This window comes from Neopelma chrysocephalum, unplaced genomic scaffold (assembly GCF_003984885.1).
Source record: "Neopelma chrysocephalum unplaced genomic scaffold, ASM398488v2 Primary Assembly neopelma1_60, whole genome shotgun sequence".
Lineage (NCBI taxonomy): Eukaryota > Metazoa > Chordata > Aves > Passeriformes > Pipridae > Neopelma > Neopelma chrysocephalum.
In genome coordinates, this window is record NW_020897715.1 from 15274969 (window position 1) to 15727815 (window position 452847).

At 40.1% G+C, this 452847-nt stretch overlaps 10 protein-coding genes across 33 annotated transcripts; 3 read left to right on the top strand and 7 right to left on the bottom strand.

Moving 5' to 3' along the window:
• Window positions 1-6419: 6419 nt before the first annotated feature.
• Window positions 6420-18736, bottom strand: RABL3 (RAB, member of RAS oncogene family like 3). Its single transcript, XM_027681247.1, has 8 exons — window positions 18614-18736; window positions 18340-18431; window positions 17070-17199; window positions 13997-14111; window positions 12297-12447; window positions 11573-11644; window positions 10482-10520; window positions 6420-7265 (listed from the first exon to the last, which is right to left on the bottom strand). Exons 1-8 carry the CDS (start codon window positions 18657-18659, stop codon window positions 7200-7202), a joined length of 711 nt encoding a protein of 236 aa, XP_027537048.1. The 5' UTR covers window positions 18660-18736; the 3' UTR covers window positions 6420-7199.
• A 178-nt stretch (window positions 18737-18914) lies between these two features.
• On the top strand, window positions 18915-102156 carry GTF2E1 (general transcription factor IIE subunit 1). 11 transcript variants are annotated; one of them, XR_003533847.1, is made up of 8 exons: window positions 18915-19004; window positions 27087-27564; window positions 61230-61431; window positions 66208-66455; window positions 69696-70309; window positions 70453-70532; window positions 72464-72537; window positions 77330-77376. XR_003533847.1 is itself a non-coding variant. In XM_027681254.1 (5 exons), exons 2-5 carry the CDS (start codon window positions 27117-27119, stop codon window positions 77500-77502), a joined length of 1071 nt encoding a protein of 356 aa, XP_027537055.1. In that variant the 5' UTR covers window positions 18915-19004; window positions 27087-27116; the 3' UTR covers window positions 77503-77909. The 11 variants fall into 11 exon arrangements, 5 of the variants coding, with proteins under 5 accessions (XP_027537055.1, XP_027537051.1, XP_027537052.1 ...); XR_003533845.1 differs by lacking the exons at window positions 72464-72537; window positions 77330-77376 and adding exons at window positions 98635-98727; window positions 102056-102156 and having other exon boundaries at window positions 69696-70532; XR_003533848.1 differs by lacking the exons at window positions 69696-70309; window positions 70453-70532; window positions 72464-72537 and adding exons at window positions 98635-98727; window positions 98823-98898 and having other exon boundaries at window positions 77330-77577.
• Window positions 102157-106407: 4251 nt separating this feature from the next.
• LOC113966639 lies at window positions 106408-116944 on the bottom strand. Its single transcript, XM_027681563.1, has 5 exons — window positions 116613-116944; window positions 116309-116371; window positions 114812-114980; window positions 108110-108260; window positions 106408-107508 (listed from the first exon to the last, which is right to left on the bottom strand). Exons 1-5 carry the CDS (start codon window positions 116942-116944, stop codon window positions 107420-107422), a joined length of 804 nt encoding a protein of 267 aa, XP_027537364.1. The 3' UTR covers window positions 106408-107419.
• On the top strand, window positions 116727-312551 carry STXBP5L (syntaxin binding protein 5 like). Of its 9 annotated transcripts, none has more exons than XM_027681261.1 (28): window positions 116727-117820; window positions 134942-135039; window positions 186231-186312; window positions 188309-188409; window positions 208810-208944; window positions 219497-219560; window positions 226470-226553; window positions 232609-232732; window positions 233883-233961; window positions 234136-234290; window positions 235852-235924; window positions 236938-237085; window positions 238676-238743; window positions 239905-239945; window positions 243160-243377; window positions 247305-247477; window positions 253585-253710; window positions 257823-257974; window positions 259647-259718; window positions 266426-266491; window positions 287139-287309; window positions 297902-298003; window positions 301619-301858; window positions 302770-303130; window positions 304074-304239; window positions 306109-306220; window positions 306595-306815; window positions 307849-312551. In XM_027681261.1, the coding sequence occupies exons 1-28, from the start codon at window positions 117623-117625 to the stop codon at window positions 307888-307890; spliced, it is 3672 nt and encodes a 1223-aa protein (XP_027537062.1). In that variant the 5' UTR covers window positions 116727-117622; the 3' UTR covers window positions 307891-312551. The 9 variants fall into 9 exon arrangements, with proteins under 9 accessions (XP_027537062.1, XP_027537063.1, XP_027537064.1 ...); XM_027681262.1 differs by having other exon boundaries at window positions 297905-298003; XM_027681263.1 differs by lacking the exon at window positions 266426-266491 and adding an exon at window positions 274447-274497.
• Window positions 312552-316114: 3563 nt separating this feature from the next.
• POLQ (DNA polymerase theta) lies at window positions 316115-369863 on the bottom strand. 4 transcript variants are annotated; one of them, XM_027681256.1, is made up of 30 exons: window positions 369662-369860; window positions 365848-366030; window positions 365003-365133; window positions 363508-363664; window positions 359022-359130; window positions 357006-357225; window positions 354968-355112; window positions 354724-354870; window positions 353459-353671; window positions 350069-350211; window positions 348446-348650; window positions 347430-347572; window positions 344553-344746; window positions 344120-344244; window positions 342418-342661; window positions 338430-341602; window positions 337196-337339; window positions 336388-336584; window positions 334689-334929; window positions 333442-333635; window positions 331677-331814; window positions 330280-330454; window positions 329668-329803; window positions 327127-327245; window positions 326388-326572; window positions 325180-325291; window positions 322860-322984; window positions 321216-321369; window positions 319353-319468; window positions 316115-316593 (listed from the first exon to the last, which is right to left on the bottom strand). In XM_027681256.1, the coding sequence occupies exons 1-30, from the start codon at window positions 369840-369842 to the stop codon at window positions 316480-316482; spliced, it is 7863 nt and encodes a 2620-aa protein (XP_027537057.1). In that variant the 5' UTR covers window positions 369843-369860; the 3' UTR covers window positions 316115-316479. The 4 variants fall into 4 exon arrangements, with proteins under 4 accessions (XP_027537057.1, XP_027537058.1, XP_027537061.1 ...); XM_027681257.1 differs by lacking the exon at window positions 369662-369860 and adding an exon at window positions 369371-369442; XM_027681260.1 differs by lacking the exons at window positions 354724-354870; window positions 354968-355112; window positions 357006-357225; ... (3 more) ...; window positions 365848-366030; window positions 369662-369860 and adding an exon at window positions 354179-354240.
• A 1256-nt stretch (window positions 369864-371119) lies between these two features.
• Window positions 371120-381471, bottom strand: METTL16 (methyltransferase like 16). Its single transcript, XM_027681271.1, has 9 exons — window positions 381344-381471; window positions 381025-381224; window positions 378682-378822; window positions 377547-377662; window positions 376624-376766; window positions 374933-375002; window positions 373461-373550; window positions 372387-372560; window positions 371120-372293 (listed from the first exon to the last, which is right to left on the bottom strand). Exons 1-9 carry the CDS (start codon window positions 381469-381471, stop codon window positions 371676-371678), a joined length of 1680 nt encoding a protein of 559 aa, XP_027537072.1. The 3' UTR covers window positions 371120-371675.
• Window positions 381472-383298: 1827 nt separating this feature from the next.
• On the bottom strand, window positions 383299-401006 carry TNFRSF1A (TNF receptor superfamily member 1A). 3 transcript variants are annotated; one of them, XM_027681273.1, is made up of 10 exons: window positions 400656-401006; window positions 389916-390117; window positions 389490-389618; window positions 389037-389183; window positions 387385-387466; window positions 386992-387059; window positions 386670-386792; window positions 386295-386332; window positions 385412-385568; window positions 383299-384864 (listed from the first exon to the last, which is right to left on the bottom strand). In XM_027681273.1, the coding sequence occupies exons 1-10, from the start codon at window positions 400692-400694 to the stop codon at window positions 384563-384565; spliced, it is 1287 nt and encodes a 428-aa protein (XP_027537074.1). In that variant the 5' UTR covers window positions 400695-401006; the 3' UTR covers window positions 383299-384562. The 3 variants fall into 3 exon arrangements, with proteins under 3 accessions (XP_027537074.1, XP_027537075.1, XP_027537076.1); XM_027681274.1 differs by lacking the exon at window positions 400656-401006 and adding an exon at window positions 399870-400059; XM_027681275.1 differs by lacking the exon at window positions 400656-401006 and adding an exon at window positions 399336-399837.
• Window positions 401007-403564: 2558 nt separating this feature from the next.
• CTC1 (CST telomere replication complex component 1) lies at window positions 403565-419630 on the top strand. Its single transcript, XM_027681272.1, has 24 exons — window positions 403565-403589; window positions 403670-403809; window positions 406134-406380; window positions 407269-407465; window positions 409069-409213; window positions 409873-410175; window positions 410348-410476; window positions 410805-411031; window positions 412434-412605; window positions 412690-412890; window positions 413125-413251; window positions 413452-413566; window positions 413898-414360; window positions 414728-414817; window positions 415103-415246; window positions 415531-415601; window positions 415799-415908; window positions 416229-416394; window positions 416649-416735; window positions 416820-416979; window positions 417470-417534; window positions 417797-417959; window positions 418083-418209; window positions 419145-419630. The coding sequence occupies exons 1-24, from the start codon at window positions 403569-403571 to the stop codon at window positions 419303-419305; spliced, it is 3831 nt and encodes a 1276-aa protein (XP_027537073.1). The 5' UTR covers window positions 403565-403568; the 3' UTR covers window positions 419306-419630.
• A 2064-nt stretch (window positions 419631-421694) lies between these two features.
• Window positions 421695-430666, bottom strand: VTCN1 (V-set domain containing T cell activation inhibitor 1). Its single transcript, XM_027681276.1, has 5 exons — window positions 430602-430666; window positions 425696-425760; window positions 424678-425025; window positions 422736-423014; window positions 421695-422125 (listed from the first exon to the last, which is right to left on the bottom strand). Exons 1-5 carry the CDS (start codon window positions 430631-430633, stop codon window positions 422004-422006), a joined length of 846 nt encoding a protein of 281 aa, XP_027537077.1. The 5' UTR covers window positions 430634-430666; the 3' UTR covers window positions 421695-422003.
• Window positions 430667-435853: 5187 nt separating this feature from the next.
• TRIM45 (tripartite motif containing 45) lies at window positions 435854-443882 on the bottom strand. The gene is made up of 6 exons (XM_027681255.1): window positions 443554-443882; window positions 440347-441080; window positions 439225-439354; window positions 437333-437447; window positions 436989-437115; window positions 435854-436177 (listed from the first exon to the last, which is right to left on the bottom strand). Exons 1-6 carry the CDS (start codon window positions 443880-443882, stop codon window positions 436026-436028), a joined length of 1587 nt encoding a protein of 528 aa, XP_027537056.1. The 3' UTR covers window positions 435854-436025.
• Window positions 443883-452847: the final 8965 nt, after the last annotated feature.

Genomic DNA, 452847 nt, shown 5'->3' on the forward strand with positions numbered 1-452847 from the left:
GTGGTTATGGATGGAGGAGAGGGACAGCTAGTTTTCCTTGGCTCTAGAAGACTATAAACTGAGTAATCTCCAAGTTTAGGTCTTCTTCAGATCTCCATTCCTGCTTGCCAGGAAGGCTCTCTCCACACCCTGGCCTCTTCCAGCTTTGCCATAAAAAACTGCACCAGCAGTGAGGAATTCTCCAGTACAGGGCAGAGACTGTGAATATGTTAGCTCACTCTGAGCAGTGATTCATCATTGCCAAAGAAATAAAGTGGCTGGCACTTGTCACCCACCCCTGAGACTCCTTTCCTACCAGACAATATTTAAGAGTAAAAAGTTCACCTCACTTATTTTCTGACAGTGAAAAATTACACATTTGACTACAGTTTTGCAACCTGGAGTTGCAAAGTTTCAGGGGTTTCCAAGATCCCTTTCTACTGAGCCACGCAGTAGGAGAGGTAACATCACATTTTAACTTACATTCCCCTTTGAGAGACTACATTTCACCTTGCTCACACCTCTTTACAGGCCCTGTTCTCTTGTTTTCTTCTTGTGGCCCAGGTAAAAATAAAGGTGTTGCTTTTTAATTATGGGTAGATCTACTTCCTGCTTGTTCTTGTTTCCTAAAAAAGGACAAGGTGTTATCACTTTACTCACTTGATGGCCATGTAATGTTTTAAAGCTTATTAGGTTGTCTAACCTTGCTTTTCCATTCCGTTCCATTCCATTCCATTCCATACAGGGAAAAACATTATTTAGTAAGATACTGTTGAATTGGCACTTGATTTATTGACCTCTACATTAAATGAAATACAGAAAAAAAATCTCAACATATGTTTCTGACCTAGCCCATACTATTTAAGAGGGAAATCATAAATCCATGCTGATTACTCCAAATTATCGTGTTCTTCATGTATGTGAAAATGTTTTCCAGGATTAGTTGCCTTGAAGCATCCCTTCTCAGGGAGGAAGGTGACACTGATGGGCCTGAAGTTCAGTGGACTTTCCTTTTTGGCCATAAATGGGAATATTAAGTGGTGGTCAAACACTGGAATCAGTTGCATGGGGAGGTTGTGTATTCTCCAACTGTGAAGATATTCAAAACCCATCTGGACATGGTCCTGGGCATCCTGCTCCAGCTGACACTGCTCAAAGAGGCGGGTAGGACTAGATGATATCCAGAGGTCAATTCCAACCTCAGTGATTCTGTGATTGAGCTTAAACAACCCCTTTAGTTTGTTGCAGTAGCTCTTGAATATAAATCTTATATAACATTAAGTATAGATGTACTTCATTAATATTTTAGCAACTGCCCTCGTTATCATGTAAATATGAAACATAGAAACACAATGAATTGTTATTGCATAAACATGAGTCATAAACACAACAAATTAAGCCTGGAAGAATGAGCATTAAAAGCATTCAGTGTCTTCTCAGCTGTATTTCCAGGTTTATGACATTCTATCCAGTGCATGGCTTTAACTCACCATTACTCCAAGGAGATTCCAGATGAAAGACATAACAAGACCCAAAAGAGATACATAAAAAAAGCATAAGACATCAACGCAACTGCACTTGCTACATGATATTTATGCAACTGGATGGTACTTGCATACCAGCAGCTTATTACTTGTGGACTGTTCTCATGAGCATCTTGATGGAGGTGTGCAAGGAGCTCATCTGCGTCACAGTGGCAGAATGAAAGTACCAAGAGGCTCATTTGAAAATTTAGCAGCTGGTCTTCAACATCTCAGTGGTGAATGAAGGATGAGGAAGAGAAAGGAAAAAATTTCCTTTCAGAGAGAAGCTGAGGCAGCTTATACTAGTCAAAGCTTAGCACAGCACTTCCCAGCATGGGCTGTAATCTGCCACCGTGCTGTAGTGAGTACAATTGCTGGATCACAGTTCACCATTGCTACTTGAGGCCCAGAAGTAAAGCTCTTCTGCCCCATGCACAGCATACTTAAGAGGCCACTGAGAAACAGATCCTTTCTGAGGCAGCTGCAAACCTCCTGCTGCAATAGCCTGCTGCTTTTCACAAGGATGAACCTTGTTTATAAAAGAACCAACCTCTTCTCTTGCCTATCTTCATCCAGCTAAAATGCATTCATTGATGTACGTATTTATCCTCATTGACTCATGTCTCCCCAACTTGCATCTCTTCTCTGTTTGTTAACCCTTTACACACTGCCAAAAGGGATAGCTCTCTAGAGCAGCTGTCTTTGTTTATCTGATAGGGTACTTACTACTCAGTACCAGGGGATTTAATCTCTTTTTTGAACCTTTCAATAATATTTATGCTGTTTTTATCACTGCCAAGAGTGTCAAAAAAGGCTCTTTTTAATAACATGTACTTTCCTGTAGAGTGGCTCTTATGAAATATGTCCTTGTCATTTTTCTAGGACTGTCCAGCAGGAGATGCCAGACAGGTTAATTATTATCATTTATTTGTGCAGGAAAGATCATAAAAGTTGTCTGCAGCAGAAAGCACACACTCCCTGTTGCCAGAAAGCAGATGCTGCATGAATAGAGGCAGGAGAAGCCACTTGCTCACCTTGCTGTGATGCTTCTGCCTTCAGGCTAGAAACACCACTTCCAGGAATCAGAAGGAAATTTAGTTGTTTTGCCTTATTCTTTCCTTCCTCACTCTGGTGCATCAGCTATAGAGGGTGCTAATTTTGGGCAGTAACTGAATTTTGCAATCTGACCTTTTATTCAAGGGTAGGACAGGCCATCAAACCCACGTAAGCCACAGCAGAACAAGCCTCAGGAAGAGCAGATGGCATAAGACAGCAAGATAAAAGCTCTGAACATAGTCCCAGCTTTCAAAGCTACTGGGCATCCTTATCCTTTAATAAATCTTTAACTCAAACCATGCACTGCATTTCCACTTTGTAAACATTAACTTTCAGGTCATAGAGAACGTAGATGTGTGTGGGTTAATCACTCACTATTTCACTTCATGCTCCTCATAGTCAGACGCATGACTGAATTTCTAGTTGGTTTGCTCCCATAGCACAGACCTCATTTGGTTGATCTAGTCAAGAACAAGCATGTGCTTTTATTTATGAGCTTGTCTTGTATTCAACATCTTTTTGAGAGAAGGCCATGCTGGTATGCTGAGAATGAATTTTCCTGTGCAATTTCAAGAGGTATGGAATCAGAATTTCTGTGCATTGATAAGCCCAAGGGGCACAAGCTGTATCTTGGTGATATAATGCCAAAGCAGGAAAAAGAAAACACATTTCTGTAGTTAATGGTATTTGCAGCAGGGGTTGGCTAAGCAGATGAACTGCCAAAGCTAGATTTCACAGTCTCTCTGCTGCCACAGATAGCTCTGATCACCTAAACCACCTTCCTTACAAGTATGCTGGGGGACTTTTCCTCAAAGCTGTGCTAAAGCACATCTGTCAGAATGCTACTAATGCTACCCTGAAAAGCCCCAAACATTGACAAATCTGCTTTTATCCATTAAGTGTTCCAGGCATCATCACTCTCACTGTTAGGGAACTACATCTAATTTAAAGGTCCATTTAGACTCAGGTCCTGAGAATCACTGTTTATTGCAGCTTTGCCTGCACAGCTGGAAAGCCCTTACACTGCTCACATATTCACAATTAGTGATGAAGATTCTTCTTAACTTCTGCACTGGGTTCTCATGTACCAAAAAGAAACATGTTTTCCCCACTTACTGATCAGATGTTAGAATAAACCCACAGTAGCACAAGTGGATAATACTAAGAACAATACTTTTGGCTACATGTCACAGGCCCTCGCCAGGAAAGAGAGCTTTGCTATTGATTGGACATTTGAAATTAAAGAAAATCGGGACTGGTTTTATTCTCCTTCCCCTCTTCCACCTGATACCCATGCGTTCTTTTCCAAAACCAGTGTGTGTCTGAGGACCTAATGCACAGTGCTGCAGCGAAGCACACCCTAAGGAAAGCTTTACCTCTGCGCACTTGCTGGTAACTTGCCAGCCAGTGACGGGTTCATCAATAATGATAATGGCTTTTTGTCAAAGAAAACTAGTGCACTAAGTCACAGACTTGCTCAACCCTATAAAGGAATCAAAGTAACCAGCATCCTCATAACAGAAGTGAGACAGGAACATGACTTCTAATAGGAAGAGCTGACTAACAAAAGAAATAGGAGGATTAAGCTCCCTTTGCTGAAAAGCAGAAGCAGGTTTTCGATCACTGAAAACTGTCACCTTGTTATCCACTGAGAAATGAGAATTCAAGCCCTGACTTCACCATACCTGACCGATATTGACTGCAGGCTACGACACAGCAGTTCATATCTCATTTGTGACAAATGGAGCATACTGCAGTTGCCTCTGAAAATATAATCAATAATGAAAATTTGTATTAAGGTTGCACCCGAAACCCCATTACTGGACAGGTTTCACATCCTTAAAAAGCCAGCGGCACCTTTGCTAAAGATTGTTGCAAGGAGCATGTAATCCTGCTGCTACGAGAACAAAAATGTATTACCCAGGAATGTAAGGTTACTGTACACAAAGGTTTCCTACTTTTCTGCATGGAAATCAGGAGGGGCAAATCTAGTGGATTTTCAGTTTTTAGGACACATTCGTGCTTCTCACTATCCCCCCCAGTCATCAAAGTGGTCATAGATCAACCAGAAAGCTCTGCCGAGCCCCTTGGGAAGAGTGGAGGGTCATTGTTTATTTACTCTGCATCTCACCTGTGTGTGCAGGGGAGGTCTAACACATCTCACATGTACCTGCATGAGCCACCTTCACTGACACCTCTGGTGCATATGTCCACCTGGGAAATAACACGGAGAGATCAAATATATTGAATTTAAAGGGACTGAGTAACAATGTTTCGATGTGAAATGTGTGACAGACACCACAGACAGACAGAAGGAGAGATGTAGGAAAACAGAGAGACAGAGACTTTAAGTGGTACAGCAAAAGAGACAAAGCACAGCAGAGAAACAGAGAAAAACAGGAGGAAAGGGGAAACCAGAGGGCAGAGTAAGTGTGACACAGGAAAGTCTGGTGTCACAGTCCCAAGCTTGGAGGTGAACCTTTTTTGGGCAGCTGACACAGGTAAGGTGCAAAAAGGAATCTAACTCTGGCTGCTCACACACTCCTGGTTCTGACAAGGAGCTAAGACTTCCTTCCTGTAAAAATAAATATAACATCAGTAGGCATGACTCCAATACACATCACCTTGTCCTGAAAGGAAAAAATATACCTAAGTATATATATATATGTAATCATCTGCCGAGATCTAAACAAATAAAATACTTAATCTGTACTAGAGGCCTATTTTAAAACCTACAAATAGGTGAGCTGCAACCAGGGCTTTGGCCACTCTACAGCATGCTGAGCTATATTCCTTTCCGATTACTTGAAGAGGGCTACTTTGGAAAGCCCCTGCCTCCAAATCAAAGACCTGTGCAACCATCTCTTAATGCAACCTCTTACACTACATGGCCTCCCTTACTCTGCAACACTTCCAATTCCCCTAAAGAAGCCACAGGGTGAAGGAACAATTTGTGCTAGCTTGCTTGTTCTGCTCTGCAATTCCTTAGGAACCTGAGAGAGCTCAGATCTGGTTACCCTTAGACAGCATCTGACCTTGAAAACATAATTCCAGCTTTTGTTGTCAAAGGATCACAGAGAGACATTGGTGCTGTCATGAGCTGCATGTCTCAGACATAGGTTATTTACTATTAATATTTTGGTACCCTATTTTTTCTGGTTGTAAACTAAATGTAAACTAAGAACCCATTTCATACAGGCATCTCAAAACTTACTCCACTCATGTTTACAAATGCGCCAATACCTTTCTGGGAAATGGCCTAAGGAAAAGCAAAGTATCCATATTTTTAATAAGTTTGACTGGTGCATCTAGCTGTCACTTTTGTGCCTGATTAGTGGCAATAGGCAGTGTTCCATTTATTTCCTAGCAGCTGCTAGAAGAGCTGCAGGCAGAGGTAATCTGGAGTCTGCAGAACTCTGCTCCCTGCCAATTTCACACCAGCATTTTACTTTCTTCTATCCCCATTTATTATTAATCTCTATTTATATCTAACTCCAGCTCTTAGTTAGCCTTTGCCAGAGGCTTAACCATTAGAGGTGACTGTGAGGAAGGAGCTGAAAGAAGAAACTGACATAAATCAGGTTTTTACTACTCCACATAATTCTGGGGAGCTGAGAAACCATGCAAAGCTTGGGCTATTTAGGAAGACAACAGCTCGCACAACGGATCAGACCAGGTAAAGTCTCCTTTATCCTTAGTGCTAAATATGTAAAGGAAACATCTGTATTGCAGAACTTTCCTTCTAATCATGCTCAGTACCTACTTTTTACACAGCTTTATATTGCTTCTAAGTTTCCATCCATTCTAATTCAGAGGATGTTCTTACATTTCATGTTTTCTGAATCCACTTAGCCCTCAGGCTCAGTAAGACCATGCCACATTTATTTCAAATAAGCATTGTATAAAAACATACCTTTCCCATCAGTTTTCAAAGCACTGCCTTTTAATTTAATATAAAGAACAAGACCACAGTCAATTATGAAAAGACAAAAACCTGATTCACTTTGCCCTCTCCAAGTAAACAATTTTAATTTAAGCAGCAGAATTAACACCACTTCCTTTCTGCTAACAATTTTCTTTTTTTAATGCTTCAAACCTTTTCTTCATATATTGCCTTTCTTTTTTCCCTTTTGAATAGGATGAACAGTGTGTTCCAGGTGAGACAACACCATTCATATAATGAAGGCATTTGACTAGTTTCCAGGCCGTTCCTTACCCATCCTAACATCCTAACACTTTACAGGAAATGTGAAGCCCACTCAGTGTCACCTTTCCTTTAGAGGTAAAATGAATGCAATTCATTGCAAAGACTGTCCGTAAGTTTTCCAAAATGGAGAGAAAGATGTCACACAGATGTGCTGTGTATAAAGTTTCCCACAGCAGTGAGAGACATTCAACTTATTGCACACTTTCCCCAGTTGTTCCCATATATCCGGACAGCCTGCAATCCTAAGAAAGACTCTAGGCTTCAGATTAGGCTTCTGGAAATCCTTCCCCAAGTCTTTTCCAACAATAGTAGCTTCAGCAGGCTAGTCAGTTGTATTATTTACTCTGCTTGACATAAGCATTGTCTTTGAGCATCCAGTTGGAATGGGAATGTCATTAGGAACTCAGATAAGTCATCTTCCACTTCTTCAGTGTTCAGTCATAATGAAGGCTCTTCAGTGTTCCTCCTCCAAACCTTTTCCTTTCAGAGAAGCCAGGAATCTAGAGGTAGGGAAGATAAGTTGCCATGTCAGAATCAGCATGAGCTCTCTTTAGCCCAAATTCGAGTGCCTGTTACCAAGCCAACTGCAATATCCTCTTCCACACCATCTCCAGAGTCAGGACTACAATGCTTCAGCTTGCTGCTAGAGGAGCACCATTAATTAAACACTGCAGAACTTGAGTATGGCTCATTTGTTCTATGGTGTTCCTTAAGGCTTTTTTGGCAAGGGTTACACGAAAGCCTTAATTTCTCAGGCAAATCCTAAACTAATTAATTACAGATTTCAAAGGCTGTATTTCCCCCCAGATTCAAATGCACACAAGAATTTTTCCTCCATTCATTTTTAAAACTATCAAACAGTATAATCAAGTCCTATTAAAGAGCTGTCTAGGCTTTATGCCTTCAAACCTGGGACAGCAGCACTTCACTGAGAGTTGAAAGCAGTTTTATCAATTGCTGAAAGCTTTAAGAAAACTGTTGGAATAGAAATGGCTGCAACAATACAAAGCATTAGGACTCCTGCTTTTGCACCCAATCTGTAGATACCGCTTACACTGTGACAATGGATGTTGACAAAGAAAATCTCCTTGAAATCATCAGAGGCTTCTCTGGTTTAACAGTATTTCAGATGGATTTGCAATCCAATGCATCCATGAATCCCCAAAAGAAAGTGATGCGCTGCCTTCTAATACTGCATAAGGTATCTGTCCTACTGGTATCATAAAACTGATTACAGTCCAGAGTAACTTTTAGCTTACTAACTACACACAAGCAGAAAGAGCAGACCCAGTAAACACATCCTCCCAAAACAACTCTACACTTTCATAGGAAATAGAGTATATTAAAATGGAAGGTGTCAACCAAGCACTACAAATCATGCCAGGAGAACACCGGCATGTATGAATGGTATGGGACAAAAATGTATTTTACAGTCCAAAGTAGACTGCTCAGGTTACACACTTCATTGATAAACTCAAAAAGCTAAAGAGCTTTCCCAAAATAAAAGTCCACTAAGAACTCCACAAATTAATTTGCTTGGGGTTTTCAGGCCCAAAACTCAAACACATATGCCAAGTATTCAATGAAGTATTGTTTTATTCATCTCTGAAAAGCAATCATCTCTAAGGGAAAAATCAGGCAGATTTTTCACAAAGGTTCATCTCAGGAAAACTGCTTTGGGAATTTAAAAAGGAAAATCATTACAACTAAAAAGTAGTTGGACCACAGGTAAAAAGTTATCTGCTTGAGCATTTTTTTAATATCAAAATCGCTAATTAAGAGCAACAATTATTTATTTTTCAGAGATCTGATTGAAGTCATAGCTGCGAACAATTTGAAACTTATCATTCTTTTCATCCTGAAGAAGTCTACAACAGAAATACCTCAAAACACGAATGATCGAAGCGACCTATTGTAGAAAACCCACAAACACATTGGTAAGAGTTACATTAGGTAGATAATTTCCAATAGTAACATTAAGAGGTTATATTCAAACCTCCATTTCCAACTTGGAATTTTCTCTTTAAATATAACTGTCCACTACTTAAGATTTGTTTTAAGCTTTTGGCTCTTGTCAGTGAAGTAGATGAAAATAGTCATCAGCAGGCTGTAATCTTCGGCACATAGCCATAAGGAATATATAGTTAATCCTTGGCTAGCCACTAAATATGATCCAATAATAAAAGTAAAAAGTAAATTATGCATCAAAGACAACGAGCACACAAGCAGATTTCTGCATTAAGCTATTATCCTGAGCAAGTTTGAGCTGGCTTCCCGCCAAATCTCCAATGCTCAGTGAAAGCCTTTTCCCTCCCTCCCCCTTTAGGCAAAGGGAAAAAAAACTATAGAAACTGAGAGAAATCGAAACCAAATAAATTATATCAAAAATATATATTTACATATATTACAGTTATATACAGTAAGGATATTAACGTACAACTCCCAAGAAGGGGAAGAGGGTAAGGGAAAAATGGGAAAAAGGGACAAAAAGGGACAAAAAAGGAGAAAACAAAACAAAATTTGCACAATCAAAAAACCTGGTAACCAGCAAAATAAAGAACTAGCAAAATCTCACCACTTCCCTTGAGAAAAGCAGGACAGCCAGACCCGGCCCAGCACTCTCCCCTCACGCGTGACGGACAACAGCAGTCGCTGCAGGCCTCAGCTCCAGATAAGCAAGACCGAGACAGGGACCCACCGTTCCCAAACCTCGCCGGAAGAAGAGAGAGAGGTCTCTCTGACCGGCTCATTTATACCTCAGTTTACATAAAGGTATAGCATGGAATACTTCCTTGGTCACTTCCCTAATTCCTTGCTGGTTACAAGCTGGTCTCCAGGAAGGCCTAGACTGAAACTATCCCGATCCCCATGAAAGGGAAACTTCCTTTCACTAGAATGTGGAGAGGATGGGAGAGGGGAGGAAAAAAAGACATCATGCAGAACTGAAAGAGGCAAGAGCCAGTTTATTTTTAAAAGGCACTAAAAATTGCTTAAAGAAAGGAAGCATTTTGTAATTTGTGACTATTTTTTTCCCTGCTCTCCCTAAGGGGCTTTCAGCACAGCTACCTCTAATGATACATTTGACTGTATTTTAGTGATGCTATTCATGATAATTTGCAAGTACCTGACAGATATGGCAAGCGTAACCTCGCTACTCTCTGTGGGGAGGTGGGGGACACGAAGAGTTGAAGCGGCTTGCCCAAACCAGAAGTCATTTTGCTAGTTCTTCACCAACTGTGCTGAAAACACTAAATTCAGTCATTTAGGAATGAATTACAAGCCAGTATCATACTCCCATTTTTCTTGTGGCTCCACTGGGTTTGTGAAAACTACCTGTGCAAGATAAAATACTAGTTCCAGCTGTGCAAAAACAAGCCTTTTCATTGACCTTCCAGATAGCATTTCTGGCCTAAATCTGCAACCAAGAAGCTGACAGAGCTGAAAGAAATCACATTTGCCCACTTTACCTCACTCCTGCAACTTTCACTATGTTAGCATACTTTAGTATTTCACTGCCGATCATATAACAAATACTTAAGCTGACAAAAGTTGGCCATTCTTCTGTCTATCCAAATCAGCTGTGCTCTCATAAGAACTCAACTACCAGCACAGATTATCATTTAAGTTGCATGAAGCCCATGTTTTAAAGAGGATTGTGCCAGCAGTTCACATTACACAGGGAGAAATGAAACAAAAAAGGAGGAAAAATGACAAACCTGATTGCCATCTCTTAAGAAGTATCTCTTCTCTATAACCTGGGAACAACAGAGAATGATCTTAGCTTGCACAGCACATGCGTAACCTTGGATTCCAACAAATACTTCACATGTGAGCACTGAAACTCAGAGCTAACTTGGACAAGGTCTGAACCCGCATTCCCTGGTCCAGGTCTATTGTTTTAAGTGCAATGCTCTAGTACACATAGGAGTTGCCACCTCCAGCCATTCTTAGAAAGGCTGTGTTACCCTCAACTTCCACACACCTAATTTAGTTAGCCCTCCTGGACAATGGAGGCAATGGTTTGGGTGTCTCCTGCATCAAACTCTGCCAGGGGAGGTTTAGGTTAGATGTTAGGAAGAAATTCTTTACAGAGAGGGTTATCAGGCATTGGAACGGCCTACCCAGAGAGGTGGTGGATTCACCATCCCTGGAGGTTTTTAAAAAGAGATTGGACGTGGCCCTTAGTGCCATGATATAGTAATTGGAGTTGGATCAGGGGTTGGACTTGATGATCTTGGAGGTCTCTTCCAACCCTACCTATTCTATGATTCTATGAAACTCATTCCTCCCATGCCCTCTCCGCAGGTGCAGTGGTTCCACTACCACACAGTAGCTCCACTGTGTTATGTCCAGGGGATGCTTAACCAGAGCATTCCTTGCCATTTTCAAAGTGGACCTTGATGGTCTCTTTTTCAGGAAGGGAGAGTAATATGCCAAATTTCTTAATTCCTAAAGGTTCCTTTAACCAGGATCAACAGAGCTAACCATAGTCTTGTAACTACCCACATTACTGCCTGAGAACACTGCAACCCCTCTGGCCTGCCAGACAACTTCAAAAGCATATGCTGAGTGTCTGCACATTTGTGAGTTCTTTTTCACTGCTCTATACAGATCAAGAATCAAATCGTCAAGCAGATCAGCTATTTTCTGGAGGATTCCAAAAGCAGGCCAGTCTTTGGCCTCCCCACACCTGGCTTGAACCAACTCAAAAAGTGGAATGTGAAAAGAGCAGCTAACTGTTTTTCATGTTCCAATCACAGACAGTGTTTGATACACAGAACAATAAAACATCATTTAATCAACTTACCTTATCAAAAAACCTGCTTAGTTTGACAGCATTGGATGAACCTGCAGCCAGGTAACGAGGATTGGTGCAATCCTAGAACACATAGAAGACAACAACAAACCAAACACACAGAAATCAACACAAGGAAGCCACACACCCTTTCCCCTGACACAGGCTGTCAGCTACGGTAAACAGTGTACCTGCTGATTTCTGCTCCACAGTCACTACAGAGAAAAGGCCAACTTCTGCTCTGTGAATCAACTGCAGAATCTAAGTAACCCCCTATGTGCTCCACATCCTCCTTCCATCACCAGCTATTCAGTCAGATAATGATTTGTACAGGCTACACATGAGATCTTGTGTATGTGTATGCATGTGTGTGGGTATACAAGCATTCACACAACACGTGTGTATTTTTACACCTATATATCTATATAAAGTGATCTTGGTGTTTCATTCAAAAGCAGCCCGTGTCAGAACTATGAACAGGAAAAAGAAAATTTAACTCCAAACCATCCATTCTAAAGCTTCAGTGACCTTATTTAACACCCGGTACACCTCCCTGTAGTGAAACAAAGATGGCTGTTTTATCAAGCAAGGGGTACAGCCAAAAAAAATGTGCATGCCTCTGGCACTACTGAAAAAATCTCCAGAAGCCCAATTTTTGTCACAACATCTTTACTTACTAAAAATTGGACTTGCTCCCATATAAAAGAAAAACAACACTGGTGACAAAGATACTAACCAAATTTATCTCTTCAGCATTGAAATCCTCAGCCAAGAAAGCTGTTCTGGTCAAAACTTCATTCCGCTTAGTTTCTGGGATCTGATCCAGCTTAGTTCCTATTACCAGCAGCGGAATCTGGTTATCAGCAAACTGTTCACGGTCATAGTCACTGGTGAGGGAAACAAATACAATCCTGAATAAGGTGATGGCCATGTAAGTGGGCACAGGGGCACCCTCAGCTCCCCTGTCCTTTTCAAAAAATGGTCATTTAATTATTAGGGGTCATAATTTATCTAAGTGAGAATGTGCTGTACCTGTTAGATGTACCTGCATCTAAGTCACTACCCAGGAATTGAAAGGAAAGAGAAAAGAAACCACATGAGTTGGATTTCTTCTCAGCACAGATGAACCACAGAAGAAATGCTAACACAAGCAGGAAAGGAACTCCAGTATTGTACTGAGCGTATGCAGACACCAGGGACAGATCAGGGAGCTGGCATCTCTGAACAGCTAAAGTTCCTACATACATATACTTTTAAAGGAGGGACAATGAAATAAATTGCACCCATGAAACACTACCCCTTTCCATGTGTGATCAAAGAGGGTTGCAACAACAATTGCATGGTGTCAAGTTATAAATTCTTCTATATTCAAGTAAAGGTAGCCACTATAAACTGAATTTCAACAAGTTTTGATTCAGATATGAATAATGATCAAAGATAGCCTTTATAAAATAAATAACATTGCAATTAAATGTCAACACAAATCCATGCTTCGATCATTCTCTGCAGCTAGGATAATCACTTGTCTTTCATTTTTATCTAAACCAAGCTTTCTGGAAAATAATTTTACAACCAACAGCAAAAACCTCACCAAGGAATTGCTAGTGGCTGAGCATCTGTCCTTGACAGAAGCTAAGCTTTAGAAAATTAAAACATTCGTGAAGAACCTGTTTGTGGGAAAAGTGGAGAATTTTGCAGTTTATACAATGCAAATCCCCTTTCTCACCTTCCATGTTTCTACAGAAACACCTGTGTACCAGCACAGGCAGATAAACAATTCATATTTTTCCCACAAAAAGCTACTCCTTATTATTGCCTTCCTGCTCACGTGTGAGGTTTATCAACAATCTTAAAACCTCCTTGACTACACGTATAACAGGAGCACAGTGGTACAGGAGGAAATACTTGACAAGATGTTGGAAAGCTAATTGTGAACATGCTTATTGGGAAGTTTTTTAAGCTCTTTCAGCCACACTCCTGGAAAAATTCCCTTATCACCCAAACCAAAGATTTATGAAGTGAACTTCCTCAGTCTTGGTACATGAAAGGAAAGCCTTTTGGAACACACATGTCATCCCATGACATTTCCTGTATAAGGACACATCTCAGTACAGACGAAGCCTTCAGGTATCAAGGACTGGACCCACTTTGTCACAGAGGCCTCAAGCAAATGAAGGATGCAGTAAAAATCTCTTCCCTTAAAGCAAGGTCTCTGCTACACAGTTTGGGAATCTACTGCCAGAACGGCCTGATTAGCAATACAAAACACAAAGAACAGCAACTTTCTTTGATATTCCCAATTTTTTCCTTCCTTTCTTAGAAGTCTAGCCACATCTAGTTTCATGTGGACTCCAAGTAGCCCGAGGGACGAACAAAGACTTTCATAACAGCTTAGAATAACTGTGTCTTAAGTCTGTACATATGTTTCACACTCACCCATTTGTCACAAGAACTCCTGTTGGAGCAACATCTCTGTTGAGTGCTTCCAAAGTCCAGCGATACAAATTCTGGGATGATTTCTTGTTGGTTAAGTCATGCACTAAAATTATCCCTAGGGTGAAAGAAAAGACAGCAAGATGCTATTTAATGATACATATTTTTCTCTTATCTTACCAAAATGACATCTGCAGGTTCCCAGATATCTGAGAAGGAAGAAAAGGATGCATAACCAGTTCAGTTACAGTGAATGAGTAAGGCTGAAAATATCAGGATGCAACAGGTTTTTTAAAGCTGCTTATCAGGAATTGGATAAGAGCTAAGACAAAAATCTCATGAAAGAAGGAAACAAACAGCCACCTCAGGGTTTAATCCACAAAAAGCTTGCAGGCATTTCCTAATTCTGCTCTGTTTCTAATGATTCTGAAACTCTGTATTACTGCAGCAGAGAATTTAGTCTTTCTCTGTTTTACCTAACTGGTAAACATAACTATCTTTTTGTCACACCATCTGAGAAGTCTAAAGGCTTTTTCATTGTTTCAAAGAGTTTAGAGAGCACTGTTGCTTTCCTGCATTTTCAAGAATTAATGTTACATTCTTGGGAAGGTATCCAAAGGGGAAACAGACACCGATAAACTTTCACAGTTCACCAAAATTATAGTTCAGATGCATAAGTTCAAGATTTCATGTCCTACTGGGCTGCTTTAGGATATTTCCTGGTAGAAACATGAATTAATTAGATTTCTTGTATTTAAGATTAAGCTACTAGCATTTTTCATTACCATGAGCCTTCAAAATGTAAATTCTGAGATACAGCCAAACTTCCTAGCTGTGCTATTAACAGACACCCACTTCTGATAACCACAGTTCCTAACTCAATTACCGACTACTGCTAGCAAATTTCTTCTATTTATTCACACCTTCTGCAATACATGGAATGTTCCCACTTCCTCCAGACTTCAAACTATCATTAATTCAAGGACAAAATGGAATTATACCCCTTATCTGCATCAGGATTCATTCTCAAAACACTTCACAGCCTACAGGTGGAAAAACCTTAGTAATTTAACCTTTTACCTGAACTCCCAAAGGTGCCACCCACTGAACACCTGATCAACAAACCACATTTCCTAAACATTTTCCACTACCCCACGTGACTGTGCACAGACTCTCCTGTTAGAGTTCACAGCATATCACAACCACAGCCCTATCTCAAAGCAATTATCTCAGTAACAGCAGAAAAAGGCAACTCAGCTGCGTGTCCACTCCAGTGTAGGGAGAAAAAGCCTGACACAATATAACCTGGCCTACAGCAACAGATTCTGAGGCACTGCTGCATAACCTGTGAGAAACACTCTCCACCTCCAGATCCTCTCCCTCAGTTATGTTTTTGATTGGTCAGTTCCCTTATCTGCACCACCTAAAACCTGCACAGTCGGTTGCACCAGCAGCAAAAGACTGTGTAAACATGCAAGAAGAGCAGGCAGGACTCAAGGAAATGTTCCTCCCACATGAAAGCCTGCAAACCAAAGCCTTACTGCCTAGTCCCTGTCCTCAATTATCACAGTCCACACACCAGATGGAGGGTCAGCAAAACAGAAGATTTGTGGTCAATCCAAAAACAAACTGTTCCCAACCTTGTCAACAGCCCAAGAGCCTGCACAGGTGCTGCCACAACCAAACATTAACTGTCTTTCTGTCTCAGGTTTGCAGACCACTGTAAGCCCAGAAAGCACAAGCAGTCAGGCAGAAGGAACACATTCATCTTCTCTTCTTAAATCAAGTCAAACTGAGGCAATTTGTGAGACAAGCTCTAATGGAGAAATTAATCTAATGAAAGAAACAAGAGCCAAGGTTAACTACCAAAGTCAACACTTTTCATATGCGAGCTGCCTAATAATGTATTTTGGGCACTGGAGATAAATAACTCTTATTTTAATAATGTCATTAATTATAATTCAGTTCAGGATTTCATTTCCTAATGGGCTGTTCCAGGATATTTCCAAGTCTGACCCACACTCACTGGCATACTGTGGATTTGGTGTCAAAAATAAATCCATTTTTTCATATACCAAAGAATCTTCCTTTGAGGGCACAATTCAACTCAAGCCTTATTTACAGGGGGCCAGTTAACAACATAAGCAAGAGGTACCTACAAACAGTTTTCCTCACAGGGAAGGAAGAAGAAAGAACTAGTTAATCACAGATCAAAAATATTTATTGTGTGGGTTAACATGTTACTGAAAGGCCTTCAAATTATTTGGAACAAGAAAAGAGAAACAAACAGAACATTTGAGACAAATTTTCAGAAGCAGTTGTTAATCTGATATACATCTATCTGTAGTGAACTACCCTTGAACGACAAAAAAGGAGCAAATGAAATACTGCATTGTTATGTTCATAATCTCTTATTTGCTCGTATTAGTGGTAGAGATGAACTAATAGGACTTTAAGTCACTATCTCAACAGAAGGCATAAAATACTACTTTCTAAATATGCAGCAAGTTGCAAGATTCAATTATCAAAAATAATCTAACTAAATGAACTATAATGCTAAACTAAATGAGCAGAGGCAAGATGGTTATCAGCATATTGCAGTTTTATGGGAGACAGTTCAAATTTGGCAAGATAGGATGCAACTATCAAAGTTCATATAAACTCAAATAATCATTTCTCTGCTGTAGGTTTTGCAACTGAACAGACAAGATAATATAAATCACATTTCTGCAGTATACCAGACCTGGAAGTGTGAAGGTAACATTTATGTCTGCAAGGGTAGCTGGAAGGGACAGTACTGCACCTTTAAAGGCTCCCTGCTGTGCCAGCTACACAAGACTGAAGTGAAAGGCTGATGAAGCTCATCTGCACAGCTTCGCCCAAAATATTTTTAGAGTTCAAAACAGATTCTATAAAATTCTGCCTATGAATGTTATCAGTTTTTTTTTCCCCTGTATAAATCAGAAAAGAGAACAATATGGCTCTCAGCCAGACTACAAGGAACCCTGCCCCAGAACCAAGAGACAGCTCTTAACAGAAACAGTAATAAAATCAGACTTACACCAAGCAAACTCACCATTTAGCAAGTTATAGAATACTGCTCGTGTGCTTTTCACACTAGTGGCACTACCCACTGAACCTCCAACATCCCACAGCTCAATGTAATAAGTCTTCTCTTCTGGAGTCCCTTCTTTGTAGTCATGGATCTGATGAAAAATTCACATAATACATAACCACAGCACCAACTCACAGGAGTTAATCCACACGACACTTACACATTCAGCTGGAAGGATTATTGCACTTGGATAGAAAATTGTAAATTCTCATGATGACACCATTTCAAACCTCTCAAGTGGAAGAGAGATGGAATGAGTCAAGCAGCAGCCACTGGATACCACAGCTCCTATAGGAGATGGAGCTGGGTGAGTAAGCAAGGATTATCCTTTCCATCTTAGTATGAACAAACCTAACGCTTCATGATGTGCTTGGAAATAGCATGTTGCTAAAGCAAATGAAAATTAAGGTCTTGACTTCTTACAGTTGTTAAAACCCACACTGTAGCACTGCAGGAGTAGTAACACAGGCGACCACATTGGATTCCAACTGACCACATCTCTTTCCTCTCCAAATTCTCATTGACATCTCAACTGAATTAATCAACCAAAAGCTTTTGCCCCTGGATCTGCCTGGTAGTTTTGCTCCACAGTCAAACAGGAATGCTGCTTTCCAAATTTTGGAAATATATTCCTAATCTAGGGCAGTGCGTTTCAAGGAGAATGCAGCAAAGAGTGGTGAAGGAAAAAAGCATTTATCAATGTCCCATGAGGGCTGTAGGTTGAGCCAAAAAAGTACTGGATGAATATCCTCATTCCTGCCATAGCAGGTCCTACAGTGAGGAGTCAGGGGGACAAACAACCCTTCGGTCACAGTCAGTGCCCACAACCTAAACCAGCAAACTGTTTTTCCCCAGTACGTTTAGCTGACCACGTGGCTATACATTGCCTGTTTCTCAGAGAAACGCGTTTGGGATTCTGTGCCTTCTGACTTAAACTGGCCCCCTGTGACTTGTAACTCGCCCGTGGCCACTGCAGCAGGGACAGGGGCTATGAGTGACAAATACCGTGTGTGACCCTGACAACCTGGGAAGGTGAAAACTTGCTCACACAAGTGCTTGGCTCACGTCGATGCTATTTGCCTTGAAAGATTAAGTCCTCACTAAATCACATCATCAAAGCACACCTCTTTCTGTGGCGGTAAGTAATGAAAATAAAATAATAAAGTCAAGGCCCTTCTCTTCCCTTACACTGCGGGCTCAGGGGTACCCAGAGGCCGGGCATGTCACCTACTCGCACATCCACGGAGCAACCCACTGTCCAGGACGGGTTTCCCAGCACCTGGTTGTGGCACAACAGGTGAACGAGTGAAGATTTTCCGACACCTGCAAGGGCACAGAGAGAGAACAACTCCTGGGAGGCGGCGCCGGGGTTACAGGCAGCGGGGCCGGGAGCAGCGCTGACTGAGCGCGGGCGGTCCCGGCCCCTCAGTGGGTGACGGGGAAGCAGACGAGGTGCGGGTCCGCAGGAGCAGCCCCGGGCACACGGCCTGGGGACAGGGACTCACCGGAGTCGCCCAGCACCAGCACCTTGACCCTGTCCAGAGCCGCCATCTTTACCCTGCCCAGCAACAACTCCCGGAGACGGGGTGACCCGCCAATCGCAGAGGGCTGTCCTTCCGCTTCTCTCAGCCTATTGGCTGTCTCTCATGCCCCTGGCGCGTCTTTCACTTCTGATTGGTTCAACTCGCGCGAGGGCGGGAAGGCGAAGGGCCGTACGGGAACGCGATTGGCTTGCTTCGCTGTCGCTCGCGCCGTTGAGTCGCGCCGGTAGAGAGGGGGCGGTGCCGCGCACGCGCGGCGGGTGCCGTGACGCCGGGGTCGCGCGCGGCGGTGACGCGCGTGGCGGAGCCGCTGGAAGCGCCGCCCGGAGCCGGGAAGAGCTGGAAGCGGCGCCAGGTCAGTGCCGGCCCCGGGGAGCGGGGTGGTGCCTGCGGCCCGCGGAGGCCCCCGGCCCGGCGCTCGGGTGCCGCAGAGCGGTCCGCGGAGTCCGTGCTCCCCGCACGGTGTGTCCGTCTGGGCCCCCTTCTCGCCTTGGCTCCGAACCACCGCCCGCCGCCCCTCCTGCGCTGTCTGTGGGGGCTGCCTCTTTGTCTTGTGTGGTTTGGTTTTTTAGGAGGTACTGTTAAGCTCCTCGTGCCCTACAGAAGCCTACACAATCCGATGTTTAAACCTTAACACATTAAAAGTGGGTAGGGAATGGGAAGCTGTGCAGACAGCATAAAGGGCTCTCTTTGCTTAACCTTAAAGCTTAGTCTGCTGTCAAAATCTGTACAGTTCGTAATTTGAAGGAAGTTGCAGGATTATGGACATCTGAGGAGTAGATGACTGGCAAATCCTGCTCATTCCTGTTTACCAGGTTTGGCTGTGGGTTGAGCCCATACGGTGAAACCATTCACTTCTGCAGGTGGGGTTTTGTTTTTTTGTTTTGTTTTGTGTAGGGTTTTTTGGTTTTGTTTTGTTTTAATTTTATTTTTTTGTACATTGGTTTTCTTTTGGCCTCACAAGCTTTCTGGTTCCCTGGGAAGTAGATGACTTACATCCTAATGGCACAGAGCTCTTGATGTTAAATGGGCCCAGCTGTCAGGCTTGTGCCATCCCAGCTGGCTCAGAAGGAGTGAGGAAGATTGGCATCCTGAAAAGGGTGTTCAGCAGTGCACAGCTAAGGTACATTTTCATGAAGTATAGGTGGTTTGATATTTTTCGGCCACAAAAGGTGGTGTTTCTTCTTTCATCTGTTCCAATGCAGTGTCATCCTCTGATACCTGCTGCTTCTGTTGCTCATCAGACTTTTCTGCCAACTCATTAAACTGTTGAAAAACATAGTAAAAAGGAGAAAAAAAAAAAGGAAACATATTTTTCTGCCTTTTAGTGCTGTAAATTGGTACACAGGAAGGTCCAGTGAGAGCCAGAGCTGGCATGAGAGAGAGCAGAGCCATGTGCTTGGGAGAGGAGCACATGCCTTTCTGAGAGCATGATGGGAGTTGCATTCCTGCCTTCCACTTCCTGTGAGATACAGCTTGCTTTCTCACAGGATACTTTAGGGAATTCTTTTGAACAAGAAACTACATTAATTAAAGCTAATCAGGTATCTTGCTGATTTGTTTGTTTCTTTATTGCTTATACCCACAGTATATACACATTTGCTACACTCTGATGCACTAAAACTATTATGAACCTAATACTTCCAGAATTTTACATTGTCTTTCTGGAATTCCCGAAGGTCAGGCAATACCACATAATCTATCATGATGAGAAGTGTGGTGTTCCAGGTCTTATTGAATCCAGAAGATGGAAAGCAATTAATGCTTTCCTCCTGTCTGAAACTTAAAAAGGAATGCTGGGGCGAAGCCCAGTGTGCTTCAGTGTAATTGTGACTTCCTAGGCTTGATATTGGTGAGAAAGGATCCTATCTTTTTCCCTTTAAACAAACCCCCAAAACCTTACAACTCATTATGTAAGGATTAGTGCCGACACGTCACCAGAATAACACGTTCTGCTCGTACACGTTCAGATTGGAGTGTAGATTGTACGAGGTTCTGGTTAAAATGTCCTTATATCACAGTTGAGTCAATTTTGCCACCGCACGGGGAAAGATCACCTAAATCTTAAGCCATGCTTTCTTTTCTCTGCTCTGTGTTGGCTCTAGTCTGGTAACAGAAATGATTCAGTTGAACTTTTCCCCCTTGCCCTCTCTGAAATACCCCAGTTTTTTGTTTTGGCGTGTTAGCTTTTCACTTTTTATCAACTTGATTTGCACTGCTACAAGAATAGTGAACTGTCAGCACAGAAGGGTGGGGGCTGTGGCTAAAGGCAAGGGAGGAAAATAAAGACTTCTTTATGGGAGGGAGTGTAACTTGACTTAAGCTGCAACAGGAAATGGTACCTTCACTCTTGTAGCGACTAAGTTTGGCCTTCTATGAATAGTGTGCTCCATTTTTTTTAGACCTACAACTGTAAATACTTTTTATTGCTCATGTGCTTTTGAAGTACTTCTGAATATTTCATCAGTTTGTAAACATGCACACAAGTAGTCCTCTAATTTACTGACACCTTGTTATTGTTTGTGTTGTGTTAAGATTACGAATGTGATTGAGAATTAGATCCTGAGCCTGCCTGGTTCAGTTTCTGCCTTGCACAGTCAGACCTTGTGGCCTTATCACATCTGGCTCCATATATCTTAACTTCTGAAATTAGGGAAAAGTGCCCTAATTTCAGCCAGGCCCCTCGGCCTTTCTGTGCAGCTGCAGCACAACTTTTCATCCTCAGTGAAAGAAACCCCTTGATACCTGCGACCTCTTGATTTCACTTTATGGAACGCCAACAAGAAGGTGAGATTTCAGTGAAAGCAGATTGTTCTTCTCTAATACTTCAGGGTAGGTCTTGTTGTGAAAATACACATTTTCTCATCAAGATGTGCAGGAGAAAGGCTGAGCAGGAGCGTTCCTGAACTCTCCAGGGAATGAAATTCAATGAACTCTTGATAAAATGTCAGAAGACTTTGGGTTTGCAACTGTTGTGGGATAAAGGCAGTTCTGGATAACAGGGACATTTTCCAGATCATCCATGCACTACAGAGAAAAGCAAGTAAAGGCAAGACTAGAAAATGGGAGCTTCTGTGCCGTATTGTGGAAAGGATGAGCAGTGTCTGAGGCTACATTGTATAGACATTTAAAATGCTGATGGCATGTTTTCGCCTCTGAAGTTCTGAAATTTATGCCTTCCCTTGGTGTTCTCTAGAAGATTCAGAATCGCTCCTTTCAGCTTAACTTCATCATCTTCTGGAAGGCAGAATTTTAAATTTTGTTAGAGTGAGAGACTACAAAACTAGGATATTGCGAGTGACTGGTGGAGTGAGATATGGCATATACTGGCTCCAGGAAGCTTGTCACACTTACCTTATTTACAGGTGAGGGACTCTCTTCTTATAATCTGATTTTGATTTTACCTGAAGAGACTGTATTAGTGGTGTAAGCAAGTGATTTTTTTTTTTCCCCTTTTGAAAAAAATTGTACGTCAGAAGCCTGCAGAAACATTTTCCAAACAAAATGGCAAAAGCTGGTCTCAAAGATTTAGTCAAAAAGAGCACTAACAATAAAAATTAGATATGGGGAAGTACAGGAAGCACCTGCAGGTGTTAACAGTATAGTGATAGCCTAAGTTCACAGACAAACCTGCAACTCCAAATTTTCCTCCAAAAGAGATCTGGGGTGTGATAAAGGGTTTATATACCCAAATGAGTCTGAAGAGCAGTCTGCTTCCTTTTTCAAGATCCTGCTTTTAAAATGTTTACTGTGTCAAATACATGAATAGTGAGCCACGTTTATGTTTTCTGAGGTAAAATTAAAATAAGTCGCAAAGCTGTATGTTAAAACAAGGTGATGTTCATTTGCAGTATTGGATAAAAATTCCTGTTAATTCATACTGGCTGACTTAGGCTTTCATATTTCTAGTACTAGTTTCATCTACATTGTGGCTTCTAGGTATCACCTTTTTAAAACTTTTTGTCTCAATTTTAGTCAGGAAAAGCAGGAAGAAAGACAAATCTAACATCATTAGCACAATACCTGTTTGAGTTCACAGAAGAATTCTTGAAATCTTTGTACGCAGAGGAGTTTAGTTGCTTTCATATCACGTCAGGAAAGTCCTGACCAGTGGGGATGTTTGGTTGATTGAATTTCTGGCTTCTGTGTGGTCTTTGGTCCTATCACACTGATTGGGGTTTTTTGCAGTCACTTGCTTTCCTCCTGATTTCTTTTCTGACATCTCTGGTTATGCTGAAGGCCTGTGCCTCATACATTTACTCAACCTGAAGTACAATCTGCGTTTTGCAGAACGTACCCTGATTTTCTTCACCCAGCAGATCTGATTGTTTTGCGTAGCTGTAGGTCTCTTTTTCCAATGTTGCTTTTTATAGCTACATCAATATTAATTCTTCCATTTAGAACAATTTTAAAAAACCCACAAAAAATGTGTATTTAGGTTTACTGTCTTACTGTGTTAACGTAGACAGGTCTACTTTCCTCCTATACCCATAGTACTGAATTGCATTCACGTAATTACCCAGAACAATTCCCCAACAGCTGTCTCTTTTAATAAAGCCCATATTTAAATTTTGAAGTTTTTCTTTTGATTGTTTCTGAGTGTGATCCTGTCCAGTCTGCTTTATTATCAGTGCTGTCTGTAGGTGCTCACTGTATAGTGGAGTATCTTGGCCATTATTTTTTTTTCCCCTGAAAATGTTCCTTGATGTTCATAAATTATTAAGGTCAATTCAGACGTTATTTTGAAACTGTTGCACGTCCATTGAAACCTCGTTAGAAGATGTTATCATATTTCTTTGCATATGTAATTAATTCAGGCTTGACTTACTGCTTCAGTGGAAGGTGAAATTGTTGCTCAAGGATGCAATGGTGAAGTCCCCTGATTTTGAATTTTAAACTGATATTTATGTAGTACTGGATTGCAGCGTGTGAGCTGCGTCACTGTCTTTCTTGCCTGGTGAAAGGTGGTAAGAAATTGCAACTTTGAGATTAAAAGCCTTGGATTCTTTGTGGGCCAGATGTCAGCTTCTCCTAGAGACACAATTTGTTAGACCCTGGTCTGGTGCGTTCTGGCAGTGGTATGTGCTCACTTTTGTGCCGTCTTGTGCATGCGTATCATGTGTCTTGTGAGAGAACATGATTATGGAGAATGATGATGTAAAATATGTCCTTCATCCAACCATACAGATCTTTTCAGAGCCCTTGCTTTTGATCAGTGTTTGCTCAACATTCTCATTTTTAGAGCTAAGTTATTTGTGTTCAGCATTGTTGACTTTCATGCAGCAAAGCTTGCTAAGGGTGTTCTTTCAGTGTTCTTTCATGGCTTTGTTTCTCCTTTTTTTTTTTCTCCTTTCTTAAATATGACACTAGTTGATTGGCTGTTTCACCCAAAGGCTGTCTTCTGCAGGATTTAGAATTTAAACTCTGTTAATCCATTTTTTGAAGTGGAGGATAATAGGGAAGAATGATTTCTGGTGTTTTCAGAATGCTTGTATTTCCATATATCCCCACCTGGAAGAAAACCAGTGTTACAGTTAAGATGCCTACTGTTACCTAAGGGCACAGAAGATTTGGACATCACTCAAAATCTCCAGTAGAACAGAAGAAATAATTGTATTAAAACTCCTGGTCTCACTAAATAAAAAAGAATATTTTCTAGTCATTGACACTAAGAAATATTATTAAATCTGTAACTACTACGGAAAAGCAAGGGAAAAGGTGTATACTCTTAGATCTAGTTTTATTTATTTGTCCCTTGTAGGTCTCAGTTTAAGCTGTTTGAGTGCATTATTCGAGAAATTGTACCTTAAACCTGTTTTGAAAGTGTCTGTGGAAATCTGCAGTTGTCTTATTAACGCAGAGAAAGTGCTTTCCATCAGCTCTCAGATGAGGTATCCAGAGTGAGATGTGCTTATTTAAAAACACTTTTCTCCTTTCTTTTGTTGCAACTGATGTTCTGAAGGTCACTGTGCCCCTTCAAGTTCCATCGCCGAGTTTTTCTACAAGGAAGTTTTTAGTAACAGTGAATTGGTGAGGAGAGAAGGTTTTTTTGTCTGCTCTTCAGATCAGCACTTAAAAAGCTTTCGACTTTCAAAATTTGACTTATTAAATCTCCTGGGGTGCCAGGTTTTGTTTAAAATTGATCTTTACATTCATTCTTTACTGTGCTTAAGTTCTGAGTAAGATTTAATCAATTTGAATAAATAAAGGCTTCTCTCCAGCCTCTGCATTGACATTGTTTTATAGTATCAGTGTGCTGCTGACAGATGCAGTCAAAACCAAGATTTATCTTTAAGTGACTGAAAGACTGAAAAATACCAACAGAATGAAATTGATCTTCAAGGACAATGTCCTATGACAGTATTTAGATTGGGTCTGACTTAGAGATTCAAAAATACTGCATGGTTAAGTCTTGATGGGGCATCCTTTATTGCTAAAGCTTTTACCTTTAATGCAAAGCCCTGTAAAGTGGTCCTTTGTGTGAGATAAATCACTATGGATCTGGCATGCAAAAGAAGGCTGACTGACTCTAGAAGCACTTGTTTCATGGTTAATTCGTGGTGTGATAGATGTATTTTAATTTAATTTCCTTGAAGGGAAGCTGGAGCTGGACATGCAAGCGTTGTTTTCTGTAAGCTATTCTCAGCCTGCACACCAGCAGTCAACAAATGTTGCTCAGTTAATTCCAGTTTGAGCACTGTGAATATCAGTTGTCCCTAAGTTAGAGAAAAAGAAATGCTCAAGCAGGGAAGCATTTTAAAAGAAAAGAATTAAGGTGTTTTTCTTACCTAAAAGGCAGAAAAGGCAGGATGATCCTTATTTATTTAGTGTTAAGCTTCACATTCCACAGCCTGATTGCTTTCCAGTTGCACTGGCCATAACCCTTGAGAGAACCATACCTCCTCAGTGGCCGAAGAGGGTAAGGGAGGGAGAGACGTAAAGCTTCGGTGGATAATGTTACCTAGAGTTTTTTGAGCGGGCACTGTTTCTCATAAGAAAAAATCCAGGAAGGCTACTGCAATAAATGATCACAGATTTTTGAGAAGCCTTAGCTGATAGAAGCGAGTCAGCAGCTGCTGGGTTACATGTTGAGTTGGTGACTTCAGGGAGATGTCTTAGTGTCGAGAGCGTAGAAAAGTTCTGTAATGGTGTTTGTCAAAAATCCCATCACAGATTTTGTGACAGTGATGAAGAAAATAGGATACTTATGCAGATCCTTTCCTCTGCTGTCACTCTCTGCTTTCCTTTGTTTGATAGACTTGAATATTGGGGAGGTCCACATACAGTGTCTGAAACATCTAATGGAAGTGAAAATTGGGATTGGCAGAGTTTTACAATTTTTTATATTAGTTCATGGATAAAAACTGTGTAGCAATGATGAACAAACAGAAATTAACGTTTGGGGTCTTTTTTGAGTTGAAGGAATCTTTTGCTTAAGAAATAGTTATTCATGTCCTAAACCACCGTAGAAGAATCGTAACTGAAAAAGTTTATTCGAAGTTATCTGGATGTACAGCCTTCTGAATAGGTATTTCAAAAGCATCTTTAGTATTTCATTCTTGTCTTGAATCTTTCATATGTGGAAATCCATACATTATGAGTGGAGAGGAATTTTGTTATGGCCAACAGATGGATAGACTTGAAAGAGTGGAGAGAAAATGGGAAAAAGCACCCTTTGGAATGACAGTAACCCTTTGCACCTTATGGAATTCCTTCTCTTTTTCTCTTCACTGGACAAAGCTTTCTGCTTCAGAAGAGTTAGTGCTCTTAGCTGTCTGCTGGCTAAATCTGGCAGGGTTGACAATATGAGGAATTCCTTGCATATGATTCTGTACATGTTCCCACATATGTCACAGAAGCATGTAATAGTCATGACCATTTGTGCCATTTGATGTTAAGCCAGAGAAAAGCGAAGTGAAAATGAAGTACTTGAAAATTATTGTCTTGTCACAGACAGCCTGTTAAGTCACGGTAAGTGACTCAAAAGGTACTTCATGGAATACTTTTTTCGTTTTTTAAACACGTCATCTCTTCATGTGCACTGTGTCTTGATTTTTGTTTTCTTTATTGTGCTATATTTTTTCTGCTTCTCCCAGGCTACAAACCTCAGCTGATCATCAAGCTGTCTTCTGGAGCTCAGCTTCAGGACAGCTTTGCTACTCCAGCTGTGACTGAGTAGAAATGAAATCTGCAGTATGTTTTGGTACCAATTTCTTGTGTGCTTTTTAAAAAGTTTTCCATCATTTTGTTTTTAATGAGAGGTAACATAATTCTGTTTCTGTAGCATTGGCATTATGAACACCTAAGGAGACAGTACAGGGCTTGGGAAAGAGAAATGGAAAGCACCCCATCCTTTTCTTAGCTCTAAGTAGGATAAATAAGAATTTCGGAAGTTAGAAGACTAGCTAAGAATCCATCTGCCTGTTTTTCATTGCAGTATACATGAAGCTCAAGATCTGAACCTGCTATGACTGACCCAGACGTCCTCACAGAGGTCCCAGCAGCTCTCAAACGCCTTGCCAAATATGTGGTGCGTGGCTTTTATGGCATTGAACATGCTTTGGCTCTGGACATTCTCATCAGGAACGCCTGTGTGAAGGAGGAGGACATGCTAGAGCTCCTTAAATTTGATAGGAAGCAGTTGCGGGCTGTTCTCAACACCCTCAAGGGTGACAAGTTCATCAAATGCAGGATGAGGGTCGAGACGGCTCCGGATGGCAAAACCACCCGTCATAACTACTACTTCATCAACTACCGCCTTCTGGTGAACGTGGTGAAGTACAAGCTGGACCACATGAGGAGGAGGATTGAGACAGATGAAAGAGACTCCACCAATCGCGCCTCTTTTAAATGTCCCATTTGCTTCAGCACTTTCACAGATTTGGAGGCCAACCAACTGTTTGACCCCAGGACAGGTAAGAGTACAGGTAACAGAGGGCCTTGCTGCCTCCTGTGTTTCTGACTGCTGGACTTCAAGGAGAGAGTGTCTTAGGAGAATTCTCTTGAGTTTGGCCGGAGCTAGAGGGCACTCTGTTTCTGCAGGTGGTAAATGTTTGAGCAAAATACAAAAGTAACGTGTACAGACTTAAACAGTCTGTGCAGACAAATAGCAATCTTGGTAAAATGCTTCTGAGTGACAAGCAGTAGAGTGGAGGTCTTATCACAGTCAAACTCAAGGGTGAATCAGGCAGTCTGTCCTTGTTAGAAGCTGATGCCTTTTCACTATAACTTGGTCTTGCCTGTCAACTGTAAGACTTACAGGTAGTTTGCAGAGAGTGCATTTGTATAGTTACTTTTAGTATGCAAAATTTTTTAATTTAGAGATGGTCATGCAAGGAGTGAGTTGTTACTGTTTAATATTCTCCTAGCCTAGTGCATTATACTGCACAGCCCTGTTTCTCAGTGTAAGGCAGTCTCACTAAAGTTAAAAGAAATTAATTACAGACTTGTCTGTGGTTGGGAGTAAACAAGATTCTTTTTCAAGTGTGAGTCTCAGTGGAAGTGCATATCTGTCTCATGCATATGAAATAAGAGTTTTTTTCTGGGTGTCATTTTCTAAAGGGGCAGTCCAAATACTTTGTGCTTCTGTGCCAGGGAAGAAAAGGAAGAACACCTGCAACTGATGAGATTCTGTTTTGCTAGTCTAGTCTGGGATTATTCTGTCGGGAAGGCCAGGGGGGTTGGGTGTTAGGCTTCCACCTTCTGAATAATTTTCTTTTTAATTTTTTCCTTTTGAATTCTACGTCCTGGTTTTTTTCACAAAAATAAAAGGGCAGAAGTCAGGAGAGCTCTCAGAAACATTGGATTGTGGTGCTTTGTGTCAGGTAGCATAATGAGAAATGGTAAAAATTGCCTGTTTAGCAGCAGTGAAGATTTTAATTTAGGATTACTGATGTCTAATCTGTTTTGGTGAAGAGCAAACACCCAACAAATGTTCAGCCAATCACTTTCCCTCTTTTTTGCCTCCAAAGTTCAGAAGCTGTGAAACTCCTTTGACTTGAACAACCATGAAAATGCTATTTAGTACTAGAGAAGCAGAATCCACTAAGTCAAATAACAGTTGTTGATGAAATCCAGCGCAGCTCTGCGAGTAGAAATTGCTTCCTTGGGGAGCACCAAAACCAGCAGTGCCAGCACAGAATTTCTGTACTCCCCACCAAGTGCAGAAACTCTACATTGCTCCCCACAGTTCATGATCATCTCTGGCTGCTATGGATGTGTGTGTTGGACTGTAGGGGAACAGTGCTTCTGCAGCTTGCATCAGCAAGGAGAGAGTAGAGAACCTGTGCAGGGAACATACATCGTGGGGAGTGTGAGACACTGATCCCAAGGGCACCTGTAACACTTTGCAAAGGCCTGTGGCCATTGGCTCTCAGCCTGTGTGGGTGGTGAGTTCCAAGAGCAAAGGACTGGCTGTCAAGGAGATGCTGAAGGCAATGCTGGGATTTGACTTTGACAACAAGGCCTGTGCTCCAAGAACTGATGAGGTCAACCAAGGGTTTGTCTGCAGTACAGGCACTGGCTTTGTCCACAACGTGAAATCATTCACTGGCACATGAGTTGTCTTACTTTTGCTGATGGAAGGAAAGATTGAGTGCTGTTTTCTCAGCAATTCCCAGCAGTTGGGTGTAGGGGCGTGTCTGAGGTACGAGGGGATGTACCAGGGCAGAGACGCCCACAAGAGCATGCGCCGAGGTTTACAACCCCATTGGATAAGGAGATCACATGGTTCAGGGATATAAAAGGGAGCGGGAGATTCGAATAAAGGACTTTCCGATTCCACCACCTCCGGAGAGTGTGCTGTATTTCTTTATCATATAAAGGCAGCGACACGTGTATGCTACAGTTGGGTTCTCTCAGTATTTGTGCAAATAACAAGACAGCCAGTTTACCTTATTTTCAATAAGAACATACTGTCTAGAATTTATGTGTCTTCTGTTTATCTTTTAAGTCAATGAAAGCTTCATCTAGATAGTGCACAATGATACTGCTGTTTCTCGAGAGCTTTTAAATGGAATACCAGTTTGGATAGAGTTCTCCAGTTACTGTTTAAGGTGCCAAACTCTCTCCAAACCATAAGGCAGCTGCTTGTTTTTGTTCTGGGTGAATAACTGGCCAATTTTGTTTGGGTTTTTTTAGTGAGGACAGTGAACAGCCGTCCTTTTCCAAGGATGTCTTTAGCTCTTATCAGTGCTATACATAAACCTTTCCCACTCATTGAAACTCATGGCAGTACAACTGCTGAAGGGATAGCTGAAAGCTACATAACTTCAGTCACGGTTGACCTGAGCTGCTTTTAGATTGCAGCTATGTTGATAAAATTTTGCAAATTAAAAGGCCTTCAGGGCCAAAGTCTGTTAGTCCATGGAGCAGGTAGGGCATGGAAGGCATCCTCTGCACCAATCTAGACCAAGCTGCACTTATACCGAGGATCTGTTGTTAAAAGATACCCTGTTTCACTGATCTGGTTTTTGTCCTTGTTGTTTAGAAATAGGTATGATTCTGATGTCCTGTGTTTTGTTCTGCTTTGCTTTCCTCTTCCCTAGCTACAACTGAAATGCAAACTCTGAGCTATTGTTGTAGAATGGAAGAGTTAGAAGATGCTCTTGCCCTTCCTTATTAGTGATGGTGAGATTTCCAGAACCAATCAATGACTGTAGTCATTCTATTGGAATTTGTGAATTAAGAGTGCTTGTGAAGAGCCTGTCTGTAAGTTGGGTGTGTAGAGTTCATTTATTTTTACCACAGCATCTGCATCTGTCTCAGATTTAGCAGTTACTTGTCAAGTGGCTCTTTTTTGGCTTTGTGCTTTACTTTTTATTCTGAATAATGTTGAAATAAACTGAAGTGTTTATTTTTTCATCAGAAGATGTGATTATTAATGGTTTGGGAAAGTAGAAGTGTACGTGCTGAGAGAAAATAATTGATAGTAAGAAGGATATATTTTCAGTGCATGTAGGTACAGATGTGCTTTGGTTGCTGTTCATCCAATTAACTGGGAAAAATATTTGTAACAGAGTAGCATGTTTGCCACTAAGGTAAATTTAAATGTAGATTTTAAATAGTATAAAAGTTACTTTGAGAGTGTGATCTTTGTTTTGAAAAGTATTTTAAGATTTTTCTCTATTTCTTTTTCTGCCATTCAATATCTCAACCCTGATAAGCTCCAAAAACTTATTATGCTGTCAGAAGTTGAACAGCCCTTGTCTGGTACTTGTAGGAAGTTCAAGGACAGGAATTGTGTAATGTTAAAAAACTGTGAGATGGTAAAAGTCAAGATGATGAAAAAACTGGAGTTTTCTACTGCTTCAACTCACAAACGGATGTTTTGAAAAGTGAAAAGAAACCAATCTTGTGCCGGAGTAGTCGCTTGGTTGTATGACTAGTGAGTGTCTGCTGGCTCTGAGCATGGCATCCCCAGGTCATGAGTTGTAGCCCCATCTGTTCTAAATGAGGAGCTAGAACAGATCTCCAGCTGTCACACTTTCTCCTCAGTGGTGATTTTTACTCTTGCCTCCAAAGAAGCAGTATCAGTAACCTCTGGTTTTAGAGGCAAACAGCCTGGATGCACAGTGCTTTCATTTGCAAAAGTTTGCAATGGAAACTTGTACCAAAGCTGAGAAGAACTTTCTGGTTGAAAATTTGCAGATTTGCAGTTTGCCTATTGACCTGACAGTGCCTTTGAATTGGTGCAGACTGGGTTGTTATGTGCTGAGCAGACAGTCCTTGCCCACTTTTCTGAGTGTTTTGTAATCTGCAGGAGGAAAAATACTAATGCTGTATGAATGAAAAGTGTTAGTTCCAGCTTTGTGTTTCAGATGGGATGACTGAGGATAGAAAAAGATTGTAGTTTTCCTGGAAGATCCTAATATAACTGCTTGAAACACAAATCATTGCCTTTCACTTGTGCCGTCACCTGCTGTCTGCCTGTACTCTGGTATTTCATCGCTCTTGGTGCTGCATGCAGGCAATAGCTTGCAGCTGCTCTTCTGATAAAATCTTATGCGGGTGTGTCATGGTTTGAGTAGCCTCAAAATCCAATTCCTGATTCCTAGCCCCCCTCCCACATCTCAACCCCATGTGAGATGGGTTTTCCAGACAAAAACACAAGACTCAATATGGGGGAAGGAATATATTACAGGACTGTACAAATAAATAAATACTTATACTATAATACATTACATATAATCTTAACTCTATTTCTATCTCTACCATGATAATAATATTTACAGTGGGCCAAATCTCTTCTCCCTCCAAATAATAGTCCAGGAGAGAAGAAGAAGAAAAGACCCCTTCCAGTCTCTCAGCAGCAGGTCTCCCTAGGCAGCAGGCTCTCTGTGTCTTTCATGAAGCAGTTGCAGCTGGATCCTTGCCAATGCACACGAGGGGGGTCTCCAAGCCCCTCTCGGCCCCTCGACGCCAAACGAAGGGTCTTTCCGTGGGCTGCTTCACCCCAGACAAGGTTGCTCCACCACGGTCATATCACGAAGCACCGGGGTCTTCGTGACGGTCTGGTATCCTCAGGGGAAATCAAGCCCCTGTGCAGAGCTCCCATGCTCTGATTCAAAGATGGCTGCCAGCTTCTCTGAAGCTGCAGCAAGGGGGGCCAAGGTCACCCCACACACACACATTCCTTTGGCCGTCCTGGCTTATCTCTCAGGAGGCCGGAGCTTCTTGGCTCCTCTCTGTAGTGCATACTGCACTCCAAGACTCTTTCAAGTGAGTCCAGTCATCCTCCTCTCTCATCAGAGGAGTCTCCAAGGGAGTTTGGGGGTTTTGGTTATTCAGTTCTTACCCCCCGAAACTCTGTCTCTGCAGTGGCTCGGTTCTCTTCCTGCTGCTTTTTTTCCTTTTCCTCAGACAACTCTGTGTCTGCTTCGGTTGCATGCCGGCTTCTGCTGCTTACTTCACTCCTTATCTGTTGGCTCTTTGCCACTGCTCTCCTCCGTCCACTGCTGCTCTGCTGCCGCTCTTAGTGTCTCCCACTGCTGCCTACCGGGGAGAAACTCCCCCAGCTCCTAGCCACAGGTACTCAGCCCAGTCTTAATACTGTTCCGAGTCCCTGCAGCTCCCCAGCCAGGGGCGGGGGGGGCAAAGCCCCCAAGGGGCCCTGAGCCCTTTCCTCGTGGCTTCTACAACATGGCCACTTCTTCTACAACAAGTACCACTGCTTCTTTTCCGGTCTCCAGAGATATGTTTATATTTTGCAGGAGCACTGATTGGGTCAAACCCCAAGGGTCACCACCCCCTGGGGGTTACCACTTTCCTAGTTTCAGGGGGAAAAAAACCTGGCTCAAACCACTACAGGGTGGAAAGCTGCAGTCATTCCCTTAAACAAGATGAGAGCTGTCTCTGAAGGCAGGGATGTACAAGAAAGAGTTTAGTTGAGGAGCAGTAGGAAAAGCCAGATGTTAGACATGTGATGTGAATAACACTACTGAACTCAGTCTACTGCCACACCTGGGCTGACAGTGGACACTTGACATAAAGGTTTTGGATGATCCTTGTGTGCCCCTTCCAACTCATAATATTCTGTGAAATCAGAAACAGTTCTTCACTCCTGTGAAACCACCTAGAAATAGGATGTTACTTCATCAGTCTCTTACACAGGCCTCTGGGAAGAATTTTCTTCTCTGTGCTTTTAAATGTAGAAACTGCAGAAATTTGGTTTCTGCAGGCCAATCCCTTGAATCGCAGAGCAGTCTAAACAACTCGATACCATCTTGTGGATAGGATTTTTTGAGAATTAAATACCCTGAAGTGCCTTCTGTGGAGAGTGGGGGAAGGATGGGAGGAGCTGCATTTCTCACCCAGTAGAGGGTGCTGTCTTTTCTCTCTACAGATAGGCTTGGGTTGATTAATCTATTGAATGTCACAAAATGGGAAATTATGTTCATGGATGTGTATTCTGTAGCATGATTAATTGGATCTTGCTGAAGAAGGTCTCTTATGTATCCTGTTCTCCTACCCTAATCATATTTGTAAATCTAGTATAGTGTTGGAGTTAACTGTCAGATTCAAGGTCAGTTTGAAAGAAAGTGTGTGACTAGAAACTTCAAAAGGGAGAGTGGGGTTGAAGTGAAGGAGTGGCAGAAATGAGATCCCACAGCGGATCACACTAATTCATCCCTGGATTTCCTGAGGTATTCTAAATACCAAACTGTATCAGGATACCAGTGTAGCAAGTGAATTTGATGTTAGAAAGAAAATACAAGACTAGATGAAGTATTTTTTCCTCTCTTCTCTTCTATCTTTGCAATATAATTTTTATCCATGCTTGTGTTTCTTTGACTTCTGTTACTGTGAAGAAAAATATTTACAGTTGATCTCTCTTACGTACATCTATACGTTAAGTGTCCTCATGATAACATTCAATTAGATAAGGTGTGAATAATAGTGGAAAGAAAAGGATGAAGACAAGTGGGTAGTGTGAATTGGTAAGATGATGCTTGTTGGGATGGTCTTAATTGCAGTTGTAATCACTGGAGTCCTTTGTTGCTATTAGAAGTCATAGCAGTTAATTACTTGCCTACTCTTCATCCTCCCACAGTTTGCTCTTGGTTTGCTGAACGATTCTGGGTATAGTGGTCTTACTGTTCCTGAAAATGCACTGTAATGTAACATACTGTGTATCTGGGTGCCTTTCTTATTCTGTGTGCTGATATGAAATGTAATTTGGGAAGAACAAATTGAAGGCAGCAATATCAGTTTTACAGAAGGAAAGACAACACCTTGGGTATCATTTTAACCCCACTTGTTTAACTGTCAGCCTCTCACCCGTCATTTGTGTACTTCGTAACAAAATCACACATAACGTGTTCAGACTGGTTTTCGGTACCTGTCGCAAGGCACCTTATATCACTTTCAGGCAGCCTGTGTGCAGCTGAGCGTTTGTATGGCTTGGGCCCCCTTACTGAGATTAGAAATTTGACTGGTCTTTGATTTTTTTTTTTGCTTTGGTCTTATGCATTGACTTCTAGAGTTACTGCCTTTTCTTCTGAGTGCTCAGCTTCTCACTTCATCCCCAGTGAGTTGTTCAGTACACATCTGTCTTCTCATCTTGTTTTGAATTTCCACTTCCTCAGGCAAGTTCTATGTGAGCTTCAAAACTTCCTCATCTGATTACTTTTGAGCCTGTCCTATCTGTTTTATCATTTTTTTTCTTATGCTTCCTCTTCTCCCTTTTTGCCTTGCCCTTTCTTGAGAAGCTCTTGTGTCCATTTCTAGTACCCGTCCAGCCATTAGAAAAAATAAATCACTTGGAGCTATTTATTCTATAAATTCACACTATGTGGTCAATCCTATTTGATCTTTATGCTGTTGATTCTTGTCCTTCAATTTCAATGATTTTCAGAACAGGCATTCTGGATATCTTTGTCTGCCATATACTGCTGTGCATGTGCTTTATGGTACTACTACTACTGCAACAATTTACAGCTTTTAACCAGCCAAAATGAGGACTCAGTCTTTATGTAAGTTGGCATACAAAAGCTTCCCTTGAAAAAGATAGGATTCAGAACAGTTCTGTGTTTAACAACTTCATGTTCTGTGAAGTTGTGTATTTTTGTTATCATTGTTAGCTTTCCAAGTGTATGAAAACCCATCAGTGTGATTTTCCTTGACTCTACAGGCACATTTTGTTTGTCTGTGCTGCCACTGAGAGCTTTTGGCAAACACCAACAGAAGGAAACTGTCCATGCTCTGCTTAGTTTTTCTGTTTCTATTCAAATTCCTGGCAAAAGCTGTCAGCTTTACTCTCTGCTTCAGCTTTGATAAGGCTTGGAGCCACAGGGAAAGAAAAACTGAGAAAAACATATCAGAATTAACGCATGTTTTCCTAAAAGTAAGGCTAGTCTGTAGAATGGCTTAAAGAAATGTGTAGGTTACATCTGTAACTTGAACACATTCCCTGCAGGTTGGGCACCCTGTCTGAAAGATAACCAGCTGGTGTAACCATGGATCTCTCAGCCTGATGGAGAAATAGGTGAAGGCAGTGCACAGAGCCTGTGCTGTGCAGAATGTCAGGCCAGAGGATAAGATTGTTGCCTGTAGAATGCTGGTCACTTCCCTGTATTCCACACTGACCTCTGGCTGGTGTGCTGTGTCTCTTAGATTAGAAAAAACTATCTGATAAATGCATGCCCTGACTTACAGTATTGATGCTTTTTTTTTGTCTGCAAAGGGCATTTTATTATTAGAAGTGCAAGAAATAATTGCCCTTCAAATAAAGGTTATCACTTTAACTTTTCTCTTGGCTTTGCAAATTGAAATAGATAGCAGCAAGAAGATCTCTGTAAAATCTGTGAATATTGCTGAGCCATTTACTATGATGAAAGCTGGACTGCAGCATTCCTATCTTTTTCTCTAGTAGCTTGCTGTTCTTTTGAAAATACCAGCTGCAAAGGGTGTCATCCTTTTAGGCATGGGCATCTGTAAGTCAGATCAAGAGCTCCTGGAGAATCCTGTTACTTATATTGCAGTCTCTCTGCTGTTGGATGCAATTTGAAGGTATAACATGTTGGCTCAGTTGTATTTTGATATAATCTTCTTGGTTGAAAGAAAAAACACCTGTCTATAGATCTCAATGGGTTTCCTTTGGATATTCCCACTGTCTGGTTGCGTCTTTGTCTGCTTATTGTCTGGCTTAATTTATCCACAGTAGGACAGAAGGAAGAACTCTGTCAGCTCAGAGCTGCTGAGGTTGTGCATATGAGCTGGAGCAGAAATAGCTTACTGAGAAGAGGAAAGGATTCTTCTCTTCAAGTTTTATATTGGATACATATTAAATCATCTGGCACTTCTGAATTTGATGCGTCTCTCATGTGGTCCATTTTTTGAATGTTTAATTTACCTTTTCAAGAGAAATGTCTTTGCTTAAAAATTATGTTACAGTAATTTTAATTTAGTTCATCTAAAAATGGTCTACACACTGAGATGAATGAGCAACTTGGTGTTCCTCTATATAATATAAAGTTGTTCTGAAGGTGACGGTTTGGTTTTTTTTAAAGGCATTAAAGATTAAATTGTTCCTCTTCTCTAATTGCAAACCCAGGTCAGTGGGAAGGGGAAACTGTAGCATGACATGTATGTTAATGTTATTCTGAAATGTAGAAACAAATTTTGTTGGTATCTTTTGAATTTTCTTGAGTTTACTACTCAAACTATGACCAAGAAATAAATACATATAGGCAGTTCCACGTACACATTGCAGGCTATGATCAAGTTGCTGTTTCACAGCTGAGTTACAGCACTACTTTGCCCTTAGAGCACCTTGCATTCCTCATTCTCCACTGATAACCTGCTGTGGCCCCTGGCAGAGCTTATTAACTTGTATCCTGTACAGTGCTCTAGAGAAATGTATTTTAAACTGCTGACTGGGCCCCTGGACTGTCTTTGTATAGCTGTACTTGGTCCTTGGCCAGAAAAAAAACTAGTGTCTTTTTGGCTTTCAGTTTAAGATCAGAGCTGGGTGTGTTAAGATAGAGCTGGGTGTGTTTTCTCCCAGAGTGCAATCAGGGTAGAAGTTAGAGGCTCAGGTGTGCCCCACCTGTACAGATATATGTCTCCCAGAGCACACTGTAGGTCAGGAATGGAGCTTGAAGAGGGAAATTCTGTTGAGCCGTATTGGCTATGAAGCTAAGTGATTCTGCTGCTTGAGGAACAAACTTTTTTACCATCTAGAGTTAACAAGCTTTTTTTGCTTGATAAATATGAGATTTAGGGATGCAGAAACAGGAGGGTAAAAATGGAAAGATTAGGAGATGGCAAGTGCAAGACAAGATTCATTTTAGAAGATAAGTAAACAGTCCACTGTTCCACCTAACCTGTACTCTTCTGTGAGAGGCAACAATAGGAAGAGGCATGAAATCTACTTGGTGAAGATTTGCACTTCAAAAGGTTTGGCAAGGCTTTTAATTCCCTCCACCAGGGATGTCCAGGAAAGGCATTTCGTCAGAACACAGCATCCTGTCTGCAATGATTAAAGGAAATCTGGGTGTCAGAAGGAAACAGGCAGCTGCTTTAACAGAACAGGAGAAAGCTCAATAATACAAAACTGCCCTGATAATGCCAGTCTAAAATTGCATCATGGAAGAATTTTCTCTCTTTGCAGTCAAAATTTTTCTTCCTCCTGGGCTGTTTAATAGTTTTATTCATGCTCTCCTGTTTGTTCTTGGGGACTTAACATTAAGTTAACACAAGTGTCTAATGATGCAGGCTCTTTGGTTGTGCCTACAGGTGGAGCTAAGGCAGGCTCTTTTCTGGATTACCTTTGCCGTTAGTCTGAAACAGTATGATCCAGTTTACTGACTTTAGGCTGAGAAAAAGAGTTGAACTTCTCTGCTTCTGAAAACTTCTTCTATTGACAAGTAGATAAATGCATTTAGCAGTTTTACTGCATGATTTGAGTATATAAGTTCTAATGTTCATGATTATGGGAATACTTGAATACTGTAGTTTTAAGTTGCAAAGAAAAGATTATCAACTTCTGAATGTAATTCAGTGGAGTTGAGAGAAGAGATACCTGCTTTTTAATTTCCATAATAATTGCACTGAGCTGGTGAAACTGATTAAAAAGGTTTTGCTTATCTACCCTCAAGCCTAAAAAGCAGATGTAGGATCTTGCAGTGAGTGGAGGACAAGAATGTAACTTAACCATAAAAGACAAAAGATTAGGTGATTTGTGAATCTTCACTCAAGCTGAAATGGAGAGATGGCAGTCTCAGTGGTTCTTCCTGCTTTGTTAACAAGATCAAATGAATATATGATTATTTTTGGGAGCAGACCACATCAATTTTAAAAACAAACAAAACCCCACATTTTTGTCATATGAGAAGACAGTAAGAGCTGTAATTAAATTGACTAATATGTATGTCTGTCTAAAAATATTGGTGTAAAAATCTTTAAAATGTCAGAGAAGCTGATGAAGGAAGAGGAAATAATTTTTGCCTGCTCTATGTGATGTTTTATCTGCTAAACCTTTAGGCTTGACTTGATCCTTTTTGGGATTTTAAAGTATTTCACGCAAGGAAGTCTGTGTGTGCTCAAGACACAGTCGAGCTGCTTACTATCACCCAAATACTTTATGTGATAACTGAATGTTGGATGTCCAGACCGGAATGTTTTCGCTGAGGATCGAGTTCCTCAGTCCTGCCTGTAGTCCTCCCTCTTGGCCAGGGGTCTTGCCACTGGTAAATGCTTTGATGATTCATCTAAACCTGCCTGGAGCTGGAAGTTAATGACCCACAAAAGCAGTAACTTGTAAAGCTGACAGGAACTTGCTGCTTTCAGGCAATGAAGTCTGCTGTGCTTCTCAGCAGTTTAATATTTGCTTCCAAAATGTAATCATAATTGTCATCCAAATGTGTAGTGTACATCCAGGAATTTGAGTGTTAAGGATCTGCCGCCTTGTGTGTTGTCAAGACTGTACTGGTTGCAGTCTAATGCAGGGACAAACAGCTACAGTTGCAGAAGCAGAGAAGGTGTGACTAAGCCTGAGCTTGACCTGTGCCAACATCAGCATGCAACTTTTGGATCCTCCTAAATGTTCCTTGGGTGACTCTGTCATTTAGATACCACAGCTTAAACTTGTGAGTTGACAAACTGGGATTGAGCTCCAGAGACCCCCTTCTGTCTCGTACTTGCATGGCTTTATGACTTACTACCTAGGTTTTCCATCTTCAAAATGGGAAATGTATAACACCTTTTCTTCACACTTGCTTGATTTGTCTGGTTAGACTGCCAGTTTTTGGAGCAGAATTTTTCTTACTGAGTATTATTTGCAGGTCTCCAATTCTGTGCAACTCTGAGTCTCTGTATCCCACATGAGTAGGACCAGTGCCTCAGAAATACTGATAAGTCTCTGCTGGTCTTCAGCGCTGTTCCAGAATGTCATCTTTATATTTAATTAGAAGACAAAATGATAAACAAGTGTTTACAAATTTCTGAGGTTCTTCTGCCTTTCACTGTTCTCTTGGATTTAAAGAGACTTTGTTATCTTTGCCAAAAATGAATCATTTATACCCTGCTTCTCCTTCTTCAGGATGCAGGTGATGAGTTATATCACAAATTCAAGTTCACTGGAGTACTGCCGCTCTTCCACATATGAAGGAATAAAAGCCTGCTTCTCTTAACCCTTTTTTATTTGAATTTTAATTCATTAGCTCACTTCTATCAAATCTGGTGCATTTCTAACAGCAAGATGCAATTTACCTTGGAGTTGTGCCAGTTCTGCTTGCTTTGATAGAAGCGTTTGTGGCACCAGGCACGAGTGCCTACTTAAGGAAAGGGAAAGCAAAAGCAAGTAAACAGCACAGCGGGCCTTCTATTTGAAACTCCCTGTGAGAGCAGAAAGATTTGCAATTAATGTCCGTATGTTTGTTTATAATCAGTTTTGAAAGGAGCATTAAGACCCTCTAAGCTACTGAATGCTGAGAGACAGGAAATAGGCTTTGGAAATCTGTGTCTGAGCATTCATTTATGTAAGTTGTTGTTTTCTTGTCAGATCACTGCCTGTTTCAAAATTTGTATGGCAAAAAATTTCGTTTAAACATTTACTGATTTATTTTTTTAAGGCTACATAAAGTCACTGTCTTTAATGTAATGGCAGTGTTTGCTTACAGGTATGCTATACAATTCTCAGTGTCAAAACATTGATTCTTCAACTTGTGATGACTCTTCATTTAAGATCTACTCTGAACTGTGGTGCAAAATGCTTTAATATATTTTGTGATAAGCCTTTTCAGGTTATCGCGGTTGAAGCTTGGAATTGGCCTCTTACTCAGAAGTTACCTTGTTTGAGAATATCCCTAGTGATACAGTTTAAAGCATAGGCACTCACATTGATCTTGTCTGCACCAGTCCTTGTAAGTGCCCTAATATTGCAGTGTCTGAATGGTGATAGGACATAATTAATTTCATACCTATTCTGCCAATCTAAAGGTGCCTTTGTAAGGCTCACATTCATCATCTGTAGGCAGTGTAGAAAGTAAAGTCCTGGTATGGGTGAATAATAGAAAAAGCAAGATGCTTTGGACTTTACTAAACATCATATTGTTGACTGCTGACAATTTCTGTAGTTCTTTATAAAGACAGTTTTTCGTTCTGGTTGTGTCTTCTACCAAGGATTTGCCGCCTATTCCAATTTTGTCTCACTAGTACATTGCATGTGAATACACGATTCTGCATTCAAAGTCTTTAGTAGAAAGTATGAAATAGAAGTGAACCAGGATAGACTCTTGAAATATCCTCTAAGGCTGACAATAAACCATGATTTTTTCTAAAAGAAGTGTTCTCCATCAGTTATGCAGTCACTTTGTGATTAATTTATCTGAACTGTGTTTCTTTATTTTGCTGATAAGCATATGGAGTAGTTGAAGATCCTCTCTTCCTTCTCCCATTTTTCTGATTATACTTTAACTTCTCTAAAACTTAAGATTTGGCTCACTTTTTTTTTTTTCTCTAATAGCTCATATGCCTGCTCAGTTCCCTCCATATGAGTAAATTCTCTTCCATACTTTGGCCTCTACCAATATCCAGTTTTTGTCAAGTGTGTTATGAAGTATAATCCCTTACAAAATGGGCTGTGAGTCTTAGCTCTGCTCCACCCTTCCCCAATCCTGAATTCCAGTCACAGGGCTCGCTGCCATCATAGTTGCTTTTTCTCTGCAAAAAGTAAAAATGTTAGCAAAAAGTAAATGCTGTTCCTCACTGAGCTGCAAGATATTGGATGATGTCCTTGGAAGTAGGAAGGCAGAAGAGAAAGCCATCTGCAGCAGTCTCCAAAGTGGGATGCATGCAAAACAATCCATTGAGGTGTGAGGAATAGTAAGAAAATACATTTTGTACCATTAATAAAAAACTTGTAAGCCAGGTTTTTATCTTTATCTCATCCTATTTCTATTTTTGTGTATATTTTATAAGGTATATAACATATTGCTGCAGTAGTACATGTATCATTTATAAGTAGATATCCTTATAGTGTGCTCAAAAAAATTTTTACTAATGGGATATACAATCAAAAAACTTTGGACACCAGAGCTTCAGATTTCCTGCTTTACCTTCTAAAGATAACTTCCAGTCTCTTGCCCAGTGTCAGGATCTTTGTCTTGGAATTTTTTTTAAATTTTTTTTAATCCAGAGCATTATGATTTTGTTGCTTGAGGGTTAAATCAGACTCTGGATTCGTTTATAAATTGGAAAGGCAGTGCTTTGGGCTCTTTAGAAGACATGGATTTTAATAAAGTACCTTGATCTCTTGCTGACTGCTGTTAGTAAAAAATCTGAATCTTTCTTCTTGCTGCCACTGAAATCTTTCCTTGACTATGAAGTAAATACTTTATAAGTACTGAATACTTCGTTGTGAAATCAAGATTTCTTTTGCATCTTTGACCTGTATCACATGTTTCTGTGCACCCCTTTGCATGTGGATCAGTCAGGCAATGAACAGATAAAATGAGGATGGCTGTGACTTTTGACATGATGAACTAGCTGAACTAGCTAAAAGGTAGTCCTTGGAGCACACAGAAGGGGATGCCACTAACTTTTAGCGGTGTTCTTCATCTCTGCCCAAGGAGAATTCAGAGTATTGCGGTTTGGGGTTGCAGTGATAACAAGTGATTGCTTTTGTGTCTGCTTCCCATTAGAAGCTCTTCTTTTCTTAGTGCAGCAGGTGATTGGTGCAGGTGCCAGCAGAGCGAGGTTATGTGGTTTGAGATTTTGCTTTTGTTTTTATTCTCTATTCACCTTATTTTGTCATAGCTCTAAGGCAAAACATCCCTTGGTTCCCATGCGTTCACATGGAACCAGAACAAATTACTTCACTCCTTAGATTGTTGTGAAGGAGGCAAAATTATTTTGGAAATATTTAGGAAAGTTGGAGCTTTTTGTTAAAAGTGGTAGGATCTTGGATTGTGTAAATAAGGAAAGATCCTTGATCTGTGTGGGAAGATAAATTTTTGATGGAAACTTGCTCTGTAAGAAAGTATGTTTAATACAGGAATAGAGAAGTACTCCTAATACTATTTGTTACATTTTTGGAAAATGTATACATTCCAGGATGCAAAGCAGAGTAGAGAAGGAAATTTATTGACATCAGACTCCAGCAGTTACTGCAGTGATGAACATGAAATATCTAAACAGAACAGTACTGGAGCTTTCTGGCTTTGATTGAAAAGGAGCGAGCAACTAATATTAAAACATCAGTAAATTAGCATTTTTAAGGTGGATTTGCAGCTTTATTTCTTACTTTTGTATGGAAGCATCTGACACAATCTGCAAATGCCCTGTCTTCTGAGAAGAAAAGCAATATATTGTTTTTCTGCAAATGGGTTTACTGCCTTGTATGCTGTATCAGATGCTTGCACTAAGCTGTATCTTCATCTATATTATTAAAATATGCTGGCACCTATTGGCAGCAAAATTAATTTGTTAAAAAGAACTAATAATTGTGTCAGTAATGTTCTTCTCTAATGGCAAAACCTGACAGTGTTACAGTGAGGTCTTGCGAAGGTATATATGTATATAAACATTAGTTGAATGGATGTGTATATGATGTGTTCCTAATTGGAAATACGTTAGTGACAAACCTAGAAAGATACTCTGAGTTCAGGCTTGTAAATTCTCTTCTCGGAGAAAACCTGAAAGGCTAGGATATTGTTATTTGCTTTCTGATGTCACAATTTGAAGCTGTGGAACCTTTCGTCTGCCTGTGCTGCATAATATGAAATGTGGGATGGCACTCTTCATTAGTTAATTCTGCTAAAATAAAAATAAAATGCAGCTCAGGAAACTGATGCAACTAATTCCTGTACTCTTTTGAAGACTTTGGAAGGAAGCCAAAATTAACCTCAATACTGGTTTTGCTTAAAAATAAAATGTATTTGCAGAACCTTAGAAAATGTTCCAGTAATAGAGCTTGATCAATGGGAGAGAGGGAAAGAGAGGTTCTTCCCAAGGATAGGCATTGACACTAGACAAGGTATTCATCTTTCCTAAACTTAAGCATTTACAGACCAGACATGGACACTCAAGTGGGCTGTAATGGCACTTCTTTCTCTCTGCTGCCAGTGAAGGGAGCCCTGCTGCTATTATCCCCTTTGTCCTTGTCTGGTTTTAAGTGTCTTAAGTTCAGTGGGAAGAGCCCTCTCTACCTGTCATGTGCACCATATAAATGCCAGTTTCGTTGTGTGACTCTGGAAGACCTATTAAAATGTCACATGTTAAAGTTAAACTCACATATGGTCTGGTGTGTATTAAACTTCTCTTTTGTAGGACAGTCCAATCCAGGAAAGACATTGAACTGTCCTACAGAAATAACAGGTTTTAGTTTTCATCGAGAACTACTAATTAAAAAAACTTCTTGTTTATGAAAGCAAGCTCTTATCACTTCATCTTAAAATAGTTTTTATGCTAGTCATTATTATTCTACTGTGCTTTATTTTGGTATGTTAAAACCATCTATCACAAACAAATATCTTGACTCAGATTCTGTACAGTGTTTTGAGTATGAAGGTAATCTTCATCTGTACATTTTTGTTTTCACCTCTGAAACTGCTTAAAAGAACAGAGGATCAAGAATTTTACTGGTTTGGGTTTTTTTAGTAGTGATCGCTTAAATGAATTCAAGTTGGATTAAGCTCTCTTCCAGCTCACATTGAAATCAGCAAGTTCGCTCTATCCACAGTCTCCCAAAGGGGTAAGTGTGTGCCTCACAGCATACCTTGTGAGTGAGTGTGCCAGGAGCAATAGAAGAAATGCGAGGATCAAGTATTTCTCATAGGAATCAGCCTGCAGTTTTATACCCTTCTTTCAGCCTGCATGTGTTGGTGACTGGGAAAACAGGACAAGAGCATCATGAGATGTTCAGTGCCAAGTCAGACATGAAATACTGTGTTAAAGTAAAACACACTGCTGTGACTTTCACTTAAACAGGTTAGCAGATGGGCTGTCAGTCGTGTGTCAGGCACTGGTGCAAGTGTTTGCTACAATCCCAGCAAGAAAGGCATTCAGAATCTGTGAGGTATTGATTGAAATATCAGTAAGCGGAACTAATAAGAACTGTCCTGTGGGTCACTGGCTCTGTGTGCAGGAGTGTCCTGGTTGGGATCACTACTGTTCAGATGAGGCAGCCTGTGTTGTTCCTTCCTGCAGCAAGGGAAAGGTGTATCCTATCACTCAGCTCTCAAAAAGTTGCTGTGCTTGCAAGAGGGCACTTGACTTGATCGTTTGCAGTGACTCCAGTATCTCCTAAAAGAGCCAGATTTTCTGTCTGGATGCACACTGTTGCATGGAGTTTAGATATTCAACCAGTTCTTTCAGGTCACTGTTTTTGCACCACTGATGAATTAGTTTCAGTAAGGAATACAGGGCTCCAGAGGAGGTGTGTGGTTTGGTACCCTCCAGTTGCTGTGACCCTGGCTTGCTGGCTTTCAGTGTAAGCATAGTGGAAAAATGTGTTCAAAAATTGGCAATCTGTTGATTAAATTGTACAGAAGAAAGCCTGAAACAGGAGATAAAGCATTTGTTTGAACCAGAACGATGATGCGGAATCAAATTTTCCAAGGAAAGATGTTGTTAGCAATCTTATTTATTATACAGCCCCCAGTGATGGGAAGGAAGTTCTGTTTGAATTTCTCATGCTTGGTTGTCAATTTTATGTTTGCGGCTTTAAAAACATTATGTATGTTTCTTCTTTGAAAAGTAGATACAAAGTAGGGACTGAGTATACTATAAAAATATCTGCATTTCAGAATATGCTGAAGGTTATTTTCAGACAGAGCTGCAGGGCTAGAAGAGATAGCCCATCATCCTGTTATGAAGCAGAGTAAATTTAACCTCCATGACTAGCATATTCCAGGCTTCTTATCATCAGTTTTCTCAATACCCTAACCTAAAGGTTTTTTTACCCCAAATTAAATCTGTGAGTAATCTTTTGTGTGTATCTGTGAAACTGAAGAACAGTTTGTCACCATTTTCATTACTGTAGCATACTTAATATCCAAAATTTGCTGTTCCCTACCACCACCTTCTTAAAACTAAACAAGTCTGTCTTTCCAGTTTTTCCCTAATTAAACACATGTTATGCTGTGTCATTTTGTTCATTTGGAATTGTTACAGTTAGTTCCCATGCTCAAGTATGGGATCTGAAACTGCACCTGGTTTGTCAGGAGAGATATTCATGGGGAAGAATAAAGCAGGGTAACATACTGTTGACTCATGCTTTGCACGACATAGTTATTAATATACATAGCAGCCAGATTTTCTCTTACTTTCCTTGCAGCACAACAAGGTTGGTTCCTGACTTTGTCCTCTGTTATAAACCTGAGGGGTTTTGCAGTGTGCTGCCAAAACAATGATCCCCTTCCTTTTTTTTTTTTAAACTCAAGTGTTACATTTTCTGCCTGTCTCTACTGAGTTTCATAATATTTATTTCAAGCATTTCTCCATTTGGAATTGCAGTCCTGTTTCCTAAAGCATTTGTAACCCTTGCCCTTTAAATTGTGAACTAAATTCACAAAATTTACTTATCTGCCACTCACTAGAAAATGCTGTGGTCAAACCCTTGCTTTGTATGATTATCCCAGCTGATACCAAATTATTGATACCTATTAATTGAGAATATTTTTCAGTTGTGCATCCTCCTTATTGTCAATTCACCTTTAGCCTTTCTCCCTGGTTTGCTTATGAGGATGTTTTGAAGGACAGTCCAGCATCAGATTGCATCACATCTAATAGCTGTTCTTCAGCATTTATAATGACAAGATCTCCAGGAAGACAAAGACAGGATATTCGCAGTGGTGCCTGGTAGGAGGACAAGAAGTGATGGGTATATAGCAAAATGAGAGGGTCCAGCCTGATACAAGGCCTTTTCACTTCAGGCAAGATTGTCTAGAGATGTTGTGTGGTCTCCACCTGTAGCAGGGAAGGATGCTGAAACTGAAACCAGTACACCATTGAAAGCTCAACAAAACAATATTTATTACCAAGAGGTGGCTAACAAAACGAGAACCTGAGAGAGAGGAAAGGGGAGGAAAATAAGCCCTCAGTACGACTCCCCCTCTCACTCAGATGATGCTTACAAAGTTATCTTACTGACCCCAGAATGCTTAGAATTACCCATAGCAAAAGCTGCATTCTTGGAGTGTCGGCAGGCTCGCAAGCGGGCATCCCCACAAAAGGCAATGTTGTCCTTTGATGTGAAGCTCGCGTCCCCTCCCAGCACGACCTATCTGTTTTTTATACAATTAATTAGTGACATCTGCCTGGACAGGTGTGGCCAGCACCGTCCAGCTAGAGGCCTTCGGTCCTTCCCCCGTTATGCAAGTGGTATCTCTTCTGCGCATGCGTGGGTACCTTGGAATTTCCCCACGCCTGCGTGCTACACCTTGGGGGGGTTTTCCTAAATGAGTCTGGGGGCTTACTTCATCACCCTCCTCTTCACTTTCTCCTTCAAATGCCCTTGAAGGACCATCAGCCAATAGTGAGGTACCAATTAATTATAGTTTATACAAGATGCTTCCTTCAAGGACAAAGTTCTCGTTTATCAGTGCTTGTTTTCTCATAACTTGGCAGGAAAAGAATAGACTCTCACAGGTGGCTGGACCAACCATAGACCAAAAGTAGCAACATCTAATTAGGCATGAATACACCACCCTTGGAGGGGTTCAAGACATGAGCAGTCAAGTCTGATTGCCCTCATTTGTGCAAGAGGCTGGACTGGAGACCTGCTAAGGTTCATCTATGTTTCTGTTCTTTATCAAATCTTTTCTTTTTGCCCTTTGTGTTTATCCTTCTGAGATTTGGACAGTTCTTTGTAGCACAGAGCCTGCTTTCAACAGTTCCCTGTTTTCTGTGGGGAAATCATCATCAGATCTTGCTGATGATATATCACAGATGTGTTACTCATTTTATAAGGTGTACAAAGCTTTAAGCTCCACCTGATTTCTTTTTAAATCTATTACAATATGACATCAGTTTCCACATATGACATTGTCCACCTGCAGTTTGCTGGTGACATTAGCACTTCTGAGCAGTGGCACGTCCACGGTGACCCTGTGATTGGCACCTGCTGGACTGTACTACTGTACTGAAAGTGAATGTGAAGGCAGCGAGCAGGGCCGTGCAGTTACAAAATGAACCTCTTCCCTGCCTTATGACTTCATCAAGCCTGTGCTCATGTCTTTCCCCGCCTCCCAGCTACCTTCCCCTGGAGATGTAACATCTTCCTGCTCCTTTTCAAAGGAAATTAACGAACCGAGTCCATGCTACCCAAGGGATGTCATACATTAAGACTAACTGGCACCACAGCACAGCTCATATGGGGCAGTGTCTGTCTGTGATCATTGCATAGTTTTAACTTTCAGAGGTGAACTGAAGTGATCAGAAAAGCTTTTTTGTGTTGAAATTTTGGGTGGGCCTCAGAAAAAGTAGGCATGCATATTCTCATTAGTGACTAGTCAACATACATCACTTTCCCCTAGTTCTCCTACTTCCTTGGACCTCATCAAACTGCTGAAAAACCAGCAGGCGTTCTTTATTTGCTGGAAGAGAACAGGCAGTTGCCTGCCCCTGTGGTGAAGATGCAGTTTTCCTTCATCTGATGCTGCATTTATCCATCTGTTTCCTATCCACTGGGATGCTCAGGGGCATGCAACTGGGCGGTCCCCCCTCGGCTTCTGACACTGCCTCGCAGCACAAAACTTCCGGGGGAAGGCTGCCATTCCTGCCACACTCTCCACACTGGAGGGAGCGATGACTGGTTAAAAATAAATTTGGGAGCAGATGGTGAGGCAGATTATTGTTCGTCCTAGGGCGATGATGATGATGTGCCAGCTAACTGCTGGTTGTCTATCAGAATTAATCAGGAGCTGTTGTGGCACATGATCAGTGAAGCCCCTGCTCCCCCTGGGAAAAGGGAAGGAAGAGCAGAGAAGCAGCTCTGTAAAATAAATTGTTGGAAAAGCACTTGTTTTGAAGATATAAGAAGTTTCTAATGGAGAAAAGACTATATAAAAAGAAAAACTGGAATGTGTTTAGGGTTTAGGGTTTTTTAACGTACTCATGGTCTTTTATCCATCTGCAGGTGTGCTCGGCTTCTGAAAAGCACCTGGGAAATCTTGATCACCTTCTTGCATTTGTTTCTGGAATTGTTTCTAGAATTGTAGCTGAATTGTAAATCATCAGAAAAAAAACCTTTAATGGGTTTATAGGACCCTTACAAGCACTCTCTATGTTGATAGTATGAAACTTTATCCATGAATGCCCCTGTTTTGGATTTGCGATCCATGCCAGAGGAAAGGACTTGACACTTGCAATGCTCAAAACACTTCACAAATTTTAATTCTCTATATATTCACAAAACAGACCAGGTGAAAGCTGACTCAACCCATTGAGCTGAAAGGCAGTATCAGAGTTTTGAGGCTTTAGCAATCTGAAGGGTAGTTTAGCCATGTTACCTTTATTTTTTTTCTTTTTCACTAAAAATGTTAATAAAATCGTGTAAGAATTAGAAGATGATAGATCAAATTAAGAAATAAAATAGGACATTTTTGGATATTGTTTTGTAATGAAAATCAGCAGTAAATTTTGATCACTTAGTCCACTTAGATAATTTGTTGGTCTGTTTTGTTAGTCTAGTAACATTTGTTAGACCAAATTTCTGAATTTGTATCTTCAGCTTCTGTTGTCCAGGCTATCTGTCATGGCATCTCCTTTCAGACTCTATCCAGTCTGATGTCCAAAGATATGTTTTGCTGGGGTGTGATTTATGGAAAACTTATGCTTTGTTTTGGAAGATATTTTAAGTGATATATTAAATATATCATATATAAGATGTATCTAAGACTATCAGGTCTGTACAGTCTACCTTAAAAATAGCACGTTCTCCACAAATATACATTATGCAATACAAAAATTGGAATGAACTTGGTTATTTCTCTACATTTTTAATCTGTTCTTATTTTATACTTTCTTTTAAAAAGATAGTGCTCTTTTAGGTTGTAACTTAATATGAAGTCTCCGTATGTAACAGTGAGTAGAAAACAAGGCAAGGCTGAATTAAGCTGCTTCAGCTCTTATTTTTCGGGTGATCTTATTTAATATGTTAGAAATCAGGTAGAATAGCATAAAGAGAGGTGGTGCCTCTGTATTCAAAATTTGCAAATTCAAGGAGGCTTTTTATTACTTTGTCTGGCATTACTATAGGCTTCATCAGTATCTCTCTAACAGTTTCATGAGTAAGATGGCAGATCACTAGTGGGTTGTCTGCAACAGCAGTAATCTTTAAATTAGGAACACCGTTAAAATACTCCTGATACTAACAAGTCCTTTTCTGTTGCTTGGTGTTGCAAATTGTAGGAATGGAAATAAATTACTTTACTGGCTCTTTTCTTGTTGTGCATAGGTCAGACTGAATTGGAAAACTAGTCTCGCTGGCTTTGATTCTGATCATTTCTGTGGGCTGGTGCAGGAAGGTCAGAGTGTTACTGTTTTCCATCCCTAGCACCTGAAATGTCCTTTGTTACTTATTTTTTTAGTAAGCGAAACAATCTCAGGACTCAGTTGGTTTCATTGTCCTTGCCCTTCCAAACTGCTTGTTTTGGTATGCAAGTTGCCGGAGTGAGAGGCTGGTTTAAACAAAGTTATGTGCACATGGAGTGGCTTGCCCTTTAAATCTTTTTAAGTGGTTGGATGCTGGTAAGGCGAGGTTTTGTACAGACCCTGCAGTGCGGAGGTGCCTGGCTCCATTGGTGTGCATTACTCAGTTTTACCGTGAAACCTGTGATGAGAGACTGCAGTACAGAAGGCAGAAGTTGCCTGTAGCTGTAGAGATATCTTTCCTCTAAAAAGAACATTAGCACCTCCTTTCCAAGCAGGTAGTAGAGCTGAGAGTGTTGGGAATTTGGTCTTTGAAGGGTTGTTAACAGAAATCCAAGTTTTTATCATAAGCCCATGGCACCTGAGACTGTTTCAGTAGGCCAAGCTGTTGTTTTAGTCCCTCTCACCTATGTGGGCCCATGTGATTCCCATTGCACGAGCGAGTCAAAAGGAAAGGGATACATAGGGTCATTATTTGGAAAGGTAGAAAGTACACCTCCTCAGTTGCTTCTTTCCCTGAGGCAGTGTGGGAGAGAGCTACCCAGACCTCAGTCCAGGCTTCACAAGAGATCCTGCCCCGTATCATGGGCCAGCATTTGAGCAGCCTCAGCGATTTCTCCTGCATATTTTGCCTGGTGCCCTGTTATTCCCCTCCCCTAATTTCTTTTTCCAACATTTTTATAGTCCTAGCTTCCTTTCATGCTCCAGGTTATCTCCTGGCATCTGTGCAATTCTTTCACTTGGAATCTGACAGATTATTTCTGTCCATGGCAATTCTGGCACCATCCTGCAGTTTGGGGCTCAGCTCAGTCCCAAGGAACCTCTCTTTCCATTTGTTCTCCCTTCTATTTAATGAGAAAATGGGGTCCTTCCTGCCAGCTCTGCGAAGCACTGCCCGAGCTTTCAGTGCTGCTCCCATTACTCTAATGGCTCTGCATGGACGAGAAGGGAAGAAGGGCGGTTAAGCACTATGTGCTGTCTTTGGAGGAAGCTTTGCCATCACACTTGTTTGGATTTCTCTTCATTCTCTTCTGCCAGCTCTGCCCTGAGCCCTGGGTTATGTGCAGGTGGAATCTGGCTCAGCTGTAATCCTTTCCCAGCCGTGAGAGGTGGCCCTTCGTGCAGCAGTACTGGGACCAGTTTGGGCTGTCTCGTGTGGTGTGTCATTTTCTCAAGGAAGGGGGGAAGGGTATTTCCTTTGAAAGTAAAATATGAAGACCTTTTACACAAAGGAGTTTTTAAAAGGCATAGCATTAAGGAGGAAAGAGAACAGTGGGTGGCATGACTATCCAAAAGAATATCTAAAGGTACAAAAAAGAATTCATGGGTATTCCTGTTTTCTTGATGGCAGGTAAGAAGTGAGGCTTCTTGTGCTAAAATGTGAGAAATATGAAAAGAATCAATAGGTTTATAAAAATAGTGTGTAAGGCACCTGTTAAGAGGTGGCACTTCCAGGCAAAGGGTATGTGCAGAATGCAGAAGGTGATCTGTTACCTTTTGTATGGATGAGAATACAATTTAGTTGAGTAGAAAATATTAGTTTGCATCATCCTGCACATTCCCAGTAGGAAGTCAAGTGGAGAGCGGCACTTGTTCTTATCACATACTGTTGTATATTTTTGCAGTGCTGAGGCATCTTCAAAAGCTGCAGGGTAGAAGCAGAATCTCTTACACCAGTAAATAGCTGGTGAATGTTGCCCATGAACTATTTCAGACCTTCAGGAAGGAGGGTAATATGATGTCTGTTCTGATAATAGACTGTCTTTATTCTTAAGTAACCAACATCAGAAAAACCTTCTTTGTTTGTTGTGAAGGGCCTCCAAAACCTCTTGGAAAAGAAAAAGGGAAAAGTAGGCTGAAGAACAGCTTGTCCTTGTCCTGTTGGTGTTGGCCCATTCCATTATGTGAAGCCATTGAAAATGAGGCTGGAAACAATGTGTTTGCTTGAGCTCACTGCCCTGCTTCCTCTTTCTTGCTATTGCCAGCTGCTGCCATCCCAAGACTTGAAATACTGGTGTGGAAACGCATGCTTTCAACATTGGCCCCACTAGCCTTTCAAATACTATCTTGGGACCATGGTTTAAGGATTTTGTTCTTGCTCTTTGTTCTTAAATAGATTTTGTGTGTGTACATGAGCAGATTTGCATGAAATGCAAAGTCTCGGCATCCACAGTGTGTTCCTTTGGGTACTCTTCTTTTTATCTGGAGTTTATTAGAATGAGGAGAAAATGACATTTTACTTTTTTTTTCATTTTTTATTAGTCTGTATTGTTCTCTGTTGGTGGCCCTGGTAGCTTTGTTGGGGAAAGCTCGTGTAGGAGTAGATTTTTCTCACTACACTTTAACTCTGAGGAGAATTTGAAAGTAAAGGATTTTAAGATGTTGCCATTTCTGAGCCGCCGTCTATTGAATTTGAAGCCCTTTTTGACTATAAGTAGCATAGTAGTTGTGCCACAGTTGTAAATCTCTCTCCGCAGGGAATCTGTTGTATGATACTAAAGGGATTTGGTAGTGACAGAGAACATAGAAGAACAGATCTCCCTCAGAAAATCAGAAGTGCTGGTGTGGTTTAACATAAGCTGCCAATAGCTCCATTGGTTAGAGCACAGTACTAATAATGCCAAGATTGTGGGTTCGATCCCTGTATGGGCCTTTCTCTTAAGAGTTGGACTTGATAATCTTTGTGAGACCCTTCCAATTCAGAATATTATGTAATTCTGTAAATGGATTTCAGGCATGGGGAGAGTATTTTCATGTTTGCCATTGCCTGAAACAGGGCAATCTGGAACAAGCCTCTGAAACGTTTTGTTTCTCTAAATGCTTGAGATTTTCCAGGAAGAAAAACACTCTTCTTATGTATTTGAAGGTGTTGCCAAGGGTGTCTTATCTCAGCAAGTTCTCCTTCTATTGTTAACAGCAGGGTTCATTTTGTGCCAAGAGGTTCCAGAACAAATGCTGGACACTATTCTTGGCCATCTGTAATAACATTCTAGCACCACCATTTTTCCAAATTATGCCTAAAATAATGTAACTGCCTGAGTAAAATCCGCTCTGCAGCTTAACAGAGAGACCTTCTGTTTCCAGGACTGCCAGTCCCTCAATTTTTATACATTTACACACTGCTCTCAGGAAGAATAAATAATACATGAACATATGCACTGGCTAAGTGAAATTTCTTTCTGATTATAGTGAGACACTGTTTAATGGCAACCATAAAATATAATTCTTTCATCTTTTGCTGTTCCCACTGTGTATTGAAGAGTATGCCTTTATCTCATTTTTGTTGTTGTTGTAAGTTACCATCTTGTTTTTATTTTTCAAACAAATTGATCTTTTTTTATATGTTGGTGAGTTACAGTTTTGAAACCTCTTGAACACATTTCTGGCAGAATTACCTCATCTGAATCAGAAATAGTGCTACTGCATAGGTGCCCTTAAATGCTGTGGCTGCTACATCTATATCACAATAATAGAAGCTTTGAAAGGAAACTGATTGACATTTACCCCAAATGAAATGTTTACGCTCTGTTTAATACCTGGTGGGCAATTCAATACTCTGAATCTATATTAAACAAGAAAAATACTTAAGAAGCATTATTAAGGCTCAGGTACTCAAAAGTCAGAACTATATCTTGGTATGCATGTATTATGAAATGGTGTTGAATTGTATGATGAAACACTGGTTTTTGCACCTACTGAATTAATAGAATAAGCTTTTTCAATCAGCCATCTTCAAAGGCTGATTTGGAAGGTAGAAGTATATATGACTGCTTCCCAAACCTGTTACACATGTATGCTAGAGAGTTGAATGCTGTCCCAGGAACCTGGATTTTTTCCTTCTGTCTCCACCATACAGTCCCATTTCATATGACAGCAGGTCAAGGAAAACAAGCTGTTTGCAGGTGAACAATCATTTCTCATTCTCTAATTTACAGAAACCTATCTTAAAACCTTATGGTCTGATACTGAGAAGTATCAGTCTCATAGCTGTTAACTCAGTAAGATTTATGCTAGAATATGTACAGACCTGAGAGAAACTGGATCTAGATTTGGGGCATATAAAGGTAAAAGTAATTTTTTTCCCTTCATTGTGGAGTCTTGATCCCATTTGTAAACAGTAGATAATGCAATTTTCTTAGGTATTCAGATACTATGGAAAAATTCATAAAGAGATGAAAATCTCTCTTCAGTTAACAATATTAGTTACAGTATTTGTTCCTAGTCCCATTTTTAGCTGAACTGCCATGCTTGACATTTTATAAACGTGCACTCCACGTGCTTCCTCACTCTTCTGAGGCAGAATCGTGATATAAAAGATGTTTTAGCAAATTTCAGTCTAGGATCTGACAGGCAGCCTGTAGTATTGGTTGTTGCTGTCCCTCCTGCCCATAATCCTAATTGTATGTACCTGTTAGTGCCTCTTCAGAAAAGGAAGAGAGGAATAGAGAAGACGCTGTACTTTCTTAGCCTGTTATTAGGAGAGCTGTCAGTTTTGGGGGCAGGGTGCTGTATTTAGCAGTCCATGTTCACATCTGCTCAGGCCTCCTATGATGAGTGCCACAATTTGGGTGCAGTGCTGTTTGCGGAGTGCTATGTACTCAGCTTCAAGTTACAGCCACTGCACTGACCATCTTCTCCAGGCAGCACTGTCCCGTGTGCTTTTCAGTTCTCTGCTTTCAGAGATCACCCACGTGTTCTGCTCTGACCAAGGCTACTCATCTCAATAGCAATATACCTTATCTTCTCTATAGTTAGAAATTTTAAAGTGAATGGGATGGAACCTGATCCGTTTTGGGTTGCAATAGCAAAGCTGGATGTTTTATTCCAGAAGTGGGGTTAATGAATCTTCCCAAAATGTTGATACTTTCTACACATAGTCCAGTGTTTGTTTTCATACTGTAAGAAGCTCTGACAACAGGGTCTGCTCTGGGCTTTCCCAAACAGGACTAATATAAAAACTTGCACTTTCTGTGTCACATTTCAAGAGAGAGTACTGCAGTCAGCCCTGGTCTGAGGAGGGTCCCCAAGAGCTTGAGATCCAGTGGACCATGAAACCTGTTTCAGAACGATGAGATGTGACATTATGTTTTATGTAACTCACTATGCTCTATAACCAGCTCTTTTAAAGCATGTGTAGAAACACTTGCAAGAGAGAATGGTATATTGCTGTGGTGTTCAGGAGACAGATTATATTGGTGGATTTCTCTATTTTTTCCTAAAGCAGCTGCATTTTTGGAAGTTGAATGTGAATACAAATGTACTTGGGTCTATAGGTTTCCAGTACAGGAAGAGAGATGGGGCTAGGGAAGAACTAGCTGATAAAATTGACAGGAGACTCATCTTTCTATGTGGCAGGAGTGCGTTTTCCACTCAGACACACTGAGTTGCTTTCTCATTAAAAAAGTGAGAACAGTTTGATGAGGGCAGAGAAGTCTGTTTAAGTTTGGGCGTCACTAAGGAACAACAGCTCCTACAGTCTAATCTGTACTATCATTAATCCAGTTAACAATCAGCTGTTTTAACAATTAGCTCTGTTACTAGCTCAGTTCATTAAGATCATTAAAACTCTATTTGCTTTAATTTAACCCCTCAGGTTCCTATTTCTGGTAGGTAAGTATCCTTATATCCTAAGGTAGATTATGTTATCTTAGCTAATGATCCAGGTCTGTTGTAGCCACATGGCCTACTATTTGTGTCTTTAGTGATTCATGATAGACATGCCTTTAGGTGCTGTTTTAAATAGTCCTCTAAATCTTGAAAATCAATGAGAAATGAAGGGAAGTTAATTATAATTTGTACTGATAGCACTATTACATAGTTTGCTAAGTATTTCCATTACATGAGTTTGGATCGTTTGTGGAGGGCAGGCATAGGAATTGCTCTGTGATTTTTTGTTCTGTTCTAAACTTTGTAAAACACTTACTGTATGCTGAGTTTTTCTCATTCCATGCATCTGACTAAGTTTAAATTGCTTAGGAAAATTGAATTAAAAAAAAATCTGGTCGTATTGAAGAATGAGCTGATGAGAAAGTAGGAGAGACCAGAGAAATGTATATTCTTTTGCCTGTGTAATACTGTTCTGAATGACAGGTTGTGCTGTGAAAAGATCTTCCATTTCTCTGGCTTGAAACAGGAAATTAGTTTGATGACCAGGGCTCAAATCAAGAGGCAGAATTAACTGATCTGAGAGCTGGAGGCAGAGAGGCACGGGAATGGGGAGGGGTTGAAAATTGGAAAAAGAAGCCCAAGAAAAGAAGAATGGACAGAGAAGTTTGAGAAGTGAAAGAAGCCCAGGCTGAGAAAGCAGGACTAGATAGACTTGCTAGCAGGGAGAATAGGACCATCAGAGAGGGGAAAAGCCCAGAACTGGGATGGGAGCAGATGGCAAGAGCTGAGTAGGAAACCTCAGGCATGGGGCTAGCAGGTAGGATAACAGGTTCCCACAAACCACTTCTCTTTTAAGAAGCTAGAGCAGAACCAAAGCTGTTTCCTTCTCATCCTCCCTCTGTCACCAGAAAGCAAGCTGGCAAGGCATCCTGCTCCCCCTGCAGCACGGGCAGGTTGTCATCTTCCCAGGTGGAGGCCTGTGCAGAACTGAGGGCTCCAGGTCTGCAAATGAACCATATGGCTGTTGGCACAACATCACATGGTGGGAGGCATTTGTCTGGCTTTCTGTTGGTAGGAACCTAGGAAACTCCCATCCTTTCCTCAGGGTCTTAATAGTCTCATTTTAACATCAAATGAAGCACTCAGCATTAGGGAGTGCTGAAACTAAAGCTGCTTGTGCATCCTGTAACTTTTTCTCTATGACATGATTCTCTACCACCACCCCAAAGCATGCTTTTTGCTCAATGAGAGAGAGAAGTTGTTTGCATATAAGGCACTTTTTGTCTGGCTTGCTGAAGAAGAAGGAAAACTGCACTGTGAGAGTCAGGGAATTACTTGAAGAAAATGGCTGTAGTAACCACAGGAATGTGATCTGATCCTCCAGGCCAGCTGAATTTGTGTGAAGTTGAACTAGCCATTTTAAGCTAAACTTTTCAAAGGCTATCATTAGGTGTTGTACCTAACTGTACCTAACTGAGATGCCCAATTCTAGAGCCTGGAAGAAGATTGGTAAAAATACTGCATGCTCTGTTCTCAAATAGAAGTTTCAGAAAAGCATTTTTTAAGCATCTCAAATCAAGTACTGCTCAAATCAGCAGATACTTCTGAAATTGTGCCATCTGTTCCTTAGCTCACTCTCCATGTAATGGTAATAATGCTACTTCTAAAAGAAGGTTGTGGGAGATTTTGAAAATAAATTAGCTTAATGTTTTGTGATGCAGTCAAGAATAAAGAATTGGATGAGGATGAAAGCTGGAGGAATAAAAAGGAGCTGAAAGGTTATACTCTGAAGTACAGTGTCACATACCTAGCATCTCATGCAAATGTCTGCTATAAACATGGAGTTCATCAGCTGGAAACTACAAAGGAGAAAGATCTGGAAGCATTGCTAGATCATGTGATAATTGAGACAGTGCTTTCATGGTTTGTTACACTGTAATCTTAAAAGGTCTCGGTGGCTATCAGAGAAGCACTAATGCCATTGGGCTATTTGGAGAACCCATCTGGACACTTCTATACTTCCATCTCCACAGCAGAAAGGTGAGAGCCAAGTGGAGAAAGGCCCAATGAGACTGTTAAGGCTGCTAGAGGAGTGGGTGACCAGTTTTAAAAGGTAGAGAAAAATGTGTGGCCTTGCAAAATGGGCCAGTATGAGATGAGTAAGACAGCAGTTTTTAAATATACCTACAAGATAGAAGCTGGCTGAGCTGAGATACAGTTTTTGACACAACAGTCATTAGGTTTGAGATGAAGGGGAATAAGTTGAGGTTGAAAATTAAATAGTTTTTAAGAGAGTAGTGAGAGTCTGGAACAGCACCCCAAAGGACAGAGTGGAAGGAACACACCTTGTTGGGCAGGAGATGAGACTTGAACCCTTTGAGAAGGATGTGAACAGGGCCTGGGCTCAGGCTCAGGAGTCTGTAGCCAGTTAAATGTGTTAATTGTAGCAGATGCAGCATGCACACTTGGACATCCTGCGTTCAATGTGTGTAGGTGGTTGACCTTTTCCTTCTCTCAAGTGAAATCAAGTCATTAGGAATTATCTCTAAATATTCTGGCCCCGTACTTCAGAGTTTGAACTGCTTTAATCTTAGTAAGCCTTGGGGAGCCAGATTACCAGCGTATCTGTCCTGGAGAGTCTGGGAACATGAGGAGATCTCTTTCAGATGGCTGGTTTTTAGCGTGCAGCCAGAGAGGTCTGTTGAATGCCTGAGCACGTGTGGAAAGGAGGGGATGTATGTGCTCATTAGCATTTCTGAGATGCAGAAAAACCTCATGTCTCTCTGCTCCAGGATATCTATTTGTCCTGGTTTATGCAGCATGTTTGAATTGAAAAACTATAAATTGTGTTAGGGCTGAAGGAAGAAATGCATAGTTGGAGTGGAAACATTGCCATTTTTAGCCTTTGGATGGCTTCCACTTCATGTTTGTCACATGCAATTCATATCTGAAAGGAACGTGTGTCACTGCTGATGTGATGTGCCATGTCATAAAAGCATTGGTGACATTTTGTGACCTCTTAAAAGTTTAACAAAAGAGGTTTGCAACATGTAAATGCCATCTGCCATGGCAAAGCAGCTTCCCGGTTCTCTAATCACATATGCCTATTGTAAAATGCTGCATCACCTTGAAAAAAATCAGCATATTAATGGAGGAAGCTTGTCATTTTACCCATTCCCAGATTCTTTACATAATTCATCTATTAACTTTTTTTTGCTTATTAAGAACCCTGAGGGGTGGAAATTGCAGCAAATCCGTGATAGCTTTAGGAGTTCTGTTTCATTAGAGCTGTATTTACTTTCTGATTTTTTGGTACTCTGAATTGGAACCATTCTCCCTATGATCTTAATCTTTAGCAGATACTCATGGGGTTCACAGATGGAAGCGTGAAAAGTCGGAGCTGTCTCAGGAACATGTAACAGGACTTTTGGGGGGGTGTAAAAAGAGGGGCATTTTCTTCATTAACCTGTGTTTGCTCCCTTAGTCCATTATGGGCAGTGAGATGTGCTAATTATTTTAAATTGATTTAACTTATGTCACATCAATAGCCTCAGATGTGGGATAAGGAGACCAAACTTTGGTTTCATTTTTTTCCAGGCTGCTAGCTTATATAATGTACAGCTTTGAATCAGCAGGGACAGTTTTTACAGCCTGGAAAAAACATAAGCAGAGTGTTTCATGCTTGGATGGGAGAGAAGAGCACTTTATCCACTTATCTTTTACTTTGCATACTGCTGTTGTTGTGTCCTCTAGCTTTTACTTGTCGATAAGACAAACTTTCTAAAGAGAAATTGCAGGAAATGTGCACATATTACAGGCCACATACACAACATGCATTAATTTCTGAGTGACAATGAGCAGAAGCTACTTCAGATGGTGCCAAGGTCGAAAACTGCATCTCTACAGACTGTGGTGAGAGGCAACAGATCTACCTCCTGTCGTAAACAGCTTTTCTGTGCTTCCCGAGAAGCGTGCAAGCATTGTCTAGCCCTCACAGCTATCACTGGAGAAGTTAGGTCTGTTTTTATCACTGTATTATAGGCAGAGAAGGTGGTGTGCTGAAAAATGAAGTCACAAGACTAGCAAATCTGTGTAAGCAGCAAACCAAGATACCAGAAACCCTGGCTTGCCAGCCTGTCTCATTACATTATGCCCAAGTGCTCTGGGCAAACCCTGTTCTTTTGACTGTGTTTGTACATAGCATTGGTGATAATAGCAGGCTTCAATACTGATTCTAATTCTGATTTTTAGACATGAGATTACCATTTTGAGGATAGGACCTATCCTTAGGCTTCCCTGTAGATAAAAAGATGTTTTCATTTCTTTGTTGGGGTATTGAGAGATGATGCTAGGTGTGCATAGGTGTCACAGAATGGATAAATAAAAAATATCACCCACAGGCAAGAGAAATCAAGAAGCCTGTGAGCATCACTCTATGTGTAATGTTCTGAGGTGGCAGTGGTATGTTCTCAGGCCAGCACTTGCAAGACTAAGTCATTACACTGTGCTGCTCCCCTCGTAGCAGACCATATGGTAAGGTCCTACTGTGCATGTACTCCCCCAAGGGTCCTACTCACAGATGGAGCGATGAAACCAAAAAGCTGGCTGTGCAGGAGTTCAGTAGGTTTGTTGTAACTGCTTTACCATCCAACTGTTTCAGTTGCCTTTATGTTTGACCTGTTTTTATAGGTCCTGACAAGGTCTGTAAAACAAGCTTATTCTTAATTGCCATTCACACAATTCTTGTCTTACCATTCTTAATTTTAAAAAGTTAATATGGGAGTTGGGTGGAATAAGTTTTTGCATTTGCCGCTTGCAGTAATGACTATTTTGCCTATTTTGGCCCTGAAACAGAAGGAGAAGCCATCTTTTTTTTGCAGTATTTGCAGAGTGACAATGGTTATATTAGCAGTTACTGCAGGCTGGTTAGTGCAGTGTAAAATTACACTCTGTTTCACTGGGAGATGAGCCTGTTGGTGTGGCCAGGGAGATACCAGTGCAAGCACCTGAAACGGATGATATTTGAACTCCTTAGTGGATATTGTATATTTTTATCACAGTCATAGCTGACATTTAAAATGTGCAGCAAGAAAGAGGGAGAGAGATTAGGAGATGTCTCCATAGAGGTACTGCAGCCCATCTGGGCTTTTCAGAGCGAGAAACTGTACCCAACTGGGTATCACTAGATGGTACCAAAATGCTTGCTTTGTTGTCTGCTTAAATAATAACCAGGTACACCATATGTGAGAAGGGATTTTCGGGGGAGAAAAGCTACTTAGCATCAAGCTAAGGAAACAGCAAGGCACTGCTGTTGGGAAGGCTGTGTGAAGAGCCAGGCCTGCTGTTTCCTTCCAACACTGAGCAACTTTTCTCGTTTTAGGAACTTTCCGCTGTACTTTCTGTGAGACTGAAGTGGAAGAAGATGAGTCGGCAATGCCCAAAAAGGATGCAAGGACACTCGTTGCAAGATTTAATGAGCAGATTGAGCCCATCTATGCGCTGCTTCGTGAGACGGAAGACGTTAACTTAGCCTATGAAATCCTGGAGCCAGAACCCACAGAGATTCCTGCCCTGAAGCAGAGGTGGGAACGCGCCTGGTCTTCTCTCACTGCACTACTTCCTTGTAGTGTGTTCCTCTCTGTGGGGCTTTCCTAAACCTTGTGCGGTCTCTGGCTGCATTGAGGACTTACTTGTTCAGCACTAACTGTGCAAGAAACTAACAGATTCCCCAAGGAATGTGTGGTTTATAAGGAGACAAAGGGCTGTAACCATTTTTTGCTAAACAAGGCAGATGGCTATTCTTCTGGTCAGCTTCCTGCATGTAGTTTTCTGTGAGGTGGGATGCTTGAATTGCCTGCTGCTTGCTGTGCTGCGACTGGTATGGATACCAAGGCCTTGCCTCAGTATTTAAAAAATGCAGACTGCAGCCCCTTAACAAAACTCTGAAGGTGCCATCTATGCTGTCTTCTTTCTCTCAAGCACTTTTCTTTCATCTATTCATTTTGCTTCTACGCAGCTTTTGAAACTAAGCTGTCTGCAGTCTACACCTTGTACTTCAAATCCACATATTACAGCATTCTACTTTGAAGACTTTACTTGTAATAAAGGTTTTTTTTCTTCTGATTTTCCCCAACTCGTTACACACCTTTTTGGGAGGAAACCATGTTGGAATCAAAAACTCCTTAAAATGTTCTTACCCATGGGAAATGACACTTTCTTCCAGAACATTCCTAGCTGTACAAAAACAGATGATGTTTAAATAATGCAGGAAGATGTGGGGAGCTGTCAGTTCTGTCAGCTCTGGTGAAATGTGATGCACTTCACTGTATTTAAAAAAAATTAATTAACACAGGGGAAAAAAATGTAACATGAGGGGAAGCATTCCCACAGTGCCTTGAGGTGCTTGGCTTTAGTTAATGGGAGAGCGAGCAGAATACACTTTTTTTCTCTCAGGCTAACCTTGAGAGAGAATGTTCCTCATATATTCATGCTAGACAGTTTCTAATTAATATAATAAAAATTCTTTGTCTATTCATACGCTTTTTCTAGCCAAGAAGGTAGCTATTTTTCCTCATCATTCTGATAGAAAAACAGAAGCAATATAAAGAATGGAAGAGATTTTCCCAAGGTTGCTCAGCATGTCTTTGCTGATATGGGGAATCCTTGAAGCCTTTATACCCAAGCTGAATCACTAGACTTTGTTTTAAAATCTCTTTTCTGTAGTTTAAGTAGTAGAATTGGGATAACCCTACCAAAAAGAGAGTAATTTCTCAGTCTTCCCCTTTTGCGTACAGGAAATTATCACAGCAGAAGCCTGGTGCAGTCCCGTGATTAAATAGGAGCGCCCACTTACTTGACTCTTAAATACTTAAAAAACATTGTAAATGATTAATTACTCTGTGCAAGGAATGACAAAATAAATAGGCAGCCTTTTAAATGCTTACTTGAACACAACTTGCTTCAGTACATACAATGATTTAATTATTTATTAACTCTTATTAATTCAAAGCAGCTAATTCCATGGAAGCACTGCTGTGAGATTTTTTCAAAGTGCCAAACCCTGGGTTATTTATTCTCTCTGTTTTTATGGAGTCTTGAGTGTCTAAAATCATTGACAAAACTGACATTTGGTGATTCTGAAACAAACGGAAAAGGTCACAGAATGCCTGCATCTTCTCTTTGCACTAACGCAGGCAACTTATGTATGTTCAGGAGAGTTTTTAGGAGCTCTAAGCCGCAGCACTGACATTGCATAACTGTCATTCACCTGCCTTGGGGAACTGGGTAGATCTTCATTTATATTTTTCTAAGAGGCTGTTAATTTTCTTAATCTTGGCAGAGCATGAATTAGCCCCACAGGTTTCATAATAAACCTGCTTTACTTAAGCCTTTCTCTGTGGTTTTCAAAAAATTATGGATTTTAATAACCCCTCTATTTTCTTGTGTCAAAATAGCATGATTTCAATTAACAAAAAATCTTCAAAGAATTAATTTTCTGTGGTCATGCTGTCAGGAACCATGGGTTGTCTGTTGTGAGGTTGAAGCTCTTAAGAGCAGCACAGTGAAAAAGTGTTTTATTTCAGATATGGCAAAAAAAGAGTTATCCCCATTATGCAAGACCTTAATAGTCTGGGCAGGATTGAGATGAAAATTTCAAGTTGTTTGCCCATTGCACAGTGTGGTTTCTGTGGGCCATACCTCCGCTACTTCAAAGACTATTTATGTTGCCTTTAAAGGCAGCTAAACCACTCATTAAGGGATTTCCATCAGAGTGAATAAAACAACCGATGGGTAACAGAGCAAATGTAGCCACATCTGGGCCACTGAGCTGCCACAGTTCCTGACTGCAGGGTGGCCATGCGAAGTCTAGACCAAGGTGGGGAAAAAGCAGATCATGGATCTTAGAGAGAGATTTAAGAGTGCAATCCTTTCATCTGCTCTGTGCTGCCTGTAAGGCAGCTCATGCACCTGGCGCCTGATCCGTGGTGGCTAATCCTGTACTTTGGAACAGAGTTGCTGAACATAAGTTCTCTTCTTGCAGAAGGGAGTATTCCCCTGTTCAGGTAGTCTTAAGGTGTTGCTCATGTCTACAGACAGTGTCACTCAAGGTACAAGGCAGTAAATTGAGGCACATTTGCAAACCTCACTGGGCTCCAAAAGTAGACAGCAAGTGTCTAGATGGTTCCATCTCAGTGTGGGACATTGCACTCGATCACTTGAAATAATTAGTACTGTAGGTGTCTCTTAGAACTGTTACTTTCATTTTTGAAACATTCCTGACGTCATGGAATAAGTGTTTCACTGTGAAATGATACCCTGTAGGAAAAAAGTCAATTTCAAGCACAGTTACAGGGGCCTCTGTGCAAAAGTATTATTGGGTATTTCTTGGCACTTCTGAGTATTTAGCTATCATGCTGTAGTCATGGGGAGGGAGAGCTTGGGGTAGAGCTGCATTGTGCATCTAGTGAGGAAAGTGGATTACATAAAATCGTCAGGGAAACGCTAGTTAGAGATTTCTATTGTGTGGGAAGCAGAGTGGCGCTTTTCACAGAACACACGCCTGTCTTAGAGAGCTGAAAGGTACCAACACTTGAAATAACACGCTGGGAAGAAGGTCTCTGTGTGGTTCCTTAGGTTATATAAGCAACACATGCGCATGAGCCTTCTGCCCTAAAATTCAAGGCTGCTATGAAGCTCTCCTAGCAGAGCTGGCTGCAGGAGAGAACTGCTAAGTGTATGGACACATGCTAACAGATGCTGTGAAGCATTTTGCTAACAGAGCCCAGCAAAATCGCTACTGAGAGGCTGTGAGTAGCCCTTAATCCAAAGTGTGGAACAAAGCACCAGTGTTTTTTATCTGGGGGAGAGAGATGTTCACGTACCTGTGTATTTTCCCTTCACTGTTTCCCCCTAAAAATCCAGCAGAATTAGCTCATCAAGCAGTGGTTAAGTCCTTGCTGAAATAAAAAAAACTGCATATTATTCAGGACTTCTCCAACTGCAACTTTATTTTAAGCTTCCTGGTTGGAGTAAAGGTCATTGAGGTAGACAACAGTAACTGAACTGTGCTCACTGATGACAACTGTCAGCTCAGCTGGCATCATTCATTATCCCTGGTGGATTTGCTCTGGACAAGAGGAGGAGTTGAGACAGGACTGTTACTCATGAAAAGCCCTGAGTACCACTGGCAGTCAGATGACTGAAATTATATGGCTGAGGGTGGGTACAGTCTGCAGCAGATCTGTTTCTCTGAAAAGATGAAATATTCTGAAGCAGAGGAACAGTCACATTTGGCTTTCCCCAGCCCTAGACCAGTGACTTTCCATTCAGCTGCTTTCCCTGATCTATGCATATGTAGCAACGCAAGCCAGAGAGTATTTTAGGCTCATTGCCATCATCAGGGTGCAGAAAACATTCCACCTGATGTCCTCTTTCAATCAGATCCAAGTAGGAATGTTTTTCTCCCTCGGTCTCCTGAGCTAGAAGGGGCCCTGGAGGGAAATGTGCTGGCTGCAGCTCCTCTCAGGAGGCAAAGGAGGGCTAAGCTTTAACTGCCATACCCTTCGCATCAGTCAGTACCTTTCCTTCTCCAGCTTTTTCACAATGAAGGCTGTTCTTCTGTCTTGCCTCCTCCTGCACACCATCAGCATACAAATTCCTTTGCCCAGCCCTAGTCCTCTGGTTTGAAGGTGCTTTCTCATCTTTCTTCTCTACCTGGACTCCCCAGTTCTCCCAAGGCTGTGTCTGTGGATAGTACAGATCTCCTGTGTAACACAGGAGAGGTGACTTATCATGTGTGTTGTCACTCACAATTCAAGCAAAGGTTTGAATTGTGTTTTTCTTGGTGAGTTACCTCCTTGAATCCTGTGGTTAATAACAGTTCACAGGTCTGAGCATGCTGGGTCTCTGGGCCTACTATCTGCCATAGTTAAACTTCAGTGCTTTTTTAATGCAGCATATGATTGCTGTATGAAGGCCAAAAAAAGGCTTTTCCAAGTACCAGACTACTGTTCGACTGTGTTTTGCTGCTGTGGCTTTTGTTTCAGGGAATTCTGGAATTTTATGTTTGTTTTTGCATAAGCGCATCTGCATCTCTAGTGCTGTCTCGTTTTTTCAGTGTCTGTGGTGGATGTTGCCATGGCTTTATGTAGGGTTTCCCGTTAGAGATTTACGAGTTTCCCAAACTATCAAGCTGGTGCAGAAATTCCTGACAGGAGATGTTAGAACTGAGAATGCAAGTTCTCAGTGCAGATCATAGGAGATAACTAACCATAGTTAAAGTGACTAAGGAGGGGCTAAGTAGCTAAGGAGGGCCTTGTTCTGAGTGCTCTGTTTTTATCTCTTTGACTTTCATGTAGCAAAGAGCGTGCAGCTGGTGCTGGTTCAGGGACAGCAGCTGGCCTTGCAGGTGGACACCATCGGGAAGCATGGACTACAAAAGGACCATCATATGAGGACTTGTATACCCAGAATGTTGTCATCAGCATGGAGGACCAGGAGGATCTTAACCGGTCTGCAAGTGAAGGAAAGCCAGCCAGAGAGAGACCAATTTGGCTGCGTGAGAGCACGGTGCAGGGGGCTTATGACCCTGATGAAATCAAAGATGGTAAGAAAATCCAAAGAGCAGAAGTACTGCTCTGCTTATACAGTGCCTTTACAGTGCTGTCAAAAACATGTTCTCCTGTGTGTGTACAGCTGCTGCCCCCAAGACTCCAGAGTTTGTTCCCCTCTTCTGTGCAAAGCACATATGTATAGGTAGATGTGAAAAATCCTGACTTATTAGGTCCAGGATTGAAATCTAGGTCAGTAAAGCTGAGCTGTCCATGGAATTTTGTGTGGGCTTCTAAAATGTTAATTAACTGTTATATCTTCCACCTTGAGAGTTTATTGCTTCTAGATGAAGGTCTTTCGGTTTCATCTAGAAAGCTGCCTCCCTAATAGGTCACTGCTGAAAAATAACGTTTATTAATGTTTGGTGATTCTGAAGTCTACCAATCTACCAGCAGCATTTATACATTCCCAGCCTTCTTCTTGCCAGTTGTTTCTCAAAACATGTTATATATCAAGAATACTCAGAATTAAAGCTTCAGGAAGTACAGTAGGAAGGTCTGTCACCATGACAGGTGAGAGTTTATTCCTTTCTGTTTGTTTCTCATTATCTTTGCATTTATTTTCATTCATCTTGAGGTTGGGTTGTCCATAGACCATGGTGAAGATCTCGTAACAATTAGTAGAAACATTCTGCTTTGGCATGTGTGCTGTTTAAGCTTACACACTGAAAATAGGAAATGGAGACCTTTTATGATTTTTACAAGATTGAGTCAATAGATGCAATCTTTCAAGTCACTTGAGGATTATAGGCTGAAACTGTTGATGCCCTAGGAAGAAAAGATGGCAAAAGGGAACCACATGTGTAAGCATGACACCCTGGAACTAGTGCAGTGCTCAGGAGAGGAGTGGAGTATGTAGGTATAGAAGAAGTGAAGAAAATTAATGTGATATAATGGTCAGAAGATATCTAGAGATCTTGTTCACATGTAATGCCTTTCAAGTGTACAAACCACAAAACATTTTTCAAATAGATAAACAAAGTGAGATGATTGCAACAACCCCCTCCTTCAGTCTGTAGCAGATGTTGTTGTTACTCACCAGCAATGGTGACTTCTCACCCTTTTTTTCTGCTGGACGTTCAACTCACCTGTAGTTTTAAATTGACTCTTTGAGATTACTTCTGGTGTACACAGCATAAATGTTTCTCAAGATGTCACTGAAGGACATGGAGGTGGGTATAGCATGATGGCATCACTGCTTAACCTCAAATACTGGAGATCAAAGAGGACACTTGTGGAAATAGCCTGAAACTGCTGTTGCAACACATAAACAGGGAGGACAGAAACTTGGGACCATTGACAGAAAAGATTCATTGCATGGATCTGGCAGGAGCGGTTCTTGCAAGCTGGAGACAGTCCCACTCCTGAGCCACAACGTCAAATTTTGTGGACCTACCCACGGCTGTTGTTATTTCACAGATCTCAACGTGATGAGCTATGATATTATTTCACAGAGATGGTCTTCCATAGCCTCTTATGCTCCACAATCACAAGCAGTGAGCTGAGCTCAAGGCTGCCAACACAATGCTTTTATTCTTCCTTTCTTTCAGGAATTTGGCAGTGCTCTAATATTAGTAGTTGTAGCCATCACCCATTGCTAGAACTTTATTTACAATGAAAACAGGAGTCTGGTGAAGTTAGGGATGGGTCTTTTGGCCTTTATTTTACCACAGGAAAGAAGTAACCACAAACTCCCCTGGCTTTTAGTGCTAAGTGCAGAACTTACTTCGTTAGTTTGCCTGCCTCACAGAATTTTTTCATCTCAAATTGAAAAATGTAATCAGTGCATTTCTGACTCCTGGAGGGAAAGGCTTGGGAGCCAACTGCCTGGATGTGGTGGTGAAACCACGAGGGTCCATGTCTTGGAGGAGCAGGCAAGTGGGTGTTAATGTATGAAGGCAGAATGCCATCCCCTCAGTTCCAGCAGTTGTTCATAGGCAGCATCCTTTGGTACAAGACAGAAAGTTTGCCACAGGGAGCCTGTCCTACTTTTTAGGCCTTGTTTTTACACAGAGTTCTCCATATTTCATTTTTTGTTCTGGTCTTTTTTAAATGTTTTTCCACACTGCACATAGTTTTATTGGTGATGGGTGAACTCACAGTCCTCTCATCCAGTGTAGGATTAGGAAAGGTTTTCTGTGGAATGCTACTTTCTGAGCAGAACTTTGCCTTTTGAATCCATGAACTGCAGACACACTGCCTACCCAAGCCATATCAAACCCTCCTGGCGATTGTACAGCCAAGTTTACTGAAAGAGGAGCACAGGCCATGTGTGTTAGCTGGGACACTGAAGTCCCCTTCAAATAAGAGGTCCTTGTAGGGAGCCAGAGAGACTGTCTGGGCTGTTTCAGCTTAGAGAGCAGGAGCTGTTTTAATGCAGCTCCTGTGCTGCCCTGCACAGCTTGGCTGAAGGCTGTGAGCTGCATCTGCTGTATGAAATAGATCCTGCTCCATCCCACCACCATGTTCCTTTATGAGCTTTTCCGCTTCCTGCCTGATAGGTGCACCTCTGACCTTACCAGACACAGCTGCGTTAAATGTTGTTTTGTAAACGTGGTTTTGCATATTCCTTGTCTGCCTGGACCCATTTGCTTCTCCATCTTAATCCTTATAGACAGGTAGCTCAGCAGGACAGGGCTTGGTTTTGGGTCTGTATTTTATGGTCTGTGCTGGCAGCACCTTCTGGTCTTGGTCATCTCCCCAAGTCCCCCAGGTTGTGGTCAGACAACCTGGAAACAAAGGAACAAAAAGGAAATGGCCTGTGCTTGTTCACCTGTGAAACAACAATAAGATACTTGCTCTGTCTCTGACAAGTGTCATCATAGCTGTATGGTCTGGATATCTGAGGCCCAGATTTAGCTCCAAAGGACTGCTTTGCTTTCTGGTCCACTGTAGTGCCTGAGCTGGACACCTCCCTGGGGAAGTCTTTTCCAAGTGCCTGCCTATCATGCATTTTTTGTCTTTGCTTGCAATGTGCTCCTGGCCAAGGCTTCCAGCAGGGAGCCACGGTGACTCCAGGCTTCCCAGCTCCTAGGAAATGTCAGTACTTGTTCTGCCATTATGAAAAAAACCATAACTATGTCTGTCTTTCAAGGTGGAGGAGGAGGTGGCTTAGAGAAAAGGTGTGACTTGGCCAGCTGTGCTCAGTGGTAGTCATAATAAAGGTTGAGAAAACCTTCAGGGCTGTCACGCAGATCTCTGTGAGGAAATGACCACTGCCTTGTGTCTCCTTGCAGGGGGCCGGGATCTGGATGCTTTCCAGGAGCGTGAGGAGAGCCGGGCAGCACTGGATGATAATGAGGAAGTGATGCGTGCCCTGCTTATCCATGAGAAGAAGACACCTTCTGCTTCCACAGTCGCTGTCGGAGGTGCCGCTCCTCTCTCCGGTGGCAACGCCAGTGACTCTGAGAGCGAGACAAGTGAGTCGGAGGAGGAATCCCCTCCCCGCGCTGCTGCCACGGCCACCACAACGTATGGGCTGGAGGAGGAGGAGGAGGATGAAGAGTTTGAGGTGGTGGCAGAAGACCCCACTGTCACAGTGGCTGGGCGCCCACACTCTTACAGCCAAGTGAGCCAGCGCCCTGAGCTGGTGGCTCAGATGACGCCAGAGGAGAAAGAGGTTTACATTGCCATGGGGCAGCGCATGTTTGAGGACATGTTTGATTAGCTGATTCCTCCCATGGCATTTTTTAAAAAGTGACTTTTTAAGCCAGAGACTCCCTAGTAAAACAGAAGACTGAAGCGCATCTTTCCTCCCCTGTGTGCGGGGACACTGCGGCTCAGGACTGCTAATCTCAGGCATCTTGCTCACCAGAGCAGGGGAGCAGGAAAGCTGCATGTGCCAAAACAGGTAGGGAAGGACAAATCTCAGAAGTGAAGATGCTTGCAAAGTAAAAATCTATTTCAGGCTGCGCTGCACAGGCACTGCTTTAATTTTCTCCAAGGCCCTAGCAGCTCCTTTCCCCGATTGCTTAGAGTTGTTTTTTGTTGCAGATCCTAGTGAAGTCTACATCCCTGCCCTCAGAGGACATAAGGGCTCCATAGTCCGAGCAGAGTGCTCTGCAGAGGAGGGCGTAAGTAACGTACAGCTGCCTGTGATCAGTGAGGGAAGAGGAGAGGGAGGCACTTTGCTGATGGCAAGCTTGGGCAAGGCTCGTAGCTGACCTCCTACCAGCTGCCACTGGCCACCAGAGTGGCTGTTTCGAAGCAGGCCGGTAGGCAGCAACCTTTTCTTGCTCCCATTCACTCCTTACTGGGACTCAGCACCTCAAGGTCAGGTGTAACCTGAAACACTCAGTGAAAGCCTTGGCAGGCACACACAGTCACCCTTTGTCAGTGTAACAAATGTCCTCCATGGCTCTGAGCTGTCAGAGTGCTCTGACTTACCAGGAGATACCTTCATTTTCCAGTATTGTTGCCTGTTGCTTCTGCCTAGCCCTGTCTAAACTCCAGTGTTGCAAACAGTTCGTAGTGGGCAGGGCTGCTGTCAGGCAGTGCCAGAGAAATGGCATAACTAGTTTTTATTTGCAGTCTCACCAGGGCTGTATGATTTTAAGAGGAATTATACAATTTTGAATTCTGCTTTGGCACACTCTTTTACCACAGAAAAACATTTATCAGTGCCTATAGAGCAATATAATGTTTGTAATGTTTTTCTCTTTCAATTGAAAATGTTGCTTTTTTAAAATTGTTGACTTTTCCTATACAGTACTACAATAAAATGATGAAAGAATTCTGTGTTCCAGAGGGTAGGGGCTGCATTATATGCTGTTCCACTTAAATGGGCAGCACAAATTTGCTGTTCACTGAGACTGTAAATCTGTTTTATACTAACTATGCTTTCTATGTTCTGCTAACCTTGTAATGCCTCCTTTGTGGTTTGATTTTCAGCTTCTTGATATTTTGAGTCCCTTCTTTTTTAAATAGTATTTTAAATTTTCTTTTAAGTCATTTTCAAGAGGAATAAATAAACATAAACTTCTCCCCTTTGTCATCTTTCAGTTTGTCATGTGCCTAGTTGGGAATGTTGTTTGCTTATCATTTTGATTTACTCGATTCAAGACAAAAAAACCAATTTGAGCTCTCCTTTGAGAGAAGGATTATTTGAAATCCCACTGCACATTTTTTCTCCTTACCAGAGCTTCCTTGAATGCCTCCTGGAATTTCCTGCACTTCCAGGAAGAATGTTTCATTAACTGGTGCCGCAGGAGGCCCTTTTTGATCAGCACTTCCCTTCCTTTCCTTCTTCCTCAAGTGAAAGTTGATGGTAGAGGTCTCACAGACATCATGTTGCTAATTAAAATGGTATTCTGGTATAGACAAACCTCCAAGATCTGGTATCAAGCTTCTAGATAACAAGTCACAGAGCTGATAAGTTAGATTCAGTGATCAGCTAACAGTAAAAAAGTGCTGTACCCATTCTTTCTCGATTTAATCTAACTGAATTCAATGTTAACAATGGAGAAAAGCAGGTAGATTTATAAGGAGCCAGACAGACACTGAGAACTAATCCTGAATACAGTACAGCTACTTGTGCTCATAACTCACCAGTACTTATATACTGAGTTTTTAGTTTGCAAAATCAAACTGTAGGTTTAGTAAAGCTTACGTGAAGAAACATGGAGCATAATCATCTATAAAGTAGTGTGTCTACTTAATAAACAGATTTAATTGTGGTTTGTACAGGAGTTGTAGCTTTTGTCATTCAGCAAGCCATGTCCTGCACATGAGGGAATTGAAACAGCGGCTTTTAGGGCTTGCCTTCCATCTCTCAACTACCACATGCAGCCCTCAGGAGGACTGGAAAGGTCAAGGTACTTGAGCAGATGTCGTCAGTGTTTCCTGCCCTCTCTAACAGCTCCTGGATTCCAAAGGATGGCCGCTCTGCTCCGTACCAGCCGGTTCAGGCTGTTGTCCATACACTGCTACTTCCCTGTTGTGACAAGCTCTGCTTGAATGAGCAGGAGCATGTACAGTCAATAGTGTCCTCTTTCTTTTCCTGGAGCTGAAGCAGAGCTCTACACACATGCCAGGAGGGGAAGAACAGCCTCTGCAAGCAAAGCCAGGCACTGCCATCAGGTTGGTGCTAATGTAAGGGATAAAGCCATCAATTCTGAGGAAGGCCCAGCCATTTCCTCTGCCTGCTGGACCACATGTGCTGCATTAATGCTAACCCAATAACACTGTGAGCGTGGTCGAGTGCTGAAGCTTTCCTGGGTGAATATTCTAAACCAATTCAAACCAGGTGCTGTATCTGCTTCCGGCTTGAAGTGCGTTTTATCTGATGAGTGATATTTGAGAGTTCAAGAAGCACTTGAACAATGCTCTCAGGCACATGGTGTGATTCTTGGGGCTGCTGTGTGCAGGACAAGGAGCTGGACTTTGATGATCCTTGTGGGCCCCTTCCAACTCAGGAGATTCTATGAATCTGTGAGTGTGCATCAGGCCAGGGCTGGAAAGAGAACTGCGTTTCTCCGGCTGCTCATGCTTCTCTTCCCAAAGGTCAGAGGTACTTCTCCCAGCTGGGCAACAGCTGCCTCTGTTCCTGCTCCTGTTGCAGCTCAAGGAAACTGCAGTAGAGTGATGCCCTCCATGGCTGATCACAGAGCAGGCCAGAGCAGATCAGTTAAGCTGTTGATGGAGGGAAAGTATACTGTCAACCCTGGAAAACAGGAATGTTATAATCTTTTCTATTAAGCTTCTGAAAAATGGCTTCCTCCATCCAACTCTACTTTTCCTGTGTTGGTTTATCCTTCAGACTCAGATTGAACAGACTTGCTCTGTGAGAGTCAAGAGATCTGAAGATTCCCCTGGAGGAATCCTGGAGGGCAGAAAAATAGCATCACCTCCTCCCTGAGACATCTAAGGAGCTATGCCTCGGTGATGCCTGCAGTGCCAGGGCATGCTGTGAAGTTTGACAGGGCCTGGGGGGGAGCAGCCTGCTGTGCTTGGGTCTCTGTCTCCCACTGTGCCTCCATAGGAGGAGAGAGAAAATTGTCTCAGGAATCAAATGCAAGACAAAGCCTTTATGGAAATGGACAGTTTATGAGCAGGTGGAAAGACATGTCAGCAGCAGGGCAAGCCAGCGGGCTGTCTGGGGGCAGGTTGAGGAGGAGAAGCAGCAGCAGCCCCATTCCTCTGCTCTGGTATGTGTCAGTGTAAACAAGGGAGGCTGTGGGCTCTGTCCTTTGGAAGAGGGAGGTATCACTCAGTACTGCAGATAATTGCTCCGGGCTGCCCAGCACTGGTATTGCTTTATCCCACTGGAAGCCCTGGGCAAGGTAGCCATGCCCCAGGCTTGTTCACAGGAGGCTTGGGAGTATTGACAATAGACAGCCAAAGATACCAAAGGATCACAATACACTCCAGTTTAAAGTGTATTGACTGTGAGACAGAACAGCCTCTTCTCCAGGAGCCCAGGAGCTGAGCTGCGTCCAGAATAATGATCAATATTTACAAAGTCCAAGGAGATCATCACTCATACAGTCTTGATAGGAGGCGTAGCCAGATGCTTGAATCTGTTTAAGACGTGATTGCACAGAAAGTCATGGAGAGGCCACTGCTAAAAGGAGTGGCAGTAGGGAGCGATGTCTGAGTGCTGGTGCTCCTGGAAAGCTGCCTGCATGCTCCCTCCTACCAAGCAGAGAGCAGAGCACCGGCTGTGCTGTTTGGGACTACACTTCTGTCACTATAGCAGAGCTATTTTCTCTCTCTTTCAAAGTTATCCAGGGAAATCTGGGCTTTTGCCTATTTGGGATACCTAAATGAGCTGCCAGAAGGTGGTTTCTTATTTACCAGCATTTAGATTGAGAGAATGAACCTAATTCATATTTAAACAGAAATCAGATTTTGGAAGCACCTGCTGTATCATTAAAAAACATTAAGGACAGTGAATATTTGTGCAACCATCCTGAAGCAGCAGACAGAGAGACTCTGAAGGAGATGCTTTAAATATAACAGGTATTTTTGCTTAAAATATGTTTGTGACCCAATATAATTTAATTTCCATGCCTTTGAACAGTTTGATGCTAATGAACCAGCCGGGGATGGCAGCGAGGAGGCTGAGCCAGCCACATCGGAAGCGGCTCGGCTCCACTGCAGTGCGTTAGAGACCCTGTGTGCGCTTCACCCTGGCTGCACGCAGCCACCAATGCGCAAACCCTGCCCAGAGCTGGCCACAGCAGCACAGGAAACTTTGGGCGGCTTAGCCAGAGGAACAGGCAGGCATCCAGCCTGGAAATTAAGGCTGATCAAATGCTGTTCCACGAGCATTAATGTCTGTGTACAAAAAAAGGTGCATCTGGCAAGGAGGAAAAATCACATCTCATATAGATGTGATTAAAGCCCTGACATACTGCTTCTGCTTATTTTTCACCTGGAATCCATATCACCAGCCTCTGCCATCCCATTACGTGCTGGAAGAAGGAGGGTGAGCAGTGCTAATTTTGCAGTGAGCTAAAATTGTGCGTAGAGCGGAGAAGCCTGGCTCAGTTCCCCCTAGTAGAGGGATCTTCCTAGTCTTAAACATTTATTTTCTGCGCTTCTGACAATGAAAATCTGCCTGATCCAACGTTAAGTTTGCTAGGCACTGTTAGTGGAGTCCATGCTTTTCCTGTGTTCCCATAACATGCATTATGGGGTTACAGGTACTCCAAACACCATTAAGGGTTGCGACCAGCTGACCTGGGTACACTTAGGTTGCAGTGTCTGAAAGAGCCCTGTCCCATATGAGGGAATGATTGATTGGGTCATTTTGGTCAGATTATCCACACCTGCCTTTTGCAAAGGTGCTGGTGATTGTTCTCCCCATCAGTGCTGATGGGTTCTCATAAACTCAACCCCTCTGTGATCACACATGGATGTCAATTTAAAATTAAGTTTCAAGTCCTTTACCACCACCACCACCAAGCAGCTCTGGCTTGTGCTGTGTCTGCTCTTGGGACTTGTGGCACTGTCATGCTGAGGTGCACCATGCAGATCTGAGCCATGGCTGCCTCAGGCTGTACCACATCCTGGCAGAGAGGTTTAATGAATGGTACATCTGTGCTTTCTCCAAAAGCAAAGCTTCGACTGGGCTTGGGCCCCCTAATTTCCTACAGTGGGGATGGAACTGGCATCAGCTCCAGGCTGGTCACTCCCTTTCACCCATTCTTTGCTGCTTGAACTAGATATGATTTGGTAGGGCTGGGTTTGATTTTCTCTTTTGTAATGCTTATTCTTTTTGTTCCTTGAGAATATTTTGAGTTACTGGATTTCTCATGTTTTCCTGCTGCTTCTAACAAGAAAAAAACATTTTTTTAATGCAAATGAGGCTGTGAAATCTTTTTAGGGAGACATATCTGCTCTCCCTGCCCTGTCACCACAATTATTCTTCCATTGCCATACAGTGCTTTCTTCCAAGATGTATGCTTTCAACATCTCTCAGCCCTTCTGGTGATGTCAGGAGATGAAAACTATTCCCATTACAACAGGGAAGAGTAGAGGGAAATGGAGTTAGAGGAAAATAGGGCCTTTAGAAAATGGTGCATCATGAGGGAAATTTCACTTTTGCATACTCTCCCAGGCCACATGGGTGCTGTATCCAAGCAAGGAAAAATACAATGTGCTGAAGAGGGACTTGGCTTATGGTGCGCTTATCCTGGTGTATTCCCTTGCTTCTGAGGCCCATTAGGAAGGGTAATATTCTCCAAGTGTGCCAACCTTTTGTAAGTTGTATAAAAGCAACCAACTTCTACAGGAGCCTGTGGGTCCGTTTGAATGGTCTAACTCCCGCTTTCACCATGCAGAAAGGTTTGGTGCAAAAATACCTCGCAGCAATTAGTTGCAAAGCCAAATTCAGTTGTCACATTAAAAAGTACCTCTTTCTTTGAATATTTCACTTGAGTGTGCTGTTATGTCTGTGCATGAGAAACAAACGCATAAAGTCATGCAGGGGGCTGCCCAGCCCTCCTCAAACATGTCTACCTTTGGGAGCATTAACAGGTAAGGACTTTTGTATGGTTTAGGTAGGAGCTAAGAGCAGCAAATGATAGTAGGAGTTTTTGATAACTAGACAATTGTCTTGTCATTGCAGCCTATCTGAAGTCCAGACTAAAAGCACTGCTCTCCACAGGCAGCAGACATGGGTTCTTACAGAACGTGTCAAAATGCCACATTTTCAGTGCTTTTAGTGTTGGGTGTGTTTTTCTTTTACTCTTTGCAATTTTTACTCCTCATGCAGCAGGCACAAGCATCTTGGTGCACTTATGGACCAGGTGCTACCACAAACTAAAAACCTCCAGCTTGGCAGAGCTCTTTGTGGGATTGCTAATTCACATGCTAATGGGATCTGCCCCAGGAAAGGTGTGAGTAAAGCCATTAGCAACATGCAAAACAAGCCAAAAGAATATTGTGTGCAAAGCAGCTTATTCAGTGGTCAAAACTGATGAACAGGAGATGAACAGCTCCCTGTTTGCAGAATGTGTAGGGCAGACTGCAGTGGACATAAAAACTGCTTCATGTCTAACTCAGTCATAAAAAGAGCATCAACACTGTAAGTCCATGTTGGAAAGGAAATAAATCATGCATCACTAAGGGATTATTTATAATGTTTGTTGAGTAGAAGGGTGCAGTGCACCAGAACCTTTCTCTGTCCCATACAAAAGACACTTGGGTACCTGGGGATGTAACAGTGAAGCAGAAATGGGATCAGTTCTGACCTCACAGCTGCTGATGGATTGCTCTGCACAGGAAATCCAGCATTTTTTAGCACTGGAAGAAGCCAAATGTTTCGTGAAACCAGTGCAGTCTGTGCTGTAGCCATGACAGCTGCAGAAAGAGAGAGAGCTGTTGTGATTCAGATACTCATGCTTGTCCCCTTTGTTTTTTACAGGAGCCATGGCCATGCTGCAGGATTCATGGAACACATTAACAGAAGAGCTCTATGTGGAGCATAGTCTGCTAGAGATGGTTACTTCCCTTCCTTCCTGGCCTGACCACTTCCCCCAGCCCTCCCCTTGTATTTTGAAGAGGAAAAATATGAAAAGTAATGACTTTTCACTTTAAAGAGGAGGAACAAAACAGATGATGCCCAAAGCTGTAGCTAAATGGCAAGGAATCAAGGAGAAAACATGGTTGCAGGTTACTCTCAGTCCATCTTGCTGGTAACTTTCCTCATGCCTAACTATATGAAATCACAGAATCTCAGAGGGCCTCACAGGAGAGAAGGAGCTGAATTGCTTGAGCTTGGGTAGACTCTCCAATCCATCCCAAAGGGACAGAGCAAGGGGCTCCCACGCACATTTCCAAGGCACTGCACAACTGAAGGGTGAAATCTCTGCAAAAGTGTAGAGGAAAGTGAAGAAGTATCAGGAGAGCAATAAACAGGGCACTTACGTCCTCCTTAATCACAGCCCAGCCTTTAGGAGGTCTGCAGGGAGAACTAATGGATTAAATACAGGTATTAAATGAAATCTTGGAAACATTTCCCTCACCTGGCAGGACCGAGAGGCTGATGATAATGAGGGAGTGCTCGCAGTGCATCTGAGCTGCAAGAGGTAACCAAAGGAGTGAGGGCCACAGTCCTCCTAGGTAGCCATGGGATTTAATAACCTGGGTTTGCCCTCTTGCTGCCAAGGCCAATCTTGAACTAGGGCAGTGTGAACTGCCCCTCAGCTGACCGTAGCTCAGCTAAGTATGAGGGGTTATCTGCTTTCTCTTTTACTAAGTGGATGGTATGGTTGGAGCCTCTTCATGACCAGGTGGTTTCCAAGTGTTCACAGAGAGAGCAGGTCTGCCCACAGCTGAAACCAGCACTGTGAACTCAACTCCAAAAACTAAGCTTCAAGGGCTGTGGGCAAAGTGAACATATCTGTTAGGAGAAAGCAAATCATGTTAATAAATGGTATAATAATTCAAAGTATTTTCTCAATATAAGGCTAAATTAAAGTAATACAGTTCTTAGGGACAAATCAACAGCAATCAGGCTAATCAAAGTGACGTCTAAAATAATCCGACACAAGTAGAAAATCCTATTTAGCTAAGTAATGATACCAGTCATTTTATTCAGTCATTTTCAGAGTATAAAGAGAATCCTTCATCTTTGAAGTCAGTGCATTAGTTTCTCCAGCTCCTTTTTCTTAGCATACTTCCCCTTGCTTTCAGAGGGTCACTGGCTGGGATGCCTGTCTCCCACAGTCCTCCTGCCAGCACCACCTAAATAAAACCTCAGCAGCAGTTTGCTTCATCAACATACACCATTTAGGTGCCGAATTACAGGTTGCTTGAGCATTACTGGGAGTTGAGAGTTCCCCCTTATGTTTTAGACCAAATCACACTGTGCTTGCGGCTGCTGCTGCTGTATTGGCAGTGGGGAAAGGCCAGGTCGATGAAGTGCAGCCAAGATCAAGGTAATGATCAGGTCTGCAAAGGGCTGTGCTGGGTATAGCGGTTGTGGGACCATGAGTGACAGTGACAACACAGCAAAGCTGGTCCTGCCAGTGGGACCTAATGTCACAATGCAAGCAACAGTAATTAAAACAAAGCACCAACCTATTATTTGAATAATACCCCCACCCTTTAAAAGAGCTTCTGTTCTCAGACTCCTGAGCTAATTCAGCCCACTGGTCCCACTGACAAGGCTGTATCAGAACCATGCCTCCTCAAGAGGCAGCCCCAGGTGAAAAGGGGATGGAGGAGATGGGCACAGAAATTAAAAATTAACAGCTAATTCATGCATCAGATATACACAGGCTTTGCCATCTCTTCACTAGCTTGTAACACACACAGTCCCACCATTGTTCTCACTATGGAATTTTTTAGATCCTTGTCTTCATTGAATGCAAGTAACTTTTAACTCACTACTAAGTTCCCTCCATTCGTAATTTTATTTCTGAAATTAACAATTGACATTTCCTCTGTTTGTGCTGCTGAGAAGCAGTTATGCCTTTACAGCTATGATCTACCTGCTGTGACTTCTGGAACCATATTCTTCCTGCCCAGGAATCTCCAAACTGCAGAAATGTTTTTGACTCATTTCTTTTGCTCTTGTACCAGACTCCTCTGGTTTTTATCCCTAGAGCCCCAGCAGGGAATTAAGTCTTTTCCTTTGGTCCTTGGCTGTGCCATCACCTCCATTGCCCTGGTGTCAAGGAGAAGTCCATACACAGGAAGCTTCTTCAGAAACTCTCCATTGACCTGGGTTGCTTTTCTCCAGCTGTGGAGATAAATGACAATGAAGTCACTCATCTGTTACATGATCTGCCATCTGGAGTGATTATCCCCCATACAGAAGGGAGTTAACATGAGCTGAGGGATTCCAGTACATCTCAACAGTTTTATTATAAGTGAACTTTCGAAGAGGATTAGAGGATCACGATGCCTTTCCAGCACCAGAGGCACTGGAGGTGTAAATTTAAGGATGTAGTCAATATAACTACCTGAGTTATGGCTTCCCAGGGACACCATGTCTTCTCTCTCTTTCCTCAATCTGAACACTGGAAGATCATCCAAGGACTCAGCTACTCGGGTGAGCAGAAAAATCTCAATAATGTGGAACATAATGGAGAACAAAGAGCAAAGGTGCTGCAGGGCTTCTGCAGAGTGGGAGCAAGGACCTGGGAACATTCCTTCCTTGTTCCTCTGGCTCCTGCACTCTCCAGTTTCCAGTTAGCAGAGGCCTGTCCCAGTGCTACCACACAGCACTGCTCCCAGGGCATGAGCCAGTGTTGGCACAGAGATACATGGGTTGCTCTGGAGTAGCAGGAGTGCCATCAAGCCAGATGTCTTTGGAGTCCATCTGTCTTTACACAGAGAATTGTACACAAAGCACCCTCATGTGCATTCTGAAGAGAGCTCACTGGCCCCATGGTTTAATCTCTATGGTTCCATGCTGTTAAAAAGCTGCCAAAGTGCTTCTGGACCACCGCTGGTAATGTCAGCAATGGCTGGGCTTGCAGCGTAGGACATTCAAAGCATAACACCAGCCTGGACGTGAAATGCTACTACAAGAGCCAGCTCCCATGTCTCCATCTGCAGTGCAGCACATCCGCAGCCTGGACAAATGATCTATGAGAAGCTTGGATTTTATTATATTTTATTGCATTATTGTCTTTTCAAGTATGTGTGTCTCCAACAGTACCCGGCAACTTGCTGCCCCACTTGGGTGACAGGCACTGTGGGACACTTGGTCACCATCAGGGTGGCACTGTCAGCAACGGAGAGGGCTGCTGCAGGCTGCTCATGGGGGCATTGATCCTGTGAGCTCAGGGGAAGAGCCTAACTGTAGGGAAAAATGGGAAATAACCACTCAAAGGTGTTAAGAGACCTCTGGAGCCACACAATCAAGCAAGCCAAACACCCTTCTTGTAGCACAGACTTTCTTCTTCATGCAGCCACCAAGTCTCAACTGTGATTTTTTTCCAGCTGTGCTGGTGGCATATGCCTGTGAGGGGATTTTGAACTGAAGGGTGCAAAATCCCTGCTGTAAACAAGGCTGATGTCTGTATCTGCCTTTCATTCTTGTAGCAGCCCTTTCCTCTCTCCCCCTTCTCCTCTCTAATAAAGACATCCTGGCAAGCTTCCTGTTTTTCAAGAAGGCTCATAGCTGCCAGTTGCCCTGGCTTTGGCTTCATGTGTGCCTCTTCCTCTGCCCCTATTAATTCCCCTGTAAATCGGATCATGATGAAAGGGAAGCGGCAGTGTAATTTAATTGTCCTCCAAGCAGAGCACAGTGGAGAGGGATGCTGGCAAGGAGAAGTCCTGCTCATGAGACGCCCTTTTTTTCCCTGTATTTTGCTTTGGGGGTGGGGGTGTGTCTCAGCATTAGCTTTCTCTCTCCAGGTCCCTTCTCGTAATGCCCAGGAGTGAATCGTGGAAGTTTGCTGTGCTGCAGCTTCTCCCCATCGGGAGAACAAGAAAATTGACATCCTCGCTCTGTACTGGATGTAGGAGTGGGGGATGGAGATTAATTAGGCAGTCGTTGGACAGAGCTCTGAAATATAATGTTCTCCCTCATTGTGGCTGTCAGGCAGCTCCATAACTTGGCAGAGCACCATTGGATCCTGTCCTATCTCCAGCGAGTGGGAGTTGGGGATGCAAGAGGGATGGGGAGCAGAGAGATCTGTGTCAGAAGTATTTCCAGCAGAGAGACAGGCTCCTTAGCACAGAGAGCAGGGGCAGCAGTCGTTGCAGCTGATGCAGGTTGTGAAATTACTCTGGAGCATAGTTTAAAAGCACAGAGACTCAGACTCACAAACCAACCACTTTGGGTAGGAAAGCACTGCACACGAACCAAGCCCAAACACCTCTGTGTAACTGAGCTCTGTCCCCCAAGCAAACTCGTGGTAACACAGATTATGGCACAGCTTTTCCATTAGGGCTTGCTGGGATGCCTGTTTCCCTATGCTGGGTAGAAGCAGGGACAGCTGGACAGCTGCTCTGCTCCGGCTGATGCACAGTGACATGTTTGCCATCTCATCTTTTCTTGAGCTTTTCCTTGAGGACAGTGTTGGCTCTTTTCTTCCTCTTCTTTGAATTTCACTAAAACTTCTACCTGTTTCTAAACCTTCAGGAAATAGTCTCTAACAACTGGGAAATTACATTAAAACGATGTTTTACTGGGGAGCTACTATCTGCTATGTGGGAAAGCACAAGGAAGGTGTTGAGCTGTAGTTGAGGGACACTGGGGTCCTCTTTGATTTCAGGTGAATTTATTCTCAGAGACTCTGACACTGACGTGTGAGCTCATGTATGATGGAGAGATAGGCAGCAGGGACTTCCTGCATGGAGGTGGAAGACCTTGCACAGCTTTCTTTGCCCAAATGGCTGGAACAAGATGGGGGAGGAGAGTGGGGCAACCTTGAGCCTCTCTAAGTGAGGAGCTGAAACTCTAATTGCTGCCATGACTAGACTTGCCATCAAAAGGGGTCTGCTGTTAATTAATAGCTAACTTGAATTTAAACAGTTACACATCAAATGTGCAGTACCAGTGGGAACCTCTCACTAGCCCTTCAACTGCTGCTGAACACTTGAAACCATCAGCTACAATTACAAGCATGAACATTTTCATGGTTTGGATTGTTCTGTGCTCTCTGCCCTGAAATTCCCAAGCTGGTTTTCAGTTCCTCTTCCCCACCAAGACCAAAAGGTCTTGCTGGTTAAATATCCTCTTTCCACACTTTAAAATGTCTGCAGTAGAAAATGTACATGCTTCTGACTTTCCCTCCAGGTGTCTTGCGATTTAATTAATCCCAAGTCACATTTGAATATCTTATGAGACAGAGGCATAACACTCATCCACTCGCATAGGAAAAGGCATGAGGATAATTGCTTCTGTGCCTCTTAGTATGGGGAGAATGTCTGTCAGATGGAGAGTCACTTCCTTACAGATTTCTGATGAATTACTCTTTTCATTTAAATCCTATAAAATAGTTATGTAAGTTGATCTGCTCTTGAGAATTTTGGCCCCTGAATTATTGCTGGATCATATACTTATTGGTGGACAGCATTCAGTCTACTGCAGGCTACCTGGCTCTGCAACTGAAAGAGGGCAGGTTTAGATTGGGTTTTAGGAAGAAATTCTTCACTGTGAGGGTGGTGATGCACAGGCACAGGTTACCCAGAGAAGCTGTGGATGCTCTGTCTCTGGAAGTGTTCAAGGCCAGGTTGGATGGGACTTTGAGCAGCCTGGTCTAGGGGAAGGTGTCCCTGCCCATGGCAGAGGGGTTGGAACAAGGTAACCCAAAGCATTTTGTGAACATCAGGGTGAGATGGACTGGTAAAGATCTCCCATGGGCTGTCCCTCACCTGCCTGGATTAGGCTGTTCTTCAGACCAAAAGTGATAGGAAATGCTTTGCCAGAATGCAGCCATTCTGAAATCCTGCCGGAAGCAGATAGGAGCAAGGATGTACCTGGTTTATGAAGTGACTTCATCTACTGTGGATGGTTCCCTGTGACGACTCAGTAGCTACGTGCTCATGGCCACCAGGTCCCCTGCTCCTTCCCAGACCTGGAGTAATTTTTCCTGGTTTGGAGTTGAATATTCGTCTGCCAGGCAGCTCTAATGGTTAACACCAAATCTGTGTCTAAATCAGATGCCAAGTTCAAACACAAGGACAAGTTGATCACCAAGGACACAGTTGCTGAATAGGTAGAATAAGTAAGAGATGCAAACCAGAACAGTAGGGAAACACACTCAGACTTTGACACTTGAGATGTTTATAACCCAGACTATTTACAGTGAGATGTCAAACATAATTTGAAGATTAACAAGTAGTCTTGCAATGAAACAAGCAGGAGAAAAAACAGCAGCTAAAAACATGTGTGAGATGCCTCTGAGCCTGGTCGCTCCAAGGATTGTTTAAAAAGGATTACATAAGTCTGACAAACCCCTTCAGTTCCCATGTCATGAGGAACTGCAATACCAGACAAACTAAAAATACAACTTGATTTCTGATGCACATAAGACTAAATCCCATTGCTGCACCTCCACTTGACCTGCAGGATGTCCCAGTCTGTCACTGCTTCTGATGGGTTTTTCTTGTAAGTAACAAACCACACAGAAGTCTCTGCTGGGAAAAGTTAGATATTGACAGTGGTCACCACAACCTTGAAAGCTTAATGAGTAACTCTTTCTGTATATTCAACACAAAGAGAATATCTTCGAGTAGACCAAATTGAAAATACTGTGTCTCATCTCGCCTGTGCTCACAGCACTCTTCTCTAGCACTGTGTGAATGGCAAGTTCCAGGAAAAACACTCTCAAGCTGAAGATGAGGCTGTAAGTACATGTGCCTGTGTTTGTATGTATACACATTTATCTATACACACCATTGAAGTACTTGTACCAAAAAGAAATACATAACTTGTCTCTAAGATGTTCTCCTCTGCACAAGAGGCGAGGTGTGGAATTCAGTGCCCTTAGATGAGGTTATCTCCTGTATTTATGTACAGCTAAGTTAACTCAAGGCTTACCTGGTTTTAAACTTAGTACAAAGCTGTCAGGCCTAATACTCCAGCTTTGTGCCTGTGACTTAATAGCACTGGAATCTATGTGTCATCTTGAGTCTAGGAGATTTCACTGGGATTTGATGATAAGGTACATGGGGTTTCTGGTACTTGCCGGTGGAAGGGGTTAATCTGTTCTGCATAGAAATATGCACATTTTAATTTCTTGTCCTCATTGCTTGATGAATAAGGAACCTTGGAAGGTGGTCAGAGCATTTCTGTTTGATGCCACACTCTGCCTGCAAAGTCTGAAATTGGAGGTGAGGAGCAGAAGTGAGTCTGCAATCATGCTCTTGGCACTGTAGCACAGACTCACAGCCTGGGTACTAGAGCAGCAGCAGGAAGCAAGTGTGTCCAATTTCTTTACAGGATGTGATTTCCATGCTTATCAGATAGTGGAAACTGGAATAAATAGAATTAATGATCTCTTGGGACCATTACAGACAGTGTCAGTGGTTGTTCTTAGGCAGAATGGGCATACTTTCCCACTCTAAGAACCTTAAGGAAGTCAACAAGTGTGCAAAGAAGGGAAATCCTGCTGCTATTCCCCACTTTCTCCAGCCATCTACATCAAATGCTCACAAATGAACGAAGGATGAGATTGAAAGCAAAGGTGAGAAGAAAAGTTCAGCACTCCCATTGGACAGAGGATGCTCCAGAAAAATCACTGCTGAGGCTGATGCCACTCCTGGAAGACTGAACAATATTCAGAGTCATTGTAAAGGGACCCAGAAATCTAACAATTAACTAGAGAGGAGCAAGGTGCAGAGCAGGACCCTGTAATAGCTGGATATGCCTGTTTCTTGGAATACGTGCTGCTGTCCTCCAAGTTACATCAACCTCAAAGGGATATATTAACACTACAGGACGACAAACCCCACAAGGCTACTGTCACTTCAGTGTCTTGTTTCCCCGATTCTCCATTTTCAGCCTCCAAACACAGGACAGTTTAGGGGATTGGTACATGCTGAGGTCACCCCTCTTCCTTGCTGAGGAGTAATGATGGAGCTGCGAGGACCCAGACCTGGGAGCCCAGCAGCACTGCCAGGTCCTAGAATTATACAGGGGGAAGATAGGGAATGGTCCTTCTAGGAGGAGAGACTACATAGATTAAGACTGTTGCCCAGAAAAAATAGATAAAGACTCCAGAGGAAGCATTATTCACTTTCTTATGTGATCACTGGATGTCTCTTGAGTTATTGGGCAGCATCTTTGCAACCACCAGGAAGGGCTTCTTCCGCAAGACACTCCACGCACAGTGAAACTAATCACTGTGGGATATTGTGAGGGTAGAAACCAGAAACGTGTTCAAAGTCACTTGAAAAAAAAATCAGCAGATGGAGTTTCTTGATAGACAAGAGGCAACTTCTGATAAAGCAGCTGGCTATTTAGGAATGTCTCCTTCCCTGTGGCCCTGGTTTTTCCCTCCCTCCTAAGCTTCTACCACTGATTAGACTGGCAGCTGGCCCCGGTGGTTTCTTGCTCTCACACAATATTTTTTAAATATTTAAGTTTAAAATGAGGAGATGCGAGGTTCTGTCCTTTCCAGTTTTGTCTTTTTGGGAGCTAGTCAGATCCTTGGTGAGGTAGCTTTGAGCACTGGACTGCTCCTGGGACTGTGTATCATGACCTACAACTAGGTCTGGTTTTCTCTGCCAGTTACAGAGCCTTTTTAACTCTGACACCACTGTGCCCCTCTCCTCAAGGGCCAAGATGTGTATATCATCCTACAAATTCCAGCTCTGATTCTGGAAGGACTCACTACTGAGATGACAGCTACCTATTAAAGGTCCAGTTTTCACAGTAGAAAAGGAACCGTAAAAATAATGAAAATTTTAATTAATGCTACTGATGGCTTATGGAAGAAAAGCAGTAAGAAATACCTTTGGTGCGCGACTGATATTAAAGTAATCTTAAAATTACTTTTCCTCCTTTGAAAGTAAAAAATAATTAACTCTGAAGTGCTGGCAATATAATACCAGCTCTGAGAGGTAGTGCATATATTTAGTACTTTAGTTGTCCGGTTCTGAGGGATGCCAGGAAACAGGGTTTATAAAAGGAATATTATCTCTACATCAAAGAGATATTATTTTTCATTTTAAAGGAGTTCACAGTCACAGAACAGTCAAGCTTTTCATAAGCAATTATTAGCAGCAAGGATGGCAACTGAGCAAAACAAATCTTTGGAAATGGACACTTTTATTTCTCTAGATGTTTAGGAAAAAGTGTTGGGGAGTTGCATTTGCTGAGGTGAATCCCAAATTCTGGTCCTGGTGTCAAAGGCTCCTGGTGGGAATATTGAGAAAACAGGAATATTTTCCCGATGAAAAATCATTAAAAGCATAATCTCACTGTGCTTTGGTTATGTTTTGTCAGTCACTTTCAGGCTTCAAGGCTCAGTATAGTCCAAGATAAAACTTCTTAGGCTTCATTGCCTTGAGAAGACTCACTGGATCTCTTGTACAATTGATTATTCCAAGCCAGGTGAAAATGAAGTTTAACTGTGTGACTACCCAGCAGAGGCATGCTGCATACCATGCTGCACAGCATCCTGCATACTGTGCTGTACACCATCCCAGATCTGCTCAGTAGGATGGGATGAAAACAGTTTTCAACCCCCTCTCTGTGGTGACAAAGCCACATCTTCCCAAATCACAGTGAACAGAAATGGGGCTGGGCTTGACAAACAGAAGTCACACGGGGGAAGGAAAAGCACAGTTCAATAAATGCCATTCACAAAATCACAAACTAATTGAAGTCGGGAAGGTGCTTCAGAGGCTATCCAGCCCAAAACCCCACTAAAAGCAGGCCCAATTAAAGCAGGTTATTCAGGGCTTTGTCCAGCAGAATTCTGAAGAACTCCAAGAAGTGAGATTTGATAATTTCTCTGGGCACCATTTCAATCTTTGATGACCCTTATGATAAAGAAGCTTTTCCCATACCACATCTGAATTGCTCACCTCCCACCTTACACCTGTTGTCTCTGGTACAGTACCTCTCTGAGTAAAGTGTGGCTCCATCTCTGCTGTGCCTTCTAATTGCAGACAGCAATAAGATCTCCCCATACCTTCTCCTGTTACATCTGAACAAACCCAATTCTCCCAGCTTCTCCCCATATGCCACATACTGCTGTTCCCTAACTATCTTGGTGACCTGCTGCTGAACATCTTTCCTCACTGGGTAGCCCAAAATGGAGGAGATACTCCAGATATGTTGTTAGGATGGGTCAAACAAACCGATTCTGCAATTGGAAATTCCAAACCTAGTGTTAGCAATATGCCCCCACTCTCGGGATAAGAAGTTTCCGTCTCTCTTGCTGGCCATACATGCCCATAACCAGACTGGGGATTTTGCACAGAGTATGGCAGGAATTCTGTAAGAAAAAAATAGAGTTTTGGCAGATAATTAGAAATAAAAATGGGTGTAGGCATCAGATCGGCCATGAGTCCAAACTGTCACAGGTCCAGGCTCTGAATATCCGTAGAAATGCAAATGTTTTGCACACCACAGCAAAGGTGGCAGCTGGGCACACAGTTCGGATGCATCCTGACGTGAGCAGTCCTACCGATGTGGGAGCACAGCCCACTCCCATTCTGTGGGATGACCACAGAGGCAGGAGATCACTGTGTGAGAGGAGAAGCAGGTATGGGACCGTGCAACTGCACTTGATGCAAAAGGGAGTTGTCGAGGTAAATCTACTGCAGCAATAACATCAAATAAGAGCTGCAAGACTATAGATGCACAATCTTTGATGCTCCACAGCTCTTGGAGGTGGAAGAGAAAGACATGCGGATGGATGCCAAGAGCCGGGGAGCCAAGAGCCCCTGGGGATCCTTTTTCTCCAGGCTGGTCTTTTTCTCCGCAATGATGAAAGTTCAGCAGATCCCTTCTCTGATGAAAAGTGGGTGGGCTGGCAGGGGAGGGAGTGATGAGCCAGTGTGGTGGTTTTTAAGAAGCGTTGGCTGAGCACATCAGCTTGGATGAAGAAAGAAGTGCTGAGGGAAAAGTGAGGGACTGCAGAGCCTTCCCACCCAGCCCACCATGCTGCCCTGCTGCTGCTGTTGGCAGGCAGTGGGATTATGTCTTTGTGTGGTTGAAACAGCTTGGTAAATATTGTTAAACAGCTTAAAATTCTCAAGGTGAATTGGAACAAAGAACAGGCTTTCAGTACTTTTTTTATTTATATTTTCAACTGATGCTTTTTTCCCCCTCTATTAATCAGGCTGTGACTTGTGATGTACTTCTTGTGATAAATCACTCACCTTAATTATTGTGCCATTTAGAAATAAGCAAGGGACTGGCAGCGAGAGAAGGTTTTGCTATATTATGCACATATATACGTATTCAATTTTATTCTAATGGACTGTTCCAGGCATGTGAAAGATCCAAGACACCAAGAGGCAGACACCAACGTAGAAAATGTGTTTTAACAGCAAAACTTATTGTTAAAGCCAAGTTTCCATGTCCTGAAGACTGAATTATCGGAAGCAATTCCCATCCCATTGCTCATGACATGTGGATGTAGGATGCTTCTCTTCATAGCCATCTCTCATCCTCCCATATTCACTCACTCAGTTATAGCTCTGCCATTTTACCATGTCAGAAATCCTCCTGAGAAGCTATTTGCAATGCATATTAGTGTTTTTTAATTTAACGTTTGTTTTCAGGAGCAAATAGGCAATTGCCTCAAAAGGGGAGAATGAATGAACCTCACAAAACTCACGCTGGCCTCACATAACTCATTAACTTTAGAAGACTCCCTGCATGGTGCTGCCAGGATTGTTTAAACGTCACCTGTTATTTATGCTACTGCAGCCAAACATTTCATTTATGACTGTAAATGAGCAGCAAGCTTGATGAACAAATTGAGATGCTGAGTCCCCTGTGCCTGTCGCTGCCCTGGGGCGCTGCACTGCCCACTGCCACCCAGCACAGGGAGACCCAGGATCTCTCACACTACTGCCACAGTCTCATGTCTCATAAAGCTCATTGGTAATTGAAAAGTGCTTACTCCTCTTTAACTCAAGCACCTAGTGCTGCCTGGGTGGTTTTCCTAAGGAGAAACAGCCAACGACCCCACTGGTAATGAAGAACTAAAGTTCAAACCTAAAGCAACAATTCACCCCAGGTCATGCATGGAAAATGCCTCTGCCTGTCTGGAGCTGTTGTGTTTCTTCAGTGCACAGGGGTTTTTTCCTGACACTCCTGAAGCTAAGCTGCCAACAGGGTATAAACCAAAAGGGATTCACTTAGATACTTAAGTATTGTTAAACACTTCATTGGGGTGCCCAGGCTTCCTTGCCCTGCAAGCCATGTACCAACTCCCCTGGACAGTGCTGCCCTGCACTGAACTACTGAGAACATCTCTGGGTGCTGTTCCCTGGTGAGAAATGACCCATCTGTGTACCCTGCCTCATCTCCCAGCCCTCCACTGGCACTTCCAGGCTGGAAGATGGCTGCTGAGTCCCCAGCTCCTCAGGGCTGTTGGACCTGGCAGCCCAGCATGGTAACTGAAGCTTGGCTGAATGGTGAAGTCCCAACATAGGAGCTGTATGCTACAGGTTTGGAGTCAGCACTATTGAAACAATCTTACACTTGCTGGGGATGATATATGTATTTTCTTTTAAAATAGGTAAAAACAAATCACTTGGAGAGCCAGAAACTGTTGATTCCCTTTGTGGAAGTGCAAACTCCACTGTGTGCAGACAGACCACTTCTGAGCCTGCAACAGTCTACTTGGTGCTTTGCAAGGACAATTTCCAGAGGTCAGCTACAGGCAAATAATTGTTACATGGGAAAATTTTGGCATAAAAATAAGAACATTGTGTTTGAAAAAACCTCATTATATTCCTCCCAAAATCCACAACCTGTTGTTCTATGAGAGGCTTTCTGGTCTCAAATCCATCTTAGTACAGACAAAAAGTGAAAGTGATAAGCAATAATGATTATTTCAAGCCTTGTTATATGTAACACATGAGAATAACAGAGAGTCTGGTGGCTGCGCAAACAAGTCAGCAGCTAGGAAAGAGACAGCTGATGGAAGAAGATAAAACATTAATGAAAAAATCCTGGGTTTAAAGATTAAGGGCAAGAAAGCATTATTTAAGTACACTAAGACCTAACAAAATCCTTGCAATCATGCAGAAGAATAGGATTCAAAGGGACCTCTTCGATCATCAAATCCTCATACTATCTGTAGTGCCATACCAAACAATCAATCCTCTTCATGGAAAAAGCGATATTAATCCTAAAGTAGTTCTTTTTGTCCCCAGATCCCAGGGGATGGAGGAGAGTGTAGAAACCATTTTAGAACCTGGTATTTTGGTTGGTTATAACCTTTTTGTGATTTCATACTTAAATTGGTTTGTCAGCATTTCACACCCATTCTCTCTGACAAAAATGCCACTCATCAAGTTCAGTAACGTCTCTTCCCTTTGTTAGTCCCTATAGCTCAAGTGTTAAAGGTGGCAGAGTTGTCAATTGTGGTAACTCAAAAAGAAAAAATATTCATTGAATATTTATGTTTTTTATTTGGAAAGAAATGGGACATGCTTATTTCACAGCAAGGAAGAAATACTTTCTATCTCAGCAGCAGCAGTGGGGGATGTCAAATAGCAACAATTATAGCAACATACACTAGCAGTACCAGAAAATTTGTGACCAAGAATATTGAAAGACCTGTCTGAGGAGCTTCCTGAAACACTGACAGTGATTTGTAGAACATATTGAAAGATAAGAGAAGCTACATAGAACCAGAAAAGTGACTGTTGGTTAAACAACGTGAACCAGGGTTGTTCCCAGAAGTGGTTACGTACTGGGCACCACTCCTCTGCATGTAGAGAAGACTTGGTTGTAAGTCTCTCTAGTCTCCCCTGCAGGCAGACTGAGCACCTCTGCAGCTGGTACAGCAAGTCTAGTATCATGTTGATCACATGCTAGTCAGCAGCTTGCCAGTCCCTTCAAATTCTGAGTCCATACTTAAAAAAGGTGATCCATTGGCCTGGATTTCCCAAGCCCAATTAGTCTGACACTAGTCCCAGGAATAATTATTGCTAAGCAGATATGGGAGGTGAATAAAGCATTAATGAATGGGAGCATAGTCAATGCCAGCAAATGCTAAAACCTGTTTTCTTAAAAGCAGTCAATGAAAGCTCTTATAAAAATGAGATTTCTTATTCATCTGATTAAAGTTGTCAAGAAAAAGAGCTCGATCAGTAGTTTTCATGACAGCCTCAAGTTCAGTCCAGAGAAGATCAAGAACTGACTTTGGTTGTGATCTATAAATACACACAAGGGCAACAATTTCTGGCAGCAGGTAGCTCTGTCGTCTAGCTAAGCTAGATTTGTAAAATAGTGTAGCTAAGACCAATGCTATACAAGTTCCAGATAGGAAGAAGAAATTACTTAGAACAGGGAGCAGCTGACTATTAGACCAGCTCATTAGGCAAGTAGTGACTTTACACCTATTTGAAACCTTGGACTGCTATTTGCCCAGACAAACTCTGCGCAGGCAGCCCCCGTGAGCGCTGGTTGCCAGCACTAGGCAGCAAGTCCGACTCAGGGCAAGCCCGTGTGCCTTGCCATTTCAGATGGGGGTGTGGGTGTGTTTCCATCTTAAGTACTTCAGTTTAGTTCCACAGAGCACAGTAGTAGTGTCAGCTCACACCACAGGACACACATGGTTACAAGCTCCCCAGCTGGAGAGCCCTTCCCTTCCCAGAGGAGCGCAGAGTACCCCCCAGCAAGAGCATCAAACCCCGAGTCAGCGTCTCAGAGTGCCCATCACTGCATCTAGGCTTTGCCTCTATCTTTTTCTTAGTGGTGTGCAGGGCAGCAACCAAACCCAGAGCAGATATAACATCACACATCTGTGATACCTCTTGCAACAGCAATCATCTGATTGTTGCCTGCGTGCACTGTTTCCAAACAGCTGTCTGGGCTGTTTTCAAGTGGCTGCTTGCAAACACTGCAGACAGACACTCAAATTTCACTATTCCCTGTTACATGGGAATCACTCAGCTAGATATTTGAGGTCATATCACATTACTTCTGGCACTGCAATGTCTGTGAATTTAGTTACCTTGGGAAGGGAGGACACTCCATAACCACCTCCCTAAGCATCTGATCTCAGCAAAAGACTAATAATAATAATAATGGCCAGTCTTCGCGAACGAAGATTTTGGGAAAGATCTTTTACCTTTCAAGCCTGCGCAATGGATTTTTTAGGTGAGACACAGCATGCGCTGAACTGAGCCCACCCTTTAATCCTAAGGTTCACCTGCCGGGGCCAAGCGAGCTTGGACAATGGCAGTGAGGTCCTCAGGACGTAGGTTTGTTTAGAGTGACCTTCTCATAGATGGATGGCCTCACAGGGCTAACGAGCTCCATCTGCCCCGGGGGACTGGGAATCAAACCTGGGTTGCAGCGGTGAGAGTCCCGCATGCTAACCACTAGGCCACCAGGGGTCCCTAACAAAAGACTAATACTGGGGCAACCTGAAAAGCACAAAATGATGGGTCAAGGATTAATTAACTAAGACAGACTTGGTTGACTAGCAATGCCCACAGGACTCCCAAATGAGAACAAACAGTTTCCTTGTAGGAATATCATCTTTGCCCTGACAAAGATATCAATGCCACCTGGGATCTCCCTGAGCCGCATGGTTGCTGCTCAGTGGATAAACGGATCTCTGCTTTTAAAACAAAAAGATAACAAAAGACAAATTTGAGGTAGTTACGGTAATGGTATCTCAGGTACTTTTCCATAGGCAAGAGGTGAAGGAACATCAGAGCAGACCTGTGCAGTGAAACAGTTGGTGTTTGGGGTGGGGAGACTGGTTCAGACTAGATGGAGTTTAGGTCCATGGACTGAATCACCATTAGCAGCTGGAGTATGTTAGGAGTGTTTCTGGGTCAGGTCTGGCTTCCAATTCACATGAAAGGAATCTACTTGTATGTTCCAAGGCTGCTCTGCTCTGAAAGCCAAAGTAGGAGATGAGGGCCAACCAGGAAAGTCTCATCAAAAGCACTCATGTAATCCAAACTAAAATGCTGATGCTGAGACATCTGCAGATGCTCACACTGGAGATGGATATTGGCACATCTTTTACTTATGAAGAAGCTGCTTAACAGGGAAAGCTCTTTTTCCTTGAAGTCATCACAATCAGTCATCCGACCTAATAAGGGATGACTCTCACATCTGTTATTGAAGTGATGGGACTCCTGTTTCTAAGGTCACCATGGCTGATAATGACACAGGAAGGACAATTTTGATTATTCTCTTTTTTTCCCCTTGCTTAAGTGGGTACCTAGAACTAAATGCATATATGTAGCACATGGCATCTTCATGTGTCATTGGAAGAAAATATAAATGCCATGAGTACATTCTTTCTTGTATAGCTGACCCTCTCCAAAAATGCTGAATCTCAGCATACACAGAAGTGACTGCTTTTAATGCAAAATCGGTGTTGAGCATACTCTTCAGAATCTGATCCAAAGCCTGAGGAACTCTACAGAAACTTCTTTTGTCTATGACACGGCTCTGAACAGACTCACAGAGCTGTTACCCACAATGTGAAGCAGACTGGCTTAGATGTGATAGTAGGTTTTTCTAAAATGTCCAAAAAACAAAGGCATTCAGAGAGAGAGACAGACAGCATGCAGGAGAGATCTACCTACCTGTCCTACATATTTCAGCGAAACAAATCAAAACATCTGTCAAGACATGCGAGGTTGAGTCTACAAAGTTCTAAGCGTTCTTTGAAGTGATGAAGCTCTTACCTCTCATTGACCTCTTTGGAGAACCAAGAAGAGCAAGTGTCAAACCCCAAGGTTTATTGAGGCAGAAAATATTTTTCTTCTACACTTTTCCCTCTAGATATCAATGGTTTTGTTGTGCTTTCCTCTATTCTGGTTTTCTAAGCAGTGTGGTGCAAGGGGAAGGTGAATGACTGAAGCATGCATGCCCAGATATTTTTGATTGCCTTATGACATGTAATGGCAGGAGTTTGTATTTATCTTCAGAGTTTCATTTCAATTCTTGTTCTTTATCTGTCCATCTCTTCTAATATTCACAAAATAAATGACATTGTCATAGCCATTGATATATTAGGTAAGTGATGGTTACTGACGATCAAAGGACACCACACTTCTCTTCACATGTATGAAAAGACATTTTAATTACTAAGAAGTAGCACTGAAAAATCTACACCCCAATTAAGGCACAAACAATGTGGCTTGCAAGGTGCAGGGAAATGGTTACAAGTCCCCTCTGCGGAGATTGCTTGAGAAGTGGAAGCAATGGGCACTGTAACAGTAAAAGAGGGAGAAAACATCACAAATATGAATGGGTTGGGAATAAGTGATAGCATCACCACCCATCTGTCTGAGTTTGTATGTGGCTGTAGGGGTAGCAGTAGTAAAAACCTCCTAGATTTTTGCTGCCTGTGAGCATGGATTGCTACTGACCATCTGTAGGCATGCCAGGTAGCATGACTATGTCCCCTTCCTGTAGCTGGCTCCTCACATGCTGTGGGGTACGAAGCCATGGTCCCTCTTCTGACTAGAAGGTTTTTTCCTTCCCTATCATCAGCTAGCACCTTTGTGGGCCTTCTTGTCCAGTGGGTCAGTCACAAGTGACCATCTGCCCCTCCATCTTTTTCTAATATCAGCTAAAAATATCACTGGTTTTCCTTTTCTGCAGTCTCTTAATACTCTTTATTTGTACATTACTATTTATTATTTAAAGCAGTGCCTATATTATTTAACTCACTGAGCCTTTTTGGGATACAGTTTCCATGAAAGAGGCTGTGCAGCATCACTCTGTTGAACTGTGAAATAACAACACCAAGGGTGCCTTCCTTCTCTCTTTGTTGGAACAAATACCACTCATAGTTATTCTCAAGCATTTTTGCAGTCCATAAATATACACATACATGCATAACATGCATACATTTTTGTCTGTGTGTATATTTTCATGTATCTATGATATGTGTCAGGAGGATGCAATAAGCTGCCAGATACTCTGTAAAGCCTTTGCTCATCTGCAGCTTTCTGCACCCTGTGCTGTTCATCCTGCATCCTTGGCTACTCCACCACACCTGACTGTTTTCCAAAGAGCTTTTGTCTGTGGTGCTGTGTCTCAGATTCCAGCCAGGGCTTTTCTCCTCTCCACATCCAAACTGACCACTTTCTCCTGCAGACTAAGCTACAGGTTTGTGATAGTAAACATGCCCAAAGGATGAAACCAACTGGCCTCTTCTTCAGGCCCAAAACCATTTGGTTTTAATTATATTATTTTTACGTATAAAAATACCAACATTTCTAATTTTGGGTAAGACTGACTGTTATTTCTACATGCCTACTATTCTTTCTGCTGATCCACCACAGGACACATTCCAGCTGAATTTTCAGTCTCAGGGATCACGGGCTGTTGTGTGAGTTATTTAGTTTTTGCCTGTGATTTGCTAGTCTTTCTCTGACTTCTCCCCACACAACTCCTCTTCCTCTCATTCAGCCACAGGTTCACAGTGCCTTGGGCTATGTGTGCTCTGTGGATCTGTTTTAGTTCCCTGTCAATTATTCCTCTCTGTTTACAGTAACAGCTCATATCACATTTTATTACTCTGGATCATGTGCCTTTCACATCATTGCTTTTGAAACACTGAATTTATTCTGAAATGCGTCTGGTTTCTAGTCTAGCTTCTCACTGTTTCCTAATCCTAGGGGGATTTTTTTGTTGGTTTTGCATCTTTTTTGCTGGCTGCAACTGTGTCTGCATTTCAGGATTATTGCTCAAGTTTCTGTGAGAAACATGGAAATGTTTTTCCTTCTCTTCTCTGACTTCCAAGCCTTTTAGCTACTTCTGTCCCTACCTGCTCTCCCTTCTGAGCCTCAAGGACTGTGCTCCCTTGCCGGCCATTGTGTCGAACACAAAGATGAAATGACCAGGGCGTGTGAAAGCACTTGCCTACGCTTCAATATTATCTTCTCCTGCAGGATATCACAGTTAACCCTGGATCTCCACTTTCCTTTACAATCACCTTATTTTCATTTTGAGAGAACTCAGAGCTCGCAGCAGCACAGGATTAGTGTCTCAGCTGCTGCCGTGTGCTGGCAGAGAGCCAGCTTCCTCTCCCACCGCGTCACCCAAGTGTCTCACACTTGATCACCTGTATGACCACCTGTATGACTAAGGGCAGCTCGGAGCTGTTCATCCCTCTTACCATTCCTCCACATCAGTATCCCCATCTGTCAGGGCCTGATTACACCTGTGAAGCTGAATTTTCCAGAGGGCAAACAGGATCATTTTAGAGGAGCTCCTGCTACCCCTGCTACCCCCTTCCCAGAAAGAGGGAAGCTCATGATTCTGCTACGCACTTTTTAAAAACCCACTGTAGCTGATCTGGGGTGGGGAGTGGGAGCAATGTACTCTGTTTATAATGTGAACAGCATTTCAGACTTCCCCAGATGCTTATACTTTTTCCAGCTCCAAATGATAAAAAAGCATGCGTCAGGTCTCTAAACACAAGATTGTCTTTAAAATTCATTACATTTAAGAATATGATCTTTGAATGTTTATTCACTCTTCCCGTTCTGGGCCTAGAAGTTTATTTGATAGATCCTGCCTTTTTCTTTGAGAAATGAAGATTTTACCTCAGATGCTGGAGCATGGGCTGCACAAAGCATGGGCTGCGCTATTCCAGGGTTTAGGGTTTTGGGAAAAGGAGGGAGAAAAAAAGGTAGGCCTGGATGGAAGAAGTAGGAGAAACCCCTGGAGAGACCAATGCTCAGAAGAGAGGATGGCTACTTCTGCCTCCAAGACTTGTTCTCCACCAATTCCAAAGACTTGGGCTCTTCTTTCATCAGCACCATGTAACTTGTCTTTACATGGCTTAGGTAAGGTAGGCTGACAAAAATATTATGACTTTGCTACCACTAAGAGTCTATTGTCCTTGGTGACACGGTCTTCCCTACCTCTAGAGCCCCCTCCATCTTATCTGCTGGCAGAAGTCTCTCTGGAAAAGGATTTTAAGGTGATCAGGTCACAAGGTGCATCCATTAGGTGGGGGAGACTGCCAGGTCCACCTTTTTTTCCTGTGAGTGGCAAAAACAACTAGGAGAAATTTGGAGAGTACCCAAAATGTGCATCTTACTCTTACAAGACAAGAGAGTATCCCAGGAAAGTGAGGGTTCCATTGAGTGGGACCACAAGCCAGAAGACTGAGAAAGATGTTTCAAAACCTCAGTCAGTACAGGAAAGACATGCAGATTATTTTGGTTTATTGTGGTTGTATGAAGATTGAAACACTTAACTATTTTCTACCAAATAGCATAATACCTTTAGAAAGCCTCTCCTAATATCAGGTAGGAAGCAATAAGCCAAAATCACAAAACAAATCTATGAAGCTACGATTTCAGTATGAAGACATAGAAAACTCAAATATAGGCTGCTACTCATTGTAGCACCAGTAAATGTAAGCTGGGTAACCAGCTGAACAATCACAACTCCTGATGATTACTTATGAGCATTCCTGAAAGCAAAATGTGACCCTGAATGTTATCTGCTGGGAAAGAGTATAAACCAACTTTTCATTCCAAGAAAAGAGATAAGGGTAATAGGGGACAGGGAACTAGAACACAAAGAACACTACATCAACAGCTAACAAACAGGTAAGGAATTAATAAAGTAGTTGTTGTGTGTTTGCTACAGCAAAATAAGGTGATAAATAGCAGACAACTGGGGCTTATAATGCATCTAGCAAACCAACTTAATTATATTCTTTGACAGGATAACAAGCCTAGTGGACAAAAAAATACTCCACAGTAGCTATCAGTATAGTTCCCTGAGATGACCTTATATGTGGATTACAAAAATCTGAATGGTACTTCTCAAACTCCAGCTCTTCCAGTGTGTGCCAAATGCAGGGAAGTGTGTCACACAGTGCAGTGTTTTGCAGCCAACACACAGTCATTTTAAACTACATGGCTGTTTTAAGCATGTTTTCTCAACCTCCAAATCTGTGAAAGCCACTGAATGAAAAGTAAATTACACCAAATCCCTTTAGATAGGAAGGATCTGAATCTTAAACTTTAATATTCTAGAGGGGCTCAAAAACACAGCTATGCGGATGTTTTGCTATTAAAGCAAGCAATCGAGGCAATGAACATAATCTTGGTTTATTTTGCCATCAGGTGGTAGTCAGCAGTTTACTGGAGGTGGAAAAATTGTTGGAGCTGTGAACAAACACCCTCTTCCAAATTCATCAGGAAGGCTATTGCTCAAAGGTACGTACTTCCCTCCTCCTTGACACCCACTCTCCTGCCTGATTTCCCATGCTGGAAGGTGGCATTGTTCATGCACCCTTACTTGTTTCAGCCAGCGTGGGAGGAGATCTTTCCCTGGCTGTCTCTATAATACACTTCCAGGCAACTAGCAAGGGCACTAGGAAAGCTGTAGAATGGTGTAAATCTATCTAGTGCCATTACATGTCAGATGCTCTCTGAAGAGGAGATCCATTTGGAACACCAGCCATGGTAAGTACATTGGCATTACTACAGTGTATTTTAGAGGTGTTTGTTCCCTGTGTCCTGGTTTTGGACCTATAAATACCATGGGTTCCAGTGGTTAAAAATTGTATAGCTGGCACAAGGACTTTGTTAGTATCACTGCTAGGAGCTTAAAACATGAGCCAGGTGTGGCATGGATGACATGGGTCAGATCTGCTAACACAGAGGTATTTGAAAATACATGAATCTCAGTGTGGTCTTGCTACTGGAGGAGGACAAAAATCCATCTTCTCAGGAGAGGTCACACAAGAACACAGATTGGTTCATTTCTCCTGAGAAGGTCTGGAGCAAGTATTTGACTTCTCTATCTCCTACTGGTTTTTGTTCTCAGTTTCATTCTATATGACTTTGTGAGTCTAGTGGGTGGCATCCTTGCTATGGTGGGGTAGTTGGAACTAGATGGTCTTTAAGGTCCCTTCCAACTGAAACCATTCTATCATTCTGTGATTTTATGAGTTCTCTCTTATCTTTATGTTGAATGACAAGAAAACAAGAAAAGTTATTTCTTTGTGAAATTGCAAACTAGCCTCCACTATATTCCTATAGTGGAGATGGGATCAAGTCAAGTGGGAAGTGAAACTAATGATACCTCTGCCTTGTACAAAGCCTGGTGAGAAATAGCCAAACACAGGACAAGTGTTGGAGAATTAATCAAGGAGGTCTTCTGTCATGCCCAAGCAACCACTCTCAACCTAAGAACAGAACAATACCTGAGGAACAGAAAGGTGGAAGCACGTACTTAACTCTGGAGGTGAGAATACACAAAGTGCAAGCTAGAAGAATGAACCGAAATCAATTAATTGAAGTTCAACCTCAATAAATATAAAGGAAAGGATGAATAAATATGAGTACAGAGAAATTAAGAGATCACAGAAAAGAGTCATAGGGTTAATGAGAACATACTCAATGGGGAATTGCTTGATGAGGCTGGCACAAATGCACAAAATGTTCTATCAGATGGATATTGGGATTAATAGGTGTCATGACTTTAAGCAAGTAATGTAACTGGAGAGTACTGAAGCATGTTTTGGTCAGCACAACTCCAAAAATACAAAAGCCAAATGGATAGAAATGAGATGAAAGAATTCAAGAATCAGCAAATCTGAACCCAATTTGTTTGTTAAAAAACCCCAAACACTCAGTTTAAAGTTTTCTTAATACTGATACAAGTAAGTCTCCTAACTATGGAGCTTAGAAGAATAGGACCTTGGTTCCCTTCATGAGGGAAAATGGAAACAGCCATTTGTAATTAGCCACATTTCCAGGAATTTTTGTTTATTCGTGGCTTCATATGCTGTGTTCCACTTTATTTACAAACACTAATATGTTATTGCTGTGACTGCCTGTTGAAAAGCACAGGGAGCATACATAGACGCTTTAGAGAGAGTGAACCACAGCTCCGCAGTAACTTTCCGGAATGGGCACAGGGAAGCAAAAGTATTAGGAGTAGTAGGGAAGAGAGCTCTGCCTACAAGCTGCTGAATCATTGTCAGGAAGCCCACACCTTCCAGACTCAGACAAGGCCCTGGGACAATTCTTGTACCTCCTAAGGCTGGCCTGGTGATGGTAAGGTGATTTCACAGCAAAGATCAAGTCAGAACATTTGCAGTGGTGCACATGTGACATATATGATACCTGACTGAACCAGCACCAGTGATGTGTTCTCTGAACTCGGGAGGGCAGACCAAGCCAAAAGTGATAAGCCACACCAGAAGGCACAGATTCAGCTGAATTGAAGAAGGCAGAGAAAAGTCTGTGTGTCTCTGATACCCATAACTGTGAATAAGTAGGTACAACTGTCTCTGTGCTTCCATTTATGCAGCAGTAGCTGCTGTACAATGTTGAGATATCCAGTATAGTTTCAGTTTAGGATGGAGGTGAACATAAGCTACCCATTTGTCAAGAAACAGAATGAGATGGCAGAGGAAAGAAAAAAACCCAAGGGACAATTAAGTTAAAGAAACGTAAAGCTAAAACACAACCAGGATACCTTACAGAAATGGAGAGACACTGTAGACAGGATGGTGAAATTTTCATCTTTAGTTATTTTAAAATTAGTTTCTTACATTGGTCACTACAGAAAAACCTTCTGAACAAGCTGAACACAAACAATTGGCTTCTTATTCTAAAACAAATTTAACAGCAACAGCCCAAAGCAAAGCTGACTCTGGAAACAAATTACAACTGAGCTTTGGTTGACTTCAGCTCTTGGGAACTTCACTCTTTCACTGATGGTGGTCACCAGAGATATACCACAGCTACATCTACACTGCTAAAGGCCATCCACCCTGAGACGCTTACTCTGATTTCCAAGCCAAGTCACGTAGTGGAACAGTCCCCCCGGTTTCTGGTAATTCCCTCTAGAGAACAGCCATGGGCTCACCCTGGGCATCCTCTGAATTCCCCACAGAACTCCCAGGGCCCTGGAACACAACCCTTTATGCTGTTTTCCTTTCTTTGTCAGCCCAATGTGCACTAAAACAAAAGCCCTTTTGCTGCAGCCTCACCTGTTTTTAAGTAGGAACATGCCATAAAGGTTGGTGGAGGTATTTAATTCTCCAGTCTCAGCTCTGTTTGCCTACATAGTGACTCACCTCACATGCTTCAGATCAGCTTCTTTTGAGGAGAGGAGGTGTGATACAGGTTCCACTGCCATGCTGAAGATGAGACTCTGTTATGCTTGCAAGACAGGTCTTAATTACAAAGTGAAAATTGTTATTTTGTGTTAAAGTGCTGGGACAAGATAAATGAAAGCAGAGGAAATATTCAGTAACTGCTGAAAAGGACACACATCACCCATACACAAGGAGATGTCTCATTAATTACTTGCTTTAGTCCCCTTTGGGCTCAGAACACAGCAGCAATAGAATTACTTTTGTTAGCAGCTGTGGGCTCTGTTTTGACTGAGATACGTGTTTTCTCTTTATACCTTAATGTTTTTTGGCGTGTTTCTTTTTGATGTGGGAATTAATTGCCTACAATTTACCTAGAGCCTGTACTTAATTCACATGTCAATCATTCATGTTTCGTGATGTTTCAAAGACAGCAGCAGAAATGAGGACTACTAAGAACACAGCAATCCTTTCAACATATGAAGAGTCATTCAGGACTAGAGTTGTTAAAAGCCGGCCCAATAAGATTTGTGATATTCAGCGATGGAATGCCACATGAAAAAAGAGTACACTGAAGCAGTAGTTGTCACTGGACTGAATTCCAGAGAAAATCTCTCCTCCTAGAGACCAGCTTTTTTGTTCTGCTTTACTTGTCCAATATTTTCTACTGCAAATCTTGAAGAAATCTCAGAAAAAATGATAGAAGCTAGTGAGGGACTAAGATGTTGTAAAGCAAACAGTATTTTTTCCACAAATAAAGCATAGGTGCTTCAGAGTGACAAGGGGCCCTAACTTGTGACATCACCTCCTAAACCCAGTCAAAATGTTTGAAAGATATTGTGGTCCTAGAGACTTGTCTCAGAACTGCTTCTTGTACACGAAGTTTGTTACTCCACTAAAATCAGCTTAGCCCTAAGAATCATGCACATCCATACCTTTTGCCTGGGAGGGAGTGTCAGGAGGGAGCATGAGTAATTGCAGTGGCTCTGGATATAGGGCCCAGAATGCAGGGTTGCCTGTGCTGTCCTCTTACTCCTTCCCACCTCATTCCCAAAAATAATGGAACACGAGACAGAGTAATTTGGTCTCCTCTCCATCGTGCTTTGTCACCGCTACCCATGATCTTGGCAGTTTATATTTATCCAAGGAGAGAGGAGGCGAAACAAAAAAACAGAAGGAAAGATGGAGGAGTGGATGAGAAACTAACAATTCCTGAAACTGTAGAACCTAGCAGGCTTTGGTTTTATGGCATCATGGTGGATGGCTGCACAATGTAGAGCTGGCTTCTGTTGTTGGCAAGACTATCAGCAATTTTCCATCCAGCTGGGAAAGATTTTCTGTTAATGCACATCATGATTTTAATAGCATGTGTGTAGGTGGTGAAGAATTGAATTTTTTTAAAACTTTATAATCAAGGTGAGAGGAGGCAGGCACAGTACATGAGAGAAACATGCAGAGTCAACTCATCTATTATCCCCCAGGTCACACCGGCAGATCTTTCCCACCTCCCACCTACTGACTGGTCTTAAAGTTGAGAAATGTACCCTGCTCCATGCACTTGGCTTTTTTAATTTATTTATTGTAAAAGCTTAGCTAAAGGTGGAGAAGAAGGATCATTGAGTTTATCTGTTAATCTCAGAGGTTAAAAGTGATTGCTCACACTTTGTATCCAAAAAAAATATCTACATGTGGCCATATATATATGTAAAGTGTGCCTGTAGAAAGGAATCTGAACGGTGTTTGCTTAGTACAAGATGTGCAAAAAAGCAAAATCCAACAAGACGAGGCAATTAGTAATTTTACTGTTAATACATGTAAATGCAATATAAAACTTGAGCTTTGCACTCTGGTGAGTTGGGTTTAAAGCACAGCCTGCTTCATCTTCACAAGAAAGTTTTCACTCTCCTCTAATGACAGGGACACCAGCGCCATTGATGCTTTTTGTTGCGCTTTGTCCAGTGGCTGCTGAAAGGGGCCACCTCCCCTGCCCTGGCCATGCACTCCTGCGACTCCCCTGCATTAGCTCTAAGCTCTAGAGGTTGTGCAAAGGGAGGGCAAGCTGAGTGAACAAGCTGATCTGTCAGAAAACTTACAAAGCCAAAAAGCAAATAGTTCCAGCACATTGATCTGCCTTACATGTGACCTCACAAGGTCTGGTACAAGGGATGTAGCAGGCAAGGGAGGCAAGGGAGAGATGGCTGGTGTAATGTCAGAGTAGGTTAGGCCATGACTGACTTGTCATCATCAACACAGAGCCCAACCGAGTGGTCACACTCGACAACTTTGTGATGCTCAGAGCAGTAGTCTTGTTGTTTGGGGCTCTTTTCCTCTTTATAAAATAAAGAGAAGATTGATTGAAAATTCTTGTGGTTGGCCTGGTGCCACTCCCATAAATAGTATAAAATCAGCCCTGTTCTAAGTTGCTGGCCCACAAATGTGAATTCCACTGTACTCACCAATTGGGAAGTACAGAGATCCACTCATCACACTGACAGTCCACTGTACATCTTCAAATACAGCACAGCATATGCTGTCTCCAAGGATGGCACAGCATCCTGGTTTCTGTGCTTCTTCTTCAGCCGCATTTGGTTAGGATGCCATAAATTCTCCAACTCCTTCAATGTAGCTTTTATGTCTGAAATGTTTTGTGGTTGTTTCATAGCCTTGGCCCTAAAACTCTTATTCCCTCTGCAGGTTCCCTGAGGGTAATTTCATCCACACAGATTCAACAAGCATTACTATACTGACAAACACAGTACTGACTGGTGTCACTCTCCTGTCCAAACTAACATCTCGGCTTTCATCTGACATAATTTTAGGGCTAGCTAGCTGTCAAATTCAATTCAGTATGGCCAAAACAGAAAGCTTATTTTGACTTTTCTCCTCCTCCCCTCCCTTATGTTTTTTCCCCTCCTTCTCTATTACTCCCTCTTCTCTCCCCTGAAACATTGAACACTTATGGCCTCCTCCTAACATCAATATCTAGTTTGAATCAGCTTTCTCACACATCTATCACCCCAGTTACATTCAAGCCTTGCTGCCTCCCATTGCATATTATTCTAAAATCCACTCTGTCCTGTTCATTGACTCAACTACATCTCCCAAATGCAATCAGTTTATCAGCTCCTCTTTCTAATAAGCTGGTGAGAATAGAAATTTTACTACATTATTACCACACTAGTATCTTTCTCCTGACCAGCCAGAGCAGATTGTATGGCAAAAGAAGAAAATGTGGCCCAAAGAAGACATTTCCAAAGACATTTGTGATGCACCCATTAAAAAAAGCACAAGAGCATCATGCTTCAGGAATTCTGTATCTCTGAGTTTACGCCAGGCAAAAGCCGAGACTCAGTATGTTTTTATACTCAATGTTGTCAAAGCTTACTTAACATTAATACAATATTTTTATCTCAGCATGAGGTTGTAAATATAGTGTTCTGTATTCATAAGTGATTTTAATGTAGTATCAGAAAGACTGTGATATAGAACCTTACCTATCTAGCGGTGTTTTACATGTAATCATTCCTAGGAGTTGGAAAAACTTCAAAAGCAAGTGGAAGTCAGCTTAATTTGGCTACCTTTCCAGAGGTAAAAGACTGTCTAAATAAAGTATAATGACCCCTTTCTTCCAAGAATGATCTTCGTGAGGTAGGATTCCCCTTGAGCTCAGTGAACAGTCTTTGGGGATTTCCTTGCTGGATGAGTCTAGTGTGGAGGCTGTGTGAGCAAATGCCTTAGAGGAAGTGAGAACAGAATAGCTGCTTAAGAAGATTAATGACTGGATTCCTTAAAGCTAGCTTATGGGAAAGGTGATCTCTTATGTGTGAGCCAAAGACAATTAATTAAAATGGGTCAATTAGCCTGTCAAATACAACATGTATCCAGAGTTCAAGCTTTTATGTATTTACACCAGAAAGTGTAAAATCAAGGGAGAGGGAAGACCTTTTTGAATCCTACAGGGCAGAAGAAGAATATGAGTTGGTGAAGAGGTAGAATACTTGCCTCAGCCTCCACCAACCCCCCACTTGCGAACAGGTAAATGATGTGTTGGGTCTTGCCACTGGTGTACACCAGCAACTGCCTGCATCTGCAGCATCCTTCAGTGTAACAGAGCCAGAACAAATTATAGAGATAGAAAAACTCCCGTCCTCAATTGGACAGGGAAGAGAAAATATAATGAAAGCTCATGAGCTGACATAAGGGGTGAGGTCACTTACTGATTATTGTCATGGGCAAAGCAGTCTTCATTTGGAGAAATTGATTTAATTTATTACCAATCAAATCAGAGCAGGATAACAGGAAGTAAAACAAATCTTAAAAACACCTTCCCCCCCACTCCTCCCTCCTCCCCGGCTTAACTTTATTCCTGATTCTCTACCTCCTCCCCCCAGAAACACAAGAAGACAGGAATAGGGGTTACAGTCAGTTCATCACATGTTTTTGCTGCTGCTTTCTCCTCAGGGAGAAGTGTCCTTTCCCTGCTCCATTGGGGGGTCCATCCCACAGAAGACAGTTCTCCCAAACCTCACCAGCATGAGTCCTTCCAGAGGCAACAGTTTGTCACAAACTGCTCCAGCACAGGTAGCTTTCCATGGGGTGCAGTCCTTCAGGAACAGACTGTTCCAGTGTTGGTCTCCCACAGGGTCACAAGTCTTGCCAGCAAACTTGCTCCAGTGTGGGCTCCATTCTCCACAGGTCCACAGGTCCTGCCAGGAGCCTGCTCCAGCATGGGCTTCCCATGGGGTCACAGCCTTCTTCGGGCATCCACCTGCTCTGGTGTGGGGTCCTCCATGGGCTACAGGTGGATCTCTGCTCCCCCATGGACCTCCACGGGTTGCAAGGGGACAACCTGCCTCAGCATGTTCTTCACCTGGAGCACCTCCTCGCCTTCCTTCCTCACTGACCTTGGTGTCTGCAGGGCTGTTTCTCTCACATATTCTAACTTCTCTCTTCTCTGTCTGCAATTGCTTCTGTCCAATGACTTTTTTCCCTTCTTAAATAAGTTATCACAGAGGTGCAATGGGCTCAGCCCTGGCCAGCGGTGGGTCTGTCCTGGAGCCGGCTGGCTTTGGCTCTTTCAGCCCATGGGGGAAGCTTCTGGCAGCTTCTCAAAGAAACCACTCCTGTAGCCCCCACCCCCACTACCAAAATCTTGCCACACAAACCCAATATAACACTGAATAAAAACCATTTCTGAGGTGCAGTCAAATTCCAGCTATATAAGCAAAGAGGAAACTGTAAGGAACTAGAGTATTTTTTTCTTCTAAGTGTGGCATCAGTAGCATCAGAATATAAAACCCCAAAAACATTGAAGATGCAGAACAGATTGGATTTCAGCACGAATCTCTGGAAAGAAAAGACAAACCCACCTTGACAGAATCAGTTTTGGTGAGTCTGAACTAAATGCAGTGATGAAAATACTAAGTCAGTCAGTTATGTGATATATTTTAAAGAATAGTCTGATGAGAACTAGAAACCACCTTTGTTCTATCAATCACTTGAAATGCATTTCCTTCCAAATATGTCTAGAATCTGCACAAGCATCAGTGTATGTAAATTCAGAGATGAAAGCAATAATTCATACTGGTAGGAAAGCATAAGGCATTTCTAAGTATGAATGCCAATCATCCTCCATAGGTTATGTGGCTGAGCAATGAATAGGATGTGAACCTGATAAAAACTGAACATTTCAGAAGGCACACAATCCATAAAATGTTCAAAATGAGGGAGAACTTTGGGTATACAACTTGCCTGTGAGCACACAGAGGCAAAGCAAGGGCTGGGATGCTGTGTTCATGTTAGCCAAGAATGGAAAGTTTAGACATGTCTCCCCTTGGTTTTTCAAAAAATCCTGGGATCACAATGAAGTGGTCAGAATCTGTGCTATCTGGGGGACAAAAGGCTTTGATGAATCACTCAAACTCCTACAGCCCAGGCAGCTATGCAAACTTAAATACCAAATAAATTACTACTTGTATCTGCTATACATTTTCCCCTTCAAACTTGCCAACAGGTGAAACAAATTACTAAAATACATGACAAATGAGGGAAAGGTAGAATACTTTAGTTTAGCTGTGTGTTATTTAATAACTGCCAGATTCTTAGTGTTATCCTTTAGACCAGGATTTATAGACTTATTTACTTTACAGAGATGAGAAAATAATTCTCAAAAATATGGAAAACTGAATTCTATTAGGAAGAAACTGTCAAAATGCTCCATATAATTTAACAATTTGAACACTTTCCAAATGATGGAGCCAAAGATTAAAAGTGATTTTCCTTGTGGATAGAGATGAGCATGATGTTCATGAGTGGGCTATGCAATTACTTGCTAGTCACTCAGTAGAACAATAGACAGAATGACTTTTTAATTCTTTTCCTGGATTTGGGCAATAAAGAATGGTTTTATGACACAATTGGGATAAAAGAGCACATCCATCTGGTGTATCCCGCCTAGAAGGCAGTGGGTCTGCCTGAGAGAGACTTACATTTGCAACATGGGACGTGGTCTCTACCAGGTATTTCAGAAAACTCCTCCTGCACCTTGTTGGGAAACTCATTTTGTTCAATGATCATCATGCAAAACTTGAGATGTCGGACAGCTGTGATTAATTCTCCACTGACAAAGGCATCAAACCTCTATAAAGGACAGGAGTGGAAGTCAGTGACAGCTATTTTGGACTAGTTTGAGTCAATGCGAAGACTGAACAAATATGCCAGGTTTAAAAGATGATTCTAGTAGAAATAAAATGCAAGCGACATTTGGAAAAAATAATTCTGATGTTTCCAAAGCAAACATTTCCTATTTTAATTTACATTTAGATATTTATTTTAGTATATTTATATTATATATTAACAGGTATATTAACATTGTTTTGGGCTTCTGAACTGGAAAACAAATTATTCCAGGCACTCTAAATACTGTTTATACACTGAAGACTTACGCCCAAATCTGGCCTGAGATGGATAGTAGGTGTTCCCACTTCCTTCGGGCTTGAAGAAATGGCCATTTATAGGATTACACACACACAAATTGCAAAGGGACAGACTTTATGTTCAGCATTGTGTTGCAGATCAGCATGGCCCTAAATTCTTAGCTGGAAAAGCACTCTGCAGATATCCACTACCTGAAGGATGGAGATGGGACAGCAAGGATTCAAAGCCCCTAAGACAACTCAATCCAATCCAATACAGGCACTACATATCAAATTCCTATTTGATATATCACATTGGCATAAAGAAAATCCCTGACTGAGAGACAGAACAAGGGCTGAAGAATAATACAGCTGTCATTCCTGGCATGAAGAAACATTTTTTAAACTTCTAGGTCTGATTGGATTTTTACTGCTGACATTTCTGCCAGACTTCCTTTCAACAAAGCATCGAGACTAGGATGGAATATTTCATAGCATACTCGCAGAGGAGACAGAATGGTCTCATCTGCCTTCACTTTACTCTTAAATTAAGATTAAAGGGGGGAAAAGGAACAATGGAGGGAGGGGGAAAGGAAGGCATAAGAGCCATTGCAGTGATCAAATTCACCCACAGACTAGCACAGCCTGACACAATTCTTAGACAGCTGATTAGGTGGTTTTCAGTCTTTCTGCGATGAGGGATCTGGCTGTGGTCAGGATGTGGCCCTGATTTGGGAGATGGTTTGTGGGGGATGGTTCCATAGCATATTAGCGAGATTTTCTTCATAGACTTCATAAGAGGGTTGAAAGTCAGACTGCAGGCAGCATTTGTTCCCTGGAGTCTTCTGATGAGGCTGTTTATTATGAAGTATTGCTTAGTCGAGAAGAAACAAGTGTATTGGTCTTGCAGGTCAACAGTAATGTTTTGCAGAACGTATCAGTTGTTAAAAATGAAAGTTGCAGACATAAAACTGAATGCTCTTCATGACAGAAGGATTGAAATACTGGAATGTGTGATCCATTTTCCCTTTGCTCTTCTTTTCTCTCTCTGCTTTAATCTTTCCAACTATTGTTTTATGCAAATATCTACACTATTTAAGGCCATCTATATGAAAGGCCAGTCACCTGCTTTTGGACCAAGGTTATAACAGGTCTAGACTTTTCTATGAGGATTTTTTTGCACAGAGGCCAAGGATGTGATATCTGATATTTTGTGAACTGACACATTATATTTTTGGTTCCTATGATTCATCAAACTACTTTGAGTGAATGGACCTTTTTACCCTATAATTTAAACTGAAGGATATTGAAGGGCAACTGAAATTTTCCCTAGCTAAAAAGAAGTCTCTTTTCTGTGAGTATTAGAAGAAACCTGCTCAAAAATGCAAACTGTGCTGATGGCTTTTCTATAGAGCAAGTGCAGACTCATTAAATGTATTTTTTTTTCTTTCTAACTCCTTATGCTCCTATTTTACAGTCTCTTGTAAGTGGAATATGAATTCAAAGATTATGTTTCAAACTTGCAAGGCTGTGTGGGTTTGAAAGCAACCGAGACAAGTATCCCAGTCCTAACTGAGACCTTTGTTAGTACAGCATCTAGTAAAACAAGCTAACAATTTGGAATACATTGGCTGTCACTTCAAATGTCAGTGACAATTTGCAAAACATTCAGAGCAATAATGGGAAAAGGCACAAAATGTCAAATTTGTAGCAAAGCTGACAACAAAAAGAATATTCACTGTGAATTACAGTCTTCCTGACTTCCTAAAGCTCCTACTGATTCTGCTTTAGTAAAGGATATTCTTCTCTCAAGGGATTTAGATACAGTAGATTGTCTAACATGCTTAACTGATGCTTTAAATTCTTTATCTGAAAGCTTATCCTTGATGACTTGGAAATCTGTGGTCTCTTGCTAATGTTTTTGGGAGGGTAATTGGTCAGTTTGTGATCTGGCTATATATTACCTGGGTAGGTACACATTTGGTCAAGGACCCCAGCATTTCTTTCTACTGGCTATCCCATTTTCACAGATGCTTTTTTTTTGTAAAGCTGTTCTGAGAACTAATAACAACTGTCTTTGGAAAGGCATTGGCTCCTGCTGTTTTGCATCTACTAGAGATGAAAATGTTCAGAATGGAAAATATTAACAAAAAGTTCAGAAAAGGTATATATTGATCAAAAGTCAGACATATGCTTGATGGAAATTAAAGCTTCAGAGCAGAAGAATAACAAGTCTGCTTTCTGACAATCTGTGCCACTTACTAAAACTATTTTAATGAACCGTTGCAGCTTTAGATACATCGAATGTGGACAGGCTGGATTGCAAACCTGGGTCATTAGAAGTTCAAATAGCCTGGCTCACAGCAGGACCTGGGAAAGCCAGACAGTTTTGTCTAATCCTCGGTGAAGGAGTAAGAGGGGAAAGAGGTAGCTAAGCTTTGTGACAGACAGGGATCTATAAAACGAAGTATTAAGAAAAGGGATTAAGAGCAAGAACTAGAAAACTGTGCATAGAATACAATGCAAATTGGATGCAGAGAGAATACCAAAAAGTCAGTCTGAGAACTACAATAAAGGCTGATAAGAAAACTGTGGCGACACGGTACGTGGCATATATTTACTACCTTACTAGTTACTAAGTCTCTCAGACCAGTTTTGTGTCCCAGGCAAGGCCCCACATTGTCATGACTTGAACCCAAGTTATTTTGATTTGACATCCCAGAGTTCTACATACTTGCTACAGTAAAGATACAGAAGATGACTGCTGTGCAGATAGTAATCACTGAGGCTTTAGCTCCTCCATAGCTTCTGTTACAGCTTGTAACCCACAATCTGTTAGAAAAAGACCCCTGCTTCCAGAGCAACCAAATCTAGGTTGAGTCCCACCTTAGCCTTGGGAGAACCCTCTGCAAAAAAATGCATTCCTTTAATGCAGCAGGACAGTCTGTACAGACTAGTCCAAATTCTTTGCCCCAACTGCTGTTTGGGTGGCTTGTGACAGTTCTTCACTGAGATAGGCAGCCCTTCCTGGATAGGGCACATATTTGTAATATAACTCAATAGGCCACCACTGCGATGAATTTATACTGTATGTCTGAGCCAAAGCAGATTTAACAAAAGCCAGGCCACCCTCATTGCTCTGTCCAGGCCTATAGCTCTGCCTTTCTTTGCACTGGCTCTGGGGCTTGTCTGACCCTGTGCAGAGTTAATCCAGCTCATTAACCCAAAATAAAACTATTGACTTTCCTAGCAAATTAATGCATTGCTGAAGGGACAAAAAACCCCCAAGGGCTCAACTGCATGCAGGACTTTCCTTTTTAACACCAATGAGAACAGATCACCCAAGCTGAAACAGATAACTCTACTTTACACCTGTACTTGGCCTACCGTGCAAAATGGAGTTCTTATTACAAAATCACATTCTCAGTTTTGTACAGACACATCCTACAGCTTCTTCATTAAGAAATCTGGTCTCTGAGCATGCATAAAAGATCTAATTTTTATGGTAAATATTTCTACCCTGTACTTGTGAAGAGAAAAAAAAGGATTATGTATTAATATTACATGAGGATGAGGAATTAGCTTTTTATCCATTGACACCTATGTAGGATGAAAATGGCACTGCTGTTTTTCAATCAGCAGTCTCTGTGGCACCTGAGTACTGAAAGATCCTAACAGAATAGGAGGCTTCCAGCCTTCTAATGTTATTTTTTAACAGCTCTCTTTACAGCTAATAATTCAAAGGGCCAAAGGAAACCTCATGTTATTCCAAGAATCAAACAGAATGACCAAGGTAATAATAGACCTGGCATTCTAGGTAATCCTAGACAATACAGTGATGTTATGTCAGTTAAAGCAGTCACGCTATGTGTGATTGAATCAATAAGGGGTTAAAGGTAGGAATATAACGAAAGCAAACCTGCATGGCTTTGTGGAAACAAGTCTTGACAAGCAGGCCTGACTTCAATTTTTTATGAGATTACAGGTTTGTTTGATCAAGGTAACCACATGGATGTGATAGACTTGGACCTTCCTAATGAATCTGATTTAGTAGTGCTTGACATTTTGATTAAAACATTAGCATTATATAGCCTTAATAAAACACATTAAATAGATTAAGATCTGGCTAATTGATAGAGTTCAGCAAGCTGTTCTAACCAGATACTCAGCACTGACTGGGGATATTTTTAGTGGGGCTCTGCAGGCAGGAACACTATGCTTGCTGCCATTCAATGTTCTGGAATTACACAGAAACATGGGTAATATTGGCAAATGTCCCGCAGTGTAATGAGGAATGGGTAGCTATGGAAAGTCACAGTTTTGCCTGCATTGGCATAAATGCGTTTCTGGTATCTGATTACATACTTTTTCTTCCGTTCTGTATAAGCACAGAGGTTCTCTTGCAGGGTATAGTTGCAAGGCTGTGGTCTAGTCAACCGCTGATGGGTATACAGTGATTTCTCTCAAGGGTCATTGATTTTAACTACTAATTCATGTATTGTCGAAGGGAGTTGTATGAATCATTTTAAAAGCATGAGTTGTGAAACCACCCCTTATCGCACACTTCTGCATGTCTTTTTTTTTCCTAAACTACCAAGAATATAACCTGAGGTTTAAATATGTTTGAAGCTTTAAAAAGTCAGGAAATTCTAGTCCATGGGCTGAAGAAGGATTGCTATAAAAAAAATAAACCAAGAAACCCAGATGAGGTAAGCAAAAAAAACCCAAAGAGAACTAAACAACTTCAATGATCAGTCATGTACAAAACATATACAATCTCTACTACTATCACTTTCTTGTCAGCTGATCTATGCACATCTTTCTCATTCTTCATTTTCTTGGTCAGTTCTTGAATCAGATTGAGGTTAGATAACACTGAATTAATATTGCTCTCCTTTGCTAGATTTGATTCTGACCAGTCTTGTTATATTGCTACACGTAATCACAAGCTTACTTAAGCAAAAATCAAAATGAGAATTCATATGAATTTTTATGGTGTAGAATGTTAAAGATGCTCTTTCTCAGCAAAATCTTTGTAGCAAACTGTTGTCCTTTTAACATTTGGTTTGGTTTCTGTTTGACCTTGCAGAACAAGATGACTGATAAATATAAAAGATGCTATCCAGAAGAATATATTTTCCTCTTACTATCTAAAATACAGATTCAGATACAGATTTTCCACAATGCATTAGGATGTCTTATTTAACTTGGTTTATATCAATTTAACATCTAAAATCTTTTCACATTTTCATAATTTTACAACTTGTATTAAAACTCTTGGTGGTAAAACTATGCAATCTCAGAAGCCCCCTATGAAACACCAATACCATCTAAACCAGCACAAGCCAGCAAGTGGATGCCTCATCTATCTACTGCTTGTTTCTCCACTAAAAAAAAAGAAAAGCAAATTTTTTGTACTGTGTCAAAATCGAATTGGTCCTTTTTCTTTTTTTTTCCTGGTTCTTTTTTTTGTTATACATCGAAACTCCTCCCCAGCCAAGTCATTCAATGGGGCTGCTTTCTGTGCCTGTCCTGTCCTGTACCACTCAGCACCACAACTAATTTCCATCATTCTCTCTCTGCTTCTGGATTTGTGTCCAGCTTAGAGCAAAATTTTCAAAAGGGACCTGCATGCATTACATGTACCAGTAGTGAGCCAAAATATTTTCCTCAGTTGGTATTTTTAAACAGGACTGATTATGTTTTGTTGGCCAGTATGGTTTTGTTGTTTTGGGTCTTTTTCCTACAAGTCAGTTTTCCTAACAGCACATTGGCAGTATGAGGATCCTTGCTTGCCCTTTTGGATACTCTGAGGTAATATCTAATCATCAATACTCAGCTCTTCATTTTGATTCTCTGAAAGACAAACGTTGGTATTCAAAAAACATATGCATCTTCTTCTACTTCCAAAGGCTTTTTATCATTCTTCTAATTTTCATCCTTCCCTTTCTTCTCTTAAAACGGTCTTATCTCTGTCCTCCCTAGAACTGTGGAACCATTATATCAGATTTTCTTCTTCTAGTACCCCCTGACTCCCAGTGTCTTCTCTTTTTTGCAAGTCTGTGACATTTTCTTCATTCTAATTATTTAATTTTTAACCTTATCTTTCCCTTTCCTATTTACAATTTGTGCTGTTATCTTTCTTTTGGGTTTTGTTAGCCTTCTTTTTTCACTTGCATTGCCTGTGGTGAACATAATATTAATAGGACATGACATTCTTGAAATAGCTTCAACTGGGTTTTGACTTTTCCTTATTCTCAAAAACTCTGTACTTACATCTTTACAGATTTGCTTACTCAGTTCCATCCTCTTTTTCATTTTTGTCTCCTTGCCATAGTCCTCATATATTTTGTTTCCCATACAAAGATATGCTCCTTTTTTTTTTTCTGGCTGCAGAAACCTATCAACCTTTCCAGTTTCATCAGCACTGTATCCTTTATTTTTCCTAAGGGCAAAAGTGAAGCTACAGTTATTCTTTGAACTTCACTGCAATCTTTTTATCGTTCAGATGGGGAGTACCTGTGAACACACAGGGATGAACAAAAGTGAAAACAAAAAATACATGGATCTCAGTGTAAGAAACCAAAGTAAACACTATTACCTTGCTTCACAGAACTGTAAGATTTACAAAAAAACAATTAGGTGTTAGAGTGGGTATCAGAACTCTCCTAAGCACCCCTGAAACATCTGCAAAATGGGGTGATCAATGTGTGCACCTCAAGTGTGACCAACGTGCAACACTTTGGCGGGTTGTTATTTATTCCTGTACAGAACAAGTTTGTTCGTTAAACCATTTTAGTCAGTTCCCGGCTTCCAACCACGTTGACAGCGCTGTGCCATGAGTCACTTTTAATAGCTGCCTCATTTGCTCCCGACCTGAATAACGTTTTCATAGAGGTTTGTGTACCGTGTAACATCACCTGTGCTGGACCGCGCTTCGGAGGCCCGAGAGCCGTCCCCCGCAACTTCCATGGCTTTGGAGCGAGCCCTGGAGAACCTCCGAACCACGAGGCGCCCGGAGGGGCAGCCCTGGGTCACTGTATTCCTCTGGGGAATGAAAAGGGGATTAGCCCCCGAGGAGGCCGGTGGTATCAGTATCCGGGCTGAGCACCGACCCGCACAGACCGCTCTGTGCCAGGCGGGAAATGGAGCTCCCTGAGCGACGGGGGAGCTCCGCCACCACCGGGACCGTCACCTCCCGTGACATCTTCACAGAACCACAGAACATCCTGAGCTGGAAGGAACCCTCAAGGATCACCGAGTCCAACCCTTAGCCCTGCACAGGGCAGCCCCAAGAATGTGCCTGAGAGCGTTGTCCAAACGCTACTTGAACCGTCAAACTTGGTGCTGTGACCACTTCCCTGAGGAGCCCGTTACAGTGTCCAACCACGCTCTGGGTGAAGAACCTTTTCTTCATATCCAACCTAAAACTTCCGTGGCACAGCTTCATGACTAAGTTTGGGTCGATTCGCCCTCCCGTACGCAGCTCAGGCTGCGAAACCAACCCGGACCCCCCATGGCCCCGCCAGCCCCGCTCCCCCCGGCGCTGTTCCCCACAGCGACCGCCGCCGGTCCCGCCGCAGTGGGGCGGGGCCTCACCTGACCCCACCCCCGTGCCTCACGGCCCCGCCCACCCCGCTGGATGGGGCGGGGCGTTGCGGAGCAAACTCGAGATGCGGCCTTTTCCATTGGCGGAAGTAGGTGCCCATCCTCACAGCGTGCCAATCAGCTGCCACGGATCGCAGAGGCCGCCAGACAGCGCTTGCCCCCTACCTGGAGCCACGGGCCGCCGAGGCTCTGGGCACAGTCCCCGCCCCTTCTCCCCTCTCTACCAATCTCGTCCGCCCAACCCGAACTCAGCAGCCAATCGAAACCTGAGCTGGTGCTGTCAATCACTGGCGTTTCCCCGCCCTTCCCCGCCCCCGCTCCCCCCGCATCCCGGAGCCGGGAGCGAAGCGGAGGGGAGGGGGGCCTCCGCTGGCTGCGCGCTGGTGCGGCGGGCGGGGCGTGAGGACGGGGGAGGGAGGGAGGGAAGAGGAGGAGGAGCTGCGGCTGACGCCGGCGGAGATTTCAGTACCTCGGAGAACGGCTGCGAGCGAGCCGGGCGGGCGGGAGCCGCCGCCGCCACGGCAGCCGCCCTCCGCTCCCTTGCCCCACTCTGCTCCGCATCCGCCCCTCCCCGCCACGGGTCCCCCCGGAGCGGCCCCGGGGGGAGCACGACAGCGGCACAGGCTCGGTGATCGGGACGGGCAGAGGGTCCGTCCCCGCAGGGACGGGACGGGTGATCGGCCCGGGACGGCCGGGCTGGTGTAGGAGATCGCTCGTTGCCATCGCTCGGTCCTCACGGAGCGGCGGCGGGGGCGGCGAGGAAAGCGAGGGGGCTCTCTGCCCACATCCCGCACCCCACATCCCGCCGCGGGGCGGCCGCCCACCCCCCGGCCCGGCGCCCGAGGGGAGAGAGGAGCACTGAGGGCGGCAGCGGCTCCCGGCGTTTGCTGGGGTGGGCAGGGAAGCAGAGAGCGGGAGCCGCGGCAGCGTCTGGGAAGCGGGGATCCGCTTCTCCGAAACCCTGGGGGCGAAGGTTACCCCGGCTGAAAGGGGTCTTGAGGTGAAGGGGAGATTGAATGTAGACGAATTTTGGCAGTTTTGTTGAAATAATCAAGTGCCGAGGGCAAATTTTAGGCAGATAAGATAGAGGGATGGATCCCGCTGTTTTGGATGCCGGCTTGAATTTTTTATTTACTTTTCTGTTTTGACCACTGCTAAATGTGGATTTTGTGAGAGAACCCGATGGCGCTTGTTCCATTATTCCTTGTTTGAACGTAAATCTTAGTCCTACTGCTTGTGGATTTTTTTTTATTTATTTTTTAAAAGGACCTTTCCAAGTAGCTTTCGCGTCTGACAAAATGAAGCCTTTGTATTTTTCAATCAATTATACCTGATATTGACGTCCTGTTTGGTACAAGAGACTTAAAGTGCTGCCTCACTCAGAGGACCATTAAAGACTTTCCCGGTCGCTACATGTAGCTGAATGTGTTACGACACATCCTTTCTCCCCCCCAAAATCTCCCGAAAGATTTTTCCAAAATGAAGAAATTTAATTTTCGCAAAGTTTTGGATGGTTTAACTGCCTCATCCCCCGGTGGAAGCAGTGGTGGTGGCAGTGGCAGTGGAAGTGGGGCTGGTGGTGGCTCCGTGCACCCAGGAGGAACTGCAGGAGCTGCAGGGACACCCAGAGAGGAGATCCAGGAGACGCTCACTTCAGATTATTTTCAGATTTGTAAGGTAAGGGCTGTATTTTTATTTTCTATGGAAATAATAAAAGCTGCGTTGAGTTGGGCGGGGGGGGGGGGGGCGGGACGACGACGACACAGGAGGGCAGTAATCTGATACCAGTAAGCCTTTTACTTGAGAACTGCAGTGGTTGTATAAGGACTTTGGGATGAAAAGACAGATCTAGTGGATGCTTTTTTTCTTCCTGCTGCAGAGTTGGGGTGGTCAGTAAATTCATGGAAATCTTGATTTCTGCATTCAAGGCCAAATCCTAAGTTCACACTTGGATCCCAAACTACTGACAAGATTGTGGGCAGGAAAGCAAATCAATTGGTGCTAGTACAGATAAAATAAGTGATTAGAAATTTTAAATTGTATATATCTACTTCCCCTCCTCACTCTTCTCATCCTCCGTGCCTTTTTTTTTTTAAGACAAAGGCACAAGCTAGAAATAAAAGACAGTGCACTGATTACTGAACATAAGACTTCAACTATTTGTGAGGAACTGCATGTACTTTCAGGATGGCTGTTTATCGTTAGTACTAAAGATTATAATTGCATGACAGTAAACTTAGTGGGACAGCATGAGTACCACAAGTTGCCAAATTTGTTTGGAATTGGTTTTCATGTTTTGGTCAGGTCCTTAAGTGAGAATTTTCTTTGAGTAGAAAGCGTAAGATATCTCTGTGTGTTTTGTTTTGTATCTATCTTCTGCAACAGAGCTTTCAGTGGTGCTCTTAAATGCACCAGTAAACCAGTACAAACTATTTGGTACTTCTGACTAACTCTGAAATATGAAAATCACATATTTGTAATGAAGAGCAAAAACAAAAGGAGATGATATATTATGGTCCTCTGCTGTTATTTTTAACTTCTATGTGAATTCTGTTGGCTTTACTACAAGTTTTGTTTGCTTATTTGTTTTGATTAGAAGCTTCAAAACCAGAATTTTTAAGTAGTGCAATGGACATTATTAGGAGTAAATGGACTTCATCTATTAAGTATACTTTCCTTTTATTAACCAGATACCACTTGATTTGAAATTTAGGTTATGGTCAACTCCCAGCACATTCTCATTTCTTTTTTGTGTTTTGGGAAGAAGAAAGCAATAGAAACAACCAAGACAAGCTGCAAGTTTGTGTGCAGAGCTAGTCCTTGGGAAACACACAGCTTCTCTCATCTAAGACACCATGTTTCTAATTCTGTTTGGCTTCCAGCTACAGCTAGTGTCAAAACTGCTACAGAGTTCAAGGGAAGAAGGATGAGCCCCTATGACTTAAAGACTCAGAGACTTCTGAAATAGGTTTTACATAATTCAATTTTTTTAGATACATAGTTTTTTATAGTTTTTTGCCATCCTGAAACAAAACAGGTTCAGGCCTATTAACTCAAGTTATTCTATAGTTTAACGGAGCGTCAGTAATGAGTGCATACCTGCTTCCCAGGGTTGAATTGGACTCCTTTTGCTTATGGACAATAATAATTTAGCATTTTGTGAAACTCCAGGTATTCAGTACAGTGATTTCCCATTTTTGTCACTTAAGTAAAAAGATAATGCAAACAACCAAGATACATTAAAATATTATTAGAGGATCTGACATTCTAAGACTTCTAAGTAAGGGTAAAGTCAACATGGTTCTTCATGTTTAAGTCATTCAATAGGGCTGAAGATCTATATTTAGTATGATATATTTTTATTTTGTATGACATTTGCAAAAATAAAAAACATAAGATGAATTGAAATTATTTTTTGCCTAATCTCCATTATTTCTCTTCTTTGGTTTGATATTACCCGAAGACAGTTAGTGTTATATTCTAATAGATCTACCTGGAAATAAATCTGGTAGATCTACTTGGAAATAGATCTACTTAGTGTATAGGAATATGTCATTTGAAGAAGATTTCAGTAGGCTATATTTGCCTGCCTAAGCTCTCAGGCTGAAATGTTCTCAACAAAGTAAATATTTGTACAGGAAACCTTTTGGTTGTTTGCAGCAGCTCTTGCTTATGAATGCATGCTACTGCAGAAGTCTATTGTATACGAAATACCAGCTTTGCTTTTTTTTAAGATACAAAGGTGTGCCAAAAGCAAACTTCCAAAATACGAGGTGATTATGTGCTCATAAAACACTGCAGTGTGTATTCAGCAGGCTCTACTCAATCAGCTCTGTTGCAGTTTAGTAACCTTATGAGGATGTTTGAATGAACCCACAAAACCTCGCAGGCCCCGATCCTGCGTTATGCACTGTGCAAGTGCTCTGGAGGTAGTGGGACCTGACGCAGGCGCAGCTTTCACCCTCCCTGCTTCAGGGTGCAGGATCCAAGCCATAATTTGTATTGCAATCACTTCAAATTAAATTAAAAACACAACAAGGCACGCATAATCTGAATTCTGTCTTCCCCAATCTTTTGTTGTATAGAACTTCTGATATTTCAATTGTGTATTTTCATGTTCAGTTACATAAGTTATACAGGCTGCATATTTAAGGATCCATGATCTGTGATCCTGCTGCACACAGAACTGAGTAAAGCTAATGGCAGTTTTGGTTTGTTATGATCTGCAGGATCAAGGCATGTGAGCTAGCAGCCTAAGTAGCACCTCAAACTAGTTTTTCTTTCTTTTCTGATTACAAAAATCTTCATTTTAATGTGAAACATAAAAGCTGACTCATACTTAAGAATTAAAGGGCCTTACCCTGCAGTTTTTATGTAAATAAATTTCCTTTCTGAAGTTTGTGGGAGGTCTGCTTGACTGAAAGCACAGATGCAATCCTCTACCAGAAGACTTTCACTGGTAATGCACCTGACTTCATTTGTAACACACCTGAAAGCCATCTCTCCATTTTGCAACATTTTTAGGGTGCTTATTACCACAGTGTCTTCTTGAGATACGGGTTAGAACTTAATAGAAGTAAACTGAATATTTCATTTTACACTGAGATGTTCACAATGAGTTACTTTTGGCATTTATATTTAACACATTAATGTAATCTTCTATATTGAAAGAATGGAATATTTTTGAAACTATTACATATGAAATAGCTATGGCCTGTGTTAAGCATAATAAATTTAAATGTTGGTAGCTCTACTAATGAATTAATGGCACCATTTAAAAAGTATTCAAGCAATGTGAAATTTTGTCATATCTATTTTGTGACAACAGGAAGCTGGGGTACAGTTTGGTTTATTGAGGGGCTGCTCTTGGAATTTGAATATCCAAGTGGAAATCATGAAAGTATCAATTATAATTCACATTAATTGAATATGTGAGATAACAGCAGCATCTGAAATTTAGACGTGATCTAGTAGAATATACTAGTAAAGTCTGTGTTAATTTTAATTGAGATAGACCTAATATCCTTGGGTTTGCTTCTTTCTATTTTCTCTCTGTATAGGTGTTGGGTTTTTTTCTGGCAAGGATTTTTTAGGCTCAACTGTGTTTGTCCAGAGCATTTAGAAACTAAAATACAGCACTGGGGAGAGATCTGCTATTAATACAGGAAGTGAGAAGATCACGGTTAGGATGCTTTAAATCATTTGAGTAGAACTTTGAGCAGAGGGAACCTAAAAGGAGAAAACAGTGATTTTATTACTTTTGCAGAAGGTTGTTTGTTAGGGGATGACGCAGCTGAGAAAAAAGAAATAAGAATGAAGTTGTACATTTTTTGTACATAGAGCACTTATTCTTCATGAAAATAAGTCCCCTGTATAGAACTACTTGACCTTTTATTGAAGAACAATCATAGGGTAGAATTTGTAGAGCATGAGGTTAATAACTTTATGCAGAAAATGTTTGAAATCAAGACCCCAGTTAAAAGCACAATAACAGTTGCACTTTACTAGACATACAATTAATCTGCTCCAGTATGTTTTCTTTAGCTGTAGGCAGCAACTAGATACCCTCGAAGAGGTTCAGGAACTGCCAATTTAGTCTTCTTCTCAAAGAATTACTTCCCAAATGCTGATGGTTATGGACTGCTTTAAACCCCAAAGCATGAGATAGCTATTCTTTTCCAAACTGGCCTTCATGTTATTACTGGGTAATCTTGCAATCTAATAAGCATCCCTTTGTATCTTGCTGCATTATTGATAGTATAGTCATAGTTTCAGTATGCACATTACCCAGTCTTTATGTAAAACCCATGGAAGCAGGAATAGCTTTAGACTTTTATTAAAACTCGTATGGAATCCCATGGCAAACTGCAATTGTGTCTTCCTAATCCTACCTACCTTTGATAAAAGCAGCCCTTCAAGATACAGCCAATCACTAGCCAATTTAAATACCTCAATTATTTGGATTTCCTATCAGGTGGTCTTAAATCTTAATTCCCAGAGTTTATGGGTGGTAATACCTTATTTTGTCAACCTATGAAGATAAACATTTATTCCTTCTGACAGCAGTCAAGTAGGTACTTCAACTGCACGTGCAACATGACGCTACAGTTCAATGATAATAGAGAGAAGATGAATTTTGGAATGGCAATTAAAGCACAATTCTGCAGGAGCATATAATTCTATTTTTGGTTATGAAGAATTAAAAAAAACTAATCTTGCTATCCCATAGTGTTTTAGTTAGCTTGAGCTGTTTGGTTAATTTCTCTTACCTCCTTAGTAAGGTCATGCAGGGAACAAAAAATAAAAGGTGTGTGAAGTGCTACATTTCAAAGAAAACCCATCTTAAAATTAGTATGATTACTTGTAAGTGCTCAGAGTTCATTCAATATTTTAATGGTAAAAAATAATGTTGGGAAGGATTTTTTCCTATATACCAGGGTTTGGATTCTAATCTTAGATGCAAAACCCTATTCTATCAAAACTACAGTCACAAACAACACTTCTAAATTAGGTTATAGTAATTTTATGAAATTTGTGATGAGCAAAATGTATTTTTCTTTTTTAAATGTTTGTATTAATTAGAAATAGAATTCATTCATGATAAAGAGCATAGCACATTAAAATCTTTTTTTTAAGGAACTTTGAAGATTTTAAGGTACCTGTAGTAGTATAACTGGATTCACTTGTTTTGGTTTTTTTGCAAATATCTATGGTTTTGCATCACTGTGTCTGGTTGTTAATCATGTATTAATCCTAAATGCATTAATACAGAGCCTTCATAGCCAACACATGCAATTACAGCTTCAAAATTATTTTCAGACTTTTAAGGTTACAAAACAAAGCACTCTAAAGTTCCACTTTTTAAAAATATGTTTGCTTGCAAAGAGAACTTTTAATTACATGATCCCACATTTCTTCTTTAGGTTTAATTTTGCAAAACAAATAGTGTTTGCTCATTGGAAAGCACTTCAATATTTCTCTGCATACGTAGAACTCAGAGCATGCCTGAATATTAAGTTCCCTATGGATTTTTGCAACAGAAGTGCTCACCACTGAAGTTCTGAAAGCTTTATAAACGTTAATGAATTGACCTTCACAATATTTCTGTGAGATGGAGAGGATATTATTCCCCCTGTATGGATGCCACAGAAAATCCCAAATGCCACAAACATTGTGTCCACTATCTTGAGTTTCCAGCTTGACCTGCTTTACATCTGTTTTTCTTGTAGCACATTTAACACTTTTATACTGCATCTTTCCATTGCACCTCCCATTATTTTCATGTTCTATTGCACATATTGTGCACACCTACAGAGTGATCTTTAGGCTACTTGTTCATACTGTTAATTTATACATCCACCTTAGATAGCCAGAACGGCTCTGAATTTCCTTTTTGTCTCAAATGACTGCAGGTGGATTTCTGGCTCCACACTGGACTTGTGAATTGCACCTGAGGTATATGAATACCATCAACCTCCACTATCTCAAACTGGTCAATCACAAAATGGGAAAATGATTAGCAGCCACATGTGAAAAGCTTAATTCACAACCATTGGCTTGCTCATTTATAACACTAAATTATAACAGCATTGATAGAATTTTTTTTTCTGCAGTTTTCTATCAGAATTGTACCTTGCACATTCCTATTTTGTACCAAATAGACAAGTTTGGCAGAAAAAAACTCTTAAATTGTTTACTTTTGATTTGCCCACAGGACAGGCCAGACTGTACTATGCATGGGGGAGACAAAAGTTCTGTGGCAGAAAAAGATAATTAATCGTTGCAAGTTGAGAACAAATTCATGCTGCATAAATTATCTTAGTTCTTGTATGTTCTAATTGTTCTGCTTTTTATGGTTGACCTTGCATTTTTAGCAATATAAGAGTCATAGAATATCCTGAGGTGAAAGGGACCCACAAGGATCACTGAGCTCAACTCCTGAGTTCACAGATGGAAACCTAAAAGTTAAGCTATTTGCTGTAATTTTGTGTGCCATTTCAAATGGGTGTTTTGAGGTTTGGTTTTGGTTTTATTTATTTATTTTTTTATCTGTGGAATCATAGATATTTGAAAGGACCTTAAAGATCATTGAGTTCCAACCCCTCTCCCATGGGCAGAGACACCTTCCACTAGACTGTGTTGCTCCAAGCCCCATCCAGCCTGGCCTTGAACGCTGCCAGGGATGGGGTACAACAACCTCTCTAGACAACCTGTTCCAGTGTCTCACCACACTAACAGTCAAGAATTTCTTCCTAGCCTCTGATCTAAACCTACCCTCTTTCCATTTAAGGCCATTCCATCTTGTCCTATCACTACATACCCTTGTAAAATGTCCCTCTCCGGCTCTATTGTAACTCCTTTAGGTACTGGAAGGTGCTATAAGAGCTTTCTCTTCTCCAGGCTGTACTCCAACTGCTAGTGGGGATTGGACACACGGGATATAATGTACATCACCTGTGGGCCACCAGTTAGTTAATGAGAATTTTTCTCACTATTGCACCGAGAAAAGCAGTTTTTATTCTCTTCTGGGAGGACAGAGGAAATTCAGCCTGGTTAGCCCACATAACAGGAGTGTTCTGATCAAATAGCTGTCGCATAAAACGTTGGTTGCATAAGCAACTTCTTTTTCCCCACTCATTTCTGAAAGAAAAAGACTTATACTTAATTTTTTTTAGGAAATGAATGAGAAAATAGTTAGAAGTTCGTGGCTAAAAATATGAAGTGAAGATTTTTTCCAAGTAGAAATACAAATACTATGTCAAACATGCAGCTGTCCTCAGCAGAGGTAGACAAAATCTAAGACAGACTCCATTCTTACTTAGTTTAGATGAGTATCCATTCATGTTTGATTCTTGTTCTGAGATGTCTGATACTCCCTGGTGTATGGTGTATGCCCAAATCCCTTTTTGAGGTCTATGTGAAAATACTGTGAAAACTTAGCATTAGTATGCTGACTTTATAAACTGAGACAATGAAGCAGTAGAGAAGTGAACTAATATACCCTCCTAAACTACATGAATATACTGGTCTATTGGCTATTCTAAGAAAAAGGGGTTATAAAAGCAGCTTATGGGATGTATAAATTTGTCACAACGTGTGTTAGAATCATTATAGGGGAAAATTAGAGGAGTGTAGGATAAGAAGTACAAGTAATGTGCATCTGTGGAGAGGAGAGAAAGCAATATTGATAGGTACAGATGGCTGGCAAGTATGCTCAAATGTAATAAGATGTTATCTTTGTGCAGTGCTGCGTCCATTCCTAGCAGATCACCAGCAAAGACTATGAATAATAAAAAATGCTAGAGACAATCTGTCAGCTGTCTCTAGGGTCAAAGTCTGATGAGGTACACTTTTTATGGTTCCTTTGAAGTTAAGTTGCATATAGTACTGAAAAAAACCCCGTTAATATTTAAGGCTTTGAGGTGGTGAATGCATGGACTCAAAAGTAACTTGATTGAATTCAGTGGTATATATGTAGGTGCATGTGTGTATGGTAATATATCCTTATGCATAATTTTAATCCAATACATTAAAAATAATTGCTTGTGTTCCATTTGAAAATCTGTTACATAAGAATGCTGTGAGATCAGACAGAAGTCAAGTCCCTTATTCAGCTAGTATTCAGTTATGTCTGTATGTGTGGCAATCTAGCCTTTATTTAATCTTTTTATTTTCTTGAAGTGTCTGCTTATATTTTGCTCCTGTCCTCCATCACATTTGTTTTGAATAGTGCCCAACATAATGGGGATGATGGATGCTATTCTCTGTGTGTTCTTTGCAACAGTTCCTATGAGAAAATCTCTGTTATCCATTGGACATCACAAAAAGTTATTCTAAATAAATTATGAGTGCTTATCTCCACTTTGTTCGTTCTGTTCTATCTATTGTACTCCTTAAGTGTGGAGATGTGCTTTCAGTTACACCTGTCCTTCATCATTTGTGTTACAGTTACATTCTATTGTAGTTGTGGATTAATTGTAGTGAGTCTTAAGAGCCCTAGTTTATTCATTGTTTGTCCCTACATATATTTTTAAATGCTCACTGAATGAGGCAAAGGCAGGAAAAGTGGCATGTGGTTGTGTAAACAGAGATCTGATTCTTACGATCCTTGGATATGGTGTCTTCATTTGTGTCTGTGAGCTGTGTCCTTGGTACCATTATGGGCAATGCAGAGGGGGATAATAATGTACAAGATGTGCTGGATTTCACTGATGTTAGAGGGGAAAAACCTGCCACAAAATATCTCCATATCATTTGGAATGTATCTTCACTATATGTGAGATGAGATGCTGGCCATCTTCAGATTAAATTCTTGATTCAACATCAGAAAAAAAATCTTCAGACTGCACAGAGCATGTATACAGGAAGAAGGTAGGAGAAGGTTAACTATGAATTAGTATTAAATAGTAAGCAACATTGAAAATGCTAGTAATGAAATCTGGTAATAGCGTTTGTATACAAGAATGCCAAAGTATGTTGCAAAATGTTCACAGGAATAAACCAATAATACAGATTATATCAAAATAGAGTTTTAAGACTGTGTTTCTATAGCTTCCTCCCCTGCCTCCTCCCCCTCAAAAAAAGAAACCCTGCCCTTTAAGAACTTTATCACAGTAACAAAATTTTTTAAATCCTCTAACATGGCTGATTTTTAAAAAATTAAAATATTCTGAAAGCAGCAACCAAAACATTTGCTTCAGAAGAGTAACCACAATCAGCCATAACAGAATAGAACATAATCAGCCTAAAGTAGCGAAGTTTCAGAAAATCCAAAAATGGGAAGTCATGAAAAATTAATTAGAGTTATTGCTATGTTGGTCTGATGTAAATTCAATAAAAACAGTTTTGTTTGTTTTTTCTTTTTTAAATTTCTCATTAAAGTTATGAAATTTTTTTTCTCTGCATCCACAGAAAGAATGAAGACAAAAATATTTTCCTTTCAGGGCTACCAGATTAGTTTTTTACAATTCATATAAATACCCATAAAACAGATCTCCATCAGATAGATGATATTCTAAACCAAGCTGTTTCAAGTTCTAGAGTAATACAGTTAAATGATGCAACAACAACAACATCAATAAGAACTGCTATTTGAATTACTTCAATTGTAATGATTCTCCATTTGGACAGAAGTCTTGCTTGAGTAGGTAGGCCAAATTGAGCTTTGAAATCAGTGTTTTAGGGTTGGGGTTTTTTTAAATAATTTTACATTAAATCCAAGGCCAAATATAGTTTTGTTAACATCCATGGCATTTCTCTTGATTAGTGCCCTATTTCTTCTTGCCAGTTTAAATGGCAATAGTGTGAAGTACATTATAGCATATTTACCGTACAATGGATGCAATTCTTTGTGTTCTCAATTTTTCCTCCCTTTCTGTATATTTGTCTGGGTTTGTTGGTGGGGTTTTTTTGTTTGTTTGTTTTTAAACTTGGTAGAGTTCTTTTAGAAAGAATAGGAAAGGAAGAGGTAAAATAATTTTGCCTACAACATCCTCCCTTGAATTTAGGACTTCTCCAAAGGGCATAATACCTTCCTTGGGATGATTATATCCATGTGTTACCCTGTAACTTATTAACTTACCACTGTAACTCAGTGCTGTGGTAGATGTAGCAAGATAGTGTAGTTGCCAAGCAGTTGCTTGGTCACAGCTACAGTGATTAAAATAGATCAAGCAAGTAATATTAGATTCAACCACTCTGCTTTGGCCAGGTGGGATTGGAGTGGACAGTCTACAGAGTTCCCTTCTACCCTCATCTGAGCTGCAAACTGGGAGTAATGCAGCTCAAGGATCAATGTAATTTTATTTATTTGTGGATTTTTCTGTCTAAATTACATCATTTTGTATTTTCAATACACTACAATGTATTTCAAGGAACAAGCATGAGAAGAATACTTTCTGAAATTCAAAAGGCCTTATTTTTCCCCTGTGGTTTACTTAACTTGGCTGTTTGTACCTATATGAATCACATGAATATAGGACCATCCTTATTTGATAGTCTTTAGCATCCAGCTTGCAGAACTGAAAATAACAGTGGAAAAACACATCTCAGAAATATCTGCAGAAATTTTTGTCATGGAAGGAGGAACTTTAGAGAGGACTGCAAGATTCCTTCTTCATTTTAGTTATTTATTTAAAGCTAATTGTCTGGAAGATGCCTTTGGATGTGCTTTCTTTTTCAATGCCAAGCAATATGAGGAAATTTAAAAATTTTATGATGTGTGGTAGCATGTTTCAAAGAACGTCATATGGTCTGCATACAGACTTTTTAAAAACAGTAGAGTGAAAACAATACAATACTAAAAACATAGACTTGATACTAATTTTTCAAACCTTGTTTTAGGTTTTTCAAGTACATTAGGCTGCTTCCAAAAAAAAATTAACTGACTTGTATATTATACATATGATTTATTTCAAATACTCTATAATCCCTCTTATTTTTCATATAACTATCAGCATATACTATTTGTGAAACTAAACTTTTAAAATTCAGGTTGTGTTTGAAGTCTGCTTTAGGTCCAGGACAGCTATTTTCTCAAAATTCTACTGTAGCTAATTAAGTTGACTTTTTATAACAAAGTAAGTTTTGGAATTTAAAAATTAAAAGACAAACCAAATTTGCCTATTACTAAAAATATTATTATTCTATGCCAAAAGTTACATATTGAAATACGAAACTCTGATTGTGCCCTGTATGTATCTTTTCTTCCTGCCCCTGCATTGCCTATTTCAGTAACATTTCTCTTTTTCCCTTGTGTACCCACATTTTCTGTTTTTATTCTACTGTGTTTTTCTCCACTAATACTGCTCCCCTTTTTCTTCCTCTCTCTGTTTTACTGCTGCTGGTGAAGATAATAAGCTCATAAGAAATACCCTGCTGAGACAAAGCAACGGTCCATATCGCCCAGCAGTCAGTCTCTGACAGTGGCAGCACAATGTGTCGCTTAGGAAGAGTAATAAGTTGGATCACTTTCTGCAGTCCATTCCCTTTCTAATTTCCCATCATCCACCATCACTGGATTTGAGATGTCAGAGAGTGTATCCTTAGCTGGTCCTTTTAAAATCCATTTATCAATAATGTCAATGAATTTGTCTAATGCCTTTTTGAGCCTTCTGATACTGTCAGCCTTCAAAACCTATGGCAGCAAATTTCAGAAGTTCATTACCTTTTGTGTAAAGAAGTATTTCCTTTTCTTTTTTTTCTGTTTTAAAATAAACTTTCATTTATTTTGAATACTGTTGTTTTGCCAAATTTGTTTAACATACCCACTCACTTGATTATGCAAATCTTAATCATATTCCCCCACAACCTTCTCCTCTCCAGACTGAAGTTGCAGGGCTTTTAGTGTTTCCTGATAAGGTCTGTGTCCAACACCTTGAGCATTAGTCGTCTTCCACAGGGAAGACAACTCTGTCCACAGAGAAGACAGCTCTGGATCAGGTCTGTCTTTATTTCTTCAGATGTGGACACTAGAGCTCCATATAGTTCTCAAGTAATGGGCTCACACAGGTTTTATGTAGCAGCAAAATTATGCCCTCTGTGTTATTCTTTGTTATTCCTGCTGATGTCCAACATTACTTGGCTTTTTGAGTTGCTGCTGCATATTAAACCAAATACTTCAGAGGAATGCCAACTGTGCCCAAACTACTTTCCTGGCTTGTAAATGCGAGTTCCAAATTTAGCATTGTGTAGGCCAGGTTAAGATTTACTTTTTTTTCCTTCTAGATGCCTTGTCTTACATATATCCACACTGAAGTTCACTAATCAACTTCTTGCCCAGTTAAGTCAGACTAGTGAGCTCTTTCAGGAGTTTGTCACCATCAGTACTGAATTTCACTATCTAAATGAGCTATGAACTTGGAGATTAGTATTACCTTTTATAGGTAACACTAATAATAAATAAAATTGGTCCAAGCATTCATCCATGAAGAATTATACTTGTGAATTTTTTTCATAGTAAAAATCCATAAAAGTCTATCCTTTGCTTTCTGTTATCTAACCAGCTTTCAGTCCACAAATAAACCTTTTTCTTCAGTCCCATGACACCTTTGCTTCTTTAATAACATTCCTGTGGAATGTTATTGGAAGGCATTTGGAAAGCTTATGTGTGTTCATATCCCCTTTATTTACATGCATGCTGACAGCTTCACAGAATTAGAGAAAACTAGTCATACAGGATTTCCCATTGAAGAAACTCTGCTGACTTCTGCAACAATCTTTATCTGTGTGCTCTGTTAGTCTTTATTTTACCGTCTTGCCAGGGATAGCAATCAGCCTTCCCAGTCTAAAGCTCCCTTTTGTAAATGGCTTTTCTCCAGATGACTGTTTCTAGCTTTACACCAAGAAAAAGAATTATCTGTGGGTACCTTTATCTAAGAACAATTAAGAAAAGGTAGTTTTTTAGAATATTCTCTGGACATGCTCAGAAGCCCTGGTTCCTAATATAGGTTGAGAGCTAGATGAAATTCATGGCTTGGGTTTGGAAAGTTTTAGCTAAGCTCTGATTTTTACAGAAGGTATTCCTTTGAAAAATGAAAATATAACTAATAAAAAATGTACCTCTCCTGTATTGTTTACTTAGGTTGGAAGCCTACTGATATCTTGTCCTCTTTCCATTTTTCATGAGTAGGGGTCAGTTTTACCAATTGGAGATTACAAACACGGAGGTCTATAAATAAGGGATGTCATGGTTTTACAGCATTATAATAGATAGCAGCTCATCTGGAAAGGCACCCATTTTCACCACTACAACCTTTGAGTACCACAGTACTAAAAATAGTACTGTAGTGGTGAAAATGCTGTAATCATTGACATTTTTTAATTTCCTTTATAGCTGAATAAGAGGCTAGAGAGGTTTCAGTCAACACTTCATCCTCTGTTTTGTAAACCAATCAATTACTTCCTCAATGAGGTTTCTGCATGTGCACTTTGGTAACAATTTGGAAGCAGGTTCTACATCCTGAGTCACAGGTTTAGAGTACATAGTTGAATTTCAACAAATAGACATCTTCTCAAAAATTATTCACCTAAGTAAATCATGTTTGCTGTCAGATGTTACACAAACCTGGGTATCTATAAAATATTAGCAGAAAAATTATGAATTTTAGGTTTATGCAAATTAGCAGCAACACTTTTGGCTATAAACCCTATTAATTGGCTGATACGGTTTAAAATTTGGTTTAGTTCTATATTTTCTGGAACTATTTAGAAAATATTATAATCACTTTAAAAAATGGTGCCTTTGCAGTCGGATATAAACCACCACAGACAGAAATTAAGAAAAACTCTTATACTGAAAAATTGCATTATGCACCATGTGAACAATTATACTGGATATTGCATATTAGTATTACTGCATTTTTTTTTTCAGCTAATGAAATATGTCTTGGTATCTTAGACAGAAAAGGATCGTTGTGTTCTGTACAAGATGTTAAAATGTTCATTGGTAGATTACTAGCAAGCCCAAATAATCAATTTCCTATATTAATTTAGGTAAACTGGTTGTGTAAAGATTACTTTAATGACAGATACATGCAATTCACTGCTTAAAATTATTTAAAAGAGGATTTAAGAGAGAATAACAAAGCTGAACAAAGATTTATTCTGAAAATATATCTGCATTTGTAATTGTTCTGTTTCAAAAATTTATTTTGCATATAGCGCATAAACTGTGTGTCCTAGGGAGCACAGACTGCCCCTAGAGACAGCATGCCAAAAAAGGAGGCATAAAAGGAAGATGGATAACGTGGAGAAAAGCAGTCCTGGCTCCATCTGCTGTCTGGTTTTTTTTTTTCTCTCCCTCTTTTTTTTTTTCCTGACATCTTCTTGCTTGGGGCATTTGTGGTAGTTAGGTCCTATATTTCTTTGAACCCTGACTGATTTTTTCAGCATAGTTTTTCTGCTTTTGCCTGCTGTTGAGATAGTTTAATTCGGGGGAAAAAAAATCCACTTTGTTTTGTGTTTCTGAGCACCACTGATAGATTTGTTCTGTGTTCTTCCCACTAGACACAACTCAGATTAAGTAGGAACGTAGGGGTTTTTTTGGTGGTTTTTTTTTTGGTCACCCTGAAATCGAGTTAATTTTGTGGCCTTCTCTTCTTCTTCATCTGTATTAGTAAATGCTGTAAGGAGGCCCAGGCCCGGTTTTGGAATCGTTATTCATCCTTACACGTATGTTCCCATTAGCTGTATCAATGCATAATTGAAAAGTCTACTCCAAGTGCTAGATTTTCATGTCAGTTTTTCTCACAGTCCTCAGAAATAGAAGGATTGTTGGACTAGAGCTGAGGATGAGAATCTGAGAGTCTGGAATGCTACAGATTTTCCCTGTTCTTTTGTTGAATAAGATTGATCTTCAGAATAATTTCTGAGGCTGCTCTAATTTGTGCCAAAACCTCAATCACAGAGACATTTTTTCTGCCCTAACCGTGTACTGTATAGCTTGGCTCTACTTCCAAAATGGTTTTGTCCTTTTAGAGGCCTAATAAATATAAATATTTTACTGAAAAATTTTAATTTACTTGGATGTCCAATAGATTTCAATAGTTACTTTCTTATATACATTATACAAATGGCAGAATTTTAAATTCACAATTTTGTGAATTGCATTCACAAAAACTTCCCAATTGGACTTAGTCTAAATACTGAAATTTGGAAAATGGCTCCAAAACAGAAATAACACTTTTGGGTCAATCCTAGAGTTCAAAAATTTTTACTGAGCTATGATCCTGAAAAGATGTACATCACTGTTCTTCTAAAATGTAGTTCTATCTTAAATATAGGACCCAATTAAAATTTCCAAAGGGGAAGTCTGACTGTAGATTGCAGAAATACTGAAAATACAGTGTGGATGCTAAATATGTAGGCAAGAATGCAAGTAAGTCTTTAAAAATATTGATCTTTGCAATAGTAATGAAAGCTCCAGTCATAGCTAAACATCAGAAAAACATACTGTGACTGGAACTGATAGAAATTCAAACTTTATTATAGAGAGGATTTTTAAAAATTAGTAATTAACAAAAGATAATTGGTGAAATATATGTGGGTTTTTTTTTCAGAAAAGGAAGAACACTTATTCACCATAATACAGAATTTGCAAATATAATAGCATATTAGTAATGCAGTTAGGCTAAATATTCAACATTCCAGAAAATACTACAATTCATGATTCCTGATGATTTTGCGACATAAGAGGTAAAACCATTTTTGTGGTGTGTAAGTCTAGTAGCAGATTAGATGTCAGAATAAAAAACTTTATATTTGAACAATCCTAACACTTAAAAAGATGAGATGATTAAAAAAGAAACCAAAAAAACAACCAAACAAAAAAACCCCAACAGCAAACCACAAAGCAAACCAAACCAGAAATGGAGTTGTAGAGGTCTTTGATAAATGCCTACATTAACATAAAACGTGAGTTACTTTTCTACAGCTTACTAAAGTAGCATATGCTTCTGGATTTTTGCAGTCTAGAAACCAATAATTGGACATTCTTTAAACAACCTCCCTTATCAGCAATAATTAAGATATGAGACAAGTAAGATCTCTTTTAAGGAAGTGGTTATTTGCTGAAAAACATACATTTGGTTGTTCCCAAACTGCTTGTGAATATCAGTTCAAGTGTTTCCAGCTGCAGTGGAAGAGTTGGAGTGATACAGCTGTGAAATCATCAGCTGCCTTTTACTCAACAGGTCTGCAATTAAGGAGTCCCTTTTGTTGAAGCTGTTCCACAGGGAACTGCTGAATGCTTCAGCAGACGTATTCTTGAATGAGATAATTTCAAGGAAGAAGAAGATATCTCAAAAAGTTAAATTTCATTCACTTCAAAGCACTTCCTTTCCAATCTCAACCACATACTAAAAAAAGATTCAATCCTAGAGTTCAAGGTTTTATTATGCTAAATAAAACATTATTATTATACTAAAAAAATACTAATTTTTACCCATTTTTATGTAAGCAGTCACACACACAAAATTAATTAATATTCATTTTAATGTGTATTTTTATAGTCTAGTTATTTTCAATTTTATTCTTACATTAATGTTCTCCCTCATTAGATTTTTCCTCATAAGCATCAGGCAAGTCATAGTGGTCATAACCTCCAGGTTAAGATAACTTAAAATATTGAAACAATCTTCAAGGATGTGTTGCATCATGCTCAGTTCATTTATTCCCCAAAGTATCTCTTCAAAAATTAGAATTAAAAGCATAGTATTATAAATAAAGATTAAGAAAGGGTGAGTGATTCAGTTGCTCATTTTGAGAACATCTTCTCTGGCATCTTTGTTTTTTAAATTCATGTTAAGGATTTTTACCGTGTAGACTCAATTCAGTTTATTGGTTTATTGGATCTCTTCCCCTGGACATGTTCCATTTCTTTCTGCTGGAGCTGTTCTGTTGAGGCTGAGGTTATTTCTGACAGTGTTTTGAGAGCATATTATGTGTCTTTTTTTTTCAATTTACAGTTCAACTGCCTTGCATATTGAGGTTATCTTTCAGTATACCACATAAGCAATATATGGCAGTTGTATAATGATGTATACTTTGCAATCTACTTTGTTGCAACAAAACCATTTAAAATACTACTGAGGAAAAAGCATGACTAGAATTTCTTGTGAGCAAAATTCACCTCTGTATTCAAAATACTGTATCTTTTTAAATACTTCTCTTGAAGTATTATCTATACAACATATAGGAAAATATAGATTCTCTTCCTCTACACATCACATAAAACACTCATGCTGTTATCTGTTATCTGTGGTTACAGTTCAATCACTTTGCTCATTTGTTCTGTTTCAGACGGTTCGCCATGGTTTCCCTTATCTACCCACTGCCTTAGCTTTTGACCCAGTTCAGAAAATTCTGGCAATTGGAACAAGAACAGGAGCCATACGAATGTATCCTTTCTCATTCAGAATTTACACCATTTCTATGTATTTCTAATACAGTGATGTGAATTACCTTCTACAAGTACTCAGGTAAGGTTACGGTTTATGTTATGTTCTACTTCATTTTGCTTTACTAAATGGACTGGAAAAGGATGTGCTGTTGAGGAATTGACCAGGTCCTGAAAGTGTCCAAAGAAAAATTTTTGATTGAATTTTTAGCATATGGTTTTGGCATATATTGGTTAATATAAAACAGAATTGAGTATTTTCAGCATGAAAAGTAAAGGTAGACAGCAAAGTGGTAATGAGCAAGTTGTGAATGTTGTGCTAGCAATAAATAAGTTCATTGCTGCAATGCAGCAATGTTAATGTAGACATCTTCACTGTAGATATTTATGTATGAAATTATTTAGACTCCTTCAAGTGAATGGTGGAAAATAAGTGATTTAGGGCAGAACTCATCTCTTCCTGGAGGAGAAGGTGAAACACTGTAAAAGTACTTATTTCTTTTCATTAATAATAAAGGTACTTCAGGGCCAGCAATTTATATGGGTTTTTTATAGAAGTAGCAATTTTAAGTTAGAAGTCTACGCAGAATAAATTTAATATAAAAGTAATGAAAATTTGAAGACTTTGATACTAAAAAAAAATCTGAAAATATTTAAATGTGATGTATTTCAAAATGTTCCTCTCCATAATTTTCTTAGTTTTTCACGGTTCCAATGCATTCCAATTTGGTGAAAATATATACAAAGTAAGGGAAAAAGGAGAAAGAATATTGAAGAAAGGTTTAAAAGTTACAGGATACAGAATTAATAAACCAATATTTTTTACAAACTTTTTGTAGCTGAATGAATTATATGTTTATAGTAGGGGACAATGCTGTATAAAATACCAATTTAATGTTTTCTGGTTATTTTGCTATCCCTGTTCCCAAGGTGACTATAAACCTAATGAACCCAAAGGCAGGTTACAAAGTAAAGAAAAATCTCCTCCTGGAAAACCAGCCTGTGCTTCATGTAACAGGACTAAAACTTGTTTCCTCCGTTTTTGGGTACTCTTGGTCTGAATAGTTGCATTTTCATAAGCCTCATATTCTATCTGATCCAGAACTTCTCACAAGACTCAACTAATCATCTAGTTATGTGACAAGCTTTGCTTTGATAGTCCTATTCTTAATATTTACCTATATGAAATAGATTAAACATATTCTGTTCAAGTACAAAGAAGAAAATCCTCTTAATTTGTGCACTTCTGGAAAAGTGCAAGTCCAGTAGTCCAGTCATGCTTTCTTCTTTCCAGAGATATGCAAGGTTAGAAAGCCGGAGCTTTGTTTCTGGAATTTTCATTGGTATCTTCTGTGAGTGAGGATACCGGGAATTTCATGGGTAATGTAGAGATAGGAAGAAGACCTTGGAGAATATTGACTCCTGAGCCCACGTCTTCTTTCCATCTCAGCAATCTGGCTTTTCTAGGAGCAGTGCTGTCACTGGTTTGGCATCCTGTATCTTTCTAAATCCCTACTTTGAGGAAAATGCAGGTACAGAGCCTGAATTAGTGCAGGTTCATGTAAAATGAATTTAAAACTGCATGTCTTTGGCCACAGGAATGGAACATGAAGTAGAAACATAGCTTTATTATATAAATTTCTGTATATATCTTCTATGAAAATGTATTATAGTTAGAGGAAGAAGGGAAAAGAATGTTTTTGAAAGCATCCTTCCTTGTAGCATCTTTTCTTCAGTTTTTAGCAAACTCCTACCTCATTCATTGAAAAATTTCTACCAATTCTAGTATATGAATCAAACAAGAGCATAAAGATTACCAGGAAATTTGATATTTTTTAAAGATATGTCATAACATAAATGCTTCTCAGCTTAGGCATACAGAGCCTGGTTTGCTTAATTGAGCCCTGAGTTAACAGAAACTATGCATTGAAAACAGAGGGTGCCATAGAAAGAGTTACTTATTTATTCATTTTAATGAAGTCTTCTCCACTTGGCTCTCAAATTTTCACAGAACATATACCATAAAAAGCCTAGTTGTGAAGTAATAACTTTGCAGTGAAACAGGGCCTAGGACTAAACACACAACACCGCTCATTTAAGCCAGTCTTGTTGCAACCATTTATAATTGTTGAAATAAGGCAATAAAATTCAAGTCAAGATGTATTTGGTATTACATCTGAAAGTACAACTCGTAATGGATTTTTTTAAGCAAATTGACAACAGTGTAGATTCTAATGGCTCTAAGTCTTCCACAGCATCCTGTAAAAATACTTTTTAACAGAACAGCACAATTTCGTTCTACCATGAATATGATAGGTAAGAGATAAAAAAGATAATTCATTTATACATATGTTGTGTTTGGCTGGTTCTTCTAAACAGTGCTGTGAACAGGTTGAAAGGATAGACTATTTGGCTACCATCAGAGAAATTCACCCAATTATTTGTTTGTTTATTTATTGGTAGCACCAAAAGGGCCAAAAGTTTGGATCAGACTCCCTTGTGCAGAGCAACCCAAAGGCATAGGAAGACTGAGTTTATGTTTAGTATTCGTGACATGGTGTAGAACAAGTTTTCCTGTGACCAGTGTAAGTCACAAAATGGTATTGTTGCCTTCTTGTTTTTCCAGAAGTTTCACGAAGTATTAGTGTTTCAATTGGTCAGAAGTTAACAGGTTTCAAAAGACAAGCTGTTTAAAAAAAATGGAGTGTGTACTTCTGTGTTGTGAATTAATGTTTAACATCTCGCCTTCAGGTGATCATTTCGAGTGATCCAGCAGCACTACTGAAATTGACTATGCTAAATTGGCCTGAAATAGAGTATATTATTCATAAGTTGCCATTCGAATACAGAGATAAATGAAAGTTCATTTTGGTGTGACAGTCAATTTGTCTCTTCCTAGATTTCTTTTCAGGGTGCTTAGATGCAACTGCTCTAGCTTCTATAGCACTGGGAATTGCTGTTGCTATGCTCTACTGATCCTAGCAGTCTCTGTGGGATTCTCAAGGAACTTCAAACACTAGGGAACGTTTTAGCTACAGTGGTAGCTGCTGGGTACTGGATCCTCATAGAGACAGCTCTGCTCTAGCCCACAGAACGAGAGTGCACTCTAAATCATCAGTGAAGGAGTATCTTCCTATTACCAACACAAGCTAACAAAATCTGCAAATAAAGGGCCAAAACCCCAGTCCTGAAACAGTTGCTATGGCATCTGGTTGTTATTTTCCTTTGTCCTAAACACAGCATTTATTTCCCCTCTGAGGTCTTTTCCCCTGTTTGACACCTTTTCTCAGCTCCCATATCTTTGATCATTGCTCAGATCATTGCTTGATACCACTCTACCTGGAATATCCTTGCTTCAGCAAAATATATTCAGTTGAAGAGGGGCTATGAAATTGAATTCCTTTTCTTATTGTCTCCATACCCTTCTTCTCTAGTCCCAGTCTGGAGAGTCTTCTGATGCTATACACAGTAAAACAAAGCATGCAGTCTGTGGTTACTATTAGAGGAGGTTCTGTATCACCATAAAAGGAGGTGAGAAATTAAGATAGTTGGTCAGACTGAAGCCTCCATTTCAGAGGAAAAAGAGGAGCCTTGGGGTTTGTCACAGTCTCAGTCTGAATAAATAGATTAAAATAAGTGTTGTTAACAATGATATTCCAGCAAAAGATCTGAAGAAGAGGCATGTTGTGCTCAGATTTCAGGATGTGTATTTCTATATTATCATTTATTCAGCTGACAAATGCTTGTTAAATTTCGTTATGGGTACTTTCTGGAATCACCGAGTCCTTTCCCTTGGAATTCTTCCATTGCATCAGAGATGGGCTTAGCCAGTACAGCCACTTATTTCAAACATAGGGAATACAACATCTACATATTTTGGTATTGAGCTGCTGATTATTTAGCGGTCAACTGCAGTAAGACACTCTGAAATAGACTCCTATAGCTATTATCTTCTTCTCTTATTGTTAAGTGAAAGTTTATCTTAAATCCAGTGCAAAGTAAACAGCCTACTGGGTCCAGAATGGCTTCCACACCACTACAAGCTTATTCACCATCAAACAGGCTTAAATTAGTAATATGTTTTTGTACATGTTATAGTGTTGTATGTTTTTGTCATTAATACATATTCTTTAGACTAATGGGCTCCATATTGTCATGGATGCAGGTTATGGGCCATGCAAATCTTCATTTTCACTGTTTGTTGCTTGAGTGAAAATGTAAGTCATCCACAACACATGCAAGGCTTTTCTAGTAGGCATAACAGCTTGCTGTATTCCAATATTATCAGATAACGTAGTGGCCATTTTATACCTGAGCAAACAAAATTATTCTGACTCACTAACACATGAAATTGGAAGTGTTGCTCTGTCCCCGCCTTTCACTTAGCAGCACAGTCCTGACACTTTCTTTGCTCTGATTCTGGTGCTTATCAGATATTTCTGTGAGCAATCCAATGCACTAACCTGGCAAAATACTTTGCCATGTTACCTTTTTGCCAGATCAGTGAACTGAATTGTCTGGTGTTACCTCTGATGTTAGTCAGAATGATGCAAAGAAACTGGAAGGAGTGCATAATTGGGACTGGACAGAGAGAAATGGGAGAGTAACAAAATTTTGGCATTAAGGAGCAGGTTATTAAATTGTCTTACTGTGTGAAATTGCAGCTGAGAAATCTAACTATGGCAGATTGAAGCTGTCTATGAAATTTGCTACAAAATGTAGAAATAGCCTTTCAATTTTGAGTGGTATGGAAGATAGCATCTCTTTTGCTTACATTTAAAAAAATCTTAGTGTAAAGCCATTTGCAAAACACAAAAATTCTTAAGATTCTACTCAAGAGAGATTGTGCTTTAGGATCATATTTGGAATAATTTTTTTTCTGACCTGTTTTATGTGTTTCTTCCAATGCTTTAATAGCATTTTGGAATATCAAAATAGTGATTTTTGAATATCAAATAAGGTACAGCAACACTTCTTTTAATAGGTACATTTTGTGAAAAAAACAAACATGGCTTCAAGAAGGCCAATGGCATCCTGGCCTGTACCAGAAATAGTGTGACCAGCAGGACCAGGGCAGTGATTGTCCCCCTGTGCTCAGCACTGGTGAGGCAACACCTCGAGTTCTGTGTCCAGTTATGGGCCCCTCACTACAAGACAGACATTGAGATGCTGGAGCATGTCCAGAGAAGGGTGACAGAATTGGTGAAGGTCTGGAGCACAAGTCCTGTGAGGAGCAGCTGAGGAGTTGGAGGTGTTTGGCCTGGAGAAAAGGAGGCCTGGGGGAACCTTCTTGCTCTCTACAACTACCTGAAAGGACAAGAGGAAATCGCTTCTGGTTGTGCCAGGGGAGTTTTAGATTGGACCTTAACCGGAAAAATTATTTCACTGAAAGGGTTGTCAAACCGTGGAACAGGCTGTCCAGGGAAGTGGTTGAGTCACCATCCCTGGAGGTGTTCAAAAGTCATGTAGAGGTGACACTTAGGGACATGGCTTAGTGGTGGACTTGTTAGTGCTGGTCTAATGGTTGCACTCAATGGTCTTGGAGGTCTTTTCCAACTTAAATGATTTTATGAAATTATCTTGGTCTTTCTGTGAAACAGTCAGTAATCAAATCTTTGATTCCAGAGTTACCGTGCCAAGTGAAGGGGAAGGGAAAATCTAAACTCAAGGTAGCTCTGTTGAACAGCATGGTTCCTCAGCAGCTGATGTACACAGAGAGACTGTATTCCTGGGAGGTAGAACTGAGGCTGTTTGTGCACTCTAGAAAAAAAGAAATCCAGCAAAGAAAATAAATAGCACTAATTAAATCATTGTTTGCAGAGTTCTGAGTAGGCATGGAATTTTACAGTAGCTAAAGGAAATGTGGTAAAGAATGTTTGACATCAGATTGGATGTACTTTTAAAGAAAAGAGGAAAATATAACTTGAGGTTTTGGTCTGTGAGAAGGATGGCATAATATCTAAATATAGTGTGACAGATTTGGTCTCCCTGGAGCTGCTTTCTCTTAATCTAAACAAGGTTTCAGTAGACCTTTATCCTTAAAATAAGCCAACTGTGTTCTTTGCTGTTTACTCTGTGTGATTTATTGGGCAGATGGAATGGGGGAAGCACAGACAAGATCATAAAACCAAAGATCTGTTGTTTGACTTGGAGGAATCATTGATACATTTCATCTTTTGTCTCATTGTGCAACATATTTGAGATTTTTCCAGAGAACTTGAGTGATTCAGGAACACAAACTTCACCGAGTCAGTACTCCTAACATAAGTTCTTTTAAAAATTCCCCTGGAAATCAACACATACAGATATGTATTTTTGCTTAACCTAGACAGGTTATTACAAAAAGTAATTATTTTTAATCTACAAGAATTAAAAATTTTTGTAAAATATGCAAAAATAATCAAATTTACCTGTATTATTAAATTCAACAGAACCAGAGTTTGGGGAGTTTTTCTGTACTGAGACTGATATGCATTTGACTATGTGTGCATTCACATATGCAGATGTACTAGGTTTCTGCATACATGCATAAATTTGGATCCATTGGTCTCCCAAGCCTCTTTCATGATTTTTACGAAAGCAGGTTGAATATGTTGCAGTTAAATGTACTGGACTTCCTTTATATCCAGGAGATAAAAGTGGAATCTGACATCTGCAAACAAATCTACTGATAAAATATATTTGGGGAGATACATAAAACTGCCATACAGGTGGATTAATCTGGCAGCATTTTAATTGGAGCTGATGATTGCATTTGTGAACACTATCTGAAAAAAAATGCTTTCTGGATGTTTGCTACAAGATTTTTTTAGTGTAATAGAAAAAACCAACTTACTCTGATATTGAAGTGATGACTAGTGGTGATAGTCAACCATTTCAAAGAAGTGATATGCCTTAATTAGACCTTGTGTAAGCTTTAGAGCTTTCCCTACTTTTTTTGTTCAAAACTTTCTGTCACCCACAGGAGTGCTGACATGCATAGGAAGTGATACACATCAATTTGCTCTCCTTTCCAGTCTGCTAATTATCTTTTTTAGACAAATATCTGTGACCTAAATTTGGCAAACATCCTGAAAACACAGAAGTTTATAGTCATGCTATATGCTTAATTGTTTATTTTGACTCCTTTCTTCTTTTGTTTTTCATCTGGCAGATACTCCTGATGGTAGAGAGAATTGATATTTCTCCAAATAACTTAGGAAAACTAACATCTAGCAAAAATGCAAACCCAAAATACATAAGCACATACACATACTGGGAGTCTTAGTGTTGTGAAAAGAGACCTATATTTGCCTAGCCACAGGCACTCTTTCCATTTAAATTCTTGTGGACTTCTCAGAGTTAGGTGCCTTTCTTGCATGTATGTTATTTATGGAGGGAGAGCATGGACAAAAGGCAATTGTGGAGAGTTGAATCTCCATCCTGAGGTAAAAACGCCAAAATGACTCTGAATAATTGTCTCTGCATTGGGAATACCAACGTAGAAGAACTTTGGAAGTTTTTGGAACCAAAGAGATGCACCTATGAGGATTTTCTACAGCAAGGAATAAGGACCCAGCTGATGGTAGTTCAGTAGGAGATGGGACAGACATAGTCACACACTATTTCATCCAAAACCTTACATGTAGGTGGAGGACAAAAGCACAGTTTTTCCTGAGATCTGAGAAATGGGGAGATGGACAAAACAGAAACTATGATCTTATTCTTCCTTGAAGAAGTTCTTTTCCCTCATCCATGGTCAGCTCACTCCCTTTTTTCCCTAACTGACCTAGTTTCACTCCAATTCTTACAGTTCTTAGATTTCTATTCCTCAGCCCTGACCTGTCTTTTATTAAGTGGCATCAAACAAGCAATATTCTTTCAATCTCCATCTTTCACCTGACCTGTGCAAGGCAGTCTCTGAACAACATGTTTTTCTAAGGAAACTGTTCAAGTCAAGAACCAAGATGTTTCCCAAGTGCTTTAGATACAGCATTCAAAGCCACACGTGAGTACAAAACGAAGAATCAAAAAAGAGCATCATGGGAGAAAACAAGTTTGACCAAAAGAGGTTGTGGATCAAGAGCTATCAGAAAATGAATTGTTGAAGCAGACAAGTCCTAGAGGGCATCAGAGAATGAAAGTGTGGCATCAATCTCTTTGTCCAGACAGAGCACAGGGAGGGGAAATGACCCAGAAATTTTGTGAGTTTGTTCCTTTCTAATGTTGTTATGAAGGAGATCAAAGGTAGTTAGAAATGTATATGTAGAAGTCATCACCACTTAAACATATTTCTACCAACCTACTCAATTCTCTTCTGGACACACAGTAAGTTCATAGCTCTACTCAATTATGTACACAAGTACCATCCTCAGTGCCTAGATCATTTGGAGATGGTGAAGGGTAGTACTTCAAAAAGAACTGGTCCTTAGTATTCCTATCTGAATGGAAAGGCTGCCCTGAGTCCTTTCAGAGGTTTCACAAGGGACAGCAGGCACCAATGATGTAGAGAAAACTGGGAACATTATACCCCAGTCTCTTACATAACGCCTTGCACTCAGACAAGCATTTTTCATTCACTACTTCAGCATGCAGATGTCCAGCCACTTCCTGGAAAGCAGGGCCTTGGCACTGGGAACACTTAGTCACTTGGGAAGACAAATGCTGTAGTCACAGACATCCCCTACTTTTTCCTCCTTTCCCTGAGCATGATGTAGTATGGTATGGAATATCTCTTTGGTCACACTGGGTCAAGCGTCCTGCTGTATCTCCTCCCAAACCTGAGCCTTCTCCCTGCTGGTGCACCATGTGCAAAATAGAAAAACTCAATGCTGTGCAGGCACTGCTCCATGATAGTAAAAACTCTAGTAGGTTATCAATACTGTTTTAGTCTAGTATCCAAAACACATCACCTTACTCACTTCCATGAAGAAAATCATCTCCATCCCAGCCAGACTTAGTACGGTTTTCAAAAATTCTGCAGAGTTGTTTGTTTGAACAGTTGTGGTTTTCAAACAATGATGACTGGAAATCTAATGATCTTAACATACTTTAATTGTAAAACCAGTAACTTGAGCAGAAAAAGGATTTCACAATTTTCTGTCTAATTATTGACAACAACTGTGCTTTCCAGTAAACAGTATCTGGGATCTTTTTATTTTACTAAATAAATATTGGCATGTCTCTGGGTATATTTACCTGTTAATATTCAGCATTAGCTCTAAAAATTCTCACAGGTAATATAAGAAAGAAATATTGGAATTTGATTTTTTTTGTACTATAGTTGATTTCTGGTTGGGTTTTTTGGTGATTGCTCCAAGAAAGCTAAATTTCTAATCATCCAATACACTAGATTTTAGGCAGCTACAGCAGGTGCATTTTAAATGCCAAGGCTTTTAGAGGAGTTTGAGTTTCTGTTTTGTTATTTAGCAGTATTTTCTACAATGCAAAATTGATGGCTCTATGACATATTTACATATTTCAATTCCTTCAGTAAATAAGTAAGGATTGACTGAATTATGTGGTATGATCTGAGACACACCAATTTCAAAGGCACTATGCTTTTGTAGATCACGTTATCTTAGCAAGACAGAATTAATATCTAATTCGTAACAGTTTCATGTGTTTGTTTCACACTGGAAGATCAAATGGTACCCCATAGGTTTGGTAGTTTCAAAGTAGCACTTAAATTCAGAGCTGCCTGTCTGCACCCATAGCTCCTGTCTTTGGTGAATACATTTATTTTATATTAACAGATCATTGGATAGCATAAACAGATTATAGTAGGGGCTGGAAACTAAGACCTCTCCATCCCAGGTGAAAACTCGCTAGCCATGATTTCTTGTTCCATCTCCCTTAATTAATGAGTATTGCCTTCTCCCTCAAACGTCCACATCCTGCCCTTCTGAACTGAAAGAGTCAAGATTTACTGTATTTCCAAGGAGGGGCTGGTCAGGACATTGTGCTTATAGCACTTTTATTTTAAGCAGGGTAACCATTCAATTTTATTCCTCATTATCTTGAGACACAAAGAATGTTGAACTGTTAATGGAGCAATTTTTTCATGCTTTATAAGTACACCTTTTCATTCATACAATAAGGTAGCTGGTGGATAGAGGCACCTGCAGATTTAGAATTTGTTACATGGATTTTTTTGAGATAAAATTTTCATCTTTAGCACGGCCTGAGACTTACCTTTTCAAGTCCTTTGGCCTTTAATAAAAAGAGTCTTTAACTTGATTCCTGCTGTTCATATCTGTAAAATGGCAACGTATCTACCAGTGTCAAGAAGTCATTACATTTTTTAAATGCAATGCACGGTTGTAAAATTCTGTTAAAATTAAGAATAACAGAGTTATATTTCCCAGAACTATAGACAAAGGAAATCCTTAAATACATTCACAATAAAGCGATGAGCACTGTTGCAAACAAGCTGTGAATTATCAGGTGTGTTTCAATCATGCCTCCACAGGGTGTGGTTTGTAGAAAGTGAATGAATAGCCATTCTTGAACATGTATTTCTCAATAAAAATAAAATTATGTATAAAAATGGACCTTAAATTTGTTCAAAGATAACTTACCTAAATTAAAACCATTGTCCAGACCAAAGCTTTTCAAGCTGTCAATTTTCTCAAATAGGATGCCCCTGCTAAAAAGAAAAGAAAGGTAGAAACCCCAGTCTTTTCTGAAACAAGAGGAGAAGCACATTCTCATGTGAAAAATCATCCCTAGGAATGTCTTCTCATATGCTCCTGAAGTTTGTAGCTTGCAGCTACTTGATAGTTTGCAACTCTGAAATGAAAGGAAATACTAATGAAAAAATGATTCATTTCATAGGTTCCTTCAGCTTTAATTGATAGATCATTCTTTTGTACTTGAAAGTACAAGAATCACTTCATTAGGCTGACAGTGTTTACTACAGCAAAGAAGCTTTCTCAGATTTTAAGAGTAAATTAAATTACAGGGAAATCAATATCTGCAATAAGAAAACAGGGTAATTTTCATGGCTGTTGAACAACTTAAAGACTTGAGTTATTTTCCAGTTTTTTAAAAAACTGTTTAAACTATTTTTAAAGGAATATATATAATGCTGTATGCTACATATTCGTAAAATTAAACTACAACATCTGCTACAAGAAGGGACAGAAAAACACTAAGAGTGCTTACTTGTTTGCGTAGAGGATTAATTATCTCCTGACTTGAAATCCGTTAGTTAATTTAACTCTGAGCAGGCAGGTGGAATGTTGTACCTTATTTGTCTATTTTAGCTAGCCAGTGCCAGGGCTTGCCTATTCTAGCCCTCTAGGGCTTCACAGACAAGATACTGAGACATTATATTAAGAGTAACTTTTTTTTTCCTTCTGCACTCCTATCTGAACCAAAGAAACTCTGAAATATAAAGTTCACAGAAGTCTGGTACAATTAGTTCTGCGTGTTCAGTTCATTCATTTTTCCATTAGTCCTGCATCAATTCTGTCCCCACTCTTCTCCAGCTTTGCTTCTGCTATTGTCGTAATTCTTCACCAACCTTATGCTTCTGGGCCTGACGAGGAACAGCTGTATCAGGGTCCCTGTCTACTTCGCCATACTTTGTGCCGTAGAGAAAGTAAGAAGCACAGAGATTGCACTTAGAGGAAATGAGGATGAAAGAACGAAACGCTGCTTTTTTGAAGCACTGCATTCTTCTGTAGCTGCTTTTCCCTCTTCTCTCCTATGAGACTGAGGTTTTATCATGAGGAGAAAAAGAGAAAAATTTGGTGGTTTCTTGAAACAGTCTAGTTGGTTGCCTGCTCCCAAAGTACAGCAATCAAAGTGCTCTGGTTCCCCTAGCATGTCTGATGCTTATTACAGGGACTGAAAATTTTTCTGGTTTTCTTAGAGGGGTATCAGGTACAGCAAACTTTATTCATCTGGGCAAAAGCTATCAAAACTGCTGCCGCTAAATAGTTTAAAGATTTTTTTCTACTTTCCTAGTTTAGAATAGGATCCTGAAAGTTGGCAACTGAAAAATCCAGCAGTTCTGCTGACATGGCGCAGTTTCTAACATGCCAGGTGAAACTTGTGAATGATGGAGATAGAAAGAATGTTCACAGAGTGTGTAATTGGTGTCATCCTTGCTATCCAGAAACAAAACTTCCACTAGTGCCTAATGGTTGTCTGGCTACTGATTTGTCTCTAAGCACCACTCGATGAGGTTCATGCTAGTGACCTGTATAAACAGATCTCCAAGTCTGCAAAGATGAGGAATTGGTAGTTAATCCATAGTCGGGTTATGTTATCTTTCCTTGCTTCTGATATTTCCCATATTTAAAACATCATCTGTGTGATCATCAGCTCTTAGTTTTACAAGGTCTGTGCTTTGATAGAGGGCAGGCCATGAAAGACTCTTACCTTCTGGTTTAGAGCTTCAACCCAGGCTAAATATATTGCGCATCTGGACTCTGATATGATGTTGGCATCAGGATCTTAATTAATACACAATGGTTTAGCAAATCAAGATTGTACATGCAAATTTAATATTTCTGAATTCTTGGCTTTAACATGTCAATGCTAATTCTTTAGCATTCCTTGATCACTTCAGTGTGATTATATAGTAAATAATTCTTCAAGATCTACAGTTAGTTTTGCACTAGTGTAGGAATCACAACTTATTTTCTTGTAAATTTATTTAAATGTACTTTAAAACATGAGTGCTAATATTAAGTTATGTAAATCATTATGTAAAATAAGCTGAATTTCAGAAAAAATAAATTGTATGAAGTATCTCTCAAAATCTGAATTAGAAGTAGCAAATCTATTAAAATCATTAGTTTATTTTCCTTTTAAGTAGCAACTTTACTTTCCTAATTAAAGCTACAATTGATTATCATCCTGCTTGCTAGAGATAGCCTTAGAGTCCAAGTTTCAGTTCAGTATTTCTCATTTTTGCTTTCTCTTCTTCTTAGTAGGGATTAGAAAGAACTAATATTGTCTATAGTTCCAGCAATGATTATAAGGGATATAAGGGAAAGTCTGTCAGTATGCCATGAAGCTATGAATGGCTATTTATGAATGAAGTTAAGCCTGATATCAGAGACATAGAAGATCAAGTTTAATCTGCTCGTGTTGCTGCTTAGGAAATAATGAAGTATCTAGGATGATAGAAAAAGAAGCTTACCCAAACTAGATAGTTTGAGAATTTCATAGGAAGTATTTTCAAGCTGCCTGAAGAATCAGCAGAGCCTTTTGGGAGTCAAGCATCTTTCATTAAAAAAAATAATAGGAAAAGCCATTTCTCACCAACTTTCTTAAATGCATACTTAGGAAATTTCAATTCATCAACTTGATGCAAGACCAACAACAATATTATCAAGTGCTATTGAAGTGATTATTTTTATACTGTCCATGGAAATGTTGCTTTTTTTTTTGTAGTTCTAGTCAATCTATGGTTATATAATCATTGTACGTATGCCTGAAGCCTTGTTGTCACTGCTTATTGCAGTTATTTTTCAGATATTATTCTGGAAACTTAGGCAGGGTATTTTTATCAACAGAATCTTGTAAAGTAATCTTTTAAAACGAAATTGAGCTGTGAATCTCCATGTCAGATTAAAGCTTGTAAGCATATAGGATCTCTCATGGGCCTTTTTTATTGTAAGAATTGTATTCATCACCACTCCATATAGAATTCGTTATAGGGATTCACACATCTCTTTCTAGAATCCCTGCGTTAAGTTTAGGTTCTCCTGATGTGCATAAGCAACTATACTTATTTTTTCTTCTAGTGGAAATTATATTGAATTTATCAACTTTGCACATAGCCATCATCTTGCTCTTTCACCAAGTTTGTTTAGGTCTGTTTAAAGATTCTCTCTAAACTTGCTAAACCAAATGGATTTGTCACGTTTGACTCTTCAGGTCTTTAATGTGTTAAGAAATATAGCAAACTTTATCAAATCTGTACTGTAATACTGTGGCTTCAGCCCAAGTGCCATTGCTTTTAGACAGCCATTGCTGTCTTCAGAATGTCAAAATCACTGTTGAAAGGGTGCTGTGCTCCCATATCTCCCAATCATTTTAAAAACGGTTTTCAATTACTTGAAGATCCTACTGGGAATTTTTGAAGCCTATTAAAATTCAGTTTTTCATTTTGTTGACAGTTAATCATACCCTTTTTTTCCTACTATAGTTTTTAATTTTCTCTTATTCTGCACTCATTTCTTCAGTTGCATTGTTTTCTGTTTGAGACTATCTGTAGCCTTTGGACTACTGAGGAAGTTTTTGTCCAGTTTCATGACTTTTTAGAAGGCCAAGCAGTACCAAGAGATCAATATCAAAGAACATTTTGGGAGAAATTATCATTAGTTTTGGGGGAATAATGTTTAGACTAAATTCTTTATTGTTATGTTCTTGTTTTAATTTAAAGATATTTGCAAGATGTCAGTGTAAGATTTACTGTTTTGTAATTTCTCAGATAGTCTCAAGTATCTTTTAAAAGTATATGTTAATATTCAGGCAGTTTGGGGGTAGGGATTGCTAGCATCCATTCTGCTTCTTTCCTATGCTCCTTCCAAAGCATGACGTAAGTTTTATTCAGACCCACTAGTAATTTACTTAGGACTTAAGCTACTGGTTTCTGAACCTACATTCTTACCTAACACACACACACACACACACAAAAAAAAAGGAGTATTCATAAAGGAATCTTTGCCAATATACTCTGTTAAAAGGTGAGTCAAAGAAATAATTAAATTTTTTAATATTCTTATTTGATTGCCTTCTGTAGCCCTGGATAACCCAGGAGATTCATCAGGTTTGGTTGTAGTTATTATTGTTTTCTAAGCTTGCCATTTCCAATGTGATCAAAACATTTAACTTTTTTTTTTCCTACCTTTATCTCTCATAATACTCTGGACACTAGCGTAAATCTAGAGCAACTCTTCTGAGCTGAGTGTGGTTATTCCAGATGGATGTTGTACTTTCCACTCCCACATAGCATGACTCAAATTTCCCCCCAGGTTTTATTCTCCTTACTAAAATAAAATAAAATTTTTGAACAAGAACATATATTTGCTTTTTATGATAATGGGCAAGGATTTGTACTAAAGGTTGGGTTTACATAAAGAAGTTTGGACTGTTAGCCCAGATGCTGTTCTTATAATCCCCCTTATAAACATTTTCTTCTACCTTTTTCAGGAAAAACAGCATCCATATTTGTTCCATCATATTTAATAGGTAACACAGTCTTCACTAGAAGTGAATTTAGGCCTCCAGGGACTTTTAAAACTAAGAAAATCTCTCTTATTAACCAATGCCTATGGGTGTAACACCAAGCAAAGTGCAGGGAATCATATAGTTCTGATGGATCTCAGTTAGTTTCTTTAAAAAGGAAGTTTAAACACTCTTGGAAAGCATTTCATATAAAGGAAGACACAATTCATTTGTTTGCAATGCTTCCATTTTGCATTTGCATGTTTCAACTGACTTTCAAATAGAACATTTAGAATAGTTCTAAATTGGTATTTTAAAATCTATACCAATATTAATTAAAAGTACAAAAAACAGCACTATAGAAAGGAGGGAAAGCAGTATCTCTTAGGGAAACCTTCAATGACCAGTATCAAAATGATTAAAATGGATATTGGTAGAAGGTTTTACGGATAAGGAAACTGAGGCACGGAATGGTAAACTGATTTGATACAGTCTTTAATAAGAGGTGGTTGAAGAGCGTACGTTCTTTGATTTCCAGGCTGGCACTTCAACCTCAAGTTGTTGAATTCAATGGCATTTAGCCTGAAACTTGTGTGCATATTTCTGATGATGTTCTTATGTATTGTCTTCTAGATCATAAGGAATTCAGGATTAATTCCCTTACACTTTTGCATTGTGCTGCTGTATTTAGCAACCTAAAAGCATAATGTATTAAGGATAAGTTAAGTACATACTATATCTTATTTTCCCCATACGCTTTACCACTGTTGAGGCTTGATCCATGGGTTTTAGATTGCATATTACAATCATTGAATGGCACGTGTATCATACATGGAAATTGTTCTCAGAGTCATGTTTTGAGCACTCTCATGCATACACAGGCATTTGTTTATTATGTCACCACATAGAGAAATGCCATATGAAATCATGGGATAAATGGATTCAGTGTGCACATTCCTCAACTGTAAGAAGAGGTTGTAAAAATTTCATTGCCCAAATGCGTGTCACTGTGTGTTATTTTAGTTCCTATCTGAAGTGAGAAAAATTAAACAGTATACACATGAAAACAAAAGACAATATTTTGGCAGCTACATACTTCAAGATTACATTTGCATTTTGGGGGGAAACCAGGAAAATGCTGTGTAATGGGGCACCTGTCGGGAAAATTACCACCTGCCTCCAGTCTTGGTCTTAGTTGTTCATAACATTAACAGAACAGAAAAATAGTAGTATCCCTATAAATGAAAATGATTGACTGATATTTTTTAATAGGGTTACAAACTATTACCCAGTTGGTAAAAGGCTAATTAAATTCCTTGTACTGTGTATCAGAATATCAGTCTCAGGCAGATGGAACTGGCTCTTGAGATCTATCTGTATATTAGCTTTTAGGTTCTGTAAGCCAACATATTAAAAACCTCTGTTTAAATGCTGCTTTAATTTCAGTCACAGTGGCAAATTATAATCACTATTACTTCGGAGTTCAAACAACCACCAACTATATCATCCATATTGTAGAATTCTCTTATCAGTTTCTCTTACCACCTTTCTCACAAACAGGGATTGGGAAGCTTTCAGGTTCTCCTTTGACCCTTCTTCCCTGTCTTTTCTCTCTTTGTGGAGAGATGAGACAGGCTTAACCAGTGAACATTCACTGAAATTATGAATGCACATATGAAGACCTCAGCCTTCAGTAGCACATTGCTACTACTATCATAGCCAGTCCTCAAGCTAGTCAGTGTGAACCACATCTCAAAGGAAGAACGTACTCAGGCAAGTTCTATTTCTCTTTCTTGTCTCCAACTATGTTTTGTTACTAATTTCAATCACTTGGACAACCTCCCCTGCCGCTAAATCACATAAAGCTGCCAGGTACTCCACATCTTGCACCCTGAAATACTTTTCTTCTGCATTCTTATGTTCTGCAAAGCCTAAGGAAACCGATTTTTCTGTAGCTCTGCACATATATGTTTGTGCAGATCCTGAACTGGCAGCCTAGTATTGTCCATCTGGCTATTCTGCTGAGATCTTAAAAGGAAAAGATAATCAGGAGGGAGGGAAGCTGAAACATCATCATCTCAGGGAGAGGACACAGTCTTCTCAAAGTCTTCTGCTGTAGAATACTGTCCTGCTATTGCAGTTCCAGTACCTTTAAACTACTTATTCTTCATATACTGTGGTACTTCTGCTGTTTCACAAATCTGCAGCCAGTTTTCTGCATCCCCTGGGTATCAGCAGATAACCACATTAAAGCAGTCTTAGCAAACCCAGGAATCCTTTACTCCTACCTGCCTAGCACTCCTCTGCGTGTTACTGTGCCTCTGCACATTTCTCAGGTCTGGCATTTGCCTTTCATTCTACAGTCTCAAAACCTCCCAGAATGCCCAGTGAGTCTTACCCCATTTGTTCATCTGCCAGAGCTGCCAGGTTTTGCAGAGTTCTGACCTTATGTTGCTACTGTTTGCAGCAGGATATATTGACCACGTACACTGATATTTGTAGGTGAACACAATGTATTTTCAACTAATCAAAATTTGTGTTAAATATAGAACTTGAAGATTGGCAGTCATAAAGTAAAGGGACAGTTTCTCCTACTTGCAATTGAAGAATATTCTAGTGACAAATATAGCAATTGCTAAGAATGGAACATTAAAAACAAAACAAAACAAACAAACAAAACACACCAAGAAACAACTGTACTGGTTTTAACTTATTTTAATGCAATTGGGTCAGTTGAAAGGAGAAGGAGAATAAATATCATCTGACTTGGACAGTTCTCTGAATTCATCAGCAAGTCTCCAGAGATAGTTCAAATATTCTTGCATTTTGAAGTATGTTTTTTTCCAGTCTTTATTAAAACTTAAAGCTTCTTGGTGTGTAGCACCACTGCAAGCTTCACCATCTGTGGGCATACCTAAACTGGGTGTCTGGATTACAGCTGAGGTAGGAATGAGCTCAGTTCTTGAACTTGCATTCTGCCTGGGAATGTGAATACATATTTGGAGGTCAGCCCATAATGACCTTTCTGCTGCTACAGACAACATTATTACAGTACCAAAGCTTTGTGAGCTCATTGGGAATTACCTTCCTGAACTGTAGTCACATCTTTGCTGGCTGTGTGGTTGTCTTTTTATAACTGGAGGCTGTACTCCTTTCATATTTTACAGTAACTCATAAATGTTTAAGACAGCTTTTGAGCAATTAGTACTGCTTCTGCTGTAGAAGTTATGAATTTGTTATGTGCAATGATTTTCATAATGTGTCACTTTAATTGATTTCAGTCATTTTGGCAAAGAAAAGCAGTAAAACTGAAAACATGTAAGATTGCAGTTTTCTAGTTGCATGAATAATGTGCAATATGAATTCCAATCTATTTTCATGAAAAAAATAACAAACAGCTTATTCCACTCTATTCTTAGCCTGGAAATATGCTGACACATCTAATGCATCATCAAAAGTACTTTACACGTGAGTTACCTTGGTAAGCAGCTCACTGGGTCCCCACACTTGTGCTTCCTATTTATGAAGTGACTTTACACTTGAATGCACTTTGTTTCATAATACTTAAAGATAAATAACCCTTTACAGCTACTAAAACGTGAAAAAAAATTAGAAATTTTAGATTAGAAATTAGAGTAGAAAAATTAGATTAGAAATCTCTACAAGGGGTTTGGATTTTTTTGCGTGTAGCCATCATGTATTTCATATTCATCCCTTGTGTGTGGCCTATCGGACTGAAGTGGCTTGTGGAAAGGAAAAGCAGTCCCAAAAAAATACTTCGGAGCAACACTAGAAGAATTTATTTTTAAAAATCCACATCAAAAGCCACTTAAGGCAATGATTTTTTTGACTAATGACTATTGACAAAAATTTTTTGAGAACAAGTTGGAAAATACATCTGCTTGTTCATCTGTAATCATTCTCCTCTCAGAATTGGGATCATATGGACTGGATATACCTTCTGGAAATCTTGAGGATTCCTGCCTTTATGAGTTCTTGGGTTGAAGCTGCATTATTTGACCTTCCTAGAGAAGATAACTTGCCAAGGCTAGGAACCACCTGATAACTGGAAAAAGTGAGCTGTGCTGTGTACTTGAACCAGATAAGAAAGACTAAGGAGGAGCAGTGCTGCAAGTTGTGGGACTTCCCTTTTCACTGCCACTTTATCTCATCAGATCTTCTTTATTTGCCTCTTTTTATCCTTCTCCTCACCACCCCACCCTGTGTGTTGGGGAGACACTTAAGAAGGATCTCCTTGTAGCGTCTCCACAGGGAAGGTCAGAAAAAAAAGTACTGAAAATCATTAAATTGTTTCACTTTAAAAAGTTCCTAAGAATATGCAGATCCAGTTCTTTTGTCCTGTAATTATATTCCCCTTGCAATGTTTATTTCATAATTCAGGATCAAAATAACTTAAGCAAATTTGGAGCATAATCCAGCACATACTATGCTACAGTAAATTATGCAAATTTTAAAATGTTCTCCTAGGTACCTACTTGAGAAACCTGATAGGAATTTGGAGTTCCAATTGGTATTAACTTAAACTGAAAGTGATGGAAGAACCCAAAACCTTGCAGCAAAAACTGTATTCTCCTCTTTGCTGCTTTAATGTGTTCAGAGTCAACTCACACATTAAATAAAGTTGCTTTTGATCTGAACACTTCAAGATATTTTTTTTCTTTTAAGGTTATTCAGCCATTAAAAGTCATATGAGTGGTTATATATTTGCCTAGAGCTTCAGATTTGCCTAGAGCTCCATCATCCATGAGCTCAGTAAAAGCTTTACTTGAAGTTTTATTCTGTTGATAGGGTGTATGACTGGAAACTTCTTTGTTGAAACTGGTCATCAAAAACCATTTTTTTTCTGTGCTGATGCAAACAGTGCAAGAAATAAGAAAAAAATAAAAGGTTGTTTTTCAGTCTGCATATGCTCTCTTTAGACAAGGAATTAATTTACAGTCTTTTCCTTTGTAAAATGCCATTAGAAATAGAAACTAAGATTAATATACAATCACTTGCTATTTGCAAGTTTGTTTCACTTGTTACATTTTTATTTTTAATATAAACTGGTATTACTATGACAGTTTTGATTTTGATTGTCAGAAAGTAATTTAATATTACTGTACTTCCAAAATCTACAAAAACGTATTTAAATTAAAAACAAAACTGCAAAAGAGAAGTTAAATATACTGAAGAAAGTAGTTGGAAAACCCACTGAAGTACTGTAGACTTTAACAATGTTTTAGAACCTGGGTGCCTTGTGTTAAGTTTCTGGTCTAATTAAGCAGATAAGAGTAGGCTGATATGTTTTTCAGAATTAACAAGCTGACAAATCCAAGGTGAATTAATTTTAAAAGACTTTTTTATAAATAATAGACACAAAAAAATGAAGCATTCTCTCTCTCTCTGAATCTATATTTTTTTTTATTTGAGGAGTTCAGGACTAAAAGACATAAAAAGCTGGAATATCATATTTAACATTGTCTCAAAGGATGCAGCTGCTCAGTTGATTTAAACTAACCTACCTGTGTTCCTACTCTGAGGGCTGGTTCCACTCAGTTCCCTTCATCACCAGCAAGCATTCCCATCCCACCCTCTGACTGCCTGATGAGCCAGATCTGGGAACTGGGAAATTCAACCTGGGAGAAGAAAGTTGTATTGTCTTTTACTGTGGAACTGCCTTTCAGCACAAACACTTCCCAGTTGTGCTTGTGTAGCAGCAAAATGAGCCACAGTGTCAGCACAAGGAAAATAAGACTGCTCAGCCAAAGGCGGCAAACAGAAAACCTGAAGCATCACTTTTGTTGATGCTGCGAACTTAAATTTGTTTAGGCCAACCATGAAACCACACAATAGGATTTCCCCCTTTGCTGTTTAACATTTGATATTATGAATGAACTGAAGGTATTAACTCGATTGATTTTCAATTTGTCAGTCATCTTCAAACATGGTTTACCATCAAAAAGACTAGGTAAAGCAGAAAGATCAGACAAACAAGCCGGACCGAGTCAGGTCACAAAGTTCCAGGTATAATAAAATATATCAAAATTTGAGTGCAATTATGTAACTAACAGTCTAGATTTTTATTAACATGTGTTGGTCAATGAAAACTGAAAATTTCAATGAGGAATATCTCTGTTCTCAGCAGCTTCTCTTGGGATGTAGGATTTCCATATATAAGGCTTTGTCTCAATAATTTTTTTCTTATTTTAGAAGGCTATCTATACAAGTAGTACAAAATTCCAAGTGGCTTTTTGCCATCATCTTCAAAAGAGTGAAGTCTGCACAAGTTAACTATTTCATTAGTTTTAAATGATACCATAGTGGTAAGCTTTCACTTTCCCATTCACATGTTATGGGAGAATGTGACTGGGCCCTTCCTAACTTTGACAGTTATTTATAAAAATATTTGTGATCACATTTTTGATTTATATTGTTTTAATCCTGTCAGATAATACAGCTGATCCTAAAACTTCCATATAACTCTTAATCCATAATTTTAATATTTGCCTGAGTCTCTGATTTCCATTCTTTATCTCTTTACCCTTTAATTTCCCAGTACTTTGAGAAATTATCATGGACATTGAATCATCAAGCTTTTGCAGACTACTACCGTAAGTGAAGTACTGTTGACATCATTCCTGAAACTGTTAAAAGCAGGTTTCCACAGGGCAAATATTGCATGTGTACAAATTGTTTACAGTTTCTGCGTGGTTGGTGATGAAAATAATAGTAGAAAAAAGGTCCTGGGAATTAAGCCGTGAAGAGATTTGCTCTTTAATTTTGACATTATATTGGCTGCTGCATCATCTTCATGCACGCTAGAAATATAAAGTGCAGTTCTTTTAAAAAAAACACCATCAGTGGCTGAGATGCTCTTTAGAATGGAATTTAATGATATGTAGCATCCAAGAAGTCAGTGCTTTTTCACATATCAAACTTTTCCTTATCTTATTCTATTTACCTAATTTTGTCAGATCTTACTGTATTACTAACTGATAGCTTGTCATGGAATAGTAAAGAATGTTACAACTCTGTCTTACTCTGTCCATTTTTCTTTCACTTAGCTCTAAGTGAACACTTCCCTCTTTTGAGTATGATTTTATGCATAACAATCTCTTCTTCACTGAGTTGCTGGGTTTTAAAATGATTTAGAACATCCATATACTGTTCTTTGAGTTTCTGTTCCTTTTATTTCTCTGTTGCAATTTCATTATTGGTGATGGAAATATTTAATATATATATAGAGAGAGTTGTCAAACAAAATACTTTTATTTTAATATTTTTATAAATGCATGTGTTTCGTCAATCAGGCATAATTTTACAGTTTAACAAAGATTAGAAATCAAACAATATGCATTTAAAAGTTGTATGGTATGTATATACATTAAGCAAAAGAATATACATGGAAAAATGCACATGAAATGGAGCAAATACTATGAGACATTTAACTTCAAAATTCTTAAATTCAAAACTGCTGTATTGTAAAGCAATATTCAAGTCTTGTTTCATAAGCACTAAAAGGTTGCTGAACTCAAATAGTCAAAAGGCATTAAATTACCTAAGTTATGCATATGTTCTATACTTCCAGTGACTGTGCCAGGGAGCTCTGTGAGTACATGCCCTTGCATCCTCAGAATGTTGGATGTGTGTAGCTAAGGCAGTAGTTTTGTGTTGCACAAGCAGAAAAGACCTCAGCGAATTTGTTTGCTGTATGTTGCTCTCTAAGGATATGTTGCTCTTGTAAGGATAAAAGAGATATGTGGGGATGAATCAGAACACATGCAAGATAGACATTTCTCATACTTCGGGATTTTTCCAGATCCAGTGAAATTTTTGGCAATCTATACTTAATTTTTGAAAGGTTGAGCAAGCTATATATTTGCAGAGGGAACAGGATTCCACAGTCCTCAGGTTGTTAAACAATTCTTTTAACATTCATAGAATCAAAACCTTCAGGATTTTTTTTTATATTTTGGGGGAAGAGTGTTCTTATCTTGCTATTTTTTTAATTGTAGTTCATCTTGTTTTTCATCACTCGACAGGCTTTAACAATAAAGCAAAGATTTTAGTTAGCTGGGCTTAAGTTCAGGATTTTATTAAGATTTATTAAGATTTACGTTATTAGTCAAGATTTTATATCTCTTCACCTGTTTCAAATTTTCCCCAACTAATTTTTTTTCACTGTTTTTTTTTAGTTGTGAGTAGTGGTGTCTCAGAGGATATATGGACAATGCAAAATGCTGTCCATCTGAGGAAATGCATGTTGAACTCCAAGGAATAAAGTATCTTGCTTCAAAACTACTCATGTCTTTCTGTTTTCTGAGATGTCACCCAGCATAACATTTGATTGGGGTCCACCGTGGGCCTATGATCTTTTTCTTTCATTTTCTCTTTTCACTTCAGAGCCTCTGAAATAACGTGAGATCTGTGTTTCAGCCCTGCAGCACAGTATTTTGTAACCCAAGACAAAGGATATGTTTTACAAGCTCTAGAGTATGGTAGGATTGCATGCAATGGTATCTGAGGATAAAAAACTTTTGGGTTTAGAGCTGAAAGACTGGATAGGGCAGAAGAAGCCAAACCAGGCACTGCCTTTTCACACTGTATATGGAGAGTGCTCCTTGGAATATTCCTCCTTCTGAACAGCTCCCTGGTTAGGTCTCAGAGTGAACTAAATGCATGTCTTCAAAACAGAGCCTGGAAGCTAAGTAACAATTACATCACATGGACAATCAAGGAATCCACTCCTCACTTTGCTCCTGGGTATTATTTTACTTAGCAAAGTAGATGCAGTAATCTGCCTTCCAACTGCTCCTTACATTTTGGACTACTTCCACACTCATCTATTGCATTTCTGTTCCCTTGGATTTAAACACTAGACAGAAATGTATTTGATGGCAGTTGTCAAATCAGGCAGTCTGGCTACTTAAAGGTACCTACTGAATTAACCAGGAGCTGTGTCAACTAGGGCAAAGTCACTGAGGGCTTTTCCTGGAAACAGGCACCTTAGTTAAAGACAGTTGCTGTTGTCCAGCATAAATGTTTTATTTTACAATCATTGAATTACTAAAGACACCAATACATTAATCTTAAATATTGCACAAGATATCTCTTATGCATACCTTACCCCTCCTATCTTCCCACGTTGTCAACAAAGTATCATTCATTAATAAATGAACATATGATACTTCTTTATTTATTATTACCTTATAAGTAAGACATAAGATTTGATGTGAAGATATAAAATGTACAATTCACCCATTTTCTCTGGTTTCCTCATTATTTAAAAAAAAGCCAAAAAGTTTTCTTCCATATTTCTAATTTGCTTCTTTTCAAGTCCAGCTTTCAGGAATGGCTGATTATTATGGCTTTCTCAGATTAAAGAACTCTTTAGTAGTATTTTTTTCTTGAAGTATATTTGTAAACAATAAGCAAATAGTCTTCTTTTTTATAAACTGTACTGATCGCTTATTTACTCACTTTTTTCTTGATTGTTTTCTTTCCATTTTGCCTTTTTGTCTGTGAATATCACAATATTCCATTAGTTCTTTTAACATGGTCTCCAATTTCATTGTCACATATCCAGAGGCTGTGGTAGCCTTTGTTTTTAGAAGTAGTTAATGAGTTACTTGTGGTTTATGATTCCTGAATCCTACTTAGTCATTACTTTTCAGGATTCAGTCCTCCATTTTGTTTGCCTGGACCCAGGCTCTGGAATTCATCAAGGTCAACTTTTCTACCTTTTATCTTTCCTCAGAGAATAGCCTATTCAGTACTTGAAGATATTACCAGCACTGGTTTAACTTTCGAGTCACTAGTAAAATGTATGAACAACCTTGATTTACTCAGCAACTCCGTGGAGCCTTACTAGGTGCTATGAGGAAAAAAAGGACATCATGAAACTATCTGATACCTTTGTTTCTGACAGGTGTGCAATGCATATTAATAAAGGAATTTTGGAATCACTCTGTGATCTCTGAGGATGGGATTTTGGAAGCTTTGCCTTACCACTGTTTAGGAAAGTCATCCTCAGTGATTAAAAGATTTGCTGTATTGGTGATCTGCATTATGGTTTAGGTGTACTTCTCAGTACATGCTGGTGATATGTAGTACATCCACTCTGAAGAACTGTATAGATCGCAGAATCATACAATCATGAAAGTTGGAAAAGACCTCCAAGATCATCAAGTTCAGCCTTTGACCTAATACCACGATGCCCACTAAACCACTCATTTTTGAGAACTTCCAGGGAAGCAGTGTGTTCCACTCCTTGGTTTGGAAGATCCATCCAATAGTGATCTCATTAATTTTTAACTATAATCTATCCGCCAAAAAAACATTTATCATATACTGTGAGCTATTTTTCCATAAGTAAAAATACAGGGAAACCTCCAGAAGGAAACAAGTCATTTAATTGTGGGTGTTTTCTGTTTGAGGAAGTGACTTCATGTTTACACAGCTTTTTGCCTTCCATGTCAGTATTTTGTGTGACCACAGAATCTGTGGTTTGGGAGGTGGAAGGAGGCAGTAGGAAGCTTATATTTCTCTGTATCAAGTAAGAGAATGGTATCATCTTCATGCAAGGCTCTTGTCTGAATGTAGCCTTATAAGTGTTCTGTGGCTCACTGCAAGAAGGGAGAATGTACAGTCTGCACTGTTGAGCAGTGCTTGGTGTCGACATCTTTAAAGCAGTATTCATCTCTTTCTAACTTACATATGCCTGCTGAAACATAACCAAAATAATGCAAGAACCATGTAACAAAAACCTGTGACCTGTATTATATGAAAGATAAAATTATTCCCTTTTGCTTGTTATGATCAGTTTCTTTTTAATGTAATCATTAACAAATCTTTACACACAAAATTAGGCAGGCTATTCCATTTTCCAGTAATTTGTTCATATGCCTTTTGAAGCTATTCCAAAGGTCCTGCTAGCAAATAATTTAATCAGGTAAAACAATTTCCTTTGCTGTTTCCGAGCAAGATATTATCAAATCTAATAGCACCAAAAATATACTCCATAACTTGATATTTATAAATTACCATGCTCCAAACTGAAGCTGGATTATATTTACTCTTGGTTTCAGAAGAGCTTTTTGAGATTCTGTCTAGACCTTTTATTTTTCTGTAGCTCAGAAAGTTCAAAGTTTAAAACTAGTATCATTCCTTGAGGCTCCTGGATTTTAAGAGTGAAAACTATCACACAGTTGCTGAGTGCAAACTTCCAGGCAAGCTGCAATAAATGAGGGCATTACTCAGAATTACTCTGACTCAAGGGAATGTTTAAAGGTTCTCTCAGTGGGTTTATGTACAATGAATTGACCATTGTTCATATGTCTGGTACCTAATGGTGATATTATATCCAGTAAAGTATTTATTTTAAGTTAGAGAGACTGGCATAATAATTTTTATTCTGATAATAAGAACAGAACATAAATCAGGAAGCCATGTGTTTGAAATAAAAGATTGTCATGCTTATATCTGCCATTGTAGTTTTAATTCTTTCTTTTGGAAATATCCTAGAGGTGGTGTTTAATTACCTGAATACACAGTATTTTTTCCATAGGATCCCTAACACCATGAAAGTCAGATAATGGGTTAGTTTGGGATAAGCTATATGTTCAGTAGTTTTATGAACATCATTGGGGTGCTTACCTCTATCATAGTTATCCTCCTGTTTTCCAGTGTTGTGAAGAATACGCTAGTGGGGATTTTTTGCATTTCTTTTTAGAGAATTCGTTGTTGTCACAACAAGCTTGCTGCTTTTGTAATGCTCCTAAATGGCTTCCAAGACATGGATGTGTCATGCATATGGTCTTACAGCCCAAAAATCTTGGATGAGTTACTCCTGTTTTCTGTCTGGGTAGACCTAACTAGCAATGTGTTCTGGCTGAAGTTTGGGACATCTTAAAACAGGAGATAAGAAGGGCATTGGTGACATTTGTTGAAGAATAAAGAGTGTGGAAATCAGCTCCCATTCAAACCAGCACCTGGACAGTAGCCTCCTACACACCAGGGAGCAAGGGAAGCTCCTAAATTTCACTTGTGTACCCATCATGACCCAGTTTGATCTCCCCAGCAATTATACGCTGCGGTGCCAGCAGAGAGAATAAGGTGAGGGTTTATGCAGAGAAGCAGTGCCGCAGGAACTTACATCAGTAGCCACACAGAGCCATAAAAGAAACTCTGAATCAGACTTTTGACAGCAATATTTTGGGAGAGTGGGAATCTTAATTACTCAGGTACCCCTGAGTTCTTTTCCTGTTCTGTTTGTCTTTTTAATTCAATAGATATTGTTTGCTGAAATCTCTTTGACTGCCACTTCCCCACCTTGCCACCTCTAGTGGGTGGGGAATATTGCTCCCATTCACGAACAGTTTCTGACATTTCTGGCCAGGACATTACACTAATATAACTAGCATAAGAAAAGAGAAGAAAAAATGGCTGATCACTGTGTATTTGTATACTTTGAGGCATATTCTAAGAAGCTCTGGCAGCACAGCTCCTGCATCACCACCTTGTCTAGGAGCTAAGGAGAAGACACTATCAAGGTCTGTATATAAATCAATATTCTTGACTCAAGCCTCCTCAAATATTAGCGTTTATAAGGATATGACATATGGCATCATGTGCTGTGTATCCTCCAATCTACTGCATGCAAAACCACCTTGATTCAAACTTCTGAAATTTGAATTTCAAAATATACAGTTACACATGCAAAAGGCGACCTGTTATAATATTCTATAAGGATGACCTTAACATTTAGATACTCGTTTGTTGAAAGTGATATCCTAAGAGAATGAGAAAAAAAACCTCATTCAAATGGGAAGAATAGCAGAATAGAACTAGCAGAGCTATATAAAAGTAGCTTTACCTCACTGGAATGTGAGAATAAATCATCATTTTGGAAAGGTATGTGGATGAAATTTAAAATGGATATTCTCAGTTTTACAAAAGGTTGCATGTTTCTTATCAAGACATGGAATTGTAATCACTGGTCTTTCTTTTCAAAGTAGTGAAATGAGAAAGGGCAATGACAGTTCCAAAGATAGGCAACATGATTTAAAACTACTGACTAATGCTTTATATAAATGCAGAAATGGCAAATGGGCATTTATGACTGCAATATACTGCCTGAATTATTAAATAGCTGAGGAATGAAAATGAGCAGAATTTTGGCAGGCTTCTTTAAAAATCTCATGCAGTTTGCCTTGTCCTTAATTGCTGCTCTTTCTAAGGGAAAAATGCGTAGATTTTGTTATTTTGTTTCATCTATTTAGGCTATCTCATTGACACTATTAAAATGAGCTATCAAAAATGTTTCGGGAATCTCAAAACTTGTAGAATGGTCTGCCCTTTGCTGCTTTCCTTAATAAACTAGAAATCAAGAAGGCCCAAATTCTCATCTCACTTCTTCCTCGTTCTTACTATTTTCTTATGCTTCATAGTCCTAGTCTTTGTTAATGGTACTTAATTACCCTCTCTCAGAGTTAGGATGTTGGGTCTTAAAACGTCTGCCTACAGTAGTGTTGTAATTTAGCACACCAACAACAGAAATGGGTTTACAAACAGTGTTTCCTCTTATAGTCACCTCACCATGGTAAGTACGCAGCAGATACTCTCACCAGTGCTAAGGTTATACACTGCTCAAGTGAGACGCTGCAGTCATCATCATCATGGCTAGGCTTCGCGAACAAAGATTTGGGAAGGGCTCTATCCACATTTGCTACAAGCGCACTGGTGGCTAAAGAGGCCAATGCAAGATAGACAAGTCTGGTTGCAAAAGGCACAGCAGAAAGACTCCTTAGGTGGTTTCAAGACACGGTTCTTTCTGCATTGTCTTTTCTCCTCAAGAGTGATCCTGCGTGTGTTCTCAAAAGCATCAGCAGCGTTATAGATGGTGTGTCTCCAGACCTCCCGATTGGAGGCCAGAGTAGACCAATGATGATGATCAATATGGCCAAGGCTGAGATGTTGTTTCAGGGAGTCCTTGTATCTTCTCTTCGGGGCTCCTCTCTTGCGGCAGCCGGTGGCAAGTTCACCATAGAGCAAGATCTTAGGGAGGCGGTAGTGCTTCATCCTGGAGACGTGCCCTGCCCAACACAGCTGTGTTCTCAGCAACATGACCTCAATACTCGTAACTACTGCCTGTTCAAGAACAGACGTATTAGTCACATAATCTGACCAGTAGATATTTGGGATTGTACGGAGGCAGCATTAATGGAGGCGTTCTAAGAGTCGCAGGTGGTGGTGGTAAATGACCCATGATGTGGATATATCCTTCAAGCCTGCACAATGGATTTTTTAGGGGAGACGCAGCATGCGCAGAACTGGACCCACCCTTTAATGCTAAAGTTCATCTGTCAGGGCCTAGCAAGCTTGGACGGTGACAGCGAAGTCCTCAGGACGTAGGTTTAATTAGAGTATCTTTCTCTTGGATGGATGGCTTTACAGGGCTAAATGAACTCCATCTGCTCAGGTTTGGAATTAGAATCGTCCTTCTCCTAGGATGACTGCCGGAAGGCTAGTGAGCCCATCCTGCCCATGGACACATTTTATCTGACTCTTCAGTTTTGACCTGTCTGGCATGAGAGACCCTACCGGAGGCATATACCATCGCCAGCATAGCTTGCACCTTATAAGGGCACACAAGCTTCTCCCCCACAATCTGCCCTCATTGCAACAATGCCGGAACAGAGAGCGATCCCAAACGCACCTCTGGGCAGGGTGGGCACACAGATAAGGAGTCCCCGCACCCACCCAGGGTTCAGGTATCTCCCACAGCTCCAGCCCAGCCTAAGCCCCCCAACCCCTGGAGAAACCCATTACCCACCCTGACCTTACCTTCTCCCCACAAAAGAGGTAATTGTTAGGGGTGGAGAAAAACATGGAAAAGAAAGTCTAGAAAATTAAGATGCCACTTTTGAATAGTTTCTTTATTTCTTTACTGCTTCAAATGGAGAAAATGTGAACAGATCTCCAAAAAAAAAAGTGCCAGAAACTTACCATTTTTATCAGTTAAAGGTTTTGTAAGGAAGTTGAAGAATTCCAGATTATTTTTGCACATCAGTTAGACCAGTTCAGGCTAAGAGGACAGACTGATGAGTTTTTAAAGTCACTTTGTGTTTCCTTTGAGTTCTACCCTTTTTTTTGTGTGTGTGTTACAGAGAATATCTCGGCTGCATACAATTTGAAAAATTACAGAAAATATATTCTTCTACAACCTTGCATATAAATATGTCCTACTTTTCTGTGTATTCATTTATAATAAAAATCTTACTTTATCTATGTGTGTAGTTTTAATATTTTAATACATTAATTAATCAATACACCCTTCAATGCATTTTTCTCTCCTACATGCATGGCATTGCAATTAGATATTAGAAAATAATATCTAGCATCAATATAGTCAGCATTGATCATGATCTCTTTGCTTTCCAAGTTAAAAAAAAAAAACAACCCATATTCTATTTTGCTAACTTTTGGACATTTTACTTGAATAAGAATTTGACACATTTTTTTTGTGTGCATCAGTAAGATGATCAATATGGATTAGGATTAAATTCAGGAAACTTGGATTCCTGTTACCATACATACATTTACTTAGGTTTTTAATTTTGCAAACTGCGAAAGTTATATCAGTGTGTCTTTTAGAGGTATTTGGTCTTTAAACTATTATTGCTGCAAAAACTGAGAGGTCACACTGTTTCTGACTACAGAAATTCTTAGATCAGTAGACAAAGAAAACTGAGCTTGCTTAACTCTAAAAAATCAGATTGCTTTTTAAATTATCTGGGAACATAACATGAGGTGTACAATTTTAGACTTGTAATTTGAGTTGGGGCAATTCTTGCCTTTTTTTTGGTTTAACAAAAGGCAAAAAAGAAATAAGTGCCTCCACGAGGATTAGTTCATATGGATGCTATTGATCTGGTTCCTCTTGTTAACAAAGGTCCTGATGACTGCTAAAAGAGAAAGTGGTTGAGAAAAAGGCCAAAGACTTAGAGGAAGGTTGTTATTAGAGGTGGCTCAGTAAATATTGTCTTTTCAGCTGTAAGCTGAGCTGTGATTTCTGCAGAAATTGTTGCTTCTTGTTTTTTTCCACTGAGTTCAAAAGGCCAATTCTGAGCACTGAACCAAATAATATGAATCATGTAAGATTTAGGAAAAGTACAGATTTCCAGTAGAGCAGTCATATTCTGTCATTTGAAGAGATATCATCCAGGGGGACCTGGACAACCATGAGAAGTGGGCCCATGAGAACCTCATAAAGTCCAATAAGTCCAAACTCAAGGTGCTGCACCTGGGTCAAGGCAATCCCAGATGTGAATACAGACTGAGACAAGAACTCATTGAGAGCAACCCTGTGGAGAAGAACTTGGGGGTTCTGGTAGATGTTAGAACGGGTCCAGAGGAGGCTACAAAGATAACTGGGGGGACTGGAGCACCTCTCCTATGAAGACAGGCTGAGAGAGCTGAGGTTGTTCAACCTGGAGAAGAGAAGGCTCTGGGGAGACCTCATTGTAGCCTTGCAGTACTTAAATGGGGCTTATAAAAAAGAATTACTTTATACAAGGACAGCTAGTGATAGGACAAAGGGGAACAGTTTAAACTAAACCAGAAGAGATTTAGGTTAGATATTAGGAAGAAAATCTTTATTGTGGGTGTGGTGAGGAACTGCAACAGATTGCCCAGAGAAGCTGTGGATGCCCCATCCCTGGAAGTGTTCGAGGACAGGTTGGATGGGGTTTCGAGCAACCTGGTCTAGTGGGTGGCATCCCTGTCCATGGCAGTGGGGTTGGAACTAGGTGATCTTTAAGGTCCCTTCAAACCCAAACCATTCTATGATTGATTCTATGCTTTTAGATATATATATCTAAGTACAAATATGTAGATATAGGTGTGTATATATACGTATGTATGTATGTATGTATGTATGGCAACAGCTGAAAAGAAATTTGAAGGTATAAAGTGAGATCACTTACATTCAAAGCTCATGTTAGTTTATGGGGTGGAATCTGAAAACTAGAACAAGGAGGATGTTTATTTTATTTTTTTTCTCCAGACTATCTACACAGTTTAGTTTTTCATGGTTATTGCCTCTAGTTAGTTTCTGTCTCCACGTGTTGTAAGAGGGAAAAAAAACCCTACACAGTGTTTGCTATATTGTGATAAATGTGCATTCATGGATTTCTTGGAAGTCTTTTGACTTCCGTTGTTCTCCTTTAGGATTTTATGTTGTGTTCTCTTTGTACTTCCATCTTGTGTCTAAGGTCTCAAGGATGTAAATGGAAGAATTTTCACTGTAAAATTCTTTTCTATGCTAGCAAAATATCAGTCTGACATGGAGGTTCAGTAGTTCAGAAACAGAATTTCATAGACCAGCTATTGTTTACCCTGACTATTCTTCAGGTTGAAGAGTATTCCTTCTTTTCTAGATTCTTTGATCAGCATTCTGATCACTCTGCTTTTAACTGGTTTGGGCAAATGCATACGACACTGACTATATAGTGTGTTGCAGTCTACTTTCATTTTACCCCTAATCTTTTCTCAGTATTTTATGCCATACAACTTTTACCAGAGTTTACATTGTTGGTTTCCTACACATATTTCTGAGATCTTAATTCATAATGGGAGGTGACCATATCAGCACAGCAAAGCTAGTTTCATAATATGAATTCTACTAGCTAAATACTGAGTCTCCAGAGCTATGAAAGTGCTCTCTGAAAAATCCAGTGACTACTGCATCTGCAGAGAAGCAGGACTGAAAGCTTACTGCGGAGTGAGTCACATGAAACACAATGAAAGAACATTTTAGTGATATCTACAGTTTTGCAGTTATTAAGAGTGACATTGACATTTTTCAAAGTAAATTTTGTGTCTCTGGAGGTGCCTCTACAAGCATTATGCATTGTGCAACCTCACTTAAGCTATCTAAAGCTTTAAGTGTAGAAGAAGTATCTTCCAAACAGCAATCCATGAGAAAATGAAACAGGGAGGTGTAGGGTCTAGGTTTCACTACCAATTTTGGAGAAGCAAGTTAGCATATGAGGTGTCAGCTTGACAGCTCTGTTTACAAGTGACTCATATCGAGAGTCATGGTGCATGACAAAATGTCTCACTGAACAGGATGAGCCTCTGACATGGACAGTGCAGGACAAGAAAGTGGGAAGTGTGCAAGGAGGGCTCTGATTCTGGCTGAAGTGTATGGGCTTATGGCTGAAGAATGGAGCATGCAGGTGCTGTGCTTTAACCAATGGCTAGGAGAAAGGAAGGGTGGTCAGGGCAGAGTACCTTTCACAGTTAAATGGAGATTTTTGATACGGACCTTATAAAGAATGGAAGTATTCTGTATTTATTTTATCAATACTGCATTATTCAAAGCGGGGACTGATGTGCAGACTGGATACTAATGTCCTTAAATAGGATGAAGTGAAAGATATTTTTCATTAACAACTCAAAGATATCTGTGTAGTTCATGGATTTAAAATATTTTCAAAAATGAGCTTATATATATAATACTGTTCTAATACTTCTGGAAAGATAACCCCTTCATAAACATTAGGATGTGATTTTGGAGCTGGTTAAGGAAGAATAATAATCAGCAGAATTCCCTCAGACTTCAGCCTGGAGCTGCAAAAAGATACCAATTGACATCTGCATAATTAGTAAGGCTTATTTTTTTTAGGGAGGCTAGACCTAAAGTGAAACTAGACTATTTTCTGTAGCTTCTCATTATGTAACCTTACTTTGCTGTATAGAGTACAAATGTCTGAATACTCTTTTTTCCTCTTCTCTCTGCTGTGTTCTCTCCGCTTCCCATTTAGGAATCCATGGAATTTTTCACACAGTGTAAGAATAGCTTCTGTTTAATTATCAATTTTTCACTCTGAAGAAACAAGCACAGTGAACTATTTTACCGAAACTGAAATAAAAGGGAATTACAAGTTGATAGTGAAAGACAAATTACAGCCTTTGCTATTTTAATAAGTAGTGTTTATTCAGTTACAGAATCACATGAATATTTTCTGATTATATAAATTACAAGATATTCCACCTTTTAAGGTACAAATAGCAATAGTGACAACCTTGTAAAATTTAAAACTAATTAACTTATAAATTACTAGCGTAGACGGAACTATAAATGATCACAACTGATATGTAGCAATAAACAATCACTGTATTTTCCTTCTGTAGATTTACATATCTTTTAGTGAAGTAATCTTGAATTTTCAAAATATTGCTGGTTTTACTACCTTGTTTATGTAGCATGCTATGTATAGTTTTCATAGTTTTTTGGTACCTCACAGATACCTCAAAGAGAATAAACCTTTCATAGAAATCTGGCCACAATACATTTGTCACTGAAAACTGGAGTTTCTAACATAGTATACACATATAAGTGTATGTTTATATTTTATTTATACATACGTATTGAATTTATATTTTTGTGTATATACATATATATATATGTATATATAAGCTGTAATGACCAATAATGTTCTGCATATAGAGTAAGACAGATGGTTCGATAGATTGAAAACCATATGTATGTAAGGACAATTCAGAATAAATAGTTATTTGCAGAATTTGATGAAATCTCTTGCTTTACCTCCAGATAGATAATTTGTTTAGGGCAGAAGATAACTTTCTGCAAAAAATTCAGCCAGTTAAAAAAACTCCTCAAAATATGGAGGTAAGAAAAAAAAATCCTAGTTTTTAGTAATATAAATATCTGAGGTGTTCTCTGAGAATGAGTATGTAAATCAATCTGAGTCTTTCTGAGTCTACGAAATAAAGATACCAAATAGTATATTAACAATGCTTTTAAGCATATTTATATATACCAGATATTGTAGTGATGTAATTACATAAAGCTGTCTGCAGAGCTTTACTTTATCACTTTTTGTTAACGCCAATGAAAATAATACATTGCTACATAGCTATAAATTTTTAAAAATAGCTTATTAATCATAGGGATAGTGCAATACCATAAAAATATCAGACATTGCATGACATAACTGAAAATTTCATATGCTTCCCCAAGTTTCTTCCAGATGCCAAATCACAAAAATTATGAATTATATTGAACAGCTGAAAAAGAGGTCTTCTATTTACCTTACAAGGGTTCCATCTACATTCTTTGCTGGCTGGCTGGATCCCTGGGGGAATGTCCCTGATTTTCTGTTGAATCCTCTCAGCTGGGGGGAAGGTTCCAGCTGTGGGGGAGGGAAGAGTAGGGAGTGGGAGACAGCACTCCCAGGAGCTTGGTGCACAGGTGGCTCTGGTGGAAGGAAAGGAAGAAACCTTTTGTGGATGCCAAAGGAGAGCTGTATGGGGTTAATGTGCCATTTTGCAGGTGAACAGTGTGGAGGTTTCTTCTTGCTAACTTGTATTTGGAGCCACCTCACTCCCAACAGGTCTGAGTTTTTATCCTTCCCCATCTTTTGGTTTGGGCCCTTAGAAGAGCTAATGCCAGTGATCCTGAGCCCTTGGGGAACTCTGGAGATTGCCCGCTTGGGAGGAAAGGAGGAGGTAGGTCTTCTGTAATATGTGATCACAGTGAATTGCTTCATATTCAGGGACAAGGCTGTTTTCTCATGAAGCAGTTGACAATTTAGATAAAGATTAAAAAATAGATTTATTTCCCATGAAGAATCAGAATTCATGTCTTATTTTTTTGAGAAGTGATTAAATGATACACCTCTCTATTTATGATTCTGTACCTTAATGTGAGCATTATTATTTAGAGAATTGATTAATTGCCTTAACAACAGGAGTGTGGGTAATGTTACTGAAGTTTAACAGCTGACTGCTACATTACTAGCTTAATTCTGCACTATTGGTTATTTCTTGTAGTGGAGATACAAATTACCAGCATGTGAAATCTAGATTAGGGCTATATAACCAGAATCTAGTGCTTATTAGGGAAACTTTCACTGTTTTCTCTTTTTTTTACTTGCCTTGTCTTTTTGTGAGTGTGAAAGACAACTGTAGAAATCTTGATAAATTTACAGGGGAGAAACAAAAATTATTTGGCTGGAAGAAGTATGTTATAATGAGAGACTTGAGGATCTCAGTCTGATTTAGTTTATTAAAAAGACTAAATGATTGTTTAACTGCTTTGTACATGTCCTTTCACAGGAATAAAATAGCTACTTAAAAGATTTCCTAAACTAGCAGAGAAATATATTAGTGGTTTGCGATTAAAGTCTGGCTAATTGCTTTAATATTTTTAGCAGTATGTGTTCTTAGTCTTTGAAATTAATTACCAAGGAAAGTCGTAGGGTCTTCATTTTCTGAAATCTTAAAATTCATTGTCTTTCTGGAAGACAGGCTTTTGTTAAACAGAGAGTATTGCATTTTTTTTTATTGAGTTAATAAAAGAGGTTGGAATAGATATTTTCATGCTCCAACAACCAAGAAAATTTGCTTTTTATCCATTCACTATCAGAGAATTTTAGTTCTAAAAATTTAATTTCAGCCAGAGTAATCTTTTTTATAGTACTTTTTCTTGTGGTTTTTTTAATTCTTACAGTTTATTTTAATGTTAATCCAGCAATTCTAGCATATTTATAAAATTGGAGCTGGTAATAGAAGAGAGTTAATGATGAAAGGATGTTGTAGTAAGAGCTTCAGTTAGACAATCAATAATTGACCACTTGTACCTTTTATAATACCATGATATGTTACACAGTGTTCTGAAATAGATTCAGCACTAGAAGAAGTGAGAGAGTCTTGGAAAATTAAGAATGAATCTAGTTCAGGTTTCATAATCTGTCTTGCAAAAAAATGTCAAAACATACCTATATTAATGCAGGACACTTTGATATGCTAAGTGCCCTAGTGCAGAGCTCGGAATTTGTGGTTTTTAAGTCAAACCAGGCTTAAAACAATGAGGAAGCTGCCCTGATTTATGCTTTTCCATCTGTATTTCTACCAGGCCTTTGCTAGTAAACAATTACAGTCGCTTTGCTCTTTCCCATTTTCTTTATTTGAAGTATTTCTTCTCTTCAGCAGGCGGCAGAGCAGTGAAACCAGGGTCCAGCTATGGTATTTGCGTTGTGCTAGAGTAACAGTGTTGCTGGGGATATCACTGTGGGACAAATATGGCCAGTGTCTGAGTATTTTGTATCCAAAGATAATGTTTGTTACAGGAAACAGGGCCTTAAAAACATCACAGTAGAGCGCATTAAAGTTGTTATCATTGTTCTGGACTCTGTTAGGTAAAGCAGGAATGCATAATGCATTGGTCATCCACAAGCATAAATATCTTAAGTTGACAGAAAGTTGAGATATTACCTGTACTACTCAAAAACAGTCTTTTCCCAAAACCACAAGGAATAGCAAGAACAAAGAAAAACCCCTTTCCCCTGAACCTCTAGGTATCAAAAAAGCTGTTTTCCTCTTCCAGCCACTGTAGGCTATAGCAATGATGGGGCAGAGTATCCAGGATAGAGGAAATATCAAATTTAGCGTTGTAAATTAGTTTCTTACCTCATTTTATTTCAGGATCCTATTTATTAATAAAAAAATAGAGAAGAGAAATAATGTGTAGTGTGTATATTCAGTGAACAGAAGAAGTGCTTATACTTTCCAGATGAAGCAATATCATTGCAGTAGTGATTGGAGCAGCAGGTAGACTGTATGTACTCTCATTGCAGAGATGTAATTTGGAGGAAATGAAAGAAAATGACAAGTATTTACTGTCATGAGGTAGTAAAGGAAAATAATAGTTTGACTTGTAACCTTGATTCTAATGTGATGTGGATCGTCAATGCAAAAATTAATCCTCCTAAAGCTGGTACATAACCTTTTCTATTGTCTTTAATGTGCTGACTTTAATGTGTTACTGGTTTTCAAAATAAAAATATGTGAAACCTATAGTATATATTTGAGTTATTAGGTAGATAAACCATTCAGATACTTTTATTGCTATTTGATAAATATTGTTGAATGTATTCTTTTTTAATATCAGAAGGACTACTTAAAATTTTATACTATCATTATCATTTTACAGTACCATTAATAATGTCTGACATGATTAGTGTCTGACATGATTAAAATAGGCTGTGGGAAATACAAATGTCTTTGTGATTTGGTTTTAAAATCTGCTTTGGTGTGCATGCCTTAGTTTTTTTTTAAAAAGTCACAATTTTGTTATAGGCTTACAGAAATCATGTCGAGCAACCAGTGCTGTCTAACTCTTTGTAGTCAGGGAAATGCAGATCTTAGTGGTGTGGTCAATTAACAGTTCTCTTATTTTTGGTAGGATCAACATGGGAAATGTTTATCGATAAGGTAGAGCTAGAGCTCCTTCTCAAAACCTGACTGTTTTAAACCAGACAAAATTGAAATCAAGCCACAAGGAAAATGGGACACAGTTGGATAGCAAAGGTCTGGTTTAGGAATTAACTTCTTTTATGTGTATAGAGCTGAACTCATTGGCAAATATCTAGAAAAGAAAGTTTCACTGTAGGGTGCAACAGTAGAGGACTTTTTTTGCGTTTTGCATGTTCTTATGGGAAAATGTGTATAGATATTGAATAGACATATTCTACATAATCACAGCTTAGCTTGCAAGAAAGCAGTTATTGTAGATACCTATCAGTTTCAAGTTCTGATACCTGTATAGCAGAGAGGAGCAGGGGCACTCAGCAAGAATAAACATTTGTCTTTAAACATGGTTAGTTTGCATCATCCCTTTTAGAGGCATTTCTTCTCTTTGCATTTACTTACTAATCAATTTTTCATTCTGAAAATCAGTGTTATGATGTAAAACATGCGGACTCTGTAACTTTATCCAAGCTATGACCTTACATTTTTATCACATATTAGGATGTGAGTATGTCTCATATTTAAGAGAGATACATCAGCAAATTTGCACAAGAAAGCCTCCAAACATTCTCAATAGCTGTGTGTACATCATGTCAATGCTTGTTCTAATACATCAGTATTCTCAGAAGACCTCAAAAAGCTCCTGCTTTATCTATAGAGATACTGGCATTTCCTTGTGCAAACCTAAAATTTAAATCTGTTTACCTACTCTTCAAAAGTCCGGGGTCCTTCCAAAGTATGAAAATCGAACATGACAAGTTTGTGTTGAAGAAAATTGGGGATTTTATTTTTGTTTAGGGTTTTTGTTTTGGTTCGATTTTTTTCCCACTTTGGAGTGTGCCAGAAAGTAAACTTTCTGTTTCACTGCCATTCCTTAATTTTTTAATACTTTTTGCATTACAAAGTTTTGATTGTCCTATGCTGATTCATTGACTTTCTGACAGGAATGATATAATTTTTCTGCCTCTTGCAAATACTAATCTATTATATCCTTCTTTCCTTGCTATCTTCATATTTACTCCCTCTCTTTTAAACATTCCTCTCTATTCCGATGTGTTTGTGTGTGTGTGTCCATTTCTCTTTTCAATTCTGATTTTTTTTGAGCTGATTTAGCAAATATATTGGGTCCTTTTCCACAAAGCCTTTTTTAATAAATATATATTCATTTGGAAAGTTAATAGACTCTCCAGTTTCAAGTATTGAAAAAATCCTGCTTGTTTTGATAAATTAAGCCACAGGGTAGGGGGCAAAAACTGAGAGTGGGCCGTCCAATTTCCAAATTCAGATTCACTCTGTTTTATTCAGAGACAGATCCAAGCAATGTGATGTTTATGTACATTGAAGTGAAACAGAGATGAATATCTCTCCCTAGACTTTGCTCCATATCAACCTTTGTATTTATATTCTTTTAGCTACCTTAAATTAACCTAAATATTAGTTTTTATGCTGAATTGGGAAGAACAGGGCTTGGAAAAAGAAACTTTTTTCCCATTTAGATTAGTAAATTTACATTAGTAAAAAAACATATAGAGCTGCAGGAACAGTGCCCATACAGAGATGATCTTTAATCTGATTTTCAAGTCTTGCAGACAATATAGGATTACAGAAAGGTGATTTTTGTGATTATTGTTTGTGGGATGGAATAGAATAGATATAGCTTTTATGTTACTGAATGTTTGGTAGTGTTTGTAAGGGTTTAACAGAATGAAAGCTAACCACCTCCATGTTTAACCTCTCTAAGAAGATTTCTGTTCTGACTTCCGCGTTAGTGAGAGTCAAAGACTTTAACTAGTCAGTGGTCTCCCTTTCTTATCCTACCTACAGTTTATATACTAAAATTTCAGAATGGCTGTATGAATAATATCTCCAGCTTCTGAAAATCAGTGTGGGGAGAAGCTGATGCAATTGATGTGTGTATGTGAAGTTGGATTTCTTCTTGTTTTGCTCCAGGTTTGTCTTTTCTTTTGCTCATGCTACATGTATGATAGATTCCTCTCAGGGTTCTGTTTAGACTGTAAAAGCTGTCTCTCCCTAGATGAAACCTGTCTTAATAATTAAAATTATTATGGGGACTTCTTTAGAAGGCAGTATGGATGGGCTACACTGTATCTTGCTTCCTCTACCCAGTTTGTTTCCCTGCAGGCTTCCTCCCTCACATCACACTGCAGAAACACAAATTAGATTGAGTTTAAGGCATTTTTCTCATTGTCTTGAGTAGAGACCAGGGCCCTGGTAGTGTGTGATATTGTGCTGTGCTGGATCTGCAGCTGTTACTGCAGATCTGCTTCCTGACATAGGTAACAAAACCAGTAGATCTTGCCAGAGATTATAGCAATGGTAAAGCAGGGCTGAACTGATAGTCATCCAGCCTCAACAGTATCTGCTGGGTCTCTTCATTCTGTAGAGAAGGATTTGGATTATTGGAAGCAACCACCCCCACTAGTACCATCTCACTGTCAATTATCTTGCAGAGCCTCGTAATGATAGATATACTTCAACCGTGGCAGTGTTTCAGTTCTCTCAAATTCTGCAAAGAATAATCCCTTGAAGGGAGGCAGAGCTCTTAGTCTTTTCAATTTGAATCACCAAGGAAATGTAGAAGTAGTTTTGATCCTTTTTGATTCTTGTCCAACAAGAATTGGGTTATTCTGAAATAATACCGTATTAGTATGGTAAGTTCTGGAACAGTGTCCTGCTTCACTAAAACATGCAGACTTTCAGTAATTGGCATGGAAAAACTGGGATCCTGAGAGATTTCTGCTATGTCCTCTTTTATTCCCAAAAGTAGTCAGTCTCTTCTTAAAATGCAAATGCTCCTTGGAAGTTATTCAGTATTCACCAACCATGCTTTCAAACCTTTACTCATGTTTTAACCCATGTTAACTAGTGCGATTATAAATTTTAATTCAAATAAAACATAAATGCATATTACAGCTGACATCAAACATGAACATGGGTTGTATAACACAATCTACAAGTGTCTGTTCAAAGTGGTAAAATCATAGTTCATACCCATTTACACTCAGAAGGCTTCCTGAAATACGTTTTAACTAGCTGCTGGTTATCCATTTCATGTATATTGAATGGAAGGACTGATTAACTGTGGTCTTTATGGTACTTTATTTCAAAATCTGATAGAATAATTATGTGGCTCAGAGGGGTTATAAAACTAGTAAATGTAGATACCATTTAACCTGTATCTTCCATTAGAAAAAAAAGTGTCTCTTCTATGTAATTTGTTGCTAAAAACTCTTCTTAAAATATATGTTTTACAATAATAGAAGATAAAACTATTTAAGGTTGACTGATACTTGGAATGCCTTTCAATATATGCACATTTATAGTGTCATTATATTGAATTAAACTAAAGAATAAATGATTCAATGATTCATTGAAAATTTGTCAAATGCTAAATTAAATTTACTTCAATTAAATTCTTAATTTTTTTAATCTTATTTATTTTGACTTGAATAGCTTCATTGCCAGTTTTGGCTTCTATTGATAGCATGTGTTCCTGTGTGTTTTACACAGCCATTCTTGCTTAACAAATGAAACTCTAGACTAACATCTTGCTTTATTAAGAGTTAAAAATAAGTATATTGATTGGCAAAAGAGCTGAATATTAATATAGCTTAAATGAAATTTATAGAACTGTCATTTGTTTTTCTGGGGTAGGAATGAAATTACTGCCTGGTTTAACATATTGAACTTCCATTTAACAAGTTTTTGAATGTGAAATATTTTCTCTGTTGTACCAGAGACCTCCTGGAATCATCCAATACTAAACAGATGATAATAGAGCTGATGCAGTGGATGAATTTGAGGAATTGCTCATCAGCTGGCTAGCGAGCTGTGAGCAGTTTCTTGTTAGGTAATGGCATGATTTAATATTTTAGACAGCATTGCTCTGCCTAAAAAAGAATGTGGTGTATGACCTCAGCATCTGTATTATCTTGTGGTTGCATAAACACTGAAATGTTTGAATGAAAGTCTTTTAAAGTATTTCTTTGAGCATATTGATGTTATAGAGCACAGTCCTTGGAACAGTGGAATTGTTCAAGCAATCAAGCAAATGAGTGTCTGAACCACTTACCACTTTCAAAGCCCAAGTCAAGATCAGGTGCCATCTTTCTCAATGCATTAGTACCTGTCTATTGGTGCCATTTTTTCTGACCAAAGTGCCCTTGCATGATGTATCTCTCTGGGAATATAAGTAAGTATACTTAGAATTCTCAGTTAAAAGAGAGTGTTCTGTGATGTCATACATGGAAATTTTCTGACATATTACTGAATAAGACTGAAAATGCATCATCAAACAGTTCACTTCAATGCCTCAGGGTTATATTTGCACAGTATACCTTGCTGCTTATTTCAGTACAATCAGAAAACTTAACAGAATGATTATTTAATTTTATTCATAAAGTTGAGTTTCTACAGTAAATACGTGAATAAGAATACAAACTCTGCTAATGATCTATTATTGGATGATCCCCTCAGTTTCATGACCTATTAAATGTCTTAATAGCTCGTAGTCTGGAGATTTTCAGGGACTAAATTTCTTAAAATTAATTCTGGAAATATTTTGTTGTTGTTTTAGCAGGTAATTTCAAATTTAACTTTGAAAGAAGAGAGGTTCATTATAGAAAGCATTTATTTCCTGTTTAAAGGGGTTTTTGAATGTCTCATTAAGATGTTCATAGTTTTTCAGAGAAGTATAGAATTATCTCACCGTTTCAGTAGAAATTTTTAACTCTTTCAGTTCAATGTTGATTTGTTGATAAGCCTAAACAAAGTGGTTTGGGAGGGTCTTAGCGCCTGATAAGAATAACATCTAGGACATTCCTATTGCAGGACTGAGCACAAAATTTCCCATGAAAAGTAGTCATATATGTGCTCCTAATTGCTTCTGCTTTGACTAAATTGGGAGTAACACAACAGTGTGCAAGGCAGCATTTGTCTTAAAACTCTGTAATTGCTCATGAAACACAGAACTACAGTTGTGTGGGACTCATTGCTGTGAAGTACCTGGCATGAAGAATTATCCAGAGGTAAGTGGGACAACAGTTAATTATCCTATCACCATTCTTCCCTCTATCTGTATTAGCCAAAACAGTGAAACAGTTTCAGATAAGAAGGAAAATTATTTAATCACCTGCTGTCATCTCCTACAGACTGCATAATTTGCCACAGGAGCTTCATCACCTTATTCCTAGTCTGCTGGTTGGGGCTGGAAGTAGCACTTGGGAAAACATGCAGTCTTACTTTAAAGATTTCCAGTAATGGCTAAGTCCTGTCTCTGTTTAACAGAGGAAGTGCAGTGTGTATCCGAGCTCTGTCATTATATGGATGAAAGTTTAATGTATTATTTTGCTTGTATAACTTTTCCATAGCAACTAGAGAAGGAATTAATATTTGAGGAAATGTATTTTTATTTTTAGTTACATTTAGTTTGACAGGGCTTTTGACCCCTTTTAAAAAGACTTATTATATGGGCACTTTTCATTCTCTATCTTCTGTTGTCACTAGTTGTTCTTCATAACTGGCAGTTATGAAGAAAATCTGTACCTTGTGATCACTGTTACTAATTGCTAAAAATGCAACAGCCACTTAAAAAAAATCTCTGCTGTAGGAAAATATAAGAAAACTTAAGTTTTGATCTTAGGTAGAGTTTGTATAAATCGTCTTCCATTTTTGCTTGCAGAGCACAAACAAAACTTCCTTAAACCTTCTGTAAACCTGTTATCAGCAGATTCAACGGTAAAGTGTACAAACAGGAAAAACAAATAGTAACACAACACTCGTGCTGAAATTTTAAATGCAGTTGGTTTTAGTATGAAATCATTGTAGATGGATGCATTTGTCATCAGTGACTGCACACGTGATAACCTGCATCTGTTACGTGTGTTCTGGACGTACAGATACACATGGAGCAAATACTGTGTTAAATATTAATATCTGAAGGCTGAGAAAAAAAAGAAAATTAAAATGGCCAAGTTAAAGCTACCTGCTTGGTTTCTTTGGTAAGGCAGAGTGTGTTGGTCTACCATCTGTGCCCAGTGAAAACAGATGGGCAGCAAATGGTATGATTTGCATAGTCCTCCTAAAAGGCAGTAAATTGAATAAAATGGAGTTGAGTGATCATTTTTTTAATCTATATCTCTGTATGTTGTTGCTCAGGATCTTGGTTATGTTAAAGTGATTTTCTGGCTTTAGAACACACAGCCCTCTCATTTTTGTCTGTTTAGTTTTCCATATCCTCCAGTGTGCATTAGGGCAAAAGTATTCTTTTGTCCCTGTTTATTCGCTCTATAGCTTTTTACCAGATGTATTTGTAAACAAACTTTACAGATATGTTTTCCCCTTCTATTCCCATATTTTTCATGCCTTTGGCTGAATTTGTGTCTGCATTTGTAAATTTCTCTGAAACATTAGCCCCTGTGAATATAATCAATTATACTCTTCACTCACTTCTATAGATTTCAGTTTTCACTCTTGGTTACCTTTCTCGATATTATCTGCATGTGTCAGTGAATTTGCTAAGGTTTATGACTACCTGGGAAAAAAGAGGAAGCCACTATAAACGCAACCTTATAGTGTTGTTTTTTACTACTGCATGAAGTACAACCTCAAAATATAGATTTTAAGGGTAGCTGCCTGGCAATGTGGAGTTTTTACAGACTAGTAACTAAATAGGTTCTCTTTTGGAGGTGAATTTAAAGCTAGGAAGTTTCTGTTAATTATGATATCTCTGTGTATATATATATATACATATGCAAAAGGAAATTGAAAATTAATGACACTCAACAAAGGAAATATGAAATTATTCACCTATATGTGAACTAGATGATCTTTAGGGTCCTTCCAAACCAAGCCATTCTATGATTTTATGATTCTATGTTATATGCAAAACATTGCTTGGGTCATTACCTGTGAGTAACTGCTTTTCACAGTTTACTACTTCAGGTTTAGGGTTGATTGAGTTCAGTCACATGATGATTGTATTTGTATTCTGTTTCTGGAACAGATGACTCCAAAATTGACAAAGACCTTGGAGGGCAGTCTTATTCAGAAGAGATGAAAATATGTAGTCCTATGAGTTTTCCTAATTCCTGAGGTATCTGCAGATATTTTCGGAAATAAAATAGCTTCTAAATTCATAGCAATAAAAAAAATCTGAATAGTGTGGTTGTAAATTTGCATTTGACTTGAATAAACAGACATCTTTTTCATAACATTCATTGAGCTATCTGACTGTAATCTATATACATGTGGACTTGCCATTAAATACAAGCTTTCTATAAGCTTTAACCTGGAAGAAATCAAGCTTACCAAAAGCAAATTTTTCAGCCAGTATAGATCATAATGGATATTTAACTGTCTTTGAGATTAACTCTTACATTATTTATATGTATAAACAGAGAAATCTATGTCAAGAAATATAATCAAGACGAAGGTCATGGTAGACCAAAATCTCATGCTTATTTGGTGCTAAAATGTTCAAATGAACTCATGGTTAAACTAAATCCCTCTATGTTTAAACCAAAACCCACTAAGAGTTACTTTTTGACGTAGCAGCACCCAGTGAATCTACAGCAAATAGAAGACCACAAAGCTAGGATTAGGTCACATGTCCTTTTTAAGGAATTTGGCGAGCCCAACTACATGAAGTTAACAGAATGAAGGGGGGCTTTTATTTTTTGCAAAGCAATGAAGAAGTCTCAAAAATCATAAACAGTATGATTTCCCAATTTGTTTTGGTAACAAAGAGGTGTTACATACATGTATTAAAAACAATATTGGTTATAAGAAATAATAAAACACCATATACCTTTTTACATTGTATTAAATAAACCAAGATGATGTGTAGCTCTGGTTTTGATAGTTGAAAGAAGCTGAGCACACATTCTAGATCATGTATAGAATCACATAGGAACTATTGAAGAGCTAACAAAATTGCTGGTGACACGAAAATAGAGGAGCTCAGGGTATTTTGTTTTTATTTATGTAGAAGATGGACAAGCTTGTTCAGACTTTCAAAGCAGGAAAGTTCTGCTAATAGAGTTATTTAATTTAGCATAAAAAGGCATAATGAGATACAAAAGCTGGAAATGAAAGCTAAATATTTTGTTTCTACATACGGCATGACATTCTTAATAGTGAAGGTAACAAAACACTGGAGCCATATACCTCAGAAATCAAAAAGATAGAATATCTTCCGTAAAGAGAGAAAGGTTGAATCCCATTTGAAGCACAAAACCTAGGACTGTGGCATTTATTTATACCAGAATATGCACTGTTCTTAGTAGACAGAAAGTTAATGTGTGTGAGACTTGCAGAAACTCCATGAGGGAGCTATAAAACTGTATATTCCAGGAATTGAATACTTTGCTCAGACCTGCAAATCTAGGTGCTAAGGGTGATGTTTTCATAATTGTTATCTTTTGACAAAATCCATCCTGTGAGACAGATGCAACTGACTAACCTTTTGGTTGGTTTGGTTGGTTAGTGGTGTGGTTGAATTCTTTGATCATTCTAGTACTTGACTATTTAGATAAACACATTGGTGCTTTTTTTAACTGATAAATCACTTAATACAGTGGAATAAGTCTTCTGCAAGAAAAAGCTGTCCTATATTCAGGTTACGCACTAAATCAATTTTACAGTTAGTTTATATAATGGCGTAACCAGCCCACAAGCATCTGCTCTTAGGTTGCTGCATAGTCCTACTCAAACATGTACCAGTCAGTGCAGATCAGATGACAAGGACTCCTTCAAGCAGCAATGCTACTTCTGCAGCACCCCACAATTCCCAAACGCTTTAAAGAAGAGGCTATAAATGGAGATCGCCCATTTCTGTATGTCCCTTTTAATAAAACAGTGGATATGAGACCATGGTTTCTGCTTAGTAATTATAACCCCTTAGTTTAGTGTTCATTTCTGTGATAGGTTGCTTTTAGTCATGGAAGAAGTTATTTAAGTACTCAAAAAAAGTTAGAGCTGCTTATTTACATAGCTTGATGTCATTTTCTTCTATGGAAGAATTTTAATTTTGAAAAAGGTGCCATGTGTAATTTAAGAGTTTTTGCTTGACAGGGAATATCTGTTAGCTGCCTTGGCATGCCTTGGTAAGAGGTTCTTTATGATACCATGTCTTCACTTCCTTGTCCTTGCAAAGGGGAATGAATCAGACTGCAGTCCTTGTTACTGCAAAAAGATTTAATCCTACACTACGGAAGAATCACCTATCTTAATGAAGAAAAATATGTTTTACCTCAGCGCCTTCTGGTCCTAAGAAGTTAAATACCTGCTGCAAGTAACACTGATCTCACCTTCAGGAGTCAGTTCTGAAGTATCTGCACTTTTGCTTCTCAGTGAACACACAAAGACTTTCAAGTCTTTGGATTCCATTAGTAGTGAACTCTGAGAATAAGGAGACACATCAGATTTGTCTGTATCATATAGTAAAAATGAGTCACAGAATAAAAATGCTGTCGGGTACTATGGGAAAGTGTGGTCATAGATCATGGTATGAAAAGCTTTGGCCATTGATGCCTCTCCTGTGTATGTAACTATTCACTTGCAGCTTTGATTTCCAGTTAAAAATGTTCATATTTGCATGTGCTCTGACATCAGGCATTCAAGATACAGTGAGTATGGATATGACATGAGAATATCAGATCTATACTAACCAATCTTTATACAAATGACCAAAAGAATTTTGAGAAAAAAATCTGAATGAGGTTGTAATATTGGGAAATGGAAATTTTCTTCAACTGGTGGTGGAATGGCCCAAAACACGAGAGTGTAAATTCTTGGTTAATAATGTATTGTGTTGTCATGGAAGTCTGCATCTTGGAAGCTAAATCCAAGTACTTAAAATTAGGCATCTCGACAATTTTTTTTTTTTTTCAAAATAATGATTAAATTTGAAATATCAGAATGTTGAAATACTCTGTGAAAAAGTGTTGCATACAAGTAAATGCAGAGAAAAAAATCCTATTTTTCTCACACAGATCTTAAAGCCAGGATTAAATGTTGTTTTTGGAAAGTACATTTTTTCTGTTGGAATGTTATTACTGTCACACTTTCACTTCTTGATGCACATAATTCTTATTCTACTTGTTTCACTCTAGATCTCAACAGACATCCAGACTTAGTTTTCATCTTTTTCCCTTTTATGTATAAATTAGGATAATCTGGCATGTCTGTGAAGGCCCTTGGGAGATCCAACATACTGATAAGAGAGAGAAGATAGTGACTGACTTTTATTCTTGGAACCCAGGGTGTCTACTTAGAGGTATTCAGATGTATTAGTCCCCCCTATTAATATCCTCAGAGGTACTCCATTGTCCCTGATAGCAGAGTCATCATTTAATGAAAAGACAAAAGTAAAAAGAATAAATTTAGTCCAAAGCCTGAACTGTATCTACTTCTGCTGTATGTCCTGATAGAATACACTGTTATAAAAAGATTTGATGTGGTAAGGTTGTACTTCTCCATGCTTGGCAACAAAACACAGAATTTGCAGAAGATGGGCTAAAGTGCCAAGAACATGTGCCAAGTCATCATACCTCTTCAGCTCCTTCCGCTGGAAGGACCTCATTGCAGCTCTCAGAAAGTTTGAAAACCACCATCAGTCAGCAATAATGCTGCTATTTAAGCATCAGTCCTTACTTCAGGGCAGTTGGCCAGACCGAAGCAGACAACACAATTTCTCTCTTATTTTAGTAATTTGTGAAGTATTTCAGAGTGAACACTGATGCATATGAATGTGAATTTTTGTAGAATGCCTTATTTGTTTGGGATATGCTGAGTGAAATCATCTACTTTGTTAGCGTGTTTCCTAGAAAACTAACTTAGCATGATCCTGATGCTGGAGGGTGAGAACAGCTTAATCAGGGCAATGCCACTGTAATTTTCCTTAAGGACAAGCATTAACTAGTGCCATGTATTTGTACTGAATATTAAACTCAAGTTAAAGGGAAAGCACTTACCTATTAAAACTTTCACTTGGTTTGAAATCCCCAGTGGATTTGTTGCTTGCTTGCTTGATTTTGGTGCTTCCTCTCATGTTACGACAGGTAGTTGAGAAGAATATGGAGTGCCACGGAACAGTCATTCAAAATGGACCAGAAGATCACCACCAACCCTTAAAAAAGTACCTTAGGCTACAATACATCTTTATTGTCCATTTTAAATAGGTTGTTTAAACGATGCAGGTTTTTATTATTTTATCAGTTATGATCTTATTCAGGACTATAGTTTGGGAGCAAGAAGCACATGGAGTTACTCTATTGCTCTACCTTGCTGCTCTATAATGTAGCTATGATGCTTTATATGCAACTTTTCATCTATAGATACCAGTTTTGTAAAACACTATCTCCAGCTTACAAGTAGGGAAATGAAGGCACAGGAAAGAAAATATACTTTTTTTCCCTTAAGGTTATCCACTAGACCAGTTAGCAAAATCAAGATTAGAGTTCATGTCCCTCAAGGTCAGTGGTACCCATTAAACTGCTTGTTTAACAACTGGAAAAGTAATTACTTCATACTTTAAAGTTTTAAACCACGAAGTTGCTAATTTATGGATTACACTTCTCTGAGGCCAATATTAGAACAGTTTACTGCGTGTCTCTTCTCCTGTGAAAGGGGAAGTAAAGATTCTGACATTTACCTGCAGGTAAAATAAGTGGACAGTTGGCTTTTTTGCTCAGGATTTTACAATATGCTAATATGATTATATATTAGAAGTAGATAAGGCTTGATGTTGTAAAATCTCTTTTCTGATCATAATCTTGATGTTTTAATATGTATGAAGGTGCTTCACATGTTTCACACAACATGGTTGTTAATAGTATATTTCATATTTCTCCTTTTGCTTTACTTTTCGATTATATTCTGGAACAGCAGTTTCTTGTTAAATTCTCTGACTCAGAAGGGAAAGACCATCATCTAAGTTAGGGAGATGGCAATTTAGCATGCAGAGAAAAAATACCCAGAGAGAACAGATAGAAAGCTACATTCATGATATATCTGGACAACAAGCGTGTCAATGTTGCTTCCAAGTGAACTTGCTGGGTCGCCAGAAGCAATGTAGCTGTGGTTTCACTCAGACTGGAGATTAGACTAGGGAATGCATTTCGTAGGTTGAGTTGTGGAACTCTGCCGGGCACTGCACTGTTTTCTTGATGAGACAGAGACCAGTTGTAACGTGAGCTTGTATGAAAGTGTGAAATGACTCACTCTAAAAATCATTTTCTTAGATTTAAAAAAGAAAACCTGCTGTAGAAGAGTGTTACTGATATAAGCCCTAAATTATTAATTTATAATGTCTTGATAAATACCAAAATCTGATACATTCATGTGTTATATGTACCAATAATGTATAAAAATAAACTTAAGATGCATCCCGCTGAATTTTTGTGTTAATTCATGCGCTTTATTTCACAGGCAAAAAAATACAGGCAAGAACAGATCACTCACAGTTGTATGTGTTTCAAACTGATGATGTTGGTACTTTAATTAGAATAGTGGAAAGTCAGCATAAACTCTTTTGTTTTACAGAAAGCAAGAAGAATTGAGGTTAATTAAAGGTTAATTGAAGTTTAATTGGTAGTTCTTTTTTTCCCTTTTTGCTTCTGGTAATAACAGGAATGTTAGAATCCTTGACTTTGATGGCAACAGATTGGGCAGGCCTGGTGTTGATTGCTATTGCCAACATGAAAGTGGTGCTGCAGTTCTGCAGCTCCAGTTCTTAATCAATGAGGTAAGGACATATTTACTCAGATTCTTCTGTACAAATTTAGTTGAATAAGTCAATCAATGTATTGTAATTGAGTGATATAACTTCTCACATTGACAAATTGTGCCAACAAGTAAGTGGCATACATCCAGAGGACGTTCACCGTGCTTTTTAGAAGACTATTTATGAGACTGCATGCAGGGAAAAGTATTGCCTTCATATACATCGGTATAAAGCACTGAACAAAAGGCAGTCAATGTATGAATGTGTGCAGGGAGATGTAAAATCGATTAAATTACTAAATATGCTGCACAGTCCTGCTTCAATTAGAAATTAATAAATGAGCTAAATCTTTCTCTGGAAATATATTGATGGTTATTGGCTGAAAACTCAATAGTTGGGGATATGCTATTACTTGAAGCAAGAAAAAGCAATTGCAGAGATCATCAATCAAACCATCATGCTGTCTTTGTAAATAGTTTGTTGAAATCAAGTTTAGACAACATAAAGAAACAGTGACAAATTATAGCTTGCTCTGCAGAAGATTTCTGAAGATGGTAATAGGCAAGAAGACTTTCTGGAACATAAAAATCAGTTTTTTTCTTTTGGACCTTATAACTTGGCCGAATCTAGTCATAGTTCGGTTTTGATTAATTTTCTCCCATGACATAAGGAAACACTTTTGACAGTTTCAAGTCCTCTTTCTAAAGGTGGAGATCTCAGAACTTCTCAGAAGAGTTTTAGTTTTCTGGTTTTTTAAACCTTAGAAATATTTATTTTTTTTTACATCTGTTTGGAGAAAGTAACTGAACCACATAAACTGAGGAAGGAAGACTAAAACTTTAGAAACAATCAGTACAAAGAAATTCTTTAGAGGAATGCAGGGATGAAAATAGGCAAGGTTTGAATCAGGCTTTCATTAGGTGACCATCAAAATCCCTAATACATAGAATTAATTTAATTTCTGTGGTGGACATTCTTTCTGACTCTTTGGGAGATGAGAATTAAAGCATGGATTACACTGTATTAGAGAAGGCTCACTTTTGTAAATTTCATTTGCATAGCTCAGTGTTGAAAAGAACAGTTACAAGGATTAGGAAGGAAATCCAAGATGCAAAAATGAAGTTTATCAGTCCGTCATAGTTGGTATGAACTAATCTTTTCAGTTACATCCTTGCCCTTCCTCAGCATTGCCTTCTGTTTGAGCAATATCTAGTTCCTCTCTGCAATAGTAATACACAAGAAGAGATCTTCTGTATTAGACTCAATCTGAGATGTAAATGTAGTAAAACTCTTCAGGAGCAGTTCAGAACTTCCTCTGCAGTCATTTTCACAGGTCATCAGAGTACTATGGTGAGGAGAAAGAGAGCCAGAAATTACTCCAAGCTGCCCAGTCAGATAGAGGTGTGGACTTTGGAAGATGTCCATTTTCAGGACAGTCTTCATAGTATTGCTGATCTGTGATAAAGAATTTCTCCTTTTATCTACATCTCTTAGTTCTTCCTAGGTTCTCTCCCCTTGTTACCTGTCCCTACTTTCTCATTTGCACCTTCTTTTCATAATTCCACTTTTGAATATTCACGTTATTGTAATATGACTACTAAACTGTGCTTGGCACTCTTGCTTGTGTACATGTGTGTGCACTAATCCCTTCATCCTTTAGTTACATCCTTGACACTCACCTTTTTAAGTAAGTGTTGTTTGTTCTTCATTTCGTTAATCTCTATGTTTACATGGAAATGCATGAGAGTTGACATGTATAACCTTGGTACAAAGGTTTTTGAATTTCAAATTGATGGAGTTTTAATTTAATTTTGGCTGATCTGGTACAAGTTTAATATGTTTAAATTTACCAGATTAATTCAAATTTATTATTATTTATGGTAGATTTTTTTTCTAGAAGAAAGGAGCCGTTTTTCATAAACTGTCGATTTTACAGGTAGATCATTAACAGTGAGGATCAGAATAAGACAGAATCTGCAGAAAAGTAACATGTTGCTGTATTTTGTGTCTGCTCTAGGGTGCTTTGGTCAGTGCATGTGCAGATGATGCACTTCATTTGTGGAATCTCCGACAGAAACGACCAGCTATCCTACATTCTCTGAAATTTAACAGAGAAAGGTAAGAATGTGTGGCACAAAATAAATATCTCATTAAAAGAAACAACACTTTTTCTGGATTTCTTACCATTTTGCCTTTCTACAGGTGGATAAAGATGTGTCTTGATTTTTTTTCTGAGTCTTGTTTCCATAGAACAAAAACTTCGTTTTCTGCAGTCTTCTCAGAACGGGAAAAATTGTGTCTGCTTTTTGTCGAAGTGTTCCCCATTTTACCTTCTGTTTGCATGAACTGCTGTGAACAGTACTGTGGGGGTGTTTTCTTAAGACAAGACACAAGCGCTGTGATCCTTTTGGCTTATCTGTTGTTCAGTATTAGGCAGAGTACCTCAGCTGGCTGTAGGAGGGTAATAATTATTTTCTTTACCTTGAAAGTGGTTTATTTTTGTAATATATTGGAAGTTTAGCAGAAATAAATTATGAATTTGGGAAACTATGGTAAATTTCAAGTGAATCAGAGACTCTTTTCCTAAATTTTACTTTATTAGTACCTAATTGTAGGAATCCCTACTGAAAATAGATTAAATAAGTGGTTGTAATTTTCAAAGTCAAAGAGAAGCTGAGCACTTTAATCTGTATTTAGTAAAACCTGCTATGATGTTACAGAACTTCAATGCTACACTTTTATTAATATTAAGAAAAAGTTCCCTGTTTCTATTAAGGAATTAGGTCAGTAGTTAGAACAGCAAGACTCACTGCATAAATCCAGCGTTGTTTTTGACTAGAGATTTAAGTGATATTGTCATTGTCTTAGCATACACATTCGGTGTTTATTAAGGTGCAGCAACTTTTTTTGATATTTGTATACTTGCTTGTGCAGTGATGAAAGCTACCAGTACTTTTACTAGAGCTGTGAAGTAAACAGACTCATCAAAGCTTTAGCTGCAGCAAATCTGAAAATCATTACGGAAATACATTTTTCTTTGTTGTTTGTTATCCATATACATGTCATGTTTGCACTTAAATGTCACCAAGGGGCATGTTTTGTTGTGGGAAGTACACATAATGATTTAGAAAATATACAGTCTGATTCCAGAGAATTTATAACCTATAGCAAAAGTGCATCAAGTGGTTTGGGACTGCATGAGGGAAGATGAAAAAGAAAAATTATGTGTACATTTGCCAGCTGCTTTTGAACAGTAAGTCATCATTTTACATATGTTGAAATATTTGAATCTTGGTATTCTCATCAGGCAGGTGCATTATGCAGAATTTATCATTGAAAAATCTAAATATTGAAGTTATTCCAGTACATCTTGGTCTAGCTCTCCCAGCCACCAATCTGACTTACAACCTAAGGAATCAAGGTTTATAAAAATGCAGTCTCTGTTCATCTCTGTTTGCCTTCTCTTCAAAGAAAGTAACATGGTATCTTGGTCAGTATTTTATCAGAATTTCTTGATAAAATAAATTCACATGCATTTGGGCTTTGTTAAGAACAAAACATTTGTCATCATGTTTACCTAAATTTTCCTTTTCCTCTGACATCCTGAAACACTGGGCAAAATATTTGCAAGCAAGTTATTTGGAATACTAAAAAACTTTGCTTAAAACCAAATTTTCTCTAATGATATTTTTGAACTGAGGTTTAAATAGGAACTGAGAATGTAGTTATTTGTAACAAATTCATGGCTAACTATACTGCCTTCTATCAAAATCTAGTCATCATCATGGCTAGGCTTTGTGAACGAAAATTTGGGAAGGACTCTACCCACGTTTGTTACAAGCGCACTGGTGGCTAAAAAGGCCAATACGAGATAGACACGTCCGGTTGAAAAAGGCACAGCAGAAAGACTCCTTAGGTGGTAAATTCTGCAAGACACGATTCTTTCTGCGTTGTCTTTTCTCCTCAAGGGTGATCCTGCGTGCTTTCTCAAAAGCATCAGCAGCGTTATAGATGGTGTGTCTCCAGACCTCCCGATTGGAGGCCAGAGTAGACCAGTTATGTTAATCAATATGGCCAAGGCTGAGATGTTGTTTCAGGGAGTCCTTGTATCTTCTCTTTGGGGCTCCTCTCATGTGGCAGCCGGTGGCAAGTTCACCATAAAGCAAGATCTTAGGGACAGTACTCCTTCATCCTTGAGACGTGCCCTGCCCAGCACAGCTGTGTTCTCAACAACATGGCCTCATTACTTGTGACTGCTGCTTGTTCAAGAACAGATGTATTGGTCACATAATCTGACCAGTGGATGTTTAGGATTGTACAGAGGCAGCGTTGATGGAAGCGTTCTAAGAGTCGCAGGTGGTGGCAGTAGATGACCCATGATTCGGAACCATATAAGAGAGTAGACAGCACTATGGCTCTGTAAACACTGATCTTTGTACTTTTCTTCAAGTGTTTATTTCGCAAAACTCTTTTATGAAGCTTTCCAAAAGCACTATATGCCTTTGCTAACCTCTTGTCAATCTCTCCGTCAATCTTACCATCCGAGGAGATGAGGCTGCCTAGGTAATTAAACTGCTGGACTGATTTGAGCTCTGATTCACCAATGGTGATATGGGGATGATGGAAAACTTCCTGAGGTGCTGGTTGATAGAGAACTTCTGTCTTCTTTAAGCTGACTTCCAGCTCAAAGAGCTCAGCAGCGTCTGCAAAGCAGGATGTTAAATGCTGCAGAGCTGCTTCTGTGTGGGCCACACGGGCAGTGTCATCAGCATAAAGCAGCTCCCGGACAAGATGGTTTAAGGTCTTAGTATGGGCCTTCAGTCGCCTTAGGTTGAAAAGGCTTCCATCAGAATGGTATCGAATGTAGATACCGTCCTGATCATTGAGGTCTGCCGTGGCCCTTTGGAGCATCATGCTGAAAAAGACTGTGAATAGGGTTGGTGCAAGGACGCAGCCTTGTTTCACACCATTAGCTGTTAGAAAGGGCTCAGAAAGTGCATTGTCATATCTGACTTGGCCGTGCTGATCCTCATGAAGTGAGATGATCATTTTAAGGAACTTGGGGGGACAACCTAAGCGTTCCAAAATCTGCCATAGACCTTTTCTGCTCACAGTATCGAAAGCCTTGGTGAGATCGACAAAGGTTACATAGAGACCTTTGTTCTGTTCCCTACACTTCTCTTGCAGTTGTCTGAGAACAAATACCATGTCTGTGGTGCTCCTGTTGGCTCTGAAACCACATTGGCTTTCAGGTAGAAGTTCTACTATAGTGGGTATTAGTCTGCCCAGGGTGCTGGTCAGAAGGGGGGCCACCACGGCACCTGCCCGGGGTGCCCCCCACACTAAAATACATGTCAAAATCTAGTAAGTTGTGAGTAAAAAAAAAAATACTACTAGTTCTTTTATACATATTTTAAGTAACTGGTTCAATTACTGCCATTTAAATAATTTTTATTAACACATCAAAGGCTATGAGGCAAATATCCTGCTATATTATATTGTCAAAGAAGCAAGTCCAGTTTTAAGTTAAAAAAGAGTTTTCATTATGTACAAAGAAAGAACATTGTAGGTAGTTCATTTCTTCTCGAGATTCTCTAGCACTGCCATAAGCTTCTGGTTGTTTGGGGTTTTTTTCCAAGCACTTCATTTTTTCAAATTTTTCTATTTGCACATCTCTCTTGAGGGTTTATAAAATTTGTAATTTTATTCATAGAGTATGTTTGTCACCTTGATGCACTGTTTGGTTTAGATTTTTGAACAAATGGCAGATTTCATGAACTGATGTAATACAATGCACTTAAAGTTCTAATATTTTAATAGTTTAATAGTTTATTGTGGGTTTTTATGGTATTTGATGCATGAACTGTACAACTGGTTGAATGCTGCTTAAGTCTTTGACTATTCCTCAGTGCACCAGTCATCATATTGTTTAACTGTTTAATTTGCAATTTACTTCTGCTTCTTGACATTTAAGATTGCAGGATAATGGACTAAAATCTGCTCTTAGCAGTGTCTTTGCAATTACTTGAGTCAAATTTCCCAGAGAGCATACATACAAATATATCCCCCATTTCCCTCCCATAAAAATAAAAGGCATTTGTTTTTTTCTTTGTCTGTTGGTAACAACATAGTTATAAAGAGCAAAGAACTCTTAAAGCACACTAGTTGTCTTTCACTTAATGTGTAGCATTCGGTATTAAGACACTGAATGTTTTATGAATAATAATTCACTGACAAATTGCACTTTTATAACCATTAAATCAGAGTTCGCAGCTTCTCCAGATTTATTTTTTTCTTCTTCTGAACTATTGCTACACTAATGATGATGCAACATTATCAATATTAATTTGTATCATAATTCACTGTTCCTTTACTGAATATCTCTTTGGAGCAAGTGTAGAAGGAACACTGGGGAGATATAATGGCAGATGTTTTTGTTTTACAGTGTAATGCTCTGGACTTTTTAGCAAATTATATGGTTTTGCCATGTATCAAAATATAAGGTAATCATCTTAAATTCCTATTGCTATATTGGAGTGTGATACATTGCATTAAGAACCTTCAAGAAGATAAAAATGTAAACTTGGCCTCATACCATGAGCTGTAATGATAAGAGTTTCTCATAGACATGCTTGACTGTAGCATATGGTTGATAATATATGATTCGCTGTTGCTTTTATGAATACGATAGATAGGTAAAACTTTTTAATCTCTGGAAACACTCTATAAGAATCTTCTCAGTATTTTTAAAGGTTAACATTATGGACACCTTCCATACTTTAGTGCCTCCTTTTCCTTCCTTGATGTCATAGGAGATACCACATTCATCTTCACTAGGTGTTTTAGGCAAGATAAATAACCCAGCTACTGGAACTCGACACTGTCTCTACCTGCTGCAAAGAACATTAGGATTAAGTAAAATCATTGAAAACTATTATAGGTCTAAATTATTTTTATTATAATGAGAACAGACTTCAGAAAGTACAGCTTTAAATACACAACAGTTTATATACTCCTGTTTAAGATTAGTGCAGCTGGGATAGGAAAACCAGCAAGCATTACAGTGTGAAATCCAGGTCCTTTAGGCCTGCGGGCACTACTTTCACTTGTGAACACAGTTATTCTGTCATTCTGAAGCTGAGCTGGTTCAGTTGTGTCAACTGACGTGGGGAATAATCCCTTCTCTCTTTCTTTTTTTAGCCAGTGCTAACTGGCGTGTAACAAATAAGCCACAACAGCTTATCCACTGACTTAGCATATATGAACACAGTATACGAGTTCTGTTGGGTCTTTAAATCCATCTGCATGCCCTCTGCACTGATACCATGACAATACCATAAGTGCCCTTCTGCAGGAGAATCACCAGGGGACACAATCTGTACAACTGGCTTTGAGGTTCTAATCTGTGACATTTATTCAGTGTTAAGGGTATGCTGGCACAGAGGAAGAGGAGCCTTTTAAGTGGGTGACTTTTAGAGCAATTGTGTTAGCTATAACTTCCTATTGATTAGAAACTTGACTCTTACAGCTGAGATTTTGCAGTATTTGAACAAGGTGATTGAGAGTACTAAAGCTATTTTTTAATAAGGTCTATACTCTTTTGTGAGAGTAGCTGTATCTTTGTCTCTTTGTCTTGCTGTATCTTTGCAGGATTTTGTATCCTGTGTTGTTAAGAGCATTTTAAATATTTGGTCTCCCCTTTGCAGATAAACCTCATCAAAATGACAGCAAGAGGCTCTTGAATTATAGTGGTGACTGGCTGAGCAGTCTCAGCAGTACCTGTATCTGTTTACTTGTGTGATAGGGACTTGTGAGTTACTTTAGGTAGATTACCTGCCTCATTGGCTGTTCAAGGAACTGAATTCCTGTGATAGCTTGCCTGCTCGTAAATGAACCTCCCAGTTAATATTGTATAACTGCAAACTCTGTATTGTTTATGTACTTTTAAATTAGTCAGAGATCTGCCATCAAGCATGAAAACAATTCAGTGCAGTTGCACAGCCATGCTATACCACAAAACAGGCTCTGATCACATGGTGTGGTCCAGCATTTCACTCTTCCAAAGAACCATTGAATTCAAATGTAAAGCACTATTTCACCATAAAACCTGCCACAGTTTCTGGGTTCTGAAAAGGATGTAAATTCTCTCAGGTTGATGATGGAAAAAAATGAGGAAACCAAAAGAAGCCATGCAATTGGCATTCACTTCCACATCTTGAAGAAGATTTCAAAAAGCTTTCTTCTGCAGGTTTTTTGGGGTTTGGGGGGGTTTTTGTTGGTTTTTGTTGGTTTTTCGTTGGTTGGTTGGTTATATATGTGTGGCATGGTCTTGCATCAGCATCCGTCACTTTTGAAAGAATGATGCTCAGGTGTTTCAAAAACCAATGTTTTCATGCACTTATTGAGCTTGAAAAGATTCCTGAAGCTCACAAAAAACTTTGATCTAGAGGGCCTTAGTACTGCAGGGCAGGAAAATGAACATTGTCAGATGTTACTTCAGAAAGACAAAAGACTGGGAAGTTTCTCTGGTGAGACTGACCCAAATCATGTCCATGTAGCTACCACATGCTTCTGTCTTCTCCATTAAAAAAAATAAAAAGTAAAAAATAGCATTCTTTTTTCAGGTCTTACATCATCTTACAGAATATTTCATAGCACACTTGACCTGTAGGATCAATGAGAGCCACGAATTTGTCCTGGAAAGGTGGCATGCAATCTAGCTGAAATGAAGAATGTCTTGGTCATGAAAAGAAATCAAGCACGAGCACTTTTTTTTTTTTGTCTTCAACACACATTAGCTAAACAATCAACAAAGCAAAAATGCAAAACATAGATTTTTTCATTGATACCAAGAATCAACAGATTTGAGAGATTTATGAGACTATGCAATTCCGATAAATTAGAATGAAAACTCAGGTGATTCCTAAAATTTTCTTTTTAATAGATCTTAAACATATGGGCCTCTTAGTGAAGGCCTAGTTGCACACCAGACAATTCATATACCTCCCTTCATATAATAAACAAGTTGAATTTGTCTTTATTAAGAGATACAAAACATCTTATGACCCTGGTAAGAAAGGCACTCAAGACTGTAAGTCATAGCTCAAAATGCAATTTATTATAGCTAGCAGTACAAAGAATGAGAGAGTAGCATAGGAAATCCTACATCTCTGTAGATGCTGGGAACCCTGAGTTGTGCATCATCCCACAGTCCTTCAGCCAGCAGGCTGTGCAGGCCCCATTCATACATAGTGTTACCCCATTTTATTCATTCAAGTTATTATAGGATTTTCTTGTAATGCACACAACTGTATGCATTACTCCTACTGTCAGACATTAACACTAAAACTTCCCCCTGCACTGTTAGATGAAGGTGGTGCAACCACCGAGCGGGAGCTGCCTGCAGGCTTCTCTGTGACAATGAGCTGGCTCTGTTTATCCAGCTTCCAAGGGTTTCATACAGCACAGCACAGCCTGGAGACCACAAGTGGCTGCACAAGTGGCCCCAGGTGCCTGCTCAGTTTGAGTGATGCATGGATCATCTCCTCTGCATGCAACAGTCCAGACTGTTACACTGTTATATAACTTCAAGCTTAAATCTACTATTTGCTATTCATGAATATTGTTCCACGTCCATTTCATTCTTCTGATGGCAAGAAACCTTCCAGGTTCAAGACCAGATTTATTTTTATGGCTCTTCTTTCCTGTTTATGATATTCTGGTATTGACATTGTCACGCATTCTAAATATTTTGTCTCTGCAGGCAAACAGCTCATTGACATACATTCACAACCTGGGGGTTTTTTGGTTGGGTTTTTTTCACTACAAAAATTAAGATTCTGTGTTTTCCTTTAAAAATTTTTGTCTTCATTCCCTTTCCTTTCCTTTGGGCCCTTCTTCTCATATCAGTTTTCTCTGAGCTGATGATTCATCAAGGAAACATATTCTAGATAGGGTCCCATCTGTACTGTGGCCATTGACAATACCATTTTCTTTTGTAATCTCTGCAGGAATATGTTTACTGATTCATGCAAAAATGGCATCTTCCTCTTGTGTGGCTTCATCTTATCAGTGTTTGTGGTCTTGCTGTGATTGACTAATACACAAATTACACTTCTTCCCTGATGTATATCTAGCTGGCAGGGAATGTGCTGGTTTTCAGTGCAAGCCTTTAAATGTGGAAGCAAAGCAAGACAAGCAAAATTAAAATTATCTTTTTCCATCACTTCTGTATCATGAGCTCCAAACCTAAAGTGGAAGTTCCTTGAAGTTTGAGGCTGTGCCCTTTGCATTTTAAATTTAATTCCATTTCTTGTACTTCACTCATTCGATTGTCCTTCCTCTGTAATATAGTGTTCCTAAGAGGTTTCATTAGTATTAGTACCAAAATCACTTGTGAAATTACAACAGCTGTAAAACTAATACTTGAAAATCTCTCAAATATCCAATAAAATATTTCCTTTTCCAGTAAAATCAAGTGGAAAATAGACATTAAAATAGGATTTTATAGTGATGGTTTTTATAAATGCTGTATTGAGTTTTGACATATGCTATATTTCATATAACTGGTATATTTTGAAATAGTCTGCCTTTGGTAAACCTACCTTTCATGTTTGCTACAATTTTCCAAAACGTGTCTTTTTCAACCGTAGTTAGTGTGTATTTTCAAGTATATATGAGCAAGTAGTAATAACATTACAGTCACAACATCATAGATAAGAGCATGATTGGTCAGATTTTTCATTCTAGAATATTAGAAGGATCTCTATTTATGTCCATATCCAACCTTGAATTTAAGAATTTTTATTCTTTTTTAATGGCGACTTTCAAAGTCTTTCCTGAAAGGAATTTTTAGTCCACCAGGATTCTGCCAATATTATTTTCAATTTCAGTTATATTAAAAATGTCCTTAAATGCATTATGCCACAGTATCTGCTTTTATATCTGTTTTTTAAACAGCTTTTCTGAGGGTAAATAGAGCTTTTTAAGATATTTAAGATTTTTTTTTTTTGCACAGCTCTGTACATAAAGGTTCCATTTCCATAATGAAACCTTAAAATTTGCAATAATAACATCAGCTCACAGTATATAGTAATTTGATTTTTGGCAACTACTTAGAAAATAATCAGTTGCTATTTGGCATTGGTTACATGTACATATCTTTGTTTTAGAAGCATGTATCTGCGACTTAAGAAAACACATGACAAAATGTGATGAATAATTTGCCAAATATTTTTCTATTTAATGGTTATCAATGAATTGGAAATCAATTCACATTGTCCTCACATTGGTGCATTAAAAAAAGGTTAACAGAAAATGGCTAATTGCTATATATGAATTACTTTCAGAAATAGCAGCTGTATTTGATAGCAGAAGGGCCAAAAAAACCCTAGAGATGACTTACAACCAGTCACCACACACACACATACATGAAGTCATTATAACTGATAGAACTGCTGGAGAAAAATGCGTAGCTAGAACAATTACAATTACTTGAGGACTTAAAAACAGTATAGGGACTAGAGGAACCTCTGGCCTGACAAACCCTCTTTTCCAATCTACCTCGTCCTGTGTCACCCTGGCCATAGTTCCTTCTATTATTCCTCTGAGAAAAAGGTATCTATTCAAAAGTCCATTTTGCAAAACATCTTTGTGAAGTTTTGTTTTTACTTCAATAAGGAAGAAAAACATGTCCAGAATTATTTTATTTTTATGTCACCTGGCCACCTCTGATTGTCTGCCTGGGTAACTTCTGTGTTGGTTTCTTTCCTCAAGAAAAAATCCTTTAGCGATAGACATAATGTTGCTATATCCTGCCAAACCTTACATCGTATGCTGAGCAGTGTGCTTGTTGTTTCTAATGCTTTGTAGAAAATAAAGTATGTTTGTCAGTGGATTTATGCTTTTCTGAGAAAACACAGGGTAACGTTATGCTGTTTTCACATAGCAGCTGTGTTGCCAAATCGCTCTAAGGCCAGGTTTGGATAGGAAAATTTAAAATATATATATACACAGCTATACATTGAGAAATTGTGTTTCATGGTCTTTCTTAGTCATAAAAAATCAGAAGCCCAATACTGCAATACAAAAATGCATCATCTACCTCATATCACACATAGTTATATTAGACAAGAAAAAAAAGATACCTTTTAAAATTTAAACAAGTTCAGACAGTATAAACAGTCTACATTATCCATTGGAATTTTCAGCTTGCTACAGTTCTCAAATTAGAGTTTTGAAACATCTTTCATAGTTCTCTTCAGATCTAGCCTTTGACCTTTGTTATATTAGATTTCCGGTCATAACTTAAAGCAGTGAGGAACATGCATCCGTTCTGTTGCAGTAAGTAATTTGGTACTTGGAAACCACACCACTTCTTTTCTGCCCAGGCACGTCAGCTTCAAGCAAGAACCCAATGCAATGATTTAGGATACTTTTCCTTCTGTCACAATAAACTCTGGGCATTATTCCAGTAAATCAGAAATAGAGCTAGTAATGTCAGTGTTGAGATTATATCATTAAACAGTACATGAGCAGGAAGAGAAGAGAGACTACAGATTGCAGAAAAACAAGGATCATTAATCATAGAGTCTCTGTCTACTGAAGCGTAACAAATGAGAACAGCTGGTCTCCAATAAGTCTACATGATTTTAATTGATAGAAGTTGTTAAGAAAAAGTGTGTATACACAGAAAAAGCATACACATGTAAAAATGCAATTTTTTTTTACATTGAAGTCAATTTCAGTATTTCAGTCTTATCTTGACTGCAGAGTGTCATTCAAAATAACTTGATTGATGTTGACATAAAATAGGTTTTAAACTTACTTTAATAAGAATATCTGACAAACACAGATTTGAGTATTTTGCAGCTAGCAGAGGATTAAATGCTAACATATCTTTAGTTTACTTTTCTAAAAGCTTGTGAAACCAAACTGTTTAACTGAAAAGAAGTTTCAACCTTTCATCTTTGAGCTAAATATCAATTTACTTTTTTGTAACTATGGTGTTTGGGGTTTTTTAATGCAATTGCTACAAAATCAATGAAATCGACAAATCAAAAACTTTATCTTTTGAGAATACCATCTCCCTCTTCCATCCTTTGTTATTTGGCTTTCCTTCATTGCTAAGAAATTCAGTGGCTCTTATCATGCTCTGTATTACATATCACTGTCACTGTGCTTGGTATTACAAACCCATTTTTACTTAACCTTCAAAGAAATTTATGGAGGACAAATGAAGTACTATAAATGAGAAATAGTGATTTCACACGCCAGTAGAAAAGAGAAAGATTGTGTACATTATCTTTCCCCAAAAATGAAAACAAGAGTCTGCCAACCCCATTTCATTAATTCGCTCACTTCACTGATTTTGTGGAGTTTTTATTCTCATCTTTGTTGTCTAATGACCTTGAGTCGGCATCAGAAACAAACTAGAAGACAATGAAAAGTATGCTGGTTTCTTCCAGCATCTATTTCTCTTAAAGGAAGCACATTTCATGTAATTTCTTTGTCTTTTTTTCTTGGGTCCAAGTCTTTATGTTACACCTGTTCAATCCACAGCGTTACTGTTGTGTAATACAGTACTAGAGATCTAGCCAGGGAGAGTATGCCACTGTCACTGTCAGTGATCCTGCTCCTACAGGTAACACATCCCAATGAATTTGCATTCAAAACCATAAAAGGGAGTTGACAAAAGATGGTGTCTCTTTGCTGTGCATTTGCCCAAAAGAAAGGAAAGTAATTTTCTGTCACCCTGAAAATGAGACAGTTATTAGTAACATAGGCTACAAAGGTCGTCATGCCCTTGTACACTGGGATTTCAAGAGTGACTTTTAAGTTGATCTTGAGCTCCAGTAGTGCCCAGTAACATGATGCAGTGCTACAGCAGATAACCTTTAAGTTTTTGAGGGTGTGAATTTAAATGCCTGTATACTTATATTATAGGAAGTTATAGTGCAGCTGTCTTTTTGTATCTGTTATGGCACATTGAACAGGCCAGGCTGACCCTCTATGGAGTTGTAAGAAGATTAGTTATAAGAACTAGGTTAGTTATAAAACTGGAAACAACCCAAGGACCAGTTGCACTTTGTCCTTGTAAAGGGCTTGTAATAACCTCATAAATTCAATCTTTATTCAAGGGAGATCTCCAGGTTTACTAATTTGATCAAACAATGCATCTAACATCTAATGCTTTTTGATTTGTTCTAAGTTCAAGTTTGAGTTAACTGCTTGTAAATAATTTATGTTGACAACCAATACAAATGTTCATATAGTTGCTGCACTAATGTTTTTTATGGTTAACATAAGTATTTGTATCTTAAAACAAGTATTTATGAAATGCTGTAAACTATTAATTACAATTGTGATTGCAAATTCATTTGAAATAGTAAGCTCCCAAATCAAGAATGGGCCTAACTTCAGGCTTTTAGGGTTATTTCAGATTAAATCAGTAGTAAACAGAAGAGAGGAACCCCAAAGTTTTATTTCTTATATTCCAATATACAAATTAAATTACTGCTGTTGTACAAGCAGCAATGACTGTAATTAATACTTGTATCTAAAGAAGTACAGAATAAAGATAAATAAAACTGTTCTGTGGACAGACTGGGTAAAATGAATACCCTGACATACCAAGTTTGAAAGGGACCTTGGCACTCAGATGTATAGCACTAGAAGAGTTACCATTGCTTTGACTCCATGTTTCATTCAGGTTTCTTCGCAGGGAATGTGTTGCCTCATGTAAAGCAATTAACTTTACTGGCTCTTTCTTTAAAACATTGATCTCTACAGATGACTTTGCAAGGACTAAGCTGAAGTAATGTCTTCAAGTGGTACTACAATTTGCAGGTATTGATAGTTCAGTCAGGAAATAAGCACATTTGTGTGTGAGCTAAATGATTATTTGTTTCACAGTTTTTAATTGTAAATAGTTTGTGACTTTCATCAATAAGTTTAGAATTTATTGCTAGAGATTATTCACTGAGTAGTTATAAATTGAATAGTCACATAGCTCCAAATTTCATGGAAAAATAGAATTAAGTTCTAATTATTACACTCCTCATTAGATACTCTTCATCCCCAGTCCTGTCCTAACCTTTATTTGCAGTTTATGCACTATAGTACACAATCCTTTTGGATTTCAGTAAAGCTTTTGGTACTGTCTCTCACAGTATCCTGCCGGATAAAATGTCCAGCCCACAGCTGGATAAACACATCATTTGGTGGGTAAGCAATTGGCTCACAGGTCGAGCACAGAGGGTAATAGTCGATGGGGTAACATCAGACTGGTGACCTGTCACTAGTGGAGTTTCACAGGGCTCCATCTTAGGCCCTGTGCTCTTCAACATCTTCATAACTGACTTGGAGGCAGGACTGGAAGGGGTACTCAGGAAGTTTGCATATGACACAAAACTGGGAGGAGCTGTTGACTCCCTCAAAGGCAGGGAGGCCCTGCAGAGAGACCTTGACAAATTAGAGGACAGGGCCATCACCAACCATGTGAAGTTCAACAAGGGAAAGTGCTGGATTCTGCACCTGGGATGGGGCAACCCTGGATGTACGGACAGACTGGGGAATGAGATGCTGGAAAGCAGTGCCGTGGGAAGGGACCTGGAAGTCCTGGTCCATGGCAAGTTGAATGTGAGTCAGCAGTGCCCTGGCAACCAGGAGGACCAACCGTGTCCTGGGGGGCAGCAGGTAAAGCATCGCCAGCCAAGGAAGGGGATTGTCCTGCTCTGCTCTGACCTGGTGAGGCCTCACCTTGAATACTGTGTGCGGTCTTGGGCACCACAATATAAGATATTAAGCTATTAGAGAGTGTCCAAAGGAGGGCAACAAAGATGGTGAAATGCCTTGAGGGGAAGCCATATAAGGAATGGCTGAGGGCACTTGGTCTGTTCAGCCTGGAGGAGACTGAAGGGAGACCTCATTGCAGTTACAACTTGTGAGGGGAAGAGGAGGGGCAGGCGCTGATCTCTTCTCTCTGGTGAACAGTGACAAAACCCAAAGGAATGGCCTGAATTGTGTCAGGGGAAGTTTAGGTTGAATATTAGAAAAAGGTTCTTCACCCAGATAGTGGAACAGGCTCCCCAGGGCAGTGGTCACAGCACCAAGCCTGACACATCAAGGAGCATTTGGACAATATTCTAAGGCACACGATGTGACTTCTGGAGGTGGTTGTGTGCAGGCTTAAGGGTTGGACGCTATGATCCTTGTGGGTCCCTTCCAACTCAGAATATTCTGGGATTCTGGGATTCTGTGATAGTCTTAAAACAAAAAATATTCGAGCAGTCTGTATAACACGCAATTGGAAAAAATACAGAGACAGAAATGCTGATGCAATATTTTAAGAATATGATTTACCTTAATATTCCTCTTGTGTCCAGATATCCCTAAATAACAATGGACTTTACCCTTTGTTATGCTGCCACCAGGATCTAGGGATCTAATGCGATTTATGAACAGTGTGGTTTTAGTTCTACTTCACTTCTTCTGCATAATTAAAACATAAAATAAGATGAACTAATAGATTTTAGTTCAAAATAAATGTTAACTGATGATGCTAGCAAAAAATACATGTGAAACAGAAGATTTTCCTAAATTTAAATTGAAACTAAAACTAAATCGCACTTATAAAAAACATGTGGACCACAAGTATCAATCTCAAAGGCATCCTTGGTTCATTCACTTTCTGCTAGGATCTGCGTGTGTAGGGTTACTATAAATTTTTGAAATTATGTTGTGTGGTATTTGAAGAATCCAGTTTGAAAAGGAGAAAGTTTCATGTTGTGATATAATATCACCAAGACCCTGAAAGAAAAAAAACTGTCCCGATATATTGCACTGCTCTATATTTCATTTGACTGTTAGTCATGCCAGTTAGTTATTTAAAGTATTTCTTGTCCTCTTATGTCAGCCCTAAACACTGCATAAACTTCAAGCAAGTTAAAATAAGAGTTTCATTTATACATTGGTATTCCTGGTAATGGAGTTCATCTTGGATTTCTGCCTTCCTAGGACTTTCTGATATATAACAACACTCCGTGTTGCAGGGGAAACACTGTTATTATTACTATGCACAGACCCGGCTCACATTTACCTGGGGAACTGCACAACCATCTGCTGCAAACACATCACATCATGTGGATGGCAGGCTGCTAGAATTGCTGTTACTGTACATGTTTTTTACGAGTCGTATATAGCTGATGAACTCTACATTCATATATAGTCCAGGGAGAAGATTAAATACCTCCAGAGACCAAATAGCTCATCATTTACATCCTTTGCTTGATCTGCTGGAAATAACTCCTTTTCTTCATTGTCTATAGCTTTAAACTCTGCTTCTGTTTAGGCACTTCTGGTCAGCTATAAATTGCTTTGCCTGAATATCTGTCTATATCTCCTTGTATGCATTTCATGACTTAAAGCGATAATCTCAGCTCGAACATTCCCTTCTGAACTGACAGAAGAGCAAACTTACGCTTTCTGAGAATGCTGGCTATCCAGAAACTGCCTCAGAAAGCTACTGGAGAAGGAGGGGCACTAGAACACTATGGTCTTCTTTGTTTTGTATTACTACTGTTCAAAAATACCAAAACATTAAGGGAGTATGAGGGAAGAAAATGAGTTGGGTGAAAGGAGGGAGATGAGGACTGATAGAAAGTCACGAGGCACCCTGTGACTTTACAGCAACTGTAATTTCCATTGTTGAGGAGAAGAAATCCTGCAGAAGTCAAGAAGGAACGGCAGGGCTTATGCAGTGGTTTTCCCCTGTTGTCAATATTCATTGACAGCTATACAGGCCGCAAATTCCTCCCAAAAAAGACCTGCTTTGAAAGAGGACCTGACAGAACATCAGCCAGTCATTGGCTAGTACCAGGAATGATGGCCAGTCTATCAGGTGGCAAGAGAACAGTGGTTATGTGGTTATGACCAGATGAAGGAAATAGCATAAATTAGTGGAGAGTACTGGAAGCACCAGAGAATTCTGAAGAAAATTCCTCAAGTCAGAAGGGGATCCATGATAACAGTAACGAAAAGGTAGATTTCTGATTTGCATAACCTACTTAAGAAGGTGATCAGCTTTCTCAGCAGCTGAATTCATCCATGCTGGGACAATGCACTGTAAATTGGACGTAAGACAGTGGCTATACCTCAGTAGTCACAGAGAGCAGAGAGCTAGCCCAGCACCATGACTGGTGTGCCTTGCAGCTGCTGGGCTTCCTTCCTGTCAGCTTCTCATATTCCCAAGTTAACGCTCCTTTATGTTTCACCATTTTCTTTCCCTGTAAATCCATAAGATTTCCATATTGTCTGAGAACCTGGACAGTGTAGTTTATTTTGGTAGGATTCTGAGAAGGAGTTCAAGCTGATGTTTGTTTTCTGTAGGAACTTAGAGAAACTGAACTCTTCTTCCAGTCAGTGCTGGGCATAAGGGCTACACATGTTGAGTGCTTGTCCATATTTAAGATTATCTGTATAAAGGGAAAAGGCATCAGAGAAATTTAGTTGCAGTTTTGATGTCAAGGAATGAGAAATTAAATAATTAAATTGGAAAAACTGTTTATCGTTTTAACAAAAATGCAATTTTTGCTCCCCCCCCTTCAGCAGCTCTCCCCCCTCTCCACCAATAATAGTGTTCCAGCAAAATTTTTCATACTAAAAATAAGAAAAGAAAATAACAAAGCAGAGGCAGAAAAAAGTGTTATCCAAATTGGTTTTTTATTTTTCTTAGAGAAATATGATTAATGTAATAAAATAAAGATGATTTTAAGTCATCTCAGAGTTTTTACTAGTACTTTAGAGAATATAGCACTCTAAATTATTTTAACACTGTGGTATTCTACTAATATGCAGTGAGGTTTTTTTGGCCACTATTGTTAGACTGTAAAGTGCTGTGATTTACTGAAAAATATATCTTTTCAAGATTTGCTAGTCAGAATAGATTCCTTTCTAAAATGAGGTTCAATTTTTTGACAATGCCTCTTTCAGTTATTCCATTCTCTCTCTTATGTTGCTTACATAATTTTAGAAGTGTTTTCAGGACTTTGGGAAAAGAGTTTTTCTTAAATTGTGATTTAGGTGTTTTATTTAACACCTCTTGATTTTTTTTGATATTACATTCTATATCCTCTTTTGTGCTTTGAATACATTGGAAAAAAACAATACAGTGTTACAGACTATTCTGGCAGAATAGAAACACCTTTTTGGGCTCAATTAATGTTTTTTACTATTTCTTATAAAGATCAATAAGACTCATATTGTGGTTTGCTGCTAAGAATGTATAATGTCCTCATTTCTGACTTTCTGTTAAGTGATCAACGCTGACCAAATTCTCAGGTCTTCATTTAATTGGGTTCCATGTTATCTCAATCACATTGACAATCTGATTAAATTTTGTCAGAAGCACTTCATCCTGGCACAAATTACTACAACCCCTACCTTCTTAAGAAGGAAAACAGCCTTTCTTTCTTTCTTTCTGGCTTATTGAGTCTTTTTTGTAAAGGCATCAAAGGACATCTTAATTTGCTTGTGGGATATATGACTAATGGAGTCATATAATAGAATACCTTTGATCCACAGTGAAAACTGCAGTATGAGACTTCATTGTTTTCTCTTGAAGAAATCATTATGTAATTTCAGTACTTACTGAAATGGAAGATGTTCGTTAAAAATCTGAGTCTTGCTTCAAAGCTTCTAAGCCTCAAAGTCAAGTTAATATTTTCTGTAAAAGTGAAAAGTCAATAATACATAAAGCAGTTTGCATTTAATTTACATAATGTAAAATCAAAGTACTACAGGGAAGTGCAGAGTTTTCTGAGAATATGAAAATCATATGGCTTTGTTTGGTGAAGCCTAGCAATATGTTGTATTAAAATGCCTAGTAATCTCTATGCTCTAATAGGTTTGTTACATATCTGGATTGTCTGTAAGGGAATAGCATTTTCTTATAAGCTCACATATTGTAGTAGGTTGTATTTCGTAATGTCTAAAAACAGTTTGGGTAAACAATGAAGACTCATAAGGTAGTTTTCTTTGTGGAAGAAAGAACATGCAGATTAATTTCTTATCTGGCTGTCCCATAAATTTGTTTGAACAAAATTAAATTATTTAAGAGGAAGTAGCTGAGCTTAGGAAAATAGGAAAATTTGTGGTCATTTTCTTCATTCTTTAGCAATACCTAACTCTCTTTTGGTCCTTCATATTGTTTATACAGACTTAGTACCAAGTGGTGTCTGGGATTTCAGATAGACCAGCAGGAAACTAAGTCTAGTAACTTATGGCCTAACTACTTATTAGTAGTTAATACTTTAGTCCAATTTTTCTCTTTCTGTAGGACCTTGCTCTTAGAGCATTATATTCTTGAAATATTTAACCTAAGGCAGGCAAACAGAGGACATGCAATATCTGGGAATTTAGGCACCCACTTGGTCTGATGGGGAGATCATAACCTAGAAGCAAATTTCAAAAAGGAGAATCACATAATCGCAGAATATGCTGAGTTGGAAGGGACTCCCAAGGATCAGGAAAAGCAGCCCAAAGCAGTCTCATATGGTATCTGAGGTGATTTTGAAACTTTATTCATAATCAAGGTATTGGATTCAGTCTTGAATATCAGAGACCAAGTTTTCTGCAGTACCCCGTACTGAAAAATAATATTGTCCTAGGACTTGAACCTGCTTAGTCTGATGACACAACTGCAAGCATTTGGAGTCACAGCTTTCAAGTCAACTAGGGTTCGTGTTGTAACTCACGACTTTTTTGTCAGTCCCTAGAACAGATACATTTTCAACACTTTCAAAGTCAAAATTATTTTATCTTCCTGTAATTTAATGGTTTACTACAAACAAGTGTTGACCAAACATAAATGTGACGTGATTAAGAGGGTTTATCAACCAGGGAAGTTTTTTATGGGCTGGGACCTAACAAAGCATCCATATGCTTTGCAGTGCAAGAAAGAAAAGTAGAGCTAGTATAGAAATGAAAGAAATAGAACAAAAAAATCTCACTAAATATGAATTTAACCAGCAGTGTAGGAAATGGTGCACCTGAAGAGAAAGCAAAAGAATTGGAGTTGTTTAGTTTAAGAAGGATCAGGTCATATGTGAAAAACACCTTCGCATTTGTAAAATTACAAAGTGAAAAGGACGAATTGTTCTTTGCACCTGTTATAAACAGAACAATAAAGCTAATAGTTTTAACTCCAGTAAGGACCACGTAGGTGCCATATACCTTCTGCAACTGTTTCTGTTGAACATGTGTTGATTTGACTGCACCCACAGTATAAGTACTATGTTGCTGCTTAAAGGCATTTTCAGTTACACATAACTAAAATATAATTCCTATTTTCAAAACAATTCTCTCAAAAAACTTAGTTCTCTTTCCACTAAAGGCACTGGAATTATTGCAAAATTAGACAACTAATGGTAAAATTTAGCCCTGTACAGGTGGATAGAACAAACCTTTATCATACTTAAGTCTCACTTGAGTCAACACTCCTCTCACTCTTCTATAATACATTCAGAAAGATTGCTGTACCATAAGAATGAAAAATTTTAAATATGTATGTTCTTAAATACTGTTTTTACTTTTGTAGTGGTGGAAGGTGTTAAGAATGAAAAAAAATCAAGTTTGTACATAAAAGCGAAAATTAGCCTGCTTGTGGAAATGAATGATAAATATAATAACCTATGGCAAACTAAACAAAATAACTGCTTTTTGTCAAAATTCACCAGTCTGTATCATAAGATTGGATTAAGTTTTAGTCTCTGTAGGTAGCATGCATTCCATTGTATTTTAGTAGTAAATGTTTTTTTATCTCATATAGATGTAGCTTTGCTTGAATATCTGTATAACTAAAATATGAAAGAAACCTGAATTTAGTCATTCATCATCTGTGAAAACTTTTATGTATTATCATGAGAAATTGTCATGACATCTTTCCAGGATAATATAGCATTGGTTCATCATTTTGTAAGAATAATATGAGTGTGTCTTCTATGGTAATTCAGTTTTGATAAATGCTTTTATCTAGGGCACTACTCTCCCAGATATCAAATAAATGAATGTTTACTTGTGTGAATTATGGTGTTACACTTCTGTTGTACAAAACATGAATCCCACTGACATCCATTAACTTCTGCTTGTTCGTCTAGAAAAATTGCTTACTCTAAGAAAGAAAATAAGAAAAACCAACTTGAACGTCTTGGATACTATCGAAGTGCAATTTATGTATCATGGAGATAGACTTACTTCAGTGCTCAAGTGATATGACTCTTTTTCCCAGCCCTTAATACAGGCAGACAGGATAGCCCTATTTTGTTTCATGTTCTCTTTTGTGATTTTTCAGGAGATGACCCCCCAAACTTGCACATTCTTCAGAATGCTGCACCTGCTAGGCATGTTTTTCTCAAGTTATAAAATGGAAAGAATAATTATTTTATCTGTAAAAGTGTTAAAAAATATTGTTGACATGATAGTCAGTCACAATTTTTGATGTTTTCTTTTTTTCCTTTCCAGGATTACTTACTGCCATCTACCTTTCCAAAGTAAATGGCTGTATGTTGGAACAGAGAGGGGAAATACACACATTGTAAATATTGAGTCCTTCATTCTTTCGGGATATGTTATCATGTGGAACAAGGCAATAGAACTGTAAGTGCAGATTTTCTTTCATTTGTGTCTGTGGTCATTTTCATAGCTGTCTTAAGAATAATTTTTAAGAAATACTTGTTTTTACAAATATTAACAAATCTTTTGAAAGCCTTTTATTTCAAGGAATGCATTTGCAGTACTAACAGGGCTTTTCCAGGACATTAAGAATTCAGATTTATGATAGAGACCATGTAACTATATTTTATATAAAAGTTATTTGACAATCTGTTTAGCTATGAAGTTCCATGAGATACAGATAATCATTAATCTCCAAAATTCAGATTTTGCTATTTTTATGAGGGTAGCTTGATCACCATCTCCTCCATCCTATGAAAAGAATAGTGAAGTATATTGGCACTAAGACTCTGTGGAGAGCTTTTCTTCATTGAACTGTGGGATCATTTAGATGAGAAGGGACTGGAGGTCTCTAGACCATGTCTCCTGCTCAACACAGTGCTATTTCAAAGTTAAATCAGACTCATCAAAACCTGATGAAGTGATAGGAAAGGTAATGAGTGCCTATTAAATGATAGTTCTCTGACAGGCTAAGCTAGGTTCCTGTCATGGGTATGAAATGGAGGGAGACATGTAAAAATCTGGGTAGGATAAATCTGTGCTTCCTGGAAGTAAAAACCTCAACAGAAACAAAAAACTCTTTCTCTGTTGTTTCCTCTGTGAGGTTCCAGCAAAAGGAACTGTTGTGGGAAAGCTCAAAGTACTTAATGTAGTTTCTGGAACACCTGCTTCATGTTGTGAGGGACCTGTAACCTCTGGTAGTAAACTGAAATTCATCAGTCTTAGTGGACCAAGAGAACAGTATCTAGGAATAGGGTTACAGGTCTAGGGTTACAGGCTGTGGATCTAATTCTCTGTCCCAACCAGAGATCACATTGGTAGCAACTGCAGTTCTCAAAAATTCTCCCTTTCCCTTTTCTTTCCCCACTCTGTCCCCCAGGTTGATAAAACTGATGCCTCATTTTGTTTCCTCACCTTTTCCCCCACCAAACTTCATAGGCACAGTCATAAAAATGTAATTTTACCTTCAAAGGAGAAAAAAACCAAGAATTCAAATGTAATCAGGATTCAGTTTGCTGATAAATCTTTAGTCCAGTTCTAAATTTTGGAGTGTTTGTTTGTTCTACCCTTGTAAGACTTCCCTCAGCTCTGCTTAGTAGTTTTGGCTGCAAAAAAATGCTGTTGGAAAACGTGGTTTAATCAAAACCACACTATATTAATTTTGATGAGTTTTTTGGGTTGGAAGTATCTTAATTATTTTTTCTTTCTCACTTTGTTTTGAGGATGTTGACATATTAGAGGGGGCATTTATTCCTGTATTTTAAAATGTATATATATTACACTGAGTAGGTAAATGATGTCTTTAAGATTTTGAGAACAATTTTTGGTTTGTGTGCATTTGCAATTTTCTTTCCTCCCGCAATTAGGATGTTTCTATTCTCTAGAGAAAAAAATCTTGGAGTTTTATGGACTGGAGGCCTTACACCAAGTTTCACCTCCTAATTCTTTAAAAATTATTTTGGATAAATCTTTTTTAATTTTTTAATGGCCACAACAAACCTTTTTCATGAAAACAGAATAGAATGATGCCTCCCAGTGTGTGGGAAATAAGGGCTGCTTTCTAACAAAATAAGATACCTCTCTAGAACCTTTAGGGAAGCAAGCTGCCTCTCCTAACTGTCCACTTTGTTTTGTCTATGTAGGAGCATACCTAGATTTCCCAAAATTTTTCTTCCATAAGTTGAGAATGGTAATGGCAACATAATAGATAGGCCTTGTCACCTCAAGTACTTGGAGATGCTTCATGGTTACCGAAATAGATTCTTTTTCTAAAAAGCTAGTTTGCCATTACTGTTTTGGTGACAGTTCAGCATAGGTATTTATTCATTACTGCTTCTAGTTCTACCAGCCTTACAAGTATAACTTGGTCCCTGTAAGCAATGTGCTTGCCTAAAAAGGCTGTATCCTCTCCCTTCAATCTCATCATGTACTTCTTGATTTGGAATCAAGGACATCGTCCTTGCATATATTACACAGGTAGACATGGAATCCTCTGTGTCTCCAGATGAATTTCTCTGCATTAGAGTAAGAGACTGGTGGGAGTAATGGTGATGTTTACCACAGTAGCCACATTTTATAGATGCTGAATTTGAAACTGGGTGACTTTTCTCAGTAAAGTAATTTGAACTCTCTCTGGTAATAAACTATGATGTCTCTTCCAGTACTATTGCTTTCTTGCAGGTAAAGTGGAACTTAGATTAGCTTTTAAAGGGAATGTTATGAACTTTAAGAGTACTTTATGATTATGAGTTTATGATAATAGACTTTACTTTAGAATAGTACTGAGAAAAATTTTATTTTGGGCCATGGATATATTCTGACTTGATAATATTTTTTAATCTTCACATTAATTTCACACAATTTTCACATATTTTTCACATTTTAGTATTATAGAATCATAGAATAGCTCATGTTGTAAGGCTTCTCTGGAATTTTCCAGACCAACTTCCTGCTAACAGTAAGATCTGCTAAAAAACCAGGTTGTTCAGGACTGTGTAAGTTCATAGGGCCTGTTATGTTAGATACTTTCAAAGATGAAAGAAAACAGGAAAACATATGTATATATACTTCAGGAAAACCTGAAAATCTTACTATGAATGATGTAAGAGGCAATAGTGCTCATAATATTGTTTTTAATTCTGAGATAGATTATATAATTTCAGAGCGTGAGATTAGTTTGAAGATGTTACTATTCTCTATAAAGGTTTGAAGGAGAGAGTTCACCTTTTGCACAAACATTTCTGTCAAACTTATTGTCAAGACCAGTAAAAGTCATTGTTATCCTGCTATTTTCAAGTCTTCAGTTTAGATGGAGCATTTAGAAATAAAATATTTAGTGTCAGGTTCGTGTGTTATCTGTACAAACAAGCCTCTGAAGGAGTTCAGAGTTAGTCTAATGTTAGTGAGAAATTAAGGCCTGAATAGACTAATAATGCAAAGGAAACATTAATTTTTTTTTTTAGAGCATTTTCAGTGCTGAGTCATAACTGATTCTAGAAGATATAGCAAAAATTTCTTTCTTAAATCATATGCACTCTCTGTGTCTCATTGGACCTGGCCTTGTCTAGAGCTGAGAAAGGGCACAAGCATATGGGTACCAATTCTTGTCTCAGGCATTTCTATCATCTCATGCATTATCACTGCTTCAGACCACACTGAAGCACCTTTTCAGCTAAGAATGAATAACTCAAAACTTTTTCACTTGTCATTTCTCTGTCATATAGCAGAGCTACTCCTTTGACAGAGGTATAGAGGCTTATGATACTGTTTGGTTTTCTGCTGTCTAATACCTGAACAGTTTCTCTCTTTTCCCTCCAAATGTTTGGAAAGAGACCTGGAAGAGAAAAATAGTCAATGAGCTCAGCATGTCTCCATTTACTCCAACTACAGTGAGATTGATTTTCACAGTGGCATCATACATTTTGGAAGTTCATCTGGTGTGGAAAGAAAAAGGTCTTAATATGAGTCCACTGAACTCCAAAAATGAGAAATCTGTATTATAAGCCCCCAGTAAGATTCCAGTGTTTGAACACTCCACTATCTAATGAATGAATAATTGAAACTTGGCAAAATTTTTGGAATTTGAAGTATCAAAGAACTGGGCAAATTGTAACCCACTTATGACAGAGCTGTAAGCTGGTATTTCCTTTCTTAGCCCTCTCTCTGCTATCCTCATTTCCTACACTGGTGACTCAGAGCCAGCAGTTCCAGAGCAGTGAGGGAAAGCAGCACACAGGAGGAGAAGTAACAGTCTAGAAGAATCCGCCACCCTTTCTGTGTGCAGACCCAAATGGATGCAGTTTTTAATATAAAAAACCCACAAGTTACAAGGCATCCTTCTGGACATTTTAGAAAGTGTATGTAAGACTCAGAGTTGCATTTTGGGGTTGAACTGATTCTTACTTCAGTTCCCAGCTTTGATTCACAGTATGGCAATGATGAATCTAACTTATTCTTTTAAATTTCTCTGTGGCTCTACCAATGAAAAAAGGTCTTAAAGTCCCTGGTGCACTTCACCTTTGTGGAAAGCACAACTGCAGAAGATGTATGACTACCAACACTACAGAAGTATCTGCTTATGCATATGTTTTCCTCAGCACTGTCACATTCAGTCAACTTCAACTCCATAGCAATGACTAAATAGATGTTTTCATTTTTTCCCTCTCCTAACTTCTTCTATCACTTTCTAAAATCAAGTTTTCATTCTTCTCAGAAATAATCACAGTACTTCTATAATTGTGGAGGCTATTTTTATTTTAAAATGAGAACTGTTTTGATATGAGTCTATTTTGTCATAAATTACTTTTACCTGCTTTAAAGGTTGTCTCGATATTTGAAGTTCTTACAACAGTATTTAAGTCATTTGATTTCTTAGAGTGCATGAAACGTCCCAGGATGATTGAGGAATACATCATCTACATATTTTCCACATTTTGCTGGGTCCAGATTATAATATTGCTGAAGACTTCTTTTTGAGCTTTCTAATTTTAGAATAAAATAATTAAATAAAAGCTTCCATCCTTACAATGAAGACTGTTTTGAAGACTGTTTTACAGTGAATGGTTTCTTAATTTCGGTCCTGTTCTTCTGAGTAAGAGTTAAGTTTTACACCATACCCACTCTCTCATCTCCCAAAATGAACATGCACCAAATAAATTAATACCTGCTGCTGTCAGGAATAACTTCTAATGAAGTGCAAAACAGCTCAAAGTATCAGTAGCTTCTTAGCAAACTTCTACTTCTGTACAGCTGTCATGGGAATCTTTTGTTCCATTTTTCAGTTCTGCAGTCTGTTTTTGTGGACTTAAAGGTCAATGAAGGCTATGAAATGTTGCAAACTTTTGTATCATTAGCTCATACTTTCTTTTTGCTCAGCTGAAGGTAGCTTTCATCTCAGGAATTTTTTATTGCAAATCATTGCTGATATTTTTTGGACTTGACCTTCTTTTCTTTTTTTTTCTATGTATGGACTTGGCTTCGTGTTTTATCCTTCTTGTGTCTTTTCAAAGCTTTTATTTTCACAGTCGTTCTCAGCTACTCAGTACCCCAGCTACTATTTGGGAATGAAAAATTCCCTGTTCCACTATTTCGCTTATGCCTTATTTTCACCTACTGATTCTTCTGTATTTTCCTCTTTCTCAAGGAATAGGATGTAGTTAGTTTTTATGCAGTTTCCCAAAGCCAGCTTGAAGGAATGACTATACTTGAGTATCTGGCATCAACAGTAGTGTGCTTTACTCATGGTAGCTGCAAATATGGTAAGTTTTCCAGCACCTCCTCATCCTTTCCAGGAGCTGTTGGATCTCTGGTTTTGCATTTGGTATACTTCAATGGTGGGTTTTTTTCTTTGTAGGCCGTTCCACAATGACAGTGTACAACTCTCCATCCTCCTTGACAACTCTACTGTAATAGCAATGAGGGGAAACAGAACATTTTATGTATACTTAAACTACTTCAGGCAAAATGGTTTTTGTGCGTAGACATTTCCACATGCAGCATAATTTACTGTATGAATGTAGTAATTACTGTATCTGTAGCTCTGATAGTGTTTCACAATTCCATAAATTAATATTATTGATATAATATAGTTAACTAAATAATTGCTTAATTTAATCCCACCTGTAGTGCAGTCATGATGTCTGCCCTCAGGAGAAGTTGACCGTAGAGCCCAATGCCTGGCACTCCTTTTACAAGCAACACTTCTCTAGGGATCCAAAAGATATTGCTGTTGTTTCTGTTTATCCATACCTTACTTGAGGACACAAGAAGAGGCAAGCGGTAAAGCACTGATCTGGCTTTGGCAGACTATTTCTGGTATTAGTGTGGCACCAAGGACTGGATGTGGGTTCCTAGCCACAGTCCTGTACTAGAAAGGAGATAACATCACTTCAGGAGAAGCAAACCAGAGAAGATTTATCATGTCACACCTTCTGTATCCAGTCATCCAGTCATATCCATACATAGGGCAGGTTCAGAGTAATAAGGAAAAGGTAGAATGGAGGAAGTTGCAATCCTTTCATGCACAGTTTTCTTCCTTGCTGCATCCAAACTCATGTTACTTTGTATCAGGATATCCTCCCACAAATCTCTCTCCCAAGATGGGACTGTGCATGTTCATCCCAAAAACAAATCCCAAACTTTGTGCTTCATCTTGTGAATATTCCTTGTTTTGTAGTCCAAAGAGGAATCAGTTTTGATGCAAAAACTTCAGTTGCTATGAAAAAAAAAAAGACCAATGTTTCTTGGAGCCCCGGAAAAGCAGTGCGGGACTGCCAGGGAATATGCTCTACACTTCCAAAAAGCTTCAGAAGCATCTGTTGTCATCTGTGTGTGATCTTATCTGTGATGGCACATGTGAAATTAGTTTTAGTATATGCAACTATTTGAAAAGAATCCTTTCTCATTTCTTGGCAGAGTTAATGTTATGACTGCCAAACTTAATAGACTCTTTACTTCCTCTTACCTATGTATAAACAAATCTGGCCTCTATGAAGCAATCAAGGAATTTGTGGTGGGTGGACCCTGGCTGGTTCCGATACCCTCCCCCAGCTTCTCTCTCACTCTCCATCATCAAGAAGACAGGAAAAGAAAATAAAATGGAAAAGTTCATAAATCAAGGCAAAGACAGGAAGATCACTTACCAGTTACTGTCAATAGACAAACCAGACTTGACTTGGAGAAAATTAATTTAATTTATTGCCAGTTAAAATAGAGTAGAATAGCAAGAAACAGACAAAACCTAAAACGTCCTCCCCCCCGCTGTCATTTTTCCTAGGCTCAACTCCCCTCCTTCATTCTAAACTTCCCTACCTCCTTCCCCCTGGGTAGTGCAGGGGATGGGGAATGGAAGGTTTTGGTAGATCCATTACAGCTCCCCTCTGCTTCTCCTTCCTCCTCAGACTTTTCTCCTGCTCCATCATGGGTCCTTCTACAAGCTGCAATTTCCTCAGGAAGTATCCGCCTGCTCCAGTGTGGAGTCTTCCACAGACTGCAGGGGAATCTCTGCTCTGGCACATGAAGCGCATCCTCCCCTCCTCCTTCACTGACCTTGCTGCTCACAGGGCTGTTTCTCATACTTTTTTACCCACTGCCTGTGCAGAACTTTTTGCCCTTTCTTAAATTTATTTCCCTGGAGGCACTACTGTATTGGCCAAGAGACTCAGCTGTGTCCTGTGGTGGGTCTGTTGGAGTTGAATGGAGCTGACTGTGTCCAGCACAGGACAACCCTGACCACTCCTCACAGAGATCCCCCTTGCAACTCCCTGGTGCCAAAACTTTGACACCTACCTCCCATATTTGACATAAAAGAGCTGGCAAGAGTGGAACCAAAGACCAATAGTGTATGTGTGAAAGCTAAACAGTGATTCGTTGAGTCTTTTGATAGAGTGGCATACCTGACAGTCTTAAATTTAACAGAAGTGAAAGAAAAAGGAAGGACCAGACCAAGTCAGGTATAATACAAAACAACTAAATTATTGGAATACCAAGAAGTAAGATAATATACATAATAAGAGTATTTATATCAAATATAGAGGAAAGAGAATGAGGAAAAAATAAAATATCATACATTTAGTGCACAGACTGATGTGTTTGATATCAACTTTGCCGATAGTGTATATGAAGCCCTTATTCAACAAAATTAAAGAAATAGCTAGGTACATAATAATTAAAGTATAATACACCTAAAAGAAATAAAAATGGTCTAACATACTGAAAAGGAAGCAAAACCAAAACCAAACAAAAACCCCACAACATTATTACAGTATAATAAATCCCAGGATCCTACAACTATCATTTACAATGGATTGAAGAGAAAAATGAGGGAGGTAGGAAAATGTATTTTATTAGAGTTGGCTTTTACCCAAAGACAAATTCTTTGGTAAGCAATGTCATATGTATCTTAAATAGAAAACTGTGATTACACAGATTTATCAAAATTGTTCTTTACTTTTAAAATTAGTAGGTACAAAGAGCTGACTAGATGGGATCAATCTTTACCTTAGAAAGACAATATGCCCTTTTCCTTTCTCCCTCCATTTGATCTGAATTTGCCAGCATTCCTGGTAAAGTACCAATACTGGAATGGCCAAGCAGCCCAGTCTGCATACTGGGTGGTTCAGTGGGCTGGGATAACTGCCCAAAGCAATATACCTTGTCAACCTAAGTGCGCTTCTGCTACCATCTTGTCTGTTGCCAGCTTAGTCATACCTGATGTTTGCTTGTCTCTGCTCCTTCTTCTGTCATCTATCAGTGGTTCCTGTCTGGCTAAAAAAGTGGGAATTCTTATTCTGCCTCTTCATGTTTTTTCCTCTTATTCTTATCCTTCCTCCTTTGACCATCATGGCATAGGCAACATGTGTCCCAAACAGATCTAGTTCTTTCCGTCAACATACTCTGACCAGTTCAAATAGGTGAATTATATTAGAAACAAAGTTCAAAGCAGCCTAGAGTGTCCCAAACTGTCATATTCACTCCCTCAGGACAGATGTACAAAACGTGTGGGTCTAGGAACTGCTTGCAAATAACTCATCTTGCCTCTCAGTTCACCATCACTGCCTACCTACCCTGCCTGTTCCAAAGTCTGGTGTTGTGCAAATGATATTTTTATTTAGGGACAGGCTACTCAGAAACAGAAGCTCAGCCAGAGGGGTCCCCTCTGGTGATTTGGTTTGGATAGGATGACAGCCAGATCTCCTGCTACCTGCATCTCTGCAAAAATTGTTTTGTGCCATGCCTAGGGCCAAATGCGTACTTGCTGCTGGCACCATTAAAAACAGCCTGTATAGAATATTACTGTACAAACCATCTGTCCACTGCTTTCCTGGACTTATATCACTTGATGGGATATGTTGTAAAATGCTCTTGCAGAAGCCTTGCACATAGAGACCTCAGGTAGGAAGGTAACATACTGAATGTCCAGGATGTCTGGAGTAATATTTCATTGTCCTTAGCTCAGAGACAAATATCAGAGAAGCTCTTTGACACTCTGCTTTGGCCCAGCTTTGGTGTTCAATGAAATAGCTGAAATATTTGAAACATTATATGGGCAAAATATATATGAAAAATATATATGGGCAGAGGAAAGAGTGCCTGCTTTTAAGAGTATTGGAGCATACTGTTTTGAGAAGGAGTAATCTGTGAGGCTATGAGTCAGTCCATAGTGTTTTAATGCATGAGTTGTCTAGGAATTTTTGCATACCACTCTCAGTCTTGATTTGGAGTCTGACCTAATCAACCAGAGACCAGTTTTGCTATAGTGCACTATTTGAGCTATTTGAGACAAAAGAAGAGGCCATTAATTTAGAAAAATCCTTTGAGCAGTTTGGCTGGAGAATCTTGCTTTGGTTTGTTTCTTTAATTCTCCCGCAGTTTGTTTTAAAACTAGTAGCCTAGGTAGTTTTATATATGGTTTCGAGATAAATTCTTCACTTTATCAGCTCTGCCAATCACTGTCATGTTTTTTTTTCGTGGTGGCCTTTGGCAAACCAAGACCTGCCATTCAAGTCTAAATCGTAAGCTGAACTCCAAGGGACCTGTGCTCTGACCCCAGAACCTAGATGAAACAAAAGTCCTGTTCTGTGCAGGTATTCAGTGTGGACTGGTGCTTGTCTTCTTGCTCTGTATGACTGCCAGGGCCTAAAGGTCTGGTCAGAGAAAAAAAGCATTTGAAAAGTCTTCATCTATCCATTCAGTTTCCCATGATTTGTGTTTTCTGTCAGGTGCTAGACAATAATTTCAGTAGCGGTCCCTGTACCGAATTGCATACAGCTTGTTGGTACATGTGACAAAAAGAGAAGGGATGGCAAGAGTAGTAACTTTATATAGGCTTACCAAGACTTGTGGGATGGGTCTTGAGGCTGTGGAGCCTCACTAAACGTGCATTGTGGCTGTAACTGTATTCATTGTTCTAAAGATGTATAAATCTTTACAGATTAGACAAAGGCAAGATGCTGCATTTTTGAAATCCCACTGCAATAATGCTAAGAAGCTTCCTGATAGAACAGTGTAGGTGAAGCCTACATGACAGGTGAAGCCCTGTCATTAATGAGATTGGAACTTGGTGAATCATGTTATAAGTATTTGAAATGAATCCAGTGAAGACTTTGCAAATCCTTCACAGATTAGCCTTGAAATTGGCAAATGAGGAGGGAGGGTCAGAACGAGAGAGAGTAGAGAATATAAAAGGCAAAAAAGCCTCAAGAATGAGAGGGGGGAAAATTACTGTGATAGGAGGAATAGTGAGATTTAAAAAAAATAGAAGAAAGGATTAATTGACAAAGGAGAATCTTTGCCTATAATAGCAAAATAGAGGAGAACCTGAAAAGACGTCAATAACTTCACCTTCCCCTGTTGGGTTTTTTGCAATTACTTTTAATCTGTTGGAGGTAGATGTTAACACACCTAGAAATTAAGGTAAGCATCTAGCTCTTCATACAAAAAACCAATTCACAGATTTTAATTGATTTTTGTCTTGCAGATCCACAAAGACTCACCCTGGTCCAGTTGTACATTTAAGTGACAGCCCAAGAGATGAGGGAAAAGTGAGTACAACTAATGGTATAAAATTTTGCAACATTTCATAGCCTTTCATTTATTTGCCTTGGTCGTGCCTTCTTTTTGGTTACTCACTAATTTTATCATCTGCTTTCTTTCTATATTTCCAATTCACTTTAACTATTTTACAGTTTTTAAGAAAAAATTATCTTTGTACAAAAAGCATACTATACTTTGAAACATATAGCCATCCAAATTGCTCATGATTAAATAAACTTGACTTTGTATAAGTAAGAATTGACTAAAAACTGTGTCATGACTTCAGTACTTGGATAAGTAGTTTATAGTAGTTTATAGTAGTTTATAGTCGTTTATAGTAAGTTTACATTAGATAGCAATTCTTTTCTTATACAAGAATTTTAACTATAGTAATCTACATCTGTTGCTACTGTTTGCTATTCTCAACTCTGTTCACAAAGAGCTGCCCACAGTAGGAATCAAAACATAGAGTCAGAGCATCAGGGTTGTGACTGATACCGCCAGGAAGCAAAATCGAAGTTTGCTGGCTTTATTTGTGTGGCAGCTTTTCAAAACCAAATTATGGTTGACAGAATACCAGTTTTATTAGAGCTTTTTCATTTATCCATCGCTACTGATTTTTTTAACATTTTACCTATATGGAAAAGGGTATTTAACTCTCTCATTGGTTTTGATAATTTCTACGATTGCATTTTTTAGTGTATTTATAAAGTACTTCATCTTAAGAGTGATGTATCTATTTGACAGTGTCCCTTACATAACAGCTGATGGTTGTTAGAAACTCGCAGCAGTTTGAATTTTTGATACTGATATGGGGGATATTATGCTGAAATTATGAGTACCTAGAAAAGCGCTGATGATTACATCTGGTTTTATTTGCATTATGTGTCCTTGGACTTATCCATATTGCAAGATGAACTATGTACAAATGGTGTGCTTGTGAACTAGCCCTCCAACAACTTATGTGGGATCTTTAACCATTTTTAGAAGAATCACCATAGATCAAGCAATTTAGAAGACTATCAAATAAAGTAATTAAACACTGTGAAGTGTAGTGTTTTAGCCTCAAACAAGAAGCCATCAAGAAATGCTATTTAACTATCTATGGCAAAATACCTGAAAAAAACAAAGGTTTATTTATGAGGCATCATTCTTGTTTGCTGGCCACAACAGAAGCTGATGATGACCTGGGTACCTAAAGTACACAGTGTAGGAAAAAGGATATGAAAAGGAAAAGTTCTGTTGTGAGTGAACATCTCTTACAAGAATGTCATGCACTTGTGTCCAAACAGAAACCTAAAAATATTTTTCAGCAGAAAGAGAGAAGATGAAAAGGAGCCAGGAAAGGGAGTTAGAGGAGAACTGGCTCAGAAATACAAGTGCTTGTTGCTCAGGGGGCACATGGGAGACATCTGGACAATGATGAATTCCTAGCATACTAACAGCAACAGCAAAATCAGACAGATGCCTACGAAAAACAAAGATTGAAAATTTATGGGGAAAAAGAGTAGAAAATGTAAGTTATACTGAAACGATCTCTTTGTATCACTGATAGATTGAGAGTGGCATAAAGAACAAATTGGTGCTAACAAAATACTTGCAGATTTGCAGACTCTGGGATTGTTAGTGTTTGATGTTTACAGGAAAATATCAGTAAAGGGTACACACAGATGTAAGAGAAGATCCAAGCATTAAGTCAAAAGACATAACTCTAGATAAAAAAATCCAACAGAAAAGAAAAATATTAAACTAAATTTTTCAACTAAGTCTCAATAAACTTTTTGTTGAAAGAATAAAGAATAAAACAAATGTTATTCAGAATGAGGAAAAAATGAAAAAAACCCAGCTTCTGGGATTTTGCTGTTCAACATCGTCATAAATAGCCCAGAGAACAGAGTAAGCAGTGCTGTGATCAGGTTCACTGGCCTTTAGGAGTCTGAGAAACTCAGCAGTAGAATGGGAGGTTAAGTGCTGTCATTTGCAAATATTGAGTGTAAATGATGAGGAGTGATACGTGAAGGGGAAAATATTTATGACTTTATGTATTAAACAATGGGTCTGAGCTGATGATTACTGTCTGGTATCAAGAGCTTTAAGTAATGATTGATAATTCAATGAAAATGTCAGCTCAATGCTCAGTAGTGAACAATAAAGAAAATCAAAATTAGGCATTATCTGGAGAAGAATAGAGAACAAAACAGGGCTATTAAAGAAATACACTGTTGATCTGCCTGCTGAACACTGAGTGTAATACTTCTCCTTCTATATCTAAAAAGAACATAATTGTGCTAAAAGAGAATAAACAAGATTTTCTATATGAGAGACAGCTTAGTGAAACAGGAAAATTCACTGTGGAAAAGACCTAATTGTGATTCCAAGTTTGAAAATCTCGGTGGTATGAAGAGGATGGAAACAGCTCATAGCCTCTTTCAATACAAAAACTAAAAGGATATCAAAGGAAGCTGACAAGTCAGATTCCAAACAAGCCAATTTAGTACTTTTTCAAATGTGCAGTGGGTAGAAGCTATAAAACTTTGTCCAAATGCTGTTGTGTGTGCTGAAAAATTATATTGGTCATAAGGAAGATTAGAAAAGTTAACACAAGAGAAATCAATTTGAGGGTAACTGGAGAGGTTTGCTGAATTCTCATAAAAAGTTCGTAAAGATGAGGTTAAACAGAGCCATGTGTAGATAGGGAGATGGCTATATTGGAATTAGAAAATTACATAGGCTGAGAGAATATGTAAGAGTATGACAAGTACTTGACCTCTTCCCTTATTGTTATTTGGTAGTTACTCTTGGTCAGTTCAGTACAAGATACTGTGACAGGTAGACCTTCTATTTAATTTAGCAGAGTTAATCTTAGATAATAGAGCTATTTGAAAATAGGTCTACATACTCTGCTTACCTCCTCAGCTCCAAGTTAACCAAAGACCACCAAGAGGTGTTGGTGGGAGAAGTCAGACTCCCCACATCACTTCCTGATAGGCAGCAGATGAAAGTGTTCTTTGCATATGTTTCAGGAATTAAATAGTAGGTATAAATGAGTTGTAATCATTACTCAAAATACAGATATTCTTTTCTCTACAAGAGTACTCCTCTACAAGTACTCTGCAAGGGTTCAGTGGTATATCCTTGTCTGGGATATCACAAAATTGTTTACAGATCTGGGACTGTTTCACTGAAGTAGGTAAGTATTTCTCCTATGTGCACTGAGTGGTTCAGAGTCCTAAAACACAGTCAAACCTTTCCAAATCTAAGACAATCATAAGATCTCTTTTTGAAAACCAGTGAAATTTGTGTGCTGACAGTATCTTAACCCTTTTCATTAAAATTCTTGGAATTCCTTCAAGTTCCAGTTTATATCCGTGACTCGTGATCAGGTTCTTTGTGTAAAAAGAGTGAATGTAATTCCAGAAGACTTCTGCCATTCAACATTTTTCCAGAGTGCCCTCCAGGCAAACTATCTAGGCAGACTTTGGAGACAGTCTCTTTTATGAATCTACCAAGCTGTGGCTGGAAGACAGACATCAAAGAGAATTTGGGCATTTAATGTGTCACTGAAGAACAATTTGGGGATCTAGTGATTGAGTTTGTTAAATATAACTGTGTCTGCCAAATCAATGAATAAGTGTACATTAGGAACCGACTGAAGTGCACAGACATTTATAAGTGGCAGATCTGTAGCAAACATGATTTTTCTTGCTGACAAAGGAAAAGACATTAACTGCAATGATCTGCAGTTTCCCAGCAAATGGAGAAAGCTTAATAGGAAAAGGTTTAATGCTATTAACTATTAGCTGGTGGACTAAACTTCCTATCTCTAAGTCTGAGATCTAATAATACATAAATACAGTGTGCATTTGGCAGGCTTGTTTGTTTGGGTTTTTTTCTCCCAACTGTTTTTTGTTACCAGGACAAGGAAGGGGCTTGCTGGTATGTACCAGGATGCAATTAGTTGATTGTAGAAGATAAATATCTCTACAATACCATAATCAAAAGCATTTCATGAAGAAAGATTTAAGTCAAAATGTGGAGCAACTTCACTAGACAAGGAAGATCTTGCCAGGTCTTCTCTCTCCAAATTCTGTCCAGCCTTCTGCATGTTTCATAACCTACTAAAGTATGAGTAATTAAACTGTGCCAGGAGAGACAAGCTGAAGAGAAATCTTTGGGGGTTTTTCTGTCCTGAACTCCTTTTACATGCATTTTTCTTCTTTGTCTATGTTTTCCCTTCCAACTGCATTTATGGATGTTTTACTTTTTACCTCTATTACAGATGTAGAGCTTGTCTTAGAGATCTCTCAAGTGATCACCTTGACTGAGAGGAGTGCAAATGTTTGAGTTTCCTATGGTTCAACCGGGTCAGAGTCCAGAGCATCATAAATATACTGACAATGAGACTTACCACGTTCACCCAGTTGGAATTGTGACTTTAGTGTCATACCACAGTGTTAGTAGTAAAGCAGCATGACTACCATCTGAACAAAAAGAGAAGACTCCTGGCTATGCTGCAAATCTGTTTACCTTTCAGTTTATTCTCTGAAATCACACCACTTTGTATCTTGCCATTCTGTAGTGCTGTTGTGCATTAAACATTTCAGCAATAGATCAGATGAAATGTGGTCTCTGATACAAGGTATTTAACCTTTTAGTAATTACCTGGAGCATGTTTTCTTTGGAAAAGAGAGTGACAGAATTCAAAAGACAAACTTGCTTCACAAGGGAGAAAATGTTATTAAGAAACAGGTCACACATACTAAATGTTTTTCTATTCCTTCAGTGTTCTGAATATATTTGTACAAAAGCTGAGATGAAAAGAATACTGGTAGATACCAACTGGTTTGGTACCCAGCTGTAACACACTGGTGCAAGTGTTTGTTATGATGACAGTAAGGAGGGCACTCAAACTCCACAACAAATTGATTAAAATATCATTTATTAGAGTTAATACAAAAAGGATGGTGGTAACCCCAAATCATGTAGCATTGAATGAACCCCTAGTAAGAGCACATCACATTGTGCTAAGTTCCCTCTGTGAAGAGGCTTTCCATCATTTTGGTCTTTGGAGATCTCTGAAGATTTTTTTGGGAAAAAAAAAATCTCTATCCATTTCTACTGTCAAGCAAAAAGATGTTCACATGAGCCATACTGCCTTACATTAAGAGAAAGGCAAAGGCACAAAGGTGCTGTAATTGCCCTTAGCAAATGGGAGCTGCCTAGAGGCTTCTTTAGAATTAGCCAGCTACATTTATCTTGTGGCCAAGGAATATGTACAGCACAATGCAGGCCTGATGGCCAGCTGCTGTGTGCAGCACAACAAAGCACAGCACAGGCCTGCACCTACTCAGGTTAACTGCTGTGTGGATCACTAACTCCTGGATGTACAAATGATTTCTGTTTGGGATCACTACACTTACAGTGAAAGCAGCGGCAGTAAGACATTCCTTTGTTAACTCTCTGAAGGGCAGCCTATTATCCCAGAATACCATATGGCATTCTGACATAGGTGACATCCAGTTAGCTGCATGCTTTCTGACTCTGCCACAAAACCGCACATGGACCCATCCAGAGCAAAAATGCTAAATATTCTGGAATTTCTCCAGCACAGTTTAATTTTTTTTCAGGAGCATAACTCTTAAGTAATCAGGTATTGTTCATATTCAGGTATTAACTATAAATCATTCCCAGATTAGCTACTACCTCTCCACATAAGGAATATTCTCCTGGCAATATAAAGAATCATATCCAGTAGGGCTGAGAGTATTCCCAGACTCTTTTGTAGCAGTATGATGTATCAGTTATACTTAACTTGGAAAGAAAGTGATGTTCTGTTTAGCAGCCCAGACAAGTTTCATTTTTATGACTTATGCAAGCCAAAGTGAGCGATAGCAAAGATGCTGTTAAACTTTCACTGACTAAGAGATAATCTTGTCATTCTTCTGCTCAAATTCTTAATATAGAAACCTTAAATTCTTGCCTGCATTCTGTGATACATGTGTTTATAGGCAATGAACAACTGCAGCTATCACTACCGGTTGTATAAAATATTCTACAGCAGAAGTGTGTGAGTCTGCCAGTTTGGTCATTTCCAGTCTTCATATCCAGAATAGATTCTTAGGAAGACAGACTCTATGGGAAACAATTTCCAGGACATCTAAGTAGGCTAGACTTCATATCGTCCGTAAGATCTGAAATTAATTGTGTTCAAATGAAGAGTACTCTATAGTGCCAGATCAATATTTCAGTTCTTTTCAATGGAGACAAGGAGAAAGGATTGTGTTCGTTCTTATTTTTCTCCTGAGCATTGTTTTTCTACTCATTCATCTTTTCTCAAATCTTCTCTGCTGGTATTTCTGAGGTGTGCACAATGATATGATGTAGAAGAAGTAAAAATTGGCATATCAGTTAATTACTTTTTAATTATTAGGAAAGCAAACAATTTATTCTCTGCAGGAGGAATTCTTCAAAATGCTTTTAAGACATAGAAGGCATAAATTAAAGGAATATAAGTAGCTGAATGAGAGTTTAATCTGGTCACATTTTGGTTTGAAGTTATTTAAATGGTTAGGTGTCAAACATTTTCCTCTCCAACAAGGGGCAAGGAGGGTAAGATCTGATAGGTACATGCTACAATCTTATTTTTTCAGCAGATGTGCAATTGTGAAGACCGTCCAGGCACATAATCTTCAGGGGGAAAAAAAAAGGTGTATAAAGCCATTTTTTTCCCCATATCACATGTTGAATTGTCAGTAATGTGAAGTAATTTATACCGAAAAATAATTTGAAAGCATGGTATTACGTTTAGAGCAGATTACAATCTTGCACATCACTTTGGCATTTCTTTTCATATTATTCAATATTTGTATATACCTTTGGATTCAGAAACTATAATTGTGTTTGTTTCCCTCCTCCAGCTGTTGATAGGCTATGAAAATGGGACTGTCGTGTTCTGGGACTTACGATCTAAAAGAGCTGATCTGAGAGCTTATTACGATGAGGTAAGCAATTTCCATTAATTCAGAAAATCCATTATTCAGCATCTTGCCATATGTCTTACCAAGCAGATGTATATTTGTCTTAAGGCATTGCTGGTTCTGGAAATACTGGTTGTGCTATGCTTTTGAGTAAATTATTGACAATATAAATCAAAGCCTGAAATCTCTAGTTCTGATATGTTAGGGTCTCATGAGTGTACTATGACACAGAATCTCTTCCTCTTGATTCTGACAAGTCCATCAACTTCTGTGTGGGGATTCTCGGTTGAACAGAGTGTAGCAATGAGCTGACCTGAGATATAGCTACATTAGGAATTATAGAAACATCTTTACTATGTAGAACATTAATTAGAATGAAAGACAGAATATTTTTTACAGCTGTTGATATTACCTACTACTTAAGATCTGGTTAAATGGCTTAAAAAAATTATAGTGTCATAGTTGTTTCCAAAATACATATATTCCTAGTTATTATGATTTTAGCACTAGCCCAATGGAAAAACATGCTTTGTTCTGCCAGTCCTTCTCTAAAGTTCACCATGGATGAATGTGAATGCAACTACAACTGAAGGTAGAAAAGGACATTTTCTTTTAAGTGATCCAGGCAGTAATTGGTCTCCTGTAGTTCTCTTCCCTTCTTCCTCTTGTCACTTCATTACGTGCAAGGAGTATACACATTTACTTCTCTCTAAAAAGTAACTTAATACATCTGAATCCTGTACTCTTTCAGACCTGCTTTCAGAGACCCATTAAAACTACTGTGAGCTTCAAGATTAAGTTTCTGAGCATCCACATAACAAATGTCTTAAAAGATAGAGTGTGAACAGGCCAGCACTTAAGCCTCTAGACATGCCCACTAAATTATCTCTAAGTGACAGTCTGCCTCTGCACACACTTGTGAAATTGCACCTGTTCTATTGCTTAAGGCTGGACGACTTTTTCCTTTTACAAGTCTCCTGGGGAAGAGTCAGATGTGTGTGTCTGTTCATCAGCTTTCCTCTCTGGTATTCAGAATGAGTCTACGTAAAAGAGGATCTTCATAATGCTGTTTCCTTTTTTCTTGTTGAGACAGAGTATTTGGGTGTTGAAAATTTCTCATGCAATTTAGTTGATCCACATTTTTCAGTACTGTCCTCGGGAACTTTCTTTGGCCTTTCTATCAGTCCTGTACTTTCCTCCTCATTGGTTACTTGCTGTGTCATTTCTCCACTTAGTGCAACTTGTGCTCTCTTCTTATCATCTACTGAAATAGTTGAAAGATTCTTATTTTGTTTTTAAAAGGGTTGTGTGACTAGCCATTGTACCTTATTCCAGACTTTCAGACTCCATGTTTGTAATATTCCAGATATGCTATGATTCCCTTAGGGAGCCACTAAAAAGGGTTCTTTTTTAAATCCTGGGTTATATAGCTTTTGTGAGTCACAAAAATAAATTACTTGTTCAGCACATGCCTCTTGGTGTTTAGCACCAATCCAAATTTTCAAATCTAAGCCTCATCTTATGGATTGGTCACCAAAGATCACAGTCCAGAAATCATTTTTCCTGTTCCCTTTCACCATGCTCTCCGGACTGATGCAGCCTCTGTGCCCCATGATGTCTGACCAGTCTTCCATTACTGTTCTGGCACTGAGCCAGCCAGTTGCAGTTGCAGGGTATCTGTGAAGTCTCAGATAAATTACTGTAAATGTTCTGTATCTTCATTAAATACCAAAGTGTCTCTTTGCATGAGTTCTGAATAAAATGAATCCACCCTCATTTTTCTCACTGTCATTATACTTTCTTTAGCACCAGTTTTGAAACTAGTGTAGTCACCCCATTTAATGCTAAAAGGACTGAAGATGTCATCTAACTCACCAGTTCTTCTTCTGGCATCTTAAAGGATCATCAGATAGCACTATCTTTTCTGGCTTATAGGTGGAGCAGATTCTTCTCTTTAGTATCAAAATTTCCTCTGACACCAGGCTTCTTGATTAGCACTTGGTGTGTACTCTAACAGCTTATTTTCTTGTCTTTGATGGACTGTCAGTGTTATTCACCAAGACAAGTTCTTTCTTTTCTGTAGTCTTCTTCAGGTAGCTCTCCAGTTTGGTAATGTCACTCAAAATATATGTCAGCCCTCTCAAGACTCCATCTAAATATTCATCCTTTCTCAGGATCAAGCCTCAACTGGATTTGTCCTATGTTACCTTTGATGTCATTGGATTTCAGTTTACCCAGGCCAGCTGTTGAGAAGGAGACTCTCTGTTGTTATTCAGATCTGTAGAACCTGTCATTGTGCAGCACAGATATGAGAAGCAGGTACTTTTTGATAGAGAAGAGGAAAGGAGGTTGGTAACTGTCTATCTACAAATCTAAATAGTCTTCCTTTTTAAGTTCAGGATGGGGACTATATCTGCTGACATTCAATTGTTATAGGAAGGAATGGTTTCATATCTCATGAATTTAAAGATATTTATTTTCAGCCACAGGCCTTTAATTTCCTTCTTGCCCTTCTTGAAAACTGGGACAACATTCACCAGCTTCCAGTCAGGTGGGACCTCTCCGGCTTACCAAAATGGCTCAAAAATCATCGAGAGAGGTTCTGCGATGATGTCAGCTAATTCTTTGAGGATTCTGGGATGAATCCCATCAAGCCCCATGGATTTGTAGGGATCCAGCTGGAGCAGCAGATCCCACACAATTTCAAGGTCGACTGGGAGTTGATCATTCTCGCGGTCATGGTCCTCCAGCTCAGGGCACTGAGACCCCCTTGGTACGTCATCTGTGTTGAAGACGGAGGCAAAGAAAGCATTAAACATCTCTGCCTTGTCTCTGCCCCTATTTGTGAGGTGACCATCCTCATCCTGTAACAGGCTGTAACAATTTCTATATTGCCTATTGCCATTGATATGTTTGAAAAAACTCTTTTTATTGTCCCCCACATTTCTGGCCAGCTTCAACTCCAGTTGAGCTTTGGCTGCACGAATTTTCTCCTTACAGCAGCAAGCAATATCTCTGAATTCTTCCCATGTCACTCGACCTTGCTTCCACTTGGCATGCACCTTCCTGTTCTGCCAAGCTGGCCTTCTGCCTCACGTGCTTGACTTCTGACATTTTGAAAATGCTTTTGTGTGATGACTGTCATCTCCTCAGTGGTAATATGTATGAGATATTGAGGCTCTTCCAATCAATGCTTCTACATGATGCCCTCTATAAAAGGATTTCCTTGCAAGCCCTTTTGTAATTTTCTTCAAAAATTTATTTCCATCAATCGATATGAAAAGAGAGCACATAAACAAGATAGATCTTTCAAAGGATTCTCAAGTTGTTATTGATAGTTGGCAGACCCCAAAAAACAGCTATCTTCATGTGCAGACTTTGAAAGTTTGTGTCAACACACATTCAGAGCCTTCTGAAACAGTCACAGTCTTTCATTGGAACACATCCCTAAAATGAAGCTGCAGAGTTCTCAGAGACATTTGCCAAATGACATCTCCCTACCTTTGTCAAACACTATGCCACTATGGAAGTATCAAATCAGATGCAGCCCTTCTTTTAATGGTCCTGCAGTACTACTAACGCAAAGGATTTTTAACATTCAAGCAATAAGAGGAGTATAGTTCTTGTTCAAAATATGGTGAAAAGTGGTCCTAAAGACTCTTCACTGAATTCTTCTCAGTAAAGAGGGTTTGTGATTGGGAAGGAACTGAAATGGTGTTGGGCACACTTAATTTTAGTGCATGCTGTGTATGAGAGAAGATGGAATATGTATGCAACCACTGTGGATATTGCAGAGGGAGAAACATACTCAATCTGGAGTGATATGCTTTATGTGCATACACTGTGTGAACATTCGCATGAGTCACCCACCATGATGAACTTCTCTTCTAAGCAAATAACTGCTCCTTTTATGTGTGGATGCTAACAAAGTGGATTAGCATCTAGACGTATTCTAGCAGAGAGAAAATTTGGAACTTGTTCAGTGCCATCTTTCTGTATTAGACGTGACTCCCAGATGAGACCTCCAGAAGTGATTATATGGGTTTTTTGCCCATTTCAAGGCAAAGTCTAACAGGTCAGTTTGAGTTGCTGCTCTGCCAACTGTCTGTGACACGAGCATTCCACCTCAGCTCTACTCCACAGGAGGTTTGTGCTGGCAGGGGACAACCGGCAGCTGCGAGGCAGTTTAACAAGCAGCTCGTTACAGTTTTCAGCTGCTAGTTACTAGCTCCTGCTCAGGCACAGTTAGTGATTGTAGCCATGTGAAATGTTTCTAAGTGTGATAGCATATCAAAACCAGATCCAAATTTGGCACAACAGCAAGCATGAATGAGCTCATGTCAGAATTAATTTGCATGAGGATAGACATGCCTTCAGTGTAAGTGAAGCAGTGCTCCCCACAGATCAAAGGTTGTCCCTACCTGAGGGCAACAATATTGGACTCTGTATGAACTGTCTTTCTGTGTTGTCTTTTGTTGCTTCCTTTATAGTTTGGGTGTCTTCTGGGTCTTTAAGAGGAACTGTGTGGCAACCCCCCTCGGGCAGGTAGAAGTTTGAGCGATACCCATTATGTCACTCAAAAGATAAATATCTGGAGTTTGTTCAGCTCTGGGTTTTGAGTCTTTTTTTTGTCATGACTATCTTACCTAGTATTTTAGTCAAGCATTCATACACAAGGCATGTCAGATTACTATTAAAACATTTGGGTCATCTTAATGCATTTATGGTCATGGTGTCCAGCCTCAGGAGCTGATTAAAGCTTTGGTGAGAGGTCACGGCCCTTTTGTTTGTTTCTGCTGATACTCCCTCCAGACCATGAGCCATAACTGACCATAACAATCAATATAATTGCTAAAAGAGGAAGACCAACAGGAACTTTTGAATAGCAACCAGTAGACTTAGCTTTATTTCTTGTCAGCTTGAGCAAAACTGATGTGAATAACTGCAATACTGACTTATGAACACCCAGGAATGATTTTAAAGTGATTTGAATAAGTCAGGTAAATGGCTATATGCAATTCTAAGTGCATGCAAGGCCTTAGTATTTCCCATATTGAAAAAAAAAATCAAATTTCTCAAACTGTATTCAAAAATAGGTCTCTTTTATTTACATTTTTATAAAAACATATTGTGTTTTTTGCTATTTGGCAGTGAACATTTCTGGAAGGGATATGGATTCAAGGGAGAATTATGTGAATTTGTGCTTCTGAAGGGAGTGTGTGAGAAACTGTGTTATACAATGAATGTTTTGTCAGAAGATGGCTTTTGTTTATTTCCAGCACATAGCAATGAAAGTGAAGGACTTACACCATTATTCTTTCAGCTAATTTGATGTAAATAGATATTTTCAGTCAGTTCCACAAAATATTAAGAATGCACAAAATATTAAGAATGGTCTATTAATTTTTCAAGTGTTGCTTTTTGGCATACGTAATATTCATCATGTGGTACTTGTAGTGTGCACATAGGAGTGCAATATTCCTCTTCTCTGAGGAACGTATCTATCTGTTCCAATGTATCTTACATTGTTTTGGGAATTTCCTAGATCAATGAAACAATCCTGGTCTATATAGTGTTTTGATTTTTACATTGAACATCACAGATTTCTGTGTACTTTCTCTGCAACTTAAGTATGTGAGTGTGTGTGTGAGGAAATTGTTCAAGTACAGTGTACTACATCCTCTGGGGAAGACTGTGTGTGTTGTATGTTACCTGTAAAACTTGTTACACTGAATTCCCTGTAAATTTGTCAGATTAAATACTTCTGAGGGGAGCTATCACACATATTACAATTGCATTGTATGTCCCTTGTTCTTATACTTTTACCTTAATACCCTATTTCTTCAATTTTGGTCTGATTTACTAAAGGCTTCCTTACATAATTGTGTTGTGTTAGCCTTTATGGTGAATTGTGGATTACAGCCATTGGTTGCTAAAAAGTGATGGTAATGGACAAACAAGAACCTCGCAGCTGTTGATATACCATTAGGTTAATATAATCCAAAATCTTACATTAAAATATCATTACTGTAAACACTGTATTTCCTTTCAGTTTCAAGTTCTTCTTTAATTTCTGTAGGCTATTCATTCTGTTGCTTGGCATCATGAAGGGAAACAGTTCATGTGCAGTCACTCTGATGGCAGCTTGACCCTATGGAATCTGAAAAGTCCTAACAGACCATTCCAGACCACAATTCCACATGGTAATTTTGATAGTGAAAATGTATAACTAAGAAGCAATACAGTGTTCTCAATGCTGTTTGATAATCTCTCTGTTTATTTAATTTTTCACTGTAGCCCAGATCCAGAGTTGCTTCTTGCATAGTAGCTGCAAATTATTATAAGAATCAGCAATTTAGATAAAACTTTTTTTTAATTGGTGTCATAAATACCTCTTTTATCCAACTCATTTTAAGAGTCTACTGCTTGTCTGTGAGACCCTCAGGCTATGTGATTTTCACATTTCTTTCTTTATATTTTGTAATTATGTGCTCACATGCAATTTTTACAAGAAGATAATACATTTTGTACAAGGCACTGTGTTGTTTCTCATGGTGATGGTACAAGGTTTCCCAAATAACTGCAATGAAGAATATAAAGGAGCCATATTAAGAAATGGGCTGTATGTTTTTTGCCTGGGACTTAATATGCCATTGCTTCCTATGAACGAGGTAAAAAAGTATTGATTGACTTCATTGCAAATCAATACATTACCAAGAAACCTGACTGTGTGGAAAGAGAGGAAGAAGGACAAGGCAAGATCTATGTAGCATTTTCTTAAATTTCCTTCTATTTTATAATTTTTATTCATAGAAGTGTACTTTATGTCAGGGGGGACCTCTCAGAGGTCTAGTCTAACCATCAGATCAAAACAGGCCTGAACCAATGAATTTCAATTGTATGCTTCATTTAATTTTAACACTCAACTAGTTACACTTCAAAGCATGTAGCAATTTGTCAACAAAAGGAATTGAGTTAATCTAAGAAGGCTTAGGAAAAAATTAAGCTGTTTATGGTCATAATGTGTTCAGAAAAGAAGGTGTACAATTAATCTAATCCATTAATTTTTAGTTAAGTGCCATGCTCAGTAATCTACATGGGATTTAGGCATTTTTGAAGTGTAGCTTATGGTCCTTCGGATGTATGTGGTAGTAAAACACAAAGACGTAGTAAATATTATTAATTTAGACAATGAATATTTTACAGAAATAGGAGTTAATACTCAGCATCTTCTGTAGCTTTAAAGTTCCATTCTCTTACGGCTTATACAGTTGCTTCAGCGTGTATGTTTTAGTTTGATGGTTCTGTTATCATGATGTTTTAATAGAGTTTTCATCTTCTTTCTTTCTTTAGGTAAAGTTCAAAGAGATGGAAAAAAACCTGAATCTTGTAAACCAATTCTAAAAGTAGAGTACAAGACCTGTAAAAACAGGTTTGTTTTTAATTCTGCAATTAACTCAATATTACATTCCTGAATTAGTCCTTTTATAATCTTTCCTGCTTTCTTTTTGCAAGCTATTTATTACTATTTGAAAACTAAACCTATAATGTAAACCTGTATGTACTATATTGACTTACAACTATTATGTTGTTGTTTTTAATACAGTGAACCATTTGTGATATTTTCTGGTGGATTGTCATACGATAAGCCTTGTCGAAGACCCAGTTTAACAATCATGCATGGGAAAGCAATTACAGTTCTTGAAATGGATCACCCTATAGTTGATTTTTTAACTCTTTGTGAAACCCCATATCCAAATGGTGAGTTTATTAAGCAAAATACAGTTATGGAAAAAATAAATGAAGTGATCTTTTCTCATAGATTAATTCCATTCCAGGGACTTCCATTCTCACATATGTCTTCATCTCAAGAAAACTACATAACTGAAAGTACCTGGAAATTGTTTGCATTCTCAATATAGGAAGCAAGTGATGAGTGGACAATAAAACATGCATAAATCTTCACATATAAGATTGAAACACATGGGCTAGTGTGGGGAAATACCGCTATTAATCAAACATGTGCTTATATTTCTGACATTTTTCATGATGCTGAAAATCTACAGATTGCTAAATTATTGAAGATTAAACTATCACTTATCTGCAAAAAAGTTCTTGCACTTCAGCGTGATATGAACTGCTAAAAATGCTTGCTGCATATTGTGGGGCTGCCCACATTCTGAAGTATATTCCCAGAAAATTCCAGGAAGTAAATTAAGAGAAGCTGTAAGTCAAAAACAAACAAAGTTTAGCATTTTAAACCCTCAAGCAAAAAGTAAAATAAATCTTATATACATAGCTAAACCAAATACACATTAAATACACTTAGTAAAGATAAAGTATATATTTGTTTCCATGGTATACAAAAATTTAATTTTCAGTAACCAAAGTTAGTTTGAGCTTTCATTTAACTGTGTCAAATACTTCCCAGTGCTAAAATTTTGTAGCATCTTCCCCTGCTTACATGCTAATATTTAAACATTTTGGTTTAGCCTGTGTTATTCATAGCCTTGTATAAAAACAGGCAAAAAATAATGTGCATTTTTAGCAAGACTGAAAGGAAGCTGAATCAGCTGCTGTCATTTACTCATCATTTTGGCATCACCCATCTGAAGAGTGTATTCTGAGCTTGCACATGCTGGAATAATTTGTTGAAAAGAGAGTCATAATTTCACATTTATAGTTTTTAAATAACTTTTATCCTATGTAAACTAATACACCCCATGCATCAAGGGAAGGATTTATTTTGTCATTTTAATTGTTTAATTTTGATAAATGGAAAGATAATTAAATAAAAAACCAAACTGTATAATCTCCAGAAGAGTGTGCAGGAGGAAGGAACACGTCAGTACTTGAATTGAACACCACAGACTTACAGGATTCATTTGGAATATTCATTTGGAATATTCCCTTGGAATCACCTTGGAAATGGGGGCATTGTGTATCATAAAGTGAACTGCACAATCTGGTTTTGAAGAGCAGTTGAACACAGTAGAAATATTATTTCTGGACAGCAAAAACAGTTTTCCTGTATAATAATAGGCTTCATCAAAACAATGGTACATACAATTTATTAATATTTTATTTCTTTACTTTCAATATAGAATCATGCTGGCAGGCTATAATATTCCAATTCTATTTCTGCTTTGTATGTTTGTCAACAATACTACCCAAAAGTCATTTTTTACTTCCTGTCTGGCCCTAGTTTCCAGATTTGTCTAGTTTGTACTGTGAAAGTCTGGAGAACATAAATATTACTTGCTAGTTTAAAATAACTGATAGAAGAACTCCATGTCTTTTATACTTGATTCCTTGCTTACAGAATTTCAAGAACCCTATGCTGTAGTTGTGCTTTTGGAAAAAGACCTCATTGTTGTTGACCTGACTCAAAGCAAGTAAGTATGAAGTTTTATATGAATCTATTTGTGTATTTAACTGTCCCGCAAATTATCATAAAATTCCAAATGTTATCACGTGATGTCATTTTGCTATCAGAAATCATTCACTCTTAGAAATTATTCATTCTAAATATTTACTTCCTCCGTAAGAGCTAAAATCGTCTAATCAGCAGGAATTTAAGATAATATTTGTTCTTGAACTTTAGAATAAATCTCAATCTGCAGTCTCTTCAGCATAGTACTCAAACATTCATTCAACACCAAAGTTAAGTAATACTTGGCCACATGCTGAATTATGACCTGAACATATGTTTTGGAAATCAGATTCAGCTTCTACTTATATGCATAACTGGACTCCACAGGACCTACCACTTAAGTATCTTAATACATAATGGCATTGATTTATATGGATCTACAGAATTATTTCATGACCCAGTTGCCGGTTTAAATGACAAGTAGTTCTTTCATATCAGAATCAGTGTTCTTATCAAAGAGGAACTATATAGTAAACTGAGATCTACTCATCTGTTATTGCAGTTTTTCATTGTAGAATCAACAGTCTACCAACCCAATAGGCTAAGATGCTCAATATAAAATCCAAAGTTGTATAAGTAGTTCTTACATCATAGTATATATCATATCCATGAACTTGAAACTTCTAGAAAATGTGTCACTTCTGTATAAATAAGATTTTGAGATGTTGGAAAAAATTAGTTCTTAATCATCATTGAAACAAGTAGCCCTATTAGCCTTAGGGACCATTCACATGACTGGGTATTTATGTAACAAGAGGATGCTTGTCACAGCAGTGGAATTTTAATATCTTTATTTGCGTAACTACACGTTATTATTGACATGAAAAGCAATGTATAAGTTTGAATAAATAAGGGAAAATGTATTTCATTAGTAATTATTTTACTTGGATTCTGTTATATTCTTTAATATAAGAATATGTTTTATTCTATGACTCAGTGTGACAGTGCTTCTAATAAATTGTCTTCCTTAACTAGTTTTCCAATCTTTGAAAATCCATATCCTATTGACATTCATGAGTCACCTGTTACCTGCACTGAATATTTTGCGGACTGTCCTCCAGATTTGATTCCTGTACTCTATTCTGTAGGAGCAAAACATAAAAAGCAAGGATACAGCAATAAGGTAAACAAAATCAATATTTATTTAAGCAAAGGAAGTAGATGTATAACCTAGGTTTTTGTAACATCTTACCGAATTATTTCCATTTTACTTTTTTGATAATAATTTTCAACTTAGTCCAACCATCAGCTTAGCAGCATGTTTACAGGCTGGTATTTGTCCCTCAGAAACACCACCACTTATGCACAACTGTTAATTACCTTTATAGAGGACTTCAGGCTGCTGACATTATTCCAGATCAGATTGGGTTCAGGGAAAACCATCATGTACGATTCAAATTTGTATGGGTGGGTTATCTCTATCAAAGAAAAAAGTGAAAATGTTATAACTGAAAGACTTAAGCAGAAGAGGTTCAGTGAGGGTTGACAGCATGTCTGTGAGATTTGTTATTAAATAGGGATATTATTTTACTGAGCTACCAAAGTCTTATCATAATGCCTTTAGAAATAGGACAAGCTGCAGAAAGAAGAAGAGGAAATGCAATTAATTTATAAATTTCAAGCTTTAATCTGGTTTATGTTTTGGCTAGAACTAATCCATCATAATAAATAAATTAGAAAAAAAAATGGGGTAAACAACTCAGACATCATCAATTTTCTATTCAAATCAACAGAAGTATTCTCCTTGGAGCTACCTTATTTTCCATGAACTCAGAAACTGAGCCCTCTCTACTTCTTTTGTATCTTTACTCAGCAAAGTACTTCAGAAAATACTTTTTTTCTCTTATTTGAGTGTATCCTTACCTCATATTCTTACCTCATGTACTTTTCACCACCTACCTGTATTCATTGAGTACTCTCTTGACCCCTTGCTTTATTTGTGCACGTACAAATATACACCCTGAAGGTAGGTAGTCACTCATATGCCAGCCACCCATTTCCGTACCCACAAACATCCACTCCATGTATCCAAATAAATAGTTTGTGCTTTCAGTTTTTCTCCACCCACTCAGACTCCACACGTCCTCACCCACTCTGCACATTCGTCATCCTCCACATCCTTTATCCTGTATCCATACATGTCATACTTTAGGCACGAACCAGCATTTTGCTCAACCAGTCTAGACCAAGAAGAAAATGGGAGTCTTGCCACTAGCAAACAAAAGGCAGAGAAGAGATGATGATTTAATACGTTATATAAAAGTTGCATTTTGTTATCTCATCGCTTCATGCTCAGATGTTTGTTTCTGGGTCAGCTTCTTCAGTCGTCTTCATATTCAAAATAGATTCTTGGTCTATTCAGTCTTCTATAGAAACTTCCAGAGATAAGACACCTCAAAAGACTAGCAGAAATGTCTGTTACTCCTTCCTCTCATTCCTAGTTTACATTGTTGAATGTTAGATGTGCAGAAATATTTTAAAAACATAGAACTTTAGTTAATAACATAAAAATGTTATTAAGTTTCCAAAGCCTGAATTCATAACACAAAAATGTAAATAAGCTGTAAAAGCCTTAAATGATATATACTTTTGTTATTTTTATGAATTGTATTGCTTTTGGGGGGAAGATGTTTTCTACTCCTGAGTTTAAAAATTAACCAAGCGAGGTTCATCAGAATTAGCTGTGATCTCTGTACTCTTGTTGTTTGTTTAGGAATGGCCTATCAGTGGTGGAGCATGGAATCTTGGAGCTCAGACATATCCCGAAATCATTATTACAGGGTGAGAATGAAACTGGGGATTGGTACCTCTAAAATATTAGTGTCTACTCCTTTTTTTTGAGGGTTACTTATAGATAAGAGTTGAGCCTTGCCAGCATTCACTTTTCCTGGCTCTTCATGTGAGCAGTGTCACCGCAGAAATTCTCTTTTGCTGTAAAAAAGAGAACTTAATACTCAGGGACGAGTTACTACTAAGAAATACCACTTGTGGCCCCAGTGTCAGACAGCAAGTCTATATACTTATGAAGCTGGGGTCTTTGGAAAGGAAAATCAATTGCAAGACAATATTTGGCCTTCAAGGTCATAGAGAATAGTTTTTAAAAGGAGAGCAGCTGTTTTTCTATGGCTGTTGTTCTTTAACCTTCTGGGAAATTTGTGTCTGGGGACAGTTTAGGACTTCATTTTAATACCCAGAATTACTGAGGGTATGGTGCTTTAGGATGAATTTCACCCTGTGAGTGGAGACCCATAGCAAAAAGGCATAGAAAGGCTCACATTGAAGTAGGAGCCCCATGACAAATGCCTGATGGATTTTCAAGGGACCATACTGTAAAACAGAAGCTATTCATCTAAGATGCACACTGTGTTACCCTCTGGTCTCAGTCAGGCTGAAGATAGCAATATATGTGGTAAATTGTTATTATCAATGATACTGAACACGCGTTTTTAAAAGTAAGATTACAATAGTACCAATAAGCTGACAAAGGGATCATCCTCATTTTATCAGAAAAGACTAAAAAGAACACAGCTGTAAGGTATTAAGCAAAACAAAGTTACCCTCTGTCCTTTCAAAGTTCATTATACATGGCATTTTTAGGGTGCATAAGCTTGATGCTGGCCCAGTGCAAAGCCAAAAGTGCTGTAACTTAAACTTGTCATTAGTATGGGAAACAATTTCTTCTTGTTGAGATCTTCAAATTCACTGGGAGCTTAGTTCTCTATTGGAAATGCATGAAAAATATTTTATTAACCAAATCAAACTAATAACAAAACATTTACTTATAGTTAGTATGTATATTATTAATATATTCTCAGTAAGGTATAGAGTTACCATGTGAGCAAAATACAGTTTTTCTGCTTATATTTATCGGTCACTGAAAGTAGATGATGTTTTATAATTGAATATTGTTTTAACGCATTTAATTTTTATATTTTTTTTAAGCCATGCAGATGGATCAGTAAAATTTTGGGATGCTTCTGCCAGTAAGTTTCTAAAGCTCACTTTTATATAATGCTGACAAATCACACTAACACACATATATATATAAAACATGATATTGAACAGTATGAATAGTAATACCTGGGCTGATATACATAGGAAAAATGAGTTGAAATTAAGAAAATTTTTATTAAATTAAGGGGAAAAAATGCTGCTAATGAGATATATTAGGCAGAAAAGAGTGAAAGTCTTTAAGAGGCATAATAACTCAAGATCCAACATACCGAAACCTATGAGCAATGAAGCACTAATAAAAATCCTTAGGGCACATTCATCTTGTGTTTATAGAAGAGTGAGCTCAATTAGATGTAACATTCAGTTCCAGTTGTCATGTCTTTTCTATTCTGAGTATAACAAAGACTTTTTTACGGCTAAGTAAAATTAAAATATTAAAATACAATAATGCATGTCAATACATGCTTAATTGCTGAGGACGGAAAAGACCTAAATCTTTTCTTGTCCAGTCTCAAGTCCCAGTAAATAATTGGGAAGCATTTCCATTCATCATAGCAGGAAAAAGCTTCAGAAAATGCTTGTTCCATGCTATCTGGCTATAACTACACATATCAGAAACCAGCATTTTCCCCTACAGAAAACACATATGGTACTTATTAGTAAAATGTATTTATTAAAAATGCACATAGATTTTAGCTGAAAGTTAAAATATTCTTCTTCAAATAATGTGACTGTGGTTTACCAAAGATCCTTTAGAATTGCCTTGTCTTCTGTCTCTTCAGACATGCAGGAATGTCTGGGTAGAATATCTCCTTATGAGGTATCAGATTCTTAAGGAAAAGAGAGTGTGAAAGAAAATCCTGTACGAAATGTTAGGCATAGAGAGATTTAATATGACCCTAATAATCAGTCTGTAATGGGTGACAATATTGTGGAGTATGAGATACTCAAACTACTTGCTTGCTCCAAATTGTGCCACAAAATTGTAATGATTATTACTGCAAATATGGGAAACGTTTACAAGATTTTAATGTCAGCTAAAGCTGATGACTTTGTCAGGTAATCCCCTTTTTGCCTAATACCAAATATTTTCAATCATCAGGATGGACAAGGAGAATATGAGGATTTCCAAAGCCTCATTTCACAGAAGTATTTTGCACAGACACATCAACTGCACGTGACTGTGGGTTGTTTTTTTATTATATAATTTGTCATTTTGGAAATAGAGGAAGAACAGATACATGCTACTTAGAGTTTACATCTTCCAGTATTTTCAAGTCATGGTGAACACCAAAAAAACCCACAATCAAACAAGGTCAATAGTTTATCAGCAAAGACAGAAGTTTGAGAGAGCTTTAATATGAACAAAAGTAGGATAATTACTTTTATTTAGAGAAGTAGAGTGAGACATTAGACCTCGTCTTGTGAATATTTCATTACATACTTACATTTGTAACAAGAATGTGCAAATACAGGCACTGAAGTTAGAGTGAAACAATACAGATTGCTGGAAGAGCCCATAGCATATATACTGCACAGAAACCAGTGTGCTAGTTACCTCTTCTATAGTTCTGGCAGAAATGGAGAAAAAACTTCTCAAAGGGAATATAAACATAACCCCCTAATCAATATATACATGCTGCAATAGGAATTTTTCTAAATGCTAAAAGTTTAGATGATCATGAATATTCACAATCTCTTCAACAGCAGTGATATTTTCAGTGCATCTCTGATGTCCTGGTCTTAGTCCTGCTTTTCAGGGCATGTACTGTGTTACTCGTAACATATTTGATACTTTTTATGTATAGGTATTAATTATTAAGAAGTTTTATTATTTACAAGGTCTTAACTTTTTTAGTGGAGTTCAATATAATTTGAGATTTTCTAGCAAACAAAATATCCTACTGGTATTAGAAGGCACAAAATACTTCGCTTTTAGATGTATTTTAATTCTGTAATTTTGTATCTGAAAGCACAGATTTGTGAGAGACTGGGAATTTCTAAGCCACTGAAGCAGTTATCCAAATGTATCTTCGCTCAAAAGCCATTGCTGTTTCTTATTTGTCCTGGTGCAGATGGTACTTAGTAATTCAGAGAAGCATAGACTTTGTGCCATATGATTCTATAACTCTTCCAGTCCTACTATGCTTGAACCCATGATGCCTGATTTGAAGTGCTACTCTAGATTTGCCAGTGGGACTAAGGGCATCCTGAATCCTCTTTCTCTGCCACTTAGGACAGGAAGAATTATGTATTTATTATAGAAGAACTTGCTGTAGTTTGTGAAAATTTGGTAGTGCTTTATGTGCTAAAACTTTTTAAAATATTAAAAATTTTATATGCTGAACCTCCTGGAATATATCTGCACTGCCAAATGAAAATGTATTTTTGCTGTGTTCATCATCCGATTACATAACTAAAACACTGTTCTTTCATCTTCCCATTGCTCTTGTTACACAGGCTAGCTAGGCTGAGCTACCACAGTTATACTGATGCATGTAACAGCTTTGCCCTTATGGATTTATACGCCTTTAGAGGTGCTGGGCCTGACTGACTTTTTCTGACCTTATCCAGTTATTAATTAATGCCACTGATAAATTAATGTAAAATTAATAAAAACAGGGAGGAATGTCAATAAAACATAATGAGGTTGATTATAGTACCTCCAGAATTCACAGCAGTGAACTTCTAATCTTGACAAAGGCTTCTGTATATATCAGGATTTTTTATACAGGCATAAATAAAGATATACTTATTAGTCATGAAATTGAAAACATTTTTGAACTCCTGTTAGTTCGGAAAGGCTTTGTGTTGACCAGGCCATCTGAATGATTTCCTGATATTTTCTCTAGAGTTTCCATACATTCTAGCTAGATAATAACATCAGACAAATGGAATCTTAGTTTCACATCTCATTAGGAAAATATCAACATTATCAGAGCCTCTCTATAACACTCAATATAAGCCTAATTATGAACACCATTGTTAAAATATACCTTTGACATCTTGTCCCAGAAAGTACTAAGAAGTATTTCACAGACAAATATCCTTTAGTGAAGTATTAAATTCATGTCCTACCAGTACTGTGTACCAGAATAATATCTGTAGTGTATAATGTGCATCTTCTCCTCTTAGGCTTTCCTAAGATTCCTTGTTATTCCACAACTAAGAAAGTGGGAATTGAGGAATTTTATAACTGATGTGCTTCATGTTAGTATTTTTATATGTTTTAATATATTCCAGTTACTCTACAGATGTTGTACAAATTAAAAACATCAAAGGTCTTTGAAAAACAGAAAGTGGGAGAAGGAAAAGCAACAGCTGAGATTGTGGAAGAAGATCCTTTTGCTGTTCAGATGATGTACTGGTGTCCTGAAAGCCGAATTTTTTGTGTGGCAGGAGTTTCTGCATATGTGATTGTTTACAGGTTCAGCAAACATGAAGTAAATACTGAAATTGCAGTAAGTACTTCAGAATTTCACTCTAAGAGAACATAATTTCTAAATCAAATTGCCTTGCTTTATCTGTGCTCATGTACTTGAATAAAAATATCAAGCTGTATAAATATAGGCTTAGAGATATTAATTTTAAACCTTTTCAGTGAAATTTTGATCCTACTGAAGTTACTGAAAAAAATTTGAGGTTTTGGAAGCCAACTCTCCACCTTTTTTTTTTTCTTTAATAGTAACATACAGTACAAATTTCAGACATACTTTGCTTTTAAGACTCTGTTTTGTTTACCTGCTCTAAAATTACTGGCTGCTGTATGTTTTCATCAGGTAATGTTCATTGTGTATATGATTAAAGCTCTTTTTAACACAAGTATTTCATCTTCTTAATTTATGTTCATAGTCTTTGTACTATAAGGAGACTGAAAATTATCAATGGGTTTAACAAAATAGAAGAATTGATTTTTTTCTGGCTTATGCTGACTTTGTTTCCCTAAAAATGGAAACCATATCAAACACCAGATTTATGGCTAAGCCCTTGATATTTTCATAAGCATTGTGTTGCTTTGTCCAATTAAAATAATCCACTTTTTGTCTTCATATTTAAGCAGTCACCTTTTTTCAGGTAGAATCATACAGACTATGTTCCTTTAACTACACTGCAGTCAAATTATACTTCCTCATTGTTGAACAGTGATTCTGACTTTAGTTTAAACCTTGCATTTTTGCACAGGAGCCACAACCATTTCTAACAATGTGACTGAGCAGTATTTATAATGTAAAACATTCTTTCTTAAGTGTAAGAAGTTTAACAGCAGACAGATCTTGAGGCAAAGCCAAGCTAAACATGACTGCCTTCTCCTTCAGGCTTGCTGTTCTCTGGTGCTGAACGGTTTGCAACTCCAGACACTCTCTTGAGAGAAAGTATTTCTTTGCGTCTGCCAGCTCTCAACAAAACCATATTTTCCCTTATATTTTCCACGTTGCCTGCTCCTTTTCCTTTTCACACTATTTTAATGTACTTTAGAAAGTTCTAGTGTGGCAAAAAACTGTGTCATTTTTGGCCTGTAGTCATGTGCCATCTGGTAAGGAAATTCATTACCTATGGCTGTTCTGTTGTTTTCCACTACTTTTTTTCCCCCAGAGGCAATTGTTAAGCTAGCTGAATGTATCATTTCGGGAAAGTTTTAAAACTGATGAACGCTAATTTCATGTTACTGACCAGCCCATGTATAATGTTGCTAAAATTACTACATTTTAGTATTCTTACATTGTTCCATAGCAAGTGCACCTTATCTTTCATTATCTATAATTTAGTTTCTTTGTTTTCCTGTCCTTTGCTTTTCTGGGTGAATTGCATCATACTAGTATTTTCTAAAGTGCTATAATATGTTCAATTTGACAGTTTCTCAGATTTCATCTGAAATTAATAAGCATTTATATAAGAATTGTTCTCTGAACATTAAATTATACCATCTTGGTGGTATAGTCACTGAGTTCCCCTCGGTTTTATGCATCCTTGAATGGCCCTTCTCTGTTGGTTTCTGCACTTTTGCTGCATGCATTCAAATCTTCACTTTTTTAATCAAAAGTATGGAATTCTTTGTTGGAATGTGTACCTGACTTTAGGCTGTCTGGCTTTGTCTATATTGAGACTGAGCTGGTCAGTCTCAGGATTTCTTTGCTTCCTGAGGTACAAAGCATTTAGTATCCTCCCTTCTTTATCAGCGAGTCTGAACTTACCTTGGGTTCAGTCTACAAATCCAAGCGTTTTAAGGCCCCCACATTAGTTTAACTGGCTGATGTCAGTGTTGTAATGTTATTGCTGTGGTAAATGGAAGTGTGGAGGCTACTCAAAGGTTTCTTCATGTAGCAGGGAGGTCTGCTGCTGAATATGCCTTAGGGTCATAGGCAGTGCCTGGGATTTTGTCAGTAATTTCAATTTTGCATAATTTCAAATCAGATTCTGAAGGCAACTATTATCCATGAGACAAATTCTGCTTCATATCCAACCTTGGAGTCATTGTAATGCAGTTGTATAAAAAATATTTGCTGCTGTTGTGTTTGTTTTCTCATCTGAATCTACTCCATCCTGTCTCAAAAGCATCTATTAATTGAAAATGATCACTTTCTCGGTGAACAGTCTTTTGTCAGTGAAGCTCCTCTTCAGAGCTCTTGAGAAGAACCATAGGAAAAAAAGTTTACATTCATTTGAATGTGGAAAGGAGAATCAATTAATCTAGTGATGGAATCCTCCAAAAATATCTTTACTGTGTGTCAAAATAAGTCGGTACAACACTTCTGTAAACCCTCTAAGACTGGTCAAAGCAGGGACAAAAATGTAAGAAAAATTCACAATCTTGTTAGTAGCCTAAACTTTTCCTTCTCCCTGCAAATGCAGGATAGCTGGAACTTAAAAAAATTAATTTTAGTAGAAAGAGGAATACACACAAAAAAAAAAAATCCAAAGAAGAATGATGCAATTCTAACTTGGCAAGCAGAAGAACATACTCTTCAACAGTTACCCCAGTCTTACATAAAGATTAAACAGCATTATAAATTGTTTCAGTCAGCAGCAATTACTTCCAGATTACATTTTCCTGAACTCAATATTTCACTCATTAGTCTTTGAAGGCAAATGTTGTCTATAGGTTTCTTTAGCTGATTCAGGCAAAAAGCATCCATGGATATTGCAAGGAGAAAACAAAAGTGAAATTTTGAGAAAGGACTTTTTCTCTTCTGTTTGAACAGAATAACTTTTTTCTGAAACCTTGTATGTTTTAATACAATGGTTGAGAAACAGGGGAGCCTTCAGTATTGACCTTTATCTCCTGATTCTCATAAAACTTAAGATATTTTGTTAATCTTCATTCTGGTACAGATGATGTCTCAGTGAAACATCATTAAATTGGAGTTTGCAGTGCCTACATCTGCAATTGTTTCTGTACGTTTCAAGGTACCAGCATGGAAATTACTGTTCAGCTCGTAATCCCAAGATGTTGTCTCCTGAAGGGCTGTACTTTGTTTTTTATTCTTTTCAAAATGGGGATGCCCTTGGACAATTGATGAGGTAGAAAGAATTACTCAATATTTACTGTGATTCCTTGAGATTATTACTTATATAGATTTTTAACTCCCTGTCCAGTTTCCCCTGTGATTTGCAGTAACCCTTCAGTTAAAGTTTCCTGAATTAGTGGAAAGAATTGCAGAGTGGTTTGGCCTGGTTGGTCTCTTTTCCCTTTCTAGGGAGGCTAGAAAGAAAGCAAAAGGTAACTGGTTTGAATTTTGCATTCTAGAATCCACCAAACTCATGTCCATTCTAAGGAATGCGGAACTCTCTGTGCTGTTATCTCTGATTTCCTGACCCCCACCTATGGACAAACAAAGTTCATTTATCGGTTCTATTCACACAGTCAGGCTTCTCCATCCTGGCTGAAACCTGTCCGGTAGAGACTCTGTTGTACTGGTAATGAGGAGACAGAGTTGACGATCGTTCTTTTAATGAATTTACTTAAGAAAAACGTAAAAAAACAACAGGCAGAAAATTTTCATGACATTTATTCTGAATGATGTCTTCTTATATTGAAATATTATTTATTTGGGAGTGAGGGATGAAATTCTCTTTTCATAATAACTTCTGGACACTGATATTCTTGCCTTTCACTTGCTGTAAAAGGCTGGAATCAAAGTCATCAGAATATACCTATGGAAGAATATACCTATGTATTTCTCCATCGGCATAGGGTAGATGAATAGCTCCTATCTGATGTTGCTGCTAGGCTGTGTAAATAACAAATGACAGTATTCTTTGCCTATAAATGATAACGCTAAATGTAGTGGGGTATTTTAAAAAAAGGCTTACTGATATTTATTTGAAAGTAACAGAACTTTCATCAGCTTTCTTTATCAAATTATAACTTAGCTTTTTATTTATTTAAGTCATTAGAGGTACGACTTCAGTGCGAAGTAGAAGATATCATTACTCCTGAACCAGAAATAAATCCTCCATTTCCAGATGCCTCTTCCCAGCTTTCTTCTTTAAAGAGCCTTTCGGGCAGTACCAACACTGTAGGATGTGAAGGAACAATGAAGGATAGTATCCCATGTCTTAGGTAAGTCTATGCCATTGCTCAAAGGTTTATCCCTACCTGTTAATCAATCCACCAACTATCAAGAAAAAGTTAATTGTATATATGTGACATAAAATGAGAAGAAACCAGAATATAGAACAAACAAAATAATCAACAAGAGATTTTAAAAGGATAGAAGTAATTATGGAGAAGGTAAACTGTTACAGTAAAGGTTTGACTGTAATTTTCTAGTCTGATCTAAGAGTAAATCTTCAAGAAATTTCTGAGAAACCTTTTTTTTTGTAGTTCACAAAGAGACTTCTGTAAAACAAACATGTGCAAAGCTTTCCCTCCTTGATTAATTAGTATAACACTAAATTTTTTCTTTGTGAAAAAAGTATATGCATTTTATGGTCTGTAATGCTTGGAAACTGTGTTCATACTCATGAAACAATCTTTAAAATATACAATTATTAAACAGTTGCACTGTGTGGAAGCATAAATTTGTTTAATCTTTAGAAAGAAGCAAATTGGTTTCTGCTAGAGTACCCATTGTCACTGTTTGGTGTAGATTAATATGTTCTTATTAATAAGGCAGATAAATTATGGGTTTGTATAGTTTAAAACAAGAATCCTGTACAAAACTCCATAAACTGTAATTTTCCAACAATTATAGTGCATTACTGACAACAATTACTCTCACTTGCGTGAATTCATTATTATTTTGGTCTAATTATTATTAAATATTTTAAATGCCTCACTTATTTCAAAAGCTGTTTAAAAGAACATTTCCTGACTTTGCAGTTACTTTGGGCTGCTTGGCTCGTGAAAATAGCATTAGCATTTCAAAGCAATATTGTGATATTTTTCTTGTAAAATTAACATTATTTTTTGGCATCCTGTTCATTTGTCCACCTTATTCAGTAAGGTAGTTGACCTTCAGAACTCAGTTTAGTCATTAATTTGCACTATGAAAATCAATAGACAAGGCAGAGATAAGTTATTTTAAAAATCCAAATATGATATCCATTTATGACTTTGAAATCAGGAAGAATGCAATCAATTGTTTCACTGGCTAAGATTTTTCCTTAAGGGATTCTTATTTGATTTTGTCTGGGAAGGAGAGGAATAGTTAATCTTGGAGGCAGAAAAGCTGTAATGAGCCCATAAAGGTTCTGCTTGTTAGTTTTTAGAAGTTTCTTTAGTTCCATATAATCTCATACTAAGCTGCCCAACCGATTTTTGTCTCATTTTACACAAAGTAAATGTAAACTTATTTTGACTGAGAAGCGATTTTTCGAAGTCAAAATAATTATACCATAAGAACTGCTGGCATACTCCCTCTTACATTTTGATAAAAGTGTACTTAGCTATGCTCTTATATTTTTCAATAGGGAAAGGCATATAAATACCCATACTTTTCACCCAAACTCTAACCAGGTCCACAGGCATTGTCTGTCAAGAAATTTACAATCTAAGCAGAATTATGATGATAAAATGAAAGTAGTGCTGGAAACAGAAAAATTGGTGAAGACTTGGGTGATGTTTTTGACTTTATATGCAGGTCAGTCAGGTGGGCAGCAGTACAGAATCTAAGATAAAGTGGTAATAACATAAACCTGCAGCCACCTGGACAGGGAGGGTGAGTGTACAACTTGAACTATATTGATAATACACATAAAATTTTATATACAGACTAGCTTTTAATCTTGGTTCCATTATGTTTATTTTCATATCTGCTTCTCAATCTCATTACAGCAAATGGATGACACTCCATACTTCTAGTCAGAAATCAGAATGGCTGAAAGTGTTTTTGTCTGTGAATAGATACTAGGAAGAAACTCATTGAAGGGACTGAAGAAATGAAAAATTGGCACTTTTCTGAAATCAAAAGTAAATGTTAGCGAGGGAGGCAGGCAGCAGTATTGAATAAATATTGTTCTCACTTCTTTCAGAAGATTTTACAGTGAAATATGCAGCTGTAATAACCTAAGAAACCAGTGGATTTGCAATTATGCAGATAAATACTTTTGATATAAATACTGTTATCAAAAAGCTATATCCAGAATGTCAGTCTTTGTTCCCAGACTTCTAGGATCACCCCAAAACTAGGTCAATCAAGGGTTTTGACAGTAGCTTCAAGTAACTCCAAAGTCATAAGGAAATGGGAATATCTTGTGAAGAAAACTGAAAATCAAAACTTTGCAATAATCAAATTCAGAGTGGCATAACAAGAACATGTCAAGGAAATACCTTTATTCCTTCTGCACATACTCCTGCAGTACTTTCAGGCTTATAGTATATACAAAAATAAGCAATCCAAATCAAGGTGAAATAAAACTAAATAGCAGCATTACTGTTCAAGCAAGACGGTTAGGGAAATAGCTCAAAGCTCCCTAAAGAGGAAGGTGTCAGAGGAATGTGGGAATGACAAACTTAACCATGAAACTTGAAATTATTTTACTCCAGAATTATGGTCTTTCACCACCTACAGCTTATTCTATGCTTAGAGAAAATCTCTGTGAAATAACATCCATCTTACCAAATTAGATCCCCAAATTTGCAGTGAAAAATATAGAGAGAAGGGTGTTTGCTTTTTTTTCTCAGGTAACAACAACCTGAAAGAAAACTTAGGAGGTACTTCAAGTTCTCTAATTTTTTCAGCCTGTTGTTAAAAACATATTGGAAAAGTAATACCACATTAAAAACATGCTTTAGAAGATCAGATTCAATTCTGCAGCCATTGTGAGTCTCATGGTAATTTTTTTAGAAGGAAAGCATGAATGCATTTCTTTGACAGATACTTGTAACTTACCATAGCAGCATGTTTGACTCTTGTGTTCCCCCACATCTTCAGTTATCCAGTAGAAAATATGAAACTCAACTGAAAGGGCATTAGACTAAGTCTTGGTTCTTGGATCTCATTTACCTGTTTTATAACTTTTGTAACATTTTTAAGGGCAGGAGCTGAAAACTGAAAATGGGGTGCAAGATGGAAAGACCACCGCTGGCATACCTCTTAAAGGCTTGTTCACAGACATCAGAAGTTGATGGGCTCCATCACAAAGATACTCTGAAGGACTGTTTGTATAAAATATTCAGCTTCTGATTGCTGTGAAGTTTGTTTGAAAATAGTACATCTTTATTGTATACAACTCTTGTTTATAATTTCAGCTTTTCCTGGTCTCAAAAGACCTCTCTCCCTTAGCAGCTTCATAGATGTTCATCCCTTTGTTCTCACCCTGAATACTCCTGGGTAATCCAGGGTTTCATTAGGGTTACAGATAGCATCACTTCAGAAAGGCTCATTGATATGTACCGTATGAACAAAGAAAAGGGCAAAGCTTTAGTGCCAGCAGAACAGGTAAGAAAGTGCAAAACTTTAGGGAGAGGTTTGCTGTTAATAGAAAACAACAATACAAAGCTATTGACAACTGTAGTGGGTTGAGCACTTGCTGAACTGTGCTTTTGCATCTTTCCTGCAACAAGATCCAAGCCAAGTGGCTGATCACTGCTCCAGACAAATTGATATGTACGGTCTGAACAGCACAACAGGCAAAAGAAATAGAGTAGTGTGCCAAGCCACTGTTAAGGAAATGCATTTAGAAAGATAGAAGAGGAATGACTTTCTCATTAAGTAATAAAGAAGGGAAATTTTTGGCAAGGTTTGTGGATCCTCTACAATAGAAATATTCACAGTACAGTATAAACTGTGTCACTGAAATGGTTAAACAATTCGAAAGAGAATATGAATGTGCAGGTACCCAGGTGCTGGCCGAGAGGGTTGCAGGGCAGCCTCTGTGAGGAGCAGCTGTGGCTACCCTGTGCTGGTCACAGCCAGTTCCAATCGATTCCAACAGAGCCACTGCAGGGCACAGCTGAGCCCCTCAGCCAAGAAGGTGGACCCTTTGAAAAAACAAATTTAAGAAAGGACAAAAAATTATGGACAGCAACTCTGCGAGAGAGGAACAAGAAAAAAGCATGAGAAGCAGTTCTGCTGACACCAAACTGACAGAAGGAGGAGCAGGAGGAGTTGCTCTAGGCATCAGAGCAGAGATTCCCCTGTATTCCATAGAGGACACCATAGTGGTGCAGGTTGTTCCCCTGAAAGCCCATGGAGACCTCACATTGGAAAAGGCTCCTGGCAGGAGCTACAACCAACGGAGAAGCCCACTCAGGAGCAGGTTTTTTGGCACAAAGTGTGGCCCTTGAGGGGCCTGTGCTGGAGCAGTCTGTTCTTGAAGGACTGCACCCCACATTGGAACAGGGGAAAAGCATGAGGTAGAAATGGCAGATATGGAGTGTTATGAGCTGACCACAAACACCATTCCCCTCCCCTGCTGTGCTGCTTGCGGTGGGGAAAGAGGTAGAGGAGTCAGGAGTGAAACTGAGCCTGAAGAGAAGATCATTTTAATTTTGTCATTTCAAAGAATTTTTCACACTCCTACTCGATTTTTAATTGGCAATAAATTAATTTTCCTCATATTAAGTCTGCATTGCTTCTGATGGTAACTGGTGAGTGATCTCCCTGTCCTATATCAACCCATGAGCTTTTCCATCTTATTTTCTTCCCTGTCCTGTTGAGGAAGGGGAGTGTGGCAGTCAGATGAGGTTAACCCACAACAGAGATATGATGGCCTTATTAAGAAAATAGTCCTTATGCTTTAAGAAATTTTCCAAAAAGTATATTTCAAGTGCTCCTACTGCTAACACCACGCTGGTGATTTTATCTCTGTGTCATAAGGTATGTCCATACTCTTAATCAAACCATGAAACTGTGAGTAGTGCACCATTCCCTGTTTGTCATAACTTCTGTCAGAATTAGAGGACTACTTGGTTTGCATATTGCCCTTTGTGCTACTGGAGTTATCTTGCTGAGAACTTCTGCCCTGGTGTCATTCAGTGGTTATGCTTTACTTCATTTTACTTCAGTTTTCTGCATCTATCTTCAATTTTCCAAGATTGCCAGTAGCCCTATTTGCCACTAAGGTCTCCATCCCAACAGACGCCATCAGGGTGGCTACAAAGAACCTGATAGCCCTGGTTATAGAGTGAGAAGTTTGAATATCCTTTCTTGAAAGATGTGCTTAATTATTTGCTTTTGAATCGAAATCAGTTGGGTTTATTTCCAATCTGACGCATCATCTTTTCAGGTGTTTGGGCCAGGGCTGCTTGGAAAGCTTGGTGAGTCACATCAGTTGCATTCTGGAGGTAGTCTGCATTGTCAGTGTCATCAAAGATCTCCAAGATCCTGTACATAGGAGAGAGAAGCAATTAAAGCAGAAAGAAATATTATGTGCCAAAAAGTGCAGTTCTTCAGAATGTGTTGTCCAAGTCTATATTAATTAGCTACTGTCCCTCCTCTCCTGTTTCTTAGTCTTCTTTGGAGTACTATTTTTCACAGGGATAGAGGATTATATGTGATAGACTGCCCTATTATGGCTGTGTGAAAAGGGGTGCAATATAAGCAATCTCACCATTTACAGCTACAGTAAAAATGCACTGACTAATGGGCTTTATTTATAAATTACTACATACAGTGTGAATGTACTAATGACTAACTTGAATTCCTCAAAGTATTGCTATTATTGCATAATATCTTCTTTCAGTTTATCACCACATTAAATTCTACCAGTCAAAAACACACATAAAGCAGTCATACAAAGGTGTTCAGCTCTTACACTTCCCCTTAATACCTTAATATGTACATCTTCACAACCTGCTTTGCAAGTCACTGGACTTGCCATAACACAATAGGAACAGGTGTTAATAATTTTATCAGATTTTTATGTAGGAAGCATTCATTCACATTTTAGGTGATTATGCTCCTAAAAATAAAACAGAACTTGTTTGCACTAAATGGCCAAATAGAATTGTCAAGCTCATAAGTTTTGAAAGTGCTATGGTGAGGACCATTACAGAAAGGTATATCTTCTCCCCTTCTCTTGCCTCCTTACATTTTTCTGTTGTGCTTTTCTTCAGAACAAAAAAGTTCCGAAAATACAGAAATGTCCTTTTTCAAAGTTTCAAGGGGAAGTATTTTAGGTTTCCCATTCTGGTTGATTATTCATGATGATGGGAAGCAGTTGTTATTCATGGCCCAGTGCATGTTTGTTTGTTTGTTCTTACTTTGTACCTTTTCTTCTTAGTGTTAAGACTCGACCTGTGCGAATGCCTCCTGGATACCAAGCAGATCTTGTTATTCAGTTGGTGTGGGTGGATGGTGAGCCTCCACAACAGATTACCAGTCTTGCTGTAAACTCTGCTTATGGACTGTAAGTAACTCAAATTTAAATTTGCATTTGTTTGTTGTTTTATTACAGTCAAAGTAAAATACTCAAAAGATGCTGTAACTCAGATTCTTGCGGAAAATTATTTGAACTCACATAAAGATTGTGATATGAGATGTTAAACTGCCATTCCTGCCTATGTTTTTACTACTCCTATTTAAAAGTCTGAATCTTTTCACATTATTCTGTCCATCCTTTCAAATAAAATCTAATTGCCTTTCAAATCTGTAATTTTTGAAGTTATTTGAAAGGTTCACTATATTGAAATGCATTTCACAGAAAATGGTGATGTGATTAACTCCTAAACGCCATTTATCATGACATCATATCTTAGTTGGAAATTGTCTTCTGCAAACAGCATTTTCATGTCCGTGCTAATGTCTGTTTGCACAAGAACCAGTGACTTGAAATTGAAAATTGAATAAGGAACATTCAAATGCTAACTTCTGTATGGCAATGCAAATCAGTGTGTACTTTTTTTCCTCAGGTTCAATTTATTTGGGATTTTTTAATGTTTCTCTTACTGAGAGTCACCCAGATATATTAAATACATGTTTTTCCTGTGGAAGGTGTTACTCCATTAAAACTTCGGGCTGCAATGGGTGTTAGGTCCTGACTGCCACTGATTTTCAGTAAGTTACTGGACTCTCTTCAAAGGCTTTGGCAGTTTAATGAAGAGCTTTTACATTTGTGAAAAAATATTGTCTTTTGGGAGCTGTTTTTTCAAGTCTTTGGCTTGAATTCCTAGACCATTTCCTATTCATGAGCTCTAGAAGTTTCTTTTTCTTTACCACACCTAGATGCATTTGTCCCTTGAGCAAGTTCTTAGGTTTAGCCTAATTTGCTCCCTTGCAGGTCTCAGACCTCAGGGTAACATCTGCATAGTCACACTGTTCTCTCACTTGTAAACTTCACTGACAGGTTGCAGTTCTCCCAGTACTCACAGTGGTTTCCTAAACCACTGATTTGATTCAATCAAATGCTTTAAATTGTTTCCTTTGCTAGGAGCAGTAAAAGTTTACAGGACAACTTCCTTTAAAACACCATGTGCTATGTATATGAGTGTTTCAGAAATAAATGTGTGTATCAGTAAAAGAGCCTAATCAATACCCTAAATTTAATTTTCCTACAAAAGCTACCCAAGAATGTCTTTTTCTTTACATTTTCCTCTGCAGACTCTCTTCCCTCTCCCTTTCTGTTGTTTCTCTTAACTTTTTCCTTGGGCCTGTGACAAGGTACAATCCTTCTTTTCATCAGAATTTTTGTTTACTACTTTAATTTTCACCTGTTATTTAGCCTCACCATGGGGAAAACCTATGCCACTTCACCATGAAGCCTGAGAATACGTAATTTTTGCCATCTTAGTTGTAGGGTTATTTGAGTCATCTTTTTCCTTATTTTTTTTCCTATAGGGTTTAACTACTCTTAGTTTTTCCTAATAGGTTTAACTAGGAGGAAAGCATAGAATGGTGAGTGTGTTCTGGAGAGTCCACTTTCAGTATTCTTTTACTTTCTGTGATTTCTGTAACTGTTGTGTTACTGCAGCCATGAAACAGCACTAAAGTGAGGTGTTAAAAAAACTTTAAACCCAGCAAGGATGAAAGACTTAAGGCACTCTGAAATTTTTTTAATGTATTTGCTTTACTTTTAACAGTACCAAGCTACAAACTAAAAATACTAACACCTATTTTATTTATGTTGAACTGAACCATCATAAACTTCTTCATCTTATGAAAGTAGAAAAGAAAATTTTACAAAATACTTCAATTACAGCTGAAGAACTAGGTTAACCTTGAAGAACGAAGTTAAATGCAAAAAATAAATTTGTTTTAAAGTAGATTCTGTTGGACTGAAAGCAGTCTCTAAAGATTTATTACAGGCTCATGCGGTAACAATTTTCAGCTAATCTGCATATTAATTGTCAAGAAATGGCTGATGAGGATTTTGTGATATTTCTGTGAAAGATACTCACAGAATAGAACATTGCCTAGCAACTAATTCTATTCATTGCTCAAAACTGAGAAATTAATTTTGTATTTGATTTCATAAAGACTTGAATGTTAGTAATTTATCTTAAGCCTTGTTAATAGTAATATCTGTCTAGATTTTCTTACTGTTCCTCAGAATTATTATAATATTAATGAGCAATTTCTGATTTTTTTTCTCGTAAAGTCATTTTTTTAGTTATAAGAAATATTATATCCATGCTTGTGTGTGAATTTAGAGAAGTTTAGGGAAAAAAAACAGACCAGGAAGTGATGATTTTTTTTGTTACATTGCTAACCAGAGTGTGAATGATCACTAGCTCTTCTTGTGAGTCATGTTTTCCAAAATTAATAGATCTCAGGTTAATAATTTTCAAAATGCAAATGGCTATTCTTTTTTCCCCTAAAGTATTAACAGATGAGATTGACACTTGTAATTTTTATTCCTTTATTTTTCTTCTCCACCTAGAGTGCAGGGACTTCAGAACACAGAATTGTTGAGGTTGGAAGGGACCTTTAAAGGTCATCTAGACCAATGCTCTACAGTGAGCAGGGACATCTTCACCTAGATCAGGTTGCTCAGAGCCCCGTCCAATGTGACCTTGAATGTTTTCAAGGATGAAGCACCCACCACCTCTCTGGGAAACCTGTTCCAGTGTTTCACCACCCTCATTGTAAAAAACTTCTTCCTTATGCCTAATCTAAATCAACTCTATTTTAAAACCATTAACCCCATTCACAAGCCCACTTCTCAAGCTTGTCCAGGTCTTTTTGGATGGCACTTGTCCCTCAGGCACATCTCAGCTTGGTGTTGTCTGCAAATTTGCTGAGGGTGCACTCGATCCTACTGTCTTTGTCACTGATGAAGGCATTAAACTGTACTGGTCCCCACATGGGCCCCCAAGGGACGCCACTTTAATGGGGAAAAAAAGTCAATGTGGAAAAATCAGAGTACATTCACAGTATTTCTTAGATGCTGTACTAAAGTCAGTGTTAAGACAAGGGTAGTAAATGTGGTGAAGTAACAAACAGTAGAATTTGAGCCACTATTATAGATGATGCCTTAATTTGCTAGTTTGGCAATTAAGGGAAAATCACTTCATTTTACTTAAATATTACTTTTCTATTTGCTATGTGGAACCCTCTTTTTTGTAATGGAAGCAGCATAAGAAAAGGTAGAAGAGAGGAAAATGTTCTAGCTACTCTGCTTCCCTTTCCTCCATCTCATTACTTTTCTCTTGCCTTATGTTTTTCCACACACAAATTCCTATCAGATATTTGGAGCTATATTAAGAAGAGTCAGGTGGAGGTGAGTGCACATCTCACTTTTAGTGTGAATTAAGTGCTTGAATATTTTACAGCCCTTTGAACTGACCACTTTCATCACTTTTTACATAAAATGACAGAACTTGATAAGAAATTATTCTTAGTATGATTGAGCATGGTTTGAGTTTTTGAGTTTCCTTGTGGCTGTACCTGCAGTCCTTTCTATCTGGGATTTAAAATTGCAGTCTGATACAAAACAAGAGAGATCTTGCCCGTGAATCAAACCACTATCAAAATGCCATTTGTAAAAGCATATCAGAGGGGTAGAGACTGTTTTAACAGGAATCTGTGCTGTAGCTAAGCTGACAGAGTTGAAAGAAAATTTTACTTTCAGATTTGGGTATCTCCATAATACAGCTTAATGTATTTCATTTGTCATTTATATTTAGCTTAAAATAATTATTTCTGCACGTATTTGTATTTATATCCTAATTGATATTTGTATTTTATACAAATGTATAACCACTTTTTAAGGTCTAAGTCCAGATTTGCAGGTTTAATTTATATCATTATTACTAGTATTATTCTGTTTAGTGAAGCAACATTTAGACATTACTGCAATGTGTTTGGCACAGAAAGTTAGTAATAGTTGTAAATCTGCTTTCTGGGAAGTCAGTTACTGTGTTTCAGGAAACATTTTTATAAATTCAGGATTACAAATCCATAAAAAAAACATAAAATATAAGCTTTGAGAAGTTTATGCGGAATTCATAATAATAAATAATTATTGTTTGCACAACTTAATTACACATTACTAATACCTTTGAGGAACATTTCTTTTCTCAGAGTGGCATTTGGGAACTGCAATGGTTTGGCTGTCGTGGACTTTATGCAGAAGACAGTACTGCTGAGCATGGGAACCCTTGACCTGTACGGATCGAGTGATCCATACCAGCGTCAACCCCGTTCACCTCGCAAAAGCAGGCAGTTTGCTGCAGGTAGGAAATAAATCAGTGTGGTTATGAGCCTGATATGTTCCTTGTTTTTTTTTGCCTGTGGCTTTTTACAGTGCTTTTGAAATGCATGACTATTTGCCAGCCAACGGAGTTTCTATAACTTGACAAAAGAAACCTGACATGCTTTAGGTACGGGCACTTTCTCAGAAACAAAATGTTTTATGAAATTTTTTCTCTTGGGATGGAGGTCAGCAAGTAATTCCCTTAGCTGAGTCTGTACAAAATCATAATGAACAGAGCAATAAATTTTTTCTCCGGCAGTCACTTGAAGTGTAGTTTGTATGCTATTTTCTTTCTATCTTCAGTAAGTTCATACCAATAAGTAAGACTTCAATTTAAACTTAAATGTATCTTCTGCCAGGTACTGTTCATTTGAATAGTCAGTTTTGTTTAGAGAAGTGTAACACCAGGGAGATGTGTTATATAGGTAGCACAAGTAGCTCAAATTAAGCACTTTGTTAGTGAACTAAAGTTCTTGGCATAAACCTACAACATCCAGCTGTGCCCCATTTTAAAATTTGATGCTAAGAGGATCGCATTTGTAAGTCGTAACTGTTAGTATGCATTTTGTGTTAGAAATATTAGTACTTTAATATATCTAAATTTTGCCATACATTGTTGGTTATTTAAAAATTTACTTCTTGTATGAGAAAAAGTCAAAAAATAATCTATGTTTCAAGTCTTTTCACTAGACAGATTCCATAATAATGTGCTAGAGTCAGACACAATTAGGAAATGTGTTTTACATAGCTGTGAAGTTTTAGAATTAGATTTTAAAATCTCTTTGAAAATGTGTAGTTTTAAATCTAACCATAAAATTATAAAAGCCACAGATTATAGTGGGTTTATGACATCAGCATTTTCACCAGCAGACCCTGCACTAAATCATCAATTAGTATTTCTCCACAGAGTCATGGGAAATCTTTTTTTAAATTGGGAATATGTTTGCACTCCAAACAGCAAGTAAAATTTAGAAAATAAAATGTAAGTCTTCAGGCCTACTTCTGTTCCTGAAAGACCATTTATCTCACTTTTTATGCATTTAATCATGGCAAAGCTTAGTTCTCATCTGTGCCAAGTGTTAAATATTTAAATTTGGCACAGCTGAGGAAAGAAGAGACAAGCAGCTTCAAGCTACCTTCAGCTTCTCTGTCTGGTTTCAGCCAGCCTCACAGCAGCTCCCAAAGTAATTTGAGTGGCTCACCACAAGCAACGTCTGCAGAACCCTGTACAAAACGTGGAGGGTTGTGCATGTAGAAAAAGCAGTTATCAGGACTGTATCATGTAGGATTTCTCTGTCAGGGACAGTTTGGGCCAATCCTTTAAGGCATTATTCCAGCTATGCAGTGCTGCTAGAAAGGAGCCCACTGGGGATAAGTGACCGCTAAGAAGGAATACACACTTCTAGATTGCTCATAGAAACTATGCATCTAAAAAAAGCCTCAGCTGCTTTCTCACCATCCATCCCACATCCCTTACTTTTTTGATTATTTTTCTTGTTATATCTCCCAATTGGAAGGTAAGCATCTGCTGAAATTTTTTCACCATGGCTGTTCTAGATGCTGGTTATGATATCACTTCCTTTCACTTTAGACTGTTTTTTCTCTCTTTCCTCTGCCTGCTGCTGATGCTGGTGTACTGGCATGTTCCAAAGACAACTTTTGCATGCGTGGCCTGTCTAACTTTTATCCAGATTTAACGAAACGGATCCGTACTTCCTATCAGAGTAAGTTCTATAAAGGTTAGGCAAATAGCTTTATCATGATCGGACTGTGCCTGACTTAAACCCATGTGTTTGTGCTTTGTAATGTGTTTTTTAAACACATTCAGCATGCATGCAAACTTATTACATTTTATGATGTCAACCATGCTTAATTTTGACAATTATCTTTATTATACAGACATCCATTTTCTTCCAAAAGAGTCAAAGAGAAAACCTCAGTGTTATATGGACAGATTGGGCCTTAGAAATGATTTTTCAGCAATGTTATGTTCTTGATGACAGTATCTTTCTTTGGTTTTCTATTCATTTCCGTGTACGTTTACTTATATGAAGCATTTCTTGTTTTGCAATGGCACTATTTGGTTGTAGTTACCAATTAATTCTTCCCTTTTTTCAGAAGAGCAATGTGGCTCGCCCATTAAATTGGGTGCTGTAAAATTTAAAATTTTAATCTTGGTTTGGTACTTGAATATTTGTCTTTGGGGAACCATCCTGTGCCTCTGATGTTCGATGGGTAATGTAAAGTGGACATAAAAATATATACATCAAAGAGAGCTATGAAAATTAATGTTTTTAATATCTTTAAATTTTGAATTATGCAGATATGCAATTTAAATATTAGTGCAGAATGCAATGAACAAAGCTATAATTAATTTTGCAAAATTGACTGTTCAACAGATGAGCCATATGTATCTTAATTAACTGCAATGCTTATATGTAATTAGGTCTCCAGGATGCCTCTTATTCAACTCTTTTTAAAGTAGTTTTTACAGAACAACTGGATAGGCCATTTTATGTTAAATATTCAGTATGGGCAAGATAAAGAGTGGCAGCTGTTTTATCATCTCACATAAATACAGACTTATGTAGCTATTGAAATACACTTGTACATTTGCAGGAGAAAATCTGTTCCATCCCTCTAGCCTGATTTCTATGATTTTATTTCATAATAGCTCATAAAAGGTGGTCTGCTTAGTTAAAAGAGAAGTCCAGTTACAAATCTAGCAGTCCATAAAAAGGTTTGGTGTATGATATCTTAAAGTCTCTTAGTCTGGTCTTGCTATTTTCCTATCTGTAACAGAGAACCTGAGAAACAGACAGCTGTTAAAGGTTTGGGGTTTTTCCCATCTAAAAAATTAATAAATTCTAAGAGCAAAAGTTACCAATGTTTTCATTCAGAATTACGAACACAGACCATAGAGTTTTTCATAACTGAACATTTATTATCCTGTTTCCATCTTCAAACCTAGAATCAAAAAAGTCTACAAAATCTTCCTGTATACATCATAACCGAAGGGTATGAGTCTGACTTTTAGGCAAGATCATTAACAGCTTCATTTCTCTCCTCAAAAAACACTTGGTTCTTGATTTTGTTATTTGATACTTATACAGGAGTACATACTGTATAATCTGAAAGACACACGAGGCAATAAGATCAAGAACAGGACCAGAATGTGTCATAGACTGAAAATATCTTGCTAAGTCATTCTCAAGTTGTGCTTTGTTATATGTCTTATCTGAGATGTGAGTTTTAAGGGGGGTATTAAGAGAGGATTTAGGATTTTGCTTACAACTTTATCTCTTCTCAGAAGGGGTAATGATGGGAAAAGTAAATTATTTTTGGAAATTGTGCAGCTGAAATTATTATGACAAAAACAAGACTAGTCATGTCATAACATAAGCATTAGGTTTAAAGTTTTCAGGGTTGTATAAATGAAAATGGAAGTTAATGGGAAGATATAGGAGTAGTAGATTAAATTAAGTAATGAACCAGGAAGATAATTTCATGAGGATCAGTTTGACAGAATGACTTGTAGGCACTGAAGTCAAAGAAGAGATTATCAATGAGCAAGATACTGAGACTTTTCTTGGTCATTTTAGAGCTGATTTGCAGGAAGAAACAGTGTAATTTAATATCCAGCCTGAATATGAGAGTTAGAGTGTGATCTTCTAAGAATGTTACCAATATAATGGATTAGAGTATCAGAGAATTCAGTGGTGCTGCTAGCTCTGTTAACACAGTGAAGACTTTAGTACAAAAAGAAGGTAGGGGTCATCTTGACAGTGTTAAGTTCATACTTGGACACTTTTGAGTAAATTTTAGACAAGATTATTACTGTAACTTGGATGGAAAAAATCCAAGTTAGATCTGTGTATTTATGAATCATTAGGGAAAAAAATATGTATATTTATAATTATTGTCATGTTTATACAAAAGAATCTCTTCAGTTCTTCATCCTAATCAAGTGCTGTGTCAGAAAGATAAAGGAAGTGTTGATATTTCAGTCTGGGATGTCTTGCAACTGAAGAGGGAAAGGAAAAATAAACAAGCATCAGACGAAAGAAGCACTATGTCGGAGAAGAGAGGTTTTGCAAAGAAAAGACACAGTCAACAATGTCAAGGACATCCAGTATGCAAAGCATGGTGGTGGAATAATTGTTTTGAATTTTAGCTAATAAATCCATAGAGAACTTGATAATGATTACATGTGTAAGCTAGACTCAAATGCACCTTGAGTGGACTTAGAGCATTAAGACAACACATTTGCTGGTTTGGGAGGTGAAAGTGGGAAAGAGAAAGCAAGAAGGGAAGAAATGCAGTCAGTTCTAGGTATATGTGATGGGAGAGATTGAAACATAATTGTCCTATCAGGGAAGCAATTTGAGGAAAATAATAGAAGCTGAGATGAGGGTAAGTGCAGAGCTGGGAGTTGCTTTCTAGTGCTGATGCTAGTTCCATTTGCTGTAATATCTGCAGCCACCTTGCTTTGTAGCAAGAATATATGACAAGCTAAAAAAATAAACTCTCTGCAGTAGTGCAGAATTATGCTGTTGGTTGGTTTTCTTTTTTTTTTTCCTTCAGTTGAAATCAAGTTGAATATGTTACCCCGTGGTGGGTGACATATATTCAAATATTAAAACAAGTACATTTACTGCATCTAGAGAGATAATGTTTGCAGCAGAATATAAAAATACCAAAATGATGCAAAAGGAATTTGCATCTCCTACTAGAAATTCATACCATCTGTTGGAAGAACAAGAAAATAAATAGTCTTTATGAAACACTCAAAAAGTTGTCAAATTCAAAGGATGTTGATACATTGGAAAATAATTTTCATAGTGAAGACCTTTCAGTGAGAAATCCTTCCTCCTTCAGGCCAGTCCCTTGAGAGGATGCCAGCAAAAGTAACCTTAGTCTGACAAGAGGACACAGAAGACTGTGTGTTATGAGCCATTACATATCAGTAATTGACACTTTAAATGACGCCTAAGAAGCTAATATAGGTTGAGTTTTAAGTCAACAGCTATATTCTGAACTAATTTCCAAAGAATACAGGCATATACACACACACACACACACACATACATATATATATATGTATCTATATATATAAGCATAAAGAAAACCTAGTATGGTAATTCAGTGTGAAGATGATGGATTACAGTAGCACTGGGCTTACTTATTGGCCTGTAAATTTTTATGATAATTTATTTATAATTCATTTATTTATAGGAACATATATTATGGCTTTGGGTATTTTAAAGTAAATGATCCATCTGAATCATTTAAACATAGAGATAGAAATTTAAAATTTAAAAAATAATTTCAAATTAAGAGTTCATAAAAGTTGTTACTTCATACTAGGCAGTACATTTTTTGATCCTTTAACGAAGAGAAAATGGGAATCACAGTTAACTTTGAAAAATATGCATGGGACATGTCTTTTGAAGTGATTTAATGCCTTGTGTGATATATTTACATCTTGCACTATTTAAACACGTAAACACACATTTGATTTGCTCAAATCAAAGCAAATTTCTTTGTCGTGTCAATGGGTATATCTTCTCAAAGGTGGTTGTTCACATTGCCAATCTCAGTTATTTGTCTTTAGTTTTGCTGCTACATTCTTGCTCCAGGTGGACTCAAAATTTGCTGGGATGGTGGAGTTTTTGGCTAAAAATGCTAAAATATCTTGGGGCACAAATTGTGCCTACAGAACTTCTAAATGGAAAGTGAAAATATTTTTGTAATATAATTTCAGTAGGTGTTATAGTCTCTCAAACATTCAAGGGGAGCTGAGGTCCATGGAAGTATTTAGCTTGGTTTCCTTAAAAAGGAAATTACAGTAGAAAATGAGCAGTAGTACAAAGAACAGCTTGACAGCTCCTCTTATCTCAAAGGGAAACAAAAAACGACATTTAGTGGAATCAAATGTAACATATAAAAATTGACAAATTGATGTTTATTCTTTTCCGTGAATGATGACTGTGCAATTCATTGCCTTGTAACATCTTCAGAATTTAGAATTTAGCAAAATTAAAAGAGACTTTGGACAAATGGGTGGGTAATGACAATAACTTGTAATATTTCTAAGCAAGAAAGATTTATGGCAGGAGAAAATCCGTGAGTGGCAGCAAATCTAACTGTCTGAGATTAAAATAGTCTTGTGCAGTGCACATGGTACCACTTACGTTTAAGATGGGGACATACTGCACTTCTCCTTTAAAAGCATCAATTGGTGGTCATTGTTAAAGGTGATAGTACTTTGACAGCAAGTCTAGATCTGTAGAGAAGTTCACATGTTCACCATTTATAGATATCATAACATGAGATGTATCTTTAATGTTGTATGTTGTAAAAAGAATTCATGGGATTCTTATGGTGATTGCTCTTGGGTGATGTGGTTTGGTGCATTTCCTTTTTAAGTCTGTAGCACCATAATTTATATTGAGATGTAATACTGTTTTTATGAACTCACAGTTAAAAAACAGACAAACAAATCAAACCAAAAAAACCACACCACACTATTTAGAGGCAAAATCTGACCTGGGATTTGACATTGTAACTGACACCAGTACTAACTATCCAAGGTTTAGAACATGATCAGGTGTTAAAACTTTAATATGCACTTAGAAAAGAAACAGTGTAATATTTCATTTTATTCATCCAAGGCCTCTAATGCTATGCAAATGTGCCAAAATCTCTCCCACTGCACCTTGCAGGCAGTTCTGCAGCAAAAATCAATTCTGTCTTAAATCTCTAGCTACGTACAGAAACCTCAGGGTCAAGTAGAATTAAGATTTGCTGTAAGAAAACTATACATAGAGAGGCTCCCTAAATGATCGGGAATCATTATGTTATGAATACTCTCATAAAATCAGAAGTGACTGGACTCATGATTGAAATATAAAATTCTCTCAGAGAATCAGAGAAGGATTCAAGTATGTCTCTCAAAACAAAAGATCTCTGGTCTTCAACAATAGTAGCTAGTTTATGATCTCTTGTTTCTTAAAAGTCAGGAACAAGTATGTCATTAATACTGATTTAACAGCCCAAACGAGCTGCTGCTTTTCCAAAGGACTCTCAATGTTATTCTTGCACTCCTGTACCTTTGTCAGTGGTAGAAGCTTTTTTGTTCTCCTTGTTGGGGCTCTGGATTCTTCCCAGTTCTTGTCACAAAGTTGTCAGTACCTGCATTAAGATTTCATTGTTTTTAACACTAAGAGAACAGCATTGGTGGCCAAATGGTAGCAGAATTTTTTAAGACAAGAGTGTATATGAATTTTAGAGATAAGGGACTCTGGGCCTGAGAGTTCAGGAGTGATAAATATTAAAACGTAATCTTTTGGTGCCAGATTAAAGCATACTGAAAGGTTCTTGTGGGATGTTTGATTTTCAGGAAATGACATGAGCAGCATGTGTGTAAATACAGTATCAGTACGACAGTATTGTACATCTGACTGGGGGCTGATGCTCACTAGGCTCTGACCCGAATGCTGTGAGTCCACAGTGCCATCTGTAGGTCTGGTGCAGGGCTTTCAGTCAGACCCACACAACCTGTGGCATGCAGTGCCAGAGCTCCATATAATAAGGGTGAACCCCTTGATACAGCCCACGGGGTATTACGGGATACATAGGAAGGGTACGTTTGAATAGGTGTGGCCATGCCCAGTTCACCCACTCAACATGGTAAAGGATAGCATGAGCTCAGACTTTCCCTCCGTCCTATGCCAAAAGGCATGTTTGAACTTGTTCATTCAACCTGTGCCAAAGATGGATCTCAGTTGGGTCACAGAAACAAGGCCAAGCTTAAGTAGTATAGACCAGGGTTACTTTGTATGTTGCTGTCTTCCATGTAGACTGAGTTCCTCACAAATATTTATGAACAATATATAAAGCACCTTGTGCAAAAATTCTGTGTTAGACAGCATTATCAATGCCTCCCTGTCCTTTAAAATGGTCTATCTTGTGTGAATTAGTACACAAGTTCCTAATATGGAATAGTAGTGGTGATTTTATTTTTTTTTCCTCCCCTGTTTTAAGATTTCCTCCCTGCATTCTGCAGCAGTTGGAAGCAGAGTTTCCACATCAGTTTGACAGGGACAAATGAGGTTTATTCATATCACAGACTTTTACATTTTAAATTATACTTACTTGTTTTGTTTTGTTAGGTATAGTTCCTCTTTTCTATCCCAAGGCACTTGGAAAACAAATCTGAGTTAACAAGAGGTGTGATTTTTTTTTAAACCAAACCTAAATTTCTGCAGTGACAGACTGATAACTGCAGTTATCTGAAATAGATATTTTCCTCTCATTTCACACCATTCTTTTCTCCAAATTGACTTTAAAGTGCAGAATATCATCAACCTAGAAAGTTAAAGCATGCCCTGTTAGATTGTAACTTAACTCTTTAACTCCATTTTTTCAGGCCTGACAGAACTCAGTGACAGTCCAGTTTCCCTGGAGCTAGAGCGTTGCAAGTCTCCCACTTCAGGTAAAGGTGACTGGCTTCTCTTCCTGCAGTCTGTATAAGCCATTCATGTCATGCATCACTGTGTTTCATTAATCCCTAAGAAGTGAAGTGCATAGTTACAGTTCCAAAGAGAATAAATTACCGAAGAAGTGCTTATTAGGTAGCACAGTAAAATCCTAAGTCTGTTTACTTAAAGAAAAATTAAATGTACTTGGTGCATCTTGAGGTTAACAGAGTGAAAACATTTGAATTAACAGCATTTTGCAAGTATATTCCTATAACCTCCTATTAGAGGCTTGTTTGTCTGTTTTCTTGAAAGGCCTTCTGATTCCTTTTTTCTTTCCAGTCCTTATGATTTTTCACATATATATATGTATGTAAAATGCATATGTGCACGTAGAGAAAGTATTTGAAGCAGCAATATGGAGATGGTAAATTTTAACCATTAGAACTCACCAGTGCCTAAGTTCTGTAATTTACAATGGAAGCAGAGCCTCAAATAAAAATATTCGCTTATCAACCACTGTGACCTGGCAGGGAAATCTTGGCCATTTAGAAATTTATATATGTTTCCCATTTTACCCATAGTCCTTCAGAAGGTGGAGTTCATCTCATTCCTAGAGACTTTTTCTACAAGTGCCTAGTCTGCATTGATCTCTTTAATGTGAGTTCACTGACTTAAAGATTGTTGCTTAGAGCTGTTTTCTACTAGCTGACTTTTAAATGTGATGGAAAATAAGGAGGTGTAGCTGTGATACATTCATTTTGCTTGTGGTATGCATATCACAATTCTTTTCCTTGTAGTTTGGTAAGTATTGATAGATACTTTTTCCCCCCCCTTAGTTATGGTAACGAATTCCCACAAATATGCTATTCAAATCCTCTGTTATTGTTTCACATATTTTATTTTATTATAACAAATTAATCTTGAATGGAGGCCACTAATTAGTAATTTATAAAAAGCTGAAACTAATAAAAGTATTTCACTGACATATCAAGAGCTCAAACAAAACAGCTGTTTTGAAATATGTATTTTCTTTTACTATTTTCAACCAAATTCTGTAGATATGGGAATATCAAAGTGAAATAGACTATCATAATATTGGTATAAGACTAGGAGCTCAAACTCTTGAGCAGGGCCTCAGAAACTCATGATATAGGCTTTAAAAGAAAACATTTGATAGCTTAGTATAATTAGATTACTTATTGTGTGGCTCACACTCAACTTTTCAATTTTCTCTTCAGAAATAAGCTGAAAACCTCTCTTTTTCTTCTTACTGAAAACTAAGAGATCACTGAGTTGGTAAACATGTACATATTCTTAGTTTTATAATGATGACTGACTCCTATAGCACCTTACTTTTTCTGCAGTTAACTTCAATTTTTCATTCTGCTAGTGAACAAAAATAGCTCTCTTGGATAAATTTAAGATAATTTGCTTCAAAATTTATTCTGCTTTTCTGTTTTGAAGATCATTCAGCAGGGAAAAGATGGCACATTTATGGGTGTTTCCTATTTTAGCGCTTTCATGTTGTTTTCCGAGCTATATTTGAATCTCTAAAATGTGATATCGGGTGCCATTTTGTAGGCAGTAGCTATTCTTGGAACTGCTTTTTAAAACAAGGAGGTTCTTTTACTGTGACTGATATTAATTGTTTTTTATAAATTAATGCAAAATTTAATTAATTTTGCTTTGGCATACCTGCTGTAAAACTGGGCAGAATCCAGTCTAATCAGCTTAAGTAACTGCATTCTCCAAGAACTTGGAAGTGGAACTACCTTGTGCTTATCAGCACAACCTTACACCCACATGAGCCTTTGCACTGACTAACATTTCTTACTCATAGAACACAACTACATACTTATAGATTAGTCAAGCAGGATCCTTCGAGTCTTGCTTTTGATCTGCTTAAAGTTCATGGCACACAAGCTCCGTAATGGAAGTGTGCTGTGTTCTATAAGAGCCCCATGATATTTGTGTTTGTAAAACCAATGACCACATTCCCCTGCTGAAAATAGACCAAGACTTCATCCTTCAGAAATTTAGCAGAAACAGAAAGAACACTTGACTGCTGAGAGAAGTGATTCAAGTTGCTGCCCAATGAAGGTCCTACTGGGTATGACTACATCACTGACCAAAAAGGTTGCAAAGACAGAAGGAGTAGAATTTGATTTAATGCAATTCTTTCTGGTTGCCAGACCACGACAACATCCACTTTTCACCTGGCAGTGAAGTTCATGCCAGATACTGGCCCTGAGTATGCACAATATACATGCAAAATGCGAACTGCTGGTGGACACTGGTCTGGATGGCAAACACTGCACACATGATGGTGAGCACCTTCATCCTTAGTTCCATCAAAAGGGGAATGATTCGAGGAACAACACTGCTGAGCTCATGTGCATACTTTGAGACTCCAAGGCAATGCCTAGGAAGAATCCCTGTGCCACACTAATTGCCAGTGTAGACACAAGTAGTTTTACATCTAAGAGAGCTATTAGTAACTCAGATTTCCATTCCAATCAGGCCCACAAGAACAGTGTTGATAAAGGCTTCTTGGAGGACTTGAAAAATCTCCTGCCTCTTTATTTCTAGGTCTGATCCTGAACATTGCTTAGACTGGCTGAACCATCTCCTGAAAAATACATTTTGCCTGTAACATCCTACTGCTTGACAATATTTTGACCTCTGACTAAGCTTCTGTAGAGCCAGCCTAGGTCAGCTGAGTAGTTCAGCTTTGTTGTTTCTCTTCTCCCTGTCTCAATGCAGAATTAGGGATTTGTGTGTTCTATCATTGATATAAGTGTTAGAGAACTGAGTGAGAGACTCAGTGCTGAAGAGTACTCCTTGTTTCACAGGCAGAGCTGGTTTGTAATTCAGTACAAATCCAACTTCTTCATAAAGTAATATTTAATTTGTTTCACAAAACTGTCCTCTCAGATGTTCCTCCTGTAATGTTTGCTAAAACATGGCTTTGCAGATGATGTAATTGAAAAATCAGATTACCATTCTGAACACCTTTCAGAATAGAACATAAAATTAAATCATTTGGTTAAAAGTTTTCTGAAATTTACAGTGCCACACAAAGGGTAGCAGCAACTAAAGTACCACCAACCTTTCTTTTTAAGAATGGTAGACAGAGGAGGGACATAATCCTCTCTAACCACTGGTATCTTAATTAAATTCATATTTAAATACTATAGTGACACATTTCCAACACTATAAAGAAAAAAAATAATAAAGCCATTTGAAAGATTCCGTTCATTTTTGAATATCTGAGTGGTGGCAATTTCCACTGTAAATGTATTCTGGATAGAGGAATAGATATGGAATAACATTGGCAAAAATTGTGGAACAAAAAAAATTTTTAAATAAAAACCCCCAAACATTTATCTATATAAAGCATTTTTCATGAAAACAGTAATGCAGCAAGGCATGCCATGTAATGGTATTGGGTGGCTTAACCCTAAGAATATCTTATTCTTACTCCTGCATACCATGTTCTTTCAATAGAGAAAGTCAAACTGCATTTTGATTTTTGTTTGTAATTTGGAGGTCAAAAGTTAGGGCTTTGTACTACGTTAGCTCTACAGTGGCACATGTGAGCACAGTAACTCTAAAGCATTTATCACATAAGTGGTGCAATATTCAATGGTTCAGTTAATTACTGTATAATGTATTACAGAAGTGTACCCATTCCAGTAAAGCTTACCTTTATTTCTATCATCTCATTAGGAAAACTTATTCAGGGCCTCTTAGGTATATAATATATATTATAAACAATTATGTATGAATAATTATGTATGTCCATTACCGTTTTAACCATTTGTATGTAACTTCATATTGAAGCATGTAGTTGAGAATACACTGTGAGCACAAGAAAATACAACTTTGATAGTCATTTAGTTTTGTTGTGTGAGATGCAATGGACAGTTCAGACTTCTTTCAAAGAGCAGAAGGAAAGAATTTCATGAGTCTGTGTATAGGAGAGTGACTTTTTAAATGTGTGCTTTAAAATGAAAATGCCTTTGTGTTTTTTCTCAAGAAATCACCTTCATATTGGGGGCTTGTATCAAAAATGTGTTTAAGACTATAAAGCTTAGAGGAGGTTATGTAAAGATTTCCACAACTGCTTCCCGTGAGCTTTGGAATGGCTCCCTAATGGCAAGATTTTAAGTTTTTGTACATACTGTGATTTCCAAGTGCTGCCATCCTGATTTATTTCACTGGTTAAATCTGCTGGGATTAGGCCCATGACATGCCAACCTCCCACTTTCCTACATGAAGTGTTTTTTAAATAGCTTTCTTTCAAGAAGAATATTATTAAATTTCTAACAGTTCTTCTTTTTTTAACTTGTGGGTAACTGCAAAGTAACAAAATAAATTTGACTCAGTTTGAAAATTATGTTCTATTCGAAAACAGCTAGAAAGCTAGAAAGTAAATATTTCAAAACATTTTGTGTGCATGTAAAACATAGAATGCAATTTATTTTGAAACTTGATTATTGATAGCACCACCAGCATAACCTTTTTACCTATTTCTATTAAATTAAAAAGAATGTTTACTAGTCAAAGGCAATTTAATAATTAAAGAGAAGTTTGCTCCTGCAGTGTGGGTACAAAGTGCATTTTATCACTATTTCCCACATGTGAGGGAGTTTCTGATCAAGTGAATTCGTGCTTGCTTAAGTTCTTGAGAAGGGATGTGTATGTAGGGATTAGCAAGGAACAGGAAGCAGTATGAGCTGGCAGAGGGGAGAAAATGGGGACCTGGGTTTGGGCCTGGTGTTTGACTCCGGGGGAGCAGCAGGGGTAGCCCATGTGCAGCCCGTAGTTCATAGCTCAGGGTTCAAGGGTACCTGAGCTCACAAACAGGGGCCAGCAGCTTCTGTGGACAGGGAAGACAAGAGCTAAAGCAAGCGAGCAGAGCAGCTGTGGGGAGGATGACCAGGGCGAAGCACAGCCTGGTGATCACCAGCCCCATCCAGGGACAGGGGAGGATGTTGGTCTGTGAGTCCAGGTCTGGATCAGCAGGTGCTCTCCTTGAGGCCACCAAAGAGAAAGGGCAGTCTCTACACTGGCTCTGAGCACCAGCAGCCAAACCTCCAAGACCTTACTGTGTGCTTTGTCCAATAGATAAATATTAGGCTCTTAATCCCCTTCTTCAGCAGTGGAGACTGGAAGTGATGTTTGAGGGTGTTAGGCAGAAGCTCCCTAATAGAAAAAGACTTGTATAAAGTCACCCTCATTTTCAGTCATATTAAAATCTGTGACCACAGTTCTGCTGTAATAGCTGAGGGAAACGCACCATCGAATGTCATAGCTGTTTGTTGGTTATGTCTTGGTGTTTTCATTGAAAGACTGATAGGAACCATATGGCAACAAAACAGAACGTTGTCAGGTCAGAAAACCCGGGTGCTCAGCTTGGCTAGCTGCTAGACTGTACCTGTGAACTCTTTCTCATCCCACACTTGAAAAATTTGACTGTTAACACTTTAAGCTCTTTTGGGCAGGGGCTGTCTTGCCTTGCACTATATCACAATTGTATCACAATTTCTACTGGCTGCCTCCAGCGTGAATATAAACAAATAATGATAGCAAACAACTCTGCTAGCCTCTTGAACCTTTATACTCTACTTCATTCTTAAGGTAAACTGTTTTTCAAAAGCTCTTTCTCAGCAAGATAGGTTTACATGTGTGATCCTCCTTTATAATAAATGTATAGATAGTAAAACATGCATGATTTAGGTATTAAAAATAGGTTACATAAACTGTTCAGAATGTGAATATTATTAATAGAAAGCAATATACACAGCTTTAGTCACAGTAAAGCATGAAAGCAACCAGCTCCTTCCTCAAATATGTGGTCTGTGGACAGCGATCCATGCTATGTCCTGGTACAATCATGTTCAGCCATGGGATTGCCACGTGAAGAGCATGCGATTGCTGCATGACAGCTGTGGCAGCTCCCAAATAAGCCTGTTTAGAGTCCTTCAGAGGAATCAGAAAGTCCACACTTGGCATGTGCTGTATGAGCCTGCACACAAATAGCTGGGAGCTATTTCTTGCGGTTCAGACATAGGTATCACCATTTGGGAGCAGCTGTCGCATATAACACGACATGTAATTCCTTTTGTACACAAACACCTGTAAAATAGAAATAGAAGAGGTTAAATTACCAATTTGCAAAGCTCAAAGCCAGCATGGTGACAGCACTAATGAAGCTCTTTGGTGTTAAATCCAGCTAGGTTTTATAGCTCTGACACATTGTAATCTAAATCCTAGTCTGTTAATAAAGTGTTCCACAGTTTTTCTTAGGAATTGCTTATCCTTTTCAGAGGGCTGGTTAGGCCAGATGTTGTTATTTGCTTTAAAGGATATTAAATCACAAGTGATGCTTCTTTCTCTATAGCAAAGCATTGATTTTCTGGAGCAGTACCCTCCATTCACAGTCTGAAAGAATATATGACAGCTGCTCAGATAAATGGAAATCTTTTTTAAAGGCTGTTCTGAAAATCAAGCTACCCTTTATGTGAGTGCCTAAAATGGATGTAGGACCCTAACATTTGATATCCAAATTAGAGAATTTCATGTTATAGTGTTAGGGATGTATATTTTTGATACCGAGCTGTCCTGGAGAGATTTCTTCACTTTGTCGCAAGTTAAAGTAACCGCTACAAATGGGTTACTGGGAGGGCTATGCTGGTTCTGCTGATAGCGAAATGTTGCTCAAGAGTCTCATGGACTCTCCTACTCATCCCTGAAGACAAAAACATCTAACATAGGTGCTGGCTGATATTTACTTCTGCCACATTGCAGGCTTTGTATTTTATGACACTGTAAAAGAATAAAACAGAAATTTTTTTTAGGGATTCTGTGACTTAAAATGGTAAGTGGCTGTTCTGGGCATCCTTCTGACCTAAAAGCTTACTAAATAAAAATTGCAAAGGATTTGTTCCTCGTATTCATGTGTCCCAATATTCCTGTCACTGTGATATTTACCATGTGGGACTTTGTTTAGAAGTATAATAGTTAGCTGACAAATATTTGATTGTTCACTTCTAGTAGCAGACAGTACAGGTAAGGGATAAAAGCCAGAAAACAAGTGAAAAAAATTCTGAATGACTACAAAATGAAATAACCAAATTGGAAATTAAGTCCTCCTAATAATTAATAAATGATTTCTTAAGGTATTCTTTTAATAAATTTAATGCCATTTTGACTGCTACAAGACATGCTTCATTTCAGTTCTCTAGTGTTTATTGTTTGAGAATGTGCTCATGTGTAAGGAAAAGAAAACACTTTTGAACAGAAGCAAAATTATAGTTTTGTTGCATAATTGGAACACAACAAATAATTAAATCTTCTCTAAACTGAGTGCAATATTTTGATTACTAGATAACACCGCATTATGTCGTGAAACTGCTGTATTTCGTTTCTGTGCAATCTGTCTTCCTTTCACAATGTTACAATGGTTTGTTCTGCCTCCATTTCCTGTACAATATGCCCTCTCTTTTTCAAATGGTATCTTGAGGTATGATGACACCACATCTCATCATTTCATTGCACCCTCTTATTAAATTGGTTTGCAGGTGTTTAAATATTTGTGATATGCTGCATAACCAGCATTTGCAATATTTGCCTTAATCTCATTTGTGGTTTCTTTTTTTATCATTCCTGTCACCACAAGGTAAGATATTGCAGCACACAGCCAAAGCTGTGTAAAGCACCATTCACTTCTTGACAGCTGGAGTAATGTTTTTTTCCAGTGTTTCTTTGTTTACTTACATTTATTTTGCTGAATGGTGTAAATGAAAATATTTAAACCATAGTGCTGCCTTTATATGCTGATTGAAAGAAAAGTGCTACAAATTTGCAACATGGTTTTAACCAGAAGATGGCATGTTGTTTTCCCTCGCTCCTTTTTCTTTCTTACTTATTAACAACTGCCTTTCTCCTTTTTCTGTTGTTTCAGTTAAAGGATCAAGAAAGTTAAGTCTGCCAACAGATCTTAAGACTGATCTTGGTACGGTAGGCGAAAGCCAACAGCTTTAAACTTCCTTACATTCATTGGCTAAACATTTTACCAACTGATTCATGAGATAACACAATAACCTCAGAGGCTTTGTCTGAAAAGGCTTTCTAAAAACCACCTATTAACCCATACAGTTCTGTTGGCAGCTCTCAGCATTTTGCTTGTTTAATATTCATTTATTTCATGTAGACATATATTGACAATCATTACACACTGTGTGTGTAATATTTTATTATGAAAAGGCTCCAGAACTTTCTGCACATTTGAGCCATTATAGCTGGTTGTCAGTGAACTCTGCTTATAAGACTCAATGCATGCGCTGGTCTATTTTCTTTATTTGGTGTACAAATTCCGTGCCACAACAGTGATAAGACAGTTGAACATTTGTATTTTCTGGAGTCTCTGAGCTTCTGAGAAGTCAGATCAGAAATCAGTCATTTGTCTCAGTCCTCCTTGAGACTTGCCTCAGCCAACTGTTAAATACACATTTTGCTGTAACCTTTTTTTCTCAATTCTTCTTTAATATTTCAGTGGAAATGCATAGTGAGAGGAGAAACTTCACTTCAGAAAACGTAAAATGAAAATTCAATATCTTGCATAACCTAAAAATGTCTAGGGCAGATCATGCAACGCCTTCTTAAACATCCACATAAAGGGGATTTGGGTTGGTATTTGGGATTTCCTGATATTTGAGTTGGAAAGTGTGGTTCACACAAAAAATCTTATAATTGTTCTATAAATATTCTCAGTCTCAAGGAGTCCTTTCTAGTTTTGCTCTCATGGGAAGTTTCTCATGTAAGATGACTGAAAAAGCCATATAGCCACGCCTCATTACTTTGAGTGTCTTTTTAGAGATAAAAATTAAAGTTGGATCACATCCTTACATAACACAGTCGAACTTAATTTCTTTTACAGGGAATCATATGTATGTATTAACCAATGTAGCACTTGTTCCCCAAGGCAAAAGTCGGGGAATAAATATCTTTCACATTGTAAATGACTGAGGAACTTGGAAAACTGCTAATTGCTCCTGATAAAGATTAAGTAAATAAATGTTGAAAAATCACTGGAAAATTCAATCTAGGTTGTGCAGGTTTCAGTGTATGCAGTGATTTAGTCGAAATAATTTACTGCATTAACAATGATGTTTGAGAAACTAGAAATGTAGGAATACACCTAAAAAAATTTTGGAGTGGAAAATTGTAATACTCCTAATACTTCAAAAAGGAAAAAGGAGTGATGTAGGCAGCTATAGACCTGTAAAATTAGTGTTTATCAATAAAGACTTGGGCAGCTATTAAGAGGGAAGGTAAATACTTGGACTATCAAAATAGCCATAGGGTAGGACCTAAGGCTAAGCCATATTCTACAGATCAAACTTCTTTTTGTTAGTATTATTAAAAATACATTGTCTTGAAGGACACATAGCATGAAATAGCTTTAAATGCTGAATCATTACACAAGGAAAATATAAACTTAATGCACAAAAGAGTGAATTTAAAGGTTTTTAGAAAAGAAAGAAACATACCATGGCAACTAGAATTGGTAAGGGCTTTATTGTATGATATAAAGAAGTTGCATATTGGAGAAAGAGCTGCCTTACCACCATCTTTCCTGTAATCATGTTGGGATAGGGACAATATCGGAAGCTTTTCCTAGAATATATTGACAAACTGCAGGCAGATTTATGTTTAAAAAAAAAACCACACAGAACAACCCCCCCAAAACCCCAAGGACTGGAGAGCAGGGCAAAAAGCCCCAAAAGGTAAAGAAATTCAGCCTAAGAGCATAGGAAGCATAATGATCCATCTTAAATATACGACACACATAGGGAAGTTAGAAGACTAATGGAATGCATAATCCTGTCTGTGGTTTTCATTTCAGAACAGTCGTGTTTCTACCATTCCTCTATTTACTCATATTCATTATTTTTTAATAATGTAGAACAAGCTAAGTATAAACTAAAATAAGTCTAAGAAGGTCTATTTCACCATCTTGCAGAAACTAGTGGAACTCCATTAATTTCAAAAGCTTCATACACCCTGAAAGGTATGATCAAATTGTCACTTAAATATTCTGTTTGTTGTTTCTGCCACAGCGATTGGGATTCTACTGCATGTAGAAGCAGCATTCAGAGTATAAGCTGGCAGATACTCATGGATAATAAACTGCAGAGGAAGGTTTAAAAAAGAAAAAAAATGGAGGAAAAAAACCTTTCAGTTCTCATTCGTGACTGTCTTAGAAGGGCAAAAGGTTCCTGTTAGGTATTCTAGCCATTAAAACTGTGTTGATTTATAGAGTGCTTAGTTTACAACAGGCTGGAAAAAGCCTCTCTTTCTTAATATAAGAACCTACATTTAAATGAGAGTTCCCGGAAAAGGTGATGAATAATGTCTGCATTTCATTTACTTCTGCTCCAAAATGTCCTGGCTACAGTGTCAGAGCTCTTAAAGATTATTTATCCACTCTTTGGCTGTTGCCTGAGATTGTACCCATAGTCTGAATATTCAGGGGATAACAATAGTTTTTGGCCCACGCTTCTTGTAAAGATATTCAGGTCACCACTTTGAAATGATAAAATATTGTACATCCAACCTATTGGCTCTGGCTCATAGCTTTTTACAGAGTGCTGATACATCACCTACTCTCAGCACCAACTGCAGCTAATTGGGAAATACATTAGCATTTGGCAGCTCACAGTTCTGCTGCCTTTGTAGGATCTGGCTTGTGTAATGTCCTTGCTTTCACTTTGCTTTGAATTGTAATAGTAGAGGTTGAGTAGAAGTTAAATCTATTTCAGGTGGAGGTTTTGCCAGTACAGGGAATCGCTTGGGGAGTTGTTTGCTAGCATTTAGGGTAATAATGTGGGATCTGATGACTCAGGGCATTCTTGTTAAACCTTGGCAGGATTTTCATGACTTAAAGGTACTTTGGGACTCCACTTTGACCTTTTTACGACTACTAAACTTGATCTCAGCTTCTTTTTATTTTGATGTTGTGATTATTATCTATCCTTGCTTAAGAACTTGTCACCTGTTGATGCCATATCTCCACACAGAAAGGAGTGAAATGGCGTATGTCGGGATACACTGAAACTTCTTGATAGTTTTAGCTACCGCAGATCATAGTTACCCCAATGTTTATTTGAGTTGGCCAGAAGGAAGATGTGACAGTCCTGCTGTTCAGTTTCCCTGTAATCCTTCAGAAGCAGCTCTGAATGAAAATATCTTTAGTTTTTAACCTAATAATGTTTCCCAAAGTTTTCTGAAAAAATCATCTACATTTCCTTGCAGTAGTGCGGTGAAATGAATTATGAGAATAATCCTAATCTCATTTTATCAAGTGGAGAATCTGGGATGTATCCAAACCTATACAACTGCTTTTGTATGAGAGTTTTCTAATTTTGCTTCACCAGCCACTTTAAGCATCAGGTTGTATTTTTCTTTTAGGAAGTATTTCTGCTCATTTCAGTAAAAGCTTTCAGAATTTCCAGCTGATCACAGGGAGCTAGACAGAAGCCCTAACTAAAGATGGAGGTAGTAACTGCTGATTTTTCTATAATTCCAACGAAAAGATGGCTTGACTGTAAGGAGTTATTCTACCAAATAGACTTTATTAGTCAAAGAACAGAAGCAAATGTGAATAGAAATAGATATCTTTTGTTTCCTCTTGCTAAGATGTGATCTTCAAATTTTTAATATAATTTCCTACGCTTTCTGCAGATATTTATAAGCAGAGAATGAATTCTTTGCCAGGTCAGAGTTAATGTCTTCCATTCTATACAGCAATGAAAAACTAGAAAAATTACCAAATAAGCTCATATTTTTCTGAGGGTTTGAGAAATATCTTCTGATGCAGAGGCTCAAAAATTTTAATTCTGAAAGTTGGCTTCATAAAACATAATTGTAAAGATCAGACGAAGGAGCTGTGTTTATAGGCCTGTATTTAATTTTGCATATTTTGTATGAGGTTTGTGGGATCTTTTTGATTTATGCATATTGTCATAGAATTATAATATGAAAATATCCAGCATTTGGTGCCTTTTTATTTCCATTGCCAGGAAGTGTCACTTCCTGTGTGCTCCCAAGCCTATGAAACAGTACCCAAATATCGTAAGGAAAAGCTAATTTCAATTTTAAGGGTGAGCAGTGGGGTTACAGCAATTCTTGCTTTTTTTTCCAAAGTATCAGACACCAGGCACTCACAAAAATTTTTAAGCTTTTAATCTGTTTTTGCTTACTGCTGCACTGGACAAACTGGTAGATTTTAAGTGGGGCATCTGTGTTGGTTTTTCTGGATCTGCATCTATAATTCTGTTTACAATGCTAAAGAACATTTCAAAAATTTTCAAGTTCTATGAGTTGCTTTTCTCCTTGGTATGATGTTTGTAGAAAAGGCAATTGGTACAGCCAGCTGTACCAGTGATTTTATTTAATTGCTGGCAATATACATTGAAAAATATTTGTATTTTTGTAAGATAAGGATTTTATGGACTGTCTAGTGTATGTCTCCTTCCAGAATGATAGAGTAACTTTCTGTTCACTTTTCAGTCTGAAAATACCATCTGAATTGGGGAACCATCTGAACTCTGCTTGTAGTTAGAATCATAGTATAACTAAGGTTGGAAGGGACCTTTAGAAGTTGTCTAGGCCACCATCCTGCTCAAAGCAGGTCTAGCTAGACCAGGTAGGTCAGGGCAGTGTCAAGTCAAGTCTCAAATGCCTCCAAAGGCAGGGGATCCACAAACTGTCTGGGCGACCTCTTCCAGTATTTGAACATCCACACAGGAAAAAAGTTTTTCCTAATATTTAACTAGAATTTCCCATGTTCTAAGATGTGTCATCTGCCTCTCACCCAGTCACTGCACACCTCTGAGCAATGTCTGGCTCTGTGTTCTCCGTATACCCAGTTGAGGTAGTTGCAGACAGCAATAAGGTTCCCCCTTAGTCAAAGCTGAAAAAAGCCCCAATCCTCAGTCTCTCCTCTTATATTGTGAGTGCCCACCTCCTTACCAGCCTGATGGGCCCCTACTGAACTCATGCCTGTCAATCTCTTACCTCTAATGGTGAGCCCAAATCCAGGCACAGCACCTGATCTGCAGTCTGACAAGTGCCAAATATGGGGCGGGATTTTATCCCTCATGCTGCTTTTGCTGATTCGTGGAGGATGCACTTTGCCTTTTCTTCTGCAAGTCTGATCACTGTTAAAATACAAAACATTATGGGTTGGACTAAATTATTTCACTTTTATAGATGTGGTTTCAAACCTTTGGCCCTTCTGCAGTTCCACATCTTCAGGTTTGGATTTTGATATTCTGTACCTAGGACCCTACTAGATAAAAGTCTTCTATATCTGCTGAAGGTCAGGTGTAAAGCAGTTCCAGTTTCTTCATTAAATTAAGAGAAGGTTTATGGTCTAACATTTTTAAAAGGCAACCTATATTAAAGGACATATTAGTACTCTGCCAGTCCAAATAACCAGAATTAAAAAAAAAAAAAATGCAATAGTAGCTGACCAGCAGGTTAACTCTATCAATTATTACAGAAGAACAGACGTGTACTCTGTGGTTATATTTTAAATGCAGAAAGTGACTGCATTCTGACTTCTACCGCTTCCAGATTAAAAAAACAAACAAAACAAACAAGCAAACAAATAAACAAAACAAAACAAAAAAAACCAAACCAACCAATCAAACAAAGAAACCAAAACCAAACCAATCTACCTGGGAGATATAACAAGCAACTAATTTAAAGGAAAGGTAAGTGCTTGACACTATCCAAATGATACTCTAACAAAAAGATTTTAAAAATAGAGTTAAATGTCATCACAAAGGAAGGGCAGTGAAATCTGTTATCTGAAGCAACAAAACAAGCTGTAAAGATACAATCAAGAGCTGATAATAACAAAATAATAGGCAACTCTTAGGCTTACAATGTAACAGATGTTCACTGTTCCTAAGCTCCTTGTTTGTACTTAAAGGAGATTTCCTTACTGAGGACCTTAAAGGTAAGTCATTTTCCACTCCTTTCAAGCAATGCAAACACATACATTGTATTGTTCCATTCTGCGGCCTCTGACCACTTCTCAGGTTGTAATACTCTCCAGTAGTCAAAACCTGGGGGTATGCGTAGATTTACCAGACCTGCCTGGAACCAGAGGTCCCTATAGTAAATAACTTGGATTAGGATTGAGATCACACACAGGCTGTCATCTGCAGGCAGAGACTTGAGGATGACAGGTGGTTCTATCACCTTGTTTGGATTTAAAGCAACATCCAAAGTCTTAGTAGCTTACTTTGGTGCACAAGCAGAAGAGTATTTAGAAAATAATAATTTTCTGTGTATAATTATTTTGACATAAAAGTGATAACAAGAGAAGGATGCATAAGAACTCTCAATCAGAAGTTAAGAACTATAAAATCTGGTTTTGCAGCATTAAAAGAAGATTATTACTAGTTTGTTTATTTATAACAATACTCTGGTGTGAGACCTGTCAAAAATCTACAATGCATAATGTTAACAAGTTTGGAAAAACTTGGGGGTTTTTTTATAATTCTTTGCTGCATAAAAATTAATTATTAAGCTTAATTATATTTGAAATGCCTTTTTGACCATGTCTGTGCCTTTTTCTGTTCAGAATTTGCAAGCAAATTATTTATGTGTTAGCATCCCTGGAGCTGTGCTAGCTCAATTATTTCAGACATCCTTAACTGTATTTAAAAACAATGATTTTTGGAAAACTCAGGAAAAGAATCTCTGAAAGAATCTGGCTAGAATAGACTACAACCACACTTGTAATTCTCTTACATTTTGTCCCTTCATTTCAGATGGAAAGGTGGGGGTTAGTTTACAAAGTTGTCAGTTCATATGTTTCATGCTTTAGTTTTGGCATGTTTAAGTGGAAAAATGTTTCCAGTCCAACCTCTTTGAAGAATTTTTCATTTTCAAAAACAGAGAATTAATGCTGTGTTTTTCCGTCTTGAAAATACAGGTGCAAGGCTACACAAAGTGGTGCTCATGACTAGTTGCTGATATCTAGGTCTTGAGGTTCATCCACTCGCATGTTTCAGTGTTGTCTTCTGTGCAGCTCAGGATGCATCCTGTCTCATGCTTATGTTTCAAAATTAAATCAAATTTTCTGTCTTGTGTTTTCCTGTTTATTGCATCAAGCATAGCAACCATTTATGTCAGATTATTCTGTTGAGGCACACTGCATGCTATGCACTTTTTGAGACAAGCAGTCCAGTAGCATGGTGTTGTATGATCACTAGAAATTCAGCAGAGGAATCTAGGGAGAAGAGTTAGATCCAAGTAGTCCAAAATTTTCCCACTATTCTGTGGTAACAAAGCTAGATTTGTTTTTAGGTTTGCACTGCCAGGTTTGGTTTTTTCAGATATGAAAATTAAGGGTTGATGTTGTGACATACAATAACATATTCTTAGCATTTTTCATTTGGATAGTATTTATTTTGTAATTTGATTTCATTGTTCGTAATTGCAGTCAAAAATACAGGGTTTAAAAGAGGATCTGTCAGTGACAATGCACCTAATGTTTTCAACCACCTTACAGTATTTTATTTCTCTGGAAAATACTTCTGTTCACACTGCTTTCAAAAAAATGGTGATTTTCAGGATCAAGCGCATGATAGGAGTTCATTACCATAATAAGGATGCCATTGTATTGCACAGGCAGTAGGCAGTATGTTACAATGACAGCATATTATAGTCTTGGTGTGGACCTAAATTTACTAGCAGTATGTCATTAGGGAAATTCTCCCTTCATCTTCAAACTGATGAAGACATGATGATAAACATACACTTTTGCTGGCAGTGCATCTATATTAACCTCTTCTGCTTGGGCTTACACCTTCTCTCCTGCCTGGCTGACAGAACTGCACCGATAGGAAATGGTGGTCCTGACTTTGTAAGGGATTTTCTTTTAAGAACTTTAAGAAATAACAAATTTCAAAATGTCAGTCTATATTCTCACTAATGAGTGATCACACTATTACATAAGTTTTGGTTATTTTACATGGAAACCTGAGGCTGTTCTTGGGGCCATTTGTACAGGTTTGAGATTTCTTTATTTCTTGATTCAAATGTGCATCTCTTTGCTGTATAAAAATAAAGGTTAGTCACCCCCATAATTGTTACTCAAAATCTAATTTATTGGTAATACAAAAAAATCTCCCAGTGGAAACAGATGAACTTTTCCTCCCTTTATCGGTAGAGATTGTATTCTTCAACAATCCCAGAGAAGATTCTCTGGGAGTTATTTTTCAGGTTCTTTCAACTCCATATTAAAGCATCTCTCTCTGGTCCTCTTGTCTGCTCTTTTGTTTATTACTTCCTTACAACTTCAGATGATAATTTAATGCTTCTATTTATTCATATTTAAGTTCCTTTGTTCTCAGCCTCTCTCAAATCATTAGTAAGAATTGGTTTTCAGCTAGTTTTTCTGTGTGAATTTATCCCTTTATTAAAATTGAAAGAATTGGTTGCTCATATTTTTTTCTGATTTCGTATGTCTAGTGTAAAACATTGCTAGGCAGTAACTGCAAATGAATGTTTCTTCTTTCTTTCTGACATTTTCAATACATTTGACTTTAACAAGTATTCATCTTTTCACTGGTAAATTGTTGGTTTCTTTTGCTTTTTTGCAGAGGTCACCAAGTAGTTTAAAATAGTTGTATGTCTGTAATCAGGCAGGTTGTGTAACATACATGTTACTACATGTAAACTAAAATCAGCATGTATATATAATCTCCCTGCGCAATGCACCTCAAAAAACATTTAGATTAATTTGAGGCTATCCAACAGGCTTGCGTCTCTCATAAGGCATCTTTCATCGGGTTTCCGGTAACTAATGTTAGTTATTCAGCTTCTCGTAATCTCATCATCTCACTGGTATTTTGTGTGATACTCTTGCCTTACATCCAGAACAGTTATCTTCCTTTTGTTAAGCAGTCTGTGAGGTGCATGCAGCACTGAATGGTGCTACTGTTTGGTAACAGGGATAGCTAAAGCATTTTTAATTTGTATGGGTAAGGCCATGGGCCCAGACAAAGGCAAACAACCAGGACCTGCGCTGTAGAAACAGCACACGGAAAACATTCGAAAATTTTATTTAATTAATTTCTTTTTTATGTATTTTAATGCATCTTATATACCCTGTGTTACCAGCTGCTTTATTAAACCAATAGAGTTAAATCAGCATAAAACAGACTAGAGGGGTAATCTGCTATGATTACTTCCAATGGCTTGCATGAGCCTTATATTTTTAAATTAATGATCAGAATAGCTATAAACTGAGCCCTGGCAATTTCATTCACTGTCCACATACAGGAGAAGAGGCTGCTCCCCTGGCAGAGTGGGATGGCTCTTACACCATCTGGAGACTGCTTCAAGGATAAGGTCCACTGAGCCCAGAAGCCCAAATATAATGCATTGGTGTGGTACTTGCTGAAGGAATCTAGGAGCACTAGAGAGTGTAATGCAAATTCCCTTGTCCTCATGGACAGCAGCACCCATGGAAAGGTATAGGAGGTGGTGAGAAATGCAGTGGTAGAAAAGAGAAGGGACATTCTGTGCAGTTTTCTTCTTCAACAACTATTCTTTGCCTCTTCCAGAAGAAGAGAGAGTTGGGAGCTGTTGCACTACTGTGTCACCAGCACAGAGCAATCCATGCACTGCTGCCCAATATTAATAATTAATATTATTAATATTAATTAATACTAATAATATTAATGTTTCCAATATCAACTGATCCTCTATATCAGTTAATAATTCTGAGCTGAGAAAAACCCCAATGACCGTGTGACAAAATCCGTAATCCAGTAAGGACAAAAGTTAAAGTGTTTTTCTTCCTTACAAATCAAACAAAGCTGGAAAAAAAAGCCAATTTCTTACAAGCCTCCTGTATGTATTCTTTGGGGCCATTGGAAGACATCTGTCATGACAAAGGAGAATCAGCTGACTTGGGTCTCAGAGGGCTAGTTAATCATTCCAGTCATTTTGGCAAAGGCTGAGAGCTTGAACATTCTCAGTCTCCCTTAGAAAGTACTCCATAGGAAACTAGTACGTGTTTTTTTCTTGTCAGTTTTCTGGCGCACTTCATCTTTTTTCAGACAATGCAGTAAGGAACCCTTTCTTAAATAGTACATAGCCTTTCTTTAGAAATGTTTTGTATCACTGAGCTTATAGCATAAAAAATTTGAGAAATTAATTTTTAAATATACACAGAGAATTTTCTCATAGATTTGAGTGGTCTTTGTCTGCTGGATTCTTATCCGTTTCTCCACAAAAATGTTGCAGTCATGATTCCCTTAATTACCTTAGTCTTTGTACAATGTCTTTTTGTTTTTACTAAGGCTAGAAGACTTGCATTTCTTCTTGTTGCATACATTTAAAAAAAAAATCATATCTAATCAGAGGAAGAAAACAGTGTCAAAATATAGAAAAGTTTGGAGCTGATCACTAAAATCCCTTTTCTGCTCATTGTTGTAGCACTTGCTAACATTTCACAAACTGCAGTACTTGAAGGGATATCCCTACATCTTCTAGGATGAAACCTGGGGGGTTTTTCTACCCAGGACCTGGCTTCAGAAAGGCATTGTCAAACCAACTAAAGGTTTAGGTCCCTAGATCCTAATTATTGTTTTTGTTTAATGTGGGCCTTTGAAGGCCACTGATACAAACAAGCGTACTAAGAGAAACATAGAAGCACTTCTTTTAAAATGTGGCATAGTGAATAGGGGTTTAGCTGTATTGTAGCCATTCTGTCCAGTGTTCAGGGAAAAGGACTTATGAATGTTGTTGATGTTTCTATAGAATATGATTCTTTTTCACTCTGTTATGTTCCTTACCACTTCCTAGGATCCCCCTGGAGATAATTAGATATCATGCTGAAACACCTTCACACAAACTGAATTTTGAAGAAAGGAAGCAGCTGGATGAGGATGTGTCTGTTGCTGAGGTTGAACAGTCAGCCTGTGCCCTTGAACAAAGTCCCCGATCTCAAAGGACTTTCTACTGATATATCTGAATAGTTCCAGCATATTTTGGAAAATTTCCTAACTAAAAATTGAATGAGGCACCCACATCAGTTTTATATCTGCTGTTAGCTCAGTTAATAGCCATGTATTGAGGAAACATGATAAAATCATGAAAGTTGTGTCTCCTACAGAGCTATTTCATTATGCAGTACTGATACTAAATTGCTTTCTAATCTGTAATACTGAACAATTTTTTCCAACTTTGTTCATTAAGACTGAACTGCTTTCACGTGGAAAGGACATGACTTGCACATTCAAAGACTACATTTAATAGCACACTATACGCTGTATTCGGTATAGAATCTGAATACAGAGTCTAAATATAGAAATAGCCTTTCATAATGTGCAGTGGAGCTATCATGGCATGGTAACCAAGAAATAAATTTATCTTGGTACAGCAACATTCATCTTTTCCTTGGATACAATACAAATCAAAGAGAGTTGACAGAATATGATATTTATATACAAAATCTTAGACTAATCTAATTCTCAGATATAAATAACCTGACATTTAAAATTAAGGCAGACACTCCAAGCTTGACCTTACCTATAATATTGAGCTTTTACAGTTTTGAATAAAATGCTAAGTGGTTTCGCATGAATCTGAATTTTTGTTTTGCTTATTATCTCCTGTTTAAATTAAATTAACCTGCTGACCAAAATTAATTCAGTTATACCTGGATGTGTATCCTTTCACATGCTGAAGGGAAAATTGTTTTCAATAATTCTTTTCATGTTGCCTCATCCAGCATGAGATGAAGAAAAATATCGTGTGAACGTTTTGTAGTCTGGTCCAATTCTGAACTCTGATCTAAGCCTTTATCAGTGGATGTTGTGGTTTAAAGACCTGTTGGCAGTGACAAAGAACAGAGGAATATAGGCAGAGTTTGAAGCAGCCGTGTTTTGTTTCTCACCCCATTAGACAGCAGCATACGCTGTGCTGATTGACCGCGGCCTCTAGCAGGAGTCCAAGGACTTGGCCTCATATCTTTAGATCTGTAGCAGACAAATCAGTTGTTCAACAGTCAGTTTCCTTAGCAGTAAAATAAATCTATGTGGTATAAAAAGAACAAAATACTTAGCAATTTTATGGCTAGTTTTATAACTATCCCAAGTAGTGGCAGTTAGATGCCTTTTTCATGCAGCTTTGAGTAAGGGAGGGAAGATGTCTAGTTCTGAATTCTATCCTTTAGTAAATTATACTTGCAGTTCTTTATGAGAGAAAAAAGGAAAGAAAATGTTAAAATTCACTTGGTATTTGTTAGGAGACACAACATCAAGGCTGACAGTGGTACCAGCAGTACCTTGTTAAATTGCCTGTGTGCATCGGTCAGCAAAATGCTATGTAATCTGCAGCTCTAAGAACACACCAGTTCTATGTCCCTTGTTTTTTTTCAAACTATACCTTAAGGATATGGTGAGTTATTTTTTACATATACATGATTAGCTGCTAAAACAAATAAGCAACTATTCTCAGAAGATTTGATTTCATTCTTAAGTATGAAAACGTACATCTCTCCTCCTTTCTGGATTTTGGGAGCTTACACTTTACCTAGCACTTGTTACATTCACTTTCCAGATCACGTGAATGGTCACTGTACAAGTCCAACATCCCAGAGCTGCAGCTCAGGAAAGCGACTTTCCAGTGCAGACGTTTCAAGAGCAAACCGCCGAGGGCCCGGGAGGCCCCCCTTCAGAAAAGCCCAGTCTGCAGCCTGCATGGAGATTTCTCTCCCAGTCACCACAGAAGGTGGGTGGCAATGAATATTTTGCTAGGTATTCATGAATTTCTCACAGGGTGTGAAAGCAAATACGTTTAGCATGATCCTTGTCCTAGTCATCGCCCTGAACTGCTGTCTTCATCTGACTGTTTGGAATTAGAACCACCCCTGTGTGTTAGTGTTGTTACTAACAAGGCTGCTCCTGAGCTCTGTGCTGCCTAGGGATGTAGTGTGCTGAACCTCACCGAACTCATACTGCTCCCCTTGCCTGTATAGATTGGGTGCTTTGTTCTGGAAAAGCGATTTTTCATAGCAGCTTGTGTACAGTTACTGTGACAGCTGGTAGTACTAACGTTCTAAACTCTCATTGTCTTTACTTACCAAGTCTGAAAATGAGTAAGATATTTTTAGAATGTGAGTTCAGGCTTTGCACATACTGATTATTTATTGGTACTGAAGACTTTATAAAATTCCACAATCCCTGGCCATTGTTTACAGTAAAATTATAGCCCATAATACTTTGTTTTAATTTAGAATGCATTTCTCCCTTTAATCCTTGAAGAACCAATTTTTGAATCTTGATCTGCCTGACTGCGGAGTCTCGATGAAATTGAGAGATAGAGAGTGGACCACTCTGTCAATGCATTGTGCTTAAAACTCAAAATAGGCACATTTTAATTGCAGCAGTGCCAGCTATTTGACCACTGATCATTTAAGTAGAAGGATTCAGCCAACATGTTCTTCTTCCATCTGGATAGTGTTCCCACTCTGCAGTTGGTGGCCTTGACCCCTGTTTCCCATGCTTCCAGCTTCCCCACATTCTTGCAATAGAACAATGCCTCGTCTGTGCAGAAAAGTTTCAGTCTATCAAAAACTGAAAAAGTATAGCATCAAAATAAATGGTGGAGGCCTGTAGTGTTGGTTGTGTTCAATTTTGGTAATAAGTAAAAAATAATAGTATTTAAACAACATGAATGATAATTTAGTATTTTAAGAATAAAATAATTAATTTTCACAGTTAACCCTTTTAAAAATCCAGGGTTCATTTTTAATCAAGTTGCAGAATAACTTCCTAAGTACCTAAGACAGTAATCTCCTGTGCTACTGTCTGGGGTGTAGAATAGACTGAACCCCCTGTGATAATATGTGATAGGCAATTAAGAACACCTTGACCCTAACTCTCTATCCTGTGAGGAGCAGGTATCCTAACCTGCCCACCTGCAGAGGTGTCTGCATCACAGTTCCTTACAACTGGAACCAGTACTCCCTACTTTTTATGATTGTTAGTGGAGACAGAGCAAGGGGAATTCTACAACTCAGTGTCTAATTTTGTATTTTTAAAAGCAAATTGTTGCAAAATACCTTTGCTACTAGTAGCAAGTTGCTAGAATCTTTGATTTTTGTTTGGCTTTGATAACATAAAATAGCAAATTTTTTTCCTCCACATTAATTACTGATCATGAACATAACACTTTTATCTAGCTCTCTTTATATGCCACACAAATATGGTAAGTACCCTTGTCATGTAATAGCTCCTGATGGAAAATATATCACTGCCACAGTAGTTTCTATTGCTGTGTGTTTTTCTTCATCCTATGTAGTATGAAACTTTTCTGGAATTCTTGTATCAGCACTACTTGTACATACTGAGGCCACAGTACTACCTATTTCTTTTATGCTTCTTTTCTTTTTGTCTCCCATCCTCCCAGACTAAGTTGAGTCAGTGGCAGGCAGAACCTACAGCCCCTTAAGGTCCCATTGACCCTTGTGTATAAAACATTTAGTAATACAGTGATACTTTGGATGACATGATGATGCTTTCTTTATCATGAAAGATTCACTTTCTGTTGTTCATCACTAATTATAATACCTATCAAGTTTAATACAAAAGTATATCTCTTTTAGAGATAGTCATCTAACTTCCTTTCAAAAGAGAAGTAAATCAAAGCAACATAAAAAATCCCTATCTAAAAGTATCAATGGTGTATCACTTAAATAGTATTACAACTTTCAGTAAATTCAGTGAAACAACTGAATTACTTTAGAGTAATTTATATTAGCACGTAATATGATGGAGCATGGTTTGAGTTTGTCCTTTGAGCGGTGAGTTTGTGTACAAAGTCACCTTTCAGCAGGTCTATTGACTAAAATAATTTTCTGATTATCTGTATTCTCTCATTAAAGCAAAGCCATCTGCCCAGCATGCCTAAACGTCTTCTGAGATAGCTGTCGTATTAGTCTTTTTACTTCTAGCTCAACTACTGATCTGTCTGGTATGACTGACATTCCACTGTTTTTCATGTGTCTTCAATTTCTAGACACACTGCTAAGTCAAGAAGTGCAATGTATTTCTGGAAGTTTTTATACTAAATAATTTGGTGAAAGGTAGTATGATCCTTGAAAGATTCTTAGTCTGGGTGAGGGAGAAGGAAGATGAGAAGTTAAAAGGTTTGAGAAAGAATATACTGAGAATAAAAATTCTCTCTCAAATATGAAACTGGCTTTGATCAAAACCTTCTGTTCTAGTGGTTCCAAAATAAAATGAAAAAATTCTCTCTCTACTGAAAATTTATTGTCTACTTAGGAGCATATGCTGCCACAAACAATAGATGTATTCCCAATAAATTATTTCCTCTTTTTTTTTTATATTCTCACGTGGTGAATGAAGAAACATATTTTATATCCTCACTAGAAAGGTAGTATTTCAGGTTAGAATTTGGTAAGATTTTATTATTCTACTCAAGTAGAATTTTGGTTAGAGTTTGCTATCTCAGTAGTGTTAAGGACTTTTCATACATAAAAAAAAAAAGCCTTTGTGTGGGGGTAAATTGTTCTTACTTTTTTAAGCCTGTCTCTAAGGCACTGATAATACTTGGATATTTTTTCTAATAATACTTCCAGTTCCTGTTCTTTATGACCTCTTCTATTTGATTTGATTAAAAAGATAATATATTGTGGTGAGTAATCATAAAATAGGTATTAGAATAATAAATGAATCTTTTCCTCTCGCATTGGATTTCAAAATCTTATATTTAAATCTTCTGGTACAATAGGAACTGTATTTCCAGCATTTTCATCAAATGTATTTTCAAGAAACTTTCACACAATAAATTATTTTGAATTCATTTCTGTTAGCTGATTGTCAAGATTTTGCTGACTCTCACCACTTTACTTGTGCAAAAGGATTCCTGATACAGAAAAGCATTTTTGAAGAATGTCTTTGCAATGATGAATCATAGGAATAAAATGGAGGAGAGCTGTGTTGTTTTCTGCTGGTTGAAATATTGCAAACTGCTCAGGTTCATCAAGTGCTGATATTTCTTCCATATTGATAGAAGAACAATTCAAAAGCCAAGTAACAGTAGCAGAGTAATGGTGTCTAGGTGTGCATCATTACTGTTACTGCTTAAACCTGTGTGTTTCCCAGTATCCTCATCATCCTCATTTATGCTGTTTAAAATGTTACATGTTGGCCTGTAGTATCTTCTGGTTTCATAAATGCAGTACTCTCATGGCTATAGTAATAAAGTCTGTAATTGCTCAATATTATATATTTAATTATAGCACAAAATTAGAACCTTGCAAGTTCTTAATAGCATATTATTAGATAAAAGGAAGAGATTTTTTTACAGTGAGGGTGGTGAAACACTTGAACAGGCTGCCCACAGAGGTGGTGGATTCCCCATCCCTGGAAACATTTAATGTCAGATTGGACAAGGCCCTGAGCAACCTGATCTAATGGAAGTTGTCCCTGTTCATTGCAGGTGGGTTGGAATAAATGACCTCTAAAAGTTCCTTCCAGCCCAAACTTTTCTGTGATTCCATGATTTATGATTCTAAATATTTATGATTCTTGTTTTCACATACTTTTGACTATGATGTTTCTTTCTTGTAATATTTAAGAATTTATTGACATTGTAAACAAACCCACAAATACAGGAAATTCCATTGCAGAGCTTCTAAATGATAAACTTCTTTAAGTCCTTTTTGACCATAAGTTTTTGAGATTTCAGGAGTTAGTGATTATATTTCTTTGATAAGGCTTCCTTGCACATGGTATAAACTACATTTTTTATTATCAAGCACAACATTGTGCTTTCAATATCAACAGTAGTAAAAAATACACCTGAATGGAAATTATTCCTAGTCAAAAAAATCCTTACAGAGATTCTGATCCATAACATTCTGTGGAATGGGACTGTGTTTTATGTCCAAGCTTAGTGGATTTCCTTCCAGGCTGTAGCCATTTGCACTGCTCATGTCTTGGTCTGTTCCAGCTCTGGGCTCTGACTACCCACCCAGTTTTGTCTTCAGGTGTCCTCACAGAAACATGGAAATAGGACTTAAACTTTTGTTTGGGGAAATGCATGCCCCGACTTGTTTGCCTTCTGTCCTGTGGCACAGATCCAAAATAGTCCATCTCAGGCTAAGAGCTAATATCATATATTTTTCAAATGTGTTAAAGCCCCTTTTCCATATAGAACAGCAGAGATTGCAGCTTGATCAAGAATTGCAGTGTAGATGAATAGACCTCAAATATCTGCTTCTCTTCTGCGTAGGAAAACAAAATACGTATTTCAGCTGAATTTTCAATTGTAATTTTAGATTAAAGAAAACACTGAATTAAAGAAAATGGTGACATTAAAATAAAATTGCTGTGGGAGGGAACTTGGTGTGGTTATACTTGTATAGCTGGTGGGTATATGGATGTGTGCACAGATGCATGTTCTGGCACACCATTCTCCTTGCTTTGTGTGTTATAACCAACTCTGAGAAGTCTTTCAGATTTGGTACTTCTTGATTATTGCTTTCTTTCAAACAAAGAGCAGTTTGCGTTCTCCAAATGGTTTCTCTCTGCCCTTGCCATCGAGAGTTTGTTCTGGCTGACTGCCATTTTCTCCTTGCCTGCATTCATACAGAAATCTGGGTATTCTGCATACCCATGTCCACATGTGGTTATACATCTTGGGAAGAAAGTAAAAACAAAATAGAGTTTTTCCTTTGAAATGTTGTGTTTGGAAATTTATTTTTTCCCAGCAGCAGTGAAAGAAAACTCTTTCTTTTTTATTATTATTTTTCTTCCCCATTATGTAGTTTTTAACTAGTCCAGCTTAATCACCTTGTACTAGAAAGGCCATTTAGGTCTTGTGCTACAGACTTGCCTCTGAACAAGGAATCCTAACAAGGTTTTGCTGTGCATTGTAATTCTCTAGGAATGCTAAGAGCAGTCTTTGAATTTGCTTTAACTTTTCTTTAAAATAATTCAGTTTCCGCATGTACCTCAGCTTTTGGATTAACTTTTGATTATATGTAGTTAAAATTTGATACAGAGCACTTGAATTGAAATGTCACTGTGAGCTGGCAAAACAAACCACTCAAGAGTATTTAGTTATTATCTTTAATAGCCTTATAAAAAAATCCATGGCAAGTAAAATACAATTTCCATTTTAACAGATCTAGTATACTTTTATACTTGAAGGTTTTCTTTTGCAGATCCATATATATAGAATGACTAAAACTGTATGATGGATGTTTGTTCACTTGCATGATTTTGTCCAATTTGTTTTGGAAACTGCATAGTATTTGGTATATATATATATATATATATATATACACCTTAAACTTCTTTTATTATTCAAAAGTATTTGTGAGAATCAACATTTTAAAAAAAGCCCGATAGGTAGCCTGACAGAGGCTTCCGGATTTTTTTCCCTAGTGGGTTTGGCTTTAGGTTTTGGTGCCAAGTTTTTTGAGGCTTTTTGTTTGTTTTTATATTTAGCAAATTTTACTATAATTTTCTGTGTACATATGTCAGGCTGTTACTTTGGTCTCTGTAACAAGTTTTCCAAAGCCTTTGGATTGATCCATACCTATATCAGTATTAAAATGTGTGTGACACTTGCTCTTGTAAGTCCAGCGTGCTGCAGTTGGGGTTCTGAAACATGATACTGAGTAGTTATCTTAGCAAAAGGAACCAGAGGAACCTGAGCAACCAGACTCAGCTATGTCATGCTGTGCACTGCAGTATTTCCTGTGTAACTTATATAAAGTTTATATCGGTTTTTCTCTTGTGAGTTGTGGCTATGCTGTTAAGCTGTCTCCAGCAGTGCTGTATGCATAGCACATTGGATTTTTTTGCACTGGATGAGTGAATGTGACCATGAGGTTTCCTTCCCATGTGGTGAGGTGGGGGTAGAAGAGGGAGGTTTCTGTTTTTATCATTGGCTTCTTTTTTTCTTGAGTCTGTTAAGTTTGAAGCCCACACGTGGATGCAAGGTAAGTAATGATGGCCTAGAAGACGATTGGGACAGTTTTCAAAGCCCTAGGCCCCCAAGGAAACAGAGAAACAACTGGTTTCTTGATCTAGGAAAATATTGAAAAAAGGCACAAAATTATTCAAATGCATGGCAGGTTACTAAGAGAGGAAGGAAATAATTAGCTATCCATGTCTGCTGAGAGAAGAACAGGACATAAATTACTAAGGCAAAAGCCCAACTTAAGGAAGACAGTTGGGGATTCATTTTGATCACAAGGGTAGTTAACTGCAGAAATGTATTATGTGAGGAGGTTATTGCTTCTCTGGCAGGTTTTCAGAACAGCTCATATTCTCTGCCATATTCCCTTTGCCAATGCTCTCCATATTGCAGATTGGATGATTTCTGGTAAACTTCCTTGCCCAAGCAGCCAGCCAAACTGACACTTGCCTGATCTGTTGGGTGTGTTACAGCAGTCATGGGACCATGCTTCACAAGGCCCCTAAGTGCCATGGCTTTTCACAGCTCAGCTTTCATAGCAGATGGAAAAGCACTTGGCTTGATTTTTTTTCATTTATTTCTCAGGGAGGGGATTATGATGTCGGTTCTGCTTGTAAAGCATTTCAGTTTTGATAGCATTTGAAGTTACTTTACATCACTGTAACTGGTAAGACTAGTATAATAGGAAATAACTTAGAAACACTATGGTAAACCACAGTCTCCACTAACTGTTCAGTTTGTCATCATATTTCTTGTCTGTGCAGAGAATCAGATAAAAATGTTGCATAGAAGACTTGTGCTATATCCAGAAAGCATGTTTCTTACTGCAGAAAGCTTTATTAAAAAAAAAGTTATTAGGAAGCTGAAATTTTTTTCCTGTATTTAGCAAAATCACAGCACTTCTGGTTTCCTGGGCACTGCAAACTGAAAGATTTCCAAATGAGCATGCATATGCTTGTAGGTAAAATAAAAACCTTCTCTTTTCTGCTTCCTCTTAGAAAGGAGATATAGAGAGATTAGAAAGGTGAGCAAGGGTCAAAGCCTGTTTTTCCTGTGCTATGGATGAATCAAAAATAATGGCAACTGATCTTGGGAGTCATTCAGTCCACCTACTTCAATCCATTTCTTTAGGATGAAGTGTGAGAGTGCTCCTGAGAGCGCATGTCCCAACCAAATAGATGGGACATGCCACTTGCCCAGGAAGTCTGCTAGAGGACATGCCTAGAAAGTAGGTTGTTGTGGCAAGAGAGAGCCTAGTTTCTAGATACTACCCATGGTGTTCGAGTTTCCTAGAACTCATTTGTATTTTATATTAGGTACAGAGTAAATAAAAAATAGGACCAGAAAGTCCAGAAACCTCAGCCACTCAGCTGAGCATCATTGCCATCAGGGGCTCAGCTTCTAGGGGAGACATGAAGAATGCTGTTCCTCTTAATACCTTGTGGCCAAAAATGCAGGAGGCATGCATGGCTGGATGGCTAGAGTCAGTCCTCTTAGGCTGATTTGTATCTACAGCCTCCAGTTTTCTACTGAGTGCTACAGCCACTGGACTGCAAAAAGCCAGTGGCACTGTTGTCATTTAGATTGAATCATAATCTTTTTCAGATCTAGCCACTGGTTTCCCTTAGAGGTTTAAATGGAGTTTAAGTGTGTGTCTGCCTAAATCTGGTCACAACAGGGCTTGCAATGCCCTATGTCCCTGGAAAAACAGTGGGAGGAGGTTGTTGAAAAAGTGAGGTGCCTTGTGAAAGAGCATGTCTAGTGGCTAGAAGAAGCCTAGGAAGAAATGGAGAAGAGCCTTGCATGGATGCATGTGAGCTGCTGGTGCATGAATTCCAACTCTGTTCAGCTAGATATACAGTTCATGTTTGGTTTTTCCTTGGAGTACATTTCTACTAGGATGTTAGGATCAACTTGATTTCTTACAAGAATCTGCAAATTTTCCTTGTTTTTGAAACAACCAACTCACTGAAAATGTTGTTGTTCTTACAGTCACTGAATGTCTAGTCAGTTTTAATTTAAATGATGATTTGATTCCAGATTAAGCTAATTTCGGACTGTACTCTAGGCATGTTTGAATTTGAGAGTGTGTTTTGCACTGCATGCTGAATTTCAGCATTTTTTCCTTGCTAACTGTCACTCCAGATCAACATAAACTGTTTTGCTACATGCACAGCACTTCCCTTGGCGTGCCTCTTCTGCCCCCAGTGCCCCTGCAGGTGTAGGCTTTGTGGATCTCGGAACCCTAACCCTAATGTCAACTTGGGGCTGATGCAGAGTTCCCCAGGACCAAGGATGGCTCAGATGAGAAAGGTGTGAAGGCAGTGATGTTACACTGCCATAGCTTCATCATCCTCTACGATGTCTCGTCTCTGCCTTATTCTTGGGTACTTCCAGATATGAAAGTTGTACAACAAGTTAATCTTTCCCAAACCATCAGTGAAAGACGCTTCAGCAGAATGGATAGTTTAGGCTGGGATTTAAGTTCTAGAGAATTGTGATGTCTTTGATTAAAAAACATATGTTCAAGTTTATAATCTATATCCAAATTGAACTCTTCGTGATCTTAATGTGAAGACAGGTTGCTTGTATAAGTCAAGGGAAGTGATTCATACAATTAAATATGGAAATTTTATAGATTACTTACTGTAAAGATCTTTCATATTTTTATATTTCTATAAAAATGCTTATTTCTACTTCCTTTTCAATATGAAGAATAGTTCTGCCCTAACAGTTACATTTTGTTTTTAAAACGTGCTCAACTAAAACCTAAGCCTGAACTTTACCATATTCTGGAAATATCAAAATAAAGATCCAAGTCTGGTGACTTGAATCTATTTTCACTTTCAGGCCTTTATTTGATGTCATTTCCATCAGTCTTGTATCAGTGTGATTCCATGAAGCCATTCAGGTTACACTGCTGTTAACTGTAGCAATTTCAGAACTTTCTGGGGCAGGGTTGAGCATCCCAGGGCTGTGAGTTCTGTGTCAGCATAGACACAGCCAACCTGGTTAGAATGCTCTGCAAGCAGTATATTCACAGGCTTTTGAACATATTTTTAGGGAAACTTATTTGAGTTGATCTGTTAGGAAATCATTCACAGTAAAATGCCAGACTCTTATTGCATTGTTTGTGCTTAAGACAACTTCTACTGCTTTCTAGTGAATTGGTTTTTGTGGAATGCAGCTTTAGAGTGGTGCTATTAAAAGGTGTTTGAAGCTGTTTTTATAGCCCAGCAAACGTGTGAAAACCCTGTAGCATTACTTCCTGCCCCTTTTTCCTCTGTGTTGCTGAAGCATTGCCACCAGTAATATGGTTTGGTCTCTGTGTCTCTGTGATTCTACTGTGTGCAGATTCATGTTTGAGGTATAATTCCTTTAAGTGTGTATTTCCACTGGCATTCAGAGCTTTGGATGTTTTCCTGACTATATAATTTTAAAAGTGACAGATTTCTCTTGAAATTTTAAGATGATGATCTTAAACTCGCGAATATTTTAAATAGTTCCATTGGCTTCTGTTAAGTCTGGTATCTGGGATTAAAACTTTTAGAATTATCCAAGTGAGGACAGTATAAACCATTTAACTTTGTTTCCAGAATATATCAATTTCTGTGTCAAAAAAGGTCATTTTTTGTATATGTTTCATAAGTAGATCAATTACTCACTGTGTTAAAACCAGGAAAGGACCTATAAATAGCATCCAAGACACTGACAGTCAATTACAAAACTCCAGTAATGAATGTAAACATTTGCAGTGAAAATGTTGATCTTTGTCACTGTAAGGTTGGGGTTTTTTTCATTCCTCATAACAAGTGATACTTCTGTTTTCATGATTCCTAACTTCATGAAAAAAGATGCTTTATGCTTCTGTATAAGTACTAACTCCACTGTTTCAGAAAAATCACAATGACATTTTTCTGAAAGATATGATAGGTGAGGATGTGTTCCCCTAATAAAGCTTTTGCTTTGCAGCTGAGAATAGACAAGTCAGAACATTCCCCTGAACACAGCATACATTTTTTCTCCTTTTTTTAATTATATGGGAAAGTAAGGAAATTCTGGCTTTATCTCTGCTAAGCAAAAGGAAGCTAAAAAAGTTTAAAAAAAAAATCTCTGCAATCTCTGCTCTGTACAGGTGACAGTTGAAACACACGGGATAATTGACTCAAGTTATCTTTTAAATTCTCAGAAAAGCCCCAGACCCTAAATTAAACCTTCTCCTAGACACCAGTGCACTGCAGCAGGACACTGTCAGGCAAGGAAAGAGCTGGGACAGTAACTGCTCAGGGCTACTTTCATATAAATGTCATGATGACGGTTGGCTCAATTGTTCTTGTCCTTTTGCAATGCATGCGACTTTATGGCAGTAGGTTACATTTCCAGACGGGCAATGCTTCAGCAATTACATGGAATCAGTACATTCTCACACGACGAGCGTCACTATACTGCTCGCACATGGATGAACAAAGGTAAGACTCAAAACCACTGGCTTCGTTTTTAACCTGGCATGTGGGTTGAAGTGTCCTGTGTATTTCTGTCGGTGAGGTGGGCAGCAAGTTAGAGGATTTGCAGTTGCTTTTAAATCAGAAGACTTCTGTTTGTGTGCTGCTGGCTCATAGTTCAAAGTTAACAACCAGTCCAGTGTCACAAAGGAAGTTGGTTCCTGCCTTTCCATCTGCAACTCTTTAACCCAAACCATGCATAGGAAAGGGCTGAATGAAAACATTTTGAAGAAAACAGGATTACTGTTAGGAGAGTAGTGGTGTTTATATTGTGTGGTCTTAATGCATGGAATGCAGCTTTTTTAAATGGTCTGACTGAAGGTAACAATGCTTTTGCTCAGAGCTGTGCATTGTCTAACATCCTGAACAGCAGCATCTCCCAAACTGTAGTCCTTCATTAGCTCTCAGGGAACACTGGACCCCTCTGATGGTGCTCTCAGTTCCTCTGCTGCTACCTGCAGAAACTGCCTGGAGATGTCTTTGGGAAAAAAGAAGAGCCAAGAAATCCAGGTCTACAAGACAAAGAGGAAAAAGGATATGGTGGTCTGAGATGGCTGTGTGGGAGCCAATGGATCCTGGGAGTTGGATATGTGCCTCTCAAAGGGAATAGTGGGCTTCCTCAAAGTAAGGATCAATCTAGAGGCAGAAGCACATTTAAGAGAAAGTGTCATGTAGCAGGATGTTCTGCGAGGAGGAGAAAATGGAAAGAGCACTGAGTAGCCTTTCACAGGTGAATGTCCTGTCCCCTTACTGAAGCAGAGGGTCCAAATAAACTTTGATCTGGGTTACAAGGAGTACCTGGAAGTGGTCCTGGTTCAGACTTCTGCAAAAAGATGTTGTAGCTGACATTCTTGCTACACCCATCAGGCAGAGTGAGAAAAGGAAAATATAAGGAAAAAAACCCAGAATATGGTGATTGGGTTAGGGATTGCTACAGACTGGCAGGTCAACTTTGAGAAGACGGAATGTCATTTTAAGACATAGCAATCATACTAGCAAAGGATATGCCATGGTTTTAAAATTTCTTGAAGGGAGTGCTTTTATGTTTCTCTAGGATACAATAGAGTGGTTTCTAGATAAAGAATTTGGGGTAGAATCTTTTGAGAAAGGAGTCCCAGGAAACAAGCCTTAACTAAATTTATCCTGAAATCTAGGAAAAGTAGAGATTTCTACCTTGCTTTAGAGCTAGCCAATAAAGTCACATAGCAATTGCAGCCTTTGCTGTTCAGATATGTTTAATGCCAACAAATTTTGACATATGTCTTGCTGGTCTTTGGATTTTCAGTTTGAGTAGTGCATTTAATAGAAAATGGCACAGTATGTTCCCAAAAGTGTCCCAAAGATTCTATCTGTTACTGTCAGTTTTGCAGAGATGTATTAGTTAACTGTACTGCACAGGAGTGAGGAACATTTCTTGTTAATTTAGGGAGGGAGAAAGCTTGATGACACACGCAAATGTCACATCATATATTTTAAGTTCTGTGTTTGTCGCCTACACTAACTGCATTTGTCCTTTCAACATCTTTCTTAGTTTGAGCCCCACCATATTTGAATTTTATGTGACTGTGATATTAATACACCTGTTAAAGAGGAAATTAATTGCATAATAACATTTTTTTAAAAACGAGGTAACCTTTGGGAGGATGATCTCTGCCTTGAAATTACTGTCTTCCTTTCTTTACCTGGCAGCTGTCACTGCTCAGGAAGGAGCTGGGCCAACTAGTCCACTGCAGGAGAAGTACAAGTGCTTGGGGTTATGGGAGACACTAATTCTCAAGGTATTAGAAACTGTGTTTGTAGGTGTACCAACAATCCCAGTTTTATGCACTGAGCAGTACCGAGACAGAACTAGAGAGCTACAACGGTGCCTACATGAAAGTGAAAACGGGGTGAGGGCAGGGTTTGGAAGTTCAAGTAGACATAAGTTTCTCTTCCATGAGAGTGGGACTGAAGTGCCAATGACAGCTATCTTGCGAAGCTCCTGTTTGACAAGTTACAGATGACCTCAAAGAACCAAAGGTGGCCCAAGTGTGGAAGAGGTGCAGGAGAATTTGCCCTCATCCCTGTGTGCCAGCTTTCAAGGTAGCATACTTAGGTAGTAATGTTTGGTGCAATTCCAGTAGTGCTTTCCCATGGTTCTCTCCAGTCTTCCCCAGGTAGCTGTGGTGAAGAGGATGACTTCAGCAGTTTGCACTGAGGCATCTGTGTAGGGGAATACAATGCTGCAATATGTTGTCTGAGGAAGAGTTTCACCGGCAAAAATGCTGCTTCTGGTGGAGAGCAGGAGCCACATATACAACACGAGGCTTAATTCAGTTTTAAGTTGGACTATGTGAGAAAGTAATTTTCTAATTTTATTCTTCAACAATAGCAGAAAGTATTCCTCTTTCCAGACACTTCTGTTGGCTCTGAAGAGATGAGTCTCTTCTGAGCTATACAAAGGATAATTTCCTACCAGATACAGATCTACTTCATAGTGATAGGTTCAGAACCAAGCCCTTTACCTCAGATCCGGTAGCTTCAACTATTTCTCCATCTCCAGGCCCCCTTGGCCAGTTTTTATTGCTGCAGAAGAGCATACTTAGGGTTTCCAATGATCTAACCCCATTTTTGACTACAGGTTGGTAAACATCAGCACTGGCACAAACTGTTTTGCTAGCAGCCAGCCCTACTCATATCTTCCTTCTGGCTCCTTTCCTCTTCAGTAACTTTTTAGCCTCAGTGTGCTTTATAGCCTCCATTGTGTTGCCACTGACAGTTCCTGCTAATGACAGGACTTCCTGCCTGGCACTAGGCAAAGCAAAGCAGAGATCCTTATCCCCTACAGCAGTCAGACCCTGTTCATTGTTACCTTTCTCTGAAAAGCTCAGAGAGATTCTCTGTACCTGTGTACTCGCAGTGAGGACAACACAGCTCTGTCTCCAGCTGGCTCTCCACGTTGCCTGCTAAAGCTTGGGCAGGAAGATGAGCCAGTCAGTGCCAGCTCACTCTGCAGTTGTTGCCAAGGGCACAGAGCAGGTTTCTCACTTCACTCCCTGGGAAGCCAGATTTTGGTTATGGGCTCAGTTTAGCAATGGGTGTCTGTTCCCCAGAGAGCAGTTATTAATAGCTTGACAATAAAAAATGGCTGTGAATGCAGTGCTAGAACATCCTAGTGATGGTAACAAGAGCAGAGCAAAGGACACATGCTGTGAAGTTGGTAATGGCATCTCCCTTCATGTCCTGCAGCAATGAGATACATGGATTAATTTTAAATGCATTGGTAACATATGGATCTAAAGTTATTTTGTGCTATTTAGAACAAGTCCTTTGAGCTAAGGCTGTTGTAAATTCTAATTAGTCTATGCTAATCTCCATAATAACAGCTATTTCTAATGCAGATCTAACTGATGAGGTCTGACAGCATTTTCCACACTTATTTATACACTGGCAGCAAGCTGGTATCGTGCTAGTGTCAGAATGTTTGCTCAGGTTACGAAAACTGTATTTTCTGTACCCTACAGGGAGTTTGTATTTTCTGCAGGCTTGCGCCTGTTCTTGGAATACCAATTTATGCCTGTTTGCTTGTATTTATTTATGCAGAAAATAGGGAAAACTCCTTCAGCCGTTCCCGAAGCTCCAGCGTGTCCAGTATCGACAGGGACTCAAAGGAGGCAATTACAGCTTTGTACTTCATGGAGTCCTTTGCCCGAAAGAACGACACTGCTGTCTCCCCCTGTCTCTGGGTTGGAACGGGCCTCGGTATGGTTTTAATCCTCTCCCTTAATCTGCCTGCTAGCGACGACTTACGGCTGTCAGAGCCAGTCATGGTGTCACCAAGCGGTAAGAGTGCAGCTCTTTTTCTGTTTGTTATCTATCTTGGTACAACTGGGGATATAACTGCATGATTGGGCAGAAATTTCTCAATATATGTATTAAGCTATGGTCACTCGCTACATGCAAGGCACACAGGTAAAGATGCCCATGAGGGACCTAAAACTTCATGGACTGAGACACTTCGGTTGTGTTAGCTCTGAAGACTACCTTGTGTCATGGACAAAGTTAAATGTTTCTTGTGAGGACGGGGAAATTAGCAGAGTTCCTTCATATTGTGAAATTACAGTCCTTTGTGCAGTCCTGTCTGGGATGCTGTGAACAGTTTGGCTCTCTCTCTTTCAGAGAGCTGCAGAGAAGCAGAAGGGAGTTCAGGAAAGGAAACAAAAATGTTGGCAGGTTGCTGTACCAGGAGAGATCCTTGGCTGAGTGAGTGACAGATGGTGTAGCAGAGAGAACAGAGGGCTGAGAGAGGTCAGGTCTGAGGAGAGGCAGTATGTGCCTAAAAAACGGACACAAAAGCAGAGAATGCACAGGAACAGAGGTTTCCCACCCCCACACTGTTTAGGAAAAACAATTCTGGAAGGTCATCAGACTAAGAAGAGCAGTTTTACTGCTGGGGAATAAATATCCTACTAGTATAATGTAGAGATAAACAACAGGCTATGTTTATGGTATTCAATAGCATGTATTATATCCACTATTATAGATATTGGCTGCCTGATACTTTTTCAGGCTGTTTGGTCACCTTCTTGTGTAGTCAGAAAGAACTGAGCAAGCAAGACTTGTCACCTTAGCTAGATTAATGTGTTTGCTCTGTTTACAAAAGCTGAATGTCAGCTGCGCTGCACGCGTTCACAGCACTGACAACCAGTCTAATTGTGGTGCCAGTGTCAGTGAGAGCAAATTATGTTCTGCAGGCACTGTTCTGACACTGAAAGGAGCTGTGCTGACCTTCGCGTGCTTGGACTGCATGGGGACATTGACACATCCACCGTATGAAGTATGGAGGGATCCACACAGTGCTGATGATGGTGAAAAAACAAGGAAAAGGAAACTTGTCATGCATTCCCCTTCCTCCTCCCAGGATATGGGTGATCATCAATTTGCAGTCATTTGTTCAGAAAAACAAGCCAAAGTCTTCTCATTGCCTTCCCAAACATGTCTTTATGTCCACAACATCACCGAAACGTCCTTTTTATTGCGAGCAGATGTGGTCACCCTCTGTAACAGCGTCTGTCTGGCGTGCTTTTGTGCCAATGGGCACATCATGACACTGAGGTACTTATCTAACTAATCTTGTGGCAAAACTAAGCAAAGAGGTGGCACAGTGCCACCACATTCCACTTATGTTTGGTCCTGAGTGCCTGATGCTCTGCATTAACTCCCTGCCTTGCCACAACCATGCCTGCTTCTTGGGCTGTCTCCATGTGGGGAGTTAAGGCAGGGGCACAGCAAAGCCAGCTCCTTTTTTTCATAGAAATCCCTTACCTGTGACTGTTGATGGCTCATGGTTTTTACCTATTGTAAAAGAAAACTCTGATAATTTTGCTCAGTTATGGGGGGTCAGGTATAGAGGAGTACGAACTCAGCCATAGCAGGATGCTGTTTATCCCATGTGAAGTAGTAAGTTCCACTCTTGCCATTTCTGGAGACTTTCCGTTCAGAGCACCTGGCTTCCCTTCCTTGTCACCTCCCCCAGGGAGCTGACTGTGCAGTAGCCCTGTGGTCATACCCTCACATTGCTGCACCCCCTTTCCCTGGCCAGGCCATTTAAATTTTAGAAAGTGCTGTCCAAAACAGCAAACCATGAGAAGCTGGAGGACAGCAAAGGCAATGCTGGAGCCTTTGTCCACAGGGTGGAAGCAGGGCCCTGCCATGCCATTTCCTGCAGATGTCCCTGGGTAACCGGGGACAAGCCTTACCCTACAAACTGCCCAGCCACATGGCACAAGCTGTACTATGCCACATGCACATCCCAAATCCAGACAGGAGCAGAAGCCTTAGGGTCATTGAGGCAAGGCAGCTGAAACTTCTCTATTCAAGCAAATGAAGTAGGATGAGAAGACAGCATGTTTATGGCAGAATTTTTCAGCTTAGAGCTACACTTAACTGCTCCAGTTATGAAAAGCATAAACTTAAATGTTGGTTTAAAATGCAGCCACAGAGCAGGTGTACCATGTGTGGTAACTGGTGAGTAACCTGGCAATCTGCTTCTTCTCAGTTTGCCCAGTTTTCGCCCACTGCTGGACATCAACTATTTGCCTGTAACAGACATGAGGATAGCACGGACCTTTTGCTTCACTAATGAAGGGCAGGCTTTGTATCTCAGCTCTCCCACAGAGATCCAGCGCCTGACATACAGCCAGGAGATGTGTGACAATCTACAGGTAGGGCTCAAAGTCTTACTGTGGTGCCTTTGTGTGGGAGGGCCAGTGACCTGACTCGTCAGGGGTAAACTGGCACACATCTACTGCTAGACTTTGGCGTTTGAAATGAAGGTTGCGCTGCAGGAGCAGGACAGATGTTCCTCTCCATTTGCCCTGACTGAATGATGCCAAAGCTACAGAGGCCAGCAGCTCTGTTGTTCTTTGGGCTTTTTCATGCACTGTCACTTGCACCTAGTGCAAGTGCAATAAGTGCAATAAGTCTTTACAATGTTAGATATGGGTTGGTTTGGGGTTTTTTTACAATGAAAATGCAAATGAAAATGTCATTTACTGAAGAGAAGGAATTGTGAGAGGTTACAGGGAGAAACATGAGTAATAAAAGGGAAAAAAAAAAAAAGAGGGGGGAATAAGTTCTAGATTATATAATTAGCAGTAAACTAGGATGGAAATATAAAAGAAATAGTCCTGCCAGCACTCATTATGCCCTAGGGAATAACATGTGCTGAGCTGCTCAACTTGCATCACTGTCTGTCTGAAGTCTGAAAAAGCACTGTGAGGAGTGAGCATTGCACACAAGCTTTTGCGCATCAGAGAAGGGATTCTTTTGTAGGGAACCAATTTTAAAATAATCAAAAGGTTTGACTGATGTATCTTAGACTATGGGCCTACAGTGAGAGGCTGTTACCAGCCAGATTTAATTTTTTTTATTAGCCTTAATAGCATCATACAACAACCAAACCAAGGGAAATTAAGCCCTTGCTTCTATTTACTGCTGGACTAGGGCTGCTTTTATCTTTAGTTTTATGCAAAAAAAGGTTTGCACAGTCATTATATGTGTACAAAAAGCAGATGACCCAGTATCACATGCTACCTAGGAAAACAAAGCTAGGCTGCATGAGAACCTCCACTTAAGCTCCAAGGGCTGCAGTAATTTCTCTCCCCAGAGCAGGTGACTGTGCAGAGGAGCAGTAAGTGCGAGTCACAGCGCTGTCCTAGCACTCAGCCTCCCAGGAGCAAGTGCTTTGTGCAACACAACAGCTGTATCTGCCTGTTGGGGCTTGGATGAGCAAACACAGAGCTGAGCAACAGGGCAGCAACTGTTCCCAGTGCACACAGCCTCACTGGTGTCAAACACTACTGGGACTGCACACTTTCTTCATCAGTTTTATTTCAGAGAGCTGGCTTTTCCCAGTACTGCTGCAAATAAATCTGAGCCTGAGATTTGTTTGGGTTAAGTGCTCCAAGATGTGGCACCATGACAGTGCCTTCAGCAGATGTGCTTATTTAGCATTACTGATGGCACAGTAACAGCGCAGTGGGAAGGTTGTATGGAAGGTAAGAGGTTTTGTTTAAAACAAAACAACAAACAAATCCTATGATAATCAAACAAACAACAAACCACCAAAGTCTCTGAACTGCTATCAAGCACTGAATTCAGGTATGTTATAAAAAGAAAGCAGAGTGACTGCCCAGTTTGCCTGGGTAATCATTAAAGCAAACCAAATAATAAACAACAAATTGTTTATTCAAGTATAGTGTCACCTCTGCAGTTTCTAAGCAAAATGTGATCTTATCACTGGTATTTTCATCCTGCATTACTTAACATTTTCTGTCTCTGGTAATGAACATGGGCGTGGGCAGCGACAAGCCAAGTGCCTTTGAAAGCATGAGTGAATCTAGTTAGCCCAAGCATTTGCCTGTCAGGAAACACGAATGTTAAGTACACCATACTGTTCACACAACAGACTCTTTTTAAAAACTAGTTAATTAGATCCAGTGCATGTGGCTTGTTAATGCAAATAAAGAAAGCACCTAGGACTGGTTTGACCTCATTAATTTTTCACATGGACATTTTGCTGGCTTTGCTAGGACATGCTTGGGGATTTGTTTACTCCTGTGGAAACACCAGAAGCCCAAAACAGAGGTTTTCTCAAAGGACTTTTTGGAGGAAGTGGACAAGCTTTTGACAGAGAGGAGCTTTGTGAGTAATTTATTGGGTTTGGGTTTTTTTTTAGCAGAAAGTCATTCACAGGACCCCCCTCCCCTTGTCATCTAGGAATAGGGTAGTACATGAGATTTAGATCATCTATAGAAAAAGAAAGTTGACATAATGAAGGGAGGGTCCTTGGTTGCCTTCCCATAATTCCTTAACCTTGGCAGTTTCTTTTGCGCAATGGAGGGAGGGGCACACGACTGCACTGTAGATGTGCCGGTGACAGGGCAATGTCTTCCACATGTGCCATCTGCCCATCAAATGGCATCACTGCTGCAAGGCTGCAGCAGGAAGTTGAGAAGCACTGACAGAGCCACAGCCAGGAACTTATTCCTGTCTGTTTGTCCCTTTCTCCTTTGCAGTTGGCGAGGCTACGGCAGGAAAAGCCTCTCGCAGTCTCGCCCAGCACATCCCTGGATCAGGTGGCATTGAAGGTGTGAGAGGAGCTGCGGGAGGAGTCATTGGGGACTTGACTCGTGCACGCATTGCCCTTGATGAGAGAGGACAGAAACTGGGAGAGCTGGATGAAAGGACTGCGAGCATGATGGCCAGCGCAGAGGCGTTTTCCAAACATGCACACGAGGTAGGGCCCTGGCACCACACACCCAGAACTAAGAACTGCCAACCCTGCAACTGAGCCTTTGCTTCCCTTTGGGAAGGTAAAGTGCAGTTCTCTCCCTTCACCCAGTCATATTATTAGAGGTTGTACTCCTGTTAACTGACACACCATTTTTCCTGCTCCCAAACAATAAGAATGCCAAATATAAACTTCCATTGCACGCCCCTTCCTTTCATGTTTATGTAAATGAGCATCCATTGTTAGCCTCTGAATTTAGAACATGGCACTTCTCATCTTGCCTTTCTCACTAATTCATTATGATTTGTTTTTTTAAGCCACTTAATGCAGCACATCTATGCAGTAGGGCAGAAAACAGGTAGGTGGATGTGTATATAGGAATCTTATCTTACTGGGAAGAGGAGGAGAACATTACTAGTACAACACTGTGGTATAGTTATATAGAATAGGGCTTGCCTGGAATAGCTTCTGTGCTTAGAGCTCTAAATGGAAAACCTCTTCCATCCCACGCTGTTAAACTGGGAATCAACTAAAGTGATTTTTCTTGAAGATAAAACAACATTAAAGAATACTTCCCAAAATGCACGTTTTTCATTTAATGTGCATCACATCTCTGTACAAGACCTTTACATTTTTATTGGCTTTTGTATGTGTGAGGCAGGAATAATGTTCCCCAAAATGCAAAAAGTTTATATATACTATGCTCCATAGATAAGCTTCTTTCTATACGAATAAAAAGCAAGTTCCTGGCTATTGTCATATCTTTAGTTTTTGAAGAAGAAAAGTAGTTAAAGCTCCTTGGGGAAAATCTAACAAATATCAATAGCAGGTAACACACTTTTTAATGTAATAACTATGAAATTAAACATGAGATCTCAGTGGACTCAAGACCTGATGACACTGTTAGTGAAGTACTGCATTGCTCTTCCTTTTTTAATTATGAAGTTTGTGACAGCTAATGGGCCTAGGTCATGTGTGGTACCTCATATGTAGGGCAGTGTTTTATTGCCATTTTTTTGGTTTTTTCCCATTTCTGTAGGTGATGCTGAAATACAAGGACAAAAAGTGGTACCAGTTTTAGACTTTCAAAGAAGCTGCTTGTGGCTTTATTAAGAACACTGTTCAGGGAAGCAACACTAATTCCCAAATCTACCAGTCACTGGCCAGAGACAGTTTTTTTCTCCTAGAAGATGTTTTCCTGTTACTATTATTGGATTCATCACAGCGGACGTCAAGGAGAAATTTTACAGACCGTGAGATGGAAGCTGGAATCATGAGGGTCTTATTCCAACAGCTGGCTCATGCAGTGGCCAATTTTTTTCCAAAAGGAACTCAACCATCACTGTGGCATGTAGTTTTTCAGAAGCTGTAGGTATGAACTGTGGGGGGTGCGTATGGTTAAAACTATTCTGTACAAACTCAAATGTTAATGCACTTATAAAACTTTGCATGACTAATTGCCATCTTAAAAAAAAAAAAAAGAGAAAAAGAAAGCATGTTGTGACCGAAGAAAATGGGATTCATTTCTATTCTGAGAAAAAAAAATTAAATAGCAAAAATCTTTATTTTTTAAAAGTGACATTATTAAAAGCCAGTACATTTCAAGCATGTTTGCTACCATTTTCCACATAAAAATGAGTTGAGCTGCATTTTCTTATCTGCTATTTATTTCCCTTGAAAAACCTTGCTTGAAATCAGTGCTCTTTAACTCCTAAGAAAAATAGATTCGAAATCCTATGCCCAAAATTTACAGATTTTACAGGTAGCTGAACAGGCACTATCTGAAACATCATTGAAACATGAGCATAGATGGTTTATTTGCAATTCAGAGCTCATGACACATCATCCTTATCTGTACTTTTTAAAATGTGCTCCAGATTCATCTCAGTTGTCCTTGAAGGGGGCCATGGCACTTTTCATCCCCATGGAGTCTGTATCACTTGGTTGCCTTATTTCTCAGTAGCAGGAATAGAAAACCAGTTTTGGAAACCACTTCTTCAAGTTAAGAAAGGCAATATGGGAAACCACAGTCCTGTCAAATTCTGCTCACGGAGGCTGCTTAGCAGCTTGCAGAGCAGTGATGCTGCTCAAGTGCTCAGCTGAAATTATGTGAAGGGACCTGCACAGTAACCCCCTCAAAACTTGTGAGAGAGAGAGAGAGAGAGGGATCAGAGCAGCAAGACTAAAAGATGGGTCAGAGGAGGAGCGTGGAAAACCATTGTGAACATACATATATAACATACATATATAAAATGACACCATAGGTGAGTGGCAATTGATTCTCTGCTCACACTGCTAAAAGTAATTTGCTTCTGCTTCAAAGTGGTTCTACAGTGAACTCTGCAAAAAACTCTGCAGCCTGCAGCTACAGAGGACAACAGTAAGTAGACTATTGCCTGTCCATGCAAATAGATTCCTAGTCCATAAGAATGCTCCACATTAGCCTACAAGAGCCTCACTTCCACAGTTCCACAGTGGAACTCTTAATTTAGAAATTTTTCCAAGATTGGCTTGGGAACAAGGCACTAAAGGATTTTTTTCATGTGCCTGGACATAGTTTCAAAATAGAAAAAGAAAGTGAGGAAGAGCTGGAAAAACAGCAGTTAAAATTTTTCTATACAAGAAGAGTGACATCCTCTATCCCTTCAAGGAATCCTGATGGACACTGATGCAGACAGGCACCATCCCCTCCTAACCAGACCTTAACTTCACTGGTGTTTGTGTCATCATAGCATTCAGATGATTCCTCTCAAAGATGTCTTTGCCATATTCTTCCTTTACCTACAATAAAATGCAGCCCAAGAAATTGTACCATCCAGAAGTCTGGCCTCACTATCGGCCCACTGCACAAGTTAAAGGGTTGGAAGAGATTTGAGGCATTAAGTTTCACATTCACATTGTAGCACAATGAAATTTCATGATTCACAGGACTTTTACATTTCTCTGTAGGCAAAATCAAAATGATGGCCCTGACAGGTCTAGCTCAACTGGGAATGAGACTCAACGAGTTCCTCTGGCACAGGAGAAACCACTCTATGTTGTGAGAACTGTAGAAACTTGTTGAGAAAAAGGTCAAAGCCTCAGCAATGCCTGGGTTTCTGCTGAGAGCTAAGAAATTGAAGTTGTCCATGACTCGAGAGGATTTGTCTCTGTGTGTGTATTTAAGTAAATGCCAAACTCACTACTCTGATGCCAATAGGAACTGGGCTGGGGAATTCCTTCCAGTGGCTGGGTCACAGAACTGACCACTTGTGTCTGTAAGGACACACTGCTCTAACCAGGTATCTAGAATAAGAAATAAATGAGAACAACATTATAGCAATTTGATCTTCTGTTTAAACATATATGCAATGGCCTGTGCTCTGGTCTATAATCCAAAACCACTAGTCTCTGGACAACAAAATCATTTGGGGCAGCATTCAAACCCTCCAGCAGCCAACTTACTTTCCATGATGAACTGGTGTATCACAGTCAGCAGTGCACCAAGCAGCCCTACAGGTGGTGCTCAGGCAGCCATCGGGTCACTGTAATGACAAGGAGGGCACCAGGTCTGCCTAAGAGTATGGCTGTACATCACGTAGGAGGCTGATATTGCCAAGCCACCCAATACCTTGATTTCAGTGGAAATGGTGTCAGGCTGGAGCTAGAGCCCACTTGCTTGTTTGAGAATTGTATGAAAATTTAAGAGCAACTTTTAACTGCTAATCACTGCAGCACATCCAGAGAGAAAAGTGTCTTCAACATTTACACAATGCCTGATTGACTTTGGCTGCCAACAGTCTCTAGCTTAACACCAGGGTAAAAAACCTACCAGTAAATTTCCATTTGCATTTTTATGCAACAGAGAAATGAGAATTTAGCAACCCTCAAACTTACAATTTTTATTACTAAACTTTTAAGCAACCTTTCTCTAGTACTCCCCATCAGGTCACAGCTTTCCACTCATATATTTTACATATTTCCAGACAGTTAGTTACCAATTGCTATTTCTGTTAAGTTCACCACTTGTGACTATAATTATCAATTTTCTTGTAGTCTGTAGAGATCTAAAAAGTTGTATATGTTTGTATATAGAACATTCTATATATATAATATATATATGTAATGTATATGTTGTATAAGTTTGTTAGTGCACACTGTTAAATGCTTTCTATCAAGATTTACCATGTATGTGGAAAAAAACCCATCACTTAAAAAGTTCAATGAGGGAGGAAAACTTCTTGCCTGGTTGATTTATTGTGAAATGAGGGGGAGTGTGGGATTTTTGAAAGGCTTGACCTGAACGCTACTAAAGTCTGTTAGTGAAAGGCATAAAGCTGCAGCATTCCAAGCAACGAGCACAGCATCTGACTGTAAGAAAGACTGTAAGACTGTGACTGGCTGTAAGAAAATCGAGGGCACTGGCTGTCCCTGGATGTTGAAATCTTTCTGTGCTTTCACCTTTCCCACTAAGACAGCACCACCTCAAGCAAAATCCTAAGCTTAGACATATCTTCAACATCACAATCCTCAGCTACAACAGGCCAGATTGGCTGGAAATATTTGTCCAATTTAAAATGCTGCTTGTTCATTTGCATACCTTGTTCCCTCACATTCTTCTTTCCAGGAGCTCTGTCACGATCACATCCAAAACCAGATACACAGACCTTCCAACAGCACTCACACCTTTGGGTTTGACCAGATGTTTTTAATCTTACGTTAGAGCTGTAGATAGATAGAGAAAATGCTTTAAATTAGATTATTTAGAAGCTTGCAGAGTTGGCAAGTCTTCAGTGAAGTACAAGCTATTTTATTCATTAAAAAAAAATTCCTAGAGCTTTAACTTAAATTTCAAATCTTGAATTAAAAGACAGGACAATGGAAATTTTGTTTTGTATAATTACCTGGGGAGTTTTTAAGTTTTTTTGCAGTTCTATGGTTCAACTACGTACATCAGTTAGACATTCCCTACAGTACCAGAACATAGCTTGGTACATAAATATTTGACAGAAATATTCTATTTACTACACATATTGTATACAATTATCACATAAAACCCCTCTAAAAGAGTATATATTCCTTTTCCAGAATCCCTCTCACACCACAGTGTGTGCACTGTAACAAAGATGGGCATACAAACTTTTTTTTTCAGTAGAGGACTTTACAAGTGAAGAAACCACTTGGAACTTGAGAGCTGCATGCAATCTCAGGCCTCCTTCATTCATAAACCATGTGTGTTGTAACACAGGCAAACCCCCAGTTTTTGGTTAATTACACCCCTCAAATACCTTGGGCCATGCCCCTGTACATCCTTTTCCATACCCTAAAGGTGAATTCAAGCACAGCATATTTCAGTCTTGAATGGTTCTCTTGCCTTGGTATGGTCTTAGTAAGAACACACTCTCTCTCATTAAGGAACAGCGTGTGGCCATTTGTAGTCAACTCTTCATCTTAGGTGTATAAGCAATAGTCACGTAAATGAGTGTTTCCATTCATGTGTTTTGTTTTGTGATTAAATCAACAGATCAAACATTGTACTTTTTTAAATAGCAACAAATATTCAAATTCAGTGTCAAGGAAATGTGGACTTAATATGTGTGGGGTTTGTTAACAAGTCATTACCTGTCTCTCAGAATGAAGGCTAATCTGGGGTGAACCACACACTCCTGTGCTAACCATGTCCTGTTTCCACAGGTATCCTAAATCAGTGTCACAAAACTAAGGCATCTTTAACTGAGGCTGTTTCGAATCCCCAGTAACAACCAAAAAAAAAAAAAAAGGAGGGAAAGAAAATAAAGGAAAGAATTGATACTAGTTGGTGTAGATCTCTTTTTTTTTCAACCTCTATTCCTAGACAAAAGTGCATGGTTTGTGTAAAGGCTTTGGATGAAGTTTACACTACTCAATCATTCAGGAATACAAAAAAATGCAGTTGTGGTTGTTGCTGCAGTGGGGATGGTCACCTCCCTTCCTCCAGCAGCTCCTGCCAGGACAAAACCCATATGCCAGCTATTGATCCCATGGTTTATTGCAGGGAGCTCACATGGATCTCATAACTGCAGTACCAGACCCCAGGGATATTCCTAGCCTTGTACTTGGGCTTCCCAACCAACCAATGGCACCCTTCACATCACTTTCCCTTCAGGCTAAAAAAAGTCACCTACAAGCTGAGGTCTCAGAAGGGCAGAACTGTGCTCATCAAAGTGCACTTCCCCACAGCATGTTTGAGTTGTTCAGCCATGAGAGGCTCAAAATGTCAGCAAAAGGTACTGAGCTTCCAGCTCCCTCTTTTCAGCTATGTATTTACAGGAAAAACTTTACAACTCTCTTCTAGATGAAATGCAAGTAGCATGGGAAAAAGACAAAAGGACCAAACCAGACCAGATTACAAGTGTCATTAGTTGCCACCTGCCTCTCACCACTTCTAGTGGGCAGGGAGAGAAGGAAAGCTGCAGCAGAAAGACCAAGGCAAAACAAGCTTGTGGTCTGCATATGAGGAAAAGGACCAAGAGGCATGAGTTCCTGCTACCAAGGCTGGGCAAGTTCTGCTCCATACCAGTAGGCAGCTGAATCAAAATTTGAGTCATTTGACAAGAAAGCAAATATGAACCAAACAGAACAGGGCTGCCCAAGGGCACAGGCTCTCCCTGCGAGGAGCTGGGTCACACAGGTTCACATGATGTGAAGACAAGGCGTTCCTGATGACCACAGCTACTGGTCAGGACTGGATCCCAACACAGTTTTTTTTGGCAGACAGACACCCACCTGCAGGAGCCACACAAGGGCAGCACAGGGCACAAGGCAGGATTAGGCTGCTGTAGCAATTCTGTGTACACCAAGCGACAGAGCTGCAAAACAGAACTCTTACCCCTTCTGCAATGTTCATCTGTCCTTGTCTCGAGCTGCACCAAATAACAGGAGACTGGAGTGGACTGTGAAGGGACACACACAAACTGGCTGAGGAACAGAGAGCAAATACCATCAGATGTATCCCATTCTGACTACAAGGAGACAGAGAATAACCTGCACTCTGGTTATCAGGTCCTGAACTAACAAAAAGCCCAATTGCCAACTAAACACAGGCCTCAGCTCATCAGAGGTGGGTGAAGAGGGGCCCACAGGCAAAAATAGGTAAGTAATGTGAGCAGCCAGGCTCCTTCTACCATCTTCAGAAAATATCTTTTCTGCACAGCTCTGGGCAGTGTTTCTGCTTACCTGACCTGAGCCCTCTTCTGCTTCCTCTGCTCAGTCTCACTAAGAGTTAAAGTCTAATCAGAATTAAGGAATTTAAACAGCAGCAATCAGGCAACAGCTCAAAGCCAGTCCTAATAACATGACTCAAACACCGCAGTCGCCTTGCTCACAGAACAGTGGCTACCTTTTATCTTCTTATTTGCTCCAAATTACTGCTTAATTAAAATGAACTCATTGAGTTTGTCAGGCAAAATAGTTTGGATCTGTGTCAATCCCCTTATTGATTAGCATTACCCCTGTCTAGAGAGCTTGTTGGGAAATACACATCCATCCTTTGGAAATTCTGAAGACAATATGTGGTTGGAAAATATTGTAATGTGCCAAAGAACAAGCAACCCAAATTACAGCAGCCCCAGTGAGGCCTGAAATACAGAACAGGTGTGTCACCGCATGATACCCAGGGACAGGAAATCATTAGTCCATGTGAATTGATAATGAGTCCAACCCAGCATCTTCACAGGCAGAGAACACAAATGGTCAGGCACCAGGGTGCCGAGGCTGAGATCTGTTACTAACAAAAGCTTTAATAAGGTAAGAAAAAAAACTACATCAATTGAATGTTGTGGATAAAGAGCTCAGCCACCAGGTGACAGATGTTGTAGAAAACCACGGCACAGAGCAGGCAGGAAGAAAACAAAAAATCTCAATGTAAAGTGAAATACAGAATGGGAAAGAGGGCCAAGTTGGTGCTGAGAAGGGCAGTCAAGGCATCCTCACCCGGGGCTCTGACTCAATACCACGTGTCCATTTTGCTGCACAACAGGGAGGTGGTGGATCAGAGTCTGGGATGCAGCCTTTTGTACATAGGACCCATTAACATCTTTGAAAACTCACTGCGTTCTTCAAACCTCGGTGCCAGGTACTTCTGATGTCAGGATAATGGCCATGCCAAAAGTGCCGCATTTGAAGTTAACAAGCTCAAACCCTGTTGAAAGCCAAGTGTGCATCCTCTCAGATCAGGCTGTAAAGGCAACTTCAAAAGTACAGTGCTCAAAAAGGATCCAGCGTAAGTTCAGAAATGAAAGAATAATTAGGGGCTTGAAAATTTCTCACAGGAGGCAAGAATGAAAGATGGAGATTGATTATATTAGGGAGGAACTGCAGAAATAAGACATGATATAATAATTAGAGGCATAAGGAAGATGACAGGAGGCACTTGTCCTCCCTTTCTTGTAGCATACAAGGGCTACATGATGAAAATTACAGAATCCAAGGTCAGGCATTGTATGAAGTTAACTAAACAGCTGTCTGGAAGGGAAGCAAAAATATGTGATGTGAGATATAGCCAGACCAGAAGGTAGTAGTGGGGAAAGTAATGCCAAATAGTTGCAGATTAATTCCCTGCAAGCTCCTTCTTTTGAAGCATCTGATCCCAGCAGCTGACCTGAGTCAGACTCAAGACCAGCTCAGCTTGACAAGCCTAAATTCCCAGAAAAACTTCCTGCCCCATCATTGGGTCAGAGTCAAAGACTGAGGCAAACCATGGGGGAAATCTGAGCAGTTTTTAGTGGGGCTACCGACACACAGGGTGTGAGGCTTCCCTAGCAGACTGATCTCTGAATGAAGAGCCACAGGTCACCCACCACTGTGCAGCAATTCCTAAGCTCTCCAACACGCATACCTCAAACATCAGCAATGCTGCCACATCATCTGGGTAGACTAAGATAGGTTTTTTTCTTCACAAAAAATATGAATTGCCATTAAGTTTTTAACCAATACATTGAGTTTGATTCTTTAAAAAGTTTTTGCTGGTGATTTTGTATTAACTCGAAGAGACTCCAAACAACATCCCTCTTGAGGCCAGTTTGCAAGGTAGCAGTAGGATTGATTACAGCAGTCAGTCACCAAAATGCTTTCTTAAAAGTCAGAATCCAACCAACACCAGTTCTACTCGTTATGAATGCTGCACAGCTGCTCAGAAATCCAGCCAGCTGTAAAGCCACTTGAGCACCTGAGTACCATCAGCAGAATCCAGTACAAGATAACCCTGGCAGAGGCCTGTAAAATTCTACATCAAGTGCAATCACAGTGACTTTTTTTGTTCTAAACAGTTACACACAAGAACTGCCAAATTATCTTTGTGCATTGTTTTAATAAAGTAATCCAGCTCATTTCATATGTAATAAATTCATTAGGCTTTGGAGTTTTGTACAATATCAAGTATAATATAACAGAATTCATTTTAATACTGTTCTTTTTGCAATTAGTAATTTCACAGTTCTGTAAACGTGCTTCACTGCTCTGTCTGAGCTCTGAAGGGTTTGGCTTGGTGAATTCATACTAGCTTCCACCACACATTTTAGAAGGCAGTTTGCTTCGATGCCTGTAGAAACACGACACAGGAGGATCACACTGCCAGCAGGTGATCGGAGGCCCTCGCCCTGCCCAGTCCTCAGTGCCTTCTGCCTCACCACACGTGAGAAAGCTGCATTGCATGTCAGAGCTCCAGGTCCTGCAGGTCTCCCCAGCTAGGTCCAATTCTCACTTTAACATTCAGCTTTACCGAGAGTTTGATGGCATTTTCCATCTCGTGCTTCACAATCTGAGCGACCTACAAGGAAACATCAACCATCAGACACACACATAACTTCAGTGCTCTGGTTTTCTGTCAATAACTGTGGTGGACAGACACCTGGAATCCTCTCCTGCACTGACTTACCACCTATGGGAATGCAACTGAACATTTTAATCTTGACTAGGGTTTATGAATGGAGAAACTGTATAAAGCCAGTAAGATTGTATGCAGCACATAGTTGTGACTGGTTCTGCACTGTTTAAGACTGCTTAGAAAAGAGGCAAGATTAACTTTCTATAAAACACCTGAGCGTCCAGCAGTCTCCTCCTTCATCCACCTGCATAACTATTTCATAGAGTCTGTTCTGAAAACTTAAACACACTGAAAGCAACACACAAAACAAATACACCAGAAGCAAAGAATGGTGGCTCCTCCGTGCTATGCTGGCAAAAGAAGCCCTCTGTGAAACACAAACTATAAATCTCTGAGAAAGCAGATCACATTCAATGCAGGTGCTGGAAATACTGCCCGAGGCCCCCCTCTCTGTTTTGTTAACTCCTGCCCTCTAGTAAACAAGTGAGGTAACTGTTCTCTGCCCTCCAAAAGTATTCCTAAGAAAAAATTCATTTCAGTACACAGCCAGGGAACCAAACAGTTCTTTCTGCAACTATTTGAATTATAAGAGACTGGATTTTTTTCCTGACTGTAAAAACCTGCCCTGGATAAAGGGACTCTCTTTCCTACCCCAAGACCCACGCAGAATCCAGCTTGTCCTGGATTGCTTATTTGAACAAATCTTTCAATCCACATCCATCCGTGAACCTTTCCACAGCAGAGTGAAAAGCGGCTTTGAATTTATGGTGATTCCTCAGCTCAGCTAGAAGCCACTGTGTCTGTAGAGGAACTATTCAAGCTTTCTGACCCTTCAACATGTTTTCATAATTTCCTCACAGGTACCCACTGTAGAAATTTCTCCATAGTTTTTTGCTGGGAAATGGAGGAGAGGATTTGAGATCAGAGCACAAGAGTTTACAACAGTACTAAGAACTAGGGGGACATTTATCTTCTAAATCTCTCCGCCCTTACATACCAACATTTCAAAATGATCTTGATAACCTAGAAAAATGCTTTGAAATAGGATGTAATTCGGCACAGATGAGTACAGAGTAGAAAGAAGCAGGGTAGAGAATTAGGACAGAAATAATCTACTGTTCAAAAATAGGATGAAAAATAACTGCCTGGGCAGGAAAAAAATGGGGTTATCAGAGATTAAAAACTGAGCAGGGTTTAATCAAGGCACACTACTGTGAAAAAGCAAGCAAATGAAATTCTGGATCACAGAAAACCTTGCTTGCATGACGCACAGATCAATTTTCCACTGTATTCAAACTACTCCAGCCTTGATCAGGTTGGGCCTTAGTATGTCAAAAAAACCCATGAACCATACAGAAGGGGATTCTCTGAGAACGGTCACAGGTCCAGCACACAGCACCAGCAAAGAGCATCAGATGAGGGCTGCTGCACCTAGAGCCAGGGACAGTAGCTGTGCTGCAAGGGAGACATGAAAACCTGCTGTTTCAAGTGATTGCTCAGAAAATTTATGGATAGAAATATACGCAAAAGAAGTTAGAAAGGGTGGTAATAATTGACCTTGAAGTTGAGGCTGTTAATGAAAAAAATATAATACAACAAATAATAAGTAAATCCATTCACCTGGCTCCAGTTCTCCTGGGGACACCATCATAACCTGAAGTCAGTATCTAAAGATGTAAAAGCCTATACTCAGGGAATCTCAGTTTTATACAGGAAAAATATTAGGAGCCTTTTCATCTCTAAAACAGCCTGCCTAGATTGAAGCAGCAGATGTCTGAACAAAGCTGTCAAAATGAGCAAAAGCTCAAGATGATATTCAAGAGAAAAATATTAAACCTTTTGTTTATATATATATATAAAAATATTATATATACATTGAAAGCTTTCTCAGACTAGGAGTTACTACTTGCCATCAGGAAATGACCTTTTGTCATTAAAGATGTGCATGCGCAGAAGTGGAAGAAACATATTCCCAAGATATGAAAGCATGGCCAGATAGCCTTCCTGTGTTTGTGCTCAGGACTTGGGAAAACACTGAGCTGCCAGCACATGGCTAGAACACTTGCCACTGAAAGCTGTCACACAGACACAAAAAACCTCCGTGCCCAGGCACAGGAGTGCCTTCAAGGAGTAAGAGCACATACACAGGCAAATATGCACGTGAAAGGCACCTTAAGTCCACACAGCACATTTCTTGTTCCTACCGTGCTGCCAACAAGCACCATACTGCTCCTACCAGGAAGACAGGTAGGGAATGAGGAAACAAGCACTAAAAAAACAGAATCCTCCATTCCCTACACAGGTACAAACCACAGCTGTAGCAATACATGTTCTGAGTTAGGCACCAGAGTGTAAACAGGAAGGCAAAAATACCTCCAGATGAGGAAACACTTTCTCCTACACCTGTCAAAAGTACTAAGCTACTTCACTCATCAAGCCTTGCAGAGAAGTTGAATGATCTGCTGTTATAAGCAGCAAAGCACAGTTGAAAATGAACTTCAGTTATGGGGATGGCTTGAATCTGAAAATGACAGTATCAAGCATGGAAGTATATTTTTTCACCTAATTCAACTTGGTTCCCACAGACCTTTCAGCACCCAAGAGAGGGGATCCAGGGAAGAGAACATAAGCTCCTAGAAGGAAAGCTTGTTTGAAATACTGTCATGCAGTAGAGAGCTGAAACAGCGAGTGCACAGCTGTACCTGGATGACATCATCCTCTGCAACTTCATAGAGGAGCTCATCGTGCAGTTGCAGAATAAAGAAACCTCCGCTGACAGGGCGTAACATCCCCGCATTTCTCTTTCTCGACAGCCTTCCTACCATGTGAAGAGCAGAGTTTGTTAGATACGATGATGCAAAAGCATGTTTCTTGTATCAAAAACCTTTGCGCATCCCTAATGCTGAAAAAAGAACATGAGGAACTTAAAACTTGAAAAGCCCATGCCTACAGATAAAACCACAAAACATTACTATTCTATCAATAGTTTTACAGTTGAGGGAAAAATGTTAATGAAAAGTATTTGAGACATAAACATTTCAGCCTTACATTATAAAGATATGAATCAGAACAAAACCAAGAGACAGTTGTGTCTCCTGAACCATCTGTTTTAAAAGTAAAGTTCAAACAAAATCATGTCAAGTTTAATCAGAAGCTGGTTTACAACATTCTCTCTGGCAATGAATTAGGATACTGCTTTTCTTCCAGAAACATTTTAGTGGCTAGTCTAAAAAAGCAGTAAGCCTCCTCCCAAATGCAGTTTCTGAAACTGTAGCTACTGAGTAAAACAGAGGAGGGGAAAAAAAGAGGAGTTATTGAATAAACAAGTAAGCAACTGAAAAAATCAGGATCCTGATAGGCCTCCCCTGACAAAACATAAAACAAACCCTTCCATGGTAAAAACTGTTGATTTTTTGAAATAAACAAATACAACCTCACACACACAGACTCAAATGTTATTTATTTCTCAGGTTAGCTAACAGGAGGACTGCAGTTCACAGAGAGGGTTTCAAAGCATCGGTTCCTAACACAAGCCTCACACTGAAGCAGCAATGTTGAAGAAGCCACACGATGCAGGATGTTCCTCTGATGACCCAGGAATTTCTAACTTGCTGAAATAGAATTTCTTCCAGTTCTTCAAACACTTAGTATCAGTGTCGGGAAAAAGTGTTACAAAGGCATCTACTTGCCTTCCTACAATTACATTGGCCAAAGTTCAGTAGCTGCAGCTCCTGGAGGCTTGTGGAGTTCTGCCAAGCATAGGCCTCCTAATCATAGTTGACCTCTGAATCTTGTCTCTCCAAAATAAAACTCCCTGATGTATTTTTAGAGGTTTGGCAATTAATTATTTAGTTTATAAATCAGACTCTTCATATTAAGACAACTTCATGTTTCAATTGAAGCATAAGAACTATCAAAGAAATATAGCACTCCATCTCTTAAGCTGTCTTTCTAAAAATATATGACTAGTGAAAAAAACACTGTCTACATTACACTAAAAAAAAAAGTTCTTCGTGGCACTCCCCTGGGAATGAGCACCGCAGCACAGCTTTGCTATCTGCAGCCAGAAAAAATTTATGCTGATAAGTGCTTCATATAATACTCCTGCGGAGCCTCTGTATATCAAATTCCAGCCAACAAATTCCAGTCTTAATTCTAACCAAAAAATGTATTTTTGGAACTAGAAGTTGTTCCAATCAATCTTTTCCCTGCCTCTGAAGCCAGAGTATCTGCTCAGTTTCACCTTCCTACTTTTGAACAATTCTGTGGTGGCATCACAGACCACATCACACATGAACTCTCACTGCCAACCTTTCCAAAATCTGCTCTGAGGTAATTTTAGTGTTCTGATCACAGCATTTGTTTTAGTTTGTGTGTTGAGCAGACATTCTCCCTCCTTCCTCATGACTTCTTTTTCTACTGAACACAGATTTACCACTGTCAGGAAATAAAGCATCTCCCACCCCTAGGTCCAAAGGTACTAACTTTTCTTCAGACTTTTTTTTTTTTTAACATTAGTAACACTGAAAATTTTGCTCTAGTGTGCAAAGGAGAAGCAAGCATACCAGTTTTATCTTTCTGGAAGGAGTTCTCCAGATGTCCATGGGACTTGATCACAGAGGAGAAAGCTTCCAGGCGTCTCTGAATGTTCACAGTGGCTGTTTTGACAATATCTGCAGCAGATCCCTGAACAGTTGTATTCACAGCCTGTCGCTCTGCCTGAACAAAGATAGTTGTTCTCAAAACTCACTCCAAAAAAAATCAATCAAATACAGCATGTCATGTGTACTTAATTAAAAATAATAAATATATGGCCAAACACAGGCATAATAAAACTTCCAGATAAAGAGTTTGTTCTATCTGCCTGAAAGAAAGACACATTATAGACTAGCTTCAGACACAAAATCTCTTCAGGGGACTGAGAAAAGGATTTCCACAAATTTAAAATTAATGAATATCAAGGGTAATAACCTGCAAAAGTCACAAGCCACAAGAAGGAGAAGCTTATACACATGGTAACAGTTTCACGAGGAGTAGAAAAATCTCACAGTTAATGCAAGCACCATGACACTTCTGCCTATCTTCCAAACCATCAGGAATAGATAACCAAAGGCAAGAAGCTGGACTTCATGGACTAACAATCTAGTCTCTACATTGAACTCTGACTGCCGGAGCATTACAGCTGTGAAAAAACACACCAGACCACCATTTTTACTGACACAAACAACTTCTCTACTAATCCCTTCCTCAGACAAGAAAACTGTATTCAAAGGTTCTTCTCTCTTTGGTTAGAACTGAAACATGTTCAAAAAGTTATGAAGATGCTGAAATGAAAGTGTAGATAATTCATTAATTGCTCTTTAATATGATTTTAAAGAATAAATCAAAGTTGAACAGAAGGTGCATCTACAAAGCTTCCTGCTGAAGTATTCTTCAGATCAAGTAGTCAAATAGTTTCAAAAGGTTTTTGACAGTCTTCTTGTTTCCCTGTCAACTATTTGGAGTACCAACTCCCCCACTTCCTCCCTCTTCTACTCTAGTCTTTAATTCCACATAACCTGATCCAACTTCCTACTTAGAATATAATCTTTCTTCCCCACAAAAAAGCGCCAACATCTCTCCAGGGAGTCAACTCACTCTTACTGAAGTGGAGCCTATGACAGATGTATCCAAAATGACCTTGAAAAAAAATCATGCCAGGGCAAAGGCATATACTAAGTAAATATTTGCCTAACAAGTTAGAGCAATTTTCCTTTGAGGGAGAGTAAGAAAAGGAACAAATACACAAAAAATATAGGACTTAAATGCCCTTTCTTGTTCTAGAGCTGACAGCATGTAACATACAAAGACTGCTGAGTGGGAGCAACTCAGCTTGAAGAGTTAAAGCCTATCACTGTGTGAAGGCTTTTTAAAATCATGTCCACTGATTTCAATAAATTACTCACTTCCATTTCCAACGTGGGAGTTCTGAAGTGAGGTTAGCACAGTGATGACAGCTGCACACCCAGTCACAGAAGACTTACGTCAAACAGACCATGACAAAAGCTCTGTTATTCAGAGAACAACTGAAGGAACAATGAACTAAGTGAGAAGTGGAAGGTCATGACCAAGATGGCTCACAAATCTTGTAAAACTGCAGATATGGCTATGCAAAGAAACCTAATACTTTAAAAATAAAATTAAAAAAAAAGGCACTGCACTCAACATACATGAGCTTTACTGTAGGGATTTGGATCTTTGATAGCTGGCAGGTATCGCCGTCTTCCCAGGATGGTCTGCACAAACCCATCTCTTCGGCAGCTCCGCACTGTCTCCCTTAAGAACTTCTGAACCCCTGTGCAGGGAAAGAGAAAGTTTTCTGTAATACAGCTGATGTTCCATATTGGCTTCTCACTGGGATCATTCAAAGCTGCCTGGGACACCCAAGCAGCACAGAGGTAATTCTTTAAATTTTCAAGAGCCCATCAGTGGACAAAAGCATAGGATCACTCATTCAGCCTATTTGCAGCTCTGCTGCAAAACCTGCTCAGACTTTTGAGGTGGAAGGGAGTGCATAGTGTCAGGATATCTAGCTGCACACAAGGAGGTAGGAAGTCCATTCCGCACAGTGCCCAGGCATAGAGGGTCATTGTCCTAGTTAGAACAGCTGGGACCAGTTCATCACTATATGGGTGTAACCCAAAACTGTATATTCTATAGCCTTCCATGCCATTTCCCAGAAACTGTTATCAATAGACCATTTACACCCTCTGCCCAGAGCAGCCTGACTCCTCAGGCTATAAACTAGGTGTTAAGAGGCCTGCGAGACAGGAGGATGCTCCTGTCCTCACACCCACTGTGGAACTCCCCGCCCTGAGGGAGGGACTGGGCATTCCTGCCTGAACTGGAGGATATATAATCTTGGAGTCTTGGGACTTTTTTAACCTCTCATGGGATCCAGAGGAAGACTGCAGACCACCACTCTCGACCAGACTGCAATCACCACTCTTGATCAGACTGCAACAGCACTCTCACCAACAGGTTTTTTTTCCATCTCCTTTTACTTTGGACTCGGGGGGCCCAACGAACACCACTCTGTTCATGCCCCAGGGTGCTGAGTTATACATTTGGGTTTTGTGGATTAAAACCAACTGTTTGTCTGTATAATCGTATTTACTGTATTATTTTATTAAATTGTTATTCTGACTTATAATCTCTCCTTTGAGTTGAATTCATTTCCCCTGCTGGTTTACCTTTAAACCAGCACAGTCATATATGTATTATTGATAATGGAGAGGTCAGAACCTAGACCAGCACTGGAAAGACAAGTAGTAGGAAGGGAGTAAATTGAAAGCAGAAGTCAGAGACCTTGATGCCTCAGGCTGCCTGACTTCAGGCTGTGTCACTTCAGATTCCAGGATGAAAGAAACTCACTCACTTGCACTTTGCAAGGAAAGGAGTGAATCCATCGAGTGTTAAAAAGAAACTAAGGTCAAAGAAAGGTGAGACAGGAAAGAGTCCCTTTCACTAGAAGTTCAGGTAATAACTGTACTAAAGTGGGAAAAGTTAACTTCATACAGGTTCTTTGGAAGTTTACAAAGTATAAAATGTAAAAGGAGCTATTAAAAATCAAGACTGACAGCATTAGTCAATTCATTAGGTTTGTAAATTAGCAGGTTAGCCTGGCAATACATATCAAGTGAAAATCCATGAGAAGTGAAGTTACAATATAAGGTACACTGCGGAGTTTGTGTGTATGCACATGTACTGAGAGAGAGGAAGCAGAAAGTCATTTCTAATGGTTAGAAAGGAGAGGCTATCCAGAAATCAATGGAGACTAAACAGACTCTTAAAACCATTTCTCAGCATCTGTCTCCTAAAGAAACAAACCCTAAATCTTCAGAACATAATTTTCCAGCTCATTTCCAAGTTCTGTGATTAGAGCTGGCTGCCTCTTGTCCCATTTGCCCTCCATTTGTTTTCTGATTGCAGCTCTATTCTCCCTATAGCTTTCCTAAAAATTAACGTGCTTCTTAGAAATGCAACAATGTCTTTTTACAAAACACGGGAGAGCTCCTCTGAGCAGCTGGATAAAAATTTAAGGGTTATATGCAAAACAGTTTACAACTCTATGAAAGCAGAAGGCAAGAGCAGAAGAAAGAAATGGTTATATTTAAAAATTACAAGAAGCATGGTCTAAAGTTGCATTGCAAATCATTTGAAGGTGTGTGTTTTAATAAGGAAAAGCATGCTTCTTATTCAGAAAGTTAAGCTTTAAAATTACTCTTCAGGACTTATTCGCTAATCAAAATAACAACAAAATAATTAATGTAATAAGTAAACAACAAAATAAAACCAGAGAGTAGAGTAAAACATTATGGAGTATCAAACTGTTGTGTTCACGCACTGGACATTTTCAAAATTAAAAGCTTTTTCAAGACATAGGATTAGTAGGTTGAGACAAATTTAGGATTTGAAGAGACATAGAGAGAAGGAATTAAAAACAACAACTACCACCACCACCCAGCTCCCAAACTGCCATATCCAAACCTGTGTATCTTGATTTGAAGGATTCAATGTAATTGGCAGCTTCATTTTCATCAATCCCCATCTGCTCGCCTAAGGATTTTGCTCCTATGCCATAGATGATTCCATAGCAAATCTGCCAGAGGACAGTGTGAAGAGCCGCAACCATACGGTGAGCCATGCAGAGAAAGCAGAGCAAAAACAAAATGTGATTCACTGGAAGACAAGTGTATGGAAACAAGGGCAAGTATTCAAGAAGAGACCACCTTTGAGTCCAAGCCATTCATGCTGCTGTAGCAGGGACATTGCCGAAACCGAAACCAGTACACCGTTGAAAGCTCAACAAAACAATATTTATTACAAAGAAGTAGCCAACAAAACAAGAAACAAGAAAGAGAAGGGAAACAAGCCCGTAAGCCAAGCCCCCACTTGCTCAGGGGTTACTTACGAGGTTGTCTTACCAACCCCAGAATGCTTAGAATTTCCCATAGCAGAAGCTGCATCCTCGGAGCATCAGCAGCCTCACAAAATGGCAGGTGTCCCCGCCAAGGCAATGTTGTCCTCCATGTGAAGCCTGAATTTGCTCCCAGTATGAGCTATCTGTTTTTTATACAATTAACCTGTGACATCTACCTGGGCAGGTGTGGCCAGCACCACCCAGCTAGAGGTCTTCAGTCCCTTCCCCCGTTATGTAAGTGGTGTCCCTTCTGCGCATGCGTGTGTACATTGGAATTTCCCCGTGCCTGCGTGCTACACCTTGGGGGGTCTTTTCTAAATGAGTCTGGGGGCTTACTTCATCCTCCTCCTCTTCACTTTCTTCTTCAAGTGTCCTTGGAGGGCTGTCAGCCAATAGTGAGGCCCCAATTAATTTCAGATGCCCCAATTAATACAAGATGCTCCCTTCAAGGATAAAGTTCTCGTTTATCAGTGCTTGTTTTCACATAACTTGGCAGGAAAAGAACAGACTCTCACAGGTGGCTGGGCCAAAACACAGACCAAAAATAGCAGCGCCTAATTAAGCATGAATGCAGCTGCTTTTCTCCACCCTCATCCCCCAAAACCCTGACATCTCCAGTTGAAATGCACTGGGAGTGGGAGAACATACAAAGCAACTACTGAACAATCACAGCAGAACTCAAACAAAAAAACATACTATTGTGACTCCACAATGTGTTGAACACTGAGTCTTCCTGCCCAGAAAGCTGCTACTGAATTTTATTCCCTAAAATTACCTGTTTAGCTTGTTGCCTGGTCCTATCTCCAACAGCTTCAGGATCAATCATTTTCCATTCCGCCGCAATTTTCTTAAAGACATCAGTACCACTGTTCAAGGCTTGAATGAGTCGACAGTCACAAGACAAATGAGCAAGGATCCTCAGTTCAAGCTGAGAGTAATCGGCAGCCAAGATTAAGCCACCTGAAGTCAAGAAGTTATCGGAAATCATTTTTTCATAAATTACTCCAACGTTCCATTCAACTTTCCAGCAAGAAGGACTAAACTTGTCCTTCATTTTCTGCTCTGAAAGTTTCACACAGCAATTTCTATCAGACAAATTGTTGCCTTTTTCCCCAATGCTCAGGCCCGCCTGCTTTACGTCTAGTCCCTACATCTAGAATCCATTAAAACCACATACACAAGTATCTGTCCAGGTGTCTGAGCCAGCGCAGGCAATGTAAGAACTGACATTTGGACAGGAAGAATACTAGGTAGAGTGCAATTTGTGTATTAAGAGCTGCCTAAGCTAACTCTTTAAAGAGGAAATGAAAGTGTGAATGTGAATTCTAACATTTGAATACTTTCCCCAACTGAAACTCTCTCTTCTACAATCTTGTGAATAATTTTGAAGGCATGCTTTTCCAAGTAGGCTACTCAGACAGATATGTACTGTTACCAATTCTTAACTCTTCATTACATCTAGGATTTTTTGTTAACTATATACTTAACATTACAGAGCAGGATCTAGGCATTACCTGGGAAGGGAACAAAAGCATGCCTCATGCTAACAGAAAATGGTATTCCTCTTTCTTCGAATCTGTCTGCAGTCTGGAACTTTAGCCCATTAGGCAAAATACTGGAACGTTTTCTACATCTGTGGAGACAAAGAATGGTTGCTCTTCACCAATTTCTAAACCACTAAGAGACACAAAGAATCAGGGAAAATGAGTGAGGCAGTAGCCTCTATACCATTCTTCTGGACAATCCATACCTAAATTTGACCATGGACAAAGACCAGATAAACACCTGAAGGGATTTACTGACTCTGAAAAGATTTAGGGATAGATCTTCCTAGTACATTCAGGATTCAGTTCAGAAATTGGATAATTTCACTCTAAAAGAGGGAAGATGAATGGCCCCAGATCTGTGATAAGCGTATTCCAGAAAGAGAGCAAAGGAATCCTACGGGAATCCTAAAAAGTCAACACCCCACCTTGAGGGCAAAGTCATCTTTCAAAATCTTTTTCCTACACAGAATGCAAACACTAGCCCATACCTAGTAGAGACAAAATAATTTCCCCCATAATGTCACTTTCACTACTGCACACACAAGTAAGCCTGTAAAAACAGAGCAGAAGTTGCAGAAGACATGTTCAAAAAAACACTGCACATTTCCTCCCTAAAGACCAAGGAAAAAATTGCCCCAAAACAACTCAATTTTCTTTTCTCGAAGGCCGGAAGTTTACAGTGCCACCCAGGTGTTCTGCATCCTCTCAGGGCTTGCTTAACTCTCCTGACCCATCAAGTCACTTATAGCTGCATATGAAACTGTATCCATCAGTGCACACCTCTGACACCATTAGTACCACCTACTCCCACCAGCAAAAGTCTACCAGTCCACTGGGTTCCTCCTTATCTACCTTCCTTCCTGGAAGGTAAAAGCCCTTTATAAATCCTTGCTGTTTAGGTCAGGGATCTGAGCAAATTCTTTATCAAAATTAAATAGTATCTCTAAAATCAAGACTAGTTTCAGCAAAGCACAGAAAAGATATCATGCTCTCTTCCCTTGTGCACTTCCTTTTCTTCTTATATGTTGTCATTTCAGGAATGGTAGAGATCAATGAGATGAAAGATGGCATGACAGAAATAAATTCTCAAAGGAAATAAAGGTGGACAATTGCATGTCTGGGTACTGCAGAAAATCACACTGTTCACCGTAGGTTCTCATTTTAGTTAAATGAGTAAGGGCTTTAAACCGTGACCTAATTTAGTTACACTGCTTTGGTCAGAAGCTTCTTACAACAAGAGGAAACAATAGTAATATTAAGATAATAGATAGTATGAACCAAAACTTGGAAGGCCTGTTAGACTTAGGCTGCATGACAGTTTCTTTTGTGCTAGCAGTCGTTTCTGTGCCCTTAGGATTGCCCATCTTGCTAACACTGGCTGCTTAACCAAGGAATGTAGGAAAATGTAGGAAAACTCAGCCTGAGAAACAGACTCTCGAAGTTCAGCAGGCACTGCATTCCTTTGATGGGCTACTGCTCTACAGGGAAGACTCTCAAGAACTCAGCACACTCCCCAGCCATCCTGGAAAGCTGCTGCAAGCCTGAGCACTACAAGAGTTTTATCTCAGAACAACATTTCTGCCTCCATGGCTAGGCCTGGTTCTTCTAAAGAGAGATGGACAAGATCCTGCTACTTCTGAGCACTCTTCCCATGACCTACCACGCAACGGTGTTAGACACATGGTGGTAGGAGGCCCCAGACAGAAGAACCAAAAAACTTCTCAAATTTCTCACATCTTGCTGAGGAGAAAAAACTTACAAAAGTCACTCAGGTGACAAATATGTGACAAGAACCTGAAAGGAAAGAGAAACTGAAAGGGCAGAAAACCACCACCAAGTATGAACCTCAAAGCTCACAAGCTAATTGCTATAAGATTGACCTTGGTATTTCACCAGACTTCCACACAACGGTTTAGGCTTTGGTATGTAATGCTGTCAAAGTAGAATTGTAGAATCATAGAAAATAGGGCATTTGGTTAACAGAAACCAAATTCAGAAATCTTTTTCTGCTACATGATAGCTTTTGCAGGTCAGTACCACAAATGAAATCATTAACAAAGAATGAAAAAAATGTTCACCCATGTTCCCTTACAGAGGGAGTTGCACAGCATAAACCAAATGAACTCTCTTCTGCTTCTTCCACAATATCCTATCCTATCTTCTAAGAGTAGCTCTTAGAAAGTCAAAGTAGATCCTAACTTCAGTTTAGTTACTTTTCACACTCAGGCTTTCCACCCAACAGCTGGGAGCATAACGTTAATCTCACTGTAAAGAGTTTCATAAAGAACCTTAAAAGCAAATGGCTACACGGAACCACATGCTGTTAGTATTATTATATGTTTCATATATAACTGATTTTTAGGTGTTTATTCCCCTGTACGAGAAACATTGAATAACAAGTCACACTGACGTGACAGCAGCCACAGGTGAAGTCAGGAAAGAGAAATTTGCAACCTGATCACATTAGGATCAGAAGATTAAACAGAAGCTTTGCCAAGATCCTCCTACCTGCCCCCTAAAATACCACAACAATTAACATTTCCATGGGCTTGGGAGGGTGGGCTTTCTTCAACCACAGCTGGCATTTCAATCTCAAAATCTCTTGGTACATTCTGGATATTTGGCTCTGTGAAGGTTATTCGACCTGAGAAGGAAGACAAGGCAGAACTAAGTAAGGGTCCAAAAGGAGTTTCTCTAACTTAACACAGCTCCACACTCTCTGCATCTCCAAAACAGAAGGGGCAGAAGGGCAGGACAGGACAGGACCACTGAGAAAACTGAAGAAAAGGAAAAATAATTTGGGTTTAATGGGCTTGAGATGGTTCCCCATTTCTGTATCACTAATAAGAAACTTCCAAATCCAGAACCTGTTCTAGAGTCAGAGATTTACGTGATAATATGTGTAATAAATGAATAATACTGCTCAGTGAATATAAAAGCTATTTTAAACACACCTAGACTTTTAGGGACAATTCATGTCAAATAGGTATTTCAGTATTTTCATTTGGTTGAAGCAGAGCACAGCGCTGATTTCCTATCTTTTCCCCATAGAAAAGCTGTACACACACACAAAAAGAAAAAAACCAGTAAGAAGTGAGGATTTTGCACATATTTCCTCACCTGTAGCTGTATGAGTCTGTGAAACTGGATATATCCTTTCCATTCCCAGCACAGAATTCAATCGCTTTTCCCTCTGTAGTGGAAACACCACTTTAGTAATGGCATTGTTGATCCTCCTCCATTCCAATATCAGCCCTGGCAATGGGTGAAGTGTCTTTAATTTCTCCAAAACATCCTTATGGGGAGAAAAGGGCACAATTAATCAACTGCCTTTTAAGATTTATTTATAAAGTTTTTGCAGTTCTGCAGGAAAAAGGGACTCCTTCACCCACAGTAAGCTTCCAGTGTCACAGCCTTAATATTAAATTGATATCCTCTCCCCTTATACCACCTACACCTGAGTAACCAAAGCAAGTTTTATTACACACAAGAAGACAACCATTCTCTTTGGACTTCTGCATCCTCATCATCACTCTTAATCTGCACCAACCAATAAACCACCTGAAATTATCAAATAAAGCATCACTTGCCATAGATACCCTGCTCTCTCCTATCTGTACACTAGGAACACAAAATGAAGCCCTTGACCATGCTCCTTGAAATAAAAAGCTGATCACTAGCAATCAAATCCTTTCAGCTTAATCAGAAATATGAAGAGATTAACAAGAATTTCAAAAGACAGTGGCATGTAAACATTTCTAGAAATAACATTTCTCGTATGCCGCAGGCAGCTGCAGCCTCATCCCTCCACATTACAGAAGGAGGAAATCTTCTCTTTGCTTCTTGTTCCCTCTCTGCCACCACCACTGCACTCAACATCTTCACTGCCACTTGAGTTTCAGAAATCAATACTTGTGTTCCAAGCACAGACTACACTGAACAAGGGGAAACTAAGAAAACACAGATTAATGAGTCCTGAAAACAGGGAACATACATATCTGCTAATTTCACTTGTCTGGCAAGAGCATCCATTAGCCTGCAGCTGTAGGTATTAATGCAGGCCCACAATATTTATCAACTGGTAAGGATGTCAATAGCCTCCACATATATACAAGCTTCTGATATACTAAATTTGATAAGCCATCAGATTAGCCATTCTGAAGACAAATTCTCTGAGGCACAAAATACAGATACGATAGCAGCAGGCAGGGAAAATGTATTTCATTGACATGGTATTTAAGTACCTTTCAAATTGATGTCAAAAAATTCTTCTGCTATTGGCTTTACAAAATTATTGTACTATTTTGGTCTTACAGGTTATTTGGGAAATCAGATTCTGTCTGATTTATTCTTATTGAAGCTTGCCATTTATAGTTATGTCCCCAATATACTCAAGCTTTAGGAGAGGAGGAGTTACTAACGGACAAGGCAGAATCCAGTTTGAATTTCCAGTAGTAACTGGAGAAGCAACAGACAGTTAAAATTTACTTTCAGATTGGAACCAGACATTACTATACCTTGGTTGTACTCAACTGCTTGCTTAATCTAACCCTGTTTCCTTTAGCAGTTGCTCTTCTGGTGTAACCCAGAGTTTTTTTGTTCCCTTGAACCTTCACATCTCCATTTTGTGGCAACTTCAGCTCCAGGAACAACACCTGCAAGAGACCAGCATTTCAAATCAGTTTCTGCATGCTGCTCCCAGGACAGAAAAAAAGCAACAGAGCACTTAAACAGCTTGTTCCAACCAAAGGATAGTACAAATGCTTCAGGTAATTAAAAAGCTGATTAAAGATCCCTGCTATCAAAGTCATTCCTCCTCATTTTAATTAACTACAAAATGCAATTTAAAATCTCATTTTCTGAACACTATAAGTTTGAGTTCAGAGGTATGTTTTTAGAAAAGGTAATTAACTCCATCCAATAAGTGAGGTTACTGCTGACAGCCAACTGTAATAAAACGCAATGTTAAGATGACTAAAAGTGGGAAGAACAATGGCGAAAAAACAAGTGTTAGCAGAGAACAGGCTTCAGAGAAACATGAATGGCATGGAGGGAGGTGGTCACAAATACCTTTTATAGAATAGCTAGAATATTAGTTTTTCTTACAAATTGCCAAAAACTGGAAAATTAAGTATACACTCACTTGGTGACAGACAACACAGCTCTTCATTTTTCACTCTGTGTTTCTATGTAGCATCATACACTACTTAGCAGCTATTGTGTTTCATCTCACAGCTGGCAGAAGGGAATAGGAAGTTTCTCTCACACATTTATGTAGCATAGAAATTTTACTGACACAAAACTAGAAGGTTAAAGTTCTACTAACCTATATAAGATACTTTACATGATTCGTAACAAATTTTCACATGAGAAACTTCCACCTTCTGTAGTTTACAGAACAGTATTTGAGAAAAAACTTCCCTTCCCCTTTTCCATGGAGAAGAGTGAAACTGAAGTCAAGCATTATTTCAGGAGTTCTAACTTAGACTACTGTTACTGAGCAAGACTTCTACATTAGCAACAAAGGAGGAATATTTCTGTGGAACTTCTTTTACTGATGGCTTCTTGCAAATTTTGACTACTTCCATATAAGGTATAGCCCCTCAGCAAGAAACTAGTACATAGGAAAAAAATGGAGGAAAAAAAGCATGCACAGCAATTATAATCTATCCCAATGACTCCATGTAACCTATATTAAAAAATACATAGTGAAATTCTTCAGGAATAAAAGTATTGCTCATTTACACAGAAATCTGTTCCTTAGACTTTAAAAAAACCCTCAGTTCTATACAGGTTCCCAAAAGCAGACAGTAGTTGATTCAAAACTTTTAAGGCAGTCTTTCCTCCTCTTTCATGCTATATAGGGACAAGGGTAACAATGAAACTTAGTGAGTACAACTATTCTTAAGAGTCAAGACTACATGACATCACATCATACCTGATGTGCAGAAGCTTCTCCAGTCCTGAACCACTCATCCAAAATATTCCAAAAGCCATTTAATTGGCAGATCATCTCATGTGGCATGAGAAACCAAGGTACTACATAAACTACAGGCTTATTTCCACTTCCACCTTCTTTATCTCTGCTAAAGAGCAGGAGAGACACAGCCTCTTGCAGGCAGCAAGCCTCCAAAAGACAAATCTCTGAGCAGAGTTGAGTTTGCGTTTTGTCTTTTTTTCTTACACAGTCTGCCCAAGAAATTTTTGGTTTTTTGTTAGTTTTAGCCAAAGACCCTTGAGAGTAACTTCTGAGAAAGCTCTCCCCCTTGCACCCTCACGTACCTCTGCGATGTCATCAGGGTTGGTCAAGGAGAAGCTGTGGCCTGCCAGCTGATATGCCTTGGTCTCAATCTCGCTCAGTTTAGCTTGCATGACCTGTTTCTGGGTTTCATATGCTGTTGTGCTAAAACCAATGCCATTCAGCTCCAGCAGAGCTAAGCAGTAGTGGATGGGCATCTCCACTTTAGAAAATACATCTGTAGTAAGTACAAACCCCAAGAAAAACTTTTATAAAACAGATCAACTGCAGACCAACGGATTCATAAAAAAAAAAAAAATGGAGAATCCTCAGTTTTTAAAATACTGAATGTCGTGACAGACTGAAATCTTTTACTATAGATTTCATTTGAATACTTTTGTTCCTGGAATATTTCACATTCTTACGACAAAAGTGTTTAAGAAAACAGCTTCTGTCATTTTTTGTTTCAAGAAATACACATCTCTTCGTATATCAACATTTTATAAACCACAGACATGTTTAATATAAGGCCTTCTAACTTGATACACTTTCATTCCACCATCTACATCTTTTAAAAAGGTTCTAAGGTTTAGTTGTAACAATCATACATGATGTGATAAGCTTGCAAAAAAATACTTCAGTGAAACTGGACCTTAGGCTTTGGATATAATTAAGGGGAAAGTACCAATGACCACCGATAGGTATGTGCTTTCGGGGGGTTTTCTTGATGGCTTGTTTATAAACAGCAACAAGCACTCAGCAATTATTGTGCAAACATACTGGATCATTCATTATGCGATCACAAGAGTTTCATGGACATAACACATACATGGCAAACAATCCTATATGGGAAGGCCAAAGAGCAAGAAAACTCCTTCAGAACACATTTGAGGATTTTAGCAATTGCTTCTGACAAGGAAATGCAAAAACTTTTGAAAATGTTCATGAGAAACCAGAGACAGACCCACAAGTCCCCTCAGAATGGTCAGGGTACTCATTTGGAAGGTAGAGACCCAATTGATTTAGAGACTTAGAATAGACTCTGCTGTTGCCTTTACCAATGGAACTGGTGGATATTTAGGATATAAAAATTATGTTTTGATTTTTTTTTTTACAAAACAGATATACTTCCAAGGGAAGTTCCCTCTTTTAACAAATGAACATTTTGACACAGAATATACTTAGATAAGAACTTCCAAATCTCCTCTCTTCCACACCGATCATTCAGCCCATGGTAGCATAGCTACTTTTACCCTCCATCTTTGCCCCCAAGTGGACAAGCTCTCCTCACCTGTCAGATTTTCCTTCTGTAATTCACTGCGGAGTTGGTCCATGACACTGAAGACAAGCACAGACTCTATTGCTGCTCTGTACCTCCCAGAATGATCTCTGCTGGCACTAAGCCCCAGGCTCTGCACCCCTTGGCCAGTGCCTACTGCTTCCAGTAGAGGCAGCTCGTTGGGGAGAAAGTTAGTCACCATGTTGTGAAGTGTACGTTCCTTAGAGCCAGAATCGAGCAACCAACATGCAACCTTAAAAAGGGAGACCTCCATGAGACTTTTTTTTCCATTTCAGTCACAAAAGAAGACAAATATTTAGCTGGGGATTAATGCAAGGTTATAGTGCAGATAATTCTTCTTGATTTGGCAGCCAAACTGCAGTTAAAAGTTACAGGATTTCAAAGAAAACCTTCAAGAGGGTATAAGTGACTAAAAAGCTTACTTCTCACTCAAAGTTATTTCTGCACATTTGAAAACCTTACCCTTTGTCAACTAAACACATCTTGAAGTGTTGTCCTCGGGTTTTTTTGTCTAACCTAACACAAAGTGAATAAATATGAAAATCAGGATCAAAACATGCTTAATCTGAAAAATGACTTTGTAAAATCAAAACTTGCTATTGATCTAGAACATGAGCCAAACTGAGCTCTCCTTTTTTTTGCACATCAGCACTAATGCCAAGAATTCTGCATGGCACATTTTACTACTGGTAAGCCACATACCTCTAACTGTCTTCAAAGCAATTTCATTTATAGCTATATTTCAATTTCTTGTGTCAAAATAAGATAAAATACAGGATTCTGCACTGTCTCTGCCATTCAAGCAGAAGGTAAAAACCATATGTGTATATATATGGGGTTGGGGAGGGTGCGTGTGTATGTATATAATCACTGCATCACTAAAATGAACAAACATGAGTATGACTTCAATTAACACATGCAAAAGTGCAGGGAAAGATGTTACTTTTATTGCTTTTTAATTTTACCCTAAAATTATGTCTCAATATGAAAAAATCTGTTTGTCCTTGTGTTGAACACGTTAGCAACTTACCTGCAGAGTTGAATATTACCATGATGCTATTCAGTCTATGTGTGATGAAAAACTTTAAAAATCAATAGAAATTTCTCTGCATCTAGAGTTTTTCCTAACATGGACAAAAAGGTGCTTTTACCTCAATCTAGTGTTTCATTTGAGTTACAAATATTTCTCAAATCTTTTGAAATTACATGTAAACTTTGTTTTGTTTTGAGAAAATAGTGGTAGCAAAGTGGTCCATACACATGGCGTGTAAATCTTTTGCTTACCAAGTCTCCTGTTCTCAGAAGCAATAATCTGACCAGAAGCACTTCTGACATTTCAGTCTCAGGCTTCTTATTTGAACAAAACAAGAGTTAAGCCCTGTTCACTGAGACAGGGGAGAGATTTATCTTCATCTTCCCCACTCAACCAAGGTATAAAAGAATAGTGTGTTAATCTCTCACTGTTCCTTTGTTTCTCTTGCAGGTACCATCAAACCCACATAGCAAACCAAGTATCCTCTAAATACTGTTCAAGATTTCCCACAGGAAGTAAATTTCACTAAACTCTCTGACAGGTGTGCATATTCAAACATAAATAACAGAAGGAAAGTACCAGAAGGTACTCCTATCTTTCCACTGGTGTGTTTAAACTAGTAGTTTTACCCAAGCTAAATTTCTTAATCCTGCAAACCTTTGGGTCCTCAAAACTTCCTTCCAAGGAGATGCCACAAGCCATCAGTAGAGTTTTGTAGTGCTGAATGAAGTCATACATGATAAGTGACCGCTCCTGCTTGCGCTTCTTCTGCAGATACAGCTGCAGAGGATATAGTCTCTCTGTTACAGACAGGCTTTTGTCCAAAGGTGGTGGTGCCAAACTCATACTGATTTCTAAGGCAGGAAATACAAACAAAAACCATCTTTTTACCCACTGTGTGATAAGAAAGGTAAGAGAAAATCTTGTGTGCAATTACCTAAAGCACAAAAACTACAGTTTAAGTATGAACAAATAACAATATATCTATACTGATATTACATATTTTATCAAACCAGACAAGGCTCCCAAAAGCAATATGTTGTGTCTGTACTAACAAACAAAGGATAGCCGGGAATCAAACCCTAATCACAGGGCCACTTAGCACAGATTGGGCTATGTTCAGCATTCAAGTGTCAGATTTGTTCTGAAGGGCAAAAAACTGGAAGAGATTGAAAGAGAAAAGCAAATAAGATAAAGAGAACAGGGGCGCAAGCTAACATTTTAGCCACATGCATGCTCACAGTCCAGTGTCTGAGCCAACTACCTGACCTTATTACATAGCAGTGTAGGTACATCCACAGCAACATTTTCAATGGTGTTTAAACATTTACAACAGCTAAATTACTCCATTACACAACTGGGCTGGGTTCAGAGCACTCACAACACTTCCAAGAGCCTATCTGCTGAAGGTGCTTTCTTGAAATGCAGTGTCATGTAACCTAGCACAGCCTGTCCACTCACTTACCAGTCTGGTCCTGTATCTGCTGCAAAGAGATATAGTAGGCATCTTTTCCACCCCAGCACACTGCCAGTCCAACTACCAAGATGTCTTCATAGCCTTGGACAGGAAATCCATCATCTTTAACTTGCATCTGCTGAGGAGAACTCACTAAAGACATAATTTCAAGTTACAATAATAAAATGGGATTCATAAACGGGATCTTGGAAATGTAAATACACACAGCTGAGCCTAAACCTGAATATTGTTAGTCTCAGTAACGCAAAGGAGCTGAGTGTTAGTAAAGGATAGAGAACTGATATCAAGCATTTCCTTGATAGGTCCTTGGAGACAGTAAAGAACTATTAGCCACTTGTTGGTATGTGAGAGCATCCGAATATTAACATCTCACTGTGTATCTAATATTGATATGGTTCTCTGTTGTGCAGTCCTTTTATCACGTGCACCATGTCATAAACAAGTTTTTGTATATTATAAAATGAATACTACATTTACCAGTAAACATTACAAATTGTTCAGGGGCTCCACTGAGCTGTGCCATTTCTGTGATTGCTTCTGAACCAAGGTTAAATATTTTCAAATTTGTAAAATGTAAACTTGGTTCAATATAAGCATATGTGAAATTCAGATCAGCCTCTGGATTGTTGCAATATTGCTTCATTTTTTCCCCCAAAAGTATTGATATGCTGCAGTTTGCTGCTGCTTTATAAACATACTCTTCCTTTAAAATGACAAGATTAAGCAGTAAGATTCATTGCTGTCATATTGCCATAACAACAACACTCCTTAACTATCAAAATATATTTTTGACAAATGTGAAATGCTTTTCAGAGTGGAAGGAGGAAATATATTTCTGTCTCAATTCTTGAAGAGGTTGCTAGGAAAGGCCAGAATTTGGAAGGGATGCTAAATGAGTGGTTCCACCTGAACATAAGGAAAAACCTATTTACTTCGAGGATGACAGAACATTGGAACAGATTGCCCATAGAGGTTGTGGAGTCTCCTTTCCCAGAGATATTCAAAAGCTGCCTAGACACAATCCTGTGCAACCTGCTCTAGGTGAACCTGCTTTAGAAAGGTTGATCTGGATGATCTCCAGAGGACCTTTCCAATGCCAAACATCATGTGATTCTGTAATATCAGTAACATCAGTAATTTTCCCCTCTTTTGCAAACCCTTTCCTTCTCTACTCCTGCCACCCTACTGTTCACAAAATAATGTGCTGGAACAGGGAACTGACCTTTTTTGAATTTGCCACCAATCGATGATTTGGGAGACAAAAGACATTTTGTTCTTTCACATGCCACTGAGATGGAGAATCTGCTTTTTTCCTTCCATTCTGCAATGAAAGTCTGGAAAAGTGCTTTGTTGCTTGCTACATCAATAATAGTGAAACTTTCAGCACTCAAGGGAACAGAAGGAAAAACATCCTGAGATAGCTGCAGTGAAAAGCCTTGGTCGATAACAGAATCATCTTTTACCTCATCAGTCTCAGTTGGGTCTGGACTCCCAGTACTGACCTGGAGTGTTTTTACTTGCTGCTCTGCATTGCCCTCACTACTCTGCTGTGGCTGAATCATCTGTCCTTCATTCTTGCAGGCAACTTGCCTCTTCCTTGCAGATTTCACAGAAAGAGAAAAAGAACCCTTTGGGAAAAGCTCTTTGGGAGGTGTTGGAGGAATAAACCCATTATTATTATCTGATGGAGGACAGGATATTCTGCTGCTTCCCTTGAGCTGAAGTGTTATAACATCTGCTTTCTGAAGATGCAAGTTTTCTGTTTTGTTTTCTTTAACCTTGAAAGAGCTTTTTAAATCCTGGCAAGTGGGCAAAGGCTCTGGCTTACAACAGTTAGATTCAAAAACTAGATTTGGTTCTTGATTAACAATAGTAGAAACTAACTTTCCTTTCAAACAGGAACTTACTGAAACTGGTTCAATGCTTGAGAGACTAGGCCATTTGTCTAACACATCCTGCAATCCTGGGCTTAGTTCAAACGAGCAGTCAGTCCATACCACTGGATGAGGTTTCTTATCTGAAGTTTGCTGGCTTCTCTGGAGCTTTTCACCTTGATCTCCTACAAAATCCTTCGGTCTGGGGTCATTGTTACAAATCACTGGGTTTATTAATCCTGACTGACCCTGAGAGGTAGCAGGAAGATCTTTCAGAAAAGACAGGGAGTTTCCATGACCTAAACCTTCAGCTATTGTATCAGAGGGAGCTAGAGACACATTGTTACACTGTGCAGGATTCTCGTGTTCTTGTTGATTGCCACTGACATCAAATTTATTCTGAACGGGTCTTAGATCCTGCAAAAGACCTTCTGGAGGAAGCAAAGCCTCTTGCTTCCCCACAGGGTCCTTTCTGTCAGCTTCCATGATGTGAACAGCTGAAAGGTCAGTGACATTACTGAAGCTATCATCAAATAGCAAGCTATCACTCATATTTAGGCTTGCTTCAGGGACAGGGTGGTATTCTATTTGTACAATGTGTTCCCTTCCAAAATGGGAGGTTGCTTTATTAAGGTCTTTAGACATATTCTCCCCTTTCACGGAATTTTGGGTCTGGTAATCTTGTAGAAAACTGTGTAGCTGTGAGTCAGTCACTGAGAAATCACTTTCTTTAAGGCAAGGTGCAGATTCTACTTCCTTCACTATGGGCTGTAAATTAAGGGCTCCAGACTCCAAAACTTGATTACTGCAGCGCGGAGTTATGTTTTTGGTAGTGTTATTAGTTGTGATAAGACTTGACAAGCTCAGTTTCCTAACTGTTGCAGCCACCCTTTCACCAGTAGCATTCTCAGCCCATAAACTGCTTAGGTTTTTGGAGATTTCCTGCCGTGGTATTGCTGTCAGCTCCGAACCTTCTAATCCCTGCTGTCCTGTGATTCCAGCTGCTCTCTCCTGTTTTATTATCATCTCAGTTTGAGTATCCAACTGGAAGCTGTCTTCAAAGTCTCTAGAGCCAGAAAGCAGATCAGAGGCTGGACCATTCTGAGCATCATCTGCATTGCAAACACCTCTGTATTTTCCTAGAAACTCTTTCAGAAAGAGATGATTGTCGGGATGACTGTTGCCTTTCTGCAACGTTCCACCTTGTAATATTCCGTTGGGCTTTTCACTCCCATGTTCGCCATCATTCTGAATCTGAATATTGCAGATTTTATCCTCACCAGGACAAAAATGAACAGGTTTCTGTATCCTGCTGTCACAATGGACATGTCCACTTCCAGAGCAGCTCGCAGTTACATTACCATGATCTATGCCTAAAGCCATCTCCTGCCTATCAATCCTCGCCTCAGCACAGCTCACATCTTTTTGAGTTCTATTAATTTTATTCTGCTTATAATCATTATTTTCATTTCTCTGTGTCCTAGCACTACCGGGTATGACTCTGCTTCCTACAATACTATGTGTCTCCACACTGGTGCGTGGAGTACCCTGCAACATAACAGATGCCTGCAAACGTGCTCTCCCCTTAGGTATGCCTTCATTACTGGTGGTGGGCTCTATAAATAATGCTTCCACTTTATCTTTTCTCCCAATCTTTATTTTGTCCATCTGCACAGAATTTGAGACTTTATGAGTTAAAGAATCTGTTTTCATAAATTCCTTATTATTTTGGTTTGAAAAAAAATTATCTGTAGAGATGGTGGGGTGGAAAGCAGGCGGATTTTGTTTGTCTATGCTGAGTATATTTGAACCTTCAAGAACTGACCTCTGCAGTTTTGAAGAGGTATTTTTGTTCCTAGTGCGGTTTAAATGCGTATCTGTACTTTTAATCAATCTAGAGGCTGAAGACTTTGTTCTCGATGTTGGTGTTTTTCCTTGTTCAGTAAGATGCTCTGGGATGGCTGTCCTGGAACCTATCTTGGTTTTGACTAGAGAAATTCCTTCCCTGTTTTCATTACCCGTGCATGTATTTGGCCATTTTTTAGCACTGTACACAATATCACCCTTGCCTTCCTCTGCTCGAGCCTGTTTCTTGCCTGGGACTTCATTCTCACACCTGGAATTTTCTGTGCTACTGCTTAGCCGCCTTTTATATCCCTTTTTAATATTTGATAAGTTTTCAGTCTGCGAACCAAGGCCATTACAATGCTGAACTCTAAACTCTTTTTTGTTTAACACCCTTGAAGACTCAGCAGACTCCTCTCCATCTGACCTATACAGTCTGTCTTCGAGTTCTGACTCACTGGTGATCATAGAGGATGTATCAGTCTCAAGAAAAGACTCTGGGTTCCACTGCACTCCCATCAGTGCCAAATCCTGCTGCAGAAGTCTCCTGGCTTCCTCCACAATGACAGAAGCTGCTTCTCTTTCAGTTAAGCCTTTCATTCCAGCCATCCAGATGCCGCGCACGGTCCGACGCTCCTCCGCCGATTCTTCATCTTCATCCACAGCCCTACGAACACTATGGGAAAGGTAACAGACAGATGTAAACATTCATGCAAAAAACAACAAACAACAGAAGAAGCTGTTACTATTCTGTTTTGCTCCCATTTCAATGGCTTCGCAGCTTCCTTCACAGAAGCAATCTATCTAAAACATAATGCACTTGATGGGAAATAACTTAATTGGAAATAAGTATTTCAGTTTTCTAAATGTGAACGGATGTCAATGAAAGATACTACTGGCCGGATATCCCAGAAGTATTGCCTGGTTTCTGTCCAAACATGCACCCTAGAAGTCCCAACTCCCTGCTAGGGCAAAATGCAGGTCTCAATTGATCCTCCTCCATGCACTGTTTTCCAAAGAAAGGAAACTTTAGGAGCATAAACCAGACAATTACTACAGCACGGTCCCACAGGAACTTGATCAAGGAAGCTTGTCACTACACTAACATGAAAATCACAAGAGAATCTCAAAAGATAATCAGTAATAAATCACAAACTACTTTGATCATATGGTGTAGCTGCTTTTTAGAGGCAGCAAAAGCTCCCCAGAAAGCATTAACAATTCATCCAGGACTAAGTAGTACATTGAAAAGAGGAATAAGAAGAAAATTTAGGTCTCAAAAACTTAGGCTGCAAATAAAAGATGTTTCTATTAATTTCAAAATAATCATGGAATGACTGTGATCAGTCACAGAGACCTACAAGCTAATTCTAACTAACGTTTGGCACGAAGTCCTAAAGGTTGCCATATTTTACCACAGGTTTCATCTTGTAATCCTTCGCCCTAGAAACAAACTTCTTTTATTGACTTCTGGACTTACTGATTTCTCACCTTTTGAATGGCACTGAATTCTTCAGAGCAGCTGCCACATCATCAGGACTGGCTTTAGCAAGATCAGCCACGGTGACAAAGCCAGCATTGTAAAGTGTCCTGGCACGCTGTGCATTCAGCAGAGATACTCGTACCAGGTCACAAAGTTCCCTATGAACCCCAAAAGTGAGGCGGCTCTGGAACTGAGAGAGCAACAGCTCCATGTTGTGCCAGCCCAGTCGATTACAGAAAACTGTTATCATTCCTGGAACACAAAAGTTACATCAATGTCTTAACTCCAGCTCCAGTTCTACTAAGCTGGATTCACTCCCCACCCCCCAGTCTGAATTGGTACTCACTTTACGTTTCCCACCTTCCCATTACTTACAGAAACTAAATCATGCCTATTACAACTATGACTAGGAGCTGATCTTGCAGAACTAGTTTATCAGTGAGGTAAAAATTCTGAATGACACTGGTTTTTCAAAGATGCTAATCTTGAAAGTGTGAAACACATGTACATCCTGGAACAGGAGTCCTATGAAACAACCACACTGAAAAAAAGGCAAGAGAAAAAGCAGTGATGAGAGGCACTAAGAGAAGCCACAGATCTTTGAGGAAGGCCAGCACTGATGTCCATAAGAGCAAATCCTGGATTACTTAACTTCAGTTACTGAGAGCATCACAGGAGATAGCAAAGCCTATGATAAAGGTTACAACTGCAGTCCCCAGCGCATGGGAGAAGGAAAAGAGCTGGAAAAACACAGTTGCTTACTCATAGATTGACTCTACAAAATATGAAAATAACTGAAAGACATGGCATCCCTCACTATTTTCATAGTGATTATAGAATACAACTTTTATCATCTCTCTTAACTATATGTCATGTCAACAGTTCATATTACTTCCCAAATTATTTTTGTGAAAATTATTAATACTAGGAATAGAGAATTATGAAACTGCTACAACAAAAAGTTATTTATACTACCAGAATTAATTTAAACTACTCTGCATCAGTTGGCGTGACCTTTTCATTTTGGGGCTTTGACTCATGCTGCAACCCACACATAGGGTTTCGCAAGTTGAGCTAAAACTGTCTTATAAATTGAAAATCCACTTACAGAGGAATGGAGGACTTAGGCAACAGAAAAAAAATATCTCAGTGACATGGTGGGCTGTTACTTCTACTCCTACACAGCCTAATTAAGGACGTTAAGTTAAAGGTGGCAGCTACCTGACCTCTTGTGATCTGGTGATAAATGACCCAGAAACTACTCACTCTGTTTTGAAAACTATAACCTTATACTTTCCAGTCAATTAATTTTGCAACTAGAAGAAAGCCATGTTCCATCTTAGAGGCCCCAACCGTTACCCAATGCTGAAAGCTTCTCTTTCCTGATGGAGCAAAGTTTTAGAACAGATGTGTAACTATTTACATACTTAGTATTGAACAAACTACACAGTACACAGATGATTTCCACAGATTTTCCTCAGCATGCTACAGGACTGCTTGATTCCACTCAGCTGATCCCCTTCCCCCAGCACACTCTGTGGTTCCATCTCAAAGCAGGGGCAACCACAGGTTAAGCTATAAATCCGCAGGAGGTTTTACAAGACTGTTTGTTATTAGTACTACACTGTGGCTATCCTAGCCTCATATCTGGAAGGAAAAAAAGCCCTGACTAGCCTAAGACTCCTCAGGTATTTTGCCCAGACAACTCACCTGCATAAGTGGCAGCAGATTGCTGCAAGGATTGAAGCTGGCCACGACTACAGCCATATTTCTTGGTCATATCCTTTAAGGGAACCTCGCTGATTAAATCCAGAAGGGCAAGACTGGTGAAAAACCTGTTGAAGAAGCACATGGAGAAATAAAATTGTCATCCAGGGCACATTACTGTACATAGCAATACGCACCATGATAGCATAGGACAGAAGAGCACACAAAAGAAACAGAGAAGATGGCTTCCAAAAACAACAGCACAAACATCTTGTGCCAGCAATGTTCTCAGACCAGAGCAAACCAGGTCCAGGTTCTCCAAGCTATCAGCTCACTCAGAAAGAGAGCCAGTTCCTGAAAACAGACACAGAGCCTGTCCATCACAAATGTTATAGCCTCTAGTATTTGCACATTGACACCCACATTCTGTGGCTACCTTTTGTGGATGGCCATTTGTCTGTGCTGTTTCTCTGTTTTAGCTATGATTTTGCCTCTTACAGAACGAGCTAGAAAGCCTTCTTCAATCCCCACCAGCTCAGCCACACGTTTCATTGAGGCAGGAAGCTTCTCCCATAAGCAGAAAAACTGGTACCAATCAATTGTGGTCCACTCCTCATACACTGGGGTGACCTAAAGAAAATAAAAAAACTATTTCAGAGAAACAAACAGAACAGACCTCTGGGTAAACAAAAATAAAACCTAGGGAAAGCAGTTAGAGCATCCTACACACTACGTAGAGGCACTGAGTCATAACCATGCACGATAAAGAAAGTAAAACCTCTTCTAACCTAGTTTTTTAATATTTGTACCGAGAGATCTGACTCATACGGGTACTCTAACAATTAAACAGTTTGGAATCTTCGTCAGATTACTTCCTAAATCCAAGCCACTAAACAATTTTTAATCTGTATCTTCATTCTCCTTTAACAAAACAATGCTTTATTCTTTTTTTAATAAAATTTACAAATATCTGTCAACCTCTTAAAACCACTAGTAACCACACTAACCACCACCACAGCATCTGGTAAAGCAGGAAGGACAAAGATTTTGTCAGAACTTGCTGAAGCTTTCATTTACCTGGAGTACAAGAAATGTCAATTTTATTAACAACTAACAAAAAAGCCATCCAGGCCATTCACACACTTTTAGACATAAAACCAATTCTGTTAACATTCAGCCAGCACAGAATAAGTTTCAATATGAGGAGATGAAATTTATTCACATCTGTATCAGTATAAAGGAGGATTAATTATTTTGAAAGAACTAACAGTTCTTGGGGAGCATTTAACATGATACAGAACATCAGATGCCTATATAATTGCAAATCATCCATGTCCCTTCATCTACTGAGAAGAATAAGAGTTATTAAGGTGGGGGATTGTCTTTTTTTGTTTACTGGGCTTTTGTTGTGGGGGTTTTTTTTCCTTTAAAGAAAACTCTCTTCCTAGTCTGGCAAATACTTATTTGTTTTAACCAACTTTCCTAAAACATAAGGTCTTGGAATTCAGTTTCATAGTATGGTCAGTCTTCGCGAATGAAGATTTTGGGAAAGGTCTTTTACCTTTCAAGCCTGTGCAATGGATTTTTTAGGTGAGACACAGCATGTGCTGAACTGAGCCCACCCTTTAATCCTAAGGTTCATCTGCCGGGGCCAAGCGAGCTTGGACAATGGCAGTGAGGTCCTCAGGACGTAGGTTTGTTTAGAGTGACCTTCTCATAGATGGATGGCCTTACAGGGCTGACGAGCTCCATCTGCCCGGGGGAGTATCCCTGACCGGGAATCGAACCCGGGTCACGGCGGTGAGAGCGCCGCATCCTAACCACTAGACCACCAGGGGTCCCAATTCAGTTTCATATTTGCACAAGTAAAAGATTCAAGCTTAAGAGAGTTAAAAAGCATCATAGCAGACAATCTCCCTGTAGTCCATGAGGAATACATGAAGATCAATTCTTAAAAAAATTTAAAAAGCCACCAAAATGAAACAAACCTTTGCCCTTCAAAACAAACAGCCTTGCAAGAAAGTGTTTTAGGGTAGCTTAACAGAGGAGAATCTCAAGAACATTTTTTCAACAGGGTATTTAATTTAAAAAAACATTAGAGAAGCTGCTGCAATTAAAAAGTACAGCATAAAAATATATTGCCATCAATGTCTCTACAGGACATGACCAAATTTCTTCCTTTTTTTTCTGTTTTGGAGATGCAAACAGGGAAAAAATTCACTGGTGCATAACACAAAGGAGTTCATTTTGCCTAATAGAAATAGAACAAAATATAATGTGGCCCTCTAAAACAGAGATATGGGTACACATGGGGCACAAGTAGAAAAAAAAATCTGTCAGTATCAGCCCATAACTAGGATGAACACAGCAAGCAGAGGCAGGTACCCTCAGTCTCTTGCCTCCCCCATCCCCCAGCTCAACAACTTCTGTAATTGCAAGCACATTCTTCTTGAAGTGAATATTTTTTTTCAGAGAAGATGCCCAAATTTTGTCTTTGATTTGTCACGCTGATAAAGAGAATACACTTTACCCTTAAGAAGGCTGAAGACGACTGTCAAATTTAGGATGATGATTGCATGGTGGGCCTCTGGCAGCCACAAATCCTAAGTTGTTCACTGCAACTCCATCTGGTTTCCTCACTAATCTTCACAGGTTTGTGACTTCCTCTCCAAAGGTCTTAAATAGCATTGCTTAGCTTTTCAAGTGTTCATGCTCATAAATCTTGACACACTTTGGACACTTTCCCCTCACAAGATTTATCACACTCCTTCCTTTAGCCCTGGCAGCATCACCAGGCAAGTAAATTAAATCAGAGATGAATTTCTCTGTTACTGAACTGAAGAAAGGCCCACCCACAGGAGGATAGTGTAGCTCTCTGAGGCTTTTTGCAGGAAAAATAGATACTAAAACCCCCAAAATTTTCTGAGCCTCCAAAATTAATATGAGATTAAGCCTGCTGATGCCAAACACACAACAAAACCAATTTGTTTCATCAACTTCAAGTGTCTTGGAAAAATTACCATTATCTTAGGCTTAAAACTTATGATGTTCTGAAATCTTACGAAGTCAGGAGTGACAACAATGGGCTTAGATGGCACGCAGCACCTGCCTACACAATAGACACTATGGGAAAAAACTAGTTCTGAAAAACATTCTATTTAGAAACTTTTCTTCATGAAGGATAAGCTAAGCAAAGCACACGCACAAAAAAACCAACTATGTTCATAGAGCCTTCAAGAACTCTGCATTGTGCTGTCCCTCCTTTCCTTAGTTTTGGCAGTACAAAATACAAGACACAGAATGAGGAACCTACCAAATAGACAATATGCAGATCATTCTCCAGAACAAAGCTTTTCATAGCTCGCTGCAGGTCAGCAAAGATTTCCATGGCTTCAGTTGGTGAAAGAGAAGAGGAAAGAGTAGCTGAGCCAAGATGTGTTGGGTGATAAACCTTTGCTGTTTAAAAAAAAAAAGAATCACATAGAAAAACATTTAAGTGCAAGTTTATATATCATTTTCAGGTTGCAATATATTTGAGAGATACCAACTCTACTAACTTTTTCCAACTGTTTTTTTCAAAAAATAGCATATTTCTCCATTCTGAAGACAGAAAAATAGAAATAATAAAAGGTTTAACTAGCCTTTTTCAGAGGCCAGATCCCAAGCTCAGATCCCTCTAACTCTCAGACTAACAGTTATAATAGCTATTTGAACAAAAAACATTGGAGTCCCATCTGCCATCCTGCCTAGAAGTTACTATTTTGACTATTTCTTTAGTTCCTTTCTTAGGAACACTAAATATCTCTTATTATCTTTTCTTTAAAGAGTTACAAATTAACCTGTAATGGGGATTCTTACTACTACTGTAAGAGTCTCATCCTCAGCCATTTTAAGAAAATAGCCAAAATCAGGGAAAAGTGCAATCATGTACACCAAGCAGTTCTAGAGAAGATCTGCACTCTCTTAGACTGTAGTGGTTCTTCTCCAGAAAGACAAAAATCCTAGTTTACAGTAAATGTACACAAATCCTGTAGTTAAAGCATGCTTTGTTTAAAGATATTTTGGGAACTTGTAGACTAAGATGCATCAGTCTTAGAGATGGTGGGCAGGTGATGTGCCTTCCAAGAACACATATGTGCAAAATATGCTAAAGCAGGTACAAAAACACCCGCTGGAAAGCTAAAAAAATCTTGATACACATGATTCTTTAAAATAAATAGAAAATGCACAGAAATCCTTATTATAAAGTTACATTGAACATCTACCCAGCTGTAGAAGATTTACTGAATCAAAACTAACTGCAGTCACCGGGAAGAACACCAGCATTACCTTTCTCATCATTGCCAGAGTCCAGAACCTGAATGAATTCATTTTCCAGCAACCATAACACACAAGCCTCGATAGGTCCAGCCTGTGCTTTGTCTTGTTCTTTCTCATTTTCCCACTTGCTTTCTTTCAAGCTGGATGCAAGCAGAGTGCAAGAAGCATAGGTCTGCACATCATCTGGAGTGTTGGCCACTCCCCCCACTATGATCTGTTGAAGAAAACCACTTGTTCATATTGCCAGAGACACAGCAGGATAGAACAGCAGACTGGAAAATCAAAGAGGTTGATCCATCATCTAAGTTTTAAAGAACCAGTATGAGAGGGGAATATAAGGCAAAGCAACAGCCAACTGTAAAGATTTTCCTTGACAAGAACCCAGTCACTTTAAGTAGAAGTAAGACACTAATCTATGGGAAAGAATTAATTATAAAATCGTATTTTGAAAGTGGACATACACATAGCAGCAATTTAGATTTGAGACTAGCCCTAGGTATTTTGCTTAGCCAACACTGTGAAATATTTTTGATATGTTAGAACACAAGCTGCAATTTTCTGAAGACAAAAAGCAAACCAAGAAGGAGGAGTTCTCCTAAGACTCTTCAGTATACTGACATTTTCTCTTAATAAATGTAGATGTTATACCCCATCATTGTTTTCCTGATTGAGATTGATTTTTTTTCCTGTTGGATTTTGGTTTGGTTTTGTTTTTCAAACAACTGCTCTTTCCTTGTGTGTGTCTTCCTCGAGATAAGCAAGGTGTTTAACTATAAACTTTTTTTCATGGTTTCAATGGATTTTTTCCATGTTACAAAGAAACAACACCTGAAGGAAATTCCCATCTTTTAGACAGATCTTATGTACAAAAATGCTTTGCTAAAAATGGTTTGCTAAAAATTCAAAATCTACAAAATCACAACCAAGTTCTAAGTTTCACAGCAGTTTTTGCAAGACAGTAGAAGTATAGCAAACAAACTGTATTTAGAGAGTCCTGCATCTAATCTAGGTTCAAGCCCAAAAGCAATTTTGGGAAAAAAACACATAAACTCACTTATGTGGAAAAAAATCCTTTCGGCCCTTTTTACTTCTATAGGAACCCTACAGAGGAGGACAGGTTAGAGGAAGCAAATTGGGTACCACACCTGTTTACTCACCAAAAATGTATTAATAAAATTTCAGTCATTTCTGTGCAACAGAGGTAGGTAAATTGAGGGGGGAAATAAGGGACCCTACAAGGTTCTACAGATTTCATTACAGCCCAATTCAGTCTATAAAGCCTCTAGGATCAGTAATTTGCAAGCATCCTCCAGTTAAGAATGTCAGGTCACACACGAAGTTTAAGAATTACACTTATTTCTGCCTAAGGGGTGAACCTAAATGCAAAAGCAAAGCTTAGTAACCCTTGTTTGAATGTGCTCACATCCTAATCTGCAGCAAGCAGAGAAACATTCCAGACAAGACGCTGAATATTGAAGGAAGCTAAATGATTTTCTTCTGAAGATGCTTGGGTTGGCAAGGGAGGAAACACATGAAAAAGAAAGTGCACAGAAAACATTTGATGGTGTCACAAAAGAAACCATCTTACAAGAGTGCAAGCACAGTTCTAATCCCTCTCCATGTGTCCTGTACCTCAAGTATTGCTCTTTTCATGCTAGAAGCAACACCTTCCCCTTCTCTTCTAAGCAAACAGCTGCAAACAGGTTTGAGAGATCCCTGAAGCAGAGCAGTTCCTTTTGATCTTTCTGAGGGCTTGCAAACCAAAATGCTCTCACCTATTGGAAAAGAAAAAGAAAAACAAAAAATACAAAAACATCAATGATCTTAGTACTGCATCTTAGCACTCTAATAGCTGCACTCATTTCATCAAGGAGATATTATTGGAAGGGAAAACTGTAGTTATTTTCCAAAAAGCTGAGTAACAAAAGAAGAGAAAAACCTGTGCAACCTTGAACAGTGTATATGAATTGCTATTTAAGAACTCCACAGATGTGTAATACTTAAGAACTAAAAGCAAAGCAAGCTTCAAAGTTACATTAGGTTAGTGAGGGTCTTGCCAAATCAGCTAAGAGATTTCACAGCCTCTCTGTGCATCTGCTTTTCTGCTGAACCAGTCTTGCTTCTTGTTCTGGAATTGATTGGAACTATAATACACAGCGGCATCAATTTTTCTTCTTTGCTACATTTTTAAACTGACAAAATTCTCAAAAGAAGAAAACATAAAAGCTGCAAAGCACTTTGACATTTTGTGTTCATTCAACCATCTTCCAGTCCCAAAATGACACAGATACCAAACTAATTCAGAAATGCCAAATTATTAATCTAAGTAACTATACATTTTCTGAACTTTCATATATGCATATACATGCACACACACAAAATCTTAAGTATCCTGAATGGTTTCCATCGCAAGTACATCTAAATAAACCTTACCTTAAAATTCTCTATCAGACATTGTTAAGTTAATCTCTAACCACTGAAACTCTGTGGGAGACAAAAAAGGTCTGAGAGCCATGAAACAAAAATGAAAATAATGGGTAAATTCCTTTAATGAGATCACAGTACAGCCTGTCCATATAAAATACAGTGGTCACACACAGGAGACATTTTCTACAAAGCTCTTATAGAGAAACTAGGTCCCTGGGAGACTCTAGCTAGTTAGCAGCTTTGCCAAATGGCACAGGATAAATGAATTAGGGGTAGGACACTTTTGTCTTTGACTAAGAAGAGTGCATTAGATTTGGATTAGCTGTACAATAAATATCATGATAGGGTTATGATAACTTGTTAAGATTTAAATGCACATAGTCTGGACACAAGGTAATTTTGGCAGTAGGTATCTTAGTAAGATTCTAGGAATTTTGTGATAAAACTGTAGCTGTGGTAACGCTAAAGTAATCAACAAATCCAGAGGTAATGAAAACACAACTGCACTTAAATTTAATGAACAGAATAAATAAATGCAGTGTAGGTGAGTAATAAAATACAACTTAAACATGTTTACATAAATGAATTACAGGATAAATACACACTCAGAGGATATGTCCTGGATTTTTTTATCCTGCCAGGTGAAATCTTTGATATCTGTTGACCACGACTTTTGACAGAGCCAAAGAGTACAGAAGATCAACTGCCTGTAATAATTATTTTGCGAAAGCAAAGCTTATTTTGATTTTAGCAATTAAGAACATTCAGTCACTTTGTATTTGGGTTCTGATGTGACCTACAATTCCCTCCGAAAACTCTGACTCTTCAGAGTGGTAAATCTAACAGAAAATCTAAGAGAAAATGGGTATCCCCTTGGCTCTATACTATCTGACAGTTATTCAAGACTTGGAGGATATGGAGGATATCCTTTCCCAAGATGCCCCTGAGAACTAAAAGCCAATAATTGCAATCTAGTAAACAATAAAAAAAAAAGGGAACTGAGCTGTTCCAATATTCCTTATTGACCATTCCAGATGCAAGGGGAAGAGTAGGTTAGCATCAGATTAGACAAACACCAGAAAGCTCTGGCTACCCAGGCATAAAACTTCATTAAAAGCAATAGAGGCCCTATTATATTTCTAAGTTTTGTTCATCAATATAGAGCAGCTTTACCTATTTCTCCTTGGGAATATGAAAATTTTGATGAACACAAAAATAACCAAATTTCGTTCTCTAAGATGATATTTTTAAATTTCCATCAAACCAAGAAAAAGAAACTAAAAAATCAAAACATAAACAACCCAAAACTACAATGGTGGGAGAGGAGGAGGCATTCTACCCAACAGCAATTATCTTCTGTCTGTCAGCTGAATTTCATATCCACATAAGGCATTTTTTCCAGCTGAAGTTGCTGTCCTCCAGTCTCCCTACTCTGTGAAAGAGTAGCAGCTGGCAACATAGCTTTATGTTCTCATCCAAAAGACTCTGTGGAGTGGAAAAAAATGGTACATTCATGAAGCTTATCAGCATAAAATCAACTGCTTACTGTGCACAACACAGTCACATCAGAACTGTCAAAAAGGGTACTAATTATTGTAACTTCAATGGGAAAAAGAAGAAACTTCAAGGAATAATGTCATTTTACACCTGCCAGCTACAGTCAAATGACAAAGTCTGGAAAATTTCAAAATACAGCACGCAGCTGCCCTTTTCTTTAACGCATAGGGATAGCTCACAGAGATATAGGTCGCAAAATGCTCTGTTGCTATGCTATTCTGGCAAAAATAGAAAGCTAAATGTAAGAACAGTCTGCTTACACAGGGTTCCAGCAAGCACCAATCAAACCATCAGTAGGGCAAATCCCACTTCCCACATCTGTTGAACTTCTTATTTTCTACCGTGTTTATACTCATATAATGCATTTTTTTTCAAACATCATCCATGAAGATAAATTTTCACTGCAAATTAAAATAACAGGCAGGATTATTTTGTTGAACATCTATCAGTGCCACTGTATGCAAGAAGATGACACATTATCTATGAACTACTATTCATATTTCCCTGTTCTCTGTTGCATTGCTACTTTCAAGATCCATAAAATTCATGGTTAAGTTTAGCAGAAGTTTAATAAATCTAAATTAGAATTTCAGACAACAGGAGTTTGTCAAATTATGACAGTAGACTTTGAATGCATTTCTTACATTTCAGGTCTGTCCAGTGAGAGTTTACTGTAAATTTTCTCACTGAAACTGTAAATATTTTAGTTAACTGACCACAGATCACAGAATTAAGGCAAATGAACAACAGAGCCTTAGAAGCTAACAAGAATTCAAAGGAGAAAACAGCCTGTTCCTGAAGTAACTGACATGTAAATACCAAAGTCAGTCTCCTGGAGTGAAAAGAATCCCCTGGGAATTACAATTTTTACTCCATTAATACCAAACAAATTAATACCAAACAAATTCATCTTGATTAACTTAATCACACTGAATACCAAAGGAATTCATCATGATTAGTCACTAATTGCAAAGTACTGCCCTGGATTTAATCAGGTTAACACCATCCTTACAGAATGTTAATAAAGACTCTGCTTACCCTCTGTGTCTACTCCTTTCCTGCCAGCCCTTCCAGCCATCTGCTTGTAAGTGAGAATGTCCAGCAGTTTGCCACCGAACATGGGTGTTCGTATAATTACTCGGCGCGCGGGTAAATTCACTCCAGATGAGAGCGTGGAGGTTGCTGCCAGGACTCTAATCAAGCCTTGGCGAAAGGCTCCTTCAATAATGTCCCGTTCATCAAAAGTAAGACCTGAGGAGACATGGCTTTTAGTGAACCTTGTCATGGTGACACTGCATTTAAAAGCTAATAATATTACTATCAAGCAAGAGGAAGAACAAACAAACTTAACGAACATTCGCCATTCACTAGTATCACAACACTACCTTAGTCAACTTCTTTTGACCCATAGGTGAAGCAAAATTTCATCATTAAGTATTTATTACTCAATTGACAGTAATATACTAGTTTTTCTAAGGTGCTTGCACACATGGTAGCAAGATGAACAGCTCCTTACTGTATATCTATAAGCACTGCAATTAAATATATAAATAAATAAATAAATAAAATAAAAATGAGAAAACAGCAGGGAACTAGGATTTATTCATCTACTGTCCTGACTCTGGGCTCCTTCATTATTTCCATTATGGGTTACAGGTCTAGTATGTATCTTTCTACATTTCCCTCAGGGCTTCACAACAATTTTATTCTTGAGAAAGAAATCCAGATTCCATAAGCATTTTGAATTATTCCTCCTACCTAATCAATGCCATAACTACTGTTGTCTCTCCCAGTCAGTCCCTTTTCTAGGTGAATCAACAGGCAACACTATTACCTACTTAAGTAAGAAATAAAATATCTAATCAGAAGTGTTCACAGCACATACTCCTTTTATTTTTATTTCCATTATTATACTTCCTCTATTTACTCATTTATTTCAGTATCGAGCTGAGGGAAATTGCTCTGAAATACTCTGACAGCTTTAGGTACAACTTGAAAATGCTTGAGCTGCAAATCAGCTAATTTTTCAGGCATTTCACAAAAAACCCCAGTTAAGTTGTATTTTAAAACTTTCTGTTATCCAACACAACAGATAGGTTTATCATAACAATTTGTGAATTAAAGTCTTCGGCCACAATAAAAGAATTTCAGGTTTACCTCTAACTGTGGGATTCTCAAAGCTTATATAGTCATAAGCTACTAAAGGTTTCAAAAAGCAACTGCTAAATTGCTGGTACCTACAGTGAAAAGAACCCATATAACTTCAACATTACAGAATTCAAGACCGGGATATTCAGGAATACCTGCATGATGAAATGCCACTCCCCATGGCAAAGTACGCTGGAGCACAGAATCCAGACCTGAGACAGAACGCTTTAGCTGTTCCAGAACCTCATCGATCCCTTCTCTGTCCACAATAACTGGGGCCAGGGTGGAGTTTTTTGCAGAACCTTGAGAAAGAAAATATTTTTATAGTTTCTACTAAAATTAATTTTCATTGAAGACACTGTGCATACCATAGTCTTCTACAAACTACTTTTCTCTTACTCTCAGCTTGTTGCAAACTGTAGAACTCCCTGGCAATGATGTCTGCCAGCTTCTCACACCAGTTCTTGGATGGACAGAAAAGCAGGACTGAATGGCCACCACAAACAGTCTCATAACACAGGCTCACAACATGGTCTTCATCTCCCTGAATTGAGACAAAATATTTTCAGTGCACTCTCAGGTTGAATGGGCTTTGTAAATGCTGTCATTCTGTGTCTCAGTAGGAATCTTCTACTTCAAGAGGGAGCAAACAAAGAAGATGGAGCACTGTTATCTTATTTTCTGTCTTGCTTTATGAAGTTCAAGCACTAGTATGACCCTATTTTTGAGGACAGTTCTAGACCTACCTATGAATAAATATAACATTTTACATCTTGCTTTTATAAATCTGCTTCTGAATGAAGGCCATACAGTGCACAAAAAAATCACTGCAACCTCCATGTCACGGCTAACAGCAGTGGCGAAGAACTAGGAAGAGCCCCGAGGGAAAACTCCTCTACAGTAACTAGGGAAGACTTGTCAACTACGATGTCTGAACTAAAAGCATGAGATGTAGTAGTCTAAGCATCCCCAATAAGATGCACTCAGCAAGCACTGCTGACCAAAGACCGCAAGTGTTCAGAGCACAGTGGAAGGCTTTTATTGATACTTACATAGATGTCCCTTCAAAACCCTTTTGTTTACAGCTTGCTTTTTTAGTTTTAAGATCCTAAGAGAGTCCCTGCAACTGATCTGTTTTACTTGGCTAAGACAGATTCCCTTCTAGCAAGCAGGCCAAAGGAGTAAGAGAAAAATGTAGGCGTACAGGAAGAAATAAAAAGCACTAAAACGCAAATGAAAACAGGGGAACAATGTCAGAAACTGCATATACACATCAAAAGCTCAGTAAGGATTCTGCCAAACTCAGCTGAAGCAGTGAGGTCATCAAGTTCCCTTTCCTGGTCCAGTTTGAGGCACAAAAGTCTGAAGGTTCAGTGACAGGTTTCAAGCCCAAGATCACCTGGTTTTATAAAATAAGCCAACTCCTTTAAACTGTTGAGTCATAAGCCTCATTTAGATCTTTCTCCCGCTTAATTTAGTAACTATACACAGCAACTATTTCAAAAAAATCCAGAAAAGGAGATGTAACATCACCTTCTCAAAATGACCACATAAAAGCAAGCTTCCAGATATTCATGTCACAAACGTTTCCTTTTGTCTCTGGGACCCTTTTTCTTTGCTATGTCACGCTACTGACATGATAACATTTGTGCACAATGAGATCTGAGTGCAAAACATTTCAAAATATTGCTGGAATTCAACCCATACTGTCCAACTACTACACTAGTATTACACAGAGCAATTCAAAGGAACAGAGGTAATATTCACCCTTCAGAGACTTCACAGAAAAGGAACCTACAATTAGGAAGCACAAATTTTCCATTTCTACCCATTTTGTTCTTCAAAATCCTTATAGTATGTTACCCTTAACTTTCCATATCCATTTCAAGTGTGTAAAAGGACTAAATACTGAAAGTAGATTCAGAAGAATCAGGATGGACATCTGCCTTCTAATCACTGACAAAATTAGATCACTTAGCAGTTTAACACAAGGAGGTTCAATACCAGATTTTAATGCAAACATATTATCCCAGTGTTGAATGCAAATTCCTTGGCCTAAGAAAGAAATACTTACCTGCATTCATGAAAGTGAAGTAGATTCCCAGACACAAGATAGGGTGGTGGGTAAGGGAAGAATCAAACTCTTTATACCTGTCCAGTGCTCAGAAACTGCAAAGTCAACCTTGTCTTCAAGTCAGATTGAAGAAACTTCAAGATCTTCATAAGGGGGTATGGGTTGGGGTTTTTTTTGTTTAAGTCAGCAGAAGACAAAAAGAACAGTTTTGTTCTAAGTTGGAGCATATAATCTATGAAGTAAACAATGAAGTCAGGAATGTCATCTATTTAAAAAAAAATCAAAAACATACCAAGAGCTGTCTTTTTAACTTTAGCATTACAAAAGGTGTCATCCCAAAGCCACTGCTCAGAGTTTTGTTACCTTCAGTTGAAGCTTGGGCTGGAATTCTCGCACTAAATTCATGGAGGAGTCATAAATGTTGCTGCCAATTTTCACCCACTCCTTGAGGGGCACAGGGCGAAAATCTGTACAGTATAGCTCTGCATCTAACCACGAGGCTAGGAGTCTCAAATTAGGGAGGGTAGCACTCATGCCTACTATCTGTATCCCACCAAAACCAGGACTGGTCATCTTCATCTCTCTGGAAGTGGTTAAAAGAAAACAAAAGTTAGTGACAACACTCACTACTGTTCTGGAAAATGGAATTCAGAAAAACTAACTCAATCTACTTCCTTCCAGACTGTAAAATGCAAAGCTACTTTTTTTAACTTTTTGACAAAGAAACAAGTCATACTCTACTCTTAGTAAACACAATGTCATATTATGCATTAATAACAAGATAATTCAACTTTTTATCAACCTTCTTTAGGCAACAACAGACAAAAATGACTGCTTATTTGGAGAAACTGAAAACAAATACATAAATCAACCAGTTCCTTGACACTAACAAAAACATGGAAAAAAAGGAATGGCTTAATCTCCACTGAAATCTTCTAAGCTTAAATGCCTTAATTAAAACACTTCTATTTGTTTCCATTTCAGCACAAATAATACTAAACTAAGGTCTTCCTAGATCTGGGAACCAAAGCCGTAAGTTCAGCAAAAATGCAAGTAGCTTCAGTTCTTAAAATGCTGAATAGCAGCTTCCATTAAAGGCAGTGAGAAGTAATGGACTCCTAACAGGCCAGAAAACACAAACTGTTAATTTAGATACCCAAATGTAGATTTTAATTCAGGCTTTTACATCCACACAATAGTTTTGGGGTTTTTTTAATGCTCCTATGCTTACGTTTGAAAACTACTCATTTGCATTGCACTGAGCCATAAATTGAGACTTTAAAAAATAAAAGGTCTCACAAATCAATATGAGCTCAGAAACAGACAATCTTTTTAGAAGACCTCGCCTTCAGGGGTTGGTTGTAACACCTGGCAAAGACAAGATAGAAGAAACAAGATAACACAGAAGCTATATTATAAAAAACGAGTCACTGATGAAACAGAAATAAGGAAGATGGGGAGAGGTAGACTCTCTAATCCAAGCCCTTCAAGCATTTGCTAGTACAGCTTGGCCATCAAGGTTGCAGATTTTTGCCCCTACAGCAACCTTGAGACCCCTTTTTTTCCTAAAGCAACTTTTGACTTTCAAGGATCAAAAAAGTTCCAGCTCCACAACACACTATTTGACTGGGGAGGAGAAAAATATGCTACAGAATTTTAGCTGGGTCTGCAAAAGCCTTGCAGATTAAGAAGGTTACACCTTCTCCTCCAGTTGCCTTTGGGTTTGGGCACTATGGAACTGCTGGACAGTTTGCTGCTGAGGATCTAGGTACTGAACTCTTAAAAGCTCTTCTGAAACATTTAATCTGTTCCCCAGTGTCCAATCAGTTGTGCTAAAGGCAAGAAACCATGCAATCACTAGGCTATCGCATGTTATAAGCAAAACCAGAGCTCGCCCTGAGCAGTGCTAACTAAGCAGACTACTGGCACATCCTCTTAAGCTTTCTGACCAATTCACCATGTACAAGGGAACAACATGCCCACTCTTCCACAATACCTGAACATTTCTGAAGGATAAATACTCCAATCCATGAAACACCAAAAAAATCTGCTAGCAAAACTGTTTTAAAAAAATCCAAAGTTTTTTAAAAAACCTTAAATAGGCTAAAGAAGTAAATGAAAGTTTCAGCCTTATTTCTTTTCCTGAGAGAATAAATCCCATGGTAGCACACAAATTGAAAACCACAAGGAAAAGAGGTTTTGACTACAATGGCAGGCCCCTGAGAGGTGGTATGATGAGATCTTAATAACCAAAATAGTCTAGTTCATCACTCTCATAAAAACCCTGGAGCTAACCCAAATTTCCAATCACTCAGAGAACAAAATATTTAGAGTCATCCATAATTTAGCATTAAAAGACAAACATCCTGCTCTACCCACCGTTTTGCTACCTTCTCTGTAACATATCTAACTTTGGTCAGGAGGAGTTCCAGCAGATATCCTCGATGAGGGTCTCCCAGCATGTGCAACTCGTCCACAACCACCACTCCTGATAAAGAAAAGCATTCACGTTATATTTGACCAACCTAGAAACTAAGAACAGATAGCCCCAATCCTTTCACACTCCACATAAACTGAAATTTATATTCATAAATCCAGCTATGCTTACCAACACCACTACAGCTTCCTTCTGTCACTGAGACAAATCACGACCAATGTCATGACATTTCACACACACCCGCAACCACACACATGCACATAATCAGCTTTTAAAAAAGAAAAATAAATAGGTTGCTAGTATAGCCACCACACAAAACAGTATTGCAGCATCTGTACTGCAGCCTCTCTACAAGTAAAAACCTCCAGGTTTCAGATTATCTGGAAAGGAAAATTCCAGCACCGAAATGAGCAAGTCAAAAGCTTTGCTGACATCACTATCTTAGTTAAAAACATCATTTCTTACTAATACAGTAATGTCAGAAAAAAAACCAGGAACAGATGTAATTAAACTGGCAGAGTCTGCTTCCTATTATATTGTTTTTCATTAACCAAATCTGAATGAGCTCTACTATTTAGCTTTGGCTTTGTAATGAAAAAATATTCTTATGTGACAGCTTTGTTGTCATCCTACCTCTTGCAAATGACTTTTTAATCTATTAACCACCTCCATCAAATTTTTAAGATGTGTAAAATATCTAAAAGCATAATGTCTAAAAAGCTTTCTGAATATCAGCAGCTGGAGACAACAGACCAGACTACAGTCTGCCCTGAGGAGAAAACATAGAGGCACTGCAACTAAGGCACCCAGTGCCCCTCCTGCACATATTCCAGCAGCGGTATGTACTATTCCCGGCCAGCTGACACAGTCCCAGGATTCCATCCAGGATGGAATTGGATAAAGGAAGGTTAAACAAAAAAAGCAGGGCACAGAGGACACTATGCTTCATTAGTTCTGCTGCTGTGAAATTTTTTTTCCTCTTTGGTGCAGCTATGTAATATCTTTCTGGTATGGCTAAAATAGCAGGAGCTTAAGGGCAAATGTGACCTTACATTATCTGTTTCAATGCTGTTTCTCCTTCTTATTTTTTTTCTCTCCTTCCTACATATGTTCCTTTTCTCTCCGTTTTCTCCCTCCTTCTCTTTCAAGCCACTTAAGTTAGAAAAAAGTGCTGCACTGCTTCATCAGCCTCTTTTACAAACTCCCACCCATCCAGCTCCTCTGTCTTCCCGCACTTCCTCTATTTGGTGTTCACTTGTAAAAAGTGGTAATTCATTGGTCACCAAATTCGCATTTATTCAGCTACCAGAAAAAGCTTCTTCCTGCTTCCCCATACAACAATCTGTCTGAATTCTTCCAAAAGCTGAGACAGGACAGTTTATTCAGATATCTACTGAAGTAAAATCCATACAAGTTACCTTTCCAGTCTTCATGCCAAGCAGCAGTACATTTCACTTCCTGAGATGAAGCATAGAACACTAGTGGTATCTACAGGCCAAAGCACAGGGAATGCTGCTATTTTTTGCACGGGTCACTTGTTTTATACCTTCTGCTGCTACTCAGCTCTAACGTATATTCAGACATTAAACCTGTGTACTGTATTGCCCTGGCAGCCTGCAAGCTGGTGAGATGACTGTCACATGTGCAAGAGTGCTCTCCCCTATTCAGGCAGCACTCAGAACACACCCACTGGGATAACACAGCAGGAGCAAACAGGCAACCAGTATTTTTCACAAAGCTATCCCCTTCTTAAAATGAAATTGCAGCCAAGGAAGACTTCAGGCCCCGGCACACAACGGTGTTTTCTACTTTACAAGTTCAGGAAGTTCTGGCAAGCGGGGCCAGAACTTCGTCATGCTACATTGCTACTGAAAATGAGCCTAGCCTCAGCCTCCTTTTCTGTCTGCAAATTAGGTGTGTCCCTAGAAGACCATTGAAAAAAAACCTACTAAAAAGTACATGAGAGCTATCAGACATGTTTACTGGAGAATAACTAGGCTGCTTTAAGTCCCCATCCTGTTTAAAACTAAAAAGTTCTGAATGACAAGGAGGGAGGATTTGGTATTTGGTTTGGGGTTTTTTTAGTACAATTAAACTGGTAACTTCTTCATTTCAAGTTTAAACTAAGAAAAGAAACAAGTACCATAACAGCACATTACAAATCCATTCCTAGCTGACACACTGAGAAAGCAGCAGATTTTTCTCTAACCACTTCCCTAAAAATTTCTTCAGCATCAGTGTCAAGAGGCTGAACAACAAGAGGAATATCATCTCCTGTGTACCTGGATGTTCAAAACTGACATGTTACATAATAATTAGCAACACAACATTGCTTTTAATTGCTTCATACAGCAAAAAGAGCTCTGGCAGGCAGAAGATTTGAGTTTCTCTCAACAGTTTCCAAAGGCAATGTGAGCTATCAGCACAGGGTTGACATCAACAAAAGGAACAGCTCAAGCTTGAGATGGAATCCAGCCAGGATTGCAGTCATCTCCCAATAACTCATCTCAAAAGATAAAACACTCTTGTTACCAACCAGTCTAAATTTAGAATTAATCAGAAGACAAGGTACAATCTTGCAGTTTCAGACAAGTTTGCTTTAGGTGACAGTTAAACTGGCATTTTCAGTTCATGCCCATATTTTACAGCTTTTATGAAAATTTATCTCCGAACAGATAATTTGTCCATTTCTTACATAAAGATGATTTTCTAAAATCAAATTAATTCAAAAATCGATGTCAAAGAAGCATACAAATAAAAAAAAAAAGAAAAAAAACCCAGAAGACATTTTTACATTTATTTCCATTATATGGCTGTACTAGGGCACAAGGGAAATGGATGGTTGCAGTAGAGGTGTTTTCAAATGGTAAAATTAAAACACGAGTTTAAGGAGTTATTGGTATTAAGGATACATATTCAAAGTCAAATCTTGTAATCATTTGGCTGCTTATACTTAAATGACACGTCTCAGGTACATTCATCTTAGAAATCACAACACAATGTAGGGATGAAACGGAGGTCCCAGCTAAAGCAATTTGGTACATTTTAGTACACTGAGCATGCTTCCAAGACACCTAAGCCAACATCAGGATTGTTATCCTGACCCCACTGTCTGCCTTGTGCTGGCAGTACAGCTTGTAGTGTGGTGACCTAGGATCAAATTAAGCCCATTTTAAACAAGCAAAAAACCCTAAACTAAGTAGTCATATATTGAAATAACTAACTGCATGATCACCATTCTCTTACAAGTGCAGGGATGAAGATGTACATTCAAGAACTGAGCTGGACTGCAGGAGCCTCAGTTTGAATGAGCTTAAAACGCAGCACAACAGTCACCCACTCATCTTCCAGCCCATTGGCAGTTTCTAAAGCATTCATGGTGATTCAGCCCCTACAGATCCAGGTGTGAATGTGTTATCCCATGATCTCACACTCCAACAAATCCTGCAAGGCCTTATTTCCCTTTTTCTCCCTTTAAAAAAATCTTCTAGTATACAGTGCAGTAGAATATTATGATACCAGATGCACACAGAACAGCAGTTTCAAAGGTGGAGGTCTCAGAGCAGTTTGATACTCAGCTATTTTTCCAGTTTTTGTATTCTTAAAATAGCAACCAGCTATGTTACAGGACAGAGTGAAGATAGGGAGGATTACTGTATAAAACATAACTGGATATAGCTTTATTGAGCCGAGAAACGAAAAGAAGAACAAACTTCCGATTAGATCAGGAAAGCATATCTCTCTCCAAGTGCTCACTGGAAACATTGGGCTTCTTCAGGTTTTATATCTCCTCCCAAATACTAAATGAATACTAACTTTACCTAGTGGCCATCAGGGCCACAGTGACCCAGAAGCCAGTGTTACAAGGACAGAGGGCTTTTGAGCGAACTACAAGACAGAAATGAATGCCACAGCCCTCCTAGTCACCATGCCTATCCAGAGGAGCCCTATTCATTCTGCTTATCTGGATCCAGATGAGCACGAAACATAATCTCTTCCTTGAGCTAAATGAAGATAGATCATAAATTCCACAATTTCTGTCCAAAACAAACGAACATAATACATTCCTGAACTCAAACATATCTCAGACCTTTAATTCAATTTTATTAATTAGAAGACATTTTCTAGTAATGGGAATCACTGCTTATTGCAACTAATCACTGTCCATGGACTCTCATCAATGTCAGACAAACTAAAACCTGCAGCTTCTACATACTCATCCCAGATGCTGAGCTACATGGAATAATGCTGACTGCCCTCCCAAATCCAAATCAGAGGTGCTCTGGAAGAAGAAAATTGCTCAATTTTCCTATATGGTATGTCTGTCAAATACATAACTGAACAAATTCAAAGCATGCCATGATTTTACATGTACTCAGAATACGTAATAAACCTCATCCCCACAACGGTCAAGTGTTGGTATTTTACCCAGTGAGTCCATTCTGTTTTCTTCTATCAGCCTATTGATTAGTCCGTTGGCTTTCTCGATGGTGCAGACAGCAACATCCAGAGCAGAGAAACGTCCAGCAGGAGACATGCTTCCCATGTAGCCTCCAACTGTCACATCCACCTCCTGAAACAGGGACTGTTTTCCAAGGATACAGAATGATATAAAAAGGTTACAACTCTGAATTTTGACTAATGCCTGCTGGAATCACATAAAAGCCTGCATTCTACACTTACAATTTCTAGTACTGTTAATGCCTACTAATCAGATTAAAGCCATAGCTCAGCCAGTTACTGATACTTCTTTTTTCCACTGTCATTTTTTATTTCCAAAAGAGAAGCCACAGAGTACACGCTGTGAGATAAATTGTACATAACTGAGTAAAAGCTAAGGACCACTGTTTTGTATAAAAAGATTTCATATTAAAAGTGTTGGAGAACAGACAGTGCAACAGTTTATAATACAAGTGGGTTATGTACAAAGAAGCCTTCCTCTTGACAAATCTTTGGCAAAAGCCAAATGTGTAACCCCAAATACAACGATGACACAAAGCCAAGAAACAACTTATTTTCTTCCAGGGCTCATTACTGCAGTGCCAAAGCTTTGGCACATCACACATAGCATTAACAAAAGGTACAAATGTTTGGACCTCATGGGTAGGATACCGTATGATTTCAAATACATGCAGTTATGGCCAAACCTTAGGCCAGGAGTAGTACAACACAGCATTGATAATCCTCCAACTTCACAAGATTAAAGCAAAAACGTGTCTCCATTATCAATTGCTACAAAGTAGCTTTTGCACTCAGTTTGTAGGACTTCCTAGCAATTTGCAAGGTTAAGATACCATCTCAGTTGATTACCAAACAACAATGTGCTAAATGCCACAAACCATAACAAAAATCCTTGATGGATTTGGATTTGGCTTTAGTCATTGTTGTTACCTAATGGAAACAATGTTTGATATGAAACTCTTCCAAGAAAAAATATATATGTTTTAAAAAGACTGATCCTACTGTAATTTCATTTTTTAAATACCTGGAGTGAAGAAGCCAAAGTGAAATCAAAGGCACAAAATTGTGGTGGAACACCCCAAGGAAAGCTAAACTATCTTTTTATCCTTTCAGATAATGTTAACACCTTCCCTTTGTAGTTTTTCTGACACAATCTCTAATTAGAAACTTCCTTTAAAGTTTGTATATTATAAAATCTATGAATAAATGCAAGCCACAACGCTTTAAAAGTCAAAGCTGAAATAAAATGTTTAATCAACTCCATAATTTTTTTCCAAGTTCCCTTCCTGGCTAAAACTTTCATTTTTTATCTCAACCTAGAGAAAATTTTAAATTATCTATAAATCCTTTCTGAAACAACTCTGAATTTTTTTTTCCCCAAATCCATGCTTTTGGATTTCTGTTTAAATAAGGTGACCCAACAACTACTACTCATAAATTTACCTCCTTGAATGCTACTTACCTGTAGATAACATTTCTTCTCCTTGGCCACAGAAACAAAGGGAAGGATGAGAAGAGCTTTCTTACGAGTCTCCAGGACTCGTTTCAAAATAAGCAATTCTGCAACAAGAGTCTTTCCAGCACTGGTAGGAGCTTGAAAAAAAAAAAATTAATTAATTTTTAAAGTTTAAAAAAGAAATCCAACAAACAAGCATCACAAACATAGTATAGAAAGCAGTTACTGGAGAACCTAGGATGGGACTCTTCAGTTGATGTCTCCCACCCACAATCACAATCACATTTGCAGTCAACTCTTTATAGAGTCAAGAAGACTAAAAATCACCTGCCTCTCTTCTAAGTTCTTCATCTTCCCAGTGTTGCTCTGGAACCTTTTTCCCATGAAAAATAGGCAACCACAGATTTCTAGTTCACCAGTCCTACTTCTCCTTCTGCACACACACCCCCCCACACACGTTACGTGAAGAGAAATGACAAAGGGACTGAAAAAATCAGATAGTAAATAACATTCTCAAAAGTATTTATATCTATCATTGTTATTATAATTCAGTTCCTGGTTGACATAGGCTATAATTTAAAAAAAATTAACATTAACTGATTCCTAATTATCAGTTTCTAAAGGAACTTTAACAGGGAAAAAGGGGAAAAAAGTCTCTCCTCACATTGGAAAAGAGATCATTAAGCCAGGTTTGAGGTACAGCAGTGGGACAGATCTTAATGGGATGTCTCCGGAAAAAAGAGGATCTTGACTTTTCTATCTGCCCGATCAGAATCCTTCAGCACCAACATGTTCTTGTAAATGGCAGTGGAGAAGTTAGAAGGGACTGGTTTTGTCAGACGTTTGCATACCTGAGTAAACTAGGTTCCTCCCTTCCAGAACTTGTCCAAGCATTAGGCATTCTGCTTGCCATTCAAACATCTGTACTACTCCCAGACTGTGGTATTTTTCCAGAACTGCTTTGGGAAGACCCCAGCTTGCAAGAAGCAACTTATCTGCTTGGTCTTCAGGAACATTTACCTGCTGATATTGACCTTTGGGAGGAGAAAAATTTTAAAAGTCAAGTATCATCATTGAATCTGAGGTCATGTAGGTTATACACCTAAAAGTCAAACTTCTCTACAAAATCCTATATTACAAGAAAAGGCAATAAACTATGTGCCCTATATTTTTCAATATTTCCTATGGATGTCTCACCATTACTCTTATCTCTTTTTTTCAACTTTTTCTCCTATAAGATTATTCATATTTAATTAATTTCTTCACCAAACTCTTGCTCCTATATTTGCTTTTGAGACAGAGCAGCCATTACCAAATAAATACTCAAACAGAGCTTCAGCACTGATTAATATAACAGCATTACAATGTATTTGCCATCTTATCCCTATCCATACCATTTCCCTTTTAAATCACTGCTACTGAGGCTTCAGTAATCCTCAGATTACAGAACCACCGTCTTTTTCCTTGCTTTACAGATAAATGAAATACACAACATAAACCAAACAAGCAACTCAAGCTACTCTCCACAGTGTGTCATATTTCAGTTTATCAACACTGATTAGTATCTTCACAACACTGCCAGTTCCTCTAGCTTAATTAAATTGCTTGCTGATTATTTTCTGTCTTTGTAATCTTAGACAATTTTATGCTGGCTACAGATATTGTCTCCTTCCTCTCCTTCTCCTCCTTTTTTCCAATCATTGCAAAAACTCAAGCTTTTTGTCCCTTTCCTCATCTGATACAGAAAACAGGTTTCTGATCCACAGTAATGTCTCCCCTATATATAAGTTGCCATAACAGCATTTTGTGAAAGACCTTGTCAAATAGAGATGAAAAACAAGTACTTGTGTGTACTGACTCTACTGTACCCATTCTTCTACTGGTGCATTCAAAAAATTCTAAAAGGAAACTTCCCACCATTGTTGACAGCATAAGGGCAAGCTGGATCAGCAATACTAGCCAGAATAAGCAGGTAGCATTTTTACTCTCAACACACTAAAAATTTCAACTGCCACCTTGAGGTTAATCCCAGCCCAGCAGTCACTGGTGTGTGTTCATTCTCTTCCACACAAATATATAAAAAAAAAATTGACATAGCTTAGCTCTGAAAGCTCTGTTTCACTTTGTGTAATCCAAATACCATAAAACACTAAACAAGAAGTTAAGCACCATTGGGAGAGAACAGCAGTATGCCACGAAGCAGAACAGGCTTCCCAAGGGGAATTCAGAGCAGACCACTGTCTATCCTAATTGTCTGTCCTAAACTGTGACTGTGGTGGGCTGACCCTGGATGGACACCAGATGCCCCCAAAGCCTCTCTGTCACTCCCTTCCTCAACTGGTCAGGGGAGAGACAAAACAATTAAAGGCTCATATGTTGAGATAAGGAAAACGCTTGACTTGGGGAAAATTAATTTATTACTAATCAAATCAGAGGATTTGATAGGATAACAAGAAATAAAACAAAATCTTGAAAACACCAACCCCTTAACTTTTCCCTTCTTCCCAGGCTCAACTTTACTCCCAATTTTCTCTACCTTCTCCCCCACGGAGGTGCAGGGGGAAAAGGGTTGCACTCAGTTCATCGCACATTGTCTCTGCCACTCCTTCCTCCTCAAGGGGAGGACTCCTCACACTCTTCCTCTACTCCAGCGTGGCATCCCTCCCACTGGAGACAGTCCTCTATGAACTTCTCCAATATGAGTCCTTCACACAGGCTGCAGTTCTTCAGGGATTGTTCCAGCATGGGTCCCCCACAAGGTCACAAGTCCTGCCAGCAAACCTACTCCAGCATGGGCTCCTTTCTCCATGGGGCCACAGGTCCTGTCAGGAGCCTGGTCCATGTGGGCTTCCCATGGGGTCACAGCCTTCTTCAGGCATCCACCCACTTCAGTGTGGGGTCCTCTGCAGGCAGATCTCTGTTCCACCATGGACCTCCATGGGCTGCATGGGGACAACCTGTCTCACCATGGTCTTCCTCATGGGCTGCCAGGGAACATCAGGTCTGGCACCTGGAGCACCTCCTCCCTCTCCTTCTTCACTGACCTTGGTGTCTGCAGGGCTGTTTCTCTCACATATGCTCACTTTTCTCTCTGGCTGCAATTGCCATTGCACAGGGGTTTTTTCTGCCTTTTTAAATATGTTATCCCAGGAGTGCTACCACTGTGGCTGATGGGCTCAGCCTTGGCCAGTGGCAGGTCCCTCTTGGATCTGGTTGGTATTTGCTCAATGGGACACAGGAGAAGCTTCTGGCAGCTTCTCACAAAAGCCACCCTTACAGTGCTCCCTTGCCACGCAAATCCAAAACAGTGACTAATATAGCAGAATTACGATTCTGAAACACACAAAAATCCCTACGTGATGCGATCTCAAGCTTTTTTCCTAATGTTAAAACCAAGGAACTTCACATAAAAGATGGGATGAGTAAAGGATTACATGATTCTGCTGTTTGAAGAATATCTGTAGATTAGAACTGCACATGAGTTTGGAAACTTGTGCCTTAGGAGACTTTAAGGATTTATGTACAGAAGTATACCACTGACATTAACCTCTTTTTTACCTACTAGAACAATGCTAAGAAACAGTCAAAATTAGAAAGATACAAACTGTTGGTTAAAAGCACTGGGTATTAGATTTCTCTGAAAGAAAACTCTTCCAGAATGTGGGACCAGTTGGATACAAGAGTGTTGCTTACTGAATTGTCTTCGAGGAGTTGCCCTGTGGAAATGTGTTGGTTGCCTTGCTCAGCTCCATTTGCAGAAATTGACAAAATTGTATAACCACACCAGGGAGGTGTGCCATGACTTGAGAAGAGACCAAGAGATGTAAATGCTTTAATAAGTTACAGAAAAATCACAAAAGAGATGAAATTGCAAGATGTTACATAAACATCTTGATTTTGGATGTTATATATGATGCTGCATACATCTTGATGTCTGTCATGATTCAAGCGCACAATAAGCTGGTAAAATGTATGTATAGCATCTAGAAGCTTCACTTTAAGTAGCTCTGGCTGGCAGCAGGACCATTTGATATGACACCTTACCACAAGATGTTTGTATAATACAAGACATTTATATAACATCTTGTACGTTGTGTATAGAAGTATATTGTATATGCTTCTTGTGCATTGTATATGCATTCTTGAATCAATTTAACAACACAAGTAAGCCTTGCCTGGTATACCAGAGTACAGACTACACTTTTTATTGTATTACGGCAGCACCTAGAGGCCAAGAAAAGAATAAGGTCCACCGTTAAACGACGTATAATGAAACGGGCCCGACCTCAGAAGCGTGCACAGAACACACATTTCCTTAACTACACAGTGATTAGTGCAGGAAAATCCTTCGATTCACGTTTTTACGCCCCCCACCTTGCTAACACAAGCTGCAGCCACTGCCATCGAAGGAGAAAGGCAGGGGCGAAGCGTCGGGCCTTCTGCCCCAGGGCAACGCGTCTCTCCCGGGGCAAAGGCCGGGAGAGGCTCGGAGCGTGCCCGGCCCCTTTCAGCAGCGCCGCCGTGTCCCACGGGGCAGCCCCGCTCCCCCTCGCCCAGCACGTCCCGACCCGCCGCGCTGCACGACCGAGGGAAAGGCGGGGAAAGGAAGGAAGGAAGGAAGGAAGAAGGAGGGGAGAGAAGGGCTGCGCTCTCCTGCGCCGGTACCTGCCGAGCCGCTGCCGCGCAGGGAAAGGTCGAGGCCGGGCGGGGGGCTCAGCACGGCCGGCCGGGGAGCGGCGGAGCAGGGCGGCTCGGCCTCCCCCCGCCCGCGGGAGCGGCCGCCGCGAAGCTCCGCGGCCGCGGCAACGCCCGGGGCGGTCCCGCCGCCATCTTCCCGCCGCGACATTCAAACCCAGTCCCGCCCCGGCCGGCGGGAGGGCGGCCCGAGCGGCAGCGGGAAAAGGACAGGAGGTGGGGAGGGTGCTCCCCCGGCGTGTCGTCACCACAAAGCGCTAGTTGTCTTTGCCAAAATAAGCCTTTACTTAAGCAGCGCTCGGGAGCGCGCGGTATTCGTGCTGTGCAGGTGAAAAGCTGAGGTTAATTAAGGAAGGTGACGGCGTTTGCTTCAGCAACACAAGCACGCCACGAGCACATGGGCCTACCTTGTAGAGCTGCTTCATCCTTGCGGGAAGAAGGCTAAAATGTTAAACAGAGAACAGCACAAAGGACAAACAGCCTCACTTGGTGGTTCGAATGGCTCAGCCAAAATAACAGCTTCAGATTCTAAAAGAGCAGGACTGGTTTTATCTCTCCTCAGTGACGAGTATCAGAAGCAGTTCAGTAAAAATTCTACAATATCCAAAAAATGTATGTCTTTGTCCATCACCCAAAAAAGTGCTAAAAAGCATGATATCAAAAAATAGGGCTAAGTTGCTTTTGATTTCAACTTAAGGAAACATACTAATCTTTCCAGAAATATCAAGAACTAAGGGTGAATAGTCAAAGTGGTTCCAGGAGCATGAACACACGTAGTTATTTCCTGCTGTCCACCGCTGCTGTGTTTCACTTTGGGTAACACATGCACACATGCTCCACTCTCTCAGAAAAACCTTCTCTCCATGTTCTGCGTATCTCTACAGAGAAATGGATCACAGCTTGGAAATCTGCCTTTATGGGAAGCGGCAACAGTCTCATCATCTCAAACACATACACACACCCTCTCTGAGGCATCGAAGACCCATGTCCCTCTTCTCACAGGAACAGGTCATTGGCCCAGAAACACTGGGAAAACAGCCAATAGTAAAAAGGACTGGGGAGTCAGGTGTGGAAGCAACAGCCTTCATTCCAGTTATCTTCCTTTGCAAAAACCTAAAGCTTCTGTACCCATCTTTGTCTTGCAGAAAGAACTTCTGGCCCTCAAAGATGAGCATGTATTCTCAGTCCTGTCATTAAAGCAATCTCTCAAGGTTAAATGGAAGCAAAATCCTTTAAGAACAGTGCTGTCATTTCAGGCAATTATATCTGAGTAAGTGTAAGGAACGGTCTAATGGTAGAGTCAACATATTTAAATCCTCTAAAATCAAGCAGCTCAAAAAGCTTCCTTTGTTGTTAATGTTTACAAAACCAGATGCCAACAGTAGGCCCTTCTGTGTTTCAAAGCCCAAGCAGCAGACAAATACAACATGCACTTCAATTATTTTAATGAATTGACACTTGGAGAATGTATCCATTCTGCAACTCCGAAGACCAAAATTTAAATACATTAAACAGAAGAGGCATACTGAAATCCTTTGCTGAAGACTCCTCACTGCAGAAAACAATTCCCACAGCAGATAAACCATTTCCTGTATTAGTATTTAAAAAAATATTGAAGAAAATATCTCCATATTCTACTTAGAAACAATATATAAACCTATTGCGCCAGAAAAAAGACCAGAATAAGCACTGTTGATACTCTAAATGCTCACAGCATAGACATGTTTCACTTTAACATGTAGTTTTACAACTGCAGCACAAAATCTATTACTTCCTCATGACTTCAGGTCCACTGAGGTATACTTCATGTCCTCCTTGCAGCTTTGAAAAAGCTATTTAAAACATTAAAGGGCAGATCTATCTTAATTCTACTCTTTTTTTTTAAGGGGGAAAAGACAGGTTTTGCTAACAGAAATTTTTAATTAATTAAAAATAGTTTACAAAATTTGAGGACAGACCTACTTTACCAAAGCAGGAAAATGGGCTAACTAGCAACCAGTCGAAGAATTTGGTTCCGTAAGTAAGTGCACAGCTGGTTCATCAAGTCTCTGTTCTGTCCTTCAACCCAGTGCATTTCTACTAACACATCATTTCCTTCTTTCTTCACATTCATTAAACACTTAAAGAGAAAACATCTACTAGTTTCTTTGGGGCTTTGTTGTTTTTCAACTGTCAGATTGCTAGCTTCCTCTGAAGGGCAAGTTTCCTCCTTTGCATCACCAGAACCTTTGCCAAGAGATGTTTCTCCCTGCTTTGCTTCCATCTCCTCTTCCTTCACAGGATCACTGTGTTCTTCTTTGGCAGCAGATTCCTCTGGTAGCTCATCACCTGTGGTCAACTGGACATCCTCATCAGGTGCCATAAACCCCATTTCAGAGTCTTCAGTTTTGGGGTTTTCACAGTCCGAATTGTTGCTCACACTCTTCTGGCTGTTCTTTTCCTCTTCCATTGCTTGCAGAATATCTTCAGAAGCTCGAGGAAGCTCTCGTAACTGCCTTATTCTCTCTCGTTTCTTTCTCCTTAAATGAATCCAGGAGTTTTCAATAGCAGTCACAAACAGGCTAACTTCATCTTTTCCACAGGGAACACGTTTATGCTGAACCTATTGCAGAAAACAGCAGAATTTCATTCAATCCTCTCACAGTTATGCTTTCAATTAGAATGTTGTTTTAACATCTGATATTTCCTACTGTACCTTCAGATCAGTGAGAATCTTCTCTACCCAGGCTCTAACCACAGCAATAGCTTCTACAGCATCCCAGCCCATAGCTGCAGCTTTGATGGATAACTCTTTGACTGTAGAAGCCAAGACCATAAATGTAATTGGTTTTCGTGGTTTTTCTAATTTTCTTCTTTTAGAAGGAGGTGACTAGAAGTAGAAAGAAAGAAAACAAATTACAAGTCTATGCAGTATTAGTGGGGTGACTTTTGTACTCAGAAGACTATGATTCTGTAAGACATGACGATTAAGAGCCATAATGTAAGCCACTAAACAGTCATTCACACAGCCTGTTTTACTTCACCCTCAAGAGTTTTAGACTAAAACCAGCTAACAGGATCATGCACTTTACACTAGCCTGATGGACAGAGGGAGTTTATCTTCAGATGTTGGGCAAAAAGCTTCATTGGTTCCTTCAGACTATTAGCTCTCTGTGAGCTGAGAAAATGCAGCTGCACTTGGGAATAGAGGTCAACTGCTAATATCCACACTTTGATCCAAGTTCACTGAAGCTCTACGTGTGTCCTCTATAAGGTTGGTTATTGTCTATACCTATCTTCCAGTATATGAACATCCAGATCCAAAAAAGCAACTGGCTCACATTTAAGGTAAATGAGCTCCACATACATTCATGTAGTCAAGTCTGAGTTAGACATGATCGTAACTATTTGGTAACAGAATCTACATGTTAAATTAAAACTGAGTTCTCAAAAGGAAGCTGAAATTCAAATCCAGTCCCAAACTTAGCACATTTTTATTACTACTAAACTGCTCTCATATTACAAATTATCCTTACTTTCACTGAAACCCATAGCAAGGTCCTACACTGGCTTCCTTTTCCCACCCTGAACATGGGTCACTCATGAATCACTTGTAACAACTGCTAACAGACCACCAGCCAGCTAAGAAATTCCACTGTCCATACAGCCCAGCACATCCAATATTCCAATCCAAAGAAGACCAGTTTGTATCACAGTAGTTATAGCTCATTAGCCCTTCCTAAGCAAGAGGCACAGACAATCACCAAGCAAATCAGATTAAGGTACTTACAGGTACTTGTACATCGTCATAGAAACTCCATGCTAGTGCCCATCTCATGGTGCGTCCTTGACAGAATTCAGTATGAGTAACTTTAGGAACCTATTCAAAGAAGTAACACAAAACTTTATTTCAGATTCACAAACAACGTTGCTCTACTGCACACATTTTTAAACAAAGCATATTTTCTCGTGACAGAAATGGAGATTCTTTCTGACACAACTCAGAGACACCAGGGCCACCTGAAGTTGGTTAGTGCTAAGCCTGCCCACTACTCTTTATCTGCCCCAAAAAAATCAAGTCTGCATTTACACTGCCTTTAAATCTAAAACTCAGATGTCACTGTTGTCTAGTCTTTCCATGCATGGATGCTGTAAGGCGTTTATGTATGGTATGGAGAATGTGTTAAATACTAGCAAGGATAAAAATCAACCGTCCCACTTCACTCTGAATTATCAGCAGCTCCAGAGCATAAGCCCCAGACCTGCATAGAAGGAGAAAAAAAGGAAAAAAAAATCTGCTACTTTTGAAAAAACAGAGAGGAAAAATTGTCTCTATACTAGAACTTTTCCCGTCTTTCTATCAAAATTTCCAATAAATACAGCAAATGTTAGGACAAGGAGCAGACTTTCTGGAACATTTCTGCTGCATCCTAACGTGAAACACAACACAATATGTGCTTGGTTAAAACAAACATATTCTCAGCTCTGATGCAAAAAAGATTACAAACCTCAACAAAAAGAAAAATACAAAAAGAAAACGAGGTTTGCAACGATTTCTCTCATTTTACTAAGACTGAGGTGCAACAGTTCAAGGACAGAGAAGAAAATCAGATGCTTGAAATTTTGTGCCTAGCTCAGCATCTGCTTTTAGCATTGAATTTACAGAGTCCCTATGGCCTGTAATTCATCTTTCTGGAAACTGATTTTATCATGTATTCTCTTTCCTTCCCCCATAAATAAGGACAGATCTCATGACCACTTTCTGTGTATGGAAATGCTATGTTATGCTTCCTCCAGAAAGCTATCAAAATGAGAATAGCAGCACAAGGTTCAATTTTACTTGGTGCCAGAATTGTACACAAACAAAACAATGCTGTCACTTAAATCATGTTCCAATTTCTTCTATCAACAAAATTGCTAGATTTAATGTAAGCTAAGAGGAAAGAAAGTTAGATTTATTTTTTTTTACAACAACCCTATGAGGCTATTTTGAAGCAGGAACCCTGTAGGTTCTAGAATGGATGAAGATATGCTTCAACACGCAATAAAGACAAAAACCTGGAGACAGTATTTGCTACCTATCTGTCAGCTTTGAATCTACAATAACTAAATCTTAACTGTTTCCCTAACAAGGCATTGCAGTTTCTTCTTCTAATAAAAACTCAGTAAAATAATTCTACAATAATTACCCAAGTGCACTGAAACGTAGTATATATTGTATATAACATATAAAGGGTATCTATGGACTCCGTACAAACTCACCCCCTGGATTCGAAGTTCTTCTTTCAGTGGTGCTAAACTGCATTTCTTCCCCAGCATACAACTGTACCATCTGCGGAGAACACATTAACCAAGTGTTTTACAAATAGAGATCAACTGAAAATGGCAACTACCAGTAAGAACTACTTGGAGCAGAAAGCTGCCAGAACAATAAAGAGATTTAAAACCAAAACAACAACAACAGAAAAAAATCACACTTAAACAGAGTGACTAGGACATGGTACAACAAACTTAAGACCAGAAGGCCCAAAGACAGATTGGACAGGGAAATCTTTTTGACCTTTCAGGAAATACATTAAGACTATTACTGAAACAATACCTAAACAACCAAGAATTTTGTTTCAAAAAGTGACCCTAGTTATGTGGAAGATATTACACCTTACAAGAATTTGTTCCAATTTCTCCACTTTCTTTGGAGAATGAATCAGAATAAAAAGGAATAATCAACTATTGACAAGCATTTGTACCTCAGAAGCAGACATACTGACTACCCCTCCTGCTCACCGTTAACTTCCTTATCCAGGTTTCCATAAACTAACCCATATTTCATGAGAAAAAAACGGGAAAAAAGGAAAGAAATTCATTTTCCCACTTCTGGTGAAGCTTACCCTTCCACACAGCTCCACATCTTCAGTATCTCCAAATATTACAGCTCTGTTCTTCATCTAAATTATTATTCAAGCTCTACAACCCCCTCTTCCATATTTTTTGATTACTGGATCCAAAAAACTTACTCATAAATACATATATGTAATGTATTGAAGGACAAAAATCAGAATTCCCACTATCAAGGGACAGTTTTTTCAAAAGTATGCACCTAAACTGAGGGCAAGCATTTTAAATTGTTCACATATACAAATTAAATATTCTGTACATTAAAAAAAAAAGGATTATCAAGATGACAATTAGATGAGGTTCTATGCAATGCTCTGCCTAGAAGGGTCTAAACAAGACAAAAGCAAAACATTTCTTGAACATAGAAAAGGCAGGCTGTATTTCCTTTCTTAGGGCACTGATGTACCTATAGTAATACACACCTAAAATTCTGGCAGCTGTATTTTAGAAGGATATTAAAAAAATAATTTAAAAAAGGAATTTTCCAGAACAGCTATAGATATTAACATATAACACGGGGGAGTGAAAACCTGATAGTCAGAAAACTGAACTGATGTGCTATCTGCTTATGTTCTCCTAAAGAAGGCCTCACTATGTTCACCCAAGACAGTGCCCTTCAGTAGGCGAAGCTGCTACTTACCAAAATTCAGCCAGGAAAAGATAGAAACTTTTAGGTAATGAACAGATAATTAGGCAATGTCATAAACCCTCCTCCATCCCAGAATGAGCCTTGACTGTCTTTAGCAAGTGTCTGCTATTTTAGCTGCAAGTACATCATGGCTAGCCTTCGCGAACGAAGATTTGGGAAGGGCTCTACCCAACAAGTGTCACTCATACAGGTTTTTTTTGTCTCCTGCTTTTAAATACCTCCAGCAATGAGTTCTAATTGTTTGATGCACATTACTGATGTGGATGTATCATTAAACAAACCAAACAGATACCACTGGACTACAGCTACATACCTTACTTAAAATATCATTTTCACATGACTTCTGCCAAATATGAAGGTAAAAGGTGTTTGGTTTGGGGTTTTTTTAACTGGAAAAAAAAGCACTTACCGTAACCGCTTTTTAAGTTGAAGACTATCATGAATAATTCTTTTGACAAATTCTAGTTCTCCTCCCTCAGCCATGATTTCTGTGATGCCTCCTGTATTTACAGAACTGGGCGGGGGACGCCGTGGATTTCGAGAATTTACTCCCTGGATAAAATAAAAAGGAACATTTGACATGAACATTTAATGAAATGTTTGTCTTGTTTTGTTCACTGCTTCCTGCCTCAGTCTTTAGTTGGTACCAAGCATCACTACTCTAGTTATCCTCCCCCCATCAGCACCATGGATAACAGACAAAGATATATTCCAAATATGCGTAACAGTGAAATTGCTACAATCTCAAATCTAGGTAAGCTACTTGCCAAACATCAGGATCCTGCTAACGTGAAGTATGTGGTTCCAATATGTGTAAGACATGCTGACTACATGCATCTACGCAATTACAAACTACAGTGTTTTATTAAATCTTAAATCTTTATTCTACTGGCCTATATTATAGAGTTACATTTCTGACTGCATTCAGTGGCTATTGCAAGACCTGCTCTGAGCGTATGACACAGTCTACATCACTAAGGAAACAAAAAATACAGATAAGCATAATGCCAGAAACTAATTCCTCTGCACCACTGTTATGCAGCAGGCACTTGATTACAGATTTACTAGCTGTCTAGTTTCCAAACTAATTATCTAAGACAGTAAGAACTCGTGCAATTCTACAGCTCATCCTCCACTTTCGGAAGGGTAACAGTTAAGTTTTCAAAATTCCCTTAGGGGCAACGGAGTGAAGAGGGAGAAGACTTAAATGCTATTTCATAATGATCTGGGATTTTCCACTCCAGCTTCCCCAAGTAAAGAGGTTAAAAATTGTTGCTACCTTCCCACTGACAGAATACTGAAGTACAGGCAACATTCAGTTTGTGAGCTTACCTTTGCTTCCAACTGGTTGGCAAAAAAGGGGGGGTTGCACATGCAGAAATCATAAATGATCTCAGATTCTTCCTTCAGTGCATCCATTAGGAGTGTCTTCTGTGGTACCTTAACCACTAGAAAATGTGAATTTGGTCAGTAAGGAACTTCATATTCTAGCATGCCATATACATTACACATTGTATAAAAGCTGTACTTTCTAAACAATACTTTCGATAAAAGACATGTAACAAATATTATCATGCAAATAAAGACTTCAGGTTAAGGATTTGCATACAAACAGCTTGTATGTTTATACACAGCAGCAGAACCACAAGTCTGTTTAAAACAATAGGGACTGAGTGAGTTATACTGAGTTCTCCAATACAAATGCAAATGAGCTTTCAGGGCTTCCAACTACAGGTACTACAGCTTCTCATGAGGCATGTTCCTTTGCCAGCCTTTTTTCCAGTATAGTGAAACCCAACCACACCACTAAATGTCCTGTGATGGCAGCAGTTAACAGAAATCTCTCAGTGTTCTCCAAATCAAGTTCTGGATTTTGAGACTGACATGGACAATAGACTAAGATATATTGTTCATAAGGATGCTTCCAAAATCCAACAGAAGCAAAGTTTTTATTTCAGAGCTGATAAAATGCTTTTTAGTACACTGAGTTCCTACAGAAAATTTTCCAAGATCATTCCAGACCAATTCTGGCATACTGCTATTGCTACCACAGGCATTGTTAGGACCTCATTCAGAAATGAGGACAAAGAACTCTATCTGTACAAGATATGCCTATGTGGCAGTATCATGCAATTATCCAAGGGGAGCACTCTAGGTCACCTAGCAGCAGAAACAGCACAAATACTAAGAAATACTTCAGTAACAGACAAGAAATTCAGAAATAAAAACACCCCAGGGTGAAGTTTAACTTTCACTTTTTTAAGGAAGAATAGTTCTGTATCCACACATCCCATGCTAGATGAGCTGTTTTTTTGGTTTAAGCACACGAGGGCCTTAGTAAATATTCTGCTTCAGTAAAAACAATTGAGCATGTATTTGGAAGGAACACAGACTCTGATACGCCACTGAACACAGCAAAAATACGTCACAACATTTGTATACTGCTAAATACCTTATTACATCATACCTTTTATAAGATCAGATAAGTTATTCTGTTCCACATTCTTCTTGGCATAATTGAAGCACATGTCATCCACTTCTGTTGCAAGAAAATACCAGCCATTTAAGGTTGCTCCGAGTAACGGGTATATGCAAGATGCCCCTGTCCCTGCAGGAGTGAAAATCCATGAGAAAGGCGAAGTAAGTCTCTGGTGTTATACCTAGTGTGGCTGTTAACTATGCACTTTTTACAACAAAAAGAACTAACTTCACAAAACGCTGATTACTGATCATCTACTACTCAGATCTTTAGTGAGCTTTATTTTCGTAATTTGAACAATAACATTGTCAAATACGCACTTTTAGTAACATAAAGAATTTAATAATCTGGAATAGATTTCTAGTAAATTATTAACTTTGTTTTAAGCTATTTTTCTTCTGTACAACAGTGGTTAATTTATATACAGAAAGCCAAATGCATTCTTTTTTACTAAAGCAAATTTTAGTTTTACTACCACAAATATATATGTCTCCTGCATTTTTCTATTATCTATCACAAATAATTTACTTTGATTCATAGAGCGACCACAGAAAAAATTCTGTTCCATCAGACTTTCTTGGATGTCCAAAACTATCAAAAAACCACAAGTATCAATTAAGATAACTAAAAAGATAGACAGACAGACAAAAACTTGGTAACAGAGAGATGCTAGCACAAAATAGTTACAGCACATCTAGGCGGTCAAATTACCAATAACTATTAAATTCAGGATTAAAGGGAATGGATACAAGGGAAAGATATCCCACCACCACAAAACTTGAGTTTAGACATATATCAAGAGTCTGTTATACTGACTTATTGAAACATCCATGACAATGTCTGTCAGTAGGCAAAAGCATGGGGTAATTTCCAGCACTGCTGTAACGTCTCTCTTGGATGACTTACTGCCTTCCCAGAGTTGGAACATCAAAGCTCATGCAAACTCAAACTGAAGATTTTGCAGTATGTGGAGGACTTAGAGGATCTGTTTCTTCTACCCAGCCACCTACCATGATGAAGTTCATAGAAATAATTTTCAAAACTGAAAACTAATATCAAATGCATAGAAGCTGGCTAAGAAATTTAAGTTATAAAAGGAAAGCAGCTGTGCACACAGCATGTGATTGATACAAACCTGGTATCCAGCATAACTCCAGCTAAAAATACAAGTCAGCAAATTTCAGGAGACAGAAAAATTCCATTATAAAAAGTCATACTAGCAAATGCCAAGAAAACAGAAATGTAAAATCTGGCACAGTTACCCAGATTCCTGAACCCAAGCTTTGAGGAAGTCAGTAGTTTTAATTTTAATGTCAAGCATTAAAACATGGGTTGGAAATTAAATTCCAGCTTCTCTCAGTTTCATTATCAGTTTTCTTCAGCACAAAATGATCTTCAAAAACAAGCCTTTGAAACTGTAAAGGAAGATTCTATTGACAAAGTAAAAGATGTGAACTAAATTCAAATGTACTTCTACTGGTGCCTTTTAAATAATTAATATAGAATAACCAAAAATTTGGAATCTAAATGCCAATTTTATTATTTGTATGCAGAAGTTCCTACAGAGCTTGCCTTTTTTTTTATTTCTAATGAAAAGCAAATTATGTGCATCAGTGTACATCTTATAAATTCACATTTCTACTGAGTAACTGTTTACATTAATCTGCTGCCTAATCTAAATGTTGTCCTCCTACTACCCAATAATCCAGACTGAAACTGAAGAAACTACACTGGAAAATAGTATCCATCTGCTGATGCTTAGACCACTTTAAAGAACATTTTTCTACAATAAACAGGAAAGCTTTGACCATCTACAACCAAAATACAGCTTTACTAGCATTTGCCCTGTTTTCTAATTAAGCCTTTTCTACAATTTAGCTTATGAAAATAGATAAATTGCAATAAATTAAAATAAAAATCAAAGTTTGAAAGGACAGATCATTCACCTGTCAAAATACCCATAAAAGCAGAAAAAATGTTATTAAATGAAACACTAGAAAATATTGCTATGCAACTCACAAACTCTCTTGTGCAGACATTCAAAAGCAAAATTAATAGATTACAAACTAAATTCATTGGTTAGAACATTGAGAAGAAACATGATCTTTTCTTTTTTTAAATTCTTGTAGAATTACATTTTTGCCTGAGTTAGTAGCAGCCTAATTTTTGTGTACCACAGAACACTCAAGAGAATTCAAGGATCCAAAAAGCCAAAGTCAAACTTTTTTTTGTATCTCAAACTTCACGTTTTCCTGTGGGTGTGCAACATTTTATACCCGCTAGTGCCGCTGACGGGAAACAATGAAATAAACATTTTGTTTTGCCAAGTACCTATGTCGATGCCTCGCCTCAGCACTTGCTTCTCAGCATCCTGATGGCCGATGAGATCCTCAACCCAGTGGATGTAGTTCAGCCTCAAGGGGACGGTGGGAATGAGCCTTTCCACGGGGATATCGATGGTAAGCCCGAAATCCTCCTTCAGCAGGGTGCACGTCAGAGCCCTCACTGCCTCAGGGTCCTTGAAATTCAGGCTGAAAGGCACAGGCATTGCTTTTAGGGGCGCCCGGGGGCGGACACACACACACGGGCAGGCACCCAGTCCAGCCCAGCCCAGCCCATCCAGTCCCATCCCATCCCGCCCCGGCCGTACCTCACCCTGCCGGCGAGGGTGGTCTGCACGTGCTGCTGGAACTCGGGGTACTTGCCGGCCAGGTAGGCGAAGTCGGGCGGCTTGTCCTTGTAGCGGTTGCGGGCGTGCATGGACTTGTTGAGGGCCATGGCGGGCCGGGCTGTAGCGGGCCGGCAGCGCCGGGAGCGGCTGCGATGCTCCGCCGCCCGGCCCCGCTCCCGGCGCGCACCGCGGCCCGCGGGCCGTACCAAGGCGCGGCAGGCGGCGGGGGGAGCAGCCTGACACCGCCCCGATCAGACCATCGCCTGCCGGGCAGGGAGGGGAGTCCCGTCTGTTGGGACGGAGAGTCTACCAATGTGTTTCCATAGAATCATGGAATGTTGCGGATTTGGAAAGGACCTTAAAAATCATCTAGTGCCAACCCCCCCTGCCATGGGCAGGCACACCCTCCACTAGACCAGGTTGCTCAGAGCCCCATCCAACCTGGCCTTGAGCACTGCCAGGGATGGGGCATCCACAATCTCCCTGAGCAATCTGTTCCAGTGCGCCTCACCACCCTCACAATAAATAATGTCATCCTAATATCCAGCCTAAATTTCCCCTCTTTCAGTTTGTACCCATTACTCCTTGTCCTGTCACTACAGTCCCTGACAAAGCGTCCCTGTAGCCTCCTTCAGATACTGGAAGGTTGCTATGAGGTCTCCCTGCAACCTTCTCTTCTCTAGACTGAATAGTCTCTACTTTCTCAGCTTGTCTTCATAGGGGAGGTGCTCCAGCCCTCTTATCAACTTCGTGGCCCTCCTCTGGACTTGCTCCAACAGTTCCATGTCCTTCTTATGTTGGGGACACCAGAACTGTACACAGTACAATTGTAATGTAAATGTTCTATATTCAGGCATCATCGCTTCAGCGTCAGCTGCTTAATTAGTAGTTAGGCAAATAAATAAAATTACAGAAACAGTTGTGTTTTTCTGGTGGCTGCTCTGAGGCTCACAGGCAGCAGCATGAGGAACTTCCACTCCCACAGTCGTATATATATTACCCACTCAAGTCACCTTCATACCTTGAAGGGAATTTCAGTGTTCTTGGAAACACTTCGTAGCCATGGATTTCTGTAAAACTCCTGCATGAAGCCACTGGCAACCAAGCAGTGGCCTGAGGCCTGTTGCTTGTGGCTTACGTTGTGCCATGACCTTTGAAACATGCGGATTTTAAATGATGGATTACATGGTTTGAGGTGTGTGGGGGGGAAAAAAACCCCAAGACTTAGAAGATTTCTGAGAATTTCCCCAGTTTAAACACAGTTTCAATCTACAGCATGTACTTCTAATAGTTACTTTGCTGCTGTGCTTGTTGAACATAAATTATGAAAGCAAAAGTGTATTACAGTGAACTTTGTACTGTCTCTGATTTAAAAAAAAACCAAACAAAAAATCATCCTCATAGCAAAACAAAGCCTCAAACTGGGAATTAAAACTGACTTCAGTTTCCGGCTTTGTCATCGACTGTCAGGAATTTCCAAGTTTTAAGTAGGAAACCTTCAAGTGGAATAGCCTTAACGTGATGCTTTGGTTCCTCAGAAAAAAACATGTAAGATTAACATTAAAGTATAACCTATTATTATTCTTTTATTTAAAGATATTTTCCTGTTTAAAAAGCCAAATACAAATCAAATTTACTCATTGCATATTGTTTAAAAATTTCCTTTAAATGTGCTAGCATCCCCTTTAACTCTTGAATATCTGAGAAGACCTACAACTGGATTTAATTTCAGTCCTACTTCCTGCCCTCAACTAGCCTGTCATTTGAGGTCAGCTAAGGTTTATATACAAAAGCACATAAAAGTTGGGTGGTTTTCCTAAAAAATACATGAGACCATCAAGCCACCCATGCTTGCCACTTTTGGAAGTTATTCGCCTTCTTCTGCCCCCATCCACAGTCACAGAAAAGAAGCTGATATGAACAAAACCAGAACAGAGATAAAAATATTAATTTTAATTCAGAGAATTTAGTGTATTTACAATAAAAAGTTTCTCTCTGGTCAAGGGATGAGAGACTAAAAAAAATTTGTGTTACAAATGTGTGGACAACCTGCACCTGATGCAGGCTGATTGATTTTGCTACTTTTGGTTCACCCAGGGTAATAGCAGTGACAAAATGATGGTGAGAGCCTGGACATGGTACCAAATGGCTCTCGCACCCAAGTAGCAATCACAGAATGCAGTCCAGGAAGTAGTGTGAAGTTATTCAACAGTTGCTAAAATACATATACAGACACATATACAATCCCATTTGCAGTTAGATTAGATTCATTGAATCATTCAGATAGATAAGCAGGTAGACACGAGCCTACCAACCTGTGTGGTAGTGCAGATTTGCAGAGGTGCTCATGCTACCAGATGCATAGGTACTATCTCACCCAGACAGATGCATGCATTCCTTCCCACTCTGCGCTTGGACAAACACACAGGCAGGTGTTTTGTTAATGTTAACTTACATGGTTTCTAGGTATAGAAAAAAACTCAGCAAAAAAAGCACCAACTCTCTCATCTGACTCACTGGCTCAGAATGCTTACTCCTCCGGAGCCTGAGGGAAATGGTGTGTAAAGGATACCATTCTCCCGTTTCTCACAGAGAGCCACCACTTCTGAATCTCAATGAGTCTTTTGCCACAGCGATAATTACTAGTTGATACCGAGAGGGGGCAATCCTCTCCTGCTTCCAGAAATAGGCACATCCCCCCCACCACTTCCCGAGTAAGATTGAGCAATCAAAAGGCTGCAATGTGAGCCACTTCAACTGGTTGATCTCGCAGAAAAATAGACCTGCAAGAAGTGAGTAAGTGCTTTAGCATCTGAACGGGTAACCTAACCAAATCACCCTACAAGTTTACCCACCACATGGTGTGTGGAGCACCTGCTTCAGCAACAACTTGTCCATAGAGCAGCTGATCAATCAAGTCACTTGGAGCTCCTGTTTTCACCTTGGTCAGAGTCCACACACCTCTTCCTTTATGAGGTGCTTTCCCTCCTTGGAAAAGGGGTTGTTGCACGGGTCTGCCGTGGCTTAAAGTTGTTGACTGGTTGAGAAGAAAACCTCAGCCTTCCTCCAGCATAATCTGCTGCTGTCTCCAACAAACCCAGATGACAAGTGTTAGGAAGATGGGAAGATATGCAGAAAGTAAGAGAGTTATGATCCTCTCTTAACAGTCATAGCAAAGGCAACTAAAGCAGAAATAGATTAAAGATGGTTGTGGAGGCTGCAAGGTTGAGGAGAGTTCTGGTTTAGCAAAGCCTCTTGAATAGCATCACTGCAGCCACTGAGCTCCATCTGGTTGAGAACAGAGCTGATGTGCTCCACAGTTGCAGCACGGCCCATCTGGAGTTTCCACAGTCTAAGCATTTCATACTGAGCATCTCGTAAACGCCGATGGTCCAGCTCAATTCGCTCTAGATCACAGTCACTCAGACCCAGACGCCGCACAAACTCTTTCCACCGAGATGGCGGTACATGATCCACCACACTGTAGAGAATAGCAGGGTCTGTGAGAAGAGAAGGAAAACTGTGAGAAACAAGATTACGCAGCCTCAAGGAGAATGCAACTAATCCAGGGCTGGATGGTGCCTTGAGATCTTGCATTGCCCCCTCCTGTTCAGGTCTTCTCCAGAGTAATCACGCAGACTCGTGTGATGTCCAGACTTGCTCTTATCCCTCAAAATGTAATGAGAATGCTTCCTATGCTCTTGTGTAAGGTTATGAGCAGAGGTAAGCACACAGGCTTAGGGCCTTGCTGCCATACATTGCTGAAAAAAAAATTGTTCTGGGTCACTACCTCAGAGGTATTATGTCAACACAATCCATTTTGCTGGTAGGGAAAAGGGACAACAGAAACGCCTTGCATAGATATTTAGCATCTACACATTCACAGGCTCTGGGCATGCTTCTGCCTTTGTACTGTGCCATGCATGAAGTATACACACAGGTCATGTACACTGGGTAAGATCTGTCCAACACACTCCTAGCTGCATCTGCATAATCAGGTTCTTGTTTGCCTGGGGAAGGAGGGAAGGATGGGGGAGTTCCACTTACTGTCTGGAAGCTGTGTCTTCCTCGCAGGTCTGACGCAGTCTGGTAACTCATGTGAACTTTGCAGCAGAGGTGCAGATGGTGTTGCATTCACTGGCAATTCTATTTCCTTCTGGGACTCATTAAGAAGGATGGAAGTTTCATTTCTTTTTACCTCAACCTGAAAGATACATTGCTTAGTTCAGAATCACCCACAGCAGCACAATACACCTGTCTCTTGCAAGTTTTTTTTATGTATATTAAAAAATTTTAGTTCTTCCTATATGCTGCGTTTGAGCCGAAAACACCAAACATTTCTTTCCAGCAGAACCCTAAGAGTGTAACTCTTTTGGCACCAAAAAACAGTAGTCTGGAAAAAAAAATTTCTTTACAAAATCAAGTAAGGCTGAGACTCAAAATCACCACCATTCTAAAACTCCACATTTTACCTTTCCTATCAGCCTTCTCTGTAAGGCTGTGGAAACCCCCATCTCAACTACTGCTTGGACTCTCTTATTTACAGAGCTACACTGGACCTGAGAGAATGCTGTGAAGCAGCACTGAAGGCTAGTGGAGTCAAGATCTGAAGTTAAATTAGTTAAATCCTTCAAGCTTGGGGTACACAAAGAGAAAAGGGGATTAAGGGCCAGCTATCTGAACAAAATGCATGCAGAAAGAAAAAAGCAAAAACCAGGAATTTGAGAAGCACCCTCTAGAAGAAGGGAAGTAAAATGTTATTGGCTCCATCTTCTACAGAAAACGACTTCTGAATTAAACAGCTTTATTACTCAGCTCATTTGAAAATACAAGGCCTGAAAACAGCCCATGGGGAAAAATATTACTCTTGATCCCAGGCTAACACAGTCAAAAGCAGAAGGTAAGCTCTTATACCCGTCATCTTGCTCACCTCTGATACTGGCTCCTTGGTTGTCTGTGGCAAAGAAACTTCAAAGGAAAGAAAAAGAAGGCAGAAATTACTTTCACTTCCTCTCGTCCCAGAGAAAACAGGAAAGCAGCTATCACGGTCCTGCTCTCGAAAAGGGCTTATAGCAAAATGCACATATCCCAGCAATGAGCTCACATGCACTTCCACTCACAGCTGTGGGCATGGATGAAGAGTTGCAAGAACCTTAACAATAGCCTTAGCTATTGAGTTCTCTGGCCTTGCAGAAAAGCAGAGTAAAGGGATCCCACTTGTCCCCTCATATGTGCGCATATAGAGAAACACACGGAAAATGATGCCTATCCCAATCAATATCACCGCATATGCTGCTGTACTCACCACAAGAGTAGAAAGGTGACATTATCCTATTTTCCCGGACCAGCTTCCCTACTTTATTTACAATGTAGAGGATAGAGATAACTCCAAATATTGTAACAAGGATGCCAAGGACAAGGGTCCCACCTGGACAATAGGAAGAGAGCAAATGCGTGACTGACTAAGAAAGGAGGAGGTAAGTGCTAGAGGAAGAACAGCAAGAGAAGATATATGTAATAATATATAATGGTTTGAGAGAGTGGAAAAAACATTTTTCAAAAGGTATTAACAGAGCAACAGCCCACACTGAAAAGATTCCACTGCCCCTCAGTTCCCTGACACTCACTCAGCCCAGATGAAGTTGGTGGGGTAGTCACTGGGCTATGACACTGCAAGCATTCTTCTCCAGCGCAGCTGAAAGAGAAAACCAGAGATGTGAGTGTGCATGAAATGATACACTAGCCATTTGCAATCATCCTAATTAACTGTTAAGTCAAGATGAGCCTGCAAAGCAGAGCAATGCAGTGTGGCAAGTGACTTTGGCTTTTTAGTGGGCTGTTGCCTACACAGAGGAGACTGAGGGTGGCAGAGGGGAAGACCTAATTGCCCCAGAAAGGCAGAATGCTGTAAAGTTATGTCTAGATGGAAAGAGCCTTGAGAAAAATTTCCTCCCTCTTTGGAGCTCATGACTGCTGTCTCTCCTACTCAGTGGTGGGACATCCAGAATAGAAAAGCTCACCTGTTGCAAGGCTTGCAAATGTTACTATGTGACAGGAAGAACTGAGGCTTACACCTGCAAATTGTGTTCCTGTCCTTTGAACCTGTAGAGAAAAGAAGAAACTGTTGCCATAGAAGAAGAAAACAAAAGGAGAAAAATCCACTCCAAGATGGGTGAGAGATTATCCCTTGTTAAGCCTGGAAAACTGCTACTGAAGAAGAGAAAAAGGATTCAGTCTACATGCGAGAGGATTGGAGGAGGATAAAGGTAAATAAAAGGTAAGAGCACCACTGTCCTTGTAGGTGGGTCACCTCTGTAGAGGCTTGGAAAGGGACTAAAACTACAATGCAGCTGAAATTGGTCTAATGTGCAAAAGCAAGAAAAGTTACTCAAGTTCAAGCATGACAGGAAGGGGAAACCACATTAGTCAGGCAAAGATGAGGGAGAAGTGGTCCCTGAGCAGCTGGGACTGGTAAGGAAGTCAGTTCAGGGCAGGGAGAAATCACTTCAAGCCATGAGACACATATCCACTCTTGTGATCTGATATTCTGTGAGTGGAAGGAGTAAGAAACGCAAGAGCTATCGCTTCTAAGCAAGTCACAGGATGGACACTGAGTAAAACAGGTGTGAGGAGGAGCAGACAAGAATAGTAATGGAAGGACTTCAAGCTACATGAGAGGAGGGAAAAAGGTATTAGAACAAGCAGCACTCTGTGGCAAGTGAGGGACAGGACTAAAACAGTTCTACATCAGCTAAGAGGGAAGGAAACTGCTTAAGGGTAGCTGTACACAATGATGACTATTGTGGATAAGCACAAGTGTGGAAACTGTGACAAGATTACCAAGCACCAGAGGGAACACAGTCACCAGTGAAACAGCAAACCTCATGCTAGACAGGGTAAGAGATGGGAAAGGGATTGGGAGCAGCAGAATTTGCAAAGGAGAGGGGATAGCTTTAGGACAACAAGGTAAGAGGCACTTAAGGGACATTAGACTACAGCACAAAGTGGAGGGCAGCAAACAGTATTTGTTTAAGATCTCTGATTCCTGACTGGAGATGAGGCACCTTAGGACAGCTAACACAGGTACTTCTCCCAGACACCTGCCTCATCTCAAGGTAATGCCCAATTCCACTGGGTATAGTTCAGCATTACCTAAACAGCTCTTTACTTTAAAACACTGCACGGAACACTGTGGTGGTTCAGCAACCAACTGACAAGGAATTCAGCTGAGCACTGGGACCAGCAGTATTTTCATCCATTGTACTCAAAGTCCTTCCAGCAGCTGGTAAGGGAAATGCGATGAGCATGAGGAGAAAGACAAAAAAGGAAGGCAAGAGGGAAACCTGCTCTAGGGCATAAAGACCTTACTTCAGGACAGGCAAGGCAGAGGCACCAAAATTAAGTAGAAAATATCACCTTACAACAGCCAAAAACTAGGAAAACGTTCAAGGACAAAAGGAAGAAAATGCGATAGAAAGCAGGGATTGATGGCAAGGCAGGAAAAAAATGGCAGTCTTTCTGGGGAAAGGGAGCAGACAAACCCGAGAGTTGTTCTGAAACTACAATAATTTCAGGGCAATGCACTGCAGCATGTCAGAAATGAGCAAAGGGTTGTTAATGTCTACCCTAGTACAGTATGTCCATACTGGAGCCATATCCTTGCCATACTCACAGCTGGCAATAATCCCATTGTCACATGAGCTGCAGTTCCTACACTGGAAGAGATCAGATTCAGAACCAAACTGATATTGATTCTTCTGACAGCCACATACAGTATCTTGCTTTGGGGTGCAGGGGGCCTCTACTATCTGCTGGAGTTCTGAGGAAAGAAAGGAGAAATGATTGTTCCAATCTCTTCCCTCACCTTCAGCTGAGAGCACTGTTACAATGATAGGTATTGTTATCCCCTCATTTTCACAGAAAAAGGCCAAAAAGGCCTGCAAATTGTGTCTCAGACTGTAATAATTTGGTAACCCTTATTCCTGCTGTCCCCAATCCCTTCCCATACACTATCTTACCCATTCAACTGCTTACTTTTTCAAGCTTCCTCACTCACCTTGCCATCCCCTCCAGCCCCCACCCGCCATCATTTTCCTCAGATCCTACAGATTTGATAATAACTCACCTGTACGGCAACGTGTACACTGGAAGCATTTAGACATGATGTTATCAACTGCTGTGAATGTGCCATTAGCACACGGAAGACAGACAGGTGCCTGGTCAGGCCGATCACAGTCTCTTGCTTTGTAGGTACCTGCAAGAAAATCACTTAATAGAGCTCTGACAGGAAGGCAAATGCATTGTCTTAGAGAGGACTGGAGTCACTGGTTCCTCAAAGAAACCCTGGAGTTTATGGTGTAAGGACCAAGTATGCTTCCTCTCACCAGTGTGAATGACGCTGACAGCCCAAAAGAAGAGATAAGGAATAACAAGGGATAGGTACTAAGGAAGGGAGCACTGATGTAGCTGTAGGAAAGAGAAAGTTTGAGAGTGCAGGACAGGGAAATGCCTCTAAGGTGAAAGTTGCTACTACTGTATTTATTTTACATACCTGCATGACACCTCATGCAGCAGTGGGTCTTTCTAGGATGTAGGTATTGGTCCAGTTGACAATGCACCTGCTTCTTTTCTTTCCTCAAGGGGTTAGAGGGGTCTCTTCCATCCAGAGCTACACGATGGACTTGCAGTGTATATGGCACCGGAGCAATTTCTACAGATTCCTTTGTCAACACGCAGAGAAATGTTAGGATAACCTGTAAATGCAGATGGAGGGAGAGGGAGAGAAACAAGATGAGAAAACATCATACCCCTTGCAGACTGCACCCCTGACTTCAGCACTTAGAATTAAATTTTACTATAACAGTGAGTTCAATTTACTTGACAATTCTGATATTAGCACCCTCCACTGACAAATGTATGGGGGGAGATGATTTACAAAAAAAAAAAGAAAAAAACCCACAAAACCAACAAATGGATGCCTGTCATCTCTGTTACTAATATGCCATATAATGGTTTCTATGACAAAACTGGTTGTATATAAAACAAATACTTTTCATGATGTGCAATTTACAGATAGAATGCTTTGAAAATGCTGCAGCTTGCAAGAAAGTTACACAAGAGCAAAAGAATGTTTTTATTAAGGAAGGCAGTAACGCGGTCCGTGTAGAAACAGTTCCACGGAGAAGAATGCATCCAGTACTTGCAGTTCTACTGAGTAAATCCACATGATGGCAAGTCTGGAATAAGAAGGCAGAGGAGGATTTCACTGCCTGAAAAGTACAGGAAAGCTTCCAAAACTACTCCTGAGCAAGTCAGCCCTAGAAATGTGGGAAATTCAGGTTTTCAACTTTTCCCCACATCAAACATACCTTTTAAACTGCAGCTGATAACAATCAGCCTGTACAGTCTGACACAAAAATGTGTACTTTCTTTTTTTTCCCTTTAAGGTTTTATTTCTATCTTTCCACTTGAAAATTACTGTTGTCATACCATTCTTAACAGAAATATTAAGACTGGCACGGCTGCCATATGACTGTAAGAGAGCATGAATGTGTACACACACACACTAACAAAGGGTTAGAAGAACAGCCTGTATCAATAATGAAGGACGCCATTCCCTGGACACTTTTTTTTTTTCAAGACACTATTCCCAGCAGTGAAATTGAGAAATATGTTTATGTCATGGCCAAAGGTCTACACTCTGGTAAGACCACAGCATAGATGACTCATCAGCAAAAGATCCTGCACCAGGAGGATGGTAACAAGAGTGCAGCATATCACAAACCCTATTCCTTTGCCTGTTGGCCCAAAAGAAAAACAGACCCTAGGCATGTATTTCAAACATGCATTCAGACAAGGAAGAAACATACAACAACAAAAAGATTTTAAAAAAACCCAACAAACTAAACAAACCCAGGTAACAAGTTGACCCAAGATCTGTGAAACCTGGATTCAGCAAGTTTCTACAGCAAAGACCCATCCCATCCCAGCTGATAACTCCTGAAGGATATGATAGATTTGCCCAAAACCTAGTTTGTAGTACCATAGAAAAAATCCAGCAGCACAATGAAGACTTGACAACCAGCATCCCTTGCCATCCACGTTGCACACAAGTGACCCTGGCCACACCATCTGACCATACATATGTTGGTGCTTCTGAGTGCATTGCAGAGAGCTTGTGCCAATGCATCAGACCGTATGAATTGATGAAAATCAACTAGTTTTTTTGCAAAAAACACCACCCCACTCAAATAATCTCACACAGAGTTTTACCTTGCTATCTTCCCTTTAATTGTAATGTTTGCCCAGCTTCCTTTTTTGAAAGTGGCAAGATGCCCAGCAGTACAGGCACAGCTTCAGAGTTCTGTTTCTTTTTTGCTTTTTCAGCTAGGAGAGTTATAGCAAAAGCAAAGTAAACCAATAAGGGTAAACCACAATGCTGATACCAATTTTGTGGTTGCAAGCTTAAGAAAAGATACACAAAATGAGATGGCTATGACAGCCCCACGCTGTCCTGTTTCTCTCTCAGAATTAAAGCTTTGGGGGAGAAAGGTACATACATAAACGCAACTTAAAACCTCAAGAAAGATGGGGCTTTGCAACTCTGACAAAGCTAAAACACCATTTTTCAGAGAGCTCTGTCATACAAGGACATATTCAATAGAAGAGATGTTAAAATGGCAAACAGGAAAAGAGAACCACATATTTAAATAGCTGTAATTTCAGACTTAATTATATGACCATAGGATAATTGTAAGCACTTCAACAACTCCTCTGTAAGAAACAAAAATTGTTTCAGCAGCTGACAGTCTTACAAGATTGCTTGCTTGCAGAAAAATGGGTAAAAGGTCATTCACACAGATGGTCTGGTCTGACACACAGCAATAATAAAAAAATCTGATTCTCTGGCCAATGATCAATTCCCTCACAGGAGAATATATACAGTCAGCCCATAAGTCACACAAGTCAGCAATAGAAACAAGATGAAAGTGTCAAAGATTAAGCTAAAAACACAGAGAAAATTGGTCAAGTACACCTTCAAAATCAAAAGAAAACAGAAGTATTTTTAGTTTTTCAGATTAAGTGAAAGCATGTCTATACGTGTAATAAAACCAGAGTTAACACATAATTACTGATCATAATCTGAGGAACAGAGAGTCATAGACCACAAGTGACTCACAAACCAATGACTCGGCCATCCAGAAAAATCATTCACATGGTAAGAAAAACCACCAACATTTTAAGCAACTCCCCAAGCCATTCAGCAGTACACTGATTTATATACCAGCGACAAACTGCATAAAATTCAGGCCATACATGAAAGTAAAATAGTCTGTTCTATTTCAGTTGGAAAAGATCTACAACAATCATCTGGTCCAACTGCCTGATCCCTTCATGGCTGACCAAAAGTCAAAGCATGTTGTTAAGGGCATTGTCCAATTGTCTCTTAAACACTGACAGATTTGGGGCATCAACCACCTCTCTAGGAAGCCAGTTCCAGTGTTTGACCACGCTCTCAGTAAAGAAATGCTTCCTAGTGTCCAGTCTGAACCTCTCCTGGCTCAGCTTTGAACTATTTCCAGGTGTGCTATCACTGGATCCCAGGTAGAAGGGATCAGCACATCACTCTCCCCTTCCCCTTCTCATGGAGCTGTAGGGAATGATGAGACCACCCGTCAGCCTCCATCTTTGCAAACTAGACAAGCCCAGAGACCTCAGTAGCTGCTCACAGGACATGCCCTTCCACCAGCTTTGTTGCTGTTGAAAATTATATATTACTTGAAAGTAGCTAAGTGCTTGTTTAACATAAGTTAGAATTATTAGGCTGCAAGTTGAACTTGGAGGCTGCAATCTGAACCACATGGCTGTGTTGTGTAAGTCAAAGATGGATCATAGTGAAACATGGAGATAAAAACATAAATGTTAATAATAAAAACCATGAACGTTAATAATAGTTAAAATAGACAAAACTGTAGCTTAAACATTACTTAAAAATTAACAGCTAGAGTGGTAAAAAAAAATTAATAGCCCATAGATTGTGGTATATGAACTGTAACAACCATATTATAACATGGATTACAAAACTGTCCAAAACCCCCACCGAAACCAACCTAAGAGGACGTGACGGTGACCATATGGCAACCTCTTGGTAGTGAAACAATGAAGACAGAGAAGACTCCAAACCCTAATAATGTTTTGGTCCAGGCTGTCATGTGAGGAATGCGGAGGTTAGATCATAAGAGTGTAATGGCCCAGAGATTTCTCTGTTCAGGGTCCCTCTTTTGAGGCACCTAGCTCCAGCTACCAGATATCATAATTGACTTGTGCCAATAAATCTACCTGATGGAGATGAGAACGTAGTGTCAAGAATTTCTTTAACAGTTGCCATCCTCTGGGCACATTCCAGGACCTTCACACCACCCTGATATGGTGGGGCTCAGAACTGCATCCAGCAGTCTGTATGAGGCCACACCTACACTGAGCACAGTGGGATGTTCCCTTCCCTCTGACTGGCTGGTGATGCCATGTTTGATGCTCCTCAAGACGTAGCTTGCCCTCTGGGTTGCCCATACACACACTGCCGACTCACACTGAGCTGCTGCCCACCAGCACCCCCAGGGCCCGCTCTGAAGGGTACTCTTCAGCCACTCCTCTCCAAGTTAATACTTGTGCCTGGCAGTACTGCATCCCCAGGTGCAGGATCCAGCACTTGGACTTGTTAGAGTTCATTCCATTAATCATTGCCCAGTGCTCCAATTTATCTAGAATAAATACATTGAACAGAACTGGCCCTAGAATTGAGCCCTGAGGAACACTGCTGGTGACCAGCTGCCAGCCAGATGTAGCTCCATTTACCAGGCACTGAAGCCTCAAACCATTGATAAAAGTTTGTCAAGGCAAAGTTTAGAGGTCTTCTGCAAGTGAAATAAGGTGATTTTCCACTGTTAGATATACAAGATACTCCACTTCCCAGGAGAGAAAACAAGTACCCACTAACCAATGCTGCATAGAAAAGCAGACAACCTGTATTAACTAAGCTGAATGATAATTCAAACCACATCATGCACACTACTGATTCATATTCTCAGTGAGCAGGGACTGCCCAGGGAAAACAGAGTCAGCAGAAACTCTAGGTTTTATTTCTGAAACTGATGCAGGAATAAACAAAACATGTCAGATGAAAACCAGAATGCTGCTTCCTTAAAACATTCCACCTCTCTGGGTGACAGCTACTTTCCCCTCACATTCTCTTCACATGTGAGGCAACCTTAGTTCCCTCTCATGTCTCATGCCAGCACTTACTCAACAGCTACAGTGAAAAAAACCAAGGCACAAGCCCAAAAGCTCTTCTATGCAAAGTTTTGACAGCTAAGACAGGAGTTAGGAGCCCCTTCACCATCTCCAAACTCAAATTTTCTTGAATTACTGCCACCACTACAACTCTCACTCTTGCTGCTCCTTCTGGCTCACCAGGCCATGCTCAGAGACCTGCAAGTAAGGTGACATCTCCATAGAGAAAAGTAAAGAAAGAAAGGAATAGCAAAGATAAAAGTGAAGAACACAGCAAGATGCCAGAAAGATAGGTGGGAGGGTGTAAATAATAAAGGACATTTGAGGGCAGTTTTCTCAGGCCAAGGACAAATAAGGCACAGTGTCTGAAACAGAGGGACAGCACAGGAAAGTGCAGCATATCAGGGCTACCATATTATCACCTCACAAGGCTAGGAGTACCAAATTACTCAGCATGGATGCTGTGACTCTCCATCACATGCTCTGCCCTGCCTATGCAGGTCTGTAGCCCTGCTGCTACCTGCAAGGCTCCATGCCCTCAGGGAGAAGGGTGGAGAAAGCAGGTAGAGTGATACACATATGTGACAGTGTGACTGATGAGAAAAAGAGGATGGAGAGGGTTGTGTTGGGAGCGAGACTCCCTCTCCTAGAAACTCAGTGGATGCCAAGAGGTGGGCCAGGGCTGGTCACAGAAGGGAAAAACTGAGTGAGAAGGATGGGGATTAGACAGGTGAGAAACAACTCCTAACCCACACACAGCATGTTATGACCCCATGCCTGTTCACACGAACTAATAGGTGTAGCAGGATGCTCTGCCTAAGTGGGAGTAAAACAGCTCAAGCTTTACCCTATTTGCTAAAGTTAACAGTGGTGGATGGAGAAGGGGGTGTCATGCCGCTTTTGGTGTTGAGAATGCTGAGACCAGCCCGACTCATCAATCTCAAAGTTAAACATTCTGGGAATGTCAAGAACAGTGTTTCCTGACAGAAACTGGCACCAGTGAGGATGTGGTGAAGTTCCTGATAATGGAACTGATAGTACTGATAACTTATCTAAAGCTGCTGAGCTGACATGGCTAGCCTAGAAACATAGGACTGACAGTCAATCACTTTATAGTGTAAAAGCCTAGTTCCACATTTTAACAGCGGGCACTCCTAAGATACCCCTTCTAGGAGTGTCTGTGGAAACTCCTCCCTTGAGTGGCGATGCCCCTCCAGGTTACTCCTCAACACTGAGCAAAAGAGATCTGCTAACGATTGTTGGTATGGATGAGCAGCATCAGTCCATACTTAATAATTATTTTGCTAGCTTTAACACTGTTCCTTCAATATTGCTTTAAAAAAAAAACTATACTAATAGTTGTAACTATCTATATTGTGTGGTAAATAATTTTGAATGAAGTCTTTTAGTCTAAACATTATCATCATCAATAAAATAAATATTTTATACATGTAAATATATTTAGTTTGTCATTCTTAATCCTGCAGGACAAAGTTGCACAAAGGTTCAATTGCAATAACTTACTCAACCACTTCTCTCAAAAGAGACGTCCATTTTGCAAATTCCATTTTTAAACTAATGAACTACCTGCAAATAAAAGGCATTATAAGTCATTAAAATGTCTCAAATATTTCTTAACAGAAAGTTCCCTTGGCTTAGGAACCCAGCATGATATACACTCAATGCACAAGTATTCTACATATTAGTCATCTGTTAGCCTTTTTGATGAGTCATACAAAATTAATCAACTTGGATGTTCAGAGGAAAACAGAGATTCTGCTCAGATCAATGAGTTATGAAAGAAATCAGGGTCCAGAATTACCCTTATGTTCTTTGACTGCTTCAGCCATTTCCAAAAGCTCTTTGTGGTTTGCCTTTGTTTTAGTTTGCTATACAAAGATGCACAGGAAACCAGCACTTCTGCTTTATACATTGAGAAATGTGCATTAAAGCAACATTTACAGGAAGCTTTTTTCATTGCTCACTAAAACCTGGAAAGGTCAAAGAAGGCTACAAGAACTACCATTATAAATAATCCCTCATTTTATGAAGATCAGATATAGGAATCCTGCATTTTAGGCCTTGTCTAAAATCAAGAGACTGACAATAGCTTTGATACGATGAAGAAAGGCCTTAGAAATCTTAACTTAAAACCCCAGAAAATTGTGATTATCTATAAAGATCATGGGCTTCACATCATAAAATGTCATACATATATATACAGTATATAAAGTTAGAAGTTTTTATTTCATATTAGCAGAGAGAAAGAAAATAAAGGAAAAGTCAATAGGCAGTCACAATCATAAGAAAACTTCTTTTGAAATTGTTCTCAGAGGACACAGTGGTGAACACTGTGGCAGAGTCCTGAGTGCACTGACATGCAACACCCCAGTACTTTGCCTGCCTGGGTTCAGGGCTGAATTCCACTGCTCTGCTGTACAGAGCACTGAAGGAACAAGAACTGTGGGAAAGCTCAACAGGGTCGTCCCCCTTCAATCCCAAAATGATTTTCAGCTGGGCATGAGCCTTTGGCCCCTGCCCACGCTGTGCTGCAGATGTGCTCATGCCCCTTGTCAGTGACTCACCAGGTGAATTTTTAAGTCATGTAATGCTAAAATGCTGAGTTCTATTCATTGGAACAGATAAATTCCTGTTTGTTTTAACAGAGAAATGTAGAGACATTGATTTGAGATGTGCTTTCTACTGTCAGGTTCCCAAGATTGCAAGAGAAAAATCTGTGCTTCCAAAGGAAGCAATCAGTTAACCAGGGATGATGATAAGATTATGCAAGAAACACAAGGCATCTGTCCCAAATACAAACAAAGCCCCTTCGTGATGACTAAAGAAAATGGGTAAAAAAGAGCAAAATTACAACATCGGTTTTACCCCAAATAATACTGTTAATGTAAAAAATTGATTACTTGATAAAAAGTAAGGGGAAAGCATCCAAACTGACAACACTGATTACTTATGAGAACATAAGTTACCACATAATTGAAATTAGCAGAGACTCAAATATGAATGTTTCATTTGGCTAGAAGCAGAGAGTCCTCAAAAACAGAAATTAAAATCACATTAATCAGTATATAAAAAGTTGAATTAATCTGGTTGGAAAAAACAATCAAATTAATCTGGTTGAAAAAAAAAACCCAGATGAAAATCTGGTTGAAATGCAATCAAATGCTATGAATTATTAGGAAAGGATTTGAGAACAAAACTGATAGTGTTCTTATGCCAATATAAATACCCATAAGGATTGAACCTGGAGCGTAGTTCTGGTCCCCAATTTTGAGAATATAAATTAACCCAGACATTATACAGAGAAAGGTAACAATGACAATCAGTGTTACAGACTGGCTGCCATAAAGGGAATGATTAAAAATACTGGCCTATAAAAGACAAAACTGAGTGGAGGATACTGCAGTGGGCGCAAAGTCATGAATGCCATGGAGAAGGTGAAATGGGATGACTGTTCTCTCTCCTCCAATACAAGAACTAGGAGGCATCAGATAAAACAAGCAGGAGATAGGCTCCAAACAAATACAGGGAGGTACTTTTTTAGCCAACATGCAGCTGAGATGTGGGTCTCCCTGACAGAGTGCTGGGGGTGCCAGAAACGTGCCCAGGTTCCAAAAGTGATCATCACACTTATGAGCAGAAGAAAAAAAAACCCCACACTCTGGGGTCCGAAATATGAAGATGCCATTTCAACTCAGAAATTTCTACGGTCACAAATCACTGGAAGTGGAGAGAGTATTTTTATTTTTTATTGCTGTGCACTTGCCCTGCTCCAAAACACTTGGCAGACACCTGCTGTTGGCCACTATTGGAAACAGGAAGGTGGCCCAACAGTTCTTTCTTACAATTCACTTGGTGGCCTGGTTTTCAATTTTTATATAATGTAGCTTCTAACTTCAAAATGGCAATTCCTTTTACTTTCAAAAGGAATCAATGTCAGAAGCACCCTTGTGGCTATTTTGTCTCTTTTTCTTCATAAAACTGAATTTTCTTTAAAAAATGAAACTCCCATCATAATTTTTTTCTTAATGAGACAGAAAACACACTGGCCTCAGCAAAGAGAGATGCCATTTTGTCCACTGTAACAGTTAGAAGTGCATGGGAAAAATGCAGAGCAGCTGAAGTTAGTTTAAGGGCAGGCAAAAAGAGAAAATGCATGGAAACAGGCTACAGGAAATTTTAAAGAGTCACAGGAAACATACAAGAATCAGAAAACTAGAAAGGCGGCATCAAGGGAGTAAGAAACAGCATGGGGGCAAACAAAGGATGATATGCAAAGCAAATGGCAGATGGAAGGGCATGCAACAGAGTAAGAATTGTAACACTGAAAAAAAAATATGATTTTATGGAAAAGATAAACATTATCTGTAGGGAGTACAGTGAGAACTTGAAATAACAAGCAAATAGGAGGGGGGAAATTTCCTCAAAAAGATATCCCACTGAAGGACACTTCCTCCAGCATATTATTTAACTGAAGATAATACAATTAATTTGAGGAATCCAATTTTTTTTTGCATTTTATTGTCAGTGATATGAATAATATCACATATAGTATCTGAGTTACAGTGAAATGTGTCCACCACTATTCATAAACCAGAAACACACTTTTTCAGGTTTGCTAACTTTGAAATCTACCCATATGTCAACAGTTTACGTACCCTACCTAGGTCCCAAGATGGTAAGTGATCCACAGTTAGAGCCAAGGTGTAGAGTGCTCCTACTCCAAAGTTTTAGTTGTGTTGTCCCGCCAGTGCTAGATGTCTTATTACCTGGTTTCCAAACTTTCCAAGTGGAAAAAAACAAAACAAAACAAAACCAAACACACTCTTCTGGAAGAAGGTAACATTGAGTGACATAGTTGCAACTTTCTGACAGCAAATTAACCACTAACCCAGCATTACAAGTCCAGTGCAGCCAAGTGAAAGTGTGTATTACTAGGATGCTCAGGTATTTAGGTATAAACCGTTTGACCTTGTAGCCTCTACAGCAGAATTTATAGCCATGTCATGATGCTGAGCGATATCACCTGTTACAGCTTTATCACACCTCTGCTAATACCGGATGGCCATTCAGGTCTAGCAATCAGGTCATTCATAAAACTCTCGGATTTCTTTTACAACTTTTTCACCCACAAAATTACAACGAGCATCTTAAAAATCTTGCCCTAAGATGCCCAAGAAGGCTAAAGAAGATTTACCGGCAAAGCTGAACTTACTTGTATCCAAATCCCGTGGTTTGGGACATAGCTGCGGACCTCTAATCTTTAAATGCCTGCAAGGCGGGGGCGGTTTGTCTCCGTCTCCCCCACGGCGGCGGCGGGAGCAGAGCGGATGCGATCCCAGCGATCCCAGCCCGGTCGGCTCCGTGCTCCCGGCGAGCCCCGGACCGCCCCGCGCCCCGCGAGTTAACGGCCGCGCCGAGGGCTCCGGGGAATCCGCCGCCTCTCCTGCAAGCCCAGACGCCTTTTCCCTGACTCAGGGATAAATCCCGGAAACGGCGCCGGCGAAGTCTGTGCCCAGCGGAGGGCGGGAGGCAACGAGCCCCGCCGGGCTCGCCGCTGTCCCGCTGCCCGGTGACGCCGCGGGCACCCAGCTGATGGCGCGGCTCGGCTTCCCGACCCGTTACCGTCGCTGCTGCCGCTCCGGCAGCAGCCTCGACCGCCCGCCTCGCCCCGCCGCGGACTCACCGAGCCCCGTCGCCCCGCTCTCCGCCCCGGCGCGGGGCTGCCGGGATGGAAGCCACAGCCCCCCGGAGAGGACGAGCAGAAAGCGGGCTGTCCGGAGAGCGGCAGCGATGCGGAGCCCTACGGCGGCGAGGAGGGTCGAAGGGAGCCCGGGCCCCAAAGCTCGGCGGCGGGCACCGCTTTGCAGACCCGCAGTCGCCCGCAGGTCCGGGGGACCGGAGCAGTTGCCTGGCGAGGCGGTGCCCCGCCGGCGCACGGTCCCGCTCCGCCGGGAGCGGCGAAGTCCCCGCCGTGACTTACCGTCCCCAGCGAGGTGCGGGGCAGCGCCGGGGCGCGCATGGCTCCGCGGCCCGCTACATCCCCATGGCAGGGCCTCCCAACTCCAGAGGAAGCCGTCCCAGCCCTACGCAGCCCCGGTCGGAGCAGCGCGGAGAGTGACTACCCCTTCTCCAACTTCCTGGCAGCGGCAGCAGGAAAGAGAGCGGCGAGCGGGAGGCGGCCCGGAGCGGCGCCGCGCCCCTCCCGCCCTCCGCCGCGCACAGGCTAGTGTCGGCAGTTTTCCGTAAAAACCGAGGTGGATAAGCTGAAGAAAAGCAACAGATGGCTAAAGCTGCTACAAACCACACGGGAAAGGAGTCAGAGGAGGTTCACTGCAATCTTAAAATTCCTTGACATAGGAGTGTTTCATCCTAAATACGTAATTTTCGTGTGAAACTTAACCATGTACTTGTAAGAAAAAGACTTTTTGCATCTTAACTGCCTTAATTTTAAAGAACGGCATTTTTCAGCCATGATCAGCATTTTTAGAGTCTATATGAACATCCTGTAGTTTTTAATTTAAAACACACATTTTCTTGTATGCTCCAATGAACGACCTGTACTGATAGTGCAAATATAAGCAAAACCTACATAACATTCTGCATGAGCTCTGCTTCATTTAATATACGCTCTTAGCATATTTGGAAAACAAAAAATAGTTAGGAGTAAGAGGCTAAATGATAAAGAACTCCCCTTCATTTGTTGCCCATTAAGACCTCCCCTTGTTTTCTCCAAGTGTCTCTCGACTAAGTCAAAGGCATTAAATCAAGGTACAAAGTGTTGTTTTGGAAGAACTTGCCCATTTCATATGTATAAGCCCAAAATGGGTACAAAGCACTCCATGAACTGCCTGAATTCCTGTGGACAAATCCAAACACCTCCAGAGACTGTGCCTACTATGGAGTTGCTTATCTGCCGTGTGGAAGCCAACAACAGCACATGCACAGGACAAAACAAGGAGGGCACTTTTCTGCACTTCAGGCTTGGAACAGCTCTGACTTTCTAGCTGCAAGTCCCAGGAGAGAAGGAAATAGCAGAATAACCTCTTATCAGGTTGCAGCCATCTCCAGGGTAGAGGTGGAAAAGATTTACCAAGTTTTGTCCTGTTCATTTCCTTGCTTTGAATGAGGACAATACAAAATTAGACCCTAAAGGGAAAATTCTTGCACACCGACGAACACATTCTGCAAAGAAGGAAATATTTTTAATAGTCTGTTTCAGGTTTAGCACGTGCTGTCATGTGAGTGGATGAGGCACACCCTTCAGTCTTCATGGACCCTCAGCCTTCAAATAAAAATAACCAGAACAAACCCATTTCTCTAGAACCACACAAATGTCACAGAAATCCCCACAAACCTTCCCATTTGACTCCTCCCGCAGCTTAGGGAGGGGAGGGCACTCTCACAGCCCGCTGCACGTTTGACATTTACACTAATGTCAAACACGTGAATGCACATCCACTTCCTAGCTTTTGCCAGAACTGGCAGGTCCTTGCCTCCCTCCATCCCTGCCACCACCCTGCAGCCTGCTAGGCCTCTGGCACTTCCCAAGGCCCTGTGGCTTTGTGCCAAGGCCTAGGGGGACTGAGCCCACCCTTCTGCCACACAGCTTGTCTGCCAGCCTGGCCACTTTACTCCTGGGCTGCAGAGATGTATTTGGCTTGGGTGGTAGCAAGGTTTTGGTAGCAGGGAGGCTACAGGAGTGCCTTCTGTGAGAACCTGCTAGAAGCTTCCTCCGTGTGTGGCAGAGTCAATGCTGGCCAGCTCCAAGATGGACACACTGCTGGTCGAGGCCAAGTCCATCAGAAATGGTGGTAGTGCCTCTGTGATAACACATTCTAAGAAGGAAAAAAAAGTTATTGCACAGATGTAACTGTGGACAGAGAAGAGAGGAATGAGAATATGTGAGGAACAGCTCTGCAAACACCAAGGTCAGTGCAGAAGGATGGAAGGAGGTGGTCCAGGCACCAGAGCTGAGGTTCCCCTGCAGCCCGTGCTGAAGACCGTGGTGAAGCAGCTGTGTCCCTGCAGCCCATGGAGGACCACAGGAGTGCAGAGATCCACCTGCAGCCCGTGGAGGAGCCCCATACTGGAGCAGCTGTGAGATTGTGGGAAGCTTGCGCTGGAGCAGGCTCCTAGCGGGGACCTGCAACCCCATAGAGGAGGAGCCCACGCTGCAGCAGGTTTTCCTGGTAGGACTTGTGACCCTGTGGGGGACCCACGCTAGAGCAGCCCGTGCCTGAAGAACTGACCCCGTGAAAAAGTGACTCACGTTAGAGCCGTTCGTGGAGAACTGTTGCCCGTGGGAAGGACTCACGCCGGAGAGGTCCGTGAAGGACTGTCTCCTGTGGGAGGAACCCCATGGGAGCAGGGGAAGGACTCCTCTCCCTGAGCATCGGTAGAAACAACAGACTGCACCCCCCATTCCCCGTCTCCCTGCGCCGCTGGAGGGGAGGAGGTAGAGCCAGGGAAGGAGGGATGGGTGGGGGGAAGGTGCTTTTAAGATTTATTTTACTTCCAATTATCCTGCTCTGATTTTGTTGGTAACAAATTCAATTAATATCCCCAAGTTCACTGTGTTTTGCCCGTGACAAATCGGTGACTGATCTCTCCCTGTCCGTCGCTCAACACGCGAACCTTTCAGTTTATTTTCTCTTCCCTGCCCGCTTGTAGAGGGGAGCAATAGGGCGGCTTTGGTGGGTGCATAGCATCCAGCCGGGGTCAACCCCCCGACAGAGCTCACCCGCTACCCCCTCAGGGTCCGATCCCTCGCCACCCCGCTCGGGAGGGGCGGGAAGCGCCGCGCGGGGGCGGTAGCTCTTGGCTCTCCCGGCAGCCTCTGCGCGTTTCCCGCCGCCGCGTCGTCACGGCAACGGCGCGGTGCGTGCGGCCTGTCATGGCGGCGCCCGGCGCGGCGGTGAGTGAGGGACCGGGGCGGCCCCGAAACCTTCCCGCCGCTCGGCGCTGAGGTCCCGCTCCTCTGCTTCTCTCCCCCAGGAGCAGCGCTGGCTGCGGGAAGCTCAAGACTTCGCTCGCCGGGCGCTCCCGGGGCCGGACGGGCAGGAGCCAGCGGCGCTGGAGGCGGTGCTGCGGTGCCTGCGGAGTGCGGGCAGCGGGGCGCTGCCGCTCGGCTACAGGTGACAGCAGGGCGGGATGAGGGGAAGGGGCGGAATGGGATGAAGGAACGGAGCCGGGGGTGTCCCCTTTTGGCCCGGCGCCCATGCGCGGCCCTCCCGGGAGCTCAGCGCGGCTCGTCCGTGCGCGGTGCCCGCCCCGGATGGCGAGTGTGGGAGTGATGTTGTCGAACACAGGTAACCGCACGCCTTTCTTTGGCTTCGGTGCGCCCCCGGCCGCCCTTGCGGTATGAGTAAGCACCGTATCCGCTAGTCTGCGGTAGGCAGAGGATGTCATCGAAGTGGGGCATCTCGCCGAGGGCGAGCTGCTGTTCTACACAGCGCTTACACGGCACCTTCCCGGCTGGATCCTGGCAGCCTACCCAGGAGGGTGTTTCTGCGTACAGTCTCTGAAGCTGTTGGGCAGCCGAGGTCAGCGTTCAAGTGTACACTCTAGAATAACGTGGTCCATATTTTAATAGGAAAAGTTTTTGCATGCTCACCATCACGAAAAACATAAAGCTTGTTGAGAGATATCTATATTGGAAGGTTTGGCTTGTCTGGATCTGTTTTTCTCTTGCTCCAGCTTATGATGGGAGAAAATCTACTAAAAGCTTTGACACAGACAGTTTGGGGGCAAAGGTCAATTGGAATTGACTAGGGGCTTGTGACTTTTAATTTTGTACTAATAGTTTATGAATGTAGATGGTAGATCTTTTAAGCCAGCTAAACTGATCTCATCTAAGCTGTATTTTTTCTATATATTTTATGATGTTTAAACCAGAGTTTGGTTTAGATTCAGGAGAATATATTCATACAGAAGAGTTTAAGGTATTTGTTAGTTATCTCATAGGAGGCCAGTGGTCCGTTTGTGAGCAGCATGCTACATCTACAACTAACCACCAAGCTCTGGAGCACCAGAACGGAGTCTGTTTAGTTCTCTGTATGTGATAATCAGGACCCAGCATACTGCTGTAGTTTGGGTTTCTCCCAAAAAGCAGCTGGCACATTTGACAAAAATATGAGCAGCACCGTGTTCTCCTTGTGGATCATAGGTGTCAGTTTTCCTGATACTGCTCTGTCTCTGAGAATAGAACATTTTCAACTAATCTCCTGTTCAGATTTCTGTGAAATACACATATACCTGCATAAATTTATGTTTTCCGATTATTTTTTTTTAATATCTAAACTCTGTTTATTGCTGATTCATTTCTGACTTTGAACTTTTGACACCTGACTAGTCAAGTGAAACTCTTCAAATTCATGCTCCCTGAACTTGATTATGTCCTGCTACTGAGCAAGTGTATGTTGTGAATAAAGTTCCAGTTTCACAATCTGAAATTGTTAGCGAACCTCACTGGAAACAAGTACTAAAGTCACTACCTGGAGAACAGTTTGTGTTTGCTCTTTCAGTGTTGATGCTAGCATGGACAGAGGACTTCCCTTAATTCTCTAGCACAGACAGCTAGGATGTAAACACCAATGATGAATACTGCCATGATCATAATAAACACTGAAAAGGTTTAGAATCTACTGAGGATACTGCCTTGTTCTCTCCCGTCTTTAGTACCATGGTCAGTCTAAGCATGATAGATGCTAAACTGTGGATGGCTTCAGATGTGGTTGATTTAATGTTGCATCTCATCCTTCCCCCTCTCCCCAAAGCCAGAAGGGTGGGTGGAAAGATTCAGGGCTAAGCTTGGCTCTGTTCTTATGAGTGAAAGCCCAGTCTAATATTCCTGGCTTGCTGTGTCTCAGCTTTGTATTGTGCAAACTATCCCCAAAACTGTCACAATCTTCATCTAGAAGTTGTTCAAAATTATTTTTACTGCAGTTCAACGATTTTAGCACCAAATGATGGAATTAGTCTGTATTTACCTGTCTTCGTTACTGATATGTAAACTGTGGAGAAGTTGTGGGGGTTTCTCACGGAGTGTCCCATTCAAGTTAGAAATGTCTGAACTAGTAACTATTCTCCTTCCCACCTTCCACATGTCCTTGAAAACATGTTTATTAAGTCTCATTATTATTTCTTTTCAAATTTTCTCCATGCCTGCTCACATAACTGTAGTAGCAAGGGATGTCTGTTTTCAGAGAGGATGCTCAAGTAGAACAGACTTTTACTGAGTTGAGAGAGATAATTGATAAATGCCAGTGAATTAGTTGGTTCTTGCCATGTTATATCATCAGACCACACTCTGGGTGTGCTAAGACTCTTCTGACCTAGCCAAGCAGTGTCCACTGCGATGATCACTGTAATCTCTAAACTTTGCAGACAGAGTTTTTTTCCTACGTCCTGCTGTATTCTCACTTTTATTTTCTTTTTCTTTTTTTCTTTTTTTTTCCAGTTTCATCTCCATTTCTGACCTACAGCATCAGCAGCGTATACCCTGCTGCAGCCACCTGACCTGGAGCACTAACGAATTTAGAGAATGGGCTCATCAAGGACAAGGTGCTTTACCCACACAGACCACTTTGCCAAGGACTTACCTGATCTTGGTTGGCTGTATAACAGATGGAAGGCAAGAGAACAAAGAAAAGTTGGTAGATGGTTGCCTATATGTGAAGGACAATACAGGGATAATTCCATGTGAGGTATGTCCTTGGTCTGAGGGGTTCTGTGTTTATTCCCACTTCTGGGGCAGTGTCACAGACCACCCAGGGCTTCAAATGTTCTGCCAAAGTCTTTATGGAGGGAAATAACACATCTCTAAAGCAGGCAGGAAAACAGCAAGCTTAGAACCTGGGGAGAGGGCAGAGCATGTCAAATTTTTCATTGGTAGGAAAAGAAATATTGAACGTGCTGGCCCAGAAAAAAGAGACAGCCAGTACACTTCTGTTAAATTCACCATAGTACAAGGCAGCCTGGGAGATGTCCCCTCTATTTGCTGAATTCCAACTGGCGGAGCAGAAATAACTTTCTGGAGAGTTGTACTAGGTGTTCAGTGATGCATTGATAACTTTCAGGAAATAATAGCTAGCATGACAATTGACTTAAAAGCGTTCTGAAAGTCATTGGAAGGAAGTCTAGATAAGAAACAACCCCTGGAATAGTGATGGCAGAGAACTGAAGTTGTGCTTTCCAAGGAGGCAAAGACTAGAAAAAAGTTATATTGGTATGAACTTCTAACTGAAAACACAGGGGAAAAGAAAGCAGGTGAGAATTTTAGAAAAAATTGTCTGAAAATAACTAAACCTTGCAGTGAATTAATAATCACCTTTTGTGAGGGTGTTACTATAATCCATGAAATGCTGGCTGTAGAGCTCAGCAAATCTCTTCTAGGTTTGCATCTGGAAGGACAGAAGTTCTCCATGCAAGATGAGAGAGTGGGCAGAAAACACTGCTCTCATTTAGTAATGAAGCCCAGCAGTAGACAAGTTTGTGATGCACTTTCAAGGGTGGATGAGTAATGAATATTGTAAGTAACATTGAGAAAACATACTGTAACTTATCTCAAGCTTTTATCTCATCTTTTGGTTTAGCTCCTGCATTTTGAACTTGAGTGGCTGGAGTCACTGTTCCTCTTCCCAAGCTGGTCATATATACCACAGACAAACCAGAGTGCAGCAGGCTACTTGGAAATCCTGGAGGATCCAGTGCCAGTAAATGTCCCCAAGAAAGTCCTTCACAGCATTCCAGCCACCTACCCAACATCAGCTGAGCCACTGCTTACCTCCAGGTAAACACAGAACACGCTCAATTCCATCATAGCACTGTTGGTCTGGTTTGACAGGTACCATGAAAAAAACTTGGCTTAGGAAGAGACAAATTCTGTTTCTGCCACGGGTGGAAGCATAACGGTGAGTGGTGGAAGTAAAAGTTAAACAATAAAGCCACTTTTCATTAATCATCTGTTTTCCAGGACTTAATTGTATTTTGATAAAATAAGACAAATCTAAATTATTTCCAGATGTATTTTGATATTACAGAAAGGATATGAGAAAGAAGTGTTGATTCAACTTTTAGGCTAAAATTTTTAGCACAACTTTTTTTTTTTTGTAGCCTCCAGTGAACCAGAAGAATAATTGAAAGTAAGCCTAGATTGTAATATGAAATTAATATGTGCCACTGGTCAAGTTTTTATCATATTACTAAGATAAAGGTACCAGTGAAATGTCAAGTGATGAGAATAACTGTTCTTTAGTTTATAGTATGTGAAAATGTAGCCAATGGAATTACAAATCTTACTGAAGTTGATAATTCCAGGTTGTGCTCGATCATGTTTTATCTTCTTGAGCAGAGAATTCTTGGTGTAATTTAGTTACAGTATACAATAAAATGTCACTAGTCATGCTGCTTGAGTTTCTTTTTAGTTATCTTTTGTTTTAATTGGGTTTATCTGCCTGTGAGAAACGTATTTTAAGCGTATTTGATTTTGCTCAAGGGACGTCTCTAAACAAGAAAACTAGTTCCATATTTCAGTATATGTTCTCAGGCTTTTAACATAAAGCTCCTCTGCTACTGACTGATATCTGACCAATTTTCCATGTTCCTTCTTTAAAAATGTTAACAATGAATTGCTGGTATTATTGCGTGTGGACATACTGGTTTTGTTTTTTTTCCAAAGTCACAAAGTTAGATAATTGTTTATATGTTTTAGAATCAAGAATGTGTTTGTTTAGAGTAAGTGGAATGGTTATGATCAAGTCCAGTAGGAGCTGAAATGAAAATTACAAACAATTTGTTTGAATTTTTTTTCATCTTTTTGAAATGAAAGTTTTAAATGACAAACAGAAACTATTAAAGAAATATCACCTCTCTCTCCTCTCATCTGCTTTTAGTTTTGCTGCTCTTTCACTCTGTGCCAAGTTTGTTAGAAAGACTCCATTATTGCTTTCAGGCCTCTTTGGTTTATAGGCTTAGAGCTCCCACAGTGTCACGTTCCATGGATCTACAAATCCAAGTTCTGTTTTCTGCTGAAGAATTGCTTGTGACTTCTTTTTTCCTTCTCCTTTAGACCTACAATTAGCATCCGGTTTGTGGTAAAGCTTTTTATAATCTGACTGTTGTCATGAACATGTGAATTTGTTCAACATAACCCTTCTGTCTTCAAATATTAAGGTTTTTTAAAATATCAAAGAGATTTAGTATGTACAAGTTAAAGTACAAATTGTGTAGCCAAATACTGTTTTGAAAACCTCTCTGAGAGATTGTTCATATTACCTTGTTGGATCCTTTATTTCTAAAAAATGCATCCTGCATATGTGTTTATTTTGCTTTTGAGATACTTTTGAGTTGTTCTTTCATCTCTGATTTCATCTGCCTCCTCAATTGCCCTCTAGGATTCCATGTAGGAAAAGATCAAAGCTTACTGTAGCAGGTGAATTGGTCAGACTTGGGCCTCTCCTTTGTGTTCGCCACAAGACTTTCTTCTTTCTGTTTCTAAAGTGCTTCACCTCAGCTGTTTGTGTCCCTGTGCTGGTCCAGGTAGGTCCTTGGAATTTTGTTCACAAATTCATGGTCTGTGTGTGTGCTAGTTGATTAATTCTTTGAAGCTTGCCCTTGATTTCCCATTTTGATTTATTCTTCCTTTTCTAGTGATTTTTTTTTTTTTTTTAATATTCCATGCAGCTATAATAGTCTCTGTATGTAAGAAGTCTAGTTCTGTGTCCTCCTACCTCATGCAGTTTCAGTGTCTGTAAATGTCTTGCAGGGACCCCTGGTGGCCTAGTGGTTAGGATGCAGCACTCTCACCGCTGCAACCCAGGTTCGATTCCCGGTCCCCTGGGCAGATGGTAGCTCGTTAGCCCTGTGAGGCCATCCATCTCTGAGAAGGTCACTCTAAACAAACCTATGTCCTGAGGACCTCACTGCCATTGTCCAAGCTTGCTTGGCCCCGGCAGATGAACCTTAGGATTAAAGGGTGGGCTCAGTTCAGCGCATGCTGTGTCTCACCTAAAAAAAATCCATTGCGCAGGCTTGAAAGGTAAAAGACCTTTCCCAAAAATCTTTGTTCGCGAAGACTGGCCATACAAATGTCTTGCAGATGCCACCCTTTTGCTAAGAGTGTGAGGCAATCCTGTGGAGGGAAGAATTTTTTTCAGTGTGGTTGATGCTGATGTCACTTTTGTTTTTTTCTGCTCTAGGAACCCAGCCAGCTGGCATGGCATCATGTCCTCCAGTTGGGTCACAGGTACACAATAACAGGCCTGAGTATATCCAGCCTGAAGAAATCTGGACAAAAGACGTTTGTCACTGGTGTTCCTTCCTGCCTTTTACCCTACTGTGCAGAGCACGTGAGGGAGCAGCCACTGAACAGTACTTGGCAAGGAGAATCCACTCAGTCTTCTTCCCTTGAGACTGCTGAGCAGCTCAGTGGCTCCTTGGAGCTGGGATTTGAAGAGGAGCGGCCAAGATCAACCAAAGAGTCCAAGATCATCTCCTATGTGGTAAGGATTTATAGAGTTAGCCTTCACCCACTCATCCTGTAGGGTTTCAGCTCATGGCCTGCAAGGACTTATTTTCATCATGAGTTTATTTCCTTACTGCTCAGGCCTATGAGTCTCTTACATTTTGGAACTCTCTAACACTCCTGTAACTTTCTGTTTGCTTGCTATTTAGGGAGTTGTCACCAAAATACTCAATGTCCAAGCCGGTCTCTTTTTACTGGATAACCAAGTCTGCTTGTGCCTTGCTTACCTGCCAGTGTTGAAATCTGCACGTGGACTCCGGCCAGGAGCATGTGTGGAAGTAAGTTGAAACTTGTGAATCATAAAGCATTTGTGGAAAAGACTCAGGCCCTGGGGATGGCTTGTGAGTGTGTGGGTCAACAGAAGGCTACAGCAACACTGGAACTATGTCAGCAAGTATCTGGAACAGAATTGGGGATCTTACAGTCTAGGCTCAGTCATTAAAGTTGAAATTACTATTATCTGATTCCTTCCTAAACCATGCCAGATGCCTCAGGCCTGATTATAGACAATCCATTAGAATGACCAAGAGTTTAGGGTGGGGTGATGGTTTGGGGGAGTGGTGGCAAGACTAGCTATCTCTTATGTTGTATGTCTGTGTATCTCAGCTCATCGATGTCCACCTCCTGCAGAAGCCTCTGGTATCCTTCCCTTTCATTGTGCTTGGTGCTTGCCTGAGCAGCACTGTTGTGCTGAAGAGGTTTTCAAGGCTCAGCACCCCCTACCAGCCACCGACCTCTTCAGGAAATCTCTGCTTACAGCTCCTCTTCCGCTACCATCTTGGTATGCCACTCTACCTCTGGCTGGTGAGCCTCCTGGAGACCTTTGAGGAGAGGTGAGGACAGTTCTGAAGTCAGACCGTTTGTAAATATGCTTTGTAGACTACCTGGGTATCTTCTAGACCAAGTGTTCACAAAATTTTTATGCTTGGATACCATTAGCAGCTATTGGTTTTGATTTATCAGCCTAAGTAAGCTATTCATCTACATTTCACACAACGTCCAGTTGCTTGTACTTTGCATTTGTTCTTATGAGAAAATCCTGTACAGTTTTCAAGTCCACTGCTCTCAGGAAGCTGCAACACTCCAGGACATTGTGCTCATGTAGTCCTGCCTGGGAAGTTTTGTCCTGAAGTACAGAAGCACTGTAGGGATGTCTGCCTGCCAACGTGGTTTGCTTGGCAAATCAAGATGGGCACTGAGGCTGCAGCTGGAAAATGCTGCTACAACTAGATCACAACCAATACAAAGGCTCATGTCCTGGCCGTTCACAGAAGCGGCAGCACCTGCTCAGCATATCCCTTTGAGGTATTCTGAGTGTTGCTGGTAGTGTGATCATATGCTTGAGACCCTCTGTGTTAGCAGATTTTCCCACCCATGCTTATCTCTGGATCTTCCAGATGGCTTCCTGCTCTCCCTGATGGCTGCTCTATGGTTGATCACTGTAACTGCTGTCATGGACTTCAAAATGTATATATTTAATTTCAGTCAAGTAGCAGTTCATAGAATGTTCAGTGTTCCTGTCCTTTACTGGCACTGTGGAATTTTTAATATGCTTCCCAATAAAACAGCTTCATTTTTGCCCTGGGAATTGTGCTAGCTATAAGTTTTTTTATTATCTTTTTCACTTTAAACGTGATTGCCAAGTCCTGCTACTGCTTGAAAATTGTTCCAGGGAGTTAGTTGCTATCTCTTTTCATTTGAGTTCACTTTCTGTTGTTAAGTCATATTTTGACTGGCAGTGTGATCACTTCCAGGCCTTCAAAAGCAGTAAGCTAAACTTCTGAAAGGAGCACCACGCGAGAAAAATGTTGAAACAAGAGTAGTCTGTGGTTGTTTCTGCCTTATGATTTTTTGCATCCTGTAAAAGAAAGCCAAGTGTACCTAACATGAGTAATGATACCAAGCTTAGCCAAAATGCATGGAGATCCATTTTCGTGACTTAGAGGGAGATTATTTTCACGTAGTTTAGTTTTTTGGCTACTTTAGTTTTGAGATTTTGTTAGTCTATTTCTGTATATTTTCCTATTCCTTGTCTGCTTGCCCAAAAGGAATCTGCATTGGCCTTAAATGTTCTTTTTCTTTTCAATTACTTGATGTTCTTTTTTTGCTCTCTTTAGTTCCTATCTTATACAGAGTATTCACTCATAACAAGCAGAAGGAATCCCTGACTTATATGCAAGAGTCACTAAAATGTGAGGACTGCTAGTGTTTTTAACAGTCATGATTTCTCTTCAGGTTTTCTTGTTTCTTTGGGCGCCGTCGACTGCTTAGCTGTACTCACCAAAACCCAGGAGCTGCTGAAAAGTTCCTTGTCCCCCTTCTGCAAGCTATGGTGCCAGACAGAGAGAAAGCAAGAGATATTTATAATGAAATTCTAGCAAAAGTACACCACTGTCCCCTGCAGAAAGTGAGTAAATGCTCTGTGAGCTGTTTGCTGTTTGTCTGATGGGAAGAAAATCAACTGATTCATTCTTTCTCTCTTTTTTCATAGTATTTGACTCTGGACCCCCCATGCCAGGCCCCATCTCTGTCTGCAGTTTGCCATGTGGCCCAACAGAAGAGCTGGGAAGGCTTCAGTCCATCACAGTTGCTTTCTCCCTTGGAAGCACAGCATATGGGCACCCAGGACCTGAATCGCAGACTGGTCTGGTCCTACTGCACACTCTCAGCAGGAAGTTTCCAGCCCCGACTAGTGAGTGCCTTGTTCCCTTTACTGCCTGTGCCTTGAGAGTTCTCAGATCCCCCCATGCCTTCCAGCACCCTGTCTAGTGCATGCCTGTTTTTCCTGTTCAGAAATGACACTGCTTTTCTCACTGAGATGTGTTGAAAACAGGCTGAATTTCAGCTGCTACTCCACACACTTTGATTTATGGCTTTCAAAGATGGGAATTGTTTGACGTTCATTTTGGCTTCCTTTCTGTTACAGATACTGCTGGGTGTGCTGAGGGTCTCGTCCAGGAGCAGTTTGCTCCAGCTGCAGGACAAGAGCAGTACGCTTCCCTGCGTGATATCCCAGAAGGATGGTAGCCCCTTTGCCAATACAGCTCTCATAGGTATGTCGCACTAAACTATATTTGAGTGCTGATCTTTTGCTCTTCTGCCACTCAGCTCCAAAACAAGGAAGAAGAGACTTGGTATGGGGATGCTGAACTGTCACTGCCTGACCTCGTGACTTTAAAATGAGGATATTGAGTTTACTGGTTTTATGTTCTCTTTTTATTTAGCTCAGCTCCTTTCTCTGATGTGTTTGCAGGATCACTCTTGCAGGTGGAAAACTACCAACTTGTTGTGGAGAGATTCCTTCAGACTGATTTTCCCTCCTGGGAGCACCTGGAAAATCTTGAACATGTGAGGGAGAAAAAAACCAGGTGAGTCCCTTTATTCAGTATGCAAGTAAAGTCATGACTCTCCAGTTCCACGACTGTTTTGGGTCTGTGATGAAGCTTCTTATCAACATAGCATTTCAGTGCCAAAACAACTGTCCTTTCCTATTCATAGAAAATGAGCTCTTTATCAGCAACAAACCCACCATCTGTATTTTGTTCAGAATACACACAGCCTAGTAGCTGACTTCTACTTCTGTCTCTCCCATGGCTTGTGTGGGGCACTCCCAAGCAGTGCTTTTCCCAGATAACCATTTGTTTTGGACAGGCACCTCTCAGGGACAGGGAGTTTCACTACTACTGTTTTTTGTTTCAGTGTCTACGTGCAGTTCTACTTTGAGGATGTTCAGGTTCTCCATGCTGCTGAAGGACAACTCCAGAAAGGCCTTAGGAGTGAAAACAGCTCCTCTTTGAGGAAGAAGAAAGATGACAATGTAACACCTGAGCTGGAAGCTCCTGAGGCAAAAGTGCTGAAATTGGAGGATCCCAAGTCAGATACTCACAGAGATGAGAACTGTCAGGGGGGGCAGAGTAGCACCGGAACAACCAGCTGTGTATCTCACCTGTTCTTGGTTACCCAGAAAGAGGGGCTTATGTTACGCAATTACCAACTACCCAGAGAAGAAGATGGAGAAGGACAGGAGCTGCAGCGCAGTTTCCAGGCCACAGTGCTGTGGCTGGGCAGACCTCAGCTGTGGAGCCACCCTAGAGAAATTGGGAATCTACCAGAGCTGGAGGACACCAGTTGTGATGGAGAAGAGGGTGTGACACAGCAAGAAGTGAGGCAGCTTTGGGGTGTGGTTTGATAGGTCAGGGGGGAGGTGGGGGTGGGGGTGGCTCCTCAGGGAGCCTGTGTGATAATTAGGTATCTAGGTTACTAGTCAATGGGAAAGTGGGTTTTGTGTTTGGTAGAGGTGTGTGTTTATGCAGGCAACTTCCTTGTGCCACCCCAAGGAAGTTCCATCTCCTCTCTGTCACCTTCCTGTAAATGCATCTACTTTCTCATACCCTTGGTTGTGCTAATCTTACTTCTCTATCAAGATGTTGCCTGAGCTGGGCTTGCTCTCTTCTTGCAGTATTTTTCATTTTGTGCCTTTTTCCTAACACTTCTCATCACCTTCTCTCTCTCCTTCCCTCCCTCACCAGGCACTACTCCTCTTTATGGGAAAGTCTCTACGATGGTTTCCATTTCTGCACCAGGATGGACTGTATCGCTTCATTGTGCCCTGCTGCTCGGTAAGAGAGACGTCATCTTGCTGTTTCCTCTAGGAGACTTGCTGAACTGCATGTGGGAGTCGAGGAATCAGAGGGTGACTAAGCTGTTTTCAAGGCTTGGAATTTCCGTTTGTCTTGCCAAGAAACTGCTTCAGTTCTGTGTTTGATTAAAATTCTCAGAGCTCTGAGTTCAGTGGATTTTTTTTTGTTGTTCTTTAAACCATTGTTCTTCCCCTTTTTCCCTAAATAACTTTAAGCTCCTTCCTTTAATAGTCTTCTTGTCTTGCCTTGTCACTCTTACCTCAGGACTTGGAAGTGTTTGACAAGCTCTGTTTTCCACCTGTGCCAGCAACCTTCCTGACCAGGCCATCTTGCCCCCTGTGCCTGCCTGTCCAAGATACCTGGCACTTACAGCATGAGACCTGGATCTCCTGTCTGCCTGAGCGCCAGGTATGCAGTGCCTTATTGCTCTGGGCTTTCACAGATGACTTGCAGATCTCTCCAAAACTAGCTAGAAAATTATCAGTACAGAGTATCTTGTTGATGGTCCCATTCTGCTCAAAGCTCCATCAGAAGCTGCTGCTGGGCTTCACATTTTTCTGTCTCAGAATTAATCTGGAGAGGAAGCATGAATTGCTTGACCGACTTTTAAGCGTGCAGGACTTGTCTTCACTGCTCTGGCTGGGGATACCTGTAAACTGCAATCTGTCTGAGGCTGTCTCCCTCACTTCTAGCTGGCAACCAGGATGGTGCTGACAGGCATGGACCAGAGAATTTTCTCCATTCCAGAAGTGCTTAGCAGCAGGTATGTTGGTCTGCCCCAAATTACAAGTGACTGTATCTTAGGGAATGGGTCTGTATTCATTTTTATTGCAGACAGTGCTATATTAAACAGTGATTAACACTCTAAGAATATGGTTTGGAAATCTTCCTGTGTAGAAGCAGTCCACACCTCCACTACTTTTGTCTTCCGGCAGGACAAAAATCCTGGTCTCATCTCAGTTTTACAGGTTCCCTTGTTTCTTTCTCTGGTGAGATAGTGGAGAGGACCTTGTGTGCCTCTCCCAAGAATGAGAAGCCATCTACGACTGTTCGGCTTCCAAGGCAGAAAGGTAAGGTTGTGACAGCTTATCCAATTACAACAGATTGATTTTTGTTCCTTTCTGTTTCAGAGAGGCAATGCACTTGGCTAACTGTGCTGCTGTATCTGAGAATAGTGGAAGTATGCCAGGATGTTGCGTCCCATTGCATGTCAGAGGGCTAGGAAACTGCACACTGCATGTGTGGGGATGGGAATGCTGTACCTGGAAAACCTGTGAGGTGGAACACTGTGATGGGAGGAAAAACACTTCTAGCAGGTCCAGCTCAGTGACGGTGTGTGCTGCCTGTGTGTGAGTGAGCTCATGGGGTGTGTGGTTCTGTGCCTCCTCAGGGAACCTGCTAGCCAGTGATCACAGTGTGAAGCTCAGCGTCTCAGTTGCTCCAGGCTCCCCTGTTGTGGTGGACATTTACATTACTGCCACCTATCTGCAGCATCTCTGGGGTTTGCTACCTGGAGCCAAGATCCTCTTCCAGAACTTGGAACGCAAAATCTCAAGGTACCCCTGTCTTTAGAGCCCTGATCCAGGCTCTGACCTCTCTTATTGTCTCTTAAACTATCTATTAACCTTAGCATTTCTTAACATCTCTCCTGTGGACTTTGATCCCTTGTCCATACCTTCATGCCTCCAAATCCCTTTCTACAAATTATTTTCCTACCATGTTACAAATGAAGATCAGCCCAGTCATCGCAAGAAAACTGAACATTTAGTTTCTACAAGCTCTTTTTGACATATACTCTTTCATATTGCAGATTTCATAATGTTTATTGCACATACATTGCCTGCAGCTGTGTGAGCATCATATCTCTGCCAGCTTCTCACCTGCTCTTTCCTTCCAGGTAACTTTAGGGTCTGTTCTCACCTTACAGTGTCCTTAGAAAAGTTTCTATGTTCTAAGCTTCTCAAATTCCTATTTCTTCTAGTCCTGCAGGAGAAGCCTCATCCCCCTCACTAGTGTTTCTGTCCAACTTACGACCTCACCTGCAAAACCTACCCCGGGCACGGATTTTATGCCACTTGTCCTGTGTACTGACTGTGTACCTGCAGTGGGTTTGCTCACTTTGCAGCAGCATTTTCAAGGAGGTATTCAAGCTTCCACAGAGATAATTTGTGAGAGGTCTTGCAGATTTTCTACTCTGACACATCCTTTGCTACCATGTTGAAGAAATAAGAGTTCCTATCCCAATTCCAAAACCCTCTTTTCCCAGTGTCTAAGAAGGACTTGACTTGCATATTAGAAGGGGACCAAAGTGACAATGGATTAGAAGTACATATCTAATGCCAGGCAGGCTGACAGGTAGGACTGGGGGTGAAGTGAGCACATGAAAGAGGAGAATGTTAATTCTCTGTTAATGCTCTGCTCTTCCCGTGTTCACTGCTGTTGGGCTTCAGCATCTCGCAGCAGGTGATTTTTATGCCCATATAAACTTTTCCCAAGACACTCATTGGAAATGCAGTGCAATTCTTTAATCCTTTGCATACTTAATTAGGAAAGAATTTAAAAAAAGCAGTGTCCCTTCCCCCTCTCTCTTATACCCACCCATACATAGCTGTAGCTTTATTCTTCCTTCAGGGGAGGTGCACCCGACACAATCCACCATGTCCATCACACACAGGAGTGAGACAAGCCAGCGCACGGTAAGCACTGTAGAGATTGGGTGTGGGAAAGGTGGGAAGGAGGGAGCAAATTGCACCACAAAAAGAAGGGGGGAAATCAGACCAAGGATGGAATGTAGACAGAATAGCAAAGATAAAAGTTAGAGGTGTCACGTCTTCTGAGATGTGAACAAACCTCCCTCTCACTTTACTGAGCTCTGTTGTCTGGGGCGTAACCCTTGTGAGGGAGCCTGGCATTGTCCTGACCTCCCTCTGCATCTCACCCTGTCTGCTCTCTCCACAGGGTGCTGGTGGAGGATGGAACAGGTGAAGCTGTGGTGCTGTGCAGGAATGAACATGTGGCAGCAATGCTGGGCCTGAGCCTTCTTGAGTGGGAAGCTCTGCAGAACTGTGTGCAGAGCAGGGGCAGCATGTCCATTCAGCATGGGGAAGCTACTGGCACAGGGGTGAGTGGGTTATTCCAGTAGCAACTGCAGCCTCAGCTGAACTGAATCTCCCTTTGCTTGTGGGTGTTCCAGAGGCTTCCTGCCTCACTCTGAACACTGGCAACACACCCTTTCCTTCCTCAGTGTCTAGAGGAACCTGAGGATCTTGTTGCTTGCTACCTAAGGAGTCTGTGCAGGAGTCCTCTCATCTGTCGTCCTATCCTGCTGGATTTCAGCCTAGACAGGAAGCCCTCCAAGATCCTGCAGCCTGGTAAGCAAGCACTGCTGGCTTTTCTAATATTTAGTTTGGGAAGGAAGGGTGGAGACATCTCACGAGGCTGGGGAAGGAGAGGTGCCTTTGCTGCCCTCAAAGCAAGGTCTGAACGATTTCCATGGAATTGTGAATTCTGTAGTGCAGAGCTAAGATGTGTCTTAGCAGATCCATGCTTATAAATATACAGAAATAATATTACAAAAGTCACTATCTAAAACAATATATATGAAATTTTCTACTTTACAAAAAAATATAGAGCTGTATTAGAACAAGGTTCTCAGTCCTTGGATGGGTCAGGAATCTGGTTGCCAGAGTTACTGTGCAGACCTCTCAAATCAAGTGTTTGACTTTAGACAGGATAGCATGTAGAGTCAAGACTAGGCCTGAAAATCCTCACCATGGGCACAGTATTTAAAGCACTGAAGTGTTTTGAATTCGTGGGTGCTGGGGTCTGAGCTAATGCTGCCATGAATGTGCTGTTGCTGTGTTAAGGGGACATTCTTCATAGCTGTTTGCACCAATATTAGTGCTTCAGAATGAGTCCACGTGCTGCAGGGGTTGATTTGCTAAGCTCACCAGAGGATGCCCTTCTGTGGAGACATTATTTTTGGCTGTTGTGTGCCCTGTCTGTCAGGCCAGGTTGCTGATACACTGAGCTTTGTATCTTCTATCAGTATCAGCTATGTGAGCAGCACATAGTTCACAGCATTTCATGCTGCCAATGCCTGTTTCCTCCAAGTTAGAGGGATGCTGGCCAAATGCATTAATCTGCCTGCATCCTGGATTCGTTAATCGTGCTGTCCTTTGAGGTTTAGGAGATGCCAAGCAGCTGCTGCAAGGCCTTACCTCCCCCAGCAACTTCTACAACCATGTGCTAGAACAGAGCCACAGCCCTATACTGAGTTGTTACTGGTTGTACCCTTCCCCTTCAGCTCCACTACAGCTGAGAAATTTTCGGTGTGCTGAAGTGGAGTTTGTGTCACAAGTGGGACCTCGTCTGAGCCTGCTGTGCCTGAATGTGGAGGAAGTGGAACAAGATGCCTTACGCTATCTGAACAGTGAGAGGATTAGGAGGACATCCAGTTACTGCTGAGTGAGAGACACTGTTTAACATCTCTTCCACTGGGAGAAGAATTATGGAAATACCTGCTGGGATTGGGAGCTTTTTTTATCTCCTTTCCAGTGGGAGAACAGGCCTGTGAGCACAGAGTGCAATCAAGAAACTGCTGTGACTTGTGGAATTCCTGAATGGTCCTTCTAGACCATTGTCCACCAGTGCTACTGGGCTACGTTTTGGAAGAAAGATGTTCAATGCTTCCTAGGTGATAGCCATTGCCTCGGGCCTGGGGCACACAATGTGTGTATTTTATGTGGTAGTATCTACTAAATAAAGCTATTAAAATAGTATTTTAAAAACACTCTTTCTATTTTAGTATTAAGGTTTACTTGCTAGATGGGGAATGAGGCAGAACATAGATCCTTGGTTTATGAGCCAGAGACAGGCATTTTGTAGGTAGCAAAACCATACAGTTGCCACAAGGTATGGTCTTCTTAACCTAATTGAAATTATTAAAATTACACTTTTAAAGCATTTCCTTCAAGAAGAGAAGGGAAGTGAATAAGTTACTCTATGGAGTCATATCACGATAGTAAATCACAAGATTATTTGGACATAGCAGCTTAAACAGCAGCCTGAACATTATGTGAGGCTAGTAAGAAGAGGCAGGCAATGGGCTGTGATACAAATTCACAGCATGCCACAGGCTTGCCCATCTGTTCCTGATCAGGAGGGAGTTGCCATGGCAGTGCCAGTATCCGTGGTGGCACAGCAGACTAGCCAAAACAACATATAGGACATCACCATCTGAAGAGATTCCTCTCCCATCTGCTTGCATTGATGACTGAGTGTTCTGCACTTGCTTTTGGCAAAAATAGCACCCACATCCTTCACCTTGCTCTCCAGGCCAGTAAATTCCACACACTGTTACTTCCCTGCCTTAACATGATGTGTAGTACTTGACAGCACGTTTGAGCAACTGCTGTTTGGGGTTTTGTTTGTTCAGTGTTTCCCCCCTGCCTTTCTCTCTTTCCCCTTAGTTTGAGCTACATATTAAACGTCAGGCAGTGGGTTTATTGGGCATGTGTAAAGTATCTTCCCTCTCAAGGCCTGCTGTCCACTTCTGAGACCAAGGCGTGAGTGACACAAGACCTGACTGTGTCACTGACCATGCAATAAAGTTCTGAGACTCCATCCTGAAAGAGGTCTACATAAGTTTTGCTGTGACAGCCTTATTTTCTGTAGATGCTTTCTGCAAAACAGTAAAGACTTTGCTAAAACTTATCTGCCACCCTCCAGAAAGAAAACAAAACAAACAAAAAAAAACCCCTAAAATAAACTATCTCAGCCTGAGGAAAATGCTGACTGTAAGTGATGTAAGATAGAGATCAAAATCTGATTAAAAAGTGCCACTGAAAGTAACATGTATAACACAGTAACAGGCAGTTCTACAGAAATGGATAAGAATTGCCAGGTAACACTTATTTAAAAAACAAAAAAGGAAAATTTGGCTATATAGTTATATCTGTGTTTAATAACTTTGCTTCTGAATTTGAACTTTCCAGTAGTATCTTACAAGTCTACTTCTCCTCATTCTCTATGTTGGTCTTCTGTCTGCTGCCACACTGAGGACTCATCCTCCTCTTTTATTTTGCATTACAAATACAGTCATCAGTCGTCATATAGGACTTCAGGCGTGGTTTGCCTTTGCCGGGTTATTCCAAGCCTGTTAGCAGTTTTCTAACCCATCGCTGTTTTGCCATTCACAACATCTTTTTCAGATTTTGATTACAGTATTCCAAGAAGACTGAGGAGGTTAACTGGCTCTCTTGTTTTCAGTTTTATTCGTACAGTCAGAGAATCACAAGCCAAGAGACAGGTCAGTCAAATCTGTTTGGGGGCAATTAAGATTTGCTTGTTTTTAGTACTCAGAAGGAACAGTTCTCAGATGTATTGCAGGAAACCCTTTTCCTGTTTGTCTCTGATCTTCTGCCCACGATCAGAGTTCTGGTCGCTGGGTTACTTCAGACCAGAGAACATATCTTGTTCTTACAATCAGAGCTCTTCCTTTATACAGTTCTCCTTATCACATTCCTCGCTGTCTTTCTGGAGCCAAGCAAAGTATCCTGTTGTTGGTGGGTAAGAAATAATAATTCAAGTGAAATCATCTGATTTCACATTTGTGTTACTACATACTCTGGAACTGAGAGAAGCGGTTGAAGTTCTCAGTCCAAGAGGGAGCAAAGTCTGAAGTGTGTCCTGGTGTCAGCATAGCTGGAATAACTATTCTGTGTGGAAAGACAGAGATGTTCCTTTTAGCTGATTTTCTTTAGCTCTCCACCAGTTCACCTCTAGAGCCTATCACCCAAAGCCAAAGCCGATGAGTACTAAAGGCAGTTGTCCTGTGCTTTGGCTGTCTACAGCCCTCCTTATTCCAGGTCTGTGTGGGATTGCTCAGGCTGGCAGTGCTCTCTAGCCCTGTTCAGGGCATCCATAGTAGGTACTGTTTACTGAAGACACTGCACTCTACACAGGAGGTGTCTGAGTAAAGTGGGTACAAGCAAGGCAAGGACGGGGCAGCGGAAAGACGTGTCCTCCCATTCTGGCAGGCTCTGCTGCTGTAACCAAACTCAGCAAGAGGGTCTACATATACATCAAGCATGTATGCTTATGAGTTTCCCTTTCCAAACTTACCTCCAGGCCCAGCAGAGTGTCCGATTGTTTCATAGAGGCATTATATCGACAGCAGATACAGGGGAAGCAGAAGCATCCAGTGACAGGATGGCAAGGAGGATGACACTGACTCTGCATTCAAGTTCACCAGCTGCAAGTTAGTCCCCCTTGTAATGCTGAAATCTGTAGCAGAAGGATAGTGAGAGGCTACCAGAATGGGAATGCAGCAGGGAAGAAAAAACGAGTGTGTATATTTATTCCTTCCTATTTTTCTGAATATTGATATAGACCCTGCCTCTTGTACTGGAGACTCACTGCAATGAAGCCCGCACTGTAGAAGAGCTATGACCCTTCTCATGTAGAACAGGAGAAGATACTCAGGCTCTTTGGAAAGTTTGATTTTCTGTGAATAAAGTGGCCTCTTCAATAAAGGGATGGGGCTGGAGTCAGAGAGATTGCCATTAATAACAGGTAAAGGGGCCTGCTGGTTTGGTACAGAAGTAGGATCTAAGCTGAAAGAAAGTGTCAAAAGTTGGGGGTTTTTGTTGGTTTGGTTAACATTCAAAGGAATATATTCTTTTGAAGTTTGTCTCTTCTGGTTCCCTGGCAGTTCTGTCCCCGTGCCAAGAGAGCAATCATTACCATGAAAAACATAACAAATAGCAGGACCAAACACAGACCCTTTGCTTCATCCCAGGGACAGAGAGAGAGATAGAGAGAGGTGCTTGGATTATCCATGCTTAAACTCTTTTCTTCCCCACACCTGTGGTCTTTGGATGGTGTTAAACTCTACCTGTCACTTTGATGTTGCCCGTAGCCTTGGCAATGTTGTTTTCAATCACACAGGTGTAGGTGGCATTAGCAGTAATGTTGTGGAGAAAGGAAACCACTTTCAGAGTGACGTTTTCAGCGTTCAGCTCATAGCTGGTGTTGGCAGTGTGAGGGAGGTGCTCCCCGGCACCGTTGTCGACTGTCCAGTGCACGGTGGGTCGAGGGAACCAGCGCAGTGCTTCACACTGCAACATGTCCCCACTGGTGCTGTTCACTACGAGCACCTCAGGGATGCTGAAGGCTTTGGGAGGGAAAACAGGGAGAGAGTCAGTACAAGGCAAGTGTGTAGGAACTGGGCATGAGGTACCCAACTGTGTCGGTCAGCCCCAGGGATAGCCCTTTTTTCACTGTCTGGGAGGTGCTTCACATAACAACAGGGCAGAACACATGCTTTTGGTAAAAAATGGGAGACACTGAAATGACACTGGGCAGATGCTCCTGTGACACCAACTCTCGTTACTGTCTTTCTGTGCCAAGATGGGCTCCCTGTGAGTGATAAGGGAAAGGGGCTCTGCTGGGCCAAAGGAGGAGACTGGTCCTGCAGAAAAGCAGCCTGTCAAGAGCTCTGCTGGTTACTGCGGTCCTGCTGTGACTGGCATTAAACATAGAGGACACCCCTCACACTGCTGGTACATCTCACCTCACCAAGTAAGCAGTCACCCATCCTAAAACTGCCTTTCTTTGACTTTGAGAGGCCTGAGAGTTTTTCCTGTCCCAATTTGAGCTGTGGGGCAGCAATGCTGGTCACAGTGATGAGAGGGAGAGTGCAAAGACTGCAGACTGCAGGAGACCCTTAAGTGGTTCATCCATCAGTCTCCAGCATGAGGTGAGCCTTTGGGAGGTGACTTGTTACTGCAGCCAAATTCATCTCACTAGAAGACTGTGAAGACCTGGTGGTTCCCAGATCTCATCTGAAGGACTGACTCTTCAATATTTGGAGAGCCATGAAGACTTTTTTCATCCTTTCTAACAACTCCCTTGGTTACTTAGAAACCTCCCCTGGAAGGTCATGGACTCACTGTACTGTGCCAACCCTGAGTTCAAGGGGTATGCTGGGACCTCAGGGGTGCCAGCAAAAGCCAGTCAGAGAAACACTAAGAACACCTACCTGTGCAGGCTCATGTTATCCCCATTGTATAGTCAGTGTAACTTACCACAAGGTCATCAGGAAGGCCCAGAGGTGACAGAAATAGGTGAAACTCTGATGAGTTCAGTGGAGTGTATTGCTTTGTGCCAGCAGTGACTGTGATGGCCAAGCCCAGAGGGTTCAGAAGAATTAAGCATTTTCACCATTAGTGAAAACTCATTTGTATCTGTGTGAGCTTTGAGGTTGACTCATAACAAGGTCAACAATAAACTCTGCCAAATATGTAATACTTCGTGTAACTATGGTATGGGAAGTTTGTTGCTTTGATAGTAATTTTTAAAAACTGAATACTTTAGAAAAACAAAAATATATTAAATAGGCTACAATTTTTACTACACAGCACTTCTCTTGGCTGGAGATATATCTTAATTCTAGAGAGGAAAAGCTACCATGTTGTCTTCAACAAGTATAAAATCTGGATCTTTATAAGATCAATTAGCTACTGCCATTTTTAGGGGCTATTTGTAGTTAGTTACGTAGCTGGTAGACTGCAAGTGATTAATAGAAGAAAAAAGCATTTAATTAATAATCTTTTCTGGAATGAGGATGTCAAAAGACTGAGTAAGGCCATAAACACCCCTGTAAAATTAAGAAAAAGTACCCTGTTCCTACTCAGGGGTGCAGGGCCTGGTGGTGGCTGCTGGAGGAGTGGTGCTGTTCACAGAGCCTCCAGCATCATTATAACCACAGGTAGGTCCAACCAGGCCACATTACAGCATGTGTTTTGCAGCAGGATTTTCTTCCTTGCACCCCTCACCTCCTGTCCTGTACTGCAGCACTGCTGCCCCGCTCCCTCTGGCTGTGGTGACAGAGCACTGGTAGGTGCCAGCATCGGAGAGCTGCACATCCCTCAGCTCCAGGGAAGCATTGCCGCCAATCACCTGGTCCGCAAACAGTGCCGTGCGGCCCTGAAACAACGGATCTTGATCTTGCAAGTGGTCCTTCCCACCCTTGAACTCATGAACCAGCCCAGCTACTCCTGCCTTGGCCCACTGGATCACTATGCTGCCCATCCGGATGTCAGGCTCAAAAGTGCAGTCCAGAATACTGCGCTGGCCGATGTTCCCTGGAGATGCCAGCACCGTCACACTGATGGAGTGTTTTCCTGCAAGGAGAAAGAAAAGGGGTATGAGAAGGTGAGGCAGGGAGTATGAAGAAAGACCAAGCTGCCCTGCAGCTGTCAGGAACCAATCCCGAGGTTGGACAGGCACTGACACATGGCAATGACACCAGCTGCAGCTACCAGCGCTGCTAGCAGAGGCTGCTCTTTCCCCCCTAGTGGAATCCAAGCAATTTTCTTTCATTTAAGAAAAAGTCAGCATTGCTCCTCAAGTCAAACCTTAAGCTGCAATCTTGAGAATTAACTCCTTCACAGAGCCAGGTCATCTTTCCCATGCATCCCTTCCCTACTCATCCTCACTCAGCACTCCAAGGAGGCTGCAGTTTGGCCAACACTGAAACAACATATCTTTGTTATCTCTGAGGGAGCTGGGAAATGTGCATCTCCTCCTACCTGGGAGAAAGAGCACAATATGTGCAGGACTTTCTGTGTGTGTTTGTTTAGGGCCCCAAGCCCAAGGATATTTCAGCTAATGCACCACTACACCTCCAGAAGCACAGGCTGCACTACACTTATCTAGCCTTTGTTAAAAGGTCATAGGTGGTGTTTTCACACACAGCCACAGCCCATGCACAGGATGGACACACAGATGCAGAGGCAGGGCAGAAGTTCATCGCCCCACCAGTAACAACAAGAAATCTGAGCAGTCACATACCTGAGACACCAAAACCAATGATCAGGGCAATCACCGCAGCCAGGATGATAATGACTGTAGTCATGCTATTTGGGGAAAAAGGAAAGGACAGCATTACTGCACAGCCCACTTCTTCCACACCCTGTGCCTGTGGTGCCCATCTGCAGAGCCACCGGCAGGAAGGACGTCAAGGCAGGTAAGCGACAGACCTGGAGCCAGGTGGACAGGGAAGCACGGGACCACAATAGTGATGAACATTCAGGTGAGCGCTCGGCATCAAAGCGGGGAGACCATGTGGTGGGAAGAGCCCCAGGCTTTGGCTTAGAGCAGCCAGCTGGTCCCAATGGAGGATGCTCCACTCTGCATCCCCTGGTGCACAAGTAAGACAGGCAGTTCCTGCTGGTACTTGCAGGGGAAGAGTGAATCAGGGAGGTGAGCAGAGCAGACAGACCACTGACCCCAGGAGACACGAGGTACAAGCCAGGGAGTGGGCAGAGGGGGCTGGAAATGGGAACAGTTTTTTGAGCTGGTCAGATTTGAGATGCTTCATGTGCTCATGGATAATGGGCTGTTAAATGAGAGACTGAAGAGGAGAGGACCACTTGCCAAGCCACATGGGCAGAGCAGCCCTGCCAGAGATGAAAGGCAGCAAATCATGGTGTAGCACAGTTTGAGCCTTGCCAAGAGCAACCCATCCAGCACAGCTCCAGCTTAGACAGACTGATCAGCATGGCCAGGTGCAGTCTCCCACTGCAGCCAGTGGAGCTCTCACATGTGGTCATGGGCATATTTTCATGTGGACTGGGGGGTTGTGGCAGCAACCTCAGCTCCCCACCAGAGCAAGCCCTGAAGCAGCTCCGCACAAAACCCACAGGTACATCGTGGGACAAGCAGCTCATATGCTCATTCCCAACAGTCTCAGAGACTGCTCACAGAGCAGAAGCCCAGAGAGCTGCAGGAGGTCCTCACAGGACACTTTACCCATTCCCAAGTCTGAAAGGCACTGGAGGAAGCATTGTAGGAGGCATGGGCACCAACAGTGGCCACTCCACACTACTGTCCAGGGCTGCCAGCCCAGGGCTCATTTTGCTCCATTGTACACAGAAACTCTTGAGCTGCTGCTTCCTATCTTGTCCCCAGACAGAACCAGGCTGAGAGAGGTCATGGTCCTTCTGCCAACACAGAAACAGCTGCTCTGCTTCAACAGCATTTGCTGGCTTGAAGCAGACTCTTTCCCAATATATGGAGCAGCCTCCCACAGGAGAGCCCAGCAGTATTCAAAACAAGCACAAACTGCTCCCACTGTTACTGTGTGCCTGCATCAGTCACTTGCACAATCGAGCCTTATTTGCTTCAGATGCCACGATCATATGGCTGATATGGAGCTCTAGGGAGCTGCACCATGTGAACAAGCTTCTCCTGCAGGGAACAGCAGGGGAGGGAGAAAGGGAATATGGGTTGAAAGAGGGCATGGAAAGAAGGGGAGATGTTGCAGAAGACTTGCTTGGCCTCCCGCTATCTCCCTTCCATTCTCATTTCTAAAGCCAGTGGAAAGTTGTTTGAGGAAGCCCTGTCTGCACACACTCAGGGGAAGGGATCAGAAGAATGTATTTCACCACAAATATGCGCTAAATCCACGTAAGGGTTCATACAGTTCCATATGTACATTCACATCTGTACCAAGATCTCTCTGCCTAGATGCTCTCAGAGCTGGGAGGTGTCACATATTTGCCTTCCTCCCCATTCTCACCAGTTTTCACTCATGACCAGGGTGGACAGCAGTTCTCCACCTACTGGTGTCCTGGAGCTGCAGTCACCGCTGACACTATTGGGGTAGAAAGCAGTGGATATTCTCCAGCCATGGGCATTGGGCAGCTGGGCACCCACCAACAGCCACTCCCCTGGGGGTCTGTGGGATGGGGACTTTGTTTGTTGGCTCATGTGAATCCCACAGTGTGGCAGCTCCCAGCAGACTTGCCGTGTCCCGTGGGGCTTAACCCTGAGTCACTTGAGGTCTCAACCAGGCTCACTATGGGACAACCTGTGCTTTCCTATTCTGGGGAAGATACCAAGTGTCTCATGTATGCTGAGGAGCTCCACCAGTCTTTACTCTTAGGAGCTGACCCCAAAGTGAGACAGTTGCTATAAACTCAGCCAAGGTTGCCATGACCAGTCTCAGCTCTCATGCCTGGGAAGCACAAAGCAAGCAGCAGCCACACTGTGCTGTCAGCAACAATTGTGACTCACCTTCATCCCCGTATCTTAAAATCCTCCATCTCAAGGATAGGCAGGGAAGAAATGGCTGCAAGGGATGCTGCCAGCGGGTTACAGGGTATTTCATCAGTAAATGGTGGGGGGTATGTCAGGGGACAAGCAGACAAGATGCCCTCCTGGGCAATCCATGAATGCTTTCAATGCAACCACACTTGCCTCTGGTCCTTGAAAGGACCCTCCAGCCTGAACACCACCTCTGCCCTAACACCCTTCTGGGCAAAACCATCCTCAGCTCACTCACAGACAAACACAAACCAGCACAACCAGGCCAACACTAATCCTTTTGTCTTGTGCTGATGCCACCTGCCCTGTAGCTGCAAAGCCTTGCTAGCTTTGCATCCAGAGAAGTGCTTCCCACCCCTGGTTCAAGGCAACAGCAGGACTGATGGAAAAAGCTGCTCATTTGTTACAGGGGGAATGGCAATTTTGGGTATATGGATGCCACTGACCACTTCAACACCCCTTGCCAGGAACAAGGAGAAATCAGGCCCTTTGGAGTTTCCTCTGCAGAAACTGGATCCAGGGATCACAAGAGCCTTAAAAATATTTGCCTGTGAGTCCACAGTGTGTAATGAGTAGATCTGGAGCGCAGAGCAAACAAGAGGAAGGTGGCATCCCGGCCACATGCTGATGGTAGCTGTGTTTCACAACAGTCCAATCCAGCAGGTCAAGTAAAAAGCAATTTTCTGTGCCTCAGCACCCCTCGTACCTCCAGTGTTTCAAAGGCATGGAAACAAACTGATGCAGATGGCAGGGGCTGCCCAAGTCGGATCCCTGACACCACCCTCAGTTCCCAGTGCTGCTTCAGCAGCCTGCGGGATGCTGCTCTGTGTATCCTGCCCTCTTTTCCATGTTCCTGTTCCTGATCAGCCAAAATTGGAATCAAATTGGAATCAAATTTGACATAAAATTCATTCATTCCCTGCCTGAATGCTGCTGAGCACAGCCTGGGGACAGGGAGAGGCTCACAGCCTTGCTGTGACAGGCAGTCTTAATCTTTCAGATCTCTAGCTCTGCTAGGAGTAAGCTTTCCCTCAGGAATGGGCTTAGATGGTAAAAAAAATGGAAGAATAAGAGACTGAAGGTCCCCTGCCTTCCTTCTTATATCAAAGTTTACTGCGGAAAAGAAATAGCATGGCAGAGATAACCCAAAGGGGTGGAGTTTCCATTCAAATATGCAGCTAATGATTGCAGAACCTAACTTTTTTCAGCACTTTAGTTTTATTGCTTTAGTGCGGTTTTTTTTGTTTACTTGGTTGGTTTTGGGTTTTTTTCTGAAATCACTAGAAATCTCCCCCTGCTTCTCTGAAACTTCCTGGAAAATTCACCCCTCTCTCTGGTCTATTTCTGCATTTCAAGATTAGCCTGAAGAGGCAAGTGTCCCTGAAGAATATTTCTCCTTACAGGCACCTGCTGCTGCCTGGCTGTGTGCAGGAGCCAGGGGCAGGCAGAGGAAGTGGCAGAGCTACAGAATGGTTCTCAGAGCAGCAAGGGATAGGTGTGCATTTTTTCACACCAATCAGTTATTGCATTTCCCTGACAAAGGGCGGCTGAGCTGCCTCTTGAGAATAACAGATGGTTATTGCATGCATTCCAGACACATGAGGAATATGATGCCCAGTGAGTATTTACACTGTGTGACATTGTGTCTACTGGTCACTTCGCTATTGTCAGTGAAAAAGTGCACATACCATTACTATTTAGTTCTTCCTTGATGCTTCATGTGAAAAAGCTCATGCATGAGAGGTCTCTTCTATTCACATGTGGACTGTCCTTCTCCCCACTGCTATTCAGCTCAGGTGCAATGGATACTCATAATAGCTGACACATTTTTCACACAATAAATGCTATCAGGGCTGTCTCACACACTTCACTGGAGCCTCCATCTCCATCCAGTCTGGGATGAAAAAATGCAGCTTGTTGGTGCCTCTGTTCAAGCAGTGAGGTTTGGATGCAAGCTCGGTCCACATTCACTGGAGGCTGAAACAAGTTTGCCACTTTACCCATCTGGCGGGAGTTATTTTCAACTAATCAGGAGATAAGGATATGAGATAGATATTTCTATGACCTTCACCACAATACATCTTTTTCTGACCGTAGTTCATCAGGATTTGGTCAACAGTACCAAAGGAAATGGGCTCATTGAAACAAGAGGCACAAACCAGTTTGAACATCTTCCCAGCTCTTACTCCTGACCCACACTGCAAGGAAATTTGTGGAGGACAGCTTCTTTCTCCCCACAGCATGCTGATGTGATGGCAACATAAGCAACTGTCTGAGGACTAGGAGAAGGAATGGGCTGCTTTCTTCAACCCCAACCTACAACAGCAGGATCACAGCCTCTCTTGAGCCACTGATACCCTGACATACCACAGCATTCAATCTTGAGGTAGCAAATTCTAGCAAATGCACAGTTTCTAGGACACACATTCTCACTACAGCTGATGACCTGCACATGGGTGTCTGATAGATACATGGACTTGAAGATTGTATAAAAGAAGCTGTACAGGTATTTAAGTGAGTGCAAGTATAGTCAAGCTACAAAGAACTGCTATCTTGAAAGCTCCTGGCAGCAGGGTGATACATCCCAAGAGTCTGAAAAATGCAATTCCCTCCGTCCCCTCTCCCAAAGCAGGTCCAGATAATACCATACCTCCAGAAAATGATCTGGCCTTGGGATGCCATGGTCACGGTGTCTATGAAGAGAAGCCAAACACCTGGTGCCCACTGGTCTCACACTGTTCAGCCAGCCCCTGTCCTCTGCATGATATATTCTCCGAAGCTTTCCTGCTTAAATAACTGAACTCAGCTAAGGAGTGGTGAGCCCAAGCAGTGAACTCTCAGGAATGAGGAAGCAGTGAGCATCTTGACTTGCCCCACCAGGGCTGTCAAAAGCAGGGAGGCCTGGTTAGATACTGGGGCAACTAGGAGACCTCCTACACCATGCATTTAAGAAACATGTCTTATTTAAGACAAAAAATAGCACAATTCATAGTTTGGTAGCCAGCTAATCCTGGACCCAGAGTGCAGAAGTCTCCCATGTAGATCCACAGCTTACCCATCGCTAGTCATGTCATACCCAGGACTAGCTCAGGTCTCCTCACTAAAATCTCCAATCATGCTCTTGGCACTGGGCAGAGAGGCTCTACCTGCCTTCCTAGTCGCCCTCCTGGCCCCATTCACAATGCACATCTTCCCCTGCCTCTCTGTGCTGGGCTAAGAGGCTCCTCTGGGCTCAGCAGTGCTGTCAGAGCCACACAGATTTGGCAGTGACCCCTCTCCTGACTGCCGTTTAATTCCACTGAACTCCTTCAAGCCAAACTACTTATCCTTCCCGAGGCCAGCTCCTGCTGCTCTCAGGTCTGTCATTATGGTACACATCGGGGCATGTAAAAGAAAGAAACCGGGCCCTGAAAGACCCTGGAAGTCTTTCCCTCTGGGCTTGGTCTCACCCAAGGCTGGGGGCAAGATAAGTGGCTCTTGGGCATAAGAGGTTGGGAAGGGCAGAAAGAGCAGAAAAGGGAAGGCAGCTTGCACCCCATGTTCGGTTTCCCAAAAGGGAACCCGTGTATCCTGCCATCTATGTCTGGACTGTATTCCAAGGAAGAGGGTAAAAAGGGGGATTTTTGACAGTCTGTAGCTATTTCTAGCAAGTCTGGATGGTTAGTGAGAGTGAACAGCTTTCCCATGCAAAGCTGAGGATGCCCAGAGGAAGTGGGAGCAGTCCAGCAACTAAAAAACCCCAAAATACTTTCTTTGCAACAGAGGTTAAAGTCAAGACCAACCAATATTGGTCTGTGATGATAATCTGAAAAAAAAATCCTCATTTATTTTTCAGTTTTCTACTGATTACTAAACTTATCACAATTTAGCAGAACAGTACTAGAAGCTAAAACAGCTCTAGGCCATAGTGCACATTAAGAAATACCCTGTTGCCCTTGGTGATACCTGATTTACGGCTGCGGTGACACCTGATTTACTGCTGCCTGTGCTGCAGTGCAGACAAGGTGTCCCCTTTCAGCACCAGTTAACCCCAGGTCACAGCCACAGCACACCTCATGCACAGTCAATGATCAGGTTACTTCCATGTTGAAAAGCACATGACTGCTCTCTGGCACAGGCAGCCCTGGCAGGACCAGGGCAAGTCCCATTCACCAGGGCACCACCACATTAATTTCTCAGCAGCTCTCATGCTGGACCTACTTCTCTCGGTATGCTCACACTGCAAAAAAAAACCCCAAGAGGTGTTCACGATATTTCCCAAAGAAACCAAGGATCTGTGATCACACAATCTGCCCAGCTCTTACCACTTTTGAATTTATTAGCAAAATCCAACCAAATGTGAAGCAAGATCTGGTCCCACGTGGTCTATGAAAGCTGGTGAACACCTGGGGAAAAGACATCAGCTGCTTTCACTGAGGAGAAGGCAACAGCAGACACAAAGTGTTACCAGCTTTGCTGGGTCCCTGCAGTTGGTCACAGCACAGTCCTGCCTCTTGCCAGCATGAGGGAACAGTGTGGGCAGGAAGGACTGAACATGGGTCAGGGCCCAAGATGTTCAGTGGTCTGGAGGAAGCATGGGCCCAAGGATCAGACTGCAGTTACTCTGTCCTTCATGATATAACTTGCTTCTTTCTTCACAAATAATAATTCTGTCAGAAGGGTTCCCCTGAATAAGTTCACACCTTATTTCAGTGTCACTGGGTTGCTGCAGGAGCTATTGGTGAAGGAGAAAATCCAGGAGAAGATGGAGTTGTGGCAAGCTGACCAGCAGCCAAGTTTGACAGATCATTCAAGAGTAGTGAAGGCAGCCAGAGCACTGGAAAAGATGAAAGCTGTTCTTGGGATTTGCCCAAAAACATTGAATATGTTTCCAGCCTTGTGATCTCACATCTGTAACAATGATGTCAAGGAGTGATTGAGAAGCACCAGAAATAGGACCATTAGTGGTCTGGAAGGAGGAGAGCTTGACACTGCTTTATCAGCTCTACCTGTCCTCAGCCTCATCTGCCCTTGAAGGGAAGCTGGAAGCAGCAGCACTCAGAACAAGCCCTCACCTCTCAAAACAGGGAGGTGGTGAGCCACCCTTGTCTGGAAACATACGAAGTTCTCTACACTGCCTGCGAGCCACTGGCAGGATCTGTCCTGACGTGGCACTCTAGACAGTAAGTGAACCCTTGTGAATCACCTCCTGCTATGGGAAGGTCAAGAAGCCTGTCTGAGCCAGATTCTGCTCTGTTCCTGAGATCTTCTGGGACAAACTTGGTGGCACAGAGCTACAAGTGCAGGCAGCCATGTCACCAGTGTGGTTTGCCTCTCTGAGAAGGGAGACATATCCCAGCATGATACTTGACTCTGGAGGCACCCTACATGGAGTTTTTCAGGCTGCACACATCCTTTCAGGTTTTCCACAGTCTTTTTTCTTGCTCATTTTACTTCCAGCTACACTCTGTTTTCCCTGTTGAGGGAGTAAATCCCCCTTCTCTTGACTCCCAAAACCCCTCTTTATGTTCATCCCTTTTTTTTTTTCCACAAATTTTGGAGACAGGCAATTTTATCAACAAGAGCTTTTGTCCTGGAAAAGATATCAATATCTACCAGTGCAGTTCTGTCAGCACTGCATGTATGTCTGTCTTGAAAATACCTTTGTTATCTCAGGGATCAGCTGGTCAGAAAAAAACATAATATACCCCAGCAGATTGACTACACCTTCTAATCTACCATCTGCCCCAGGCTATTCACCAACAGAGCATTGGAAGCCCATCTTGGGCTGTTGGTGTCCAATGCCAAACTCCAGTAGATCAGTAGGATGTATTAATTTGCAATGTATTCTGAATTATGAAGACTGAGGGGAATGACTCATTGCAAACAATGGGAGGACACTCACACCTAAACCCCTCAAAATGACCGAGGTCATTAAATGTCTTTTCTGAACATGATTCATGAAGATATCCTCATGCACAGCCCTGTTTGCCCAAATACACAGTGATAGCCAGTCAATACTTTATAATCTCTGAGACTGACTGAGCTTTCAAGTTTAACAAAAAGAAAAAAAATCAATACCAGGGCCTGACCCTGGCAGGATTAGTACCCCATGCTGTCCAAAACCTACTCTCCCCATGTCAGATGTAGAGCTGCAGTTCCCTGAAGAGTTTATATGGTCGTTGGTGTAATTCTCACAAACAGCTTCTTGGAAAATGTCAGCGACAGGGTGTGTAAGGGATACCTAACACAAAGAGAAAACACATTCCTCTGTCTGAGAGGACTAAGATGGTTTCAGACAGAAATAACGTGCCTAGAAGGTAGTGCTGTCCCTATGTGTTCCCTCTCCAGCACAGCATGGAAGCTCTGAGAAAAAACAACACACATATGGGGGGTGGGGGAAAGAAATAGAAAGACACAGAAAATGAGGCATTTTGGTTTACGTCACATTCTGTATGGAGCACTGACTCTGCACATAGCAAGAATAAGAATGAGTTACTGTTTATTCCCTTAAGGGTTAACTCAAACTAAACTTTCACTTTGAAATTTCAGAGTCAGCAACTTGGGAGAATTAAATTGCCTAACTTGGAGATTTAAACTGCCTAACCTTCCCTGATTGTTTGACAACCCTTTCTGGATGATTAATGGAAAGTTATAAAAAGGATTTGCATAAGGATATCTATCTCCTTTGCTGGGAAGAAGTTCCAAAACTGGCTTTGTAAGAGGATTGACAACAAATAAGAGACTTCTAAGGTTGAGCAAGCAAACAGACAGCACAGGTTTCTGCTATTTACAAGCCAGCTATCATAATCCAGAATGCAAGAACCACTCCTTGCTGTTGACACTGGAGCAGCATTCCTCTCCCCAAATGACCAAAAGTCAGAGCTTTGTCCTCAGATCCCTGGGCAGTATTAGGATCCCCTAGCAACACACACCTACTGGCAAGGTTACCCCCAGGGCAGTAGTGTTCCCAGTCTCAATGACACCATTGTGTTTTGTAAAGGAAGGTATTCAGGGTGTCTGCTTCACCCAGACAAGCAGCAGTCAGCAATCAGGAGGTTAGCAACTGCCCTTCCAACGAAGTTCCTCATCACAGATACCATTTCCCTTCCCCTGTGGAAAATGGGACAAGCTCTCCTTGTAAATAGAACCTTGCCAAGGCCACACAAGCCAAATCCAGGAGTTTTAGTGTATTCCATTTCGTTATGCTGCTCTTGTCCAGTTGCCCCAGTTTAGGACAGACAACTGCAAACTTGCACCTGTTGCTCCTGCTGATGCCCAAACTCCAAGCCAAACGCCCTATTGATGCCCCCACATCTTCCCTTGGTGAGCTGGGTACTCTCCTGGCTCCCACATCACTGCCAGCAGCACTATGTCCCATACCATCTCCATGGAGAACATACAGACCAGGTGGATGATACTCTAATTCCTGTTCTTATCGGGGCCATGAGTTTTTCTTGGACTTTTTTCAGATACATAACTAACCTGCCTTGCTCCTACTTTGCAGGGAGGGTATAATGAGACTACAGCTTACCCAGAGAAAGTATAAGAGTTGCAAACACAAGAGCAGCTCCCAGAAGCATAACTGTGCTATATGCACACATCCAAGTCTGGAATCCAGATGCGTATCTAGGGAGGCAGAAGCCATATTCAGGCTGCCAAGCCTTCCCAAGGCATGACCACAAACCCTTTTCAATGTGCTCCAATGAGCAGCTTTGGCCTCATAAAGAACGACAGCTTAGGCTGTCAATCCTGCAGAATAGGACACAACTTGAACCCCCTGTGAGGTAACTGTTCAGGTTGAGTCTCCCCTTAGAGCATGGCCCCATGGGCCACAAGTCCTCAAGAGTGTAGGCAGCAGTACAATTCCCAGAATTTGCTTCTGTTCAAGCAACAAAATAACTTTGCGTGCACACCTCTGGGTGGAACATAAGGCACAATTTTATTTTCCCTCATCCCCCTTTCTCAGGTCACATCCACCACAATGTAGTTTTCTGGCAGTGAGGCTATGCAGTGATCACAGGGATCCTCTTGGTTGGTGCTCATGCAGCAGCCAGCAGCAGTGCCCTGGGCTTGCAGGAGCTCACCTGGCTGCTCAGAGTGCCACTGTCCTGAGCAAACTCCTGGATGACATGTCGCTGGGTGGCCCACCCAGACACTCTGAGCTCTGCTTCACTTGTCCACAGCACGACCAGTGGTGGCAGCCAGGGTGACCTTTGTGTCCATGACCACAGCCTTGGTACCCACCTGCAAGAGAAGAGGCACCAGCAGCTCAATCCAAAGTGGGCCAAAAAATACCAGTGTATTATAGGCTTTGGCCTCAGGTCTTCTCTAAAATGGAGAGGCACGTGCTGATGAGAACACAGAATATTCAAGGCCAAAATTGTCAGGGCTCCATAAAGAAAGAATAACACCCAAAGAGAACTGCCCTGTCCCAATAGCTGCGGAAAGCTGAAGATTTCTATCCCCTTCCCTGTTGAATAATCCAATACATGGGCCTCCAGAACCCCATGCCAGCTGCTAGTAGCTATGGCCAGAGCTAGATACAGACCAAGCGCAGAAAAAGGAAGAGGTCAGATCTGTACTAAAAACATGCAAACCACACAATGACACATGCAGGCTAAGGACTGGGAAGCTGGTTGGGATTAAACAAATAAGGGAGTTGAACTCTTGTCCTAAACAAGGAATGAGGCTTCTCCAGAGTACAGAATTGCTCACTGTGTGACACAGACCACAGCCTCCCAACATGCCAGCACTGAACAGGAACAGTACAGAAGCAATGCTGCTCAGCCTCACTGAGAAAGGCTGAAAAGCTGAGGTGCCCTGCCCCACCTCCTGCACAGGTCTCTGTCTATAGGATGTGCTACAAAGACTTTAGCGTGTCCTGCTGCATTTCTACTGCTGCAGTCACACATGTATGTACAGTTCATCTCTGTCTTGGTGCATGTGCAAGGCAGGAGTTGGGCTAGAGTATCGACTCACACCCACACACACTAGGGAGGATCTAGTGCAACAAATCCTCCAGATCCCAGCAGTGTGGGGAAAGCTGAGCACCCACCTGGCATGGTCCCACCACAGGCACAGCGAGCAGCTTTCTGCCCTCCGCTTGAGCAGAACGTGCAGCAGTGGAACACGCCTTGGTGCTCACGGAACTTGTGTTTCACCATCAGAGTGAACGGAGAGCCCTGCCATGGACAAGCAAACAGAGAGACTGCTGCACTGGATGCTACCAGATCTTGTGACTGCATTTTCAAACACCAGCTGGGTGATCCTGTCAGTCACAGACCACTAAGCCCAGTCTTAAACTGCTATATAGTAGAGGTAATCCTTAGAGAGATTTAAAGCAAATACTTAGAAAAGCAGGTAAAGAAGAAGCAGTGCAAGAGAAACAAGAAATGCTACCTGTACATGTTGCCCTTTCACACAGACGCAGACAGCATACAAGCCTGGCTCCTCAGGGCTGTAGGAAATACAGTAGGTCCCATCACCATTATCACACACTGTTGGCTTGACTGCACTGCAAAGAGAGAGAGAAGTCCAAGAAGTCAGTGACTGGCAGAGAACTGCTCTAAATGTGAACCACAGTTTGGCCTAGATTTGCAGTCAGCTCTTCATTCAGCAGCTGCGGGTGTCAAGCAAGTTTGAAAGGATATATGAGCCACGCTCAAGCACTGAGTGGCTTTTACACACACCTGCTACTGGAAGCTGCAATAACCATACAAAGGAAGTCACACAAAGCTAGCTGTGCTGCAAGGATTTGTAGCACACTGAAAAGGCAGAAGATGACACACAACACACTTGAAGGTCAGATTATCCCATCAGATAAGAGCCCGCAGAAATGGGGTAAAGTCACAGCTTCAGCAAGCAGTTACCTCCAGAAAAACCCACTAAGAAGACAGGATATAACAGGGCATGTTTGAATCACTTCAACCACTGTCCCAACTACATTGACCCCACTCTTCTCTTCAATGCTCAGAGGAGTTCCAGGTCCCTGCTGGTAAACACTCCCTTTTCACAGTGAAGCTTATTGGGTTTCACAAGGAATCCTTGTGAACAGAGTGCCAGGAAGAAAGCAACAGCTAATTACTTGAGGACTGACTGCCTGCTCCACAGAGAGAAGGAAAGAGCTTTCCACAGACAATTAGCAGGCAGCTCTGCATAGAGAAAGGTATTCCTGCTAATCCGCACTAATTAGTCTCTTGGGCCCCATGAGATGACAGTTTATAATCTGTATTCCCCACCCCCCACCATTTCACATCAATACAGCTGCCCACATAATTTCCTGCCATGAACTGTGTGGTGATACTTCACACTCTTCTGCAGCTGCCGTGCCTCAAACCAAAGCCAGACAGCTTTCAGCAATGGATGTAGCAACTGCACACACTCAAGAGCAAGAAATTGTGTTAATGTGGCCACAGCGACCTCTACCCCACCAAGTGAAATTCACCCTCATGCACACGCCTTCCTATGTTGTATGTGCACTTAAGGAAGGAAGGTACATTGGAACAATATTCCTGAACGATGATGCTCTATTGATAAGCATCTGGGCAGCCAGCACTGCTTCTGTGTGCCTTGTCAACACTCCCCCATAGCAAGGAGTTTAGCATCCTGTCCCTTTTTTTTTTATCAGATCATCCCACTAACAGCCTTCCTGGAACAAGTTCCAGCTACTATAAAACAGAATAGATATATTTTGTCATTTTCATTGTGGAAACATCATCTCAAGTGCAGTCTTTCCTGCTTTTGCTAGAAAACCTCCAAACATGTTAAAGTACTCAACGCTTACAACTATGGTAAAAAGGACAAAGTCACAACACAGATATTTTCTCCAGAACATGAACTAAGCACTTCCATCAAATGTCAGAGGCTCCTGAGCTTGGTAAACTGTCTGTCTGACTTGGGACAGCCAGCCAGGGGTTGCGATGATTTATGCTTATTAGGTGTTACCAAAAGCAGGATCCCTGGGTGTCTGCTGGTAGGAGTGAGAAGGAGCAACAACTCATTCTGGCAGTGTCTTGCAACACCCACTGAGAGCTGAATCCTTTCAGAAGTCCAAATCACTCAAACACTCAATACATACCTGAGCCAACACTGTCAAGCTCCACACAGCTGAATACAACCAGTAGGAAGCACTGCTATACATCTGGGAAGAAGAGTAGTGCCTTTTCCTCTACAGATTCCGACCCATAAGCTAAAGCACATCCTTCCCACCTGCCTGACCAAGGAGGGAGCCAGGGCAAGGGAAGAAGAAAGGCAAACCCAGTGACCAGGGAGTTCTTGGGTGAAATACCCACCAGTCTCTCTTGTCCTTGTGGGTGATGGTGACCTGCACAGCCTCTCCTCCTTGCCCCATCCGCTCCCCCGTGGTGTCATTGCAAAGCAGGGTAAAGCCAGTCCGCTGGTTCTGACGGGCACTGTGGAGACCTGCAAGGCAGAGAAACAGGACCAGAAAGGATTCATATTAGCCGTGGCTCCCACCTCTCACCTATTTTGCAGTGTTGCAGCCCCATCAGAACACAAACAAGACTTGGCTTATGAGTTGTACAGCTCCTCTCACTCACAGGGAAAAGTCAATATATGACTGGGTATCGGGAGAGAGTGGAAGCCATAGGCACTGGGAGATGTTTAGCAGGTTTAGCCCAGAGGTCTGTATGGACCAGGGTGACCTCTTGCCTGTCACTCTAAGCCCAGCTGGCACCTTCCCAGAAGGTCTCAAGATGCACCATACAACATGGAGGGGGGAGGAACAGCCCCACTGTGCAGTGTGGAGCCCCAGAGACCCTAACACTTAAAGTTGGGCACGGAAGGGATCAAATGAGCCCTGGGTCTGTCTCATCTGCCCTGCGTGGGCCATTACTGACCAGAGCTGGCTACACTGTGGGCTGGTCTGAACATTATCTGTTTGCTGGCTCTACTCCAAGTCCTTAGTAAGCAAATATCCATGAAACCATCAATGCCAGTTATTCCCACGGCAATCTCAGCAGAAGCTGAGATTGGGAATGAACCTACTCACTTAGCCACAGAGAGGATCTGCCTGGGCTCATGCTTCAGAACAGCTTGGGCATGTCCTGCTATTACAGATGCCATTCCCATCCCCTGAGTGAACTGTGGTCTTTGGCCTAGCGTTGCTCTCCTTGCACCTTAGCCCCATGTTGAGGTCAGTGATGGTGTAGAGGGCAGTTCCAGCATGCTCTGTACATCTGGATGAGAATAACTGTCTGGCTCCCTCCCCAGCACAGCTCCCATGGGCAAGCAATGCAACCTCTGGTAGGGGCTCTACCTCTGCCCCTAGTTAATGCCTGGATAGCAGGGAGCCAACAGTGCCTTAAGCTGCACATCGTGTGGGTACAGAGAGCAGAGAGGTGACTTCAGGGAGCAGTGCACTCCCATTCAGCTGCTGCACAGCACCCCATTACCTTCCCCATGCAGGGTACATCTGGCTGGATCAACCACTTTATTGAGAACGGCCCCAAAAACTGCGTAGCCACAACACTGCCCTGCCCTCTCCTGGGCAGAGAACTGGATTCTGTCGTCCACGCTGGGGTGGGTGCTGTAAGCAATGCTGTTCAGCTTTGTCAGACGGCTTGACACCACCCCTTTGGTGATGAGGATCTCCAGATCGGAGCCGCTCATCAGCAAGTGCTCTGTGAACTCCACACCTGTCCTCATGTCCAGCAACAGCTGCTGCAGCTGAGCCTTCTGCAAGTGCAGCAGGTTTTCCTTCTGCACCTTCAAGTCCTCCAGCTGCTTCAGCAGCCGGTCCCGGTGCTCTTCAATCGCTCGCACATAGCCACTGGCAAACAAGCAGATCTCTGTGGCCACAGCCTCTGCACGGCTGCGGACGGCACTGCCCATGTTATCAATCTGGCTCAGCACATCCTCCAGGGTGCCCATGTGCTGCTGGGTGCTCTTGAGCAGCTTCCGCAGGGCATCCCCATGCCTGTGGATGACATTGCTGGTGAAGTCATAGGGGTGCTGACGGTGTCTGCCTAACACGCACTCCTGGCACACCGGCTGGTCACACTGCTCGCAGAACAGCCTTAGCTCCTCTGTGGGATGGGAAGGGCACAAGAGAGGCTTCCCGGCCTGGCTGCAATCCTTGGTGTTCTCCAGCTCCATCACAGCATGAGAAGCTGTCTTTTTCTGTCTCCTAGAAGGGAGCAACCAAAAATCACTATATGCACGTTGGGTACAAAATGCAAACACAGAGGCCCTTTGCAAACACCATTCTGTACAGGCTGCAAGTCATAGTACACACTGCTCCCTCCTGTCTCCACTGAAGGACTTGTGCTCTCCTGAGGACAAGGATCCACACAAAAGAGGGCAGCATCTGCAAGCAGCTCCTTAGGGACTGCTCTCCCTGAGCCTCCCTGACAGCATGGTGAGCACTGTTTTCAGACACAAGAATCGTGTGTTTCATCATGGCCACACATGGGCCAGTGAAGATGGGCTGTTGGGCTGCTAAAGCCAGCGGCCTCTGGATGGAGCCTGACAGAAGTGGGATAATCACAATGATTCCCACAGCCTGCTGTGTCAAAGGCAGCTGGAGGGTGGTGAGCACTGCAAAGTGAGAGCTGGCAGGAGATGTCTTAAGAGAGAATCACTCACCAGCAGTCATTTTTGGTGAGGAACAAGAGGTACCAGGCACCTCAGCCGTCAGCCCAGGGATTTTCACTAGCTTTAAATTTGCTAAGGCAAGTGAGCCCTAATAACCCTTAGAGGGAAAACCCAGTTCAGGCCACTGCCAGAAGACAGTCTAACAGTAAAACATTTAATATTCCAAAAGTCAAACTCCATTTCCTTCTGGCCACCAGGTGAGGTCCTGCTCAGCAGAGACCAAGGATAGGACACAAAGAAGCTGTTATAACCCAGACATCCACCATGTCAGAAGGCAGCACCAGAATATTTCTATTTCATGCTATTTTGGGCACTAGGAGCTAGTTATTGAGCAGGATATAAAACCCTTCTCTCCTTCCTTGTCTCCTGCACTAGTGACTTGTGGCAGTTGCAGTGGGAGCTCCAGGCCATAAGCAAAGTACTCCAATTACCAAGCTCTATAGAGTTGCTTTGGCAACCTCATCACAGGGCAGAACACGGCCCTTACACTACTCCTTTTGCTTGCCACTAATCTCCCTTGGGTCCAACATATTTTCAAAGCCTTTCTAGCATTACAACCTTCAAATTTACACTTCCCTGACTTCAGCCTAAGATCTCTCTCACTTATCCCAAGGAGCACAACCACGGCACTCAGATGCACAGAAACCTTCCCTACACACCAGGAAATAATTTCAAAATGGTTTTCCTCAGCCCTTGTTCTGGTCTGACATCAGCTAAATAAAGTGCAAGGCTGTAGATGCTAGTGGGGAGAAAAAATGATAGCAGTAAAAAGTGGATCATGGAGACAAATTTTCTACAGTTTATCCCTTCTGCAGTTATTCCTGTCAGTGCAGCAGGCTGCTATTCAAGGTCTGGGTTTATCACTCTTCAGCAGCTTGCATGAGGTATGAGGCATTAGCTAATCGGAATGGTATGCTGAAAATTACACCCAGAGTGGAAAGGTAACTTGGAGTCTAAGCTATTTTCCCTGCAGGCACCAGTATCTGCAGGGGGCAGGGCAGAGAGGAATATGTCTCTGTTCTTTCTGGGGTAAGAATTTGCTAATAAAGTGGAAAGGAACAGCAAATGTGGAGAGAATAGGCTGAGCTGATTAACCCAGGCTGAGGCTTCCCTGTCTAGTGTTGCTGGGTGTTTTTCTGACCTTGCCTGTCACCTTGCTTCAGAAGGCCATTCAGGCTTCCTATCAGTTTTCTTCTACAGTGCTGCCTGTCCTCTGCACAGCGTAAAGGCCACTGCAGCCGCCTCCTCTTCAATTCCTAGCTCTGTAGCAGTCACCTCTTCTTCCTACAACAATTCCTACACTACCTAACAGGCAAGCATGTGGGTTGATCATCAGCAGGTACCAACCATAGTAGGCAGGACTTCCACTTACTTTCTTTCACTTTGTCTAAGGGTGCCTTTACATATAACTGCAGTAATATGTTCTGGAGGTGGAGGGAGGCAGGCCAGCAGCTTAACTTCCCCATTTTCCCTTGGAAGATGTGCCTTCTCCAAAGTGGGACAGCACAACACATGAAGCTCTTGTCCTGCTAAGTACTCTGCCCATACCCACACCTGATGGAGCCCATCAGTCTCCCCGGAGCCCAGTAATACTAAACTGAGATGCAAAGGAGCATGTGGACACCACCATAGGCAAAGGGTGGCCTGATTTTGGACTTAATGGCCAATGATAGGTCTGATGGGCCTACTCCGAAGAAGTTCAAGAAGACAATGCTCTCAGGCACATTGTGTGGTTCCTGAGGCTGCGCTGTGCAAGGCCAGATGATGGACTCGACGATCCTCGTGAGCCCCTTCCAACTCCGGATATTCCGCGATTCTACACTAGCAGCTTGCCGGTCCCCGCCAGAGTACAGCGCATCCTCCAGGAGGGAGTGGTGGGCAATAACCCGCCAAGGACTGAACGAACTGGGAGACGCCGGTTCGCCACTCTGGCTCTGCGCGGTCCCCTGCCCACAGCGCCCACCCCCCGGCGCTCCCGGTGCCCAGGTATCCCCGCCGCCCCTCACCTGTGAGCCCGGCAGCAGAAGGGGCATAGGCGGACCCCGCAGGTGAGGCACCGCCCGGCCGCCGCCCCGTCGGCGCAGAGGTCGCAGCCCGCGGCCGCCCCGGCGCGGCTCCCGGCCAGGCAGTCGGGGGTGAGCTGCCCCACGCCCCCGGGCGGCAGCGACACCTCGGCGTCGCACACCGGGCACAGCACGGGGCGGGCGGCGCCCCCCGGCTCCCCCTCCAGCGCCCCGAGCCGCCGCAGGCAGGGGTCGCACAGCGAGTGTAGGCAGGGCAGCAGCCGCGGCGACACCCAGGGCTGGGCGCACTGCGGGCAGCGCGGCCCCGACATGCCGGCAGCCACCGCCGGACCCCGCGTGGACGCTCTGCCGAGCATCCCGCGGGAACGCCCCTCGCCGCCCCCGACGGGGTCGTGCCCGCAGCGGCACCGCCCGCCGTCGTAGGGGAGCCGCGGCCGCGGTGCGAGGGGCGGGGGCTGCCGGGGGACTCCGTGGCCACCCCGTCCGCAGCTCCTCCTGCGGCCGAGGAGGGCAGGAGGGACCCGCGGCCCGCTTTGTCCTCGTCCTCCTCGCCCAGGAGGGCTCTCCTGGCCCGCTGCTCTCCTCCTTTGGCACCGCCAGTATTGTCTCAGACTGTTGCGTGGGAAACGGCCCCTTCCCACCCCACCGCGGATAGATAGTGTGTTTCCACTTCTTCCAGCTCAGAACTTCCAGGTTCACCGCCTGACTGGCCTCTGCAGCCTCTTTGCCCGACCTGCTGGATGCCTTCAGGCCTTGGTCGTTTTTCTTTGGGACCAGTGGTGAGCTTGCCGATCAGCTAAGCAATGTACGTGAAACTTCAGTAGAAACAATGCAAGGTGGCCAGGCTTCCCCACAACTGCCCACAGGGACTAGCTGATGTCTGTCTTGATTCACTATGCTTGAGAATTGTGCGTACTGTAAAAGGCAGGCTTAGATATCTGAACATCAGTGAAGTCCTGCATGAAGCTCCTTGGACTTCATTATCAACCCGATTCTTTTATCAGTCAAATTTTTAAGCTCTTCAAATAATGTTTTTTTCTTCCTAAAAAGAAGTACTCTTTTTTATAAAACCATGTTGCCTAACACCAATGACATTCCTATAGTGCGCCACATTCACATTCATGACTGAACTTTGTACCAGCCTCTCCATTAGTTTGCCCGGGACCATCAGTATCTTGCAGTCTAATATAGTCTTAAGCTGCACCAGGGGAGGTTTAGGTTGGACATTAGGAAGAATTTCTTCACAGAAAGGGTGATCAGACATTGGAATGGACTGCCTGGGGAGGTGGTGAAATCACCGTCCATGGAGTTGTTTAAGGAAAGACTAGGCATGGCACTTGGAACCATGGTCTGGTTGACATGGTGGTGTTCAGTCATAGCTTGGACTCAGTGATCTCAGAGGTCTTTTTGAACCTAATGGATTCTGGGGTTCTGTGATTATCTGTCCATCCTGGCCTTTTCAAATACCAGCATGATAAGAACATCATTTAAGACTTCTGGATTTTAAGTTCCCTAAGTTAAAAATCAACAACAAAGGAGATCTCCGATCAGGGTTTGTTTTGTTGTTATCGTTTTGTTTGTTTGTTGTTTGTTTGATTTTTGTTTTTTTTTTTTTTAGGACTGCTAAGAACATTTACATACCAGCAGGAAAATACTTAATATTTGTATATAATACTTATATATATAAGCAAATACTTAATCTGTTACACAGGGATGTTAACATATGTTAACACCCCTGTGATGCTTTGTAACTGGAAAAAATGTAAGGATAAAAAAAAAGAAAAAGTCTTAATTTATAAACAGTGAAGGTCAATAAAGGAGCATAGTTACAAAAAATGAAACTATGTGTCATTAAAATTACACCAAGGAATAATATTTTCCTTTTGCCACATTTCACGAGAATTGATGAATGGCCAATTACCCTCATTTGACCCAAGATTTACTTGAAATGAAGTCCTCTTTGAACTTGTTTTCCTGCTCCTATTGTTAAAGATGTCTATCAGAGCCTCCCAGAGTACTTGCTCTGGGTGATCTGTTCTCTCCCTATCTCACCTTCCCTGCCAGCTCCTTCCTCTTTTTCCTGTTTATCTGCTTCTCATTTCCTATCATTAAGCACTAGATCATTACACAGAGACCTGGAAGATTTGATGGTTTCCTTCTCCCTTTGTTCAAGGATTTCTGACTAATATTTCTGTTGTATTTGCTAATTAGCCTGTTCTAGGGAAAGTTTTATGCTGCTTTCCCATTTATATTTTTCTGAAGGAATTCTGGTAAAACTTTTTATAGCATGTACAAAAAAATCTTTAAAGCATAATTTCCTTCCTAATCTCTTTGTGAGTAGTGTGGGTATAGCCCATTTATTACATTTGGAATGGGATGCCTCATGCTTCCCTGTCCCTATGTAGTCTGCTAATTTTAGGGAGTTGTTTTTGGATATCCTGCCATAAGAAACAAACTGAAAAAGTGGTGAAGCCAAAGTCATTAGTAAACAGAACAGGCAGAAGCAGATCTGCAGTCCCTGGACTTGCAGAAAAGTCCAGGATGACTTGTTGACAGAAAACTGAGAACCTGTCAAAGTGTCATGGCCTAGGTTAATGGCAGCCAGAGGAATGTGGAAAATGGCTTATTTGGGGAGTTTACAAAGAAAAGAGAAGTGGAACAGATAGTTGGCTGCTTTCCTGTTGACCAACAAGTCCAACTTTACTGTGGATATGTCAGCCCTGGGAACTACTGTGTTTCAGAGACTTCTGTGAACTTGGCAGAGCTGCCAGGCTTGGTCTGAGAGTACTTGACACATCCTTGCTTGTTTCCATGCAAACTGTTTTGTGTTGTGCTCAGCCACCCAGCCAACAGCTCTTCCCATTTTTATGAACCTCATCTGGAAAATTCAACAAAGGATTTACAAATATCTCCCAATTTTGGGAGAGTCTCTTCCTCATTCAGCTAAACATGCATTTAAAATTATGTAGCATTTGACTGGTGGGAGGAGCATTTCTGTACTGTTCTTTCAGCTTCTTGGCCAAGAGTCTATTATTATCAGACTATTAACCAAGGCACAGAGTCATCCCCAGCCCTCCCTTTCTGCATCCAGCCTGATACCCAAGGGCTCCCAGAGCATAACCACCTACCTGTCCTTACCCCACTTGATGCCAGCCAGGGCCTGGATATTTCCCACATCACAGAAGCCTGGGCTGACCAGGATGTGTGGGTCCACCAGACAAGGATACTGTGCCCAGCCCAGCAGCCCTCATTAGCTGCACAGTGTGGTTGTGAGGACAGGTGGGACAGAAGGGTTGCCTCTCTCTCTCCCTCCTTACGTAGGTGCTCATCCAAGCCCACCCCTCAGCATGAGGTGTGAAGTGAGTTTAGATCTGTAACAGGCTTATGGGTATAAAGTATAACATAGGTGCCATTAATGTGCTCTCTGTGAAAGAGACCCTCCCGTGGCTCCAGGTTTTCACAGAATCACAGAATGTCCTGGATTAGAAGGGACCTTAAGTCCCACAGCTGTGGGCAGGGACACCTTCCAGTAGACCAGGTTGCTCAGAGCCCCATCCAGCTTGCCCTTGAACACTTCCAGGCATCCACGAGTTCCCTGGGCAACCTGTTCCAGTGACTCACTACCCTCTGAGTAAAGAATTTCTTCCTAACATCTAATCTAAATCTCTCCTCTTTTAGTTTAAAACCGTGAAGGTTTTAAAAGGAGGTGCCCAGCTTTGCTTTTGCTGGGCGCAGAGCACACACAAGTAAATTGCCCCAGGCCAAGCCTCACATGACAAAATGTCTGCAAGCTGAAGTCATGGGGGAATGTGACAGCTGCAGGAGGACAACACTGATCCCCTGCTTGGAGACACCACTTGGGACAGAGAGGGAAAACTTCTGCCCTGGGATCTCTTTTAGACTTTCTACACTCTTCAGAGAAACACCTTCACTACCAAATGACTCCCTTCACACGTATACACCTTCTCTTTTGAATTTGCTAGTAGCTTTTTCTCTTCAGGGTTGTGTTGAGCTTCAAGGACAAAACTACACAAACTTAAGACACTGTGCTGGTTTAAAAGTTAACCAGCAAGGGAAATGAACTCAATTCAAAAGAGAGAGAATAACAATTTATTAAAATAATACAATAAGTACAATTATACAGACAGACAATTGGTTTTAACCCGCAAAACCCCAATGTATAACCCAGCACCCTGGGGTATGAACAAAAGTGGTGTACCTTGGCCCCCTCCGAGTCCAAAGTAAAGGGAGAGGGGAAAAACCTGCTGGTGGGAGAGCTGCTGCAGTCTGGTCAAAAGTGGTGATTGCAGTCCAGTTGAGGGTGGTGGTCTCAGTCTGGTTGAGAGCGGTGGTCTGCAGTTTTCCTCTGGATCCCACGAGAGGTGGAAAGGTTCCGAAACTCCCAGTTTATATATTGTCCAGTTCAGGCGGGAGTGCTCAGTCCCTCCCTCAGAGCAGGGAATTCCATAAAAGGGTATCAGAGCGGGGAATTCCATAAAAGGGTATGAGGACAAGAACATCTTCCCACTTCACAGGCCTCTACTGATAACAGTTTTTGGGAAATGGTATGGAAGGCTATAGAATACACAGGTTTGGGTTACACCCATCCAGTGATGAATTGGTCCCAGCCGTTCTAACCAGGACAGACACTTCATTTAATGTTAGCCCACATCTCTCCATTCTCATGCTGGACTCCAAAGTACATTTCCACAAGCTGTTGCTGTCACACATCAAACTCATGTTCCAGCAGAAGGACTTCAGCCACTGCAGTGTGACCTGGGAAAGGTGAAGGAAGAAGGCAGCAAAACAGCACACCTGGCAGACTAAACCTGTCCCTCACTGACTAATGGAACGGTCACAATCATCACACACAGGTGCTTGGCTTAACCCTGAAATAGCAAACTAGAAGCAGATATGGTATGGAGATGTGGTAAAACATGAAACACAGAAAGCAAGCAGCAAAAGAGATCGGTGGGTCTCTCTTGTCCTCCAGATTTGCAACGGGAAACACAGAGTTTGAAGTGGTCAAGCAATACCCCTTTCAGCTGGCAGTTCTTTGAAGACAAAAGCAGCTGCAGCTAAACCACCCATCAACACTGGCTTTGTGCAGACTTGCCCTTATTATGGCTTCTGACCAGACATTCTTGCTTTCACCTCTTCCCTGCAGCTTTCCAGCCACCTGCTGCCACTTTCAGCTTTCTGCTGCTATATATATTCTTTTTAATCTCTCCTGAATCCTGCCTACATTTTCTGAAGGCAAGATGAAACTGGATTTTTTTCAAGCCAGCTTTTCTAAAGAAACAAGTTCTTTGTGATGTCAGGCCATTAATGTTTTTTGACCTTCCCTTCAGCCATATTTAAAGACAGGAAAGTGATCTGAAAGACTGTAAGATACCTGAGTTGGAAGGGACTCACAAGGATCATTGACCTCGAACTCCTGGCTCTGCACAGGACAGCCCCAAGAACTACGCCATGTGACTGAGAGCATTTTCCAAATGCTTCTTGAACTGGCAGGCTGGGTGCTGTGACCACTTAATACTTGTACTGAGAAGCCAACTGAGCCATTCTTCTTCCCCTTTGCTACTGGGACCATGAGAGATAAAAGGATATTACAGTAGGATATTTCATGGAGATGCAGCTGTTATGGTGCTGGTAGGGGACATCTAGAAAAATGTGGCAGCACTTCAGAGGAAAACAGGCTGAGTTTAGTTCTGCTGCTCACAGAGAAGCTAAAAATCACACAACTGAGGCGTGTGGGGGGGAGAACAGATCCTGCAGCAGGGAGTGCCTGTGGGGTGAACGCTTACAATATCAGAATGTGCCTTCTGGTGGGGTCACCAGAGACAGCGTGCCAACACCAGTACAGCATCCCTGTGTGCAGCACCCTTTCACCTGCCCCATGGCCCCACAGGCTGAGCACAATCTCCATGTGTGCACAGGGGTTGTCAGAACAGGACTTTCCCTGCAGTACTAGAAAAAACCTGGCCTTGCTGCAGGGAAGTGAGAGCAAGGAATTGACTTAAATGAGGTTTGTGGCCAGTATGAGACTTGAAAAAGTATATTTTTATGCATATGCATATACATATATATGTGTGTATGTGTATAAAGACATATAGAATCTTACTGTCTGAAGGAAACGGCAACAGGTTTGCAGGAAGACTAACTCCCTGAGAGTCTAATGAGAGTCAGCATTTTGTTTCAGACAGGTACAGACCAGCCTGCTTATCACATTTGTTCCCAGGCAGCAAAGCTTGAGCTGGTAAGCACACATCTGCACTCAGCATAGCCCTCCTCCTTCCTTGTTTGCTTGACTTGCCCCAGGCTCCTCTTCCCTCACACACCCAGCTCCTTTCTTGTGCCTAGCACCTTGCACCCACCTCTGTTCAATTTGTTGGCCAGAAAGCAGAACTGCATAAGGCAGTGGCAACCCAAAGTCTGTTTTCCTCACTGTTGCTACGGAGACCTTCTGCTGAATTGAGGGGAAAAGAACAAGGTGGAGGAAGAAAAAAGAGTATTCAGATTTTTACTCAGATGTCCCAGCAAGGATTTAGGCTGCCTTGGATCCCTCTCTAAGTCCAAGATAGCTCATCCTAAGCACCTTACTCCTTATTCCTCCCCAAGAACCTCATCCAGGTGCTGTATGGAAGGGCACAGAGGAGGCACAGATGGCACTCAGAGACAAAGGTTTCTTTGCTTTTCAAGCTGCTGCTGAAACTGCCTGGCAAACTCACTGGGCTGAAAAGAGGCACTTGCCCTTTTCCTCTTTGGTGCCATCTCTGGATTGCACCCAGCAGCTCTCAAGAAGATAGGGTTAGACCAGAGATTATGCCTATTTGTGATTAATGATGAAGTAACTATACTCCACAGCTGGGGGCAGGGGAGAAGCCCTGGCAGCTCTTCAGCTCCACCCTACCCAGAGCTAGAGGTTCACTTCTCTGCAGAGAACAGTGGCTACTGCCACCTTGGCTGTAATCTGGAGCCAGGCACTTGTTCCATGTGCTGCCTTCTCCTGCCTGCCCCATGCCTTCTTACTTGCATGGAGGACTAGTTGGGTATGAAGCGAAGAGTGAGAATCACATTCATTTTCTGTGCTCAGAAGAAACACTCCTGAGGCAATGCACTTAGATGTCTAAGAACCGAAATACATGGAAAACATATATATTAGTACTTCTATCTGCCTGTCATTAGCATAGAAAAAAAATTCTTTTCAGAGACTTCTGGGTTCTACTTTCACATTATGCAAAGCCCCTCTCCCATTAGCACCCCCACATTCAAAGGCCACAGAAAAAAAGACACAAGACCAGGACCCTTGCGAATCCTGCCAGGACAGGACCATGTACAAGGCAGCTGTCAGGCTGGAGTGTGCTCATCTAAACAGCAGAAATGTAAACATCGTGAGGATTTTTGATTACAACTTGTGCTTCTAAAGAGCAGGGGTGTCCCAGGACTCCTCCGTCTTGCATCCACTCAGGGGCGTCATTCACAGCCCTGGGGCACCGTATCCATGAGATCAGCCTGCGGCTGAGGCAGTGTGGTGTTGGGACTTGGAAATATGGAAGAAAGCCTGATGATAAATGGCTGACCCACCCAGCAGGAAAGACCTGACAATAAATGGTTTAATAAAATAGCTGTTTTAATAAGAAAGAATAATTTTCTGTCCTTCCAGATGCTGTGGGAACCCCACGTTCATGAAAAAGCAGCATGTTAGCCCTCAGGATCACATGTAGGTTTTACAACGGAATAGCTGCATCTTATACTATAGACACTGCAAATCAACATATGTTACATCACAGCTGATCTGAATATCCAGACACTGAATTCCATCTCTCAGGAGGAGATAAAACTATGTCCCTGAAGTTCCCCTTATTACATAAAACTCCTTACATCCTGTGTTCTTAAAGAAACAAGTTGCAGATAAAAGCATCCCAAACTTTGGCAAAAGCAAGGCACTCAGATACCATGGGGTTTAATTAGCCTCAGGTATTTAAACTCATTGCAATATACAAGAATTTCAGTCTCAGAAAAAGTATGGAAAGTTGTCATCACAGAGGTTGTTCAAGGCTGTAAGAGAAGCCTCTTTGTTTCCAGTTTAAATGTCCCTGTCACCTCAGACCTGTAGGGCTACGTCACTATTGTTAGGGGTGGCCATCTCAACACCCACCTAGACAACATGAATCCAGAGTACCAGATTGCCTTCTTTATGGAGCTGGCAATTGGGAATAGCTAAAGGCTTCAGAGGGAAATAATCTTATTTGAGATTTTTCTGTTTAAAAACACCTTATGGACTTTGTCTGTGCTCCTAAAGTCCAATGTAAACCAAACATTAAAGGGTCAGACCTACAGAATTTTCAGTTCGCCTCTAGAAACTGGAACAAGTGGATATAAGCTTAAAAACAGAAAGCAAAATCTCTTCTGGGCTTCATCTCTCTGCTCCTTACCCTCAGCTATTATCAACCATTTAATATTTCAAAACCAAGATTAAACCCAAACAAGGCAACACATTGCACAGTTTCCCTCATGTAACTGCAGAAGAATTAATGACTATGAAAGAGGAAACAACTGAAAAGCCAAGAAAAACCCTTTGATTTTTCCAATTTTCAAAAATATAAAGAAACTATTTGCCATCAAGTTTTTAGCTTAGAATTTTGTAATCAAAATACGTACAGGAAACTTGCCCATGCTTTCCAAGGGAAACATTTTCAAAGTGAAACCAATTTCTGTATGGTACACCTGATAAAACAGGAGTATGAGAGAAAACAAAGGCTGCAGTTCTTCTCTTTACCTTTTCTACTATTGTATTTATATTGGTCTGTGTCTAAACGTCCTTCTGCTGACATTTAAGACAAAAAGGAAGAACATGAAAGGCCTGGGGAAAAAAGAAAGTAAGGCAGTAAAGTGCTTTATCTTGCAAAATCAGAAAGTCATTGGCAATGAAACACTCTGCACTGATAAAGCACCAGATTATACCAGTCTTTATATGATTTATCACAACTGAAAACAAAAAAGCAAATGAAGCCCTAAAACTTTCTTCTACATCTGATATGAAAAATCAGATCTGTTACTTCTAGTGATATCTGAAGTTTACTACTTGGACCAAAAAAAAACCAAAAACCAAACCAACAAACCAACCAAAAAAACCCATGCAGTAAGAGTTTCTCAGACGTTTTCTTCAGCTTCACATGAGCCTTCAGCATTCCAGCAAACACACTTGCATGGCACCTCAGGGGCAGCTCGTTTTTAGCCATGGAATACTGTGTGATCCCAGCCTGCACCACA

Excerpts from the sequence above, each read along its gene's own strand:
- TNFRSF1A (XM_027681273.1), bottom strand. The coding sequence starts at position 400,694 with ATGCGCGCCCCGGCGCTGCCCCGCACCTCGCTGGGGACG. Across the intron at positions 387,060-387,384 it reads ATTTGCAAGCCTTGCAACAG|CTGCGCTGGAGAAGAATGCT; the intron begins GTGAGCTTTTCT and ends TTTCTCTTTCAG. Across the intron at positions 386,333-386,669 it reads GTCACCTTTCTACTCTTGTG|TTTCTTTGCCACAGACAACC; the intron begins GTGAGTACAGCA and ends TTTCCTTTGAAG.
- CTC1 (XM_027681272.1), top strand. The coding sequence starts at position 403,569 with ATGGCGGCGCCCGGCGCGGCG. Across the intron at positions 415,247-415,530 it reads CCTGTCTGCCTGAGCGCCAG|CTGGCAACCAGGATGGTGCT; the intron begins GTATGCAGTGCC and ends CCTCACTTCTAG. Across the intron at positions 415,909-416,228 it reads TCGGCTTCCAAGGCAGAAAG|GGAACCTGCTAGCCAGTGAT; the intron begins GTAAGGTTGTGA and ends GTGCCTCCTCAG.
- STXBP5L (XM_027681261.1), top strand. The coding sequence starts at position 117,623 with ATGAAGAAATTTAATTTTCGCAAAGTTTTGGATGGTTTAACTGCCTCA. Across the intron at positions 253,711-257,822 it reads GTAAACTCTGCTTATGGACT|AGTGGCATTTGGGAACTGCA; the intron begins GTAAGTAACTCA and ends TTCTTTTCTCAG. Across the intron at positions 301,859-302,769 it reads AGTCATGGTGTCACCAAGCG|GCACTGTTCTGACACTGAAA; the intron begins GTAAGAGTGCAG and ends TATGTTCTGCAG.
- RABL3 (XM_027681247.1), bottom strand. The coding sequence starts at position 18,659 with ATGGCGGCTCTGGACAGGGTCAAGGTGCTGGTGCTGGGCGACTCCG. Across the intron at positions 17,200-18,339 it reads GTTGCTCCGTGGATGTGCGA|ATCCATGACTACAAAGAAGG; the intron begins GTAGGTGACATG and ends ATTTTTCATCAG. Across the intron at positions 10,521-11,572 it reads TAAGCAGGTTTTTTGATAAG|GTTATAGAGAAGAGATACTT; the intron begins GTAAGTTGATTA and ends TGTTGTTCCCAG.
- LOC113966639 (XM_027681563.1), bottom strand. The coding sequence starts at position 116,944 with ATGTGGGGTGCGGGATGTGGGCAGAGAGCCCCCTCGCTTTCCTCGCCG. Across the intron at positions 114,981-116,308 it reads TCGGCGGCCCGTGGCTCCAG|GAAAAATAAAGGATACAGTG; the intron begins GTAGGGGGCAAG and ends TTTTGCCCTTAG. Across the intron at positions 107,509-108,109 it reads CCACGTCCCATGTTGCAAAT|ATAGCACAGATTCTGACCAC; the intron begins GTAAGTCTCTCT and ends TTTGTCCCCCAG.
- VTCN1 (XM_027681276.1), bottom strand. The coding sequence starts at position 430,633 with ATGGCATCCCAAGGCCAGATCATTTTCTGGAG. Across the intron at positions 425,026-425,695 it reads CATTGGTTTTGGTGTCTCAG|GAAAACACTCCATCAGTGTG; the intron begins GTATGTGACTGC and ends TTCTCCTTGCAG. Across the intron at positions 423,015-424,677 it reads GCTGCAGTACAGGACAGGAG|CCTTCAGCATCCCTGAGGTG; the intron begins GTGAGGGGTGCA and ends TCCCTCCCAAAG.
- POLQ (XM_027681256.1), bottom strand. The coding sequence starts at position 369,842 with ATGTCGCGGCGGGAAGATGGCGGCGGGACCGCCCCGGGCGTTGCCGCG. Across the intron at positions 336,585-337,195 it reads GCAGATACAGGACCAGACTG|AAATCAGTATGAGTTTGGCA; the intron begins GTAAGTGAGTGG and ends TTCCTGCCTTAG. Across the intron at positions 331,815-333,441 it reads ACCCTGATGACATCGCAGAG|GTGTTGTTCCTGGAGCTGAA; the intron begins GTACGTGAGGGT and ends GGTCTCTTGCAG.
- METTL16 (XM_027681271.1), bottom strand. The coding sequence starts at position 381,471 with ATGGCCCTCAACAAGTCCATGCACGCCCGCAACCGCTACAAGGACAAG. Across the intron at positions 375,003-376,623 it reads CAACTTAAAAAGCGGTTACG|ATGGTACAGTTGTATGCTGG; the intron begins GTAAGTGCTTTT and ends TGTTCTCCGCAG. Across the intron at positions 372,294-372,386 it reads AGATTCTCACTGATCTGAAG|GTTCAGCATAAACGTGTTCC; the intron begins GTACAGTAGGAA and ends TTTCTGCAATAG.
- TRIM45 (XM_027681255.1), bottom strand. The coding sequence starts at position 443,882 with ATGTCGGGGCCGCGCTGCCCGCAGTGCGCCCAGCCCTGGGTGTCGCCG. Across the intron at positions 437,448-439,224 it reads CACAAGGACAAGAGAGACTG|TGCAGTCAAGCCAACAGTGT; the intron begins GTGGGTATTTCA and ends CTCTCTTTGCAG. Across the intron at positions 437,116-437,332 it reads TGAAAGGGCAACATGTACAG|GGCTCTCCGTTCACTCTGAT; the intron begins GTAGCATTTCTT and ends TGTCCATGGCAG.
- GTF2E1 (XM_027681250.1), top strand. The coding sequence starts at position 27,117 with ATGACTGACCCAGACGTCCTCACAGAGGTCCCAGCAGCTCTCAAACGC. Across the intron at positions 27,565-61,229 it reads ACTGTTTGACCCCAGGACAG|GAACTTTCCGCTGTACTTTC; the intron begins GTAAGAGTACAG and ends TTCTCGTTTTAG. Across the intron at positions 66,456-69,695 it reads CCCTGATGAAATCAAAGATG|GGGGCCGGGATCTGGATGCT; the intron begins GTAAGAAAATCC and ends GTCTCCTTGCAG.